The sequence below is a fragment of the Mustela nivalis genome (genome assembly GCF_964662115.1).
Source record: "Mustela nivalis genome assembly, chromosome: 3".
Taxonomy (NCBI): Eukaryota; Metazoa; Chordata; class Mammalia; order Carnivora; family Mustelidae; genus Mustela; species Mustela nivalis.
In genome coordinates, this window is record NC_139022.1 from 120,880,003 (window position 1) to 121,406,311 (window position 526,309).

A 526,309-nucleotide genomic window follows, 5' to 3' on the forward strand; every position below is an offset into this window, starting at 1 on the left:
CAAAATCCAGATGGGGCTGCACAAATGACTCGAGCAATCACCCCTAGACTGTAAGTTTCGTGCAGTATGATTTTGGGTCTGTATTGTTCTTTGATGAATTCCCATTACCTAAAACAGTGCCTGGCATTTAATTAAGTGCCTAGTAATCATATGTTGAATGAACAGTTCCATCAAGAAATGAGTGAATGAAGCAATTAATCAGTGACTAAGTGAAGGTCCCTGGGAGGCTGGCATGTTTTGGGCGCGTTTTTCGGTAAATACCCAGTGCCTGGAGTCCGCAAGCAAATGTTTGTGAACGATTACGCCTGAATCAGTTATCCAATCAGTGACTCGTTGAAATATAATGTCTCTGAGGGCAAGGATGTCCGGAAGCAAAGATCCCTTGGTCTAAGGCTGCATTCTCACAGCCTGGAGCAGTGCGCAGAGCAGGTGCGAGCTTCCCACCCCTGCTCTCAGAGCCCAGATTGCAGACCCAGAGGAAGGAAACACAAGGGGGGCCCCCGCCCTGCCTGAGCCCCACCACCCCCCACCACTCACCTCAAGGTTTTTTTAAAATAATTTGTCAATTGTTTTTAATTGTTGAGGCAGTAATACTTGGTTCATGAAACTGCAATATACAGAGAGGTGAAATAAATAGCTTATATATATAATATATATATAATATAGCTGGTTTTAAAATATTCCCTTATCATTGGTGTACTAGGTCACGTGAGTCACGGAAGGTCGATAGCAGCATCCTCCAGAACTGCGAGCAAGGCAGGGTCACTTGATTGGACGAGGCCGTCTGTCGTCGGAAGTCGAGGCGCCGAGAATTCCGAGGGGCACGCCTTCCCTGCGCGGTGTCTCGGGACAGCTTGCAGCGGACAATAAATAAATGACTGCAAACCAGAGAGCGATTTTTGTTGGAGTCTGGGGCAGGGATAGGGGTTGGGAAAGACCAGGAGTCTGGGGATAGGTACTACTTTCTCTTTGTTTTTCTTTTCTTTTTTTTTTTTTTTTCTTTTTTGCCTTTTTTTTTTTTTTTTTTTTTTTTTTTGCTTTCAGAACCTTTGGGAAAAAGGACTTTGGTTTCTCAGAGTGTCGTTTTCCTCATTCAAATGCTCCTCTGGGGACAAGATTAGAGTTGTCTGTTCCTAGAGAGAGACAAGCACCTGTCCGTTGACAGCAGTCCCTTTTCGTGAGTCTTTTGTCGTAGACAGGGGGTTTCAAGTCAACAATAAAATCCTTATTGCTCCCCCTCCCCAAGAGTTTTGGTTCAGTTTTTGTCTTCTTTTAAACACAATGTACAAAAATAGAGCTTCTTCCTAATTTTTCATGTAAAAATATTCCTCTGATGCAGTTCTCTGTGAGTGTGAGTGTGGGCCAGGGGGCAGCCCGGGGGGACTGTGGTGGGGCCAGCCTAGCCAGGGTGCGTGGGGCGGATCCGCCGGGACCTCTTGGTCACCGTGGTGTACTTGAAGGGCTTCTGCAGCTCTGCCTGCCCCTTGGGGTAGCGTTTCATGAAGTGCACGTCCTGCTGGTTCTCCCGAGTCTTGGGACCCTTCCGTGGCCGCCCCTTCTTGGTGAAGCCCACGTACCAGCCAGAGTACTTGGCAGACATCAGGGCTGTGTAGTTGTTCTCCAGGACCTTCTCAATGAATACACACTCCTTGCTGGTGCCATCGGGCTGTAGGAGGCAAGAAAAGGAGGAGGTGAGAGGAGAAGGGTGGGTACGAGGGGCAAGCTATACGGACAGGGTGTGGGTAGGTGGCAGAGGCTTGGGGCAGTAAAGTTGAGAGGGCCTCCCCCAAGTTTTATCCGCAGTACTTTCACTTCCTAGATCTGCCGGGTGGACTTGTCATATCGGCCCCTGCCTCCTTCCTCACCGGCCAATTAGGTAATAGACTCCCCACAGAGAATAGAGACCCAGACCTGGCCAATAAAACATTATTTCCCATGACTGGTGCAGAGCTGGGCATGTGGCCTGACTCATCCAATCAGAGTGCTCCTCAAGACCCTTGTTTAATCCCCCCAAACATAGGCTGATTTAAACAAGAGGAACACCTAAGGCTGAAGCAAAAGCAGCCATTTTACCACTATGAGGAAAAACGCTGTCTGACAACAAGGCCAACACAGAGGAAGTCATGCCAAGAGGAAGGGAATGACAGAAACCAAGTTCTCGTCACATCCTTTGGGCTCTGGACCAAGCAGTATCTAAGTTCGTTACCTCACTGTGATGTGGGCCAATAATATCTCATTTCCTTTAAAGTTGTAGAGATTAGTGCACAAAACCTGATACAGAGTCAGCTACACCGTGGCCACGCCACTCCACTGCAATATAGTTAAATTCAAATAACATTTAATGTGGGAGATGGTGCATTTTAAATGTTTGGTGTGAAGAGGGGAACTCCAAGAATAAGAGTTTTTGCATGGCCAGACTCCAGAGCCTATGCCTTTGGTTCTGAGATTTCAGGCTCCCCAGCAGATGTGCGAACTCCCTAGGAGACAAGGGATGCCGGGCAAGGAATACTAGATTTTGAGTCAGGAGCTGAATCAACTCTAACACTTCCTTATGTGACCTCAGGCTAGTTAATTCCACGCGCTAGACGTCGCATTCCTCGTCTGACCAAACCAGGACAGTGGTCCCGTGTCACATAAATGTGAGGAATGATACTTATACTTGAGCCTCATACACAGTAGGAACTTGCTGAATTATTTCAGAATTGCAGGTGGTTCAGATGGGTGCTGGCCTCCCTCCCTGGATCGGATCTGGACAAAGGACGGTGGGAGGCAGGGCTCTGACCCTCCTTCCTGAGACAGTTGAATCGCTCCATGTAGCAGAGTGGGAAGCACACAAAGCTGGAAGGCCTGAATTAGCAGCACTCGAGTTTCCAACTAACATCTCCAAATTTAGGCCGGGCCCACTCCTCGTTCCGGACGGATGCCCAGCCAAGTTGGAAGCCCAGCGGTCTGGCTGTGCGTGGTGACTGAGGTGCGAGTTCCAACCTTTTGTTTGAAGTGGAAAACAGGCTGGAGCTTCCAGGAACGTTCACCTTTGAGTGGAGGGCAAGCTTGGGCCCTGCAGACAAAGTGCTGAACTTTGCAGAAAGGGACAGGCAGGGTAAGAAAACATTCTCCGGAGGCTGAGATCTTTCGAGGAGGCTGCAGAGCAGGCAGGGGGTGGGACTGGGAGACATGTGGGACCCAGAGGACAGTATCTGTCAGGGGGTGAAGAGTGAGGGACTCTGGTGAGGGAAGTGGGGCATTTGTACACGGCAAGTAGAAGGTAGAAGGGAGCGGTCTCTGGCCAGCCCCCTCCCCCACCATGGATAATTCTGTAAGCTGCCTATCTAGCCTGAGTCCAGATCCCTCGGTCACTCTCAATGGAACAGTCACAGCAAACTGAACAAAGCCTACACCATGCTGTTCCCTGCCACAGAATACCTGCCACTACCTGGAAAACTGCTTTCATCCTTCAGGGTCAACCTCCTCCAGGAAGCTTTCCTTGACTGCCATCTATCTCCCTCGGCATGTCCTCTTCTTCATTTAAGACTCCATTCAAGCATCAGGTTTTATTGGACTCACATATTCCAGCCTCTCCCCTTGGCACCCATTCCTCCTCCCACCCCACCCCACCCCCAACAGAGCAATCCCATATCTGCCTGCCTCCTCATTAGCCCAAGAGCTTCAGGAGGTCAGGACAACCTGTCATTTGCCCTCATGGCTCAGCATAGGTCACCAGCCCCCAGAGCATTTGTGGTTAATAAAGAAGAGCTCTGGGATAGTACTGGTGGTAGGGAACCCCTCAAAAGGCTTTCTTCTAAAAGAAAGGAGATGCTGCCTCCTGGAACCCTCACTGATGTCCCAGAGACCATCATGAGTTAGGGGAGGCCCTCCTGGAGGCGTGCTGAAAAAGGGACAGAGCAGGCAAAGGACCAGGGTGCCCGGCCTGGCCCACTTGGTCTCCCTACCCCTTCATTCATTCACTCATTCAGCATTTACTGCTTGTTAATTATAAGCCAGACATCTCCGTGTGCATTATTTCATTTAATCCTCTGAACTTGCTCAGATAAACTCTCCCTGCTAGAAGAAAACAGAGTTCAAAGAGGGCAAAATGTCTTGCCCAAGGTCATGGGGCTTCTAAGAGACAGAGCCACTGAAGCTCATTCCTGCTCTGTCCAGTTTCAGAGAGGTCCAGGAGAAGAAAGAGTGTGGAAGAGAGGGCAGAGCACTGCCTGTCAAAAACACCTCCCCTCCGCAGGCCCACATGGCCACCATCAGCATGAAGCAAGGTCTTGGACATGCGAGGTGCGGGCACAGTGCCTGGCAATGTGTTTGTATGTATCCAGGTATACTTATGAGGGCTGAAACTCTGAGCCCCTTGGAGAGCTCAGAAGCCCCTTGGGAGGAGCCACGGGACCCATGATGGTCACAAGTCCCCACTCCCCCCACCACCCCCACGCCCCACCCACCCCTGGGAGCTCAGACTCAGCAGATTCAAAGCTAATGGCAGGCTGCACCTGGGCTTGACCCTCACCTCTACTCCTGACTACCTCTCTGACCCTGCTTATTGCCTGCAAAGATTTTTTTTAAATCACCTATACTTGAACCTCACCCCCCCAAAATGCTGACACAATAGGTTCGGGCAAGGCAGACCATCAGTATTTACAGAGTGAGTGAATATCCCATCACAGAACTTTGGTGATTAAGTAGAATTTGAGCATCTCTCCCTCCTCCATCGCCTCCAACCTCCTCCTTTCCAAACTGGAGTCCTGTTCCTTCTATTTGATCTGAAGACTGAATCCTGATGACATCATTTGGCCCCTAGGTCCCGTCTTACTTGAAACTGGAACTACCCCCTGGACATTTGTAGTTATGTGAGCCAAAAAATTTCTTTTTTGCTCAAGGCATTTTGAGTTGGGCTTCGGTCGTTCACAACCAAAGCAGTCTTCACAAAGATATGGTGGTGGGCGGGGGGAGGGGGGATGCCAAGCACACAGTGCTCTATACTCAACAGCTATTTGTGGAGTGAAAGGATGTACACCCTCCTGGGCGCGATGGACGTGGGGTCCAGAAAGCTGGCGCAGGGAAGGGGGCTCCCTGAGCATGCAGGGGCTCGGGGCTGAGCTCTGGTATGTGATTGTTACAGTGCAGCAGAGGAGTGAGGAGCTAGAGCCGGGGCCCAGAACATCTGAAAAGGCTCTGCTGGGGGCTCGTTGCATGTGCCCTGCTGGGGCCAAAGAGGTGCAAGGCTGGCACCCAGGGTCTAGACCACCCAAGAAAGCTCCAAAGGAGTCAGAGCCTAAGCTAAGGCTAAGGGTTCCCACAGCTGATGGAGTAACTTTGGGGCCTGGCTTCAAAGGGGAAATGAATGACTATTTGTCAATTGCCCACCAGATACCAGCATCATCGCTGCCATGGTACAGATGAGGACACTGAGGCTCAGGAGTGAGGGGACCTGATGCCCCAGCCTGATGTGAGTAATTTTGGCTGTGGAAATCGGAAAGCAAGAAGCGTTTTTCTACTTCTTTGGTGCTCCTGCGGCTCTTTGGTCCCAGTACCAGAACATGGGTGGATGGATCCGGAATCAGCCCTCAGTGAGCTCTCTGTCTAGTTGCAAGATGTAGGCACAGGAACAAACAGTGAAAACTCGGGTTAGCGACAGGCAACAGAGGACTGTGTGTGGGATTATGAGCTCCAGGGCAGGTGTGCTATACGAGGGTTTGGAGAAGCTAGAAGCTGCTGAAGGCTGAGCAGGACTTAGAGCAGGTGGACAGAGGGAAGGGCAATCATCGTGTACAAAGCCCGAGTGCCCCATCCAGAGAGTGGTAGTTGGCAGGGCCATGGGTCTGGCTTAAGGAACCTGAGGATGGGTGGCAGGGCTGTGAGGCCAGGGAGGATCCCCAGGCCCTCTGTGTCTCCCCAGGGAGTGTGGCCTTTCTCTAGTAGGCGGTAGACGGTAGACGGTAGACGGTGCGGACCCAGGCATAGGTTTTGAGATGGGTTAGGGGTGGAAGACAGGGGATGCTCTTAGAGAGCTGACGGTCGGTAGTGGGCAAAGGCAAATAGCCTGGGCTGGGAGTCCTGAAGCAGCCAGGACAACAGTTCCTGGGAAAGGATGAGGCCACAACAGAGGCGGTGGCATCAATGAAGAACAACACGGGGGCAACCTCAGGACCTTGGGACCTGACTGCCTGGGAGGCTGTGATGAAACAGCACCCCATGAGCCTGTGACTTCTATCTATAGGGGCCAGAGACAGTGAGGGGGGCTGGGCTAGGCAGCGGGCAACAAGAGGTCTGCCCAGGGCCATCCTGGGGCAGGTGGATTTGGGGCCCGTCCTTGGAACCCCCCTCCCCCCGGGGCCAGCCCAGAAGACAGGCGCGTCCTTACCCGGAAGCTCGAGGGGAGCGGGAAGGAGGGGGCCCTCTCCGGGCTGCGCTGAGCCTGGGGGAGCCCGCGCCAGCTGAACCGTCCCCAATATTAATGACGGGAGAGAGGGCGAGGGGGCAGGAAATCGGATCCGGCTCCTGTGGAAGCGGTGACTCAGCGGCCAGCCGGCGGGCGGGCGGGCGGTGGGCGGCCGGCGGCGGGGAGCGGGGCTGCTCTTTTGACCCCAGCGCGGCCCTCCTGGGGTCAAGCTGCCGGGAAGCGCGCAGCACAGAGGGAGGGGCGCGCGGGCACCGGGCACGGCGGGCTGCTGCGCGCCCCGCCTGGAAGCCGCGGGAAAAGGAAGCCGAGCGTCCAGCCGCAGGCAGGTTGGGCCTGGGAGGCGGCCCGGGCGGGCAGCAGAACAAAGCGCCTGACGCGGGGCCGGGCCGCGCCGCCACAGGAAACGCACGGCCAGGCCAGGGGACCCGGCGCCCGGCCCGCCCGCCGCCCCTGCCCCGATCCCCTCGCCGGTCGGCCGGCCGCCCCGGGACGCGGAAAGTGAATCACTAATTAAAACCACTCCTCGGCGTCCCGGAGCTGCGCTCTGCGGATTACTATTACTGCGCTCTCTGAGAAGCTTCGGCTGGCGTGGGCAGTGCGGCGGAAACCTCTCTGCCTTCCAGACCGGGCTTGGAATCCGCGCGGCTCTAGTGTGGGACCCCGGACAAGTGCCCGGCGACGGGGCCGAGCCTCAGCTTTCTCATCTGCGAAATGGGGATGGTAGTGGTAGCGACCTCATGGGATTATTTGGGAGTATTTTTGCACCGTGCCTGGCAGAAAGTAGATGCTCAATTAGCCGAAGCTACTGGTAGTGTTATCATTAACAAATAAGAAGCAACGGTAGGTACTCGGGCTCAAGTCCCTGGCTTGTTGTACTCTCCGCAGCCACCAGGGTGTGGAGGAGGGGAAGGCAGCGAAGACTTGGGGGCTTCCAGAAAACAAAACCATGACTTAAACAGGAATTGGGGCTTGGGGCTGTGCTTCCTCCTCCCAACACGGTGTAATAAATGCAAATCACCAGGCCGGGCCTTGCCGCCAAACAGGAAGAGCCGTCCTTCTTAGAATCAGGATCTACCCTGCACCCCTCACTCCACCTGCCCAACGGAATCATTTTGCAAGTTAGATATGGCGCGGGGGCGGGGGGAGGGGTGGTGTCAGTAGGGGTCCGGCAAAGAGAAGGGAACACAGAGCGTGTGCACCATGGAGCGACTACCCCTAACACCATCCACCGGAGCCCCCAAAGGAAGCAAGTGTATGAACTTCACAAATAGGCACACCCAAGAAAAAAGGGGGACACCCAACAGCACCCGCAGAAACTATGAGCCCCATGTGGGTCCACGCCCCCATACCCTCACCCCACCCTAATTTGTTACATGCAGTTCTGTGGCCTATGCCCAAGTAGTAAAATCTTCCCGAAATGCTAGAACCATAAGGCCCAGCACTGAGACAGCCGTGCGGTCCAGGAGATGCTGTATTTCTCTACAAACCCCTGGCGATTATTCAATCAATGCTGTGGCCCCAGCCCTTGGCCAGCCATTTCCCTGTTCTCGGAAAGCAGACACACACAGGCAGGGAGCCCTGAGCCCCTCCAGGTCCACAACCAGCAGGAGAGAGCAGGACCCTGCCTGCTCCCCAAAGTCATGGCCTTGGATACCTCAGCCTGGATGTGGGTAGAGAAGGGCCTAAAGGAAGAGATTACACTCAGAATCACACACACACACACTCACCTGGCTTGTTTTCCATGTGGGGCTGACAAGGCCCTGAGCACCCTGTTCCAGCTGCGCAGAGTTTCCAGGGGGAACCCTCCCAAATACCCTGGGAATTCCAGACCATCACTCACCTTCCCCACGAGCTTGCCTTTCCGGTTCATACACAGGTAGAATTCCGTCTCCTTGCCCTTGATCCGGACTTGACTACCGAAGGTGTCTGTCTCCACTAGGAGCTGGGCTTCGAAAGGCAGAAGGAGAATAAGATACATTTTTTTTTTTAAACCAGGGACAATGGTTTGGCGGAAAAGCTCAGCAACTAACCACGTCCCTGGACCCCCTCACTGTTCCAACATCAGGCATGGGGGAGGTTTTAAACAGGTCTCATTGGAGCACTCCGCCCCTTAGGCAGCCAGAGAAAGCTTCCCCATCCCCAGCCTCTCTTGACTCCACTTGGGTCCTAGATGGCTCCAGCTAGAGGGTTGTTCTGCCCCTCCTTGCTAACTCTACCTCATCATCCACTCTATCAGCCCCTCACCTCTGTTCCCCAGAATAGGACACACAGCCACCAATAATCCCAGAGAAGTAGCAGTCTCTGGAGTTAGGGCACAGAAAAATGCATGCAAGTTTGCATGGGCACGCACACACCTTGCCTTGGGGGACATCAAACTACTTTCTTCAAAATTTGGGCCAAAGGCCTCTCGCTCCAGGGCGAACATCTAGAACCCCTGCTATGTCCCCTCCCCTGCCACACCTTTGCCACTCAAAGTGGGGAAGGCCCAACGAAAGGAGATTTAAGGCCCCTGGGAATGGAGACTATCTTCAGAATATTCTACTTTCTCAATCAAGGCCACAGAGGCTAAAATGTAGCTAACTACCAGGAACCCAGACATCTCAGTCGGGACACAATATTCCCTGGTTTGAAGTAGGAGACCCCAACTAAATGACCCATTCTCCATAGAGCTGTCCAGAGCTGATCCCCCAAAGCCCTGATTGTGAAAGGGCATCAAGTGGTCAAAGGGTGACTGTTCCTTGATGTGCCCTGTCCAGATCCCTCCCTGTCCATCTGCCAATCCACTTTTTCTCCCTAGTAGGTGCTGTGTGACTTCAGTAGGCCACCCATCCTCTCTGAGCTCTTTCTCCTATCTGGCCTTGAATTCTATGCCTGAATCCCTCTGTAACACCTTCTCCCCACTGCTGCCTTCTTTGCCTATGACCCCCTCATTCTCACCCTCCCATCTCTGACCCTTTGCTTCCCAGCACCTGCCCCTCCCTCACCCACAAACTTTTTAATTTTAGTGACAAGGGACTTGCTTCTCCATAACAAAAATCATAGCCCTAAATACAGCATCCTTGGAGCCACAAAGAGTGTACCTCAGTGCCCCTAAAATACACTAGGTATGATTTTAATAAAAAAATTTAAAAATATATACCCTGGTGCCCTGCTGTGAAAATTAAAACCATCTGGAACTCAGGATTTCCAATAATTAATCTAGCCCTCCTTTGACACCACTACTAATTAAAATATGATACCCCACCTTTCCAAGGAAAATAAGAAGAATTTACATAAAATTTAAAGATCTAACAAGAATTTAGTAATTCTAGTAACAGGGAGGGAGGGGGAGGCACATTCTTCTCTCCACCTTCCCCCATCCCTAGTAAACACAGTCAAGAATATTAAGCAGCACTGAGATAGGGGGTTACAAGAACCTCATCCTCCCTGCTCCCCTTTAATTCAAACTCCCTGAAGCTCTCCCTGGGAACCCAGGCCAAACATCAGAGCAACCTGGGGCTTGCTTTCTGCATCTCCTCCAAAACTCTGGCCCCACACAGAATGGAGGTTGTGGGGTTCAGGAGTGTCTCCCATCCTAGGGCGGTGAAGAAGACAGGACATGTAAGGGAAAGGCAAGAGCTTTGGAATGCACAGATTTGGGTATGAATCCCTGGCCCCGCTTGCCAACCAGGTGCCCCTGGGCCTCAGTTTCCTGACCTGTAAAATGGTTGTAATCATCCTTAATCTTCAAAAGGTATTGTGAGGATCCCACAGAAGGAAGGCAGAAAGGGCCTAGCACCTGTTATCAGAGGCCAGGTGAGGGAAGTGTAAGTTTCATAATATTGTGTAAGTTTCATGGTAACGGCAAAACAAAACTTTTTTCCCCTAAACACACACAAACACACAGCATAGTCTGTTGGGAAAAAATCAGATGTGTGTAAAAGGGCAGAAGTGGAGCCAAACTTGCCTCCCCAGGCATGCCCTCTAACCTGAACTTCTTTGGCATCCTCCAGGGTTACGGGCATCCCACACAGTAACATGCCTTGGACTGGGACTTATGGGGTCTGATTCCATTTCTGGCATCGCCACGCTAGACTGTATCACCTTGAGCCAGGCACGGCCCCCTTCTGAGTCTCAGTCTCCTGCTCTGTGCAAGGGGGAAGGGGAGGCTCACCCCTATTCTGATTCTCTCTGGGACTGGGGCAGAGCCTAGGAGGTTAGGGATGGGAGACTGTAGAAAAGGGATCAAGCCCCAGAACTATGGCCCAAGAGACCCCAATTGAGGCTGAGAGGAATTCTGCCCCTCTCCCAGCATGTGCCTGGACCTCCGTCCTCAGAACAGTTCCTACCATTCTGGCTCCTGTGTTAGCCCACTGAAATTTATACATCCCCTTGAGCTTGGGTGGCTTTGTCCCCATTTTATAGTTTAGGAAACTGGCTTTCAGAGAAGCAACCCAGCAGGAGGGTCTGCCTGACTTTCCGCTGGGGCCTGAGCACCAGGGGAGGGCCCCCAACTCTGGAGAGGTGTAGTTCCCTGACCCCGCAACCCCTAATTCTCATCAGGTGCGGCCCACCACAGCAAGCCCTGGCCTTTGCCTGAGCTGTCCAATGGCCTAGGCTGGGGCTGGGCTGCACCCCACCCCCACAAGCCTAGCTGCCCTCACCCCAGCATGGGGAAGGTCTGCTCTGGATACCATGCCGGGGAGCCAGAAGTCTGTTCTTCCCGACCACAGCAGGCCTTGCCGTGACCTAGACTCCACTCGGGCGCATGACATAATGAGGAGGGAGCCGGGCCAGAATTATGTAAAGTCTGCAGGGACTAATAGCAGCAGCAGTTCTCAGAAAGAGAGAGAAAGAGAAAGAGAGAGCGAGCAAGATGGGGAGAGAGAGACCCCACCCACCCAGGCCAGGTTTGCTCACAGCCTACCTCACCCATAGCATCACATTCCCCCTTCTCATGACCCAAGCCCCCAACACGCGACTCTCAGGAGCTTAGAAACCTTATCTGGGCTCAGTTGCATTCTCAAGGCCTGTACCAGACCAGGCAGGAGGAGTCTGGGATGTTATCTGGCTCCCCTCGTCATCAGAACCCCTCTCCAGGCATCCCCCCCACCCAGACTGCACAACTCAGCAGCCTCCACCCTCTGCCAGAAAAAGCCTTTAAAAATAAAAAAAAAATCAGTTTATCTCTTTCCTACTAAAAGTCTCCTAGGGATCTTCAATCCACTTAAAATCTAGCCTCTTCATGGAGACCCATTGGGGGCACACGTTCTGGTCCCTACTGGTCATTCCTATGTCCTACCCTCACTCACAGCCTGCCAGCCAGCAAGCCTCTTTGCTGTTCCTCTCTGACACACCAGGCACACTCCCACCTCAGGGCCTTTGTACTTGCTATTCCCTCTACCTGGAGGCTGCCTTGCCTAGAGCTTCCCATTGAGGCTTCTCTTCTCTTAGGTTGCTACTCAAATACCCCTTCCTCAGAGAGGCCTTTCCTACACCTCCCCAGTCCAGGGCTACCCATCCGCTGCTCCATTTTCCTTAGAGCTCTTCTGCACATGGTCTTAGTTGCTATATTCCTTTTTTCTACCATCTGTCTCTCCACCGGAAGGTAAGCTCCACAACAGCAGGGCCTTATCTGTCTTATACACCACTGTGATTTCCAGTACCTAGCCCATACCTGGCTCATAGGAAATGACCAACAAGTAAGTTTTAGTAAACGCATAAACGGCTTTGTGAAGTAGATATGAGTAACACTATCTAAGGTAAGAGTTAAAGAAAACAAGACTCAGGGAGGTGAAGGGGCTTGCCCAAGGACACACAGCTGATCAAAGCAGCGCAGGTGTTGGGACCCAGTCTAAGTCCAGAGTCAAGTCCCTTAGCCACTCTGCCCCCGCTGGTGTTCTCCTGGTGCTACTCCTCCGACTCACTCAAACTCTGAGCTCCCACCCACCTGTGCCTAGCCTCAGGATTACTACCACTGTCTTTCAGTTTGCTGTGTGACAGAGGTGAAAACCCTGTTCCTCTCTGGGCCAGGCCTAGGCGACTTCCAAGGCCTCTTTCAGTACTGCTCCTCTAGAAATATTATCAGTAACGTACATTTACTTAGAGCTTATGAGGTAGTGGGCTCTATATGCATTCTGTCACCCGCAATAACCTCATAATAATCCCATGAGGTGAGAACTTATTATCATCCCCATGGTACAGGTGAGAAAACTGAGTCCCAAGGTTACCCAGTGATGGAGTTAAACCCCAGGCAGGCTAGCCCAGAAGTCTGGGTCTTACCTCATCCACTGCTTCTCTTCCCTCTACATCAGTCCCTTTCCTGGGGGAGTAAGTGAGTCAACACCAAAGGCAGGGAAGGTCTTGCTCTGACCTCATTCTCTTGACACAGAAGGACTATCGGTAAGGATGCCTACAAAGCCCTTTCTATAAAAAACTCATGCTGCCTTTTTTTCTTCCTTAAGTGCTTGAAGTCACAAGGATAATTGAAAAGTCCCATCCGTCAGGCACGGTGGTTAGAGTGAACGTGCAATGCCTTGCGATCCTCTGAGGTAAGAACTATGACACCCTTTTGATGGGTGAAGAGACTGAGGCACAGAGCAGACAAGTTATGCACCCAGAGCCGCCCGGTAGGGCCAGGATCTGAACACTGGCAGAGTAACCCCAGAGCTTGTCTGAGCCAGACAGAGGTTCTGAGGTAGGGCAGCAGCAGGAGACAGACATCCTGCAGGCTGGTCATGGCAGGGAAAAAGGAGGTGACACCGACTGACTGACTGATTCCAGTGTGATTCCCTAGCTGAGCCTCCCAGTGTGTGACCCAGGGCCTCACTTTGACGGCCTTTGGTTTGAAGCATAGGAAACAGCAGGGAAAGACACAGAGAGGTGGCCAAAAAACCAGACAGAGACGCAGTGCAAAGAGAGACACAGGAGACAGGAACCGAAGGAGGAAGCCCAAGAGAACAAAGCTGGAGAAGGGGGGGTTCTTTCCCCACCTCAAGCTTCAGCCTCAACCCCCCCACCCCTGCAGGAGCAGTGTGGGAGCCAAAACCCCCCCAGGCCCTGGGTGAAATGACCAGCAGCTGTCGGGCCTCTATGGTTCCAGGGCTGACTGCGCCCCTGGCCACTCTCCAGGTGTCCTCCAGCGAGGAAGTGTCCTTGCCACCAAAGGCACCAGAAGGTCAATGCAAATCAGTCCTCCCTTCCTCCCTCTGAAGGTGGACCAGGTGGGGAGGAGGGGGTGGGGAGAAGGAACACTTTCTGGAGATGTTTCCACATCACTCTACACATACACACACACACACACACACACACACACACACACACACACACAGGCTTTCTCCCAAAGTCCCCTTCTCCTAATGTCCCCGAAGGAGGTTTTTTGCAGGCCACGTGGGCTTGCTGGAAAGGAAGAGGGAAAAAAATCAATGGGATTGATCAGGAGCTATATTTAATCCTAGCCATAGCTCTAGTGTTGCCATTTTAGCTGCAGAGTCAGCGAGGTGTGGGTGACCACTCCTCACTGGGGACAGAAGTTATGGGACATGAGCTCAAAGGGCAGGGGTTTTAATGCCTCTCCCCAGCTGCAAGAGCCCTGGGGGAAGCCAGGTCTGCTGCTCTCTGTATCCCACATTGCATGATGCAGAGCTGGCAGGTTGGAAGGATGGAAGGAGAGGGCAAGAGAGGAGAGAGAGGAGACAGGGAGCACTGATCTGCCAAGCATCTACTGTGTGCCCGAGCTCCATGCGGCACCTGCCCCAGGGGGAGCACTCCCAGACACTCACAGGGCTCATCCACGCAACCACTGGCTCAAGCACACATTGAGCCCCTGCTGGTAGCCAGCTCTGTGCCTGGAGATACAGCAGTGACCAAAACAAACAGAAGCCCTCTACCCTCAAAAAGTTTGAACTGTAACAGGGGAGACAGGGAGCAAAAGGCTAACTACATGATGGTAAATGCTAGGAAGAACAAACTGCCCACGAGGAGACAGAGACAGGAAGCCTCTGACAAGGAGACCATTGAACAGAAGAAGCCTGAGCGGAGTGAGGGAGCCAGCCAGGAGGCTGTCTGGGAGAACGGCATCCTAGGGTTGAGGGAACAGCAAACACGAAGGTCCTTGGCCAGGGGCACGCCTGGCCTGTTGGCTGGTGGGTGGGACTGTGGAGCCGAGTGGACAAGGAAGGGGCAGCGAGGCGAAGCTGGAGTGGTCATCAAGAACCAGGCCATTCCGGACTGGTCCAAGGACTGAGATTTAACCCTAAGAGAGACAAGCCCCTTAGAGAGTGGAGTGACACCGTCTCACATTTTGGACTGCTATACGGACTCCGGGCATCCGACTCGGAGAGTAGGGGGTCCCTGTGGCGTCAGCCACACCAGCCCTTGCTCCTTGTAGAAACACGGCCCTCCAGCAGGCCCTCCATTCTGGCCCTCCAGAATGAGGAAAATGGGACCAGAGGACTCCCCCAACTCTTGTCATCTGCTCAGCCAAAGCCCTGGACACCCCCCACACCGCCCTGCGTGAGCCACACAGGGCAGTCCCCGATGACGCTGGGAGCTGCCCCATAGTTATTTTATGCCTTCCCCCAGCATAAGTGTGGACCTGCTTTCTGCCAAGACTTGTATGGGACATAGCGACATGCGGAAGGGTCACTGCTTTCAAGGAGCTCATGTTCTCAGTGCAGGAAGGTACAGGCCCATGCTGGGACGGGCTGACCACTCCTAACCCCACACAGCTGTATCAGAGCTGGACTCACAGACGAATCCATGCCTGAGCTCTCAAGGAAGCCAAGGAGTGCTAACTCCACACCCCGCCCCCAGCCCCCATGAATGGGGAGAAAGCCCAGGCTCAGGGATGGAGTGAGAAGGCCCCAAGGTCACAACTGGAAGTTGGAGAACTAGACTCTTCCTACTCAGAGTCAGCCCCCTGAGATGGAGCAGGGTCTCTGGCCCCGGAGCAGCCTGGAGGCTGGAACCAGGTGTGTCTCACACCGTAGCCCCAGGACTCAATAATTCTATGCCGAGTAAGTGAGGGACTCCAGCTCAAACTGAGAAATCATCAGACCACCCCCAGCAAGAAGGTCCAAAGATCCTGCCTCCTCGGGCCCGACAGCAGCTAAGGCAAGCAGACCTGCGGCTTGGAATCACACTGAAGATGCCTCTTAGGCCTGCCACTGACATGCCAGGGCCCCATGATATGAGAGAGACCTGGCCCCTTCTGGAAGCCCCAGGAACCAGCTCCTGAGAGGGGAACCTCCTCCAGAGCCCATGAACACCCATACAACAGTAATGAGTTCGAGTAGTTATTCTTCATCTTTTTTTGCTTTAATGATCACACATAATCTTTGAGTGTAAGAGATGCTCTCATTTCTATTACCCCATTTCAAAGAAGAGCAAAGAGGATCAGAAAGGCTAACTCAGATCCCAGATCTCCAGCCCACAAGTGGTGGAGCTGGGTTCAAATCTTGTTCTACTCCAGAGTCTACAGTCTCATCCCCTCAAAGATCAACTTCCTGGCTGACACAGCCCCTCCAGTGGCTGTTCTGGGCACAGTCAGTCCTGGGAGCCTGGCCCTACTACAAAACATTGGATTTGCGGGGTTTTTGTGTCTTTTTTTTTTTTTTTTTTGTAAAGTAGAAAATCCTTTTTTCTTTCAAATGACAACAGGAAAGAATATCTAATCATACTGCTTATAAAAGCAGAACTGCCCCCACACCACCATTCCTACTGCCAGGGTCTCTCCCCACTCCTCTGAGCACTGACTCAGTGCCCCCCCCAACCACTTCCCCCACCCCCTCCCCACCCCCTGTCCTCCTCCTCTGAAACTCCACCTGTGTCACTGGCAGCCCAGCCTCCCGCAGCCAGAAGGAACTGGTGCCGCCACAGCCCCGGTTCAGGTGTGTCAGTCTCAGAGGCAGGTAGAGCAGGCCTTTCTCATCCTCACGTGGCAGAGGAAGAAACTAAGCCCAGAGCCAGACACCCTTGCCCCAAGCTCCATGGGCTGCTTAGTAACAGAGCGCAGCCAAAAGGCAGGTGTCCTTCCTCTTGGGGCTGTTTCTGCAACAGGGCCACTACCTACACGACATAGGTGGCCAGGGCCAAGGGCAGGAAGGGGAGGGCCTGATGTAACCATGCTGGCGGGGCAGGGGGGCCCTACGTGGAGCCACGGCCCGCCAGCAGTCCCTGTTCCTAAACCTTCAGCTTTCTGAGCTAGCACACTTGTCCCTCCAGTGCCCCGCCCACCCTTAGCATCCTAGGGCGCTCTGGGAAAGCTTTCAGGAGTCCTGGGGAGATCCTCAGGCTGTGGGAGCCCGGCTGACATCTCTGCAGATCTCACTGAAGACCGCTCGCAGATGTAAAGCTGTAAAGCAGTCCAAGAGCTCCTGGGCCAGGCCCCAGACTAAAGTGGGCCTGAGCCTGTGCCTGCCCGGAGTCCAACACCTTAGGATGCCACTGAATCTGAGATTCCAGGTGTCTGTCAGGATTCCAGATTCCAGGTGTTCCTGGGGCCCCTGTTTATACTTGGTGTTTGCTGCCGTTCCCAGACTACATTACAAATGCCTATGACTGCGAGCCTCAGACCGCACCATTCTTTCAGTCCCACAGAGTCCTGAGAAGGAGAGACTGTCCTGGGATGGGGGTGGGGGGGGTGGGGTGTTCCTGGCCTGACAGGAGACTACTGGCTGCCCATCCCCCACAGGCAGGGCGGGCCCCTACCACAGCCCCATCCTCCAGGCTGGCCTGGCCACATAAATCACCCTCCCAATAATATTTGTATTGATTATCTAGATTGGAAGCCTCAATTGGCTCCATTGTCTCACTTCCTCTCCCAGGGCTCACAGATGGGGTCCCTTTGCCTCATCTGCGTTTCTAATGCGACACTTAAATAAAGCAGCCTCAGCAAAGCCCCACGCTACCCGGGCTCTGGGGGGGGAGAAGAGGGGGTGGGTTGGAGGAGTGATAAACATATTCCTTGAGAGAGAATGATTCAGTCTGGGGCTTGTGGGGCTGGAGAAGCCAAAATGGGCTAGTTTCCGGATGTTCCCAGTGTGGCCCGTCAGCACTGTCTGGGCATGGGTGAGAAGTGCAGAGCTCAGGTCCTACCCCAGACCCACCAAATGAACATCAGCACCTAACCAGATCCCTTGGTGACTCCCAGGCATGTTAATGTTCAGGAAGCACTGCGGTCGTCCAAGCCTAGTATGGTACAGAAGGGAAACTGAGGCCCAGAGGAGGCAAAGGTCCTGCCTGATGTCACACAGCATGCGAGATCCCCTGAGTCTCTGTCTGGCTCAGGCAGAGGAAATGAGACGCAAGTAACTTCTGGAGTGAGGGGTGGCCATTTCTGGGCTCCTCTCCCTCCCGAACTCCTACCTCCTGTCTCAGGACATGGACAGATGGTTCAGACCAGCATCTGACCCCCCTGTACTCTCCCAGCCTGGAGGGGCCGGTGAGAGCTCCAGGGACTCCCCAGGAGGGCACCTCCCTCCCGCCCCGGCTAGCCAGCTGCCCCTTCCCTGGCAGCAACTGGACAGCAGATCCCAGGGAAAAGCACCACCTGGGTCTGCCCAGCACAGCGGGGAGCACGGAGAGACGGAGGCCCCAGAGAGGCGGCCAGCAGAGGACCTGGGAGAGGTGGGGAGGAGGGACCGGAAAGCTGTGATCCGAGGGAGGGAGGCAGGGAGGACAGAGATTGTGGGGAGGGGGAGACAGAGAGGTGGACAGACACAAAGAGGGGAAGGGATGAGTCCCAGGGAGGAGGGGAGAAGGCCTGAGAGAGAGCGGTCAGGAGAAATGCAGCAGCAGCAAGATGGAGAAAGGAAGAAGGGGAAAGAGGGAGGGAGGGGATGGAGGCAGTAAAGAGTGATGGCACAGGGAGAAGGGAGGCAGCTGGCCCCGAGACGGGGAGCCCAGGCTGGCCCAGCCCTGCCCGGCCTGGCCTGCCCCAGCCCCCAGTGACGGTGCAGCTGCCACACTTGGGCCCTACCATGAGGTCAGTCCTGCCCTGGGGCAGAGGGAAAATAAATGGTGTCCAAGATAAAAGGTCCAAGAAATTATTTGTCTTGTTGTCATGTCTTGACTGCAACGAGCAGGGGCCGGCGGGCAAGTGGGGCATCAACCCCGAACAGGCTAGGCTGGCAGGACCACAACGCACACCCGGGACCCGAGCCCCAGCCCCACACATCGGGCCTCCTGCAGCCCCAGCTCCCCCGCCCAAGGCTGGGGGAGGGGCGGTTTGGCTGGGACACCTCTCAGAACCTGGCTTCAGGAGGCAAGAACCCATGGGACAGAGTTCCCCGAATCCTCTCGAGGTTCTGGGAAGGTGCAGTCCTATGTGTTTCTCTCACTGTTAAGGGTTTTATGAGCTGGGCGCGTGGGGTGGCAAGGGATTCAGGGTGTCTCATTCTTCCCAGCCCCCTTGCAGCATGAGGTGAGGAATGGTTCCCAAAATCCCAGAGGAGGGCTGGACAGTTTCAAGGTCAAGGGCAGGTCAAAGGGACCACAGCCCAAGGTGCTAGGAGTACCGTTCCTCACAGGTGTACAAGCTCAAGCTTGCAGAGCATATACCCGTGCTCCCAGCCACGTGCACCCAGCACCGCCAGCAGCATCCAGAAAGCACTGCGCAGAGGCTCCTACCTCTCTAAGCGCCTGAACCCAGGGCTGGTGAAGCAAGGCCATGGGGAGCTGCTACCGGCTTTGGGCCATGCCAGGGAAGCCGCCGATACCCATGACCACTGGCCTTCCCCAGCAAGGCAGTGAGTGCTCCCTCCAAGGCTCTCCGGGAGACACACCACACCTGCAGTTTGCAGACAAGGAAGCCGAGGGCCAGAAAGGCTGTGCCAGGTGCCAAGTTACACAGCCAGGACAGGGCAGACCTGGGATTTGAACCTGTGGGCTGGGTGAGGGAAGAGGGGGCTGGTACCTACCATACTTGTCCCCGTCCTCGCCGCGGGCACTGATCCTGCGGCCCAGGACCTGGATGTGCTTCCCACTGGTCCGGCTGTACAGCTGGTACAGCCGCAGCTGCTTTCGGCTCACATCGTCCCGGGCCCGCGTCTGGTTCTCCACGTGGATGCGGAAGTCCACGTTCTCCTCGGCCACCAGCACCTGGCCAGGGAGAGCGGCATCAGTGGTCTACCAGGGAAGGACCAGGGGCCCTGCATGCAGCAGCCGCGTTCACACAAGATGGCCAAGGCCTGCTCCTTGCTGGCCCTGGGTCCAGCATAGATCCACACCTGCTCTATGACCATCCCATTGCACAGATGAGGCAACAAGGCTCAGGGAGGGGAAGCATGTCGCGTGAGGTGGCCTAGCCAAGAAGTGACAAAGCTAAGAAGCAGGGCTCAGTCTACTGACAGCAAAGCTTGCTACCTTTCCACCAGAGCCCCGAATTAAAGCAAGAAGTCTGGAGCCAAGTTTTCTCCTGTGACCCTGAGCACACAGACACCTTCTCAGTGAAAGAGCAGGGCAGAGTCCCTACCCTGATTACAGACCAGGGTGGTCATGAGGATCAAGTGAGCAGGTGGGAAGTACAGGATCAAAATCAGTCTGAAGATGGGAGAAGGATGGGGGGGGGGGGGACGCATAGAGCTGCTGTTTGGGTGCACAACAGGGAAAGACAGAGGCCTGGCTAGTCACCCTGGGAAGGAGTGGGCCAGAATCCACTGTCACTCATCCCTAGGAGTAGATGTTGGGGGGCCTCCTCTGCATGGCCAGGGAATCCTCATGCTCACCCACCCTCAGCTGGCATTTGCCCACATTCCTGGCCTCTCTTGGGTGGGGGAGGGACTTCACTTTGCATCTCCCACCAAAACTCCCCTATCCTCAGAGGTTTAGTTTGTGTCTGACCACATCCTCCAGGAAGCTGCCCCTGGCTATGTCAACATATATCTCTCAGTCTCCCCATCCTGAACATGACCTCTCACCTGGACAACTTGCAGCCACCTCTTCACCAGCCTTCTGTTCCCACTCGTCTGGCTTCCACCAAACCCAGTCACCTTGAGTAATGCTCCCTCTCCCTCCACACTCTCTGGGGCTTCCCATCACATTTAGACAAACGTTCCCACCCCCGCCTCAAGGTCTTCAGGATGAGCCCCCTCTTCAGCCTTTACAACTCTTCACCCCTGCTTATACTGGCTGCCTTTCTATGCCACTGAGCATTCCAAACACAAAACACACACCCGCCTCAGGGCCTTTGCACTTGTTCTTCCCTTGGCTTCAGTGGTCTTTCCCAGATTTCTACATTCTGGCTCCTTTACTTCATTAGGATCTCTGCTCAATGTCACATCCTTGAGACTGGCCTTCTTTGGCTGTTTTTCTGAAGCAGCTCTACTTCTGCCCTTCTCCATCTCTCTGTCATGCTGTTTTTTTCCTTCTAACATTGACCAACCTGACATAACATTTACTTATCTGGCTTTTGTCTGTCTCCCCCCAACATTATATTGGCAGTACCATGAAAGCTGGGGCTGTCTCCTTGTTTGCTGCTATCACCCCAGCATGTAGCATAGAAGAAACGCAAACATTTCTTGAATGCATGAATGAATGAACAAATGAACATTGGAAAGATGTAGAGTCCTGTCATTTCATTTACTATTAAATTAGGTTTTCCTAGGCCCTACTAAATGTATGCCTGTTCCATCCCATCTTCACCATAAAGCTGAACAATTCTCGAAGCCCAGACAGTGTTCTTGGTTTGTTCTGTGTGCCCATGAGGTCCAACATGATGCTGGGCAGGAAGGACCCCACCGACTCAGACTGTCACAGAGCTCTTGGGACCAGGGCTGCCCAAGCATCTGTCTCACCTATCATTCGTGAGCTCCCGAGGGCAGGGACCGTGTTCTCCTCATTGCCACAGCCCATGCCCAACACAGGGTCTCTGTCCTCAAGCTGACATGCACGTGTCCCCTGTTGCTAGCCTGGGCCTCCCAGGCACTCCAGCTGGATCACATTATTGATCCTCCACTATCATCCTCAGGGTGGAACTATTATCCCACATTGCAGATGAAAAAGCTGAGGCCTCAAAGCTAAATTGACAAGGTCCCAGAACAAGCCACGGCAGAATCAGCCCCAGTGATGGCTCCAAAGCCCCTCTTCCAGCCCCATTTTGCTGGGCCTTGCTTGCTGCACCTGCACAATTGGGAGGGGGTCCCAGAGTCAGAACCCAGGTGTGCCTTTTCCTCGTTAAGGTTCCCAAGGCAAGTTACCAACCCCTCTGGACTTCAGCTTCCCTAGAAAATGAGAGGGGTGATGATGGCGCCCACCCTATGGGCTTCTTCACAGACGAAACACAAAAGTCTTAGAACAGTGCCCAGCACAGAGCGAGTACTCAGGAGGCGTAACTAAGAGAGCACATGGGGGCCCTCTCAGAGGTGAGGCCCCGCAGACAGAGCCTGTCTGGAAATACAAGCAGATCACACTCCCGTCCCTGCAGAAGGGTCACCTCTGCACACAGTCACAGGCCGGGAAGACGTTATCACCTCTGATGCTGCACCATCGGAGGGCTTATCCCCTCTGCTTAACAGACGCAGAAACCCAGGCTCAGAAAAGTTAAGTCGGTTGCCTTGAGCCATACAGCCAGAGGTGTGGGGCCTGGCGGCTGGCGCACCAAGAGTGCACAGCCTTCAATATTCTCAATGGCCAGCCCCTGTCACCAATTCACAACCAGAGTCTGACACCTGGGACCCACCTCTTCTCATATCCCGATGCTCGGGGAGGGAAGAACTCCATACCCCATGAGGTTCACACCTGGTGGGCACATGTCCTGAAAAACCCCCATCTATGGCCCTAGACCTCCCTCAGAATGACTTCCTGAGGGAGACTCGCCTTTTCCCCTCCCCCCAAGGGCGGGTCTCCGGCCTCCTTCCCTGTCCTCCAACTCTCCTCCTGCTCACAGGAGACCTTATCGACCCGAGGTCAAACCAATCTCCTTACCCTGGATCCCCAAGGGGAGCTGCCCTGCCCCAGAAGCCAGCCTCCCATTAACGATTTTCTCCCTGGCCCACTGGACAGAGGCAGTGCGGGTGACCCAGGGTCAGCAGGGGCTATCCGGTGGCCCTTCCCCAGGATGTGGAGGGAACAATCCATCTTGCCCAGCTTCCACCATTTAAGCCACATTCTGTGGTCACATCCTTCCCAAGGGAGGTAGCAGGGGTGGCCTCTGACACATAAACAGAGTCCCTCCTTCTGAAAAGGCAGAGACCCCTGGGCTTCCTGGGCAAGACCTCTAGGGAGCCACGGGCCTTTGCACAGGTCAGGCCCTCTGCACAGGGCATCCTGCCCCCTGTGCCCTGCTGACACCTGCCCTCAGGTACCTTCTTCCGAAGCCCTTTCCTGCCCTACCTCCCCCCCACGCCAGCTGGGTTAGGGTCACTGGACATTACTGTAATGGCTTATCAGCCCCAAACTGCAGCTTGTCCAGCTCATCCTGGGGCCTCCGGTTCTAGCCTCAGGAAGTGTCCGAGGAATGCTTGCTAAATGACTGTGGCTAGGATGAGAGAAACCTGCAGGCCAAAATCAGCCCCAGCACTTACTACTACGAGCAGAGAGCCCCACAGAGCGATGGCAATGGGGCGTCTGAAAGCTCTCAGTTGCTGAGCTTCCCTCTGTTCCTTCTGCTCTGCTAAGAAGCTCCCTAGACGTGCTACTTCCTTAGCCGCTCCAGGAGGTGGGTGTCCGTCGGAGCTCACTGTATAGGCTGGACCTGTGAGGCACTTCTCCAGGGCTACAGAGCTGGAACCTGAGCAAGCGGGGCTCTAGCGTCTGCCTCGGGAACATTCTCTCCCTCCTGCTTTCCTGCTCACTGAGGGGGGCCTGTCTTCCAGGCCCTCCTAGAAGAGCCGATGCTGCTGTCCACGGGCTCAGCCCCCTCCAGGGGCACAGTCACCTGGGGTGCTAAGAAGCTGCAGTGGGGAAAAAATGAGACTATGCGGCTCTCACAAGGTGATCAGGTGGGCACAGCCAGGACGTGTCCTTGAGCAGACGAAGACACCTTTGTGACTCTGCCTTCCCTCCACTCCAGCTTTTCTTTTGGGTCAAAGCAGCTTTCCTCACAGCAGGATGGCCCATAGTGGGGTCCCCCTACAGCTTAAGACCCCCCCATTACCCTCTTCCCTACCAGCCCCTTCCCTGCCCTGAGAGCTTGGGCTGTGGTGGAAATATTCACTCCTCAATCCAGGAATGGCACAGAGGCAGCAATGGCCTGACAGATTCAAATCTTTCCCAAGGTGCGTCAAGGTCCCAGGCCCTGGCACAGACAAGGAGTCCAGTGGGACAGAGCCCCCCACCTTTGGCCTGGCCTGCAGTCTCCCACTGTGGGCACGGCTCTCTAACGCTCAGGATGACTGCCCACTCAGCCTGGCTCCCCCCTACCCACAGAACAGTGCCCACTCGGGGTCCTGTACCATCTGGCTTCTCCTACCTTCTGAGCCTCTGCCCTTAGGCACCTTGGGGGGAACCCTACATGGAGTGGAAAGAGATTGGGGCTATCTCAATGCCCGCCCCCAGGCGTCAACCCAGGTCCCCTCCTACTGGGGTATCATCAGCCACCCCTGCTCTGTCTGGCTGTAGATTTCCGTTTCCCTGACACAATCCTGCTCTGAAGACATGTTTGGGGGCTCCTAGTTCTTCCTGGGCCACACCGCCACCTTCCCCATCAGGCTTCATTTCAGCACACACACCACACACGTTCAAGATGACCAGCACTGACTGACCTCTGGGGGTCGTCCGGCTCCAGCCCAAATATTTGATTTCTCTAACCCTTGGTTTTCTCACTGACAGAATGGGGACTGCATATCATATTTATCTCAGAAAAAAGATGGTATTAGGAACAACAGCCACAGTTATTTTCTTTTTCCTTTTTCTTGTGTTTTGTTTTCTGAACGGCCACTGCTTATTGTGCGTAAGACCTGCTTTAGGTCAACTGCCTCATGTAATTCCCAGAGTGGCCCCATGAGTTGGTTTGAGTATAGTCCCCATTCTACAGACGAGGAAACTGAGGCTTGGAGACGGGGCCTCGTGCATTCAAAGTCACACGCTAGTGAGCAAAGGAATCAAGATTCAAATCCCCGTCAGCCTAGAGCGCAAGCTTTCCAGCACTTCAGCCTTGCCTGCCTGCGTTCTCCCCTCTCTCAAGCCCCTCCCTTCCCTCAGTTCAGGATGGCAACTTCGTTCTGGCCACAAGCCACAGTTGGGGCAGGGACTGGAGCAGGAATTAAACATGAAAGGGCTGAAGGCCTTGAGCTCACTCCCCCTAACTCCAGAGGAGGATGGGGTCACACTGCCCCCTCCCGCCCAGGTCCCCAGCCTTGAGGCCTCCTATAATCCATGCCCCTGTCTCCAGGCAGCCTGCCCAGAAAGGGAGGGTCTCCTCAGTCCCCGGAGGGGCAGCCCACAGACTTCCGGCCACATTCCACCACCGCCTGCCTCCTTCTCCAGCACCAGTGTAGCCAGCCCTGCCAAGGGCTTTCAGAGCTTCTCCAAATTCTCAACTCACCCCTTTAGGAGTGGTCGCTGGTAGAGTCAGCCCCACTCTCCACTCCAAAATGCAGCTCCTCAAACTCTTCCTAGAGAGCAGGTCTGGACTCGGGCCCAGGAGTTGCTGCCCGCCCCAGTGCACTTGGGATTATTATCTGAGAGGGTGAGACCCACACTGGCTCCCACTTGCTGGCCACTTTCTTTGCGCCAGGTCTGAGCTAAGCACATGGCAGACATGGTCTCTGTTCTCCTCACACAACCTGGGCAGGTCAGGATGATTGCCAACCCTATGACAAAGGGAGACACAGAGAGGCCAAACGGCTTACCCACGATGTTGTACACAAAGCAACAGAGCCAAGCTCTGAACCCATCTCTGGCTCTAGAGCCCATGAATTTCCCCCAGCTGGCATCTGTGGACAGAAAGGAAAGGGGGAAGGCCAAGCCCACCCCCGGATGTGAGTTTGGCTCAGATTCACATTCCCATTCACCCGTCATCCCCAGACTTCTCCGCTCTCTCCTGTCATCGTCCCCACACCCAACCCAGCCAGAACAGTGACGTTGCAAAGGGCCCTTCCCCACCCCCAAGCCTGTCCATTAAGCTCCCAGGGCTATCAATGTATTGATTGGCAGGGCTGAGGCATCAGCATGGGAGGGAGGTGCTGCCACCCAAGGGGCTGACTAGAAGCCCCTCTCCCCACACATCAGCCTTCTCTGTACAGATCGTCAATACGGGTACCCCTGGCAGTCAAGCCTGAAGCCAGCTTGGGGAAGGAGGCAGGACCCCTAAAGACTCAAGCTCTCTTCTTTTCCCCTTCTTGCCGATCCCTTCTTCAAACCCCTTAATGCACGAGAGTGGAGAGTGGTCCAGCATGCCTACAATATCAGAAATGAGCCCTTTATTCCAGCACTCTATGCCTATGATTGGCCTTTCACATCACCCTTATTCCTAAACTTGATGTTCTAACTGGCTCAGAGTCCCCTGAGCACAATGGGCTGTTCCCTGCTTCCATGTAGAGATGTGCCATTGCCTGCAATGGCTTTTCCATACACACACTCACATACATTCATACACACGCACATTGCATGCATGCACACTCACATAGACACACAAACATGCACATGGATATGCACACACACATACACGCAGGTTCACAGTGTCCTCGCCCAACTTGTTCCTAATCTGAGATTCAAATGGGGCATCTTCCCTGGTCAGATCTTCCAGCCCCCCGTTGGGTTTCATGGCCCTTCTCCTAAGTACCCATGGCACCCTGAGCCCCTGTCCCCCTGCACAGATCCCTCAGATTTCTCTCAGGTTCCCAAGGGCTGGGATAGGTCCTGAGCTCCCTCGGCCCACAGCTGGTGCCAGAAGGGGCCTGAATGCAGGTGCCTGGCCCCAAATCACTGACTCAACACTCAGCCTGCTCACCAGGTCTGTGCCAGATGCTGTGGGGCCCTCGGGATGGGTCCAGCCTCCCCTGACTTCCAGGAATCACGAGCTGGTAGACAAACAGGCCTCCAGACACACCAAAGTCAAATGCCTAACTGAAGCTCACATTTACTTAACACTTATAATGATCCAAGTGCTGTGCCAAGTACTTCCCCTGGGGTAGCCACAATTCACCCCAACAGCAGCCCCAAGAGGGAGGTTCTACCCTAAATCCCATATGAAAAGTGAGCCACAGAGAAGCCAAGCAATTTGCTCAGTCATAAGACTATGAAGTGGCCCCGGCAGGGTGTGATCTGGTGGGCTGGACCCCAAGCCTGAGCTCCTGTGAGCCCCATTCCCGTGAGCCCCATGGAAAACACTGGGTCATGTGACAGTGACAGAGTACAAAGGGGTTCCAAGGCAGAGGTAGAATGGGGGGTGGAGCAAATAAAGCTGCCCAAAGTGCCAGTCATCTCTTCACAGGAAACATTTTGAGGGAAAAGCTGAATGGATGCCTTCTTGGCATCCCCTCCAAAACCCAGTCCAAGGCCACCCATGCAGCAAGTGTCCCATGAATGTTTGCTGATGGCTAATGAGGAGTAGCATCATAACTGAGCACCTACTGCATACTTGGCCCAAGACATGGCTTTGATTACACCTTCCAACACACCTGGGAGTGGTACTATCATCCCTATTGCCCATGTGACGAGGAGGCAGAGAATCAGAGAAGTTAAGAATCTTGCCCAAGGCCACACAGCCTAGGAGGGGGTGCAGTGAGGCTCAGGTGCAGACTTAAGTCCAAGGGCTGGGCTCTCAACCTAGACAAGAGGAGCCCTGAGGTCACTGATGCAAGGAGTATATCCTTCCCAGCCTTGCTCAGTACCCTGCAGAACAGTACGCACCTGACACACACACGGAGCAGGGAAATGACCCAATAGCTACTGTCACTTGGATACTGCCAGAGTGCCAGCCACTGTGCCAGCCAACCTGTGTGCATTATCTCAACTCCCACAGTGACTCTTAAGTAGCAGTCCCGTTCATCACCCCACTTTAGAGGTGGGAAAAGCCAAAAACTGCAAAGGGTTGACGTTAAGAAATTTGCCCAGCAGCACAGACACGGTTCTAACCTAGGTCCCTCCTACACCAAAACCCATGCATTCAAGCTCCACAGAAGTCGGCTAGCTCACCTCACTAATACCCAGTTGTGTAAACTGAGGCCCAGAGAGGGAGGTCACCCCATGAGCCCGTGAAAAAGCCAGGACTGATCCCAGGGGTCCTGAGAGTGTTTCTGCTCAGTGGCCCACAGGAGGCTTGTCCTCGGCCCCATCTTTGGCACAGGAGTATTTTAAGTGACCCATGAGCATTGTGTCATTTAGATATGAGAGCAATAATCCCCAAACCTCTCCCAGCCCTTACCGGCAACCTGATTAAAGCCTGAGGGGCCAATCTACCCACTGATGTTCCAGAACAAGTCCCCATCTTCAGGCACAAAGTGGAGATGACAGGTTTCAGCCCCTCTGAGGTGTGACAGCTCTCCCCAAGTTCGGGGCAGCCTGCCAAGGCCCTTGGCACTGCCCTATCCCTGAGTGTTTGGCCAGAGTCCTTGTGAGTGGTCAGCAACATGACCCAGCAAAAAAATGGGGCACACAAAGGTAGAAGAGAGCCGCTGCCCCCAGAAAGGGTCCCACCCACATCTCCTTTGTTGTTGTCACCAGGAGGTGACAGGGCCCTGGGGAAGGGGAGCTTGCCACACTGACATGGGCATCGGGGCAAGGGAGGCTTCCCCAAACAAGAGACCCAGGGGCTGGTGTGCTGACCCTTGCTCTCCACCTTTACGGAGCAGGGATCATTCTGTTGGTAGTTTTCTTTCCATTTTGCACATGCAGAAGCTGAGACCAGAGAGGTTAAGTAACTTGCTCAAGGTCATACAGCAAAGGTAAGTCAGGACGACCACTGGAACAATGCTAGGACTTGCCAGAACCCTCATACAGAACCCTCATACTGCTGTTTCATAAACCTAGGGCCTGGAGCCGGGTGACCCAGAGTCGAGGCCAGCTCTGCCTCTCTTGTGCTGTGTGGCCAGAGGCCGGTTATGTCATGCCTCTGAGCCTCACTTTCTTTTCTGCAGAATTCCCTCATCGTAGGCTGGTTGTGAGCCTGAGTCGAGGAAGTGCCTCCCTGCTCCATGGCAAGGACACTGTGCCTGGCCGTGGTTCTAAGTGTCGCTGTCCGCCTGATGGGTCTGCGCCCTGATTTCCCACACCTACACGTCTCCTGCTAGAAAACCACGTCGGAGCCAGAAGGTCCTGCTGAGACTAGGAAGTCTCCTCCCTGTCACCTTCCATCTCCCTTTGGGGGCCCAATGTGACCTCAGAGCTATCCCACGCCTGCTGACACTGGCAGAGACAACCACAAGATATTTAAACAATCTACCTCCTTATCTCAGAGCGGGTGATGCTACTGGACTATAGGAATGCTGGCAGAGTGTCCCCTCCCCCTCCCTGCTGGGAATGACGCTGGGAGTACAGAATGCCCCAGGCCCTACCCTCCTAAACACCCACCTATGGCTCTGGGATCCTTTCAGACCAGAACATTCTACGAAAACCAGGGCCTGCAGACTCCAAGTCTCTGTCAGAGACACCTATCTGGGTTCTGATCATCTGTACCGTGGAGACCCTACCGGCGAGAATCCAAGGGAAAGATCTCACTGAGAACCCCTCGCGCGCCCCTTGGAACTCCCATTGCCCCCCGCCCCCCGTATTCTTTCTGAAGAAGTCTGTCTGGTGTCATGGAAAGAATACAAGACCTTGAATCCAGAGTCTTGAGTCTTAGCATTGGCCTTGAACAAATCCCTTCTCCACTCCGTGCCTCAGTCTCTCCAACGGTGAAGTAGGAATATTACCCCACCTACTTCAGGAGGAAAAAGGACAGGAAGAAGGAAACAAGCTTCTGGATTCAAGAGCCTTGGAATCTTGCTTGGTTGGACAGAACAGGATATGCCTGCCCCACTGTACTTCTCAGGAGGCAGGATCACAGCCCACCCCTGCCCTCCTTAGAATGGGAGCATCTTGAGGCCAGGGACTGACTAGACTTGTTCTCAGATCCAGCAAGAAGCAGAGTTTTGAACAAATACCTGACTGGACATGGATGGATGATGTCACCGCCCTAAGAAGCTAAAAGTGCTACTCAACAGGACAGTCCCCCATCCTCCTCATGTCCCAAAGGACTGTGTCTCTGGCTTTCCTATTCTAGCCAGCTGGAAGAAGGGTTCTAAACCTCCCAGAGGAAGTCAGGTGTAGGGGGTGGTCAGGTCCTGAGGGTGTGTGGAAGGAAACTTCAAAACTTGAACACACCGGGCGGTGAGAGAGGAATGGTGCTGTGGGAGTGGCAGCGGGTGGGTGGCGGAAGCCCCCCTTCCCTGGCCCGCCTCAAGCCTGGCCTGTCTGGGGAAGGCCAGGACCTAGCCGAGCCTGGCGGTAGGAACAATGTCAGGCAGGTGCCGGCCAAGCTGCGTGAAAGGCCCAGTCCGGTGTCATTGTCAGCGCTCAGCCAAGTGCAGAAAAGCAATTTACTGGTCACGCCGCCTGCTCCCCTCGGAAATTTTTAAAATTCTTCCGATTTGAGCTATCTGCGGTGTCCCAAGTCGTGTGGAGAAGGGATTTTATTAAATTCCCAGCTTCCTGCTTCCTGGGGTGGCCAGCAGGGGCTGGGGTGGGGGCAGGGCTCACCCCATGGGGGGCTGCAGGGGAACGCAGTGTCTGGCTGGCATTGACTGTTGTGTTCTCTCGAAAATGTGTCTGGAGGTGGGGGCCCATTCTGGGCCTGATGGCTGATGGATGGGGAGAAAGGAAGAGCCCAGAAACTCTATGGCTAAGACTGGAGCAGTCCCCCAAACCAGGGAGGTGCAGATGGGAAGGGCATAGATATATCCATTTCCCAGCAGAACAACTCCTAGCAGAACAATGTATGCTCCTGGGTGGATGAGACTCTCCAAACCTTCTTCCGTACCTGTCATGTATCGCTTCAGCCTCAAGTCCGCCCACTCACAAAGGATGAGCTCAGACTCACAGAGGTCTACAGCTGAGGAAAGATGAGGCTGGGACTCAGGCCCCGACCACCAGGCTGCAAAACTCTGAGCCCTTCCCACCACACAAGGAGGCCTCTCCCAGCCCCTTCTCACCAAGGGAGCACCTGCCCCCCTCTCTAAGTGTACCCCGCCAGGGAAGTAGCTTCTCTCCCCTCTGCCTGCCCAATGCCTGCCTCAGCAGGGAGCAGGCTTCACACTCCCAGCCAGGAACACTTGAAGCCCACCCCCCACTCCTCATCTCTACCTCTAATGGCCACTACACCTTTGTTCTTAGACCATGAATGGGGACATGAGCTTGCCCTCTCTTTATCTTTTAGGAATCGTAGATGCTTTTGAAAATCTGTGGGGACCTGAGAGCCCTCTCCAAAACATGGGCACATTTGGGCACCATTTTGATGCGACATATCAGGGGTCTGCCTCCTCCAGAAGCCCATCCTTAGAGATTCTATGGGCGCTTGGACCATGGGTTAAATTCATCAGTCTAATGGCAGTTCGGATGGGGAAAGTCTGAAAAGAAAGGAAGAGGTGAGAGAAGGGGAAGAGGAGGCTCCATCACCTGTTTGAAGTCCTAACCCAGATGGACCACCCAGCTCTTTCCTGAGAGGCTGGCTCTAGCTGTAGGCCAGGAGGTGGAGGTGGGATGCAGAGTCCAGGTTCCCTCCCTTGTGCTTCCCTGGAGAACACAAAGACGACACAGCAACCCCTCCTGGGCCTGCTCTAAGGACAGAGAGGCAGCAGGCAGCAGGAGTGCACAGATCTCTCTCTACCCCCGTGGCCACTGCAGCATTCCCCCATCCCCAGGTGCAACATGCAGGAGAAGAGCTCTCACCCAAGGCAGACAAGCAGATCCCCTGGAATGACCCTGGGGCCTGCCCTCTGCTTGGGGACTCAGCTGCAAATCAGGCAGGTCATGCCTGGCACTGGCCTCTCTCTTTGACACCAGCCATTCCCACCCCTGCCCCCGCCACCACAGGGTCACATCTGCTTTGGCAAACAGCCAGTTTTAAGTTACTGACTCCAGTTATATTGATTCAAGGAGTCACTGGGGACCTCAGCCTTCCCAGGCTGGGGGAAAGAAACCATCAGTCCGTCTATCCGTCCAGCCAGCCAGCCAGCCAGCCATCCTCACAGCTCCCAGCCCCAACTAGCTTCCCCCAGCCCAATGTCCATCCTGATGGTAAGGATCCTCTCACAGGAGTGCAAGGGGAGGTAAGCAGACCCACCACCACACCAAGCACTGAAAGAGGCTACTGGGTCTCAAAAGCACTTAACACACACACCATTCCTTATGCCATAAAGCTGGGAGAGCCACCATTTTCCCTGTTCAAGTTTCTTCTGGGGCACCTCTGGAACCCAAAAGGCTAAAACCTAAGCATCCTCTCTAACCCTGTGAGGACACCTGCCTTCAACCCAGAGGGGGAAGGGGCAGATAATCTCTTTTGGCCCCAGTCCAGCTCCTCCTAAGGCCCCTCCCTTGCAGCTCTAGGTGGGTGGGGGGCTAGGGCAGCTGGCACTTCCTATTCCCCTTTCCTTTGCCCCCCCCCCCAACCATACTGAGGCAGCCCTGGTCTGGTTCTAATCGGGGCTGAAGTCGCTCCCTCTTTCCCTCTTCTCTTTCTCTGCCCCCCCCCCTTTCCTTCATTTCCACGGCTTTGGAAGCCCGAGCGTTCCAACTGTCTGCGTGCCAAGACCTTCCCGAGTCTGAAAGCTGCTGAAGTAACAGATCAGATTTTAGCAAGTGCTTTCCAGGCTGAGCGCCAAGCCCTCTTCTGATTCACAGAGAGCGAGCGAGCGGGGAGCAAAGCGAGGAACCAGCCCAGGGCTGCACCACCTTGGGCGAGGGTGTGCGGAGCGTGGCCCATTCCGGAGCGGCTTCAAGGGCAATGGCCTCGCAGCCTGAGCGCCCGTCTCTGCTACCTTTCACCGAGTCTCTCCTAGACCTGTCTGTCTCCCTCCCTCCCTCTCTCTCTCTCTCCTCCCTGCAAACGCCTTTGAAACCACAGAGTAATTTACAACTGAAGCTTTCTCCCTGGACTCAAAATCCATTCGGCTCAAAGGAGCCTTTTTGTTTGGAAGAGCGAGCGGAGATATTAAGGGACGGTTGGCAGAAAAAATCCCCAGGTCCCAACTCCTCCCCGGTTGTGGGCAGGGGGCTTGGAGCGGGGCACACTGCAGCGGCTGAGTCCGCTGGCTCCGGGGATGTCCTCCCAGCCGAGGCTAACTGGGGCCGCGCCAGTCTGAGCCCTGCAGCAGAGCCCCTTGCCCTTGGCTGGTCCCCCGCCGGCACTGGGCGCGCGCGGAGCCGCCCTTTGGCGCCCTGGGAACAGGTGCACTGGGCTCGGCGCCCAGTAGGGGTGGGGCACAAGGAGGGGGCGCGGCCCAGGGGAGGGGGTTCGGCCTGTACTGCGAGGTAGGGGCAGGGGGAGGTCAGAGTCAGGATCCTACGTACCTGTACCTGGAAGCACAGCAGTAGGAAGTGTAAACACCTGCGGGAGAGAGATGGAGAGGTGGTCAGTGGGACTTGAGGGAGGGGGGCGCGCGGACAGACAGACGGATACGCAGTCGGAAAGTCAGACGAACGGCTGGGCGGGCGACAGAGTCACAGGCACACGGACAGACGGCCAGGCAGGGTAGGCAGCCCCGCGCGCGGGCGCTTACAGGCAAGTGCAGGCGGAGGGCGCTGAATACATCGCTGGGCGGGGGGGAGGCGGCGGCTCCTAGCCCAGCCTGCACATGTCCGCTTCGCGCGGCCGGGACCAGGCGCCTCCGCCGCCGCCGCCGCCGCCGCCGCCGCTGCTGCTGCTCTCTCCTCGCCGGCTGCTGCTGCTGCAGACTCTGCTGCTCCGGGGCGCTCCGCGGCGCGCCCTGCGGCATCAGCGCCCCGCGCGGCTCCTCCCGAGCGCTGCGCCCTCCGGGCTGGCGCGGGGGCTACGGGGTGGCCGCCGCTGTGCAGGAGGCGCCCGACTGGTGCGGGGAAGCTTGCTCACTGCTGGCCGGCCGTCCGTCCGGGCATCCACGGGAGGCTGGCTGCTCGGTTCACTCCGGGGGCAGCATGCGCGGCGGGGCTGGAAGCTGGGACGCGATCTCCGGCCGGGGCGCGGGGCTGTGCGGGGCCAGAGGTCAGCGCTCCAGGGCCGGGGCGCGCGGCTGCAGCAGGAACGCGTCACGGCCGCACCGTCTGGGCGCCCGCCGGCTCATGTCTCCTCCTCCGCGTCTCTCCGGCCGTGCGCATCGCCGCCTCCCACCACTGGCGGCGGCCGGGGCGTTTTCTACGCGCGGGCGGCGAGGGGGCGGGGGGCCGGGGGCGGGCCCGGGCCCGAGTCGGCACAATGAGGATGCGGGGCCCGGGGGCTCCCCCCTCGGGGCGCGGCCGGACGGGCGCTCAGCTCGGCTGGGTGCGCCTCGCCCACATCAAAGGCGGCCCAGCCTGCTTGCCTGCCTGTCGCGGCCTCTCCACCGCCTCCTCCTCCTCCTCCTGGCGGCTCCGGGTTGGAGGGAGGTGCTCTCACTCTCGGAGACGGGACCGGCAGCTCCGAAAGGGCAGAGCCCGCGAGGCTGGAGCTGGTGAGCGCTGGAAGCCGTCGGAGCTCTGCGCCCAGGCGCAATGACCCGCGCCGCGGCGGCGCAAATACTGCCCGTATTGGGAAGGCGGCAGTCCCCAAGAAGGCAGTTAGGTGAGGAGCGTCCTCACTCACCCACATTCGCTACTAGCACTCACTCACACCCACTAGCGCTTGAGTGGGGAGCCGGGAGGGGGCGGGTCAGGCCCAGCCCCCGGGGCGGCTCCGTTTAAGGGGGTTCGCTTTCGTCCTCTGGGTGAGTCCGCGCAGGACCGTGGCGTGTCCCAGATGCCCTCTCGGACGGCTAGCACTCTGAGACCCCGTCTGATCTCTCCGTCCTTGCCGCTGCGGGGGAGGGGGTCTCCAGGACTTCTCTCCCCCTCACCCCCCTCCGGAGCTCTCGGGTCTGTTCTCAGGGATCCCAGCTGGGCTCTGGTAGGCGAGCCAGCTTTGGAAACGCGCGGCTGCCACCTTGCGGCCCCGAGGCGTCGCTGCAACCCCTGCCCGGGAGGGCTAACGGGGAGCTACCAGCAGGACTCTGGTCAGCGACCACTCCAGGTCGTCCTCGGGCCACCTGGCTGAGACTTGTTTCCGTTTGCATTTAGTTCCTTTAACCACGACTCCAATAAGGATAGCTCTTCTCCCCGCCTCTCCCCACTTCAGAGGCAACACTCCCAACTTCAAAATGTAGGTGTTGTCACATGCAACTGCTTCCTCTCTAGAACTGCGGACAGTCAGGCTGTCCTTTGGCCCTGATGCTAAGGGAGAGGTCATAGTGGGAAACAAACTCAAAAAGCAAAATTCAGGAATCCATACTATTCGGCTAAAAACCTGGTGTCGCTGGCAGTGGTTGATAACCCCACTGTACTAGAGCATAAACTGGGGTAGCTGCTGTCAAACAGGAAAGGACTCTTCCGTGTACCAGCCCTCTGTGCAAGCTCTTAAGTTCCCATTCCCTTGAGGCTCTGAAACAGGTTGTCTCTGTTTCAGCTTTAGACACAAGAGCAGAAAACCTTTTGAAAACTAAGTGCTGGGTGACAGGGAAGCCTCCTGTGGAGGGCTGAGCTGAACAGACATTCTCATTGCCAGGATTGGTCTTGCTTATCATACCATTATTACTTTCTATTACTCTTCTATCACCCAAATAAAGACGGACCAAAAAAGTCCAGTCAAGAGAATAGTTCTGAGTAAGAGCATGAACTCAAGAGTCAGAAATCCTTGATTTGCATATCGCCTCCAACATTTACTTATAAATTCCAACAAGTAACAGTCTGAGACTGCTTCCTCATCTACAAACCATGGCTAAGAACAGTAACAACTCAAGAGTTGTTTCCAGTTACTGAATGAGGTCATTCAGAGTCTGGCACATAAGAAATGCTCCAAAGGCTTTAGCCATTATTAATAATTATAATTAGGTTTCTCAGATTTTCACTTTCTTTATGACTTCATGAAGTAGGGAGGCAGTATCATTCTCAACTTACAGTTGAAGAGGCATCCAACCAGGATGTCTTTTGACTCCCGCTCGTCATTTAACCACATTTTTTACCACTTACATCTCTAATCTAGTTTTCACATATCTACTTACTATATACATGATTTTCATATGAAGTTCTTACATTCATATTAACTTAATATGTAGCACTAATTTGGTAGTCACTTCTCATCAATTCATCCAATCACTATTTATTGACTCTACTGTCAGGCCATGGGTGAAGACAGACAACTTCCTCTTCTAAAAAAGCCACTTCACTTTTACGGAAAATGAGGAGTAATGGAAGTCAAGAGAAATTCTAGCTTATCCGTGCTTTGAAGAAAACCAATGGGACAGAGAAATCCTCTTAGTAATACTTAGGCTAAGCTCCAGGGGTGAGGAGCCATGCAAAGGAATATTCCAAGCAAGACATCAAGTGCCTACAAGAAAAAAGCTATGTAATAGGCATGATTAGCCAGGGGTGAATGGCAGTTCAGTGTAAAAATAAGCAAATGCTTGATCCTACCTCATAGGTTCTCAGAGGCCAACAGGTAGCCAGTATCTTTTTTTTTTTTTTTTTTTTTTTAATAAATAGCAGCCAGTTATTATTGCTGTTTTTCTAGGGATTTTATCTCCATATATTTCCCAGGTCTTTACTTTTTTTATTTAAGATTTTATTTATTTATTTGACAGAGAGAAATTACAAGTACACTAAGAGGCAGGCAGAGAGAGAGAAGGAAGCAGGCTCCCTGCTGAGCAGAGAGCCCGATGCGGGACTCGATCCCAGGACCCTGAGATCATGACCTGAGCCAAAGGCAGCGGCTTAACCCACTGAGCCACCCAGGCGCCCCAGCCAGTATCTTTTTAAAGGCACTATTTTATGTACAATTTTTAAGTCCATCTGTTTCAAGTGTGCTCAGAGTTTAACACAGATCTATGTATGAACACCCAAGGCATCCTCCCCATACCCACTGCTGGTCCCAAATTAACATCTGTTGGCATTAGATGCTACTACAACATAAACTGAACCCTGTATTATGTGCTTTGTGGCCAGCTTCTTCTGTTCACTATGTTTTTTGAGAGTCACCCTCACTGTTGCTTTTATCAGTTTATTACCAAGTAGTACTCAACAGCATGGATATACTAATTTGTTTGGCAATCAGTGTCAAAGGCTTTGAAACTCATGGTCAAAATGAATTTGCTTTTCAAAAGCATATCACAGATGCTAAAGTAAGGAATGAATTGGAAGGGTCCAACTGTGGCAGTTGGGAGGCCAAGGCTATGACCACCACTCTAGGCAAGTGTAGCTTGGGATGGATGACTGTGTGCTACATCCAATTCCCAGTTGTCAGCTAGTAACTTACAATTTTCTGAGTAGATTCTCATCTGTTAACCCCCTTTTCTTATGCGGAACTGAAAATCTTAAAGAGAGTTGAAAATGTATATTGACTGCTAGTGCAAGGGGATGTATACTCCACAGGGCAGTTAACTATTTTTGCTTTCTGACTGAACACCTAGAACTTTGGGACAGAGTATGTAGTTAAATGTTTTAGATTTCTCCTATCCTTTTGAAGTGTGAAAGTAATATACACCACAGCAACCTGATTATTTATTTTCCACTTTTCTCCAACTTAGACTCACAAAATTCAGGGAGTTTGTAGAATACAAGTATTTTGGATACAGAAAAATAGAACCTCCAGCCTAAGAACATAGAACAGCCTCAAGCCTTCAATAGTAGACCCTTAGCACACACGAGGCTCTAAAAATTTTCTCAGAACCAGCTCTTAGAACTTTCACAGCATTAAACAGGACCTCTACTGCCAAATGCATGAGTCAGGGAGCAACTGGCTCTGGCAAGAACTGGCTGGAAGATAGCCTTAGACTTTCTGAAATAACATTAACCCTTTATTGTTAACTATACTGGAATTTTAAAAAATTAAAACAAAAACAAACTGTAACCTTTTATTTCCAGAGCCCAGACTACTACCTTTTATTCAGCAGCTCCATGTGTGGTGACCCTCAACTTTTCTTGGAGCATTTCCAATAAAAGCCCCACACCCTAGACTATTTATCTCCCTCATTTATGCTACTGGTTGTCAAGACCACCTAGAAGCTTCTACAGCTTTGTGACACTATAAACCTCATACTATTATTACTTGTATAAGCCTATTTAGACAGTCTGATCTGTTCTCCCCAAATGGCATTATTTTGTTCTGTGGTTGAAACTGAAGGCAACACAACCTTACATGACCAAGGTATCAAGTGAAGAGAAGCCTCCTTCAGTTACCCAAGTTACGTCACTGCCCTCTAAATGCTCTGACAACTCCATTACTTTTACAAAGGGTCTGATCTGATCATCCATAAAGTGAAGCTAATGATCACCACCCACCCAGGCTGTTCGTAACTGTCATTCTTTATTTTACAAGATTTTGAGAGCAAGCAAGCAGGAGCAGGAGGAGGGGCAGGAAAGGGAGGAGACTCCCCGCTGAGTGGGGAGCCCCATGCAAGTCTCCATCCCAGAACCCTGAAGCAATGACCCAAGCTGAAAGTCAGACACAACCAACTGAGCCACACAGGCACCCCTGCCATTCTTTACAAGAAATGGATCATTCCAGGTCCGAGAAAGAAAATGAAGATGAACTTGGAAAATGTTCTCACTAGAAAGCAAGACACTATCTGACTACTGAGAGTCTGTGATGGTAGGAACAAGCTCAAATGGAACTCCCAACAGCCAAAAATGATCTAAGAGCAAAATACCAATATATAAAAAAAATCTGAATCCAGGATACTTAACTAAAACTACTTTCAGAGGTTGCTTTGATGAAAGAACATCAATCCATCATTCTGAAAATTAGTAAAGAACATCCAAATACTTGTTTTTAAAAGTCAGGTACAGAGGCAATACAAGTGGGGATTTTTCAAGAAAATGCCTGCAAATTGTGAACAGTATGGCTAAAGAACTAAGCCATTAAATATTTGTATCTTGGAAACTGGCTTAAGAAAGGGAAATAATAGTTATTCCATCAAGAAATGCTGTGAATTGTGTAAAACTGATGATTCAACAGACCTGTACTCCTGAAGCAAATAATATATGTTTAAAAAGTTAAAAACAACCAGGTTTACCTACTATAAATTCCCCAAATTAAGGAAAATAAACCAGGTTTCTCTTACAGGTCCCTCTACTACTTTAAATCAAGATTTGGGGTGCCTGAGTGGCTGCTTCTTGATTTCAGTTCAGGTCATGTCATCTGAAGATCTTAGGACCAAGCCCCTTTTTTCAAACTCTGCTCAGTGGGGATTCTAGATTCTTTCCCTCTGCCCCTTCCCATCACCCTCTCCCCCCTTCTAAAATAAATCTTTAAAAAGAAAATTAGTACTAGGAGCACACCAGGGTAGCTTGGTCAGTTAAGTGTCTGCCACTGGCTTGCGTCATGAGATCAAGTCCCACATTGGGCTCCTTGTTCAGCTGGGAGCCTAGTTCTTCCTCTGCCTGCAGTGTCCCCTTCTTGTACACTCACTCTAACGAAAAGAAAAGAAATTTAAGTTTTACTTGTTAGGGAGAGACAGAGCCTATGTAGGACTTGATCCCAGGACCTTGGGACCATGACCCTGAGCCAATGGCCAACACTTAACCAACTAAGCCACCCAGGTGTCCCATAAATTAAAAAAAAAAAAAAAAAAAAAAGCACTAGGGACAAAGGGAAAGAATTGTTTTTCCTAATTAGTCTTAGAAAACTAAAAATGCTTTAAAAATCTTTAGCTTTCCCTAAGTACCTTAATTGTATTTGTTTTTTAGTAATTAAACCAATATTGATCTAAATATGGCCAATCTCACTTAACAGTATGTATTGCACAAGTGTTTTTTAAAGGAAGAATTTTCAGTCACAAGCCTAAGAGTTCAATTTTCAGATTAACATATTTTGTTGGCTGAAGTCCAGTACCAAGCACTATTAAGTGACTTCGGAGGCACAGGAAAACCTGCCCTACCTAGAATCGTTTACAAAGATGGATCTGATCGGCTTTATTTAATGTGCAAAAAACGACCACCAGTAAAGGCCAACAGCTTTTTGGGGAGAAGTCCTTTTGGTCTTCCTGATACATTAGGTACCCATCAGCTAAACCCAAGGGTTAACTCCTACACAAAGCAACTCCAAACAGTTCAGACCTACATTTTGGTTAAGACATTATATTCCAAGTATACATCTACTTCTGAACATTTTAAGTAACTAATTACATAATATAGTCCTACATCATCACATACTGTCATGCGAAACACTATCTGGGGAAGGAATGACTCAACTTTAATGTATTTAGTTCTTGGTAGCACTCTGTGGCACTCTTTAAGACCAGTAACTTTCAAATTCACGTGCAAGCTAAGCGTTTTGGAAGTCTATCAATTTAAAGTATATGATCTTTTAAAAGTTAAGCATAAAGCATCCTTTAAATTTTAAGTCAAATTAAGAACGATGAACTTTTGCCATTTCCAACTGAATCTCCATTAAAAAAAGATATAAAAAGAGAAACTACAAGGACACCTTGAAAAGGAAATTAAATAATCAATGAAGAAAACCAAAATCTAAAGTAAATAACTAGAAGAGACACCTGAAGCCTGGAAAGTGGGATTAGAAAGACTACTGCACCAACCCTTTCCACCCTCCATAGTAGTTACTCAGAGCGCCTGCTGGCTGGCTCAGCCCATAGGGCATCTAGAACTCTTGATCCAAGGGCCATGAGTTCAAGCCCCATGGTGGACATAGAGCCTACTTTAAAAAGTAAAATGAAAAAATAAGGATGCTCTACCAAAACCATTACAAAGATTAAAAGGCTGATACCCGCTCATTCCCATCAAAGTATTTGGAACTACAGCCTCATCAAAGACAGTAATTCTCCTAATCAATATAAGAGAGGGTAAAAAAAAAAACAACTTTAGTAAACAATGCATGGGTGAAAGGGGTTTCTTCAAACTTCAAATAGTATGTCCCCCAAACACCAAAGAGCATTTGGAAGTTAATAAAACACAAATTTGAAGACATAAAATAGTCCTTTCTCCTAAAGTGAAAACAAAAAGCAATGATGGAAAACTTCCAAGAGCGTCAAACCAAAGGCCCAAGAACAGACAGACTTTGAACAGGAGAGCAAAATCTCCCCCAAGAACATTGCCCCATACTAGAGACTCCCTAGAGAACAGACCCAGTCTACCCAGGGCCCAGAACAAGACAAATTATAAAATTTCAGGAAACCAGCAATAGGGCACTCTTAATCAGTTCTCAGGAAAATTGGTCCTAGACAAACACATGAAAATGTAAACAGAGTAAGCCAGAAAGGGCACAATTAAAATTCTGAGAAGATTTAGCAGCAGTGAATTGTGTCAAAAATGGACTTTTCAGGGCGCCTGGGTGGCTCAGTGGGTTGAACGGCTGCCTTCAGCTCAGGTCATAATCCCAGACTTCCAGGATCGAGTCCCACGTTGGGCTCCCAGCTCCTTGGGGAGTCTGCTTCTCCCTCTGCCCGTCTCCTCTCTCACGTGCTCTCATTCATTCTCTCAAATAAATAAATAAAATCTTTATTAAAAAAATGGACTTAAAAGTAGTCAGAAAATACTTCCTCCGGGTATTAGCCAACTACTGGGAGACACCACAGCAAAACAAGAGGAAGAAGAGTAATCTAACAGAACAATCATACAATTGGCACAGGGTAAAACAGATAAAAGATGCCAAGAATTAGCCCTTAAATGTCCTCCTGTAACCACCACATGCAATAAATTAATCTTTCTCCTACAGATTTAAAAATGTGTGAATTATGCACATTTTTGGGCAAACTAAAAAAAGTCAACAGAATTCGTCCTTTAGAAATTGAAAAAAGTCAACAGAATTCGTTCCCCTTTAGATGAAGAACCCACGTTGAGAAAAGCTGCTGCAACATGTTCAACATGCCAGATTTTACCAGTAAAAACTGGGCTAAAGTGGATAGCTGGTCTAAACACTTGGAAACACGCCTACATGGTCATAATTATCATCTGTTATTAAGAAGCGGGAAGTTTTAAACATGTAATGCTCAAAATGAAAAATAGATGGGTTAACTCCAAGAAGCAGATCTATTTGGAGAGGTAGGGAAGGGATTTTAGGATAGTATTTGACACTTTTTTTTAACTATATACACTTATTTCTTTGACAAAGTATAAGAAGGGTAAATAACAGAAAGAGAAACAGTGCTACTTTATTAAAATACTGAGTTTATTTCACATGTATATTTTTGTCTCCCCACCATTTCCATTTGTCTGACCACCACTACTACTATGTCCTATCATAACATTCCATACATACTTAAAACCAAGCAAAGGGTGGAGTTCCATCTTTAAAAACTAAACAGGCATTTTGGACAACACATTCTTGGCAATGGAACCTGGACAACATTTATCAGACACGGTAGGGAAAGTTCTCACTCTGCATTATAAAAAGGACAGCCAGATATCAACTGTTACAGAAATGAAATAAGACGGAAAATTTTAACAAACTGTTTAAACTATTTTCTTAAAGAGACTTCCTCCACTGCCAGAGATCTTGAATAGCCTGGAAAAAAAAGAAATGCGGTTAAAGAACCACAACACTTCATAGACACCAATAAATTAAACCATGTCTCTTTGTACAGTTCAACATATCTATTTCTCATCTTACCACCAAAAAGGTTCACTACATAATTAAAAACTAATTTCAACCAAATATATACTCAGACGTAATTTATTTCAAATACTTCAAATCAGACTAAAATCATGTGAATCTTTGTAATTAGAGTCAATGGTACTAGTATGTACCTAAGAGCTTAGATAAATGAAATGCAAGAGTAGGTAAGCCAGATAGGCCAATGTAATCTGCTTTAGGGCTGCCAGATTTAACATGGAGAAATACAGAACACACAGTTAAACACATTTATTTCTAAGCCTATGGGACACATACTAAAAAAAATTATATTTACTTGAAACACACCAGATTAACTACTCACACTTGCTCTTATCTGGTTTGTTAAATCACTGAATACCAGTCTTCCAAGACATAATCTGTTTTCCATTCTTAAAATCTAATGATTTGATGTTGTCTACTGACAAAAGAGCATCTTTGTCCATTTCTCTGTCCTCCTCTAACACATGATGAAATTCTTACTTATTCTCATGCTAGTATTAACATCCATGTAAAAGAATCATTATTCAAATGAGTCTTGGCTAAGTATAGTTATTAATTATCCACTTCAAGTTGGCATTTCTTTTCCTATTCATAGATAACCTTCTTTTTTAAAGGCATCTTGAGATGCCCAGCTGCTCAGTTGGTGGAGCGTGTTACTCTTGATCTTGGGGTTGTGGTACAAACCCTGCAATGGATGGGAGGTACTTAAGAAAAAAAACCTTTAAAACTATGAATAAAAATAATAGCCTTAATGTTTGTCAACTCTACAGCCTTTAACAAGTTCCTTTTAAGACAACAGGAGTACCTTAGAGTAAGTTTTTTGAACTTCTCTGCATTTACATAATCCTACTGCTAAACGTAGGCTTTATTCAATTAACCGTTTAAAAATGTCACTAAGGGGGCGCCTGGGTGGCTCAGTGGGTTAAAGCCTCTGCCTTCGGCTCAGGTCATGGTCTCAGGGTCCTGGGTTCGAGCCCCACATCAGGTTTCTCTGCTCAGCAGGGAGCCTGCCTCCCACTCTCTCTCTCTGCCTGCCTCTCTACTTGTGATCTCTGTCAAATAAATAAATAAAATCTTTTTAAAAAAAAGATCACTAAGAACATTTAGAATCTTTTCTTCAGAAGTATGATGATTTCCAGGGCTTCAAATAGGAGTCTTGAAAAATACCATTACTCAACAGCCACAGGGTTTCAAACACAAAGGAACGGAGTATCAAACATGAGTAAGTCTCACAAAAATCCTCCCTCAGTTCAATATAAATGCTGAAGAACAATCTCATGACACTCAAGTCAAAAGAAACATAGGATGCCACCGGGGCAGTGCTATGCAGAATATAAGGACAGCAAAACACCTTTTGTAGTATCATCACTGCTTTGAGTAAACATTTTATCTTTACAAAAACATTCACCAAAATTTCATCTGTTGTTTCTCCACAAAAGGCAGTACAATTGTTTTCATTAACTCTTAATTCAAGAGCGTTTGCAAAGATTTGCTAGTATTTCTCAAATCCCATCTGGAAGGGATTTTATTAGCCAAATCCTCAGAAGCAACTCTTTTTCACTAGAAAAACTGCACAAGCAATGGAAAAAATTGTTTATACATTGTGACCTGTATCTGTAAGTATGCTGTAAAAACATGAGGCATATTAATAGTTTTGATAAATCTATGTAATAGTGAGAACTACTTTTGAATATTGCAGAAATTTCATTCTTGCACTTAAGAATAGGCTTTCAGTCTTAGACTCAGAAAATACTTCTGAAAGCAGGAATTCAGTCATTTCAGCTGCCAAGACTGATATACTGGGTGGAAGTCCTTTACATCTTCGGTTATTTTTTCTTCCCCTGAACTGTTCTTAATTCCAGGTTTATTTCACCACTTCCTTTGGTACTAGTGGAAGAAATCTTTTGTTTTGTGCTTCCCTGTTAGTAAATGCTGGTTTACATCTTACTTTCCACTACACGATATTGAACTAATAGCTGCATACTGCAGTTTCACAAGATTTTTGTGTAACAGATGTCCACTATTCAGAAAATTCACACTTGTACTTTGGGGTTCAAATATACACAAACAGAACAGCAACCAAGAGTACAAAACTGAATTTCATCATTTCACAGCCATGTCAATTATGGCTGACCTCATAAATAGTAGTGTTGAAATACTGAATGGGTTTCAAACTGGACATAAACAGTACTGCCATTTAAGTCATAACTGGCAGAAAATAAACTCAAACTGACAAAATTTCCTCGTTTACTGAGAAAAGTTGAGGCTTGGGGATTCTTGACAAAAGCCGTTTAACAGAGTGTTCTGTATATAGAAGACGCCTAGGAACCTTACCTGTTTTTATGTTTTCCTTTATAATCTGAGTCAGCAACCATAAATAAGACAATAAAAATAAATGCATTTTTTTCTATTGACAAAATAACACATAATACAAAACTTAACAGATGACTCAAACTAAGATATCAAATATCAACTACAATTTGGCTTCTTGCTTCCAGATTTTACACTTTAGGTTGATTTCAGCAAAATGTGCTTCCCCTAAGACCTATGCAGAAAATGGTCTTTTCTGCCAACTCACAAGAAAGCCGAAGTCCAGACTACCTCTAGTACTCAAATGGAGCAGCAAGGAAACCACAGAATACTACTTCCTTAACCAACAAAGCACCAAAATTAAAAGTGAGTTCAGGAACCAAAAAGATAATTTACCCACTATTATCAAAAGCTGAGAAAAAAAGAACTGAAGAGTTATCTTCTCAATCTCTACCAACTAAATCCTTAAAAGTTTCCATGTATTTAATCTTAAGTATTGTCTGTGGTTAGGAACCTTTTAAAAGAAGCCAATACTTAAATTAAAAGAATAAGTAAGTCACAGTAAAATATTTGGTCTTATGTCCTGAAAATTCAGTTACCTCTTGGTCAGTCATCCGGAAGCAATTCTTCACATAATTGATGAACTTGGCTTCCACTTTGGGAAGAGAACCACCCTAGGAGACAAAAGCATTATTAAGGTTAAGTACAAAAACACTGTTTTTGAGATATTATGAAATTCCTCACAGATTTTCATGCTATTTACAAACATCACTAGTTCATTTCTTATCAATTCAACTCTTTCATTTTAATACTATTTTTAGGCCAGAAACACCTACTGGGCAACGAGATGTAAGAGCTAGGTCTTCCATTAAGGAGAGTTCATGATGTAATGTACATTGGGTGTAAGACTGATGAATCACTGAACTCTACCTCTGAAACTAACACACTGTGTTAATCAATTGAATTTAAAGTTAAAAGGGGGGAAAAAACCTTAGGTCTTTCATAGTAGTCCCATACTACTATGTTTATCAGTCTCTAATTCTCTCCAATTTTAGACGATATGTTTTGTCTAAAAATACAAAATATAAGCTACACTTGAGATTCTTCAGACCCTCAAATGTCAACTGCCTGACTACTATATTATATATACCACCCAGAACCAAATACAAAACAAATGTATATCCTTTTTTGAGTACCACATACAAAGAAATCGAAATTGTTTTAATACTTACTAAAAACCTAGGTTCAGCACAATGCTAGCCTGGGAGTCAGTTCAGGACGTTTATGAAGTCGAATGGAAGGGAAAATTAGCCCCACATTTCACTAATTGTAACTTGGAACCTCCTTCATCAATTATGGATATGGGGAAGAAATCATTAATACTACTAGCACCAAATTATTTTCAAAATATTTCATCACCAAGTATTTCTAAACATAGCAATTACCGCAAAATACCCTTAGATGTTCATATTCAACACTATTTCTTAATTATCTTTTTTACACTAAGTATATCCCTTTTGTTTCCTCTTTTTATAACTAAATTTTAATTTTCATTTAACCTCAATTTTCTACACATTTTAAAAGATCAAGGTCTCAAAATGCCAAAGGAATCATGGCACGAACAGTTTAGGGATCAGACATACGGTGTAAAATAGTTAAACTACCTCTATAACCTAGAAAATAAATCTTACTGTATTTTCCAATTTTTAAATTATTGTCACATACATTCTTATTTGATTCATTAAAATATTTATTGAGCAGCTAGGGAGATACAGAAGTGATTGAAACATCGTCAAGAGTGAGGCAATTGCACACATAATAGAAAGCCAAGTGTAAGGGGTCACTGAAATCACAACAGTCAAAAGAAATGTGCTTTAGGAGATCAAGAATGAGATTGCTTCCAGCCTGGAAGGGGGTGTGGGTGGGTGGCAAATCAGGAAAGGGAATTTGAAACTTCAGTCTGGATTGTTGATGACAGTCAGTATGGACTATATTTGTCTCTCCTTTTCCTCTCTCCCCAGCTTTGGGCTTAATTTACCAGTAGTGCCCAGGACTGTTCAATTCGCCTGTAATTAAATCAAGGAGATAGGACCATATTAAAATGGGGGGGGGGGAATCTAAAAGATGTCATTTTAGCATTGTATCCAAGGGATAAAAATAAAGCTGTGTTACCAGAACCTAGAAAGGTATACCATAGAAACAAAGCATAAATGAACACATCCTGGTTCTAAACATTATTTTTCCAACTGACTCTTCACTGCAGAAGGACATCTAGCAAAGCCAGGCAAAACTTAGAAAGCACAGAAAAAACACGGGGAAAGGAGAGTCATCAACTTTTCATCACCATCCCGTCTTTACTCTCACTAACTGGGGTCTTACATCGCAATTCACAGAATTATAGAATTTCTCAAATGTTTCAAAACATTTGAAACTATTTATTCCATATTCTACAAGTCCAAGTTCACTAGGGTTTAGTTGAGCTCACCAATCAAGCAACACGATGTGAGCTAACTTCTCACATTTCCACTAAGACAAAAGGCTTTTAAATTTAAGCGTTATTAAAGATTCAAGATATTTTCACATATATTGACCAGTAATATCTCAGTATAAAAAGCAAACAGAAAAAGACATTTTCTAATTTGCTGGAGTCAGTCATGACTCCAGTATTTTTTTTAGCTACACCACCAAGCAACAACACTGTCTCCACTTTTCCAGTGGCTTACAATTTTATAAAACCCAAACGCCCTCTGCTGGTTCTGTAGCATCTTACAACCAAAAAAACAAGCAAAGGAATCTAGTGAACTTTTAAAATTAATATATAATGTATTATTTATTTCAGGGGTACAGGTCTGTGAATCATCAGTCTTACACAATTCACAGCACTCACCACAGCACACATTTAAAATCAGAATGAACCTTAAAACAAATTTAGTTGTATTTCTTTTATAAAATAAAAGTAAATTCAAGTACATACCAAAAAAAAATCATGAAATTAGAAACAAATGTGAAAAAACAAGTAATCCATTTCTGAAAACAAAACATCAGAAAAACACAAAAGGGGTAGGTGTAGCAAGAAAAGAAAAAAAAAAAAGGAGCAATCTAGTTCCAAGCCTTCACAACAGTATTACCTTAACATAGGGAAGAATAAACCTATCTAGTTCTTAAAGAAAGATCCTTTTACTCACTTTTTCTATACTTGCTTGCATTTTTGCTTTAATGTCTTCTACAGAACTAGGTCCTTTCGGTGTCTTGGGAGTCTTTTCCTGTTTTTTGAAAGATTCTTGACCCTGGGCGGGGTGGGGAGGGGGGGGAGAAAAAAGATGAACTTCAAAAGGTCCTTAAGAGTATAGCTCTTAAGACCCATCCCCTATCTACTTGGTTTTTCTCAAGAAAAATCCCTCTTATTTACCATCCTTCTTTATAAAATGTACAGAGTTGCACTGTTATTTCAAATTAACATCTGAACAACTGTTTTTTATCCTTAGTATCATCCCTTAAGAAAGGAGTACTTTTGAGCTTGCTTTTGTAAATTCAACACCAGATCTGTTGTACACTTAGGTAAACTGAGAGGAAACCACTTAAAGGTTTCAAAATTAAAACCCAAAGGCCCCAAGAATGAAGCAAGTAAATGCAGCTTGATATGCTGAAGGCCCATCCTGCAGCTTCTAATAATCTCCAAGCCCAGGTACTGTGGTTCTTTTAAGCTGTCAACACAGCTAGGGTGAAAAACTGTACCATGCCATAAAATACTTTCAACAAACTCCTTACAGGACACAACTGTTTGTAATGCAATAAAAATCTTTCTGTTAGCATCCTCCTCCACTAAAATGCCAACAGTCATACATAGGACAGTAATTACTAATAAGCATACTTTGGCTCTTTAAGACACCAATTACAAGGGTTCTCCAAACAATGTCAAATTTCAGACTAGCTTCTTCCACAGGAGAACTTTGTAGTTTTTTTAACTACTACAACGGAAGCTGCATTTATGTGTATGGTGTCACTTACTTTTGTTCTTGGTGTTGATGGTTTTGAGTCTTTTCCATTCTGGTTTGATTTCTGTGCATTTTTGGCTGGAGTATCTCGTACAGACTGCAATTAGAAATTAATCTTAATCACTGCCCTCTCCGAAACAACAGATAGGAGTGCAAATAAAACTTCCTTAAAACTATATATGTGGCAGTTAAGCTAAGACTAAAGCAGTTATTCTGACAAAAGGTGTAAAGAACTAGTAAAGTGGGAGGAGGCCCCATGGATAAAGAAAATAGATCATTCTTCACTACTAGGAAAGTTTTTAGGATGACAACCCTACTCAGGACTAAAGTAAGTATGAGATCATCAACTCCTCCCAAGGCAGCTTTCATTAACTACAAAAGTGAAAAGCACTAAAAAATTTCCTACATTTCTGTTATTAGCTGTTTCGAACCTCATACCATTGTATCCTACTTACTTTCTTTACTGGAGCCTTTTCTTCAGCTTCCTCATCATCAAAATCATCATCATCATCACTACAAATGAAGAGAGTTATTAATACTGACTCAATGCACTCACATAAGCCAAAAAACTATGTAGAAATTGGATGAACCTACAAGTTTTGTCTATCAAGACAATAACTTTCAGACTTTTGGGGAATGACAAAAAGAATCAGAAGCAGGATCTTAAGAGCTTTCTGCACGTTCATCTTCATTACAGCATTATTCACAATTTCCAAGAGGTGAAGCAACCCAAATATCCATTAACAGTCAAATACATAAGAAAATGTGATATACACAAATTAATGGAATATTCATAGTTATTACTACAATATTCAGATTTTTGGGTAAGATTTGAGGGAGACAGAGCAAGCATGGAGTGGAACCCTCTAAATCTCAGGACCCTGAGGATCATGACTGACCTGAAATCAAGAGTCAGACACTTAAACAACTGAGCCACCCAGGCGCCCCTGGAATATTCACTTTTTTTTTTTTAAATAAAGACTTTATTTGACAGATATCACAAGTAGGCAGAGAGGCAAGCAGACAGAGAGGAGGAAGCAGGCTCCCTGCTAAGCAGAGAGCCCGATGTGGGGCTCGATCCCAGGACCCTGGGATCTTAACCTGAGCCAAAGGCAGACGCTTTATCCCACTGAGCCACCCAGGCACCCCTGGAATATTCACTTTTAAAGGAAATCTGTTACATGCTAAACAAAGACGAACCTTAAAAAGAACAGTCACAAAAAGACATACTACATGATCCCACTTAATGAGGCATCAAAAGTAATCTTTATACTCCTAAGAATCCAAAAGTGGATCGGTGGTTGCCAGGTGGCTCCAGACAGGTGGAGAATGGTAGAAAGGAGTTTTCACTCAGTAAGTATAATTTTCAATATTAAATAGGTAAGAGTTTAAGATTTATTACACAACAGTATAAATATGGTTAGCACTCCTGAACTACACACTTAAAAGATGGTTAAGATGATAAACACTGTTCTTTTACAAATAAATGAGTTAAAAAATTGGAGTCATAGTTTAAATAATTAAATTAAATAGAAACATATCTTGTATTCACACATCAGTAGAAATATTCTCAAGTGGCAATTCCAAAATAATCTATAGATTCATCACAGTCCATAAAGTCCCAACTGACTTCTCTGTAGAAAATGATCCTAAAAATTTGTATCAAAATTGAAGAACCTGAAGCAGCCAAAACAATCTTGAAAAAGAACAAAGTTGGAGGATTCACCTAGTGTTTTCAAAGAAACCCACAAAAACTATGAAGCAACAGAAATCAAATTGTGTTTTACCAGCACTTAATAATACACACACATTAATAAAACTGGAGAGCCCAGAAATAAACCCACGTATTTATAGTAATTGTATTTTCAACAGTGATCACACTGTTAATTCAATGGCAAAGAAGCCTAACAAATGGTGCTGGGACAACTGGAAATCCACATGCAGAATCTTAAGTTGGTCCCCCTAACTTCACACCATACACAAAAACGGACTCAGAAATCTATCAAAGATCTAAATATAAAACATAGTAAAGATTTCACTAGAGTTGGCAATTGCTTCTTATGTTAATACCAAATGCACAAGCAGCAAAATAAATAAAATGGACTTCACAAGTCATTAAAAACAAAAAACTTAAGCTTATGTGACACTGTATGGTCAACCATGCTTCAATTACAAAGAAGTCAATGAGGATACTAAAAACTTTTGTGCAAAGGATACCACTCAAGAGTAGAAGACAACCAACAGAATGGAAGAAAATATTTGTATCTGATAAGGTGCTTGTCCCAAAACAAAAAATAACCTCTTACAACTCAAATAATACCAAGACAAGTACTAGTAATACTACAACATGCATGATTCTTTTAAGACTCAAGACATCAATCACATACTATATGTAAAATTCCATTTACAAGAAATATCCAAAATAGGCAAATCCATAAAAGACAAAGTACATTACTGGTTGAGTAGAGCTGGAGAATATAAAGGTAAGTTATATGGTTTTCTGAAGGAATGAAATGGTCTAAAATTGTGGTGATGACTGCACAACTATGCAATGTAAGAACCACTGAATTGTGCATTCTAATTCTAAACTGGTGAATTTTAGGGAAAAATTTGAAAAGTTCATGTAAGTATTAGCTAATAGCAAATCTAATTTATATTTTAATTACCTCAAAAACTAACTTTTATACTAACCAAAATTTTTTTTCTTTTCCACACTAGTTTCTGAATTAAGCAATTTCATCTACTTGCACCAAGAAAACACCCATCTTTCCAGAACTGGATTTACCCCAGTTCTGGAAAGATGGGTGTTTTCTTGGTGCAAGTAGATGTAAATTAAGGACTGCCAAATATCATGTAGTACAGGCAAAGCTATATATACACTGTCCTTAGTGATTCTGTCAATTTTGGCTTTAGAACCCAATCCCTGTTATGTTCTTCCCCACACTAGAAACAAGATGACAAGAATTTCTATAAAACCAATTATCACAAGCAGTTTTATTTAAGTATCCCTACTTATACATTTATCTGACCACCCACCCTTTCTTCCCTTATATGAAAACTTAGTAATCTGAGCCTTGATTAACATCTGTATATATTTATTTCACTCCTCCCTCACTACCCAACTTAAAGACACAACTTAGAGGAAACATGGAAGAACACAAACTCTTCTACACTGTGGCTGTATCAAGAAACCCATTTTGGGGTGGCTGGGTGGCTCAGTGGGTTAAGCCTCTGCCTTCCGCTCAGGTCATGATCCCAGGGTCCTGGGATCAAGCCTGGCATCAGGCTCTCTGCTCAGCAGGGAGCCTGCTTCCTTTCCTCTCTCTCTGCCTGCCTCTCTGCCTATTTGTGATCTCTGTCTGTCAAATAAATAAATAAAATCTTTGGGAAAAAAAAAGAAACACCCATTTTAAAGACAGGAAATCTTTCGAAACCCAAGCAGAATAAAGACAACAACGAGGTCCCACTCCAAAGCCTTCCTAGAAGGGATTGTTTCCTCACTGAATAGGTTATTGGACATAAACAGTAAACCTACACAAAGGCAATGTGAGGTCAAGGACTAAGTAAAAGTCAAAGCACATATACCATTCGGGTTTCTCATTTCTATTTTAAGTCCATTTCCCATTCTTCTCCTGGGGTGTATCATTTTAATTCTGACTAATAAAAACTATTCCCTAAAGTAGTTAACAGTGAAACAACAACTATATTGTTTCTAAGTCTGATATGCAGGTAATCCTGCATTTTTTTAAGCATTCAACTCTTTTGTCTTTTCCTACTTTACAGCCTTCACTGCCATGCTTAAATGGCTTCTTTAATAACTACCAGCTTGGCTAGTTGAGGTTACTGAAAACCTAACTCTCCTATTTGATCATTACCTAGTATGTGTTTGACCTTAAATTCTTCTTGAATTATGTTTATATATATATACATATATATATATGTATATATATGGACCAACCTGGGAACTCAGGAAAAAAGCTGACAGATAATTAAAAGTTCAACTTATCAAAAGTTACTGATATTACTGCACATAGGAAAGACCAATTACAAACAACATTTTATTTTTTAGGTGCATATAACTCTACCTCAGCCTGATCATGTTTAATAGACCTATCATTAAATTGTTTCCACCCCAATTTTAAATCCTCCAAGAACATCCTTATTCTTTTTAAATACTGTATTTACAGGAAAGAGCTCAAAAGAGAATGTGACAAAGAGAGACAGGGTGCCAGTAAGCACACACACATGAGCACCCACGAGCAGGGGAAGGTGCAGAAGCAGATTCCCTGCTGAGGAGCCTGATCCCAAGACCCTGGAATCATGACCTGAGTCAAAGACAGACACCCAGCTGACTGAGCCACCCAAGCACCCATTCTTCTTCTTCTTTTTTTTTTTTCATTTATTTGACAGAGAGAGATCACAAGTAAGCAGAGGCAGGCAGAGAGGGAGAAGCAGGCTCCCTGCTGAGCAGAGAGCCCAACATGCAGCTGGATCCCAGGACGCTGAGACCAAGCCCCAAGCCAAAGGGAGAAGCTTAACCCACCGAGCCACCCAGGCACCCTCCAAACACCCATTCTTAATCTCTTTTAGAAGAATCTTATTTTACCACTAAGGACCAAAGAATCCTAAGCCAAAATCCTTTGTGAGGGGAAAAAAATCATGAAGTAACAACTTACAAATGAATGTAGCTGGAATTATTCAGATTCTTTCTACCCAAACCATTTATCATATAGCATTCAATAAAAAACATACCAGCAGACCTGTTATCACAGGTTCACTAACTCTTCCTCAGAAAAACACTAGTCAGGGCGCCTGGGTGGCTCAGTGGGTTAAAGCCTCTGCCTTCAGCTCAGGTTAGGATCCCAGGGTCCTGGGATTGAGCCCCACGTCAGGATCTCTGCTCAGCAGGGAGCCTGCTTCCTCCTCTCTCTCTCTGCCTGCCTCTCTGCCTACTTGTGTTCTGTCAGTCAAATGAATAAATAAAATCTTAAAAAAAAAAAAAAAGCTAGTCAAATACATTTGGGAAATACTGCATATTCTTTTAAAATCTGCAATACACTGCAGCATTGTAAAGGCTCTTAATCCCGTAACATTCTTTAATTCAGCTATTTTAACCCAAAAGAACAACCACTGGCCATTTACCCTTTAATTATATGAATTTCACAGGACGACTCTAGTAAATAATTTCCATAAACTAACCCCCGGACACCTGTCAAGCTTCTAAGAGCATACTTATACTTACTCTTCATCATCATCGTCATCATCATCATCTTCATCATCATCTTCATCAGCAGCAAGTTTTACTTTTTTCTTAAAGGAAAAAAAATATATATAAATATATACACCCTTATACTCATGAACAAGTACTAGCCTTTATCACAAACTAAAGGCCAGAGTAAGATATCCGCCATATTTCACCTACCTGAGGAACCTTGCTACCACTTCCAGGGGCAGAACGCTTTCCAGATATACTAAGGAGTTTCACGTCCTCTTCCTCTTCATCTTCTGACTCTGCATCTTCCTCCACAGCTAAAATAAATTTATTATCCACTATTAAAACTCAAGTGACAAGGAAGAACTCAGGAAAAAAAGGCGTAACATACAGTAGTGAGCATTTAAAAACAAAAATCTACTAGAAAAACAGCAAACGGCACAGAAATTTTTTTTAAAAAGGACTTTCCAAGGCTAATACTCTCCTAGGTTTTAATGGGGGGGCGCTTTTCCAGTTATTTCCATGTGAATGATTATGAAGACAAGAGTATTAGAACTACTGAACAAAGTTCAAACAGGGAACAAAGCAACTGCATTTGAGAATGAATAGCCTAATACATAATAACATACCTACTAAGTGCTGTCCACTAATATGCACAGGCCCTGAACCACATTTCAACCGTAAGACCACAGGTGGTGTTATTTCAAAGCCCCCAAGGGAAACCTAAAAAGGAGAAAATTTTTAAGGTTAAATGTTCAGTATAAAAACCTGTTCACGACAAACTTGGAAAAATGTTTGCATTAATAGGCATTACAGGCAAACGCAAGCCAAATGAACAAACCAGTGAACCCGTTTTTCCACTTCTGACAAACAAGTAGCAAACCACTATGTTCAAGCATTGAACATTCAACCCCACAGTGAAAGAAGACACAGCTACTGCTACTAGTAAGAACCAAAGGAAATTCCTCCTTTCTAAGTCCCTGGTCTAAGTTAAATGACATCTATTTTAATACAACAGAATCGGACCTTGACATAAATTCCCAAGTTTAAGTGCCCTTACCGTTGGCTGTACAGACATTTTCAAAGTTGCCAATGTGACTTTAATTGGACTGCCTTCATAATTCATTGCCTCTGCTTCAACAATGTGCAATTCATCCTTTGCACCAGCTCCTAAACTGACCTGTGAACAAAAAGAGTACTTCAGCTTAAGTTTGCATTTTACAATCCTCCAAAATTTGTCTTCTAAGAAAAAAAGGCAATTATAAAACTATTATTACCACTGATAAAAAAACTTTATTGTGCACAACATTCAAGTTTTATGTCGCCTTACCAATCAATTTCTAATATCTGATACATTTGAATAAATGCATAGAAATGTATTTGATGGCATAGTGGTGGTAGGTATCAGTTACCCACAGTATGGATCACCTAACATTTACTGGCCGCCTATCACAAATTAGGCAGTAAGGCTATAGGCCTTACTGTAGAGTACAAGAAAGATTCATCACTGTCCTAAAGGGTTTTATAATGCAGCCAAAGAAACAAAGTACATAAATATGGAAAGTTGAACATTGGTGTGACTGAACTTCACATGATGACCAACTGAGAGGTATAGATGCCAAGTGCACTATCACGTATATATACTACTCAGTTATAAAAAAAATATTATCAAAGTGTTAAGTCACAAAAAGAAATAGGCTGTTAACAAGAAAAAGTTTATTTTGGAAAATGTAAATACCGTTCTTAAAGATAACTGGTGCTCATTTTCATCATTATCCACTTTAAAGTGATAATCCTTGTCAGCCTTTAGTTCACAACCTGTAAATAAAACAAAAAACAACAAAGAATATTACTGAAAACTTTAAGGGAAGATGACTGAACAAGTTTTCTACTGTTCTAGCTACCAAAAGGCAGGGCAGAAGTAGCTCTTCCTGGATTTCTTGAACAATTGTCTGTAAACATCAAATAACATCCACACATGGCTTTATAAATTCCACTTTCCCACTATACTATCTCATTTTTTACTACACTACTATTACCACTTTTGGTAGAAACAGGCCTGAAGACCGAGTAAATCTGGAACTGAAACCTGTATCTGAAACTAAGTCTAATATACAATATTGATAAAATCCTACTATTTAAAAAAGATGAATTATCTACCTAAGCACCCAAGTGGTAAACTGAAAAATGAGAATGGTTACACGAACACCTACATGAACAGCTTATACTTATGAGAAAAACTACAAATGTAAAAAGAACCGAAACTTACTACAGGGATCAATATCCCTATCTGAAGTTAACAGAAATGATATACATTAAATTATGCTCAGAAATTATATTTAAGAATAGACATATACCAGGGATAGTTCAGTAGAAAAGATTAACACAAAAATATGGCATAAACTGATCAAAAATCCTGGCTATTCAAAAGGGCTAGATATAAAAACCTTAATGTACAGTGCGAGCTATCTACTCCCATTCCATCAACAGGCCATCAGATAACATTTTAACTAAATGATTCCATCTAACTGCCATCTAACAGTTACTGGTATACAGACGCCTCAATGTTATCTCAATTAACAAATCTCAGCATGATATATAAAGAACAAACGTGGGGCAGGATTTGCACTTACTTCAAAGCCTGACAAAAAATAGAGCTTCGACAATTTCATGAGGACTGAAAACCAAAGCTGGGCTCTTTCTACTATGGTACTGCGTTCTGGAGAGGGGAGGGAAAGATTCCTAAACAGTACTAGCCCTTATTGACCCTACACACGTATCCCATCTTTTCAAAAGAGCGGTTTGCTCAACGCGTTACAGAGGGCAGTTTCCACCAGCCTCCCTCCAAAAATAAATGAAATAAAGCACCAGCTCTAGAGGCAAGGGTCTTGGTTTAAATCTGCAAGCACAACCTTCGTTAAGTCACTTCAGTTCTGAGCATCAGCACCGTCATCTGCAAAGTGGGCTAACTCAATCTACCAACGTGAGAACAAAAAAAAAGCGCTCTATAAATGAGGACTGCCATCACAGACTTTAAGCACTGAACAAAGACTCCCACAATCTTGGCTCCACCAGCCACTCTACCCAACATTTCCCGCCCAAGAGCTTCAATTAAGCCCCAGGATGCCGGGCTCCGGGGTGACAAGACACCAGGTAGACCCGGATGTAGTGCCCACACCCCCTCCTTCCCCCAACCACGTGGCAACCACGTGCTCCCAGCGGTTGCGGCCTCCCCACGCCGGGCCGCGCCTCCCCTCCCCCCGCAACCGGCCGAGGCACCGGGGCTAAATATCGGCCCTAGAGCTCCGCACTCCTGAGGCCTGAGGACAACGCCAGGCTCTAAATACCCTTGCCCCCCAGAAAACAGGACCATGCCCCACCACGGATTCCCACAACCTCCAGCACCAAGGCTGGGCCCAGCATGAAAGACACCAGCCAAGAATCACAAGCCTACGAAATCACACAGCCCAAGAGAAAATCATGCCGGTGGCTCTACCGCGTGCCCCCAAATAAAGCCGAATCCTCAGCCTGTTGGTTCTACGTTACCTCAGGCCCCGGGCCTCGGATCGCTCCTGCTCCAGGCTATAGGCAGCCCCTCCTTCCACCGCTTCGAGCTCCAGCTCTCCTTTTCGGACCTCCCATTTCTTAGGCTGCAGGGCCCCGGCACCTCGCTTTCCTCCCTCAGGCCTTCCAGCGTGCCTAGCTTTCTCTACCAGCCCAGGCCTCAGGAAGATCCCCGCCCCCCCACCTCAAAGCCACCAGGCCCTGGACGGCCTCGCCCCAACCTCCCAGCACTTACCGAAAAGATAGTTCTGGGGCCTCAGGGGGCTCATGTCCATATCCATCGAATCTTCCATGGGGTGGTGGCTCGCACTTGGGTGGGAGAGAAGGCGGACGGAAATAAACGACTACTGTTCACAGAACAGCCGCGCAGGACGGAATCACACCAGGGAAAGGACGCGGGCTCCCTGCGCACATATATAGCATCGTGAAGATCTCGCGAGAGCTTCCGAAGTCCCGTCTCCGCGCGCGTGCTCGGGAGCCCCCCTCCCCCGGACGGTCCGTCTCTCGCGCAAGCGCTCTTCAACCCCACTCCTTTCCACCTCGCCCCCCACCTCCTCCAGGTACTTCGCGGGCTCCCACCGAGCACGCGCACTCCTACCCCGGCCCCACCCCTCCGCCGCTGCCGCCTGTGCGCACGCGTGCTTTCCCCCGGTAGCGCGCGCTGCCCGGTTCCAACCCGTCCACGTCCTCTCCGGCTCTGGCGGGCCCGCCTAGCGCCAGTATTCTGCGCAGCCCACCCTGCAAAATGGCGACGGCAACCTTTAGCTGTGTTAGGGAGGGAGGGCGAGCCGGTTGTAAATGAGCCAGAGAGCGGCTCGGTTCACCTTTCTCCATCACTTCGTGCCTCTCAAGTCTCCAGACAAGCATAACCACCTCGGGATTTTGACTTACCTGAAGGTTTGGGCTCAAGAGTTCATTGTTTCCCCAAAGTTAAAGCTTCAGTTGCCAGAAACAGTGGATTACTGATTATTTCTTGGGGAGAAAAGATGTAGCTGCTGTTCGGACTTACTCAACTGCTTTTATAGCTCTTTCCTTTCTGAGGAGACATCTCTGAAGTTGAAACCTCTCATCTTGATATCATTTGGGGGCCCAAAAGGGCTGAGTGAGCCTCTTCCATACGAACAGGGCAGGGGCTAACCCTGGTTGATTTTGCCAGACACAAGATTTATTTAAAAGGACTACATACCCACAATATGTCCCCATGTAAGATCTGTGAGGCACATATGACTATTCCCACTCTGGAGACAACAAGTGCCCAAATGGATGAAGTGGTAAGACGGATGTTCTAGCTCCAAGTCCAATGCTAACATCCCTCTGAAAAGAGTTTGGAGGGATATGTGTGGGTCCCGTCGCTGAGGCAGTGCCATTCTTAATCTTTAATATTGCTACGACTGTTCTGCCCTGTGAAGAAAACATACGACTTAAAAGAAATGCAGAGGCCTCAATTAGACTCTTTGGGAGTGAGTCTGGAAATTATTATTCTCAACAAGCTACATCGTGACGGAGGATCCCGACCCCTGGAGCCCCCGGACACTAGTGCGTTTTTAAGGATTCCCCCAATTAGCTTGTTTACATCAACAGATTAAATAACAAGAAATTGTGGAAAGAATAAAAATAGTAAGAGTGGTGCCCGACCTCCTTTTCTCCAAATACAATCTAGTTGGGAAGAAAAACTGTAAAACAGGTGAATCAGCTATTAACTAACAGAATCGAAATTCTAAATTTGGAGAAATCAGTGAAATTAGTATGTGAAAGGGAACAAGTTGTTCCCCACCCCCAAATGAAGAAGAGTCTTCACCAGTCTGGTTCTTGGATCTTTTGATATGCAGATTATGGCCAATTGCTAGAGAAAATCCTGAGACTTAGAAGGATATATATTTAAAGAGTTGAGAAAGGCTGAGAAAGGGAGGGAGGACTAAACAGAGGATTAGAGATTATTTAAAAATAAAATCTTACAAAAAAAAAAAGATCTGGGCAGGAGAAAGTCTCAAGAGGAGCTATAGGAGAACGGAGAAAGAGAGCTTAGTATTCTTTAAGCCCATGCCAGTATAAATTGGAACTACTTTGTACTTTCTGGATTCTGGACCATGATTATTCAAATGCAGCTCTGCACAGAGCCTGAGCCACGTGGGAACCATATCTCATGTTATATAAACAACTACATTTGTTCCTTAAATATTTTAAGCACCTAATCTAGATACTATCTCATGGAATCAAGCAGTTAAAAAAAAAAAAAAAAAACTACTTACTGCATTTTTTCAGATTTACAAACATAACAAATGCTCACTTCTTAAAATAAATTAAAATTATTTAAGTCTATACAAAGTGGAAAAATAAGAGTGCCCCTCTTTCCACATTCCCATTCCTATTCCCAAGGGTTAGTCACCCTTAATAGTTATGTGTGATTTTTTTGCCTTCCAGATTATCTACCTGTCTATACAGAGAAAGAGAGATGATATAGTTGGAGGGTCTTCTGTATTTTTTTTAATTCAATTCGGATGATTCATATATTGTTCAAGTTGCATTTTTCAATTTGCTTGCTTTGTTCAAGAATATATTTTGGAGGGGTGCCTGGGCGGCTCAGTCAGTTAAGCATCCAACTCTTAATCTCAGTTTGGGTCTTAATCTCAGGATTGTTGAGTTCAAGCCCTGAGTTGGGCTCCATGCTGGGTATGGAACCTACTTTAAAAAAAAAGAAATTTGGGGCACCTGGGTGGCTCAGTGGGTTAAAGCCTCTGCCCAGGGTCCTGGGATCAAGCCCTGCATCAGGCTCTTTGCCCCCCAGGGAGCCTGCTTCCTCCCCTCTCTCTCTGCCTGCCTCTCTGCCTACTTGTGATCTTTGTCTGTCGAATAAATTAATAAAATCCTTAAAAAAAAAAAAAAAGAAAGAAATTTATGTGGCGCCTGGGTGGCTCAGTGGGTTAAAGCCTCTGCCTTTGGCTCAGGTCATGATCTCAGGGTCCTGGGATTGAACCCCACATGGGGCTCACTGCTCAGCAGGGAGCCTGCTTCCCTTCCTTTCTCACTGCCTGCCTCTCTGCCTACTTGTGATCTCTGTCAAATAAATAAATAAAATCTTTTTTAAAAATTTTATTTATACTTAAATAAATATATATATAAACACACACACACATATACATATACATATACATATATATTTAAATACATAGAACATTTCCCCACACTAGTACATAATATGGATATAATTTACTTATCCATTCCTCCATTGATGGACACTAAAATTATCTCCATAATCTTACTATAAGAAATAAAGTTTAGTAAATATTATGGACTGAATGTGTGTGTGTGTCCCAAATTCATATGTTAGAGGCCTTAACCCTCAATGTGACTTTATTTGGAGACCAAGCTGATGGGGAAGTGATAAAGGTTAAATGAGATTATAAAGATGAACCCTGATTCAATAGTGCTGGTGTCCTTATAAGAAGAGGAAGAGACATCAGAGCTTGCTGTCTCTCTCAGCTATGTATATAGGAGAAGGCAGCCATCTGCAAGCCAGAAAAGAGCTCTTTCCAGAAACTGAATCAGCAGGCACGTTCACTTAGCCTCAAAAGCTAAGAAATAAATTTCTGTGGTTTAAGTCCCCCAATCTGTGGTATTTTGTTATGGCAGCTTGATCAGACTGCTATAGTAAGAATATTTGTACATATATCCTTATGGATGTCTAAAAGTAGTTTTGTAAATATACTCTAAGAAATGGACTTGCACAGTAAAATGGCAGCAACTAATTAATTAATTAATTAATTTGCGATGTAAGCAAATATGCCTACAAACATATATACACATAACTACATCTTTTTGTTAACATAAATAGGGGCACACTTCATATATTGCTCTCTTAGCCTGTTTGGGCTGTTGTAAGAAAATCAGTACAGATTGTGTAGCTTATAAACAACAGAAATTTATTTCTCACATTTCTGGAGGCCGGATGTTCAAGATAAGGGTTTCAGCATGGTTGGGTGAGGATCCTCTCCAGATCACAGATTTCTTGTGTCCTCATATGGTGGAAGGGGCAAGGGAGCTCTGTAGGATCCCTTTAATAAGCACACTAATTCCATTCATGAGGGCTCCATTTTCCTGACATGATCACCTCCCAAAGGCCCCACCTACTAATACTATCACCAACAGGGGTTAGGATTTCAACATAGGAATTTTGTGGGGACAAAAGCCTTCAAACCATAGCAATTATTCCTCAACTCCCCTTCTTGATTTCATGTAACTTAGCTATCTTTCCATGATATATTTGAGATCCAATGCTTTCTTTTTAGGAGTTGCATAATAGTACATAGGATGTACGTATATATTATTGGTTTAATTCCAGGTTTTATTTATTCCTTCATTTGTTAACACATTTTGTGATGGAAATTTTCAAACTTTACAAAAATAGAACATTATGATGAATACCCATATACCCATCACTCAGCTTTAACAGTTATCAACATATAACCACTCTTGTTTCATATACACCCTCCCACTATTCGTCTCCCCCTCTGCTAGGTTGTTTAAAGAAAATCCCAGACATGTATATTTTCATCTATAAATACTTAAGTATGTATCTTTAAGAGATAAGAACAATTCCTCAAAACGTAAACATAACACCATCATGATCAAAATCAAAATTTTAAATAGTTACTAATATTATGAATTATCCAGTTCAGATTTCCCTGATTGTCTCACAGTTGGTTTGTTTGAATAAGGATGCAAACAAGGTCAACACATTATGCAGGAAAACGTGTTTGTCACTTAACATGTCCCTTTATCCTCTGTATTTTCTGTAAGTTAGCAGACAGATCTGTAGCTGCTTTGTCAAATGGTTAGTGGTTGCCACTAACTACATGTGGCTACTTAAGTTTAAATTAGTTAAAATTAATTAAAATGTAAAAGTCAGTTCCTCAGTCTCACTGGCCAAGTGCTCAATAGCTATGTATGAGATAGCACACAAAAACATTTCCAACACCACAGAAGGTTCTGTGGGACAGCTGTGATGTAGAGGCTTCCCCAGATTGGTGTTCACCTTCCTGACAAGAACATTTCATAGGAATACATTCTCTTGTGACAAGAGGCAGATAATGTCTGGTTGTCTCTTTTTTTATGGGATTATGTTCAGCTAATGTCAACCTAATTCTTCCTTTATGAAGTTCTCCACTCCCCTACGTTTTGACCGATCACTGCCTCTGTTCATTATTTCTAATTTTACCACTCCCTCTGATTTATTAACTAGAATTCAACAAAGGAGAACTTTCCTTTATCAACTATTTAGTTTTAGGGCACCTGGGTAGCTCAGTGGGTGAAAGCCTCTGCCTTTGGCTCAGGTTATGATCCCAGAGTCCTGGGATAGAGCCCCGTATCGGGCTCTCTGCTCAGCGAGGAGCCTGCTTCCCCCTCTCTCTCTCTCTCTGCCTGCTTCTCTGCCTACTTGTGATCTCTGTCAAATAAATAAATAAAATCTTTAAAAAAAAAAACACTATTTAGTTTCCCTGAAAAATAGTCCATAAATGATTGTATCTTTCCTTTTATTTACTTGTTTTACCTTTCTACAAAGGTGACTAACTTTTTTTAGTCATCTTCATGTACACATGACTTTTAACATAGCTAGTATTTCAATTTATTTCAGTAATTCTTTTCTGTTGCTCAGAAATTTTGTCAGTGAGAGCCCCTTCAAGTTGGCTTTAATGTCTTTGTGAAACAACATTGCTTTCTAGTATGATAGAATATTCTAGGCTTAGCTTATACATTTCCTATTCCTGAACTGGATTCAGCTGTTTCTTTAAGGATCCTGATCCCTTTAATGGGAATGGTATTAGAGATCACATTCTGGTTGTGAAAGGTACTTGTTGCTATGGGGTTAGTTGTTTTTCTAGGACTTTCCAATGGACAGAACTAGGAAATATTTTCTTAGGTTAAAGGCAATATACTATACTCATTGTTTTGCATCTCTTGTTTTCTTTTTCCCTCACTTCTCAGTGTATCTTAGATATCATTCCCTGGCACAACATGTAAAGGCTTTTTTTTTTCACATCCCATTTTATAGCCGCATGGTGTGGAAGTACTCTAGTTTACGTAACCAGTTCCCTGTTAATGGACGTTTGGGTTGCTTCCAATTGTGTGCTATTGCAATTGGTACAGCCAGGAAGAGCCTTATACATGCATCAGTTTGTGTTTTTATCAGGTTTGGGCAGCATTATAATGGGTCCACTTGGCTAGGCCAAGATCCTTCTATATTTATAGTTAGGGTGGTTGAGAAGAGATATTTTCACATGAAACTTGATGGGCAGAGGAGAAGCAGCAGCATTTTGGTTTTCGTGCCCAGAAGGCTGGGGCAGGTACTTTGGCGGCTAACACACATGGTGGCTTATTTACTCGCTTACTGGTCTGGCATGGGGCAAAATTCAGACCTACAACTGCCCCATCTCCCCTTGCATTATCATTCAGTTTCTACAATTCCTAGGACTTGCGGATGTCTAGCTCAGTGAAAAGGACACCACCTTCGGTGAGATACCCAGTTCCTCAAGATTGGAGGTAGTGAGAGCTGGCATCAGTTTTGGTCTATCTCATGGATTCCAGCTCATGTTCATGCATGGCTTATCCTAGTGCTTTCAAATTTTTATCTGTCTATGCTTCCTGACTGACTGCCCTGCGGAATTCAAGCTGTAGTATCAGACATGAAGACAGCAGCCTTACAGCTCCACCATGCATATAATTTTTTTTAATTAAAGATTTTTATTTATTTATTTATTTGACAGAGAAAGAGAGAGAGATATCACAAGTAGGCAGAGCAGAAGGCAGAGAGAGATAGGGGGAAGCAGGCTCCCCGCTGAGCCAAGAGCCCAATGTGGGGCTCGATCCCAAGACTCCGAGATCATGACCTGAGCCGAAGGCAGAGCCTCAACCCACTGAGCCCCCAAGCACCCCTGATTTTTGCTTGATGTTGTCCATTCACCTTTATATGAATGTAAAATTTTGTATTCCCACCAGTCTGTTTACTCACAGTGTCATCTGTAGAGTATGTTGTGGAACTTCAGGATTTTTGCCAATCTTACAGAGAAGTAATATGGTTGTAGACTTAATTTGCACTTGTCTTGTACCCTATTTATTTACACACTTCTCCATTATTGGATATTTGGGTTGTTTTTAGTTTCTCAATGCTGTAAACTATAAAATGATAAGCATGCTACTTTTTTAAAGATTTATTTATTTATTTTAGAGAGCGTATGTATGCGAGTGGGGGTGGGGATTAGAGGGAGAGAGAGAATCTCAAGCAGACTCCCAGCTGAGTGTGTGCAGAGCCCAACATAGGGCTCTGTCCCATGAATCTGAGATTATGACCTGAGCTGAAATTAAGAGTGGACGCTTAACCGATTAAGCCACCTAAGTGCCCCAAATGATAAACATCTTTAAACCTACATTTATTCTTGAAAATTAAACCTCCAGGTCAATACCATGGCTTTGTTTTATTGCTTTATTTTTTTTAAGAGATGGTTGATATACAGTAAAATTCACCTTTTCTACAGTACTATTCTACAAGTATTTACAAATGCATGAAGTTATATAACTACTCCTCCAATCAATATAGAGAACATTTTCATCACCCCAAAATCTCCCCGTCTTTTTGTAATAAACTTCACCCCACTACCTATAGCTCCTGGCGATCACTAATCTGTTTTCTCTCCCTATAGTTTTTGCCTTTTCTAAATTGTCACATAAATGAAATCATACAATATATTGGTTTTTAATTCTGGTTTCTTTCACTTAGCATAATGAATTTGGGGTTCATCCATGTATCAGGTGATTATCATCTGACTGCTAAGCAATATTCTATACTACATATACTGCAGTTTATCTGTTTATCAGGTGAAGGATTATGAGTTGTTTCTAGTCTTTAGCATTTACAAATAAAGCCACTATACTGTGCACATTTTTTAAAGGTTTTATTTATTTATTTGACAGAGATCACAAGTAGGCAGAGAGGCAGGCAGAGAGAGAAGGAGAGGGAAGCAGGCTCCCTGCTGAGCTGAGAGCCCGATGTAGGACTCGATCCCAGGACCCTGAGATCATGACCTGAGCCGAGGACAGCGGCTTAACCCACTGAGCCACCCAGTCACCCCTACTATGCACATTTTTAAAAAATATTTTATTTTTTTATTTGAGAGAGAGAACACGGGGGAGGGGCGGGTACAGAGGGACAAGCAGACTCCCTGCTGATGGCAGAGTCCAACGTGGGGCTCAATTCCCGAACCCGGAGATCATGACCTGAGCTCAAATCAGATGCTTAACTGACTGAGCACCCAGGTGCCCGGTTCTGATTTTTTTTTTTTTTAAGATTTTATCTATCTACTTGACAGAGAGAGAAATCACAACTAGGCAGAGAGGCAGGCAGAGAGAGGGGGAAGCAGGCTCCCTGCCCAGCAGAGGTCCCAGGACCCTGAGATCATGACCTGAGCCCAAGGCAGAGGCCCAACCCACTGAGCCACCCAGGCACATTCCTATACTGATATGTGTGTCAGTATAAATATTAATTAAAAATTGGGTAACTGGTGGCTTCATCGGCTAAGCATCTGCCTTCAGCTCCGGTCATGATTCCAGGGTCCTGGGATGGAGCCTGCATCAGGCTCCTTGCTCAGCTGGAAGCCTGCTTCTCCCTCTGCCTCCTGCTCTCCCTGCTTGTGTACGCTCATGCTCTCTCCCCACCCCCTCTCTCTGACAAATAAAATTTTTTAAAAAATATCGGGTAACTGTTCAGTAGTGGGATTGCTGAATTATGTGGTAATAATATGTTTGACTCTAAAAGAAAATGCCAACCTGCTTTTCTAAGGGGTTGTAGCAATTTACATTTCCGCAATCAGTGTTTGAGAGTACCAGTGGTTCCTCTGGCCAGCAGCTACTACTGTCCTTTTTTCACTATAGTTTTATTGAGGTATTTCAGTAAACTTACATGTTTCGAGAGTGTACAAACTAGATGGCATGCCTTAGGATTCAGAAACAGTTCGTGTCCAACTCAGGGGAAGTAAGAAGTCCTTTCAGAGGAGGTGGCACTTGAACTGACTGTTGAAACATCAACGGAGGGAACCATGTTCGGCAAGGAAAAGAAAATGAGCAAGTAAATGAAGGGAACACAGGGCTTGTAGAGGACCAGCAAGTCATTGTGCCTGAGGCTATAGTAAGCAAAAAGATCGTTTCAGTGGTAGAAATCAAGAGATAGGTGCTACCTGGGTGGCTCAGTAGGTTAAAGCCTCTGCCTTCGCTCGGGTCATGGTCCCAGGGTCCTGGGATCAAGCCCCGCATCGGGCTCTCTGCTTGGCAGTGAACCTGCTTCCTCGTCTCTCTCTGCCTGCTACTCTGCCTACTTGTGATCTCTGTTTGTCAAAGAAATAAATAAAATCTTTAAAAAAAAAAAAAGAGATAGGTGCTAGATGTGCTTATTGGTAGTAGGAAGTCATCTATCTATAAGTGTGTATCTGTATATATATGTTGCATGTATTTTATGCATATGTACACACACATACATATACACACTATTAGTTTATATCTCCAATTCCAAACCTACACCATAGGTTTCATTCAGCCTTTCCCTTTATTTTAACTGCTTTCTCTGACAGTGAGAAACCTGGCTCTCATTATCCACAATATATTTACTTATTGGTTTCAATATTCATAAAGTGGTTTCAGATACAAAACCATATCTGGGATAAAAACAAACTACTAAGCAAAGTATTTGTGCTCAATTTCCCCTTGGTCCTTAGAGCATATTAGTGTGTTTGGGAAAATATTCTTTCCCAAAGTTACATAGGTTGGTCCTTTTCTGCTGTCACCCCCAATATGGTTATGTTGTTCAATACTGTTAGGTTTTCATGTATATTCCATTTGGGGCTCTATCTCATCTTTGTTGATTATATTTTGTTCATATTTTTAGTATGTGAAACAGTTGCATGGCTCTAAAAGTCAGAAATTTGTAAGAAGGATTGCTCAGAGAGTTGTCCTTATCCTTTCTATCCTATCCCAATCCTCTGCTTGTACCTAACCAATCTCATTAGTTTTTGGTTTATCCTTTTTGTGTTTCTTTTTGCACAGTTGAGATGCAGAGACCACATTAGGGTGAGGAACTCACCCCGGCACAGAATTAAGCGGAGAGGAATCTATAGTCAAAATAAATAAGATTTTAGGGGTGCCTGGGTGGCTCCGTTGGTTGAGCATCGACTCTTGGTTTCAGCTCAGGGCAGGATCTCAAGGATTGTGGGATCAGGCTCCACACTGGGGTTTGCACTCAGTGCAGAGTCTGCTTGGGAATTCTCTCCCTCCCTCCCCCTCTGCCCATCCCCCACTCACAGGCATGCACTCTCTCTCAAAATAATGCATAAATAAAATCTTTTAAAATAAATAGATAATATTTAAAGCAATATTTTTAAAAATAAAAATTAATGCAAAATATCTGTGATGACAAGACATCAGAGTTTTAAATAAATATGACCTCAGAGCTGAGCCATATTGGAACCTGAGGCAAAAGGAAAAATACGTACCTCATGTACATGTTTTTAAGTAGTTTTTAATGACTGCTATTCCTCAAGAACATTAAGGCAGATGAAAAAATATTGAAAAATTAAAAGTAGGTAAAGTAATACATTATTTTATTTTATTTTATATAGCACAACGTATATTTCGAATGGACAAAAAATTAGTATCATTTACAATATCTTAAGATAAATTGCCTTTGAATGGAAGCTTCCTTTCCAGTACTTTGAGGTCTACAAGATGTATCTAGAAAATGTACTACTGTGGAAAATGAAGATTGCTGAAATCAAATGGGGGAACTGTGTTCTCTCGTTTCAATTAATTGCTGTGACACTGTCCTTCCGGCAGCTGCGGGAGTTTCATGTTTTCGTTAGACATCATCTTGCAACTTTGATGCTATATGAATTCTACCATTTTGACAGCACTGGTATGGCTCTTGGGTCTACTACTCCATTGGAACTGTTAACTCCATTCATATTCATTTTTGTTACAAATATTACAAAGGAGGAGTTTGGGGGTATTTAAGACATTTAAGGCTGTATGTTTGGTTTTCATAAATTGTCCCAGCTCATGGTGGCTGCCATCTTTCATCAGTGTTGCTCTTCACAACATTATTTTTAATTTACATATTTTATTGATACCAAAACAGACTTTACTCTAATTTTACTTCAGCTTAAGTTGATTAAAAATTATTTAAGATCACCACTTGTCCAAAAGAAATGATCAAGGAGCACCTGGGTGATTCAGTCTATAAGGCATGCACCTCTTGATCTTGGGGTCGTGAATTTGAACCTCACATTAGGTATTGAGCCTACTTTAAAATATAATAATAAGGGGCACCAAGGTGGCTCAGTGGGTTAAGCCGCTGCCTTCGGCTCAGGTCATGATCGCAGGGTCCTGGGATCAAGCCCCACATCGGGCTCTCTGCTTAGCAGGGAGCCTGCTTCTCCCTCTCTGCCTCCCTCTCTGCCTGCCGCTCTGCCTACTTGTGATCTCTCTCTCAAATGAATAAATAAAATCTTAAAAATAAATAAATAAAGTAATAAAATAAGTGATCAAACATAGTAGTTCTTCCAACTGAAAACAATATAAACAAAGAAGTAGATTTTGAGAATGTTTATGACTTTGCTTCCATTAGACCCAAAGGTGCATATGTTCCTTTTTCCTAAGCTCCACATGGCTCATAGGGCATTGTTGATCAGATACATGCATAGTTTTGTATTTTTCCCTTCTTCACTACACAAAAGGTGGCCTACTTTGGGCACTCTTTACACTTTGCTTTCTTTTGTCCAAGAAATTGCTCCATGTCAGTTCAAAGAGAGATAAAGAGGTGCTGAGGGGAGTGACCTCTGAAAGGTCAACAAGAGGGTACAATGCCCAGCCCAGCAAATGTGCTATATCAGGGGTTGTTTGTGAAGGAGTCATTAAAACATCCCACAAGACCCAAGGCCGGCATTTGGGCATCTGCTACAGGAAGACAGTGATACTAGATTAAACCACCACCATCAAGTCAGACTCTGCTTTGCTTCCTCCCGTCCCTCCTTTCCGTCCCGACTGGAGGCACCCAGAAGCATCAGGAAGTGTACAGTAGGTGGAATATAGTGAAGAAATAGGAAAAACAAAACAATACAAACAAACAAACAAAAAACACCCTATTCCTTCACTCCCACAGGTTTTAAGCCTACATGGGCCTCAGAAGATTTCATCCACACCAGAAACTGAAGCTCTGACTTAAATCCACGCAGATTTTTGGCACCTGAAATGAGACTATTCTAATACCTGAAAGTGACAGAAAATCTAAGTCCTCTGCTCAGTATACTGCACAGATGGAGAATAGAGAACGGACCAAGTAGGTTTAAAGAGTAAGTGATCAGAAAGAATAAAGCTACTTCCTGCTTCTCTCCTACCAAGTCCTGTCCACAAAATATGCCACTTTCACAAGATAACCCAACTCAAACTCAAACTAGCCAGGGGAAAAAAGATACGAAGCAGCATTCAGGTAGGATTTGATAAACGGAGGTATAAGGTAGCATCAAGGTCACTATAACTCGAATTTTCTCTGTTCCACCCTCATCAGCTCTGTTCATGGTTTGAGTTCCCTCATAAGAACAACACAGACAAACTTTCTGTTAATATCCGAGACTGGGGGTTGAGAGGGTAGAGACATCCTTCATCAAACTGTCAAAGAAAAATCTAGGGAATTTCTCTAATTTAATTCTTGGGTCACAGGTTCCCCCTCTCCCCCATCCATGGCCTGAGAAACGCTGTGATGATTGGCTCAGGCCTAGGTTACCTGTTCATGTCATCCAGTCCCTGTGGGAATGGAAAGGGAAGGAGAATTGTAGTGAAGGGTTTAAGCCACTCAAAACCCATCCTGAAATTGAGGAAGGGGTCAGTCCTACACAAGGCACCTGGCTAGAAAATTCAGGATCCTCTAGGTCATTTAGTGAATACTGAAGAGGCAACTTCAGGATATGTTTTGTCCCAGTAGATATGTTTGTTGTTGTTGAGTCATTAATCTTCTCTAAACAGTAATAATAGCAACCAGTTTTTAAGTACTTTTTACAGGCCAATAACTGTATGAAATACTTCCCGTGCATCATCTCGTTTTATCCTCATTACAACTCTATGGGGCTGGAACTACTTTAATCTCTGGATTAGTTTGCAGGGGCTGCTGTAATGAAGTGCCATAGATCACGTGGCTTAAGAACAGAAATGTATTGTCTCATGGTTCTGGAGGCAGGAAGTCTGAAATTGAGATGTTGACAAGGATGGTACCTTGGCTTTTAGAAATATCATCTTTATCTCTGCCTCCATCTTCATGTGTCATTCTCCCTGTGTGCATGTATGTGTCCCAATAACCCCTTTTTTCAAGATTTATGTATTTATTTTAAAGAGAGAGAATGAACAAGAGGAGGGGCAGAGGGAGAGAATCTTTGAGCAGACTCCCTGCTGAGTGTGGAGCCTGATGCAGGGCTCAATCCCATGATCCATGAGATCATGACCTGAGCTAAAACCAAGAAGCGGACGCTTAATTGACTGAACCACCCAGGCATTCTCAAATATCCCTTTTTAAAGGACTTCAGTTGTGTTGAATTAGGGACCCACCTTTCTCCGGTATGACCTCATTTTAACTGAAATAGTTTTACCTGTAACAACCCTATTCCCAAATAAGATCACATTGTGAAGTATTTGGGGCTAAGACTCTGACATATGAATTTTGGAAGAACACAATTCAACCCAGAACAATCCACATTTTGCAGGTATGAAAATGAGATTAAACGAGTTAAGTAATTTACCCAGAACCATAGCTAGTGAAAGAGAGAGACAGACCTTTGCTTGCCTCCTAAGCCTCTGCTATTGAGCTGCCATGAGATCATTAGCCAACAAACTATGCTTTCTACAAAGGGAGTCAGACCATTTAGGTCAGGACTTCTCTCCTGTGTTAACCTATTAGAAATCAAGAAAAATGATTTTATATAAATGCATGAGATGGGATAAAGATAATCAATCTATCAGAACTTACTGTTTCTTCCCCTACCATCTTCCTGTATTTTAAGTCCACCTGCCCAAAGAAGATTTTGAAAAGCTTTTCTTTGAATTAAGAAATATACTTCCGGGGCGCCTGGGTGGTTCAGTGGGTTGAAGCCTCTGCCTTAGGCTCTGGGGTCCTGGGATCGAGCCCTGCTTCGGGCTCTCTGCTCCGCAGGGAGCCTGCTTCCTCCCCTCTCTCTCTCTGCCTTCCTCTCTGCCTACCTGTGATCTCTGCCTGCCAAATAAATACATAAAATCTTAAAAAAAAAAAAAGAAATGTACTTCCCACTATTTCACTTTGGCATTATCTGAAAAGACTTAAGAAGATTTGTTGGGTGCCTAGGTGGCTCAGCTGGTTAAGCGACTGCTTTCTGCTCAAGTCATGATCTTGGAGTCCCTGGATGGGTCCCCCATTGGGCTCCCTGCTCAGCAGAGAGTCTGCTTCTCCCTTTGACCCTCTCCTCTCTCATGCTCTCTCTCTGTCAAATAAACACATAAAATATTAGAAAAAAAAGATTCATTGAACTGCATTTAATTGAAAAAGATGGTATGCAAAGACTATGCAATATAAAATTGCAGGTTAGATCAAAGGATGAACCTAAACTGCCATCTCCCCTCACTCTTCTATTATCACATTTCTTTTTTTTACTTTTTTTGAATTTTAAATAAGGCTCTGTGCCCAGCATGGGGCTTGAACTCACAGCCCTGAGATAAAGAGTCGCATGCTCTACTGACTGAGCTGGCCAGGTGTCCCTGTTATCACATATTTTAAATCTATTTTCTCATTGTGCCCTTGCTTGAGACTTCCAGCTGTAGAGAGGAGAGAACAGAGTTCAGTGAGAGCAAATGTAAGAACCACCATAGGTGGGGATGACAATCAAGTGGCCAAGATGTACTATATATGGGTTGCAGAATATCCCCAAACAGCTTCCTTCAGGATGGAGGAATTTTGCTGCAGTGAGGCTTAACCTAGTTAGAAGGGACTTCTTCCATTGACCTCCATTGGGTTTGGAGTTTCTCAAGGGTAGGAACTAATGCTACTTTTGCATGCTCCCCTAACGCACAGACTGGAAGAAAGAAAGGAAGGGAGGGAGGAAATATAATGCCTTTACATATAGGATTGTACTAGAGCCAGATCATGCCATTGGAATTCTTTATCTGTTTTCTAGGTCTGATATTTTTTTCCTGTTTCCAACCCCCCCCTGGCCTACCATATGACAATAATTAGAAGAAGCAATGATACCTTCCACAAGTTAACCCTTCTTTAAGAATATTGTCTCTTTAGGGGCACCTGGGTTGCTCAGTGGGTTAAAGCCTCTGCCTTCGGCTCAAGTCATGATCCCAGGGTCCTAGGATCAAGCCCCGCATCGGGCTCTCTGCTCAGTGGGGAGCCTGCTTCCCCCTCTCTCTCTGCTTGCCTCTCAGACTACTTGTGACTCTGTCTAATAAATAAATAAAAAATTTTTTAAAGAATATTGCCTCTTTAAAAATTATTATTTTTGGGGTGCCTGGATGGCTCAGTTGTTAAGCATCAGCCTTCGGCTCAGGTCATGATCCCAGGGTTCTGGGACCGAGCCCTGCATCAGGCTCCCTGCTCAGTGTGGACCCTGCTTCTCTCTCTCCCATTTCCCCCGCTTGTATTCCTTCTCTTGCTATCTCTCTCTCTCTCTCTCTCTCTCTCATCCTGTCAAATAAATAAATAAAGTCTTTAAAAAATTAAAAAAATGTTTTTTCTTTTGGAGAGGATGGTATAAGTAGAATTAGTGAAAAGAAAGAATAATAGTATACTTAGAAACTATTTGTCTTCATTCTTATATTCATTTTTTATTAGGAATTATTCAGATAGGTAATAAGGATTAGGTCACCGAAGTTCAGTATCCACAAGAAATCAATACTATAATGATGGTAGAAGATATTGCAAATCAGCTTTTACAACCCTACTCCAACCTCCTATGATATAGTATGATATTGGGAGCAGGCCTTAAGATAAGGATTCAAGCAAAGGTGATTGATTAGGAAGTACTCCCAGGAAAAGCTGGCAAGAGTGTGGGGAAGTAAGTTGGGAAGGGAATGAAGCCAAGCCAGGTTGTGATGCCTAGTGTGGTGCTATGGAGGGTAACTTTGGCTCAGTTCCACAGGAGAGCTCTGGATGATATAGACAAGACTTACACTGTCCTGTGGGGAACAAAGGAGCTAGAGTATGTATACCTCTGTGCCCTTCAGTGATTGGTTAACGGCTGGTGTGTGTGTGTGTGTGTGTGTGTGTGTGTGTGTTGAGGGGAGGGGAGGGGAGGGGAGTGGGAATTATAAATTCCCAAACACTTTTGGCCCTCTATGCCCAAAGGCACCATGGTGCTAGGAATCTGGGGGCACCCCTTGGACAAAAAGATGCGGGTATTGGCTATTGGAAGAAAAGGCATATGGGAGCTGGTACCCCCACAAATTATAAAGGAAACTTAGAATATGGGGGAGAATATAGATAACTTGCACTATTCTTGTGTGCTTCAAGTTAGATCTAAACCAGTGTTTCTTCAGGAGGGTGGATCATCACAATTTCCAGCCGAAGAGATGTATAAGAGGAGAGATAGTGGAATGAGTTACAGTTCCTGCTTCTGTAGTTGGTCCTGAGCCTATAATTGATAGTTATCATCTCCTTCTACTGCCCACCTGTTCTAGATTCCCTCTCACCTCAGCTAGCACTTTCATTAGTCTGAATTGCTTGCCTGTTAGGGCATTCTAGACCTTCACCCCAAGTGGCTCGAGCCTTTGCTTGCTGTGTGCTTGTCAGGCCACAGTTCCTGAATTGTTCATTCACAGTTAAAACCAGGCATGGCAGCCGCAAGAGATGCCCAGTGGGTTCCCTGAGTTACAGACATGTCTTGCCCTTTTCCTATTATGTCAAATCAACTCTGTATCCCTTAGAAGGAAAAAGGTCAGTTACTCCTGACAATAAAACTTTTTTCTTTGTCTGCTGATCTTCTGTCATGAGAAAATCAAAGTGACCAAGTAGCAGCCAGAGCTTTAAGTTCAGTAGAACAATTATTGTTCCCTGACAGACAATAAATAAAAGTTCTCTCCACCTACCCTATCCTCTCATTGTAGGCCAGGACCTCTAGATGCACCTAACCTAAAGTTGCAGAGATGAAAAGTACATAGTGCCTAAGAAGGCCACTGAAAGTGGTGGACAGAGGGTCACTCTTAGCCTCCATTCCTTGGCTCATGGACCTATGTATTCTATCTAACAGGAAAACAGCTCCACATAATAGCAATTTATATATATCACATCTGAGGGTTAGTACCCCAGCCCTACAGAGTTATCTTCAGATTTAGCTGCATCTTGTAGAGGCCATTCTAAAATGTGGGGTGATATGATATATGCTAAGACCAATGATCCTATAGTTACATGTCCATCAATAACCCTCTAGTACCCTAAAGTGGGCCTCTTGGTCCAAGGTTATATTTATAGGATCTTGTGTCAGCAAGTCAAAGACTTACAGGTTTTGGCAGGATGAAATAGAGTGGAAGGGGTCTAATATTACCAAATCACCACCAGGTACCTGGTTGGATGGATCTTGGAGAATGACAGTATGTTATAAGTGTAATCAGTGTTATAATCTTCTGTTGCATTGCTGTTCCAGATACAGTTTGCTTTTTGTTTTTTAAGGTTTTATTTATTTATTTGACACACAGAGAAAGAAATCACAAGTAGGCAGAGAGGCAGGCAGAGAGACGGGGGGTGGGGGGGGGGGAAGCGGGCTCTCCGCTGAGCAGAGAGCCTGATGTGGGACTAGATCCTGAGGACCCTGAGATCAAGACCCGAGCTGAAGGCAGAGACTCAACCCACTGAGCTACCCAGGCACCCAGCAGCTATTATTTTTGTTTAGAAGATTTTTTTTTAAGATTTTATTTATTTATTTATTTGAGAGAGACAGAGAGCGCGCGCTCATGCGCATGGTGGGGGGAGGGGCAGAGGGAAAGGGAGAGAGACTTAAGCAAACTCCATGCTGAGAGTAGAGCCCCACATGGAGCTCAATCTCATGACCCTGAGATCACGACCTGAGCTGAAACCAGGAGTCAGACTCTTAACCTATTGCACCACCCAGGCGCCCCTTTGTTTGGAAGATTTATTGACAGAGACTATATACAGATGCTGTGTTGCCAAATGGATGGACTGTAGCAGATATTACTGACTGGCTCATTCAGCTCCATTCAGCCACTTTGTGTCACGGCTTGCTGCCCGCTGAAAACTGGAAAGCAAAAGTACTGCATTTCCCAGGCTCTCTAATAGCTTGAATTTTTCAGAGGACCTACCTTCAATCTAGCAGTGTGCCCATATGAAACGTGGACAATAAGAACTAGTATACTAAGATATAAAGCATAATTCTTGTGCTTCTGCTAGCAAGTAAGATCATAGAGGCATTTGGACTTCCATGGCATTTGTAGTAGAAGTCCTAGGGTCCGATTCCATTTTTGGGGGGGGCTGGAGAGGCATCCATTCTAATCGTGTAAATCATGAGAAAGGCACTAGGAACCTAGAGCTTGCAACTATGATGGCAACTTTTTTATTCCCAACTTCCCAATGATGGCAGAGGTAGCTGTCTTGGTGAGCCAACTCCACACTGTGATTCTGGAGTTCATTCCTGGGAGATCAATCAACTCCTCCTAATCTCCTAATGATTTTATAATAACTAGTAATAAATCTTGGCTTCCAGCTAGAGTAGATTCTGTTATCTGCAATGGCACCTTGACCCATACAATCGGTAATAACTCAAGGGTTAAGGAAACGGGCCCTTTCACACCCCACTGATTGGAATGTAAGTTGATACAACCAAGTTTTTCTGCTTTTAAAACTCTTATCCTTTGATCCTATTATTTACTTACAGAGATGTATCCTAAGGAAATAATCAGAGATGTGCTCAAAGCTTTGCGGCACATATAATGACAATATTTGGCAGTTGTTAAAAATAACGTTTTAAACCATAATGAATGAAATGGAAAAATATTCGTGATGTCATATAAAATGAAAAAGGCAGTTTATATATGTATATATTTCAGCATTATGGGTAAAATGGCACAATTCTTTGGATTTGTGTCAAGATATTTCAGGAAAAAAGAAAAGCAAGCCAGTAGAGGGAGAGAGATGAAATACAATTAACAAAATGTTGATAATTATTGAAGCCAGGTGTTGGGCAGATGAAGTTTCATTATAGTTTTCTCTCTGATTTTTATGTATGCTTAAGAATTTCCATCATGTACAGCTTTAAAAGTTTAAAAGGAAAGTAAAACAGAAAATAAAGTGCATGCATAGTACGTGCTCACTTTTGTAGTGATATTAATATGCACACATATACATAGAGAAAGAGACTAAAATGTACGGGAAGATGAAAAGATCAGTGGTTGCTAGAGATTAGGAAGGAGAGAGAGATGAATATGAGGAACACGGAGGATTTTCAGGGATATTTTTATATATAAATCTATTCTGTGTGTTACTCTCATGGTAGATAGATGACCCTACGCCTTTATCAAACCCACAGACTAGTATGGCACCAAGAGTAAACCTTAATGTAAACTATAAGCTGTGGTTGACAGTGATGTCTCATGTAGGTTCACTGGTTGTAAGAAATGCCCCACTCTGGTGGGGGATATTGATAATGAGGGGTGGAGCTGGATATGGAGGGGGCGAGGAGTTTATGGGAAATCTCTATATCTTCCAGTTCCTTTTGCTATGGACCTAAAACTGTTCTAAAAAATAAACTCTATTAAAAACACACACACACACACACACACACACATCCAAGTGTTAATAGAATTTATCCCTGGGTACTAGGATTAGCCTGATGTTTACTTTTTGAACTCTCTACATGTTATCAAAATGTGTATTATGAGTTTATATATTAATGGGTTCTGGTTAAATCGAACTAGTCAAGATAATTTAGAAAATACCTTGATGGGCAAGTATGTCAATTTTTTTTTTCTTAAGAGGCAGACAGAGAGAGAGGGGGAAGCACGATCCCTGCTGAGCAGAGGGCCTAATGTGGGGCTTGATCCCAGGACCCTGGGATCATGACCTGAGCCAAAGGCAGAGGCCCTAACCCTCCGAGCCACCCAGGTGCCCCAAGTATGTCAAACTTTGATTGGCAAGTTTCATTAGTAAACACTCATGGTCAAAGGCACCATACGGATCTCTCAGAACAGGGGAAAAAATGCCCTCTCAAGTGACAGCAGAAAGATCCCACACATGAGGGCACATATGAGCTACAAGAAGATGTGAGATACATCATGAGGTGGGCTTGGCAGACTGGTGGGCTTGGCGGCAGGCCAGCTCCACTCCAAGAAACTCTAACCAGGATACAGTTTCAGAGAACAAGGAAGGAACGTGTTAATCCCTTAGAAACCTAAAACCAGATCCCTTACTTATTCCCCACTGGCCTGATGGAGGCTGTGGGAATCTAAAGAAATCCTATCATACCTAGATGAGAGATGGACAGGAAAAAGTAAATTGGCATTGCCCTCTCTCTGTGTAGGTCTACCTACCTGGAAATAACACGGTGATGTTATTCCTGCTTTCACAGATGCTTTTCTGTTTTCCGTGGTGGGCTAATACCCTGAAATTCTGCATTCTCTGTCTGCTTCCTCATTCATTCCACAGGTAATTTCTGAAGGACCTGCCAGGAGCCAGGTGAAGGAAAGAGAGAAATCACAGACAACTCCTACGCTTTGAGCTGAAGGAAAGGTGACCCATGAACAGAGGTGAGAAGACCTGGAGATAAAGGATGTTTGGGCTGGGAGTGGTGAAAGGAGAGGTCTGCCTTCTTGGAAATGCAAAATGTGAAATGCCCTTCAGCTGCGGAGGCAGCTGGATGCAGGGGCCCCGTAGCCCTCCCTCTTGGGGGAGACGATGGAGATGGAAAGAGAATTCCTGGGAGTTCCATCAAGCACACTAGTTTCCTAAGCCTGCTGGGATCTAGGTTTGCAGTCAGTATTCAAGTTCTAAACCCTGATGGCTGAGGACCTGACCCACACCTGCCCTGACTGTTGGGTTGTCTTCTGGGCAAGTTTCAGGTCTTTGCTCGAGTTGGAGGAGTGCTAAACTCACAGAGTACAGCAGAGGGCGCTGTGAAACTAAACTGCTCCTAAGACCCAGGGAAGGTTTATGATGCACCCAGACAATTTTAGCTTTTAGCGTAGTAAAATAATTAAGAAAGGGTCTGTACCATATCTTGGCTTGTAACATAAAACAAATCAGACTCTGTAATATTTTACCTCGAATTAGCTCTAAATTTGTCCTGAAATACAAATAATGCAATTAACAAATATTAACAAATGGATGATTTAAGTGATACAGTTTATGGTTTATAAGTTTATAAGTTTCCTTCAAATTTACAATACCAGCAAAGAGCTGGTATTTCAGGGAGGATATATTTATGCCTAATTACATGCAAAATGAAATTCTGATTAAGTATTCTTTGAGCAAGAGTAAAGAATAGATAAAATGGACACTACTTGCAGTAAATGTGTTCATTGACAAGTGATATTAGCAACTTCTCCCTCCTCCCCCAGCGAGATATGAAGTAGTTCTGATGATACGTATTATTCACAGGCTTAAGTGACATTAAACCAAAGGAAAACAAAGGGAAAAAGTAGTAACATGTGTGCAATTAAAAATTTAAAAATAAATATTTTTTTGTTCACTTTGCAGCTTTCTGTAGGATTAAATGAGATAGTCTGCTGGTCTTTGTAGAACACTGAGCACAGAGCCTGGCACAAAGCAGGCAGTCAATAAATGCTAGTTCCTTTCTTCCTTTGTTCCCTTTATTGAATTCTCTTCTCAATTTACTTTGTGTAAAAATATTGTGTTTCCCACATAGATTAGTAACATTAAATGTCATTCTCTGTTATTGATTTGGGATGTTAGGAATGCAAAAGATGAAACGCAGGGCTCCTGGCAGATGGAAAGTAAACTTACGACTGAGAAATCACTCTGCGGGTTTGTTGTTGTTGCTGTTTGCTTTTGATAATGTGCAATTATAGAAATTTACAAAGATCCTTTTAAGTGGACAATGTCCTGCCTTCAGAGCCAGTTTGCTCAGGCATAGATCAACTCAGAGACTGACTGTCGCCTTGCTATTGAATTAGAGCTGTACTTTTGACAAGTGTGGCAGCCACACCATCACTTTAATCACCCAATAATCCACTGCATCTCTTTATGCTAATAAATAAAACATCCTTCGTTAAATATTTCCTAGTGAGCACGAGCCGACCTGTAATCTCCACCCCTATACGTTACAAAGTAAAATGATATAACAGTAATAAAATCAAATCAAATCATGTCTAGGAGTTTTATAGACAACTAATAGCTGCGATTGCAAAGTGCACATCAGACACCAATTGAAGGGTACTTTTCTCTTTAATATAATGTACTATGCATATTTCACTAACTGTCTCGTGATATCAAATGAATTTAACAAGATGATTATGTAGGTCAAATTACTTAGTAAGTTCTTTCAAGAATGGCTTTTAGACCTATTATGACTTTTAACGGTGCAATTTGTTAAATGATTGGAATTTCTAGAATCCTGCCTGCAAGTGCCTGTCGGAGACACTTGGCTCTGCCCTGGTGATCTATTTTTAAAACCTACTTCTCGCTTGTGGCGATTGAAACAAAAACGACCACCGAAGAGCAACTTCTCAAAGCTCATTCCTCATTTTCAATTATTTAAACTACTTCTTTATCGCCAAATTGTAATTTGAATATTCTCCGTTCAAATAGCCTTCTGACCAAATTTCTTTCAACTGGATATGAAGCTGTCCCAAGAGCTCTTCGCGCCGCCCCCCAAATTAAATGTGGCCCTGCTTAAGTTATCTTAGGAATGATATACAAAATAGATATCACCAAAGTTTAAACTTCAAAAAAATGGTGGATAACTCTATAATTGTACATCTGTGATGGTAAATTTAAGGGAAAAACTAATGAAATATGATTGAAATATTCAGTCTTATTTTCATGTGGAGTTCTTTGTCTGTATTGTCTTTCAAAATTCTGTAGGTATTTCAGTTCAGTTTAAGAAAGCCCACTAATGGGGCTCCTGGGTGGGTTAAAGCCTCTGCCTTTGGCTCAGGTCATGATCCCAGGGTCCTGGGATCAGCAGGGAGCCTGCTTCCCTTCCCTTCCCTTCCCTTCCCTGCCTACTTGTGATCTCTGTCTGTCAAATAAATAAATAAAATCTTTAAAAGAAGAAAGAAAGAAAGAAAGAAAGAAAGAAAGAAAGAAAGAGGAAAGAAAGAAAGCCCACTATTCTGGGCTCCTAGGAGGCTCAGTCGGTTAAGCATACAGCTCTTGATTTCAGCTCGGGTTATGATCTCAGGTCATAGGATTGAGCCCCACATCAGGCTCCCTGCTCAGTGGGGAGTCTGCTTGAGATTCTCTCCTTCTGCCCTTCCTCCCCACTCTCTCCCTCTGCTCCTCTCCCAACTTGTGCACATGGTCTCTCTCTCTCTAAAATAAACAAATAAATATTCAAGCTAAGTTTTAAAAAAAAATCACCCATTGAAAACCACATATAATATATCTCATATGTCTAAAATGATTTGAAAATATCTTAATGTAATAATTAGTCTCAGAAGTCAACATCCTTCAAAAATGAATCTTTTGTCTTTGGTTTCTACACACTTTACATTGAAATTCCTCTAAGACTCCAGATAGCCTTAAAATCTTGGGGCTTCCTGGTAATTCTAATTAATAACAGAAGGTTCCACATCCCAAAGTTTGACATTCTTCTTACTGTAGAGCAGAGAGCATTCTGGAGCAGAAGTTCCAGATACAACTGACCGATAGTGGTTCTGTTCTGTCTCCAGCCCTGGACTCACAGTATGACCCTGGATGAGAATCCCTTGTCCCCCATGGAACCCATGGTCACAGCTTGGAAATGAGGCTAACAACTCTTGATTCCTACTCCTTGGGGTAGTTATAAGGCTTAATGAGCTCATTGTGCACATTTTCATTTTCTCTTTCATGCCTTCAGTGAGTCCTAGGGTAGGGGACCCAGTAAAAGCGAAATATGGAGGTCTGCTTGGATGTCTGGGTGAAAGTCACTGTAGAACAGTGTTATTTAATTTTTCTACTTCTTTCAGTTCAATGGATGCCACATTCACAATCCTCTCTCAGCCCATCAACCACAAAAACTTAATTAGATATTATATCTCCTTGGTTTAAAATAGTATTTAATTTTACATAATGTGTTCAGCCAAAATATTAGGATTCCCTAAACAGAAATGTTCCCTCTATTTTTTCCCCTTGGGCTTTTATTTCAATTTTTTTTTGTAGCTTTTAAAAAAATTATTCTCCTTAAAGTATGATTTCGGCAGTTTCCCTCTGTGAAACATCACTGACTCCCCCGCTACCACTACTTAATTGAAGATGTAATCCCCACTTAGTGACTTTGCAGCCTCCCAGATACCAAGTGTGGCAACGAGTAAATATTAACATTCCCGCTAAATGCGCACTGCCTCTTATGCCTTTCCCCCCACAAATTGTCTTCCTGCTCCTCCGAGTGTCATCTAAAGTGAGATTATATTAACTGTGCCTTATATGAGGCTTAGAGCACTGGAGTGGAAATTAATGGGCAAATATCCTGTTCACTTACGGAGTAAATGAACACTCGATCTTTGGGCCATACCCAGGTGTTACAGAGAGGCACAGGCGACGGGGGCACATCAAGCAAAGAGTGCCACACTGCGGGCCAAATTAGCGTCCTTGCCTTGCCTGATGGCCAAAGGATAACATTAAAGCAAATTTTAAAATGAATAAGTAACCCTCAGAACACTACAGCTCGGGGCTGTTTTCTATTCCAGCCAAGACTACTCTCTTAACGATCTCTCCAAAAATGCGCCCGCGCTCTCTTCCAAGTCCCGGGGAGTCTTGGTATTTGGTCAGTTTGCTTTTCTGTTCCAGCACACCGCCGCCGTTCCATCGGGGGGGTGAGCACCGAGGCCGGCGTAGCAGGACACCCCAGGTTCCGTGCGGGGATACCTGTGCTCCGACCCCAAAAGAACTCGAAACGAATTCAGGTGGAAACTTCGCTGTTTCCCGAGCAGTTGGTTCTTCCTTCCTTGCGGTAGACGTGGAGGACTTCTTCCAGAAGGGTTTGTTTCCCAAATGACAGCAGAGGGCACTAGAGTCTGCCACAAGGCGAGCAAGGCTGTCTCTCACCACCCTCTCCCCACAAATGCGGGACCCACCAAGGTCAGGAACATCTCCGGTGTGTGTGCAGGGGGAGATCGCCCCCAGCCCACCCCGCCAGGTATTCCGTTTGTGTCCTCTGGGGTGCTGTGAGAGAGCTTTGCTGTGGGGACACCCTGCTCCTGCTCGGATCTGCGTGGAGGTGGTTCCAGTGCGCATGCCCCCATTAGCATCGACACATTTGTGTACATAGACGCACATGGATCATTTTTTTAATCAAAACTAGAAGGGAAAATGATTACATAACAACAACCTCAATTCTACTGAGAGACCTGTCCCGGTGATCCTAAGGGGCTCTGCGAACATCTGCTCAGCATCAGTCCCCCACGAAGAAATTATTCTTCTGCTCATTTGAAAGACAGGTAAACGAAGGGTCAGACTGCTCCGGATGACAAAAGCCGTCTCCATCAGCGAAATAATAAAGCTTGGGAGCGCAGTTAGCAAAGGCTCTCAGAGTCAGACAAGCATTCATTTGTTATTCCAAATAGCATTTAAGGCTGACATTAGTTATGAAGGCCAAAAACCGTGGTTAAAAGGCCTCTTCTTTCCTGGAGCACCTGGGAAGCTTCCAGGCCATTAACTGTGCTCGGTGGCAGCCCAGTTTATTCAGAAAGCATTTGTTACCGGGGAAGGGTAGGAAATGAGTCAGATGGCTTCCTGGCCCATCAAAATGTGGGAGATGGATCTAGTTGTGTCCCCAGTCCGGAAATTCTACCTTTATCAGAGGAACCATCCTAGGACTCCGAATAGGGGTGGGGAGGTTGGGGCGGTGGGGGCGGGGGGAGTCTGTCCTAGTGGTTGCGTCTTATAGAGGGTCTGGAAAGGATTTTAGGATAAGGCTCTTCTCTCTTGTCTTCATTTGTTGCTCCTTTGGATTCCCTTGAGGGGCTCAGAGTTTCAACATTTTGCAGAATGGGGACCCTCTCTCTACAAGGCAACTCAAGTTCCTTTCAGGAGCCTGGTCCCGTTCTAGGGCAGGAAGTTCATCTCAGTCAGGTCACCGTTTCTCTGGGCTGCTCTCAGATCTGGGAGCTACAGGGGCATCAGGGCCAGCCAGTTGCTTGTCCTCAGCCTCTGTCCTGCAGGCGACTGACCACGCTCCAACCCTGGGCCTGGGTTCGTGACAGATTCTGCCCTCCTGTCCTTCTCTCACTGCGCCCATCCAGATACCCCCCCCCCCAACCTGGGCACAGCTTCTGTGCCCTCCGGGGTGCAGGCCCCTCTGGGAGGCAGTCTTGGGCCCCTATGCCCTCAGCCCCTTCTGGCACGAGTGTGTTTTGTGTGGATTTTGAGTGGGAAGCAGGGCCCCGGCATCCCAGGGACAGATTCCCCACAGCACCCTGGGTTGTCTGCTGTTCCCTTAACTCTCAACTGCTTTTTGCTCATTCTTCTTGCACCCTAGAAGCTTCGGCCTGCTTTGCTCTGTGGATTCATTATCTCCCTCCTCAAAGCCTCTGTTCAGGCCTATAGTCCCACAGAGCTTCCGCTTTGAAACTCAAGAGATTTTTCTCATCCTGTGACATCTCTTCCCTCAGGCGCAGAGGCCACCTGGGCTTATTCTGCTCTGGGCTGAAGGGGGGGGTGTGTGTGTGCGGAGAGCAGGGCTACAAGGAAAGGAAGGGAGGAAAAAAGAGCATTTGAAAATCCAAAATGCTATCCTTGTCCATGTACCATAAAAGCAATCCGAATATAAATAGAGACTCGGGGTCAAAGAACAGGTAACCGAGGTAGAAAACCAAGTCCAGAGGAGAAAAGAATTTAACCTTCCATTCATGTGGCTAACATATAATTGAGCTCAGAATGGGTGAGCTTCCTGGCAGCCAAAGGGGAAAAATAAAAAAGAGACACCGTCACTTTACACACTTGTTTTCAAAGCAGAGAAAAGCAGACAAACTCATCAAGAACAGTAAAAAGGCTTTTTAAAAGACTTGTCACTTGGGACCTTACAGTGGCAGTCCCAGAGGAGAGAGGAGGAGGTTGACTGGGCAATCCAGAAATGAGCTACGGGCGTTTCTGGAGTCCTGGTGGCTCCAGACCGGAAGCTTGAAGTCAGAGCAGAAAGGATGCCTGCCTGGTTGCCTGGTCATCCCATTAGCTAGCCTTCTGGCTGGCTCCACTCTCTCCCTACATGAGGACCCCACCCCCCCAACCCTGCCCGCCCTTTCTTTTAACATTATAAAGTAGCACATGTTTGGAATTGATTTCAAAAATACAGGGAGAAAGAAAACAACATTAAAACACCAGAAAAGGGGCGCCTGGGTGGCTCAGTGGGTTAAAGCCTCTGCCTTCGGCTCAGGTCATGATCCCCGGGTTCTGGGATCGAGTCCCACGTCGGGCTCTCTGCTCAGTAGGAAGCCTGTTTCCCTCTCTCTCTCTACCTGCCTCTCTGCCTACTTATGATCTCTGTCTGTCAAATAAGTAAATAAAATGTTTTAAAAAAATAATAAATAAAACACCAGAAAAGAGTCCAAGGAGTGAACAATCGGTTGTCCTCCTTCCTTGTATCCCGTTCCCCAGCTCCCCTCTCCACAGCAGTCTTGAAACTAGCTCTTCCTTCCTTCCAGAGTCAGTCTATGCATGTGTTAAGAATGTTTAGCCCTTCTCATCTTCTTTTTTTTTTTTTTTTGGATACAAACGTAAGTTAGCGTGCGCCTCCTGCTGGACTTGCTTCTTCACCCCGCAGTGTATCTGGAGACGGGTCCCTTTTTTTAATGATTGCATAGTATTCAATGATGTCATTATTCCCTAAGTTAGTGAATCCATTCCTATTGATATTTATTTAGATTATTTGCTTTTTTAAATGGTGCTGGGATCGGATTACCTTGTGCGTACTTCTTTGGAGCAGAGACGTGTATATATTGGAAAAAGACCACTTTGTGAAACCATTCAATTAAAGGAATGGGCATTTTAAATTAATAACGATATCGTCAAATTGTTCCACAAAAAAGGCTGGACAACTAACATTCCTGCCAGTTTCCCCTACTCTTGCCAACATAGTACAGCATCATTTTTTGTTTCGGTCATTGGGATAATATTGTCTTCCCTGATTGTTGGCACTGGCCTATTTAAAGAGGAAGCAAATTAGGTGGGAGAATGCTCAACAGTCAGCATCACCTAAATTATGCAGACAGGGCCAGCTCTACCATGTGTGGGCCCACCACACAATGAAAATAAGGAGCCTCTTGCTGAAAAATTCAGTATTCCAAGATGGCGACAGTCGAGCACTGAAATCAAATGCAGGACTCTTGCAAGCGTGGGGCCCCTGACAACCTGCCAGCCCCTGGCCCAGATGCCAAGTAATCATTACAAATGACAAGCCTGAGCTGTCCATCAGGAGAGGAAAACATGTACGGAAAAGGAAATATCCAACTGCTCTTGCCCACAGCCTGTGGCTTCACGGACAGGGATGTGCTTGTGTTCGCAGACATGAGCTCAGACTCCTCAGGAAAGAGAGCTTCCACGTAACAAGTACTAGTTAAGCCATATGAGCTTGCTCTGGTCAGAGGCGGCAGCTTCAGAGGGTTGTGTGGTAGGAAACCCCATGTTGCTCTGTTCAGATTCCCCCAAAAGTAGAGTGTTGACACAAGAATAGGGGTACAAGCAATTATTTGGCAGTGATCCCAGGAGACAGCGGCAAGAGAGTAGGGGGGTCATATGGGAAGGGGAAGGCAGCCAGTGAAAGGTGTGTTTGCATGCTAGTTCCCACTGTGGCCACCGGAGTTCAGCATCACTGGGGACCACTGGGAAATGGGAGAAATTTCCTCTCAATCCAGGGCCAGGCAGCTGGAGTACTAATTTGTCAGTGCCCTACCCATCATTGGTTGAGGGCAATAAGCAATAGCTCCCTATTTGGAGGGCGACGGGGCACGTGCTCCCATGCCTGGGGGGAAAGCCTGCAGGTTGAGAGGTGCAGGTGTGGACCCCATGGAGAAAGATGATGCAGCAGAGCTGTGGGTGTCCCGGTGCCCACGTCCAGTGCTCGTGGTACTCACTTCTTCTTCTTTAATTTTTTTTTAAAATATTTTATTTATTTGAAAGAGAGAGAATGAGAGAGAGCATGCGAGCAGAGAAGGTCAGAAGGAGAAGCAGACTCCCCATGGAGTTGGGAGCCCAATGCGGGACTCATCCCAGGACTCTGGAACCATGACCTGAACCAAAGGCAGTCGCTTAATCAACTGAGCCACCCAGGCGCCCCAACCTACGGTACTCACTTCTATGCCCACAACTGTGGTCACTTTAGAGTCTGCCACCACATGAACAAGGAAGCTCACACTGGGGGTAGCATTCACATCAGCAGTGATACCAGGACAGAAGTGCAGTGTCGCGGCCACTGGGCGGGGATTGGGGAGCATCCTCTTGCTTGGCTTCCTCCTGAAGCTAAGTTTATAGCAAACCCAGTCTGAGCTGCCTTATGAATGGAAGACTCGGGGTGTGCTTGCTGCTGGCTGAGAGTGGAGGAGGCCTGTGCTGGGGCCAGCAAGGTGGGGGTGGGGGCGTGCTATACAGGAGCAAGGAAGGAAGGAATAGCCGGGAGTCCTTGCCAGATTTCTTGGGCAATGTTTTGCAAGTGGGCCATATATTGCACACAAGCGGGCAGGCGCAGCCATGAGGATTTTCCCCCTTCTAACAGTTTTCCTGTAGAAACAAAACGCTTGTAGTCTCCCACTAATTCAGTGCTCCTCTTTCTGAGAGCGGGTCCGCTGACCTCTTCATGACTAATCCACCGGAATAACAGCCTTTCCATCCCCTCCGTGGTACCTGCAGGCTCATTCAGGAGAAGTGTGTCACCCGCCACAGCGCCTGCCCTTCCCCAAAGGCCCACTTTTGGCGACGGCAAGAAACACTTTGTCTTTTTCCTTGAAGGAAGAGTTGGATGCTGAAATTCTATTTAAATAGTGATCTTTTTGTTTGTTTCCTTTGGAAAAGGGACCTTTGAGCATTAAGCATATATTTTTTTAAGATTTTATTTATTTATTTGACAGACAGAGATCACAAGTAGGCAGAGAGGCAGGCAGAGAGAGAGGGGGAAGAAGGCTCCCTGCTGAGCAGAGAGCCCGACGTGGGGCTCCATCCCAGGACCCCGAGACCACGACCCGAGCCGAAGGCAGAGGCTCAACCTACTGAGCCACCCAGGTGCCCCAGCATTAAGCATATTTTAAACGAATCAAATATATGGATACACATCTTTAACGTGTCAGCAAGGCTGTTTTTTAAAAAGTCTTTTCAGAGTTTGGATCAGCGTCAGCCCTATTTGTTCTCAGAGCTGAGGGCTTGGTACCCTCCAAAAATGGGCCCCCTTTTCCAGAGTTATCTACAGGCTCCTTCCCCGATGGCCATCCGCTCTGAGTTGCCTGTCGCCTCTCTGGAGTCAGCTGGTGGTATCAAAGCCAAGACCGTATGAAGGAGGCCAGAGGGAGACAGACAGAGAGAACAGCGGGGGCAGGCGGGCAAATGCATCTGTGGTCTCCGGTATTTCTGCCAGAACTGACACGCTGCCGCCTTTTTTTTTTTTTTTTTTTTTTTTTTTGTGCTTGACAGGAGTCGGCTTGTAAATGAGTGTCTCCAGACTGGCTTTCTCTCTCCTTGTTCAAAGTTCTTGCTCAGGAGAGCTTGGTGGTGAACCCCCCACGGACCCAGACCATCCTCAGCTCTCCTACTTAGAAGCCTGTGGGTGGGCTTCTCTGCAAGTGCATTTGCAGAACGACCTATGTGCCTCCCAAAAATAATCAGCTCTGCTATGCCTCCAGCAGCTGGGACATGGTGGTTGGAGAGCAGCAAAGCAGGTATTGTTATGCCCAAATCCCAGGAAAGGACACTATGCTTCAGAGAGGGCAAGTCACTTGCCCTGGGTCACAGAGCCCCAGGGCCAGATGCTGGGATTGGAACCTGCCCGATCTCATTCGCGCCCCTGTGTCCCTGTAAGACATGACTGGAGCAGTCAGGGAGGTCTGGACTGCAAACTGTCCTTTTCCGTCCCCTGGTCTCTGTCACTCAGGCCTGCCACACCTCTCCTCTCTCTTTCTCACTTGGGAAGAGGTCTCTGGAGCCTTCCGGGAGGCCCTCTTTCACAGCTTGAACCTCTAGTTCTGCTTCTAGCCCCATCTCCAGATCCTCCTCCCTGGGCCACCAGAGAGACCTCCCTAAAGTTCACCAGCCCTCCTCCTACCACACACACCCTTGCATAAAGTCTTTCCGTGCCTCAGCGGCACATACAGACAAGGGATTCAACCCCCATGGAGGGTCCCTCACCCACCCAGCTGTCTGCTGTTTTCTCTGCCCTTTCACGTGCTGTCCTGCCACCCTGCCCACTTCTGCCCAGAGGCAGCTTTTCCACTGGGTCAGCCCCACCTGCACGGGCATAAACCATCTCTCTACCCTGTCCCTCTGCGCCCAGTCCTCGCACCTAACCTGCTCCCCGTAGCCCCACTCCGTCTGTCTGCCCACCCTCTATGTGGATTCCTGCAGGACAGGGAGCCTTTGATTGTAATGTCTCCAGCACCGGCAGCTAAGAGTAGGGCCCCTAGTGAGGGAGGAGGAAGTGTCTGTTGAACCAAAAGGTGAATGAACAGACTTGGGTATTTGTAAGATGGTAATGACACCTGGAAAAGTTGTACTCTCAATCCCCACCCCCATGCCAGAGAAGGTTTCAGCAGCAGGTTTTGATCAAGGAAAGGGGCAACTGGGAGATGTCAGTAAGGGAAGGAATTAGGGATTGGAAGAAAGACAAAGGAAACTGAACAGATTCCAAATGGCACAAGTACGTTTTCAAATTTCCTGCCCCAACACTGCCTTTCTATCCAGGCTCACCTACTTGTCCAAGGTGACCTTGGGGCCAGGCAGGGACTTTTCTCCCGGTAATCTTCCAGGCTTCCGTTCTTTCTGCTCTCTTGTCATTTGCATGGAAACTGGCTCTGTGTCTCCCACCAGCCCCCAGTCTCCCCTCTGCACACTCTGCACTACAACCCTAACATGTATCTAAATTCACTCATTACTGGAAAAGCTATTGGTGTTGACATGTAGGAACATCCATTTTAATTATGGAAAGGGACCTCCTTATCAATTATTTAGAGCCCACAGAAAATAATACAGTGAAAATAAGAGAGGAAAAATTAGCTCTGTCTTTTGCTTTGAAAATTTGACATGGGGGCCGTCATGGTACATACATATGCCTCGCTACACGCACACACATGCGCGTGCACACACACGCACGAAGACAGACCCTGAGGTCCATTCCATACTTCAGATTCTAAGACTGGTACCTTTCAAAAAGGGATAAAGCAGCAGAAATTAAAAATTTTAGCTGTTTGAGAAAAGCCACTGAAAGCCAAAAAAAAAAAAAAAATTGGAAGTTGGCACAATTAATTTCAAAGAATATTTAGTTGAGGTAACTGATATCCCTCTGAACTCAAATCAGTCTTCAGAGCTAGTCAAAACAGAGTGGAAGTATGGAGATAATTACCCAAGTCATTGAGGGTAAAAATACCTTCTGAAGCATCCCAGTAACTGGGATAAGAGGCTTTTCCCCAGGCAGTCATCCTCCAGAGTTGCTCAGTTAAAAAGCACCCTCAACTTTGCACATGTACCAGCCATTTTATCTTATCAACGTTTTAAGTTCAATGTGCCCATGCTGGCTTCTGACAATTGTAAGGAAGTGGAGTACGTTTTTTAAATCTTTAAAAAACTGGGGAGTTGAGACCTTAGTGAGTTCCTATCATTTTCAAGGCCTGGTGCTGGGTTTCAGAAGAAACAAAGGCCGAGTCAGGCCCTGCTTATCCTCCAGTGTCATCTTTTGATGTCTTACTTTTCCCGTGTTTCTTCTTCTTCTTCTTTTTAAATCTTAGTGTCTTTTGTGTTTAAAAAAAAAATTAAAAAACTTTGAGCCCTATAAACTAAAAGAAGGTTTTGGTGGCAGGACTACGGGTCATTTTCTTTTATCCCCACCACTCTTCTACCTCTTAGAAGTTACTATAGCTTTTGTCTTAATTCAAAACATTTATCTTCCAAAAATCTTTTGTTTTTGCAAATGACCCTGCAATACAAATGACTGTGCAATTCAGTAAGAAATGAAAGCCTCCTCCCACTCCAGCATTATTTCCTCTGCAGGAACCAGAGTGAAACCTCTCAGACTTTGGTCCTATGCTGATAAAAGGCACACCAGCAGGTAGGTTTTTGGTGTTTTTTGTTTGTTTGTTTGTTTGTTTGTTTGTTTTTTTACTGAGATGTCATACACATGTGAGTTTGCAACTCACTTGTTTTACTTAATAGTGCATTGCAGGCATCTTTCCAAGCTGGTGGCCATCAATTTCTCCCATTCTTTTGATGGTTGTCTTTTATTACATAGTATGAATGACGTCATTCTCAGTGACCAATCTCTAAACGATGGGCCTATGGCCATTCCAGTGTCTCCTTTTTGCAACCACTGCTGTGATGAACACGCAGGTACACGGAGCTTTGGACACTTACGCTAGGATTCCTTAAGTGCCTTTTCAAAAAATACTTGAGGTGAAATTCACATAACATATAGTTCACTGTCTTACTATGTATGGTTTGGTGTGGCATTTAGCATACTTGGAATGTTGTACGACCACCACCTCGCTCTAGTTTTGAAATTCTTCATCAGCCCAGAGAAAACACTCCTAACCCATTAAGTAATCACTCATGATTCCTCCCTTCCTCTGTCCCTGGCCACCACCAATCTCTCTTCTGTAGCTATGAATTTGCCTTTTCTGGACATTTCATGTAAATGGGATCATACAACATGGGACCTCTTGTGCCTGACTTCTTTCCCTTAGTGTAATGTTTGTAGGATATAGGTGCTTCCTTCCTTTTGATGGCTGGAAAATATTCCATTGTGAGTACAGAATGCACTTTGTTTACCCATTCATCATCCACTGAAGGGCCAAAACTCCTTCTCAGAGGGAACAGCTGGGAAGACTGAGGGGTTCAGGTGAGCCTCAGACATGGGCACTGGTCTCAGATATTGTTTCTGTCTCTCTCTCTCTCTTTTTAAGGTTTTGTTTATTTGTTTGAAAGAGCAAGCGAGAGAGTGAGCACAAGCAAGGGAGAGGGAGAAGCAGGCTACTCGCTGAGCAGGGAATCCGATGTGGGACTCCACCCCAGGACCTTGGGATCATGACCTGAGCCGAAGGCAGACACTCAACCAACTGAGCCACCCAGGCACCCCTTTTGTTTCTTTTTCTTGAAGAAGCCCAGGCTGTATTGATTGTTGCATATCCTGGAGAACTTCTGTCCCAGCACTATTGTTGGTTTTGTTTTTTGTTTTTCTCTTTTAACCAAGAGTGAGATAAAGGAATCATTGGCCTGCAAGTTCCTCATCCCATGGAGTTTCTCAAATTGGAGACAGTGTTAGGAAAGTAGCTGGCTTGGTCAGGTTTTTATTTTGCGTGTTAGGAAAGAACCAGCTCACCCTATAAAGGGTTCCTGCCTCTGCTCTTAGACCTGGCCCTTGAGGTCTGGGGAGGTGGGCACTAAAAACAGCCTCCTGCACTTCAGCCAGGGTTGTGTGGACTTGGTGGCAGGGAGGGGGGGCTGCATGATGTCCTGCAATCCAATAGAATCTGTGTCTCAAGTCACTATTTCTCCTGAGCACTATGAACAGAAGTTTTATACATCTCTCCTTTTCACTTCATTTTCCCCCTGGTCTCTTAAATCTTTTTAGAAAACCTAAACTGTGCCAGGCACTAAGGATCTAAAGAAGGTAAGAAATGGCTCCTGTCCTCATGTCACAGGAGGGAAGATGAGCACATAAAGAAAGAACGCTGTTCCTTGGGGTGCCTGGGTGGCTCAATTGGTTAAGTGACTGCCTTTGGCTCGGATCGTGGTCCCAAGGTCCTGGGATCAAGCTCCATGTCGGACTACCTGGTCAGCGCGGGGGCCTTCTTATTCCTCTCCCCCTACCTGCTACTCCACTTGCTTGTACTCTCTCTCTTTCTCTCTGTCAAATAAATAAATAAAAGTTATTTTTTAAAAAAAGAGCTCCTTTGGGGCAACAGGACAGGGGAAGGATGAGTGCACACCAACTCATCCAGATAAAAATGGAAGCATCCAGTTGCTGGTCTGGGTGCCCATCTAACAGACGTCATGTGCACAAAGGCACAGGGAAATAATGGAGTATTGCCTTGCAGGAGTCAGTGCTGCGAGGTTTCCAGTGACCTGGGTTCAAATTCTGCTCTACTCCCTAGCAGCATAACCTCGGGTAAGGGCTTTACCCTCCCAAGGGCTTTACGTACTGACCCCAAAAATGAGGATAATGCTAGCTGTCCACTCTAAGGATTAGATGTATGTGAGCAAAGGGCTTACACTCAGGGAATATCATTCATCCTTTTCCTAGTTCCACATTGATCTGCTTTTCCCATAGCTTGTGAGCTACCCAAATCCCAGTCTCTCACAGTCCTATTCCCAACTCCCTAAAAAGACCATGGTGGCCCAGGAAATGTTTCTGAAGGACCTGAGGCTGGCCTGTAGTGCTCTCCTACTTTGCAGAAAACTTGGTGTCTTTCAAGTTAGAACTGGCATTCAACAGCCGTTCTATTCAGCTCCCAGCAAAACCCTTCTAGAGGCAGAGCCCGTCACCTCCAGCCAGTGCTCCCCAGAGCTCCCGCATCTTCTGAGAATCACCCAAATCTGGCCTCCCACAAGAGGGTCGTCCTCTCCTGACAAATTGAGCCCGAAGCTGTTAAGATCTCTTCTGTTAGAACTTTTTAACGGCATCATAAATCTTTTATTAACATTTGGTATTATACTAATTAAAACTGTTCTCTGTATGTATTATTAATTTCCCTAGCACTTCTTGCTGGGGTGACGTTTTTAGCCAGCTAAGCAGAATGTAGCACAGTAAATAAGAAGAAACTCATTTCCAGACAATTAGCCTTGCAGAAAAATAAGTTGGTTAATGGAAGGCATGATGATTACAAATTTTACCTAAATAAACAGGGTATCTTAATGGTAACTCTTCAAGCTAAGTAAACAGATTGGGGTGGTAATGTCCTAAGCAATACTTAAATGTAACAGTTTAATAAATTGGTAAATTACTCATTTCATCTTAGAACAAAATGGTAATACTGTAGTAATAACCTAGTATATATTCCGTAAATATGAAGCATTATCACTTTAGCTCTGTAGAAATCACCACAGTGATATGTCAGCATTGATCTAAAACTGCAGCATTTTATCTCAAGTTTATTACCCATTTTTGAGAATCGCTGAGATTTTCAGAGCATAATGGCAATAAAAGAAGAATTTAAAAAGCGCTTTAATGTGCATAAGTTAATCAGAGGTATCCTCGGGGGGAAAAGGAAATTTGGTAAAACATGAATTATAAGCATCATTTAAACTTACTTTGGACACTAGAGATAATAAATGGCACCATAATTTAGAAATAGCTTTTAACATCAATGACGGTAAGTACCACTTTACTGTTCATAAGAATTGCAGAGCAATGGTGCTGAGGCCAATTTTATTAGCCATTTTTTTCTTTATAAAAGCAATCCAGCCCTTTCCACAACGGAGGAGACAGGAACAAGAGTTACGTGCTAATATGCAAAATGCATTTAAGTTTTTTGAAATAGAGAGTAATAAATTGTGCCAAAAGATAGAGTCTGGAGACAAATGAATGATCATTTGAAAAGAATAAGGCGCTCTCAGAGTTTACATATTTGGGGAAACTTGATAAAAAAAAAAAAAAGCCAACAAATTGTTCATACATTTTCCCATTTGCCAAAGCATGCGGGTGTGCTTTCAAATCCAAGAGATGAAGCCATAAATCCCAGCGATTGGGAGATGCCGCAACAGAAATATATTTTTGTAAATTGTCACCATTGACAAATCATTTTTAAACTATATAAAGCGCAGGTTCAACTTTCTCTTCGTGGTGCCCTTCCTGCAGAGAAGCCTCAGACTCTGACCTCTGCTTACCAAGCACAGCCCGAAAGGGAGGGGTTGCTGGCTGCCACTCAGCTCAAGCCGAGCTGCTCAAGCTGTGGGTAGGACATTCGCCAGGACTCACTGATCCACCTACTAAGTGCCCAGTGTGCTGAGCATTATGGAGCCCAGGAGAAGCTTGTCTGGTACAGTGTGTGGTGAGGTTGGCCAAACCTGGCGTATGTGGAAGAAACAAATCCAAGATGTCAGCCCAGACCTTGACCTTCAGATTTAGTAACTCCATGCTCAAGGTCTTTTGCTTGTTACCTGAAGAATTTGAAAAACAAAACAAAACAAAACAATCCACCTTACCTGGTCTTTAAGTCTTAGATTACAGTGAGTAACATAAGATGCTCCCTGCCGTGCTTTTGAACGTGAGGGTATAAAGGGCCTGGGGTCATCATCTAAAGCAGCTCTTTCTGGAAAGGGGGGCAGGGGAGGTAGGCTATAATAGTGTAGTGGGGCAAGGAGGCAAGCAGAGGAGAGAGAAGCTGAAGCCAGTGAGGACAGCTCCTAGCAAGGCTCTTTGCTGCGTACTTGCAGGCCGAGAGCAGGACTGCAGGCCTTTTGTCACCCCTATCCTGGTTTATCTGTGTTCATCTTACCTCCCGATGCTTCATCACTGTCTGCTCACAATATCACTGACATCTCCTCCCTCGGAGAGAGTCAGGAAATAGCGAGCTTGCCTGGCCTCCTTGTGGGAAAAGTCACACAGCTGCTCATATTTCATCTGAGAACTCCACCTCCTGTAGCCATGGCGGCCCCATCTTCGTGAAGCAATCCAACTTTGGTTGAAGACCTCAACTTTTGAAACAGAGTGGAGCATCCCCGGCCAGTAAACAGAGAACGGCTGTAGTTGGACAGCTATGTGACCTTGGACAAATCCACTTTAAAGTGACCGAGACTTAGTCGTGTCATCTGTAAAATGGAGTTTCGAAACTCTTTTAAAAGGTGATTGTGAGGATTGTGTGAGAAATAGAAAGGTTGTGCCAAGGACAGTGCTTAGCACTTAGCACTCGGCACAGATTGGTTTCTGGCTGCTGTGGGGTCCGAACAACTGGATTGCAAGCCACACCCTGTTGGAGGTCGGTAAGTTATTTAACATCCCCTAACTCAAATTTCTCATTGTCAAAATGAGATCTACTTTCTACGTCTGTTTGAAGAGTTAAATGAGATCAGTTGTGTAAAATGCTTATTCCACAGGCTGGCCCATAGTAGTTCTGGAAAAAATACTTATTGTTATTATTGAAGAAATGTGTACTAGGCTGTTGCAGTGTGCCAATCATCAGTGATCCAAGTAAAGAGAAGCCCCAGAAGGCAGCAGAGAACCTGGTTACTCTTACTTAGAATAATCTAGATTTTCAACAGTCTAGAAGATTCTCTAAGGGGAAGATATTACTGAGTGAGTGAATTAGGGCTCTAAACTCTGACATAACTGGGTTTGAATTCTAGCTCTGTTACTTTTTTTCCTTTTTAAAGATTTTATTTATTTATTTGACAGAGATCACAAGTAGGCAGAGAGGCAGGCAGAGAGAGAGAGAGAGGGAAGCAGGCATCCTGCCGAGCAGAGAGCCCGATAGGGCTTGATCCCAGGACTCTGGGATCATGACGGGATCATGACATGAGCTGAAGGCAGAGGCTTAACCCACTAAGCCACCCAGGCGCCCCTAGCTCTGTTACTTAACATCTGACCCTGAGCCAGCGACTCATATTCTCCCAGTCTGCTTTCTTCTCTCCAGGAAGAGAACAAGAACAATTTATCTTGTGAAAATTCATCTACCACTGATAATAAGTATAGTAAATGTACCATAGTGCTTGTTGTGCGTCAGGCTCCTGGTGGTGAAATGCTCAATGGATTGTGTCATTTAGTCCTCAAACAACCTTGTGAGGGAGATCTATCCTTGCAGAGTGCAGACAGGTCGATGAAGCTCAGAGAGGCAAAGTGACTTGTCCAAGGCCACACAGCTGGTGAGGGTAAAACCGAGATTTTAACCCGGTCCAAGAAAAGCTCTGTACATGCTGTGGGCATCTTGGTAGAGGAAGCAGACCACATAAAAGTGCCACCTCCCTTCCTCAGTCAGAAGTCCTGAGGGGCACACCGTGGTGTGTCAGCATCCGTGGGGGGCTCATTAGACACTGTTGGTTAGCCTAGGCTTGTGGAGAGGGCTATGGAAGACCTCTGAATCCCTTAGGGAAAGTGGAAGACCCCGTGCCTTGTGCCTTGCAGCCACCTTTAGGGGACTCCACAGAGAAATAACAGTTTACCATATTCTTACAAATACAACCCAGGGTATTCTAGTTTGTATCTGAAGTTGTTTGGGAATGATAATTTTCAAATCAGTCAGAATTGCCTCTGACAGTCTTGAAGATATTGGCTTTCATAACCAAGGGGTTTTGAGGGACCTTCTTGAGTAAAAGCCAATGAGCCAGACTCAGTCCACTTGGGTTAAGTCCTGGCGTCAGAGGACTTGGGAATGTTGTGTCACACTCTGCACAGTCTTGGTTTCCTCATCTGTAAAAAGGGGATTAGAGTAACCCCTGTCTTCCAGGGTCCTTAGAAGGATTACAGGAGATTGTGCAGCCGGTCTCATCAAATGGTATCCTGGCCACTATCGGAGAGTAGGGGGCTGCTGCTCTGGGGCTCTCTAGGAGCTGGGGACTGGGTGGGTGTAGGGCCCCATCCCTGCTCGGAGTGTCCCCACCCACCCCCTGGAACAAAATAACTTGCAAGGAGAGTCCAGTCTTAATGAAGGCAACCCCTCCCAGCGCCCTCTCCCCACCCTCGCGTCTTCCCGTCTTCTTGGAGTTGGGTTTCCTCTCTGCTCTCCCCCAACCCCTCCTCCTTAGTCCCATTACTTCCTAGGAACAAAAGTGTGCCAGCTGTGGCGCCCCAGACAGCAGATGCGAACGCGCTGTTTAGCATACTGGATATTCACGGGTGCCCCTCTGAGCCCACACCCGTTCTGCAGCCCCAGGGGCTCAGCGGGTCTCGTCTATTCGTACTGGAGAGGGTTGTTTCTTTTCCGGAGCGTTCCGCATTTTCCTGCTGGCTGCATCTCTGCTGGCAGGAGGAAGGAGTGAATTTTTCCTGGATTGGGGGTGAAGAAGGCAAAGGGTGCACTGCTGTCCCAGGTTTCAGGCCTTCCAGAGTGTCAGCGTGTCCCAGATAAATCCATCGATCAATAAGGCTTGATAGCGAAGCCAATATATCCCAGGTAGCGGGCCAGCACGAGAGCTGGCTTCTTTAACATCGGGGGAGTCTGGGTCAGCACAAATCTAATGACCCTGCAGCGGGTAGGGCTTTAACAGGCTGCGATCTGTGGCCGGATGGCAACTCAGCCAGATGGGCTTGCAGCCAAGAGCTTTGAGTCCAGAGCTGAGTTCGGTGGCGCGAGGTGAACCTGGGCGAGTCCCCTGCCTTTCCGGCTCCCCAATGTCTTTCTTTGTAGAATGGAAACACAGGACTGTTCGGGGAGAATCGCTGGGATGTTGGAAGGTGCAAAAACCTCCGATCAAATATTCTGTTCAGGTGTGTTTTTCCTTCCTCCACCCCACTTCTTCTTCACACCAACTGGGAGAGGAGTTTAATAACTAACTCATTAACTGGCAGTGGGTTTGACACTTTTCGGAGAACAACTTTATCGGATCATTTTAACTAAAGTGACAGATGTGGCCACTCATCTCAAGGTAACACCAGGATACTGACACTTCTAACCCATCAAACCAGGCCTAAATTCGGGGCTGACTTCTCTGCCAAAGACTCTACTTACAGTGATGACAGGAGAGATGACTGCAGTTGGGGGGACACGGTCCTATTCCTGCCTTTTCCTCTCTCAGAGCAACACCTCTGAGCAAACACCTACGTTCTTAGTAGGAGTTTAATTAGATTTCTAATCCACAAATATATTTTTAAATGCGTTTATTCTCATAATAAGCTGATAATCAGCTGTACTGTACGATAAGCCATGGGCTTTTATTTTCCCTGGAAGGCTCCTTAGTGACTATATAGCCCTCATTTTACAGATGCGGAAACCAAAGCGCAGAGAGTCAAAGCCACTCCCTCAGGGCCATACAGAAGAACGTGACGGAGCTGAGTGGAGAACTTGGTCCAGCCCGCGGGTGGGTGGCGAGAGGGAAGGCGCCGATCACCGTGGCAAGTCCGTGAGGGTTTTGCGAGTTTCTGAACCACAAGAAAGTGTGCGACTGCGTCTGGACGTCGCTGAGAGGAGATGCATAAAACAGAGCGGATGCTTGCAAATGCGGGCCCTCGCCGCTCCGCATTAGGAAACCCGCCCGGAGGGTGGAGAACCCTTCGCTGCTCCCGAATGCCGACGCCCGCATCGCGCCGCCGCCCTGTGCTTTAGTTGCGCCGAAGCCGAGGTTTAGATTTTAGTGAAGGTTCCCAGGAACCTTCAGCGCTGCCGCAGCCTAAGACCCATTATGGGCGGGGCTGTCTCAGGAGGTTGGAGAGCTTATTCTGAGGACTCTAACCCCGCGCGCCTACCAGACTGCGGCGAGACGCACGCGCGCCGCCTTCTACTGCACCCGGCCTTGACCCCGGAAAGGCGCAGCGGGCGGGCGGTCCGCCCGACGTGGACCAGGCCGCGTCCTTCGGCTTTCGAGAAGCGCGGCCGGCAAGAGAAGGTTGCGCAGCCCAGGGGCGCTGCGGGGCCTCGCTAGTCTCACCGTCGATTGGAGTGGCGCGGCTAAGCCTCCCCGCTCCCGCTCCGAGGGCAAACATGCGCTAGCCGGGCAGCCCAGAGTCGCTGGTGCCCTTGGAACGCGCCGCGTCCAGCGCCCAAGCGGGGCGTGGGAAAGTCCTTCGGCCCCACAGATAACCCCAGGCCTCGTGTCAGGGTGGCTGCTGGTGCCTCCTAGGCCGCCTCCCCAGCCCTCACCAGGCCAAGTCCCTCCTTACCCCCATGTATTAGAGAGGGAGCGCTTGGTTTGAGGGAATGAGGAGCGCGGGTGCGCTGCAGACGCGCGACCCACAACCAATTTCCGAACTTCTCTGAGCCTTCGTTTTACCAACTGGCGAGTGGTGTGGGGGATCCAAAACCCGCAGAAATGCTGTGTGGGTCATCATAAACCACACTGCGTGCAAAGCTCGCAGTCCCCGGCAGGCTCTGGACAGGCTGCTGCTGAAAGGGAATCTTCCCCACTTGAGGGAAGCCAGCAGCCGGCCCCAGAGCTTCTCTCTCTTTCTCTCTCTCTGTGTGTGTCTCTCGATCGGCCGTGTCCCCCCAGATTCTACTGGCTTTGGAGCCTCCCAGGGAAAACTGAGACCAGCCTAACTCCTCACCCTTGGGCAGGGCAGCCTCACCCCTCTTGGCGGATGCTTGGGGCCCAGACCTCTCTGCTTGGTGGACTCCCAAAACGAACGCGCGAGGAGAGCCCGCGAGAAGAGTCCGCGCAGGCAGACAAGCTGACCCTTGTCTCCCAGTCCTGCATCTGTAAAATGGGCACGGCTTTAGAGACGCTTTAACCGAGGTTACGAACGCCCTGTGGGAAGCGCAACGAGAGTCGGTCTTCAGCCTTCACCCAGAGGCCGGGGCTTCTATTCCTTAATTCCCTCCCCCGTGAGGCTGGGCGTCCACACGTACCCGCTGCCTCTGCAGCCAAGGCTGCTTCCTCCGGCAGAGGTGGGGCCTAATGTTGGGAGCGAATCACCAAGAAAGCGTCCATGTGAACTTTCCTGCCTACTCCAGATTCCCTCCCCTACACACAGCCTTAGAGACGGCTGTCTAATCTGGATATTTCTGCGCCACCACGGCCTTCCAGACGGTGGGGAGTGCGAGCTGTGACCCTTAACAGGGCGTCCTGGGGCTCTAGTCCTGCATGGCCACAATGTAAAAGGCAACCTCCAGGCTTTGTAAAAGGGGAGGACGGGGTTGGACACTAAACACCCTTGCATCACCCAGCAATCTGTCCTACCCGTTGGGGGCATCCATACAGCTCTGGGTGGGTGTGGGCGAGACACAGTCCAGACCCCGTCCAGCACGGGTTGGCTCAGCCCCCGAACTGAGATGGACCCTTAGTCTCTGTCTGGGCAAGGTTTGGCTGGAGTAAAGCGCTCAGACAGGGCAAAAGCGCCAGTGGGGGAAAATACTGACGTCCCTGAGAACCAAAGCAAGACTAGGTAGGTTCCCATCCCCAGGCTTGGCTGAACGCAGACCCCAGGCGGGGTTCCGGTTCAAAGACCTTAGGCTTGAGGGAGGCTCCAGAGAGAAAGAAAAAGATGCTTGTGTGTTCCCCGAAAAGGCCCAGGAATTAAGGACCATCCAGGCAAAAACACAAAAATATTTTAGAAAACCAAAACCACTATGCCTTATTATAGAGAAAAAGGAAAAAAAGGAAATTGGAAAGCCACGCCAGTTCCTGAGGAAGGGGCTGTTTGGCTAGCAAATGGAAAGAAGGTCATTCTTCGATGCTCAAGTCCCCATTCTGGAAGGTCAACGGTTCTCATCCCGATGGGGGCATATCTCACGCTTTTTGGTGGAGAAAATAGAATCATTTCAAGAAACCACCCGCGGAAAATACCTGAAGATCTGAGTCCCTCTAGTCCCTCTCTGGGGGTGTTTATAAGTCGGGCGAGTGGAGCTTGGAGGTGCAGATGAAGGGAGCCACCATAGGAGCTCTGCCCATGTTTCTTAGACTCCCTGCTGTCTCTTGAGCCCTGCCAGTGTAGACAATCCCACAGCCCGCATAGAACGAAATTGCCCAAACACCGGAGCCCGCAGGGTGGCGCTTGGCCTGGGGAAAAGGCGGTGTGCTGAGGCGGGTGGGGCCTGTGGGACAGCCCCAGAACTGTTTCACCTCAGGAAGCTAATGGGAACCCGGTCAGGAGGAAGGGATGGAGACATGGAGGGAATGGCGGAGACAGACACAGAGAAAGCTAGGAGCAAAGAGATTCTGAGACCAGAAAAAGAAAACAAAAAGAACAAAAGGAGAGGAGGGAAGAAGGAGGCAAGGCTGGGAAAGAAACCTAGAGAGAGACAGAGGACGGCAGATTTAGAAATGGAGAGAGAAGGGTGGGCAGGATACGACAAAGAGTCACGGAAACTAAAAGCAATACTGAATGAACTATATAAGGAATCATAAAGCTGTAAAGGAAAAGCAGAAGTTACAGTCACACGGAAACCAAAAGTAACAAATAGAGTAGAAAATAGAGAACATCGTGGAGAAAGAAGTGGAGAGGTCAGAATTAAAACAAACAAACAAACAAAACCAAATTAAAAGACTGAATAAAAGGGAGGAAAACTGAGGGAGCAAGAGGAAATATTCACGAACGCTTCGAGTGTGTGTCCTGTTGGAAGGGACCACCCACCGCTCATCCCGTGATCCTGACACTCAGCTTTTCAGCCGAGGTAAAGCTGGGTGGACTGGGCCTCGCTGCTTTCACACCTGGGCTCTGTATTCCAAGATTTCCGGGTGCCCCGCCCCTCTCCTGAACAGTGACGCCACCAGGCTGCGGTGACGTCACATGAAGTCACGCCCCACCTGTGGTCCCACGTAACCCACAAGGGTGCTGGGGTTCTGGGTTTGTGCCCCGAGCTTTCGCCTTAAATAAGGAGCATTTGGAGACTTCGGGACGTGCACGGGTTCTGTGCATACAGCCCGCTCACAGTGCGCGCAGATCCCCTATTGCCAGTCCTTGGGTCCGCCCAGGGCCTGAGACCTCACTGGAAAAAGAGGAGGTCATTGGTTTGGTGGGGGGGTGGGGGTGGTTCTGAGTTCTTAGAAGTTCGAGGTCACGGTGCCTTTCACCCCCTAGGTGAGTCTGGCCTGTGACAACCTAAGTAACCGCCGGGAGTGGGGTGGGGGGTCGGGGGGCTTTCATTCTCAACCCTGCCTGGCGCCGACCTTCGACCTCTGGGCCTTGAGTGCCCTTCCCAGTCCGCCCCACCCCGCCGGCACCCAAACTGCCCGCAGCTGGCACGAACTGACCTGCACCGCGGATCCTCCCCGGGGCCCCGGGCCGCAGTTGGAGCTGAGCTGAAAACCGACGAAGCTTGGAGAGATGGACGCGCCCCCGCACACCGCGGCTTGGCCTCTGCCGCAGATGGGGTGGGGCGCAGGGTCGGGTTCGCCGAGCATTATTGGAACGAAAACGAAATAAAAGCGGCGTTAAGTGAAATAGCTAACTTTTTTATTAAATAAAACGACTTAAATAAAAGGAACGGAAAAGGAGAGGAGTGGACCCAGCCTAAACGCAGGGTGCCCCAGCCCTGGCGCTCCCCCCAGCCACCTGGTCGGCCGCCCCTCCTCCAGCGGCCCCCGCGGGGGAAGCAGGTGGCCGGTTTCTAAAGAAAAAAGCCAAAACTTTTATTATTTACACGTTTGGGCAAAAGTACAAAGTATAATACAGGCGCCCGGCCCGGGGGGTGCGGGCGAGGGGCGGAGAAACGTAAGGCGCTTTCTTTGTCAGGCCCGGGCCTGGGGCGGGACTGGGCGCGGGGCGGGGGCTCGGATTGTGCAGCCGCGCGGAGCCCGGGCCCAGCCCCCTCTGCGGCAGGCGGAGATGCGGCCGCGCCCCGGGGCCTAGTCGAGCTTGGAGGCCCCAGTACCTCTCGGCCTCGGGCCCCCCCACCCCAGCCCGGCTGGGGGCCCGGGGCACCCCGCCGGGTAAGGGCGGCGATCCTTGAAGACTGTGAGCGCTGGTGGCTCACACCAGAGAGGTGACGGCGGGGACCTTGGAGCTGTCCTCCTCCCAGGGCTGCAGATTCTGCAGAGCAAAGAGCGACGAGTTGTGCAGACAGAGAGGGTCGGGCTGGATGGAATCGTTGAGGCTCTTTTGGAAGGCGTCGTGTTGCAGCTGCAGCATGAGCCGGCTCGCCTGCTGCCGCTCCGCCTCCCGCTCCTCCGCCGTCTGCCGCCTGCACCGAGGGAGGGAGAGGGACAGCACCGTCATGCACCCGGCAATGCGGGGCCGCCGGCGGGGCCCCCAGCCCTCCCGGGAGCGGAGGTCAGCCGGGAGCCTCGAGGCGCAGGACCCGTCTGTACCTCTGCTGGCGCTGTGCGCCCGAGGCCCGCGCGTCCGGGGAGTGGGTTGGCATCGTTTGTTTTTGTTTTGTGTCGGGTGGTCGCCGGGAGGGGACTCAGCCCGCCGCCCACCTGCACGTCCGGGTATTGTGGCCTCGCCAACAACAAAGATGTTTCTTTTGCGGGGTAACAGGGACATGGCGTGCGTCTAACTGACTCGGCCCTGCGGACAGTCAGGTCGCTAGGGTCCGCGGGTGGGAGGGCTGCTCTGCAGCTGCCCGCGCTGTGTCCCTAGGCCGGGTCAGCTTCACCCAGTTCTCCCAGGCCCTTCCTGAACCTCTCTTCCAAAACACTATCGCTTCGCCGTTCACGGGTTGGATGGAAATAGGGATCGGATAAAAACGGGGCTGGAGTCAGAATGGGGAGCCTAAGGGGCAATATGGAGCCCGCGCCGACTGTCGGATATCCGAGAAGGCAAGCGGGAAGGATTAGGGGAATGCGAGAGAGCCCGGGGTGGGGTGGGGCGGATGTTGGTGGAGGTGCAAGCGAGAGGAAACCGAGAGGGCGCAGAGTCGGAAGAAAACACGGTGAGTTGGAGAGGCGCACGAGAGCGACACGGCTGAGAATGGAGAAGCCGAGGAGCGGGAGAGAAGGGAAAGAAACACAGGCCGGCGGGAAGGAGAGAAGGGAGATAAAATTTGGGAAGGAGTGGGGAAGCGCAGCCCTGGGAGGGCGGTTAGCGGGGAGCACAGAATGAGGGGAGCGCGAGGCTGAGGCGCGGGGCGGGCGAAGAGCGGGTGCAAGCGGCCGGGCCTCTCACCGCCACTTGGTCCTCCGGTTTTGAAACCAGGTCTTGACCTGCGCGTCCGTCATTTTGAGGGACTTGGCGAGCGCCGCCCTCTCGGCCGAGGCCAGGTACTTCTGGCGGTGGAAACGCTTTTCCAGCTCGCAGATCTGCACGCGAGAAAAGGACGTGCGCGGCTTCTTACGCTTGGGCGGCGTCCTGTTCTGGTAGGGGTGGCCGATGCGCCGGGTCACGGTGAAGGGCGTGAGCGCCGCCGCCGCTGCGGAGACACACGAGGGCCCCTGAAGCCCAGCCCGGCTCCACTGCCCTTCAGGCCCCATGCGGACCCCGTGTCGCCCGGTGAAGCACAGAGTGCTCCGTTATTTCCTTGGTCCCCCGCGTCCCCAGCAGCACCAAGCCCGGCGGGAGACACTCTCCTCTGCCCCTGGGCGTAGGCTTATTTCCCCGAAACTCCCTGATTTTCCTCCCCCCTGTGGTTGCCCGGCGCGCCAAGCGCTGAGGCCTCCGCCGCGCCTGGGCCTCCAGAACCGTTTCCCAGAGTGGAGCACCTAGGGCGCGGCGCCTCTGGCCCCGGGAGGGCCGAGGCCCGGTGCCTGTTGGTTGGCCCTGCTCACCTGTGAAGCGGTCTTTCACGAAGCGGCGGCTGCTCTCCATCCAGGGGAAATTGAGGCCGCCCAGGCTGGAGACCGTGGGCACGGAGGGCATGGCGGGCAGCGCGCTAGGCAGAGGCGGTGGCACGGCCCCGGGCAGCGGCCTGTGCGCTGGCACTCGGATCACGCCGGCGGGCGCCAGGCTCAGGTTGACACTGTAAGATCCCGGGTCCTCGAAGGGCGCGCCGAGGCCGGCAAAGGAGGCGGGTAGAGACGGGTACGTGGCGCCCGGACGGCCCCCGGGGGGCCCTCCCAGGTAGCTGGCGCCGTCGGGGCCCCGCGGGGCTGGTGCGCTGTCCTGGTCCGGGCTGTTGAGGATCTGGTCGATGCCGAAGCTGATGGGCTCGTGCGGGTGCGGGGTCTGCGCGCTGGCGGGCGCCTCCATCCTGGGCGGGCGGAAGGGCTGGGCTGGGCTGGGCGGGGAGGCGGCTGGGTCCCTGTTACGGCGCGGCCATGGAGCGCCCGGCGCCTCTCGTTGCACTGAAACTTTGCCAAGAGTGCGCGGGCCCGACAGGCTCTGTGTCATCTTTCTTGAACCGAACCTGGAGTTTCCGCTGCTAATTCCTCTCCCGCCGCAGCCATTGGCTGCGATCAACAAGCCTCTCTCCTCCCATTGGCTCCCGGCTTTCAATAAAGGCCTAATTCATGGAAATAGGAGCTTAGGGACTGTTCCAAGGTGACATCATTTTAACAAACGAACAATAGGTCAAATTTATTAGCTGGGATAATGGGCGGCGGATATTAGCGCCCGAACCGCAGCCTCCCAAACCCGAAATCTAACGAAGCTGCAATTAGCAGACGCTCCCCGCTCCTGCCGGCCGGGGCCGCTTCCCGGCCGCAGCGCGGGGCGGGTTAGGGCGCTCTGCTGCTGAGATTGCCGTTTGCTGAGGGGGGTTCCGTTTTCTTCCAAATTTTTTCATTTGGGTAAAAACCAAACCATGTGAATTATTTCAATTACAATGGAGTTGCAAGCCCGGAGCGACCCTGTGGAATCCGCGGAAGCGTCTTGGACACCCCACCGCCACGGGAGCAACGAAAGGAGCGCACCTCCTGGCGCAAGCTCCGCGTTCCCAGCGCGCGGGGTGAGGGGAGCACCGCAGCACGCTCCGCGCTCGCGAGGACACCGACCCGCGTGGGGAGAATTCACCCCCGCCCGGGCCACTTTGGAGACATTCCCTGGCACTCGCCAGGCGGACCGAGGTGTGATTCACAGGTGCCCACGCGTGCCCGGCCCGGCTGGTCTAGGGACCCAGGGTCACCCGGTGGGGAGCGGGGATTCAGCCCCTCGAAATTCGTTGCAGATTGGACGGGGTCTGTAGTCGCGTGTGGGAACCCGCCCATGGACTGCAGATGTGGGGTCCTGGGATGCCCGAGTGGCGAGGCGCGGGGGCTGGTCGTCTTTGGAGCAAATAGCCGGATTTCTTTGGGTAACGGGAGCAGCGAGTCCTTCCTGCGGCAGGCCAGCCTGGCGTTGGACTACTCCCTCCCTGCTCCGTTCATGCCCGCGGGGACGGTTGAGGCCGGCGAGGGGCATCGTGGGCAGGACAGGACAGGACCTCACGGCCGGCGGCCATCCCCAGCGCCAGCCTCTGCTGTCTCCCCTGGAGGCCACTTACAGAATCGTTGTCTACCCTCGAATTCTGAAATCATTAGGTGCAAACTGCTGCATCCCTGGCCAGGCCCTCTCACTCTCACCCCGTCTTGCGGACGTGGTGAGAGCTCGGAAATAAGGCTGGCCAGAACTGAGCGTTCACATTCGGGTCGTTCACTTTCTAGCTCAGTGACCTTGAGCAAGTGACTTCCAATCTTTAGGCTTTGGTTTTCTTGTTCATGAAATGGGCAATGCGTGCATTGCGGGATTGTCCTATGCCTTGAATGAGATACTGAGAGAAGGCAGGGCTTCGGGCCTGGCACATAGTAGGCACTGAGCGAGTGCAGCCCTCCCACCCACGGGATGGTTGATCTATTATTCTGATGAGTCTTGTTTATTTGTTTGCTGTTTTATGTTATTTGCAGTGTCTCAGTATCTTGAAGAGAAACGTGTATTTGTCTATCAGTGGGATCAGTCCCACAGGACCCAGAAGGGCAAGAGGCAGGATGTTGGGGGTTCTTCCTAATAATCTGCCCCCGGTGACCTAGAGGCCTCAGGACTTGAAATCTTAAGGCCTTCATTCGGAGTCAGTCACTGCCCTGCTGTGTGACCTTGGGCAAGTCTCTAGCTTTTGCTGGTTGGGGGGGGGGGATGAGGCTACTGGAGAGTGAGGGGTAAGGAGAGAGGGTGCCCACAGCCCGCTGGGGTGGGGGGGTTAGCCCTTCTCTGCTCTTTTGGGGATCCAAAGACCTTTAAAGGGAGCAGACGTCATTGCTCCCTGCGGGGCTGGGGGGGGTTGCTTTCTAATTCCGGCTCTGCCACTGGTGGTTTGGGGCTGTTTGGTCCCTCCTTGCTTCTCCTGGAGCCTCATTTTCCTTATTTGTAAAACAGGAAGGGTAATAGCTCCCCCCAGGGTGGCTGTGAGAAATAAATGAGATAAGGTTTGTGGACATGCCTGTGAGAAACCGAATTATATAATAACAACTTTAACGACAACAGTAAGGCCTCAGTAGGTTGAGATCGTAGCTTGTGCCAGGCAGAGGGCTGAGCGTGTCCTTACTCCTCACAACAACCCTGTGAGGAAACATGGTTATTGATCCCATTTTTTACCTGATGAGGGAACTTTAGGTCAGCGAGTTCACAGCTCACAGCCCCCCCTCCTCCAGGGCTAGGTAGGCACCTCTCCAGCTCTACTTCCCTTCTAGCTTCCCAAGCCCCGGCTTCTAGGCCTGTCCTCCCCACTTCAGGGCTTTGCTAAATTAGGCTAACAAGGTGCACCCCACACAGCTGTGTGGGCTTGGAATTAGAGAGAAGTGGGTGATGTAGCCAGCCCTTCTCCTGGGTACCACAGTGAGTGGTCCAGTGTGTAAGGATCAGATTCCAACCTCTGTTTACCAGTTGTGCCCTTGGGGAATCACTCATCCTTTTTGTGCCTCAATTCCTAATCCTGTAAAGCAACAGCACCAACGTCATGGGATTAAGTGAGCCCGACCAGGTGAAAGCACCCAGCAGTGCCAGACATGGATGGGACAGAGCTTGGTCTCACCGGCCTCATCGCCTGAGTCCCAGCTTTCTGAGATGCCTGGTTTTACTGTCTTCCAGCAGTAGGCGCTTTGGGCCACATGGATCACAACCCCCCTCTTTTCCAGCCCAGAGAGAGTGGAGCTGTTAGCCCAGGAAAGGGAGTGATTGGGGGGCAGATAGTAGTCCTGGGGGTTCTCAAAGTTTATGCCTGGACCAGCAGCAGCAGCACCTGGGAATTTGTTAGAAATGCAAATTCTTGGACCCTAGCCCAGACTTACTGAATCCGAAACTCCAGGGTAGGGCTAGGCAATCTGCTTTCACAAGCCCTCCAGGTGATTCTGATGATCGCTCACATTTGGCAGCCAGTGCCCAGAAGAGTGTCCGTTTCATCCAAATTTTCCAATTCATTGTTACAGCGTTGTGGGGAGATACTCTCCTAAACTCTCCTGTGAATCCGAGCTAATGTCCTCTGCTCTTTATTCCCCGTGTCACTGAGCTGTGCCTTTCTTATCGTATTTACCAAAGGTTTGTCTATTCTACGGATCTTCAAGAGAAGTCTTCTATTTCCTTCTTTTTTTATGCCATCTCTTTGAGGAATGTTTTATTTTTATTAATTATTTTCCTCTTCATTTGTGGGGGTGAAAATATAGTTAATTTTTATCAAGATTTCTTGTTTTTTTTTTTTATAAAGATATTTAAGGTCACACATTTACCTCTAAGCAGTTTTTGCCCACTTGCACTTTGATGCGCATTTGGTGTTCCTGAGATTGTAATTTTTTGCTGTCCCTTCTTGCCTGCTACCAACGGAACGGTGCCAGATACACATGCACACGCACCAGAGGGGAAATCAGAAAGTGACAATTCTAAGATCCAGGGTCTTGGGGGGCCACAAAGACTTCCAGAATGCAGCGCATTGTCTGTTTTTCCCCATGGAGAAGCTGGGAGGAAGGGAAAAGCTGCTGGAAGCCCTGCTGGGAGACACAGAGGAGGGTAGGGGCCTGCAGGGCTGGGAGACAGGATGTTGGAATTCCCGACTGCCCATGTGTGGGAGGCCAGCTTCGTTTGGTCTCACTCTGCCATCAACCTCTTGTGTGAATTGGACTCGATTTCCCTACCTATGAAATGGGGTAAAGATCGAATCGGGGCTCTTCAACCTATTTGGGTCCACAATCCTATTGGAAAGATCGATGAAAATACTGTGGACTATTTCCATAGACAAAGACACAAACACATAATTTGGCACATGCACCATGTCACAGGCTGCCCACCTTCCATTCTTGGGTTGCACACCATAGCTGGAAGTCTGTAGGGGCACCTGCAGTTCTCAGGATGGAAGGCTCTAAAGATGTCTGCCCAAATGTAGTCATTCATTCAGCCACTTATTCAACACCGATGTCCTGAGCACTTAAATGCACATCTCTGGACCATGTCCCAACTCTGAGCCTCAATTTCCCCATCTGATAGTGGGAGTAAGGCAGTTTAAGCTCTTCATCGCTGCCTCCCCACGAAGAACCTTCCTGAGGAGGTCCTCCAGGGCCCAAGACTCTGCCAGCTGGAGGAAGGCAGAGGCTGCCTGGTGCTGTGTGCAATTTGTGTCCCCCCCACCCCCGGCCCCACCCCACCAGCACGGGTCGTGAGACTCAAAGTACAGTTGGCTTGGGGAAGTGAGGTCTTTTGCCCAGGGCATGCAGCTGGGAAGGCTGGAGCTGGGATCTGAACCCAGGACTATCTTGACTCCAGAGCCCATGCTTTTCCCTTTACCCTATATTCCCGTTTCTACTCTGGGAGCTGGTAGTAAGGGTCCAAGGCCCGGGACTGAGTGTGGAGGAGAAATCAGTGGAGGAGCGGGGGGGGGGGGCGGGGGGGTTGGTGGAGCTCAGGAGCAGGGGTGAGAGCCGGCCATGGTGGGCTCACTTCTGTCCTCCCCTCTCCCCCACTGGCCTGAGAGTTCCTTCAGGACGGAACAGTGTTGACGGCATTTGATTCCGTGTCTTGGGGCTGGGGCCACGGAGGATCATCATGAGAGTTTGCAGTACTAAACCGAAGAGCACACAGCAAGGTCAGACAAGGGGAGAGGAAAAGGATCCAAGTGCTTCCGTGTGGGGGGTCCGGCACCCTCCAAAGCAGACCCCTACCCCTTCACTCCCCATTTCTATTTTCATCACTGCCCCCATTGCCTGGAACCCCTCTATTCACCCTGCTCAGCAGCTTTCTGAAGGCAGAGAATTTTGTCTCATTCTTGGCTTTATCTGTGGTGGAGAAATGAATGACTTCCAGGATCTTGGTGCTGAGTCCAACCCGGGCCCTAGTCTTGAGGAGGGCCTGGCCTGGCAGGGCGGCTGGCAGTCAGATGGAGACCCTGGTTGTGGGGCCAGACTTAGGACAGAGGGTGCAAGAGACAGGAAGGGAGAGGGGCTGCTGGAGGCTGTGGAAGGGCATGTGAGTCGGGACACTGCAGATGACTGCGTGTGCCCTCAGGTGAAGGGGTGGCGACACGGGCACTGAGGGCGGCCCCGTGGTGGTCGTGGGGGGGTTCTTCTGAGGTAGCCCCACCCCTGACCTCGTGCCCTGCTCTTTCCCTCCACCACCCAGCAGCCATTTTCTCCATTTCGGCTTCTACAACTTTCCTCTCTTCCTGACAGATTTCTCTACTAAATTTGACTTCGTCTCCACACTTTGGTTGGGCAAATTACATTAGGATGGATGTTGCAAGTACCCTATATGGTTTATTTATCGTGATACTGTTTGTATCTCACGCTTATAAATAACTTATGTTATAGCTTTTGTTTGTGGAAATGTAACTTACATATTTTATTACGCTTTCTGTAAACCTCAAAAAGAATCTTGTCAAGGAAGCGCTCTTATCAGCAATCCAAACTATGGGACGTAAAAACCGACACTACCATTATTTTTTAATATGCCAAGGAGGCAGGTTACTCTTGCTGTAGTTTGAAAGGTTTGCTGTCATCGTAAACTTGCACCTCAATAAAACATTAAAAAGTCTCAAGAACGATTTTATGAAGTTCAGGGAGGAGGATGAATCGGTGGCAGAACCCATAGACACAGCACTCAAGGAGCCCGGGTGTGGGACTGGCCTTTCTCTGAGAGTGTCCAGCTTCACTGGGGTCGCAGAGGGTCCCCGGATCCACCTCCCCACCCACTGTCCCTGGAGCCCCAAGGTGAAGTACCCAGTTTCAGGGTTGAGAGAGGAAAAGAAACAGGAGTTTTGGAGCCTGGCTGACCTGATTCTGAATCAGGCTCCATGGCCTTGGGTTAGTCTTTCAGTCTCGGTGTTCTCATCTCTAAAATGGGGATACTACTACTTACTTGACATTCTGATTGGGAAACATTAAATTTAAATGAGATTGCAGTTTGCAGTGCTCAGGGGGTGCTCAATAAATGATAGTGACTGTAATTTTTTAATTTTCGCCTTGAAACTGTTACTTTCTCCCTTTCTACTCACCTTGCTCTCCTCTCCAGGTGCTCTTTCCCTCCTCACTGTAAGGAGCTGAGTTCTCCCAGGTGCTACCGCCCCCCAACGCTGGACTGGCCTCCGTCTAGATAGGGTTCCCATATGCCAGATTTTTCACTCCCGCCAATTTCTCTCATCCAGACTATTCTATTCTTTGTTTTCATGCTCGACTCTCTGTTGGTAGGTAACTAATTGTCAAGGGTCTCAGTTGGTGGCTGTATGCCAGGCCTGTTTTGCTGAAAGAGACCTCCAGTACCATAACCCAAAAGCACTTCCAGCTTGGCACGGTCTGGGGGCCGAGACGGCTTTCCTGGGCAGTTGGAATCATCACATGGAGGAGGGACCTCCCGCTTCCTCATCTCTCACCCATCCTCCTCCCTCTCCTCCCAAAGAGAAGCCTGAATGGAAAGCCTAGAAAAATGGAAACATCTAGAACACAAGCAGGATACAGCTTTCTCAGGGTCAGGGTCTTAAGTCAGTGTGGAGGGCGAACATTGAGCAAAGTCCAAACACCTTCACGCTGTTTCTTGCTGGAGAATCAGCCGGAGCAGTTTGCTAGCAGAGCCTCCCTCTCCCTTGGAGGAACGAGGCAGGTGTGCGGAGGACCAGGTGCCCCACCCCGCCCCAGCTTACACCTCCTGCCTCCCCTTCCCTCTAGCCCCCAAGAACTGTCCACATGGTTTATTTCCTCTTGTTGCTGAACGTGTTACATACGCTTGTGCTCTCATTCTGGTAGGTAACAAACCCACAAACCCACCTCGTTCTCTTTTGTGTAAATTCTATGACTCTGGTGTCTCTCTGGAGAACTTTCTGTCCAGGAGTCCTCACTCTCCCTTCCCGCTGCAGGCTGCAGGTGGGGGCGCAGAGCTGAGTTCCCATAGGGTTTCTACTGGGGGCCAAACTCGCAGTATCTGTGCTCCTGAAAGGGCCCAGCTTCCCCACCCCCTTTTTGTCTTTAGGACACAGGATGGAACTTAGCCCTCCCAAGAAAATCAGGATTCCTGTCCAGGTTTCTAGGAAGAAACTTGAAGCCAAACTCAACCTCTCCAGCACAGACCAGATAAGAGAGCTGTGGCAGGAATCTTTGAAAATGGCTTCTGAAGATCGCTGCGACCTAGTGTTCATGCCCTTGTGTAACCCCTCCCCTTGGGTATGAGCTGGTCCTAGTGGTTATTTTAGTGGAATACAGCAGAAGTGAGGGGGTGTCACCTTTGAGATTAGCTGAGAGGCTGGACTTCCAGACGGTAGCACTGTCTCTTCTCTATTTTGCTTGCTCTGACGAAGCAAGATGTCATTCGGCAAGGCACTGAGGCTTTCAGACCGCCAGTCCATGAGGAGCTGACTCCAAGCTTTGAGTGAGCATGGGAACAAGTCCTTCCCCAGCTGAGGCCTGGCCAACAATACTGATGACAGTCTGGGAGAGACCCTTAAGCAGGCGACCCAGCTACAGATTTCCAGCCCTCAGAGACTGGGAGATAATCAGTGTTGTTCTAAGCCACTACGTTTTGGGGTAATTTGTTCCATAGCAGCAGGGTTCAGAAAAACAAATGGAAGAAGATATGAATATGAACTGGTTTCAACTCACCGTTCTGAAATACAGGTCTTCTCTGGAGAAACCAGGACTTGCTCTGAGGTGAGAAAGACATGGGTTCAGCTCTCACCTGTGTGGTCTGGGCAAGCTATGTACCACCTTTGGGCCTTCGTGGCCTCCCCTGAAGGTTGGGAGTAATGCTGTCTCCCTTCATAGGGCTCTTGTGAGGACCAAAGGGCATGGTAGATTCTCTGTGAAGTGTGTGCTGTGTCTGCTGTCAGCCTGTGTGAGGCCTCACAGTACCCCTGGAACCCCTGCTCCACAACAACGAACAGGCTGCCATCGGCGGTGGGGGCAGGCCTGATAAGTCCTCCTCTGGGAGCAGCTCTCCAAGGCCAAGGTTGACGGAACCTTCCCTGGCTTCCCTGTGAAACCACCAGGTGACCTTTGGTGGCATGGCAAAGAAAAGCAAGGGCACACTGTTATTTTCTTGAGAGCATTTCAATGTAGATGGGGTGGTGCTTTTGGAATGAAGTGTCAGAATGGGGGAGGCCCTCTAGGAATCCCAATTTTGTGGGATGAGGATGTAGTAATAAGCCCCTGAGAAACAAATTCTCAAGTCAGACTTCTTCCAAGAGTGGGATGTTTTATAAAGTTTAAAGTGTGCCTTCTCAAGGAAAATTACATTTCCCACTGCTAATGAAGTATAGCGTAAGGCCACGGCTTGTGTTTCCATGGAATACCAGAAGCAACCCTCTTTGTAGCACACCTTTCCCTGATTTCCTGGCCTCACATATAGAAGAGAAACATTTTGAGATCAACTTGGGTGACTTTGCTTTGATGTGACATGCCTGTTGCTAAACTCAACTATCAAGAAAGGTTTCAAGAAACACTAGTCCAGGAAACATGATTATAACAGGGGCCTGTGGATTTACTTCTTCTTCACCAGGAAGGCCAACCTTTCATGTCTCATTAGCAATAAAGGGCACAATATTTGCTACGAGCCTGAACCACGAGGACAGAGCAGTGAGATACAAAAGCCAGATGACAGTGGCAATCTCAAATTAATAGCCTAGTTACAGTCTACCACAAACTGGAAGGGCCTCCTTCATGTCCCGGGTTTGAGTTAAGTCACAATCCCCAGGGTAGTCAAGGGTTTTTGTGGAGGGGCAGAAATCAGCTGTTCTTCATGCTCTGAAAATCTGAACTTTAGCACCTAGCTCTGTTTTGGTGGCCCAGGGCTGCGGTGAATATATATTATAATTGGGCACCTGCAGCTTGTCTTAAAAGTGAAATGGAGGCGGAAGGACTGAGTGCCAGCCCCGCCCAGCACCTCTTGCTGGGGTGGGGGCGGCCTCCAGCGCTCTCGGAAGGAATAGCTCTGCAGGCGGTAATTGTATGGCTTAATTCTTCTAGACCAAACCGCTTCAGATCTATGCCAGTGAAAAGCAAACGTTGTTTGTAAGTCATTTAATTGTGTTACTGTCTCTCAACTTTATCAGATGCTGCTGAGGCCAAGAGGGCTTTGCGTGGCCCTGTGGGAGGCTCTGGCGGGCTCCCAGCCTCGTTCTAAGTGCCCACAGCTCAGAGACCCCAACGCTGCTGCTTCCAGACTCGCAACAAACTACTAATTTAATGGGTTCAAATGGTATTTGTCTTGATACAGGATCCACGTTGAAGGCTGCTCTAAGACATTCACGACCTTGATGACAGAGTACCATTTACTAGTGCAGACTTAGGTTCAAACCTGGTTTATTAAGTTCTTTGGTTAAATATTGTTTCTACACCCTTTTAGAGCATTATAACAACAAAGATAATGGTATTTTATAGAAAGACTGAAAACCCATCTCTTGCTTTCTCAAAGACTGAATTTACATTGTGCACTATTATAAATTCTTAGAATTAGACCAGACTTATAAAAAGCGAGGGATTTTGTTGTTGTTTCTTTTGAAAAATAGATTCTCCTGGGCTAGCCAACATCACTGTCCTGGGACCCAGATGCACATGAGTCTCTCGGTAAAGGCTGCTCGGCATGTGGCCGGGAGAGGCGGTCAGCTCATCATGTCCAGACTGCATGGCTCACTGCTGCCATCACTCCGCAGGGCCTCTGCCACGTCTCTTCTGAAGACGGACAGGTTCTGGGTGAACCTGCGGAAAAAGGAAGAAAGGCTGGGGGCAGTGGGTAGGCCGAGGTGGTGTGAGCAGGGAGGATGATGAAGACACTGCGGTGGTCAGGACCTTGGAGAGAGCCCCAATCCTGGCTGAGCTCCTTCCTACCACCTCCACTGCCGTCAACCAACCCTTCCTCTCCCTTCCAGAAAACAAGGGTTTTACCACCAGATGTGCCTGGACCATTTTGAGGGGCACATTTTGTGGGTGTACTATTTAAAAACTGCTTTTAAAAGTCAAATTGCACACAGACAGTAAGGAATATAAAGAAATGAATCAAAGTTTCTGTGCCAAGCACTGGGTTGAGTTTACACACAAATCCATTTAGGCATCACAAGTCTTCCCAAAGGTCAGTATTCGTATTCTCACTTTGCAGATGAGAAAACCAGGCTAGATTACCTGGATTCGAATCCTGGCTTCACCACTTCTTAGTGGGGTGATCTTGGATGAATACTTAGCCACTTGTCTTGGGGCTCAACTGGAATAGCTACCTCAAGGGGTTGTGGGAAGTGAGAATTCACTGACTCAGTTGAGACAATGCCCGTATGTACTCACCCTAGTGCATGGCACGTGGAAGGCATCTGTATTCTCTTAAACAGGAGGGCTGTCTGGCATCATTTTACAGAGCAGCTCAGGAGGGGATACTCCAATTCCCAAGCCTCAAGTGATGCAATCTCCCCCCTTCTGGCACCTATGGTGTCCCCATTCATTCAGTCTCTTCTGCCTGCCAGAGGATCATGGCATGGGATGAGCAGTCAAGGGTGTGTCTGCAGAGCCTATCCGACTTGGCCTTGTACAGCCAGGGCCCAGGCTGGGGACCGCCACATGTCACTGTGGTTATTGGGATGACTAATGTCTCACATTTCAAATGGGGAAGCATCTGAATGTTACCACTTTTACAAGAGATGGTGCAGGCAATCCCTCCCAGGGCCCGAAAACATTTTCTTCCTACATTGTTCATTATGGTCTGTTTCCTCCATTAGAAGCTTCTAACGGAGGCAAGGCAAAAACCTTGAACAAGTATTTCACCAATGTTATCCTCAATGCTGGCACACAGTCCATGCCCAATAAAGTTTTGTGCTCTAAATAAATGAACGGATGATAAGTCTGGGTTTCTTTCATTTAGATCTCATTGGCAACTGTAAAACCAGCCACTCTTAAAGGTTGGGCAGAGGAGGGAACTCACGTTTACTATGGCTCCTATGTCCTAGGTGCCATGCTTTACTACATTCTGTCCTTTCACTATCACAACCATTCTGTTGGCGAGCACACTGAGTATCAGAGCAGCTGACTGCCTTACTCACTGCCACACAGCCTATAGAGGGCAGGGATAAAATTTAAAGTGGAGTCCGGCTGACCTCTAAGCCTGTGTTTGTTCAAACGCTGGGAAGGCTTTCCTTGTCCTTCATAGCAGTTCTGAGCTTTCCTTCTTTTGACCTTTTCAATGAGTTATTTTTCCTATCTTCTGCTAGATTAGGGTACAGGCTGCATTTTACTAATCCCCGCTTCTCTATATAGTGCCTAGCATGGTGCTTAAAACAAAAGCAAATAGGGACACATGGGTGGCTCCGTTGGTTAAGTGTCTGCCTTTGGCTCAAGTTATGATCCCAGGGTTCTGGGATTGAGTCCCACATCGGGCTCTCCGCTCAGTGGGGAGCCTGCTTCTCCCCCTCCCTCTGTCTGCCGTTCCCCCTGCTTCTGTGTGCGCTCTCTGTCAAATAAATAAATAAAATCTAAAAAAAAAAAAAAAAAAAAAAAGCAAATACCTAGTAATATGTATTGGATGGAAATAAGCCGAGTCGAGGCTTACAAGATGTAACAGAAAAGCCACCTGAGTGCGTGCTTGGTGTCAGCACGATCCAGTTGTTTTCCACAAGCCACAGACGCTAAGCCTACTGGGCAGGGCTTACCTGTCTCTGTTCTTGACTGACAGGTTCTGCTCTACTCCTTCCATCAGGTTCCTGAAGCACTGGGCAAGGACCTCCTGCTTGGGGAGAGGCTGGCTGTTGATCAGACTTGCCCTCAGTTCACTGAAATACTGTGGGGAGAAAGAATAGCCTCAGGGCTTGGATGCCAGACCTGAGCCCCTGAGAGAGCTGTGGGGGCGGGTCTCGACCTGCTCCCTCGGCTCAGCGCTCCTCACTCTCAAAGGAGTTTCGGTCCAGGTCCACTTTGAACTTTAAGCCAAAGCAATAGCTCCGTTTCAAGGTGTAACTGTATTGTCCCTTCTCATAAAGATCTCTTGTGATAATTGTTCTCCCATCACGGAACAATCTAGGCCCTCTGTGGGGGACCAAGCACGTGAAGGTCTTCCTGACTCTCATCTCCACTCATCACGGAAAGGCTGAAAGAGGAAGGGCCTCTTCTCCTCTGAGGCAGGAGAGAAGACTAACAAGGGAGGACTTGGGGTGGCTGGAGGTAAGGCCCAGGGTCCCCCATCAGGTTTTGTCATTGTCTTTGGCTTTCGTGACTTACTCCTCACACAAGCCCGGACTTGGTCCCAAGTGTCTGTCCGCTGGCTGAGGCTGGGTCTGCTCCCTTGAGGCCGGGTGCTAGAAGGGCTTGTTTCCTTCTGAAAGGGCCTTCTGGCCCTAAGAAATGCACCTGTCACACCCGGTGACGAAGAGCTGCACCGCCCTTCCCCTCTGCTGGGGTCTGCGGGCTTCTACACACACAAGCTCTTGCACAACAAACAGCTCCTCATCATTGGAAACGGCTTAATTTCCGCACAAAGACAACATTTTGCCAGTCATGTGTTTATCCTTCCCAGCCCAAACAGCATGATATTTAATTTCCATCATACATTAAAACAGCCCACATCAAAAACACACATAATTAATATGTAGTCAGACTAATACTTAAATACTATATATCAGAGGCATTACACTTAAACCACAATGTCTTCCTGAACAAGATTGGGAATGCACAAAACTACTTATTTTTCCCTTTTATAATGATGCAGTGACTCACACCAAATAGAAAATTATTAGTTTTTCATCCCAAACCATGAAATATTGCCTCCATCAGTAAAGTATAATATTGTGATGTCATAAGCTTTTTCTAAACACTGAATTTGCCCTTATTCCCTCTCAATCATTTTAAAAGAACTGCTCTCTTTTATAGAGCTTGGATTTAAATCACAATAACACCGAGGGAAGATGAATGACAGTGCTATTGAATGTGGCTAAAATTGGATACTTCAGCACAGGTGAATGATGAGACAGCTCTTCTCTTTTTGATATATTTTCTTCTTCTATTAGTTTCCTTCCAAGGCTGGGATTTCAGTTTGAATTTTAATGTATGCGGCTGCCTCTAATCTCACTGTCTTTCTCCCCAGTACTATCTTATTGTATAGACAATTCATTCTCCCGAGCAGTAATGCACTGTTCCTCCTGACTGCTGGGGAGACGGGGGGTGGTTCAGGAGGAAGAAGCTGGAGGGCCTAGGAGGCTGCCCACGGTGGGAAGTGCACGTATGAGCTGGAGACTTGTGCTTTCAGGTGGAGGGTGCTGGTTCCGCAGTGAGTCCCTGAAGGGACGATGACCATGTACGCCAGTGGGGAGCAGAAAGAGTTGCAGCTTGAATTCCATAGGAAACGGGGTAAGGACATGAGGGGGAGCTTGAAACACTACAGCGTGTGGCGGCTTTGGGTTCCAGAAGAGCTGGTCTTGAGGCCTTCACTTACCTGAAGAAGAGCTGAGGCCTCTGGGGAAGGACCATCTGGGGGATTATGGCCTTGCCCCAGAGTGCTCAAGGTTCCAGCTCAAGCTCCGCTGTTCCTTCTGTTCTTCCTGTCGCAGCTCGGCCTGGCGTACAGTTTCTCCCTCCCCGCCCATGGACCATCTCCTGTGGACATTCCTGCAATCACACTTACCTTCTCGTTGAGCAGGATGAGCCCCAGCAGAGGCCTGGATACTGACCACTGGTTCCGACAGTCTTCAAAGACAATGGTGTTCATGAGGACAGACATCATCTAGAAGACAGAGTCAAATGATGACCTTAGTTCCGAGGTCCCCCCAACCCCAGGTCTGTCGTGGGCTCACCTTCTACCCTATATCGTGCCAACAGCCATGAAGGCTCTTCTTGGACAAAGAGTTTTGACCCTGTAAGCCTCTACTGCTGCATGGAGGAACTCTTGGCCAAGAGGAAGAGCTTCTACCACCAAAAGCTTCAGTGAGAAACTTCTGGGTGGGCAGAAGTCAGAGGTTACAAAGCTAAGAGGGTCAGTCTCTGACCCTCAACCCTGGTATACTTTCCTCCATGCAAATCGCCAGGAGGCGACTTCTTGCCTCTCACTTCACCAGAGGTCACGTTATGGAGGGGCAACATCTCTCAGAGTGAGGGAGAAATGGGACACATTCCACGTGACCTCAGAAGGTCCCATTTCCTGCGGGCTCAGGCTCATCTGTTCTTCTTTCACTAGCTCACTCACTCACTTCACTTTTATATGTACATACAAATGCATCCTCTTAAATTCAAAGTCTCAATACACCTAAGGGAGGTCAGAGAATAGGCATCTACTGTGACCTCTGCCCTGGGGGAGCTAGAAGCTTCCTGGGGCAGAGCACAGAGCAGAGAGATAGCTAGAAATCGGGCGGGGCCAACGGTAGTGGGATAGCAGTGGAGGGAGGGATGCTCCTGGGTCTTTGAGAAGGCAGCGAAGATTCCATAGAGAAGGTATGGGTTAAGGAGAGCACCGTACATGTGTTCTGGGGACAGAAGGCCATGCAAAAGGAGGTTGGGAAAAAACTGAGTGTGGCAGGGGAGAAGAGACGGGAGCCAGAGAACCCAGACTCAGGGCCAGGCTGGTAGACCATGCTGCGGAGCCTGGACTTCATCATGATGAAGGGGGAGCCCGTGATGGGTTTGTGGCAAAGGAGAGACGCTCAGATCTGCACTTAAGCAAGATCCCTTCGGAGACAGTAGAAAGCGTGCAGTTGCGGGTGATATTAAAGGACAAAGGCCAGGGTTGGGGTTCCTACAACAGTCTGGGCAAGTGGCAGGGAAGCAAGCTTTGGTCCCCTGTGTGCAGCTGATGGTACACTTGCCTTTCCTTGGACACTTTATCTCTCTAGTCCTTCCGTATCCACAGCTCCAGAGCTCCTGTGCCCCAAAGAGCACAGCGGAGATGGTGGTTATGTGGGAAAGCTACCACCCACATGATCCCTGAAGGGGCTCTGGTGATGCCTGCTCTTGTCCCCTGCACTTCTGCAATCCAATCTGCCCAGCGATCACAGGCCAATTACTGAACCTCTCTCTCTCTCTGTGTCAGTTTCATTAGCTATCAGGAGGGAAATAATAATCTAGCCCAAGAAAGCTCTGAGAATCAAATGAGATGGTAGAAATAAAAAAGTGTTGCAGAGAGGAAAAAGTGCCATAAACATTTAAGGTACATGATAACAACAGTAATGGGCATCTCTGTAGTTCGAAACATCTGCCGCCCTGTACATCATCCTCATCATCCTGACGGTTAGGCTGGCTGCAGGGGACGCTGGCCAACTCCACGTTTACTGTATGTCCAGGCTCTCAGGGGAGAGGCGAGGGACTCAAGCCCAGCCCACTGAACATCACTTGTTCCCACATACAATCTGACAAGCCACCCAAAGTCAGAGAGCCACAAATTAAATTGACAAGCAAAACTAACAGATCTACAGAGACGGTCTAAAATATTACGGGCTTCGCAATCTGAAGGCAGAATGGATATTTTAATGGAAAAGATTAAAGTCAGAGGCACCAAACTCCTCCAGTAACTGACAAAGCAATCCTGAAGTGATGTGCCAATTACTTTATACGGTCCCTCCGTGGATTCATTTGTCTGAATGCATGTATTTATGTCTGTAATAAGTAAGGCGATGTTTGAATAAAATACTTTTCTAAAAATAAAGTTGGCTAAAATGTCTGATTTAAAAAAAAATTTTTTTTTTACTCTTCTGCAAAAATAGAGATTAGTGAGCAAATGTACTCAAGTGCTACTGACGTGGCAGCTGCGGGGGTAGGGGACAGCAGAAGCGATGCCGCGGATTCCTTTGGACAAGCTCCCCTGCTGCCAGTCTGGAAGGATAGTGGGTGAAATGCCTACCTACAGAATCCTGATCCAGGTCCTGCAAAATCTCTGGTAGGAGGCTCTCTGTGCTCATGACACGGACACATGCAGGCTCAAAAGGGGGCACCCCTGGCGACGCTGCACCCGGGCGCCCTAGCCTGCATGGAGTCACATAATGCAACTGAAAGCCTGGATTCCACAGGATCCAACAGGCCCCCACTCCCCAACTTCTGCTCACCCCCATACTGTTACAGGATGGCTGTAATGGCCATTCGTGATCTGCCCAACTGAGGCCTCGTTTTCCAGGGCCCATGTCTAAAACACACACATTACCCACTGTATTAACCCAAGCCACTTTTCTGCCCAGCCAGGGAAGGGACTATTCGGGAAGAGGAGCTATGTGGCTTGGTCCACTTAGGAAAACCATAATCCACATCGCCTCAGCACTTACTCTTTCTCCTCCCTTCTCCCCACAGGCTTTGGTGTGAGTTTGCAGGAAATGTCCCTCCATGAGACAAAACCAGCATGATGTGGTAGGGACAGGCTTTGGAGCCTGCCAGAAAGGAGGCCAAATCCAGGCCTGCCACTTACCTAACTCAGATGCTGGGCGAGTCCCTTCACTTCTCTGAGGCTTTATCTCCTTACCTGTAAAACGGGAGATTATAACAACTACTCTGAAGGGTTGCTGGGAGGACTGGCTTCCTTCATCTGTGTCAAGCATTTTGTACTGTGTCAGCTGCCCAGTAGGCATTCCATAATTGTATTCCTTTATGGAATCTATGGTTTCCCTCTGTGGTGTGACCTAATGGAATTTCAGGGCTTAAGGAAACACCTCATTTCATGTCTTGCTTATGTTCAGATAAATGAGATCATAGTCTCCTCACAATTACCTAACTTGACAGAGAGTTGCAGTCAAAAGATAACCCACCATAGCAAAGAGTCTCCAAACCATCCCTGTTTGTTCTGACACATGTATTAGCATGGAGTCTGAATGACAGGGTTTCTGCTCTTCTGAAGGCTCGTCATCTTCCAAATCAAACACAAAGCTACCACAGATACCTGACTTGGAAAGGTAAGACAAACTAATGTTGGGCCATCTGGATCTCCATCCGCCCCTCGGCCCCTCTCCTCTGCTTCCGCCCCTAGGATGCTCTGGTCTGGGCACAAGCCTGAAGCACAGTGGACCCTGCAGCCCGGATATGCTGGTCGCGCTCTCCCAGCGGCAAGGTGGTGACCACACGCTCTCATGTTTTGTCTCCTGCTGTTGTAGAATAAGCAAAGATGGGGCCTGTGTTGCAGGCTTTGCTGCGAGCTGGCGAGTCTGCACTCTAAGGAAGGTGGAGGCTCAGTGGCTCTAGAAGCTGGGTAGAGCAGGATGGTGGGGGTCACATGGCCCCTGTCAGTGCGGGGTGATTACTGGTTGTGAGACTAGTCTGTAAATTCCTGGGAGCTGAGACCAGGAGGGACTGCAGACTCTGTATCCCTAGGGCCTGGCATGGCATCTGGCACACAGCAGAGGCTTGGGAAATAGTGACTGAAGGAAACAATGGATATGTGAATGAATGAATGAATGAATGAATGAACGGGAAAGGAAGAATGAACTATCAAGAGCAAAAGTATAAAAGGCTAAAGAACATTTTGAAAGGGGATAGTATAAAAAACAGAAAGTTCTGGCCTCAATCTCTGGCAAAAATCTGAAATGGGTAAATACCTAAATTAATACACTGTTCATTTCCAAGGATCTTGCCTTTGTGCTCGGAGCCTGAGAACTCTCCTAAGCTGCTGGTGTCCGTCCAGCCAGCAGCTCCCCAGGAGAGCCCTCGTGGGGCCACAAAGGCCGAAGGCTAATGCACCGTCATCTCTACTGACCAGCACGTGCACCCAGGAGAGGTTGTGCCCGATGAGTTACTTGCTCGAGGCATCAGGCTACAGCTGTTGGGATGCGAGGGAGAACTCAGGTACATGCAGGGGTCTGCCTGTGTCCTGAGGCCATGCCTGTGCCATCACGCCAGACTGCTGCCTGCTGCAGTCCATAGCAGGGCGGCGACCATCAGTGGCAGTGACCAAGGCCATGTGTCCTGCTCCTGCTGCAGTCTGCCCAGGCCCTGCTGGTGTGGGTGGGGAGGCTCGCTTCTGGGCATGATTACTCTGGCACCTTCTGTGGGCCTCCTGGATCACACGTATCTCCTCTGCTGTCTCCTTTGAGACTGGAATGGCTGCTGGAAACCCCACGATGAGAGTCCAGGCCAGCAGGTCCTGGAGAGCGTGCAGACCTTCCTGCCTCCTACATGATGCTTCTAGAAACGTGGTGAACCGATTTTCAGACTCTCACGATGAACAACAGTAGACATAATTAATAGACTGTCTCTGGAAAATGGTCCACTGAATGTTTTCCTAAAAATAACAATTTCCCTCCCACCAAAAGTACCATGTACACAGTAATTTAAATTAACATCATTGAGAACATTAGTAAATTAAGCTAATTTCCTTTGTGTTACAATGTTCCCTACAAGGTGAACGCTTTTCACTGTTAGCAATCTTAGCGCCTACTGAATAATGCAACTAAAAGCCATTCCACAGAGTTCTGAGAACTAGAGGAGGAGACGCTAACCCTCCCTCTTGCTCCCGGCCTGTGTCAGGAAGACAAAACCCCGAAGCTGGAGCGACGCCATGAAGCCTGGTACTGCAGGGACGGGAGCCCGGATGTAGGGAGGGGAACGCCCCCTCCTCCTTCTCCGGCCCCCTCTGTGCTCACTTCAGTTACACTGCGACTTTGCTGCCTGCTCCTCCCGGAAACGGAAAATGGGAATGGGATGAGAGTCATCGGTCTTGTCCTAGAGGGGTAGAAACAGGGCCTGAGAGGGAAGCTTTGGTCTGACAAAGGAAGGACAGCCAGAGGAAAGGTGAGAGGCCCCGGATAAAGCCCTCCTGTGCCCAGATCTAAGTGGAGGGAAGAAGACAAAGCAAGGATGGTCTGGGCTTGGCCAAGAGGGCATGTCTGCAGAAGGAGGAGTCTTAGTCAGGAAAGGGGTCTTAAAGGGAAAAGAAATAGAATGCAAAATTCTCTACACCACTGGCCAAGCTGGAATGTTCTGGATTTTGACACAGTGAGCTGAAGTTTTGAAGAACGACCAATGATAAATGGACCCAAAACTGAAGAGCGGGTCGTGTGTCTCAGCAATCTTTTGGCGTACATAACTGGCCTTCCAGAAGGCCAGTAAGACAGGAGAGGGAAGGCTGGCCCCAGCTAAAAACAATGAGCCAAAACCAGTATTGCTGGGATAGTGCAGTCAGATCTGAGCAAGCAGAGGAAACTTCTGCCCATCTCCCCAGTCATTTCTCCAGAGCCCCTTGCCCGGGTTGGAGATCCAGGATTGGGGAGAATCTGAATGCTGCCAAAGGAGGAAAAGCTTCCAGGTTTTCAGTGCTTGTGAAAGTAAGGCAGTTGCTGTCATTACCGAGTGCTGTTCCTGAGGCCATGTGCACAGCAGATATTGAAATGTGATCCTCCTCAAATTAGATACTAGTCATCTTTAGGGAAAAGGAATCAATTGTTCTCTTCGTCTGCTGTCTACTGATGTGATATTAGCGGAATGTTATGAAAAATGAAAGCAATGGACAAATAAGCACGTTATTTTCCAGCCTGGATTAACTAAGCCCCATCATCTATGTTACACTAAATCTTTTAATGTCTGTGAATATTAAGCACTTTCCTAAATTCTTATTGTGCCTTTACAGCTTCATAATACTAGCAACTATTTAGCACTTAAAATGAAAAAACAAAACAAACAAACAAACAAACAAAACAAACCCTAACAAAATGCAAGATGCGGTGAGCCTCTTATTTTTAAAGAAACAAGATTTCAATCAATTACGGGTGACCCATTCCCCTTGGAAAATCATCTCAGAGTCATGCCTACTTGGCCTTTGCACAATGCTAGATTTGCTCTCGAAGCTTTAAAAAAAAAAAAAAAAAAGCAAAACATCTTTTTACCAGTAACGGCATTCCAGGATTGCAGGCCTGGTTAACTCATCTGGGTCTGGTCATACATTAGCAACGCATATCTGCACATTTAAACCAACAGCACTCTCTTCCTCTGCCCCCTCCTATGCAAAGTTAAAGGATGCTTTTCCTCCAAGTGATAAATCGCCCAGGATATTAAAGAAACTCTTCCATCCACTGTAAAATCTAAGGAAATACTCAACCTGGTTTTGCTGTTGTTTCAATTTTCTCCATTACCAACATTACCCCTAGTTCTGAAGACATTCATTTTAATCATCGTTTATCGGGGAAAGAATTACCTGCCAGTCTTCTGGCTTATACGAAAGAAGATAAAGTTGGAATGAAACTTCAGGATTAATTAATTGAGAGTACTGCCTGTAATGTGTCTACTCTGAACGTTACAGCGCACATCACAATGAAAACAGTTTTATTTTCCATGGTTGAAATAAATTATAATAAATAATTCATTTCAATGGCAGAGATGTACTGGAGAGCAAGAGCAGCAAAATTGACTACGCTACACTGTGAGTCTCATTCTTGAATCTTCATTATCCATTTGAAACTTTTTACGAGTAGTAAATCATATTTCAAGTGGCTGCAGATCTCATAAAGCAGCTTGCTGCATTCAAATAAAACCAGAAAACCTGGGGCACTGGGAGTCTGCAGGCCCTGCCACTCAGCACTATTTGGGAAACTCTTTCTCACTCTTCTCTTGCCAGCATCAAACAGAACACTTTACACTCGATATAAAAATTAAGCATCACTTGTCAAAAACGTCATCTACGTTTCCTCTGGGTGGGAATGGTGGGAAAATCTCTATGTAGAGGAACGACCTTCACCTTCACAGCCATTTCCCTCTAATTTTTATTCCCAAATGAATGACTGCCACACAGCCAGGTTCTAGAACGTCAATGGCCTCTACTAGCCTCCGGGGGGCCCTCAATTAGCAAATATGTGTACAAACTCAAGAGAGAGGGGCACATGTGCTATGTTTCTGTCTAAAAAGAACAGCCAATCTTCATAGGATGGGTGATATTAAGCTTGAACCTTAAAAGATATATATAAGCATCAGCAGGGAAGAAGGATATATCATGAAGAGGAAATAAAATGAGAAAAGACAAAGCAGACAGGGCTTGGGATGTCTGAGGAACAGTTAGCCTCCTCTTTTGAGTAGAAAGCAGAGCTGAGAGCGGGGAGCTGAAGGCTGGGCAGGGTCCAGGCTCTAAAAGGCCTGTGCTGGGGCGCCTGGGTGGCTCACTGGTTACGCCTCTGCCTTCGGCTCAGGTCATGATCTCAGGGTCCTGGGATGGAGCCTCACATCAGGCTCTCTGCTCAGCAGTGAGCCTGCTCCTCCCCTCCAACTGCCTCTCTGCCTACTTGTGATCTCTGTCAAATAAATAAATAAAAATCTTTAAAAAAAAAAAAAAGGCCTGTGCTGTCACACTAAATGTAGAAGTGGGTTTGGGCCAGTGCATAATGGGTAGCCTTCAAAGGATTCCTGAATAATGCTGAGCTCTGGGATGTAGAACAATTACCGATGGGAGACCGGAGCAAGGCAACGATGGGTCGGTACCAGAGGCAAGGGAGCACATTTAGATACTACTGCAACAGTCCAGCCGAGAGAAGGCGAGGGCCCCACCAAGGCTGGTAGCAGAGACAAAGAGGAGTGGTCAGAATCCTTGAGTGTATACCCCATTTTTTTCCCAGGCAATGAAATCTTTCCAAGAAACATAACCTGCCACTAAAGCTGTAGATAAAGTCAGAGCTTTAGGCCTCAAATGCAGGACTGCCCATGGAGAGAAGGGGCTGGGCGCCAGATGGTCCTTGGAGTGCTAAGGGCAGTGGAGAGGATCTGCAGACTAACAGTTCAACAGTGAACTCGGAACATCAGGAGCTGTGAGACAACCCAGCCGGCAGACGTACACATGCATGACGGAGAAGACTACAAGCACATGTTTATATTAAATATTCAGTGATAAAGTAAACTCTAACCACTGCCGTTCAGAAGCAGGGAAGGGAGTGGGAAATAGCATGCTAGTTTATTGAACAGTCATCACAACATTTCCCAATGAATATCGTATTTCAAAACAGCGCAACATCAGGCATAATGGCACGAGGGCATCTCGTATAGCCATCCAAGCAGAGTGCAATGAATATTGTATTTCATAATAAATATATTATCCTTACAGGAGGAGGGTCAATGTTTCATTGTCTCTCATCTGTCACTACATTCTCCCAGATTTCCTGAAGGGATTTAGTTAGATGGATCTAAAAATCATCATAACCAATAGCGGAGGATTATCTTACTTATTATGTTCAAATGATTTTGTGTGAGGAGAAAAAAGTATTTTTGTGGCACATTCACAGGGCCCTCGGAAGCATTTTCCATTAAAGATTAGTCTAGAGTTTATGTTTAAACCACAGAGGACAGCATACTGCCTTTCAGATTTGAGGGTTTTTATTTATAGTCGTCTAAATGGCAGAGTGCTGGCCAGGAGGCCAAGGAGATGATTCAAAGAGTTACCGAGATTTGGAAGCTCTTTTGCCCTAAGGATTACATAGGAAGCCTGAGGAATGATAGGACTAGATCCCTGCTCCCAGATTTATTCAGATGTTTACTGACTACGTACTCTGTGCCAAGCTCTGTGTCACAACCTGGGGATACACAGATGAACAAGGCACAGTCCCAGCCCTCAAAGAGCTCACAGTCGGGTAGGGAAGGAGATGCACAGTTGATAAACCATGACAACCCAACAGAGAAAGTCCCACACACAGAAGCTAGCACAGGAGGCTTTGAGAGACCAGAGGAGGCTGAAGAACTCTGTCTTGGGGTGGGGACCAGGCCAGGAAGGCTTCGCAGGTGACATGGGGAGCTGTGGGAAAAAATAAACCGAGTCTGACAGGCACACAGGTTGGAAGGAGGGCGAGCAGGGGCAAAGGTTTGGAGAAATGTTTGGGGGACGGCAAGCAGTTCTGTGGGACTGGAGGGGGTCAGTGTGGAGTGGCCGCTGGTGGCCAGAGAGGCTGAATATGTGGACAGGGGCCAGATCTTGGGAAGGGCCTAGTAATGGGTGCTACAAAACGGGCCTTATCTTGCAGGCAATGGGGTGCCATTCAAGGTGAATGACTTGAGGTAAATGACTCTGAGAATGACTCAGAAGGACAAACTGCTGGTTGAGCCCCTCTGCTGATGGTCTGCTCCTTTAGGAGGGCTGGGCCGTCTGACTTCCCATCCGTCTACAGAGGCAGCTCTGTTTCTGTTCTAGGATCAGGAGGCCACAGACACAGGTTACCTGCCTGGCCTGCACAGCAGTGGGGGCAGATCTTGGCTCCCTCTTTGCTGGCTCTGTGGCCAGGACCCTGAGAAATGGCACTGCCATTACTTCCCTTGGTCCGCAGTGCATAAAGTAATAGTGTTCCCTGTCAGGAATGGTTCTCTTCGTCAAGAAGCTTTTTATTGATGTTCAACCTTCATTTTCCCTTTCTTAATAATATCCCATTATGCCAATACTCCATTGTGCCATGCTAAGTAATTCCCTCTCCTTCTTGGCAGTGACATCTCCCAAGTATTTATAGACTTATCAAATGCCCTGTTTAGTTGTCACTTAGGCAGGCTATACATATTTAGCTTCTTTAATCTGGCCCCATAAGCCAGACCTTCCATTCTCCTAAATCACTTGAGTTCCTTTCCTCCAGGTTTCTGTCAATTTGTTTCCAGCCTCTCTGTGAGGCAGGGGGGCTCAGGAAGAAGATGGGGCTGGGGAGGGAGGGTTAGCTCCCTCTGTGGGATATGAGCCCAGCCTTTGCTGAGGGTAGAACTTGTCCCTTCAAGTGCAGACTCCAGAACAGGCCAGGCCAGGACTCTGGGGGGCTACGAGCCCCTCACATTACCTGCACATGTTTCCAGTCCTTGATATTCCACTGGTGGCTCTCATTCTGTGCCAGGTGCACACAGGCAACACGTAAGTAGTAAGCGCCTCCTATGTGTCGGGTGTCATGCTGGGGGCTCCTCCCTCCTGCTTTTCCTCTCCCTCTTCATTTCTCAAACATATTCAATGTTCAAAGACTTACTGAGAGCCTACTATGTACCAGGCACTGTGGTATGGGATGGACTAAGATGCGGTCCTCGTGGCCTTAAGAAGCTCCTGGAGCCTGACTATTTTATCAATGTCTTATTGCCCACCCATCAAGTCGTTTCCTTCCAGTCCTAAAGGGTCTCTGAGAAGTCATCCCTAAATGCACTTAACTCTAATTGACGCTTTTAGTTCCTTGAGTGGAACTTCTTCGTCCTATCTAAAACTAGATGCCACATTAAGTACGGGCATTAACACAGAGCTCTTGCTTAGGATTTTCTTTCTGGTGGGTCTCTCTGGGGCCTGAGAGCGTTCTCTCCAGGCCTTGCACTTCTCATCGCTCCTTCCTGGCAGTTGGCTTCACATTCCTCATTCACATGACCTCAACTAAGCATGCACTTGAATTTTTCTTTTCCACGGCAGTGATGTTCTGAGTTACATGGTAGGCTGAGGAGTGACAGAATGGGAAAGAGCTAAGGCGAGGGGTCTTGGCTAAAGTCTTGGGGAGTCTGGGCCCAAGACCTCAGGAGGGACTAATTCAACTACCTGATCCTGGGGGCCAGTTCCAGTAAGGCTGAGAAGTGCCCTGGTGGAGATGCTGGTATATCTGAAGAGGTAAAGTAACTATCCCAAGGACACAGAAGTATTCAAAGCCAGGTACGTTGACTGAAAAATCTGTTCTGATTGCAGTAAAGCAGAAAATCCTAACAAATACAGAATTCGCAACTCAACACTCTGAAAGGACGGAAATTCATCCATCTGAAAGCATTCCCTGCATCTTCCCAAGCATGACAAGGGGTGAAGAATTAACATACAAGAGTATTCTTGGGTGCAAAGCGTATAAGGTAGCAGGCCAGAGGCCTGTCCTCATGACAGGCCAGAGGACTAGGGAAACTCTACCTTGTTCTGTAAGTAGTGATCACACTGTAATCAAAGAAGTTGTTTTCTTGAACATATGAAATGAGCTCATAGCCTCCCCAGTGGTTGCTGCTGATTAAACTTTCTAGGAATTAAGACTGGAAATGAATATGAAAGTTCAGTTCACAACTCTGGCACACACTTATATGCTTTGGAAAAATTTCCCATTGTTTACCCTTCAAGTATGTGAAAAACCAGGTACAACTGTAAAATGAATAAATCAAGCCATCATTAAGCTGACCCTCACTTTACACAGTGCCATTCTTTCAAGAAACTCAATTTCTCATACCATTCACAATGCCACTTGGAAAGATAAAGGTGGGAGAAATGCCAGGAGAGCAGAGTAGGTTAAAGCCCTGGGAAGACTTGGTGCGATAAAAAGTATGCGAGATCTAGAGACAACAAGCCTTAGTTATAGTCTCAGCACTGCTATTTACTGGCTGTGTGAATTTGCCTCCCAGCACCCCTGCACAGTTGTCCCATACAGGTACTGTGGATGTAATCTGGGGATGTACCTCTATACTCCCAAGTTCAGAAAATAAACCATATTTGCCCTACTGTCTCATGAGAGTTGCTGTGAGACTCAGAGGAGACACGAGGTGTAAAGACACATCAATGGAGAGAGTCCTAAAGTTTATTCTCATGGTGATGCCTGGAATGCCTAGGAAGAATAAGGGACAAGTCAATTTGGGGCCAAGAATAAAATCCAAATGACACTGTACCTGCTCCTCCCTACCCCACCCTCCCTAGTCTCCACCAGTGAGGGTTTGTGATCTTGAGAATGCATGTCACATGGGGAACTCTAGGAAAGGCAGAACACACATGTGGGACTAAGAAGATCTAGGTGATCTGGGTATAGTCATGGCCTTCAGATTTCCTGGAAAGGACACTTCTCACCTTCATCTGTATGAACAGATTACCTGCACATAGGGATATGTTCTCCTCAGGGACATAAAAATATTACTGGTTCCTGTCCATTGTTTTTCAAATTTTACACATTTATTGAATACCTTTTTTGTATTAGGTGAGTCTGTACTCATTGGTCCATTTTTCTCCTCACACTTCCCTGAGACAACAATCTTTTGGCTGTGAGAACAGCAACTTCCACAGACAAAAGTCAGGCCTAAAAGGGGTGACTCAAGGACCTCTGGATTAGGCAGTGCAGCTGGGTCTCTTGGTGGCTGCGGAAGGCTGATGGAATCTTTCTCGGTCTCTCTGGGGCTGCTAGTCTCCTTCAACATCCCCCAGTGTGCCCGCTGCTTTCTTCTTTTGCTGTTGACTGGCTACTTCTCTGGGCATGTAGCAGGGGATGGCTACCACAGGGTTCTTGGTTTTTCAAGTCTTCAAGTCAAATGAACTTCTTCTTAATGCCAGTTTCTAAGTCTAAGGAAGAGGACTCAGCCAACCTGGGTCAAGTGCTTACCTCTTATATCATCAGTTCTCAAAGGAAGGGCCCTGGCTCAGTCAAGGATTTATAAATGAATGAATGTTGTGTGCCCCACTCTGCCCCCTCCTGCCCTACCAATCCTGTCTCTAGGACATTGACAAGTAGTACTGCATAGTGGTTATGAGCACAAAGGTTCTGCTGCTTAGAAGCTGTTATAGTGGCTGGGTTACCTGACTTCTTGAAGCTACACTTATGATACTTTGATTATAAAATGCAGAAACGAGTATCTGCTTCCCAAAGTAGTGAAACCTTATGAATACAAATATAAATATGAATGATAAATATATACATTTAAGCACTTAGCACAGAGCCTAGCAGATTTTTCCACTTCTTTTTCATCATAATCATTTATCACCACCATTGTCTGTGTCTGAAGTTTCTCCTCCATAGTGACCTCCTAGGTCTAGCGACCCTGCAGGAAACGTCTAGATCTTTAAGGAGGAGGTGTAGAAGTTCTTTCACTTTGGAGTGTAAGGGTGAGGAAACATTTCTATCTTTTCTATCAGCTTCTCTGTGCCATCCATCCAAGTTTAGGATCCTTCTGCTGTGCCCTGGCTTGGGTACAACACAGGAAGATGGATACAGGCGGCATGTTTACATGTCGCAGAAACACTGGTCAGAGCATGAAGACCACGCTTGTGCTAAAACACGGGAGTGCTAATCCTGAGTGACTTCTGTTTGTGAAATATGGGCTAAGTGCTGTTCCCTGTGCCATGTCAGCATAAGCAGGCAGGCATCATCTGGAGAATGTCTGAGGGCAGACAAAACCATCCCTTTAGAACACGGACTATGAGGGCGCTAAGGTGACCCATTCGCTGAAGTGTCTGACTCTTGATTTCAGCTCAGGTCATGATCTCAGGGTCTCGAGATTGAGCCCGCATCAGGCATGGAGCCTGGCTAAGACTTTCCCTCTCTCTCTCTCTCTCTGCCCACCCCACCCCCTCCTTTCGCACACTCTCTGAAGAAGAAGAAAAAAAAGAATACAGATTGTGAGATACTTCCTCAGAGTTGGTATCAGTATTTCATTTATGGAGTAGAAATTTTCCTTGCTAAAGCTTTAAGAAGGGATACATTTAGGGAACTTTTAATTTACAATGATAGCCAATTATACCAATCACCGCTAATGAAGAGGCTAAAAACCATTTTCCTTGCCATTTGCCATACTGGGTGAGAGATTTGTTACCACGCATGCCTAATTATCTTGGGGGAAACCTGTGTAAAACTCTGCATTTTTTTCCACATGCAATGTTCTCTGTTTTACAGGAATGTGAAGGAAAAGGTATGGCTGTTGTTCATCTTTTACAGCCCCTTTGCTATTCTGAGAACATTGGCTATGACTACACAGCAAAACTGTGCTAAACTGTAGATAAAAGAGCAGTGACAGATTGCAGTCACTTTAATTCATAAAGAAAATAGTGAGAGCCCCTGGGAACACCGAATTGAGCCACTAGCACCCAGTGACTTCATGCTAAGTCACAAACTACATCATATATTTTAGTTTAAACACAAAGGCTAATGGACATGTGACTTATTTATTTCAAATACTTCTTTATGCAGAGCTGGTCCTTTTTCTTTTTTTTAGCTCTTTGGAAAACATTATACATCCCCTCTTTTATAAACATACAAATATGATTGTAAAATGACATCATTCTGTTTTCATTTAATTACCCCTGAAATGCTTTCTATTTAATATTCATTACTCAAAAGCTAATTTAAAAGAGAAAGAGATGCGACTTATTAAAAAAGATGTACTGTCATTCACAGCAATAGTTATCTAATATACAGAAGTTAATAAAGCAGATTAATCTACAAGTCCCTTTAAGCCATTCTTGAGCTTTGAACAACTGCCTCTTTGACCTTTCACCTTCATGCTGTGCACCAGTAGCAGGTGCCAGCTGTACAGAAATTATGGCTGTGCGTTTGAACGCAGAATCTTTTCTTACTTTGCTTCTGACCAGCAGCTGACCCTGTAGGACTGATTGTTTCTGGGGCCGGCCTAAAGGCTACATAAACCAGTAGCAGATAAACAAAAGGCTACATATACCAGCTGCCTTGCCTAAGGGTACCGTCCGAGGCTGACACCTCCACTCCTTCTCCAGCGTCCCAAATTGCTCCTCGTTTGTTTTCATACATGCATTTCATCCTTGTTACACTGTGTAAGGGGTGGGCGGAGGAGAAAACCCCCTAAAACAACAAAAAACCCTGTCCCTTCCTTTGCACTTGACTTTTTGAGTATTCCATGTCAAACTGTGTTATTATGATGCTAATCTAGGCCTGATTTAGCAACTTTAATAAGAGGCTAAACCCTCTTGTAATTAGATAATAAAATTTTATTATGTATTTTAATATTAAAAGTCTTAAAATCAAACTCTTCAAATCATACACTGCTACGGAGCTAAGGTACTTAAATATCATAGCCCTAGAAAATGGAAACTTGAAAAAGCACATTGTGGCTAATTTTTCATTCTCAGAAATGTAAACATGGAATTCCTATGTGGTGGCAGGGAAAGCTCCAACACTCTTAATTATGTGCAGGGAAGAATGAATCTATTCAAGGGTGAAGCACACTGTACCATTTCCAGCAACAGCGTGAGATGGCTTTGACAGTTATTTCTTGGATACAAATTACACAAGTATAAAAACAATCCCCATAATGATTAAATGCAGTTATGTACATAGGAGAATACCAGTGCAAATGGTAACATATTTAAATGGTTTTTCCTTCATTAAAAAAAATTATATATGATATTAAACCATCAATCACTGCTGAGGCACAGGAGCTGCAACGTACTGTCACTGGTTGAAATAAATGACTTGGAGACTGAATTCTGGCTCATTCAATATGGTGTCTCTGCTGTTGCTTAGTCACCCAACTCTCTGCTGGCTTGGGCTACATCTGGTGGATTCCATCCCTTTCAATTAATAAGGCAAGTTATGCTATCAATGGATTACATCTTTAAACTGTGCTTAGAGGTAGAAAAACACATGTCCTAGTGGGAAAACAACAACAACAACAACAAACCACAACACTTCTCTGTTCTGTTAACCATTTGGAACAATACTCAAAGTGCTTATTTCTTTCCTTGCCCATGTTTAGGATGAAATTTTCTTGTGAAATTTCAGCAGGATCGTTAGATAGTATACAAATGTGCAATCTCCTCTTAGCATTCCCATTCCGTTTATTATGTAGCAGTCTATGACCATGCTGGCTTTGAAACCTAAAGTCACTGCCTGAGGACTGTACTTCTGCAAATTAATTTTGGGGGGGTTTGTTTTCTAGACACTCATTGACCAATACAAGGTATCAGGCTCGGCTAGATGCTGAGACAAGTATCAAGCCTGAAGAGATCTTTGGGGAAGAAAAGGCTCTCTGTTAAAGACAGGTATTACAGTTCTGATGATAATTGGATGATTCATAAGTCAAGAACAGATTTTTGTTTTCACTAATGTTTCTGTTTTAAAATACCATTTCTTTTGGTTATACTTGAAACAGTCATTCAATAAATATTTCCATAACAAAAACACAACCAAAATGGCAAAGATAGGGTATACCACAAAAAATTTGGATTCGAATCATCCTTCTACAGATGATCAATGATTTTATAGTATCACAGATAAAATGCCATTTTAGTAAAAAAATAAAAAAAACACCTACTTTTTCTATATTCAAAATTATATACTTTAACTTTCTAAACCGATCTTTAGGGGTGATGGTCAAAAATTCATCATTCAAGAGTTTTACTCTCATCTGGACTTGTATTACATGGTTGTTACCTAGAAACTTTTGCCCAATCTTGGTCCTCTCATATATTCTGATTTGATCCTTAGTAATTAGATTGTGTGTACACACACACACATACACACACACACTTACTTGACCAAACTAAACTTTAGTTTTTGCTTCAGACAAATATGGTTATTTTGAAGATTAAAAAAAAAAAATGTTTGGAAGGTGTTAGCTGAGTTTCATTGACTGTATCCATTCTGGATGCAAAGGCACGATCCAAATATAAATAAATGCCCTCTTTAAATTTTAATAGACACCTACATATAGAATCAAATGTAAGAGCAACATAACAGCAGCCTCTTTAAGCAAGTAATCCAAAAAGTGTTCTTCAAAAATTATTAAAACATCAGCAGTAGCACATGGGATGACTGTGGGAAATATCAGGGATCATCCTTTGGAAGATCTCAGTTCTGAAACCCTCTAGGATTACATAATACATTGGTGGAAGACTGATAAGCAGACACAGAAAACCTGGATTTCTGGTTCTCTTTGGAGTGGGGGTGAGGGGCGGTGGCTAGGTAATAATACCACTGGCAACACTGGGTCCTACCTTCTTACAGGGCAAGAATGAGTTGGCCCTGTGTGGAGGCTGCCCCCGTAGGACTGGAATGTAGACTCAACTTGGTTTTCTTTCTCAAGCTTCAGGTTTTCTGCTTGGCTCGGTAGGCATCTTAGTTTGTGATATTTTGTAGAATGGAAAGGACAGGGAGAGGGACGCTCAACATTATCACTTTGAGTCTTGTTGATGTGAGAAGCCCTTAGGAGCTAACGGTACCTAGCAGCAGAAGCAGCTTCTATTAGAGAAGAGAAGCTGTCTGCACCTGAAGGAGGTGACAACTGGCATTCTATACTGATGAGTCAGTGGTGAGAGTCAGGATGAAGCCTAGAGACGCACTGGGTACAAGGGACGGATAGAGAGCACCTGTTGCTTCCCCACCTTCATTTCACAGCTGCCGTATTGCTCTATCTGAGAAAACCCAAGCTGGAACAAACCTCAAGAGCTCCCTCAAAGACATTAAAGGAAAGGAACACAGGAACATCATGAGACAGTGATGCTATTAGACTCTGGCGGCCTTCTTGAGGATACACGTCCCACTCCATTTTATACTCTCAGTGTCTGGCTATAGCATTAATGAGTGGGTGTGGGTGCAGGGTAAGGGAGTGGAGGGTCTGTTCACTCTGCCTCAGTGACGATGGGGAGCACAAGGCTCTCTGTACCAGCTGGCAAAGCACCCTCCCTCTCCCTTGCCCACCGCCTCTCTGGGTCACCGCCCATCTGTTTCATCCCGGCTGCGGCACGAAGTTGGGGGATAAGATAACTGCTCTAAATCATTCCACCTTAAGGATGGCCCCGGTGGGACTTACTGGAAACTCAGCTTGCCTCAGCATGAGTGCTGAGAACACACAAACCACCTCAGATTAGTAGCTGCCAACAAACTCTAGCTCTGTGGTTAAGCATATGAACTCGAGTTCAACAGGCCAGAACTGCAGTTTTTCCACTTACTGACTATGGGTGACCTTGGGCAAGTTAGTTGCTTAATCTGTTTGTGCCTCAATTTCTATATTTACCAAGGGGCCATCATAATGCCACCGCTTCACAGACATGCTGCGATGATGAAACTGGATTACACGCATACGTAGAAAGCATACACTAGTACCTGCACAGAGTAAGCGCGCATATTTTGCCAATATCATTTTTCCTAGAAATAAATACAGAGTCTGAGCGCAGAATGCTGGGAAGACCAAGATCGTGGCAGCACGTGCAAAAACCAGTTCCTTCCTGAAACCTGAGCTCCTGCTTTCTGTGTTGGTGTCTACTGACCAATCCTCGGCTTCCTCTAAACCCTCTATACCCACACTGTCCTCTGATCTAGTTTTGAATGTTCCTTCAGCGTGTGTTTCTGGTACCAATCTACTTCCATGTTTTTGACAATACAGTGGCACGTCAACCAGACTGAGCTAATGCATCATGTGGAGGGCACACTTTCCATTCAGGGTCCACTAGAAATGCCTTTAGTAACATTAGAAAATCTGGCTAATTATTTTGTAAGAGGATAAGAGACAGGAATATACTTCATCTGCTTAAGTGTTTCCCACCGTGAGAGTGTTGCTAAGGTTCTAGAGGCCAAAGTCTCAACATGAGTTAAATATGTGACTGCACTTTCTCCTACTTAGTATTATAGGGAATGGAATCTTAAGTATGAAAGATGTCTTGTATAGGATGTCAAAATGTTGAGCAGTATCACTTCAATCTAAACACAAAAATGAAAAAAGAGCAGATGATTTCCCTTTTGCTGTAATTCACTTTGGGATGCATGTCGTGAAGAGCACTATACAAAAGCAATTTTCATTGATTGACTGACTGATTGAGGAAAAGGGTGAATGTTCTCTCAGCACACATCCCTACTGAAGTATGATTCTTATAGCTCCTGACAGCTCTTCACAATTTGTAGTTAAATGCCAGGTTGGGGGTGAGGGGGGGGGATGGAGGGGGGAAGGGAGGGAGAGCAAGAAAGAGAGAGATCATCATAATTAGCACTTTCTGTTTTTTTTTTTTTAATTATAGCTGACTTATACCAAACAGTTTGACGAGGGTGAGATAAATTCAAACCCAAATATTCTATTCATCCCTTCAATGTATTTCGATTTTAGAGACTATAATTGCTAAAAATACCTTGTTAGTAAGTTAACCGCATAATCTAGTCAGTAATACTGACAATCACAGAGTCCCCGTCCTACTTCTGTGGAAGGTACTCCTCTCTCCAGTACAATTACTTATAGCTGCAGTTCTGATTTAGAGACGCATTCTGCATCAGTGTCCTATTCTTACCATGCGAAAAAGAATCAGTCACACATCTCCGAACTGCCCTTCTAATTCTATAAAATACACTCTTCCGTTTACCTAATTTGGGCAAATCTTTCACTCCATGATATAACTAAGTGAATGCTGATCTATGGCTTATTAGAGGCAAACACTTAACATGACCAGAGATAAAACTGAAAAAAATTCACACGGAATTTAATTTTCCAAATTACTATAGCAGATCTGTGCTTCATCACTATTACCATTGGCTTGTTAAGATTTTAGTTTATCTTTCTAATGGCATAAAAACACATGGGGAATATTTATTCTTAATACATGAAAACTGGGTTTTCCTCAATTGCTAAGTCCAAGGAATGCTGGTGAGACAATGATTCTTATTTGCAACAGATTCACTTAATTATAGTGGATCTTCAAATTGACCGAATTTAATGCTAGCAAAGTTAGATTTGTTTGCAGATTCTGGAAGATGCTTTATTCGGAGAATATTTTTAAAAACACAGAGTATCTCAAGCCACATAACAGATCATAATAAGCACATTTCCAGGTGAGAGGTGCTGAAAATGTGCTTCCCAGGCTGTTGTACACCGGTTGAAAGGCCTACAAGGATGTTGGAAAAGCTTTTATGTGGGTGCAAGTTTCACCTGCTATGGAAGCTTGAGGACATAAACTTTTGCAATTTGGAACTGACACTCCTCATGCAATTACGCTTCCAGCAATATATATATCCAGGTTGGGGGGAAAACAGTTCAAACAAGTAAATAATTGCAGGATCATTGCACCAGTTTAGTTTAAAGAGCTGACAAACCCTCTCTAACTCCAAGCACAATTAGTCATTAGGGTCTAGTTTTTCAGCACTGTTAAGCAATTTGTAACCCATTCCTTTTAATAGGGTTAGGCATTACTTAACCGACACAGATGCCTTGAAAACTGAAACCTCGAGTTATAAAGCAGCCACCTTGTTCATTACCTTCAGTGATAGGCAAATCATCTATAAAAACAGCATTTAATGGGCAACCAATGAATAATCAATGGCTCACTTTTCATCTGAGTGTGAAAATGAGAATAATCTAATACAAAGTCCCTCTGGTAAGATGCCGAATCTTGAATCTCGAGTTCTGCTGCTCTTCAGGGCTGATTTATAAGGTCTTGGAAAGCTGATGTAAACAGATGATCAATGGGACCCATCCTTGCTCATAATAACCCCCAACTGGCCCACTCCCTCTTTTCCAAGTCCATCCCTTCAGGCTATTAGCTCTGTCCAGCTAATTCTTCCCACTACTCCTGCCTGCTGCTTTTACTCCGGCCATCCGTTCAGTCCAGCCGACTCAGAAGTAATTTTATACGCAGCAGAGAGCGGGTAGAATTGATTTTTCACTCAGCGCTCAGTTCCCATCTGAATAATTATCAATTTTACTGCCTCATAAAGGGAAGAGTCAAAATTTCAAATCAATTCAAAAGAGCTTTTGAGACGACAGAAACTGTGCATAAGAATAGAGGTCAAAGTTGTCAGTGACCTAAGGAGATGATGTCAGATATTGCTATACCCGATGGTTGACATCAGAGGCACTCAAGATGATATAACCGAGTGCTAATGCAAATCATATTTATGCTGACTACCAGAGACCAGTCATTAATATTTAAAATGCTATCTGAAAGCCTGCATTCCAAATAAATAGAATGTATTCCACTGTTAATAAAGATATATCACTACTTAGTCATATGCTATAAAGCAAAGGATTACCAGGTATTATTAACACACAGAAATTACTTAAACCAACAAATGCATGGTGATTTCGAGTAAAGACAAACTTGATTGTCTCCTGTACAACCACATCACTTGCTCTGCAGTCTGATGGTATTTGTCTAGGATCACAGCCTATTGATTCTGGTAGAATCTTCTACCAACTTAAAAAAGTTTCTGCTAAAGTTTATGGGATGAAATTGTGATCAGGCTGAGTGCTGGCAGGAGGGGTTTAGTGGTGGACTTGTCAGTTGCCATGGTGGGGTGGGGGCTGGGTCTGATTCCTGGCCAATCCATGGGTATTTATTTTCTCCCCTGGCTACATGCTCTAAATCTATGGTGTTCAACCTTGTCCTCGCAGAACACCAGAAGGCTATGCCACACTCCCATCAGTACCAGAGGTTACTGCCGTTGGGGAGGTGGCTGAGGGGGAAGGAGCGGTGCACCCAGATCTCCACAGAAAGTTCAGTGTGAAATGATATTATCCATACCAACCAGGCCCTTTGAGAATCAACAATGTAAGTGGTAAGGACTTGGGCTTCTGGTTTACATTCCACTCCCCAGTTGCTCTCTCTGTGACTCAATGTATTCACCGGTAAAATGAGGATGATGATTTCCACATTTCAGGGTTGTTGTGGGGGGGTGCAAATGAGAAGAGTTCCCTGAAAGTCCTCTCCTCTTGTGTCAATCTCTGTTACCACTATGTCAATCAAATTATCATATAAGTGGTTAGTTATCTAATAAGTAACCGATTATCTCTGTCCCACCTGATAGCAGCATTTTAAAAAAAGATTTTATTTACTTATTTAATAGAGAGATCACAAGTAGGCAGAGCAGCAGGCAGAGCGAGGGGGAAGCAGGCTCCCTGCTCGATCCCAGGACCTCGAGATCATGACCTGAGCTGAAGGCAGAGGTTTAACCCACTGAACCACCCAGGCGCCCCTGATAGCAGCATTTTTAAGGAGAATCTCAGTGGCTTAGCTCCTGCACCTTGTGCACGGAAAGTCCTCAATCCACGTGCTACCTTTCTCTTCTTTTCACTGATGTGTCGTAACCCCTCCAGGGTCATACCAAACACTTACAGGCTGACAGCACCTTGTCTAGTTACACAGAATCTTAATTACACACCTCCTTGCCAGGAAAACAACAGGCTAACTAAGACATCGGCCAAAATAGGTTCATATAATTTAATTTGAATATTTGTAAAAAATGATAGCCAGGAAGAAAGCCTAGCGCATGGCTGGCTCATTCTATGTGCATCATTTCTTTGCTCACAGTGACAGTCTCTGCCTGGTGGCAGGCATCCTGTTTGTTGGCTAATAACCTTGTTAAAGTGTTTACATTTGCAAACTACCATTATGAAGATAATTTGGCAAGATAAAACAAATGGAAGCATTATAAAGTTTCCAAAGTTAGTGGAACTGGAAACTATCGTAATGATGGTATCTCTGCAGAAAAATGGCATTATTCTCTCTGAAATATTTCTGGCATGTGTTATTTTTATGCACACTGTTACTGTGATTTGCAGAAGTGAGTTTTTAAAAAACAGTATTAAACTTGAACCTAACTCATATTAGCCAGTGAGAAAACACATTTGAAAATAAAGACGTTGTGGCTTTATTATTTATTACTTAAATGCCTGGGGGAATGTGACCTATCTGAACCCCGATTTATCTGAAATGGGAAGAGTATCAATTGTGGTATGATAAACGGCAAGTTCCCAGCAAGCTGTCTGGCACCGAACAGGAGCTCAGCAAATGGCAGTTTCCTGATGGACCAGAGTACCCACAAAGCAAACTTCAGAAGCCGTTATTAGAGGCTCCAGAAAAGAAACCAGAGCGTGACCATCTCTAGTTCTGGCTTTGCCTTTTGTTTTTCTCAGGCCTCTGGAAGAGCCAACCTTTCTTTGAATTCTAGCCTCACTGGAGTAAGATGAACAACTGAGAGACTTCCTGAGGGTGAGCAGTCCTGGGGCTAGTGTGCAACCCTATCTTCTGGGAAAATCCGCCTCCAGAATAACTGGTAAAGAGTCCTGACCAGACCATTTGCTCTGAGAGACACTCAGGCCCTAGCCTGTTTCTTAAGCCGGGTGACTGACCACCAGTTACCTGCTGCAGGACATCTGGATTTTGCTGCATAAAATGTAATAGTCTCTGACCGGCCTGGGTGGCCTCTCTGCATCGAAGTGGCTTCTTGCCCTCTTTTGCTATGTGCTTGAAGAGGTAGGTGACGATGTAGTCTAAACTGGTACAGCAGCTGGAGGAGACAACTGTATCTGTACGAACAATAAATGAGAATTCCTTCGCATTACTGAAGCGTTTTTTCATCTGATTAGTTATAATGTCTCCAATTAAAAAAATCACTTCCTGGTTTCAAAGCACTTTTATCAAACTATAAATTCCTCGACGGCAGGGATTTTGCCTTGCTTATCTCTTTAAACCCGGTGTCTACTACACGACCTGCTGTAAAGAGGTGTTAGTAAGTAAATGATTCCAGGATTGAATTGGACAGAAGTTTCCATTTGTGACCTTAACGACCCTCTGTTCAACTCAACTGACTTTATTAAATATCTATTTGGTGCAAAGTGCTCTCTTCAGATGAAACAGGGCACAGACTTGGGGCAAAGGGCTCTGTTTCAGAGGCAACCCTGACCCTGGTATCCAAGACCTCATGAGGTAGTACGTAAGTCACTGGGGCACAATGCTGGGTATGAATGAGTGACACATTGCTGTGAGGATTATGAGGAAGACAACATCACATTTGGATGGGGGAATCAGAGAGACTTTCTGAAGGAGACAGAACCTGAGATGGGCCTGGGAAAGTTGTTTTAGTTAGATAATAGCAAGGGCATTTTTCAGGTAGAGAGATGAGCACAATGTACACAGGGTGGCAGGAAGGCAGGAATTTTGAAGTCAGACAGCTCTGGTTTCAAATCTCATCTTTTCCAATTACTTGCTATGTTGTTACTTTGAAAGAGCCGCTTAACTTTTCTCATCATTTGTCAAATATCTTGTAGACTTGAATGAGAAGAAAACAACTAGAAATTCTCATCATAGAAACAGCTGATATTTAACGAGAGCTTGTTGTGTTAGTTGCATGAATTATTATTTTGTATCTTCACAGTAATAGTTAAATTATTATCCTCACTGTAATAGTTACTGTTATTATTATTTCCATTCACAGGCAAGAATAGTGAGGGATTAAATGACATGTCCAGTGCCCCAGGGCTAGATGATTGTGGAGCCACTATATAAGAATAAACAAGGATTCTAGATTTATGTTCTTAACCACTAAAATCAAGCAGGTATTAAACAAAATTATGTATTAAGCAAAAATAAACACAAGCATCTTCTAACACAGGGGCTCAGAAGATGATGTTACTACCGGTTTGCCCTCATGATGGAAAGAGGAAAGTGTATTTCGGAGTTGGACTTATGGTTTGAGTGAAAGAATGTATACGGAGTCATAAGAGAGAAGGTGACAAAGTAGGTTGGGGTCTTCCTTGAGGGCATCCAATAGTGGGTTGAGACATCGCATTTAATTTTAAAGACAAAAGAGGTGTTTTGAAGGCTTCTTTAAAGCAAGTGAGTGACATGATATAGCAACCATTTATTAACTATCTACTTTGTACATTAAATTATTCACTTACTTCTAACAACCACTTTGTATGTAGTGTTATTATCTGCACTTTTCATTTATTTATTTTTAAAGATTTTATTTATTTATTTGACGGAGAGAGAGAGATCACAAGTAGGCAGAGTGGCAGGCAGAGAGAGAGAGAGAGAGAGAGAGAGGAAAAGCAGGCTCCCCGCTGAGCAGAGAGCCTGATGTGGGGCTCGATCCCAGGACCCTGAGATCATGACGCGAGCCAAAGGTAGAGGCTTAACCCACTGAGCCATCCAGGCACCCTATTTGCATTTTTCAAATGAGAAAAATAAGGCTAAGAGTTAAGCAGCTTATCCAAAGTTCATGATTTTGATTCATAACATGATACTACCCATATTTTTTGGCTAAAGGTAACATGGACACAATTCCAAGGAGTTTATGTTTAGTAACAGAAGTGACAAGAGAAACAATGGAAAACACTCAAAAATGGTGAAAATGGTAGATGCAGAAGATGAGGAAAGTGGACTGGGAGGGTAGGGCTGGGAACCAGTGGATTATACACTCCCTGAAGTAGTCATTCATCTCTTATTCTTACTAACCTTTGAGCTTCTGAGACACATGTGCCTTTCCTAGATTAGAGGTGTCTTCTTAGCTGAATTAAAGAATGGATAGGCAAAGCTAATCTGAGGAAGGTTTTTACAGATCTTGAGTTGCATTCAGTAATAATATCTGGAACTGATCTAACACCATAGCTTAGAAACTCTTTCAAATACATTGTTTTGCAGAGAAATGGCATAATTCAAAGTTTTGAAATACAGATGGATGAAAGCATTTAAACTTAAGGATGATGGTAGCTGATTGCAGGACCAGGAGGGGTTGTCTGAAGGTCTACAAGATGACCACAGACAATATTTAGGGGAACTTTGGAGCTCTGGAAGCTACATATGTAAGTAAACTCTACTGCTATATTTTCCTTTGAAGAAAGGAGCTCTTGTTCTCCTAAAACTATGGTGTTTGATTGATTGTTTATCTCCACCTCCAACCCCAACTGGGTTACTTTGCAGGCAAGAGGGCTTAGTTTTTATAGTTCCAGAAGGTAAGAAAATGCAGTGAAAAACATCTAGGCCCAAGAGTCAGGCACAGACTTGTTGAGCTTCATTGCTTTTCTCTTTTCCTTCAGTTTTCTACCTCTGAAGTCCCAATCATGAAAGTAAATGTATTCGGTAACTTGAGATCTACAAAAGGAAGCGAGCAGGAAATAGGTACCCTTTCCCTCACCAGTGAAGAGCAATATGCTATCAATCACACAAAAATTATAAAGACTTCACATAGATTTGGTGACCACATGCCATGCAGGTTGCATTAAAAGGTTCCAATCTACTGAGTCAGCTATGAAAAAGCCAGGTAAACACTTTAGACATGAAGGTTGGAGCATATATCCTTGCAATAAAAGCAAGAAGAAGAGCTTCCATTACGGCTGATTTATGGTTGGGGACTTTGAAACGGATAAATGTTATGTTAGGGTAGATTGAAAGGTGTGGAATCAAAAGGATCAAGGGCCATTTGATCAAAACCAGAATGAATAGTGCTGAGGACTGTGTATTATTATTGGTTTTCTTTATTCGCAGCTCAAGCTATTATTTGAGATTCAAATAATGAAACTCTCCTGACATAAAAGGATGGGCAGAAGTCATGAATTTTCATTTTTTGTCCTAGTTCTTGGTATTCAGAATCTTTTAAGAAGGATTCATCTGTGCTTAGACGATTGTAGATACAATTTTTTTAGCCTAATAGGCACTTTGTCCTCTCCAGCAACTTGCTGTTTGGCACTAAAAACAACCAAATGCTCCTTTTCTCCTGCATCCAGTCTCCACAGGAAGCACATGCATCATTAATAGCCCTCTGCCTCACTAAGACCCATCACGGAAAGCTGTTCTGAAAAGTTAACTGATAGGAAAGAGTTGCTTAACTGAGTCAGGAGAATGATAATGGGGCTGAGCTGAAATTTGGCTTCGGCTCAAAATTTCCCACCATGGCAGAAGAGAGGAAGGTGGTCTTGGAAAAATACAGTGTGAAAGGCAATTTCAGGAACAAATGGCCTGTATGGGTGGTGCAGGAGTTCTGGAAATAGGTGGGTCTAGGTTTGAATCTCTGTGTTCTAGACGTTTTGACTTTATGGATCTTCAATGTGCGCCTCTGTAAAATGCGCTTAATACCACCTACTTTGCAAGACCTTGTAAAAATCAATTAAGGTCAAGTGTGTAAAGACTACCATAGTGCCCAGTACACAGTACTGTCCCCCTTTTCACTTCCCATGTGTTTTCCTGGCTATTTCAATCCCTGAAACACCAAGTGTATCACTTTGGCTAATTCATAGCATTCTTTTATCTTTAGCATGTTTTTGGTGGGAGAAACTAATGTACACGGTCTCTAAGTTTCTAAATGTTTCCTGAATGTTTTGACCCCATGTTATATCCATACCACTTTCTACAATTCAAGAATGTGTTCAAAATAACAACATCCTCTATTAATAATGAACTTTTTATTAGTTGTAGACTTGATGAGGAAAGGTCTGGTGGTTTCCAGTTGGTTCAACTTTTCATTTGCCTTCACCATTTCTTGTTGTTGACTCCTGTGCCATGCTTAACTTCTTCTTGGAATGTACCCCCATCCCTGCCCCAGCTAAACTGCAGAGGCCTTTTCTGATCACTTCTTCTAGAGAAGCCACATTTAATCATTCTCCAGTCATTATACTATTTGACATCTTTGTTTAGCACTTGTCATGACTTGACTTTTTTGTGTGTGCGTGTTCATTCATTTATTGTTTATCTTCTCTCTCTAGATTCGAAGCTTCACATAAGTAGAGACCTTATCTGTCTTGTTCCCTTTAATATGGACAAGTACCTAGTATGTGCACAACTGATAATGAATGAATGAATGACTTGAGAGTCATTACAAAAAGCAGCTTTTTGTAAGTCCTGCACTTGGTCTCTGTATGTAAAAGTATGGTGGGGGGTGGCGGTGATGGTGGCTGGGTAATTAAAAAGACAAAATATAATCTCTTTTCTCATTTACCTTTCTCTTTCCCCATATTATAGCTGACCTGAAACTAAAAATGCTGATGGATGATGAGTACCAGTTTTTTTTAGCATCATGACAAGCATATTAGGTGAGTTACTATTCCACCACTGATTGGAATTTTTTGTGCCCCCTCTCATTTTTTTCCAGAGGCTAAAGCAGAACTGAGACCTGCTTGTGACCCAAACAATAACTAAAAATGCCTCTTTGCAGGTCTATTATTGTTGGAGAAGGAGAAACCCAAGCAGTTACTTTCAATAGTCTCTTTTCTTAAAGACACAGAGTGTGATTCACCTGCCAAACTGTGACCTGTATTAGACAGACAGATCCAGCAGGGTGGTGCAGTGAAGAGGAATGGAATTTAGAGTTAGAAAGACTCCTAGATCAGGCTTTTATTAGTTGTGTGAACTTGTCCAAGTTTTTTCGCTTCTCTGAGCCACAGCTTACTCATCTGTATAATGAAAATATTACCCAGCTGATTTAATCAATAAGTATTTATTGAGCTCTTACAATATGGTAGATTTTGGGAATAAAGTGGTACTTCACGACACTGTTCCTGGCCTTTGGAAGTGAGCAATCAAGTAGAAAATCAGGACAAATAGCACTATTATGGTATGTAACCCATGGTTCTGAGAAAGATAAGGGCGAAGTACATATCTTGAAAACAGCTATGACAGCGTCAGGCACAGAGTACTTGTCCAAAGTCATACACTTGATAAGTGGTAGTAGCTCTGGGACTTATTCAGTATTCCCTCCATAATGCCACCCCATCAAGACTCCCTTGAGTGCCTTGTGAAAATGCAGATTCTAGGCCCAAGACCACACTTTGAGAACAACAAAGCCACCTGCAACTAATTCAAAAATTTTAAGTATTACTACAATGTGAGCTAAAAGAATGTCAAGCCAAACTGTAATAAAAAAAGACAAGGCTTCAGTTTCTGTCCATGAAAGATTAACTGTTATGAGAATTTTTTTTGTTCTGCCATAAACAACTAGAAAACAGAAAAAATATGAAACATTTTCCAATTATTGCACAACAAGCAGTATAGGGCTATTAAACTATTAAACCAGAGAGGAGGGAAACAAATGAGGTTACACCTACACAGTCACTGAAACTTATTGCCCCAAGGAGTTTTCAGGCTACAGGCCTGGAAGGGGGAAACCAAACAAAGCCTATTAGTCTCACCGCATTGAAGAGTAACAATTTGAACTTGGAAAGGGTGAGGCAGCTAGAACTCATGGGATAGAGTTTCAGAGAGTGGGAGACATACATTGAGAGAATTCTGGAGAGCTGTAAAGGAGTCCTCTCTATTCAGTGTTTGTATAATAACAGAGATATATAATACATGTGTAGCTAGAGTTCCAGAAGGAATGGAGATAGAGGGAAAAAGGTAGACTGTTATTATCTGAAGGCAAACTGTGATGATATTATTTGAAGGTGTAGATTATAAACCCTACAGTACCACTAAAAATAAAGAAGTCTGGCTAATAAACTCAGAGGATATAAAATGGATTCATAAGAAACAGTTAATTAATCCAAACCAAAAGAAGGCAGGAAAAAACAAAGTTCAGTCAAATAAAAAGAAAACAAATACCAATATTATAGATTTAAACTCAAATACACTGGTAATTATGTTAAATGTAAATGGCTGAAACTAATGAGAAGGCAAGATAGTCAGATTTGATATAAAAGTATGATCCACCTATATGCTGCATGCTAGGCAAGTATGTTCTATGTCCATGTGAATATGTTAGATTACACATCAAAGAATAAATAAGATTGCAAATAGATTAAGGACCGCTAATTAGTTGAGTGAAAAATAGGGAGATTATCCTGGAGTATCTGGATAGGCCCAATGTAATCCCGAGGGCCCTTAAAAGTGAAAGAGAAGAAGACATCAGAATCAGAGGGAGATGTATCTATGGAAGAATGCTTATAGATGCAATCTTGCTGGGGGCCATGAGGTAAGGAATTTAGGTAGTCTCTACAAACTGGAAAAGGCAAGGAAATGGAATTTCCCCTAGAAAGGAACATAGTTCTTCTGACACCTTCACTTTAGCACAGTGAGACCCATGTCAGATCTATGACCGAAAGAACTAAAAGATGAGGTGCCTGGGTGGTTCAGTTGGTTGGGCATCCCACTCTTGATTTTGGCTCAGGTTATGATCTCAGATCATGCCCTGCCTCAGCTCTGAGCTTACCTCTGCCCCTCCCCCACTCCCCCTGTCTCTCAAATAAATAAATAAATAAAATCTAAAAAAACAAAAAACAAAAAACAAAAACCCGAATAGCTATAAGATAATAAATTTACATTGGTTTAAGTGAGCAAGATTGTAAAAATTGTTACAATATCAATAGAAAATACCTGGTACCTACAGGAAACCAACTTTAAATATAAAGACACAGGAAGATAAAAAATGAAATGATGGGGCACCTGGGTGGCCCTGCCTTCAGCTCAGGTCATGATCTCAGGGTCCTAGGATTGAGCCCCATATCAGGCTCTCTGCTCAGTGGGGAGCCTGCTTCCACGTGCCTCTCTGCCTACTTGTGATCCCCCTCTGTGTGTCAAATAAATAAAATCTTAAAAAAAAAATGAAATGATGGAAAAAGATGACATAGTAATCAAAAGAAAGCTAGAGAAGCTAGTAATATTAGACAAAGTACTTTTCAGAAAAAAGTATCACCAAAGATAGAGATCCTTTCATGATAAAGGGGAAAACTCATCAAGGGACAGAACAATCCTAAATATTTACATACCTAATAACAGAACTTTAAAATGCTTTATATCAAAACTGATAGAACTGAAAGGAGAAATGGAAAAACCTATGATTATAGTTAGACTTAAGCACTTCTCTCCTGGTAATTCATAGGTTAAGTAAAAAACAAACAAACAACTAATAAGAATGTAGAAAACCTGAATATTATCAATGTCTTAGACCACTATATGACATTATTCCTGATAACAATGGAATGCAGTCATTTCAAGTGCCCATGGAACATTTACTGTATTCTGAACCATAAAAAAGATATAATAAATATAAACATTATAACAATCATTGAGCATATCCTATGACCATAATGGAATTAAACTAGAATCAATAACAGATTCAGAAACACCTCTGGATATACTGAAATTAAACTGTGCCTCTCAGTAAAATCAGCAGGACAATTAGAAAATATTTTTAAAGTGAACAGAAAAAAACCCCCAAATACATAAGAATTTTGTGACGAATAGCTTTAGCAGTGCTTAGATGAAAGCATTAAATGTGTCTATTAGCAAAGAGGAAAGGTCTAGAATCAGTGATCTAAGTTTCTATCTGAAAAATTAGAAAAGGAAAGGCAAAGTAAAGTGAGGGAAGGAAATAATAAAGGGCATACATGCAGTCAATGAACTAAAAGACAGAAAAATAACATAAAAATCAATGAAAACTGAAAGCTGATTCTCTGCAGTAACACTGGTAAATCTACAGCCAGAATGATCAAGAAAGACAAAAAAAAAAAAAAAAAGGACACAAATTGCCAAATTCAGGGATAAAAGAGGGAATATTACCCTACATCTTACAGAAATCAAATTGTAGAACAATGGGATAATATGAATAATTTTATGTCAATGTCAGATGAATTTCAGATGAACTTTAAAGGAATTTCTCCTTTAAAGATCCAAACTACCAAATGCTACCCCAGATCTAATAAATAAATGGAGTAGCCCAAATCCATTAGAAATGTTTAATTTGTAGTTAAAAACCTACTTAAAAAAATCTAGGCCTAATAGCTTCACTGGGGAGTTCTATCAAACATTTAAGAATTAATAACAATTTTACACAAACTTTTTAAGAAAATAGGAGAGGAGGGAACAATTCCCAAGTCATTTTATGAGGGGCTTAGAATGACACCAAAACAAGGCAAAGATATAGAGGAATAGACAAAGAATAAAAGATACAGAAGAAGAACTATAGAAAAACTACATAACACATCAATATCTGTCATGAACATAGATATAAAAATCTGTATCAAAACTTTAGAAAGCTGGATTCAGTTTATATAAGAAGGATATATGTTTTAACGTAGGGTGGAATGTAAGATTGGTTTAATATTCAAATATCCATCAATGTGATGATCAACATTATGTAATGTATAAACAGAACTAAAAAGAAAAACCACATGATCATTTCAGTAGATGCAGAAAAATAATTTGATAAAATTCAATATTCATCCCTGATAACCCTCAGAAAACCACAATGGAAGGGAATTTTCTCAACAAGATAAAGAGCATCTATGTAAAAACCTGCAGCTAATGTTACACTGAATGGTAAAAGAATGAATGGAGACATTTCCTTGAGGACAAGAAAAAAATGTCTGCTATCATTATGTCTATTGAACATTGTACTACATGTAGGTCCTAACCAGTGTGATAAGGCAAGAAAAAAATAAAAGCCATACAGATTGGAAAGGAAGAGATAAACTGTATTTATTTGCAGATACATCTATGTAGAAAATATTTTTTTTTTTTTAAGATTTTATTTATTTATTTCACAGACAGAGACCACAAGTAGGCAGAGAGGCAGGCAGAGAGAGAGGGAGAAGCAGGCTCCCTGCTGAGCAGAGAGCCCGATGCGGGGCTCGATGCCAAGACCTTGAGATCATGACCTGAGCTGAAGGAAGAGGCTTAACCCACTGAGCCACCCAGGTGCCCCTATGTAGAAAATCTTAAGGCATCTACAGAAACCACCATAATTAATAGGTCAGTTTATCCTGCAGTAAGGCTGCAGGATATAAAGTCAACATACAAAAAAATCAATTGCAATTCTACATGGTAGCCAAGAACAAAAGGGTATTAAAATTTAGTACCATGTACAATACCATAAAAAGGTAAAATATTTGTTATAAATATAACAAAATATGTACAAGTCATACATTCAAAGCTACAAAAATGCTACTGAGAAAAATTAAGAAAGATCTAAATAAATGGACAGATATGCCATTTTCAGGAAATGAACATTTAATATTGCTAATACATCAATTGCCCCAAATTAGGCTAGAGATTCAATGCAATCCCCACCAAAATTCCCTTATTCGTTTTTTTTTTCTCTAACGTGAGAAACTGACAACCTGACTCTAAAACTTACATAAAAAGACAAAGGACCCAGAATAGTCAAGATAATTTTAAAAGAAGAAAACAAAACTAGAGGGCTATGCTATATGAGTTTAATGCTATATGATCTTAAGACTTACCAAAATGTTAGGACAAAAAGTAAAAATCAGAACAGTATAGAATGGGCACAAAGTAATTCAACAGAGAAAGGATATTTTTCAACAAAAGACCCTAGAACAACTGAATGACCTTATGTTAAAAAAAAGCTTTTATCTCATACATAATACTATATACAAAAAGTTTAACTGAAATGGATCATGGACCTAAGCATAAGAATAAAAAACTATAAAACCTGTGGAAGAAAACATAGGAACAACCTTTCTGGCCTTAGGTTAAGCAAAGATTTCTTACGCTTGGACCCAAAAGACATGAACTATAGAAGAAAAAGAAAAAAATTAGACTTCCTAAAAAAAAATTAGACTTCCAAAAAAAAAGATACATGAATGGCACACAAGCATGAAAAGATGTTCAAATCATTATTCAGTAGTGAAATAAATATTAAAACTACAATGAGATTCTTCATACCCACTAAGATGGCTAAGACTTAAGATTGATAATAGCCAAGTGTTAGGGAGGATACAGGGAAACTAGAGCCCTTATACGTTGCTGGGGAGAGCAAAATGGTCCAGTCACTTTGGAAAACAGTGTTGTAGTCTTCTTTTTTTTAAAAACTAATGTTAAAAATACACTTGGCATACAACTCAGAAATCCCATTCCTAGGTATTTGTCCACAGTATTTGTCCACAGAAAGACTTGTACACGAATGTTCATAGTAGCATTGTACAAAATAACCAAACAATGGAAACAACCCAAATAGCTATCACTTGGTGAATATATAAATAAATTATGATAATCCGTATAATGGGATAACACTCAGCAATAGAAAGGAGTAAACTGATTCGTAAAACTACATGGACGAATCTCAAAGGCATTATGCTATATCAAAGAAGCCAGACACAAAGGTTTATACATCCCGTGTTTCAACTTAGACAAAAATCTGGAAAATGCAAACTATAGTGAAAGAAAGTAGATGGTGGTTCTCTGGGGCTGGGGCTGGGGGGAAGGGATTGATCAGAAGGGCACAAGGGAGCTTTTTGTGGTGAAGAAAATGTTCCATATCTTGGTTGTGGTAGTTTATGACTGTACGTACATGTCAGTAGTCACTGAACTGCTCACTTAAAATCAATGAGTTTTATTATGTGTAAATTAAACCTTAATTATACCTTAATTAAGCTGATTAAGAAATAAGCACTACATCAAAATGTGAAAAAAGGGCAGTCTCTCGCTAGCAAGTAATAATTATAAAATAATGTTTCAGTTTGGGTACACAATCTTTTCTCCTTTTAAGTATATACATTAAGAGAACACAATCAAATTTTTCCTCTGGGAAGTATATTCTCTGTGATACTTACCAAGAGTAGTGAGTCCCTCTGAGATCGATGTGAGAACATACAGGAGTACAGGAGGCTCCAAGTTGGTGATGAAGCTCATGTGGTCCTGGGTAAGACATTCCAGGAGTGGATAGTAAGACTGGCTCAGTTTCCGATATTGCTACAACACAGAGACAACTGTCAAGCCACAGGAAGGCAGAAGACATGTTAAGGTCTAGTGGAAACTGCCATTTATAATACTGGAAATTGTAAACTTACCTAAACACAAATATATAAAATAAATAAACTGAACAAATGACATCAGAATTCACAATTCAGTATTTAAATGGGTTCTAAAAGGAATCTCTTGATCTCTAGAAATCCTAATTTGAAGCTATAGCACAGTAAGTACTCTCAATTTCACCTTACATGGCTAACACTTAAATCCAAATAAAATCTCTGTAGTATGGAATTTAGAAGACTGAATTATTTTTCTGGATGGGGATATTGTAACACTGAACAGTACCTAATAGTGGCTATGCAGCCTTTTTTTTTTTTTTTTTAAAGATTTTATTTATTTATTTGACAGAGATCCCAAGTAGGCAGAGAGAGAGGAAGGGAAGCAGGCTCCCTGCTGAGCAAGAGCCAGATGCAGGCCTCTATCCCAGGATCCTGGGATCATGACCTGAGCCAAAGGCAGAGGCTTTAACCCACTGAGCCACCCAGGCCACCCCCGACTTTTTTTTAAATGAAGGTATTTGCTGTTATAATAGGATATGATAACATAGTCTGTTTTACTTACAAATGCCAACCCACCAAACTAAATTATGATTTGGCCAATGGCTTAATATTTGCCATATACTATAGACAAAAGTTAAGTGCATGAGAAAGATACATGGAAAACTTTAAATGGAACTCAAACCAATATCAAGGAAGCATAACACTCATAAGAGAAATAAGCCAGAGCAATATTTATTAAAGTGGGATTAAGACCACTTCTATAAGATCACACGGGATGCTTATTAAAAATGCAGTTTCCTGATCCCCACTCCAGGCTCACTCAGGAAATGCTCTGGAATGAGGTCTTAAGACAAGCATTTTAAACATGCACGTTAAGGGAGTCCTATGCACCCTTAATTTTGAGAATTATTAGTTAGAGATTTGCTTGCCTATTAGAAAAAAAAGATTAGCGCAATTCCTGGAGCTACAGTCAGTTTTTCTGGATATTGAAGAGTCCTGTCGATGAGAACCCACACCTGATCTCAATCAAGTTTCTACTTTGTAATTTCTGTTGTATGGGTAGCCTTCATTGAGCATCCCATTCAACTACTGAGGCTAAACCACTCTGGCTTGAGATGTGGTTCTAAGACTAGCTTAGAACAGTGGAAAAGGGTTCTGCTAGTCCATTCATCCATTCCTGTCAAGGAGCATTTCTTATATGGGTTGACTTAACAAATGCCCCCTAGATCTTACTTATAACCTTGGTAGGGAGCAGGTGGAAAAGCCTGAACTAAGCCTGAGCACGAATTTGGCTGTTACGGAAGTAATTAGTGGAACCACATTGGGCATATATTAGCTTTTATGTAACCAGGCAGGGATGTTTAAAAAAAGTCTGATAATGACACAGCTCAGTGGAGGAGCCTGGAAATTTAAATTTCCAACAAGCACCCGAGGTGATTCTGATGGGCCTCAAAGTTTGAAAACCACTGACATAAATCATAGAAACTAGATGGTAGAGTTGAAAAGGGACCTAGAGATCACTTTGTTTAATTTACTAATTTTAAAGGTGAGGAAATTAAAGCCTGGAGAAATAGAGAAGGTGATTTATTCAAGGTAAATGACTAGTGAGTGGCAGAGTAGAGACTATGCGCCCGTATGCTTAACTCTGAGTTCAGCACTCTTTCTGCCATACCAGAATTTTCACAGAAAGGAAGGCCAAAGAGTAGGGGAAGTAGACGGAGGAGGAGGAGGAAGGAAGAAGGAAGGAAAAGATTCTGTAGTCAATCCTCCATTTCTTCTCCATATTATTGAATTATTGGCATAGTTGTAAGAAATTCATTGAAACTGCTAATTACATTTTTCTCTGGCTGTTGAACCTGGGGCACTCTGGATGACCCATCTGACAGACGTGGTAGCTGCAGTTCCCGAAAACTGTACATTTAATTATGTACACAGAACCACTATGGTCGTTCAAATTCTGTACGTTGAATCAAGAGGCTGTCCTAAAACATAAAATGTTCTGGTGCTATTCTAACTCCCCCGGCCTCATTACAACCACTTCAAGCCCGTGGTGGTGTTACTTCACATTTCACACAAAGACTCCCATGACGCACAACTGCTTACCAGCAAGTCGCTGTGGGACACTGACAGCAGCATTTTGACAAAGGCCTGGAGTACATTGTCAAAATGGTTGTCCCCATACAACTTGAAGACGCCAAAGCTGACATAATTTCCACACAAGGCAGATTTGAGAGCTGAATAGCAGATGGAGATGCCCTTGAGTTTCATTGGATAAATCTGATCTTTTGAGAGGCTCCCAAGGGACAGGATCTGATTACCTGTTTTAGGGTAAAAGCAGAAAGAGAAAGTGATATAAGGAGATGTAATTCAAAGCAGTTATAAGGCACATTATTTAACATTTTCATTTTACTGCTAAGGTTCACTTCCTCCGATCATTGTTTGAAGAATTACACCATCCACGTGGTGAAAAATATCAATATATAAGGCAGTTTACCTGAGAAGTACAAATGTCCTAAGGAAAATCAATCAAGGGTATTGGAAAAGTTTTGTATTTTTATCTGGATGGCGATTATTGTATCATTATTATATGAATACATAGATTATTATATGAATACATAGATATAATAGGTGATTATTATATGATTATTATAAGAATACATAAAAATTGAGTTCATTCATTAAGATTAGCTCACTTTATATACTTTTATATGTTATCTCTTCTTCAATAAGATGTTAAGAAATAGGAGTAAATAACCAACTAAGTCAAGAGAAAAAGGCAGCCTAGACTGAGCTATAAGTTACTCTAAACTCTGGGATGAATTTTCAACAATTTTACATGAATCTGATCTTGAGTTATTTCACTTGTAGGAGCCTCACAGTTTCGGTATATGAATTAGATGAAATAAGACACATAAGTTCTTTGCACAGTGCATAACAAATGTTACTTCCTTTTTTCCTTACATGATTTTTTGGAAGCTCTCAAGAGATGATTGTTTAAAAACTGTACATAAATTCTATGTTGACCATCAGAAGACAAAGAAATGCTTATATAATCACCTTAAGATATTTTTTTATAGTAGTTAGTATTTATAACCAACAATTTCTGTTTTTGAAATGTGTGCTAGGTAAGACATGTTTCTAGGTAATATCCAAGAACATTGTCCAAAAAACTATAAAGTCATACATGTTTCTTACCTCTGTTTTTTCCTATTTATGTGAGTACTGCTTTTAAAATTGAAACTAAATTCAACTCAGAATATTTAGAGGTATATTGTTGTGGTGTGGTACTGTATCAATCGGGCTACATAAGAATTATATTTCCCAGAACCCATTTCTTTGTATGGTTGTGGACTAGAATTGGGCAAAAGAGAAATCATGTGAGATTTGAAAGGTCCCAGTGAAGTAGCAGCCAAGTTTTTTGAAGGTCACTGTAACAGTGAGAAAAAATGGTAGAAATGCCACTGGGTTTCACTTTGTCCTTGTTCTTCTGTCCTCTGTAACTAGAACTACAGCCTTGCTGATGAATGATTCCAAGACCATCACCAACTACTTCGCAGCAAACTTCCAGAATGGCAGCTGTGCAGAGGCAACAGTCTTCCACTGACAGCTATGCTACACCAGTTCCCTCTCACCCCACATCCTTTCATGGTCCCACACCAGCAGCTTCTAGTGTGGGACTTCCTGTGAGCTCCAACTTGTCTATCCATGCCATTGTTTCAGGAAGGCCGGTGAGTGATTTTTCTCCTGAACTTTCAATTCTCCCTTTTAACCTATTTTCCCATCTTCCCCCAACATCTAATTCATGAAATAAATTCCCTATTCTGTAAATGTCACAGTGCTTGTTTCTCCCTGTTTGGGCCCTGACTGATGTGTCTATTACAGAAACCACATGTGTACTAATGGGTTAAGAAGGACCAATATTAGGGACGCCTGGGTGGCTCAGTTGGTTAAGCCACTGCCTTCAGATCAGGTCATGATCCCGGAGTCCTGGGATCGAGTCCCATATCGGGCTTCCCCCACTTTGTGGGAAACCTGCTTCTCCCTCTCCCTCTGACTCTCCCCCTGCTTGTGCTCTCTCTCTCTGTCAAAAAAACAAATAAAATCTTAAAAAAAAAAAAAAAAAGGACCAATACTTCTGGTGGACCATGAAACACAGATCTGGCTCATGGCAAAACTTTCCTCCCCTTGTTATGCCTTGCTGAAACATCTCCGTGGGCAGGTTTTCTTCTGTAAATCCCTATGAGCCCACAAGGCTTTGCTTATAACTTAAACATGTAAATGACAATACCTGACCAACACCTTTAGACTAGAAGGCTCAGACAGATCTTGGGATTTCCTCTATACAAATTCCGTACCCTCTCTCATGACCTCAACCTAACTTACCTTAGAGATCTATAGTAAGTTCTGTAAAGATTCAACTCAATATGACCGTATTTACTTAACAGCTGCTACTTGTGAGATGCTAGGGTAAATAAATGAATGAAATAAAATCTGTACTCTGAGGAAGTTCAGTCTGGTGAGGGAAAAAGATCTATAAATCAAGAATCCCATACAATCTGACAAACACAGAGAGCTGTGCTAAAATGTTAGGAGAACAGAAGAAGAGATCGACTTTGGGCAGGAGGGCAGTGGGGAAAGGCTTCACAGCACAGGTTATTTCTCAAGGGTCAAACACAGTTTTCCAGGAAGACTTGGAGGGGGAGGAGTGTGCACCAGGTAGATCAAACACATGGGTATGGAGGTCTGAGAAAGCAAGGTGTTGAAGAAGAAAGTTCTCAACCATTGCTATTCTACCTTTGCCTCAAATTCAGTACAAACCAAGGTAGGCATACCCTCACCCTCTCTTTCCCCTTAAAAGAAAAGCACTGCTTACGTGTGATGACAAGAGCTAGGGTAGTTTGGGGGTATGCATGGTCTACACATTTGGTTTGCTGTAAAGGCCAGGGTCAAAGGGAGAAAATCAGGTCACCTTTTGGGGCCTTTTTATGCTGATGTCCTTATAGGAGAATTAAAGGTCTTATATTCTGCAGCAAAAGATGGAAGAGGCAGACCTAGAACTGTGACAGGAGAGAAATTTTGATCTTAAAGTGTTGGATAACCTTCATTAAGGATTACTTATTTAGAATCGCAACTTTTATTTCTGTGCTAAAGTTGCAACTTCATATACATAGCTTGCCTTTGGGCTGTTTCAGACACATCTGTGTTAATTTATTTTAATTAAATAAATTAATTAGTATGATGGTTACCATCATGATTTTGGCAAAGTGGAATGAGTAATACTTTCGAAATAGGAAACTGCATCTCACTGTGCTCAAGGGCCTCGGCATTCTGTGGTGGTGATGAAGGATCATGGAAGAGAAGGCTCGGCCAAGTTACTTATTCACTATAATTCAGCTCTGTTCAATATGTGTTATTGTTCAACAATACTTAATTGAAATTGGATGCCCTGCCCTCATATAGCTTAAAATCTCGCAGTCAGATTCACATTACTGTAAACAAAAGTAACAGGGCCGAAGTTTGGTTTTGAAGTTCCTTTAGGGGTGTGACAGTCATCCTTGCTTCCCTGTTGCACCCCATGCCTGGCCAGTCCCACCTCCTTCCTTCCTTGGAGATGGAAGTTTCTGGAAGGGAGATCTCCATGATATCAACGGACAGCTGGCAGTGAAGGCAGGGTTGGCCTGCCTGCCACCAAAGCCAATGACAGTTGACACTTTGGTACCTCTGTCCCAGCACAAAAGAAAATGATCCTTTCCTTAATGAAATAAAGACTTCCAGAGTTTAGAATCAAAAGGAAAATCTCTAATTGTTTCTCACTGACTATAAGGCCATAACTGCATGCAGGGGAATGAGGTACTGTTGCATTCTTACCATTAGGTCTAGCGCGAGGGTGGGGGTTAGGGTGGGTGCAGAGGCTGCCCTAGGCCTCAGGGAAAAAACACTGTGAAGTGAACAGATGATCTAGCCAAAGGCCATCCTGGGCAAGAGTTGGGGGCACACGTGCCATGGAATTGCTTTTGCTCTAACTTGGTACAGGCGTGGCAGGAAAAGAAATCTCACTAAATAATGAGGGGGAAAAAACTGAGAAGCACAGAGGACTCCTGATACACAGAATTCAGCTTATTAGAAATATTTTCCTCATTATTAGCTTACATTGTTTGGTTTTTTCTTTTTTATATTCTCTGTCCTTTTCTGAGAAACCATTTTTGTTGTTGCTTTGGTTTTTTGGGATTAGATTCCAGCATTCAGAAGTGCCCTTCTAGACAAGTCTCAAGATCTAGATTCAGAGGATTTCCATTAAAAAATGCAAAATCTCCTCTTCTACACTTTCATCTTCTCAATGAGGCTTATCTCTGGCACTTTACTTAATTTACTGTAACATGTTTTCTAATCCCTGGTACTTCTAATATTCCTTCTCCTTTCTTTCTTCCTTTTCTCCATTGCACTTACTACCTTCTAACATACTAAATAATGTCTTTTACTGCTTTGCTCACGAATGTATCTGAAAAGTCCAGAACAGTGCCTGCTGTTCCCAGGGTATATCTGCTGAATGAATGAAGCTCACAGAGCTAAATGTACAAAGTTGCTTACTGACACAAAGAGTCCAGTAGTGAAAAATTACATGTTTATAAAAAGTTACATTTATAAAAGGGGAATAAACAAAGTAAGTATGACCATAAAATGTAATATTTTACAGCTATTTAAGAAGCTACGGTAAGGACACCTGGCTGGCTCAGTCAGGGCAATGTGTGACTCTTAATCTCGGGGTTGTGAGTTTGAGCCCACATTGGTGTAGAAATCACTTAAATAAATAAACTTAAAAAAACTTAAAAAAAAGATACGGTAAATTTATATATATTAATATGGAATATATATAATGTATATACTAATATGGAATATTTATATATTAATATGGAACAATTTATATATATTAATATGGCCATGATATAAGTAAAAAAAGGCAAATTACATATAGCAAGTGTATTATAATATCACTTTTGGAAAAATATATCTATATACACACACATAAAAAAGTATAGAAAACACACACTAAACTGTTAATCATGCTTCCCTCTGAATGATGAGATCATCAGAATTTTCACTTTCTATTCGCTATAGCAATTTTGAAATTCTGCTGTTTGCTAATACCACGCTAATATATTATATTCATAGAATTTTGTAAAAGCTACCATCTGCTGGAAATACATCTTCAAACTTCTGGGCCTTATCCTATTCCTTCAAAAGCTACTTCCTTGTTTGACACCTCAGTTTGAGTTAGAAACTTCTTCTTACGCTTCTCAAGCATAAACGTGAGCATAACACAGCCTTAAGTCTTCATTTACTTGATTGAATACCCTGCTGGACTCAGCGTCATCAAGGGAAGAATCAGTAAGATTCTTTTTCTGTGTGTCTTATTTCTTTTCCTATCCCTTGTAACTTTCACAGCATCAGACACATAGTAAATGCTCAATAAATGCTAGCTGCCTGGATGAAAGAATCCACTAAACAGTGTACACGTGTCTGGAGATCACCTTCACTTATCTGACAGCTTACTCAGTACTTCCTGCTTGTGTGCAAAGGGGAGCTACATCCAGCATGTGTGGATCTGGCGTGGATCGTGTTCCTTGAGGTCTTGCTTTTGTAAGCCACCTGATCCTGGTGCTGTGATCCTCAAGGGGTTGATCATTCCACTGCCTTCAGAAGACTTTCATGAGCTTTACTGTCCTACTCTCTACTATTTTCTTGTCACTCTGTCACTCCAAGCAAGTTTCAGATAGGATCTATGGCCACGTGCGTGTTCCTGGACAGTTTGTTTTCCAGAACTATTATTTCCTGGTGACATTTTATGAAGTCTCTAGTTATTTCAAGACCAATGCATTCTTCAACCATCTTTTTGTAGTCATTCAAACATAAATATACAATCATAATCCTTTATTCTTACAATGCTTCTAATAGTACACGGCAGTAGTTTCCAAGTTCTTTAAAAAAAAATATGTATCACCTTTTCAAAAGACGATCTTTTCTACAAACAAACCCTAGTGCAACTACATAGCGGGTGGTTCTGGTCAAGGTGGCGAGAGAGTGCCTTCTTCTCTGCTATTTGGAGAGCCTCCATGGTACTTTCAGAGATCTCTTGGGCTCTGCAAATCCCAGCTGGAAAACCACTGGTCTGTTTTCTAGGTCACAATAAATAACAGTGGCTTGTACATTGCTTTTCAAATCCAATTTAAGCATACGATTAAGTCATACCTTAAATGCACCCGGGGCATATATACTGCTTTAAAGAACCCTGATGTAAATTCTTATATGTAGTGAGTAATCGTAACTGTTCCATCCATTTTTAAAGTTTAGATTTTCACACACTGAGCTTTCTTAAATCAGGTATCTAAGGAAGAAATAAAAGCAGTTCCATTTTGGCTAGTCTTATGAGAATAATCCTTATTTCTCCCTTCTGTGCACTCTTCAACCAATAGATGTCACTAAAGATACCAGTACCCAGAGGCTAAGGGAAGAAAAGATTAGACAAATGGAAATTGAGCATAAAAAACATCCAGTTCTTAAAACTGAGAAGTAGGTTTCCAAAGTAATAACATTTATTACACTGCATGCAACATTTTAACCAAAAATTTAAGAAAGAAATTTCTTTTATTAAGTTGCTCAGGCTGAATGGATCACAGCACTAAGTTTTGAAATACATGTTCTTGAAGCAATTTAAAACTCATTAGAAATAATAGGCTTGGGCTAGTAGAAAATGTGGTAAAATTTAATCCTCATCCAAATGTTACCTGGGCAGTACAAACAGGAAATTGTTTTGTGCTACTGTGGCTAACCTCATTGCTGACCCTGAGCTGTAACGGCGAGAACAGCTGAGAGCTGAAGCAAAATTAAAAACTTACATCAAAGTATATCATGACAGAATGCAGATAAATAAAACAGCATATCAAAAGTATTATTTTTCTGCCAGTCTCACGGAGCAGGAAAGGTACAGGTATTCCACAAAATATGCAACAAATCAGGTGCTTACATGAAAAAGAGTCTCCTGGCTCTGCACCACCCCAACCACTGACTGCCCAAACACTGCCCATGAGACGTGAGCAGAGAAGAAACCCAGTCAAGATGGGGACAGAAGGGATCACAGAATGTTCTGGCCTCTTTTCTCCACAGGTTTCCCCTCCCTTCCACTTGGCTTACCAAAGAAATAAATAAAGCTGCTCTTCTGTGCCCTCCCAGTCACACTCTCCCTCATCTTCTAGCCTCCTGGATGGGGACCACATGATCTCCCTCCTTGAGCACATTACAGTCTCCAGAGGTAAAAGCATGAGTAATAAAACATTAAGGGGGTGAAGAGAGATCAAATCAGCTTGGCTGATGGTGGCCAGCATGGGAATCAGTGGAGGGCAGAAGACATTTTTCCACTGAGCCTTTGGTTTCCCTTAAGCTTTAGGATAGAAATCACCATCCTTTAAAGAACTGTGCTTCCTCGGAAATATCCAAGGCACGAACTTGCTGTGGCAGCTCCTGGGTAGCACTAAGGACTATGGAGCCCGATAGGACTATCATTTACAGTTATTCAGACTCTGAATGAAATTCAAATTCAACTGCTTGCTAACTATGCAGTCTTTGGCGAGCTTCAGTTTCTTCCTCACAGTCATCCCAGAAGCTAACTGGTCTAAGAGCTCGCCATGCTCTACTGGACTGAATCCTCATGCCCACCATATGAAGCAGGTATTCTTTTCTCCATCTAATAGGAGACTGAAGCAAGAAAGGCTAAGCAACTTGGCCAAGGCCAAATGAGTACTGAGTGGCAGAAAATAATACCCACTTTGAGGACTCAGTAGGCTAATGAATGATAAATGGTCTAGCGTAGGAGCAGTCATGTTAAGAGCTGATTAAAAAATAAAAGCTACCATTATTATGAGTCCAAGCCAAGGTGCAGAGCCTTGCTTTAATCCCCTAGTTTTTCTTTAGGGTAAAAAAAAAAAAAGCATTATTGGCTTTCCTTTTCAAGAATGCTTTTTTCTCTTTTCTATTTTACCTCCTTTCTCTTCTTTTCACTCTTCCTCTCTCTCCTTCTGTCTGCTCCTCTTCTTCCTCCAATGTAATCCTCACACAGTCAAGTTTCTCAGCTTTTGCTACAATGCTTTTGCCTACATCGGACAACGGGACGGAAGACTGGGTAGCTTTTGAAGCCTATAGATTTGGCATTGTTCTGAGATTGTTTCTGGTGTCACTTGCTGGACATACATTCTGTCCTAGAGGTCCAGTAACACTGGATGAGAAAGTCACTGCTCTTATCAGTTCTACTGCAATAGTGAATAAGCCCCAAAGGAAAAATTACACTCAGTGAAAGAAACCGGATCCAGAAAAAGAAGATACAATTGTGATTCATAACAGAAATCTGATATTTCTAGAGTTAAAGCTCTATCAACTACTAAGCAATTCTTATACATATATTTTTCCCTAATAAGAAGTATTATTTCCTTTTTAAAAGCAAGGAAATAGAAGCTAAGCACTTATTATAGGCAGAAGGAAGCAGGATACTGTGGTCCCAGCAGAAGCAGAACCAAAAAGTGATGTGGTCAGTGGGGCCCTGTCCAAAGAAAGCTGGTTCTGTGAATGTAAGAGAAAGGCTTTGGACCAAGGAAATGCATGTTCATCAAACGCTATTCCATGTCACACCCTGTGCCAAGCCCTTTACCCGGAGTAGCTCATTTAACCACCTCTTCTAAATAGATGGGCAGGTCAGGAGGTAGTCATTATTCCTAATTTTGTATATGAGAAAACTAGGAACAAAGAAGTATGGTGTCTTGAATGAGGGACATGGAGTTAATAAGGGTGGGTACTATGATTGGGACTCAGAGCTTTTAATTTCCAAAAACTGTGCCTTTTCTTTTCTTTTCTTTTTTAGTAGGCCCATACCCAGTGTGGAGCCCAGTGGGGGCCCTGAATTCACAACTCTGAGATCAAGATCTGAGCTGACATCAAGAGTTGGATGCTTAGCCAACTAAGCCACACAGGTATCCCCAAAACTATGCTTTTTCTAAGATACTGCTTTGGAAAATGTCCAGAAACGTAAAACAATGAAAGGAGTTAGATATACACTGGAAATACAGTGAACTGCATTGAGAATATTCGAGAAGAGGTTCATTTTTACCTTTAGAAGGCAAAGCATTTCTATTTTATTTGATTTTAAAGTGTCTATTTTCAACAGATAAATAAAATTGTGACAATGTAGTTGCTGGTACAGATGAATATAGGAGAGAGCAAGGTTACTGCCTTAAATAGGTGCTTTATGTAGTTTTCATACACTTGTCTCAAACTCTAAAAATCAAATACACAGTTGAGACCAAGCATTTTTAACAAAGGTCTATAATGCATTTAGATGATTATCCAGAGTGGGTTTTGAATTGAAGTGAAAACACTTTTTGTTTTTCTTTTTTTTAAAACCAAACCAAACCAAACCAAACCAAACCAAACCAAACCAAACCAAACCAAAACAGGCTTTTACTTTTAAAAAGGTGATACACTTTTAGTGGTTGTTCCTATGCATATGTGTGCACACACTCACACTCACACACATTTAAAGAGGCTTTACAAAATTTTGTAAAATCTGTTTCAAGGTGCTCAAAAAAAAAAAAAATAGAATTACAGGTAATTTTTGAGACCAAGTGTACTCAGAGTTGGCTACTGATTTGGAAAAAAAAGAACCAACAGCCAAAAAAGGAAACACAGACTAAGAGGAGAGGACCCAGGGAACCGTCTCTCAAGAAGAGCACCACATGGAGCCCAACCTGCAGGCCGCATCAAGCCAGCGTGGGGGCAGACTAGAACAGAGGATTCTTATCCAGCCTCCCCCAATTCCCAGGTTCCAAAAAGATCTCAGAGTTGAGGATTTCCTTGATGAAGCTGTCAGAATTGGCAAGAATTAGGGTTTATGGTAGTCCTAAGGCTCAAGTCTAACTGCTAACTGAATTTTTTGGACAATAACTGAACAGGACTAGTTTTAATAGAGAACTCTGATTCTAAGGGTGCAGTGCCCCCAAATTCCCTGTCATAAAATATTTACTGCTCTTCAGGAGGATATCTTTCCAAAATTCAGTGTTGGTGACATACTAGCTTAAGCATTCCTTGATTCACAATAGCAAATTCCCTGATGTAACTTTCGGCAATTTTGAATATCTATACCTTTTCAATACTCTATCTAGTGTATTCCCTTTGCTTACTGACACTGCAATTTTATCCAAGAGATTCATCAAGTTGGTCAGGCATGATTTGTAATCAAAGGCGTGCTGCTTACTTACTTTTGATGCCAATATGATAGCTATACCTGGCTTTCTGCACTGCTATTACCCACTTCACAAATTCATACAGATAGGAAGGTTCAAAAGAACAAAATAACTAACATCTTTCTTTTCTCCAAAGAGATAAAGTTATATTGCTGAGACAAATATGGAAAAAAGATACTCACCATAAGTGCAAATCATTTTACTAGCTTCTCTGAAGAGAAGAATTCCATTAGGAGATGATACATCAAAATTCAAACGCTGGGATCTAAGAAATACAGCAAAAAAATCAGACTCTATATGTAAAGAAACCAAATGTAGATGGAAAGTGCTTAGCATTCCCATTGATTAGAAGTAGCAGAGTACAACTATCCCTTTAAAAAAAAAAGATTTATTTATTTATTTTTTTTGAGAGGGAGACCGTGTGCCTGCACACATGAGTGTGAGTGGGGAGAGGGGCAGAGGGCGAGAATCTCAAGCAGACTCTCCATTGAGCACAGAGCCCAGGGTGGGGCTCCATCTCACAACTCACCAGATCAAGACCTGAGCAGAAACCTAGAGTCAGATGCTTAACTGACTAAGCCATCCAGGTGCCCCTACAATTGCCCTTTTAAAAAAATGCCACTCCATTAAACAAGTGTTGATAAAATATGTATGCTGATTTCTCACTATAAAGACATTAGGACAATTAAGAAGAGTTAATTTCATTTATTTGCTGATTCAAAGAATTCACTTTTATCTATCAAAACTATTATCTTGACATCCTATAATGGCAGACCTCCTCCTCTCTTTTCTTTTCATGCAAAGCGGTTGACAGAGAGTAATAAAGAAATACAGGGGTGTGTATGTAAGTTTATATAAATACCTGACTAGAGATTTGCATTTGTAACCTCCTGTAGTGCTCCATCCATATTTTTAAAACAAATTCTAAAGTGACAGAAGGCCTGTGTACTTTTAATACTACTCATATGCATAATGAATCATCTGATACTTTAGGCATATTTCAAATACATTAAATCCCATTCAGACTATAGTTTCCATGGCACATAGCTCAAAGAAAGAGAAGTCCCAAGTTCTAAACGAGAACAATTCTACTTCCCTGGTTTCCGATGGGTACAGAACAGTATGAACAGGATAAAGGACTGATAGGCCATCCTGACATCATACTTTTTTTTAACATCAATTTGTCTTTAGTTGGTTCTGATATGCCTGGTCTCTGTGCTTTCAAAAAGTAGTGGTATATATTTTTAAAGGACTAACAAAAAATATGAAAGCAGGTCTTAGCAAAGAAATGCCAAAAAAGCAAAGATACTTGCTAAAGTCCTTTTGCCAGGAATAATGAGTTGTTGCTTCCCCATGCTTTTTCAAAATGCTTTAGTATAAGGTACAATGATAACTGATTAGAAATACTGTGATCTTTTGATAGTTGGCATATAATTACTGACTAAAGAAAATGAACATACATAATTCATATTGGATTCTGGAGAAATATGGACAAGATAACATATTTTCTGAGATTACGGATTTTCACTTGGAACTTATTATATAACAATTATGGAAGATAGGTATGAATCATTTGCCTACGGCAGGTATAAAATATATACTGCAATGATTTTTTCATTTAGTATTAAATGTTATAGCTGCAATATATAATATCAATTATCTGGTTGAAAACATCATAATCAAAAACAAATTTCTAATATGAAATACATAGGTACCCTTCCTTTAGTATCTAAGATACATATAAGAATATGAGAATAGTTTAAAAAAACAAACAGCCTCAAAAAGATTTATACTCACATTTCTTTATTTGCCAGGTCTTTTCCTACCTCTTGTTTAATAGATTTTAAATTATTACTGGGAAAAGCCCAGCACAAGAGCTGAATTACACCTGCAGTCCATAGTCCTTCTGTCTGGCTAGTTCCCTTCCAACATGCAGTTTACAAAGAGGAACTGATGAAACAGGATGGCTAAGTGACAGGTAATTTGGTGCAAAGCCATATTCACAATGACATATTTTAAAGAGGTAAAACCAGTTAGCTTTCTGCAGTTTTTCTCTTTTAGCTACATCTTTGTTAATATTTATACACAGAGTATTTGAATCGCTGCTCGTCTGTGCAATTATAAGGTTAACTGGGCAATTTTTAAAAAAATTTTTTGTTTTTAGGCAATTTCTAAGACATGTTGTAGTTGCCAAAAAAGGACGTGTTGTAGCTGCCATTTGTTTCAGTCTTAAAAATTTTAAAGTGTAATTAACATATAGTGTCATATTAGTTTCAGAACCACTACGAGATTACACCTTACACCTATTACAATGGCTAGAGTCAAAAAGACAAGAAATAACAAGCAATGGTGAGAATGTGGAGAAAGAGGAACCCCTGGGCACTGTTGGTGGAAGGCAAAACGGTGTAGCCACTGTGGAAAGTGGTACGGAGGGTGCTCAAAAAATTAAAACTAGAACTACCAGATGACCCAGCAGTTCTCACTATTGGGTATTTACCTCCGGACTCCCAAATGAAAACACTAATTCAAACAGATATGCACCCTTGTTTACTGTCATCACTACTTAAATGAGAAGGTTGAGCACATAAATCATCCACACAGGTGCACACTGGCAAAGAGGAAGAAGGATAACTTAGGAGTCAAAGCAGGGACAATCCCGGGGGCTCCTGAGGTGAACTATGAGTCCATGAACTGCTCTGGGTCTCAGGCTCCTTCTTCATAAAGAAGCAGCTCAACTCAGAGACCTCTAAACTTCTTTCCTGCTTCAAGAGTCCACGGAATTGCAGTTAAGCAGTGAAAGAGTTAAAATAGCTGCCCTACCTCCACCTGTGTCTTTGACTGTTTTAAATAATGGTGTCTGTAGTCTTCCATCTCATACACCTAAGTGTACTACGTTTTTCCCCCCAAGAGGTCTCGACCTTGGGGCTCTGATTCTATGGCTTTCACTGATTATTTGAAAACTTCTGGTTCCTGAGTTATTGCTAAGCGAATATACACATACTAGGCAGGAAAATCTGACCTCTGGAGATGCCGTCAAACAGTGATTTTTTTCCCCCTCCCCCAGTGCACTTCTTACCTATTTTGCATCAGTTCTGCCATAAGTTTTAAGATGGGAGTGGTACATGCTGGCTCACCATACCACCGCTCGATCGTCCTCTGAAGAATGGGAAGATACGTGGGGTACCTTTTATAGAGCCTGTTAAAGAACTTAAGGGTCAAAAGAAATATTGTTCCTGAAAATTGGCAGCACTTAAAGAGCAAAGAAGGAATCCACATATGCTCTATGTTTAGTATACAACGGCAATTTTATAAATTGCTCTCCCTAACCTGCACAGCTGTACATTTTGGGGGGGGGAAGGGGTGTAAATGATTTGTTGTTCTTTGTAACATGTCCCACACATTATGTTGCTTCATTCTTGGTATATACTATAAATAGAAGACATATTCTGAAAGAACACATATAAGAATCATGCTTAATACTGTATGAAAGGAAAATAAATTTAACGAGGATAAAAACACATTTGGATTGTTAATACCAGTTTCTTGGGTATTAAACTACTTAAGGAAATATGATTATAGAATTTTGAAAATATATAAAAGAAAGAGGGAAATAATAATAATAAGCCCCATACATCTATCTTTCAGCTTAGAAACTACCTATTCTCTTCATTTTTTTTAGTTGTTGACTTGCTTGGCTTGGTCCCACTGTAATAGCTCCAAGGAGCACTGGAGATGTTAGCTTGAAGAAAAGCTCTGGGTCACTTTTAATGTACTCAGGGTCAGCTAAAAGGTAGTCCCATGTACACCCAAGGAGAAGCTCTCAAACATCCTCAGCAACAGTAAGAAGCATGTGCCTCTGCTAAGTCAATGGCTGAGACCAGCAGAACTGGAAAACTCTGACTCACCTCTCCTGGCCCTTTAAGCCATAACTGACTCCTTCCTTGACAAAGGGACACATAAATAAAAAATTAAGGCCTAAAATTGCAGCAGGAAAACAAACAAACAAACAAACAAAAAGCAAAACTCTTGATATGCCACTCCTTCATTTCCTTTTTCTTTTCCTCTTCTCTAGGTCTCTCTTTTTCTGGTATTTTCTGGTGTACTTGTCTTTTTGTTTCAGTGAAAGTGCTGAATGGAATCACTTAATGGCGTACCTTCCCTGTGGGTATGGGTAGAGATCTCCATGGTGAAAAAGAACACAATTTTCTTCCCTGCTCTTAGAATACATTTCAAATTCATTAGGATAGCATACAAGGCCCTTTAAGATCCAGTCCCTGCATACCTTCAGATTCCTCTCTTAGGACTCCTGCCTTATCCATGATTCAGCCATTCTTAATCCTCTGCAAATCCACAGATGCCAACTCTATTTTTTTTTTTAAGATTTTATTTATTTATTTGACAGAGAGAGACACACAGCAAGAGAGGGAACACAAGCAGGGAGAGTGGGAGGGGGAAAAGCAGGCTTCCTGCCGAGCAGGAAGCCTGATGTGGAGCTTGATCCCAAGACCCTGGAATCATGACCTGAGCCAAAGACAGATGCCTAATGACTGAGCCACCCAGGTGCCCCAGATGCCAACTCTCTTGTCTCCATTCCTCTACTTGCAGCTTCTTCTGCTTTAACCCATTCCTGTCTTTCAACATCTAGCTCAAGTTCACGTCCCATGGGACGGTGAAACCTCGCTTTTGTCAAAAGGCATCAATCTCTTTCTTATCTATGTCCAATGAACACTCTGACCCCATCTCTTTCTCTTTTTTTATTATGTTAGTCACCATATAATATCATTAGTTTTTGATGTAGTGTGCCCAATGTCACTAGCCATCAGGGAAATACAAATCAAAACCACAATGAGATACCACCTTACATCAGTTAGAATGATAAAAATGAGCAAAACAAGAAACGACAAATGTTGGCAAGGATGTGGAGAAACGGGAACACTCTTATACTGTTGGTGGGAATGCAAGCTGGTGCAACCACTTGGGAACAGTATGGAGGTTCCTCAAGATATTAAGAATAGAGCTACCCTACGACCCAGCAATTGCTCTACTAAGGTATTTACCCCAAAGATACAGATGTAGCGAAGAGGCACAGGCACCCCAATGTTCAGAGCAGCAACGTTGAAAAGAGTCAAACTGTGGAAGGAGCCGAGATGCCCTTCAACGGATGGATGGATAAAGATGTGGTCCATATGTACAATGGCATATTACTCAGCCATCAGAAAGGATAATCACCCCATGTCTCTTACAACAGACTCTACTAGGGTTACTTGCTTGTGCTACCGGCTTGCCCATTAGACAGTGAGTTTCCAAAGGGCAAAGACTGTGTTTCCCTACCTTGCCCCCACCATTGTTGCTTGTCCCTCAGAAGCCTTCCTGGCCTCCCCCTCTGAAGACTTAGCTGGTATGTTTCCTGTATGTGGCTGTGGTACCCTGTGCTAATGCTTTTATGTCCCTTTATCTCTCCTATTCTATTATATGCTTCTTGAGGGCAGGACCTAGGCACTTGTTGTATACATGGACCTGGTACAAAGTGGGCTTCAGTAAGTATTTTTTACTGTAAACCTGTTAACCTAAGAATGAGGTATAGCATATTTGATGAGAAGTATCTATTTCTTTTTAACTGTGCATTTCATTTTGAAGCTTCAGGAAATAATTCATACAACGTTCAATAAAATAAGCCTTCTAATCCCTTAAGAGTGGCAAGCTCCCCCAAATTGCAAAAAAGCAATCCTTTTGTCTCCTCAGATATACAATGTTAAGGCTCTGTATTTGCATGTGTTGTATTTGTATATGTTGAAAGAATTTACTTAACAAGTATTTACTAAAGTCCTATTCGATAACTGTGTATTCATCATTTTAGACTCTCTGGAGACACCAGTGAATCAAACATTGAAAAATTCCTGCCCTCATGTGATTTACATTCTAATAAGAAAAGACAAAAATAAATAAAAGACATATATGTTAGAAAGTGCTACAAAGGAAAATACGGTGAAGAAGGGAGATAAGAAGTGTTCCAGTTGGATAAAAATGAAATCAATGAACTTAATTATTAATTCCATTTTGGCTGTTGTCAGATAACTTATTGCTTTTTCCATGTAGTAGAAAATACGCTATTTTTGATAGCTCACAGATACTATGTGTTAGTTGCTGTGCTAGGGGTGAGGGATCCAGAGATATGAAAGACATTGCTTTTATTTTCGGGGAATTCATCCTCAAGTCTGGGTGGTTAACATACAATAGAGATGCTCTTGAGTACCCCAATTCAGAGGGAGTGTCAGAGGAGCAGAGGTGAGAAGAGATTCCATTAAGAAATCTACTGAGCACAAACTCAGTGATCATTACTGGGAAAGCATCGGAAAGGCTCGTCAAGAAACTGCGAAGACCCCAATCTCAGAACTTAAGAGTATCGTAGGCACACACAAGCCCCTTTGCTAGGCATTCTAAAGGCATCCGGACCATCCTATTTTTCAGAGCACACTGCACTCACTATGGGAGAAAGCAGGGGGATAGGAGGGGATGCTTCCTTTTCTGTGCAGAATGAGAGTGGGGCCAATTCTAATATGCTTCTGACAGAGGTGACTGCCACAGAGAAGATGAGTGATTACTGGAAAGCAGAGTAGAGGTCTACCAAGCAGGGAGGTGAAAAGGGCTGCAGAGTGAGAGTGCCAGACTCAGATTACAGGGTGAGAAGCAGACCCCGCTCTCGGAGTTTAATTTTCCAGGGCCTGTGAGGACCATGTATATACGGAAAGCAGGAGGACAGTGGGAGCCCTTAGGTAGAAGAGGTACAGACCTAACTGCTTTCACCTAACCTTCCTGATGAATTCCTAACGTCTACATCAGATAAAGGAAAGATCAAAAGCATTAATGATAGGATGCTGCCTTAATCAGATGCCAAATAGGACACAATGAGAAGTACGGCTTTTCCTTCTTGACAACCACCACCCATCCATCCACCCACTGCGCAGTTCGTATAACTTACCATGTGCCTGGCCCCAAGTAAACAGAAATGAGTAAAAATGTAATTCTTTCCCTCTGGGATCTCATAGTAGGGAAAGCATGGTAATATCCTAGAAGGCAATAAAGGAGTTTTTCTTAAAACTCTTAGGGGATAGGGGTGTGAGGCTGTGATTCCAGAATAGAAACAGCCTGCCGGCTTGGAGCTTATTTTAAAGGTATTCCATGAATGCAAAACAGTATACCTTGTCCACGAAGGCAAATGCTGCTGGAAGTCTTTTCTTTCTCTCCTGTCTAGCAAACGCCAATCTACCTTTCCACACCTTGCCCAACTTCCACTTCCCTGAGAAGCCTACTTATTTTTGTTTGTTTGTTTTGCCAAAAATGCCAATCTCTTCCTCTTACATGTTCATACGGTCCTTTGCATACATCTTTGTGACAACACACTATTCGTTAGCATGTTATTTATACTAGTGAATATTAGAATGTTAACCCCCTAGATAGTGAGCTTCTAAAGTGCCATCTATTTTACTCATTCTGGTAAAAAACAGTCCTTTTATTCAGTCCTCAGGCCTGACACACAGGACTTAAAGCTTGCTGAAGTGATTTTTCAGTGATTTTACTTTCTTCCCTATTTCAGTCTGTACAACACAGTGCCGATTACTTTCTTCTTGAAATACAATTCTGATTTTGTTAGTCAGAAGGACAACTGCCTCACACTATCTATGGGATAAGGGTCTACATTCCTTAGCTTGATATTCAGGGGTCCCAGGCAACCTGCATTTCCCATCATGAATCAGTGGTACCTACAGCAAAACATCTTCTTCTCTACTCCCCTTCCAAGACCTGTGCTTAGGCCAACAGAAAACCTCTTACTTCATCGTTCCAATACTCTAATCCTACTTGTTTGGTAAAATCCAGAGAAATAGCCACACTTTGACAGAGCCCTTCCTGATTCCCCAGCTAAATGCAATCACTTTATCTGTGTCTGTTGTTATGGCACTCATCACCTTCTGTATTTTATTACAGTCATGTATGTAGGTATCTAACAGTCTCTATTTAATTATAAGCTCATTTGGGGGTAGGATTTGACTCTAAGGAATCTACATCCGTCATGAAACCTAGCACAATCCTTAGCCAAATTTTCTGAATAAATGAGCAAATGGGATCCTTCTGTCTCATTCTATATTTGGGAGAAAAACAGACCTAACAACAGTGCTGGAGTATTTCCTTTGCGCCAGACATTATAGCGGGCCCTTTACAGATCAGTTCATGCGCTTCTTATACTACACCTGTGAGACAGGTATGATTAGCCCTGTTTTATGGAGAAGAAAACTGATTCTGAGACAGTGAGGAAGTTCCCCAAAGCCCCCACAGGTTAAGTGGTGAAGCCAGGACCGGATTCCACGACTGTTTTATTCTGAGGTTTGCACCCTTCTGCATACCTACACAGGGTCTAGACTTGTCTTTGTACGATATGTTTACGCATGCTAATAAACAGCACCGATGACCTGACTGAAAACCAGTGGACTCAGAGATCAGGTTATGACAATCATACACATTTCTTTTTTCTTTTTTTTCCAATTGCTGTCTGGATCCTTGACACTTAGCAGTCTAAGTATGACCTGGGAAAAAGCCTAAACAAGGCGGCTAAATGCAGTACAAGGTAAGGTGCTTTTATATTGTCGTGTTCTCACCATAGGGGCAAAGAAGTGTATCAATGATTCCTCAATTCTTCAGCAGCGGAACAATTTATCAACATGTTTGCTATGCAGTTTCAGGCAATTTACTTTTGGAAGGACAGTGATAAGCAATGCAGTTCGTGTAGCAGTTAATGTAGTCAGTGTTTACAGAAATGTTTTTGAATTAAATAGCTAACCACTAAAATAGCATCTTATCAAATAATCGCCGTAAATAAAATGCATTTTGACTTTAAGATGACATGTGCTCTTATAGGACATTTCTTCTGCATGCTAAGGACTGTATAACGAATTAGAGAACACACATTTATGTGAATAAAAGGCAAAAATAAACTTTCCCCAGCAGTAATGTGGGAATCATCACTGACGGTTTGACATATCAATATTTCAGTAAGAATAAATGACTTTCATATCCATGTTTTTTAAAAACCATATACTTATTCATTTTTACATTACTAGAATACTTTGAAAAGAATCTATACTTTATCACCTGAAACTGCTTAAAGTATTTCAAAATATTTTAATAAAGCTTTTTGAATTATCTAATAATGTAACTTTTAAACAAATTTTACTATTATTATAAATATTTGCTCTTCATCCCTTGCCCAAAGGAAAACTATAAATCTTGTCTCAACTGAATGAACACCATTTATCATATTCATTTTGTTGTCAATACAATTATGAAAAGCCTTTGGCCTTTTCCCAAGGAAGCTGATTTGCTACTGAAACTCAATTATTATAAGCAAATCCGGTACCAAGCCAACCCGTTTGGCAGTTCTAACACAGCTTTCTGCATAACTGACATTGTGCCCTCCACCACGGACCCTAATAACATCAACATCTATGATCACATGGAGGAGACAATAGTTTCCAGTTCAAAACAAAACATTAAGTCCCCAGGCCTTCCATTTGCTATTGTCTGCCATCTGCTGGACAAAAATTTCATTTCAGCTAGGTGCCAAAGAGACGATGCTGGGGAGGAAATGGAAAACAGACTTAATTAAAAACTTAAATTACAATACGTTCTATGAATTTTAGGCAGTATCAATTATGGCAGATATTTATATTTTTTGGCACTGCGGGGAAACGTTCTGGACTTGACTCTTGGTTGGGACTGCAGAGGAGGGAAACATGAAGTATTAATTATTGGGCATCCTAGAGTTGCAGCTTGGTTCAAGATCACGATCACTTTTAAAGTGCCGAAACTAGGTTCTTATGATTTTTCAAATAAATGAAAGTTTTTACTTTGTGAGCTTCTATTTATGTTTAGATAAACAAAGGTCACATGTGATTTCAGTGTATTCTTCATAGTTAAAAGAATTTTAGGAATTTCCATATTAAAAACTACAGTCTCTCTACATATACTTTGCATGCTGAAATAAAGACACGGTTCTTCAATGACACAGAAAATTCTTATCTCTAATCCTTTTATGGACACATATAGCTGATGAAGTGGGTTTTATTTTTTTTTAACTTTTTTATAGATTTTATTTACTTAGTTCACAGACAGAGACCACAAGTAGGCAGAGAGGCAGGCAGAGAGAGAGGAGGAAGCAGGCTCCCTGCTGAGCAGAGAGCCTGATGTGGGACTCAATCCCATGACCCCGAGATCATTACCTGAGCCGAGGGCAAAGGCTTCAACCCACTGAGCCACCCATAAGCCACCCCTTATGAAGTAGGTTTTATTTTTCTTTTAAAGATTTTTATTTATTTATTTGACAGAGAGAGATCACAAGTAGGCAGAGAGGCAGGCAGAGAGAGAGGAAGGGAAGCAGGCTCCCTGCTGAGCAGAGAGCCCGTTGCGGGACTCGATCTAAGGACCCTGAAATCATGACCTGAGCTGAAGGCAGAGGTTTAATCCACTGAGCCACCCAGGCACCCCATAAAGTAGGTTTTAGCAGTAACTAAAAATGTTAGTATTCAAATTAATGTTAAAAAAAATTTTTTTTTAATGTGTAGAGTTCCCCCTAAAACACCCCCAGATTCCTTGTTAGCTATGTTTTTGGTCTATCTGTGGCATCCATAGTGAAAAACTGCCTTTAAGAAGTTTCTTCTGCAGTTTAATTTATGAAGAAGTTTGGATAAGAAGAAACTGAAAAGAGCAACTGAGAAACAGTGTAACTTAAAAAATAAAATAACTTTAAGGCTATCGAATTCTTCTAAGGTGCTCTGATGGTTTTATATATAAAGACATGAAAAGATATTACACCTATATGACTTGTATAAATTGTCACTTCCTGTTAGAATCAAGGAAGATTCATATAATATTATTAAAACAATATTAATAGCAACTATTTATGACTCCCAAATATGTTTCAGACACTATATAAAATGTGCTACCTATTTTAATGGTCGCAGTGAGCCATGATGCTGGATGTCCCTTTTTTAAATGAGAAAACCAACTCACAGAAGTGAAACGACTTGCCAAGGTTTACACGGCAAGTAGAGAGCTGGATTTTAAGCCTGGTCTGACACCAAAGTCCGTGCTCGTCTCACTCTTATGTGAAGAGGTATTTCTGTGGGGGGATGTTTGTTTGTTGCTTTGTTTATTTATGCTGTTCTCTGTACCAAGCCTTGGCAAAGGAAAATTTAGATTTTATACCAAAGGAAAAATCCTGGCCATTTATTTCCCCTTTTTCATGTATTAAAATTTTCATGATGGTGAAAAACTGTAGCATGATGAATTAAGCCTCTGAGAGATAAAGTAACCTTCTCAGCCCTGCTAATTGAGATGGAGTAGAAATTCAAATCTGCTCAAAAATGCCAAATGGTAAGATTCATTGATCCTGAGTTAAAGATGTTAGCCTGATTATCCCTGCAATCCCTACATAAACAATCATTTGGGGATGTGATTTTTAAGTTGTCAATATTTAATGGCACCAAAAAGTGACCTCTCTGAGCTGGGTCTCCAAATGCTGTGCTCAGTTATCTGCACTGCTGCCACTGTGCTGTAATTTTTAGCTGATTACACATTAGTTCATTTAGCTTTGTTTCCTCTTCCCTACTGTGCCATACTATTAAACGAAAGCAAGGGGCCTGGCATCCCTCTGTGCACAGAGCTGGTATTGTCACAGTGTAATAAGGATACATCCAGTCAAACAGCATGGTGTAGCTGGTCTTTGTGTTCAGTGCAAAGGCAATCCCTCGAAGATCTCTTGCCAGCCCGATCAACATACGCTGTCAGTGGGAAAGAGACACAGTAATTGATTTTCACGTTAGCACAGAGCAGATGGAGTAATAATCAGGCAATAATGACCACATATCTGATTTTGATTCATTAGCTAAAATGTCTCGCTCAGATCCCTTTCTATAGAAAACCATAGACCCTTTTAAACAAACAGACCATCAAATCTGCTGACCAACCCGAATTCACTTCTTATAAATTGAGCTAAGTTATAATTCCAGTAGTTTAGGAACATTTAGATTCTTCATATACTTTGTTTCTGAATATTGACAATTAGGGGAAAAAAAAAGCAGGGCAGGGGAGATGAGGATTGATAATTCCACAGAACAGAGATGCTCAGGGTCCAGACATTATTTAATAATAGCAAAATCTTAACCACACCGGCTTGCACGTAATCAGTCCCACTATGAAACCTAGCGTTTCTCCTGGAAGCACACTGGAATTCAAAGATCCCAAAAGAGTCATCTCTAGTCACTGAGGACAAAATAAAACTGGCCAGGTGACTTTTTGCGGCAATGACATTCCGAGAAGGGCATTTGCATTCCCCAAGCAAGGAAAAGGAAAAGGTGTAAGGAAAAGAGATCTATACTGGTTATTAGAAGATTTGAATTTGAGTCACAGCTCTGTTGCTTGATAAGACGGAAGGGAAGGCAACAACTTACAGTCTCAGTTTCCTCATCTATAAAAGGGGCTACTATTGCCTCTTTCACAGAGGCAGTGTGAGGAACAAATTTAATAAACTTATTTAAAAATGCCTAGCAAGAGCCTAACACGTACTAAATGTTCCATAAATATTTAGTTTTAGAGAGACAGAAAAAAACAACTTGACTCTTAAATAAAAGAGATCTGCCTTGTACCCTGGACTCTTAATTAAGCTGTCCTTAGGATGATGCTTGGGAAGAGAAAAAGAAAACCCATGAACAGATGCTAGAATGTCAGAACAAAGAGCACAAATAAACATAATTGCAAAACAAGGGGGTGGGATAATTGAGATATGCAACTGTGATTTCTGAAGGTACTGTTTCAGTAGAAAGATTCTGCCAGGAAATGGGTTCTGAAGTCTTCTGTCAGATTTTCTTTTCTTTTTCCTCACACATTGGTAAGAAATGAAAACCTCTTTATAGGAAGGCCTTTAAATGATCATCAAGGACTTGGAAGTGAATCTGAAGCCTCATCTTAATGGCTAAATAGCATCTTGAAGTAAATTAACAGTTTGTCTGTCAGAAGTACCTGCAATTTCTGATCGTCCCCCAATCCTGTACCTAAAAGGTAACTAGATATAACCAGAAGTCATCATTTATAAAATATTTAGTTTTTAACCACCTCAGCGTTTCTGAATTTCTGAGTCTGTAAACCCTGAATTTCTTCTCTGCTTCTTTAAGTGACTCATTCTTTTTCCTTTCATAATCTCACTAGTCCCTGTTAGTCTAGAATCGGCTTGCCTCCTTACAGTTCTCTCATGTGACTTGCTATTAAAAAAAAAAAAAAAAAGCCATTTTGCCTTTTATGTAACCTATTTTCACCACCTGGAACCTGTTCCCCTCTTTTGCAGCTTTCCACGTTTCTCACAGGCTCTGGAACAAAATACGTCTTCTAAGAAGCCTTCTTGGAACAATCCCACTCTGAGTATTTAGCTCTGCAGTCTTTCTAAGACAGTCGGCATTTTGGCCTACTTGTATTATGTAAACTTACAGGTAGGTTACAGTAAGTCTCCACATATACATAAGGCACCCACATTCAGCTCTAAACTGGTCAAGAAGAAACAGGGGTTTTACTTTCCTTGTCCTAGCGCAAAGAGCTGTTAAAATATCTTTTGACTCTCTTCATTACACAAAAAGGTTTAACATTTATTTTATCACAGATTTTTCTTCTTTAAAAGATGCCAAAATAATAAAATCTAAGTGCCTTGAATCTATGAAATTATATCACTGTTTAATTTCAGAAAATGTTACTATAGAGTGGAGGAAGCATGTAACAACCTAAGAACTAACTGTGTGTTTTCAGTAGTTTTCACTGGACAGAAAAATGCAGTGTCCACGTAAAATGCAGTGTCCACGTGGGTAAGAAACAGATTTCTTAGGCTCAAACAGTATCTTGTATCTTACGGGAGCAAGAAAACTGTAATAGTCTATAGAGATACTCAAACGACACGAAGGGAGTACTTTCTTGGTGGCCAAAACATACCCAGCTCTGCTCTGGACAGGATGAGTGCTACCTAGCAGTTCAACTGGACTACTACTACTAAGCTGTCTCAGAGAGCCAGAGGCAGTCTGATTGAAATTTAGGGAAGGAGCAGCCACGGTTCACCATCTCATTTAAAATAGTAAAAAAGGGTTTATTTCAAAAGTTGCCCTTCTACGGTTGGTCCACACTTGATTGATCCTATGTGTTCAGTGAGGCTGGTTTGGGGGGCCAGGTAGGTCTGGGTGTCTAATCGTAAGGATTCCTTCTGGATAGTTCGAGGAGAAACCGCTCAGTGCTTCAGTACGCCGCATGGTGAACAGTTGTCTGTGTGCCAAGTGTGAGACGAATGGGCCGGGAAACAGCTGAAATGCGGCTCCTTCCACCCTGACCCCCAAAACAGGGTTTCTAATGGAAAGTCTGACAGACCCTTTACTGTAGTGGCACTACTGGGGGCAGCTATAATATTATCCTCATAATTCTACTATATAATAACAACAAAGAAAAAGAAGGTGAAGGGTCATTGTGCTTTGTCTTTAGAATTAAGATGGCTGTCTTCATCCTTACAGCATACTCTTAATTCTGGAGACACATCTTAATAACCTCTAAATAGTTCCAACAAAAGAGCCGTGTCAGAGGAATGAGCAGGCCCCAAGGTGTTTCAACTGGAGTGTTTTCATCTGCCTTTATTGCTCTATCCCTCTCCAGAATTAAGGCAATAACCTGTGATAAATTATTCAGGAACTGCTACAGGGATCAAAGCAAAATCATTCTGTTAAAGTGCTGTTTGCAACATTTGGCACTTAGTGCGAAAACTTTTAATGTGCGCATGCTGAAAATCAAGGATTTTAAATAATTTAACATTGTGGAGTTTTTACGAAGGGACTAAAGATAGCAGGTTCCTATTTAACTGCTCCTCTTCCTCTGAGAAGTTTTCATTCATTTTCCTTAAACTCGATGACGTCATGGCCAAATACAAAATGATGCACGAGTCAAGGGAGTAGTGGACTATATTTCACTATGGATACAATTATAGGCGGAACACACACACATTTTGAACAAATGCTTTGGAGCCAGGACCTGTCACAGCATTTTCTTTCTTTTTCCCTTTACTATGAAAGGAAAAACCCAAGACAAAAATTCAAGGTTCTCTTCAATTTTATTAGGACTAAGTAAGAAAACAAAGCTATAAATTTAAGAGTTTTACAGCATTTCCTCCCCTCACAACCATATTTCAATTTGGCAACACAGGTCCTTGCTGCTTCTGTTCATCCTGAAATCCGCATTTGAAAAATATCTATAAATAGGGAGTTAGAAAATGCTGGTAAGGGTTGCAAATTAAATGAATTTGGCAGTCCTGCGGCATTTTCATAGAGATATTTTAACAGCATCACCTCCTGTGGATTGGAATACTAAATACTTTATTGAAGAACAAAACAGAACTGTTTTTATCTCTAGTACTTGCAAAATGAAGTACCTGAAAGCACTTTTGCATGTATTATTTATTCATCATGATAGAAAAATAGCCGTAACCTAATAAATTACATTTAAAAGCATTTAGTGCAAAAGTTTGTTTATGATAAAGCAACAGATTTAGTTCTTTATCGGTAGCTTAAAGCACCAAGTTTTCTTTATACAAATTAGACAGATGGTGCTTACAGTAGAATTTACTAAAGGTCTGTCACAACAAATGCAGCCAAGCTGCATATTTAATCACTGCAGAATCTTGTCTACCTGCAGCTGCCAACTGCTAATCCAATTTCCCTGATAAATGTGGCAAGAGACACGATCAGCAATAAAGAGCATCTAACTCCATTTTCCTGCAGGGCGTCTTTTGATGAACATTTAGGACGGAAGCACGGAGTGCACTGTGTGGCCTTGGTTCGTGGCAGCTGCATGCATTCTGAGGCACAGTTCTCAGGTTACTCACTTAATTCTGCCACTATCATTACGTTGCTATTGATCTCAGTAGCTGTTGCCTACACAGCATTACTCTAGATGAAGCTGAATCAGGCAGTTATCATGCATCAAACTTGCTCAAAAGCCTGGAGATTTCCCCTTAATTACTTGTGATTTTATTTGCAAATACCGTTAAAGTGTAATCAAGCAGTCACTTTCCAGGGTCGTTAAGAACTTGCTGGTTTAGGGATATATCACTGGAACTCCATTAAAAATGACTCTAGGAAGATGGTTTCTATCAAACTAGATGGGATTACATCAAAATGGCTTGGAGTATAATGAAATCTTCAAATGAGACAAATGTAATTTTTATAAAGATGGTGTTTTTCAACCTCACTGCTTCTTTCTGATATAAAGGGCACCAAGAGCCACCTTAAAGCCGCAAAGTTTTTGTGGATCCTTCAGAATATTTGGAAGACCTCTAAAAAATACAGCTAACCTGAGTAGAAACTCTGGTGAAGAGTTTTCACGAGACGATGAACACAATGAAAATCCCTAAGATCCTTTCTGGTTTTAAAAAATTCTGAGTTTTAATATTCACTTCAAAACTCTATTTCAAAAGGTATCCCATTTGGCTAATTATTCTGGTAGAAGAATTACACTAAAATAATCATCAAAGGCTATCGTTTTAATATCTGGCTTCTTACTGCTAATATATATATATATATATTTAGGGAGAAGAGAGGCCATCAAAATGATGGTTAATGTTTTTGACTTATTCCAAATAACAATAAAATATGACTCCAGTATCACTTACAAAAGGTGCCTGCATCCTCTAGAGTACATTTATTAGTCTTTTAAAAATAATAATCAGTGTCAATCTGTTTAAAATACCCAGACACATTATGATTTCAGAAGATGCTATTCCTATTTTGCAGATCTTGTGTTCCCCACCCCCCACATTAAAATATGGGACTGTTTTGTCACAAACAGCTTGCTACACTTAAGGATTTTACTAATAAAACATAATGTTGTCTTAGATATTATGACTGTTGCCACAGCTGAACTGACTTGTCAAATCAATCCTAATACGGCTCCCACAGGCACATAAAAACCTTATTTAGCTATCAGTTATCCTAATCACTTTGTTCAGTTTAAGAATGCAATACTTCAAGACCAGCTTCTATTTATACATATATGCCTAGCCATTTAATAAAGTCTTGATTTATATAAATTCTTGTTTAAAAAAATATTTAGAGATGTAGTGTTTTAGCATGTGTATGTGTGTACATTCCTCCATATAAATACGTTGAGGCATACAGTGCAGGGTAGATGAGGGAAGTAGTGCACCCGTGAGAAGTGTTCTTTTAAAGATACTAACTGCCTCAAGAGATAAATCATCTAATCGCAAACTGTCCAAAATCACGCGCTGACCTCAAAGTCAATTTGTACAAGAAACTAAAGAAGTACTTACATGAAAAATACAACTCAAAGACATGTACAATCGAGGAAGCAAGATGGATGAGGTACAGAGCACACAGAAATATGCAGAAACCTCTTTGTGGATCTAGATATTCCAGAATGAGCAAAATTATCTTTTCGTCATGTTTAGGAACAAACCCACCTTTACATCTTCTTGTTTAAAGTTGTTGTTGAATATTTGTAAGACTGTTTCAAAAGAGACTGTAAGAGGCAGCATGAAATTCTCAAATTCATCTTCATCTTCCCCTATCAGAAAAACAAAAGGGTCACCACGGTTTAAAATGCATGCTATTATCCATTAGCCTAGGCAGTGAGTGCTTCATTTGGGCTTAGAAATGCTCCGGGGAAGGGGTCAGGCTGCATCCATACTCCTGCTGCATTCTGTACTTTGTTTGGCTCACTGAATATTCTGGTGTTTTGCCTTCTCTTTTGCACCAAATGAAATAGCAAAATTACTTACGAGCCTTTTTTTTTTTTCTTCTCTTTATTGGATCAAACAGACTCATGCCCCAGGCATCTCAGCCCTTCAGTTCTTACTGCCCCCAGAGCTTCCCCCATGCCTCAAGGAAAGCCACTTTCAAAGCCTCAGAGACAGGGATCCTTTTTTCCCCTTCTCTTTAGGTGCCAAGGCCCTAAAGGGCTCACAGACTCAGGTGCCCAGATAGCTCTAAGTTATTATTCCCTTTTATTTATGTTCTTTTTTTTTTTTTTTATTAATTTGTTAAACAGATAGCAGGGAAACTTTTATCTGCCAAATAAGATGGGGTCCCTCATGGGTCATTTGGATTTTAAGTACATTCTCCATGGGTACACTTCCTCTTGCACTAAGCTCCCTTTTCTTTATAGAAACGAGTCATTTTTAATTTTTTTTTTCTTCCCTTGAAAGATAGACTGCAGTCTCCTTAAGGATTCTATCAAAGCAGAATCTTCACTTCAAACATGGATATGCACAAATCACAATTTATTTATTTTTTATTAAAAAATTTATATTTGAGTATAGTTGACAATGTTACATTAGCTTCAGGTATACAACATAATGATTCAATTTTATGTTATGCTCTGCTCACCCCAAGTGTAGCTACGATCTGTCACCACGCAATGCTATTACAGTATCATCGACTACATTCCCTAAGCTATGCTTTTATTCCTGTGACTTATTCATCCCATAACTGGAAGCCTGTATCTCCCAGTCCCCTTCACTCATCTTGCCCATCCCCTCCCCTCCCTTCCCTCCATCAACCATCCGTTTCTTCTCGGTATTTATATTCTGATTCTGCTTTTCATTTGTTAATTCATTTTTTTTTTACATTCCACCTGAGTAAAATCATATGTTATTTGTCTTTGTCGGACTTATTTCACCTAGCATAATACCTTCTAAGTCCATTCATGTTGTCATGAATGGCAAAATCTCATCCTCTTTTATGGCTATGTAATATTTCATTGTGTGTGTGTGTTTGTGTGTGTGTGTACACATCACATCTTCCTTATCCATTTAGATGGCTTCCGTGTCTCAGCTACATAACTGACAATTTATATAGTATTCTTTACATAAGGGGTTACTTAAAAAAATTTTTTATTTATTTAGAGTGAGCAGGGGGAGGAGCAGAGGGAGAGAATCTCAAGCTGACTCCATGCCGAGCATGTGGAGCCCAATGCGGTGCTCCATCTGATGACCCCAAGGTCATGAGCAGAGCCAAAATCAAGAGTTAGACACTCAACCAACTGGGCTGAATTGAGTTAGATACTCAACCAAACCCAGGGATCCCAAAGGGGTTTCTTATTTTTTTTTTACTTTTAAAAAAGATTTTATTTATTTATTAGAAAGAGAGAGAGAGCGCGCGCGCGCGCGTGTGTGTGTGTGTGTGTGTGAGTGGGGGGAGGCAGAGAAGGAGAAGCAGACTTCCTGCTGAGCAGGAAGCCTAATGTGGGGCTTGATCCCAGGACCTGGAGATCATGGCTTGAGCTAAAGGCAGACAGTTTAACAGACTGAGCCACCCAGGTGCCCCAAGGGGTTTCTTTTAAATAAGAGAGTTGATTCTCTCCTTCATCCTATGCCATGTCAATTGTGAGGCCCACCCACTACACTTTACTGAGAAAGAAATAGACAGACAAAGGTTAAGTGACTTACTCAGGGTAGCATACTTAGGAAGTGACACTATATAGTCCAGACCTCCTGATTTTGATGCTATTACTTTTTAAATAGAGCATTAGAGAGAAAAAAAGATCTCAGAGAAGAGATCAGGGATTCTGAAGTTTGGTCCTTGACATAGCAACATCAGCATCACTTAGGAACTTAACCAGTTGTAAATTTCTGACTTCCATCTCAGAGCTGCTGAATCAGAGATCCTGGGGGTGGAGGTCTAGAAATTTGTTTTAAGAAGCCCTCCAGGTGATCCAGATGTATCCAAATATTGGAGAAACACCACTCTGTACATCCATACATCATTCTACAGGTAACACAGGTCAATGGCACAATCAGGATCTTTCGACTCTCAAGGAGTGACTGATCTGGCTGATCCAGATCTTTTGTTATTTCTCTTTCCGCTTTAACCGTATGCACTTTGTTTCCAGGGTCTAAAGGAATCAAGGATCTCTTTGTTCACAAAGAGATATCAAAGGGCCAATGAGTCTTTCCTGGTATGCTGTTCTAAACAAGGATCCGATCTCCAGGTAAAGGGTAAAGCAGACCAGATTATAATCCCTGCCTGCCAACTGGCTAAGCAACCAAGCTATTCCTCTTAGCTACACCCTCTGTTGGCTGGTGAGAACATTAGAGACCTTTACAGAAGGCCTCACTTTTCCAAGCCCAGGTGAAACAGCAGCTCCCCAATCTGAGCTAAGCTTGCAGGCAAGTACTCTTTAAGGCCCCACCCCAAGCAACCCCCCTTCTTCCTGTGGGTTGCCACAGCATTTCATCTACTCTTGACAGTAGGAACATTAATCAGTCTGCCTCGAATTTGCAGATATAGCTAATAACACTAATAATAATGCCTCACATCACTCCCCCACTACCACCATTTGATGAGGGTTCCTGTGGGGATTAAATAAAGTAAAATTGATAATGTGTGTATGTAAACTATTAGATGTGTCAACCTACACTGATAGTATCTTTGGCTTTGCTTCTGGAGAGCTGATTTCTAGGTGAAGGAGAATGATGTCGGCAGGTGAGGCTCAGCGATAAACAGAACCAGTGTCTGGCTCCGCCACTTACTGTTTAACTTCAGATATTCACTAATTACCCTGAGTCTCAGTTTTCTCATCCACAATATAAGGATAAAAAGTCCATCATCGTGAATAATGTTCTAACACATGAAAAATAGAAGATGCTCTATCAATAGTTGTGGTGGTGCTGGCATTACAGTATCAGCACCTAGAACAGTACCTGGCGTGTATTACACAAATACTGTATTTGAATGAAAATAAAGGGGACATTTAAAAAAATCCCTTATTTTCTTAACACCTGATATGAGTAATACAGTAGCTAACTGAAGTAAACATTATCAAATCCTTAAATAAATAATATATACATACATTATATTTAAACCATGTAGTCTTACTCTCCTAAGATAAAGTATCTTTTAAACATGGAATTATTAACAAGAATGGTGGTAACAATCACTGCAAGTAGATAAGGGTACAGGAAAGAGTGGATGCTTTGAAGTTTCTAGGCTCAAATCCTGGCTCTGCTACTTGTTAGCAAAATTCTGGTTTTGGATAAATGTCAGCCATTAACATTTTTGTTGTTTTGAGCTTTATATGGACCTAGAGAGGTGATCACAGGAATCAAATAAAGTGTGACAAGCAGGTTGTCCCCCAATACCCTTCCTCTGGGAGCAGAGCTTTCCCAAGGTAAGGATATTTAATCAGAACAAAGACAAATTCAGGATTTTACCATTCAACTGTTCACTTAATACCCAGAGCTATGGATCAAAAAACTTCCTGGCTCATCTTTTTCCTCAATCAAAGTTTGAGGTATGGGATAATCAAGGTACGGAAAACAAGCCACCAAAATGAGCAGGGAGAAGTCAAAGAGCACATGCTGAAGACAGGAATGCAAACAGCATTTCTACTTTAATGTCATATCGTCAGAGACCTTTCCTGACCTCTCTACCTGAAACATTACTGCAAAACTCGCCCTGACCCCCATCCACCTTCCATTCTCATAACCTACTTTATTTTTCCTATGGGACTTACTGTCACATATGTTCATGGTCTTCCCTAATAGAACGTAAGCTCCCTGGTGAAGCAACTTTGTTTTGATCATGACTACATCCTCAGAGCCTAGACTAGGATCTGACATTCAAGAAATAGTTGTGGAGTGATGGAATAACAACAGTTGAGTGCTTACTAAGTGAAGGCAATGAATTTAATACTTGATTTACTTAATAGACACCCATGTAGCCGTTCCTAGGTTCCAAGCACTGGTGCAAGTCATTAATGGTCCCAACAATCCTATGGAATTGTATGACTATTTCCTCCACTTCACATGCAGGCAGAGAAACTCACTTAACCAGAGGGTTAAGTGGTTTGCCCAACAGTCTTGGGCTGGTAAGTGTCAGTGAACTCAGATCCCCAATTCCACTGGCTTTACTTCCAGCTCATGTTTTTCCTCCTGTCTCCACAGTGGGGTAGGGGGGAAGGTATCAGAGGCAGACACTGAAGTCAGGGTTACAGAATCTTGAGTTTAGAGCCGCATGAAGTCAGAAGAGGGTGAAGGACAATCAGACTGGTTCTGGTAGGGAGAAAGGGATTCCTCTGCGATCATTTGAGTTTAAGATAGGCAAATAGGATACACGGGGGCATTATTTCTATAAAAGTGTTTATGTTTCAGTTAGCCCTGTTCCTCTCTTACTGCAGGGTAATACGTTGTATTATCTAAGCCAGAAAACTGGTCATTTTTGTTTATATCATGCAAACAAACTCTATAAAACATTTATTAGAGATTTTTTCCTTATTTGTTTTACTCCTAGAGGTATCAATTACTGCTTCTGATAGAAAAGGAGAAAACACGAGTTTGCTCTCTTATAACTTCATATTCAATTATGCAAGTCATATATTTAGAATGCCAAATGAATATGTGACCATTTTATAAATAATAATTGAAACTGCTCATTTTTTTTCTGACCAGGGCCCAGAAACCAGTCTGATTTGAAGGTGAAGTGCCAATTTACAGAGTAATATGTTCACTGGCATAAGGAAAAGTAAATATTAATGGAACACTGTTGCAGTTCTCAGTCATGCATAATAAAAATGATAAATTCTTCAGCTTTTCAGTAAAAGCCAAATCTAATCCCCTCTACTGGATGTCTGAGGATCTGATTCAACAGGAAGTTATTCACTTTAGGAGTTCCGATTTCTTTTCCTTCAGAGAAGTCACATTAAAATACTAATGGTAACCTTTTTAGTATATTGGCTCTCGGGCATGCTATTTTTAAGACACTTCGTTTGTTATTTTATACAATTTAAGACCTTGAGTGGTGGGCATGTAAACTGGTGCAGCCAGGGTCATACGATGCAGCCACTGTAGAAAACAGTTTGGCAGATAATCAAAAAGTTAAACATAAAACTGCCATTTGATTCACCAATTTTACTCCCAGGTATACACCTGAGAAAATTCAAAGGGCATGTCCACACAAAAACTTACAGATAGATGTTCACACCAGCATTATTCTAACAGCGAAAAGGTGAAAACCCAACTGTTCAAACAAAATGTTCAGCTATACAATGGAGTATTAGCCATAAAAACGAATGAAGTACTGAGACATGGTAAAATATGAATAAGCCTTGAAAACGTTATGCTACGTGAAAGAAAACAGACACAAGGGCCACATATTACATGAGTCTGTTTAGATGAAATGTCTAGAATGGGCAAATTCATAGAGACAGAAAGTAGATTAGTGGTTACCAGGGGCCGGGGTCAGGGGAAGTAAGAAATAACTACTTTAAGATACAGGATTTCTTTCAGGGGTGATGAAAATATTCTGGAATTAGATAATGGTGATGGTTGTATAGCCTTGTGAATATTCTGACTGTACTAAATACCACTGAACTTATACTTTATCAGTGTGAATTTTATGGCATGTGAATCTAAAAAAAAAAAAAAAAAAACCCACCAAAACCCACCAAAAAGCCACCATCAACACAATTCTCTTTAGAAGTATGCAGAACAGGAAACTTCTCATTTCCTCAAATTCAAATGCAAACTGAGGTTGGATTACTGGGGACCTGGGAGAGTAGTCAGGAGCTGTTAATAGCACAAATAAGTATGATAATAATAAATGATGGCAGCCAACAGGTACTGAGGATTTATTATATGGTAACTATTATGTGAAATACTTTGGTATTAGTGATAGGTTAGTATGATAGGCAGAATTATGGCCCCTAAAGATGACCATGTCCTAATGCTTGGAATCTGCGAATATGTCAGGTTATAAACAAAGGGGAATTGAGGTTGTTAATTATCTTTAAAAGAGAAGATTATCCTGGGTTATCCAGATGGGTCCAAGGTAATCACAGAGGTCCTTAAAGTGTTAGAGAAAAGTAGACAGGGAACACCAGAGAGATGGCAGCCTAAGGACTTGACCTGGTGTTGCTGGTGTAAGGGGGCCACAAGCCCAGGAAAGCAGGTGGCATATAAGCAACAAAAGTAAGGGAGCAGATTCTTCCGCAGGGCCCCAGAGAGGAATGATGCCCTGCTGACTCCTTGATTTTAGCCAACCGGGACCCATTTTGGACTTCTGACCTCCAGAATTATAAAATCATAAATCTGTAATATTTAAGCCAATAATTCGCAGTAATTTGTAAAGGGAGTAATAGGTAACTAATATAATTAGTAAAGGTCAGATCTAATGTTAGGAAGCACTCTGTTCCAAACTACAGAGAATTGAGAGCAGAGGCAAACAAGAAGATACAGAGGCAGATGAGTAAGGAAAATAACTTAAAACCACACACCAATGGGTCCTATCAAAAGAGCCAGTGACTTCTGCGGGCCTAGGTCTGTGTCATCTGCTGTTCCCTAGGGCTTCACTGGGATAGCACTTCTCCAGTACTATTAGAATAAGTCTTGAGGAAGTTGCTTAGCTAGAAGGTGCTACTGTGGGCCAAAAAGGTGCTACCATGGGCCAAAATTTAGTTTTCCCCTACACGGTCTAGGAGGTGTAGCTGGCTGTGACAGGACCACGGCTTCAGGGAGGGCAGGCTGCTGTAGGACCTGTCAGGAAGTGTTAACAGCTTCTGCTCCTGTAAGAAAATAATAGCCCAAGTGCTGAAGGCAGAGTAGCTGTACTAAAGGTAGTGAACTTGCCTTATTTTGAAGTCCTGGTGTCAGTCTGTGCCCCTGATTGCAAATATTGTAAACAAGCACTTGTAAACAAGTACTCAGTATGTATTAATTGACACAGAAATAAGTATTTCTGTCTTAATTAGTACATACTGAGTATTTGTTTTGTGATAGGAATTGTTCCAGGCCTTTTCACACCTCTTTCTCTTATTTAAAGCATGTAACAATTCTTTAAGATAGATATCTCCATTTCATAGATGAGAAAATTGAGGCTCCCTTTAATTCCTCTCCCTAGGGAACTAGAATGTTTATTTTAGTTCTCAGAAGAAAAATACACCACCCATTACAGACCCTTGTACTCCTTTTCTAGGAAACCCACCCTGAAAAGTTCCATCCCTAAAGTATCTCGTTCCCTGGGGTGCTCTAGACCCTCTACCCTCAAAACCAGGTAAGTTATTAAAACCGGATCTGGACTTAATGGGTTGCTTTCTGCCTACAGGGCCGGCTAATTAGTCTTAATTATCTCATTATAGATTCTAAGTATTTCCAGCTGCTTCTTTACCCCTTATTGCCCAGTCCCCCCACCCCCCCATGTCTATTTTCCAGATCATCTCTGCCAAGTCATGGACACAGGTGATATATTGATGTATTCTTCTTATCTATCAGAACATTAGTTATTTCTGATCAAGCTTCTCATTTCTAAACCCTTCTGGGCCATCTACCTCTGTGTTCTTTTTATCCATGAGAATGAATATGCTTTGGCCAATTATCAGGACATGAGGACAAATTTTAAAAACTACATTTGATTTTCACTGACGAAAGGACCAATATACTTATATAGGGCAAATAATAAACATTAATCTATCTGGTTATTTGATAGAAGCTTGGAAAGTAATCCCTTCTCCCTTCTCACTACCCTCAAGCCTCAAATCAATCATTCAGTCCAAACAGTTCAAATAAAAATAAAAAAGAAAAAGTTACCTTTCTTAATTGGTTGAGAATATAAAAGATGAAGTAACAGTGTAGTTAGTACAAGTGAATAAGAATGTGTGGTCACAGGGCTAGAGGTTGTATGACTGACCTTGGGGAAGTCATTCAGTCTCTCTGAACCTCACCTTTCTAACAGATAAGCAACGCAATAAAAGCTATTTCACATGGGCTGTTGTGACAGTGGTTTGCAGACTATAAATTTATAAACAAATGTTAGTTATTAATAATAAAGAAAAGGAAATTTCCTTCTTCTGTATATTTTTACTTTTATCATTAGTAGCTATTTCTAGAATACTCTTTCCTTTTTATTTAACTCATTTACTTTTTATTTAAAATTCCTCAAATTTAAGCTAGGAATATCTTCAGGTGCCAATTATTTATTAAAAGCCATAAAGGTAGGTAAGTGTTATAGCACAGTGCTCCCTAAAGAGAAAATACCTCTTAATGTCTATAAATAACATTTTAATATTAACAATCCCTTGATCATTACAAGATATGACTTCTTCTTAGAGTTTGAGTATCTAGGGAAAGCACTGCTTTATGTAGTATGCAATTTCCCACATCCTATCAATGTGCTTCTCATCTGAGTAGTTCAAGATAAGGTGCAGTCATAAAAAGGCCGAGAAAAGCAACTGTTAGCGATACCAAGGAAAAACAATTCTAATGACACTGAGTAATTCTAAGTTTGTGGTTGGTAAAAACCTAATTTGCAATGAATAATATTCAGTTCTCCACAAAACAGAGTGTTGTTGTAGTTCTTTTCCACATTTCCCCTTCTCCAATATTTGTCAACTGAATTCACCTCTATTCAAATTAAACAAAATAGAAGGTTTTATTTATTCAAGTATTTTATACTGAACTGCTCCCTGGAGGGTCTCCATTTACTGGCTTGGGTAATATTATCTTTCCTTTAGTTTATTAGATTGACAAAGTTAATTTAAAAATAACCTAGGGAACTTTAAGTGATTCTTGGAAGGACTAACATGCATGCTCATATGGATGGCCACCCATTTTCTTCTGTGTGTATGTTATCTTGCAAAGAGAGTTTTACATTAATTTTTATAATTTCTTAGAATACGGAAATACATGGCCAACATTAAATACCATCATTCTGATGATGAAATGCTTTCAATTCTGTTCTTTATACAAGTGAACATTTCATCTAGTGTAGCCAAGGAGCAATTTGATAAAATGGTACAACTGTTTATTGCCAAAAAACCCCCATTTTCATCTGAAATACAACCTGGGGCACATAGCATCTAATTAAATTCATACAGAGTACAAATAATTGACTAGAAACCAAAATGGATTTCAAAGTAAACACCAATTAATGTGACACCCAATTTCTTTCCCCTTTTCTAATCACTCCAGTGTGCACGTATGGCTCATACACAACGTACTCCGTTTAGTTTGTTGGATTCAATTAGAATATGCTTTATATTTCTGTCCAAGACTTACATCCTGTGTTTTGCAAGCAGGTTGCTGAGGGGTTTTTCTATTGGATTAAAAAAAAAATCAGTGATATAAAAGTTCTTCCTTAATTTTTCCTTCATATGAGAGGAATTCTCACTACCTAATATTTTTACTTCTTTCACTTAATACATGGATCTGTGCTTCTTTTGACAACAGCACCATCTCTTTTTTCTTTGTTTCCATGACAGTGAATATACAATAGAAAACTATAAAGCCACACATACAGGAACTCTGGCAGCAACGTTCCAGTCAACCTAGTTTGTGAGACAAGGTTTCAAATAATAAAACTGTGTTCAGCAACACTCAACAAATGATCATCTATGAAGTAATAACATTTTGAACAGAGAGCAACAAGCGATTAATCGAGCACAAGAGTGGCCACGTGTAGATGATCACTTGTGAAAGTAGTCAGCCTCTTGGTTTGTTTTGTCTTGGAGAGGCCAACGATCAAAGCTACTCCCAGAAAGAACCTGGCAGGAATTGCTGATTCCAGGAACCATGACGATGGCATCTTGGCTGCAACATACTTATGTGTCATTCATTCATTCACTAAATATTTACTGAGCACCTACAAGGTAGCAACAGGAGATCGATGCTAGAAAACATGAAGAAGGCAAAGTCCATGCTGTGAAGGAGCTCAGAGTATTTTGGGAAGTAGAGCAGCTCTGGCTCTTCACCAGAAATAGAAGCTCTGGTAATATATACCACAAACTGTCCCTTGATGCTTATAGTATACATTTAGTTATTTCAAAAAGTGAAAACCACTAATAAATAAAGACTTCTTTTCAAACAATGTAAAAGTTCCATGACTGTAGTTGCCATTGTTTTTAACTTTACCCATAGCCAGACTCAGTTTCCTCGTACTGAGTACCTGCCACATACCAGGCACTTCACACAGTCAGTTTCCATCTCTGCCGAGCTATCCAAGATGTGTTTGCAACATAATGGAGATTGACCTTTTTAAAAAATGCTGTGAACTAAAAAAATATCAATTTATACTTTATATTGTTATGGGTTAAGTAATTCAAAGGAACCTAACCTTGAGAAACCTAATAAAATCATTTCTCAGTTATTCAAGTTTATATATTTTCCTATAGCTTCTCATACCTCACAGTTTACGTTAAGCAATGCTAAATAAAAGTAGTTTTCAAAGTGGCAGCGTGTAATGTAGGGTCTTTCTGGGCACCGTCGTGACTCTCAGTTATCATCACCATGGTAAGTGCGGGCATGCTGTGAATATCAGTAGTGCTGTCTGTTGTTTAGGTTCCCATGGACTTATGGAAGGTTCTTTGGTCTATGATGACTATATGAGAAAGGATCTTGACCCACTCCATTTCCAGGTCCTGAAAATGTGCATGACATGAACTTATTGCTAGGAAATCTCCTCCGTCTTGTCCTCTAGTTTTGGTTTTCTCAGTCTGATGGCGTCATTAAAGGAGCATTTTTTAAGGCTTTAGGAAATAAATTCGGTCTAGACACAGTCTTCTTTAATGCTTGGACAACTGAGAGGAAAGCAAAAGGGCAAGCTCCTTGAGGGCAGGTGCCTGTATGTCTGGCTGGTTTCTGTCCTGCCCTCAGAGCTCACAGTACAGTGTGTTCTCTCAATGATTACTGAGGACAATGACAAGGAGTCGGGCTGCTCCTCTTCTCTCTGATGCAGCAGGCAAGAGGTAATACAGGGCAGGGTGCAGTATGCAAAGCTGTCACTCAGATCTCCTACTTGCCTAAGGTAGCAGATGATTGGGTTTTGCATGCCTGGTTTACACTCTTCAAATATTTATAGACAGTTCTCTTTGCCTCAAGCCCTAGTTGTCACTTAGCCAAGTTATACATACATGGTTCTTTTAATCTTTCTTTAGAAATCAATCCCACCAAGCCCCTTAATCATTCTAGATGCATTTCTCTCAACTTTTGGCTGTTTGTCTCTCTTGTAATTTATTCTGTTGAAATGCATGAAAATAATACAGATGTGGAACAGAGGGCAGTTCAGTCACCTTTCTACTACATGGAGGAAAGTCTTTTATGTGCAAAAGAAAATTATTTATCCTTTTTCCTTTTGTATGATCATGTTTAAAAAAATTCACATTTAAGTTGATGGATCAATCAATACATTACAAGAAAAAGGATGAAAAAAAGTACCATCACTATTATATTCTCTAAGGATGATATATTATCATCGGTTGACAATATCACTGTCATGACACAATGACATTGTGTCTATAAACTGATTAACCTGCAGTATTCAAACATGGGGGGAAAATGGGAACCCAGAATAATATGGTCGCCACAAAGAGGCTTAAGTGCCCATCCTCAGGTACTATCTACCTGTGGATAGTACTTGTGGATATGTCTAGCTAAGCCTTTCAGTGGAAGATATTTTTAAAGAAGTCATATTATTAAAGAAGTCTAATTTTCCAATTAGAAAAGTTAACACCTTAAAAAATTTTAAATAATCAGAAATGAGAAAAAGTCACCTATAGTTCACTACCACAAAACAACATTTAACATTTTTAAAGAATTTAAGGTTTTTTTGGTGCATTCTGCAGCCACACTGCAGGCACACTCATATCATTTACACAGTTTAACAGCTAGCTTTTTCACTTAATTTTATAAAATTTCATGTATTGTGCTATCTTCAAATCCCAATTTTAATGAGGACAAACTACTCCATCAAGTAAGTAGATATGCTGTAATTTTACAACTCCCTATTGCTGGATATTTACATCATTTCCATTTTTTCTCTAGATTAAATGTCATTACAAAGAAAAATCTTTGTGTGTAAAGCTTTTCAGTATTGAAGACTGCTCCTAGATTCATAGCAGTAAAATTAATGGATCAAGGGATACCCAGAAAACCCCGAGGTAAAGAATTAATGCAGGTTCTATTCAAAGTGAAAAATACCGCTTTAAATACAAAGATTTGTCTTTTGGCTCTGACGCCCAAATCATAGAGAGCTGCAGAAAACTGTCAAAGATGGCAAGTTCTAGTAACTTAAATATGGTCCTCACTAACAGTGTGCTCCTTTAACTGCACAAGTAGATTGTTGAGCCCTTCTTAATCAAGTTACGAATCAATTCTTCACCTTACCTAGATCTACCATCAGAAGGCGAGTGAGGGCAGTGTAGAAGATGGTTCGGCACCTGAAGTCACTGACACTGTAATTGTCACTGATTCCAAGGAAGGGAAAGTGTTCACTCTATTGAAAGCAAAAGGGCATCCAAAGTTACAAACACTTCACCTAAACTACCCAGAAAATCCTAGTCACAAATGAAAGGAAGTAAGACTTACCGTGTGGTTTTTTAGCATGAATTTCACGGCATCTATCTTCACAAGTTTTTTTAAAAGGATATAGGTAATAGAAGTTAAGGAATCTGGGAAAATATAATTGTCTTATCTATAGATAATATATCACAAAATAACACTGAATTATAATGGCATCAATTTCTATTTATGAAGAATCAATATTATTTCTAAAGAGTATTGCTACAGAAATGTCTTTCATTCTGTTAAGAATGATAATCCATTATTAACCAGTGCAATTACTTTTCCTATCTTATACATATTCTAGTTATGGAAAGGAAAAATGAATTTTATAATTAAGACAAAAACTTCTTTACTATTAAAGTCTTGATAGTAGAAAATTAAAACTGACCCTTTTTACATTTTGGATATAACTTGAGAACTTCTTTTCACTTAATATTATTTCATAAAAAATAATTATAAAAGACTCATAATAGACCATCCAGAAAGAGAAAACTGTTCAATTCCAAGAAACAATGAGCCCAGTTAGAAATCTGAGAAAATTCTCCTTTAGATGAAGAAGATCAGAATACAATTAGATGCAGCTGAGTGCGTGTCATCAAGTGTTGAAGGACAGGCTTAAATGACCCAGTATTTCTCAAGACCCTACTACATCTAACACCCTAGGTGTTAAGATGTTTATATGTGTTCATTCACCTAATCTTCACAATTAGCCTGTTAAATATCATTTCTTATTTCTAATCCATAGATAAGAAAACCAAAGTTCAGAGAAAGTAAGTTACTTGCCCAAGATTACTGTGGACTACAATGTAAAAAGTAAAAATTTATTTTTACTGTGGACTACAATGCTGTGATCTGAACTGAGGTTTGACTACAGAGGCCATGTTCTCTCTCTACTGGGCCACATTACTACCTGAACAGTTCAACTCAGAAGAAGAATAAAGTTGAGAAATGATAAACATCAGCGTAAGGCCTAAATAATTTCCGGTCAGTGCTGCCATCAAAGAAGGGCTGATGTGTTTGTAAGAACCTCTACTGAATATACAAACACCCTCTTCTTTTACTTCATCATTCCTGTGTCGGTGTAAAAGAGCAGAAAAAACAATGAACCTGAGTCAGGAAAGCTGGGCTTTTGGCTTCACTACACTACACCATTCGATCAGCTGAATGAGTCTGAGTACTATACTCAGATCCTCTGAGCCTTTAGTCTCCCTCTCCAACAAATGACACCCAAGCTATCTTCCAGGATGGTTGTGAGGCTCAGAGCAGGCAAACGTCTTCACCAATTCTAAGTCAGGGAGGAAGACACAAAGACTTAGAGAAGTAACACATACAGAATATTTGCTACTTGCAGGGTTAATTCTCACAAGCCCATGGGGGTAGGTAGTATCACTTCTGGTTTTCTGAAGAAGAAACAAATTCAAAAAAATTAAATAAAACTTTCCAAAAGACAAAGGGTATAATTCAGATTCAAGGCCCCCTGACTCAAGCAACCATTCCAGCTGCATGTTAAGCATGTGTATCTGACTCACCTCCATATGAAGGCTGCAAGCCTCCCACGGGCAGGGGTCACACCCATTCGTTTTCCTCAGTGCACTGCTCTCAGGGGGTGCTCAGTGCACTGTGTTTTTCTGGCAGGCTGAAGGGGAACAAGATCAGGGGATGATAGGCAGGAGGTCTCTCCCTGCATACAAGGATGAGATCTGATGATTTGTTCCCAGTATAAATCACTGAGCAGAAGAACTGCCACTCAAACTTCACTCAGTTAAACAGGGGTGGGGATCAATAAACTAAGACATATCTTAAGTAATTACCAAATACAATTCTCCTGGAATTGCAAAGTTAAAAGTGACAGGGTCTATGGGTAATAAGAATGCTGCCATTAATAGGAATCTTCCTGTCAGTGCTACTAATAAACAGCAAGTCATGTTTTGACAATGGAATATTTATGGTAGCAATAAACAGAACATTCGCAGGAAGAATCTCATCTGCCAAAGATACATTTTCTGTAGAACTGCATCTGTGCACTTTGTATCAAGGCCAGTCTCGCTGCCTTTTAATTACATTCTAAAGCAAAAAAAAAAAAAAAAAAAGATTAAGAATAAATTTTTACTTTTTTCAATAAAGAAATAAATGAGAATTCATCTGATTATTTATATTCCCTCATAGGAATTCAACTCAAAGCTATTACGGTCCTTAAGAGAGTATGTAATGTTTTTTTAAAAAGGCAAATGGATACATCATATTTATAATCTTTTTACTTTCATCTTGTACTTTTCTAAGAGACTCAGGTTCTCAGAAGAGGCACCACTTTCATTGGGTGGGAACATTTTAGTTGCATGGCAGGACTAGGTCAGACCCCAGAGGCTTGTCTGGAACAACGCCTCAAAGGGAACATAGTAATGGTGGCTACTGTAACAGCACCAGTAGTAGGAGCCTACAGCAGTAAGAGAATTTAGTGAAAGTCATGCATGGAACATGTAAATGGCAGGGCTAAGATTCAAATTCAGGTCTGTCAGACTCAACACCAAAAGCTCTTTTCATTAGGTTGCATCATATCCATTTGATTTTAAAGAGGCCAGTGACTTTATAGAGATGACTGGTTTTTTGAGACACAACAGAAACGGGAACCGGGTCCCAGAAAAAAACAAGGAAACTCTTCTTTTAGGAGGCACCACCATTAATGAGCCTTCATCACATCTAAGACAGAGCATACTCTGTAGCTGGGTTGACAGTAACACACTAAACAAAATCCCTAGGAAATTCCCGTTTGTATCCATGTAGTCATGAAAACACTGAGGAAGGTGGGCATGGTCTTACTGATAGTTACCACGACAAATGAAGAAAGGAAAGAAAAAGTCAAGACAAATGGTATACCTTACAGATGCTGGAAAGTTTTGAAAATTTGTATCTGTGGTGAAAAGGAAACCTAAATTGAGAACAAACTGGTTTCTTCAGTTACAGGAGTATTACACACTTTTGTAGTTGATGGGCAGAGCAGTAGCAAGTATGGTTTCAATCCACGGTATCTAGCTTTTACTGAGTATCTACAACATTTCCTCAAACCTAAAATGCCAGTGGTTATAAAAAAACATCATTACTGTATGTGCTAAGAAAGATGTAAAATACCATCAGTTGTGGTATTTGCATATCTTCTTTACAGAAATGTTAAAATGTAAAGCAATTTTTGTTTTAGAATCAAAGGAGCAGTATAGTAGGCATATGATATTCACTAAGGATGATACACTGATCAAAGCAATTATTTAAAAACGATACATGTTTACAAATAGTTTTTGCAGACAGAATTAGATCTTAATGATAGAAGAAAGTTCACAGATATGTTAGATTTTGGATGACATGACATGGCATGACAATGACATGTTGGAAATTACTATAGGTGGATGAGAGGTACAAAGTATACTGAAATATTAGTATCATTATTTCAAAAGTGAGATTATACTCATAAACCTTACTAACCTAAAAAACATCCAAATATGTCTCACCAAAATGAAGCATCTTAAGGAATACTAATAATTACTTATAAGGAACAGGAGTTAAAGCTTTGTCAGTTAACAAAGGGGGCAACATTGACTCAAATGCCCACTATGTGAAATTCTGAAACAAGAGGAAAAAAAAAAAGACTCCTAATCTCTAATAGTTTACAAACTAATAGAGAAGACTAGCCAATACTAAGCTATATGATATTCACCTCTGGATATACAGCTATGAACTAGGTGTTCAGGAAAATTAAGAAAAATAAAGATGACAGGAATGAAATGAAAGGATTAAAATTCAGTGAGCACCTACTATGTGATAGGGTCAGTAGTACCAGATGCCTTATTTTATTAGATAACACAGATACACTGTTAAAGTGCTGGCTTCAGCAGCACATATATAAAAACTGGAATGATATAGAGAAGATTAGCATGGCCCCTGTGCAAAGATGTACTGTTACATATTTATTATTTTATGGCATATCTATTATTTTACTTAATCCTTACAAAATCTCAAGAGCTAGAATATTATCAATAGATGAAGTAACTGAGCCTCAGAGAAACTAAAGGATTTGTTTATGTTCCTTCAGTTAATACTATGACAAAGGATCCTAACTGTTTCAGTATGCCTTCACCAAGTCTTTAGGAAGACCTGAAAATTTAAAAGAGACCTAACTGAGTTGCAATGGGTCAAATGAAAAGAAGAGCATATGTGGTGATTCAGTGAAAGATAATGAAGGATGTCAAGGGGAAGGTAAAATAAACTTCCCTGGCCTGGGAATAAAGTACAGATTGTGGTTGAGTGGTAGATCAGGAAATTAGTTATGAGAACTCAATAAGTCAAGTACTCTTACAGGACTCAAGTTCTAATCAATAATTTTACTTTGACCTGAGAAGCAAGGAGAAGCGATTCTGGGCTTGTGGGAAGAGGAATGATCAGATCACAATAATACTCAAGGAAGGTAATCTTGTGAAGCCGGAATCTAAAGAACTGGGTGAAGGTTTGAGTAAGTGGGTTATAGAAAAGGAGTAGAGAGGATTCTCACACTTGGTTCTAGGAAAAAAACCAAATGGAGCAGATAAGTTATGGGATGACTTTTCCATGGATACTAGAGATGGAAAACAAAGAAAGAAATCAATGTTTCTTTTGATCAGAAATGTTAATAGAAGTATGCCTGAGGGATATATGCTGAAATCAGTTTTATTTAACATTCTCAAAACCATCTGGAGATGGTGGTATTCACTGAAGTAAAGCAATACATGTTAATACTGTTTCACAAAAGCAGAATTACTTCTGTTTATTACTAATATATTTCCTGTAACAGACATACCCAATTGTACTTTCACCCTTCACCCTTATTTCGTTCTACACCTTGGTTTCATCTGTCACCCCCTAATCTGACCTGACCCCCACCTCGTTCAGGATTCACACCCCAGTGCTGGGAAGATCAGTGACGTCTGGCTTGCATATTACTTATATACCTAATGCTTCCATATAAGCTACATCTAAATGACCCTAAAAAGAGCTCCCTCAAAGCTAACATATCAAAATGTCATTCACCCACATTATTTTCAATGCGCAGACTTTCAGACAATTAGTATATAGTTTACTTAAGTTAAATTTTAAAAAGAAAAACAACCTCTGTTAATAAAACAACAGACTTTGAGCTCCTAGGAAAAATATGTGAAAGGCAGTCTGGGATCAGGATGAGTCCTGTTAGAATTTAAAATCTGTGAGGACAGGGTCTGCGTCTCATTTGTCTTTTTGCTCTGTACTTAGCAAATGCTTAATTAATATTTGCTGACTTGAAAGAGGCCAGTAATATGAAGTAAATCATTAGGATGAATATGGAATTGAATTATTTAACTCTTACTAAGTGTTAAATCCAAAAGGCTGCAATTCTTGGCTTTGTACTAACAGAACAACAACAACAAAAAAAAAGCAAGAAAAGACAAATGAAACTGAAGGAGGTTTGGGGTTGAAAAAGAAAAGCATCACTGTGACCAAGCAGCCTGAATAGGAAGCAGAAGCTTCAGTTTGTAAAAATGAAAACAACGGAGAGAAGCTCCTGATAGATAAATAGATTTATGATGCATATGGGTAGGAATTATATTCACCAAATCCTGGTGTACAGGGACTAAGGAAATAGCCTCCAAGTCTTAGAGGGCTCATGTGAAGCCAAATGGAAGGAATTATTTCTTTAACAAAGAACCTGAGCCAGCTTCATGGATGTCCATGCTATGCACATGCACAGGGTTCTTCTATGCCTAGAAGGGCCTGCGCTTGCTTCGATGGTATGTTATTGAGGTCTTGAATTTTTTTTTTTTAGGACTTGATTCCTTTATTTGAGAGAGAGAGAGGGACTGAGAGAACATGAGTGGGGTGAGGGACAAAGGGAGAAGCAGACCCCCTGTGGATCCCAACGCAGCACTTGATCCGAGGCTCCTGGGATCGTGACCTGAGCTGCAGGTGGACGCTTAACTGACTGAGCCACCCAGGTGCCCTTGAATTTTTTTTAATATTTTATTTTTAAATAATCTCTATAGCCAGGTACCCTGAAATTCTTAATAACTTATGAAAGGGACCCCACATTTTCATTTTGTACCCCTGCAAATTATAGAGGTGGTTTTGCAATAACATGGAGAAGTTATTCATCCTAAGAACTGTAGTTAACAGCATCAACAGGGTAAAATGAGTTGGGATAAATTCACGAATTAGTGCAGAATCTGCTTTGGGGTCTGTTTTTAAAAGCTAAAGCTACTCTGAGTTTTCTTGAAGATGATGTAATAAGGGCAACTACCAACAGAGGGCCTAACAGAAAATGAAATTTCCTTTCTCCTTATTATCTACCCGAAACCCAAGGTGAGACATGTTGTTGCATAAATTTGAGTAAACAATGAATTTCAGTAGAAATATTGATTAATTACTTTTTAAGGGAAAAAACCCTTGAAATGATGATTAAAAAACAAACAGAATTTTTTTAATGAAATGTCACCCTTTCCTCCCTCTTTCTCAGCACTTAAAATAAGTTTACTTGGCAGCTCCTTTGTTCTATCACTTGAACAATCTCACCTCCTTTCCAGGTGGACAGAAACTAGAATTTATGACTGGAAAGTATTTGAAAGAGGGAAAAGGATCTTTACGTATTAAACCTGGATGTGGAGGGCAGCCCAGGACAGAGCCATCTCAACTCTGTACATGTTAGATAAAGCTATTTAGAATCTGGAATTCTTGAATTTTAGTCTTGAAAATTTAAAGCTACTCAGATGTATTTGCTAAATGTATTATATATGTCCCATGCAATGAATCTGACAGGAAAACAAATTTTCCCTCAAAAAGGCCACTAAATTTTAAAATTACACTAGTCTTACTAACTTGGAAAGCTTCAAACCTTAGGGCAAAAAGCAACAGGTTCTCCAGTTAAAATCTGGGGTCTTAATGTAATGGCCTTCTCACACACATTATGATTTAAAGGAACTATGCTATCTCTAAAAATGTCAGTTCTGCCGTTCCCTAGTGAAGACAGTCTTATAAAGAGGTACCTGATTTTCTTATTTAGGATATCCGGTCCTATTTTCCAATTATCTTAAAAAGCACAGCACAGTCCCTAAGCCACTAGCATCCCCAGAAACTTGCTGAAGATGTAAATTCTCAGGCCTCAGTCTAACACCTCCTAAAACATAAACTCTGGGGGTCAAGTCCATTAATTTGTATTCTAACAAGCACTCTAATGATTCTTATCATCACTAAAGTTTGAGACTATGACCTTAAGGCAAGTAAACCTGAGTCTTTTTAGCACTTTCTAAAATTGAGGATCTTTTGTGACTTCAATTTCCAAACAAGTGGTCAGACACAAGAACACCAAAGTTCACAGACTGGCTTTGAGAACCATAAACAAACACTGAGTAGGAGTCTCTGAAGAAGATAAAAAACAGAAAAAGAAAAAAAAAAGTATCTGAAGACATGCATTAGAAAATAGTCAGGAACATTTAAAAACTTTGTAGTAAGATACTTTTCAGTTATTCCTTACTAATATTTTGAATATTAATATATAAATAGATTTCCATTAATAGAGGTCAGTTGGTGATGATTTTTATCTCGCATAACTGTTTCTATACTGCTGAAGAGTGCCATCTTATTTTTAAGACAGATATAATGCATTGCTTTAAAATCAGGATTTTAAAACACATTATAATAAGGAAATCGATTGGAAATAACAAAACAAGCATTAGGTAACCAGCAACTGCACTGAAATAGACATACCACTCACATATTCCATTATGTAAATGAATTCAAAGATATTTCATGACTGATCAGCTAGAAGGGACATAATGATTTATAATTCAAATAACTGAGCACTGAAATCAAATTGCACTAATATATATTTCTAAATATGGAAACCTGAAATAATTGTTAAAAAAATATAAATCAATGTACCCAAGCTGAAATCATTCATACCCTTTGGTTTAAATGTTATAGCTTTTAAGTTTTATCTAATAAGTTTTCTGAAAATATGATTTTTTATGAACTTCAAGAAGAAGTGTTCGAAAGCACTAAACAGCTTATGAAACAAAAGGTTATAATTTTAGGATTAAAGAATATGTAAGAGATATAAGATGATAGGAAAAGGATCTTACTTAAATAGTGGACAGAAATAAATTAGACATTTTGCAAATTATGCCAAAAAGAATACAAATCAAATTACTTTTGTATGAGATTTCAATTCCACCCTAAAAAATAGGGTAAATCTAAACAATAGATACGTGCTGTAAAATAACATAGGCCTCTTTCCAGATAATATGCTCTCAAAGTAATTCATTGTGAAAAGGCCAGAGTTTGCAAGACTAGGAAGTACTTATAAACCACTTCATATGTTAGAAATAAAGAGTATTTCAGCATTATTATTAAAAAAAATACAGGTTGGGGTTTTTTTTAATAAGAAAAAATACATATCTTAAAAAGCCAAAATGACCACTGGAATTGGGTTGTACATCACTTTCCAGTAAAAAGGAAAAACAGCCTGGACAGGTGTAATTTATCATTTTTCTGATTTAATATCAAAGAAATATATTAAAATAATAAAAAGAATCCTGAAATCCTCAAAATTTGTAGTGATAAATAGCCCTCCCTGTCTTTATTACATTATACCTACTAACAGAAATATTGCATGGTGGATTTTGCCAGACAAGGACGATTATTTTCCAATAAAAAGTTGCATATTAAATTCCAGCACAAAAGTGGGTGTCTAATACTTTGGAAATCTTTTATGGTTTCCCAAGGAACACAATTTTAAACTTAACTAATACAAACATATTCCTGCAGTAAACCTGCATTAAAAATTTCCATCCAATGCCACTGATTTTCAGAATGCTGTTCTCATATTTAAATCTCAGCTAATCTTGGTGGTTAACTAAACCAACACTTATTTTTCATAACTCCTATGTATTTGATAGCTAACATATAAAAGACAATCTACATGCTTCTCTCTCATTGGTAGAAACAGGACAATAGTATTAACTATAATATAATAAGAAAGGATGATTCTGGTTTTAGATTTTAAAAATCTGCTAAAGATAGAAACCCAAACATTTAATGCATAATGGGAAATCTTATTTTAGAGTAAATAAGCTGTTGATTTGGTGGCAGCAATAATCTAAGAAGTGGTAAAAAAAATTATATAATTTTCTTCCTATTACTCCTTTGTGCCTCTTAACTAATCAAAATAATATTCTTTTCAATTGAAGAATACTGAAGCTATAGTATTTACCCTCAGGAATTCAATTTTTAGAAAGTAATATTTTTAGAACATCTTGACCTTCTTCAAATTAGTTACATGCATTCTTTTAAAACAAGGACTCCCTGACAATTAAGAAAAATCACAGACTATAACACATGAGGTTGCATACTTTCTTACGTATCCATTTATTAAACTGGATGGATAAAAACATAACTTTAACTAGTGAGGAATCTATATATCCATATAAATTCAATTGAGACTAAATAAATGTTCATAGTTTGTAGCTAATATAAATCTTTCAAAACCATACTTTACACATAAGGCTAAATGAAGGGTTTGTTTTAAACAATTACAAACGTTATAAACATATACACCCAGCCAATAGAATGCATGCATTATGGTGTTTCTATACATTACCAGATATACAGTAAAAAGGATATCCAACAGAAAGGTCATTTAGGAACTGAAGAGTCCTTGAAATCACAGGCTCGCATCTTCCCCAGTATTTAAGATTTGTAACACTAAGTATGGGGGAAAAAATGCTTTTAATTGTAATTAAGGTATTTGCTTGTATAGAGAGAGCATGGAAAAACACATACATTTATGTAAGTTAGGTAACCTAAAGCAGAAATATCTCATAAAGTTGAAAAACAGGTTTAAATACCACTAGAGAACATTTTCTATTCTATTCTTTTTAATGGCATTATCAAAATTATATCCAGTCAATGTATAATGAACACTGTTCTCCAAATAGTATATAATTCTCTAAATTTAGTTTTATAAATGAAAAAATTGCCTATTTCACAGAAGAAACATCAAATAAACATATTAGGGAATGACAGCAAGAGTTACAAAGGAAATCAAATAGAGGCTCACAGTTAACTGCCAAGAAATGAACCATCAAACTTGTGGCTCCAAAGCTCACTTCTTATGGTCATGATTATTTATGTAGTTCTTTTCTCTGCATGCAACATAGTACTGTCTATCCATTACACAGATAAAAGTGGGTTGCCAAATGGAGGCATACAAATTCAGGCTAAATGTACAAAATTATGTCCATGACTACAAGCTAGTTAATTCTGCTAACAGATTATAAAGGATGATTTAAGGGAAGTTTCCATGAGTATGTCTCTGATAGCCATAGGTTCTTGGTGGAATCAATGAATGCCCTGTCTTAAGGCAATCAAACCTCTCCCAATGATTCCAGTTTGCAATAATCTCTTCAGTTGGTCTCTGAAATTGGGTATTTTCGTTCTAATTAAAAACAAAAATGCTGCCCAATTGACTTGAGGAATCAAAGTTTGTAAACATTTTAAAACCATATTTTGATGTTGCCTACTGCAGATGTATGGCTACCTTGACAAATAAGAACGTCTTTGGGTGGTGAATTTTAAATATGTGAAATTAAGTTTCAATTAAGCACAATGCTACCATTCTAAGAATTACAGCATAATTTAAAAAGGTCTTTTATTTAAAAGCTAAAATTTATTAAGAGATTTAAACACAGTAAAAATATCTATTACATTCAAAGCAACAACAACAAAAGAAGAATCAAAGAACTCACATTTTCGTCATGAATGTTTCTAGAACATGGCTGTCATCTGTTATTCCTAAAACTTCTGACATACGGGCATATACCTGGATGAAAACACAATTGTTAAAAGCTTTATCATTAACATGTATTTTCAAATGACTTAGATTTAAAGCATTGTTGCATCCACACTGAAGAAAGGAGTGGGTAGGGAGAGCAAATGAAGGATTTTTTAAAAAAAAGTATAATTTAATAATTTACTCTCTTTTTCTTCCAGGAAGTACCTCTCTTATTTTGAAATATACACCCACACTCATGTACTTGGTTTGTTCCCAGAATACCACATAATTTTTTTCTCACAAACCACCCCTTTCTCGAAGATGGGTGTATGTATATAAAGGGCTAAAAAATGGAGTGTTTCAATAAAAGCCTCCAACAATTAAAAAAATTTTCTATCTATTCCAGATATCAGCAAACCTTCAAATAATTCAGGATTATGTTAGTTGTAAAAAGAAGGATTTCAAAAGTAAGAGGAAATTAAAGAATTTATAGACATTCTCCTCAAAAATCTCTCAATTAAGCTCCCCCAAATGTAGAGATAGGTCTTACTTTCCATGCTGAAACTGAAATCCCAGGCTCACAGATTCTCTGCTGAATACATCAGGGCCTGGGAATCCACTAAGCTTCCAATTAGGGAGTGTTGGTTGCAGACTTTGGGGTGCAACATTTCAGTCCCAACCCAAGCCACATTGAGCTTGTAAACACATATCCCACTTGGAGTGGGAAAATGCCACCAGCAGCCAATGGAATATTCCCTAATAGGCTGGCAAAGCTGAGAGGTGGGTTGACACCTCCATGCTCCCTGATGCTCTGGTGTGATTCCAGGTTATCCCTGCCAGACACCAGCTGTATGGGATTTCTCTTCTGTGATTTGATCCCCTGTGATTGTGTTCTCTCACTTTCTCCTGATCCGCCTATTTCCTAGGGTACGGTATGGCAACTTAGCTTTCACTCCCTATGTCTTTTGCTTTTCACATGTCAACACCAGCTTGGTATACTGCCATAGGTCACGAAGGGGAGATAAAAATCACAGGGCACCACAAAGCACCCAGAATTATAGGGTTATACAGGGGAAGGAGGCTGTTCATTCCAGAGATCTCATATCTGGATATTCAACACTATGCAAAGTAGAAACTCATGTTCTGGGCTTTCAACCTAAGTCCTATAAGCAGAAGCTGCTCAGCCTAGTAGAGAATCAGTGGGAGAGAGAGAGGGAAAGGAGATGGCAAGTGGAGAGGGCAAAAGAAGGACAGAAGGGGCAGAAGGGTGGAGGGAAAAGCTGGGGAAGACTGAGTTTCACATTCCTGTTGCCTCTTCTGCTCTTTTCTGAGCCTTACAGAAATGCATTTCAATCACTGTATCTATGACTTTGCTCATGGGCATAGGCCTTCACCTTTCATAAGATTGAAGCCATCACTGTATTTGAAAGATGTTTAGGGGAAAGAGGGAGTGAGGGAGAGACAATCTCGGGAAATGAGTTACTACCAGTCTTCAGTGATCAGAAACCTTTAAGCCCAGAGCAGGCTCAAAAGAAGACTGGTATGTAGAAAGGGGAGTTTCCCTTATCTCAGCATAACCTGAAACCTCTCTCATGGACCAGAGTAAATAGGGCCCTTGGAAAATCTGATAATGGGTATGATTCATGGCACAGGAGGCCCTTTACAACTTGGCCCCAACATACCTCATCTCTACCTGAAGCCACAATGAAATACTGATGGATCAACCGAGGCTTCTCATGCAGTTTCAGATTTCTAGAAGTTCATGTGCTGTTCATTTTGCCTTCAATCTCTCCCCCCTGATTCCCATTCAAAAGTCATCTCCTCGGAAGCCTTCTCTGTCTTCCCAGGAAGAATGAGTTGCACTCTCCTTTATGTTTCCACAGTGTCTGGTCTATCACTCTCACGGTATTTCTCACATTGTAGATGTCTGGGTGCCCACGTACTCCCCACTCCCCGCCCCCCACACTGTATCATATTTTTGTAAAATTGAAGTTTACATTTTCAAGGCTTTAGAAATGCTATTTTTTAAAAAATGGCATGCCCAGAATTAATCTAATTTTTATTTTACCCAAGCCACATTGAATAATACAAATATAATAACTAAAATGTGATTTTAAGCATTCAAGACATTTGAACATTAAAAAAAAAAAATCTTTTTTTTTTTTTTTTTTTTTTTTAAATTGGCAGTTCTTACAAGGAAGTTTTCTGTGGTGTCCCTGACTTCAAGAAAGGAGGAAGCTAGGCAGGCAGGCAGGTCTGTTGTGCTCTGCTGTCAAAACAGTTTCTCAGAGCATCTGATTTGACCCAATAAGATACTAGAAAAAACAGTCAACATTGACACATGGCAGTGCTTTAATCCACAATTATCCTTGTAACTTGCACCATTCCTTTTATCATCCATTAGCTTTGATTCCCATTATCCCATCTAGAACTGTGTCAACGTTTTTGTCCCTAGGGATTTCTCTCCACTACTAGGATCTGACAGTCAAGCTTGAGTACTAAACAGGATCATTACCTCTTAAATCCACTTATCTGATCTACTGAATAGTAAATTGAAAAGCTCATTAAGAGCAACAATCTGATTTGTTTTCACGTGTGACAGGGTCATTTAAAATCAATGTATGATTACTGCATTTCTTTTAAAAGACTGTCTCACATTTTCCAAGGCACCTTATCATTCAGAGGCCATGCAGATAATATGAAAATGTCTTCAAACATTTGGAATTCAATTATATCATTGACATATATAATTCGGGGGTGGCAAGTAGTCTGTCCAGTGAGGATATAAATTTCTTCAAGAATGTTTACCATGAAGCACAAGTCAGTGAAGGTTTTCTACAGGAAAAATTCTAAAACAATATTTAGGGGTTTTCAACATTTTCTAAAATTTCTATCACTTCACCAAAAAAAAAAAAATTTTATTACAGCAAGAAGAACCTTACATCACAATACTCTTTTAAAGGAAGCATACAGAGATTGGCATAGGAATGCAATTAGGGGAAAAAGAAAAACACCCTTCCTTTAAGTTCATAGATTACTAATGTTTTACTTCAGAATCAATTAAGGTAATTAGATCATTATGAAAAATAAGCAAAGGTTTAAGAAGTAAGACAATAAGCTCATGTGTGTTGTCCACTCTTCTCTGAGGGATACAGTGAAGTTGAAAATGGCTATGCCTTTGGTTATGTGTTTCACATAATAGTATGTGCACTCATTACAAGTTGATTTTGCCTGGCCATCTGTGCCTTCTTCCCACTCTTATTCTTCCTTTTTTAAATATGCCTGTATTTCTCTATTAGACTGTAAGCTCTCTGAGGGTAGACATGATGCTCTTTTATCTCCCATACCTAATACTCAATAATGTTTGTTAAATGAATAAAAAATGAATGTAATGTTAAAATTCACATTTTGGCTGATTTCATTTCTTTCAAAAAATTTTTTTTTAACTAAAGGAAAACAACCCATAAAAGGTATGGTTTTTGCACAGAATTTTTTCTCTGTGAAAATGACAGACCCAAAATTCTACTCTCCAGAAATAACGCTGGTAAAATTTCATTATTTAAAAAGATGTGGTGTTAATGCTTAAATAATGTTTCTGGAAGAAGTTCTCCCTATAGATGCAGTAAGAAGAGCTCCCCTCACTTGATACTGAGAGCATACACTGTTGCTAGCCTATTAGTGGCACTTCCCATATGATACAACAGAATACAGTTTTGCCTTAGTATTAATTTTCCATGTGCGTATGTCTTTCCTCCACTATTTCAAGCATGTGCTGCCAGATGGCAGAGATTTTTTTTTTTTTTAACATATCCAGAAGTAATTAGAACATTCCCTTGATAAATTTAGCAATGTAGAAGGGCTTTGGTCCCAAAGATACCTGGATTTGAATTCTGGATCTACCACTAACTAGATTAAAGTCTCTGAATCTTGGTTTCCTATCTGTAAAACAGGAATAATAATAGACTTAATGGCTTTTGAGCAGATGAAATGATGATACCTAATACAGTGCTTGGCATTTAGTAGTCACTCAACAAATGTTGCTTTTCCAATGGACCCTGTCTCACAGTAGGCGTTAAAAACTGTCAGCTAATACCATTTCAAGAGAAGGCTCACTACAAAAAAAAGTAACAGAAAAGTAATAGGGTGCTTACCTCGAAGATTTCCACACTGCACAGATAAAGTTAAAACAAACAAAACCTTAAATCTGTAGTAACTTTGAAATCTTTCTGTATATAATCAGTCAATTCACACACTCCAATCATGGTCAGAAATGGTATTCGTTAAAGGCCATAAAGTTTCAAACTTTCATGCTACAAACCTGCATTTTTCTACTTCTACATAGCTACTATCTTAGAAGCCAGAAAAATTATCCATTTTAACCATTCATCCATCTCCCCAGCTCTTAAAATATAGAAAGTTGTTAAAAATGTAAGGAATCATTATTATTATAGATTTGAAAAGGCATGTTCCTAAAAAACTGTTTTAGTATGTTTGTTTTCTTTTATCTGTTTATTTGACTCCACTTATTTTACTTTTCAATTTCAGAAAGAAGCATTTGGGTATGTACATAATGCTTCAACAACCCATACGTCCTCTAACTCCTCAACTAACCAAATGATGAATATTGCCTGTGCACAGGCAGGTAGCTTAAGTGATCTTGTATCTGGCTTTTCAAAAGGGAAACCAGATATGATAAGAAAACCAGACAAGGAATAAGCATACAAATAGCAGTAAGATTCCGAGTTGTAAATTTAATTTAATAAAGAATAAAAGCATGTGCTGTGATCATTTTTAAATTGCTTTCTTTTTCCAATCCTAATTCCTGGTCTTGGGTATCTGCAGTGTTGTCTCTAACATTCTGGTTATAACTTTGAAGAAACTAATTATGTCAATCCTTAAATTTGAAGTAGATTACAGAACTGGGAAACCCAGCATATTAGTTCCTAAAGGTTGTATGGATATATAATGACAGTCACAGAAATTCAATAACAGCCCTCTATGAAATGTACTCAAAAGCACCACATGAAACAAATTAAAAAGAACAATGAATCTCTCATTCTGTGCAAATAAGAAAATAAGAGAAAACACTCATTCTATAGGTTTTCATAAGAGTTGTTATAATGAATTAAGATTTTGGATAATGAATCTTCAGAAAATTACAGTAAGTTAATACCCTTAGGTCTTCTATAAATGTTTAAGATGTTATAACTTCTCAAAGAGCTTTTGTAAGCAGGCTCAATGCAGAAAATTAGCAATGCTGTGGAAATCAACAACTAAGTATTCTCCCATCAGATGATATACTTTCCTGAACCAATTTATTCTCCAAAATTTGCATCTAATAATACAAAATCGATGCCACAAAAAATTTTTTTTAAAAACCCCAGTAATTGTTGTACATTTTAAAGTATTGCTTCAATCTGCTGAAATGATTTATCAAGATTTTTAACGGGTTATAATTTGGTAAAACAAAACCTGTCACCAGAAAGAATCCAATATAGTGAAAGCAATAACATTTCTTAGGAAAAGAATTTTGGAACTTAGTGTGATATTATTTATTACAAATAAGAAACCAATTTTCTTATTTTTGTCTTAGGCTTCAAGTGCCCCTGACATCAATGCAGTGCTTTCTATAGAAGAGACCGTTGAAGTAAAAGGTGGGGGTTGCGATAGGAGTTGGAGGAGGAGAAGGAGAGGTATGAGAGGAAATAGAGGACTTAATGGCTTGGATCTAAACCATTTGGAACTAAAGATATTGCGGTCTTTCATTAATGCTTGAAGCAGAATAAAACACGATCATCACATTACCTTATGACCATGTCAAAAGACATAATGGTACAAATATCATTGCTTCATATTAAATATAGAAATTTAGTGTTACTGAATAGATACATGTTAATCTTGGCTAATTTTTGCACATCATTTAAAGTAGCATCACAAAATATAAGATCAAAATTAGGTAAAAAAAAGTATTCTGGCAGAATTTAATTTTAAAACCATAGTTAATGATGCAAACCAACTGGTAAAAGGTTAGAATTCTGCTTGCCCCATTCAGTGAAATACAGAATGGCAACTGATAAAAGAAAAGCTGACTATGGAAGTACAAAATAAATGTGAATGTTAAATGTTTATTTCAATTAGACTATCTGAACCCACCATCTGTGGTGGCCATCTTGCTAAGGGGACATGTACCTAACAAATCTCTTAAGAGGCATTCCCAATCTGCTTGAATAAGCCATTGTATAAGAAAACTTGGAGCGACCACTTTGGCCTCGCATTTCCTTCGCTCCACATCCTGTGGCACAAAGCATGAACTCAGCAGGCTGGGGTGCAGGGCTGCCTGCTGCCTTGTGATAATCCCCTCTCCCAGTAGGGGCCTCCACTGATGCATGGCTAAGAACATGCTTCCTCTTTTGCTTGCACCCCAGTGGGGTTTCCATTCCTAACTTGGGCCCAAATCCAGACTGCTAAGGAAGGGCTCCAGATGCTGCCAGAGATATTTTTGGATTCGTTTCTAAATAACCATTTATTTGAAAGAGGAGTATAGGTACAATGTGAAAACCAGCAATACTGGTAATTTTGGAGAGATACTTTCCCTGCCTCCTGTCTTCTTCCATCCCCTCAACCCCCCGGCACCGACCAGATCTAAGGTCTAACTACCACCTGTTCAACAGAAGCTGGCTGTTTGCCTCATTTTCCTTCAGGGAGCCACTGACTAAGGATCTCCACCAGCATGAACCTAATGTCTCCCGACAGGCCTTCACTAGCCAAGAGGGACCCGGGTCGAGTGCACCAGTTATTGGTCACAGGATACACAGCCCATAGAAAGACTCCTGTGGTGCAACCAGCTGAAAGCCAACTAGAGAAGATGGGGAGTGTACATTTGTCCTGACACAGCTTTGCTCCTGCTGGCTGCCAACTCACTCCATGTCTGAGGCCAAGCTTCTGTTGGACTAGTCTTCTGTGGCTAAAACCATGGGAAAGCACTGGGTAAATATTATTATCTTCCCAAGCTCATACAAGGAGAAGCTAACCATGGCTATGGCACAAGGCTACTAGAAGAAGGCTTGACTATTTCTGGTGGAAGATTACAAGACCACGGTTTAAAGGGGGCATTTCAGGCATTTTATTTATAGTCCTTTGCAATGGCAAATTTATACCATGATTAGAATTTAGAGGAAAGAAGTTGATGCTGGATGAAATTTGTGAAAGGGTGATGGTAGAGGTGGAGAATTGGGACATAAAAGATGTTTTGTTTTGTTTTGTTTTTAAACTATAACCCTCATCCCTCTCAAAGGTGTCCACCAGAAACATTCTGGCATAAGGGATACACATACTGTAGATACCCTTCAGTAAGAGATACTATTCATGTAGTCAAAGAAAACCTTCTCCCTGCAGGTATGAATAACTCATTAGAATTGGCCACTTCAGAAAGGTAACTGAGAAACCTAGCCTGCTTTCACACTATGCAATCACGCTAAGCAGAGTCTCTGCAGTTAATACTGCTCACTAGCTGATGGCTGAACATTTGGTTATAAAACATGCATACTGTAGGGTAATAAAGTGCATAAAGAGAGAACCAAGACAAGGGACCCCTACACTTATTGCTGTGAGCATGTACCTATTTTAGTAACAAGACCCTGGGGCTGTGGTGAGGTAAGTGTAAAGACTGGTGATCCACCACAATAACCAGGAACTCAACTCACCTTAACTATTTTCCAAGCCTTCTCTGGAACTCTGGACACATCACTCCTCAGGCGTACAACCTAAAAAGCACAGAGTTTAGGGACCTGGCACCTGACATTAGGGATAAGGGAAGAGCAAGAGGCCTTCCCAACTTCAAATATAGGGAGGATGTGGCTTAGGGTCTTTGTGGCTGTCACTTAAAGTGCTCTGGGGACTTTGATTTTATTCTGGAAGCTATAAGCGAAGACAATGGTCAAGTGGTGTTCAAAGCCTTGATGTGGTTACATAGATTACACAATGGGTTTGCTTCCATGGAAGAATTCAAGAAACCAATTACTAAAGGATAGCCCTAGAAAAGAACAAATTATAAATAATCGTTGACAGAACTTTTAAAAGAGTCTCTTAGTACTGTTGTTGCTCATGAGGTCCTCTCATTATGGAAGTGTGGCAACTGGGGCTAAGGGTTTAAGCAGGCTGAGCCACCTCTGCATGGGTAAGAGTACATTCTTAATGAATGGAACTCACTTATTCAGAAGCTAAGTACCTCATACAGTCTTCTACCACTTAATCTAATTCTTGCCACACACTCTTCCCTAAATCCTCTACTCGAAAAACACACAAATTGCAATTACAGTGGGTATTAAGACACATGTCCCATTTTCCACTTCCAAAGCAGCTTCTGCACTTTCCTCCTAAGAGACTCTCTTCTGGGAAGAACCACCCAACATGGAGGGTAGAGGAATAATGGCCCACAGAATGGCAAGCGGGGTGTCAATCACATCATCTGCATTTGTACTACTCTGTCAGATCAGCTATGTTCATTATGTTCATTTTTTTCATTACATTCTCAAATTTTACTCAAAAATGTTGTTCCTATAATCTGTTTTGACTTCCAATTTCTGTCCTTCGTGCTAGCCTAGGTAGTGAAAACTTTAACCTACTCCAAATGCAAGAGATCATGGTTCGCCTTTCACCTTCTGGTGGTCCATTAATGCCTTTGAATTCTAATACCTGGTTTCTCTGGGTAGGAGATATCTGGGGCAGCAGGTTAAGTCCTGCTTCCCTTAGTCTTTCTCCTGAACACTTCTCCATGTTCAAAATTAGTTAAAACATATGCAAAACCCCAACCAAGACAATACACAGTTACCCAGGAAGCATCTTCTTCTCTCAGTAAAACAGAAATGGGCAAGTTAATTGCATATGTATTTTTGGTAACTTCACTTTGGAGGAAACACAGAACATATATATGTAGTGGAATGTGGGGCTTTGAGTGAGACTCTGCTATTTGCTAGCCTAGCATAGTACTTGACAGATAACAGGCATTCAATAAATATTTTTATTTAATGAAATAACTCTGTAATCCTAAATTAGTTAGCCTCTCAGAGTCTCAGCTTCTTCATCTGTAAAATGGAAAGAATAATAACAATAAGATCACAAATTAGGAGTCTAGTGAAATGGTTTAAGACCTAGTTTGAAGCCCAAGACTAGTAGGTTCTACCACTTACTGAGTGATTTTGATCAAGTTCTTTACCCTCTAAACCTCAGTTTTCTTGAATAAAAAAATGAGGATGATAGTAGGACTAATTTATGACATTTTAGAGAAGATTGGAGTAGTTAATTCATGCAAAGCACTTAGAACAGTCCTGGAGCAGAGTAAAATTTCCCTAAGTATTGTTATTATTATTATTATAACATGCTATAGCTCTGCCAGCATCCTGGCAGAAGCACTTGGAAAGCTGTTAGTATACAGTAAGACCAAAGAAACACTAGCTATTAGTCCTCAGAACAGGTGGCCAGCTAACAGCCACTATTGTTATTAAGTAACACCTAATTAAACCTTAGTCTGACTTTAAGATTATGAGGCATGCACCAAGATGATGGTCCCTTTTCTTTGTGCTTTATCTGGACTAGACTGGAAAGTAGATCTCTGTTCTAAGTTGGTATGTGTGTAGCTTTAGCATTGGTTACAGAGTGATTTTAGGGGAGTGAGCCCTAATGAAAGGCAGCCGAACTCCAAATCTTCTATCTTCAGGAGGAGGAACAGAATAGCAGTGGGAGAGGAGACAGGAGGAAAAACAATATTCTGTGGCAACAGGTGATGTTTTATCTCAAGAGCTCATCTGCATCACTTAAATTTTTAATTTCAAAGCCCTCATCTTCCTTTTTTGAGTCATTACAAGTTCCTGTTTCCTAGTTCCAGGATAAGTTCTAAACTCACTGGGTAAGTAGATGATTTACAGCCTTGAGGCCAATAAATTATGGAAGTCTTTTGATCAGTGAGTCCAATCAATTCTCCAAGTTTTCTTTGCTAAGTTAATGCACACAGAGAAAGGGTTCCAGAACACCATCATTAGAGTTTTAAATTATCAAAAGAATTTTTGTGTGGCAGGCTCAGTAAGAACCGAAAGGGGCCACCTTTCATTCATGAATATAGTATTGGTCTTTGACACTAGACTATGGATAGAGTTGTTTCTTATATGGTAGGATGGATTCTATCAAATATCTAGGATCTAGAAGTAGCTTAGCTCTCTTGTGACTGACTGATAGCCAGCCAGGATAAGAGGTCCAATCTGTGCTTGTAGAGATGAGTTTGTTTCCTTGGGAAATACGACAGCAAAGATGGGGTGAAACTTGTTATGTTCATGCTATCAATCATCTTTACATTTGAAATTGAGCATATACCTAAACTCACACCTAAACACATACACAGGCAATGTGACAGAGTGGAAAGCAAAGCTGGATTTAGGGTAGGATGATTTGGTCTAACACTGGGTCAGTCACTGAACAAGTCTTTAAACCTTCCTGAAATCTTTTTCCCATTCTGTAAAATGAAGGTTATCATACCTAACTAAGTAAAATACTGCTGAGAAGACTCCATGAGAAAATGTCATGAGTAACTCCCACAGAGTGATTAAGCGCAAAAGGAGAAATCTAATACAGGTTAGAGTAAGGTTGAAGACAGATCATATCTTCAACTGATTATCTCCTAGGCATTTCTCGTTCTACATTAACTGAAAATACAGAATTTGTAACTTAAAGCATGGACAATGTTTTAATACTAGAACTTTGGGGATTTTAGGAATGGCAGGATTGGAGTGTACTGTGTAAGGCAACTGCACTGGCTAGGGAGTGTGGTATTACAGCCTGTGTCTCACACATGCAAATGACCAGGAAAAAAGGACAGTTGAGAACTTGGACCATGAAGAAGGAAAGCAGGTCAAGATGGGAGCATGGAAGGAAGTGGTGGTGAACACTTAGAGACAGGAAAGGACAATGAGTGGTTGAAGGCAAAACAGAATGGGTTCAAACAAAAATTGAGAATTGTGTGTCTCAGCAAATGTATAGACACCAGTGTACTAAGGTGTTTTGCATATTTCAGCATTGTCTATCATTTTACTACAATTCTCCCCATCAAAAGGTGTGGGAGATTGTCCACTGAAACATACTTCCAATATTGTAACAGAAGTCAATCAGAAAATGTAATTCACACTGAAGAAAGTTGTTTCAAAGCCAACTTTGCTTAAACACATCTATTCAGTAAAGCAAGGGATACTGGCGCTGGGGAGCCATGCAGGCCTAGGGGAAAACAAAATCTCAATAAGTATGCCAAGTGTGCTTTTATATTTCAAGATCCCTTCAACAGAGACATTATGGGGAGATAAAAATTAGGAAAACACTGAACTTAACTAATTCAAAATGCTGAAAAAATATTTTGCATTTATGTTTTATAACCAAGTGCTTTTCCCACATTTGTCCCAAGGCAGCAGATGAAGCACTATATTCACCATTGCTAATACTAGCAATTGGAACATGCTCTTTGGCAAGGCAGAAATAAGATAATTGTTCAACATAGGCTGGCTTTTCAGAAATACTGGAAGCATTGCCTGTAATTATAGACATCTGTCACTGCTAGCCACTCAGTACTAACCCTGACATCAATATACAACCATAGCACTAAACTGCCTGCAGGCATAGCAATGGAGACCAGATACGCTAGGCAGGCAATCATCTGCTTCATCCAAACTATCTGTCAAAGGTTCCCAACCACAAATAGCTCTTACATTTTGTATCCTTAGGATAATATGTTGATTTATTTTAGATTCTCTAATATTTACAGTCTAGGCCATCTACTAAAATAAAGAAACAAAACTTATGGCTAATGGAGGCAGTTACTGTTCACAGTCATCATAAAAGGTCATAGCTCAACCCTCAAATGTTAAAAATTGATGGCAGCTTTAACCATGTGCTATCATACAGATGTTTCCTTTTGTAGAGGCAATTATTTTCAATAGCAATTCAAAATGGTAAATACAATCTTTCATCAGCAAGTATGTTGCCACACTGATCTAATAGAAATGCTCATATTTTAAAGCCTTTTTTGAAAAGTAAAGATAGGTTCAATGCTGAGTATTGAAGAATCCAGATTGTCAGTTTGGGTTTAGCTGTACATACAGTACCATATCTGGCAACAGTTTTTACATATACAAATGATGTGATGTCTGAAAACCAGGAGATGATATTGAAGGACAAAATATGTGGTTAATGAATGAGTCAACTGACATATCATCTTGCTAGGTGTAAAGCTTACTGAAATATACATGTGTGTGTACAGTCATATTTTTAAAAGCCCAAAGACACACCATAGCTTTACATGTTCCTCTCTCTTTTCTATTAAGGAGCCAGAGAAGCAAGCTGAAAATTATTAGACATTTAGACTAATTAGAAATAAGCACTCACAATTATCATAATGTGTTACTAAAAACACAGATATTTCTTGGTCTGATCACAACAGCCTATGCTGAAGAAAAACTATTAATTACTGACAGACAGTTAGCTTACAAGTGAGCTGCATCTTAAAAACCTCTTTTAAAATACAATTGCTAAATGCCTTACAGTGCTGTAATGTGAGACAGGTTCAAATCTTATTACTTCACTGAAATTAAAACCTAAGTTTTAATACTGTTCAAGTCGAACAATGATTCCACACTTTATTGCTTTTGAAATCCCTTGATGATCATAGGAAAAAATGCCCCCGAGAAAAAAAGACTGTTTTCGATAAACAGAAAATACAGTTTGCACTCTTAGCCTCTTTGTCATCACAAAAAAAGGATTTAATGCCAATTCTTTAAAAAAAGACTTTTTTTTCCACAAAATGTGCACCTTGTGTGCCATTTGTAAAATCAGTTCACTTTCTTTTATTTATTACTGCAGCGCGGCAAGGCAATAAAGAAGCTACCAATAGCTAATAAATTACATGCCTTTTAAAACAATTCTCTTGCTACAGAAACATGTAACTACAAAGGTTTACATTTACATGGTACATCACATGAAATGTCTATATTTGTGTCCTATTAACCATTTTGGCAAATTGTGGACTTCTACCAAATAGCCGACAGAAAAAAAGACAAAGTGAATCACACATGTAGACACGATATAAAAGAAAACCCTTTCTAGTAAACTACTCTTACTCTATTTGTTCTTTCTAAAAACCCTCCAAAATTTAGTGAAACACATGTTCTGATAAATCATTTTATGCATCAAAAAGGTATTCAAAGATGTTCTAATCAGGGTTAATTTAAACTTTACTCAGTGAATATTGAGAACTAAGTAATTTCCCCCCCTAATTTATGTTCCTAGTATGCAGTCTTTTAAAAATCATAGCTCCTAGCAGTTACTTAGAATAAATTATAAAAAGCAGGATCATTGTTAGAATAAACTGTAAAAAGCAAGATCATTGGATGTAAGGCAAAAATGCCCCAAATCTGCCTTAAAACACTTTGTGTTTTTTAAAATATACTGAAACCTGGTTATTTATTTATTTAATAAGTCCTCATATCAAACATGTCTTGCTTAGTTATAACCAACTTTTCTTTTAAAATAGTATAATCTTCACATATCCAGAAGGACTATCTAAAAATCTTACTTTATGAGAGTAAGCTGTTTTTGTCTTTCTCACTTATCTATATGTACAAATGAACCCTGAAATATCTGTACTCCAATTCCAGGATTAAATTGTTACATTAATCAGGGTATTTGCTTAATGCTCTCATCCTCTACTCTCATGATGAGCGTGTATTTATGAGGTAGTGTATTGTCTTTTATTATTAATTTCCTCCATTTCCTGTAATAGCTATCATAGCTGTGGCTTTTTTTGGTTTCATACCTACAAATTTCAACTTTGTTCAATTATGCATGATGAACAATGCTTCTCAATTTTCAAAGCACAAACAACTTTGTTCCTTTTCATATTTATTTCAGGATGACCATCTACCATACAAATGAATAAAAATTCTCCATTCTATCGCACCCCACTTGTCCATTCAGATCTATTTTCCCCCCACTTTCTTTTGAAATTAGCTTGATTGTGGGAGATAACCTTTTCTGAAGAGTTCAATGAAATAATTTTTTTTCATCTTCAGATTTTTTTAAAAGGGGAGTTATTATCAACATAATGATATTCTACAAACCATATATCTACATATGCAGAGAATCGTATTACACATTGCCTAATTTACCTTTTGTTTCTTTTTCATAGTAATGCTCATGTTTTTTGAAACCATGACCTTTCCCCATACTGTAGCTGATTTAAAATGGCAAAATTCTCAAATAGCAACCAAGAAAAATAGGTGACAAAATATCTACTTTCCCTATATTCCCTATCTTTCCCTCATCTCATTAATAAACTTTTATTTTAAATATTTAATTACTTAGATTATCTTCCTTTTGGCCAAGAGAGGGCTCATTCATTATACTGTCTCTCCTGGATCACTAAGAATGTGCATTCAAAGGACAGGTATCATGAACCCCATTTTTTTAAGATGGGGAAAATCAAATAGTGGTTAGGAGACTGCTCAAGATTACACTTTTCCAATTTCCTATTCACAGGTCTCACTGTTTAACAACACTGCTTTCTAGCTCCTGGGGAAAATATGTATTCACCGACACTCTGGTAAATCCAAATTAAACTTTCTAGGGGCATTATTTCATTGAATGTATGTAAGATAACCCTGTCTTCTCTCTGGCACCAATATGACAGAATGGAACCAGTGGGTGGTTTCTTGGTGCCAAATGAAGAGAGGCAGGGGAATTCATTTGTTTTATTAATTACCTTAGAATCATGAAACATTTATTTTGACATCAACCTCCTTAATTTGGTAAACAATCTGAAGGGTACTGATATTTAGATTTCTTGGTCTCATTCTGCAATCATGAGTGGGAAAGTGGAAAACATACTGGCCTCTCTTCAACCTGTATGTAACTCCTAGTTGTATTTTACTTACCTGTTTATGTAATACACAGAACCGAATGATGCTAAAAGAAACCCTGAGTATCACTTAGAAATCCTTCCAGGACTTGCCCAAGATTACATTAGGTGGCTTCCTTTATGTTCTCACTGTCCTTCTGCCTATCAATCATGGGCCTCATCATATTGAACAATGACTGCTTGTCAGCTTTTTCTGTGTTCTCCACCAGCCTGTGATGGCAGGGCTATTTCTCTAGTCACACTGTGTCCTAATGTGCAATTTACATGTACAGATGACCCTTCCACAACAAGGATTTGAACTGCACAGGTCCACTTACAAGCGGATTTTTTTACAGTATGGTAATTGTGATTTTTTTTAAAGAATATTTTCTTTTTTTCTAGCATACTTTATGGTAAGAATACAGTATATAATACATATAACATTCAAAATCTGTGTTAATCCACTGCTTATGTTATTGATAAGGCTTTAGGTCAAAAGTAGGCTATTAGTAGTAAAATCTGAGGGGAGTCAAAAGTTATACCTGGATTTTTGACTGTGCAAGGGGGTTGGCACTCTTAATCCCCATGTCCTTCAAGGGTCAATCGTATTTGTAATTCTAATGTGTGTTTTTTCAAACACACCAAACAATTCTCCAACTGTCCATGAAGACTGACTGGATGTCCCCACAATTTAACTCAATTCTGACACTGTCTACCTTGAGGTAGTGTCAGATTTCACGGGTTAAGGGCTCAGTCCCATAAGGCTGCCCCTAATTTAGGCACTAACTGGAAGTCCAGATTGTCACCTGTGCTTCTGAGTAGCTACAGACTGAAGGTTCCGATGACCCCCTCCTTGGGTTTGGTTATTTTGCTAGCGGAACTCACAGAACTCAGAGAAACATTTTACTTATTAGATTATTGGTTTGTCATAAAAGGATGTACATCAGTACTGTCCAGATGGAAGAGATGCTTAGGGCAAGGTTTGTGGGAAGGGGTATGGAGTCTCCATGCTTTTTGAGCCTTTATTCTCAAATCTCTACTATGTGTTCACCAACCCAGAAGTTTTTCTTTTTTAAAATTTAAATTCTAGTTAGTTGACATACAATTCAATATTGATTATAGGAGTCGAGTTCAGTGGTTCATTCTTTACATACAACACCCAGTGCTCATCATAACAAGTGCCCTCCTTGACCCCACCCCCACCCCCCTCCTCCATCCACCCTCAGTTTGTTGTCTATAGGTCAGAGTCTTTCATGATTTGTTTGCCTTTTTCTCTCAACCCAGAAGCTTTCTGGCTTTTTATGGAAGTTTCCTCACCTAGGCATGACTAAATCTTTGGCCCTTGGTGACTAAACCCAAACTCCAGTCTTTCTCCATTCCCCAGAGGTCAGGAAGTGAGACTGAAAGTACCAACCCTCTAATCACATGGTTGATTCCCCCTGGCAAGCAGCCTCCATCCTTAGATGCTTTCCAAAAATCACCTCATTAACATAAACTCACAGGTAGGAAAAAGGGGTCTGTTAGGAATGTCAAGATACCTTTATTGGCTTTTATCACTTAGGATATTCCAAAGGTTTTAGGAACTCTGTGCCAGAAAGGGGGACAAAGAACAAACATTTATTTCTTATTATATATCACACTATCACAGTAATTATAAATACTTGATTAATGAATTTAAGAATAAAAGAATGGCACTGATTCAGCCCAAAATAACACTGTTGCAGTTACTATAAAAATCCTTTAAAATCGAACATTGCCTGGTTTCAATCCACTATTCCCTAAATAAAATACCGCTCTATTTAACAACATATACTAGAAAAATGACTAGGATCAGAATAAAGTTTCTCTGCTTTCATCACCATCGAATTTGACCGTCTCATCTTATCTAATCCATAGTCAATCAATCAATAAGAAAATAGTTGATGATCTAGCCTTATCTTAGCTGTATTGGCAAATAAAAGATATATATATATCTATCTACATGTATAGATATATATATGAAATTTCCTCTGTCTTCAAGAATCTCAAACACAGGGGCACCTGGGTGGCTCAGTGGGTTAAGCCGCTGCCTTTGGCTCAGGTCATGATCTCAGGATCCTGGGATCGAGTCCCACATCGGGCTCTCTGCTCAGCAGGGAGCCTGCTTCCTCCTCTCTCTCTCTCTGCCTGCCTCTCTGCCTACTTGTGATCTCTATCAAATAAATAAATAAAATCTTAAAAAAAAAAAAAGAATCTCAAACACAGAGCAGAAAAAAAGGAACAAGATTGGGAATTACAGTTCATCATTTAATAGATTTAACCGGACCTAAAGGTCAAATCTTGTATATGTCACTTCCTACCACTGTATTCTTAGTCAAGTCACTTTGTGGTAGAACTATGGTTAAGAACACCTTCATCACAAGATTATTTTGAGGCTTACAAGATGTAATGCATGTAAAAGCTGACATCATACTCCTGGCATATAATAAACAATAAATGACTGTTAGTATTGTCATCTTTATTTAACTAAGTTTTAATGAATATGACCCATATACTAAGAACTGTGAGAATGATACTTGAATAGAACACTGAAGAATGGGGATGGGAAGGGGAAAGGATGGGGGTGGGAGTGGGGAAGAAGGAAAAAGAGAACAATGCAATTTAGGATAAAGATGGTGAGAGTCAGCCTGATAGAGGGGAGATATTGGAACTAAAACTGGCTGGTAGGTGGAGCCAGATTATGGAAGACCATAGAAGCAAGGATTGCTGGCTTGATGTAGTTAACAATAAGTCTTTGAGTAGGAAGAGCCCTATGATAAAAGTGGTGTTTAAGATTTGTCCAACTACAGTATGTATGATAGACCACAGCCAGGGAAGTTAAGCTTTTACCCTTCTTGGACCATTTGTTGTCTCTAATGACATGTGTTCTCTCTCCTTGATATTCCAACCTTCATGGATATATATACTCTTTGGTTTCTCATTTTCCTAATTCTTTATTTTTGGATTTTTGGTTAGAAATTTCTTTTCTCCACATCTTTGAACGGAGAGTGCTCTCCCTCCATCCTCATATACCCAGTTCCTTGGGGGAGGCTCATCTGCTTATATAAGATTTCAACTGAATATGTACTGAAGTAACTCTAAATCCATAGCTTCAAAATTAAGTATTGAATGTGAAAAAGAAATCCCTCTCTGCCTCAGCTGAATTACTGAAGAAAAGTAAAAGTGTTGGGAATTGAGAAGAAATGCCAAGGTGGCAAAATTATGACAATTTGGCTCTATTTCCTCAAACAAGACTCAGGTCTGAGGTGGGCCAGGAACTTGAAAGAGATTACTTCTGCCTATATTAATTATATAATAGTACAATATATCAGCTCAAAGGCTCATTTGGTTACTTATTGCTTCTGATTACAATTCCAATGACCTACCCTCCAACTATGACCATTAACCTCAAAAGGCTGGAGGTGTACCCATATTTTCTATCTTTCCTTAATAAACAGCACACAATCTTTCATTCATGGACTTTCAATCAATGTATTTTCAGTTTGTGGCACTGCTTAAAAAAATAAGTTCTATAAATTTTATTATCCATCATAGAAAGCAAAACATACTCTTATTTTCCCCGAACTTAACATAGGGCTAAGGGGATTATTGAATTTAAATATTTAAGAAATTTTCAAGTCCTACCAAAATACTGAGTTAAAAAACCAAAAACCCAATTTTCCCTCTCAACTGTTTAACTTTCTAAACTGAAGACACCTAAGACTTTCATACCATTGATTTTATAGTATATATGTGAACTGTGCTGTAAAAAAGTGAAATATTGATTATAACTATTAACATTGTGCTTTTAAATCATTTGAGCCATTGGGACACCTGGACCATTCAGTCGGTTAAAGGGCTGACTCTTGATTTCAGCTCAGGTCATGGGCCCTGGGATAGAGACTGTGTTGGGCTCGGTGCTCAGTGGGGAGTCTGCGTCAGGATTCTCTTTCTCTCTCTGCCCTTCCCCACACTTGCTCTCTCTGTCTCTCTCTCTCTCTCATTCTCTCTAAAATAAATAAATCTTAAAAAAATAAATCATTTGAACCATTGAATTTCTGGAGACCACATTTTTGAGTAGTGACAAAGGTCCAAAAACATGTAACAATACAGCTATTTAATTCTCACTACAATCTTGAAAGGCTACTAGAGGTCTTAAATGTTAACAGGCAAAATAGGAAGAAACAAATTAGCTAATGTAAATTACTACAAACAGGACACAATTGTTCCTTTTCTTTCTTTTAAGTAAAAGCATTTTTAAAAACCTTGGAAACAGCAGAAGCACGGGACCAAATGCCAACAGTATTTCTCAATGACTAGAGAAGAAAATAAAATGCCTATATATGATCAAAGGCTAGACAGAGTTAGGAACTTCACAAACCAAATGAAGCGTGCTCACCTGCAACTAAATAAAATGTACCATCCCCAAATCCTTATCCTGAAACCTTCTATCATATACTGTTATCATCTCCTTAATATGACATTTTTGAAAAGGAGTGTAGAAGAGCCCTAATCCCTGTCTCAAGTGTGACCTGAACAATTTTCTCCACTTCTCTGAGAAGTGGAGCATTTCTTCATCTACAAAATGAGGATAATACCCACTTTGTAATGTTGTAGAGAGGACCAACAGTAACTTGGACACAATGCCTAGGACAGTATTTTGTGCACAATAGGTACTTTATAAATACTATTTTTATCGAGAACTTCAGTTGCATATCTGGAAAATAACTAAGCTTATAAAAATTAGGAATTTTCATTAAGCTGTTCAATACCTTTATTTTTTAAACAAGAATGGATAAGTAAACCATCATTTAAATTCAATCCCCATGCATCTGTTGTTAATGTGTATACCATGGCCAAGTATCTAGTTAAATTTAAATTTTGATGCCTGAGAGTAAGTAACTGGAAAGGGAGAAGAACATTTTCATTACATAACATACAACATACTGCACCTAAATTAAAAAATAACTATTCTCTTGGGCATTAAATGGGAATATGCTAAAAGCACCAGGTTTTTAAAGAGCGGTAAGGATTCCTGACTTACTGTGAGAAATTCCCAATCACTTTTAAAGCTTTTTAAAAAAAACTCCAAAATGGCTGACAGTAGGTAAAGAGAATATAAAAGCAGATGGTTCGGACAGACTGAATACAAAAAAGCAGGTCTTAGCAAAACAGAAGCATTTGCCAGTTTGCCAACGCTGCTGGTTCCTGCTTCCACATCCCGCTTGCGTCCCCCCCACATCTGCTCACCGGTGCTCATGTGATACACCGAACCCACAGAGGATGAACAGTAACAACTTGCAAATCAAAAGCCTACTGAGATCTGTTATTTACAAATGGAACTCCCTTTTCTTTGCAGGATTTTCCTCACAACTTTAATCTAGAGAGGTGGAAGAATTATCTTTCTTCAAAATTAAGACATGGTCCTTAGATTTAAGATGATTATTTTAACAATAACACAATAAAGGGATGTTAATGCCTCGCATATGAAACACATTAATAGAGATAGATGCAAACTAACTCAAATCTTAAACCATGTTTGCCGATTATACCTTCTACTTTCCAAGTACAATAAAAGGAGAAACTGCTATAAATAAGCTTCTGAAGACAGAAAGCACTCTTACAGCATCTTAATCAAACGACACATTATTTCTCACAAAATATCATACTTTTTTTTGTTTGTTTTGTTTTGCCTTTGAACAAGCTAAGCTAGGAACTTCAAAGAAGAATATGATATAATTTAGAAGAAGGCTGAAAATACAGCAAGTTAAAAGAATAAAATGGAAAGTCACATGGTGAGAGGACACAGATAGGAAACAAAGGTTCTTCCCTTTCAGATTCCCTTACTGGTGTGAAATGGTACTTTGGAAAATCCCAAAATGGCCTCCTGTGAAAAATGAGCATAACTCAGACATCAATAAGAAGGAGTAGTGTAGAAGATCTAGAATATCACAAAGGGGTTAGGGATGCTGAGAGAGGATGTTGGTAGATATCAAACTAGGAAAGAGACCTTATGGAGGAAATTGAGGTGATTTTATGAAATTGGTAAAGGCAGCATGACAAGCGAGATGGCTCATTCATGCTAACTGCAGAGCCCATGGTCAGGTTTACTTTGCTAACACTCAGCTGCATAGTTGTCTCCTTTAGCTTTTACCCTACCCCTGTGGGTACTGGACTTCCAGAGACAGGGATGCTAAAAAGGATGATGTAGATAATATAAGCAGCTATTAGTTCCTGAGTGTTTATTATATGTTAGGTGTGATACTAGGTATATTATATGCCTTACCTCATTTAATCAATATAACTCTAGGAAAGAGGTGGGCATTAGTATCACAATTTTACCACTAAGGAAACTGAGGCTCAGAGAAGTTATGTAATGTGTCTTTTGAGTCACACAGTTTGTACTGACAGAGTTGGGATTTGCACCCAATTAAGAATAATGCCAAAGACCACACTCTTAACCAACTGCCTTTCATATATGATCATGAAATGCTCTAAAAAATATAATCCAATCAATTCCAAACAGGTTTAAAGTATAAGACTTTTTACAAAGCACATAAAATAGCCTCAGTCATGCGTTCAAAATCATTTATACTATCAAAAAATCACATTCTTTAAATGGGTTTTCCCATATAACACTGAAGTTCCATTAATTAGATAAAGTAGTTTATTATCTGATATTGAGTTTTTTTTACTATTCTTTAGTTGCTCAGAAAAGAGAAGTAGGTCATGATTTCACTTGTTCTTCCATTTTCAATAGACATTAACACACAGTAATTTCAAACATTTATTGAAGTGTAAATGCCAGTCGTGGTGCTAAACCAGGGTTTTTCAATCTGAGCACTACTGACATTCTGGGCTGGATACTTTTTTGTTGTGGAGGGCTGTCCAGTGCATTGTAAAATGTTTAGCAGCATCCCTGGCTTCTAGCTGCTGGATTCCAGTAGCATCCCTCCCCCAAATTGTGACAACCAGAAATGTCTTTAAATATCATCAGATGTTCTCTGGGAGGTAAAAATCACTCCTGGAAAGAACCACCATATTAAGCACTTTACGCATATTTACTAATTTAATGCTCACGTCTACCATTACTATTACTATTCTATTACTATCACTATCACTATCACTATCACTATTACTATTACTATTACTATTACTATTACTATTACTATTACTATTCTAGCTGTAATTACAATGAAGAAATTGAGATGGAGCAATTAGGTGCATTCTCTGAGGCAACAGAACAAACACTTGGTAGAGTTAGGGTTTAAATTTGAGCAATTTGACTTCAGAACCTAGACTCTCACCCAGTACACTACACTACCTTTCTAACAAAATAGATTAGGTCTCCGAGTCCTGAAGGATTGTGAGTCTACTTCCCCCTCCCCGGCCCCCTGGTTTTTAATGTACTACTACTACTCCCTGGGGGGAAAGTTTTAAAAAGGAATACAAAACAAGGCTCACACTGCTCTAATTTCCTCAACTTGTTCCTCTTATGTGAACGTGGCATGACATAGAAGTTCTTAACTTCTGGGGGGTCATGATCTTGCCGAGTACTGGCACCTAGAAACTACATAGCAGCTCTGTGATAATTCTATTTTCTTGTTCTGCTCTTTCTACAAAAGAAAGCCTCATCCACTCTCCAGTGTCTCTAGATGTTTACTCCTCATCGTCTGTGTTTCCCTTCAGCTCTTACACACATGTCATACACACTCGGTCTTCAGCCTTTCTAGGTGCTTGCTGCATCCCAGTGACCAAGATGAAAGGAAATCTCCTCAGATGCATTATTATCTGATATTTAATTTTGTTACTATTACCATAAATGTTAGAGGAGGACTCTCATGGGATTGTTATAAGGAATAGAGAAAATCTATGTGAAATGTTTGGCATTGCATATTACAGGTGATTAATAAAAGTTTATTCTTCCTCGGGGCCTATTAGACATAATATGGGATTTCTTCTGAAATGCTGTCCTGTGAGTACCTAAAAACCCACCTTAAAACAAAACAAAACAAACCCCCACCTTAATAATTAAAGTAATGCTTTTCCCTGCCTTTTCTTGTGGGGGGAGGTTAGTTTCTAAAGAAGAGGTAAAGCATTACACAACCTCATGGAAACACTGTTTCTAGGGAATACAGTAGAGAGCCCACTATGTGACTTTCAAGAGAATAAGCATGACATGTGCTTTGGGCCTGTTCCCCTTTATAGTTTCATTACTGTCATGGACAATTTTTGATGTGAGACTTCCTGAAGCTGTGTGATTGGCTTTTGCTTGTTATTTTATCTATCCCTTCTCTATAACTCTGATAAAAAGTCCCAAAAAGCGGGCGCCTGGGTGGCTCAGTGGGTTAAGCCGCTGCCTTCGGCTCAGGTCATGATCTCAGGGTCCTGGGATCAAGTCCCGTATCAGGCTCTCTGCTCAGCGGGGAGCCTGCTTCTCTCTCTCTCTCCCTCTGCCTGCCTCTCCATCTACTTGTGATTTCTCTCTGTCAAGTAAATAAATAAAATCTTTAAAAAAAAAAAAAAGTCCCAAAAAGCTGTTGAAAGTGTAGAGGGCAAGGGAAGACAGGACTTGTGGACACAAGTAAGGGTAAGTCAACTCTGGGAGCGGTTAGTGTATAAAGTGTCCCTAGGAATTTATATCAAAGAAAAGTTTCTGCTCCTCTTTTGTTTTATTAAAGAAAAAGGACTCTGGCTTAGCACAGGGGGAAATAGAGATTTTTATTCTTATATTTTTTAAAGATTTATTTATTTATTTGAGAGAGAGGGAAAGAATCTCAAGCAGACCCCTGCTGAGAGCAGAGCCCTATACAGGGCTTGATCTCAGCACCCTGGAGAACATAACCTCAGCTGAAATCACAAGTTAGATGCTCAACTGACTGAGCTGCCCCGGCACCCTGAGAAGTTTATTTTCAAACATAGGTGGCTGGGATGCCTGGGTGGCTCAGTCGGTTAAGTGCCTGCCTTTGGTTCAAGTCACGATCCCAGGGTCCTGGAACTGAGTCCCACATTGGATTCCTTGCTCTGCAGGGAGCCCGTTTCTTCCTCTGCCTGCCACTCCCCCGCTTGTGCTCTCTCTCTGACAAATAAATAAAATTTAAAAAACAACAAAACAAAACATAGGTGGTTAAAAAGAGATAAATTCAGGCTTACAGACAGAAGATGGTAAGACGATCGCTTACCCAAAATGTTGGTTGAGTCCAGAGAATAATGCCAAGAAAAATGGTCCTTGAAGACACACTATTTGGGGCTTCTGATGAGAAAGCACACTTTATGTTTCTGAAGAGCCACTGCTAAGGCTACTAACTAAAATAATTCAAGCTAAGAAATCTGTGTTGACTTTTCTTTACACATAGAAACCCTGGTATTTAATGTCTAACCTTCATAGTATATGCTAAAGCACCTCTTGATAAAACAATAGCCCTTTCAATTTAATATCATGCAAGTATCACACGAATCATTTAATACTGCATTTAGTCACAAAAAAGCCAAGTGAAACATAAAATGCTCTCCCAGTAGGCCGCTTCTCCATACATCTTTACGCCTGGAGCCAAAATCTATCACAAGCAAGAACACTCAAGAGAAATAATAATAAAAAAATCATGTGTCCTTCCCATTCTCAGTTCCCTAGAACCAATGCAGAGCACTCCACGGTCTGTGACAACCGAAGAAGATGACAAAGGAAACTACAAATTATCCTGTCTCACAGTAAGTCATAATGTCATTTCAAGTGAAGCAAAACACGAAAAGGGATTTCGCAGAGAGTCAAACACTCAGTTTTTAAAGGTCCTCCAAATCTGATCTACTCTGTGTTGTGGCAAGCAGATGCTCTCAAGGACAAACACCTTTAACAAAACATGTAACAGACACTTGTTGCCATCCGGGAAGAAGGCAGGGGCACCACTGGCCGATGCCAGTGACACCAGTAAGTGGAAGAGGCTGAGGTGGCTCAAAGGCAACATACAGTTTATATTTCTTCCCCTCCAGGATGAAGACACTGCCACCAGAGCAACTTTTCTGAAATACATAAATTATCAGTCACTCCTCTTACCTAGTTGGAAGTCTTTAATGGCACCCATCTCCTACAGGATAATGTCTTTCCCTACCCTGCTGTGGCACACTCCTCTTAATCAAGCCCTTTCCCCACTGCAAGGAATAACCTTTCCCTTAACTTCTACTCTTTTGCCCAGAATTGTACTCCTCCAAACCTCTGATCCAGGCTGTCGGGCTGACTGTGTCATGCTGTGACCCCTCCATGGCTCAACTGGGAACAGTCACCCTCCCCTTTCAACCCAGAAAATCATCTCCATCCTTAAGACTTAGTTCAAATGTAATGTCTCAGGGGACACTTCTCTTGACTTCTTTCATATGGCACTTATAAACTTCTTTTGTCATGCTGACCTATCAATTATTTATCCATCTGTCTCTTCCACTAGTCTCTGATCTCTAAGCATAGTAACTGGGCCACCGCAGATACTCAATAATTTTTTTTTTTAAAGGAATGAATAGGTTATTGCATTGAAACTCCTAATCCAGCAACTGAAATTACTTTAGAAAGGTAATTTGCTTCTCCAGGCCTTAGACTGCCATCTGTAAAGTCAGGAAATGGTCAAAGAATGTTTCAAAAATGTGAATCCATTTTTTCAAATAAGAGCTAATCTGGAAGCTCACTATGAGAGACAGACTAAGGCAAAGTGCTCTGATTCATAGAGGGGGGAAGATGACCTGCAAAGCTCTCATAGAGGGGGGAAGATGACCTGCAAAGCTCTTTTTCCCATTGCCCCAAACCACAGAGCATGCTGGAAAACTACTGGGCTACATATTTTATGACCTTTTCTACTTCTAATATTCCGTAATTCTATGATGTTATTCAGTGTGTCAAAGAAACATGTACACGGATTATTAAGAGGAAAAATTCTATTGTTCTATTGTCCTTGAGGAACAAAAACCTCAATTTAAAATCTACTTTCCCACAGCGGACTATCAAATCTGGATTTGCTAACTGTGCTACATAACTGAGTAATTATGGAACCATTTATCGTATTAGCTTACCAGCAAAATCAGGTTGTTTGTGACAACAATTTTAAAAACAAAATGTTGCAACTGATCAAAAAATTTTTAAATAGGAAATAAACTATTTAATAATCTTTTAAGAAATCAACCATTCATTACTTATGTCTGGAAAGAAAAGGTAAACACCTATAAAAATGTCAATCTTCATGTGCCTTTGTAGTCAGTTACGAGCTCCTGGTTTGAAATATTATTCTTTGAGTCATTAGCTATCGGGGATGGTCACTTATTTTGAACATTAATTTCCTCACCTCTAAAATTGATACAATACTTGCTTCACATTTTTTTTAGAAGGACTAAAATAAACAAATTATCTAGCAGACTGACTGGCACATCATAGGCCTTTGAAACAGTCCATATTCCCTAATGAATACTAATGAACTGAAAGAGATAAGCTTTTCTAGACTTCTACTGAAAAAAAAAAGTAATTTTTTGACATGACCACTCATCTTACCACTGGTAACTATGGAACAATTCCATATTCATGACAGATGTAAAATCTTATCTTTACAAAGGGCAGGGAGAACATCTGGTTGAATCCATCACCAACAGTGATCCCGGTCTGGGTTCTAAGGTCTCACCACACAGCAGGGGCATATATTTAGTAGATACCCGGTGAGTGACATAAACTGTACCTTTGGTCTCTAACAATGTATTTTTTTGTCTCAATTAAAGTTTGAACAAGTGAAACTACTTTTTAACAGAAAATTAGCTGAAGAGGCCAGACTTGATTTCAAGAATCATCTATTGAGAGAGACTCTATGAACATTAATAGAGACATACAGCACAGAAACCAAAAACAGCAGCTTTATTTTCATTACAAACCAGAAGCAAACCAATGGCCATGCCAGGTGGGAATTTAACACCTCTATTTCCAATATCAATATATAGGAAAGATTCTGAATTATGATAGGATCTTGGATATTTCAAACAGTTTGCATCTGTTGGTATTTTACCAAAAAAATTGAATTTCTTAGCCTTAATTTTACTCTGAAACAAGGTATTTCATGCATTTTTTATAGGATACATACTAAATAGGCAGAAAAGAAACCAAAGACTTAGATAAAAATAGAAGTATACAAAACCCATGATGAATACACCAACTATTCTGACACAGGTATTACACAGCAGTAGGTCATAATTCATAATCTTAAAAATGGAATCTTGAATAAGCATACAATCCTTAAAAAACTGAGTGACTCAATTCAGGGCTGATACTAGCAAAAGTTAGGATAGATACTCAGCAAATTAGTTTTGCAAAATAATCATTTTGCTTTTAGTCTTCCCTAAATTAACTAATTCTCTAATTTTAGGTTTTTTGTTGGATCAAAGTATGTATTTTGCATTTCTGCATTTTTTGGGCTTCCTCCTCAACATTAAACACAACCTTTGTTAGTGGAATTCTTACATCTGAATATATTTTCTTTTCAATGGAAAAGATATCTTGTCTTCATTTAGGGGAACACACTACGGTAAAAGGTCCCCTTTGACATATTCATTTCTAGTAAGCAGCTATGCCAGTAGAGAAATGAGGAGGGGAGGAAAAGAAACACTTTTGAGATCTTTGCAAAAGTTTCCTGAATGAATGGTACGAGGAACAATGAGGTGGAAATGAGTTAAGGGCAGCCTATCATGGGAATAAAATGGCCTTAAAGCTATCCTAATATGATCAAGTAGCCAGTAAGAATTTCTGTTCCTCATTCCTTCATTCAATTGGGATAGAGCACAGGGAGAAGACCTAGGTAGTTAGAAATATTCTGGACTTGAGATAGCTCTTCATATCTTCCTGACAAATGAATGGATTTCCACAATAAGGTAGAGATGGGTTGAAGAGATTCTTGAGTCCAGAGCAGATGCCCCCCTCAAATTAGTCAGGATTTTTTTTTTTAATTGCGTGTAATTTCATAGAATAAATTTCACCCTTTTCAAAAGCATACAGTTCTATGAATTTCGAAAAATGTACATGGCTGTGTAACTACCACCGCAATCAAGATATATGTCAATATATTCATATTAATTATTTCCTTCATCCCAAAAAGTTGCCTTGGGCCTCACTGTAGTCAACCTCACTTCTACCCCTGTACTTAGGGATCCTTGAGTCCAGTAGGACTTGTACCAAACAAGGAAACAGATTTTGACTGACCATTAAAAAGGGATTTGGATTAGAGTTTTTTAAACTAGGGCATGATATGATATCTGTTCTTTATAACCCAAATTCTGCACACAGAAGAGATGGCTAATCTAATGTCTGATAAATGTATTCAGTTGCAGTTCCAGTTCCACAAGTATAATATAGCTTATTCTTTTATTCATTTAATAAATGTTCAACTGAATTTGGAAAACTTGAGCTTGATAAATACTCCAACATATGTCAGGTGCCATGCTAGATGCTGGTATGAACAAAATCAAACATGATCCCCATCCTCATGGAGGTTATAGTTCTAGTGAAAGAGACGGATGTTAATCAGATAATCATACAAATGGAACCTTATTACAAACTGTGAGAGATGCTATAATAGAAATATAAGATGTTCTGACAGTATACAAAAAGGTAACATATCCTGGTCTGGAAGATCAAGGAAGCCTTTTATGATGAAATGGTCATTGAGCTGAGAGCTGAGGGGCAAGTAGGCATCCCCTGGGTGAAAAGGAGGGTTGGGAGAAATGGAAAAGAGGATTCTAGGCAACAGAATTCATATTTTCAAAGGCCTAGAATTATATGAGAGTATGGTGAGTCTCAGGGCCTCAAAGGCCAGTGGGCTGGCTATGATAGAGGGGCTATGTGCAGTTAGAGAGTAAGTTGGGGTTAGATGAATAAGGGCTGTGTTGCAACATCCTAACAACAATGGGAAGCATTTAAACAGATGAAAAGATAGAGTAAGATTTATATTTTTTAAAAAAGTACTTTGACTACACTGTATAAAATAAACTGAAAGCATGGAGGGGGAGGGCAAGAACAGAGTGAGGATTTGAGTTGGGCGGATAATGTAATATTCCAAGGGAAAAGATGGCAACCTGGACTGGGGCTGTTGAGGAGATGAAAGGAACAGATTAGGGAGAGACTTCGGATGTAAAAGATACCAGAATTTGGTGAGTGTGAGTGACGGAGAAATGAAACGGAAATGATTCCTAAGTCTCTGGCTTATACCAGAATGGTGCCATTCATCAAGGAGAATAGCAGAGCTAAAAGATCGGGTTGATTTCAAGAAATACTATTGGGTATCTGTCATGGACCAGGGCAACGAGTATTCCCATTTAAGATAAGCATATAGATGAATCTCATATAGAGGGATGAGAACCATGACAAGGGTGAGAGAGAAAGGATGTTCAAGACAACAGTGTGGGGCAGAGGGGAAAACATGGCTAGAGAAGACTTTCTGGAGTTGTTAACTACACAAAATTCTTTTAATAAGAATTTAACTTTTCAGGCTTCTCACATCTTTATCTTTAAAAGAAGGTGACTATGTCTTCTGCAAAGGACAATTGCCCCTCAAAAAGGGGGAGTTGATGGCTGCCTATTGTAGAAACTTTCTATTTCAAAATAATTTTAGAATCACAGCAAAGTAGCAGATATAATACAGATGATTTCTGTATGCCCTTTACTCCTTTTCCCCCAATATTAACCTCTTACATAACCACTGCATATTTGTAAAAACCAAAATTTTGGTATAATACCATCAACTAAACTACAGACTGTACTCAGATTTCACATGTGCTTCCACTAATGTCCTTCTTCTGATCCAGGATCCACTCTAGGCTTCCATGTTGCATTTAGTTGGCACGTAAAAGTTCCTCAGGCTTTCCTCGACTTTCATGACCTTGAAGTAATTTTGAAGAATACTGGGCAATTATTTTGTAGAATTTCTATTTGGATTTGTCTGATGCTTCTTCATGAATAGACTGAGGTTATACATTTCTTGCAAGAATACCAGAAGGGAGTGTATGCCAACAGATCTTATTACTTATTATGTCCACATTGAACTCATGCCAGGTTTTTTCCACTGTACAGTGATTACTTTTCCTCTTATAATTATTTGGTGGAAGATACTAATTTCCTTGTAAAAGACTAGGAAAATAATCCACTTAAACTTATGCCCACTCATTTTAGCAACTGTTGGTGAATATCTTGCCTACAACAATTATTACTGGGGTATGCTAACAGTGATTTTATATTTCCTTCATTCATCCTAATTTATTAATTGAAATCATCCAAAAGAACTTCCTCTTTTCTCCCATTTGTTCAACTGTATATGCTCATGTATACATGTATATGTATATGCTCATGTATATGCTCAACAGCATTAACTCATGGGTATTTATCCTGTTCTGAGAGTTATAATCTAATGTTATCATTCATTTTGTTGCTCAAAATTACTCTAGCTTTCAACACTAGGAATTCCTTCAAGGTGGCGCCTTCTGGCATTCCCACATCCTATACATTCCTTCATTTTTTAAAGCATCTCTTTATCTGTTGGCACTACAAGATGCTTTAGGCTCATCTGCTATTTTCCTAGACTCATTCTTATAATCAATCTTTTCTCCAAGAAGAACTGATTTTTTCAATTGGAAAAAGATATTTAGAAATCAAGATCTGAGACCTAGGTATGTTCATTGCTATCAGGGCTTCACAGATTTTCAGCTCTTTTCATGTCAAAGTAAGGAAATATAAGTAAGGTAACTAGTGCTCCATTAATCCGTATGTCTAAATTTTTGCCAGTACTATAATCTAATCTCCTGATGATGGTAACCCAATAGTAAGGCTTGAAAATGGATGTGTGCCTCTTTCACTTGCATTTTCCCCCCGCCACGACTGTTTTGATTATCCCTTCTTCATGAAAAACCAGTTATTTTGTATATTTTTTATTGAAGTATAGTCAACACACAATGTTACATTAGTTTCAGGTGCACAACATAGTGGTCTGGCAACTCTGTATGTTATGTTATGCTTACCACAAGTGTACGTGCCATCTGTCACCATACAACTATTCCAATACCATTGACTATATTCCCTGTGCTGTACCTTTCATCCCCACAACTTATTCATTCCATAAGTGGAAATCTGTACCTCCCATTCCTCTTCCCCCTGGCAACTACCAGTTTGTTCTCTGTATTTATGGGTCTGCTTCTGCTTTTTTTTTGTTCATTTGGCTTTTTAGATTCCACACATAAGTGAAATCATATGGTATTTGTCTTTCTCTGCCTGATTTATTTCACTTTGCATAATTCCTCTAGGTTCATTCCTGTTGTTGCAAATGGCAAGATCTCATTCTTTTTTATGGCTGAGTAACAGTCCACCCATACATATACATCATGTCTTCTTTATTTATTTATCCATTGAGGGACACTTAGGTTGCTTCTCTATCTTGGGTATTGCAAATAATGCTGCAATAAACATTGGGGTGCATAGATCCTTTTTAATTTGTGTTTTCATTTTCTTTGGGTAAATACCGAGTACTGGAATTACTGGGTCATATGGTAGCTCTATTTTTACTTTTTTGGAAGCACTTCCATACCGTTTTCCAATGTGGCTACACCAGTTAACATACCCACCAACAGTGCATGATAGCCCCGTTTTCTTTTTATCACATCCTTGCCACCACTTATTATTTCTTGTCTTTTTGTTTCTAGCCATTCTGACTGGTGAGAAGTGATACATCCTTGTGATTTTGATTTGCACTTCCCTGATTAGCAATGTTGAGTGTCTTCTCATGTGTCTTTTGACCACCTGCATGCCTTCTGTTTCAGCTATTTCTGTTCCTGTGGCTTTCTGGCTTCCCAGATGAAGTGTGTGTGTGTGTGTGTGTGTGTGTGTGTGTGTGTGTGTGTGTGTGTGTGTGTTTAAAGAGAAGGGGACAGGGAGAGAGGGGGAGAGAGAATTTTTTTTTAAGATTTTATTTATTTATTTGATAGACACAGATCACAAGTAGGTAGAGAGGCAGGCACAGAGAGAGAGAGAAGGAAGCAAGTTCCCTGTGGAGCAGAGAGCCCGATGTGGGGCTCGATCCCAGGACCCCGAGCCCATGACCTGAGCCGAAGGCAGAGGCTTCAACCCACTGAGCCACCCAGGCGCCCCGGGGAGAATCTTAAGCAGGCTCCTCACCCACACAGAGTCCAAAACAGGACTCGGTCTCACAATGCTGAGATCATGACCTGAACTGAAATCAGAAGTCGGACACTTAAGCAATTGAGCCACCCAGGCACCCCTTCCCAGCTGAATTTTGTAATCAGTTTGTTGATATCTACAAAAAATCCTGCTAGAATTCTAACGGGGAATACATCAAATGTATAGATTAATTTTGAAAGAATTAACATCTTAACAATACTGAGTCTTCTGATTATGAACCTTGTATATCTCCCTTTATTTAGGCCTTTGATTTCTTTCATCAGTGTTTATAGTTTTAGCATACAGAGTCTCTATATATTTTGTTAACTTTGCATGGAAGTATTTGGAGGGTTATTATTTTACATAGTGCTTAAAAAAAACAAATTTCAATTTTTCATTGGTAGTACACAGAAATGCAGTGAGTTTTATAGACCTTGTATCCTAAAACCTTGCTAAAATTCATTTATCAGTCCCAGAATCTTTTTTTTTTTTTTTTTTTTGCTGTTCTGTCCCTCAGACTCCTGAGGAGGACTGGGTCAGGAAGCAGAGACAGAGAGAGAGGAGAGAAGAGATAAGGAGACGAGGCAGAAAGAGTGGGAGAGATGGAGCTCGGGAGACCATGTGCTGGCTGGGGAAGTCCCAGAATCTTTTTTGCACATTTCTTGGCATCTTCTATATAATAATGTCATCTGGGAATAGAGAAAGTCTTACTTCTTCCTTTCTAATCTGTACGCTGACGAATTTCTGTTTCCCTGAACCAGACTGGTATGATGCTGAATAGGAGTGGTGGAAAGCACATTGTTGCATTATTACTGATCTTAGAGGGAAAGCATTCAGTCTTTCAATATTAAGCATGATGTTAGGTTTTCATAGGCAGTGGATTAAGGGAGGTCCCTTCTATTCCTGGTTTATTGAATTTTTACTAAGCACGAGTGCTAAAAACTTTTTCCGCATCTCTTGAAACAATCATATGATTTTTCTTCTTTAGCTTGATAATGAGGTAAAGTTATAGTGACTGATTTTTAGATGTTGAACCAGCCATATGGGGATGATTTCATTTCATTGTGATGCATTATCCTTTTTAGATATTGTTGGATTTGGTTTATATATATTTCATTGAGAATTTGAGTCTATGATCATAAAGGATATTGATCTTTAATTTTCTTTTTTTGGTAATGTCTTTCTTTGTCCAATTTTGGAACTGGGAGTTATGGTGACCTCATAAAATGAGTTGGGATATGTTTCCGTCTCTTATTTTCTGGAAGAGACTGCACAGAATTCGGATTATTTCTTCTTTACATGTTTGGTAAATTCTCTAGTGAAACAATCTAGGAATAGAGTTTTCTTTATTGGAAGCTTTTAAACTATGAATTCAGTTTCTTCAATAGAGGACTGTTCCGGTTATCTATTCTTGAATAAATTTTGGTAGTTTATGTCTTTCACAGAAATGGTCCACTTAATCCATGTTGTCAAACTGTATTAGTTTATTATTCCTAAAATGTCTGTAGGATTTGTACTGGTATCCATACTTTCATTCTTGATGTCAATTTGTGTTTCTTTTTTTCTTGACCTGTTAAGCTAGATATTTGTTAATTTTATTTATCTTTTCAACTAGCTTTTGGTTTCAGTGATTTTCTCTATTGTTTTTCTGTTTTCAATTTCATTGACTTGTGCTCTTAATTATTTCCTCTCTTCCCCTTGTTTTGAAATTAATTTGCTCTTTATTTTTTAAATCAGGGGTAGGCAATCTATGGTCCATGGGCCAAATGTGGCTCCTGACCTTTTTTTAATGAACTTTAAACTGAGAATGGTTGTCACACTTTTAAAAAGTTGTAGAAACAAAACAAAAACAGAAAGGAACAACATATGTCAGAGACCATATATGGCCTGCAAAGTCTAAAACAGTCACTATTTGGAAAAATGCCAACCCATATACTAGATACTGGTTTGAGCTCTTCTTTTTCCAATATGATTATTTAATGCCATAAATTTCCCTCTATGCATTTTTTAGCAGTACCCCACAAACCACAATATTTTAGGTTATATTTTCATTTTCAAGTATTTTTATATGTTGAGACTTCCTCTTTGGCCCATGGACTACTTAGAAGTGGCTGTTTCATGCCCAAACATTTGGTGACTTTCCAGATATCTTTCTGCTATTGATTTCAAGTTTAATTTTTTTATGATCTGAAACTTACTTTATCGGATTTCTATTCCTTTACATTTGCTAACATTTGTTTCATGGCCCAAAATATGGTCTATTTTGGTGAATATATCATGTGCGTGAGGAAAGAATGTGTAATTTTACTGTTACCAGACGAAGTGTTCTATAAATGTCAGGTAGGTCAAGTTGGTTGATAGTGTTATTGAAGTTTTCCTAGCCTTAGGTATATGTTATACTGTCCCATGGCTTAGGAGTTCAGGCCTTCTTTCCTCAACTCTGTCAAATATACTGATAAGGCCTTCAAAAACATTCTTCGTCTCTGTTAAAGAGTTTTCCTTTTTTAGTATTTCATTTTATTTCTTCTTATAGTTTTCAACCCTGCTGAAAACACCCATCTGATCTCGCATGTTGTTGACTTTTCCTATTAGAATCTTTAATATATTAATCATAGTTATCTTAATTTTCCTGTCAATTTCCTGTTGTACACTTCTAGCACCTGTGTCATAACCAGGTTTGGTTTTGTTAGTCTCTTGACAGATGGCTGCTTCTTTTTTCTCCTTGTAAACTTTTTGTTGAAAGCCAGACATTTTCTGGTTTTTGCTCCTGTAAATGGCTATGACTTTCTCCTAGGTCTTTCACATGGGGGTTTAATTTAATAGTTAGGCCTGGGTTGAGTCTGAGATTTTTTTGTTGTATGATTGCCCACAGTATATCACAGGCTTCAAATTATTGAGCAATAGCTTTTATTTAGATGAGGGGCTGATTCTCAAGAGGAATTGTCTCAAAGTCTGTTCTGCCTTTAGCATGAGGTCTTCCCTTAAGGCTGTGCCTCAGACAGGATCTGTCCTAATTCTCCTGCAGCTCTCCAGCAGTATTCCAATGTTACCTGATTACTTGTTACCCACATTGGTTAGTCCAGTCATGGGAAATAGTTCTCTGTCGTTTTGATTAGGTCTCAGCCTTAGATAGGTACTGTGTCTTTGGGTCTTGAGGGTATGGCCTTCTTGGTGTTCTAGCCGCTCCAGTAGCTGTTGTTTTAGGCACAGCATAAACTCCCATCTTTGTTCCCCAACTGGGGCTGCAATAGGTTTTCACTGGTTGCTCTTTTAAATATATAAATTCATCCCCCCCACCCCCCACCCCCCGCCCAACAAGAGACAGGGCAGAAGGGTTCAGGTGGAGTTTTGTGTCTCTCTCACTGTTGTTCCCCTCATGCAGGCCTGAACCTGAAGGATGCTTTCTCAGGACTCCTGTCAGTATCTTTTTGGGGTAGAAGGGACAGTGTAATGGGGTAAGTGGATAAGAGTCTGCAAGGAGGTACAAAATCCTTATGTATCTTAAGGCCAACAGGGGTTCTGCTTTCTCTTGGTAGCCCACACCAGTCTCCATCAACACAACTATTCCAGCCCCATCACCAAGTACGGTGTTGGCTGTGTGTTGCGGCAAGTAAAAAAGTGCCTGTGTTCCTTCTCTCCTAGTAGACACCTCTCTCTTCCTGATGGTTACTTTACAACCTCAGCTTTCTGACAGGCTCAAAGAAAGTCAGAAACATGCAGTTTGTCCAGCTTTTTTGTTGTTTTACAGATGGGAGTATAGATCCTTCAAGCTTTCTCCAGCCCCAAACAGGAACTGGAGGTCTTCTGTTGTTTTCACTCCTAGAATTTGAATCAAAAAGGTCTCCCACGCAATCTAGTTCATTACTTTAGTTTACAAATGAGAATATCTAAAATCTAAAAGAAAAGAAAGGACTTCTTTGGATATTTAGTGACGGGGTCAGGGCAGTTTTACTTATTTACACAGTGATTCCTTATATTGAGTCTTTGTAATGACAGATAGAGAATCCAAACAGGAAAAAACTAAAAGAGGGATGAAAATGGATCATGAGGATCAGACATAATATTAAGTTGAATAAGAGCATAGATAAAATGGGGAGGACGAGAGTTGTCAAAATTTATAAAAGCAGATTCTAAGGTTTCACGCAATGGAACAGTTGAGCCATGCTGGTGCCATGATAACCAAAGTGAAAAAGATTATTTTACAGTCTATGCATAAGAGGAATATATATGCATTTCTTAAGCAAACAGAAACATATCCTAGTGTTAATTTGTTTTAATGATTGTTTTTTTTTCACAGAAAGAGAGCAAGAGAGCACAGCAGGGGGAAGGAATGGGAAAAGCGGGCTCCCCGCTGAGCAGGGAGGCCAATGCAAGGCTGGATCCCAGGATGGAGGGATCATGACCTGAACCTAACTGACTGAATCACCCAGGCACCCCTCCTAGCACTAAATTTTAAAAGGAATTTCTCTTCTGTGGCTTCATATAGGGACAACTAAGAAATATGATGGGATCATACTCCTAACAGCACCCTTAAAGCAAATACAATTATCAGGTTTTATACAAATGTTGGAGTTAGACCTTGGATAGAAATGTTCAGTCTTCATATCTAAATCTATTTTTATTCCACTAAACTGTTTATAGTACAGCAAGTCACTAGGATAGACTGCTATTACACAAACTATTAATGATCACTGGATCACTGGTTGACTCAGTTAATGTCTTAGGTTACAAAATTCTTTCAAACGGGAAGGTTTCTTATCAGTTTGTCCTGTCTTCTCATTTTAGATATGAAATAGAACATAATAGGTACTTTGTGAAAAACAGAAGTCCAGGCAAGTTAAATTCCTATTCAGTTTAAAAGGAAGTCTTTGAAAACCCAGTTAAGCTGACAAGGTATTTTCTCTTTAGGATGCTAGTGATGTCAATAATGGAACTTTACAGATATTTTTAAATAATTCATAGGAATTAGAAACATTAAAAAAAAAAAAACAAAAGCCAGCCATAAGCCCTCCTGCACTGCCAACAATTTACTGGAGTGAAAAAGGGTCAAAATCTATCTAGACTGAAAGACCAGGAGAAATGGTAAAGCCAAAGAAGATGAAGAGGAGTCACCCTGGGGAGAAGAATTCCTACAACTGCTCCAACTAGACAACTTTACAGCTCCACTTTCAAGTCTATGATGACTTTTCATTTAATTTTATACATCAAGTGGAAAATCAATAATTTCCAAATTTCTAATTAACCATGGAAGGGGAGTGACCTAGAAAAGACTTCCTGCCCAGGCAGGAAGTAATACATACCTATACATAAGAAAACATTTAAAGAAACTCCCTTTGCACTTGACTATGACTAGAAATAAAACACTCTGCTACAAAGATACTCTGAGTCTCACTTTAAAAGAGTTCTGACAGTCTCTGAAAAAATACAAGATTGGTTTTGGATACTGTTCAAAATGCGTCTGCTGAAAGTGCTGGGAAGACCACCTCTTTATAATACAATCTTACCTCAAATGGATCCTGTGTTATGGACCCAGGGGACAGAATTAGAGAGAGACTCCTGCTCTCACTCTCTTTAAAAAAGGAAAAAGAAAAAAAAATAGATGGGGAGATTTGAGTAAAATGAAAATTTTATATAAATACATAAGTCTATTATGCACAGACAGCTATTACAAATATGAACACCCAGTTAATATTCTTGGGTATCTTGACAGGGAGAAAATAATTTCATTTCCCATTTGGCATTGGCTAACTCATGTTTGAAAGAAGTAAACATTTATTAATAATGCTCATATGAGAAAAATACTTCTATAAATTAAAGGAAAAGAATGATACGTTGGATCTAAAATCCTACAGCTTTTCAGCTGAAATTTTAGTTGATCTTAATGAGAGAAATTATTTGATCCAAAAATCAACTAAATAGAAATTAAAATGAACATAAATGCATAAAAACAAAATTAACTGTATATAGCAAATGCATGTCTCATAGCACCTGTCCTCACATGTAGAAAAGAACATCAGCTTTTGACTGATTATTTCTTTTTGACATGATTTATCACCCGGTATTCTTTAAACTTGATAAAGCAAATTAATCTTTGATTGCAGGCGGCACTGGAGGTTGCCATTAGTCATGTAGTTTGGTGAGGTTCCTTGTGTTTCATTTACCAGGCACACAGAAAGAGAGCCCAGAAGCAATTGCCTCAGCTTTGACTTCTTTCCCAATCCACCCAGGAGAAATGATCAAAGAATTCAATATACGGTATTTTAAATTACCTCTATAGAACTGACCAACAAGGGAAAAAAGAATTTTCTCTTTACCCTATTTTTATAATTATTTTTTAACCAAGGACAAAGGAACAGTTACAACTTATAATTTCAACATTAACAACTGAAATAGACTTGTTTCTTTGTTGTTAGGACAAGGAGTGAAGGTGGGGGATAATTAAAAACTAGTTTTTGAAACCAGAATCTTAAGAAAGAAAGGACATTTGGAATCAACTACGCAGGAATACAAAAATAGCAAATACTCGATATTGAAAAGATTATTCCACCAAAACCATCATTCCCATCTTTTATCAGAAAAGAAATATCTTCTAGATTAATAAACATTCCATCCTAAAATACTATCCAGTTTTTCTTTCTTTCGTTCTTCTTTAAACAGTACAAAATGATGGGAAAACTGCCATGACTATTTTGGGCTCCCTATTTTAGAATTTAACATTAAAAGAGCATTAAATTGGCCTAATACTCACCATTGCTCATTCTATTATCTTAACGTGCAGAAGAAAGAGAAAGATTATCTCATGAAATAACTACTAGGGAAGAATGTCTGAGTTAGAACTTAAGGTTTCAAATGCTTTTGGTGCATTCCTTAACTAACAATTGCTTATCAGAGACATTTTCCACAATTTCAAAAACACAGATTCTGGTATTATACTACTATTAACAAACCTTCACTTCATATATAATCTAATCATCTCAACAACCTATTTCTTCAATCTAGCCTTAAGTACAGGACTGAGAAGTTGATCCCTAAGAAAGGTGATAATCTCTCTTTGGCTAAATATTAAGTCTTCTCAAATTGTAGCAAAAACAATTTGAATAGAACACCAGAGAACTTAATAAATCTCCAATATTTATGATAGCCTCGATTTCCAATTAGTCTGCATGGAAGACATTTGTACACCTGAACAAGAGGAATCGTTCTCTGTGTAGCCTAAGCCCACCCTTTAAAAATCATTTGTTCTTTTAGAAAGGAATCCACAGAAAAACTAATTATCATTAAAGATATCAAACTCCATTTAAGATTTATACAATGTCTTCATTTTCAAAAAATAATATTCCATTAAAATTAACTGACTGAGGTAAGCTTAACATCCATGTTTTCAGTATTTAATTCTAGATGATACCATCTGTTCATAGAACAAAATTCTGCAAGTGATCTAAATGTGCAAATAAAGGCCTTATGTGTGAGGATGCTTAAAAGACCTTTTTCTTAAATGAAACATAAGAGCAGTTCTCAAAGCACTGCAAAGCATGGAAGAACGCTCGAGTACAACAATGCTCTTTTCCAACAAAAGAACTGTGAATGTGTTTATTCCAGTGTTTCACGAATCACACTAACCAGGCTTTGGTCATACACTTAAGCGTAAACTAGTAAGGCAATCACTATGTTTCTGTCAATTTTCCTACCATCTATATATGAACTGAAGATCTGGAGTAGAGTATGTACACAGATATTCACAGACTGAGCAATAATATGATCGTTCAAAGCATTTATTGAAATAGTATCACAAAATGTAATTTCCTAAAAACAATCCTCTACTTTCCTTCATATATCTGGAAGTTTGTTGGGACCATCATTTTCTAAATGAATTGTAAAGAGTTAGGAACAAATCTTTATAAAACGATTACATTAAAATGCATGAAGCTGGCATATACTATCTCTAACTGCAAATAAAATGCATCATTTCATTTGGCTAACTTAAGAAAGCTGGTAGGAATAACTAACTATAGTATTCACAATAATCAGAGTTGTGATTACTATAGACACCGTGTATCTATAGCAAATACTGTCATATAGAAAGAAATATATATGCAATTGTATATTATCTTAATATACATATATATGTATGTTATATCTTAATATGTATATTATATCTTATATATGTATATTATATAATATACGTATGTTATATGTATATTATATATTATATATATGTATATTATATCTTAATATACATATATATACATATATATGTATTTTTCACATTATTCTATCCATGTTTTAGCATAGGTTATTTAAAAGGCAAAGCTCTAAAATTAATTCTATGAGTTATTTAGTGAACAATTTGTTTGAAACATTTTCTTTTAGAATCATTTTAAATTGTTACAGTTTAGAAAATAAGAATACATAAATATTATAGTTTAGAAATTCAGAAAAACTGTCAGAATAGTGTGATCAAAAGAACTTCAAATATGTATATTAAAACAAGTTTTAATCTTGTCCCTGCATATAACTCAGAGAAGGAAATTGAGAGAAACTTGCTCTGTAACAGTGATTTAAGCCTTTTTTCTTTTTTCTTTTTTTTCCAGAATAAAGGACATTTCAAGAAGGAATAAATTCAGTATGACAATTAAAAGTATCTTTCCCCTTTTATTAACACTAGTGTCACTTGTATGCTTATTTAAAGCAAGTTCACATATAACAACTTACTATATATATATATAGTAAGTATAGTAAATGTATAATCATATATATATATATATATATATATAGTATAGTAAATGTATAATCATATATATATATGATTATACATTTACTGCTTGGCTCCATTGAGAAACTATAAATTTCATCTATTGAACATTAGCAAAAAATTACATGTGTTTATCATCTGGATTATTCTCAGATTAATAGAGATAAATGACAAAACATAATCAGTAGCAGCTCTGCAACTTAATCATTGCATCTGAGCTATAGGAAGCACTTAATTACTCTCATTTACTAGGTTCAATCTAATGAGAAAGCATTAGCCAAATGAAAAGAATGCAGTACAAACAAACAAAATAGTTATACCATCATTAAAAAGAAACTCTGACAGTGCAGGTGACAGCATAGGCAGGATAAATTACCATAATGTTCTAAATGCTGAGCTGTCAGCATGCTAATGCCATGATCAGATACCCTGGGAGTCTCGGCACTATAGCTGTCAGAAACAGGTATCATAAATCACCTCTCTCTACTGTACTGCTCATTATCACAGCTATAGTATACATGTTTTTCAGCATACTTCAGTACAAATTTGAAGGCAACACTTATTCTTATGAGTGGGTCTGTTTACTCTTACAGACATTGTAGACAATCCTTGCCTAATAAATGGATACTTTATTTTGTAATAATGAACTACGGGATCTTAGAACATGATAGGCCTTTGCTTTAATTCATAAACCATTTGAATGAAGAGACTGCAAAAACAGCACATTTTTCCCAAGCTATACAATACAATAGCTGTGAGCTAGATGAATTAACATCATTCCATTTAAAGAAGTATCATTATTTGGAAGCTATTTCTGGATCTGGAAAACGATAGTAGCAGATACAAATTAGAACTACTTGCAATGCACAGGAACATTTAAGGAAACCACTAAAAACATATGCAAATCATGTATCTGATAAGAAGCAAATATCCAAAATATATTAAAAACTCAAACAACTAGACAGGAAAAAAAACGACAGAAAAAATCTGATTTAAAAATGGGCAAAGGATCTGGTTAGGTATTTTTCCAAAAAAGACATACAAATATCCAACAGGTACATAAAAAGGTGTTCAATGTCACTCATCATCAGGGAAATACCAATCAAAACCACAATAAGATATCACCTCACATGTCTTGTAGTGGCTATTGCCAAAAAGATAAAAATGGTACATTGCTGCTTGTTGCGCACTGTTGGTAGAAAAGTAAGGTGGTGCAGACACTCTGGAAAACAATGTGGAGGTTCCTCAAAAAATTGAAATAGAACCACCACGTGAACCAGGAATTCTATTTTTAGGTATTTGTCTGAAAAAACAAAATCACTACATTGAAAAGACATCTGCAACCCTGTGTTCATTGAAGCATTATTTACAATAGTCAAGACATGGAAATAACCTAATTGTTCACTGATGAATGAATCATCAAGAAAATGCAGTGTGTGTGTGCATGAGAGTGTGTGTGTGACATGTTATATATATAATGTGGTATATATCTAATGTGATTTATATAATGGAATATTATTCAGCCATAAAAAAGAAGGAAATCCTGACATTTTCTACAACATGACTGATGGATCTTAAAGGCAAATAAGTTAGACAGAAAAAGAAAAATACTGTATGGTCTCCCACAAATGCAGAATCTAAAGTTAAAAAAAAAATACTTGAACTCACAGATACAGAGAACACACTGGAGACTGCAGTGGGGAGAGGTGGAGGGTTGGGCAAAATGTGGGTGAAGATGGTCAAGAAAAAAAAAAGACATAACCTTAGCATGTTTTAGGGACATTTTTTATTTTATAGAGAAAGAGACATATTTCTGAGAGCTTATTATATGTAATCTCATAAAAGCCTTGTGGGTAAGTATTATTCTAGCTTTATAAAGACAAGAAGTCTGAGGATATCAGAGTTTGAGAAACTTGCTAAGGCCACCAAGTGGTAGAACCATGTTTGAACCCAAGTCTGTATGATGGCAAACTGTATTCGTATCACTGGTAGAGTTAGCAAAGGATTTTGGATAAAAAAGTCTAAGAACATATGAAACATGCCAGATTTCTCAAAAATATTCTTTGAATAAAAACATGTATAATTTAAGTTCAGTATAAATGAAACCACATCAAACTGCTAATTTCCATTCACCAAAAGAAATAGCTAGAAGAGAAATTAGCTGTTCATCTTCACAACACACTCTGTAATACAATTGTGCCAAGGTAACAGATGTTTATGGTGATATATCTGTATTCTCAAACTGGTTCTTCCTAAAAAGCACCAATTATATTTAAGAAGTAAATGGTTTTTTACATACACACAAAGATGAGTTTTAAAGTATTTTAATTGAGTATAAAAATGCAAGGAAAAGAAAAAAATATTATGGTATATTCAGTAAGAAAAGCACAATTTCCAAAGAAAATAAAAATGATGAATGACATTTTCTTATAATCTGTTTAAAGGTTCTCTTGTGCTCATTCCAAGAAAGGAATGGTGTTTCTTACCAATTTTTTGTATCCTGGTGGGAGGTAAGAGATGGAGGAGGAGAACAAGAATTGTTTTAATGCTCCTGTGCAAAGTACAACTTAATTACATGCTTAAACTTCAGTCAGTTTTACTTTGATGATTATATAGTTCTATCTACTATGTTGTAACTAGAATAGCTTAATGTGAATTTAAGTCCTTTCCTGATTTAGATATATAACACAGCCTATGATTCTTATTTTCATTTTTTATTTTTAAAATTTTATTTATTTGTCAGTGAGGGAGAGAGAGTAGGTGCACAAGCAGGGGCAGCAGCAGGCAGAGAGAGAAGCAGGCTCCCACTGAGCAAGGAGTCCAATGCGAGGCTCAATCCCAGGACCCTGGGGTCATGACCCAAGTCGAAGGCAGACGCTCAACTAACTGAGCCACCCAGGTATCCCAATTTTTCTTTTAAAAAGTAAAGCCCTGACACCAAGTAGATATGCTTAAAGCTCATTTTCTTTTCTCATGCTGCATAAAATAGTTTCATTATTTTTGTAGAATTCGATCCTTTTCTGGTTCTATCTAATTTTACCCATATGATTCTGAAACACAATATATGATTCACTTCTAGGGGCCTACTAGGTCCCAAGCACTTTACATATCATAATACGAAAAATCCTACAAGCTCAGAGGGGGTCTTTGAGCCCAGGTCTGTCTGGAACAAAGCTTGCATGATACTGATCATTGTATAATACTGTTTTCTGCCATGTGTATACACTTGCTTTCTTAGATTGCCCTGGGAAGAAAATTCTCTATTGCACTCATTTGTTTCTCTGATTTAAGTTTACAGAATCGTTAACTGAAAAAGGCAGCTCTGGTGGCTACCGGCTAACTCAGCACTAGTAGACAGGGTTGGAGGTGGGGAGGAGAGTTCTGGAGGGACTGAAGCAGCAAGCTCTGGGGAGTCCACTCCATCACCTTCCCTGACTCCTAGATGTCACTACGGACTAGACTCCAGGGCCAGACAGGAGACTGACGGAACTTTTGGGGCACTGGGAGGAGGAGTTGAAGGGAAAAAACTCTCCTCTAAGTTAAAACCCACACAGCTTTCCTTAGCCACGAGCCAGCTATCTGAAATACCATCTGATTTAGGGACAAGCAGTGCTATATTTCATTTTTATAACAAAATATGTGGCAGTATAATGGTATAATTGATTCCTATTGACCCGCACTGTAATTTCAAAGGTGAAACGGATAAAATTTCATTTTTGTTTTGATTGATTCTCAGAAACAAGAACTGCTAGGCTTGTAGCTTTACATTTTTCTACCCATTCCGCCCTCTTCCCCCTTTACCATCACTACCTGGTCAATGGCTTTAAAAAAAAAAAAAACCCAAATCCCCAAACAGGGGTTTTGGCTCAGTTGGTTAAGCGTCAGACTCTTGATTTTGGCTCAGGTCATGATCTTGGTGCTGTCAGATGGAGTTCCTTCATTGGGGGTGGACCCTGAAGATTCTCTCTCTTCCCCCCCGCCCCTCCCCCCTCTCTTCCTCTCAAACAAACATCCCAAACAAAACTCCATGACACAGAACAAGAGATTCTATGCTGGATAAGAGGGATAGAGAGTGAGACAGAGACACCTTTCCTTGAGGACTTCATCCACTAGTCTAGGAACTTAATCTCTTCAAACTAGGTTACAGAATCTATGAGGAAGAGCCAAATTAATTAATTAATGTAAAGACGCAATAAGATCTGTTGAGATAATAACTTAGCAAATATGGTAGTCATTGTTACTTATTAATTTAGAGGGGAGAATTTTCATCACTGAAATTCACTTAGAAACTTTTTTCTTGAATTTCACAGGCTAGTGACAGTGTTCACGACTGGAATCTATTCTGTGTAGGTTTCAATGTTCTCAACCTTACATTTTCATGTTTGTCACACTAATCCTTCTCCTTCCACCTTTCATCACCATTTTGATAAACATGAAGTTCTCAAGTCACCCCAGACACTCACCAAGTCCCTCTTCATAGGACTGGGGAGAAACTTGTCCTTCCCACAGAGGGAAAAAACCCCCACAATATCTTCATTAGCCAATATTTTTTTAAATTTTAATTTTATTTTTTTTAATAAACATATAATGTATTTTTATCCCCAGGCGTACAGGTCTGTGAATCGCCAGGTTTACACACTTCACAGCACTCACCACAGCACATATCCTCCCCAATGTCCATAACCCCACCCCCCTTCTCCCATCCCCCCTCCGGCCCAACAACCCTCAGTTTGTTTTGTGAGATTAAGAGTCACTTATGGTTTGTCTCCCTCCCAATCCCATCTTGTTTCATTTGTTCTTCTCCTACCCCCTTTACCCCCCATGTTGCATCACCACTTCCTCATATCAGGGAGATCATATGATAGTGGTCTTTCTCTGATTGCATTAGCCAATATTTTATTGAGTTTTCTTTCAGTAGTAAGTGGTGTTACAGAAAACATATTTTTAAAAAAATTTCCCCCAAATTAGCAATTTGATATTAAATACTTTTCTGGTATTTCCTTTGTCTCTTAACAGGAGTAGAAAGTCATGCATGTTAAGTTTATTTGTCTTAAATTCTCTCTATAAGTCAGTAAAACTACCAATCCACATGGCTTTAAAAATCCTTAAATAGTCATGATTTCATTAAAATGGACTTCTTTGTTCATGTCCATTTTACTGAGCCCCCAAATGACATAACCTGAATGACAACGGTAGTGTGCAAATGCTGCCCTAGTTAGTTTCACACTGTGTACCCCAAAAGATGTTAGCTAGTCTTTGGTCCTACTAGTTCTCATTTCATTAGAATAATGAATAATGTCACAGTAAAAACTAGCAGGGTTTTTAATTTTTTAATTTATTTTTTTATTAACATATAATGTATTATCAGACCCACGGGTACAGGTCTGTGAATCGCCAGGTTTACACACTTCACAGCACTCACCGCAGCACATACCTTCCCCAATGTCCATAACCCCACCATCCCTTCCTACCCCCCTCCCTCCAGCAATCCTCAGTTTGTTTTGTGAGATTATGAGTCTTTTATGAAAAACTAGCAGGTTTTAAAAGATATTAAATTTTGTTCCTGGGCAAACTGTCAACTATGTCCAGGCGAATAGTATTCACCATATAGGAGTTCCAAATCCCTTTGACCATGAAACACTAGTAATCTTTGTTGGAATACTATTAGGCCGAGCACTGGGTATATAAGTAAGGTAGACTCATAAAACACTCCTAGCCACAAAAATTAAACTAAAACCTCTTCTCCCAGCATAAATGCAGTATTTCACTGTAATACATGGATATGTAAAATGTACACCTATATGTTCTTCAACCTTCTAAGAAATTTAATACATTGCTTTCTTTTAATGATGTTATGTGCAACTCAACTTGGAAATAAATTTGGTGTTAAGGTGTACATTTTCCAGGGTCCATTAGATAAGTAAGGCAGGCAATATCGGCTCATTTTAATTTGAGGGAGATGAGATAAAGAACATGTATTCATTGTTTTAAAGAATACTTCAGCATTGTATAGATCTCAACAATCTCTATTTCATAGCAGAAAGATATTATTACTAATTAAATTATATTCATATAAAAGAGGCTATGACCTTTCATTCACATAAAATCAATGGCAAACATCATGAAGAATAAGGAAGATGTTATCTCTGAGAAATTTTATACCAGTTTGGCAAAAATATCTTTTGTTTTCTTTTCTATTTCTCCCATCTAACATAACCAAGCCCATAACTGATCTGTCTTCCCAGTACTTAAACACAGAATCTGGTATATGCTTAATAAACTGTCAAATGAAAGCAATATACAGTTCCTTTAGAAACCATTTAGTGTGCCTGTACTATACTATGCTTCTGAAATGCTGAAAAATACAGAGTTGATAAATTTTATTTAGAACACTCAGCCATTTCATTATTTAAGAAAGAAAACGAAATATGCTCTTCTTGTGACTGGATGAACTTCTGGAGATGGTGACATACAAGTTGCAATACCAGTCACATACTAAAATAGAACATTTAAACAAAATCTGCTTTAATTATGATGCAATTCTTTTCATGTATTTCATAAAAATTAACTCTGTAAATCTGAATGAAGTACACCAGAATCGTGATATTCTGATATTTTGTACTGTGAGCTCTTTGAAAAGGCACATGGGATCAAAGAACATACACAGGTCTCAAGTATTTTTTTCAATTTTTTATTTGAGAATAGTTGATCCATAGTGTTACATTCGTTGTGGGTGTCCAACATAATGATTCAACATCTCTGTATGTTACCCTCTGCTCATCACAAGTATGGCTACAATCTGTCACCATGTAATGTTATTACAATATCACTGACTACATTCCTCATTCTGTACCTTTTATTCTCATGACTTACTCATTCCATAACTGGAAGCTTGTATCTCCCACTCCCTTTTGCCCATTTTGCCCCTCCTCCCACCCCTTTCTCTCTGGTAACCATCAGTTTCTTCTCTGTATTTAGAGTCTGATTCTGCTTTTTAATCTATTTTTTTATTTTTCTCAAGTATTACTGCTAATGATTTTGACAATTCGTGAGAAAGTATTATTCTTGAACAGAATTGTAGATTCTTTGAATTGGGAGGTTAACTTAAAAGACTCAATTGTAGGGGATCCTGGGTGGCTCAGTCGGTTGAGCATCCAACTCTTGGTTTCAGCTAAGGTTGTGATCTCAGAGTTGTGAGATTAAACCCTGTGTGGGGCTCCGTGGTTGGCATGGAATCTGCTTGAGATTCTCTCTCTCCTCCCACCCTCCCCAGCTCACTCTGTCTCTCAAATAAATAATTTTTTTTTTATAAAGACTCAATTGTATACCCAAAAGAAGGTTCTGAAATATGGGATAACAATGTATAGCAGCAATTCTCTAACTTGTTGGTTTCTGGACCCTTTTACATTTTTAAAAACTACTGAGGAAGAAACTCAAAAAAACTTTTGTTAATGAGGGCTATATCTACTGGTATTTACCATATTATAAATAAAACTAATTTAAAAACATTAATTTATTAGAAAAAGAATAGATCCTTTACATGCCAAAGTAATTAACATTTTTAATGAAAAACCTATATTTTCTGAAACAAAAAATTTAGTAAGAACAGTGGCACCATTTTATATTTTTATCTATCTCTTTAATACATGGCTTAATGGAAATAAAAGCAGTTTGTGCCTTAAATCTGTTGTAATATTGATTGTAATATTACACAGCATATAGCCTCTAGAAAATTCTACAGTACACTCATTAGGGTATGAAAATAAAAAGGTTAATATTGTCCCAGCATCATTCTGACAACAGTTTTGACCTCAGTAACTTCTTGAATGGGTCTTGGGATCTCCAAGAGTCCCTGAACCACATGATGAAACCTATTGCCGTGGAGGTTAAAATCACAGATTCGAGATTCAATGTTGCTGGGTCTACATTATTAGCTCCTCCCTCTTCTTCTTTTCTCTTTTTAAAAGATTTTATTTATTCATTTGACAGAGAGAGTCAGCGAGAGAGGGAACACAAGCAGGGGGAGTGGGAGAGGGAGAAGCAGGTTTTCCACTGAGCTGGGAGCCCGATGTGAGGCTCGATCCTGGGACTCTGAGATCACGACCTGAGCTGAAGACAGGGGCTTAATAACTGAGCCACCCAGGAACCCCTATCAGCTACTCTTCTTGTTAGCTATGTAGATTTCGATATATCACTTAACTTCTCATGGATGTAAGACCATCTTTCCATTTAAATTTTGCGGAGGCCACCCATTTTACCGGTGTAATGCTAATGTGTAGCACAACATGAAACATAGCTGGAACATACAAGGTGCTCAAATATTTGTGACTAAATTAATGAGTGAAAAAACAAATGACTATCCATATACAATGAATGGATTCATAGTCTAACAGTAACACAATTCCTCTCTACTTTGAAATAGCATCAGGATGGGTAATGACTGCCAAGAATGTCCAAATCTAAACAATTAACCACTGGTATTAGTAGTCAAGGAGAATATGTGATCACACGAAAATATGGTAGGGATTGCTTAAGTGAGCAGATGATTAGTGATAATGTTTTCAGATCTATTTGCAACCTACAGTTTGGTTGGGCTCCTTTACTAGGATTACACTCTATAGATGCCACACAGGGAAATGGAAAGGAAGAAAGGAAAGCCGCTTTTATTAAATATCTACTATATGCTGCCATCATTTTGAGAAGTAAGGATTTTTATCCCCAAATTACAAAGGGAAAACTGAGATTCAAGTAAGTTCGCTTGTGTTTATACAGCTAATATATTTTTCCCACTATTTCTTGCAATGTGTCCAAATATTTCTCCAGAGTTCTAATTCCTTGCACACTATATATCTTCAATGAAGGTCTACAGAATGAAAACGGCAGATTGGGGTGTGTGGGTGGCTCAGTTGGTTAAGCAACTGTCTTCAGCTCAGGTCATGATCCTGGGGTCCCGGGATCGAGTCCTGCATCAGGCTCCCGGCTCAGTGGGGAGTCTGCTTCTCCCTCTAACCTCCTACGTCTCATTCTCTCTCTCTCTCTCAAACGAACAAATAAATAAATAAATCTTTTTAAAAAAGAAAAGAAAAGAAAAGAAAATGGCAGATTGTATTCAATCCAAAGGGGATGGTTTATTAAAAGAAAAACAAAATTACTTCATGGAAACATAGGATATCATGCAGCAAAGCAGGTCACTGTCACCAATGAGAGCCAATATTTTTTCAGAACTCTTTATGGGGAGGTTTATATACTGCTACCAGATTATGATAAAAGAAACACAGAATGACAGATTTGGTGAAGGAACAGAAATACAAGACATGATTTTGACCTTAACTTTATTTTGGAGAAGAGCGACCATTTGAGGGCCACCTTTATTCCTGCTCAGCCAGTATTACATTAGTAACTTTCCTGACTCAGTGTATCTATCACTACTCATGAAGAGGAAAGAATAATTGTTTTTAAAGACAAGTTATTAGGAGAATAACGATGGTCATGGTGTAAAGGGACAACAAGATGGCTCAGCTATATATGGTAAGAAGAAGAGAATAGCCTGTATAGACATTATTTTATAATAAACATAATTCATCACCTGTAACCTACTACTTTCCATCCAATTCACTCTTTCATTCAGTGTTTACTGGGTGCCTGTCATTTTTCTAGGGATTAGATGTTCAGAGATGGATAAGGCGTGGTCCCTAAATATAAGGGGCTCACATCCTAAAGAAGACCAGGGACAAGAACAGAGAATATATCATATGATAAATGCTTTTGTGGCATTGTGCCCTGAACTGAGCCAATTTAACACAGAGTTATCACAGGAGGTGATAGTATTCCAGAGACAGAAGAACATGTACAAGGGCCTAGAAAGACTGATGGAGCACAGCATGTTCAAAGACTGGCAAATAACTCAACGAGGCCAATGTCAGGAAGAATGAGGCAAGCCCAGAAAAGGGGCTCAGTCTTGAGGTCTGGCTTTCACCTTGAAAGCATGGGGAGTTATGAAGACTGACACTGCCCCAGCAGCTCTGTCTAGGATGTTTGGGGAGAGGAAGTCAAGACTGGGATTAGCAGGTAAGAAATAAAGATGGTCTGAATGTATCAGAAGGGAAAGAAAAAGGCAGAAATATTCAAGAGAATTTAGGAAGACAGATGAAGAGTCTAAGTGATTTCCACAGCTTTCCTGTTGTGACTAAGGTGAGAATGATATCACTTAGCAGGAATGGGAGATGTTTGGGGAGAAGGTAAATGCTTTAATCTCCGAAGTAATGAGTCTGAAAGAGTTCACGATACATACAAGTGGAGATACACAGAAGAAGACAGAGACGAGGCTAAAAGGCTAACGAACAATCAGTAATACAGGAGCGGATGTGTCCTGTGCTTCAGCACCAGAGGGTTTATGACCCAAGGAGTGAGGCCAAGATTACAGCACAGATGGCATCACGTAATGATGTGTTTACTTACTTTTAACTTCATATATACTAATGTAATCTTCCTAGCAACCCTATAAGCTAAGTACATTATTATCCCCATTTTACAGATGAGGAAATGGAAGTACAAAGAGAATATTCATCTATCTCTCCAAAGGCACACAGCTAGGAAGTAAGAGAATTGGAATTTGAACCAGGCAGTTAGGCCTTATATATAATGTTGTGCTACTGATGAACAGATAGGAAAAACATTCTTTTTAGAGACCTGTAAATAATTTTTAAACTAATTTTTTCTGATGATAAGAGTAATAATACTCAGAAGCAATTCTATTTATAAAAATATAATTTACTTCTAAATGTAATTTATATAAATGCTATAATAAATATTTTATGTAATAAAATATATAAATAAGAAAAAGGCATATACTATTACCACCTCAAGGCAACTACTGTTTATATTTTAGTATATTTCCTTCCAATTTTTCAATGACCTTCTCTTACCCTTGAGTATGCAAGTTTTTAGCCTACTTTTTAAATTTAAGATAACATAACTATTTCCCCAGGATATCAAAATTTCTATTCTATCACTACTTTAATGGCTATAATATTTCCTCAAACTATTAATAAACTTAACAAATGCCTTAGTGTTGGACATTTATGTTGCTCTCAACTTCCCACTATTATAAAAATATTGCAAAAAATTTTTTTTGCATATAACGTTCTTTCTGCCCATAATTTAAAAATAAATTCTCTCAAGACAGCTTCATAGATGATCTCAAAACAACATGCACAGTCAGATAACAGTGGATAAAAATTATAAATGAAAAACGTGAGTGTAACTTTTTTATAGAAACAACTTCTAACACACATTGTCATTATTTAACTTTAATAGAAAATTATTTTAAAAACTAAAATAATGATAACATGATAAACAGAAATATAGCAAAAAAAAGAAATAACTTCTTAATTTGAGTAATTCTCTTTAAGTTGTAATAGATAATTTGAAGTTCATTAAAATCAAACTGTTCCCTGGATTTGAACTGACAATATTTTCAGTTTTATTTGATTAACACACAAACCACTAAGTTTTTCCAAAATAAGTGAGTCTGCCAGCCATTTTTCTGATATTATTTGAGTAAAATATTAGACAGAAAAAGATGATACAAAACACTTAACACAACTTATAAGATACAAAAAACTACATGACTATACCTGAACTTTAATCTTTTAAAGTTATGCTTAAAGTATGTTGATATGCTGTGTATGATTCTTTTCTATTACAATTTGACATACATGTAATCCTAAAAGCTCCCTTAGTAGTTGCCCTACTTTATACTTCAGAAATTTAAAATAATGCTGAAAATTGAGACCAAACTTCTCTCCCCCTAAATTGAGGCAACCCCGCCCCCCTCCACACATACCCACCCAGTTAACTTACATAACTGTTTGGCAAGGCATCTGGCTTACAAAAATTTCTTTCTCTAAAAATAAAAAATGGAAAACTTTGCCATGTCAACTTTATTTTTAATCACACAATGTGAAGATGAGTAAATGATAATATCCATCACCAATAAGCCTTTGTTGAGTAAAGTATCAATTGACTCTGACCATAATTGATAACCTAAGCCAATAGTACATTCTGTTACAATTCCAGGTTCAAAAGGTTAATTATGGCCTGGCCACAGGCTCATCCGGAAACCTGAAACTGATTGCTATATGCCTTCCTAATGAAGATGTACTGCATGTATTATAGGAGCATACTGACAAGTGATTGGAACCTCCAACATCAATGTAGCAAGGAAGCATTAACCTTCACCACGTCAATTTAACTGTCACTCTCACAGTTTATATCCCGCCAGGTCCTTTTATTTTATGAGAAAGGAAAGTGTCTTATAACTGTATTTCCCTTGCAAAGGCAAGAGTCCCCTTTTCATTCTAATGAATACAGGAATCAATAATGGTAAGTCAATTCAAACTATGTTATGAATTAACAATACCCAGGAAAGTTAAGAGGAGATTAGACTGATGATGAGAGTTATCATTTGTCACCAAAATCTTTAATCTGCATGTAGATTTACTGCCCCAGTACACAGGGCACTAGAGAAATATCAGCATGTTTTCTTTCCAAGAGGCACTTACACTGCTCCCTTACTTACAGGCCAAGAAAAGAAAATGGCAGGCTGACTTAAGACCATCTACTCACAAATAAAACCAATTTAGCAACTTCCATGGCTTGCACCCAAAACTCACTGCCAGTTAGAGGAAGAAGAGGAACTAGTGTGTTCTAAAAACAGGGTTGTAGGGACTACAATATCGTCGATACAGCATAGTTTCTGAACAGATCATGCGATAAGAACTAGCAACAAAATCCTTCCTTTGATGGTAGGCAACAGAGGAAGCAGAGTGGTGTAACAAAATGAGCACTAGAATATGAGGCTGACAACATAATGGGTCTGTTCTTTACTAGCTGTGTGGCATTTTAACAAAACATTTAGCCTTTCTGGGTCTCAATTCTCTACCTGTAAAATAAGAACAATAATTCCTGCTAGGTTTGTCTCATGACATCGAGATTTTCAAAGATGGCTACACACTAGCACCACACTGAACTTAAAAAAACAAAAACAAAAACAAAAACCAGAAGATACCCAGATCTTACTCCAAGAAATTCTGATTGAACTGGTTTCAGGTGGGGGACCCAGGCATGAATATTTTGGTTGTCATTAAGAAAAACAACCAATTTTACTATTTAAACTTTTTACTGTGGAAATGTTTAAACACATACAAACACAATGGGAATACTTTAATGAACCCCAGGTACCCATTACCAAGCTTTAATGATTATCAATATTTTGCCAGTTTTGTATCATCTGTTCCCCAATCCTCCAACATTTAAAAATTTCTGTTGGAATATTTTACAGCAAATCCACACTGGCATTAAAAAAAAATTCCCTATGTGATTACATTGTACAGCCAGTATTGAGAACCACATGAGAATTTTGAAAATATTACAAATTACAAAAGAGTAACAACAAAAACAAACCCGTGCCCAAATGATTAGGCTCAAGTGCTTTTACTGAAATGGACTGATGAAGTCAACAAAATAAAATAGATCAGTGAATACCATTTCAATCACTTTTCTCCTTTGAACCAACTTGTTCTCTCATAGAACAGACATCCAAGGCCACAATAAAAATCTAATTTCCTCCTTCGTGCCCAGTATTTTTATCTTTACTCCCCTGTCTTAGAGTTCCCCAAATGTGTTGCTCTTTTAACCTGGAAAAATTTACCCCCTCTCGACCCTCACCTCATACCTACCCACAGCTATTTCCCATTTGGCCTCAAAGCCCAGAACAGATATTACCAACAGGAAGTCCACGACTCCTCAGTCTTATCTCACCTGCTCTCCTCAAGCCCAAGGGAAGTGCCTTTCCTAAAGGCTGTTGCAGCCCCGTGTTGACATCAGTCACAGCTTCACTTTGTTTGTCTCACCACTAAAAAAAGGACTGTTAAGGGTAATGATGATTTTACAACAAGTCTGGTCCATGATAGGCATTCAGTATATGAATGCCTGATTTTCCAAAAACGTAGGTCAGCCACTTACTTCGTCTAGGAGCCCAATGAGATATGCCCAACAGTTTGCTCACTCAGCTTACTGAACAATTTACCTCTCACAGTTGCACTCAAATGACGGCTTAAAGCACAAGAAGGGGTGATTGCTTAATAGACAAAATACAGAGAAACAACAGCCCCAACCTCAGAATGGCCTGCTGCAGAGAATCTTGGTTTCTGTATCAGGCTAACATCTAGAGAGAGACTAATTCTAAAAACTATAGTTTTTTGCTACTCAAAGATATAAAACAGAGGAACATTTTCAAACAGAGAAAACCCTTCTTTTCTATCCAAAAGTTTTAGTTTAAAGATATTCACAACATGCTAAGAAGCAAAGCTTATTAACCTATAATATAGAATACATGGCCACCACTTATATAAACACATTCCCTGGCATTATGTCCCAATGACTTTTCTTTGATTTACTAGACCACTGGGAAAAAGAAATCACTGTATTCAAAGATATAATAAGAACCGTAGTAATAATAACTGCAATAACATCAACAATAGTAGCAACTAATTTTCAACTTTCTGTATGTCAGTTATCATGCTAAGTACATTATCTCAACCCTCACAGCAACCCTATAAACTAGATACTATCATTCATTCAGTTTGTGATGAAACTGAAGTTTAGAGAGCCAAGGAACTTGCCCAAAGAAGAACTCATAAGTAGCGGTAAAAGGAACTCTGTCTCACACTGTTGTGGAGGAAAGAAGTAACAAGAGAGAAGCCAAAAAAGGAAGCTAAGATGATTCAGATTTCTTCCCTCCACTGTTTACTGGCCTCTAACAATTTTTAGCACTGGGTGTAAGAAATCACTAAGGGAAATTTCTTCACTAGCTCCTTGAAGCAGAAAGTAATAAAGTCTTTTATAAAACATCAGTTTAAAAAATAAGATATGAAATCAAGAATTACAAACTTTAATCACGCGGCCACAATTAATGTTTCATAATGTAATCCAAAACTGTCATAACTGCTTTTGTACCAGGATATGAATCTCTAAAAGTTCTAATGTTTAGTTAGAATTTTCACTAGGATCTCAGAAATAAGTCATAAATACTGCTCTTCTCCCTCCTCCATCCACAACTCTTGTTGAAAAACTTACCCCTCTGAAAAGATGCAAAATTTAAGCCTTCTCCAGCTTTCACAATTATTTCTCCCAAATTACTCTTTTCTTAGAACCTGCAACATTTCCTCCAGGTACTCAGAGTGAAATTCATAATTTCTTACCCTATCTAAACTTTACCTCTTCTTTTTAAGATTTTACCTTTTTATAGAAAATCTCTCTCCACCTCTATGGTATACTACTTCTCTTTTAAAAATCACTCGAGGCTCCTGGGTGGCTTAGTGGGTTAAGTGTCCAACTCCCGCTGGCAGCTCAGGTCGTGATCTCAGGGTCATCAGATCCAGCCTTGATTCGTCCAGCTCAATGCTGGGTGTGGAGTCCGCTTAATGTTCTCTCTCTCCCTTTCCCTTTGCCCCTCCTTCCCTCAATAAATAAATAAATAAGTAAATAACTCTCCCATTTGCAAACAAAAATCCAATTTGCACATTTCATTCTACCCATGAGGTTGCACCTCCTAAATACTAATTGCCTATACAACAAAATAATTCAACATCCTTACAAGACATTTTCCTCCTCAGGTTTCCTCTTATTTCACACCTCCTGCCAAAAATAAAGACCTTCAATTCAAGACTTCATGACTGACCTCTGCTTCAAATCCTTCTTGGCAGAAGACGCAAAAACATGTTAATAAATATGATATACCAACACCTAGTCTCTTATCCCCAATGGATAAAGCGCTGCTAATACTGTATAATCATAAAGACTTTAACACTTTTCAGGATGGACGAATTCCTTTTACATGCATTTCACAAGATTTCATCTGATCTTCACACGGTCCACTGAAATCCAAAGGGCAGTTAAATGTCCATTTTGGACTGGAGAAAACTAAGGCTCAGAAAGCTTATGACCTACAAAAGCTAACAGGACTACTAAAACCCTTCCGAATTTCCATGCATTTCTTCATCAGTGTCAACAATGGACTTCGTTTGCTGGGGGCTATAAACCTAATACCAGATAGAAAGGACTGTGCTTTCTTTTTATTTATAGCCAGCAATGTCCTCTAAAGCTCAACTTAAGATGATAAAAACAGATAGACACAATCATGTAAATAAAGTCTATGGCCCATGTCAGTTCCAACCGTAACCTTTTCTCCATGAACCATTAAACATGATTAAAGTCATCCTAACAGGGAACCTGGGTGGCTCAGCTGGTTAAGCAACTGCCTTTGGCTCAGGTCATGATACTGGAGTCCTGGGATTGCGACCCACAAGCAGGTTCCCTGCTTGGTGGGGAGTCTACTTCTCCCTCTGACCCTCTCTACTCTCATGCTCTCTCTCTCTCTCTCTCATTCTCTCTCAAATAAATAAATTAAATCTTTAAAAAAAAAAGTCATCATAACAAGAATGCCAAGGGGATAGAGAGTAGAGAAAGAAAGATGAAGTAAAATAACAACCCCCCATGGCATTATGAACTGTTTAGTGAGAATGGATTTGGAATTCACAAAGCTGACCTTATTAGGCATTAATGGATTCTCAGAAATGAAGGGAAAGTAAAATTAAATGAAATTATCACTAGATAAAGAAAAGTACAGAGAGAATACAGCAAATCTGCCAATGTGAGTAAAGTAAGACTGACAATCAGATAAAGATTGCACAAAGTCATTAACATATACCAAGATCAGCAAGATAGCAAACATCCATAAATTTCTCTATGTGACGACAGCATCGTTCTGAAAGATCAGAAGAATCAGTGTTAGATGATAGGCCTGGGTGAGAACATAAAGTTAAGAGCTTACAGAATCTGATGAAGCATTTTGCTTTCAGATGCCTAGAGAAGTTCTGTAGTTATTCATTTAAAGGATCTGAGGAACACAGAAACACTGGGATGATCCACAAAGGCACTAACCCACCTTGAACGCAGAGATCATTATATAAAAATGACCATGATGATGGCTATGCTAATAATGAGAACAATGAAAACAAAAAATTCAATTTATAGAACAATTAGAGAGTGCCAGCCACTTGGAACAGTTATTTTGCAGGCATAATCACCAACCTTCAAAATAACTTCGCAATGCAGGCATTACTGGCCTGGTTTTCACTAGATGAATGTAACAGAGCTGAGTTCATCTAGTACTCAGTGACTTGCCTAGGGCCAAAATCTCTCATCACCTAATGTACAATTAAAAACCATACTCACGTTGGCTGCCACCATCTAGATTAGTATCTGATGACTATTTTTTTCTACTATTATAAATAAAAAAGCACAAGGCTTTGCTTCAGAGTTAGTTCGCTCTTTCATTCCTTGGTCTCTTTTAGAACCTACTGTGCAGCTAACACATGCCAAGATATCATCTCTGCTGGTAAGCTATACTTTCAAGACAATGGACTTTACACCTTTCAAACAGTTCTTCACACCTAAGGACTATTTTTCATAATAAACCTTTTAAACTAAAGTAGCATTAGCTTCCAGTCACACAGCAACTTACCATGATCCAGTACCACCTTTAGTGTTTGATGTAATGTTACCTCAATTAGTGACGATCCAGGTCTATATGATTATAAAACCAGGGACCTTTCCAACTCATCATCTTGGCTCAAGCCCAGCTTTGATTTAGTCTGCATTATTTCACTGCTCAAAGCACTAAATTAGACTGATGCAGACAGGGGATTATTGCTGCAAGTGAAACAGTGCATGACACACACTTAATCTGATTATATTGCTAGACTGCATAAGAACTAAAGTGCAAATAACGAATACATTTCTCTAGTCACCTACAAAATACGGAACTGTTTAGGGTTCATGAAAATTACAGCAGCAATTGTGACTATATTTGTCCTTTGACACTGAAATGATGTATTAGACAGTGATAACCAGCAGGTGCCTTTCCAGAAGTTCACATCTTACATAAGCTAATGCATACAGCTGGGTTCTTGATGCTCTTTCTTGGAGAGAGGAATCATTACACAGGCATTACAAAAGCAGTGATTTTTTTTTCCAGTAACAATTCAGCTATGACATCATGTGTGTGATTTTGCATAGTCATTAACTTAGTAAACATAATCGACTGTCTAATATGTGCTCAGTTGTAATACACATTAGAAGAAGATAGCAAATTAATAAAGCAGAGCTTCTGCCCTCAAGTAGCTTATAGTCCACAGGGGTCAAGGCCATACATAAACCTGTATTGATTGTCCATGATATGTAGAACAATGTATTTCTATCTTTTGTAACAAATCTAGGAGACTAAACCACAGCTGCAAGAACTTCTAAGAAAGAAGGGGTGGCAGGAAGTTGACTTTACAATACACTTGTCTTCCCACAAAAGACATGTGTATAGACCTTATCTTCAGAAGAGTACTTTCCACTATATGAAATCCAAACCAAACTATCAGTAGGTGTTTACTAAATGCTAAGCATGGAGTTTAAGGACCAGAGATCAAAGGGGAATAATAGCTCTTCTCAGCACGTAAGAAGCTCCTGGGATATGCAGTTCACGTTCCTCAAGTGACTGTTTCATGACTGGGCTTCTTAGAGTTACTGAATGGTCTCTGAGCAAAAATAGAGTGGCAACTCTTTCGGTTAAGAATTTTTTCAGCTAGACAGAACCTTAGCAATAATCCAGTATAAGCCCTCATTCTGTAAATAAATCCTTCAGACAGTCACATAGCTAACTGGAGGTAGAGCCTTCTACCTGGTTAATCCTAATGGTTGGGAGAGAAGTCTCAGCAAATCTCTTTTATCTTAGTTTATTATGATGACACTATTATGAAAGGTAACTGTCTATTATGGAAATAAATATGACATTATAGACTATCAGTCACAAATTGGGAACATTTGCAGAGTCACTGCAATAGAACTTGTTTATGTAGTCATAGATCAATTTGGCTAAGTATTTTTAGATCTTCAACATAATCTGCAGTCTCGTTCAATATATTATGGGGAGTTCACTAAATGCCAAATGCAGAGCTTACAGATTGAAGAGTAAAGTATTTACCTCAAGAATTCTCAGAACTTAAGAAGTTCTTGATGATAAGCAGGCCAGATATGTAAGTGTGCAATGTAATTGCGTCAATAAAAGCCATGAAAAGAGAAAAAAGAGGAAGAAAAGAGGAAAGGAAATTTGCATGCTCTTTAAAAGGAACAAATGTGGAGAGCACGGGGGCTCAGTCAGTTGAGTGTCCAACTCTTGGTTTCAGCTCAAGTAGTGATCTCATGTGTCATGAGACTGAGCCCCAAGTCAGGCTCCACATTCAGCGGGAAGTCCGTTGGAGAATGTCCCTCCCTCCCTCTCTGCCCTTCCCATAGCTCTCTCTCTTTCTCAAATAAATTAATCTAAAAAAAATTAAAGGAACAAATGTATATGGGTAAGACCAACTCAGACATAATGACAGTTTACCAATACTTAATGTTAAGTACAATTTTGAAGCAAAAAAAAAAAAAATGGTTTGGTTTTACTGGAATTTTTTTAGGTATCAAATCATATTTTCCCACTGACTTCAATACATTTAAAACATGTTCTTGGACAAGATTTCTGGTTAACAAAATTAACCACTAGAGATCACCTCAGCAAAATAAAACAGTTAAACCTTGGAAGCCTATAGTAATCAATGCAAAATATAAAAACGAAGTACCTGGAAAAGGTCTTTATATTTAACAAGAGAGGACTGAAAGTTCAAAGACAAACAAGGAAAGGAACGGGAACTGGACTACATGGAACACTATATATTGCAAAGTCCTCTCCTTTTGTTGAATCCGTAATTCCTTTTACGTTGGGAAAGTTAGCGTCTTCTTTTAAATGGACATGTTTATTTGGTAACAGGGGCAAGGACAAAGACTGTGAAACAGTAAGTGAATAAACTCAGCAGTGCTTGTTTTCTTTAAGACGTTTTACCTAGTCATACCCCACTAGCCACAGTATAAGAATCTGAGGTTATGCATCAAACTCAGTTAAGAAAAACTTGTATTGGCAAGATATGTAAATAATTTACTGTCTGCCAAAGCAATTATTCAGGAGTTCAAATGCTTTCATATGTTAACTCCTATAACTCTCACAATAATCCTGTGTAGTAGGTATTATTTTCCCCAGGCTGCAGATGAGAAAACTGGGACCTCAAGAGGTTATATGACCTTCGAATCTATGTTACCAAAAAATGAGGGAAGAATCAGACTAGAATGAAAGATTCCTGATTTCTACTACACTCTCTTTTCTGAGGTTCTGAGGTCCTGAGTCAGTGTGAATTTGAGCAAAGGGGAGATAAGATTGCAACTCTGACCCTCAGAGGCAGGTATTTCTTACAGCCCTTCCTATACTGTGACTAAGAATCAATCTTTCTTCACAAGTTCAACTCTTTCCTATAAGCTCAGGAGTTAGTTACTCAACGAAATCGATTAGTTTACTCCTGTAACAAATATAGACATAGTGACCATGTGCCTGAAAACTTCAGGGTCCCAGAGAACACACGAAAATGGCTGTAAGTCATTCGTTGATTAACACCTTTAAAATGCCTGCAGCAACAATGTTCTACATTTTTTTTTCATATGAGAAACAAAGGTTATGTCACTTTACTTGAGATAAGCACAAGTTAGCAATACAATACGCCCAATTCAGAGAAGACCACTAGATATTAGAAAAAGACCTGCTTTTGAGGGGGAAGGAGAGAGATCTTGTAAAATGTAATGGCAAAAATTACTTTAAAGATTGTTTTGAATTGGGGCGCCTGGGTGGCTCAGTCTGTTAAGTGTCTGCCTTTGGCTCAAGTCATGATCCCAGGGGCCTGGGATCCAGCCCTGTTTAGCGGGAAGCCTGCTTCTCCCTCTCCTACTGCCCCTGCTTGTGTTTGCTCCCTCACTGTGTCTCTCTCTGTCAAACAAATAAATAAAATCTTTAAAAAAAATTGTTTTGAGTTAAAAATATGTGATAGAAAAAAATTACTTCAAGTCAAAATTCTAAGCCTAAGGAATTATACCAAACTTTAGAGTTAGCAGGAGCCTCAGGACATTTAATTTATATCAGTTTCTAAATAAGGAAATGGAGAATAACCAAAGTTAAGTGACTGCTTCATGACTCGATAATAAAAAAGTGGGGATCGTACTTTACGTCTGATATTATCTGCATTCAATATATCTTTTTTAAAATTTAATTTGTTTTTTATTGTGTTATATTAGTCACCATACAGCACATCATTAGTTTTTGATTCATTGTTTCTGTATAACACCCAGTGCTCCATGCATGTATTACAATAAGCTGGTAAGGACTTTTCTCATCTTTTCTTTTAAAAATCCCAATTAATTGGGGCACCTGGGTGGCTCAGTCACTTAAGTATCTGCCTTTGGCTCAGGTCATCATCCCGGGGTCCTGGGATCGAGTCCTGTGTCGGGCTCCCTGCTCAGCAGGGAGTATGCTTCTCCCCTTGCCTCTGCCTTTCCCTCTCCCTCTGCTCATGCTCTCCCTCACACTCTCTCTCAAATAAATTAATAAAATCTTAAAAAAAATTCCAATTAAGTAATGTGTCCCTAAATTGAAATTCATCTTAAATCAGGAGGTTTTGTATGACAATTCTTATTTACTAGTATGTTTCATGATTACTTATTCTTAAAAGACTGAATTGGTATTCTTGGTTTGAATTACAAAGAATATTTCCAAATTACAAAATAAATATGTTACTTTCTCCAAGATAACAACTGCACAATGATATGTATGAATCAGTTGAATACCTTTTAGCTACTCTATAACGGCAAGTGTTCCATGTTTTATAGTAATATTTAGAACAGAAGTATTTTTTACAATAAAATCCATAATTCTATACCTTGAAACAAAGGACACAGCATGACATGTTTGGTTAATATTTGAACACTTGCATCAGATTCAGCTTATTGTGAATATACTGCTAAATGCTGTATCAATCTAATATCTTATAAATCATTCATGAAAAACAAATCTGCAGAGTATATTGGGAAGCAGTTCTCAACCCATATCCCTTTATTCAATGACCATGGGGTAGCTCTTATCCTCTTATTAAATGATGTGGAAATCTGTCACTTAAGTCAGTTTTACTGACTGAGGGAAAACAGCAAAGACAGAAAATACGAGACACCACTACTAAAGAAATAGAGTCAAAGGTCTTAGCACACCTATTGAGTACCTGTCCTCAGAGACACAGCTGGAAGAGCGGTAAAAGCATAAGCTTCAAACTCTATGGACTAGGGTTTTAAATACCAGTTATGTCACTAGTTAGATGACCTCTGACAAAGCCTTTAGGCCTCAATTTCATCATCTATAAGATGGAGTCATATGATCTACCTCAACATACCACCCAGCCAATGCCCACTAACATGGAGATGCTCAGTAAATAACAACTGCTATTACTGTGCTAAGGAAAAAGTTTGGCGTATGAACTACACATAAGACAAAAACAAAATGGTGAGAAATGGCCTCCTTTTTTCATACAAAAATGCCCCAAAAGGCTCTATATTACCATGGGCAGTCATATACAATTTCTTCCTTATAATAATGATAAAGAGTGTTCTATGCAGAATGTTCTATTTGCAGCAGTGATTCATTGTGTGCATGGAAAAAACTGCTGACACGTTGAGAAGATATTTTCCCGTAAAAGGTTGAAGTCCTTAAGCAGCAAAAAACACCAACGTCCATCATCTTTAAACCCTATTGATTTCTGGTGAAGATTTAAAAGGCTGTTTACTTATTTCCCATCATTTCTGTCAGAGCTGTAACAGTTCTCTTCCCACTGAATAAACCTCTCATGATCCTCCTGGTGATTAAGGTCAGACAAAATGTCAAACTCCTAATGCTAAGTGCTTTTGCATTAAAAATTCATATCAAATCACCAAGTAAAATCCAAACAAGAAGTCAGACATGTAAACAGTTCACAAAAAGGAGCTGCAGTGACCATTACAGAATACATGCAGGGTGGATGTGAAAAAGAAGAAAAAAAAAGGGTTGGCAACAGGTCAGAGAACTTCCCGCTTCCTCCGAGCATCTGCACTGTCATTTCCTATTTTAGAATTAGTGGTCATGCTGGACTTAAGTCACGTGCGTGTGTGTGTGTGTGTCTGTGTCTGTGTTCAAGAGACTCAGAGAGAGTCTCACCCGTATCACTTCAAATCCCTAGCAGCTATGTGGTTGTACAAGTTCAGCATGGTCTTTTGTTTTCAAGCAGGGAGCACAGGTGCACGAAGTATTCGCTCAGTATCTGAAATAACCACCGCTAGATCTTCTTGTAGGCATGGCTGCATCACTGGATCCAGAGGCTAAAGAAACACTATCAGGATCTGATCTCTCTGTATCTCTCAGTGTTTCTTTTCAGTCCTTATACTCACTTTCAAGTTGGCTTTCTGAACCCTATAGCCCTTAACAGCTCAAGACTTAGATTTTCCCAGCTAAAAATTTGGTGGAAAGAGAACTTCTTTTACCAAATAGTTTCAACAGGTCCCAGAAATTAAACTTCATTGACCTGAACCTGCAGTTGTTCACAAACTCATATTAAACCAAAAATTACGGCCAGAGGAATAGAAAGAGCTGAAGGCCGCGCTCATGTCATGTCTGCACATCTGAGGCTGGAAATGGGGTCAGTTCCTCGTGGACTAAGAGTAGCATGGGATTTACTTGGTAACAATAACGAATGCATAACTATAAACAAATTTATTCTCTGATGAGAACAACAGGAGATTCTAGCTATCAGTTAGCAATGACTTTGGGAAAGATATTTTACTTCTTGGAGCCTCAAGATTCTTTATCTTTATAACAGGGATGATAGAACCTACCTTGCAGAGACTAAATGCACAGGTAATACACCTAGTTTTGTATACTTTCTATGAGCACAGAACTGGACTAACTAGTAGAAGATGTGGTAGCATTAGCGACTCAACTGTCACATTTATTGTATGATGAGTACCCATGAAGCAGGTCCCTAGTTAAATCTTAGTGTTTTTTTCTTTCCTTACTCCTTCAGATAAGATCTTAGCCAGAGTTTCAGGAAATATTTAAGAGAAGAAAGTGAAGCACTAACAATCTTTGAGTGCATTCAACTTATCAATTAAGCAAAGCAAATTCTCAACTTAAGTGCTTTGATGACAAAATATAGATAACCTCTTTTCCTGAAATCCATGACAAGAACCCTTCGAATGCTACAGTTCTACGGTATTACAATTCTCTGAAGTCATTACCCACACAAAGAATAAAGTAAAGAGAGATGAGTATCAGATCTGTAACACCACAAATGACAAAATAACTAACTGTACCATTACAGGAAAAATGTATATATATTTAGATTTATTTATACCATATTGTTATATATTTAGCACTAAAGACAAATTTTATCCTCATAGCATAAAAACTGATGTTATATCACATATTCCCCCCCTTTTTTAGACATAGGTCTTTCAAAGAAGAGTTCATTCGAAAAGACTAAAGATTTAAAAAGGTTAAAGATTAAAATGAAATGAATTTCTTGATATCTTTTCTGTAAACCAAAATAGTTTTCCAACTCAACTGTTAGAGTGCCTTAAATTTCTCTTAAGAGTTACTCTTTTTGGTTAGACAATGGTTTATTTTAAAAATGTAAACGCCACTGAGGAAACAGAGGATATTTTCTTTTTTTATAAAACCACTGTAAACAAAGTCAATACCCAAACAATAACTAGGAAAAACTAGTGACACATGATGAAGAGCTCCTATAAATCAGTATGAAGACAAAAATCAGATAGAAAAATGGACAAAGAAGTACGTAGTTTGAAGATAAAACTACATGGAGCCTGGTGATGGCTATTAAGGAAGGCACAGATTGCATGGAGCACTGTGTGTTATATGCAAACAATGAATCATGGAACACTACATCAAAAACTAATTATGTACTTGTATGGCGACTAACATAACATAATAAAAATAATTAAACAATTTTTTAAAACTATGTGGAAAACAAATATATGAAAAAATTCATTATTACAAAAATCATATGAAAACATCCGTGAAATAACATTTTTTACTTGTGAGACTGGCAGAGATGAACATGACCTCGTATATGTCAGGCTTATGAACAAAAACTCTCAGACACTACTAGTGGCCTTCAATAATTGTGAAATGAATAAGCTAAAAACAGATGAACATCTCCTTTATCACATATAAGAACATAACCCTTAAATGTCCTAGTAAGTATGGAACAGGCAATTTCTATCAAAATTTTAAATGTATATAATCTTTGACCTAGTAATACCTAATATAAGAGTTATCTTATAGCAATTATGTACCAAGCAAATAGCACAAATATATGAATATAAGGATATTCATTGTAGAAAAATTTGTAAAAGAAAAGAGAAGCAACTTGATTACCCAGTAATTAAATACGACTGGTTAAATAATTTATCATACACCTGTAAAATGGGATAAAGTATAGAGCATATATACTACTTGACAGGTAAGAATATCAGTGATGTAATCCACATGTACTAATACAGAATGATGTTTGAGAAATATCATGTGGGAAATGATTCGATTTGTATGAAAATAATGGCAAAGACATAAACAAATATTGGATATACACACGACTCTATGAAAGGAATATAACTGAGGAAATCATATTGGGAGTGAGGGGGTAAGAAATTGGGCTCCCACTTCCAAATTTTTTCCCCTTTGCCTTTTTCAAATTTAAAAAATGTTACTATTATTTTTTAAAAAAATAAAACCAGTGAAAGGAATCCAAATGTCCATCAAGAGGAGAATGGATATATAAATTGTGGAATATTTATACAACAGAATATCACCTTGTAATTAAAAGGAAGGAATAGAGACGCCTGGATGGCTTAGTCATTTGATGTCCGACTCTTGACTTCAGCTCAGGTCATGATCTCAGGGTCTTGGGCTCAAACCCCGTGGCAGGCTCCACACTTAATGGGAAGTCGGCTTGAGATTCTGTCTCTCTCTTTCCCTCTGCCCCACCCCCCTTCACAGAGGTGCACTCTCTCTCTCTCTCTCTCTCTCAAATAAGTCAAAAAATCTTTTTTTTTTAAATGAAGGAATAAACTACTGTATGCCTGTCAACACAGAAGAATCTAAAAACCTTATGTTGTGTGAAGAAACACAAGAATTAAAAGAGCACATACTTTGTTTCCATTTATATAAAGTCTAAAAGTAAGTAGCACTAATTTATGGTTAATAAAAATTAGAAAGGGTTTATCTTGTGGCCCGGGGAAGAGAGACATTGACTAGAAAGAGAAATGAAATTTTCTTGGGTGTGGATATCCTTATGTATATATTTGTTGAAACTCATTAAATAAAACACATAAAATCTGTTCATTTTATTTTTAGTAATTTATGCCTCAATAAAGTTTAAAATAGTTGCTACACCACTCCTGTAAGAAGATAACTGGTAAACACAATTCACAACTCGGAAATGATTCCAGCCACCTCTCCTGACAGAAAGGGGTCAGTGTGCCTCAGCAGGCAATAAAGATACACATTAGAGAAGAAGAAAGTGCAAGAAAAAGAGGTAGAAAAGCTGAAAAGCTATTTAGGGCTGGAGATCCCAGCAGAGAGAATACAAAGGAGGAAAGTAGGAATGATTCAGATAGTAGAGAAGAGCTCAAAAGCAGAAAGGAGAAAGAGCTACAAAGAAGGAAGACAGAAAGGACTGTAAGGAGGAAAAAAGAATTAGAAAAGAAAACATGAAAGAGAAGGGCTTAAGGGATGAAGCTATCATTGACTATTACAGACAGACACTGTTAACGCCAATATGGAACTGCTTCACGCTGGTAACATGATGTTGTACACAGAAAAAGAATCTACTAAAAAAAGAATCTACTTGCTGAACCATTATGAGTTCAGCAAGTTATAGGATAAAGGCCAAAATAACAAATGAATTTTATTTTTATAGCAAAGAGCAAACACAAATGAAATAAAGAAAAAAAATCCATTTACAATAGCATCAAAAAGAACAGAATACTTGGAAATAAACTTAGCAAAAGAAGTTGTAAAACTTTTATTCTGAGAACTACAGACATTTATTAAAGGAAATTAGAGGAGACCTAAATAAATGGAAAGACATCCCATGTCCATAGATAATAGGACAATATTGTTAAGGTGATAATACTTCCCAAATTAATCTATATATTCAGTGTAATCACTGTCAATGTCCCAACTTCTTTGCAGAAATTGACAAGCTGATCTTAAAAATCACAAGAAAATCCAAAGGGTCCGGAATAGCCAAAAGAATCTTGAAAAGGAACAATCCCTTCCCAATTCCAAAGTGTATGATAAAGCTACAGTAATCAAGATGGTGTGGTACTGGTGTAAGAATAGATGTTTAGGTCAATGGAATAGAATTTAGAGTCTAGAAATAAATCCTCACATTTATAGTCAAACCTAAAGACATACACAGACTGAAAGTGAAGGAATGAAAAAGATTCTCCATATATATGGAAGAGAAAAAAAAAAGCCAGGGTAAATAATTATAACAGACAAAATAGACTTCAAAACAAAGACTGTAGCAAGAGACAAAGAAAGGCCCTATATAATGATAAAGGGATCAATCCAACAAGAGGATATAACAACTGTATATATCTACACATCCAACATAGGAACACCTAAATACAGAATGCAAATATTAACAGACATAATGGAGAAAAATGACAGTAATGTAATAATAGTATGGGACTTTAACACCCCACTTATATCAATGGATAGATGAGACCGAAAATCAACAAGGAAGAGGTGGCTTTGAATGACATTTAGACCATACGGACCTAACAGACATATGCAGAACATGCCATCCATAAATATCAGGAAACACATTCTTTTCAAGTGCATATGGAATATTCTCTAGGATAAATCACGTTAGGCTTCAAAACAAGTCTCAATAATTTCCAGAAGACTGAAATCATATCAAATGTCTTTTCTAATGACAATGGTATATAACTAGAAATCACAAGAAAAAAACTGAAGGAAAAAAAAAATACATGGAAGCCTAACAACATGATACTAAACAATCAATGGGGAAATAAAAAGATACATGGAGATAAAACACAACAGTCAAACCTCAAGAAATAAGAAAAATCTTAAATAAACAACTTGATCTTATACCTAAAAGAACTAGAAAAATTAGAACAAAGTCTAAAGACAGAAGGAGGAAGAAAATAATAAAGATGAAAGCAGGAATAAATGAAACAGACACACAAAAAAATAAGAAAGAAAGAAAAGATCAATAAAACCATGAGACGGTTCTTTGGAAACAAACAAAATTGATAAATGTTTAGCCAGACTCATCACGAAAAAAAAAAAAAAAGAGAGAAGACTCAAATAAAATCAGATATGAAGGAGGAGAAACAAGAACCAACACTATAGAAATACAGAGAATTAAAAGAGAATATTATGAAAAATTATATGCCAACAAATTGGGCAACCTAGAAAAAATGGATAAATCACTAGAAACCTACAATCTTCCAAAACTGAATCAGGAAGAAACAGAAAATTTTAAGAGACCGATTACTGGTAATGAAATTAAATTGGTAATCGAAAACTCCCAACAAAGCACAGGACCAGATGGCTTCTCAGGTGAATTCCACAAAACATTTTAAAGTGAGTTAATACTTACTGTTCTCAAGTTATTCCAAAAAATACAAAAGGAAGGCAAACTCCCAAATTCATTCTACAGTCAACTGATTTTCAAGAAGAGTGCCAATGGGCAAAGAACACCCTTCAACAAATGGTGCCGGGACAACTGTATATTCCCATGCAAAAGAATGAAGCTGAACTCCTGCCTATACTATATACAAAAATATATCAAAGGTCTAAATATAAGAGTTAAAACTATAAAACTCTTAGAAGAAAATGTGGGAGTATATCTTCAGGATTCTGGGTTAGGCAGTCACTTCTTACATATAACATCAAAAGCTCAGGCTACAAAAGAAAAAAATGAGACAAAACTGGACATCACCAAAATTGAAAACTTTTAAGCTCCAGAGATACTAGCAAGAAAGTGAAAAGACAACCCACAGAATGAAAGAAAAACAACTACAATCATATATCTAACAAGAGACTTCTATCTGGACTATATAAATTATTACAAGCCAATAATAAAAAGGTAACCCAATTAAAGACGTGGACAAAGATCATAAGAAAAGATGCTCAATATTATCAGGCATCAGTCAAAACCACAGTAAGATACCACTTCACACTCAAAGGATGGATAGACTAAAAAAGACATGTGTTGGCAAAGTTTTGGACAAATAAAAATCCTCATATGCTGCTGGTGGGAATGTAAAATGGTGCAGCCACTCTGGAAAACAGACAGGCAGTTTTTCAAAATTTTAAACAAAAGTTGTAATAATGATGTAGCAATTCCACTTCTAGGTATACACCCAAGGGAAATGAAAATATCCACACAAAAACTTGCATGTGAATGTTCACAGGAGCATTATTTTTTTCTTCCGCACCCCTTCCACTCTCCCCCCATAGCAGCATTATTCATAAGAGCCAGGGAGTGGAAACAATCCTAATGTCCATTAACTCATGAATGTATAAATAAACTGTGGTATATCCATACAAAGGGATATTACTCAACAATAAAAAGAAATGATGTATTGATGTATTGATACATGCTACAACATGGATGAACCTCGAAAAAAATATGCTAAATGAAGTCAGTCACAAAGAATCACATATTATATAGATTCCATTTATATGAAATATCTTGAAGAGGCAAAACTATAGAGACAGAAAGTAGATTACCAGTTGTGTAGGGCTGGGGACATGGAGGCTTAAAGGGTGATGGCTAAGGAGAGTGAGTGGGGTTTTTTTTTAAGTGATGAAAACTGTTCTAAAATTAATTGTGGTGATGAATGCACAACTCTGTCAATATATTAAAAGCCAATGAACCATACACTACAAATGGGTGAATTCTTGGTATGGATTTTTACCTCAATAAAGCCTTTAAAAAATCAAATGTCCAACAATAATTTGACTCTACTACGATATGTACCTAAAGGACAAAAACAACTTTAGAAACTGTAAACAGTTTCCTTTAATTATATAGTTGACAAAATTGAAACTGTTATTCTAAGATTACAAATAGGGTATGTATTCTGTGATATAAGATGCATTCTTCTCTGTACTCTGCATTCTGTACCATGTGACTATGTTGATTTTTCTATAAACACACATTTTTAAAAAGACATCCAACAAGCACTATATTTTTAAATTACATGTTGGTGTAGTTCAAAACTGGGATTTGGAGCTCTGGAGAAAGCAATAATGAAAAATATATGAGGTTCAGTAAATGCCTTCAAATGCTGAATTTCTATTGGAAGAATCAGTATGAACTTATGTTTATTTCACATTCAAAAAATTACATATTTCTGGTCTGTCCATTAAAAATGGCTAGGGTAAAGATCACTCCTGCTGATCTGAGAGCCCAAACTGTGGTCTATAAATACCAGTTTCCACTCGAAGGAACAAGAGCTTCTGGAACAAATGGTTGATTCCAGATTTGTGGCAGGAAATCTACCAGATAAGCCTGGAATATCTTGTCAGACCAGATAGCAAGGAAGGCATCAACACTACTAGGTTTGTGTCAAAAGGATTCAGGAGAGGTTGAATTTGAATCCAACTTAAAGAAGTTTCCAAGGGCCACAGAGAGGATAATTTCAGTATCAACACTAATTTCAATTACGTTCAAATCCACATATTTATAAGGATGCTAAAGAAAAAAATCACTTGAAAGATATTAGAGAAAAGAACCCAATATTTATATCTGCCTTGACTATACTCAGCTGTACCTTGGGGGTAAGGAAATAATTGACATATCCAACAAATAAATGAAGATGGAAGGACAGAATTAGAATATCTACCAGTTTTGCAATCTTTAATGATGCAGGCCAAAATTGAATTAGCGGCTGCTAACATTAGTAATGGAGAGACATCCAGCCATTATATGGCTCCTTAAAAAAAAGTACACAGCCTAATTTATAAAGTAGTCTTGACCAAAAACAAAACAAAAAAAAATTCAAGCCTGAAGTCTCTAGATCTTACTACTAATATATAGGAAATACATGGACAGAAGAACATGCCAAACTATACCATAAGGATATAATCACAAAAATCTAGACTGTGGGAAACTCTACAGGACAAACCCACCTGGCTTGTTGGTCACATGTAAGTTTAAAACATCTTTAAAAGAGAAGATACTATAAGCTAAGTTAGATGACATACAACATGAGTATATATAGAACAATACTCAAGAAACTGAGAACTACAACATGAGTATATACAGAACAATACTCAAGAAACTGAGAACTATGGTTTCTAAGGGCCAGAATTTGATGGCTGAGAGAGATAGGCTAAAGGGCAATTACCTGTCAACATGCATTCTTCTCTGTACTCTGCATTCTGTACCATGTGACTATGTTGTTTTTTCTATAAACACAGATTTTTAAAAAGACATCCAACAAGCACTATATTTTTAAATTACAGAAGCAAATTCTTATTCTAGATTAGAATGTTAATCAGATCCTCACCCTCCCACCACTGCCTTGATACTAGGGAGCTCAAGATGTGGAGTCCCTGAATTATTAAAAAAAAAAAAAGTCAGTAGGAAGAACTCAGAGATGGGGCTGGGAAAGATGGGACTCCTGACACACTTGTCCTATTGCATCATTTTGCCCAATACCAATGCAGCTTTTAATCATATTTACACATTAAACAAGTATCTATTCATTGTCTACTTGGTGCCTGACACTATTCTGGAAAATAAAGAGACTACAGTGCAAAACAATCTCTGCTCTCCATCAGTTTACAGGCTTTTAGGGACACAATTGAATGAAAAGACAATTCGTCAAAATGACAGGTATCCAAATCTGCAGCACAGGGTTCTAAGAAGGTAGATAAAAGGGAACTTGAACCAATCTGGGCACAGCTTGGGGTGGTCAAGGAAGATTTATAGTCATAGCTTACTGACTACCTACATTAGACTTAGCAAACAAAGGGACAAGAGGAGAAAGGAAAGCAATACTCTGTGACTGTGTGTGTGTTAGAGTCACAATGTACAAGGAACTCTTAACACAACTGGCCTCACAAATGTACATTGAGATTTTAATCCTCTGCCTTCCCTGAGAAACCTCATGATCATGTAGCAGTGGTATGCACTGTACATGTGCCATACCTATCTACCTGCCAAGTAATTACGGATCAATCAATAACCGCCCCCACCCCCATCTAAAGCAGAGATACCGGGTGGAGGAGTGGGGAGAAGGTGGAAATGAATTCAGTCAGAAAACAAGCAGAACTTATTCCATTGTTTCACTTTTAGCAATGTTTCATTTGAAATTTCAAAACAGGGGCGCCTGGGTGGCTCAGTTGGTTAAGCAACTGCCTTCAGCTCAGGTCATGATCCTGGAGTCCTGGGATCGAGTCCCACATCGGGCTCCCTGCTCAGTGGGGCGTCTGCTTCTCCCTCTCACCTCTCTCCTCTCATGCTCTCTCTCTCTCAAATAAGTAAAATCTTGAAATTTCAAAACAATGTGCAAGGAATACACTGAAATTTTTGTATCAAAGGAGAGTCATGGATTTAAAAAGGTTAAGAAATACTAGTTAAAAATCCCCTCCTTCCCTGGCTCCCCTGGCAAACTGGTCCTTGAAGATGCAAATTAAGGATGAGTTCTTAAAGCTTTCCCGACCTTGTCCAAGTTTTCCAGCAACATTTCATGAATTCTCTGGTATTCCAGAATGAGAAATTCAATACTTTAATTAGGTACCACAGGCTTTTAAAATAAAATACTACCTGAAGGCACTTCTTAGATAACACTGTAACTATTTATATATTTCTATTTTCCCCACGAGACTCACTTCTGGAGGGTTAGCATTGTGTAACTAAGCCTGTGCCAGAGACACAGTGTCTAAGCAATACACCTGAGTGAATAACCCTAAATCACAGTCTAGACTCCACAGTCATAAAGCAGAAAATAATCCATAGATGAGCTTTATTGACCTTTATGAGCTTTGTTGTATAATGTTGCTTTGATATGCTCTCATCAGCCATACCTTTAAAGATAGCATCACCATCAATAGGATTACCTTCAAGGAAAGGAGAGAACTACTTATAAAAATGATAAAAAATATATATAATTTAAAAAAATAATATAATTTATAAAAGTAAAAAATGGTATCATGCTGGACAGTATAAGACACAGATCTCTTGGGGTATACAAACAATTATTATTCTAATGTTATTCTTACATTATTCAGACACTCAATTCTAAAATGGGCTTGAGTGGATTTCTTGAGCACTCTTGTAACTCACCTGGGTCCTTACAAACACTTGCAACTTACTATTTTTAAAAAATTCTTAGTTTATTTTGTTGTTGAATTTCTCAGAGAGGCTATCCTAAACTTCCTCCACTCTCTCCTCAATGTCCTCACTTCAGTCTGATGTCCTTTATTTTCAGTTGAAAATTGCCTCCCACTTGGCTGAGATGATCAAGGCTCCATGAGTTTTCTCTACCTCTTCCCATCCCCACTGAACTTTTATCTGTCACCTACTATGAAAACGAACAAATCTTCGTGGATGACCTTAGTATGTGCATAGGCTCTATCCTTTTCCTTTCTTTCCTCCTCTGTGAAATAACAGGAAAAATGCATTCATCTCTCAGCCTCCTGGTTCTTAGCACAGAGCTCCTAAAACCCTTGGAATTTCCTAAATTACAAGAGCACAGGAACATCTTTTATTCTACTATTGGGCATTTGACTCTGGTTCCTGACCTAGAACTCCTAAATCCCTTGGTATTTCCTAGGTGATAGGAGCATCTTTTATTCTAATGAGGCAACTCTTGCTTGGACTCTGAATGGCTTCATGACAGATGCTGGTCACTAGAAAGATCAAGCCATGATTAGTAGCTTGGGACCTTTAGCCCTACCCCCAGCCTCTAGGAAGGAAGGAGGGGCTAGAGACTGAGTTAATGATTGATCATTCCTCAGTGATGAAGTCTCCATAAAAATACCAAAAGTACAGGGTTTGGAGAGCTTCCAGGTTGCTAAACATGTGGAGGTGCTGGAAGGGTGGTGTGCCTGCAGAAGACATGAAAATTCTACTCCCCTATTCTATGATTCACCATATGTATCTTTCATCTGGCTGTTCATCTGTACCCTTTATTGCATCCTTTATAATAAAGTGATGAACATAAGTGTTTCTGAGTTTCGTGATTCATTTTAGCGAATTATCAAACCCAAGGCAAGGGGGGTCACTGGAACCTCAATTTATAGCCATTTGGTCAGAAGTACAGGTGACCATCTGGAACTTGCAATTGCCATCTGAACTGGGGGCAGTCTTGTGAGATGGAGCCCTTGTGCAATCTGATGCTAACTCCAAGCAGACAGTATCAGAGCTAACTGAATTATAGGACGCTCAGCTGGTACCAGAGAACTGCTCAATCTGTAGAAGATCCACTTGTCTGAGATCGGAAGTGAAGTATAAATGTGAGAGTAAAGGAGAAACATGGAGTTTTCCCAGGACACTCTCCATTCTCAAAAATTAATCTAACACTTAACTTCAAGTCCAATATTAGGTGCTGCCAATACAGATTTATGAGAAAGACAGACCCTTCCATAACAAAGCTCTGTCTGGAAGGGGAGAAATACATGAGCAAACAATTACAATGTACTATGTCAACTGATGTCTGTACCACCACTCAATTCAACAAAGCCCCTTGCATGCAGATTTAACAACCTGAATCTCAGGTTTCATCTTATTTTGAAATTCAAGGCCATTCTGTATCCCATTTTTAACAAATAGAACTCCTCCCTTCTTGCAAATTCCTTTGGCATCTAAGATACCAGATTATCTTGATTCTTTGAAGCTATATGTCAGTCCTTAATAATTAATGGAAAGAAAAAGCTAGTTAAAAGTTACAAAGATAGTACAGCATTCCCTGATATAGGGAAGGTAGTTTCTATCCCTTAACCTCAAAAGATATTTAAGATATAATACAAGTTAATTTTTTCAGGTACCTAAAGTAAGAAAAGACTACTGAACTAGTAATCTCTGTATTAGATGCTCTGATATTTATTTATTTAACTTTAAAAAATGTGATCTATATTAAGTCGATAATATTGTATGCACATAATCCTATGAAGCTCCTCCTTAGACAATGGGTCTTTAGTGGTAAACACTGTGTTTTATTAGATGAAAACAGAACTTAGGCACAAAGAAGAGATTCTTCGAGATTATTTCACTATGTTACAACCTGCTGGGATTTAAAGTCTTTTTCTTTCTTTTTTTTTCTTTTTAAGATTTTATTCATTTATTTGTGTGTGCGTGTGAGAGAGAGAGAGCGCACGCATACAAGCAGGGGAAGCTGCAGGTAGAGGGAGGCTTCCCAGGCTCCCCGCTAAACAAGGAGCCCAAAGTGGGACCCCATTCCAGGACCCTGGGATCATGACCTGAGCCAAAGGCAGACCCTTAATGACCGAGCCACCCAGGTACCCCTACAAACTGCTTTTTAAAAAATGTTCTAATATACTAATGTTTTTACTGGGAATTTATTTTTTCTGCCCTTCTCCAAGATTATTGACTTTTCCATTCAGAAGAGATATGAAAGATACCATGTTAATCACTAAATAAACTCACATATAAACAATCATTATTCCATGTGGGCATGTTACTCTGGGAACACATTTTAGGAATACAAACCTCTAAGGACAGTAAACTAAATTAAATGTTCTATATTTTTTTAATTTAGATATAATTGACATATTAGTTTCAGGTGTACAACATAATGATTCAATATTTGTATTTACTGCAAAATGATCACCACAATGAGTCTTGTTAACATCTATCACCATACAGTTTTTTTCTTGTGATTAAAAACTTTTAAGATCTACTCTCTGAGCAACTTTCAGATATATAATACAGTATGATTAACTATAAGCCCAATGTATGTAACATTCCATGCCCTAATTTATAGCTGAGAGTTTTTATGTTTTTACCCCCTTCACCATCTTCTACTCATAATATACCTGGTTTCTCCAAGTTTTTATTTTAATTCCAGTTAGAATAATACACTTAAAAATTTTTAAGTATAGCTGACACACAATGTTACATTAGTTTCAGATGTGTAACAGTGACTGGACAACTTTACACACTATGTTTGTATACAAGTATAGCTACTATCTGTCACCATACATATTTATTACGATATCACTACATACTGTTTTGTTGATGCACACTTGACTGACACTGCAGACGAATCTCAGTAATGTCTCATGCTCTTAACAATCAGGTAGAATAATCACTCAGTAAATACTTAATTGGGCACATATTATGTGCCAAACAGTCTGGAAAAATCAACTGTGTTTTTTTTCTAGAGCAGGAAGGCATGCAGCTTAACAGTAACAAAGATTTAGGTAGGTTCTGAATCCCAGAAAGATGAAATAAATAACCTGTATCCTGTACAGAAAGCAGGAAGAAGCTATCTGAAGATTTTGAAAACTGAAAGACAGTAGACAAATTAGGGGAGGGGCCATAATCCAAAGTACTACCAAACCAGTGGTTAAGTTTCCCATTATCTTTTCCTTCAATATTGCTCAGCCCGAATTCAAAGGTGCCTTAAAACCTAGAATTCTGTACTGGGACTGCAAAGAAGGAACTTCAAAAGAAACCTTCACTCTTTGGCCCAAGAAGTGGGTGGCAGACTCATAAAGCTCGGTGAAAGTGAGTCAATTCCCTGTATTTCTTTTACTCATTCTCTCTGCTTTTGCACCCAGACAATCCTATGGAGGAGGAGCAGCACAGAGGTTGGGTGGACACCAAGAAGTCCTCTCTGACCAGAGGAGCTGTGGTCTTAAGAGGGCAGGACAAGTTCCCATTGCTTTTTTCTTTGTTCTCCTACCTCTTGGCCCTGGATTCAGACACACTCATAGGACATATATGGCACAGCAGAAGCACTAGAGCCCTTTCAGGCCAGAGAACTATTAAAAAGGAGCCCCAGAGAAGAGTAGAGTTCCCAGGATACTGCAAGAAGGATGGAGTCCAAAAAGCCATCTTATTAAGTGATATATGAACATCTGAGTTCAACGATAATCTGCACACGTGTAAATCTAACATTACGCAGCACACCAGAAGCTTTGAGAACTTTACTGGGCTTAATCAGACAAGGGAATAAATATGCCATTGGGTAACAAAAACACAGGATAGATTTGAATGGTACTGCATAGCCTCTGAAAATTAAACTGACACTGGAGCTATAGCACATGAAACAAGGGTTAGAGTCCATTTTGAATTTAACAAGGTCAGGTGTCTGTTAATATAAGAAGGTAACACTCTCCTAAGATTGTAAAAAAGACCCAGAATCTTATCACATAACATTCAAAATGTCCAGGAATGCAATCTGAAACCACCTCTCATATAAAGAAAGAGAAAAATCTCAAATAACAAGTGAAAACAAATCTAGTGACTATAATCCTGAGATGACATGGATGTTGGAATCATGACTGTAAAATAGTTACTACAACCATGCTCCAAAAAGTAGGGAAGAACATTCATAAACTGAAAGAGAGAACTTTCATTAAAACAACAAAGAATGAAATAGAAAAATTTAGAATGGAAATTTCCATGAAATTTAAAATTCACTGATGGGTTCAATAGCAGAATGAAAATGATAGAGGAAAGGTTCAGTTAAAAGTGAAGACATATAGAAACTATCCAATTTAAACAGAATAGGAAAAAATACAATTAACAGAGCCCCAAAGACAGGCAGGAAAATGACAAAAGTTCACAGAGGCCCCTGTGGCTCACTGGAGTTTGGGAGGAGAAGATAAAAAGTTTGATGCAGAAAAGACATTACAAGGTAAATGTCACATTAAATGGCAGAGTAGAAAGCCCCAGGAAACAACTGAAACAACCACTGAGCTATCAAGAACTATCAAATTTGGAGGCATCTGGATGGCTCAGTTGGTTAAATGTCTTTTACTCAGGTCATGATCTCAGGGTTGTGAGACTGAGCCCTGCATCAGACTCCATACTGGGTGTGGAACCCACCTAAGATTGCCTGTTCCTCCTCCTCTACCCCTCCCCTCATCAAAAAACATCACTATCACATTCAACTGTTTCAGAACTCTAGAGTCTAACTGAATACCTACAGTATTTAGGGAAGTTTCTAACAAAAACGAAGACTGTAACTTTTAGCATTCTGCAGAGCAGCTACCAAATCACACTCCCAGACCTGGGCCAGGCCGCTATGGGGACAGAGGTTACATTCCTAGTGCAGCTTGCTATTTCCCCAGTGGGCATTAAGGACCCCGTCTACTAAAAATTGGGCTTGTATGTTTCATTGAGGGACCAGCACAGAGGCTAGCCATTAATTCAGCTTTAACTGGAAGCAAATTCCTGGATGGTCTCTGTTGAAAGAATTTAAAGAAACAAAACATCTATTTCCTACCTTTTATCCTACTAGATCCTGGTATTTAAGTAAATCTGTCAGGTCACACTGGCTGGCCATGTAGATAACAGAGCAGTGACTTCAGTAACCACACACAGTAAGGAATAGTCTTTGCAAAAATAATTTGAAAAAGTCACTATACAAATGGACAACTACAGCCTTCAATAAGCAACAACAGCAACCTCTGGTGAAGGAAGATAATCTGATTTCCAGAGTCAGCACATTACAATATTCAAAATGTTAAGTTGTGGTTTTCTTTTTTTTTTATTATTCAAAGATTTTATTTATTTATTTGACAGAGAGAGAGATCACAAATAGGCAGAGAGGCAAGCGGCGGGGGGGGGGGGGGGGGGTGCAGGCTCCCTGCTCAGCAGGGAGCCCAATGCGGGGCTCAATCCCAGAGACCCTAAGATCATGACCTGAGCCCAAGGCAGAGGCTTAAACCACTGAGCCACCCAGGCGCCCCTAAAATGTTTAGTTCTTAATAAAAAAATGTATTAAAAAGCATACAAAGAAATGGGAAATGATGGCCCACTCACAGAAAATAATTAATTGACAGAAATAATCCCTGAGAAAAGCCCATTCATTGGACTTACTAGACAAAGACTTGATGTAACTGCCTTAAATATGCTCATAGAGCTAAAGGAAAGCATGAATTAAAAAAAAAAAAAAACTAAAAGAGTCAGAAGAAAGCTATAAATAGCTAGAACTATTAATTTAAAAACTGGAAATTGTAAAAAAGAGCCAAATAAAAATTGTGCAGCTGAAAAGTACAACACTGAAATAAAAAAATCACTAGACTTGTTGGTTCAACAGCAGATCTGAGCAAGCAGAAGACATGGTAAAATTGAGAATAGGGTAACTGAAAGTATTCAGTATGAGAAGCAGAAAGAAAAAGAATGAAGAGAAATGAACAGTGTCTAAGGGACCTATGAAAAACTATCATGCATTGTGACACACACTTTATGGGAGTCCCAGAATGAAAAAAGAAAAAAAAAAAAAGGCAGAAAAAGTATTAAAGGAAACAATGGCAAAAAGCTTCTAACATTTGATGAAAGACACAAATTCACATATCCAAAGAAAGCATGATAAACTAACAGAGATGTACACTAAGGCACTTTATAATTAACCTGTCAAAAGACAGACAGACACACACACACACACACACACACACACACATATATATAAATAATATTGCAGTAAGAAAAAATAACTTGTTACATACTAGACAGCTTCGATATGGTTAATATCTGATTTTTCACCAGAATCCATGAAGGCCAGAAGGCAGCGTGGAATCATATTTTAAATGCTGGGGGGGGGGGAGCTGCCAACAAGAATTCTAGATATCTAGCAAAACTGTCCTTATAAAATGAAGGAGAAATTAAGATATTCCCAGCTCTAAAAATGTAAAAAGCTAAGGAAATCATCATTAGCAGACCAGCCCTACAAAAAAGTACTGAAGGAATTCTTTCAGGCTGAAGTAAAAGGGTACTAGACCACAACTCAGAGCTATATGAAGAAACAGAGCTCTCCAGTTAAGGTAATTACATAGAAATATAAAAGCTACTATTATTGCACTTTCAGTTTGTAATTCTTTTTGTTTTCTATATGATTTAAAAAGCAATGCCTAACAAACAATTATAAATCCATAAGAATGAACACACATTCTATAGATTTTATGTAATTTGTGACAATAACAACCTAAAGGCCTAGGAGACAGAGCAGAGTTCATGTATGCTTGAAGTTAGTATCAGTGCAAACTAACTGTTGTAATCCAGGATGTGAACTGTAATCCTCATTGGTGATCACTAAGAAAATAACTAAAAAATTGGCAATGGAAAATCAAACACACATGACAGTACAGGAGGAACTGAGAAACAAAAAAGATAAAAGATATATAGAAAACAAACAGCAAAATGGAAGAACTAAGTTTCTCATTATTAGTAATAAATTTAAATGTGAATAGATTAAGCTAATCAACTAAAAGACAAAACTTGGTAGAATGGGAAAAATAAAACAACAAATGCTGGTTAGAGGAGATCTACTTTAGACCCAAAGACACTAACATACTGAAAGTGAAAGGATGGAAAAAGCTGTTACAAAAGACAAAGAAAAAACATTGTATATTGATTGGAGGATAAAATCGAAAAGAAAATACAAAAATTATAAACATATATACACAAACAACAGTTCTAAAACATTTGAAGCTAACACTGATGGAACTGAAGCAGAAAATAGTTAATATCATACTCAATGGTGACAGACTGAAAGCATTCTCCCTAAGATCAGGAACAAAACAAGGATGCCCATTTCACTATTGTTATTCAACCTCGTACTGCAAGTCCTACTTAGAGCAATTACTTAAGAAAAAGAAATAAAAGCTATCCAAACTGCAAAGGAAAAAATAAAATATACCTACTTAGAGATGACACAATTTTATATACAAAAAAAAGTCCACAGAAAATCAACTAAAGCTAATAAACAAATTCCGCAAAGTTGCAGGATAGACAATCAAAACACAAAAATCAGTTAAGTGTCTACCCATTAGCAATGAACAATTTAAAAAAAGAAGGAAAACAATTCCATTTATAATAACATCCCAAAGAATAAAATACCTAGGAATCAATTTAACCAAAGAGATGAAATATTTGTACACTGAAGATTACAAGACAATACTGAAAGAAATTTAGTACCTAATTAAATGGAAAGAATTCCATGCTAATGAATCAGAAAACTTAATCTCTCTCTCTGCCTGCATCTCTGCCTACTTGTGATCTCTGTCTGTAAAAAAAAAAAAAAAAAAAAAAAAAAAATCCACTGTCACTGATCTCCCTCATAGGAGTTTGGAGGTAGGAAAAGAATAAATGAAACAAAATGGGATCGGGAGGGAGACAAATCATAAGAGATTCTTAATCTCCAAAACAAACTGAGGGTTGCGGGGGTGGGGGGGGGAGAAGCGGGGTAAGGAGAGGGGTGGTGGGGTTATGGACATTGGGGAGGGTGTGTGCTATGGTGAGCGCTGTGAAGTGTGTAAACCTGGTGATTCATAGACCTGTAACCCTGGGGCTAATAATACATTATATGCTAATAAAAAAAAATTTTAAAATAATGAAAAAAAAACCATTAAAAAACCCACCTGTCTTTTTTTTTTCAGAAGTGGAAAAAATGATCTACAAATCCATATGGTATTACAAAGGGTTCTGAACAGTCAAAACAATATTGAAAAACGAAGTTGGAGGAGTCACACTTCCTGAACCTAAAACTTACTACAAAACTATAGTAATCAAAACAGTGTAGTACTGGCCTAAGAATAAAAAAAAATACTACAGACTGGGTAACTTATAAACAATGGAAAGTAATTTCTTACAGTTCTGGAAACTGGGAGTCCATGATTAGGGTGCCAGCATGGTTGGGTGAGGGCTTTCTTCCAGAATGCAGACTTCTTGTTGAATCTTCATATGGCAGAAGGGGTTAGACATCTCACTGCAGTATCTTTTATAAGGCACTAATTCCATTCATGATGGCTCTACCATCATAACTTAAGTATTTGCAAAGGCCCTTAAATACTTTCCAAAGGCCCTACCTAACTAATAGCACCACTGTTTGGAATTAGAATTAGGAATTCTGGGGAAACACAAATGATCAGATGATAGCACAGACCAAGGAATTAGAACTGAGAATCAGAAATAAACCCAAATATCTATGGAGAGCTGATTTTTGATAAGAGTGCTAAAACCATTCAAGGGAGAAAGAGTAGTATTTGCAACAAAAGGTAGTATGATACATGCTAATCATATGCAAAAGAATGAAGGTGAACTCCTTGACTCACACCATATATACAAATTAAGTCAAAATGAATCAACCAGCTAAATATAAGAGCTAAAACTATAAAATTATAAGAAAACATAGGAGTAAATATTTATGATCTCAGAGTTAGCAATGTATTAATAGCTTTCACACAAAAGCATGAGCAGCAAAAGAACAAATAGATAAATCAGACAACAACAGAACTAAGAACTTTGTGCTTCAAGGACATTATCAAGAAAGTGAAAAGACAACTTACAGAAGTGGAGAAAATGTTTGCAAATCATATCTTTTTAAAAATTTTTATTTATTTATTTATTTGACAGAGAGAGAGAGATGGTGTGTTTGCCTAAGCAGGGTGAGCAGCAGGCAGGAGAGGAGAAGCAGGCTCCCCGCTGAGCAGAGAGATCAATCTGGGACTCAATCCCAGTATTCTGGGATCATGACCTGAGCCAAAGGCAGACACTTAACTGACTGAGCCACCCAGGTGCTATGCAGATTGTATATCTGATAAGGGTTTAATATCAAGACTATATATAAAGAATTCTTACAGCTCAACAAGAAAAGGCCACACAGTCCAACTTAAAAATATGGGCATAAGACTTGAATAGATACTTCTCCAAAGCACATGAAAATATGTTCCACATCTTTGCATTTCATTAGGGAAATGCAAATCAAAACCAGAATGAGTTATCACTTCACACATACTATATATATATATAGTTACGTAAATATATATAATTACAAACATACAAAAACAACCAGAAAATAAAAAGTGTTAATGAGAATGTGCAGAAACAGAACCCCTTGTACATTGTTGGTAGGAATGTACCATGGTGCAGCCATTGTGGAAAGCGGTTTATATAACTTAGCAACTTCACTCCTATATATGTACCAAAGAGAAATAAAAATGTATGTCCATATAGAAACTTGTACAAGAACGTTTATAGTAGTATTATTCATAATAGCCAAAAGTTGGAAACTACCAAATGCCCATTAACTTGTAAAGAGAGAAACAAATCATGGTATATCCACAAAATGAAATATTATTCAGCCAGAAAAAGGAATGAAATACTGATACACCCTACAACTTGGATGAGCCATATATATATATATATATAGTAAGTGAGTCAGAGATAGACAAATACTATGATTTCATTCATATGCAGAATTTAAGAAACAAAACAGATGAACATGGAGGGGAAAAAAAGGTAACCATAAAACGGACTCTTAATGATAGAGAACAAAGAAACTGAGGATTGATGGAGGGAGGTGGGTGTGGGGTGGGCTAGATAGGAGATGGGCATTAAGTAGGGCACTTGCGATGAGCACTGGGTGATTTATGTAAATTATGAATCACTAAATTCTACACCTGAAACTAATATTACACTGTATGTTAACTGGAATTTAAATAAAAATGTGAAGGTACAAAAACAAAACAAAACATTACATAAGTGAAAGACACCAGCCACAAAAGATCACATATTGCATGATTCTTTTCATATAAAATAACTACAACACGCAAGGCCAGAAACAGAAAACAAATGAGTGTTACCCCAACAGATGAGAAAGGGGAGGATGAAGATGACTGATTAATGGGTATAAAGTATTTTTCTGAGGTGTTAAAAATATTTGGCTCTACAGGGAGGTGGTGTATGAACGACACTGTGAATGTACTAAATGCCACTGAATGGTACACTTTAAAATACTTAATTGTGTGTCATGTATTTTTATCTAAATGAAAAAAGAAAGAAAGAAAATAATTACTGACAATTTCTTAAATTTGGCAAAAAGCATGGAACTATAGATTCATGTAGAATAAACATGAAGAAATTCATGCCCATACAATTATAACCAAACTGATGAAAACCAAAGCAAAAAAAGAAAAAAAATAATAATCCTAAAAGCAGCTGGAGAAAAAGAGCCCATATTGTAGTGGGAAATAAGAATTCAAATGAGTGTGGAAACAATGCAGTCAGATGAAAGCTGGACAACATATCGAAAGTGCCGAAAGAACTGCCAAAACTTTCAACCCAGTATTGTACATTCAGAGAAAAAAATTCCTTCATAATAATGAGGTTAAATAAAGATATTCCTAGATGATAAAAAAACTAAGAGAATTCATTGTCCGTAGATCTACTCTGTAAGAATGCTAAAGAAAGGTTTTGGACAGAAGGGAAATGATATGAGAGAAAAACCTGGAATATTGGGAATGAAAGAGGAGAAACAGGAGGAGTAACTATCTAGATAAATGTAATAGAATGTCATCGTCCTCTTAATTTCTACAAAATATGTACATTGCAAAGCAAAAGTTCTAACATTATCTGAGGGGTTTTCAATGTAAGTTGATATAATATATTATGCAACTACAACATAGGGAGCAGAAGACAAAGGGACCTATGTTCCACTTTAAGTGATACAATATTAATGTTAAATAAACTGTTAAAAGCTAAGCATGTATTTTATAATTCCTATAGCAACCATGGGGGAAAACATTTGAAGAGAAACAGTAAAAAACTCAACATAAATAAAATGGAATCTATAAATATTTAAATAATATAAAAGGAGGCAGAAAAGAGGGAACAAACAGAAGGCAAGAAGAGGGAAGATGTAAATCCAAATATCAACAATAAGTAAATGTAAATGGTTTAAATATACCTATTAAAAGACAGAGACCGCAAGAATGGATAAAAATATAAGACCAAATGATAAGCTGTCTAGCAGAAACTCACATTAAATGTAAAGATACATTTATATTTAAAGATAAGTTTAAGCAAATGGATTAAAAAAAAAGATATAACAAAGACATACACGAAACCACACAAGTTTTGAAAGACTATCTTTGTGTCCTAGAATTAGGCAAACAGTTTTCATACATTGCTCATTTAACTATGAATGATGAAAAGCGTGATCCATTAACAAAAATAATATGGCATTAGATTTCATCACAATTAAAAACTAAAAGCTAGGGCATTTGGGTGGCTCGGTGGATTAAGCCTCTGCCTTTGGCTCAGGTCATGATCCCAGGGTCCTGGGATCAAGGCCCACATTGGGCTCTCTGCTCAGCAGGGAGCCTGCTTCTCTCTCTCTCTCTCTCTCTCTCTGCCTGCCTTTCTGCCTACTTGTGATCTCCCTCTCTGTCAAATAAATAAATAAAATCTTTTTGAAAAAATCTCAAAGCTAAAACTAAAAACTAAAACCTCTTTAATGGACACAGTTAAGAAAATGAAAAGACAAGCTATATAATGAAAGAAAATATTTTTTAATCATATATCTAACAAACTGGAGACAAGTGACACCTTAATATTGAGTTCAATTGAATGTTTAATGAAATACAACTTAAAATAAAAGTAAGATATTTTCAATTACTAGATTTGCAAAGAATACAAAGAAGGATAATGATGGTAAAGTAAGATTGCATACAAACAGGTTCAACATTTTGGGAAGGCAAACTCCAATCCATACAAGTTTTTTGTGTTTATTTTTTTACCCAACAATTTCATTCCTAGGAGTTACTGGAAGATATATGTGCAGAAAAATATTTTTCAAGAATAATTATTGCAGCATTAAGTGCAATATTTTTTAAAAAAATTCTACATATCTATGTTGAAAACAGATCAAACAAAATACGGTGCAGCCATAAAATTAGAAGGCAGATATTAAAAAGGCAGAACTTTATGTGTGAATAAGAGCAAAAATCAAGTTTTTAGTTATTATGAGGATATGCTGAAGGAGAAACTAAGTTACCCTATGGGAAGAGCAATTATGTTATTAACTGGACAAAACAATACTGGTGTTGCTATATGAAATTTGGGGAAGGGTAGACAAGAAACAAATTACTGGTATTACAAAAACATGGATTAATTTTATTTATTTATTTAAAGATTTTATTTATTTATTTGACAGAAAGAGAGGACAAGCAGGCGGAGCAGCAAAGGGAGAGGGATAAGCAGGCTCCCTGCTGAGCAGGAAGCCTAATATGGGGCTCAATCCCAGGACCTCTCAAGATCATGACCTGAGCTGAAGGCAGACGATTGCCTGAGCCACCAAGGTGCCCCAACATGGATTAATTTTTAAAGGCATTATGTTAAGTCAAGCCCATTTCAAAAGTTCAAATACTACATGAATCCATTTATATAATATTCTGGAAAAAAGGAAAACTATAGTGAGTAGGAACAGATCAGTGGTTGCTAGGGGTGAGGAATGGGGCAGGGTGTGGCAGCATGAGGGAAGTTTTGTTAGTTTTGTTTTATTTGGTGATAGAACTATTACCTATCCTGATTGTGGCAGTGGTTACATGAATCTATACTTGGGTTAAAACTCATAGTACTGTATACACCTCAAAAATTCAAAGTGAATTTTATTGTGTATTAATTTTAAGAAGAAGAATGTTTTAGATGCATACTCTCATGGAGGTTATTTTGCTTTCTTCCCACGAAAACTAAATTAGAATGCTATATCTTTAACTACTAAAGCCTTTGTTCTCATTCATTTCTGATTCAAAAACAATTAGAATTAATCTACTAAGTGAAAACGATTAAGAAGCATATTGTTTCTGACATCCACAATGAGGTATGAATATAAATCTTCCTCTTTGAAAATATAGACTGACTTCTATCTATACTAAGGGCAAACAGAAAACACTTTTAGCTCATAAAATAAGAACTCATCAAATCTCTTATGTTATGCCTTGTCTTCAAGTGCCAACTGAACACCATCATTAAGATAAACTAGTGAGTAACTGGTTTTATCTTCTTCTGAATGAAATCTGTTCATTTTTCCCACACATAAAATGATGGTGGTCACCATCATTATATGTATGTATGTATGTATGTATATGTATATGTATGTACTAGATATTGAGGGGTTTTAATTCTCTGTTTACACATAAATTGCCATTCTTTTGCTCTGAATTTGTGTTAAAACTTTATCTTCATCCAACTAGAAATAAGGTTTTCTTTTACACGAGAGAACATTATAAGCATTACAAAACTGTTCAAATTGTTTGTTAAGTTATACATTATAATTAGTTTGGCAGAGCTAATACAAATCACATTTACAGACTAACAATAATAAAATTGAAGTACCAGTTAAATATCCAAAATAATTAAAGGAATCATTTTTAGCCTGGCATAATTAGCTAATTCACTTTACAAGCATTTATTAAAATGAATTCACATGTTATTATTCCATAGGTAGTTACACAATAGTGTTTATACAGGAAAAAATAATGAACCAAACTCTTTGTATCCAGCCCTCCACAATTAAAACGAAGACTCCCCAAGTAATATCAATCTAGGATAGACTAATTAAGTTTGGTTTGATAACCATTCATTTCTTCTATTGCCTCTGAGCAAATTGTTTATTAGAGAAAGTTATTTTACACAAATCAAATCAAACTGGGTAAACCATTATATTTGAGGGAAACTTTAGCCATCAGTCAATTAATCCATCATTTTCTCCAGACACTATTGTTTAACGAGCAGATCATATTATCAACAATTTAGGTATCATATGATTCAATTATAACAGTAAATTTATTGACAGTTTCTCTAATACTTTTATTATGAGTAAATTTGGATTTCTCTTTACCTTTGTAAGCAAAGCAAAACCAATTCGGGTATTATAGTCAAATATCAAATAAATACAAAATTCTCCACAAATTTTATAATGGTTTGGTTTATTATTGCAAAAGGAAAAATAAGCCTTAATGACTTACATAAAAATAATTACTAAACTATCTCTTAAATATGCCAAAATATGTCTATGTTACCTTAGAGTTCTATTAGAAATTCATTTGAAAAACGGACCTAAGAAAATATTAATTTGTATTCATAAAAAAAAATCAGGAAAAGTTCGTGACTTTAATCTTAATGTTCAAGTCAACTGAATTTATATTAACCATTAGTCATAGTGTGGCTCATTAAATTTCTAAAAATACAGATTTCACAGGAGGCACTAAGGTAAGAATGTCATATTATTAGTATTTATTTAAAAATAACACGAGGGACTCCTGGGTGGCTCAGCTGGTTAAACTGCCTTCGGCTTAGGTCATGATCCTGGAGTCTCGGGATCGAGCCCTGCTCAGGTTCCCTGCTCAGCGGAGAGGGAGAGTCTGCTTCTCCTTCTCTCTCTGCCCCTTGTCCCTCTCATGCTCTCTCCCTCTCAAATAAATAAAAAAATCTTAAAAAAAAAAAAAAAGGCAGGAGAAGAGGGGTGCCTGGGTGGCTCAGTGGTTTAACCCTCTGCCTTCGGCTCAGGTCATGATCTCAGGGTCCTGGGATCGAGCCCCACAACAAGCTCTCAGCTCAGCAGGGAGCCTGCTTCCCTCTCTCTCTCTCTGCCTGCTTCTCTGCCTACTTGTGATCTCTGTCTGTCAAATAAATAAAAACAATCTTTAAAAAAAAAAATAGCATGAGAAGAGAAATGTCATCTTTCTACATCTGCTTAAAAGACCATTATTTGAGATTTAAGATCATAATAGAGCAACAGGATTGATTTCCAGTTCTTTGTAGGAAATGCATATAAATTTGCTAGTGTACCTAAATGAGAAGAAATCTCAGAGACTTTTTTTAATCTAAGGATTTTAAAACAGATCCTTTCGATATACATTTATCTCTTCATAATTTTGGCTGTTAAAGTCTAAAACAACTTATTAATATGTTATTAATAGATGTTTTCTAATTGTTTTATGTTGACTAATTTAATCTTGCCATTCCAAGTTCATATCCTGCAAATTTATGAACTATGGCTAAGACTTGTTTCCTACCTCATAAAAAAAAAGCTCCAGACTCTCCACTGAATAACAGAATAGCAAATGCTTGGAAGGAACTTCTGATTTGACCTAACCCAATTCTCTCTCATTATATATATAAAAAGAAAGTTTCTAAGCTCGTATCACATTATCAGTGCTGATCAGAAAAACATGTCGACTAACAACCACTTGTACATTCAATAAACATATTGCTGTTGAACAACTATAGTGCTGCTGGTAGCGTATGTGATCTAATAGGATAGATACAAGGGCAGAGTCCTCCAACAGCCAAAAGAATAGCATATGGCCTATGAATTACAAATTCCTACATATGTCCACAGTTCTCAAAATGCACTCCTCAGAGGCTTAGGATGCCACAGAGACATATCAGGGCCCAGAAAGAGAGAATAAGAACTGAGCCATTGGAACATCTGGCACCCTGAAACTCCTGCATCTTCATTCCAGTCAGAGCCATTTGCTTCTTTGCAAAATTTCATTTATGAAACGGCTGATTGTAAGCCAGTCTGAAATCACTAGCCTATCTTACATATATTCCTGGAATCTTCAGAACAAATTATTTTAAGCAAGAAGAGAGTAATCTTAGAGTTTTTATTTGAAGAATACTTCATTTTAACATATTTACCTTGAAAAGATTTACTTGTTACAAAGTAATTACCCCAGAACATCTGCATGAAGATACTGTAGTCAGTTGTCTCATGGCAATCGATACTTGCATGGTACAAACTGTTTAAGTACAGGAAAGCAATCACTAGTCAATATGTAACATCAGCTATACCTTTTTTCCCGAAGTCCCATATTCATCTACTTTTGTGCCCATTGAGTACTTTCTTATTAATTTATTTTAGGCAAATTACTCTATCTTCTTTTAAAATACTACAGAAAGGACTTTGTGTTACTATTTCTCCAAACATCTGTAACATACGTTCCTTTCATATAAAGCACAAATTTAAGAGCAGGGGTCTTTCTGTGATTTTGGTTTCCCTGACAAAAAGATGATGCCCCCCTCTAGAGTGGGTTATTACAATCATTAAATGGTTCTTAGAAAGCATTTAGCTAATTTTCACGTTTTTGATTTATAGTTATAATTAAGAAAAGCAATGCAAAAGGACACCAGTTAGAACCTTTTAATCCAAAGATGATTCAAATGAGTGCTGTGGTGGTAAAATCATTCATGAAGTTCCTGATCATCCTCAAGATATTAGCAAAGGGAGGAGTCTTCTTTGATCCTAACAACTCATCAGCATTAATTAATCATCTCTTTTACCACAAATATTTGACTAACACTGAAAATAATATTTAAATTTAGCATCTGCTTAGAGGGATATATTTCAAAAAATTATTTTAAAAAACACTGAAAATAATGTTTCAATTTAGTATCTGCCCAGAAGGATGTATTTCAAAAAATTATTATGTGTTCAAAAAATTATTTTAAAAAAGTATATACAGGACTTCCTTCAACAAACAATATATTTTCATATTTTATCACAAATTAGATTGTGAAGGGGGTGGTGGTAGTTAGTCTTCTGTTGTTTTTGGAGATACATTGCTTTGCGCCTAGCAATAGTTCAGAAAAACTGAGGAACCGTAATAGAAGTATAGGGGTGTTATCAATTAGTGAAATGGCTCAATGCTTACTAAATACTACATTATAATTTAACTCTGAATTTTTACAATAGCCTTCTAAGGGATAACTGAAATGTCTTTAGATATTGAATATTTACCACGATTTCTTCCCATTGTCGGAAAAACTGAGGCATGACATTACATAGTCATTGGCTCAAGGACATCCAGTGGGAGAATCAAGATTTAAATCTAGTTGGCCAGGTCCCCCAAGATTAAGGATTTTCTTACGAGATCATATTGCCATTCTCAACACATACTGTATATTTAACTATGCATGAAAATTATTGAGCATGATACAGCTGAAAGTTGTATGAGATATATTATCTACACTCACATTTTAGGTTTTCAATGTTTTTTTGTTATTATTATTAGGTATAGCTCTATTTTCAAAAATAGTGCAATAACAGAGATGTGACAAAGCTATTTATTTTCTAGGGGTGCCTGGGTGGCTTAGAGGGTTGGGCCTCTGCCTTCAGCTCAGGTCATGAGCTCAGAGTCTTGGGATTGAGCTCCTCATCAGGCTCTCTGATCAGTGGGGAGCCTGATTCCCCTTCTCTTTATCTGCCTGCCTTTCCGCCTACTTGTGATCTCTCTCTGTGTCAAATAAATAAATGAAATCTCTTTTTAAAAAAGCTACTTATTTTCTCTGTTTTATCTAAAATTACTTTAGACTTACAGAATTAACTGCAAAAATAGTTAGAAAGAATTCCTATATATCCTTCACTTACATTCCCTACATGGTCACAAAGCTCTTAAGAGATGTGGCTAGGCCCAAAACAGCTGACTCCTAGTGACATGGGTCCTTTAATTACACAATCAGTCCAACTAGAAATGAGCCATGGGAGGCATAATAAATTATAAGGTGCTATGACAGTCCACTGCAAATATGCAGGCATTTCTCAAAGACTATACTAAGGGCTAATAATCACATACTAGAATCTAAAACTACATATAGCATAGTGATTTTCAATACTACAGAGACTTTTACAAGGGCTACAGTAAGAAGCAGAAGTACTGCAGCACTGTTTGCTCATCTGTTTTGGATCTTGATATGGATTAAGGTGACAACAGAAGTTATCTAGTATAGTGCCTGCAACAACAACAGCCAGTAAGTAATTGGTAGCTGCTCTTATACGACGGATATTCTGTTCAAATATGTTTCGTGATATGTTATATATCAGGCCCTTTCATATATAGGAGGAGGCCGGAGTTGTAATCACTACTTCCCTATCATAGAAATAACATTATATAGACAGAAAGAGCTAGATGTTATTAGGCTTGCTAAGATCCCAGCTATTAACAATAACCTGTATATATTGTTCAGGTTGGAGAGAAAAAGCTATCAACTTTTTGGCAGTTTAGGTAGGCACTCATTTGGAAGACCAACAGCTAGGAGGAGTACTACAAGAATAAAAGTTTTATTCCTCCAACATTTTATTATGAGAATTTTTAACACACAGAAAAGTTGAAAGAACAGTACAATGATTGGCACATACCCATCATCTAGATTTTATAATTAAATTTGCTATATTTTAAATTATTACATATCTTGCCATCCTTCTATCCATTAATCCATCAGTTAGAAGGTATAAGCCCTTGGAGTCATAAGAGTTTTTAGAAATTATATGAATAAGATTCCTGTTAGATGGGCTCCTGAACCTCAAAACTCTAATATCCTCCATGATTACAAGTTTCATAGGGAGATAATACAAAGTGCATAGCCAGAGATTATCACTCTTTTAACTAGAGCTTTGGCCATAAATCTCTATTAGAGTCATAATGAAGTAGGCTAGAATACATGTGAGCTGCCAAGTCTCCTACTTAGGCCTAAGGCACCTCTCAGTTAGACTTACTCCATGACATCCTACTGCTCAATAGTGACATGAGGCGAGGAAATAGAAATCCAGGAAAACCCACATTCTAGGACTGGGAGAGAGAGAGCTAAGAAGGCTCAAGGATGACTGTCTACATTCCTCTTCATTCTAGACTATGGTTCCAGGGCACCAGGTTACAGCCTACATACAGATCAGCTGGGCCGATGCTGGTATGGGTTAGTGTTTTAAAATATGTCCATACATTCTTTGATGGTCCTCTTTTCAAGAGGCAGAGCTTAGTTCCACTCCCTTTGAGTGTGGGCTGAACTTAGTGCCTCATTTCTAACCAAAAGAATACAGCAGAAGTGACAAGTGTGTCACTCCCAAGATTAGGTCATAAAAAGTATTACGGCTTGCTCTGCTGCTCTCTCTCAGATTACTTTGAGGCAGTTAACTGCATGCCTGAAAGACAATCAAGTAGTCCTCTGGAGAGCTTCAAATAGCAAGGAAGTAAGGCCTAATACTGATGAGGTCTCCTAACAACAGTCAAGTGAGAAGTCATTCTATAAGCTGATCCTCCAACCCCAGTCAAGTTAGCGGAGACTACAGTCCCAGCTGAACAGCTTGACTGAACTTCATGACACACCCTAAGCCAGAACCATTCAGCTAAACCGCTCTCAAATTCCTGTCCCTCAGGAACTGTGGGAAATAAAATAGGTCTGATCCTAAATCTGAGGGTACTAAATAAAATATGTTTGATCCTAAATTGGAGTGTTACACAGCACTACATAACAAATGTAGGATGCAAGTAGGAGAAACTCCTCCTTCAGCTTCCTCTTCTCTCTGTCAAAACTTAACTTTTATACATTTTTAGCTGCTTCTCTGTCTTGGAACCTCAGATTTTTTCTCTTTTTTTGTGGTTTTAATTTTTTATTAATTATTTTTATTAACATATAATGTATTATTTGCCCCAGGGGTACAGTCTGTGAATCATCAGTCTTACACATTTCACAGCACTAACCATAGCCCATACCCTCCCCAATGTCCATAACCCCACCACCCTCTCCCTACCCCCTACCCCCTAGCAACCCTCAGTGTGTTTTGTGGGAACCTCAGATTTTCTTTAGGTCTTCTTTTTATGTCAGTCTTCCCATGTCTAGTTCTTCTGTTCCTCACTTTCTGCCTTAGAAGGTAACTAGTTCTTAAAACTTTTTTTAATTCAAGGACCCCTTTTACAGAATAAAAGATTCCCCCAAACTGTAATTCATCTATTTCAACTTGTCAATAACTCAAATCAATAAAACAGCAAGACTTCACAAGCTTTCGTGGACCTATGGACTGCTTTGGAAAGGCGATTAAATGAAGAAATATTTGTTTTTACTGAGTGCTAGAAACAAACTACAAACCTATCTAGATCAGCAGTAAAAGTGCAAGCATTCCCCAATTATAAAGTTCTAAAAATACAGAGGAAAGTCCATGGCTTACACTCTGAGACTCCCTGCTTATCAAAAATAAAACTCTAGAGCCCTGCAAAAAGATATACGTGATAGGGTGAATATATTAAAAGTTTTTATATTTAAATAATTAAAAATCAGGTCATTTACAGTAAATCAAGAAAATTATTGGATCATCTGAGTTTGAATGACCTCTCCACTGGCAAAAAAGTCACCAAATAAAAACATCATTAATGGTGTTGAATTCATTATAAATCTTAAAAATTATTAAGATATTATTTTAATTTCCTACCCCTACCCCTCTTATTACTCTGCTGAGCTACTGTATCCTTGCTGTTTTGCAAATACACCAAACAAGCTGTTGTGTTAGAATCATTGTAGTCACTGTTCCTGGCACATTTTTACCACAGACACCATTATGACTGGTTTGGGACTTTATTCAGATTTTTGCTAAAATGTCATCTCATTAGAAAGGCTTTCTAGAAATATCTTATATAAAATAATCCCATTCAGCACTCCCTATCCTCTATGTGCTATTTTATTTTCTTCTTAGTATTTAATGCTTATTTTTTTGTTTGTTATTCTTTTTATTTATACTATCACTCCAACTAGACTATTAAAAGCAACAAAAATAATTTGTTTTATTCTTGTTTCCCCCTGTTCCCCAAAAGATTTTGAGGCTGGTAACAAATTGAATACAACTTCAAATCCTACTTAAAATTAGATTAACTATAATATGAATCATAGATGGTTTTAAACATTCAAATTACATACTTCTAAAGTCTAAACTTTGCTTTTGCATTGTTCCCTCTGCTTGTTTTTAACATGGAAAGCCCTCCCAAGAAGTGAAGAAATAAATTATGAGAAAGTCACAAAAATATTCTATGGCCCAAAATGGCCATGTACCCTGGAGAGCAAGGAATGGAGTTGGTTAGTTATGCGACTTACATTTTCAGAAGGTACCAGTTGGCTGAGGACTAGTTTAGGTCTATCTCCCTTTGGTCAATTCTGAACTCTCGTTTTAGGCAGCACCTCTCACTGATGAGACACACCGTAACAAGTGTTCAGGTTTTATACCACTGCAACCACCATATGCATTTACAAATAAAAAAAAAAACACAACAATTTACAAAGGGGGTGGTAATTATATCATGATAAGCCCAAGAGTAATGCCTATGTAACTTGTAAGGATATTATAAGCTGAGAATGGGTTACCTCTTTTAGTCTTTTGGAGAAAGCTATGCTCTCATTCCTAACTTTGTAGTTGGTTATTACTGCTTTGGCTAAGAATTTATATGTGAAGTGCTTTATAATCATGAATGTATCTTATGCCAGCTTCTGTATTTTATTTTATATTATTACATAGTGCCAAGTCACAATGAGGCTGAGATCAGAAAGCCACACAGCACTAGGGAGAGCTTTGAATCCAAGCAATGATCTTAGCTCAAAAGTCAGTACACTGGGCTTTTTACTGTTCTAAATAATGCTCTCAATGTTATAACTCATAACAAAACTCAACAGGCATAGAATGAACATATGCACAATTTAACTAACAAGTTTTAGTGTCATGGGTTTTTTTTTTTCTTTAATATAGAGGCAATATATTTCTTCCATTTCCCTCTTTGAGACATCAAAAGTCTTTTACAATCAGGCCCCAGGCAACTGTTCCATATTTTACCTCTCTTCATTGCTAGAATATTGTTGCATTCATACATTTATTATTTCAACTGAAGAGCCAGAAGACTACTGACCTATTCACACTGTTAATAAAATATATAGAGTACTGAAAAATAGCCTAAAGTTTAAAGGGTATTACCTACCCACAAAAATGTCAGGCTTAGTAGCAGTAAAATGTCTACTCTATCAAGTGGCGAAATGCAGATTCCAAATCCAGCCCTGAGCATTCCAAGTGCATGAGACTACAGACTTTTAAAAGATACATTGTGCGGGGGGTGGGCGGTTGTATCTTTACAAAATATCAAGAGGCTATGATTCATGTAATACATAAATAATAACCTGAGCATAACAAATATATTTGACCTTTAAGGTAATAAAAACAAATGTAAAAAGAGTCTCTAGTTTTCTATTACTGCTAAGTTTATTTTCCTCATAAGTTTCACCCCATTATGGTACAATAATCCCTCATTACTGTAGCACAATAATGCATAGTCTACACTCCACCTATAGTTGTCTTGTGTCTATTTAGTTTTATAGCAAGCAAGCAATTTGAGAATATGGTAATAAAGCCTCAATCACAGTAATGATGTATGATGGGCTGTAATTTCTCTGTGCTAATGGGTTACAAACAGTATTACAGTGATGACGGGAATCTCATTGATTCATTATATGCCTGCAATAATATCAAAATGACTTAATATAGATCACTATTAAGTCATGCACATGCTACTAACAACCTCTATATTTCACTATATAGATATATAGGGAAATAAAATTAATACTAGTCTTTCTATATAAAAGTTCACACAGCACAAAACATTTTGTGTTGAGTACCCTAAATCAATGTTTAAAGTTGGAATTACTGCATTGAACTGGTTCTTTGAAAAGAAAACCATTGATTTTAATCTGCTTGAAGCAATCAATTACTCCCTGTCCTCTTTATTCCAAACTGTAATGAAAACTAAACTGCGTTGTCTTGAAAACTAAATGTGAAGATGATCATAAACAGAATTTAAACTCCATGGATTATTCATATCTACCCATTTAGATTTGCCATTTCCATTATGAGTACATTTGCCACGAGCATTTAATGGACATCTAAAAGGGAATTCATTAAAGCAGGAGCTGTTGGCAGCACTTATGGGCTTCAGACTGCTTTATGCTTGCCTTTAATAGCTCACTATTATAAAAGTGATATATTGTGTTCATCCCATTAGTAGTTTGCAGAAAGATCTGCAAGAGATAACAAATCCTCTGAATATTTTCAGAACTGAAAGTAAATCACAGTTTGTTTGTTTGAAGTATCATATTCTAACAATATACAATTTTAGAGTCTACTAAATTTAGTTGTTTCAAACCAAATAAAATTTTAGCAAGCACAGATACATTTTATGAAGGAGGCACAACCTTTTTGAAATATTCTATGGTTATTAACTTGAGACATTAGTAGACTTCAGGCAATCTAACCAATTGCTTGAAGGTATGGTACGCATTTCTGTGAGTTTAGGGCAAGACATCACCAAAAGAAAAGCTAGGTAGAGTATTCCTGTATGATTGCTTGCTGCCACTATTCAGGAGGTATCAAAGGATTGTTTCTGACATCTTGGACGCATTATAAATGAGCTTCTGAGAAGAATCACGTGCCCTGGTCATTTTTGGGTTTTGCCCTATAGAGGGCACAGAAAATGGACATGAAGAAATTCAAAACGTGATTTTAATGTTAAAGCTTATCAGTGTAATGCAATCAAATCCTGCGAAGGGAGGATATGGAAAGGAAGCCTCAGTTTCAGCAAATAACCTAATGTCTAGGCCTGAGCCACGCTTTATTTCAAATCTAATATAGTTTAGTTAAGAGGTAACACAAAGCTTATTATGGTGGGTCAGCAGCATTGCTTCTGTATTAAAAAGGGCCGATCAACCTTATCAATACAGGGAAGAATCCCAAAGTCACATATTTGGTTTTAGAATTCATTAATTACTTATTTTTCATGGAAAATTTGCCTTCCTAATCCTGTTTTACTTAGAGTATAGGTGAATTAGCTCGCATATCCCTTATTACACATGCCAGGGATCTCCGAAATGTATTGACTGTTGTAGAATGGAAATGTTATTACAGGTAATCTAAATTTATATATTTAAAGTCTATAAATTTCTGTGCAGATACTAACAGCTGATCCCATTATGATGTCTTAAGGACTAAAAATTGATCTTTTAAGTCTCTACTTTATAGTTCACTCGTTTACTGAAACTGATGTTGTAATGATTTCACCAATATAAATATGGGCATGTCTAAAGTTCACAGCTACATCTACATAAAAATACTACTAAATACAAAAGTAAGAGTATGAGAAGGATAAAAGGTTATTTTAAAACTTACACTCTTTAGATATACAAGTACTTTCGAAGCCAGTCAAATGCAATCCTCAAATTTTACTCAAAGTTTGCTAATTTCTTCAAAATTAAAATCCTCAAAAATGTAGTTGATTGGCCCAACCCAAGAACAGCATGGGAAAGCTGGCCTACTTCCTAAGCCTTTGAAACATGACCACTGAAGTCATCACAATGCAGATTTAATATTTAACATTTCAATGTCTATGATATTCCTGGTTAAGTAATATTATTCATATTTCTAAATATTTAAGTTACTTTATGTCTTTTTATGATTGGGTTAGAATATGTTCACATACTCATACAATGTACGTATAGGAACCTAATCATATTAAAACAGTTATGATCCAGTGGAAAATAACTTTCTATTAGAATCTGGAGCAGAGTTAAGTAAATACCTCTTCTGTTCAAGACAGATACCCCAGAAATATTTTAATGCACATGAATATTTTCTGCTTCTCCACGTTATGCCAAATATAAAGGTATAACAAATGGGAACAAATGGGACTTGTACCCAACAAATTGTGTCTTAAGTCCATACTAACTTAATTGTACTGATACAGAATCACGTAAACAACTGTCTTATTTAGGTCTCGGTGGTAAAATAGCAGGCAGTTCTGAATAATGAATGCTTGCTGCTTTTCTAGCCAAAAAATTTTTCTCTTAGTCAAAACTCATACTGATATTTTTGAATAATAAACACAAAACAATGAATCTCAAAAAGCGAAATATTAGGGTAAAACAGTAACTGTCTAGCTTCATGGCTGGCAAAATTATCAGGAAGGAAGATAATCTCCTTTTCGCAGTGACTAGGAATCACTCTTTACTGTGGCAAACTCAATGACATATATTAACTTTGGTTCATAACTTATAAGTCATTTGGAGAATTAGCCAACAGAAGGAAATAGAAGCCCAATTTATTCCTAACTATGTGTTGGCAAAGGAGACAAGGTATATCAGAGTAGAACTACTTATGTTTTCCTTATAATTAAATGCATACAATATAAGTATCATGATGAAACAAAGTATTTTGTAAGATTGACAACTAATTTATTATTGTATACAAAGGTCATCTATGAAACAAATTATACAATGCTCAAGTGCATTTTGAAGGAAAGACTATCAATGTCAGAAGACAAGGCAGATTTTTTTTTTCTCTAATAAAAAAGAAAAAGTTTTTGAAAAACAAGTTGTCTTGAAAATAGCCTCAGAGCTACAAAGTTAATTCATCTCCCAACTTAAAGAGCGTATCATGCTTAGCGAAATAAGTCAAGCGGAGAAAGACAACTATCATATGATCTCCCTGATATGAGGAAGTGGTGATGCAACATGGGGACTTAAGTGGGTAGGAGAAGAATAAATGAAACAAGATGGGATTGGGAGGGAGACAAACCATAAGTGACTCTTAATCTCACAAAACAAACTGAGGGTTGCTGGGGGGAGGGGGTTTGGGAGAAGGGGGTGGGATTATGGACATTGGGGAGGGTATGTGCTTTGGTGAGTGCTGTGAAGTGTGTAAACCTGGTGATTCACAGACCTGTACCCCTGGGGATAAAAATATATGTTTATAAAAAAAAAAAAAAGATAGTATCAAGGTGCAAAGCCAAACTCCAATTAGCTAAGATCACTTGCCTGAAGAGCAGTCATAAATTTCTCCTTATAACTAGCATATGGAAGCTGGATACAGAACAGGGAAATTCTTGTCTTTGCCGTTAATCATTCTGACATTAAATGAAAGAATCCATGGCAAACCAAAAAAGACCTTCATGATGACCATGCATGTCAATGTTATTAGCTCTGGTATTCTACCTTTGGTTTCCAGACATCTACAAACACAGTTGAAAACTAAAAATTACAAGGTGCTAGACTGATTATAGGTCTCTCAAAAGTCTTACAAATTCAAACTGCAACTAGGAAAACCTATTTGTTTCAGCATATGTCTTTCTTTCTCACCACATACACATAATCCTTTTAAGACTTCTGGAATTAAAAATGAGTAAGTACCTAAAAATGATTATACTATAGAGCAAAGAGAATTTTTAAAGATGTGATTAATCATTAATAGTTTAGGTGGGTCAGAGAATTAATGGACAGATAAGGTGTGTCTCTCTCTGGGGACCAGGAAGCTTTAAAAAACTAAGGCTGGCTGATGCTGCGTGAGATCATGCCTGAGTGTGACTTACCTGACCAGAAAAGAAATTGGCTTAACATATAGACTGACTTGCCCTCACCTGGACCCTTAGAGTGTGATCCCTGGTTCAGATGATGATGGATCAGATCGTTCTCAAGGAGGAAGAAACCCGAGTTGGATAGGTTTGCCACAAGCCCTTCACAGGAAGATGCCAGTCTTCTGTGCAAGACAAAAAAGAAAAGAAAAAAAGGTACAGTGGCAGTGGATGAATTCTCCTTTCTTAGGAGAGGAAAAAAGTCTGGTATGCATTTTTCCATTAGCTACCTCTTTTCTGTACACAAGGCAAAGAAAGTCTCTGTGAAAGTTGGGAGAGACAAAGATATCAAAAGTCTAAATCACTCTGGAATGGAGATTCAATAATAAAGATGCTAATTATAACTGATTATTTTCATGGCTCCTTAAAATTTCATTTTGGGAGAATTAATAGTCAAATTTGCTTCCATGAGCAAAGTATGTAGTCCCAGAATATTTCAAAAAATGCTTAAGTTTGGCTATGTCAACAATCCAGTATCAATCCAAATGATTAAATTATTTTCAGGTATTATAGCTACTGTAAAGGTGATTTAAAAGAATATATCTTTCCAGGGTTCAAATTATCGGGCATTCTGAAGGCCAGGATTTAATATGTTGTGTATCAGTCAGGTTTTCCACAGGTATAAAATATCTTTATTGAAGTTTTCTAACAAGAATTCTAAAAATATTGTATTTTTCCCTATAAAATAGACGATTTCCTTCTTTTAATTTTAAAATCTGTATTCAAAAACGTCTTGTGATGTGTTTCTTACAGTTATGCACAATTTTCTGTTAGAGAACTGGTAAACTCCAGGATTTTACAGCGTCTATTTTGCCCTCCTAAACACAACTAAATTTTCTTTTAGTTGTTGGTGGTGATTGGTGTTGTTTTCAGTGCCTCATCAATTCTAATAGTAACTGTTCTCCTTTATGGGCAAGCCTGGAATTTCAATGTTGTATATATATGGGTATCACTTAATTTTTATTTTTAAAAAATCGATAGGCAAAAAACTCCATTTCACATGAGAGGGATGATATGATGAGATGATACAGATGCTAATAAGTAATACCTTAATATATTAAGGACTAGGAATAAGACTGGTTGCAAAATTCAGTAACTATTATAAAAATCTAGTAGACCACTAATTTAACAGCTGACAAAATCATAATTAAATCGAAATTCCTTCCTCAATTCTATTCTCACCTCCCTTTCTACAAAATACCCAGAACTACTAGGTCCAATAGTCTATGCTCTACATAGTTCAAGAGGCAAATAAGAAAGTGGATTTCTGTAATGAAAATCACTATATAAGGCTAAAAACATTAGTACTGAAACTGAAGTTTGAAAGGAAATTATTATAAAACAAGGCTTGAGAACAGTATTACTATTACTAATTATAATATGATGCATAGGTTAGTTCAAATGCCTTCTGAACTAATTTTGTATATATTAAGTAGATGAAAGGTTTTTTCTGAGGAAAAGTTGTAAAATACAGAAAATTCCAGAAAAGAGCCAATTTACTGTCCACATAGCACAAAAATAGGAGAAGTATAGAAGTGTTTATTAGCTTTATCAAAATATTATGGGTAATTCTATTTATACTTCGTGAGCACTGTAAGTAAATAAGATGCTTCATGGTAAAAATGAGTTTGCCAATGCTGAAAGAAAAGTCAAAAATGAATTCTTCCTGACACTAATTTATCAGAGAAGTAGCTGAATCTTGAGGACTCCTAAACCATGCAGGAATAATAGGAGGAAGCTAACCTTTGGTTTCTCAAAGAAGTCCCTTGCCTTATATGATAAATTCATTTAAGAAATGGATTCTTAAAGATCGACTTAAATTTTACTACATGTTCTAAAGTAGAGAAAATGTGAAATATGCCATTACTTAATTTGAATTTGTGACTAGTTTCTCAATTTTAGTATCAAAATTGTTAATGATAACTAAGAAAAAAAATGAATGTCAAATGAAGTTCATTTGCAACCTGGGTGCAATTTTTGCTTAACTATTCTCGAGTATGTCTTCAAAGATCTAAGATTGCTAAATTTTAGTGTTTCTCCCACACTTTACAGCTGTTTGTTTAAGAAGTATTTCCACAATCATTATGTGAATATTAACTATTAGTGAATACATGAGCTAGTATGTATAAATACTGACTTTAATTCCTTCAGTTAAATGGGGAGTAAAAAGGGAAGGTCAGATGGAGTCCTGTGGTAAAGTTAGAAATGGCAGTAATTTTCCCAGTAATAATGTGGTAGGATGCTGAAACACGAAGAGTAAGAGCATACGAGCCTCTGGAGGAAGACCAACTGGGTTTGAATCATGGCTCTCCCACTTACTAACTGTGTGACACTGAGCAAGTGAAATAACCTGTCTGAGACTCAGTTCTCCCACAGAATCATGGAGGTAAGTGCAACACTGTAGGACTTGTGAAGGTCAAGCTATGATTGTGTGTGTGGCATAGGGATAAGTAAGCACATGGAAGTTGCTCAATAAATGGCAGCTGATTATCATTATTCTAAATCTTTCTTCCAAGGAATTTAAAAGCTTCCCAAAGAGAAATTATAAGTTACAGGGTTTTTTGGTGATAATTAAAACACATAATATACTCATTTATTATTTCATTTCACAAATATTTATTGACAGAAAACAAGCTTGATGTTGAGGATACAATGGTGAACAAGAAACGCACAACCCCTTCCCTTATGAAGTTCTTAGTTCTGTAAGGAAGACAGACAAATAATTCCATTAATTACAGCTACAATTAATCACAGTATGATAAGTGCTTTGAAAAGTAAAGACCAAGTAATAATGGTTTCATATAACTAGAGGCCCTAAGATGGGAAGACAGGATGAGAGAAGGTGCCCAGAGAAAACAATGAAGGAATTAACTAGGCAAAGAAAAGAGAAAGATCATCCCATGTAGAAGAAACAATACATACAAAAGCTAGGGTAAAATATTTGGAGAATTTAGGAACTGAAAAAAATGTCAGAGTACCTATAGAAAAAAAAAAGGGGGGGAAGGTATGGGATAAGGCTGGAGAGGAAGACAGAAGACAGTTTCTTCAGTAGATTCTATAAACCATGTAAAAGATTTTGGTCCTTATCCTAAAAGCAATGGGAATCTACTGGTTCTCATTTTAATCTTTGGCTATGGCATCTGATGAACCACTTGGAGAGATCCAAGAATGGATATGGGCAGACCAGTAAGGATGCTGTCACATAGGTCATAGAGAGGTGTGGCCTGGACTAGGAATATACCAATACAGACAAAATTATACAAAACCAAATACTGAGGAGGGAGAATTGAAAGGACAGAAATTGAAAGAGAATCGAAAGAATAGAAATGTACAACAGTACATTCTAGGTTACTGACATGAGTATCAGATGCCTCTTAATGAATACAGACATCCAAAGCAGCTTTTATAGAGGATGTCATGAATTCTCTTTAGAGCCTCTTGAATTTACAATGACAGGTAGATGTCAAATAGACAATTGGATAGATAACTCAAAAGTTCAAGGGGTCCCCAGGTGGCACAGTTGGTTGAGTGGCTGACTCGTGGTTTTGGCTCGGGTCGTGATATGATATCACGGGTCCATGAGATTGAGCCGCATATGGGGCTCTACATTCAGCATGGAATTTGCTTGGGACTCTCTCTGCCTCTCCCTCTGCCCTTCCTGCCCCACCCCCCAAAAATCAATCAATCAACCAATCAGTCATTTAAAAAGAAAACCAGAACACTTCTGAAGACAGGCCTACCTAGAGATACATATTTGGAATCATCAGTAAATAGATAGTAACTGAAGACACAGGAGTATCAGAAACTAGGGATAAACCAGAGAAGAGAGACATGATAGACCTAAGCCTAGCCCTGAAAAACTCCAACATTTAAAGGTCAGATGGTCAGATTTAGGAAAATTACTATACAAAGAAATGGAGAAGAAATTGTTAGAGAGCTTAGAAAAAAATCAACAGATCATGGTGTCAGAGAACCTAAGAAAGGAGAAACTGTTTCACGGAGAAGACGGCTGATCATGTTGAATGATGCTAAAAGTTCATTAAAATAAGGGTAGGAAAGTACGTAACAGCTTCATAAATATGGCAGTCATTAGAGATCTCAGCTCCAGCAACAGTGGTAGAGTTCTTTTATGTCGGGGATGGCAAACTATTTCTTTAAACACCGGATAATAAATATTTTAGGCTTATGGGACAACCACTCAACACCATCACTGTTGCCCAAAAGCAGCCACAGGCAATAAGTAAAGGAATGGGTGTGGCTCTTTTCCAATAAAACTTTACAAAATAGGTCTTCCGACCATAGTTTGGAGATTCCTGTTTTATATCAGTCAAATCTCAGATCAAATATTATCACCTCAGCAAGGCCTTCCATGTTCTCTCAAATGTAGACTCTCCCATCACATTATTGTAATATCTTGCATTACTGCCTTTAGAGCACTTATCTATTATCTGACATTGACTTTCTGATTTGCTCCATTATTAAATGTTTCTCTCTGCTTCCTCTGGAATGTAAGTTTTGTGAGACTAGAGATCAGGTCTGGACACTTAGGTTTTCACACCTTTAGCATCTAAAGCAGGAATGTAGTTCCCAGTGTGTTCAATGAATATTTATTTTTTGATTTTTATAAAGAATGATTTTGTTCTTCTAACCAGAATGCATTAACAGGATCCTGGCTTACCTACATGCCTTAAGCAATAAGAAAACTGGATTGACTGTAAGAAGCAACAGTTTTAAGACACTGGAAAACAGGCAGTGCAGGACTAGGACCCCTGTGAGAGGGGAAACAAAAAGGGTGAGCATTTTAGACTGCGAAGAAGCGGGTATCCCAGCTATAGCCCAGCAGTTTCATGGAGTTGATGAGATAAGAGTTCAGAATCTGAGGCAACTTGAACTTTCAGGGCAGAGTTCCAGAAAGAGTTTCAGTATGTTCACAGACTTCTTGTCAGAAACTATAAAAACCAGAAGACAATGAAACACATTTTTAAATAGCTGAAGGAAAGAAAATATCAAACTGGAATTCTGTATCAAGTAAAAATATCTTTCAGGAGGACAAAATAAAGAATTTTTCAGCCAAAAGAGAAAAAGCTGAGAGAATCTGTTTCTATCAAATGTGAACTACAAGAATTGCTAAACAAAGTTTTTCAAATGGAAAATAGAAATTTAGAACTATATAAAGAAATGAAGTGTCAAATAGCACGTGTGGGCATATATAAAAACTTTCCTCCCCGGTGATCAATTTCTCTAGAAGATAATAATAGACAACTTAAAGTAATAATGTATTGAGAAATTTATAAAGGTAGAAGTAAAATCTGTGAGAACAAGAACATAAAAAAATGGAAAGGTTAAATGGAAGTATATTGTTATAAAGTTCTTATTATATGAAATGCTGCAATATTATTTCAGGATAGATGAGTTAAAATGCAGACTATAAACCTTAGACAAACTATTAAAAATTTAACAAAGAGATATAGCTAATAAGCCAACAGTGGAGATAAAGTAAATAATAAAAAATGCTCAATTAATCCAAAACTCGAAGGAGATGGAAAAAAGAAACAGAACACAGATAGGACAAATAGAAGACAAATAGCAAGATGACAGCCATATCAATAATTATATTAAAGAGAAACAGTATATACCAGCAATCAGCAAACTACAGACCACAGGTCAAATCTAGCCTGCCACCTATTTTTTTATGGTCTATAAGTTCAGAATGACATTTACATTTGTAAATGGTTAAAAAAAGGAATTCTTTAAGAATTATATTTCATGATACATGAAACTTTTTGAAATTCAAATTTCAGTATCCATCAATATAGTTTTATTGGAACAGAGCCAACCCAAATGATTTATATATTGTCTATGGCTATTTTGCACTACAACTACAGAGTTGAGCAGTTGTGACACAGATCACCTGCAAGGCCTAAAAAGGTGGGTAGACTGGAAAGGTTTGCTGGTTTCTAGTCTGAGCATTTCAGTTATAATGCAGAGACTGTGAGACAGGATACCGCTGATGTAAAAACCAACTCAAACAAAAAGAAACAGGTAGGTTAAAAGTAAAAGGACAGAGCAAATAAAACCTTCTGTCAATATGGAGTAACAGAGACCATGTTTACCCATTTCCCTAAGACAATTAAATAAATACAACAACAATTTCCAAGGCAATTTCCAAGTCTGACAACAAGAACAAAAGGATTCCCGAGAAACATATGAGTCCTAGGACTGGTGCTGGGAAACACAAGCTTAGTGAACCCCAGCAGACTCCCTAAGTTCAGGAAATAGAAATGGAAACAGAAGTTCAGAGCACCAAGGTGGCTACAGTTTTCAGGAAAGAGTACTGGAAAAGAGAGCTTTATAAAGAGAGAACCTCAGAGATGCGTAGAGTGTTTATCAAACCACATACATGTGAGGAAACTATTCAATGTCAGAGGGAAAAACCCAGCAAAAGGACAAAAAAGAATAGTATCAGGGGTTCATACAGGGCCAGAAATAGTTCCTGTACCCAACAGCCCCATAGAATACCTTATTCATGGTATACTGAATAGAAATGTAAGTCTGTAAAGGACTCAGAAAGGTTTTGTTTTAGCATAGAAGCAAAATTAATCACGTAGTCTTAAAAACAATCTGAAAGAATCAGACTGTTTCCAAGTAATTTAATTGCTTCCCAGAATAGAACCCAAGAGTATTTATAGGAATACCAAAATCTATCTGCCATTCAATAAAAAAAAAAAAAAAATTAGGAAGGTAAAAAAGAAAATTCTATAAATGACAGAATTAGTATACAAAGACAAGAAAGTGTTATGATAAAGTATGTACTTGATATGTTCAAAAAGAGGAAAGATGCTAAGTAGAGGCAGAAAAGATATTTTAAGAAGCTCAAACTGGACTGTTAGAAAAGAAAATGATGATGTCTGAATTAAAAAATACACTGCATGCAATCAACCACAAATCAGATATCATGAAAGAAAATATTAGTGAACTTGAAAACAGCAAAAGAAATAATCCAAAATCAAATACAGAGAGGGAAAAAAGACATCATTAAGCTGCTATCCAACTCTAGATGGCCTAATGCATATAAAATTGGAGTCCCCACAGAAAGAAGGTGGAGGGCTAGAAAAAAAATTCTGAAGAAATAAAAGCCAAAATTTTAGCAATTTTTTACACTAAAATTTCACAGGTTTAAGAAGCCAAACAATCTCAAACACAAGAAACATGAAGAAAAGAACACCAAGGCACATAGTAAAAAAATTGCTCAAAATCAGTGATAAAGACAACGTCTTACAAGGAGGCAGAGAGAAGGGATGGATTGCATACAGGACTAGAAAAAAGGCTTACAAGTGGCAGTGGTGCAACTTTTTCAATGTACTGAAAGGGGAGAAATGGCAATCTACATTCATATATACAATGGAAACATCTTTCATTTTTTAAAAGATGTTATTTATTTATTTGACAGAGAGAGACAGCAAGAGCAGGAACACAAACAGGGGGAGTGAGAGAGGGAGAAGCAGGCTCCCCGCTGAGCAGGGAGCCCGATGTGGGGCTCAATCCCAGAACCCTGGGATCATGACCTGAGCTGAAGGCAGATGCTTAACGACGGAGCCACCCAGGCACCCCTGGAAATAGCTTTCAAAAAGAAGGCAAAATAAATGCTTTCCTGACATATGAAAGCTGAAAGAACTGTTGGCAGGACTTCTGCACTGCATAAAATTTTATAAGAAGTTAAAATCCAAAGAAGAAAGAAAGAAAAAGAGGGAGGGAGGGAGGGAGGGAGGGAGAGAGAGAGAGAGAAGGAAAGAGGGAAAGAAAATGGGGGAGAAAAATCTGTTGAAGCAAATAGAAAAAAGCAACATAATGGATTAAATCCAACCATATTAATAATTACATTAATGTAAGTGGTCTAAGCAGCTCAATTAAATGGTAGCAATTATCTTTTATGGTTAAAAAACACAAGATTAAACCACATGCTGCCTACAACTCTATTTATATATAAAGACTTAAAGAATGATAACTGAATGAAGAGAACATGCTAGTAGCTATGTTAATATCAAACAAAGTAGATTTCAGAGCAAAGAATATTACCATGAATAAAGAGGGTCACTTAATAATGATAAAGGGATCAATTCATCAAGAGAACATAACAATTCTAAAAGTTCATTGATTTAACAACAGTACTTTAAAATATATGAAATCAAAACAGGACTATAAGAAATTAATACTGCAAAATTATAGTCAGAGAGATCAACACTTCTTTCTCAATAATCAACAAAATCAAGTAGCCAAAAAATCAGAAAGAATACAGAAAACTTCAATACTCTTAAAATCTCAGTTCTCTCCTTAAACAGATCTATACACTTAACGCAATTCCAATAAATGATGACTGATAAGCTGGTTGTAAAGTCTGTACAAGACACAAAAAACTAGAATAACCAAAGTAATTTTAAAAAGAATATAAAATTTAGAACACTACCTGATCTCGAGACTTTACTAAAGGCTACAGGAATTAGAACAGTATGATACTGGCATAGGGTAGGCTAACTCACCAGTGAGACAGAATAGAGACTTCAGAACTAGATGTTTACACACATAACGAATTAGTTTTCTACTAAGGACTCAAGCTAATTCATTGGAAGAAAGGATAGTCTTTTCAAAAGTGGTACTGAAACTACTTGATACCCATATGGTAGGGGGAACACAAAGCCCAACTCAAGACAAAAACTAACCTGAAATGAATCACAGGTATACATGTAAAAGGTATACATGTAAATTTGACCCTGCAGTAGTTAAAAATTTCTTAGGACACAAAAAGCGAAAAAGAAAAAAAACGATCAACTGGAGTTCAACAAAACTAGGAATGTCTGTGCTTCAAAAGACACCACAAAGAAAACAAACAGCAAGTTATAGATCCAATGGAAATACTCATAATACATATGTCTGACAAAGAAGTGGCATACAGAATTTACTAAAAAAAAACAAAAACCCTCTATAATAAAAAAACAAATATCACAATAAGAAATGGGCAAAAGAAGCAAAGAGACACTTCACAGAGGGAGATATATAAAAGGCCAGTAAGTCCCTGAAAAGACGCTTATCTGTCATCAGGAAATTGCAAATTAACACTACAGTGAAATTCCACTACATATGCTATAGTAGCTAAAATTTAAAACACTGACAATGTCCACAAGTATGTAGAATAACTATAATAAATAGTCAGTGAGAATATAAAATGGTACGATGACTTTGAAAACCAGTTTGACAGTTAACATTCCCTATCTTATCACTTGGCAATTTTATTCCAAGAGCAGTGGAAGTTCTAAAAGAAATGAAAACACATGCCCCTTACAAAGTCCTGTAGCTAATGTTCACAGCGGCTTTCTTCATAATGACAAAGAAGAAGAAGGACAAAAAAAGTCCATCAACAAGTGAACATAAATACGTTGAGGGACATGCAGACAATGGAATACTAGTTAGCAATAAAAATGAACCAAATACACAATTACATAGATCAATCACAAAAACAGGATGTTGAGATAATGAAGCCAGACATCAACAGTGAAAAAAGTAGATTATTGGTGGTCTGGGCCTGTTTGTAAGTAGGATCTGACTGGAAAGGGGTACAGGGAAACCCTGTATTTGCAATGATGGAAATATTTTCTATCTTGAATGTGGCAATCACTATTAAGGGCACTCTCTATACAGGTACACTTTCATCATAACTCATCAAATTGCATACTGTGTATATAAATTAGATCTCAACAAAGTTGATTTTTTAGAAAGTAAAAGTGAATGAACTAGAAAGCTTAAAAGAATGAATTTGAGTAGACTGAGAAATGAGCAGGAGATCAGGGCATAGTGGCAAGCAGTATAGACGACACTTCTACAAAGTCTGGTTAAGTAAGAGAATAGAATGTGGTAGTAACCAACCGGGGAGCAGTGTGGTTTATCAGTTATATTATGGTTCAAAAACCAACAGTTTAGGGTTCTGCTTCAGTGTGGGGTTCCACCGCAGTTGGGGGCTGAGCTGTTGGTTGAAGATCAGGCCAGCTAATGCTTGCATGCGGTGGGCTTCCAAAATAAGAAGCTGGATGCTAGGATCATCTTAGAGTTCTGGAAGTTGGTTCAAACAAGTTCATAAGGAACTGCAAGCAGTGTCAACTAAATGATCGTTCAGTAGTGTGTCATTTCAAGATAGGTCAAAATGAACATGTACACAAACTTAATGGAATATCTTCTGAAATTTAACTCAAGAATCAAAATAGACATTTGAAGCTTCTGCACATCTTTCAAAAATAGACTGTTTGTTTGTTTGGGTTAACTGGAAAGCTGACAGATGAAAGATGAAACTATACAAGACATCTTAACACGATGGGAGTAATTAAAATATAACTAGCCTGTGGTTTGATTATACCCGCAGTAAGCATATACACTACTCTTTTTAAAAGAATCTAAGTGAAATTATTCAGTCTGCGGACAAAGTCCAAGTTAGAAAGTGATTATTTCAGTACACTAAAACTACCATGACAATCAGAGGCAACTCAAAATAGAACAGCAAGTAACGATTTAAACAAGACAATATAATCTTTTTTTTTTTAAGATTTTATTTATTTATTTGACAGACAGAGATCACAAATAGACAGAGAGGCAGGCAGAGAGAGGAGGTGGGGGAAGCAGGCTCCCTGCTGAGCAGAGAGCCCGATGTGGGGCTGGATCCCAGGACCCTGAGATCAGGACCTGAGCTGAAGGCAGAGGCTTAACCCACTGAGCCACCCAGGTGCCCCAAGAAATATAATCTTAACCTTCTCTCTGGGTTTGAACACAGAAGATTTCTCATTCGCCTGTTTAATTTCTACTTTCACTTATTTCATAATTTTCACTTTCACCAGAACTAGATACCTTGCCCAAATTCTTCCCCCCCTCAGGAAAGAGTCAGAATCCTCATCAAAAATAGTTTTCTCAAAAATACCCTCTCAGAAAATATAAAATAATAACTATAGCATTCAAATTCTAGGAAGTCAGCTTTTCAGCAACAGCATATAAACTAAAGAGACTGTGAATTTAAAAATAACTGTAGGCTTTTACCTTGGCAGAATACTTAATATTAGCTCATTTCCTACATAAAAGAACAGCTAAGAGAAGGTAGGCAACAACACTAAAGAAGAATTGATAGTTGCGGGATAATCTTGTGAACTTAAAAGTTTGCTGTATCTGTCACTTTATCTATTTGCTCCACAGTTCATTGTTGGGTCTCAACTGCTCTTTCGCAAAAAATTTTATTAACATTTGTGTTTCCACAAGCAGAAGCCTTAAAAGAGCATGGCAGTGATGTCAGCTGTTGCTGAAGACAGAGTTGGTTTAAAGTTCAAGTTCCACCCAGTTCCTTGGAATCTTGCCCTGTAAGGATTTGGGATAAGTTTGTATCCAGATTCTGGGGTTACCCATGTGTGCCTTCTTCCTTTCCAGTATCCTGCTCATTTTCAGCTGCTCTGAAAGCCCTGATTTTCAACCTTATCTCAAAAAAAAAAAAAAGAAAAAAAAAAAAGAAAGGCTGATTTCTGCTTGAGCTGTGTTCCTGGATGCTGTAGAACTTCTGAGTTTCTTCAAGGTAAAAGCCGATAAATGTGCGTCTCAACCAGTTTTATTCCTTTTATTCAAGGAGCATCTACTCTCTGGCTTCTACCTACTTTTGGTCACTCTCCAGTGTCTTAAAATAGTGGGTTTTTAAAAAATATTTTGTCCCGGGTGCCTGGTTGGCTCAGTTGGTTAAGCGACAGCCTTCAGCTCAGGTCATGACCCTGGAGTCCAGGATAGAGTCCCACAGCAGGCTCCCAGCTCCACGGGGAGTCTGCTTCTCCCTCTGACCTTCTCCCCTCTCATGCTCTCTCTCACTCTCCCTCTCTTTCAACTAAATACAGAAAATCATTAAAAAAGTATTTTGTCCAGAAGTTATAGTTCAGGCAGGCTGATACAAGTACTTCAAAGAAGATTTATTTACAATACCTGAAATGTGGAAGCAATCCAAATATCCACGGACAGATGAATGGATAAACAAAATACAATACATACATACAATGGAGTATTATTCAGCCTTAAAAAGGAAGTAAATTCTGACACATGCAACAACATCAATGAACCTTAGAGGACATTAGCTGAGTGAAATAAACCACTCACAAAAAGACAAATACTGTATGATTCCACTTACATGAAATACTTAGTGTAGTCAAAATCACAGAGACAGAAAATAAAAGGGTAGTTGCTAGGACTAAGGGCAGGGGAAGAATGAATGGTTACTATTTAATGGGTTTGGAGTTGCAATATTGCAAGCTGAAAGAAGTTCTGGAGATAAATGGTGGTGATGGCTGTACAACAACGTGAATATACCTAATACCACTGTACAGAAAAATGGTGAGATAATAATTTTATGTTATGTGTATTTACCAAGATAAAAAAAAACAGTCAAAAGAAAACTTCAGTAGGATTATATGTATTAGATTATAGCAACTGTATTAAAATTCATCTAAGTGACATATTTCAATCATCTTTGAGAATTCCTACCATATTTTTCAAAGCACACAAGAAACCAAATTGAATATAGTATTTATTTTTAAGTTTGCAAAAGATGGTATCAATTCTGAATCATTTAAATATTAGTTTACAAATATTGCTTATAGCTTAATAGCCTTGTAGATGTAGCTTCACAAAGATATTGGCTCTAGACAGTAATTATATACTCAGCCTAATGTTTCAGTTAATGGACGAGCATTTCAGTGATAATTGCAATGCTTGAACATAATGTGCTTTTATTAGCAGTATAAAATAAAGCCAGCTCATACCAATTGAAAAAACAGGCTATTTATTTTTGTAATTGCTTAATTTTTATTGTAAAAATATTATCAAATGATAAAAAGAAAACCTGTATTAAATACTAGCATTTTATCTACAATTATAGAAATTTACTTAAAAATTTAATTATGGTAAACACTGACATAAGGTGTATTTGTGAAAAATTCATTAATGTAGTGATCCAAAAAAATTAGATAAAATAATTACATTAGGAAAATAAAAGCTTTGACTCTAGTTTTCTCTCTACAATTACTAGCCATGAGACCTTGGGCAAGTCATTTACTCTCTCATAGTGCCTTACTATTAAAATAGGGTTAAAACATTTCTAACTGCCTCAAAGTAGCAAATGATTTGTCAAGATCCTTTCTAGGTCTAAACTTCACAATGCTATTACACAGTATATAAATAAAAAATTAAAACTCAAAATTAAAGTAACCTAAAATGTGATATTCTCTCTAGGTTCATGAACATTCCTTTATCTAGAAAAAAAAATACTCGCCAATGATACATAACAGAAAAATCCTGGATTTTCAAAAAATAAAAAATATTTTATAAAAATTAAGATTCATAGCCCGAAGGCCTGGATATCCCTCTGTTATTTTCTTTTCATTGAAATTGTAATAGGTGATTTAATCCCTCATCAGCAAAAGCATCTGGACAGATATCCAAGATACAAGTAAAAGCACAATAAAGCAGACCAGTCAGTAAGTCTATGTATAATTAGCAGTGGTTAGAATGCTTCAAGGACTTTAACAAGACTATTAAACTGCTGAATGAGAAGGGCTTACCACTGAATTAATATTCTATCAAAGCTGTCTACTACTTTTAGTACTGATGTTATTTTTATGTATATACATATACACATTTTTTACACTGTATGAACACATACATCATTTAAATACCATAATAATGAATAGAGACTAACCAAAATCATTTAGGTAATTTTACATGGATATGCCTAAGAATGAAATAATTTTTTAAAAAGTGAAAAACCCAGAATTTATAAATGGGCTTCTATTTATGTCTCTAGCAAACAGCTCCATTCCGCAATGGCCTGAGTGTTCCCAACTGTTTGAATTGGCAACTGTTCCAACCTGACAATTCTGTTTAAAATATCACATTCAAAAACGTATGTATATGACAACAAAATTTTCTAGTCAAATGAGGAGTTAAGAAATGATGAACAGCATTAAGTTATAGAACAGCAAATTTATATGCATTTGGCAGACTTCATAACATACTGTGAAAACTAAGTATGATAGAAAGTAATGTAAAAATCCTTAGACTCTCCTCTGTATAATCAAGTCAACTGTGAAGACATAGAAAATAATTATTTTTAAATTAATGTATTTCTTTTAATAAAGAATACTGGAAAATGTAGAAAAATAGGGAAATATTTAAAAATTCTCTTTAACTGTCCTAAGAAATAAAGAAAATGAATATTTTTGCTCCTTTCCTTATAGTCCTTTTGTTCCTTTTTTCATACAGTTGAATTGTATTTTTTAAAATATTTATCTATTTATTTGAAAGAGAGAGAGAGAGTGCAGGTGCATGGTGAAGGGGGAGGCACGGAGGGAGAGGCACAGAGGAGGAGGGAGAAGGACAAGTAGGCACCATGCTGAGCCCAGAGCCAGACATGGTGCTTGATTCCACTGGAGCCAAAATCTGAAATCAAGAGTCAGATGCTCAACCAACTGAGCCACCCAGGTGCCCGATCTTATTCTGTGTTTAATATTATGACCATTTTCTATTAACATTACAAAAGCAGCATTTTTGTAAGTGATTTCAGAGGTCATGGTAATCGAGATGAGTCTCTATACCAAATTTACTACTATAAATACCAAAGCAATGGGGAATGACAATTTCCTAATAACAGATTCATAGGCATGGCATTACCAGATCAAAGGGTATGCACATTTCTATGACTCTTAACACGTTCAGCAAATAGATTAACAAGAATATTGGATTAGTATATGGTTTTCTAACAGTGTAAAATAAAAGGCCTAAAGACATGGATATTGAATACCTATTTAGTCAACCAGCATTTATTTAACACAAGAGTGGGTATGTAGAACTTCACGAAGCCAAACAAGCAAACAGCAATCTACACTTCTGTGGGAGGATTTCTAGAGTCACCTTTCACCCCTTTCACTGGATATACATATCCAGTATATGGACTAATAGAGAGAACTTTTGGATGAGAGTTTCTTGAAGTGGAGTTCAGGGATCACCTACATCAACATTAGTAAGAATACTTATTACAATATAGATTTCTGGGTTTTGGCCCAGATCTGCTGTATCAGAATCTCTGAGAAGTACAAGAATCTGCATTTAACAGACTCTAGTCCCCACAGGACTTTTACGTACACCACAGTTTGAGGAACAACTTTCCAGAAACATCACATTGGGGATTTGGAGTTATAATAAAGCTTCTGGGACTTAACTGAAATTGGATTTTCTTTTTCCTTTTGGCTAGCAAATCACTTTTCAATTTTTTAGAAACCACTGCATTAACAAATAGGAACACAGAGAAATCTCACTCTCTTTAGTAAAGCTATAAAAAGATAAATTATCCCTTTCCAATAAGAAAAGTCATAATGATGACAATATATCTTGAGATACATCTTTTATTTCCACAGTCAGAGAGTATGTTGTAGGTGGAAATTAGGATCCTAAACATGATGTATGTACACAGCAAGTGCTCTGGAATCTGACCAACCTAGGTCTGGATTCTGTTTTCACCTCTTTTCATCTGTGAAAACTTATGGCATGTTATAACTATGACATCAAAATCTTCCCAAAGAGAAAAGAAACCTTTCTTTATATTCACCTCGTATAGGGACTGGAAAGCTGCTGTTTAGCAGAGTAAGAATCAAATAAATTCCCAATCCGAAATAACCAAAATCACCACTCTCATAAAGATCACTTTTGCTTCCTCTGAGATCCATTTCAGGTATTACAATCATTCCATCCAACTCAGATTTCCACAAACTATTTCTCCACACCTCCTACCTTGTATTTCACAGGACACCACTGTGTCCTTATCTTTTCATTCAGTGTCTTGCTTTTGGGGGGAAAGTAGCTTTACTATTATCTAAACTTAGTAATGATGAGAAAAAAGGTCTTTTAAGCATCCTCTCTTTCAGACTGTTAGATTGTTAGCTAGCCCTTTTGATGAGAAAGATTATCCTTTATTTCTGAGAGCTGTCTTTTTTTTTTAATTACTTGGAGGGCTGTGGAAGATAACTGAAACTACAGAGACCCATAGATAAGTATTATTAACATTTTAATATATTTTCTTCTAATCTTTTTGGTGATGAAAAATATTTACATATTTATAACCTGCCCTTTTGAAAATGTAACATTGTATCAAAAGCTTCATACCACGTCAATAAAATTTTCATAAAAGAAAAAAGTATGGTATAATACAATAGTTATGCCTAGGAAGAGAAAGGACAAGGGAGTAAGAACAACAACTTTCTACATTCAGCCTAAACAAATTCCACTGTCTGCCTGATATTTCCTCATGTTTGTATCATAACTTGTTAAATCAATCTTCTTTGAAATAAGGGATTAATACCTCGGTACATAAAGCTTTGCCTGCATTTCAGATTATTTCCTCAGGCTACACTTCCAGAGACTGGGTTAACAAAGGTGAATATTTTTAAGGACCTTGATATTGTAACTATATTGTAATTTGATCTGATTTCTCTGAAGCAAGACATGAAGCAAAAGTGGATTACAAAATAAGGTAGAGAACAAAAGATAAACAGTATTATTATTTTGGAAAGTCAAAATTTCACAAACATGTCAATTTAATACTTAGAGATTCTAACTGACAATCTGCAATAAAAATGCTAAATGTGGGAATGTGTATGTTGCTTGGTCACAAATTTCAAGGTCTTAAAGAAAAGATATGCACACAACAAACATCAGAAACAGTTCACCTGTAACACAGAATCCCCACAAATGGCCATAAAAATCTTTATTCATAACAATATACCGTTTGTATGTATTTATTTCTACCAAATAATGTCTGACTTCCTAAAATTAACTGACAAACTATGAATATTTATTGGAAAGCAGATCTTTTAAAATAGATCAACATTAATTTTTATTTCATTGAGAATTCTTACTGTCTTTATTAGACATACACAGGTGTATCAGCTATAAAGGCTATACTATTACTTTAATTATCCTTATCTTTCCAAAATATTTCAGGTAGAAATTCTTTTTTTTTTTTTAAGATTTTATTTATTTATTTGACAGAGAGAGATCACAAGTAGGCAGAGAGGCAGGCAGAGAGAGAGAGGAGGAAGCAGGCTCCCCGCTGAGCAGAGAGCCCGATGCGGGACTCGATCCCAGGACCCCGAGATCATGACCCGAGCCGAAGCAGCGGCTTAACCCACTGAGCCACCCAGGCGCCCTCAGGTAGAAATTCTTAAATGTTTTCTGACATGAGAAGATCATACAGATTTAAGTTTAAGTTATAGGCATCCTGTCTCTTTCACATGAATCCAACACAGTTGTGGTCAAAGAGTAAAAAGTGAATTTAAAGAATCACAAATTTATAAACAGAGAACTTAACAAAGCTATCTTAATAGATTTCTGTAACTGCTTTAGGTAATGGCTACTACAGAGTATTTAAAGGGAAGGCAACAAATAAGGCAGTACCATTCTTCCCTACACATACATGACTTCATGATGTGAATATATAGCAGGTTAAGTTTATCTACATTTTTTGTCATAGAAGCTGTCTATTTTTAATCATTCTTCTGCCAACATAGAAAGATAATACCTAATCTCTAGATACTCAAAATCAAACAACTCTTACAATTTTATAAAGATCCGTTACTGGAAATCCTAGATCTACTGATATATGACCTAACAATGATAACAGACCACACTCATAAATCAAAATTTCCAGGAGTATGAGAATCTATACTTTTACAATATCCTAGACTCCCTTACAATCAGGCAAACATGAGATCCACTGTACTAGAATTATCCCCCAATCCTCTTTCCTTGCCATCCTACATTACAGAATCATCTTCAAATTTCCACTCAAAGCATTTTCCTGTCTACATCCAAAACTGATTAGAAAAAACAGGACTAGGAAGAGCTTGGGTTCCATACTGAGTCTACAACTGTGTGGCCTTACGTAACTTATCAGTTTCTATGGAATGGGGTTGAGGAGATAGGTCTTTATCTACAAAAGTGACTGGTCTAGATAGCATTTCTCAGACTGTATTTTGTAAAGCACAAGTGGGTATTCCCCAGAGAAAAGGTTTATATGGTTAAGTAATTTTGATAAATGGTAAGAATTATTTAAGACAACGCCTTCTTAAAACCTTTAATATGCCAATATGCATGAAAAATTTACAAGAGAAATATAGTACATGGGCTCTTTCAAGTTTCCAAATTTATTTGGCAAAACAAACAAACAAACAAAAAACCCTTTTTCAAAAGAACTATTAGCCTGTTAAATTCTGGTTTTAGGAGCCTTGTGATATGCAAAAAACATGGAAAATGCTCATTTAAGTCATATCTGGTCTCTTTTAGGCTCTAATATTTTGTATCTGAAAACACGGCACACTGGTTAAATTCCCGGAGAGAAGTGATAGCCACACTGCTGTGGTCACCACTGTCAGCATCACCATCACCATCCCTGTAGCAGGTAACACTTATCGAGTACCATGTGTCAGGCGCTGTGCCAACTATCTCAAATACACTCTCCTTTAATCTCAAAACTTTCCTCAGATGTAGATACTATTATTTGCATTTTCTAGATGTAGAAAGAATGGCTCAAAGAGATTCCATATTTGCCAATAATCACAAGGCAAGAGAGAACTGAGCATTCTAGCAACTGGAAAGAGTGTGACTTCTGCCCTAATCTTGCTACAGTGTTTGAAGGACTTTTCCTAAAAAGCACTACTTTTTAAAAGTTAATGAGTTCACAGATCAGTAACATAACAGGGACAGGGAAGAGTCACAACATTGAGAACTGTTCAAGCATTAGTTCAGACTGCAGTTTCCTTAAAAAAAAAAAAAGGCCATGTATTAAGAGAAATCAGGTTTAGAAAATTCCTTTTAAAAAGGTGTTCATTTTAGTCTTATTTACAGTGTTAAATAAATGTTGAAAAATTAGGATAAGATTAGGATAAGCCATAGTTTGTTACATAGGTACCTTACAGAACCATATGCACCTTAGTTCTCAGGAGAGGAGACATGGATCCTCTACTGACTTACACATTCCCCTAAAGTATTTTATTTTAGCACAATGTTTGACATAGAACAAACAAGAGGTCATTTCCCCCTACCATTCTCTACATCTTAGGTTAAAATACAAGCAAGAAAAGAGCAGGCATTTAGGTTTGAAAGAGGCGGGAAGGAGTTACAAACGGTTCTAGTTCCTTATGATGGTAAAAACAAACCATGACACAGCATCTGTCTTCAAGCCAATAATTCTCAAACTTAGGTGAGTGTAGAATCACCTTAAGGCCTTGTAATAATACAGATTGCTGGACCCACCCTCAGAGCTTCAGTAGGTCAGGTGCAGTAGGGCGCTAGGATTTCATTTCTAACAAGTTTCCAAATGGACTAATGCTACTGATTTGGGGCCTCAGTCTGAGACCACAGCTGTAATTCCGTATTTCTAACTTCTCAAATACCAATCTCTTCCGATGAACATAAAAATCTCACCTCCTTTCTTTTGTTCTGACATTCTTTCCCACACTCCTTTAACCTCCGCGGAAACAAACCCATTCATTTCCCTTCTCTTCAGAATCACTGCTTTCAGTTCTTTTTAATTAGTCTGTAAGCACTTAAAAGGTAGTATTCTAATTTTCCTGAAATTATATTTTTACAAGGTTTCCTAGCCTACAACTTACTTTTACATACATTTATTTAGTCAGTATTCATAATTCTAGTAAGTATTCTGGCAGTGCTTACGTTTTAAGGTAGTACCAGTATTCATACCTTGAGAAATTAGAAAACCCTCCCCTTGCTCTTTTCTCTTCGAGTGATCCATTCTTTTTTTTTCCTATTCGAATTATCTTATTTTTTTGGATAAAAGATACAACATAACTGATGTTGGCACAATTCATTGTGATACCCAATGTATTAGGATACAATTTATTGCCAAAAAGAGCATTTTATGAATATAATGGTTTTTATTCTACTGACAAAGAAAACAAGGTTATTACCGAGGTTTGGTGTCACAGACCTAGTTAATAGCCTGTGCACTGCATGACCCCCCAAAAGATAAGAAGAGATGCAGAAGAAACATAAATTCAACACAAATATCAAAAGCAAAAGAAGATAGAAAAATAAATATTTTGAATCAATTATACATGTGATAAGGTCAGAAGTCACCACTTCTGTCTTTTTCTAGAGAGGCTTCAGAATCAGGCTGTCTACTTTTTTTTTTTTAAGATTTTATTTATTTATTTATTTGATAGAGAGAGATCACAAGTAGACAGAGAGGCAGGCAGAGAGAGAGAGGAGGAAGCAGGCTCCCCGCTGAGCAAAGAGCCCAATGTGGGACTCGATCCCAGGACCCTGAGATCATGACCTGAGCCGAAGGCAGCGACTTAACCCACTGAGCCACCCAGGCGCCCTGAGGCTGTCTACTTTTAATGCCCAGTTCTGCCACATGAACTTAGATTATCTGCTGATATTACAATCACTGTAAATATCTGCTCCAAAGGGAAAATGTTTGCAAATTCTCCACACACAAAAAATCAATCTGTGATATCTGCTGGTTTCCAAAAACATCAGGAATTACATTAGATATTCTAAAGATCAGAGTACATGAAATTCTTTCAAGGAGAATTTTGGCATTACATTAAATTCATAGAGAGAATTTTTTAAAACACTGAGTCCTACCTTGTTATTCTTAACAGTAACAGCAGCTTTTAAAGTATGTATATTGTATTAAATTAAAAATATTTTATTTATTTTTATTTAACTTATTTATTTGTGAGAGGGAACAGCACAAGCAGGGACAGGGAGGGGCAGATGGAGAGGGAAAAGCAGACTCCCTGCTGAGCAGGCAGCCCAATGTGAGGCACAGTCCCAGGACTCTGAGATCATGACCTGAGTGGAAATCAAGACACTTAAGTGACTGAGCCAACCAGATGCCCCTACATCGTATTAAATTTTATGCTAGGCACTTGCTACATATTTTACTTAATCCTCACAGTTCTCTGTAAAAAGCATCTCTCCTGTTGATAGGTGAGGAAACTGCCATTAAGAAAAGTTGGGGTGCCTGGGTGGCTCAGTGGGTTAAAGCCTCTATCTTTGGCTCAGGTGATGATCCCCATGATCAGGTCATGATCAGGTCCTGGGATCAAGCCCCATATCGGGCTCTCTGCTCAGAGGGGAGTCTGCTTCTTCCTCTCTCTCTGCCTGCCTCTCTGCCTACTTGTGATCTCTGTCAAATAAATAAATAAAATCTTTAAAAAAAAAAAAAGTTAATGGATTTACCAAGGGTAATATGAGCTAGGAGGAAGAGCACAGAACAGGCTTGAGATGTATGGGACTATAGAATATAGAAGCGCAAGCTACTTCCCACTACAACACTGCATCTTTATTCTAAAGAAATGAATTCCTGCTTATCTGGATTGTCTGATAGCAACCTTTTTTTTGGGGGGGGGGGGATTCACAAGCTGAGTTTCTACAATATACAGCCTCTATTTCTCTAACACTGTCTGCCAGAAATAAAAAAGGTGACTACACTTAAAATTCCTACCTTGGACTGCTTTTTTAAAAATTCAAAATAAATGATCATCCTTATCTTATTATGCCACAAGACAGAGGTTATATGCAGTTCTCATTATGATGCCTTCTTAAACTCTAACTGCTAAACTTAAATGAGAGGCATTCGGTACAATCTGAAAAATATTCAGTTCAATTAAAAGTAATTGATGCATGGTGAAATAATTCTTCCCAAAGCTGCTGTAAAATCTTCAAAAAAATAAAGCTACTTAATAATTTTCATCTCCTACAGGCTAGAGAGAAGCATTATTGCATATTAAAAATTGGAGTGTGGTTTTCCCAGAGGTAAAAGAAAGTTATTAAAACAACCTATTTATTGTTGATATAACTATCCATTTGTGCCACACAAAAAGTAACAAATTTCAGTACATTAAAAGAAAAGCTAATTAAGGTATAATTAGTATTTTCTGTATTTTGATAATTAGGGGTTAGTTGGCTATTCCTTTTCAAATTTCTATTTGATGCGCCCCGACATTGCCTTTAATGAGCAACTAACGCTATTGAATCCCTCATGGCAGAGGAGTTTAGTGACCACTACTACATTACTTTCATTTATCACTGCCTCTTTACCTATAAATTAATCTAGCCCCGTAGCTATGCTGATCTACTTTATATCAATTTCTTCATCCATATCAGCTGAATATGTATGGCATTAACCTCATTTGCTAGTTGAGAAAAGCAGAATTAAAATGAGATCTAATTTCTTGTGCACAGCACAATTTCAAAACTGCCTGCTAATTTCCACCACCTGTCAGTGTGAAGAGCCTTTACTTTCTTGTAATTAAATAAAACAGTATATTTTTTTAGCAGCTCTGAAAAATGCTAATCTTTCAAAAGTGTTTGGTGATCATTAATCATTAGGACAGTAAAGGAGCCTTATTCGGAATGCTCATTTATCCTTTGTTTTAAGCAAAAAACAAAGTATTTTTTTGGCCTTTTCTCAAGAAAGAAAAAAATTAATGCACTAGATGGAATACAAACATTATTATAATCTATGCTACTGAAGTTTCTATACATCTGGTTTACTGCCACATGGTGGTAAGAAGCTTAACATTACATAACCTGAAGCTAGCTAGTTTGATAAAATAAGCAAAAATATAATAAGCACATGATACTCTCTAACATCAGAAGTCTACTAAATGCTGACTGCACCCATCTATATGTAGCAGAGCCTAAATTTGTAAGACTTAGAATACAGTATCATTGAGAATAATTTTTGAAAGGATATTTAAACAAATTCATTCAATAAACTATCTACTATGCTTTGCACTAAATTGTTCCCTAAAAGTATCACTTGAGCAAAGGCAGAGCCATTCAGACTTGGACAAACACAGTTAAGCACTTTTAATAGACTTTATTGGACTTCCCAAATATATATAATATAACCAATAGGGAAAATCTCAAAATACCAAAAAAAAAAAAAAATAAAGAAAACACTGCCTGCCATTTTAATATAAGAGACAGCAAATTAATATTTTATTAATTTTATTAATATTGTTTTATTATATATCTTTTGTCTTTTGTCTAATACTTTAGTTTTTACTGTTTGTTTTATATCATTATAATCATACTTGTATGTCCAAGTTAATAAATACCCTACAATTCTGGTTTACCATTCATGTATATTTTTCAGTAAGCCTAACTGGTTAATTTTTCTTCCTAGTTAACAGATTAGAACACTGATTAGCAATAAACAGTATATATTTGAGAAATAAAAACATATACATACATACATGAATATATTATTAGAATGTTTAACTATTTAGTACCAGGTTTGCTCTCAGGCTAAACACACCTATTCTTCAAATACTAATGTGCCTTAGAAATAATATTCCATGTTTACTTTCTTATACTTATCCTACAAAAAAAAGCACCATGCATTAGTATATAAGTGATTAATACAAAATACTTTTTTAAAATGATATAAATAATTAAAAATGAAATGATCCTCAATATTTCTCATTTAGTTCTGTAGGAAACATTTAATGCTATAGGATCACTATCTTGAGTCTAAAATTCTTGGAAATACTTCAACCACATGTATTAAAAAACCTGAAGCTAAAAAGACTTTTATCATTTCAGTTAATCAAGTCATCATAGTACATAATAGGGATTACACATTTCTTGAAGCAAAAAAGGAACAAAGATGTGAGATGGATTATTTACAAATACTGAGCAGCTTCTAGGTTTCTACAGCAGAAGTAGGAGGGACCCTATCTCACCTGGATTCACTTTAAGCAAGCTACTTAAAGCATTCATGAGCAAAAGAAAGAAAATAATTTCCAAGGATACAGTAGGAGGTTCTTATTTATAACTACTTTGACACTAAATAAAGGCAACCAATTTTATTCATTTTATTTATTTATTTTTATTAGGAGGGAGGAAGGGCAGGGGGAGAAGCACACTCCCCACTCAGTAAAGAGCCCAATGTGGGGCTTGATCCCAGGACCCAGAGCATAACCTGAGCCCAAGGCAGACGCTGAACTGACTGAGCTACCTAGGTGCCACAAAGATAACCAATTTCAGTACCAGCATCACAAATGAACATGTATCTAGTAGAAATTCAGAAAATTCACATATACCTCTATCACTGAGATGCCAAAATCAGTGAAATATTTTCACATCTAAGTTTCTTTTAAACAACTCAAATATTTTTAAGACAGCAGATTCTACCCCAAGACTCCAGGAATCCAGTTCCCTACCTCCATCTTACAAAGTGGCCGATGATGTATTTGACAGATTCTCTGAATTTTCAAAAATATCCATCATTATCCCAGAAGCAAGAACTATCAAAGAAATGTAGACATTGTGAATAAATCATGAATGGTGGACATAATTTCAATTATAAGAACTATTTCTCAGGAAATGACTATTTTGTATGCCTCACCTTTTGATTTGTGGGGGAAGATTGTCCTGTGCATGATTTGCACAAGACCCAATGACTATTAAAAAAAACTACAAGACAATCGGGGGAGAAAATATATATCTCTAAAACTGAAAAACTAAAATGTCTTAAAATTGAGAGCTTTTTTTTTTTTTTTTTTTACTGCTGAACACTCTTCAAAAATACACTGTAGTTACATACCACACAATATTTTATTTATTTTTTATTATGTTTCATTTTAATTCCAGTATAGTTAACATACAGTGCTATATTAGCTTCAGGTATACAATATAGTGATTCAACACTTCCATACATCACACAGGGTGCATCACAAGGGCCCACCACCTATATTGTTCATTACTCTTATCACAACAATTTCTTAGAATCATTAGGAAAATTTTAAACATCCGGAGATAAGCCAGATAAATATACCTGAGGCAGAAAACTTATAAAATCACCACCAGGAGAAATTGTTACATTCTACCTTACTTTTCAAAAAAAATCTATCAAGAGAACAATTCAAAAAAGGTCACTCATAATTTGTGAATGCACATGGAGTTTTACTTTGTGCATTTTGTCCACCGATGTCAAATTTTTTCTAAGTGCTTTAGAATTTATAATCCTTAAAAATAAATGGAAAAAATGAGAAAATACAGATTAAAAATACTCTGGGAGTTAGCATACACTTTACCAAGTAATCACAGAGAGCCATCATCTTTGTGTTCTTCCAGGCTCTAGTAGTGTTTGACACAAGGGAGACAGTAAGTGCTTAACAAATGCATAAAGAATTACATAATTACATATAATTCACATAACATTTGATACCAAACAATGCTGTATTTGATTTGATGTGATAAAAACAAGTCAATTTAAAAATTTTAAACCAGTTAAAAAATCTAAAACCATAATTTTCCAACTTAAATCCCTTATTTTTCCCATTTACATTGTAATTTCAATTATTAGCCGCTTTAACTTTAGGTTTTCTTGCTCTAAATTTCCTTGTCTAGTACCTCATGCTCTTGAATCAACACTTAAATGCATTAAGGAAGTTCATACTTAAAAGCATAACTTAGCAAATCCATTTATAAAGCAAAAAGTTTTAAAATCAAATAATTAGGTCTTTACTCAGATTTCTTCAATTTTCTGTTTAGCAGGGGCACAGAATATGTTTGGGTTTTTTACAAGTTATATATATATATTTTTACAACTTATATATTACGATGTAAGATTAAGTGGGTAAGAGTACAGAAAAATTACCTTTAAAAAAAAGGCCTATCTGAATACTGATGTATTATATGTATTAAATGACAATTAAAAGCACAAATCTCTAAGCAATAAAACAATCCAGCAGTGTAAGCATTAACTTTCCCTATAAGCACAAACCCCTTCCTAAGAAAGAAAACCTAACTAACTCTAGTAACACTATCGCAAAGACATATTTACACAGTACATTTAGAGTAAATGTGAAAGCATCCCAGAATTAAAAGTCTGAAAAGTTTTAAAACACTTAACAGAAAAAAAGCCCAAAAGTCATCAATCATTATTCCTTAACATCCCAAAAGATATTTTTAACTTTCAAAGGTACTTTTTTCCTATAAGCTGCATGACATACTTATTATACTAAAATATTTTCAAATCTTTAAATGTTTACTGTTTAAAATGTTTTAAAGCTGCTACTTATTTTTCACCAAAGTAAAAATTCTATACCCAAAACTGTTTTCTTGTGATTGAATTTCTGAAACATCCCTAAAATGTAGTGTTATCAAATACAAATACATATTTCGCCAACAACTAAAATATATCCAAGTACCTGGAAAAGCAGCAAGTATATTATTTCAACACTGGATTGCACTTAGAGTTATAGCAGTCCACTGAAGTTACTGTTACAATATGTTTTTGTTTCCTTATTCAAGGGCTTTCCTACTCAATTTACCAGTAACTGCTAATAACATTCTATTCAGGAGGACCTAACAACTGTAGGGAGAGAATGCCATCTGCTGCTTCATGTGTGTACTCAACAGGAGAAAAACAAGCTGGATAACAGGTAGATTAATTACACAAAACAATTCAGAAATCCATATACAAAGCTAATGCTTAGAAGTTGAAATGTTCCCATTTCTATTTTTGATAACTTGAAAATTCACCAATGGGTACTTACTGTCTTAATGCAAATTCTAAGTTATCCCGCAGAATTATTAGCATACAATGTGCTTCTATATCACTAGTTCATAACTAGAGAGCCAAAGAAAAGGATCATTTGCCTGGGCTTAACAAAGTTATTTCCCATTTCTGGATTACTACACTATCGTATTTATAAACATGTGACTTATACACAGGTGCCCATATAACTTAACATCAAAACAGGGACACCTTTGAGAATGTAAACTGGGGCAATTATCAATTATGCCAGGACAAGTGTGAACAAGGACTATCCGAGGCAAATCTGGATGTATGGTCACCCTATTTATAAATTACTATGTTGCCTTCACTCCCTCTGGCCAATAACCTTCTCAATGTTTTGAGAACCTTCCTGAAAAGTGTTTTGGAAACTTTTAGGAAATAGCTAGATTCAAGATGATAAAGGAGAGAAAAAATTGTGTGTGTGTGGAGGGGACCAACATGGGAGTGCACTCCTAACCACATGGAAGTATCTAGGTAACCACCACAACAATAGTGATTTCTTACTTACTTAACTTTGTTATACCATTTGGAATTCTTTGGAACTAATAAATATCTTTAGGAAAGGCAAATCCTTTATGGGAGAATTCTTTCATACATTAATTGGAATGCCTTCATTTTGACATCTGGCATATGCTAGGTGTTGGGAAAGAAAGCAAATTTGTAAGGGGTGTGTGTGTGTGTTTGTTGTGTGTGTAGCAGTGTGCACTGTGGTGATGGAGAAAAGAGAGGTATAGATCATTTTAGAGGATGAAATTCCCCTGGTGGTGACTGACTGGGTAGTTTCAAATTCATTCTATGTGACAACATTACAGAGACCAAAACCAAAGGTACTACAGAAAAAGAAAACTATACACCAATATCCCTGATACACAATGATGCAAAAATCCTCAAAAAATATTAACAACATTCTATAATACATTAAAAGGATCATTCACCACAATCAAGTAGGATTTATTTCAGGGATGCAAGGATGGTTCAATATTTGCAAGTCAATCAACATGATACACATGGAGAGGAGAAGTGAGTTGGAGGAAATCGGAAGGGGAGATAAACCATGAGAGACTGTGGGACTCTGAGAAACAAACTGAGGGTTTTGGAGGGAAGGGGGTAGAGGGTTGGGTGAGCCTGGTGGTGGGAATTATGGAGGACACATATTGCATAGTGCACTGTGTGTGGTGTATAAACAATAAATTCTGGAACACGGAAAACAAAATTAAAAACTTTTAAAAAAACAAAGGATAAACATCGCATGATCATCTCAATAGGTGCAGAAAAAGCATTTGATAAAATACGTCAATTCGAGATAAAAACTCTCAAAAAGTGGGTTTAGAGGAAACATACCTCAACATAATAAAGGACATATATGAAAAACCCAAGCTAACACCATACTCGATAGTGGAAAACTGAGCTTTCCCTCTAAGATCCAAAATAAGACACAGATGTTCACTCTTGCCACTTTTATTCACATAGTACTGGAAGTCTTAGTCATAGCAATCAGATAAGAAAAAGAAATAAGAGGCATCCACATTGGTAAAGGAGAAGTTAAGCTGTTACTACTTGCAGGTAATATATAATATTTAGAAAATTTTAAAACTCCACTAAAAACCTACTAGAAGTAATCATGAATTCAGTAAAGTTGCAGGATACAAATTAATACCCAGAAATTGGTAGCATTTCTATACACTAATAACAAAGTAGCAGAAAGAGAAATTAAGAAAACAATTTCATTTACAATTGCACCAAGAAGAATAAAATATCTAGGAATAAACTTAACCAAGAACTATACTCTGAAACTATAAAACACTGATGAAAGAAAAAGAAGATAATACAAACAAATGGAACGATAGTCCCTGCTCATGGATTAGAAGAATTAATATTGTTAAAATGTCAATACTACCCTAAGCAATCTACAAATTCAATGCAATCCCTATCAAAATAATGACAGCATTTTTCACAGAACTAGAAAAAATAATGCTTAAATTTGTATGCAACCACAAAAGAGCCCAAATAGCCAAAGCAATCTTGAGAAAAACAAGGATGTCAAAACCAGGAGTGAAGAAAGGCAGAACAAATTTTTAAGACTAATTTGCCTATTTCAAATTTTAAATCCTAAGAGGAGAAAGAAACTTGCTTTCTCCTCAATTTTTGGTACCCTAGCCTAGGAGGCCAATTCAGACAAGTTGTATTAATACTATGGCTTATCAGCATCATTGATTAAGTATCTCCTTGTGGAGGAGGACACAGGCTGTAATGAATACTGACTGTTATGTAAGATTGATAAGTCACTAAACTCTTCCTCTAAAACTAATAATATACCATTTGTTAACTAATTGAATTTAAATAAAAAATAGCTCTTTGTGGACCTATATTTAAAGGAAAATACATTCTAAGATCTAAATTGCCACATTTTAATTAATATTAGTGAGATTCTGTAACCAACTAAAGCAAAACTGGTATTTATGATAGGTTTGGCTTAAATAAAGGGATTCAGGAACTAAGTTCAAAACTTCCAGGGATGCCTCGATGGCTCAGTCCATTAAACCTCTGCCTTTGGCTCAGGTCTGATGACCTACGGTCTGGGACTGAGCCCCACATCAGATTCCCTGCTCAGTGGAGAGTCTGATTCTCTCTCCCCTCTTTTTCTGGTCCCTGTTTGTGTGTTCACTCTCTTACTCACCCTCTCTCTCAAATAAATATCTTAAAAAAACAAAAAACAAACAAACAAAAAAAACAAAACTTCCAGCCTTTGATAAATATTCAGTAGCCAAGATATGTGTGTGTGTCTCTGTGTGTATGTGTGTAAAAAGGGTTCTTCCTTTTCTAATTTTAATTGAATTAAAAATTAAAACGGACTTTTCCTAATAAATGAATGGATATCACATTTTAAAATGTAAACGTGACATTTAAAACTGATCTCAATCATAAGCTGAGGCAATATATAATTATGGTAAATAGTGGCACCAATTATATAATGAAATCAAAGGAAGTAGGTAATATTTACCACAGAATTGATGTAATACAAAAATAAAAAATACAGCAAAAATTCTTATGTAACATAAGAATCTATTATATTTTTTAAAATTTTAATGTTTTAAATTCTATCCTAATATTTCACATGGGTGATCCATTTACATATACAGTTAAATTAATAGCTATATTTTTAATTAGTACATTTTATTCCAAGAGAGTGCTGGATTATTATAATCACTAAAGTCGAGAATATTTATGTATCTCATTAATGATCCACATAGTTCGTGAGAAACTGGTCGGTTTGCAGACACCTGAATTTGCTCTATCTTCCCGGCCTAGACCTCTGGTGCTTTAGATACAAGGTAGGTTGCATGTGATTGTCATGAATCTCCTTTCCCAGACTTCTCATTCTTAAAGGTCCCTTTTCATACATCAACTATTAATTCAACAAACATTTATTAAGAGTTTACTAATGTTAGGCTCTGCAATGGTCACTGGGGCTACTGGGAATCCTAGCTGTACTGATCTATTTGGATTTCTTCCAATGTGGAACATTTGAGGCTTTGTTCCTGCCTCCTAAAACAGGCATCCTGCTTTACTTCCTTTCCCATGGCTCCTACTAGTTCTTTTGGATTCCATTCACAATTTCCCTCTCAGAAGCCTTCTCTGATTCTCAACATCTGGACTGATACCCTGTCTTCTGTACTCTTATGACACCTTATGCTTACCATTATCACTACATGTATAATACTGTACTTTCTAAATTGATTCATATTTCTATTAAAATTACATATGCATATCATTTGAAAATTAAGCTACCATCCTCTGACATAGTCCTTTCTACTTCCAATTCTGACACTTAGTAAATCCACTTTCAACATTTTTAGCTATTTCTTTACTATTTTCATGCATTCTTCTAAATAACATGCTGATAGAGCTTTTCTCTGTTCTTTAACTTTAGACATTATCTTTCGACTCCCTAACATATTTATGACAATGTACCTATTATTCACAAAGAAGCTATATAGTACTATGATTGAATTTCCTTTCTTGTACATTTAGTTTGATTCACTTTTCATTTGCCCTTAATTTTCTATGTTTCTATGTAGCATGAACCCAAATCCATAAACTCTCTCAATTCCTCCCAATGTGATCCACCATATTAGGCAATCAGTTGAAAGAAAGAAAGAGAGAGAGAGAGAAGGCGGGGGGAGGGGAGGAAAGGGAAAGGAAAGGGAAGGGAAGGAGATGGAAGAAATGGAAAGGAAGGAGAAAGGAAGGAAAGGAAAGGAAAGCCCAATGATCTCCCACCTATTCCAGTGTGGACTGGTTGCTCTCACTGGAGGCACAGATGGCAAACAAGCTGGAAATGTCCTTGGCCTCTCTCCTCTGTTGGATTCCCTGATTCTCAGATCCCATGCCTGCCTTCCTCTTTCTGGATTTAATCTCTTAATTTTGTGGAACACAGCCTCCAGCAGCTTCCTGGTAAAGGATGTAGGGGAAGCAAAAGTTGAGGCTCCGTCTGTCTGAAAATGTCTTTATTCTACCTTCATACTTGTTTAACTTTGGTTTATAAAATTTCAAGTTGGAATTCATTGTTTTGCCCAAAAAACATGAGGGTGTTGTTCCAATGTCTTCATTTCTAGTGCTGCAACTGAGAAGGACAATATAATTTTCATTCCTAATCCTTTGAATGTGACCTCTTTCATCTCTGGAAGCTTTCAGGATCTTTTACAACCTCCCTCCTGATGGTTTGAGTTTCCAATGATGTGTCTGAATATGGATCTTCTTTCACTCACTTTGCTGGACCCCTGCATAGTCCTTTTCAATATGAAACCTCTTATATTATTCTTAACATTTGATAGAGGGAGTATCATATTACACATATCCTTCAACAACTTTTTTTCATACAACAATAGAGAGGCTTTTTGGATTTAGCCAAAAATGAATGTAGTTTAGATCATTCATTTTCATTGCTGTACAGAATCCCATTGCATGACTACACAAAAATCTATTTATCCATTCCCTGCCAATGGGCAAGTTTCCTTTTATTTTTACAATTACACATCATGCTTCTATGAATAATCTTTTGTAAAAAAAAATAAATAAATAAAATCATATTGAGGTATAACACACATAAAGTACATAAATCAGAATTATGAGCTCAGTGAATTTTTACTTATGTGTATATCAAGATAAAAATATTTCCAGGTCCTCAGAAAGCTCCTTTGCTCACTTCTGCAATGAATATACTCTCCCTCCCCAACGGTCACCACCATTCTGACTTTTATCACCATAATTTAGTTTGACTACCATTAAATTGTTAAGTAGACTCATAAAGTACATATACTTTTCATTCATCATCATGGCAAATGGATTAGCATAAATTCATCCATAAATTTTTGCATGTAGCATTTTTCCCCCTTTTCTTTTACAGCCATGAAGTATTTACACCACAGGACTACATACTAATTTATCCATTCGACTGTTGACAGACATGGGTTTCTAGTTCTTATATGTGAAGAACTGCTATGAACATTCTCGTTCATGTCTTGTTCATGTCACTTGGTGGCTATATAAACTCATATATATAAACTCATTTCGTTACCCAAGTGTAAAGCTGATGAGTTAGATGGTAGATTACGTTTAGCTTTAGCAGATATCACCAAAGAGTTTTCCAAAATGGTTACATCAATCTACAGGAGTTTCATGTCTTCCACATCATCATCAAGGCTTGGTTTGATCAGTCCCTTTCATTTTCAGCCATTATGGCAGATGTGTAATAGTAATTCACTTAAGTTTTAATTAATATTTCTCTGATAATGAGCAATGTTAGGTATCTTTTTGTGACTACTGGCCACTTAAATATCATCTTTCGATGAGCTTGTTTAAATCTTTTCCCCATTTTAAAAGTGAGGGGTTTTTTTGGTTATAGCTGAGACACTCACCTATTATATAATTCACACATTTAAAGTATGCAATTCAAAGGTTTTTAGTATATTCACAGATATTTGCAACTATCATCACAATCAATTCTAGAATATTTTCAACACCTTTAAAAAAAAAACACCTTACTAGGAAATCAATAATCTACTTTTGTTTCTATAGATTTGCCTATTTTGGAAATTTCATATCAATGAAATCACACACTATTTGTTCTGTGGTGCCTGGCTTCCTTCAATTGGCATAATATTTTCAAGAATCACCTATGTTGTACCATGTATCAATACTTCATTCCTCCTTCTGAGTAGTATTCCATTTTGGCATATACCAGTTTTTAGTTAACCATTCCTCAGTTGATGGGCATTTGGACTTTTTTCTACTTCATGGTATTACAAATAATACTTCTGTGAACAGTTGTGTAAAATTCTTATCTGGATGTGTGTTTTTATTTCTCTTGGGTATATACACTGGAGTTACTGGATCAGATAGTAATTCTCTGTTTAACTTGTTGAAGATCGTCCAGACTGCTTTCCAAACTGGTTGTACCATTTTAATATGCTCACCTATAGTGGATGAAGGTCCAATTTCTCCACATCCTCACCAATATTATTATCTGTCCTTATGATTTTATCCATCCCAAGGGTTGTGAAGTAGTAACTCATTGTAATAATGACATGGATTTTCCTGAATTACAGTGATTAAATTTTTCATGAATTATAGTGATGTCAAACATCTTTTCATATGCCTGTTAGCCATTTATGTGTCTTCTTTGGAGAAACGTCTATCAAATCTTTTGTCCATTTCTAAATTGGTTTACTCATCTTTTTATTATAGAGTTGTAAGAGCTCTTTATAAGGGGCGCCTGGGTGGCTCAGTGGGTTAAAGCCTCTGCCTTCGGCTCAGGTCATGATCCCAGGGTCCTGGGATAGAGCTCCACATCGGGCTCTCTGCTCAGCAGGGAGCCTTCTCTCCCCCCACCATCTCTACCTGCCTCTGCCTACTTGTAATCTCTCTCTGTCAAATAAATAATAAAAAAAAAAAAAAGAGCTCTTTATAAATTTTGATACAAGTCTCTTTTCATATAAATGATCTGCATATATTTTCTACCATTCTGTGGGTTGTGTTTTCATTTTCTTGATGGTGTCATTTGAAGCACGAAACTTTTGATGAAGTACAATTTCTCTCTTTTTGTCTTTAGCTGCTTGTGCTTTCAGTATTGTATCGAAGAAACCATTACCCAATCCAAAGTCAGGAAGTTTTACTTCTGTGTTTCTTTCTAAGAGTTTCATAGTTTTAACGCTGACATTTAAGTCTGGTTCACTTTTAAGTAATTTTTGGGTATGGTGGGAGATAGGGTTCCAACCTCATTCTTTTGCATGTGGATATTCAGTTGTCCCAGCACCATTTGTTGAAAAGATTACTTTTTCACCACTGGCTTGTCTTGGCATTCTTGTCAAAAATAAACTGCAAATGGGAGGGTTTATACCTGGACTCTCTCAATTCTATTTCGCTGACCTATATGTCTATTGCTAAGCAGTACCACACTGTCTCAGTTACTGTTGCTTTGTAGCAAGTTGTGAAATTGGAAAGACAGTGCTCCTCTTTTTCAAGATTGTTTTGGCTCTTCTTGGTCCATTGATTCCCGTATGAATTGCAGGGTAAGACTGCCAACTCTGCAAACTAAGACAGCTAAGATTTTCTTTAAGATTTTGTTTATTTATTTGACAGACAGAGGCACAGTGAGAGAGGGAACACCAGCAGGGGGAATGCGAGAGGAAGAAGCAGGCCTTCTTCCGAGCAGGAACCCCAGCGCAGGGCTCGATCCCAGCACTCTGGGATCATGACCTGAGCCGAAGGCAGATGCTTAATGACTGAGCCACCTAGGCACCCCAATAGCTAAGATTTTTATGAAGATTGTGCTGAAGGTATAGATCAATCTGTGGAGTATTGCCATCTTAACAGTAAGTTTTTTTCCCCCTGAGATTCACTTATTTATTTTAAAAAGCACAAGCAAGGCGAGGGGCAAAGGGAGAGAGAGAAGCAGACTCCCTGCTCTGCTGAGCAAGAAGCCTGACACAGGGCTCAGTCACGAACCTGAGACCAAGACCTGGGCCAAAATCAAGTCAGAGGCTCAACCACTAAGCCACCCTGGTACCCCAATAGTAAGTCTTCTGATTCATGACCATGGGATATCTTTCCATTTATTAGATTTTCTTTTATTTATTCCAACAATGATATGTAGTTTCCAGTTTAAAAGTTTTGTACTTTTGTTAAATTTACTCTTAAGTATTTAATTCTTTTTGATGCTATTGTAAATGAAATTTTTTGTTCATTTCCTTCACAGGTTGTATATTGCAAGTAAACAGAAATTCAAATGATTTTTTTATACTGGTCATCTATTCTGCAAACTTACCAATTTTTAAAATTAGTTCTAATAGTACTTTAAGTGATTCTTAAGATTTTCTGTATTCAAGATCATGCCATCTGTGAAAAGGGGTTTACTTCCTCTCGTCCAATCTGTGTGACTTTAATTTTTATTGTCTAATATTCCTGACCAGAACCTCTAGTATAATGTTTAATCTATGTAAGAGACATCCTTGTCTTGTTCTTGATCAGAGGAAAGTGTTTATAAGTCATTCAGTTAGCCTGTATTTTAAAAAAAATTTTGCATCTATATTCATAACAGATATTGGTCACTACATTTTTCTGTATGTATATGGTCTTGGTATAAAATTGGTATAAACTGGCCTCACAGAATGATTTGGGAAGTGTCCCCTCCTCTTCCACTTTTTGGAAGCATTAATAAAGAACTGCTATCTATCCTTTGAATACCTGGTAGAAATCACGAGGGAATCTATCTGGGCCTGGGCTCTTCTTTGTGGGTAATCTGATGACTAATTCAATGTCTTTAGTTGTCATATGCTTATTCAGATTTCTATATTCTCTTGTAAAAGTTTCAGTTGTTTATATTTTTATATAAACTTGTCCATTCCATCTAAGTTATCTAACTTACTGGCATTCAGATGTTCATAAAATTACATTAAAATCATTTTCATTTCTATAAGGTCAGTAGTAATGTCTTCTATTTCATCCCTGATTTTAGTACTCTCTTGTTAATGTAGCTAAAGGTATATAAATTTCATTTTTTTTAACAAAGAACCAAGATTGTATTTCACTGACTTTTGTTATCGTTTTCAAATTTCTATTTCATCAATTTCTACTCTAATCTTTATAACATGATTCCTTCTGCTTGCTTTAGGTTTCTTCTTATTTTTCGAGTGTCTTAAGGTGGAAGATTGGGCCATTTATCAAAGATATCTATTTTTAAAGTAGGTGTCTTAAGCTATGAATTTATCCCTAAGTACTGCTTTAGCTAAATTTTTTAAGTTTTGTATGTTGTGTCATTTTCTTTCATCCGAAAGTATTTCTTAATTTTCCTTGTGATTTCTTCTTTGACTCATTGGTTATCTAGAAGTATGTCGTTTATTTTCTATATACTTATGAGTTCCTCACATTTCTTTCCATTACTGATTACCATGCATTCCATAGTGATTAGAGAACACTAATTTAATTCTTTTAATTCTTTTAAACTTATCAAGTCTTGTTTTATGACTGAGCATATGGTCTATTCTGGTCAATGTTCTGTGAGGACTTGATAAGAATGCATATTCTGCGGGCACCTAGGTGGCTCAGTCGGTTAAGTGTCTGTTCTCAGCTCAGTTCATGATCACAGGGTCTGGGATTGAGCCCTATGGTAAGCTCTCAGCTCACTGGGAGCCTGTTTCTCCCTCTCCCTCTGCCTGCCGCCCCGCCTGCTTGTGTGCTCTCTCTGTCAAATAAATAAAATCCTCTTAAAAAACGGAATGCATATTCTGCTGCTGTTGCGTGCAGTGTTCCATAGTTGCCTATGGTCCACTTGGTTTACAGAGTTGTTCAAGACCTTCTTCAGACATTCTGCCTAGTTGTTCTATTCATTATTTTTAAAATGAAGTCATTAAATCTTCAACTATTATTATTATTTCTGTCACTTTTGTTTCATATATTTTGGACCTCTCTTGTTAGGTACATATATGTTTTAATTGCTATATCTTCCTCATGGGTTGATCCTTTTATCATAAAATGTTCCTGTTTATTCTTAGTGGCATTTTTTGTTTTAAAGTCTACTTTGTTTGGTGTTAGTATAGACACTCCAGCTTTGTAATGGTTGCTGTCTACATGATAGATCTTTTGCTATCCTTTTACTTTCAACTTATTTGTATTCTTGAATTTAAAATGTATGTTCTATAGATGTATATAGTATGTGTAACATTATTTTTTTAAAAAATCCAATCTAATAATATCTGGTATTGGTTGGGTTGCATAATCCAGTCTAAATTTAATGCTATTATTAATAATGTTAGATCTATGCCCCTCATTTTTGTCATTTTTTTCCTTTAGCCTTCCTATGAGAGTGCTTTTACATTAAATGAATACTTTCTAGTTAATATTTTAGTAACTTTAATTTTAATAATTTAAAAATATTTTTTAGTTACTTTCTGGGTAGTTTCCCTAGGACTCAACATATACATCTTAGCAGAATCTACCTCAGATTTATACTAATTTAATTCCAAAAGACAAAGAAATGTTATTCCCATATAGCTCTATTCCTTCTTCTCCCTTTTCGTAATATTATTGTTATTATATGATAAAATTTATTACTTTATATATTATACATCCAACAATAGATCATGATAATTATTTCTTCACTTAATTTTACATCTTTTAATGAAGTTGAAAGAAAGAGCAAAAACATATTTCTAAAGTGTTTGTTACGTCAACTTTCTAACCATTTCTGGTTCTTTTTTATTGGTTCTCGTAGATTCGAGTTGCCATCTTGTGTCATTTCCTTAGCCCCCAACTTTGCTACTACCGATCTTCTTCATGCTATTATTGGCAAATATATTAAATATTACATATGCTATACGCCATCAATACAGTGAATATGTGTATAAAATATGTAATTATCTTATCCAATTGCTTTTTAAATCAGTTAAGAGAAAAAGTACTATGTTTTAAAATTGCCTAATTACCTTCACTGACCATAATAAGGAGCTTATTTTTTTTTAATTTTTTATTTTTTATAAACATATATTTTTTATCCCCAGGGGTACAGGTCTGTGAATTGCCAGGTTTACACACTTCACAGCACTCACCAATTTAAGGAGCTTATTTTATACATAATAAACACTGTTCTTTCATGTGGATTTATCTGAGGTCACTTGCTTTTAACCTAAAGTACTTTTATTAGTATTTCTTAGAAGGCAGCTTTGAAAGCAATGAATTCTCTCTCTTTTGTTTGCCTGGTAATGTCTTTAATTTTCCAAAATAGTTTCGCTGGATATAGAATTCTTGGTTACTGGTTCAGCACTTTGACCATGTCATCTACTGTCTTTTGACCTCTGCTGTTTCTGAAGACTAATCAGTTGGTCTTATTGGTGTCCCTTGCATGTAGTAATTTTCTTTTTGTTTTCTTTCTTATTTTTTTTTAAGATTTTTATTTATTTATTTGACAGAGAGAAATCACAAGTAGGCAGAGAGGCAGGCAGAGAGAAAGAGGAGGAAGCAGGCTCCCTGCCAAGCAGAGAGCCCAATGCGGGACTTGATCCCAGCACCCTGAGATCATGACCTGAGCCAAAGGCAGATGCCTAACCCGCTGAGTCACCCAGGTGCCCTGTTTTCTTTTCTTTTTTTTTTAAGATTTTATTTATTTATTTGACAGAGAGAGATACGGCGAGGGAGGGAGCACAAGCAGCAGGGAAGGATAGAGGGAGAAGCAGGCTTCCTGCTAAGCAGAGAGCCCAATGCAGGACTCAATCCCAGTACCCTGGGATCATGACCTGAGCTGAAGGCGGATGCTTAACAACTATGCTACCCAGGAGCCCCTTTCTTTAAGTTTTTATTCAACATTTCCATACATCACCCAGTGCTCATCACAAATGTACTCTAATCCCTATCACCAATTTAACCCATCCCCACCCACCCACCTCCCTCTGGTAACTGTGATGAATATTCTTTCTCTTGCTGCTATCAACAACTTCTCTTTCAGGATTATTACTATGATGTGTTTTTAATGTGGACCTTTGTTGTATTCTTTGACGTACAATGTTTTCCAACAAATGTGGTAAATTTTAAGCCATTATTGCCTTATTTATTTTTTAAATATTTATTCATTTGAGAGAGAAAGAATGCATGCAAGGGAATGGGGGAGGGCAGAGGGAAAGGAGAGAGATTCTCAAGCAGATTCCCCACTGAGCATGGAGCCCATCTCATGACTCAGAGATCACTGAGCCAAAGGCAGATGCTTAAGACGCTATCCTCAAGCTTGTTAATCCTTTATTCTGTCAGTTTAAATATACTGTTGAGGCCTTCAAGTGAACTTTTCATTTTTAGTTATTGTACTTTTCAATTACAGAATTTCTATTTTTCCATCTTTAATAATTTGTATCTCTATTGAAATTCTCTATTTGGTGACATACTGTTATCATACCTTACTTTACATAACAAGTCTTAACAATACTGAGTCTTCCAATTTACAAATATGGCATATAGCTATTTATTTAGGCCTCATTTCATTTCTTTCAATAATGTTTTATAGTTTTCACCTAGTCTAAGTGTATATGTATTTTCAACTTTTCAAGATATTGCTAAACTATTTTCAAAAAACATTTTACTGGTTTGGATTCCACTAGGAGTGTATAGGAGTGTTTTCTATTTTACTTCCTCACAAATACATGCTTTCATCAGACTTTTTAACTGTCTCCAGATAATAGGTATGATACCATATCTCATTATAGCTTTAATTTGCATTTCCCTAAGTCCATGAAAGGATGAACATTTTTTCATGTTGATTAGAGACTATGATTTCCTCTTTGTAAATTGTTTATTCATATCTTTGGCCCATTTTTCTACAAGGCTATTTTTCTCTTATTGATTAATAGAAATTGCTTATATAACTGGGTATTGATTCTCTTTAAGTTACATGTATCAGGTCTCATCCTGTCTCCAATTTGTCTTTTTATTTTGTTTACTGTATATTTTGAGCTGCAGAAATTTTTATTTTTAATATGGGTAGAATTAATCAACCTTTGCATTTACAGTTTGGGCTTTTTATGCCTTAAGAAAAAAATCCTTCCTATCCCTAAATGATAATCTTCTGCTTTTCACACTAAGATCACTGACGAATTTAGATTTAATTTTCGTATGCTGTGGAGTAATAATCCAAATATTTACAAAGATATAACCAAAAGCCCAGCACCCTTTATGTAAAAGTCTGCCTTTCCTTATCATATAGCATTTCACTGTATAAGTGGGGGTAAGTTTTGTAATTTTTTATTTGTCCATTTTCCTCTTTAATTATAAACTTAGTGGAGAGATGGACCATCGTATTTGCTATTGTATCCCTGGTCCTAATATGCAGTAGTGACTTATTAATATTCACTGGATAATAAGAAGGAACAGGTAAGAGGGAAAGAAGTGCAGCACACACAAAGCATGTCATAGAGTAGAATTCAGTGTCAAAAGAAAAGGCTACAAAGGTACGAAAACCCTGACCATAATAAGGAGCTTATTTTATACATAATGAGAAACCAGTAAGAATTTCAAGCAGAGAAATTCTGCAAATTTTAAAGTCTGAAAAAAGCAAGTATTAAGACAACACACAGCAACACATACTGTACTGGGAGAGGGAGAATAAACTATTCAAACACTTGGGAGGGCAACTTGATAATATCTTGTAAAGCTGAAGATATATAGTCTATAGCCCAGCAATTCCACTCCCAGGATTCACCTTCAAGACACTCATATATATGCATGAGGAAAAAGGTATTAGAATGTTTACTGCACTATTTTCTATAATCTTAAAAACTGGAAACAATCTAACATAAATTAACAGAAAAATACGTCTGTAATGGCACAGTAATATACTATAATACCATTTAATAATTTTAAAAAATTAGGTCTACATGTATCACCATGGATAAATCTCAACAACAAGGTTGATCAAAAATGGCAAGTTTCTGCATACTAATTTTCTATAAAGTTAACAGTGCTATGTTTTGTTTAGAACTACATAGAAATGTGGGAATAGAACAAAATCATGCATGAAAATAACACTAAATTTAGAATAATGGTTACTTTGCAGGCAAGAAGTAAGAACAGAATCAGAACAACAGGCCACTAATGTTTCATTTAAAAACATAACAGATCTGAAGCAAACAGAGCAAAGCATTCAGATTTGACAAAGCTGGAGGGTGGGTATATGAGTATTCATTACACTATTCTCTCTGGTTTCTGCTGAAGGAAGGATTACTTTCCTTCATTTTCCATACTACCACAAGGTAGTATGGAAAATGGACTGAAGTGGGGAAAAGGCAAAAAAGGAAACAAAGAGGAGAGTCAGAAAACTTTTGAAGTCCAGTGAGAAATGACAAGCAGTACCAGTGAGGATAAAAACTGAGGGCCTGAGAAAAGAGTCAAATTGAGAGATACTAAGAAAATAAAATCTGCAAGATTAGCTGACAGACCAGATATAAAAAGTAAGAACAAAGTGGAAATTTGGGGTTCACAGTCATTCTTCCTCAAAATTGGAAAGTAGGAGGAATGGGTTTTGGGAGATTCAGACCTATTTAGATTGGAAGGCCTATTCAATATTGCAGTGAAAGATCCAAAAGGAGGCAGTACAGCAAAGTGATAAGCATCACAGGCTCTCTTATCAGGTGTTCTGGGTTCAAACCCAGATTCAACCACTTAAACACATTAATTAACCATTTCAAACCTCAGGTTCCAAATCTGTAAAAAGGGGTGGGCAGAGTGTTAATAAAAACAACTATTCCCACAGGTCTTTGTGAGATGAAATTAGATGCCTGTCAAGTGCTATGTGAAATCTTTGACACAGACTATTTCTTCAAAAATGCCTACAGCTACTATTTATGACTCTTCTTTCTCATTTACAGCACATGCTTCTATTCTATACATCACCAGGTTCCTCAATGATTCCACCTGGGTTCCTGAAGCACTTATTATGCATATCTAAAAATTTGAGGATGCTTAGCAGTATACCTTATTTAAAATTGCCAAATAATTTCACTAAATAATTTCACTAATCTCATTTTCCAACTCAAGAACATACCCTTTATCACATGAATGTATTATGTATAAGATCTAGACCCAAATTCTATGGAATTCTACTAAATATATACATTCAAACATTATTTAGTAGAAAGCATATAAGCAATATGCCAGGCACTTGGAGGTTATAATAAAAAAGGCGGAGACAGCCCTAACCCGAATTATAGTCAACGTATGTTTTGCTAACAATTACAATGCAGTGTAATAGTGCTAAAATAGGGTGTTAGAGAACACAGAGAAAAAGGAATTCTCCCAGAATTTAAGAAGGTCATCCTAAAGGATGGGGTATCTGATGTTAAAGATAAAGTAGAAGTCAACAGAGTAAGACAGGAAGGTGGAAGTTTGGTTTAAAAGAAATAATGTTCTAGGCAGAGGAAACATCTGTGAAGGCCCAGAATCGACAGAGAACACAAGCTGTTGAAGTTGAAAAAACTTCAGTACACATAAAGTATGTAGTACAAATATGGAGGACTGACACATGAAACTGCTGACATTCATAGAAAAAAGACTGGGAAGAACTTTGTAAGTCATGCTTTATATGGTTCAATTAAATGAGATAATGCTTAAGAGTGTTCAGTATAGTTACTGATTAAAGAAAAGTGCACACTAAGTATTTTTTGCCTACTAGTTATCTAACACTCTCCCCTTTTTTTTGCCACAGTTTGGAATGTGACAATATACTCACCAAAAAAAAAAAAATTATTTTCCATCTGCTCTTCCTTGGTTGGTTGCCAAAAAACTAGTAGAGAACTTAAAATGTCTCAGATGGTTTGTTTCATTTGTAAAATGGGAACCATAATCCCAACTTTGAAAAAGAGAAACAAACAAAATAATACCAACTTTGCAGGATTACTGTAAGGATTAGAAGGAGTGTGAAGAGTTCCTAGAGGAGTGCCAGGGCACATATCAAGGACCCCCCAAAACTCTCTTCAAGGCTTTACAAAGGCAGATTGGCAGACAAGCCCGAGAAAGGGAAAGCAGAAAGCTCTGACTTCCCTTTAGGACTGTGCAGTAGTAACGCCTTGGAAATAAAATCACTGTAGGACTACCACTTTTTTAAAAAACAGCATTAGATGCATACACCAAAAACATTAATTTATAATGGAAGAATCAACCCCAGTCTATGATACGCTCATTTTTTCCTAATTTGTAAGCTCTTTCAAAAAAGAAAAACCGACCTTCTATAATTCACTTTTTTTCCCGATTACCTTATAAAGATATAAATGTGTCTTTTTCTGTCACCTGTTTCTTGACATCTAAAACTCTCACATATATTTTTTTCTATTTTTTTTAATGTAACAACAAAATTCTGGAAAAAAATTCCTAAATCCCATTGATGTAAACAACTAGTGTCATTTTACATATATCTTTCCTAGTACTTTGAACACAATTAATATGAAGGCTTTTCTACTCCATGTTTTACTATTCTGATTTAAGACCCAGACCAAACATATATTGGATTACTAATGTTTAAAGAGTATATATATATATTTCACTTTTGTGAAAGCAAAATATCAAACTCTCTGGGTACATTTAAAATCAAACAATTTATCATAATTTGATTTATTCTCAACCTTCAAGTAACACAACTTGGATTTTAAAAGAGATACCCTATATAAATGTCATACCATGTAATTTTTGTCTGACTCTAATTTGGTCTGACTCTAATTATTTCTAGTTACTCCTTTTTCTCCCTAATGGTCTCATTCAATGGCAACTAAATTCTAAGAAAGTTTTATTGAAATGGCAATAAAATATCACAATATATTTGAAAAAGGGAAGCACCAAGCTATATCACTTTCTTAAAAAGCAAAGAAAATAAACGAAAGGATGATATTAACAAAACCAAACAAAAATTTTTCCCACTGTTATACGACTATTATGAATGGAAAAGCATAAATGTATTGGTTATGCTAAATTTCCCATAGGGGAAAAAACTCAGTTCAATATTAAAAGCTTATTCTAAATATTTCAAGTAAGAAATCCTTCAACATTACTAATAGAAGCTATAAATCCAAAGGAGGTAAGATTGTCCTTAGGAACTTATAGAGAAGGCTTAGAAAGAATTACTATTTCAGAAGAAAAAGAAAACCTCATAGATCTTATTCAGTGTCACAAGTACTACTAAATATCCGGTTAGGGTTCACATAAATTAGCCCTCAATAATCCCTCATTATGCCTTAAAATCAATTCATCGAAATTTGTTGATGCTAAACTTTCAATCATCTTACTACGAGTGTCCTCTACATTAAGGTGATTTAACTGTGGCCTCTCACAGACAGGTCTAGCTCTCCTGATCCTCATCAGTTATCACGTAAAAATGCCGAGTAATGAGAGAAAAATATACTAGAAACCACATAAATAAGTGACCAAAAAAAGCCCAGAACTACTAAAAGAGGAAATCTTTTGTTTTATACTTTGAAATAAATATAAGGCAAAATCTTTTAAAGTGTTTAAAAATAATCGTAGTTCTTTAATGACTACCCACATAAAAAACATTCACTAACTCTGCCAACCAATCTTCAAAGAAAATGATAAATCTAGGCATATAATAAGCAAATTAATCTCAAGTTGTCTTCAATGCCAATTAATCAATTGATTTCAATTAATCAATTAAATTTCTTAGGTAGAAATTGCCTAAATATATCATTCAGCTTAAAGCTATTATATGTGAACATCTTTCTTCATTTTCAGTAAGAATTTTTTAAAAAATCTCTAGTAAAAACCTACCTTTGAGGTTCTTTGAAGTTGATCGCCAACGTACGTTTTACGAAACTGATCCAAGAACCACAGAATTGCAAGCTCTATTTTCTCATTAGAACACTGAGGCAATCCGGTATCCATTAAGGATATAAGCTGAAAAACTCTTTTCATGAAGGAGAAAAAAAGACTTCAGTAAAAATTCTTCGAGAAACAACATTAAAACATTTATCATCAATGTAATGTAATATATAATCACTTAAATGTGGGGAAATACAAAAGCTTACAAAGAAAATATTTTAAAAACCATCTGAAAAAAAAAAAACCATCTGAAATCCTACTACTAAGAGATAACAAAATTGGGTCTAAGTCCTTAATTCCTTCTAGCCTTTTTCCTAAGACATACACATACACGAACATAGAGAGAAACCTACAAGGACATACTATTATTTCATTAAAAATTTAGGTATAAATGCATATGACATATACATATAAATATATTATGCATATATGTAAGTAAATACCTATAATTATATGTAATATATATAGATATAAATTAATATCTATATCTATATAAAATTTCAGTACAAGAAAAATGATATTGAATGTGTAGTTTTGTGTTTTACCTTTTCATTCAACCTTAATGTTTTTATATAATTATATATGTGGGGTCATATTATCAATGAAAAATAAAAATTTTACCTGGAAGAATTTACAAGATGATCTTAATAAAATCAAGTATTTTTAATATAATTACACAACTACTATTACCAGATAATCACAAAGTAACTGAAGGTTAAGTCAAATTTCCTAGAGAAAAAATTTAACTCAATATAATAAAAAGCTTAGTCTAGAGTTTTTGAAAAAAGAAATCCTTGTATTGCCTATTTTCATTAAAAATTTCCAATGGATGGCTGCCAAGTCTCTGACGTTAACAAAACCAGCTTATTATAATCATCTTTCTTAAGGACCAAGAAGTGGAGGTTACTGAGGACCAGCACTTTTTTCTTCTTTTTCTAACTGCACAAAGACAGCTATGTCTAGTCCTGACCTGCATGCTTCCTTTCACGTATGCACACAGGAACATATACACATGCTATTAATAGCTCCTGTGTCCTTCCAGAAATTTTGTTAAATGCATATATAGACAAATATGACTGTATGTTCTCCTCCCAACTCCTTTAAACATATGGAACATACTATTATTCTTACGATTCCAACCCTAGCTTTTTCCATTTATCTTAGAGATCTTTACAATATCAGACATCAAGAGTTTCCTCATTCTCTCTTGCAACTGTTTATATTACATGAATATGCTATAATATTTTCAAACGTTCTCCTATACATGGGCACAGCTTAAAATTTTTGCTGTTGCAAAAATGCTGCAATTAACCATCTTGTATACATCATTTCACACATGTATATTAAAACATACACTTCTAAAAGTAAAATCACTAGTTTAAAGAATATAAATTTTTAAAATGTTGATCCTTTTAATAAATTGTTCTCCATAGAAATTGAAACAATTTATATTCCTATCTCCAGTCTGTAAGTGTCTATATACAGTCAGATAGTTCAGATGACATGACACTCTAAAATATTCACTGAAATCTGAAAAATGGCATCTCAGTGCAATTTTATTTTATATTTCTCTCACATATGTGAGGTTAAAATTTTTCTGTTTTTAAGCCATGTGTATGTCCTTGCTTGTGACCTATTTGTCCATATTCTTTGCCAATTCTTCCTACTGGGCTGTCACTTTATTTTGATTTCTATGAATTCTTTATATATTAGAAAACTGAGTTCTTTGTCTTTGATTCAGCTATAAAATTTTTTCTCAGTGTTGTCTCTTGACTTTGATTATGGTGTTATTGGTTTTTTTAAAGATTTTATTTATTTATTCAACAGAGAGATCACAAGTAGGCAGAGACGCAGGCGGAGAGGAGGAAGCAGGCTCCTCGCTGAGCAGAGAGCCTGATGTGGGACTGGATCCCAGGACCCTGAGATCATGACCTGAGCCAAAGGCAGAGGCTTAATCCACTGTGCTACCCAGGCGCCCCTGATTACGGTATTTTTAATGCTGTGGAGAAGTTTTTGCTATACGAAATTTTCATTCATTTTTTTAAAGATTTATTTATTTATTTAGAGAGAATGCATGAGTTGGGGGGGCTGGCAGAGGGAAAAAATCTTCAAGCAGACTCCACACTAAGTGCAAAGCCAGACTTGGGGCTCGAAGCCACCCCCCTGAGATCATGACCTTAATCAAAACCAAGAGTTCAACACTTAACCAACTGAGCCACCCATACTCCTTTCATCAAATTTTTACTTATTTAATTTTTGAAAATTTAATTTATTTATTTGTCAAAGAGAGAGAGCACAAACAGGGGGAGCAACAGGTAGAGCAGACAGAGGGAGAAGCAGGCTCCCCACAGAGCAAGGAGGCCAATGTAGGACTTGATCCCAGTCCTTGAGATCATGACCTGAGCAGAAGGCAGGCAGATGCTCAACTGACTGAGCCACCCAGTAGTCCCTTCATCAATTTTTTATATGGATTTTGCATACCAACAAGGTCTTCACTAAATCTGAGGGGGTTTGTTTTGTTTTGTTTTTACATTTACCTCCCTCACATATTTGAGCTTATCTTGAACACATTTTGTGAGATACGGATCAACATTTTTTACCATTTTCCCCATTTTAGCCAGGTGCTTCAACGCCATTTCCTTCTTATATAATCCATCTTTTGCTCACCATTTCAACTATATCCCTTATCATATACCCTCAGTTCATTTATGCATTCATATTCCTTTAGCAGACCTTACATTGTATTCCAGTGATCAGTCTCAATAAATATACCTTGATCAATGTTTTTCAAATTATTTAGTATTTTTCCAAAACATTATTTTTAATGGATGTAAATTAAAGACTATCTCAAACTCTGAGCATCTCATTTTGAATGTAAGTTCATATTTCAAGGAAATACAACTATTGCCCTCTTCCCTACTTCCAAAGAATTCTACAGATTGTCTAGGTTATAGCATATAAACTTCTCTTAAAAAAGTTGGGACTTATGGGGCGCCTGGGTGGCTGAGTCAATTAAGCATCTAACTCTTGGTTTTGGCTCAGGTCCAATCTTGGGATTGGCCCTGAGTCAGGCTGTGCACTCAGAGGGAGATCTGCTTATCCCTCTCCTTCCTCCTCTGCTCCTCCTTGCACTCTCTCTCTCAAATAAATAAATAATCTTTAATAATGGAGAAAAAAAAGAAAAAAAGGTTGGGATCTGTTGCCAAAGTATTATGAAATAATATGTTGAAAACCATTTTATGGTTATGATTTCCTATATTTATATTATTTAAAAGTAACATTCATTTGCCACGTATCCTTAATACATTAAAATTTATGAAGGGAAATTAACTGATGAACAAATTTAAGAATTAGATTACTGTAGCCAAGTTGCTGGGATGTTTTTGTTTTTTGTTTTTTGTTTTCCCCTAAGAAGATATGTCTGTTCTGTAATTTTGAGAGGAGTGACAAAGCTGACTTTTAGTCTGGATATTTCTGAATTAGCAGATTACTGGAGTAATTTTTAGTTAAATAAATAGATATACGCATCAAACTATGCCTAGATCCAGGTGATTTTTCACATGACTTGAACAGGTATATCTTTTTTTTTTTTTTTTTTTTAATTATTCACTGAGTTGGACTTTCCTTTTCCTACTCTCGCACTTTGTGGATTCTACGTACTTGCTCCTTTAATTTTTTTTTCCTTTTTTATAGCATACATTCCAAAATCATAGGAAGATGTGAAACCAGAAGACACTTTGTTGGGATGCCTTTACAACTCAAGTTGAGCTGGTGATTTGCATTTGCCTAAGAGGAAATGCCATCCCAGCAGGAAAGCAGGAAAGAATTCCCAGCAGGGTACAGTATGCATTTGTCAAGATCTTTTGGTAGTTGCACAGGAAGTTCAGTTGCCAAAGTCTAACATCTAAGTAATCATGGCTTAAACAATATGGATATTTATTTCTTTCTCAGGCAAATATCCAAGACAGTGCTCCTGGACAAGCTAGTGCTTCCCACTGAATCAGAGACTTGGGTGCCTTTTGTCTTGTTGTTAACTTGCCTCCATTCAAACAATCACTCTCTGGTGGACAATGGCTACTTCAGCTCCACCCATTATGTCCACTTGTCTTGCATATAGCACATCTGTTCACATTTGTCTGCCTAGAATACAATCACTTAACCACACCTAGCTGCAAGAGAGTCTAGTAAATCCAGACTTTATTCAGGTGGCCACATGCCTGGCAAAATAATGAGGTACTCTACTACTTCAGAAGAAGGGAAGAAGAGACACTGCAGCTAGTAGTCTCTGCCATGGTGCCCGTCAAAGATTTGCGGCCACCCTGAAAAGTAATTAAGGCCAGAGCTTGTATTGCATATATAATATTCACTTTCAGCTACCATTCATTGCCCTACATTTATTTTTCTCTTTATGTTAAATTATTTTTGGTAAAGAGCACGGAGGGAATAAAAAAGACAAATATAACATTAAATCATTTTGGTCCAATATAAGCACACCATTTCAAATTCAAAGAAGTGAATTTTGGGTACTCGGTTGTTTATACTCCCCTACCTATCCAAATAAATAAGTATTCATTCAGTCAACAAATATCTGAGGGCCTACTAATGGCAGGTGTGCATTGCAAGTCCAGAGTATAACAGTGAACAAAATATAGACATTCCTAGTCCTCCAGATAGCTAGAGTCTGTACAGCAAAAGACATAAAATAAAACAAGCAATTAAAATAAAGAATGACAAGTGCTATAATAAACAATACAAAGAAATCAGTAAAGAATTCATAATATTCTAGGATAGAACAGGGCAAATAAAGAGTGTGTCCAGAGAAAGGGGAAAGCCTGTGTAGCTAGGTAGCTAAATAAAAAGGGAAGAAAACGCATGGCTCGTTTAAGAGCTGAAAAAAGTGAAATGTGGCTATAAAACAACCAACATCAGAAAATGAGGCTAATGAGACATGCGGGAGCCAGATCATGAAGAACCCGATGAGCCACGTTGATTTTAAACCCAATAGCAATGGAAAGCATTGCAGAGTGTGAGCAAAGCACTGACATAATGAGATCTGTACTTCAGAAAGCCAGGAAGGAAGCAAGGCATCCATACAAAACTGTAGCATGAACCCAAGTGAAAGACGGTAAGAGCTAAAATGACAGGGGAGACAGAAACAACTGGACTACCTGGCCTACCTAGAAGGTGGAAATGAGAGGATTTGGAAATGAAGGCTACACGGATGTTAGAGAGACGAAAAAGGAAAAGATAAGGATAACTCCTGGGATGCAGGCTTAGACAACTGAGTGGATGGTGTTGAGACAGAGAAGAGAGTCAGGACTGGGAGGGAAGGGAAGAGAGGAGTTTAATTTTAGCCACTGAACTGAAGACACAGGTGGAACACAACTTGCAAGTGAAACAGTTCAACATAATTTGGAAGTCAGAAGACAAGAATTACTAAAACAACAGACAATCACTGAGCAATGCTGAAGGCTCAGCTGGGGTAAAAAATGGTATCTTCATTGACAAATGGTACCTATATACAGTGGTGTACAATTTCTTTTATTATCACTCAGCAAATCAGAGAAAACTCTGAATTCCTTTAAGGTTAAGGTTTTGTCAGGCAAATGAGATAAAAATACAGCAGTGAACAAAGCAGATAAAGCTTATTCCTTCCCTTACTCTACTGGAATGAACAAATAAACATCAAGAGGTAATAAGTATTATGAAAAAAATAAACTGGGAAAAGGATGCTATTTTGGATTGGGAAGTCAGGGCAGGAAGAGACAGCTGGGTACACCCCTGACTGAAGTGAAGGAGTTCTGTATAAATATCTAGAGGAAAGCATTCCTAGCAGAAGTGCAGAGGTCCTAAAGTGAGAACATACTTGGTAACGCTCAAAGAAGAGCAAGGAGGCCAGTGTGGTTGAGCTGTATGAGAAGGGGTAGGAAATGAAGTGAGGTAGCACAGGACGCGCAGGGAGCTCTGAGCCATGACAACGACCCTGGCACTTGTTTGTTCAAATGTGACAGGAAACCACTGGAAGCTTATGGATAGAGAAAAATAGAATAACAGGATTTCATGGGAAAGAAACTGAAGTCATCCACAGGAAAGCAGAGTCTGGGGAAGAGAGCAAAACTCTGAGCTAGCTGCCAAAGGTTTCAATGAATGCTGCAAGGATAACGGGGAGATGAACAGGTCAGAGAAACAAGGAGAGATGGAGGGTGGCATAACTGAGAGAAATAAGCCTCTAATAGAAGCAGCTGCTCTACTGGCACGAGCAACCTGAGAGGATACAGGATGAATAAAACAAAATCTCTGGGTAAATTCTCAAGAAATTTACATTCTAGTAATGATGAATGAAACCGGAAGGACTATAAAATTATCTTTACTTAATTGGAATTGCATGGTCTGAGCACAATTTGCTAAGTTAAAGAAGCATATTTAAATATTTTAAAGTAACATGTTTTAATTAAAATGATCACAATATAGGGAGCTTTTATGAATATTAACCTTTTCTTGATAAAATAGCATGCAGGTTTTTGGCAGAAGCTTCACGATCTTCCAATTGGTAGCGCTCTCCCAGAAGTTAGAAAGGTATCATATAACAACACATAGAAGGCAACAGTATTCAGTTACTTGGAACTTCTTCATAGGAAATTGATATTTTAAAATTCTACATAAAACATCATTCTTATTGGGGCGCCTGGGTGGCTCAGAGGGTTAAAGCCTCTGCCTTCACCTCAGGTCATGATCCCAGGGTCCTGGGATGGAGCCCCACATTGGGAACTCTGCTCAGCAGGGAGCCTGCTTCCTCCTCTTTCCTTCTGCCTGCCTCTCTGCCTACCTATGATCTCTGTATGTCAGATAAATAAAATCTGTCAAATAAATAAATAAAATCATTCTTATTCAATTTAAAATCTCAGTATTTTAAAACACATATTTATGTTTTTTCTATGCCCCACGTTGAATCTGCTTACTCCTGTTTACATACCCACCAACCTATTCACTACCTCTCATCCCACCCCTGGCCTCAACTACTTGCCTTGTAGCTCCAGTAAAAATGTACATACTTCCTGCAGTTGTAAATCCTCATCCAGGGGAGAAGAGAGGTCTATGACAGCTCCAGCCCTACCTCCCAATTCAGTAGGACCAACAGAAGCTCTAGCTTCCTCAATGGCACCTCAAAGAGGCCAGGCAATGCAGTTATGAAGTATGAAAAAGTTAAAACACCCCAGGAGTAGACTTTAATATGAAATGGAACACAGAAATAAGGAAACTAATAAGAAACGGGACACAGAAATAAGCAAACAGAAAAATGGCTTGCCCCCAGTCCCCTGTCTTCCTGCTACCACCATGGGCTGTTTTCAAGGACAGTGGTTCCATGTGGCCTCTAGGGAAAACTCCTATAATAATGAGCAACCAGGTGTGTAATATACTACCTTATATACTTGATTCTCATTATTCATGGTGGTTATATTCTATTAAAGACATTAAGCAAAGTGAGTTAATGAATACTGAGCCACTGCATTTCCAGAGGAGACACAGGGTTATGGTGCCTGCGGAACTCTGGCTACAATGTTTTCATCAGTCAATCAACACATAACTTTATGTGTGTTTCTCTTTAAAGACATCTTACTTAGTATATTGTTGATTCACTAACACTGAACTCTTGGCCAACAACACAATAATTTGTGCCTGAACAAGGCTTACCTAACATATATATTTTCTCTGTAAGGTACTTCACAGTTTGTTTGTTTGTTTGTTTGTTTGTTTTGTGCCTAGGAACTCTATAGAACTGTATCAGGGACCAGTGTAAAAAGCAAAACCACCAATAAAAAGCACAAAAATGTGAGATATAGGGCATTAAACAGACAATGAATAGGACACTTATTTACAGCATGAGAGTTTGAAACAAGAAGGTACAGACAGCATCCGTTCAGCCTCACCCAGGAAAGTGGGTTTCAGGCAACTCAAATTTTTCATCACCAAGCACATATCCAAAAATGACTGCAGTAGCACCATGAGTATTGGTTTTGGGGTTACAAATAAATTCTAGCAAGTACACAATTTGCAAAAATGAAATATGTGAGTTGAGAGCACGGACTATATTTGTCTTCTCTTACTCTCTCACTCTTCCTGTTCCTTCCTTGAAAATGCCCCATTCTCCCCGTCAATAAAGCCTTAGACCACAGAATTCACCTAACACTTTGTTTTTCTAGGCAATGGCTAAAACACAAATCAAATCTTATTTAAAGTTAAATATGTTTGTTGCTTCAAGAAAAAATTAAAATTTTGAACTTGGCAAATATACACCTGCTTTTGTTTATTTCCTTAGCAAATATACACCTGCTTTTGTTTATGTCCTGTTATATATTTCTCAAGAAAATAATGCCAGTGGGTATTTCTCTACTTGATGATGAAAACTTAAAAATCAAACTAATTATAGCAAAAAGTATACTTACTTTTCACTTTACTAATTATGTAATATTAAAAGATGGCACAGAAGCAAATTATTCACTGTTTAAAATTAACCAAAACATCCTAATACCCTCTTCATATTTTAAAGTTATTTGATATTAGAAATAAATCTTAGGAAAGCTAAAAATATTTATGTTCCATTCAGACTCAAGTTTCACTAAAGCAAGTGCTAGTTTAAAGGTTAAAAAGAGTATGGAATGAAGAGAAAAATTTCTATTCAGAATGGTAACAAATTTATTAAATACTCAGGGATATATTTAGAAATAGTAAGGAAGGAAAATGCCAGAACTAGGTCTAATAATTTTAAGGACCTTGGTAGGGTGATAGTGATGTATATTGGGTGGTGGCAAAATTTGGGTGGCATACATGTGGTCAAAAGCAATGGAGGGCAGCTGGGTTGCTCAGTTGGTTAAGCGACTGCCTTTGCCTCAGGTCATGATCCCGGAGTCCTGGGATCGAGTCCCGCATCAGGCTCCCAGCTCCATGGGGAGTCTGCTTCTCCCTCTGACCACCCCTCGCATGCTCTCTCTCACTCTGTATCTCTCTCTCTCTCTCAAAAAAATAAAATCTTTAAAAAAAAAAAAAAAAAAGAGCAATGGATAGTCAGTTACCCAATACAAGCTTTGTTTATGATCATGGACAGGTTTTTCACTTCATGACCATAGCCTCAATAAGGAGCAATGAATTATTTCCATTATATTCTATTCTACAAGGAGGAAAACAGACTTCTAAGATGAATGGAAAAGAATGAAAGGCTTAAAAAAGACCTAAGAATTTTGTGTAAAGATAAAAGTAGCATTTCAAGTCTGTAAAGGGTAGGGCTTGCATTAATTGGTTAATACTATGGGAACTTCGGGAAAAGTATATAAAACAAATGTCAAGTACTAAAAATTCAGTATAAAAAGCTGAAACCATAAAACAACTAGGAGAAAATCTAGGTGAAAATTTTTAATATCTGGGTGTGGAACAACCTTCTAAGTCTGAAGAAAGGGGAAAATATGAGGGGAAAAATTCACAGATCTCAATATATAAATATTTAAATCCATTACAAGAGAAATTTCTTTTTTTAATTTTTTATTTTTTTTATTAATATAATGTATTATTAGCCCTAGGGGTACAGGTCTGTGACAAGATAAATTTCTGAAACAAACCAAAAACATGGAGAAGACATTTTCAAAATGAATACTAAATATTAAGATCTTTGACAATACACTGAGATCTTATAGATAAATGAGGAAAGATAATCACAAAACAAAAGCAGCTAAATGATACAATCTACATATGTTTAAAAACCACAAAAAGAAAACACGATTGCGAAGAATAGGGATGGAAAAGAATGTTTGAAACCACTTGTAACCAAAGCAACAGAAATCAAAACAAGACATTTGTTATCTATAAACTGGCAGGGAAAAGAATTCTATTATCTAGCTTCAGCTAGCTTCTAGCTTCAACTGCAGAAAAAACGGTCTCAGAGCCTTTGAGTTCAGAAAATAAACTGGTACAACTCTTCCAGAAGGTTTTTTGGTAATAAGTACTAAAAAACTCTTTAAAATGCTGCAGACCATTCAACCAACTATGTAGCCTTTAGGAATTAACTCTAATGAAATTATTTTGACCTATATAAAGATATAACTAAAAGAATATTCACCTCAAAGCAGTTTACAATATAGAAAAATTGAGAAACAACCCAAAATTCCAAAAACTGGGATATATTTAAATTATAGTACAGCTTAGAATATTTAATGTCTAGGTATAATGTTCACAATATTATGCTTGATTTTTTTAAAAAAAGAAGTGTTTGGGGGGGGGCGGTATTTGGTAATATAGTGCTTATTATTTGCCAGGCATTGTTCTAAGCATCTTAAAAATATTAATTCATTTAACCCTTATAATAGCCCAAAATGAATTAGGCATTATTATCTCCATTTAATTTTTGTTCAAAAAATGTTGAAAAAGACACATATAATGTACATACACCTTCAAGCATTAATTAAAGACATGAAGGTATTAAGCAAAATGACAGAAATAGTTATCTCCAAAATAATATATGAACTTTTCTTTTTATTTCAAATAGTTAAGTGTTCAATTAAAACATGTATTACCTTCTTATAAAGAAAAATGTTATTACAAATAAATTAAAATATTAAGAAAACCAACTCACATGTACTTTCATAGGTAGGAATTTTCCTCAGTGTTAAGGCAAGTAATTCATTGTTTCTTACTAAGACTATGGTCATGAGGTAAAAATTCTAGTCAACAATCATCAACAAAGCTTGTATTGGGTAACTGGCTATCCACTACTTTTTGACCAGATGTATGTCACCCTAATTTTGCCACCACCCAATACAAAGCAATTCTGCCTGCTTTATCAGGTCCTAAGAAATAAAAAGCAACTTAAATCTTCATCACACTATTTGAATACAAGTTTAAAATATATTTGACTACAACACTTACCAGAGATTTGACCTCTACAAATCAGTTAACCTCTAACCTTGGTTTTCTCACCAATAAGAAAAAAATAATACTTTCTTCAAAAGGCCAGGTAGAAAATGTTTTAGCTCATAATACCAGTTCGATAACTACATTTCTTCACTATGTAAATTTCTGTAAATTTTATGGCCATTACTTACCGGCAGGATAATTCTCCATCCATAGCATCATGTTCATCTGTACTGGTATATGTTAACCTCCCTCCAACAACTGTCCCAACTAAGTACACCAACCATGCAAGACGTCCTAATATAGAACAAGAAAAAAAAAATGTTTAGGAAGTATTAATAGAAACAATGCTTATTTTGCAGAAAATTCTAAAATTGGCAAAAACGACCTATTCTTCCAAACAAGTGGTAAACTGTGAACTCAGCCCCTGAAAGAGAGTGGATGTTAGGAAGGCAGTTTAAACGTAAAAATGACAGGGATGCCTGGGTGGCTCAGTGAGTTAAAGCCTCTGCCTTCGCTCAGGTCGTGATCCCAGATCCTGGGATTGAGCCCCACTTCCGGCTCTCTACTCAGCATGGAGCCTGCTTCCTCTTATCTCTCTGCCTCTCTGCCTATTTATGATCTCTGTCTTGTAAATCTTTAAGAAAAAAAAAAAAAAAACTGACAGACTTTAGAGCCAGAAAAAAACTATTCAAATCCTAGCTCAAACAACGTATTACGTGATCTTGCCTAAGTGACTTACCTCTTTACATCTTAGTTTTCATTTGAAAAATAGAGAAAATAAGATCTACTGTGAAGACTTCAGATTAAAATTAAATTTGGTAACAAAACACCAAACGTAATGTCTAGATCCAGGCCTAAATTGGTTGAGTACTAATATGATACAATGAGCAGCATCTTTTCTGAATTGTCAGTGTCGTGATCACACCAGTCTGATCACTTTTAATATTATTTCCGCTTAAATCATAATAGATGGTAATAAATTTATTGCCTTTGTATTTTATGCATAACTTCTTAAAATCCAAGACCATCACCATTCAAATAACATAGTCTGATGACCAAATCAACTTTACAGACAATATTAGCAAGGGATTAAATAACTTTACAATAGTGGTACACATGGAATGTACAGTTTTCAAAAATTTTATTTTGGGGCAGCAAAAAGTGAGTGGCTCAGAAATGGAGTTATTTACTGAGTGATTTCTGTTTAAGCATGTTATTTTACATCTCTAGACTCCTTGATCTATGTATCAGATTCTCCAAAATTTTTGAGACCTTTATGAATAATTAACATACCAATTATCTTGTTAAAAAGAAATTTTGTGCTATTCTTAGAGACTGATTTTTCAAAGATGACCAGCTTATTTTGTAATACCAAAATCAATTACATTTCTGTATTGAGAAAACTTCTCAAGTGAACTAAAGTATTTTTCACAAGGTATTGATTGGAACAGTCATAAAAGAGGCTGTCCGTGCTTCTTGGAAGACTTGGAAGACTTAGACAAATACCTCCAGAAAAAGACCACATTCTTCCTATATTCCTGTGAATACTAGCAATCATTACAACTTATCAACTCCCTCTGACTTCTAGAGAGGCATCAGCCTACTGAGGTAACAAACTTCCTATAAGTTAGAAACACAACTTGGCAAGTATCCATATCCCCTATTCTATCATAAAACAAATGAATAAATCAGAACAGACCAACTATGCAATCTTGGACATTAACAATGTGAAACAGATTCAATAGGAGAACAAAAACACTAATTTGATCAAGTAATAATAGAATTCATAAAACAAACTCATGCTTCAAGATCCATATTATTATAAAAAGAAAAGTAACAGAACAAAAAGCCCATGTAGAAAACTGAAGGTGTTAAGAAATTTACCTATATATCTCAAAATTGTTTTGTGATTAATATAAAAGTCTATTAAGAACATACACTATCCCCTGATGACCCTACTTCCTCTGTAGGTCCTCTCAAGGGATTTCTTTTCCACACCTCTTTATCTCAGGCTTCCAACATGGAGGTAGGTCTTTTTGATGTTCCTTATTTCCACTTCTAAAACATACTCCCTCTCCATCATAAAAGCACTCAGCTTTACATTATGTAATCAAATTATACTACCTTTCCTGTTGCAGTAATCTACTCTCCTTCGGGTTATTTTCCCTTATTTTCTGAAGATGTTAGTTCCAGGCTTGCCATCACCCTTTCCAATAGTATTTCTATCATAATCAGCAGTAATTTCAATATGTACAAAGATGATCTGCCAACTTCAACAATCCTTTGTTCTACTGGGACTCTCCAACACATGAACCAATCACTTTCTTTTTTTAACAATTTTACTGAAATATAATTCACTTGCCATACAATTCACACACTTAAAGTATACGACTCAATGTTTTTTAAATAAATCCACAGGACTGTACAACCACCACCAAGACCTAATTTTAGAACATTTCAATCTATCCCCAAAGAAATTCCACCCCATACCCCTTAACCCCACCCCTAGCCCTAAGCAACTATTAATCTACCTCATGTCTCTTCAGATTTTTCCCATTCTGGACATTTCATCTGAATAAAATCATTTAACATGTATCTTTGTAACTGTCTTCTTTCACTTAGCATAATGTGTTTAAAGATATCCCTGTTGTGGTTTATACTGGCACTTCCATTTCTTATAGCAAAAAACAAAACAAAACAAAACAACAACATTCCATTGAACCGATGGTTGCCAGAGGGGAAGGGGTTGGGGGAATGGGCAAAATGAGTGAAGGGGAGAGGGAAATACAAGCTTCCAGTTATGCTATGAATATGGTACGAATGGGAATAAAAGGGACAGTACAGGGATTATAGTCAATGACCTATAATAGTATTGTACAGTGACAGATGGTAACTACACTTATGAGGATACCATAAGGTATAGAGAAGTTGAATGACTATGCTATATACCTGAAACTAATGGAACACTGTGTGTCAACTATACTAAAAAATATTCCATTGTTGGACATACCACATTTTATTTATCTATTCATCAGCAATGGGCATTTGGATTGTTTCTACATTTTGGCTTTAAAAATAATGCTGCTACTTACAGAAACAGCCCAGGTGTCTACTTACTGATGAATAGATAAGAAGACATGGTATTCAGATAAGATAGGTATCTATCTGAATATATATATGTGTGTGTGTATAGATAGATAGATATGATGGAATATTACTCAGCCATAAAAAAAGAATGAAATCTTGCCATTTGCAATGACATGGATGGAGCTAGATGAATGCTAAATGAAATAAGTCAGACAAGTACCATGATTTCACTCATATGTGGAATTTAAGAAACAAATAAGCAAAGAGGGGAGGAAAGGAGAGGCAAATCAAGAAACAGACTCTTAGGTACAGAGAACAAACTGATGGTTACCAAAGGGGTGGTGGGTGGGGGAAAGAGTTAAATAGGCAATGGGGATTAAGAAGTGCACTTGTGATGAGCACCAGGTGCTATATAGGGAACTGTTCAACCAATATATTGTACACCTGAAACTAATATACTGTATATTAATTAACCAGAATTTAAATATAAACTTAAAACAATACTGTTATGAATACCTGTACTGTTTTTATGTGGATATGTTTTAATTTCTCTTGGATATATCTAGAATTGGAATCACTGGGTCATGTGATAGCTAGATTTTTAAAACATTTTAAGGAATGGCCAAACTTTCCAAACTTTCCAAAGCAGCTATACCACTTCCCATTCCCACCAGCAATAAATGAAGGTCCAAATCCTTGTCAGCAATTTTATTATCTGTCTTTTTTATTACACCCACCCTAGTGAGTATAAAGTGGTATCTTACAATTATGACATGTCCCTCCCTGATGACTAATGGTGTTGACCATCCTCACATATGCTTACTGGCCACTTACATATCTTCTTTGGAGAAAGGCCTATTCAAATCCTTTGCTCATTTTAAGATTTAATTTATTTATATGAGAGAGAGAGTGCATAAGCAAGGACACAGGCTGAGCGGGAGGGAGAAGGGAGAAAGAATCTCAAGCAGACCCTGCACTGAGTGTGCAGCCCAATGTGGCGATCAATAAAACAACCCTGAGATTGGGACCTGAGCCAAAACGAAGAGCTGGATACTTAGCTGAGCCAGCCAGGCACCCTTCCTCTGCTCATTTTTCTTTTTTTAAGATTTTATTTATTTATTTGAGATAGAGACAGTGAGAGAGAGCATGAGAGGGGAGATCAAAGGGAGAAGCAGACTCCCTATGGAGCTGGGAGCCTGATGTGGGACTTGATCTGGGGACTCCAGGATCATGACCTGAGCCAAAGGCGGTTGCTTAACCAACTGATCCACCCAGGTACCCTCCTCTGCTCATTTTTTAATTGAACTTTTTTTTTTTTTTTTTTTTTACTAGTGAGCTATGAGAGTTCTTTATGCATTGTAGATCCAAATCCCTTATCAGATATATAATTTGCACATATTTCCTCCAATTTTCTGGTTGTACTTTTTTACTTTCTTGACAGTATCCTTTGAAGTAGTCTAAGATTTTTAACTGATATAATCCAAATTTTGAATTTTTCTTTTGTCATTTTAGCTTTTGGTGCATATCTAAGAAACCATTGGCCAACCCAAAGTCATGAAGATTTACTCCTAAGTTTTCTTCTGAGTTTCAACTTTTCATAGTTTCTTCATAGTTTTAACTCTTACATGTAGGTCTATGATTCATCTTGACTTAATTTTGCGTATGGTGGGAGACAGTAGTTCAACTTCATTCTTTGCATATGGTATCCAATTGTCTCAGCACCATTTATCAAAAACACTATCCTTTCACCATTGAACTGTCTTGCCACACTTGTCAAAAAGCAACTGATTATAAATTAGAGGATATCCTGGACTCTCAATTCTATTTTATTGACCTAATGTGTACCTTCATGCCAATTCCAGTTTTTATTACTGTTGCTTTTTAATAAACTCTGAAATCAGAAAGTGTGAATCTTTAAACTTCATTCTTTTTCACACTTATTTTGCATATTCTGATTCTTATGGATGTCCTCATGAAGTTCAGGATCAGCGTGCCAATTCCTGCAAAGAAGCCAGCTGGGATTTTAAGAGAGATTGCGCAGAATCTTTAGGTCAATTTGGGGAGTATTCCCATCTTACCAATATTAAGTCTTCTGATCCATGACTATTGGTGACTTTCCACATGTACACCTCTAATTTCTTCCAACAAGGGTGTACAGTCATCAGTATAGAAGTCTTATGCTTCTTTTTTAAAACTTATACCTAAGTACTTTATTTTTTTGATGCTATTTTAAGTAAACTGATCTTCATTTTTGATTAATTGGGATATATATAAACATACTGTTGATTTTTATTAATCCCGTATCAAGCAACTTTGTTAATCTCTTATTAGTACTAACACTTTTTTGGGACCTGCCATTTCTTCACTCTCTTAGAAGCTTAATGTCTTCTCTATCCTGCTTAGTTAGCTTCAGTTCTTTGCTCAATCCTCTCTGCCTTACACACCCCTTCAATTCCTCCTACTCTGACATACTCATCTTACACAACCCTAATTGTTCAAATCTAGTTCCCCACCTAGTCTTTGCCTATACCCCCACAGTTTAATACAACTTGAGAAAGATACAACCATGCTAACCAGTCTCACTTTGGATTCACCTTTTCAGTAAGGCCTTCTATAGCTATCCTATCAATTTTCAGTACCTAGAGTAGGACGCATGCATGCCTTCCAGATAACCATCAATTCCTTCCCTCTACATATGCACAAGCCAACAAAAAGTGGAGTCTATTCTTCCAAACCTTTCTAAGTATGAGCTGGATTTTAACTGCTCCGACCAACAGAATATGGTGGAAGTGACATCATTCCAGTACTGGGCTTAGCCTTTAAGAGAACTGGCAGTTTCTTTCAGTCTCTTAGGGAAATGTTCACTCTGGGGAAGCCAATCACCATTTAAGACCAAATACCCTGAGACTATCATACTATTAGGAAGTCCAAGCTAGCGATGCAGAGAAATGCCCACCGAGAGCCCACCCATCAACCATTCCAGCCCAGATACCAGGCTTGAGTAAATAATCATTCAGGTGACTTCAGTGCCAGGTGTCATCTGATTACAATGCAGGGAAGATCCCAAACGAGAATCATCCAGCTGAGACTTGTGAATCCCAGAGAACATGAAGAGATAATAATAAAATGATTGTTATTTGATAAGCTACTAAGTTTTGGTAAGAGATTATGAGAACATAATCTGCCAACATTTCATATCCCCCTTCCCTGCTTCTTTATTTTAGTACTATCACTTTATAATATAATATATATTTTACTTATTTATCTTGCTTTGTTACCTTCTATTCCAATAGACTATCAACTGCATAGTAACTGTTATTTTTCTGTTTGGTTGTCTAATGCATCTCCAGAGCCTAAAGCAGTGCCTGGCACATAGTAAGTTATCCAAAGACATGGGTTACTGGACTAAAAAATCATTACATAGGAAAGATAGCATGAGGGGCGCCAGGGTGGCTCAATCATTAAGCGTCTGCCTTCAGCTTGGGTCATGATCTCAGGGTCCTGGGATCGAGCCCTGTATCAGGCTCCCTGCTCAGAAGGAAGCCTGCTTCTCTCTCTCCTACTCCCCTTGCTTGTATTCCCTCTCTTGCACTCTCCCTCTCTGTCAAATAAATAAATAAATAAAATCTCTGAACAAACAAAAAATAGATCGCATGAAATAGGCCAAAAAAAGGTTAACATTTTATGACTTTATACATTAAAATGTAGAATCATTACTAAAAATCAATGTTAATGGTAATTATATATTTATTGCTTAAAAAAGCCAATTTCTTCTCAAAGCATACTCAACACAAGATATGATAAAGTCTATCCTCATTATTTGTAGATTCTCCTACTGAAAATTCGTCTATTTGGTAAAATTTATTTGTAACTCTAGAAATACTTGTGACCATTCATGTGTAGATGCACAACAGCAAAATAATCTGAGTAGCCCAGTGTGCACTTGCCAAGCATAGGTAGTATAAAGCAACATTCTCCTTTCTTGTTTCATCTTTCAAACTATAAAGAAGTATTCTTCCATGGCCTTTTTGATGCTCTAATTTTTTTCTACTTTTGTGCTTTCTGTTGGTGATTTTACTATTTAAAATATTCCCCAAGATCAGTAAAGTGCTGCATAGTGTTCCTATATGTAAAAAACATATACGTTCCTATATGATATGTACCTCACAGAGAAAATACATGTGTTAGATAAGCTTCGTCTTAACATGAATATTACGGACGTGGACTATGAGTTCAATGTTAATGAAGCAATAATATACAGTAAACAAGGTGTCTTGAAACAGAAACATATAAAATAAGGCTATCCATTTACCAGTCAATGAAAATGTTGTGACCAGGGTCTGCAGGAACCTAACGTGTACTTACCCTAGAAACAATAGCTTAATATTTGCTAATTCAGTGTTCACTGCAACTTTATAGAATGCAAATACTAAATAAGAAGATTTGACTATATCTCTCAGAATCTCACAGAGGTCATTATTAATAGATTATGCCGCAACTGTGCGTGGGACATACACATTTTGAGTAATGGATGTGAATCTGAAACACCACAAGTATAGTTTTTGGTGAAAGCAGTGTAATAATCTACCTGGCCAATGGGAATCATTATTTTAAAAATGTCATACTGAAAATTTTTTGAAGATGAAAAATATTTAAATGTAAATAGTAACCTTTTAAAATAATAACCTTTTTTATATGTTTTATCAATTTAGATATTTAGGTACTGGTTATTAAAGCAAGCTTGACTATTACTAAAAATAACAGCAAACATTTTTATGATGTTTTCTATGCACTTAGCTACTATTCTAACCACTGTATCTATTAACTATATTTACATTCATTTAATGTCACATTCATTAAATGTTCCTATTAAAAACTGTAGGACTATGATTCCAATACAGGCAATGGAGTTCCAAGAGCCCATTCTCATACCCTTAGGAGATACATACCTCTACCTCTCAAGATGGATGAAAGGGAATACTCAAGCAGCACAACTGTCCATTAGCTAGACAAACTGTGATGATCCAACATCTTATGATCCAAGATTCTCCCAAGTGTTTATTTAACACATTTTAATTCCCAATCTGGAATTTTCCTCTTTGTCTCCCAAGTTTTGACCACAGATGAGATTGCATCTACCTTTGGGATCATGTCTAGGGTCTTTTACACTTCCTTTGACTCCCAAACCACCCACAAATAAACCCAAGTATATGTGACACATGAAAGGAGTATGTTTTGAATACCTGAATTAAAATAAGAAAACTTATTTGGGGGGTTTATCACTAATGTAAACACAGAAACATTTGTCTACCAATTCTTGATAAAAACAAGCCTACTTGAAAATAGTCAAAGAATTCACCATGCATGTAGCGTTCATATTTCTCTGTTGACTTATCAGTATTATAAAAAATGGAGGCAGTACAATTTAGCTAGCAAGAGCATAGGGTTGGTCCAAATTCTGTCTCAACTATTAACAATGCTAGTTACTTAATTTCTCATTTTTATTCTTATTTATAAACACCTGGCTCACAAGCTTGTGACAAGCACTACATTGTATTCTGCATATAAAGTACTCATAATAATGCTTCCCACAAGTGCTCACTAAATGTTAACTATTACCACTAATACTATTATTATAAAATAGCCATCCTCTTTTTCATTCTTCTCTATCAAATAAACCTACAAAAACCAAAACATATCAATGTTGCTTTTATATGTTCATTGTAAGTTTCACATTAGTTTTTTTTAAAGATTTTATCTGTTTAACAGAGAGAGAGAGAGATATCACAAGCAGGCAGAGAGACATGCAGAGAGAGAGGGGGAAGCAGACTTCCCGCAGAGCAGAGAGCCCGATGCGGGGCTCGATCCCAGGACCCTGAGACCATGACCTGAGGCCAAAGGCAGAGGCTTAACCCACTGAGCCATCCAGGCACCCCATAAGTTTTACTTTAAAAGCTGCTCATGAAAATCAAGTCACAGTATTAAAATTTTTTTAAGTTCTTTCGTCTCTACCAGAGGCTTGTTGCAATTACAGCTAGTTACCATTAGTTATATATATTTCTTCAGTGCTTTTGTAAAACAAAGCAAAAAACTATAAAGTGGAAAAAAATGTCCAGGTAAAATACACTTAGAAAAGCATGGGCCTTTCTATATGTCATGTTCTCCCATAGTGCTTTAACTAAATATGTGTGTGTATGAGGTACAGTGAGAAGGGAGAGACCCCATGCCCAAAGGACTGAACCTAGTAAGAGATAAAGGAGAAAAATGATTTTTTCAGTGCAGTTGATGAGTATTACTGTCCAATAGTAGAAAGATAAAAGATACTAAATACAAGACATGAACTTCTCAAATTTGAATTTTTTATTGTTTAATTCCTTTTGCTCTGTAACTCAAAAATTAAGGTTTATCTATCAAAAAACACTATGCAAAAAAACACGGGACCAATTTTTTCCTGAAATCATGGTATATTCTGAATGGAAGTTTGTTTATTCGGAGGAAAAACAGAATATTTACTCTCCTTGTTTTGGAAAGCACTGACTTCGATCACACAAGAAACAACAAGCAGGCATTTCCTAACCTTTGGAAACTTAACCGCTAATTGAATAAATTAGGATTAGTGTTAGAAATAAAAATTGGAATGTAAAGGCATTATTATTAAACCATCAAACATAACTTTTGTATTTAACGGAATGAAAAATAATATAAGAAAATAGTATTTCTCATAAACACCCTTTCCCTAAACCTCACCAATTTTAGACTGGCAACATTTGAAATAATAAATGTTACTATGGTTACAGAATTTTGTCCACAAAGTTTAAAGAACATGTAAATCCATACATCAAAATTACATTTAGAAATTTAAATATACATCAGTTTCATATCTATAAATTTGTTTTGAATCTCATCTTTATAATGATACTATATTTCCATTATAATTTTCCATTTCTCTATTTATTCTGAAACATTCAGGGCGCTTGTTTAAGCAGCTGTTCAAGCACAGAACATTTTTTCCTTTAACAAAATAATTATTGCTGTAATAATCTGTAATTATGGTTTATAACTGCAATAATCCCAAAGAAATCAGTCATTACCATAGATCACAAGTAATCGTTAACTACTGTTAATGACCTATTTCTTAGGGATTATTGTTTTCGTAAACCATGACCATATCACCACAAATATGGAAGAGCAAGACAATATAATACAAATGAGATCATAATATAATAATAAACTTATTTTGTAACATTAAAAGCCATTAAGCATCTAAATTAAAGCACACATAACGAGAGCATATAATTTTCTTTGTTCAACACTAACTGAAGTGTTTAGTCTGCACAAAAGAAATTGAATACTGCTACATATGGTGGTATAAACTAGAGCCACATTAGGCACTTCTTGTAATCTAAAACAATCATTTTTAAGTAGAACACAGATATTTCTAAAAGGCAAATTCGTTCCCAATGACCAAAAAAAGAAAAACAAAATGTTAAAAAATTTTCTATGTACTGGGCATTATTAGAGACCAAAATGTTATTAAAACCACATAGTGGGTGCCTGGGTGGCTCAGTTGGTAAAGCAACTGCTTTTGGTCATGATCCTGGAGTCCCGGGATGGAGTTCCAATTGGGCTCCCAGCTCAACGGTAGTCTGCTTCTCCCTCTGACCCTCTCCCCTCTTGTGCTCTCTCTCACTCTCCCTCAAATAAATAAATAAAATCTTTTAAAAAACCTACACAGTATATCCAACTATAAAAACTCCTTGAATTTATATTTAACCATGAATCAGGTCTGACTTAATTTTAATTTAGTATCAGTAAATTATTACATTGAAGTTAATTCCATTTTTGTATCTCATAACAGCTATACTCCTTTGTAGGAAAACAGATATTATTTTATAACTGAATCTTTTTACTTTTTACATTGCAATGTAATAGGTTGATATATATGAAGCTATGTGTAATGGATATGAAGTGCAATGAAACAAACACCTATTTAACCCCCAGTCCAACTCAAGATCCAAGGCTACCCCTCCTCTAACATAGCCCCTTACCTGCCACCCTAGAGGTAACCATGATGCTGTATTTGGTGTTTACTATTCTCTTGAAAAAAAAATTTTTTTTCATTTTATCACTTATGCATATACTCCTAAACAACGTATTTTTAGTCTCACTTGTTTTGGGGCTTTATTAAGTGTTTCATACCACATACAGCTTTCCTGAAAATTACATTACTCCACTAGCTATTGTATCTCTGACATTCATTGTAAGTATACCTCTACTTCATTTATTTTTATTGTTATAGAATACTGTATTGTATAACCACAGTATCATCTGTTTATCCATTTTCACGTTTATGGGCATTTGAGCTGTTTCTACTTGTGCCTTTAGGAACAACTCGACTATGAACAATCAGTCCCACACCACTTGTGGAGAACAGATTTCCTAGAGGACATCCCTAAAACTGGAAGTGCCGGGCCAGCAGGGATTCAAATGTTCCACTTTGCAAAATAACATCAAATTGACTTCTAATCCATTTCTAATTGATTTACTTTATATTCCCACCACAAGAGTCTAAGAATTCCCTTTGATCTACATTCTCCTGTAAGATTTCTTATTTTTCCCACCTACTGGGAGTACAAATGGTATCTCATGTGCCTTTTAAGTATGGTTCTAAAAAATACTCAAGTGTACGGGTTCATTTATTATTATTTTTGTACTTTAGTTTTAGTTTAATTGCAAATTGGTAAGACTGTGGACTCTATGATGCTATGTCACTGAAATTTGTTGAGACTTGATTTATATGCAAATACTAGCTCAAAGTTCAAAAAATGACATGCAATTCACATATAACATTGTATTAGTTTCAAGTGTAAAATATAATGATTTGATATTTGTATATATTAGGAAATGGTCACATTAAGTCCAGTTAACATTTGTCACCTCACATAGTCACAACTTTTTTTATGGTAAGGACATTTCAAGATTTATTCCCTCAGCTACCTTTAAATATACAATACAGAACTCTTACTATAGTCACCATGCTGTACATTACATCCCCATGACTTAATTTATTTTGTAATTGGAAGCTTATACCTTTTGACCATGTTTATCCACTTTGCCCACCCCCACCCTCCTCTGGCAACCACCAATCTGTTCTCTGTATCTATGAATTCAGCTTTTTGCTATGTTTTACTTTCAGATTCTACATATAAATGAGATCATATGGTATTGTCTTTCTCTGACTTGTTTCACTTAGCATAATGTCCTAAGGATCCATCTTTGCTGTCAGACAAGGCATGATTTCACTGTTTTTTATGCCTGAATAATATTCCATTTCACAAACACACACACACACACACACACACACACACACACACACACACTTTCTTTCTCCATTCATCCATCAGTGTACATTTAGACTGCTCCCATGTCTTGGCTCTTGGTTATTGTAAATAAAGCTGCAATGAACGTGGGGGTGTAGATACCTTTTCAAATTAGTGTTTTTTATGTTCTCTGAATAAATACAGAGAGGTGCAATTGCTGGATATTATGGTAGCTCTATCTTTAATTTTATGAGGAACTTCCATGCTGTTTTCCGTAGTGGCTATTCTAATTTACATTCCCACCAACAGTGAATGAGACTTCCCTTTTCTCTACATCTTTACCGGAAGTGCTTCCTCTTGTCTTTCAGATAAAAGTCATTCTTGAGAGGAGTGAGGTGCTTTAATTGCGGTTTTAATTTCCATTTCCCTGATGACTAGTGATGTGGAACACCTTTTGATGTATCTGATGTCACTGAGGTGTATGAGTTCCTTAAATATTTTGGATATTAACCTTTCATCAGATATATATGTTTGCAAATATTTTCTCCCACTGGGTAGGTTACCTTTTCATTTTGTTACTGAAACTTTTAATGAAGAACCTCAGCAAAGATCTATGAGTAGAAAAATTCTGGTTTTGTTCGTCTGAAAATGTCTTTTGCTCAAACTTATTCTTGAAAGATACTTTTGCTTACATATAATTATAGGATTGCTGTTATTTTGGCTCAATTTTTTATAAAATTATTATTCTACCATCCTCTGGCTTACATTTCTACTGTTGAGAAGTGAGCTTATCAGTCTCTTTTATATTCCTCAAGCTGTTTTGGAGATGGGACTATACACTATGACTAACTCTTTTTTAATTGGTATATGTTGGGCTTGCTATATCAATAGATTCATGTCCTCCATTAATTCCAAAAAATTCTCAAATAGATTATCTTCAGTTATTGCCTCTGTTCCATCTCCTCTATTCTGCTTTCTGGGATTGATCTGATACCCTGACATTTCATCCCATCCTTTAACTTCCTTTTAAATAGTCTCACTTCCTTGTTTCTCGACATTCTTGAAAATTTCTTCAAACCTAACTGCCAATTTCCTAATTCTTTCCTTAGCTATGTCTGATTTACTGTTTAACACACCCATTAAATTTTAGATCACAAAATTTTTTCTTCAGTATTAAAAGTTTTACCTGAGTCTTCTTCAGTCTGCCTTGGTCATCTGTCATACTCCTGTTGGCTCATTTTTTATTCTATTTTTTATTTCTTTAAACATTTTCATACATAATTATTTTATGTTCCCATCCACTTCCAGTATCTTAAGTCCTTGGGAAGGTCTCAATCAAATAGGTAATTTATTGTTTCTGTTACTGCTCATTAAGGCTATATTGTTCATTATTTGTGTACTTGTTATTTTTAAAATTATGAACACTCATTTGATTGCTGTGAATCTGCAGTTTTCTCAAGGCCCTAAATTATGGTTACTATTCATCAGATAAGGTTTTAATTTACTTTTTTTGCTGGAAGCCAAGGGGCTATAACATTTTGGGGCCACTTTATCCCCTTCAAGGGTCCAACTTAATATATGAATCTTAATCACCAATTAATCCCTGATACTGATAATTTGCCTTTGGATATAAGAATCTTAAGTTCAGTACACACACAAGGCCTAAGGCCTTGTTACCAATTTAATCACTGATACTGACAATTTGCCTTTGAAAGCAATACTGCCTTTTGACCTTGCTTGCTGTTGACTAGGTCCACTCCGGTTCAAGTTCATTTTTTTGAGAGAAAAATAGATTGGGGAGGGATGCGGTGAACAAAAGGGGTGGAGAGTAGCAGAGAGGAGGTAAAGGAACCTCAAAGATTTCATGCACTTATTTCAAGCCCAGAAATGCATTAAGAAGTTTATCCAGAAGCTGGCTGTTTTGCATCTGAAAAGCCTTTCAGAGCAGCAAGCCGACAACAAAGAAGTGAAAGAACTACTATTTCTTTACTATTAAAAAGAAGGAAACATTATTTGGGGTATAAACCAAAAAGAAAAATGTGATTTTACAGGCAGCCAGCCATAACATAATCTGAGTCAATGAAGAAAACAAATCTGAAAAAATACTAAATGGGATGTCACTGAGTCATTAGACCAAAAAAAGCCCCAAAACCCAAAGAAAAACCCTTTAAAAACACTACAACACAGGCTTACAGGGCAAGCACATAGCTACAAAAAGCTAACAGAAAAGACAAGGAGGGATGAAAACAGCATGTACGCTATTTATCAGTCTGCGCTCTCTGCTACGATGCGTCTGCACCCAACATGCACAAAGACACCAAATGTACTATTGAGCTGATTAGAAAGTAAAATAAATCCTCAAAGTCCTAAAATCTAGAGACATAAGCATGAGAACAGCTAGAGAACTGGAGTTTCTCCTTGATGGACAAAGGTCAAACCCAGGGCATGCCCAGTGTGAGGAGCTCAACAGAAGCTGAGACACAGATATACCCTTAGTGAAAAAAACGAACTGGGGTGGGAGGGGAGAGGGGGAATCTGCCCTTGGCAGAGAAAGACAACAGAAACTTGTCTGACTTAACTTTAACATTAGATGGAGAGGAGGAGAAAACCCTCAAGTCAGACTATATATGGTCTGTGGCCTTAATACAGACCACCAGTGTGATATGAAGAACCTTATTCTAAAGAAGTAGTTCACATGGTATTAAGTTGGTAGTCCTCCTCTACCTCATTTAGTTAATGGACTAAACATTCCAATTAAAGGACAGGATAGTCAGAGTAGGTTTTTAAAAAAGAAAGAACTATATACTGTCTAAGAGGGATGTACTTTAAATATCAATACACAGACAAACTGGAAGTAAAGGCATGCTCTTTACATTACCGTGTAAAGAGCATAAGAAGGCACTGACTTTGGTTAGTACCAGATAAGACTATTTCAAGATGAAAGATTTTAATTAATAGGAAAGACAAAACAATTATAGATATCTATATGAAGCAAAAATCGACAATTAAAAGTAGCTAAGACAATTCCACAATTCTATTTGGAGATTATAACAGCTCTCTCTATAAATAATAGTAATAGACCAAAACAAAACACAAAATCAGCAAAGACAAAGAATACCTGGACGCTATTAATCATCTTGACTTATTTTCTGTGACTCCCAAATGGTAAAATACATATTCTTTTCAAGAGTATGTCATATGTTTACCAAAACATAACATATGTTAGGTCATAAAACAAGTCTCAGTAAATTTAAAAGTTTGAAATCCTACAAGATAGTCTTTGACCAAGGTGGAATTAAGTTAGAAATCAGCAATAATAAGATAACTAAGAAAACCCCAAATACTTGGAAATAAAAAGTATATACTTCAAATTCCATAAATTAATTCCATAATTATTCCATAAATAATTCCTTAAATTCCATATTAAAAAATATGGACTAGAAAATATTTTTAACTAAGTGGTAATAAAAGTAGAACATCAAAATTCATGAGATGTAGCTCAAACAATGCTTAATAATGAAATTCATAACTTAAAATTTTTCTATTAGAAAAATACAAAAATTTAAAACTCAAAGATGTGGAATCTCTATCTAAAATTAGGGAGGGAAAAGATGAAATAAAATCAATAGTATAGGGCAGAAAATAATAAAGCTAAAATAACTTATGAAATAAAAAAATGAACAAACAAAAAAACAATAAAAATAAAAGTTGGTTCTTTAGAAAGATTCACAAAATTGATAAATATCTAATTGAGGTCAATCAGACCTCAATTAGAAAAGAAAAAAAAGGCAACAATTGTCAATATCAGAAATGAGGGGTTGGTGGGTAAAATGGGTGAATGGGGTCAAAAGTTTAAAACTGCCAGCTGAGGGCGCCTGGGTGGCTCAGTGGGTTAAGCCGCTGCCTTCAGCTCAGGTCATGATCTCAGGGTCCTGGAATCGAGTCCCACATCAGGCTCCCTGCTCAGCGGGGAGCCTGCTTCCCTCTCTCTCTCTCTCTCTGCCTGCCTCTTCATCTACTTGTGATTTCTCTCTGTCAAATAAATAAATAAAATCTTTAAAAAAAATTAAAAAAAAAAAAACAAAATTGCCAGTTGAAAACTAACATGGGAATGTAATATACAGCACAGTGACTACAGTTAATACTGTATTGCATATCTGCAAATTGCTAAGAGGGTAGATATTTAAAGTTCCCATCATAAGAAGAAAATAATTTTATAACTATGTATGATGATAGATAGTAACTAGATTTACTGTGGTGCCCATTTTGTAACATATACAAATATCAAATCATTATGTTGGCTACCTAAAACTAATAATGTTGTATTATCAAGTATGTTTCAAAAAAAAAAAGAAAGGAACATCATTTCAGATCCTACAGACAGTAAAAGAATAATAACAGAATATTAGAAATAACTTTATTCCAATAAAAAGGAATTTAAAAATAGGACAAATTCCTTGAAAGATATAAATGACTAAATTTAAGTCCAGGAGAAACAGAAAATTTGAATAGTCTTATATCAATTGAAGAAATCAAACTTGTGATTTTAAACCCTCTAGGCCCACTTACTTTGCTGGTGAATTCTGTAAGACTCTTAAGAACAAAATAACACCCATATTCCACAAACTCTTTCAGAAGATAAAGAAAGAAGAGGAATTGTTTCCTGACTTATGTTATGAGGGTATTACCCTGTTACCAAAACCAGGCAAATGCATGGCAAGAAAACAAATATAGACAATATCCTTCATGAACATCAATATAAAATTAACAATTTTTTTTGGAAACATATCTAACCCTATATAAATGAACACTATATCATAACCAAGTAGGATTTACCCTGGGAACGTAAAACTGGTTTAACACACACACACAAAAATCAATCAATGTAATTCACTATATTAGTAAAAAGAGGGGGGAAAAAAGGTCATTTGAATAGGTAGATAAAAACATTCAAAAAAAATCAATACCCCATTCATTATAAATAGCCAGAGGAATAGAAGAGAACTTCCTCAAATTTATTATAAACATCCTTTAAAAAAACTTACAGGTAACATCCTACATCAAGGGTGAAAGGCTCAATGCTTTATATGTACAAACAGAAACAAGGACAGACTATCCACTCTCACCACTTTATTCAACATTGTACTGGAGGTCCTACCAGTGGAATAAGGCAAGAAAAAGAAATAAAAGGCATGAAGACAAGACATAAAACTGTCTTTATTTGCAGATGACATGTCATATATAACAATCCAAAAGAATCCCCAAAAAGCTATTAAAATAAGTAAATTTAGCAAAATCATAGGACATGAAGATAAAAATCAATCCTGGTTTTATATAGCAGAGAATAACTGTAAAATTTACAATAGCATCAAAAATATATAGTAGTAAATTCAGTGAAATGTTTCTAATACCTGTGCACTGAAAGCAATAAAACATTGTAAAGAAAATTAAGGGACAACTATATAAGTGAAGCAATATACCATGCCCATGAACTGGATGACTCAATATTGTTAAGATTGCCCAAATAGATGCATAGATTGAGGCAATCCCAATCAAAATCCTAGTGAGATTTTTTAAAAAGAAATTAACAAGCTGGTGCTAAAATTAATATAGAAAGACAAAAGACCTAAAACAGACACAACCATTTTGAGAAAGAAGAATGAAATGGGAGTACTTAGATTACCTGATTTCAAGACTTACAAAGTTACAGTAACCAAGACAGTTTAACACTAACATAAGGGAGGACATACAGATCAATGGCACAGAATAGAGTCCAGTAATAACCTGAGCTGTTTATAATCAATTGATTTTGACAAAAGTGTTACAATAATTCAACAGGGGAAAAGACAGTTGTTTCAGCAAATGAGGCTAGAACAACTATATATCTGTATGGGTTGGGAAGCAGACCTTACCATTAACTCACACTATGCATAAACATAAACCCTAAGTGGTTCCGACTTAAACATAATAGCTAAAAACTATTAGACTTCTAGAAGAAAACACCGAACATCATCTCTGTGACTCGGGTAGCAGATTTCTTAAATCCGAAAAGCACAAGCCAGAAAGAAAAAATTGAAAAGGTAGGTCATCAAAATTTAAAACTTCTGCTCTTTGAAAAATAGTTAAGATCTACCACAGGCAGGGAGAAAATACTTGCAAACATATATATGAATGAGAGATTATATACAGAATTATAAAACACTCTTACAATTCCAATAAGAATATGTATAAAAGAACAAACAACCCAATTTTAAAACAGGCAAAAATGTGAACATTTCATAAAAGAAGATATAGGAATGGGCAAAAAGCACACCACCATTAATTATCTGGGAAATGCAAACTGTAACAATTAGATACTACTATTAGATATCCAGTAGAATGGCTAAAGTTAAGAAGACAGTTATCAAATCATGATGGAGATGTGGAAAAAATGGAACTCTCATACATTGTCAATAAGAATGAAAAATGGAACACTTTGTAAAACAGTATAGCAGTACCCTGTAATATTAAACATACATTTCTAATATGACCCAGCAATTTGTCTTACGTATTTAGCCATGAGAAATAGAAATTGAAGTAGATACAAAGACTTGTCTGCATATGTTCATATAGCATTCTTATTCATAACAGCCCCAAAACTGAAAGTGGAACTCAAATGTCCATCACACAGTGACTAGATAGACAAAGTATAATAAAGTCATACTATGAAATACTATACAGCAATGAAAAGGAAATATTAATATACATAATATATTCAAATGTCAAAAACATTATGCTATGTAAAGTCAAACACAAAAGACTAGTTATTGTATGATTCCATTTATAAAGAAATCTAGAAGAGACAAATCACAGTGACAGAAGCCAGTGAATCCTGGGTCAAGAGACAGGGAAAGGGATCAAAGAGCATGAAAAAATTATTTGGAGTGAAGGAAGTGTTCTCTATCTTGAATGTGGTGATAGTTACATGGCTGTGAATATCTTCTAAATTCATCAAACTACACACTCAAAAAAAAATATATATATATATATATATTTGCAACTCACTTGAGACAAGGAGCTCATTTTTCTAAAATACAAAGAGTTGTTTAAAAAAAAAAAAAATCAATGAGAAAAGGACCAACAACCCAATTTTAAAAAAAGAGCAAAGAAATAAATAAGTCATTACAAAAAGAGATGACTAAATAGCTCTTAAATAAATTTAAGCAATGCCTAACTGCACTGACATGGAAACTTAAATTATACTGAGAAACCATTTTTCACCTACAGAATTGCTAGGCATTCAAGAGGTTGGTAAATTACCCTGTGAAGTCAAAAAGGAAACACTCCCATAGAGTTGATGAACAGGTAAACAAGACATAGTCCTTACCAAGAGTAATCTGGCAGTATCTGTAAGAGTTATAAATACATTTATCCTTTACCCAATAGTAGTTCTACCCTGGGAATTTATCTTATTTTTATATATATTTGCAGACATGTAAAATGACATATGTATGTCGTTAATCTATGTGAAATTAATTTTAATAGCTGACGGTGACAACTCAAATGACTTTCAGTGGTGGACAGAATGGTTAAATAAATTATACAAAATGATACATATGAAATATCATGCATCTATAAAAAAAAATTCTCCATATACTGGCTTGAAAATAGCTATAAAATACATTATTAAATGTAAAAAAAAGAGCAGAAACAGAACATTAAGGGTGGTATGCCACATCCAAAGTAAATAAAGGGGGATAAGAATTTATAAATTCGGGGGCGCCTGGGTGGCTCAGTGGGTTAAAGCCTCTGCCTTCGGCTCAGGTCATGATCCCAGGGTCCTGGGATCGAGCCCCACATCGGGCTCTCTGCTCAGCAGAGAGCCTGCCTCCTCCTCTCTCTCTCTCTCTGCCTGCCTCTCTGCCTACTTGTGATCTCTGTCTGTCAAATAAATAAATAAAATCTTAAAAAAAAAAAAAGAATTTATAAATTCGTAATTGTTTGTATATGCATACAGAAACTTTGAAAATATATGCAAAACTAGTAAGAATGGCTACTTAGAAGGGTCAGGATGGCCGAGCGGTCTAAGAATGGCTACTTAGAGTGAAGAACAAGAGGACAGACAGGGAGTTGAAACAGATCATATTTTAATTTATTTTTTCTAGACGATGTGCTTATATTACCTCCTCAAAAAGATTAGGTGAATTAATTCAAATGAAGTTTGGTATGAAAAATAACTAAGAGAACAGACACATTAATATGATATGTAAAGACAGAGCACAAACTTGGGGACAACATGTACAATTCAAATAACTAAAGATTAGTGTCAAAAATACATAAAGAATTCAATCAGTAAGAGAAAAACTAACAACCCAAATGGTGAGGAGAAAAAGAACAAAAATCATGAATATATATATATATCACTGATAATGATACAAGAGTCAACAAACATAAGATAATACTAAACTTCATTAATAATTATAGGAATTACAAATACCGATGAGGTATAGTATCTCAGCTAGTAAAAATTTAAGTCTAACATTATGAGCTGCTGGCAAAAATCTAAATGAGGGTGGGTGGAATATAAAGGAATAAATCACTATAAACTGCTTTGGCATCACCTACTGAAACTAACTATGTAATAGGTACATATAACAATTTTTACAGCAGTACTCATTGTATCAGCAAAAAACAGGAAAAACACAGTATCTACAGACAAGAAAATGCATAAATAAATTTGGTATATTCAAACAGCAGAGAACAGTGGCAGTGCAAATGAAGGAACTATAGCCATAGCATCAACACACTCTCTCATAAATGCAACGTTGAGGGGAAAAAAAAATAAAGCAAGTTGTAGAGGAACACAGCTGTACAGAGTTCAGAAATTTGCAAACCATCCATTATTTTCAGAATATACAGATATATATACACACATTATATATATATATACACATATATATGCAGTAATACTATGAATAATAAAAGGCAGTAATACTATGAATAATAAAAGGCACCAATTGATAAACACAAAACTCAAGTCTGCAAGTATTTTCTGCCGGTAGGAAGGACAGATTTGAATAAAGAACAACAGGAATGGCAAAGATACTGATACTGACCTAGTCTGTGATGGTGCTGTTATTGCTAGTCATTATGTTTCAATATATAAATAACCTTTTGTATGTATTTAATATTTAATCATTTTCAAAACTCTACTGAAAGAAGAAATCAATCATGACAAGACTAAATGCTGCAAAAAATAACTGCTCCTCAATTTAATTTATAAATCATGAGATCTTAATAAGAGAAAACATTTGCAGTGGAGAAGGTTACCTACTTACTCCACTATCTAGCCCAGCAGCAGTTTTCCAATGTGACTCAAAAAATGAAAACAAAAACATAATAAAAGGCATTTTAAAGATATTAGTAAATGTAAAATCTTATAAACTATTGTTTAAAGCGTTTAGATAGGAAATCATTGAGAGTGTGACTATCATTCTTTACCATTCCCTTTCCGAAACGATGAAAGGAAGAAACGGAAAAGAAAAAAATTCTGCAACTATAATTAAAAGGCCTCCTATTAGAAATACATAGAGCCAATTCCATTCTCATATTCACTTAATTTTTTTTAAAGTGTGAAAAATCTATTTACTTAAATTTTATTCCCTGCTATGTTCCTGAAAGGGTTTGAAGGGACATATTCAATAAATAAATCCTCCTTCAATAAACACTTAAAGAAAAATAATAAGAAAATCAAGGAATTAAAATAGAATGATAAACCAAAGCCATGGTGAAAGCTAATACACAGATGCAAAACCATAATGAAGTCTTATACAATTTTTTATTGCATGAAATTGGGCTCTGAATTTATAGTAAACTATAGCAAAGAAGGAAACATGATTAGTTAAAAGACAGTTACAAGTTAGTGAACTCCACTCAAATACCATTATCAGCTTTTCTTGATGGTCATTCCAGAGGCACAGTTCCCATGTATCTTATAAAGGAAAACTAAAAATTGACCAACCATCAAGCAAACAAAACACCCAGAAGGTTAATAAAATTAATGGGTTATTAGAAGACGAGGATTTGGGGGAAATACATAAAAATAATCTGCAGCAAAATTATTGAAGTGACTAATGAAAAGCTACTTAAAATTCAACATAATACCATAAATAGTCATATAAAATGTACTGACCTTCCTGAATTGCCTTGTCCACAGTTATTCCAGAAGGTGAATGCAGAAGCTTTTGGTAATTCTGAGCATTTTGGTCAAACAACTGTACAAGAAGAGTGCATGTCTTTTCATATTCACATCTGCTGACAGTGCACAACTGCTCCAGCTGCTGAAACACAGTAGCAGTATCATCCAGTGGATCATCTAAATTATCTCTGCAAATATAGAATAAGTTTGCAGACAATATTAGAATGTGATACGCTATTATTCACCACAAATAAACTTTATGTGAAATAAAAATTCTACCATGGATAAAGAAACAAAAAGACAAACAGATTGGAAGGTAAGAAATAAAATGTAAATTCTATATTTGAAGATGACATGATTCTATACACAAAAGTCCCAAAGAAACCACACACACACACACACACACACACACACATTATTATTATTATTACCTCTTACAGACAGAAGAGTTTACCCAAGGTCCTAGCATACAGGGTCAATATATAAAATCCAACTGTATCACTAGCCATGAAATACTGGCCATGAACAATTGGAAATTGACACTTTAAAAACTGTACCTTCCAAAGGCACCAGAAAAAAACTAATTAAATCTAATTAAACATATGTAAAATCTGAATGCTGAATACAACAGTAAGGAAAGAAATCACCAGGAAGGAAAAGAAACACCAAAGAGCTAATTAAATTAAAAGATAAAACTCAAAGACAGTCTCTTCAATAAATGGTGTAGGGAAAATTGGACAGCTATATGTAGAAGAATGAAACTTGACCATTCTCATACACCATACACAAAGATAAACTCGAAATGGACAAAAGACCTCAACGTGAGGCAGGAATCCATCAGAATCCTAGAGGAGAACATAGGCAGTAACCTCTTCGACATCGGCCACAGCAACTTCTTTCAAGATATGTCTCCAAAGGCAAAGGAAACAAAAGCGAAAATGAACTTCTGGGACTTCATCGAGATCAAAAGCTTCTGCACTTCAAAGGAAACAGTCAACAAAACAAAGAGGCAACCCACGGAATGGAAGAAGATATTTGCAAATGACATTACAGACAAAGGGCTGATACCCAAAATCTAGAAAGAACTCCTCAAACTCAACACAAACAAAGCAGATAATCATGTCAAAAAATGGGCAGAAGATACAAACAGACACTTCTCCAATGGAGACATACAAATGGCTAACAGACACATGAAAAAATGTTCATCATCACTAGCCATCAGGGAGATTCAAATCAAAACAACACTGAGGTACCACCTTACACCAGTTAGAATGGCCAAAATTAAGAAGACAGTAAACAACATGTGTTGGAGAAGATGTGGAGAAAGGGGAACCCTCTTACACTGTTGGTGGGAATGCAAGTTGGTGCAGCCACTTTGGAAAACAGTGTGGAGATTCCTCAAAAAAATTAAAAATAGAGCTTCACTATGATCCTGCAATTGCACTACTGGGTATTTACCCCAAAGATACAGATGTAGTGAAAAGAAGGCCCATCTGTACCCCAATGTTCATAGCAGCAATGGCCACAGTCGCCAAACTGTGGAAAGAACCAAAATGCCCTTCAACGGATGAATGGATAAAGAAGATGTGGTCCATATATACTATGGAGTATTATGTCTCCATCAGAAAGGATGAATACCCAACTTTTATATCAACATGGACGGGACTGGAAGAGATTATCCTGAGTGAAGTAAGTCAAGCAGAGAGAGTCAATTATCATATGGTTTTGCTTATTTGTGGAGCATAAGGAATAGCATGGAGGACATGGGGAGATGGAGAGGAGAAGGGAGTTGGGGGAAACTGGAGGGGGAGATGAACCATGAGAGACTATGGACTCTGAAGAACTAGCTGAGGGTTTTGGAGGGGGTGGGGGTGGGAGGTTGGGTGAGCCTGGTGGTGAGTATTATAAGAGGGCATGTATTGCATGGAGCACTGGGTGTGGTGCATAAACAATGAATTCCTGGAACACTAAAAAAAAACTTAAAAAATAAATAAAATTTAAAAAAAAAAAAAACCTGCTCACTGACTAAAGACTTGATCCTGCGGAGAAGGCAATTCTTCCCCAAAATTAATCTACAAATTTAAAATAATTCCAGTCAAAATTCTAGCAGGATTTTTTGGTGGAAACTGACAAGATGAATTTAAAATTTACACGCAAGGGCGCCTGGGTGGCTCAGTGGGTTAAGCCGCTGCCTTCGGCTCAGGTCATGATCTTGGGGTCCTGGGATCGAGTCCCACATCGGGCTCCCTGCTCAGCGGGGAGCCTGCTTCCCTCTCTCTCTCTCTCTCTCTCTGCCTGCCTCTCCGTCTACTTGTGATTCCTCTCTGTCAAATAAATAAATAAAATCTTTAAAATTTACACACAAAAGCAAAGGAAGTAAAAGAGCCAAAGCAATTGTGGGAAGGAAAAACCAAGGGAGAAGACTCATACACCTGATTTCAAAGCTATTAAGGCCACAGTATTCAAGACAAGGTACTGGTAGAAGGAGAAACACATAGATTAATGAAAACAGAGTCCAGAAAGCACATGTATGCGGTCAATTAATTTTTGAAAAGAGAATAAAGGCAATGTAATGGAGAGAAGACAGTCTTTGCTAGGATAATTGACCACCCATTAAAAACAAAAAAAGCAAAAGCAAAAACAAAACAAACCCAATGTCAAGCCTTACCTCATACCATATGCAAAAATTAACTCAAAATGGATCAGAGAAATAAATGTAAATTCTACAACTGTAAAACCTCTAGAAGAAAAAAATAATGGATAAACTCTAAAACTTCTGCTCTTCAAAAAAACCTGTCAGGGAAATGAAAAAGCAAGCTATGGACTGTAAGAGAATATTTACAAAACACATACAATAAAAAGACTTGTGACCAGACTATATAGACCTTTGAAATCTAAATAAACAACCCAATTCAAAAAGAGGGAGCAACAAATTTAACAGGCACCTTGCCAAACAATACAAATGGTAAATAAGCACGTAAAATGATGCTCAACATTACTGGTCGTTAAGGGAATGCAAATTAAGTCAAAATGAGATACCACTACATACCTATTAGAATGACTAAAATTCTTAGAATTCTCAAAAACTGACGATATCAAGTACTGAAGAGAATAAAGAGCAATTGAATCTCATACATTGCTGGTAGGAATGCAAAAATGATACAGCCCTTTGAAAACAGTTTGGCACTTTCTCTTAAAGTGAAACATATACTTACCATTCAACCCAGAAATTTCCCACCTAAGGTATTTACTTCTATACCTACTATCATACAGAAATCTGTTTAGGAATGTTTATAGCTATTTTACTCATAATTGACAAAAACAGAAACAACCCAAATGTCCATCAACAGGCAGATGGTTAAATAAACTGTGATACATCCATAAAGTGAAATACTATTCAGCAATATATTTTAAGAATTCCTGACACAACATGGAGGAGTCTCATATGCATTATGCTAAGTGAAAGAAGCTGGACCACATACCATAGGATTTCATCTATACAACATTCTGGAAAGGCAAAAACTACAGGAAAACAACAAGTCAGTAATTGCCAGAGGCTGAGGGTGGGAAAAGGGATGATTACAAGGGACACAAAAGAATTTTCTGGGTTGATGGAACGATACTCTATCCTAACTGTAAGGTAGTTCTACAACTGTATATCCTTATGAGAACTCATAGACCTGTTCACTAAAAAGGGTGTTTTTACACTAGGCAAATTACACTTCAGATGTTTAAATTCCAAGATGCAAAAGATAAAAACACAACAGAAACATTTAGTTTTCAATACCTCACAACTATGGCAACAGATTCCAACCGAGAAGTGATAAAGGCCTTCGTGATTTCTGGTGCATAAGTGTCTAATAAGTGGGGTTCGGTTGATTTCACAAAAGGCACTGATGCTACCATCCTTTGCCACAGAGTTAATAAATAATGAACACTGTTGGGAGCAAATTCCCAATGCTACAAAGAAATAAAGTATATGTTATTTAAAATGACACATCTTCCTAGAATAAGAATTATAAAGACAAAATTATTAAAAAAGATTTTTTTGACAAATTACTAAACACAGACTTTAAAATTAACTTTTATTCTAATTATATAGCCAATGAACATTCAACATAGCAAATTTTATGAATGCAAAAAGGCATAAAAAAGAATCCAACAATCTCTCGTTCTTCTACCACCCAAGATGAGGACTATTAAAATGTCAATTTACTTCCTTCTAATTTTCTTTCCATGATTACTTTCCAGAGTTGACATCATGTAGCAAATGTGGTTTTAAAACCTCCCCCCAAACTTATAAAAATCTTCCCCCCCAAAAATCTGTAAAAAATGCTTTTATTTCTTCACAGTTTATTTTAGCTTTTCAATTCATCCTTCAATTATTAGATATTCAGATAGTCTAGATCTAATTTTTTCTGTAAAATGTTCCAGTGAACTTTTACTTAAAATCCTTGAGTAAGTATTTTTAGTATAGTAACAAATATTAAAAATCCCCACCAAATCTTACCAAGAAATTGTTTTTAAAATTATCTGTTTAATACCAATTATGTATTTTTATTTACCTGTAGGCTAGTAATGGTAAAGTTAGCAATCAATCTGATAACTTCTGGATATTCCTTCACCATAACTAATTCTCCCAGCTGATAATTTGTCTTTAAACGAGCCAGAAATCGGCAAAATTCATGATAATTACCTGGATCAGACAAACCCTAAATTGTAAGACAAAAAGAAAGACTTTTAAAAATACTTAAGAACAAACCAAGCTAATAACTTGTCAATAAAATTCCAAGAATATTTTATTAAGTTTTCCAGTTTTCATTGGTACTCTGTATCAACTGGGTAGATTATTAATGAAATAAAGCAAATGATTACTGTTGAAATTCATGTTTTCATGAATGATTTATAAGAAATCCAAAGCAGAGGATGTGGTAGAAACTTTGCACTGGGATGACTAAATTATATTTGGGAACCCACCGTATTACACAAAAAATTTGCATGTGTACATACATGCGGGTGTGTGCGCCCAGGTGCACGCACACTGCAGCTTAAACAAAAGTTAACAGAAGACTTGAGAAATATTTATGATGAAAATTCAGAATGGGTTCTTGAAACCCTGGAAAAAAGTGATACCAGCTGAACTGAAGTTAAAATGGTATTTGTGCACACAAGCAGAAATTTCTTCGAATTCAACAAATATTTACTGAGTTCCTATAGACACTGTGCCCTCAAGCAACTTCTGGTTCCTAAGCACAGTCATTCAAATAAATTAACGCAGAAAGGGCAGAAAGTTTAACAGAAGTACTACAAGACAGAGAGGTAATCTTGAGGAAAGAAAGGTTAAAAGGAAAGACCAAGAAAGAGGTCCCTAGTTGTCTATGAGAGCTCCTTGAGGACTGGGTACAAGTGTCATCTTTACAAAAGTTCAAACACTTTGTATTGCAGATGGCATGAAAGAGAATTCAAAAAGTGTCTGTTTAGTACTGAAAGTTTCTAAGAAATTTCATTCATATGAACACCATGAAAATATAAAATAGAGTCTAATTACAATAAGATACTTCATACTCATAGGTCTTCTAATATGTTTGTAACTCTAAAATAATATAATATTCAAACTAACTTTTACAGACATGAAACATGAGCATGAGGATTTTGAAAAACCAATTAAAACAATTATTTTATATTAACATTATTTTCCACATACTGATTGATGACAGTGACTTAAACTACTAAAAATTTTAAAGTACATTAGTAAAATCCCATTTATCAACAAAACATGTATATTTCATGACTGTGCTAACATTGGAAATATAAAAGCATAACACACAAAATACTAAAACACTCTTGAGAATAACCTACAAAATCAATTGCTCCTTATTAAGCAAGCACATTTTCTTTATATACAAATATTATATGTCCCCTCAAAAGTTAGTAATAAGAGACAGATAAATCCCCTTAAAGCATTTAACCTCTTAAAATCCGTACTTTCATTACATATATTTTAAACCAAAAACAAAATAAAAAGTAAAACAAAAAGTTTTATCTAGGCAGCCAAATCACTAATTAAGAATGGCTTTGCAATTCTCTGGAATGAATATTGCTACTGAAGCTTTGCAAGGTAATGTATAGATTTTTTAAATCTACAAACTCTTATTTGTCCACAAGAGGGCAAAAAAACATTATCTCATAATTCAAAGCCACTTAATCCAATATTAACGTTCAGATTTATATTAAGTCTTATAGTTCAGAAGGTAGCTATGACTCTGAAGTAATAATGTGAGAAGTATAAGCAAAGAAATGCAGGACACAATGGTATAAAGCAGAAGCATCACAGGATATATACCTTCTATTCTTATTCATCTAAAAGAATGGAAAAAAGTGAAAAAGGAAGAACACAGAAGTCTGTCAGGAAAGCACCTATTTTTTTTAAACTGCCCGTTTCTACTACAAATGAGATCTAAGGAATGTGGTTGTGATACTTCACACTTCCTTCCAGAATCATAATCAAGTCACGAATTTATTACACCTTTCAGCAGAAAAACTATATTTCTACATACTAAGTATTAATTAAATTACTTCATAAATACCTGAGGGTTTTCAAGTATCCTTTTTACTCCCTTAATTAAATTACCAAGGTACTTGGCACGTTCAGGACTGCTAAATAAGGACCTTCTTGTAGAAGCAAACTGAACTAAACATGAAAGTGCCTAAAAATAGGAACAACAAAATTCATTTCAATTTTAAAAGTAACTATGGCCACATGTAAGGAACACTGTCTTTATATTAAAAAGTATTTTTTAATTTTAATAATAGAAAAGTACTACAGAATCCAGAAATAATGAAAGCTACATACCATCAACCACCACCACCACCCATCACTCTTCAACCCCACCACTAAAATTTCTGTTCATCTGTATTCTCTTCTAATATATTTTCCTATGTTAAATATGCCAAAGCAACCTGGGCAGGCATATACTCCAAAGGCTCCCAATTGCTTCTGCTGCCCAGCTCTGTTCATGAACCAATAAAACAGCTGTTCTACAGAAAATAAAAGATGGTTTTGTGGTAGACTATGTTTGAGAAATACTGTACACTATGTACAGTGGTAATCCTGCAAGTGGGAAAACTTTGCTTTTGTGTAACTTGGTATAACTTCACTTAATCCACTATATCCCCAATTTATGTGGTGATAGAACATCTTATCCATACCATTCATTAAAAAGTTGAGGAGCAATTTGGAGAATGCTGCTAGGAATATTAGCTATTCTACAAAAATGGTCTAGTTATCTTCTAAAAGTTAATACTTTCACTACTTGGGGTTTTAATTCTACTACTGAAAACCACTGGAGTCTGTCTGATCATTAAGTGAGAGGCCCACAGTTGGCAGCTTTTCAGGCCAAACAGGCCCTCATAGGTTTTATTTTGGTCCACATGTTTGCCAATGTTATAAAAAAATTAGAATTGGCTGTTAAGATTTAAATATTTTAATGAAGAGATATTAAATAATGTCTGTCTCTCTTAGAAAAGGGGGGAACAAGCGACAAGAATCAGAGTATGGCCTTTTAGATGTTCTCCAGTTTGCCGCCGTCCTTACTGTTTAAAAAAAAAAAAAAAAAAATTCCTTAGGCAATTCTGATATACTGAAGGTTTGGGAACCACTGGTGTTTGGGGGCCAAAAACATCTGGGTTTGAGTCTCAGTTTCATTATTTAGTTTGCTACCCTAATAAATTTATCTTAGCCAGTCTGGGTCTGTTTCCTTGTCAACATAGTGAGGATAATATAATAATACTTACCTTGCAGGACCACTGTGAGGATGAAGGGAGATAAGCACTATATAATAGGGCAGGCCCAATAAATGTTAGTTACTTTCTCTTAAAGCAGTTGTTTTACACTTAATTTTTTAAGTGCCAGTAGCTTATGTTATTGCAAAACATAACTGTACATGAAAACATGGCTTTTAAATAACTAAAAACAAAATTATTCTGGTTAAAAGAAAGAAGGCTGAGGGGCGCCTGGGTGGCTCAGTGGGTTAAGCCTCTGCCTTTGGCTCAGGTCATGATCTCAGGGTCCTGGGATCGAGCCCCTCATGGGGCTCTCTGCTCAGCAGGGAGCCTGCTTCCCTTCCTCTCTCTCTCTCTGCCTGCCTCTCTGCCTACTTGTGATTTCCCTCGGTCAAATAAATAAAATCTTAAAAAAAAAAAAGATAGAAGGCTGAAACCACCACCTTAAAACCCTAGACTGAAGAACAGACATGTTATAAAAAAAAAAAAAAAAAAAAAGAAGGGGAGAGAGTATTTTTGCAAATCTATTCTCCCCTTCTAGGCAATAACATACCACTGATCTGTACTTTAAAATCTGGAACATGTTTTTTCAGGAAATGGCAATATCAGAATCCTCCAACTTTACTTCTAGAAGCTTAGATATTAAACTGACAACTTTTTCTTTTTCTTTTTTCAGTCTTGCCTGGTCTCTGTTTTAGGTTCCACAAAGATGGGGTTCACATTCTCAAAGTTACTATAAAACCAAAGAGTTTTAAGACTTTTAAGCACACAAAATAATTTAATTCAAAAAATAAATGAACAAGTGGAGTGATGAACACAAAATTACATGAGCAGATCCCCTTTGTTTCTCATTCAGATACACTGATGTGGGCTGCCTGGCCAGCCTAGGGAAGGGAGGATTAAGGGAGAATTTGAGAGAGGGAAGGAAAAGGGAAAATAAACGAAGGTGTGGCCAATTATCAGACTGAGACCCGGAAGAAGGGGTGGGGACTGGGTAGAAAGGAAGGTACACTTAAAGGGTGACAAGCTTTCCTGGCTCTGGGAAAGAGCTAAACCAACAGCTAGAGGTCCTGGGTTCACCCATGAAAAGGAAACCTATGGTCAGAATCTGACAAATAGCTCAAGTAACATAAATCCCAGGGGATGTAAAAAAACATTTCTTCTGAGAGGTGAACCCAATCAAGAATAGAAGTCGGACTTTTTACACTAAAATACATACCACCCTTAGATAAAGATTGCAAGTACTTTTTAATGAAATAATGATTTTTACTTACTAACTGAGACAGTAGTGGTGGAAGTGAATGATACAAATTGAAGAAAAGATCCAATGTTTCTGGTTCCAGGAAAACTGGAAAAAAAAATTTTTTTCTAATACCATCACTTCCATTCAGTTATTTTAATGTGAACAGTAAGACATCAGCACACAAACAAGAACTCGAAGACCTCTGCATGTGGCCACTCTTATCAGTTAGGCTTAATTCCTTTTTAATTCCTAGCTATTGTCCTTTGAAAGATGAAAGAATACAGAGATAGAAACTAATTAGCTAAAATGTTCCTTATTTCTATGTAGCATCTACAGTTCTTACTGGGAGAATCTCCTTACCATTTTCATCTGTATTACAGTCATATAAACATTTAAGCCAAACAGTATCAAAAAGTAAACACTAATAAAGTGTATCTTAAAAAACAGCTATACCCTACCCCATTCCAACTACCTTTCAACTCTTAATCTACACTTACATCCATATTTCCAAATAACATGCTATATGACTATTTCTTTGTTTTACCTTAAACATCAAATGAATTTGTTATAAGCTATGAGGCTGGAGCCTCTACCACAACCTGACCTCTTTCAAAATCTATCCGCTATTTTAACAATTTGTGATTAAATCAATTCTAAGTGCTTACCTTTATTATGGCTGTGTAAGTAATGTTAACAGCTGAGCCAAGGAGTACACTATGATCTTATTTCTAACACTCTCTGGATTTAATCATAGCATCTTTTCTGTGCTTAGTTTTATATCAGTCATGAAGACTTTCCATATATTCTGACAGATTTGTAAAATGTTCTTCATACCATTTTCCACGTGATCAGTAGCATCAAATAGCCTATAATTTCCGCTTCTCTCCCCTTACCTCATCTCCTAGAGCCTTCAACTTGTTCCTAAATTTGTTATATAATTATCTTCTTTCTATGTCTGTTCATTGTCATCTTGTTTTGAAACTCCCTTTTCACAAACCCCTCATCTTCCATGGTTTTTTTGTCAAATAACTTTCTGAGAGTAAGCACATAAGGGATAAATTCCAGGAGGATGGGCATGTCTGAAAATGTCTTAATTCTACCTTATGCTTGAAAATTTCAGTCTAGTTTGAAAATTATTTCCCTTCAGAAGTTTAGGGATACTACTCCATTGTCTTCTGGCTTCCAGTGCTAATGCTGAGAAGTCTAATGCTGTTCTTGACCCCAGTCCTTTGTAGGTGACTTCTCCTTTCTGGTAGATTTCAGGATCTTCCTTTTATCACTATTACTCTGAAATGATTATGATTATGAAGCTTAGTGTTTCTTTTATTCATTCATTATTATATGCCCTTCATGGGATCTTTCAATCTGAAATTTTAAGTTTCAGTGTCAAGAACTTTTTTTTGGTGTTATTTGTTTGCAAATTTTCTTCTTCTCTTCTTCTTCTTCTTCTTCTTTTTTTTTTTTCTATTCTCTTTCTTAAACTCCTAGTAGTCAGATGCCAGCTCTCCTAATTTTATGCTCTGATATTCTTGTAGATTTTTCTCCTATCAAATCTCTCCTTGTTTTTTTGTTCTACTTTCTGGGCTATTTCCCTAACTTTATCTTCCAACCTTTTATTAAGTGTTTTATTTAAGCAACTGTCTTTTATATTTGGAACATTCTCTGAACTTTCCTTTATAAAACAGTATCTTATTCTGGAACAACTGTATGGCTCAGCTGGTTAAGTGTCTGACTCTTGATTTTGGCTCAGATCATGATCTCAGGCTCATGAGATCAAGCCCCACATTGGGGCTCCATGCTCAGTGGGGAGTCTGCTTGAGATTTTCTCTTCTCCTTCTTTATCCCTCCCCACAATGCATTCTCTCTTTCTTTCTCTCAAATTAATAAATAAAACTAAAAAAATATTAATCTTGTTTCAAGGATGTGTTACCTTTTTTTTTTTAATTTCCCTAGGGATATTAGTATACTTTTTTGAAGTTTACTTCTACTCTTTACTTTGCTTCTACTAAGCTCTCCCTTTATAAAAAAGCTTCTTGAGATAATTACAGATGCATATGCAGTTGCAAGAAATAATAGAGATCCCATGCACCCATTACTTAGTTTCTTCCAATGGTAAATTCTTGCAAAACTACAGCAGAATATCACAATCAGGAAACCACACTGATACAATCCATCAATCTTATTCATTTTTCCCATTTTTACATGCACTCATGTGTACATACAGGTGTGTGTCTGTATTTATGCATAGTATGTGCAATTTTTATTGCATTTGTTGGTTCATGTATTCATCATGAAACTAAGAATACTACATCCTTTTTAATTGTTTTAATCTCTGCTTTCCATATTAGTTTTCACAAAATTGTGGTGTTCCCCTCCTATATCTGTTATCCTAAATACCCAGTTTAATTTCTTGAGGACAAAAAGGTCTAGTCTTGGGAAGTAAGGGGAAAAGGCATACAGGGAAGAGAAATGAAAAGTTGGTAGTTACACAGGTGGGAGAGAAGATCCTGGGGACTTTGAGCAGAATACAGACTTTTTTATCAAGCCCTAGTCCTCACCTCACCTCTGACTGTAGGAATACCCAGTGCCATCACCTTTCTGAAATGTGTGAGAGCAAATGAGCTTGTTTTTCTTGGTATCCTTCTCTATAAGGAAGTAAACTGCAATTCTGCTCTGCTAAGTCCATTATTCTAATTCATTCTCCTTCTAACTTTGAAAAATACAGTTTCTCTGTGTTATATCCTCTCTCACTCTATTCATCTAAAACTTTCAAAACAGAACTCTTCATTTTCACTCCCAAACCTGTTTTTCCCCTAACTCTAGAGCTAGCTTTCCTATTTTCCAACATTAAAATATGGAAGCTCCCATGATATGAAGTAAGGAAAGCAGATTTCAATACAGGGTATCGGCAGCTACCCTGTGTTACAAATCTTTTTGAATTTTTTTATTGCCTAACAAAAACTAGAGATAACTGCACATTTGGCAACTATATTGTTTAATTCTGCGCCTTTGACTCTGACCATCCCTCACACTAAGCTTTCTTCTTACTTGTTCTCCAGGTTGTTGGAATCTGCACTGTGCAAAGATCATCTGCAGATTCATCTGCTGAACTGCCAATGAAGTCAAAGCTAAGGCAGTTGAGGACCAGTTTCAAGACCTGCATTACTAGAGTTTGTTGACCTTCATCCTGAAGATTTAAGGGTTTGGCCAACACCTGAAAAAAGGTGAAAGTCAAGTAAAACTTCATGAAATACATCAATAAACAAATTGTCACTTCACTAAATCACTTTTCAATGCCAAATTAGAATTAGGAAGAAAAGTCTGCAAAGTTATGTTGTTGTGTATGTCAGAAAAAGTTGTAAAATCACTATCAACAAAAATCTACAATAGACTATTTTCAAAATTTTATTTTCTAAAATGAGAATAAGACCTTTGACACCTAACTGCAAACTGTAGGCCACCTTCTAAAGTTATAAAAAGAACTTTAGGACAAATACTGTACTCAGCAAGAATGTATAGATTTGGGGGATCTATTTTAGACCAAAGGTTGCTTAGAACAAGCCAGAAATATAATATTCTTCAAGTGGGGAACTTTAGTATAAATGATCATATTCAGTTAACAAAGGTCAGAGCTGCATGAGTCTAAGATTGTTCTGGAGAACAATCCTTACCACACCCTACCTCCCCCCAACAAAAGGTCTATTCTGACACAATCAGAATAGATTATCTCCTAAAGACACATTGCGAAATACCTGTGGAAGAAGTGATAACTAAATTTGGGATTCTGCTTCAAGAATAACACGAAGACAAAGAGTTGTTTGAAAAGTACAGAGAAGAGAAGAGACTGGTCTGGAGTTGTTACTGCTTAACTGGTTAATGGGTCCAAGGGAGCTCATTATACTCTTCAACCTTCTTTTGCATATGCTAAAATTTTTCATACAAATGGAAAATTTAAAAAATAATAGAGGGTCTTTCAGACCGGCCTACTGCAGCATCCTGTTACTATCTAGAGAACTGAAATAAATAGAAACAGGTACTTCCTGGAACATACTTTAGGAAACGCTATATTAGGCCAATTTAAAAGCTTGAACCACATGACGGAATCCCTATATTACAAGCAAACACAATATAATTATTAATTGTACTATCCCTAATATTCCACAGGGCACCAAGTAGCAAATGGGAAAATATAATTTCCCAAACAAATTATTAAAGTCAACTGTCTTGGCTTACCTATGAATACTGACAATTGATGAATTAGGAAAACTTACTGCCATTTCATTGTTCATCTTCATCCCATTAAAATACAGAAAACAAAAATAAAGAAACTAAGTCTCAATTAGCTTCTGTAATAAATAATCCATAGCAGTAGTAGGAAGACAGTGAAACTACCTAAACATAAGTTACTGAATTCCCTTTAGATTTTGTTTTATTATATTTCTGGTAAATAAAAGTGAATTTTTTGGAAACTCTTACAGACTTGTGGAAATCTACTGTACCTAAATTAAGATTGCTCACAGTAAATCTTGAAAAGGCAGAATGAGGGTTGGGGAAGGGGTATTCAATTGAAGTTCTTCTGAAACTTAAAATTTCCTAAATACTCTAAGTAGGATATTGAATTATTTAAAAACTTACCTCTTTTAGAAGAGAGCATGCTAGCATTAAAATGTCTTTGAGAGAAGTATCACGAAATGAGGTAGCTATTTTCCTGTGTTTTGCTGAAGGTCTAGAATAATCAACCTAAAAAGATCAAGATAAATCTATTTAACCAGACTTAGCAAATAGCAAAGCAAAAATTTACTAAAAAAAGGAATGGAAATAATGATTAAAGAAGCATCAAGTACAGAGTTAAGAGAGCTTTTAAAAATCTATGGGCTAAGTGCCCTGCATAATGTCACTCACAGAGTTAATGGCAGACCCACCATCGGCAAAACCCAAGTTTCTGGACTGTTTCAATTCATTGCTCTTTCTAACCATACCAATCCCAAAATTAGAAGCCAGAACTGATCACACTTTCAGAGGTAATATGAACACAGATTATAAAATAACAGATGGATCCTAAGACTATCAACTCCTGTACCATGTACCATTTCATATTAGGTAAGCAACAATTTCTCTGTTCCTCAGCTCAGATTGCTCCTGTAAAACAAGAATCCCTAAAATAATCTTCAAAATTTAACCTTCTGTGAATCAGTTAATAATCAATTACTGAAAAACTGTTCATATAAAAGTAGTATTTCTATATACACCAAAAATGTCATTGGTTCATATATCCTTGGTGTTTTAAACAGAAACCAAGGCGGAAAAAATAACCAGAAATCTTAGTATATAAGCAACAGTACATTCCCTCTGAATACTTACTAGTTACTGATAAATAACTATTAAGAATAAATTTATGAAGAGTAGTTCTTAAGCCTCTAATCTAAAATATGATATGGTCAAAACTATACTATTAATGCCATTAATACTTCCATTTATTAACAGCAAACATCAAACAAAGCTGAAGTCTGATACCCAAATGACTATTAACACCATGGGCTAGAGTTGCTACAGCACTCCTTTTGCTATTTGGAAAAAGAAAATAAACCATTTTCTTTGCTAATGCTTAAACATAGTTAAAAAAAATCAGTGAGCTCAGAATTAATTATCTGATACTTCCTAAGCTCCATCAAACAATTTAGACTATATTTAAAGCCACATTTACTTATAGAAATATGAAACATAACAGAAGTGATTACAGAAAGTAGTTACTGGAATCTGTAACTGTGGAAGCCAAGAAAAACAAGGCTGTACCCACCTCAAGTCTAGCCCTGACATAAGTACAGCTATCTTGGCAAAGCAGAGGCTGGCACCTTGCACCCCCTCTCCACCTGCTCCCCCCCACCCCTCGGTAGTATGTGTGACATTCCTCGGCCACCCCTGGCTGCCCTGGGGGAAAAGCAAATAGTTAACTTGCAGAGATCACAATCCTGCAAGACAGGAGTCTCCCTTGGTTTTCCAATGTCCTAGAGATTTACAACCAAGAAGCTATCTTAACAATAGCACAATTTCCAGAGGCAAATAACTTAATGTTTCTTAAGCCCTAATGTCGCCCTCCCCAACATAAAACTGAAGGAGGCTGAGGCAGAAGGAAATGTAAATAAAGTTAAATTTCTTCTAAACCTAAATCTCACTAACAAGGACACTTAATAGGAGAAATGTGAAACTTTATCTCTAAACCTCCAAGATAGTGTCAGCGATCATTCCCAAGCATATGACCCACTGATATACATCTAAAGGGTCTCACAAGAAGATTTTTGTTATTGGTAATGAATAATTTTTCCCCAGACAACAGTTAGCCCCTCAAGGTCCTGGAAACCTCGCTTCCAAAATTCCTTAGAGACTTACATCATCCATAACCCCTTTGGTCCTCACCCACTGCCAAGTTCACCCCTACTCTGCCTTTAAAAACTCTGACTGTAATCTGGCTCGGGGTCCAAGTCCCTACTCCGTTGCATCGGGTATACTTGGGCCCAAGCTTAAGCTTGTCAAATAAACCCTCATGTGATTGCTTCGGTGCTTGGCTCGTCGGTGGTCTCTCAGACATGAAAACTCGGGCATAACATAACCAATAGGTAAGATTCAAATTAGCATTTCCAGCATTCTTCCTTTCTTTTAAACCAAACTTCAGTCTGTTTCTCTTATAATATTTCCCTCAATATATAAAAACTTTTCCTTAATACAGATTAATAATAGCATATAGTATTGCAACTGTAATTTATGAAGTACTCTTCACATATTATTTTACTTCTTAAAATAGCCTGTGAAAAATATATTATCCTCTTCTAACATATGAAAATTAAAGTTTACAGGCACACTATCTTAGGCCAACCTCTCATTACTACCATATAATAACACGAACAGAAGAAACTCTTATGGAGCACTTGTACATACCAGGCCCTGAGCTAGTAGTTTATCTAATCTTACTAAGATCCTGGAAGGTGTCATTCTCACTTAACAGAGTGTAAATCTGTATGTTTAAAGACATTTAGCAGTCTGTCCAAAGCAGTAAGCAATAGAGCTAAAGTACAAATCCAGGTCTTATTTCAGTTATCTTCAAGGCCTACCCTGCTTATTTTACTTGTTTTATTCACCAATATCCAGTTTTTTTGAGAAGAGGGACTGTGCATCTATTGTCTAATGTATACCCATGTCTCTACAATATAGATAAAGGATATTATACTTCTTGCTGAGTATATACTGAATATCCTCCAGGAACAGTAGAAACAATAGGCTTGGCTTTGAAAAAAACAAGATTGCATATAATCCTCTTTTAGGAAACCTCAAGTTTAGATATTTTTTCTTAAAAAATACATCTTGTTATTGACATTACATGAATTTGCCTGGTTCACATTTAATAATGATAGTGTCTGATTTTCACCATGCACTGTAGATCTATCTCCCTGCTGCCTGGTCAGAAGTACTTACCAAGTGCTTCTTCAAACTGTAAACGCCATAAAATTAGACCAAGTAAAATGTGTCCACAAAAGCCATATTTTTTTTACCATACAAAATCAAAATCACACTTTAGACCTTGAAGCTTTTTTCAAAAGCACATGGTTATATACAAGATAAGCCTAGAACATCTTGTCCCAAAAGGAAGAAAATATTCAAAAACTGATGAGTAAATGTCAAATGGACATGGAAGCCAGCTTAAAAGGGTTCCTACTGGCCAAATCTGGCAAAATGAGAGCATGAAAGTATGTTAGTAACAAATTATAACCTACTAAATACAATTGGAAGCCAGGAATGCATATTGATATAAATAAGTGAATAAATTGGACGTCTGATGAGGAATGGGTATTTTGTGTTAAGTAGTTATTATTTACAAGGGAGAAAAAAATAAATCTGTAATTAGAGGAGGAGACCATTTTCATCAAGTAACCAAAGTAAACATCATTAGTAATATAACAAATCAAATCATGCGCTTCCTGACTGGAGAAAATGAGAAGATCACAGTATCATTTCTGTGACACTCCTAACCAGTATGCATAATCCGAATCTAATAATAAAGAAACATCAGACAATCCCAAATTGAGGGACATTTCACAAAACTGGCCTGTAATTTTCACAAATGTTAAGGTCATGAAAAGTGAGAGAAAGATTGAGGAATTTTTCCAGACTGATGGAGACTAATAGAACATGTCCAATAACTGAAATGCACAATTCTATACTGGTTCCTTTGTGGGACCAATGGATACGGGTACATAGCCACAGGGGAGAAACTGTTATGCGCTGGGTGTAGAGGAGTCAGAGAGTGAGGTCTGTGATAACGAAAGTGATCACTTTAAATTTAAGATAAGCACCCGATAAAACTAGAAATATTCTCTAATTCCTGATTGCACACAAGTTGGAAACAGTCGTTTTGGCTGATATTTTTATGTACAGAACTATACTGACATTATAAAGGGAGCTGGTAAGTAGTCCTGGGTATGCAAGCTCTTCATATTCACACACACACACAAACACACAAACGCAGACTACTGCATGACAAGAGTTTTAAAATATAAACACTACCTCTACTCCCCTTTATTTTAACATTATCCCACAGAGAACCTAACTTCTGCTTTTGTTCTCTTTAGAACCATGCTAAGTACAAAAGTGAGCAGAAACAGGTGACAATGTGCTCAGCTGCTGAGCTCATAAAGGCACTGTTGGGGGGAAGCACAGCTTCTGGAAACTCCTTGTACAGGGTGGAAATTCATGCCAGCAAGTGGCCAAGTGCCAACTGGCCTATTCTTTGAGGAGTCGGACTGTGTACCCATTGTTGAGAATCCATTCACCAAACTGCTTGTATTTTATTTGTAAGCAAATAAAGGTTTGTTTCTTTTCATATCATTTCTTTCTTATGGTTAGTGTATTACTATATAGAGAGGATAAAAGGACAATTTACCAATGGTCACGGAGCAAGGACCATGTCTAATTCCCTCTTCCTTGCAGTACCTTACACTATTTCTGTTACTTTCAATAAGTGTTCTTATACCCAATTATCCCACCAATAAAATACACAAAAAACTTGATTGAATTCAGAGTTTTATGCTACACAAACATTTTATATGAAAGAATCAGCATTACTTAGCAAACTTCACGTCACTATTAGATGGAAGGCTTACCAGGTTCATTTCCTGAGTCAACTCGGAGAGGATTATTACTCCTATTATGCAGTGCTCCACAGTACCCTATGGAGAAAACAACCAAGTGTACCCTAAGTAGAGACATATTATTGGTTCTTAATGTGTAAACAAATAATCAAATACTGAAACATCACATTTTCCGAATAATATATCTACTAAAATATGTAAAAAAAAATTTATGATGTCTACAAAAATAATTTTGAGTTCATTTTTTGAAGGGTAAATTTAGGTACACACAGAGCTGAGTGAGGAAAAAAGCTCACCTACCCTAGAAATGCTAAATACTCTAAAAAAGGTTTATAGCACGTAGGACTTATATTAAACTAAACCTTAAAATACGAGAGTTTAATAGTTTTCATGAGACTCTGTAAGATTGAACAAAAATTGCTCTTTAGTTCTATAAATTTGCTTGAAGGCTACTGAGATAGCTGCACTCAATAAATAATAAATAGCTTAGGAACTAATCTAAATCTCTCAATCTAATATCACATAAGATCACTTAGGCCTTTTTAATATTATTTAATAGCACATGTGTATGCATTTATTATGATATCTAAAATGAAGGCATCTAAAGTATCCAATGCACTGGGGTAATTAATACATAACTATCAATATGGTATACAGTTTCATAGCCTTCAAAACGTTTTTAATTTAATCAGCTCCCAATTTAATCTCAAAAACTTCCTTCAGGGGCGCCTGGGTGGCTCAGTAGGTTAAGCCGCTGCCTTTGGCTCAGGTCATGATCTCAGGGTCCTGGGATCGAGTTCCGCATCGAGCTCTCTGCTCAGCAGGGAGCCTGCTTCCTCCTCCTCTCTCTCTCTCTCTGCCTGCTTCTCTGCCCTAATTGTAATCTCTCTGTCAAATAAATAAATAAAATCTTTAAAAAAAAAAAAAAAAACTTCCTTCAAATCGAAATTCAGGTTTTACATGCACTTTCACTAACAAATTACCCTACTGCAAAATCACATTGTAAGTATAAAAACTAAAAAAGTAACATCCAGGGATGCTTGGGTGGCTGAGTCAGTTGAATGTCCGACTCCTGATTTCAGCTCAAGTCATGAGCTCAAGGTTGTAAGATGAAGCCCAGCACACAGTCTGCCTGAGATTACCTTTCTCCCTCTCTCTCTCTGCCCCTCCCTACACATGCTCTCTCTTTCTCTTACACAAATAAATAAATAAATCTTTAAAAAAAAATTCAATTATAGTATAATCATAAAAAAGAAATAATACAGATTACAAGTTTTTTAAGTCTTTTTTTTTTTTTTAAGATTTCATTTATTTATTTCAGAGAGAGAGAGGGAGCACACGAGTACACACGCAGGGGGAGCAGCAGGCAGTGGGAGAGGGAGAAGCAGGCTTCCTGCTGAAGAAAGGGCTCAACCCCAGGACCCTGGGATCATGACCTGAACTGAAGGCAGACACTTAACTGACTAAGTCACCCAAGACCCCACAAGTTTTTCAGGTCTGAATTTTATAGTTGGTCATTCCTTCTATTTATTATCTTAGGATAAAAAAATAAACAAAGGACACATCTTATAATTTTTGCATTTTATTTCTTTATGGCCCTTCACAACAATCTCAACTGTTGGAATTAGGCTACACATTTCCGGTTACTGAAGCATCAGCCCTCTGAGTAAGCACACCAGGTCAATGCTCCTCGAAGTGAGGCTCCCTGATGGCCTGCTGGTCATCTGCAAACTCAATGCTAGTCTCAGAGTGGCTTGGGACTCATTCGTGATGGATGAGATAAGAGTATGTACAAGATTATAAGCCTGCTAAGTCCCTACTAAGTACACTGCTTAGTTTAGCTGGCATTTTTTTCATAGCAAGTCTTCCTCAGTGAAGGAAGCACCACGCTGATTTACATTCTGCTCCTTATTTCACTGTGAATCAGTAATGTGGCTAGCACTGCCATAGATGACAGGAGGCTCTCCTGGGTATGTATTGTAGAAAAGAAGCCCATCAATGTTTGTAGTGTAGCAGCAGTAAGATTGCAATAACAGAGAAAAGAAGATGTACAAAACTTCAAGCCATTAAAGATTTAGCAAATTTAAAATAATTTTTAGTACAAAATTCACAGAAGCTGTTAATACCCAAAGGAACCATGGGGTACTCTATTTGAGTACTTAAACATTAAAGTGGGTTTTTTTTCTCTTTTGTCTAGAAATTTATTAGACATAATTAATCTATGACAGTAGAAGATCTGGACAAAGTAAAATTAGTTGCTCAAACTTTTTACTTGCCCTGACCTAGCAGCTTTCGATCACTTAAAATTCCCCAAGTATTTTCTCAAATCCCATTACCTTGATTAAACACTTTAAAAATAAGAGCGCCAAGGACCTGAGTCTGCTTTTTAAGAATCTCATTTACATTTATGGGAAACCTATTTAGCGCACGTTTCTTTTCTCATTTCCATTCAGGTAAGTGAAATGCCTTTCTCATGACTCAAAGTTAGGTTAAGTCATACCCAGAAAACAAGTGCTTCCTTTTGTGATACTTTGTTAAACTTTGAAGACCATACATTTTGTTTCTTCTGTTTTTCTAAAATTGACAAGAACACACTAAAGCTCAACTTAAGTTCAACTTACCAGCCACTGGAAAGAGAGCTTGAGAAATGTTAACCAACAAGAATGACTTCCTTCCATTCAGTTTTCAACCTTAATTTTATTTTTCAAAAACTCTTAAGTCTGTTCTTGCCTACACTATGATTCTTAAGCTCTGTGTGATCTTAAGAAACGACAAGAGAGGGTGCCTGGGTGGCTCAGTGGGTTAAACCCTCTTGCCTTCCACTCAGGTTATGATCCTGGGATCCTAGGATCCAGCCCGGCATAGGGCTCTCTGCTTGGCGGGGAGCCTGCTTCCTCCTCTCTCTCTCTGCCTGCCTCTCTGCCTGCTTGTGATCTCTTGTCTGTCAAATAAATAAATATGATGAAAGAAAAGAAAAGAAAAGAAAGAAACGACAAGAGAAGGCTGCTATTTTGTTAGCCAAAACTGCGAGTACAACTCTGGAGTGAGGAAATCATTTGTCACTGAACAAACCACCCCACTGCTCCAGGGCTGCTCACCTCAGGGCTAAAAAAAACAAAACATGGATTCCTGTGAAGTTTTAGATGATCAAATATTTGTTAACCAGGGTTTTAACAATATGAATAAAAGGAAAGCATGGTAGTCTAGTGTTGCATACTCTGAAGTTTCTAGAATTGCACTACATGGTAGAGTTACATCTTACACAGGGATTTAATGCATAAGAAATAAAATCTCAGAAAATCCAAATTGCCTCTAATTGCCAATAAACCAATACTGAGCCATCTCTCAATCCAAACTGCCAGTTTTCCCTCAAGAACTGTAACGATCACTGCTTCTGCAGCAGAGCTCCAGCTGAAGTGCCTTTCTTGCAATTAGGGGTGTTTGTATGAAAAAATATGTATCTTTAAATAACCGAATCACACTGAGCAAGGCAGGATGGTCACACTAAGAGGCATGCAGAGACTGGAAATAGCAGATTTAAGTTTGCCACACCATACCTCAGGACACAGACTACTCTGTGGAATGGCAAGCAGAATCACTAGCACAGTGTATATGACTGTCCTCTTGCTTATTTTTCTTTTTTCTTATTTTTTGCAGTTAAAATACCTGAATTTGTGCAGGTTAAATGTGCATATGCTAAAACTTGAATCATTTAAGTCAAAAATATCCTTAAGAAACTAGCATAGTCAATACGGTCTAATGCAAAAGTTAAATATATGAATCCTTTAAGTTAGAAAACTTGCTGAAATGCTTGCTTTATGTTTTACTAGGTCAATCTGCAAACGTATGTAATTCACTTAACTTTCGTAAGCCTCAGTTTTCTCATTTGCAAGTGAGATCCTCTTGAAAGAGATGTGATGAGCATTGCATCACATCATCGAAAAATATTAGATCCGTTCTGTATGCATGTAGTACATAGACATGCATGTTAGAAAGGACAGAACACGTATTTTTGAAATTTTCTAATTTTTGTGTATTTTCTAACATTTTAATGTTCATTCTTCTTGTCTGAAACTTCTGTAATGCCATGATGCTCATTCACTGGCAATAAAAAATAAAGGGCCCAGAGGATAAACAGTAAATTGTAATTAATATGGTACTGGTAGTCACAGAAGAAACCATACTTAAGAAAAGTTTTCTAAACCAAAAACAAACAAACAAAAAAAAAACCAACTAGTGATGTTCTAATAATGTGATAATGCCTTCTTACCTGAAGGAACTTCTTCACATCAGCAATAATTTCTCTGAAGATAAACTGGTCTTTCTGAACCTCAAACCATCCCAGTTTAGTGATTTTAGCAATGACTTGAATTAGAGCTTGGATAACAAAGGGCGCCAGCTTGGGCTGTGATGCCACATAATTAAGAATGTAGTTTCCTGTAAGAAAATATTCTGTGATCATTTGAACTTTTCCGTAACATAATGTGAATCTTGTGAAGAAAAACAGCTGACACATTCTTTGACAAAAAGCTAATCCTTTTCTCCAAGATATATACTTACTTAAATAGTAATTTCTGCTACAAGGCTTACTGTGGAAAAGGAAATTTGCTCCAATTCAATTTAAATATTAGGGGATAATTTGAGTGTAATGAGAATGTCACTTTTGTTTTTGCATGATTTCATGTAGAAAAAACTGCCAGGTGAATACAAAACTGCTATCAGGCCAACTGAAGCAAACCATATACAAAATGCAGCCACCTCAAACATCTACTAGCTGTCTCAGTTCACCTCACGCGTTACCCGCCTCACACAACCTTATCTGGTTTTACACTTTTCCATCCTATTTCAGATAATCTTCCTTCACTACTTCATTATGATTCACAAACTGCAACCCTCTGAGGTCCACATCCAAAAACAAAATTCAGATATTCAAGATAAAATGCTTATTTATTCTACTATTTAAGTATTTCTTAACCATTTAATATGTGTAAAACTCTACTAAACCTTCTATTAGATTTCTTTTTTTAATGTGTCACTGATGAAGTTGAGTTTTATTTCCATGTCCTATTTCTCTCCTGAACCCTGTGATTTTACTGCATAACAATGCATAGCACAGTCACTTTTATGGATGCATATGTCTTACCATAGCAACACTGACTGTATGCTCTATCTTGTTTAAGTGGCACAAAAAATACAAGTAGTATAGTATGGTAAAATAAGTATATAAGTTATGGAAAGTACAAATAGAATAGTAAATTAAAACTTGGAACAAAGCTGATATACCAGAATCATTAAAAGTGGGTAGCAAAGTTAGCTATGAGTTTCCTAGTGGATCAAATAATTGAGGTCAGGTAACAAACATGCCAGAAGTCTAACAGAAAAATGAAGAGAAAAAATTTTTAAAAAGGAAAGGATTCCATTTCTACTTTGACCCCAAAGGCCAGTATGCCATTAGGTAAAAGAGTGAAGAAAAGGTAAATACCTCAATATTTAACTAAAAATAGCTTTAACAGAAACAGCTGCAGTGAGAGTCTTACATTTAAAAAAAATTCTCATGACTATCATATTTCAACCTTAATTTTTATTAACATCAAGATTATATAGTTATATAAATAAATCTTTTTACCAAAAAAAAAGATTTATTTTTTTGAGAGACAGAGAGTGAGGAGGACAGGGAGTGTGGGCAGGGTAAGGGGCAGAGGGAGAAGGAGACACCCTGCTGGCCATGTGGGCCTCAATCCCAGGACCCTGGGATCATTACCTGAGCCAAAGGCAGATGCTCAACAAACAGAGCCATCCAAATGTCCAAAATTAAATTTTCTTTAAAAAGCATACATTTTTCTAGAATTAAGATGGATGTTTAAAAAAAGGTTTCTCCTATGCAGTAATAGGGATATCCTAAGCTTCATAACTTATAATGTTTTATTTCAATTTCAATAATGAAGCTTAAGAAGAAGAACTGCTTCTAGAATATAAAAGAAAATCTTGTTTATTTACCTCAATTATTTTTACTATCTTGAAAATTTTTAACTTGGAGGGGATATGGGAATCTGGATCGGGGTAATGATAACCACTAAGAGGGTAATCTCAAGATAATCAACAAAATGTGAGATCAACCAAGTTTGACATTTAAGCTAGGTCCCAATACACAGACCTTCCCGGACTACCCAAGACACTGGCTAACAAGTTTGTCATCTAAGGCAGAAAAAAAATTAATACACGACACTTTTGTTATTTTAGCTGAATACCTTACATAAAATACTCTCATGTTATGTTTTACAGGACTTCTAATATTTTTCCAGTTTAGTAAATGTCCATGATAATGATCAAGTAAAACAATATGCATCTCATCATCACCAGTCAAGATAACAGAGAAAAGCCATATCAAGAAGAAAATGAAATGCTCAAGAATACACACAGGAAAATGAAATAAAACAGCTGAAAAAGTCCCAGAGAGAAGTTAACAGAAAGTTGGAAAGCTATGCACTAGAGGCTCTTCAGGTGTGGAACCCTATATAACAATAACATTTAGCATTTATGATGCAAGTTAGAAGTGCTTCCCAGCAAATTCCTTATGTGGCTCTCATAGCAATGTGAAGATATTGCTATTATACTATTATTACTATTAACCTGTTTCTTAGGTGAAAGATATGAAAGTGAAAGAGGTGAAATAACTTGTCACATTGGCCAAATTTGGACTAAGTCAGGTTGTTTCAAGTTTTTGTTTATTGCTTCCAAATACTGGCCAAACCATAAGTCTTATTAGTAATGAGTAACTCAAAACTTGCAGATGTCTTTGGTAATTTACCATCATTAGACTGATGTTTTTGGTATTATACATTATGGGAATTTAATATTCAATAGTTTTTGACTAATTGATTTTTTTTTTTTTTTTTACTTACTTATTTTGACAGAGAGAGATCACAAGTAAGCAGAGAGAGACAGAGGGAGAGGAGGAAGCAGGCTCCTCGCTGAGCAGAGAGCCAAATGCAGGGCTCGATCTCAGGACCCTGAGACCATGACCTGAGCTGAAGGCAGAAGCTTTAACCTACTGAGCCACCCAGGTGCCCCTGACTGACTGGTTTTAGGTAAAAAAAAAAAAAAAAAAAAAGCCACAAAATCTATCAGAAAACACGCAACAAGAATATAAAAGAAAAGGGGAAAGATTCAATCTCTACTTTGTTCCCTAAGGCTAATATGTTGAGAAAAAAGTAAAGAGAAGGTAAATAACCTCAATACTTCAAGAATTCTTTGATGGAAAGAACTCCAAATTCCAAGAACACAAAAATATGAGGTATAAACTATGCCTGGAGTTTGCTTATGAAATATTTGGAGAGGGAGAATAGATGGGACAAAAGAAATGATCGTAAGAAGATCAAGATAAGACTTATGAGGAGAAGATGTGGAGAACCTGGAACCTCCATGCATTGCTGGTGAGAATGCACAGTGGTACAGGCACCTTGGAACACAGTGTAGTGGTTTCTTTATGCTTTTTTAAAAAGCATAAATTTATTTATGACCCAGCAATTCCACTCTCAGGTATCTACTGAAAAGAAATGAAAACCTACGTCCACACAAAGACTTATTAGGTCAGTATTCACAATAACATTATTCATTGTGGCTAAAAAGCAGAAATAACCCAAATGTCCATCAAGTAGTGAATGGTAACAAAATGTCATCTATCTATACTAAGGAATATTACTCTACAATAAAAAGGAACAAAATATTGACATATGCTATAACACGGATAAATCTCAAAAACATTTTGCTGAGTGAAAAAAGTCAGACACAAAAAGCTATATATGGGTATGATTGTATTTATATGAAATATTCACTAAAGGTGAATCTATAAGGGCAGAAAGCATCCAGTGGTTGGGGTTATGGTAGCAGAACTAACATAGTAAGCATAAGGGATGTTCTGGGGGTGACAGAAATGTGCCAACATTGAATTGTGATGATGTTCACACAACACTGTAAATTTACTAAAAATCATTAATTGTACACTTAAAACAAGTCAACTTTATGATATATGAATTACACCTCCATAAAGCTCTTTGAAGGGAAGGAAGGAGGACCAATCCATATAGGTAATTAAACTTAAGCTATACTTTCATTTGAACAGAAGACCAGAGAAACAACATTAAATAAGGCACCAAGGCAGAAATAACAGGGCATAAGGGGAAGACATTCCAGCACAACTACTAGACTAGTACCAATGAGCATACACAGTTACAAGAATGGCCCATCAATTACAAGCTCATAAAGGGACTTGAATACTAAGCTGAGGAAATACTATTTAACTGATGAGCAAGTAAGCCATTGTTAATTATACTAATAAAGACAGAAAACAGTACGGTGAATACTAACTGGCAGTAGAGTTAATGTTGGAAAATAATGGGGCTATGTAGTCTCAGGCCTTCCCACGAAAAACTGAGGATTTTAAGGTGATGTGAAGGTAAGGCGACTGTTGAAGCAATTACTCATATCTTCCACTTTAGCTGACATGTGAATTATTCCACTGACACAGTCAGACATGTCATGACAAACATTCTAATCTACTTGCAGAAATAAGAATAGTAAGTTAAACCAATGAAACTCATAAGAACACATCATTTGTTGCTTGAAATTGTGTTCTAAGTTTCTACTTTTCTCGTTTTTCCAAATTTCCTTTAATGAGTATTCCTCTTTAAGTATTTATTTAAAAACAAATAAGTCAAATGGGCCATCTGACAATAGGTCTGTATCTTTCAAATAAACTGAATTAGTATTTATTCTGCACCAGGCCTTGAGGGGTTCACTGGTGGGCCCTACCAAACATTTAAGGAAGAAATTATATCAGTTATCTTCAATCTCTTCCAGAAGACAGAAGCAAGAGAATTCCTTCTAATTCATTCTATGAGGCCAGCACTACCTTAATAACAAAACCAGACAAAGATGTTATAAGAAAAGAAACTACAGACCAATATCTCTCATCAACATAAAGAAAAATCCTCAACAAATTATTAGCAAATTGATTCCAAAAATGCATAAAAAGAATTATATACCACAACGAAGAATTATACACCACTACCAAGTGGGATTTGTCCCAGGTTATGCAAGTCCAGTTCAGCATCTGAAAATCAATTAATATTATCAAAAGAGGAAAGAAGGAAAAACACATTATCATTTTATTAGATGCAGAAAAAGCACTTAACAAAATCCAGTGGCCAGTTATAATAAAAATTCTCAGCAGAAACAGAGGGAAACTTTCTCAACGTGAAAAAGAGTGTTACAAAAAACCTAAAGCTGACAGATGAAACCAAAAAAGAAAAAATAAATGGAGAGAGTTTCCATGTTCATGGGTAAAAAGACTCAATGCTGTCAAGCTGTCAGTTCTTTCCAAACTGACCTGGAGATTCAATGCAATCCAAAACAAAATCATAGTAAGTTATTTTGTAAATATTTACAAGCTGATTCTAAAGAGATTCATAGAGAGGCAACTGATCTAGAATACCTGCCACAATACTGAAGAACAATAAAGCTGGAGGTCTGACACTCCCCAGCTTCAATATTTATTGTAAAGTTCCGGCACTCAAGACAGTGCAGTACTGGTAAAAGAATAGCACAATGGAACAGAAGAGAAGACCCAGAAAAAGACACACAATGAATCTAGTCAACTAGTCTTTAACAAAGGGACAAAGGCAAAAAAGAATGGAGTGAAGACAGTCTTTTCAACAAATGGTGCCAGAACAGTGGACACCCATATGCAAATGAACGAATCTAGACAAGGACCTTACACTTTTCACAAAAATCAACTCGAAATGGATCACAGTCCTAAATGTGAAGCACAAAACTGTAAGAACTCCTAGAAGACAACACAGGAAAAAAACTTAGACCATCTTGGGTTTGCAATGACTTTCTGCACACAACAACAAAGGCACACTCCATGAAAAATAGAGTGATAAGCTAGACTCACTTAAAATTAAAAACTTTTGCTCTGGGAGGAACAACATCAAGAGAATGAGAAGCCACAGAATAGGGAGCAAAATCTTTGCCAAAGACTTATCTGATAAAGGACTGTTATCTAAAATATACAGAAACTCTCAAAACTCAACAATAAGAAAACAACCTGATTAAAAATGGGTGAAAAACTTAGACACATCATCAAAGAAAATATACAGAGGGTAAATAAAACGTATGAAAAGATGTTCAATTTATATGTCATCAGGGAACTGCAAATTAAAACAATAAGATACTGCTATACACCTACTAAAACAGCCCAAATCCAAAACACTGAAAATACCAAATGTTAGCAAGACTGTAGAGCAACAGGAACTCTCATTCATTGCAGGTGGGAATGCAAAATGGTACACCCATTCTGGAAGACAACATGAAAATTCTTTTCAAAATTAAACACAATCTTACCATATAATAGAGCAATTACTCTCCTTAGTATTTACCCAAATGAGCTGAACTTAAGCCCACACAAAAGTCCACTTTAGGCTTTATTTGTAACTGCCAAACTTGGAGCCATGAAGTAGGTGGGCGAATAAACTGTAGTACATCCAGACAATAGCGTATCATTTACTGCTAAAAAGAAATGATCTACCAAGCCATGAAAAGACATGGAGAAGGGTAAATGCTTATTACTAAGTAAAAGAAGTCAATCTGAAAAAGCTACACATTGTATGATTCCAACTACATGACACTCTGGAAAAGGCAAAACTGCAAACAGTAAAAAAGTCAATGGTTGTCAGGGGTTAGAAGGGAGGGAGGGATAAATAGGTGGCACACAGAGGATCTCTGGGGGGCAGTGAAACTATTCTGCAGACTATTATAATGGGGCATGTATGTCCTTACACAATTATGCAAACCCCAGAATGCACAATACCAAGAGTGAACTCTAACGTAAACTGGACTTTGGGTAATGATCATGTGTCAATGTAGGCTCATCAATTATAACTAATGTACCTCTGGTTCAGGACACTAAAATGGAAGAGCCTATACATGTGTGGGGGACAGAGCGTATGAGAATTCTACTTTCTGCTCAATTTTAAAACTGCTCTAAAAAAATAAAATCTATTCAAAGTGTATGTGTGTGTATACATAAGTCAGTCAAATAAAGTCATGATGTCTTGTGAGTTAGGTTTATAATGTTTGGATCCTAATTTTTAAAACTATAAATTCATTTTGCTTTCTTAAGCACCCAAGTCCATGAACACATAGATAATTCCTCCTGTAGGCATTGTACAGTGCCTATGATTCTGGGTGCTTTAAGAAAAATATCAGTCAAATATATGAGGCAAATGACATGTCATTGTGTGATCTGATCGTTCAAAAATTTGGCTTACTATCTATCAAAGATATACATTTTAATTTTTCTGATACACAAATACAAATAATGTGAACCCTGAGGCTGGAGAGCACAAATGAGTCGACAGTTCATTTCTACTATGAACAAAGATCACTGAAAAAAAAAATCCCATAGCTCAATTAGACTCCTGTCCATATGAAAAGCTAACACATACATACACAGATACATGCACACATACATACACACACACACACACAATCTTAAACTACATTATTTCTGAAAAATATACTGCTACTTCACAAAATAAGTTTTCCAACTACACTAAGTTCCAAATATTATTCTTCCATATACAGACTATCTTCCTAGTAAGTAGGAACCTGCTTTTTAATAAAGTTTTTTATTAACATATAATGTATTATTAGTCCCAGAGGTACAGGTCTGTGAATTGCCAGGTTTACACACTGCACAGCACTCACCACAGCACATACCTTCCCCAATATCCATAACCCAGCCACCCTCCCCTACTGAAACACTCAGTTTGTTTTATGAGATTAAGAGTCTCTTATGTTTTGTCTCCCTCCAGATCCCATCTTGTTTCATTTTTAGGAACCTGCTTTTGATTTGACATGCACCCCAAATGATTTTGTATAGAAGCCTGAGAGATAAATGGACAGCTGGCTTCTTTTCTATCATTCAGTTGCAAATGAAGTTAAGACAATGGCTAAGAGCATAAACTCCATGCAGATTGTATGGATTTGAATCACAGCTCTATTACTTCTTCTGAGCTGTGTGATCTTGGGCACATTACAGAGCCAATCAAATCTAATTTTCTCATTTATAAAATGAGGATAATAAGAGCACCTACTTCATAAATGTGGTGAATAAAATGAGATAGTACAAATCTTACCAACAGTAATATAACACACAATAACACAACAATAAAATCCTAGTTATTTATTATTAAACTAACCAAATGCTTTTTTGATTACACGTGTTGTATAACACATCAATGTCCATTACTAGATGGATAAAGGAGACTTGACAACTCATCTTAAAAAAAAAAATAATAGAATTTTAAGTAACTTGCATGCCTCTTCACAGTTTAACATATTTAAAAGGAAAAAAATGATTTTAAAGTGCAATGTTAAATAATGTAACATTGTGTGTCAACTATATTCCAACAAAAAATAAAGTGCAATTTTATTTTAAAAAAAAAAAGCATAATAAACCACTTACTGATATCTACCCTCTGTTCAATTGGCAAAGGACTGACTCGGCTAACAAGTTTTGAAAGACATGTTGCTGCAAGGAGCTGAGCATAGGATGTCTGTAAAGAATAATAAATTTTATTTATTATTATCACAAATGAAATTAGAATCATCAAAACACTGTGACAGGAACTTTTCCTAAGCAATAATGGAAACTTTTCTGGTTTTCCAAAACGGCAGATTAACAATGAATAAAGTATATATACAAATATACAAATATATATATACAATCTCTCATAAGGGTTCATTGAGGAAGGTGTAGGTCACTTTTTCAAACAACAGCAGATAATCAAGAGAAAAAATATTATTTTGAGCAAGTTCAAATAAAGTACTCTTACCACGTCTACACAGTTCTGTACGATCTGGCCTCTGATTATCTCTCCCAATTCACCTGGTTCCACTCTTCACTGTCCTCTGACCATAACAGCTCTCTTTTCGCCCCTTCCTATGCATTTCATACCCTGACCTCCACACTCCTTCAGATCCATGTCTTACGGTATTGTATTCCCTTTGACCACCAATTGTCTTAACTTTATACTCAATCCTTCAAAATTTGGTCCAGTTACTCACATCTCCAGCAATTTCTTGTAAAGATAGTCCTTCTTTCTTTTTTTTCCTCTGAACTAGAGGTCAGCAAACTAAGGCCCATGGATAAAATCCTATCTGTTTTTGTAAGGTCCATGGGATATGAATGGTTTTTACTATTTTAAACAATCAGGGGAAAAATAAAAATAATCTTTTATGACACGAGAAAAATCATGAAATCCAAATTTCAGGGTCCATATAGAAACACAGAGCACAGACATGCTCATGCTCATTCGTTTATATATTGTCTATGGCTGCTTTCAAGCTATGACAGCAGAGTTGAATAGTTGAGACAGACAGTATTTGACACTCATTGCCTCCTGCTGCTGAATGCATTATAAATTGCAGTAATACAGTTATAATTCCATAGCACCTAGAGTGCCGTGGGTATTGCCATGACATGTATCTTTGATTATTACCAGTGCATAACCACCATGTCAAAACATGATAAAAAGCAGATTTCAAATACCTAACTTTTAAGGCACAGGAGAGTTTGAATTACTATTATTGAATTAGATAGTAGAGCAATGTGCTCTTTATGAAATGGCACTATGGCTATCCTAAAAGACTATAATTTATGTTGACAGTATCAGACTATGTATTCAGGACAATGTTCCTAATTCACAGGAAATCAACAGTCAGAAAAAGTAGAAAATTGAAACAGAGTATCTCATCACAGTGGAATTTCCTCACAAAAATAAAATAGAACTGAGACCAAAGTTCTGAAGTGATTCATTTGTTAGCCAAGTATGGAAAGTCATTTACCAATGGAGAATTAATTAAAATCACCATTATTTTATTATAGTAGCAAAATTATATATGCAGAGAAAATAAAACTCAAACTACTAGACTTTCAATGAGAACAATGCTGAAACAGTTGAAGACATGGAAGCAACATCAAAAGTCAATTTCAAACAACAAGGGAAATGGTTTGGAGGTTCTCTTTAGCTCCTCATGAGCTGACAGATGTTGCTAATTCTGTCTTATTCCATTAACAATATTATCCATTTATTCCAGACATCATTACTAAGTTCAAAGTGACTAAAGGCCTTGATGAAAAGTCTATGTGGAACATCAGGCCAGAAATATTTTCAAAGAAGTTAAGAAAACACTGTGTACAACCTGAAGCAGTATCTGCTAAGATGTGTCACAAGCGGTGGTAAAAATATATAGAGCAGAAAAGTGCTTAGTTGTACAAATTTACAAAATTTATAAAAATGTAAGAGTCCAAAACCTATGGTTATTCATTATATTCTCCATCAGTAGATAATCTGTAGTAAATTATTTGAGTCTATCATGTATTAATGAATCAGTGGTGTTAACAGTAGACTTCTAATTCACTTTTGTGAACTTATCTTCAGTTCTGTGAATTTCTGTCAGAAAAAGAAGCAGAAAGTCCTGACTTGCCCCACCACAAGATAGTTCAATAGCTTAGCACTAGTAAAGTTTTATTGTAATTTTTTTTTAGCTCAGGGCTGAGACCGAAATTTTTCTGAGAAGAACAATTCTAAACCCCTATTGTTGAATGCTAAATGGCTTTGAAAATTAGCTTTTGCTGCAGACTTGATAACATAATTTAATGAATTCAACCTAAACTAAACTAAACTAAAAGGCAAACGAGTGCTTAGTACTTATATTACAAAACTTAAAATGCAGTAAAGTCATTTCAATAATAACTAACACTTTTTCGATCACAACTAGTATTAAGGAAGCTGCTTTAAACACTTTCCATACTACCAAAAGTTAAAACAAGTAGCAAGATCTCTCGTCGCAAGTATATTTTCTGAACTCAAACTATATGTCCAGCAGCATTTTTCAGACCCTGAAACAAGTGGAAAGGAAATTTCCATATTTTCAAAACCATTTAACTGAGCAACTGAGGAGCTCCCAGCTACCTTTCAGTTGGAAGTGATTACTCTGCAATGTGAATGACATTCTGGAAGGCAAACATCCAGAATTCCATAAATGCCTTCTAAGTGATGAATATGCTTAATTAAAATCATATGCTTATGGATGGATATCAGTATTTGGCAGTATCTATTTATGTGAAAAGACATTTTCAAAGATAAAATATTAAAAATCTCATTAGAGACGAGCATTAACACACGAACATTTGCAATCAACACTAATGACACAAGTACGAACTTTGAACCCCAATTAAGTCAAAAGTTATCTCCCAAAGAATAATTTCATTCTTTTGATTAGTAGATCTGTATCACAAAAAAAAAACTGTATTCAATTATTATACTTTAAGTTTCATCAATAAAACTTTGTGGAAATTTGTTTTCTCTCTTCTTATAGATGTACTTACAAAATATCCTTTATTTAGCCTCTTGGCCTGCAAAATCTAAATATTTACTGTTTGGCCCTTCACACAAAAAGTTCGTTGACCTCTGTTCTAGCCCCTACAGTCTCCTACTGTAGCACAACCATATTATTTTATAGCTATCTATTTACATACTTATACCTCCCCAACTAAACTAGGAGTTACTTTTATGCATGTGCATGGGGTAAGTAGGTAGCACTATACCTAGTTTTAAATTTAAGTATTTGCTACATGACTACTGAGTGAATAGCTAAGAATCTCTAGAAGGGACACAGGCAAGAGATAGTCAGCATTCCTATGAACCATTCCTTCATGTTTTAGAGTTAATTACAACCTGCCTCTCTTACCTGAAATTTTTTTTTTAAAAAGGCTCTGACTCAACTTTCTAAAAATGCAAACTTTGCCCATTACTGATGGCAAAGGGGGTCAAGAAGAATCAAGACATCAAAAGGGGTGAAGAAGAATCAAGAAACTATTTCAATTTATGCCTATTTCGACCTCTTGAGCTCTTTTCTAAGTTTGCTCTCCAGGCTTTCCAATTCTTTCTATGATTAATCCTTTGACAGTGAAATAAACTATACCAAGAAGACATGGAGTATTATCTTTCAATTACCACTGACCATAACCTATATAAGTTCATTGACACTAACATACATCTACTGATCTCTCATGGTTAATTGCTGTTATCAAATACTTACCGTTCCTTGTTCTAATAAAAGTTGACACTTGCTGAGACATTCTGGGCTGTCAATAAGTTCCAGGAGTGATTTCTCAGCCTCTATTCTTTGTGTAAGATCAGTCCCTATGTAGAGATGAGTACATAACACTTCCAATTCAGCCAAGCTCTTGAGAAGAAAAAAATATATATAACATTTTACTTGAGTGAAAAACAAAACTAAGATAAATATATTAATGCAGGAATTGAGGGATGCATATCATGCCTGAATTCATCAATTCAAGAAATACTTACTGAGCTACCACTACTTACTCAGCGTTACAGTGGTGAACAAAAAAAAGCCTATCTCCTTCCTCTAAGTTATTTATTTATAAGTTGACAGTAACTGTAGTGGAAAAGAGTATAGAAAGAGAAGAACTTAAAAAAAAAAAAAGAAAAAGAAAGAAAGAAAGAGAAGGACTTGCCTAATCCAAGGAGTTTGAAAGGTCTGCCTGAAGGAGTAACATTTATCCTAAAAGGGTGAGCCAGACAAAAAAAGACTAGATGGCAGTCCAGGCAGAGAAGTAGCGTTTACCAGGGCCCAGAACAGAGTGTAATCATTTAGAGGCATTAAAAGTCAACGTCAATGTAGTAGACAGCAAGGAGGAGATGCCAAATGAAGCTAAAGAGATGGGTGGGGGGATTATCATGAGTGAGTTGCAGACACTATATCAATTACATTACTTCTCAAATTATAAGAATTTCAATGGTTCCATCCACAAAAAAGCAAAGATAATTATAAATATACGCTGATTTGGGGCCTCTAAACTAATGACTCATAGTGCTGCAGGCAAACTCTGTCACAATTTTCAGGAACTATGACCTAACCCCATGTTATTTCTAGCAGTGTAATAACTAGTTATCATGTTGTAGGCTCCTATTTTATAAGCACAAAGAATAATTCATTCTGTTTATAAATATAATTTCATCTGAAGATATAAAATACATGGATAAGATCTGGGAAAAAAATGAGATCAGCATTCTTTTTTAGCTCAAAACAATTTTTATTAAAGGCACTTGACTAAAACAAACTACTTCGCTTTGAACTTGAATTAAAGAGAATTCTTTGGAAGACAAAAAAAAAGGCACAGATTTCAATATCAGGTAGTCATACGAAGGTAATCAGATATTCCTAAAGAAATGCCATTTTTTATCCTTTCTGGCCTGAACTGTTACATGGCAGCCTTAGAGCTACACTAGGCCAAACATTCTCTCAAATACATGTATCTCTGCCTAACAGGAATGCACATAAAACACTGAAATGGGACTTCCTCTAGCTCCCTTTATTCTTTTCACTTCTTTCTCCTTCTTAGCTCCTTTATGGCATTTTCCATTTTCTATCCAGGTCAGAGCCAAACATCCCAGACTTGGGAAATTTCTGCTAGAGTGAAAGTAAAGAAGAAAGGTTTCAAATGAATAAATTAAGATAAAGGACCTCAAGTGTGACACATTTTAAATATTTCCTCCACCTAGACTGGCCCAACAAGGCCCCAGAGTACCGCTCCATAATGCTCATATTAAAATGCATAGAAAATGTATGCTTCATGAATACATACAAATTTCCATATTTTCTCCAAGGGTAAGAAATACAAAAAAAGAAAGAGCTACCTTCTTCCCTCTCTTGACTCATGATTAACCTTAGAAGTATTTTCCTTCATCTAATAAATATGAAGGGCTAAATTTTAGAACTGGTAATATCCAGAATAATTTAATGATAAACTGATCCTGCTGTCAAGCATTCATCAAGGTCTAAAGAGTCTTTGAAGTAGACCTTAAATTCAAAAAGAACTGGTCCAGAAATAATGACAAGACCTAACTATTTAAAAGCAGAAGGCAACAAAAAAGTGACACTCAAAACCTGTCTTATAAGTTTGTTTGGAGAATAAAATTTTATTTAAATTATTTATTTATTTTATATAATATAATATATTTTATTATTTATTTTTATTATTTATTATGATGATGATTTAATAATAATATTGTAATAGGTAGAACTGTATCCCCCTAAAAGATATGCCCAACTCCTAATCCTGGTACCTTTAATGTGTCCTTATTTGGAAATGAAGGTCATTGTAAATCCTAAATTAAGGATCATAAAGACACTGGCCTGGATTTAGGGTGGGCCCTAAGTCTAATGATTCATAAAAGAAAAGAAAAGTACATGTGAGATGCAAAGACACAGAGCTACACAAGGGAAGTCATATGAAGGAGAAGGCAGAGGCTAGAATGATGACTCCACAAGCCAAAGAACATCAAGCATTACCAGCAGCCAGCAGAAAGTAGGAGAAAGGCATGGGGCAGTTTCTCCCTCAACGAGTCCAGAAGGAACCAATAAGACTGGCATATTAGTTTCAGACTTCAGCCCTCATAACTGTAAGACATTTTCTGTTGCCTTTTCAGTTTGTGGTAATTTCTTAAACAGTACTAGGAAACAAATACAAATACTAGTATTAATCAATTCAGTGGTACCTAAGTAAACCTATTTGAAAAGATTCCAGAAAAGTTCTTGAAATTATTTTGTCTGTTTTGCTATACTGATTTAAAGAACCTCAACAAAGAACAAATCTGGAGTGTATTCAAACAGTATTCATTTAAGTCAACAACATTACAAATTACCTTTTTCTTTCCAAAGGTATTTCGAAGTACTAACTGAAAGGCAGTACAAGATAAAAAGGGAAAGGTTTGAACTTTTTCTTATGGAAGACTGAAGCAAAGGCGGGGAAATCAAGTCATTCTTTCACTGTAATGATAGTAAGAAAACACATCCCAGGCATATCAATCTTTTTAGAGAAAAGGACATATCTACAAAGATCCTTACCGTGGTGGAAAGGCATTATCTAAACATTTAAAACACTTAAACTCATAATATGGTGAATGCTGACTGACCAAGCAATCTTCTGATTAGCATTTGACTTTCCAGAGAATCTATAAAGAGAGACTTTATTTCTCACAATGAAATGATAAATTTGCATCCTAGTTTTACACACTGATGTCTATGCACATGGTTAACATTAGAATGCTTCAGAGAAATGGATCCCTTCTCTGTTTGCTGACAAATCAGGTATGAGTTATTAAAGCTCCTGCAAGGCTTAATATCAATATTAGATGCCCATAAAAATAACTAATAGGTAGAACAAGGAGAATTGGACATCACTTAACTCCCAAAGAATAACTATCAAATATAAACAGAAAGTACCCAACTTCCATTGCGGAAGAGACAATGACATAATTTTGCCTTAAAGATTTTCCAAGCTATTCTGAACTCGTTTCTAGTCTTTGCACTTGACATACAATTAATCCCTAACTGATGAGACTTTCTTTCTATACAGTAATTCTCACACGTGTATCCATCAACAGGCAAGTGCTGAGTAAAACAAAAAACAAACAAAAACAGACAAAAAGAGTATATATCGGAAGGTATTACAGGAACAGAAAACAGATTTCAGGTTTTGGCCAGGGAGGGAGGAGAGCAGAACAGAACAGGGGAACAGCAATGGGGGATTACAAAGGAACAAAAAGAAACTTTGGAGAGAAGATGGATATGTTCATTATCTTGATTTTAGTGATGGTTTTGCAGGTGTAAACATATGTCAAAACTGTACAATTTAAATATGTGCAGTTTGCTATTTGTCAGTTACACCTCAATATTAAGCTAAAAGAAAAAGAATGACGGCTTTTGTTCTAAGGAAAAAAATGGCCCCTAATAATAAAAAATAAATCGATGAGCCACAAAAATCCCACCACAATTGAATTTAACTCTTTTCAATTACTTCTCTATATTTTTCCTGCCATATGGAATTAAGGTTCTTGATTATCATTAAACACTTTCATCTTGAAGTTAATAATTTCCCCACAGATCTTTGTCTCTTCTTCCCTTTACTACCTTTTCCTTAGTAAATCTGAAGGCTCTTGGAACTCTTCCTTCTACAATGAATTAAGTAGTATTTGTTTTTAGAGCCTTATAATTTACAAGGATTTATAGCTTTTATTTTTCAAGCAATCCTGAAAAGTAGATTCCTGTAAAGTAGATATTTGTAGTACACCCAGGTTTAAGAACAAAACAACAACAACAAAAAAAAACACCACTGAGGCTTAGAATATACATACATACATACACACATATACATACATATGTATATTTGTTGCTTATGATCAAGTGTGAAATAAATGGTCAATTTTGAGCCAAACAAATACAAGTCTATACACCTCAAGAACACGCTGTTTCCTTACCACCCTGACATCTTGCCACCCTTTACTTCAGTCTGCAGGGAGATAAGCAGATGATTTTCTACTCTATACATTCAACTCTGTCTGCTCACCATCTTTGTATATACCAATTTCTTCCTCTTAGAAATTCAGAAAGATGCTAAAAACCCAAAAATGTCAAAAACTGAATTGAACATATTTCCCCTTCCAAGTGGCTCTTTGTTTTCAGTGGTTTCAAAGGCCTAGACCAGGATCTAGATTTTTAATTTTGATGTTAGTTTTGTCTCTTCCTTCTCCTTAGTCCCTCCTATATAGTTAAGAGTTTGGCCTTGCCCCATTACCCTCAGATTCTGGAAGGTTAGCCTATGTCATACCTGACTGGCCTATTTTTGTTTAGGGGCCAGGAACTGGGGGGTACACATTCCACAGTCTTAAGTTGGGGGCTGGCCAAACCAGAAAGACCAACCATGTGTTTCAGGGTGCAGGCTTTGGATCACATTAGTATTACCCTAAAATCTGAAATCAACCATGTGGGCAATCAACAGTCAATCATGACTATGTAATGAAGCCCCAATAAAAAGTTCCCCAGTTTGCAATACTCAATGCACACTGTCATATATATAGGCTGGGTGATTAACGTGCCCTAAGAACAGCAAAAGCTTTGTTTTGGAACCTTCCCAGACATTGCCCTTTGCATCTCTTCTTTTAATCAATTTTAATCCGTGTATTTTCCCAGGAATAAACTGCCTGCATATGACAGCTTTCAGTGAATTCTTCGAGTCCTTTGCTAAACTATCAAATCTGAGCCTGGTTCTAGGAAACCCCCAAATATGCAGCTGGTGTTAGAAGTGAGGGCAGGGAGGGAGTATCTTAAACCTCACAGTTTAGCTAATTCCTGGTATATACCTAATTTGTCATAAAATCCTAACAATTCTTTTTAACTAGAAACTCAGACTTAATACCTCTACATGCTATTCATGGACAATAGAACAACAGAACAGTATTTTCTAACTGTGGCCTCCAAGTGCCCTGGATTTCTTCAGCAGCTTCTTTGAAAAGGAGTGGAAAGCTTTGGAATCTACCATTTATTGACCCGAAGCAAATTATTTAACCTTTCTAAACCTCACTTTTGAAACCGCAGATAGTAATATCCACCTCCCAAAATAACTATGAAGAGTAAGATAGAAGACCGAAAGCTTAACACAGTGCCTGACACACAACAGAAGCAAAATAAATTGTAAATAATTCCTGCAGTTCACGATAAATTATGAAACATTATATTGGCCTTTTGTCTGTAGTTTCTCCCATTTGAGCCCATGCTGCCATGATCTTTCCCAAACCTTCTTCCCATTATGTTACTATCATGTTCAAATAAAACAGTGCACAAACACATCTAGATCAAATCAGGTAGCCTGGCTGGGTATTAAGAAGCATAGCCAAAGTTCCTGGTTCTGGAACAATTCTGAGAGCAAAAGGATGAACCAAATGAGTACTCTAAATTATTCCTAACATTACCTCTTGATTCTCATCTCAATCCTTCTGTTTTATCTAAAATTCTTTTATCTTACCTATTCTCAACTCTATCTTTCTTTCCTCACTCTGCCTTCCTCCCACCAATCTGGACTGTCTCCTCTGATGATAATCCAGATCCATCGCTTCCTTTGGGACAAAGAACTCTAACTCGCTCACAGCTTCCTAACCAGAATGCATGTACCTGGAATAGCATGCCTGGCATATTGATCCTCCTGCCCTCCAGGCAACCAGACTTTTGGCTGTGAGCAGTTTATGTCAATGAACAAGACAATTACCATTTTTTATGTATGCCATGATGTGAAAAAGAATGTACAGAAGTGCCCTAACCTCACCTTACGCAAGTCCACATCTTTACTCATCACCCTAATGGCATAATTTTTGACAAGCTACCCTGGTGAGCAGGTAAACAGTAAGCTACTGATAGGAAAGAATATGGAATTATGAATTACTGGGCCTACTCTAACTCCACAACCTTGGGCAAGTCACAACTGTTCTAAGATTCAGTGTTTTCAAGAATCAAATGTATATATGTACATATATGCACACCTCTCAAATCACTTGTGTGGCTCAAAATCAATAATAAGCCCACGTGAGGGGCACCTGGGTGGCTCAGTGGGTTAAGCATCTGCCTTCGGCTCAGGTCATGATCCCAGAATCCTGGAATCGAGTTCTGCATCGGGCTCTCTGCTCCGCAGGGAGCCTGCTTCCTCCTCTCTCTCTCTCTCTCTGCCTGCTTCTCTGCCTACTTGTGATCTCTGGCTGTCAAATAAATAAATAAAATCTTAAAAAAAAAAAAAAAAAAGCCCCTGTGAAAAGTCAAAATGTTAGGTACTGGTTATCATTTTTAATAAATGCTCCTAGAGTGAACTGGAAAATATGGTCTCATACAGTAGGAATACTTCAAACTGAGAAGTTTCAGAGCTTTTTTCTGGCTCTCAAAACCGTATGAACTTTTATTTGTCCAACTACACTTCCAAGCTGCTGTGAAATACATTCCTGAAAAACCAATATAGGTAGTTTTGGCGTTAGTAGCTAACTTTTCCAAACTCTAAGTATGAAGAAGTCTTCCGGGACTGAGGGATTTACTATTATGCATCATCTTTCTAAGCCTGAAAACTTCCAAGCTTCCACCAGTCTTCACCCTCAAGATCACACCTGAGCTATGAATACTTGATTACCTATTTACAATCCCTAGGACCTCCCTGTAAGATTCTTCCTGTGAAAATTTCCTGGGGGCATGTTTACCAAAATGGAAACAAATAACATTATTTTGACCTGGACACCCTTAGAAATGGCAAGGAGTCTAAAGGTAATGTGTGGGGCTCACTACTTCCTGGTGTATAAATCCTGGAGTTTTCAATTACCTGAGTGGCTGGTTGGAAAGAAAATATCCTTTGGAAGAATCAGTAAATAAGAAATGAGTCAGTATGACCACAGGTAGTCCAAAGAAGTCTACAAGAGGAACTTGACACATAGAGACAGTCACCTCATTATGAAATTGACTACCCCTCCGAGGTCATTCCCACCATCCAGAGCAGCCTCCCCTTCTCTCTTCCATTTTACATGAACCTTGTGCTCCAGCCAGACCAAACTTCCCACAGGGTGCCATGTTCTTCCACAATTCTTCACCATCGTTCACATGGTCCTTTTGCCTCTGTACTCTTTCCCCTCCTCTTCATCTGGCTGGCTCCTAAAATTCAAGACCTACTAGACTGCAAGTTCCCTGAGAGTAGAAATGACAGTTTTGCTAGAGCTGTTTTCCATGCCTAGCAAAGTAGGAACTCCGTATATAACTGGACGAACGGAAACTCAAAGCATCTCCACCGAGAAGCAGAGAAGCTCTGCCTCACTTCTACACACACACACACACACACACACACACACGGACACGCGCGCGCGCGATTGACTGCTCGTCTTCAATGTTCCCATGATATCCTGTGATCAGTTCTACCGTATCATTTCCGCACGTACTGTGATTATCAGTGAATTCTATGAGGGCAGGGATGATAAGATGATGTAATCCTTTATCCCTGAACAGTGCACAATGCTTGAGACACAGTGGGGAGCTCCATAAATGTTTGTTGAATGAATAACTGGATGCACATGCCAGTGCAGCCCGAAAATACGTGAGCCTTCCTCCGCAAGCACGCGTCCCATCCTTATCTCCGCGCGCCTCCGGCACGCTGCCCCCGTTTCCTCCTCCAATAAAGCGGCTGCTAAGCACTCCGCAACTCCCTACAGATACAGCCCCTGCCCGCTCTAGCCAATTAAAAATCCAACCGCTGCCGCCGTTCCCTCGGGGGACCCTGGCCCCCTCTCGAACTGCATCCCCACCGTGCGGACGGTGGCCAGGGACACAGCGGGAAGACTGGTCGGCCTGGTGGGGCTCCCACCTGCCTGGGCGCCGCCAAAGCCGCCCTTCGCATAGTGCCCCGCGCAAGGAGTGCGGGCTCCAGCGTAGCGGGTCCCCAGCATCCGCACCTCCCCGGAGGGGCGAGCTCCGAACCTGACCCCTTGCCTTTCCACCCGCCACCCCCGGGCACGGGCCATCCCCTCTTCGGGCCCGGGGCCGGGGTGGGCAGCCCAGGCCAGTGCCCGAGTCTCCGACCCGGGCGGGGGCGGGAGCTGGGGCTCCAAGGCGCCGGTCAGCGGCCCGGCGTCCTCCGCCGCCGTCCTCCGCCCTCCGTCTCCAGACCGCAGCGTCGCGCCGGGTTCCCGGGACGGCGGAGCGGAGGCCCGCGGTGCAGAGCGCACTGACCTGGAAGTGGAGCGCCATCTTCCCGGGAGGCGGCGCCGACCGGCCGCCCCGAGCGCCCGAGGGGAGGGAGCGGAGGCGGGCACCGCGGAAGCCCCAGCCGCCCGCGGGGTCCCTGCGCCGCTGGCTTGCTGGCACGTTCGTCGCCTCGGCCGTGCGGCCCCTGCGTTTGAAGCGCTGGACGGGGCGGGACCTGACGGGACGGGGCGGGGTGACGGAGGCGGCGCGCGGCTGGGGGGTGGGGAGTGGGTGGAGGTAGGCCCGAGGGGGCGGGGCCTGGGGAGCCGGGAATCTCAACCGCCCCCAGCACGGAAGTTTGAACCGATGCTGCTACCTCAGGTGGGTCGTAACCTCTGACATCTTTCCTTTGACACAACCACCACAACTCAACTGTCAGCCATGACCTCTGGTTCTTACATCTTCCGCAAATTCTGTTGATCCTGAAGACTTACAGCACAACTATGGCCACAGCTTCTGATGCCCCCCTCTCCGTAACTGTTCTAGTTCCCTGAACACCCACTTGCCATGCACAATCTGCCATAATCTTTGACTCCTTCATGCCAGCGGCTTGCTGTTCTTGACCCCTGACTCCCAGAGTCCAACTTCCATTTTCTTTTTTAACTTTATTTGGCTTGAAATTGAAATGACAGTGTCTACATGTGTTAAGTTGTAAAATTCCAGCTCGCCTATTACTACTTCTTGCCTATATTTCATTTAATATGAATTTTATTTTACACCAAATGATTCTATTGGAATGAGGATTTATTTGAACAAAAGTAAGTCAAAGTTATTCCTTTCTGGTGCTCTTCATTTCTTCTTAAAGATTGACCCTTCTAGTTGGAGGCATTGTACTTCAGTGTGAAAAATTACTTTAATACTAATTATAGTTTAGGTTTACTAGTGACAAAGTCAGCCTTTGTTAACATGAATACAACTTTATACCTGTATCTTTTATAAGGATAGTTTTGCTAGGTATAGAATTCCATTTTGTCTTTTAAAAAAATGTTCTCAGCATTAAAAAAAAAAAAAAAAAGTGTCTTTTCCCTTGATTTCTGGTTGTCATTGTTTCTGTTGTGAAGTTAGCCATGAGTCTGACTATTGCTCCTTTGAAGGTAATACATCTCCTCCCACCCCTGGCTGGCTTAAATTGTTTCTTTTCTTTCTTTTTTGTCTTCAGTAGTTTGAGTGTGATGTAACTCTGTGTGTGTGTGTGTGTGTGTGTGTGTGTGTGTTATCCTGCTTGGGATTCCTAAGGCTTCTTAAATATGAAATCTGATATTTTTATCAGTTTTTGAAAATTATCTGTATTTCTGTTCCTTTCTCTCTCTTCTCTTTCTGGAACTCCAGTTACATCTACCTTAGATCTTTTTAAGTATTCCATATGTCTCTTACACTCTTTTCTGTATTTTTTGTCTTTTTTTTCTCGTTGTGTTTAAATCCGCATGTTTTTTTACTGGCCTGTCACCCAGTCAGTAGAAACTGTTCTGCTGTGTCTTAGTGCTGCTACACAACCCCTCTATCGGAATCTTAATTTTAGTTATAATATTTCCAGGTCCAGAATTTTCATTTGCATTTTCCCTTTCCATTCTTTTAACAGATTCTAAGGCTCTGGTGGAATTGTTTATCTTTCTTTCCTCTATTTTCTTGAACATTTTAATCATATAATTTAAAGCACCAATCAGATAACTCCAATATCTGAATCACCTATGAGCCCTTCCAGCTTTCGGCATTTGGTCCTATTTTTTAAGCATGCCTTATAATTTCTTACTAAATGTCAGACAGTGTAATAGAAAAATTGTAGAGACTGTGGATGATACCAGCTTTCTCCAAAGAGGATTAAGTTTTCTTATTGTAGTAGGCAGACAGAATACAAGTGAATCACCTTAATCTGATTGGGACTTGGTCCTAGGCTTTTAAATTCAAGTTTATTTCAGGTTTGCCCTTATTCCTAGGTCATGGTTCTTAATAAATCTTAATAGATCTTGAAAGCCTAAATATTTTCCAAGACCCCTCTGCCTTGTGGGCCTTGAACTCTAATCCCCATTTCCCCAATTCTGTGAAACTGCTAAAATCTCTGTTTACCTCTTCAGGTGCTGTTCTGCTCAGTCCCTTAAAGTCTCTTCCTGTGCATGTACGTCTTAAAAATTTACTGGTGATTTAAAGGGAATTTATACACAGATTTTGGAGCTCACATCTCTGTGATTTTCTTCTCTCTAGAATTGTGTCCTTCACATCCTAGCTGCATTTGTTCCTAAACTCCCATCTCTGTTCCTAGCCTACTGAGAATGCTACTATCTATTTAGCTCAGTTACCCCTGTGGTAATTCAAAATGCCCCATGGGTGGGAACAGACCTGAATGTGGACCTTGCCCTCAGTGCTTTCTTGCTCTCCAGAGTTAAGTCAATCAAGTCTTGTCTTTATAGGTTCTTCCCTCGAGCCTTCTAGCAATTGTTACGTGTGTGTGCCATTAATATACATTAAATTATCAAATTTATATCTATTATGTATGTAATATATTAACATATTTGTTAAAAGTGTGTATCTCTGTGTGTGTTTGTCCTGTTTTTATAATTGATTTAAGTGGGAGGTCTAATTCAACATAAACTACTCCATTATGATCAGACTGTTTGCATCTCCCATTCTTCGTCCTTGATTTACATAGCTTATCCCGAGCACATGAATCCTTGTCCCCATAACCCAACTCCTAAACTTGAAAATGTTCAATTTCCTCATTCTGCCATTTATGATTCCTATATCTTAAAGTTTTTGATTCCTATATTCTAACTTCTATGTCCATGCTTTAAGACTTTTAATATCCAGTCTCATTTGTGACTCTTAATCCCTAACACCAGTGTTGATTTCTGCCATCCCTATTGTATCTGCCACAAAATACTCTGTTATTTTAACTGCCTATTGTCTAACTTCTGAATCCCAGTCCACATTTTAAAGTTATTGTTTTAAAGTAGCATTTCTATTACCTCAAAAATTAAGCCATTACAAGAGGAACAATTTCTTGAGATTTGATCATTCGGCTTTTTCTTTCCCCATACCAGACTCCTTGGCACAAATATAAGGTTGTGATAAGAACAGCAGCTGACTATTCTGTGGATTTACAAGGTAACTCAGAAAAGGAAAAACCAATTCTTTTTTCCCTTTAAATTTGAGTGACTACTAAAGATTTCAGTTTATAATGAACTCTCCCTTCCATGATTTTCTAACAAGATATGCATACAACTCCATATCTTTTTTGTCAATTAATAAAATTTAAGATAGAATTGTGTCCCTGCAGCTATTAAAACTATCACAAGGGGCACCTGGGTGGTCCAGTCAGTTAAGCAACTGCCTTTGGCTCAGGTCATGATCTCAGGGTCCTGGGATAGAACCCTGAATCAGGTTCTCTGCTCAGCAGGGAGTCTGCTTCTCCCTCTCCCTGCTCCTACTCTTTCTATCTCCCTCTCTCTCTCTCAAATAAATAAATAAAATCTTTAAAAAAGAATTTTTTTTAAACTGGTACAAAAGATGCTCCAGGATGTCAAATAATTCATTTCTATCACAAAACTCAATTAAAGGAGGTACATTTAGGGCTCTTAGGAATTAAAATATCTTCTTCTATGTCAACTAGCCTTCTAAAAAAGACAAATGGATATTTGATCTTTGTATCTTTTCAGGAAATTCAATTAACGTTTGTGATTCTGGTACCTTGGGAAATTCACCTAACGTCTTTTGAGTTTTGATTTGTTATTTATTGTTTCTATAACAGGGCTTATGTGGGCCTGAACTGTGGGGCTGAACTGTGGGACTGAAACTTCAAAATAGCAACTAACTAACCAAACCACCACCACCAACAACAACAACAATAACAACAAAAACAAAACAATACAAAACCTTTCAAAATAGCCAACTAAAATTTTTTTTTAAGATTTTATTTATTTATTTGACAGAGAGATGAAGAAAGCCAGAGAGTACAAGTTGGGGGGAGGGTAGAGGGAGAAGGAGAAGCAGGCTTCCTACTGAGCAGGGAGCCCTATGCAGGGCTCTATCGCAGGGCCCTCCTGGGATCATGACCTGAGCCAAAGTCAGATGCTTAACCAGTTGAGCCACCCAGGCGCCCCTCCAACTAAAATTCTTACATTATCAAAACGTAAAATATAAAACCTATGGTCAATCATTTAATTTAGTAGCAATATAAGCAAAAACAGGAGACATTAGTGCACACCTTCATTAATTTGCTCTACAAAGTATAATTTTATTAAATACACTTAATAAGATTACTTAATACCTCAGTAAGTTTTGGAAACCAGCAGAAGGCAGGCAAATGGGAGAAACAAGAGAAAAATGCGTCCAAAAAATTCAAATTTATATAAAACCCCTCCAACACACAACAGCTGTCTAAAATGTGTTTATTTGTGTATATTTCTTTCATATTGGTTAGTTTCAACTTTTCTATTTTATCAAGACATTAACCTTAAACTCTGTTTATTTAAATATCCAGTGTGAAACCAGAGTAACAAAATTTCTTCTCCTCTGGTGGTATAAGTAGGAGTTATTTTGCGGTCTTTATTATTATACCTATACTAAAAACTGTACACACTTTAGTTTAATTTATTTTACACTTTTTTTTAAAGATTTTATTTATTTTTTCATCAGAGAGAGATCACAAGTAGGCAGAGAGGCAGGTGGAGAGAGAGAGGAGGAAGCAGGCTCCCCACCAAGGAGAGAGCCCGATGCAGGGCTTGATCCCAGGACCTTGGGATCATGACCTGAGCCGAAGGCAGAGACTTTGCCCTCTGAGCCACCCAGGGGCCCCTTATTTTTCACTTTTACACTTTTAATGTAATGGCAGTAACAAAAGTATACTGCTATGTATTAATAATGCTATTTTGACAAATAAAAACTAACATTTTTCATTTATATATATAAATGTGTGTATATATATATATAACTTGCTTATTAATTCTTCCACATAATAATAAAGCATTGATTACCTCAGGAAGATAATAATATTATATTAACTATGTATCCTTAACATTATCTCTAAGCACCCCCATAATAAAATGTCACTGACATGTAGTGTTATTGGATAAAGTAGTATACACATTCTGAAAAGTGATTTGTAATATGTACCAAGAATCTTGAAAATATCTATCGTCTTCACCCAACTTCAAGAAAGTGATTCTAAGAAAATAACTGCCAAAAAAAAGTTTTATATGTGAAGGTATTTGTTAAAGCATAATTTATAATGGGGGAAAGCTGGAAAGGTTAAGTAAATTATGGTACAGCAAATGGCAGAATCCTATACAGACATTAAGGATTGTATTTATAGAGTTTTGTAGAACTGTGGAAAATGCTATGTTAAGAAGTTAAGTATAAAAGGCAAAATGGGGCGCCTGGGTGGCTCAGTGGGTTAAGCCGCTGCCTTCGGCTCAGGTCGTGATCTCAGGGTCCTGGGATCAAGTCCCACATCAGGCTCTCTGCTCAGCAGGGAGCCTGTTTCCTCCTCTCTCTCTCTGCCTGCCTTTCTGCCTACTTGTGATCTCTCTCTGTCAAATAAATAAATAAAATCTTAAAAAAAAAAAAGGGCAAAATGGAACGGTACACCATTCAAATGAAATGAAAAAAGGCATAGAAAAAAATGGAACAGAATGCGAACAAATGTTAACTCTTAATGAGTTGTGGAATTAACAGGTGATTTTTTTTTCTTCTTCATGTTTCATTTTCAAGATTTTCTAAAATATACATTATTCATTTTTATAATCCGAGAAAAACTTGTGATATAATAAAAAATCAGACCTAAACAGATTACTGTTAATGCTCACTAAAGAAGCACTTTTTAAAAAAGTGCTGGTGGAAGTTACATATATATGTGTAAAGGACATTTGGAAAAGGTGAGTTTGACCAGACAGGCTCTATTGCTACAAATCTTTTTTGATATAAGGGAAACTGTGTGTGTGTGTGTGTGTGTGTGTGTGTGTGTGTGTGTGCGCGTGTGATTTTTTAAAATAATGCAGTCTTAAATTGAAACGGAGAGTATAAAATGTGTAAATTATAGGAGAATAGGACAAGAAAAAAGAGCTGTCACTGGCCATAGCTCATTTTATACACATAGCTACTTCTTAAAAATAAGCATTTCCTCATTTCTAGCACTTTCTTCAAAAACATTTCTATAAAATACATTTAGTCCTTCTCCGTGAAAGCAATACTCTTTAATTGTTTTTAGGGTGAAACTAATTTGGACTAAGATATAAAATTAGATCCCTCACATACTAATATTACTTTGAGTAGGCAAGAGCTCAACCATTTCTTAAAACCTAAGTCCTTTCCTTAAGGGTCAACATTTTCCTTTCACCAAGACTTATGTTTTAAATTTACCGTGAGGATACACAGCTGACCAGGCAAATCTCTTATAAAAAAAAAATGAAAGAGCTTAAGAATAGCTCAAGGAAAACCAAGCCATCACCTTTTCTTTCTTCTTTCTTCTGCCTCATATCTCCCCTGCCCCAACACACATTCAAAACCAGCCCCAAGGTTAGGTTATGCCATACTTAGGAGCTTAGGGAAGATCAGTCAATACTGATGCCCACATTTAGTCCTTTTCAATTGTAGCAACTTATTTTTAAGAGTATTTCTTTTATTTTCTCTTGATTATAAAAGAAATCCATGATTTTTATATAAAATCTAGTGGTACAGAATTATACAAAATCAAAAAGTGAAAGTTGCCAAGAGTGGTAGCTGCTCAAACTAATCCATCTTGATTTAATGTGTCCTTCCAAGCCTCTGTCTCTGCACATAAATATGTGGGCAAACTTTTTTTTTTTTTTCATACAAATGAGATCATGCTATAATCCTGTTTTACACCTTGCTTTTTACACCTTGATGTATTTTAGGTATCTTTCATGTCAGTATCATAGATCCATGTCATTTCTTTTCAAGAACTCCTTAATATTTCATTGTTGTATGTCATATAATCATTTATTTAATCAGTCCTCTACCGAAGGAAATTTGTGTTTGTCTACTCTTTTTCACTATTAAAAATAAAACATATATAACAGCAATAATTTTAGTTCATTAAATGAACTATTAGAATTCTCTATAACTAGAAAAAGTAGAAAAGACAAAAATTTGTCCCTCAGATATATAAAATACTGCTCCTAAAAACACTTTTCCAGATTGACTTATATATACATTGACCATATAGTTTATTTTTCACCTAGAGTACTTTTGAAAGTATTAATGCATGCTCTGGGATAGTCCTAAAGCCATCTAACAGAGTGGAGCACAGTCCACACCAATTGTTGCAAAAGAAGATTGCTGGAGTCTCTGTGGGACAAGAAACATGAAAAGAGCTTCTATGTAGGAGGGCTGGTTGACAAGGGTATCAGATCCTGAATGGGATGAAGAGAGTGACTATGCATGAGAGTGATCTGGTTCTTCTTGGGGTGTCAGAGACAGTAGGGGAAGAAGACATCTATGCAGAGTTTTAGCCCATTGTAGAGATTTAGAGCCCCAGTGGCATGAAGAGGGTATCCATGCATTGAAGAGGGGGACAGTGCAGGACTTTAGCGCTTAACAGATCTGAGAAAGACATCTGTGCAGCGACGTGGGTGAGGGAAGCTAGATGTGGGGATTCAGAGCCTGAGCAAGGTGAGGAGGGTTTTCATGTACAGTGGTACCCTGGTAAAGGGTATCAGAGCCCAAGTAGGGGTAAAAAGATAACCACCCCAGGGCAGAGTTAGAAGTGGAGTTGGGAAACTGGTTACATACTAGGGAGTTGATAAAATAAATAAATATATTAAGAATAATGGAAACCAAATTTCTCACTGTAGGAGAAGGGCTTTGCAAATATGGAAAGGGGGATAACTACAATAAACTCTGTGGTGTTGGATTGGAAATATCACTGAAAATTCACCATTTTCACTATATAGAGATAAATATAGAAATAAATGTAGGTGTGTGTGTATGTATGTGTGCATGTATATCTCTACTGAGAATGCCTGAGGTCAGCAAGACTGAAATAATAATGAGCACACCTAACATTCAGGACTTGGCTTCTAAATACTATTTTCTACTCACAGGAACCAGGACTCCTTGGAAAAATGGCTGATTCCACATCAAGGCATGTAAGTACAAGATAAATCTGGAACATCTTGAGGTGTAAGAAAGTAAGGAAATCCTCAAAGAATGAAGGGGATATGTCAAAAGGACATGGAGAAAACTTGAAGGGGCTTCCACTTGCCAAATCTAGAACAATTCAGGCATCAAAACAAATAATGATTATAATAGATTAAAACTCACTGAATAAAATAAGAAACCTAAATAATATACTAGAATTAGTACATATTAATAGAAGTGAATAAATGAATAAATTGGAAGTTTACATAGTCTCACAGCAGTTCCTCACAAAATACTAATTCATTACAAGGTTAAAAAAAAATAACTTTTTGGCCCAGAAGTCTGTCATCTGCCAACTTTAATTGAAGGATTAATGCAGATAACATTAATAATGGGACAAATCTAAATTATGTGCCATTTAACACAATGCAATAGGAAGAACACAATACTATCTCTGTAATAGCCTTGCAAAAGGTGCATACCCTGACTCTAACTGTGAGGAAGCATTGGACAAACTCAAATGTAGAGACATTCTACAAGACAACTGGCCTGTAATCTCCACAAGTGCCTACATGATGAAAGATCTCTCAATAACCTTGTTAAATTTATTCTTAAGTATTGCATTCTGTTTGATGCTACTGTAAATGGGATTGCTTTCTTAACTTTTTTTCCTGATAGCTTGTTGTTAGTGTATAGGAATAAAACTGATTTTTGTGTATTGATTTTGAACCCTGAAACTTTACTGAATTCATTTATTAATTCTAACATTTTTTTTTGGTAGAGAGTTAAGGGTTTTCTATATATAACATGTCATCTGTAAATAGAGACAGTTTTACTTTTTCCTTTCTGATTTAGATGCCTTTATTTTCTCTTTCTTGCCTAATGGCTGTGGCTACAACTTTTAGTACTATGTTAGAGGAAAAGTGGTGAAAATGGCCATCCTTGTCTAATTCCTGATCTTAGAAGAAAAGCTTTCAGCTTTCCACCATTGAGCATGATGTTAGATATAGGCTTGTCATATATAGCCTTTATTATGCTGAGGTACATCTTCTCTATCCCTAGTTTGTGGAGTTTTCTATCATGAAAATTTTTTGTCGGATGCTTTTTCCTGTATCTTTTGAGGTGATCATATAATTTCTGTCCTTCATTTTGTTACTGTAGTGTATCACATTTATTGATTTGCATATATTAAACCATCTTGCCTCCCTGGAATAAATCCCACTTGGTCATAGTGTATGATTCTTGTAATGTATTATTGAATTCAGATTGTTGATATTTTGTTGAGAATATTTGCATCTATGTTAATCAGGGATATTGGCCTGTAATTTCCCTTCTTATAGCATCTTTGTCTGGCTTTAGTATCAGGGTGATACTCATAAAAGGACTTTGGAAGCATTCCCTCCTTTTCTAGTTTTTGGAAGAGTTTGTGACGGATTGGCATTACTTCTTCTTTAACGTTTGTCAGAATTTGTCAGTGAAATCACCTGGTCCTGGACTTTTCTTTGTTGGGGGTTTTTTGATTAATGACTCAATCTCTTTACTACTGATTAGTCTATTCAGATTTTCTGTTTCTTCATGATTCATTCATGGCAGGCTCTAAGTTTCTAGGATTTTAGCCTTTTCTTAAAGATTATCTAATTTATTGACGTACAATTGTGCATAGTAGTTTCTTCTGATCCTTTTTATTTCTATGCTATCAGTTGTAATGTCTTCTCTTTTATTTCTGATTTTATTTATTTGAGCCTTCTCTTTTTTTCTTAACTAGTTAAGCTGAAGATTTGTCAATTTTGCTTATATTTTCAAAAAACCACCTCTCAGTTTCATTAATATTTTCTGTTGTCTTTTTAGTTTCCATTTATTTCTCCTCTTTGTTACTTCCGCCTTTTTTTTTTAAGATTTTATTTATTTGACATAGAGAAATCACAAGTAGGCAGAGAAGCAGGCAGAGAGAAAGAGGAGGAAGCAGGCTCCCTGCCAAGCAGAGAGCCTGATGTGGACTCCATCCCAGGACCCTGAGATCATGACCTGAGCTGAAGGCAGAGGTTTAACCCACTGAGCCATTCAGGCACCCCTACTTCCTCCTTTCTACTAGTTTTTTCTTTTTTTCTGTTCTTTGAAATGTAAAATTATAGGTTTTTTATTTGAAATCTTTCTTTTTTTCATCATGTAGGCATTTATGGCTATAATCATTCACATTAGAAGTCCTTTTGCTGCCCATAAGTTTTGGTATGTTGTGTTTCCATTTTCATTTGTCTCAAAATGTTTTTAATTTTTTTTTTTTTTTTCATTTCTTCTTTGACCCATTGGTTGTTCAGGAGCATGTTGTTTAATCTCCATGTATTTGGAAATTTTCCAGTCTTATTCTTATAATTTATTTTTAGTTTCATTGTATCATGGTCAGAAAAGGTGCTTGATATTATTTCAGTCTTCTCAAATTCATTAAGACTTGTTTTGTGTTCTACATGTGCTTGAGAAGAATGTGTATTCTGCTGCTGTTGGATGGAATGTTCCATACATACCTGTTAAGTCCATCTGGTCTAACATGTAGTTTAAGTCCTATATTTCTGTATGGATTTTCTCCCTGGATGATCTATTCATTGCTGTAAGTGGGGTGTACAAGTCCCCTACTATTACTGTAATGCTATTTCATCCAGAATAATTCTTTACAGACAAATTCCAATCTATAAACATAGAATTAATGCTATGTAACCCCTAATAAAGAATTGATTTAGGCAATAATCTTCATTTGGTTGAAGATTATTTTTTGAATGATGATGGAGAAATTTGTCACAGTGAGATCAGGCTTTTACCTCCTTAAACAACTGACCAATATTAGCATGACTGGAAGTAGGACAATCAGACCTGGTACGCTTCTGTTGTGATGCAAGAGGATGTCCACAACACCCCCATGAAGGGCACTTGCCCAAAATGCTGAACCTAACTCTAAATAAGTATCAGAGAAAACATCAACTAATAGGAAGTATGGGGGAACAGAAAAATAAGTTAAGTGTCTAACACCACTCCTAAGGGAGTCCACAGACAAATCCAGAACTTGTAGTATTTTATGTAAACAGATCACCTGATTTTTGCAATAAGCCAATGACATAAAAAAAAGAAAGGATGGGTGAGGGCACTTTTCTAGCTTAAAGAGATTTGAGAAACCAAATAACCAACTGTGATGTAAAGACTGTGTTTGGAGCTTGATTTTTTTATTTATTTTTTAAAGATTTTATTTATTTATTTGAGAGAAAGAGAGAGAAAGAGTGCAAGTGAGAGAGCACAAGCAGAGGAAAGGAAGAAGTGGGCTGGGCTTTGGGCTTAGTTTGTTCTTTTTTCCGTTCTTTGAAATGTAAAAGTGAAATGTAAAATTAGGTTGTTTACTTGAGACCAAGAGGGGAGCCTGAGGCAAGGATCTATCCCAGATCTCAGAATGCTGGGATCTTGACCTGAGCCAAAGGCAGATGTTTAACTAACTAAACCACTCAGGTGACCCTGGAGCCTAATTTTTAAAAACTGACTATAAAAGGACATTTTTTAGACAATTGGGGAAATGTGAAAATTATGGACTGGGTGGTAGATGATGCCAAAGAAATACTATTAAGCTTTTTAGTTATGATAAAGGAATTGTGATTGTGTATGAAAGTGTCATATATTCTATAGACCTATACTGAGGGATGGAAGGTGAAAGAATATGAAATCTGGGGATAGCGTTTAGATATTTTGGCAAAGAAAAAAGCAAAACAAAAAAGAATTGGACAAGTCAATGTAGCAAAATGTTGGTAATAACTGAATCTGAGTAATGTGCTTTTTTATACTGTTCTCTCTACTTTGATGATGATGATGCTAGAAAATTCTTTTTTTTTTTTTAAGATTTTATTTATTTATTTGACACAGATCACAAGTAGGCAGAGAGGCAGGCATAGAGAGAGGAGGAAGCAGGCTCCCTGCTGAGCAGAGAGCCCGATGTGGGGCTCGATCCCAGGACCCCGGGATCATGACCTGAGCCGAAGGGAGAGGCTTTAACCCACTGAGCCACCCAGGCGCCCCTAGAAAATTCTTATAATAAAATAAGTAACCCTAAATTCTTATAATAGTATAAAAAACCCTTCAATGGCTTCATGGCTTACTGTGAAAAACCCCAACTCTGTATTATGAATATAGGGTCCTCTTACCTAGCCCAATCCTTCTTTTCCAGATTAATTTATTATTACTCCTGTTCAGGCCCTCTGCACAGTTGGAGTGAATGATCTGCAGGACATTATTCTCCTCACTGCTTTGCATACACTGTTTCTTTCACTAAATTCTGTCTCCACCCATTATTCTGAGAATGCCCTAGAGGTGTGGTTTAAAAAACAGGTAACTACTCTTTATTGAGTGCCTACTCTGGGCAAGGCAATGCACTGAGTGACTGACATATATTCATTATTAAATAATCCTGAGACATTCCTGAGAAGGTGAGACAACAAGGTCAAAGAGGTTAAGTGATTTGCTCATGGTCTTTTTATTCTGAAACATATAATGCAGTTTATTTGTTTACTTGTTTAACTATATCAGTGATTGTTAAACTTGAGCATAAATTGGGGCCATCTGTAACAATTATTTTAAAAGGCTGATTTGTGAGGCACAGTCCCTATATCCTGGATCCTTTTTGACTGGAGTTGGGACCTGTAGTTGGTCCTTTCACCAAGGTGTCAAGATATTCCCATGACTGTGGTCTCTGAGCCACACTTTGAGTAGCACTACACTCTCCCTTCCATCCTTTTCCTCTGTTACCGTGTGCGGACCTCCAAGTTCTATCAATGAGATCATACATGTAGAATGATTTTGTAAATAGAATACCTTGAATATATGATTTATTATTATATTGCCTGATATGATTACAGTGGAAACATTTTAATATTTCAAACTTAAATCTTAAAATGTGATCTGGAGGAAAGAGTTCATTAACATCATCAACAAATATATTGACTGCCTGTGTGTACTATTCAAATAACTCAGATACGTGCATTGAAATACATCCATTATCACCAGGAAGGACCACTTTGTCTGCCTTTTTCTTCCACCCTACACATGGTGAAATTTTACAACCACAAGTGACATTATTTTGAGTGAAATTCTCTGTTTTTGAGGAGGCAAAGAAACAACAGAAGGTATAAGAAAACAAATTCGAGTGAGAAATGTATGTAAAAAAAATGGCTTTCGTGTTTAAATAATTTTTTTTGCAAATAACTTGTGCGTGTATAAATTCAATTGGCACAAATAACTGAGGTGGTTTTTTTTCCCCTACTCAAATGGTAGACTTTTAGCCAAAATTGCGACAAAAATATATGTAGAACTTAAGAAGCATAGAAAGGAGAATCCCAGTGACAAAGAAACCTTGCATTATAAACTTATTCAGAAGCTCCTGTCTTTTAGGATGGGAAAAAGAATTGTTAAAAATTCTAGAAGACCTGGTAAGAATAAAGCTGTGAAGATGTTGTACTAAGTTGGGTGGGGAATGTTGAGGTGAAAAAGAAATATAGGAAAATAACGGGGGGGGGTGGGGAAGAGGAACCATGTGATAATGGGCTTATATCTAGAATATATATAAAGAACTATTGCAAATCAATAATAAAAAGACAAATGACCCAACTAAAAAGGGACGAAAGATCTAAGTAGATATTCCCATGAAGAAGATGTACAGATGGCCAGTAAGCACATGAGAAGTTGCCCAATATCATGAGCCATTGCGAAAGGCAAATGAAAAGCCTATTGAGATAGCATTTCACACATAGGAGGATAGCTATAATTTAACAAAACAAAACAGATAATTACAGGCATTGGCAAGAATGTGGAGAAAATGGAACCCTAATACACTGCTGGTGGGGATGTAAAATGTTGAAGATGCTCTGGAAAACAGTCTGGAAGTTTAGCAAATGGTTAATACAGCAGTTCTACTTAAATGGAAACCACCCAAATAATCCATCAACTGAAGAATGATAAAGTGTGATGTATAGATGCAAAGGAATATTATTCTAATAAAAAGGAATGATACTGACACATACTACAACATGCATGAAACTTGAAAACATCATGTTAAGGGAAGACATTCACAATTGACCACATAATGTATGATTCCACTTATATGAAATGTTCAGTTTAGGAAAGTGGATTAGTGATTGTCTAGGGCTGGACGAGATGGGAGGGTTGGAGGGTGATGACTAAGGGGAGTGAGGTTTCTTTTGGGGGATAATGAAAATATAAAATTGATTGTGGTGAACAGAATTGATTGTGGCCATGGTTGCACAGTTCTGTGAAGATACTAAAAGCCATTGCATTGTACACTTTAAGTGGATTAGTTGTATGATATGTGAAATAAAGCTCAATAAAACTGTTAACAAGATAATGGGCCATATCAAAAAATATAAAAGCTGTTCTTTATAATGTAAGAGATAAAAAAGTCATTTCTCTAGGATCTCATTTTCTCTCTGTGGATGGGAGAAAGGGAAACATATTTTTGAACATTTGTGTTCCAAGGATTGTTCAATTCTTATTTAACACTACCAGCTGGCAAGGTAGTTATTATCTTATTTTACAGATGACTTTAACAGAATTAGGCACCTTACCCAAGGTCAGTCACATCACTAAGTGGCAGAGCTGAGATTTAAATAAGGTTTGTCTTATTTAAGACTGCCTGTGTGTCCTGGGATCAAGCCCTGCGTCGAGCCCCGCATCAGGCTCTCTGCTCAGTGGGGAGCCTGCTTCCCTCTCTCTCTCTGAGCCTGCCTCTGTGCCTACTTATGATCTCTATCTGTCAAATAAATAAATAAAAATAGTTTATAAATAAATAAATATATATATATATATAAGGTTTGTCTGTCTACAAAGTAAATATTTTTCCCGTTACGTTTCTGATAACATTTTCTCATACAATCTTATTTTCCCCATTAGATCATAACTAGCTTTATAATTTTATTTCAATAATGGAGCTAAATCTAAAACAGACCCTTTATCCAGAAAGGAAATACAGCAACTAAGAACATGGTAAATTCTATTTCAGTGTTATTTTTATTTTTTAAAGAAGTCATATTAAAAATATCTTCAACTTCTATACGTTGCCACAGAGGACATTTTTATCCATTTGGAGGATAAAACTCAAAATAAATGCATATGTTTAATTAATGTTTAATTATGTATGCCAAAAGAGCTTTCTGAAAAATAGTGTAATATCATCGTTGCGTAGCTTAGGTTTATCCTAAGTGATACAACATCTTGGAAATTGACTTTGTTATGTCCCAGGGTAAAAAGGAAAAAAAAAAAGTCAAGCCATCTTTAAATCCAGCTATATGAATTTGCTTGCCCACTTATTTAATGCTTTGTTGCAATCTAAACTGCAGTTGATACAAGCTGACACTGTATAATAATTTAATGGCTGTTATGGTCCTTTAAAGGCAGATAGCTTTTGTAAATTTTATATTCCATAGTTTCTATTTCTTAATGTTAAGTATTTTTTCATTAGCAGTAATCTCAGGAAATCAGAATGGGCTATCAGTCAATTTAACATTAAAGTAATTTTTCTTTCTTGTCCCAGGAAAGCAGGAATGTCAATGCCAAAGGCATCAAATAAAAAAGCTAGAAATCACATAAATCCCCCTTTTCTAGGGCACAGCTACTCTATGTGGCCCTTGGAAGTATTAAGTTGTGAACATCCAATCAAAAATAAATGGGAGAAGAAATAAAACGAAAAGTGGACTGGTGTTAAATTGTTGTTTCCCAACATTAGGGAGTACATTTTATATCAAGAAACTCATAAAGAATAGATGGTTTAGGTTAGCTCTCCTAACCACCAAATTTTGTTGTCCTATCTTGTGCTAAAAGCTCCTAATATTTGGTAATACTTTTCTTTTTTGTTTTTCCTCTTTGGGGAGTACTTTTTGATTGCTAACAACAGTAACCTTTTCTTGGACATAAATGAATCAAACCTATTTAGTTTTAACCCTCAATTGCCCACAAATCAAGTACTTTATGCTTGGCTAAAGAAAACTCTTGTGTGACTTCATTGTTCAGCTAATGTCACCTATTAATCAGCAAAACTGGTCCTTTAATTTTTCTGTGTACTACAAACAATATACTCACTATAACCTGTGCTAATATCAGTCATGATAAATCTACCTGTCTTGTCTGCAAAAGGTCTCACAGACTATCCACAGCCCTACTGCGATCAAAGTTCAAACTCGATCTATCATATTATCTGCCAAAACCCCAAAGAAAATCATACCCAATGGATTGTTAAACCATATTAGTTTTGTACTGTTTAACTCAAGATCATTGAGTCAGACTTAAGTAAAATGCAGTCTTGCAAATATTTTAAATGATTGTAGCTTATTGCTGATCAGTATACATCAGTATGTTAAAATAATTGCAAATTGTTTCTTATGAATGTAGAAAATCATAATTATATTGGCAAATTGGTCATTTTGCAAAGCTTGTCAATTCAGACCATTATAGGAAGGTATTTACATAAATTAACAGAATAATGGTTAAATGAGTTTTTGTAAATGGGGTGAAGTTTTAGCTTACCACAAGATTCAGAAAGAGTTCTACTCTCTGCATTTCTTTTCTTTCTTTTTTTTTAAAGATTTTATTTATTTATTTGACAGAGAGAGATCACAAGTAGGCAGAGAGGCAGGCAGAGAGAGAGGAAGGGAAGCAGGCTCCCTGCTGAGCAGAGAGCCCGATGCAGGACTCAATCCCAGGACCCTGAGATCATGACCTGAGCAGAAGACAGCGGCTCAACCCACTGAGCCACCCAGGCACCCTGCATTTATTTTCCTAAACTTTAATTTCAAATGGCATTGTTATCCATGAAGAAATCAGAAAATAGGGTATGGTGGGGTAACTAAATAAAAAATGGTAAAGATTGCACATTCCCAAATAAATGACATCACTAGCTTTTTTAGACTAAACTTCTCAGCTCTAGGAACTCACAGATTGCATTGAGAAGTTGTGATTCAGTGATACAAATGACATTGAAGATTTCTGAAAACTAGTTTTCACGGCCTTAAAAGTGATACTAGAGGAGCTATCCTAATTTATTTATTTATTTTTAAAGATTTTATTTGTTTATTTGACAGAGATCACAAGTAGGCAGAGAAGCAGGCAGAGAGAGGAGGAAGCAGGCTTCCTGCTGAGCAGAGAGCCCGACGTGGGGCTCGATCCCAGGACGCTGGGATCGTGACCTGAGAGGAAAGTGGAGACTTTACCCACTGAGCCACCCAGGCGCCCCGCTATCCTAATTTAAAGAAAAAAAAAAGCCTCATCTTATGAAAATTCATTGATAAATACAATAATGTTATCAGGATCACTAGACTTCATGTGTCATTGTGGTTCAGTTACTCTGGGAGAAAAGGCCTCTTGCTTGTCATTTACAGCAGAACACATTCCCAATATTAGCTTATTGCTGATTGGAGAGATTATTTTGAACACATGGATCTTAGGCAGAAATAGGGTCTTTGCTAAACTGTGTAGTTCTCCAGGGTTTTGACTTTCAGCACAGGCAGTACTGCAACGCTCTGCAAACTGTATCTGTATTCGCTGTTCTAATACTGGGTTGGGGTGGATTGACATTATTTGAGTAGGGACATTGCTGCTTAAGCCTTATTTCATTCCGGGAATCTGCTTCTTGAGATCTCCAATTTTTACTTGTTAGAAACAAAATGTAGTAGGAAAAATTGCATCTATGGACTTTTGAAAACTAAGTGGAATGATCCTATTCTGAAATACATGTGTTTATAGTGTGAGCATCCGACAACACACAGTAGGTTTAGGTGCTGATGTAACTGTTGAACTTGCCCTATTCCATTAATAGCTGTTTCCAGAACTGTATCACAAAGTGTTTAGTGAGCATTTTAGAGCTCTAGAGAAAATGCATTAAGACATTTGAAAATCTATAAGAAATTGGAATGACTCATTTTTGAAGAATGAATTACATTAATGTGGGGCTGTAGAACTATCTCTGTGAAAGTTGCTTTATTTTTCTTCATCTTACCCAGTGAGCCTGGTAGTTTAATGTTTACATTGGCTTCTTTATCCTGTCAAGAAAAATGCAGCCTTATAAGAACTTTATTTTATCTTGTTATGGCTCTTAAGTGCCCCCAAATAAATGCAAATGACATAGGAAGTCTTTCCTACTTACTTACTAAGTAATGTAGATTTACAATCTATTTAATGTGGTTCTTTCAAATGTTATAAGTTTTAGCTCTCACACCAAAATGAAATTTTATCCAATTGATTATATGCCATGTCCACACTTTTTAAAAAGTGTCAAGTCCCATACAGATATGATTCATATTTATATCAAGGCATTTGCCTTGTATTGCTTCTTATTATTTTTAATCCCATCTAGACTGAATTAAAATTTAGATGATTTTGCATGATAACTGTAGAAAAGATAAAGAAAATCCTATTAAGGTTACAAAATGTGTTAGGACGGAAACATTTCCTATTACTCGATGAAGTCACATAGTTGAGCTCTAGTACAGTTAATTTTTTCATTCTTGTATAATTTTATCTACATAACACTAGATCAAGTTTGGAACAATGAAGTCCACACACCTGAGTTTTTTAGATTTGTGGGAGGTCACATAACCTGAAGTTAACTCCGATTGTAACTACAAAAAAATAACAGGCTCTTTCATCATTTCAATGCACACAATGTCAGAGGTGTATATTCTTTATGTTTTAAAAATTCAAGGGAATGGTATGAGGAATCTGTATTACCTGATTCAGGAGATCCTTTGTGTTTCCTGCTAATACTGGAGCTCTTCTGAAGGTTTGGCTCCTTGAACTGGCAGACATTCTCACGGGTGTTTCCTTCAAGCCCACACCCACTTTCCTGGTTCACACAGATGCCTCATGGCTGGTGGGGTGGGGAGGGCAGGAGTGGGGTTCCATCCATCCGCTTCTCCACATCTGGGGGACTTATCAGGTGGTGCCCACACTGACCATACACGTGGCGTTCGTGGCGTTCTCTGTCCAAGTCACAGAACTTACCTTCCACATTCCCACATGCTAAGTAGCAGCCAATTTGATCCCACACAGTCCCAGACAGGCAGTTTGCAGGCTAGAAGCAGAGTTTTATATCACATTTTCCTCACTCATTGCTTTCCCTGAATAATGTCAGCCAGCTCCCATGATGCAAACTGGGGGGGGGGGGGTCGGGGGGAGCTGCAAACCTTGTAGCTGGGCTGCAAGGACCACTATACTTACCAGAGGACTCATTCAAAGGGATGTGAACACAAGCCTTGAATATTTGGTTTTGAGCCAAGAGGGGGAAAAAAAAAGGTCCCCATTTTTTCCTTTTACTCTTTTCCGCTTTCCCTCCCCCACCCCCCCAAAATCACACGTCTGCCACAGATGATTTCAAGCCAATATTGACCTCAGATTCCAAGTCTACAGACAATCCATAAGATATTTTAAAATCCACAAATCCTCTTCTGGGCTGCAGTTTTATAAGACAGCTTTTGGGTTTAAAACAAACTATACTCCTGGCAATGAAAGTGTAGCTTTTGCCTCCTATTGGTTCTGGAAACCAATTTCAAGACAGTTATTATATGAGAATAAAATTGTTTTATACCACCTAATAGTGAAGCCAAAGAAGTATTAATGAAGAAAAGTTATATAAAGAATAAAGTTTATTTATTATCATGTGTGATTTAATAATGAAGAAAAGTTATATAAAGAATAAAGTTTATTTATTATCATGTGTGATTAAAAAAAATTTAGAGACTTCCCATTCTTTTTTCCCCTTCTTCCTCCCTCCCTACCTGTGGAGGCCAAGAAAAATTAAGGCCATCCCACCTCAGGTTTAGCCTTAGCATAAATACAGCCATCTCAGACCCCTGTGCCCAAGGGCTGAACTTTCCCCTACTTTATTTTAGTTCCAGAGACCGCCACCCTGCTTTGGTTCCAGAAACCCCCACCCTGCTTTAGTCAATTTTCTCTCCTCCCCTCCAGGCTCTTGTAATGACCCATAAATACCCCTGCCTTAACTAAGCCCAGGGTCCAAGTCCCTACTTCACTGTGTTGGGTATACTTGGGCCCAAGCTTAAGCTTGTCGAATAAACCCTTGTGTGATTGCATCGGTGTTGGCTCCTTGGTGGTGTCTCAGACGCAAAAACTCGGGTGCAACACTACCCTTTTTTCTTTCTTCTGTGCTAGTCATAATGTTAGGCTTATATGGTCAGTACATCTAGGCTACTATTTTATGAAATACTAAAAAATATCTGTGAGGGCGCCTGGGTGGCTCAGTCAGTTGAGCATCTGCCTTCTGCTCAGGTCATGATGTCAGGGTCCTGGGATAGAGCCTTGCATAGGGCTCCCTGCTCAGTGGGGTGTCTGCTTCTCCCTCTCCCTCTGCTCCTCCCCCTGCTTGGGCTCTCTGGCTTGCTTACTCTTTCACATAAATAAATAAAATCTTTTTTTTTTTTTTTTTTTAAATCTATGGCTCGGGCACCTGGGTGGCTCAGTGGGTTAAAGCCTCTGCCTTTGGCTCAGGTCATGATCCCGGGGTCCTGGGATCGAGCCCCGCATCAGGCTCTCTGCTCAGTGGGGAGCCTGCTTCCTCCTCTCTCTCTCTGCCTGCCTCTCTGCCTACTTGTGATCTGTCTGTCAAATAAATAAATAAAAATATCTTAAAAAAAAAAAAAAAAAACTATGGCCCAACCTAATTGACCTCTGTTTATATGAGAGTCAAGTCAGGTTTTAAGCCATTATTTAATACACTATGATTCTAAAGTAACTGCTAAACAAGAATAAAGCTTTGGGGGGCGCCTGGGTGGCTCCTCTGCTTTCGGCTCAGGTCATGATCTCAGGGTCCTGGGATCGAGCCCCACATCGGGCTCTCTGCTCGGCAGGGGGCCTGCTTCCTCCTCTCTGCCTCCTCTCTGCCTGTGTCTCTGCCTACTTGTGATCTCTGTCAAATAAATAAATAAAATCTTAAAAAAAAAAAAAAGAATAAAGCTTTGGATTCCTGGTCAAACATGGTAAATGAGTTCCCGTATATATTTCTGTCCCCTCCTCACATCCCACTAAAATGATAGTGAAGCAATTTGAAAAATGCACATGAATGAGGACAAAGAGGACAGGAGAGGGCTCCACAGCAAATGGGGAAATCAGTGTTGGAAGCTGGAAAGCAAGTGAGCTGGAAAGCAAATGAGCAGGCGGTTACTGATTTAGTACAGCAGAGGGAGTGGGGAGCCAGATACTTGAGGTAGGAGAGGGTGACAGGAAGCCAGTCACCTTACCTTGCAGAACTCGGCAATGTCAAGATTCGACAGCAACAGGAACGTCTGAAAACAGGTTTTTTTTTTTTTTTAAAGATTTTATTTATTTATTTGTCAGAGAGAGAGTGAGGGAGAGCGAGCACAGGCAGACAGAGTGGCAGGCAGAGTCAAAGGGAGAAGCAGGCTCCCTGCGGAGCAAGGAGCCCGATGTGGGACTCGATCCCAGGATGCTGGGATCATGACCCGAGCTGAAGGCAGCTGCTTAACCAACTGAGCCACCCAAAACCTGAAAACAGGTTTTGAAAGTTAGCATATAGAACAGTAAGATCCACTCTCTGGTATCTGGTTAAAACAACAACATCAAAAAACATGGAGTTTATTTTCTTACAAGGTTTGCTCAGCTATGGCCAGGGGTAAGGGCTGGACCAGGAGATTTAGTGTAAGTCACCTTACTGAACTGGGAGACCACATGCCCATTTTCTCTCTGGGCTCCAGGGATGCTGGTAGCCCAGTTTCTGTCTTCCAAGGAAGAAACTGATGTCCTTGGGAAATACAAGCTTTGGACAGTGACTTCAGATATCAGTGAAAAAGCTGACCCACCACGTCATCACCCTTTCTGCACTCCCTTAGAAAGCTTGAGTTGGACGTTCTGTCCATGCACAGAGCTTCTGTGTCACATTTAAGAGTGCCTCAGAGTAATACAAGCAGGAGGAGAGCCTTTAATATGAAAGATGAAAGCCAAATAAGCAAACATAAAAATACTACTTGAGGAAATAGAAACTTCAGGGAGAAGAAAACTATAATTTTTAAAAGCTTATAATTAATATCCTTAGAGAAAAGAAAATGTTGCATTTCTGGAACAAGCACAGGATGCCATAATAAGAAAATATTCAGAGAAGAAGAAATTATCTTGGAAATGAAAAATAAAATACTACAAATAAATAATCCATTAGTTGGAAGGAAAAGTTGAAGAAATCACCTAGAATATACATTAAAAAGGCAGAGAAGGGAGGCAAGAAAAGATGAGACAGAGGATCTTTTCTGGAAGTCCAACATTTAACCCAGTAGGAGTTCAGAAGTAGAGACCAGAGATGCATAACAAATAACATGGAGGACATGGGGAGTTGGAGAGGAGAAGGGAGCTGAGGGAAATTGGAAGGGGAGGTGAACCATGAGAGACTATGGACTCTGAAAAACAACCTGAGGGTTTTGAAGGGGTGGGGGGTGGGAGGTTGGGGGAGCCAGGTGGTGGGTATTAAAGAGGGCACATATTGCATGGAGCACTGGGTGTGGTGCAAAAACAATGTCAAAGGGAAGAAAATTATCAAAGAAATCATATAGGAAAACTGAAGGACGTGCAGCTATGAGTTGAAAGAGCCTGCTAAGAGCCCAGCACAATGAATAAAACAGACTTTGAGAGCAATTGATGTGGATTGATAGGTTAGGACTTTAGGACAAATGTTGGGGTTAAAACAAAACAAAACGTGCACAAACCGAAAAACCATAAATCACTTGGTATATTTGACCATACTGAGAGTTTTATGGTTCTGGCAAAGAGCTGGCAATGAATTAGTAACAGAAACATGAAATATTAAAGAAGTGGAATGGTGACACAATTATTAATTTCAAGAAAAACTGTTATATAAGAAATGTGATCAAGCTGTACTATTACTGTTGTTCAGCTATGAATAACATTTCTATGTCCAAATCAATAAAAACATTGACTATTGATTTAACAGAAACAAATCTTATTATATTAGCAGGAAGGAACCTTTCACCTTTCATGGTAGTAAGTCCATTGTAATTCAAAAATTGAAAAATTAAGAAATAGCATTTAAGCATACTTTTAAAGAAATATAAAGATAAAATGGCAGAAAGAGCAGTCAAAAGAGGTTTCTTCTGGGGAATGGGAATTATAGGTGGGGAGGGGTAAGCAAGGGACTGCTGCTATTTGCTCTGACATATTACTTGGCTAAACATAAATTTTACATTAGAAGTAATAGTAATAGGAGGCCCCCAGGTGGCTCCGTCAGTTAAGTGTCCAACTCTTGATCTCAGCTCAGGTCTTGATCCTTAGGGTTGGGAATTCAAGTCCCAAGTTGGGCTCTACACCAGGTGTGGAGCCTACTTAAAAAAAAAAAAAAAGCGATAGTAACAGAACACAATTAGATAATCACATATGGCTTGGTTTGAATCTTGGCTCAGTCTATCATCAGCTTGTGACTTTGACCAATTTGATCCTAAAATTTTCTTAAAATTGGAAAAATTTCAGAGTCATGATGCAGATGCAGTGAGATACTCATGTAAGTTTCTAGGGGATACAGATGCACTTAATAAATAGCAGCTTTTTTTTCATTAGTTCATGGCAATCAATAATTATAGCAAAAGTAAGTCCTCTTAGAATAATTAACCTACTCTGGCACAGTAACCTTTGACCGAATATCACTCTAGGCAGAATATTATATTGGCTTGCTTTAGACTCTTGCTAAGTGGCCTGGCTGTTGCCTGAGAAACAGTGATTTAAACTAGATGTATGGATTTCTGTCTAAGTATGATAGATGAGGTCAGATAACAGCTGGAAAAGAGGGAACCTCAAGGAAGGAAGGGAGGGAATTGATTTTGGTTTTCTTCAAAAGGCTGGTGTCATTTTTCTTAGATTTGTCATCATGTCTTGTTTGATCAGTTGAAATCTAGGTGTCAAATACCAGCTGCATGCTTCACAAAAGCAGCAGGTTTTATAGAGGAGATGGGAAAGGTTGGGAGATACGGCAGAAAGTAGCAGATACTGTCTGAGGCCAGTTGCCATCCCAGAGGACCACTATGCAGGACAGAGGGCATTAGAGATGCTTAAACAGATAGCTGGATGTGAGTTTGGAGGGGACCCACGTGAAGTATCCAAGTCTTGGCTCGTCAGTTTCCTTGGAAACCACACCCAACCTTAACCTAAAAATTAGCTCATGATGCAGCTTTTTACAACCCCTTGGCTAATGAGAAAATTTTAGCAAAAAGGTTAAATAATGTGCCCACGATTGAATATTTACAGAGCCAGGATTTGTACCCAAGTGTATCTCTCTCCAAAGTCCCATCTACCTCTTTCACGTTATCATTCTCTCTCTCCCCAGACATGAACTTATGTTTATGAAGTAAGTTCACGCAAGCCCTTTGTAAGGCATAAAGTATTATATAAATCCAAGACATTTTAGATGTTATTTAACACCTGAAAGACAAAAGATACCCGGAAACCAGAGAGGCAGTTGTTGCTCCTGTAACGCTCAACATATTTTCGTTTGTGGAGTAGGTTGAAAAAAGAGGAGGGAATATGAGACCAAAATGGAGAAGAAGTGGAGACAGAGATGAAAAGTAGTGAGTTTTAGTGTTTCAGAGAAAAAGAAGAATAAACTTATTTCTGAGTAGTAGAAATTGTAAAGTTTAAACATTTGCCTCTTGTATGAAAAAAAATTATTATTATTATGAATGTTCTGGGTATAAAATTAAGAAGGTATTATTTCAAATCTGGTCCACAAAAAATTTTGGCTCTTGCTACTCAAAGCGTGGCTCAGGACCGACAGTTCACCTGCTTCCCCTGGGAGTTTGCAGGAAATGCAGAATTTGGGTCCCATTGAGTCAGGGTGGGCATTTGACCATGATCCCAGGTGATGGATCTGCACAGTATAGTCTCAGAAGCATTGCTAGGGGCTGAGAGCTAATGGCTGCAAATGAAGAGAAAGGGCACAACTTTGGGCAAGAGGTTTATCTGTTAGATCTTCTAGTGAGAAAAATGAATTTCAAGGAGTATCCAGAATACTTTGTATGGCCAATCAGTATGAACAAATCATTCTAGTTGCCACAGAATTTGTCTTGACTGTGGCTGGGGAGCGGTGTGTGGAGGGAAGTCATGTGTAAATAAAGCACATTAAACAAAGAAACAAAAAGTTTAGGGACTTAAAGGGGTGAGAACATTTAATTCAGCCTACCATTTCTCCATTACATTTTAATTAGCCACAGAGGTTGTAGGTGAAATCTTGAAAATTTAGCTTAAAATCTTCCCTCTAATAACATTCTATATTGAATAAAACAAAAGTAAAACTTTGTGGATTTCATACTTGTCAAAGCAATTCAGTATTTTATAAAGAAGGGTAGTTTACTCCTTCAGTGTGCTGAAGTTGGAGGGAAAGAGTTTCTGGGGTATCTGGCACCTTGTGAAGAACCCAGCAGTGGGGCAGGAACTGGTACTCATAGGTCTCCTGAGTCCCTGCTAGGGGCTAGGTTAAATTTCCTGGCAGCCTGTCATTACCATTTATGACTGCACTATCAGCAGAGCATTATCCTGGAAGAGATCAGTGGAGGCATGAGACAGGGAGTCAAGGATTTGCTGCTATAGCTACAGTCTCTGATTTAAAGGAAATGATAATCCCTCGGGTCCTTAAGAATTTACACTCTTTCAATCAATTCATCAACAGGTATTTAGTGAGCACATAGCTTGTGAACAACCCTGTGCAGTAAATCAAAGTGTAAGCCATAGTTCTTTTTTTCCAGAATATTTAAACTCCATGCCAGAATTGGCAGAGTAAATTCATGGAGGGGTGGGTGATGTACATTTGGGTAGGAGGGGTCACTAAAATAATACACTGACTGTATTTAGGACTTGACAGAGAGCAAAGAACTTTCAGAGTCCGTTTTCATATCTCAGAACCATGGAAACAGGTTTGGAGAGGTTTCACGACCCCCTTAAGGCCATCCCCATTGGTAAACTGGCAGAGCTGAAAATAAAATCCAGATCTTTCATTGTTTACCGTGAGGAAGAGGAATCCAGGGGACGGTGGTAACAGTGATGATGGCGATGATGATGATGGTCGTAATGATGGTAATGATGGTGTCGTGTTGGCGGTGATGATGATGGTGATGATGACATTGGTGGTGGTGGTGGTGGTTAGAAAGGATGTAAGTTCAGAAAGGCAGTGCTAGGGACTCTTCTTAAACAAAGAACATTCCTGCTACTCCTTTCACCAATGTTGTTTGTTCTGGCTGAAGGAGAAAAATGAGTGGCTTCAAGAGAACGAAACTGAGGACAAAAAGAGGGACTTCGGCAACCCAATGTGATCTTAGTCCATATGGGGCTTCCCAGAGCGCCACGAAGTAGATATAAGTGAATAATCCTCATTGTGACCTACAACCGAGGTTAAAAAAATCAGAAGCTTCACTAAATGTATCTGGCAAGCTTTTCGTCTTCCCTTAAATAAAATAAATTCCCTTAATAAAGCCAATGGAGGCAGGGTTGGTGGCGGGGGTGGGGGGTGGAGAGGGTGTGTATGATTTATTATGGAGCAAGGAGAGGGCCTTGATGGCTCTGAACTATCTATTTAGAACTGCTGGCTCTAAAACCAAGTTGTACATTGGTTCCTCTTTTTGTGCCAATCTTACATTTTTTAAAAAATATAACTTTTATGAATATCATCATTAGTGCTATAAGCACATGGAAGTATAAGTTAATTCTACAGTAAAGTGATTATTAAATCCATTAGTCATATACAGGGAATCCATAATTAACTTATTCTCCAGCATCAAGTAAATGATTCTACTGTGTGCTTTAAGAAAGCAATTGTTCACTAATATGCAAAATACAGCAGAACTATTAGATCATAAAGCTATGCAATCTTATAATTAAATTATAAATTTTACATATTTTAATAATGTGCTTTATATACTTTAATTGTTTTCTACGCAAGATTAAAAGGAGGTGCCACGGTTTTTCTCAGACATATTATATCTTGACCTGAACCGTGCAATACTTAATAATAATGGATGAGTATCTACCAGGGATGACAGCAGTCTTTCAGCAGCATCAGATATTTCTTTTGGTTATTGCCGAGGACAAAAAATAAAGATATGCATTAGTCTTAAGTGAAGTCATAGCTCTACCCTTGGGCTTTCTTTTGTTTGCCCCCCTTTCGCTGTTTTAACAACCATAAGCATCCATGGCCTCTTCCCAGCCATGGCCTCTTCCCATGCCACAAGAATGGGCCGGCCTCCATTGCCACTGCCTTGGCTGTATATGTGGATAAAAGCAACATGAGCATTAAATTCTCTGCAGGGGACTTAGCCGCCTACATGAGCAATCTATTGTTGTTATTGTATTTTGGATTAAATAATGATGCCATTCTTTTCCATGTGCACAATTAAATGTTCTTGAAAGACCTGGAAAATACCATGGATCTGTGCTGCAGGGGTTGCCTCTGTAACTTTCTGTTTTTCCGAATCCTGATTGCTGCAGTGGGAACCGTAGTGCTGGTTCCCTTTATTCTGTCTGAGAGCCTTTCTCCCAGATGATTGCACTATTCCAGCCTGCTTTCCAGTTTTCAGAAGTAACTTTGCATTGATGATACCTTCCACACAGGTACGTTAAGTGGTTCATTCATTCCTTCACTCCTTCAGTGAACACTGACTAAGAGTTGACCACTGCCCAGCCCCAAGGTCAGCACTTGGCGGGGAGTGGGGGGGAGCGGTAAATTTAAAAAGACAGGTTTTTTTTTACTTAGGTCCACGAAGCAGGTGCATTACTAAGGCTTACACAGGATGCTAAGTTTGTTAGTTTGCTAGGGTTGTTGTAGTGTTGTTGTAGCAAAGTGCCATAGACTTGGTGACTTAAACAACAGAAACTTATTTTCTTGTGGTTCTAGAGACTAGAAATCCAAGATCAAAGTGTTGGTTTCTTCTGAGACCTCTCTCCTTGACTTGCAGATGGATGCCTTCTCCCAATGCTTTCACGTCATTTTCTCTCTCTGTGTGTCTGTGTCCTATTCTCTGTTTATGAGGACACCAGCCATATTGGATTAGGGCCCACCTGATAACCTCATCCCCCCCCTTAATTAATTAATTAATTAATTAGACACAGAGAGAGAGAGAGAGATCACAAGTAGGCAGAGAGGCAGGCAGAAAGAGAGGGGGAAGCAGGCTCCCTGCTGAGTAGAGAGCCCGACGTGGGGCTCGATCCTAGGACCCTGGGATCATGACCTGAGCTGAAGGCAGAGGCTTTAGCCCACTGAGCCACCCAGGCACCCCCTTATAACCTCAGCTTAACTTCATTATTTCTTTAAAGACCCCCACACCCAAACATCATCTCATTTCGAGGTGCTAGGGTTAAATCTTCAACCTATAAATTGGGGGGTGGGGACACAAATCAATCCGTAACACTAAGGGATTGCCAAGGGGCAGTACCAACAAGCCCAACTTCAGATGGAGAACTCTTTCTGGACGGTAACTCCAGTCTGAGTGTTGGAAGATAAGTAGGAGTTGTTCAGGTGAAGTGTGGAGAAGGGGAAAGGCAACATAGGTGGATAGTGCATCATGCAATGTTTAGTTTTCAATATGGTGGGATTTAAATGTGAAAGGGGTAGGCAAGGGACTGACATAAAGTTTAGTCTTGAAGGTGGTAGAAGGCCAACCTTGGAGAGCCAGGTGAATCATATTAAGGGGTCTGAACTTTATCCTGAAGGCTGAGAAGAACCACTAAAAGATTCTAGGGAAATTGGTAGAGATAGTTTCACCTTTTACAAAGAGGTTGGTATATTTAGGGGCCCGATGGAAAGGCTGCCAATGTCCCAAGATAACTTTCCTGTGGGATTTGTCACAGCATCTGAAATTCTTTTTTTTTTTTTTTTTAAGATTTTATGTATTTATTTGATAGATCACATGTAGGCAGAGAGGCAGGCAGGGGGTGGAGGGAAGCAGACTCCCTGCTGAGCAGAGAGCCCGATGTGGGGCTTGATCCCAGGACCCTGAGATCATGACCAAGCCAAAGGCAGAGGCTTAACCCACTGAGCCACCCAGGTACCCCAGCATCTGAAATTCTTAACACCAAAGAAATATTACTTTGGGTCATTATTCTATAGATACAATCATCTTTATTTTCTTAAGGGCACTAATCAGGATTTGTGATTGTTGAATTTATTTACATCTTTATTCCTTTGATGCTACGTTTTCTGTATACACCTAGTACAGTGCTTGGCACATGGTGGGTACTTAGTACATTTTTGTTGAAAGAATAATGGGTAAATTATTCTAGACCAGTAAATTGACCCAGAGCCTTTCGGAATAAGATGAAGATCCGGTAAGTTTTGATAGTGGTAAGCAGGGAAGTATAGGCCAGACCTAGTGAAGTTACCTGGGACAGGCCAGCAGGAGGAGCTGACACACTGGCCACTACATTACTGGGAGGCTGGCTGGAGTGGGTGGGAAGTTAAGGACTGCTTGAGACAATGCATGTGGAAGTGATCTGCACATTGAACTTGGAATTGGAAACTAATGTCTGCTTCAGTGGCAGTCCTCTGCTACCAACTAACTGTAGCACTCTGGGCTAAGTGCCTTTCTGTCTCTGAATCTCCCTTGCTTTGTCTTAAAAAGAGGCTAATGATAGTCTCTACCTTTTAGGTTGTTGTGAGAATTAAATGAGTTAATTTAAGAAAGCCTTGATATAGCCTTAGGATAGGGCCTGGCCTATAATTCGAGTTACGTCAGTCTTGGTTACTACTATTATGTTTTTTAATTTTAGTTAGATGATGTTCAGTTGGTCCCCTTGATTTTGATCTCGGTTTTCTTTCTCCAGCTTCTAAGCTGCTCCCATTTACTCTCTAAAACCTAAATAATGTTACTTCCCTACTTAAAAATCTTAGGCTTGAAAAAAAGAATCTTGACTTCAGTTTAGATTATCCCATGTGTATTATGTGACTGGCAAGTTCCAGGCCCTGGAACAGAAGATGTGACCAGATAAATGTGGAAGCACATTCTACTGATAGCTTCATATTGTTTTGTGAAAGATTTTGTTTATTTATTTGAGAGAGAGAGAGAGAGTGCATGAGCCAGAGAAGCAGCAGACAGAGGGAGAGGCAGACTCCCTGGTGAACAGGGAGCCCGACAGGGGGCTGTGTCCTAGGATCCGGAGATCATGACCTGAGCTGAAGGCAGACGCTCACCAACTGAACCACCCAGGTGCCCCAATGGTTTCATATTGTTTTGAGCAGTTCTTCTTAAAGCTTGGTCCATAGACCTTCCATTAGCATTTCTGGTGCTGAACAGAACAATGGTAGACTAGATATGTAAATGCTCGGAGTAGACTGGGGGCAGAAGTGTAAGGCTTAAACCTGTCTCAAAGGTACGGGGCAAGTTGTGGAAAAGAAGAGGTAAGAAGTGGGACACTGGTAGCTACAGTGTTCTTTATAAAGATCTGGTGACCTCTTTTATACTACAGACAGCTTTTAAGTCTGAGGGAGGTCTAAGCTCTTGGCAAAAGGGAAATGCATGAAGAATTCAGACCTTGCAGGCCTCCTTACATGGGCTGAATGGTGACCAACGGAACCAAACATGGCTTCCTAGAATTGGCTGACAGAGGAAGAGGCTGTTTAATTTGTGAGTTCTGGACACAAAATCATTCTTTGTGGCAGCTCTGATATTGGCAGATGGGAGATTTAGCTCTGTCCTGTTTATATAACAGCAGTTGATAGATAGTGACTTCATAGTTGGATATTTATGAGAGGTTTCATTTCAAATAATATAGTTTTGGCCTGTGGCAATGCTAAGACTCTTACCCATTATTACCGAGAAGCTAAATCTTTAGGATATTGTTAACTATAACTGCAGGGTCTGTTTGATCTACCCGGAAGAACTGGAAAAGTTAATATTTTTCAAAGCAATGAAAGCTTTATTATAAAAAGTCTCATTAGGAAGTTTGTCCCTAAAACATATAGGCTATCGGAAGGTCAGTATTAAAAAAAGCAACTTTTCATACTTTTCTTTTACCTTATGACTTCTATCACATAACAAGATAATTAAAAAGAAAAAAAAGAAAGTCTACTTTCCATTACAGAAGCCAAACATCTTGCCATGCCCTCCAGCCGGGTCCCAGCTCTGAGGTGAGTTGCCAAAGTCCATTCTTCACTGTTTCGGGACAATGGGCTTTCCTGTGCTAGGTATTGAGCCCTCTGCTGACTTAGTACCCTTCCCAGACCTGCAAACGGTCAACGAATCAGGAGTGTTTTCCCAGTTGGGAAGGAAAACTCTTCCCATTTGTATACCACCTGAGCATGTATCTTCCAGAGTCTGTGGGTTTTAAATCTATGTAATGTGATGGGAGGCCCCTGGCACCTGAGGAAGTTATCAGGTTTGGAAAAGGTGGGTGGGTACGGTGTTACAAAATCTCTTTTAAGGATAGGCTCTGGGAATCAGCAGAGAAGCAGTGTGTCACTACAACTCTTCTCAAAGGGACAGTGGATGGCAGCAAAGGGCCCGAGTCACAGGGATGCTCTTGGTTTGGGGGAGACAGAATAAGATCTAAAATAGTTGAAGAAAAATTGGGTAAGAAATAAGAGTGATAGATAACTTAGCAGGGAGCTTAAATATTTTTTCTTTTTTATATTTGTAGTGCAGGAAATCGAGCAGGGCACACAGTAACCCTGCACCCATCCTTAAAGAGTCTTTAAAGGGCCAGTGAGAGGAGTTATGCCTGGTGTTATGGGATGAACTGTGTCATTCCCCTCATCTCTGCCCTAAGTTTGTATGTTGAGGTCCTAAATCCCAGTACCTCGGGGGGGGGGGGCTGTATTTGGAAATAGGCTCTTTAAAGAGACAATGAGGTTAAATTGAGGGCATTTGGGTCGTCCCTAACCCAAGATGGCTGGTGTCCTTATAAGCAGAGGAGATTAGGACACTGACACAGACAGAGGGAAGATGATGTAAAGGCACAAGATGAAGATCGCCACCTGCAAGCCAAGGAAAGAGGTCTCAGAAGAAACCAACCCTGAAATCACCTTGGTCTTGGACTTCTAACCTCCAGAGCTGTGAGAAAATAAATTTTGTTGTTTAAGCTGTCCAGCCTGTGGCACTTTGTTAAGGCAGCCCTAGCAAACTTACACAACTACTTAAGTCATCTGGAGGGAAAGGAGGAGAAGGACAGATAGCCATGTTCCTAACTGCATAGCACAATGCACGATGTACTTCTTTTCAAAGCATGAAGCTCTACCTTTTCCTATACTTGAACTTTTGAAGCTGCATCTGGCTTCAGCTGCAGACCCTGCTCTCAGGCACTCCAGGGGTCTCTTATCTTGGTCCAGGTGAAATATTGGGATCTAAAAGCTTAAGGCTAAATCCTTTTTTCCATGTATATCTCACTAATTGAATTTTAAGAAAGAGTTACTTTCTTGTTATTGTTTTATTTCTTCATTACCTATACTGTTGAAAAATATCCAATCTCAAATTTTGTTTCTTGTTATTTTGCTACTAAGGAGTCTAATTCAGCATTTCCCAAAGTGTGTTCCATAGAGGATCCATGAGATACTCTAACATACTTTACTTACGAAAAGGATTCTGTTGTCAGGGCAATTGAGTGGCTTGGTTAAGCGTCTGGCTTCAGCTCAGGTCATGATCCCAGGGTCCTGTCAGCCAATTCTAGGAAGCCATGTTTGGTTCTGTTTGTAACCATGCAGCCCATGTAAGGAGGCCTGCAAGGTCTGAATTCTTTATGCATTTCCCTTTTGCCAAGAGCTTAGACCTCCCTCAGACTTAAAAGCTGTCTGTAGTATAAAAGAGGTGACCAAGGTGACCTCATGATCAAGTCCTGAGTCTAGTCACTGGTTCCCTGCTCAGTGGGGAGCCTGCTTTCCCTTTCCCTCTGCCACTTACCCTAGTTGTGCTCTCTCGTTCTCAGTTATGTTCTCTCTCTCAAATAAATGAATAAATAAATAAAATCTTTTTAAAAAAGGATTTTGTTGTCAAATAAACTTGGGAAACACTGTATATTTTGCTCTCCTTTTAGACATTTATAAAGCACATTTGCATATTAAAAGCTCTGAGAAGTCCTGCATCAAAGAAAGCCCACTAACTTTATTTAATCCAGTATCTTCCAAAATTATTTGACTAAAAATGCCCTTTTTTTTTTAAACCTCCAGGCCATTAACTGCAATGGTATTTCAAGACATATAGTAACAGTAGTTACATCTGCTCAGGCATTGTTATATATAGGACATTGCTTTAAGCAATGTATCTTGATAACAACCCAGCAAAGCAAGGACTGTTATCCTCAGTTGACAGATGAAGCACAGAGAGGGGGATTAATGTGAATAGTATCACACAGCCAGTAAATATTATAGCCAAGACTCAAATCCAGGCATTCTGGCTCCAGGGAGGGATGCTTGGGGAAATTCTGCTCTAGTCTTCAGACACAGAATTTGGTTCAGTGTTTCTGGATTCAGTGAATGTATTAATTTACTCAACAACATTCACTGGGCACTTTTTAAAAAAAGATTTTATTTGAGAGAGAGAGAGCATGAGGAAAGGGAGAAGCAGAGGGAGAAAGACAGGCAAACTCCCTACTAAACGGGGACCCCTACTCAGGGCTTGAACCCAAGAACCTGGAATCATGACCTGAGCCGAAGGTAAACAAACGACTGACTGAGCCACCCAGAGGCCCCTCACTGGGCACTTTTTATGTGAGAGTTACCCTGTGAGGCACTGTGGGATACTCAGTGAATAAAAGCAAACAGAGTTCTTGCCCATAAAAAGTGGCAATCTCATGGAAAGACAGTAACCAACAAATTTTTCAAACAGGTGTAAAATTACAGTTACAGGACATTTGATGAAAGGCAGTCACTGCTATAGTCTACAAAATATGGGGATGTGAGCTGTTCAGAGAGGGAAGGCTTCCCTAGGAAATAAAAATTAAGCCTAAAGAGTTACTACTCCATAGGGACCCAGCCCTGCAGGTGATATTTAGTGAAAACTCCCGTAAAGACTTGTTTTAGTTTTGTTATGGAACTATGGGGTTTTAATTCTTTAATGTGAAATTTTATGTGGTGCCCGCCCTTGGTCAAACTGTCACTTAAAAATCCTAAATCTACAGGGATGCCTGGGTGGCTCAGTGGGTTGAGCCTCTGCCTTCGGCTCAGGTCATGGTCTCAGGGTCCCGGTCTCAGGGTCCTGGGATGGAGCCACCACATCGGGCTCTCTGCTCAGCGGGGAGCCTGCTTACCCCCACCCCCACCCCCTGCTCTCTGTCTGCCTCTCTGCCTGCTTGTGATCTTTCTACCAAATGAATAAGTAAAATCTTAAAAAAAAAAAAATCCTAAATCTCCAATAGTCTCATTCTTCTTTTCCCCCACTTCCCTGTCCAAAGGTCTCCCATTCTTAATTCATACTGAGGTAAATGTTTTAAGGTGTTATCCTCCCAAAGGGACCCCCACATTTTTCCCTTAGATTAAGCCATAGGTGAAAAGCTGAAGGTCTAATAGGAAAGGTTTCCCTGGACGGGAGACCTAGCAAAAGATGGGCCCCATTGCAGCTCTGCTCTGTACGTAGCCAGGCTGTTACTTTATTTTCAGCAATCTTATTTAGAACTTTTTATTTATTTATTTATTTTTTTAAATAAGAGTTTGAGAATGGTGGGAACGAGAGCTAAAACTTCATTATGTAAAAATAAGAAAGGATGGGATGTGCATTTTAGGGACTGACATATTAATTAGAAATTCTAAATACTTAAGTTTCACAATCTTAAGCAGCACCAATTTCCTACTTAAACTGGCAGGAGAAATCAAATGGGTTCTATTTTGGGCTGCCGACTAGACTTCAGTGTTAGCTGAGCCCAAACAAAAACATCTGTTCTTAAAAGTAGAAACCCAATGCTTTACATCCATTCTTTGTTTGTTTGTTTTTTTTTTAAAGATTTTTTATTTATTTATTTGACAGACAGAGATCACAAGCAGGCAGAGAGGCAGGCAGAGAGAGAGAGGAGGAAGCAGGCTCCCTGCCGAGCAGAGAGCCCGATGCGGGACTTGATCATGACCTGAGCCGAAGGCAGCGGCTTAACCCACTGAGCCACCCAGGCGCCCCCATTCTTTGTTTTTTAGGCTCTCTTAAATCAAGACGTGTAAAGCCATTAGGTGCCAACAAAAACCAATGAAGCCAGAGACTGTGATTTTTTTTTAACCAATTATGTATCTTATTTTTATACAGCAACCTAATAGCAAAAGGTTGTAACAGCAATCTGCCTGGTGCTGTGTTGAGTATATCATACCCTTTGTATTGTTTTCCCCATCTTACAGAGATGGAAATAAGGCTCAAAGAGGTTAAGTGGGGTCACACAACTAACTAGTAACAGACAGAGCCAAGGGCACAAACCCAAGCTCACTCAGATCAGAGCCATACCTGCTAACCTTTCCACAGTCTATGTGCTGCTTCTTATCACCCTTGTGAGTTACTGCTTTGGGAGACGGGAAGTTCAGTGGATATTTCTAAGGTAGAAGGGTGAAGGAGACATGTTCTCATTACATTTGTCTCATTTTTATTACAGTCTAACTCAGATCCAGATTCTTGGAGACTTCTAACGACTTGCTATAAGAGGGAGGGGGAATTGTGTAGTGGATGAAGCATGGGTCTTGAGACCAAATAGAGCTGGGGTCAAACCTTAGCTCTGACCAACTGTGTAACCTTGGGTCAGACAATCTTGTTATTACTGTTCTGCTCTGAAAAATGGGTTAATAGCATTTACCTTATAGAATTATTGGCAGGATGAGAGCCAGAGTAGGGTCAAGTGCATAGTACATGATTGACACTTAATAAACCTATTGACTTGTATTTACACACCACAGACTCCTATCCTTTTATGTAACTCACAACAGCAAGCCTGTCTAAACTACCTGAGAAGGAAGGAAAATGAGAAAACCCCTGATAGATTACATTGTGGGGATTATTCTTAATATTTCCCCCCAGAAGACTGAATAAAAGTTATTTTACGCCTGTGTTCTATTTGGAAAACATTATAAAACTTTGAGCAGACAATAATGCTGTGATAGCACAGTGCTTACCAAAGCACTGGATGCTTTTCTGATAAAGATATAACTTTATTGCCCTTTATGTACTCTCTTGGTTAATACAGTAAGCAAATGGTAGGTAATTTGAAATACCTTTACTACCATTTATAGTGTCAGAACATACAACTTACCTTTAAAAATGCAAAAGATTCATTGCAATGGAAGGCATTGCTTATATATACAAATGCATTTGTAAAACAATTCACAGTACTGAGAGGATTCATGATCTGAGATCTTTCAACTTTGCAGAAATGAAATAGGATTTTCTTGCTAGCTGCATTCCGAGAGCAGCTAGCCAGGTCAGAAGTATGTTTTGTGAGCAGGATGCCAGTGTTTTGGGATCTCCTCTGCCAGGGCTTTTGGAAGGAAGGGTTGAGTGGGGCCTGTAGGCTAAAAAAGAAATGACTTTCAAAAGTCCTTTGTGGAGATCTGATTGGGGAGCAAAAACTCTAGAGATACCTTTGTCTTAAAATTTTGGGGGTAGAAGAGTCCTGGCAAATTGAAAGAGATCTTCAAGACTTAGGCCACAGATAATGCCATTAAATAATCTTGATGGGGTTGTGACTTTTTGTTATACTGTAGATGTTGTTATCTTTCCGTGCTGCTTCTGCACCATCAGAGCTTGAAACTGCCCAGAATCATTTAAGGAATCTGTGAAAAGAAGGCTGGGCTTACAAGACATAGCTTCTAGTTCTGGCCATGTACTGGGTTTCGGTCTCAAATGCATCCTGTCATGCCTTTGACCCTTAGCTACTAATATGTCCTATAAGCAGGTTGGATATCATGATTTCCTGGCTCCATTCCAATTGTAATATTCTAGGGATATGTAATATGTACACAATCTTGTCTCAGATTAATTAGGACCTGCTTCTATTACACATTTCCAAAATACTTTTATATTTATAATCTTACGTTTAACTCTGTCACAAATCTGTGAAGTAGGAAAGACAAATATTTTTGTTTTATTTAACATATTAGTAACTTAGGCAAATAGAGATTAAGTTAATGGCAGAGCCCGGATGTCTTGACTCATTCTAGGACTCCTACCAGATTAGCTTTTTGGGATGTGTGTGCAAGGGTACACAACTGGATTCTTTGTGGAAAAAAGATAAATGAGTGAGTTATTTAAATTACTATAGGAGTAGATAAAACAAAGTCCTATTTCCCTTATTGAGAATTTACCTTTGAATCCCTCTGTGAAATGGATTAGAATGTTTTGTTAGGATTTAAGAAAGATACAAACCTAAAGAAGGTACAACTCATATTCTTTTAAATGGATAATTTCTCCTGGGACTTCTTTACATTCTGAAAATTCACTTTATTATTGCATTCTAAGGTTTGTGGCTTTAAATGCCACGGCATCCGAGTCTAACTTTTATTGGTGATATTTGTGGTTATCACTTTCTGCTGTCATCCTTTCCCATTTCCTTTGTTTCTTTGCATAAATCCGATTTGATTTATGAATGAGGGCATTTTGATTCTTCAAGATACATTTTGGCGAATTGGTTCAATAACTTGTTATTGAAAAGCAAATTCATCAGGGACATATTTGCCTACTTCCCCTAAAAAGAAATCTCTCTCGTTGAGTCAACTGTTTATTCATCCGTCATGCCCCATTTCTGTATGTTATGAGGACATATCCACATTTTTTCATTTGTTAAATATGGCCGTGGACATATTCAACTGGAAGAGCCAGCTTCAAGAGTACTTCTAAAATGTGAAAATTAAACCAATGTCTTTGTCCATGACATAGAAGCACAATGTAATTCGGATTCTGGCTACACTTGCAAGGCCTTTGGTGCAGATGAAGAGAAGGCTGGCAAGCCAGATGGAAAGAAGCCTAAGAATGAGGAAGGAAAGGGAGTTTGCAGATGCTCTTTGGTGTCACAACTTGGACGATCTCTTATTTCTTAGTCGAGTCTTCTTCCTCTGTCACTTTGAGAGTTCTGGGTGAAACTTTGGGGTCATGCCCTGAACTTCCCTGAGGGCTACTTCTGAGGGGTCATGTAAACCAGCTCTGCCCTACTTACTACTGCAGAAGCCAGAGTCTTTGTTTGCATGTAGTCAAATTTTTGCTTTCCTATGACGATTTTTAGTTCATTTGTATAAATGTTAAGGTTGACTGTCTCAAAAACTGGGAGTTGCAGTGAAGAGCTGCTGCATCCCCATCCACCTTCAACTACATATTTGTCATGGGGTGCCTTTTTGTCATGTTATGGCCATATCAGAAGTAGAAGCTGTCCTATTTCTTCTTGGCACTAACAGAATGCTCATTGGAAAAGTGGGAGAATTTTGCTTTCTGTCTGCTGTGTATATTATTATTATTATTATTTTAAAGATTTTATTTATTTGACAGACAGAGATCACAAGCAGACAGAGAGGCAGGCAGAGAAAGAGGAGGAAGCAGGCTCCCTGAGGAGCAGAGAGCCTGATGCGGGGCTCGATCCCAGAACTCTGGGATCATGACCTGAGCTGAAGGCAGAGGCCTTAACCCACTGAGCCACCCAGGCGCCCCTGCTGTGTATATTATTCATACTCAATCATCATATTGAGTTGGACTCTTTCCTTCCATGTGGCAGACATAGTGCATTATTTTTTTTTCCCTAGGAAATATAGCTTTCACACAGCCATTGTCTTTTCCACCAAGACATTTGGCATCTCTTTTCCCATCTGACTTCATATAAAAAACATCTGGAGAGCTTTGCAAAAAACACAGATCTTGAGTCAATAGGTCTGGGGTGATTCTGGAATCCATCATCCTTAAAGCTCCACTGGTGAATCTTCTGGTCTGCTGGGTTCCGAAGCATGTGTGTCAGGAGTCCCCAAGACCACTATGCATTCACTGATTCTCTTAAAGGACTCATGGGACTCAGCATATAGTCCTACTCATAGCTGTAATATAGTACAATCAACAAAGGGAAAAAGCATATGGGGAAAAGGCTGAGGGAAAGCAGGCACGAGCTTCCAGAGACTTCTCCCTGTGTAGTCACCCAAGATGTGCCTACTTATTCTGACATGGAATTGTGGCAAATGTATGGAATGTTCTCTACCAAGAAACTCTTTAAAGACTCCATGTCCAAGATTTTTATTGGGGGCTGGTCACAATGGCAATCCCAAATCCCAAATTCCAGACTCCCAGAAGGGAAGCAGGTATTCAGCATAAACCACATGGTTTATATAGTTTAGGAAGAGTGAGCCACTATTACCAATCCGGGAGTAATGGGAACTCTCCCCAAATCCAAATTCCCACATGCCAGCCAAGGACCAACTTTGCAAACAGACCTTTTTCAAGATAACAGTCTCAGCTCTGGTATGTTAACTTTTCTACACAGTATGTTAGCCAAGTTTCTGTATTGGGTAGGAGGAGAAACTTCCAGATGAAAATGGAGACTCAGGTGATAAAACACAAAATCCTACTCCTTGAGGATTTTAATAAAATTTGTGTCATGGGAAGGCGGCCATAAATGCAGGACTCTCCAAGCCCACTTGCCCTTGGCTCTAGTCTGGCTTAGAGAAAAAGAGATCCCAGAGAGATTGGATCAACATGCAGCTAGCTACTCACTTTTTATGTTCTGCTCCTCTTTCTAATTTTCCAAATGGGATTGTTTCTTTCATTTTTGGAAAGTCACAATTATAAGTAATGAGACTGGATAATAAAAAAAATTTTTCATATCCAAGTCACGGAAAGCTGTGAGTCACACGACCCCCACCCCCATCCCCAAAAAGAAACTATAATTTTAGAACTCAGCCTCACGGGTAACCAGGAATATTCATGGATCACCTGGGAATATTCTTAGGCATACGTTCTTTGTTAGCAACATGTTGGTATGCCACTTTAATTTTCTGTGGCTAGAGGCGTCTCTCTGCATCTACAACCTCCCAAGATTACCTGGCAGAATAGAGTCATCTGCTTTCAGACCTGTTGATGGCAAAATCAAAAGAGAGATGATTGTTTCTTCTCATGGGAAACTTCCAGATGGAGACTAAAAGTTAATCTGAGCATTTCATTATTCAAGCACATTTCATTATTTAACTTGCACATTTTCTTCCTTCCAAACAATTAGACTTCCTTTTAAGTTCATTTCTATTTACTTTTTATTCAGTTCACTTATTCAGGTGAATAGTAGAACAGCATGTACCTTGTACAAAGCCCTTTGTGAACCGAATAATGATAGTCATTATGCAGCATTGCTTTTCAAGGTGTAAAAGCTCCTTCTTCTTGGACCTGTTTTTTGTGATTTTAATCTCTTCTGCCATTTTTCTTTGAGTCTTTCCACTTCTCTATATCCTTTTTAAAGGTATGATGGCCAAAGTTGGACTCAACATTTTTCAACCCAAATATACAGCAGTGAGACATATTTCTAAATTCCCTACAAAAACTATTGAAAATTATATTACATATTTTTAATTATTCAAAAACACAAAACACATGATCAAATGTTCTGTCCTTCTTTAAAGTCATTGTTATAACATGTAAGGTACATTGACCATATATTGGGGCATAATTCCCTGTCTTTTATGACTCAATTTTAAAAACGTATATTAAGAAGCAAGGATCTTTGGCAGTAAATATATTATAGACTGATCAAAATTAATTGTGGGTCAGCAGCTGAGAAGAATGCTCTGATAAGAGTATCATATAAGAGGGTAAGAGTAATGTATAGGATCAAGGAAGGACCACGTTTCGATCCTGGTTGTCTAACTCTCCTGAAGTACAAATTGTCCCTAAATTCACATACTGGCACTGAAAGCCCCTACTAAACTAATTCTCCTAATGGTACCCCCCTCCCCGTGTTCCCTAATTGTTTTCAGCATGTGGTCTATTGTAATCTCTAGCTCTTTTCTCCACTTCTCCTGTCTTTCACTGGAAATTAACCTCTGTCATTTGTTACTAAATATCGTTTTATATAGATATGTGATTTCATATATGGAGACTATTGACATTCCCAACATCAAGGTAATTAAAAATCATATTTCCATGACTTGGAATATTCTCAACCTTGCATAGTTTCATGTCTTTGGAAATTTGATGAGGTTAGTCTTTGTACTTTCACCCAAGAAATATTTTGAATGAAGTGAATTCTGGGACTGATCTGGGTAGGTAGGAAACATGGAGCAGATCTAAAATTTTAGTTCTCACTGAGAACTCTGATGTTTTAGCCTACATAGATGTCAGAATGTTACAAAATGCAAGAATTCCCCCCCAAAGTATATTTTCAAACTTCAAAAATATCATTCAACAAAAATAAAAATGAGTTCCAAAACAATGAAGGAGGCTTAGAAGGGAATTTGTGACATTTTCTGAGACTTTGACCTTTCAATAGCAGCGGGCCCAGCTGTTTAACTGCAAGGCAAGTGTTGTGGTGCAGTGATCTCAAAGAAAGACATTGACTGTGCCTCCAGTGTGTATCTTCCTCTGCAGGCAATAGTAGGGGGGATGTGTGTGTATGTGCCTGTGAATGTGTATGTGTACTGTCTCCAGTGGGCGGAAACAAGGAGATGTTAGACTGTGAGCCCACTGAGTTTACCGCTACAATGTATACCATTTCCAGATGGGATCTTACACTACTCATTCTACAGATGACCACTTGATTTGTTGGGTAGCTAGTATGGTATGTTTATTTCATAGTTTCACTCATTTACAGCTTTTAAAAAAATATGTATTGCTTGAACAGGGTTTCAGAGCAGATATTTCCTTTCAAACCTTTTTAAAAAAAACCACAAATATGATTGAACTATACAATCACCTTCCACCTCTTTTAATTCCCTCATTCCCATTAGAAACATTTTGTTAAAAGCTCAAGTGATTCCACCCATACACACTAAATTGGGAGAATTACCAAAAAGAGAAAAAGAATGAGAGCTTATGGTACAGAGGGTTATAGAAAAGAGAAGCCATGGTTTATTTCTGAAAGTAAAGGTAAACACATGCATTTATTAAAAAAGGAAGCTGAAGAATTAAAGATGGAAAGATTCTCTTAATGAAGATTGAGTCTGAACTGAAGCCTTTATCATGACACACGGGCAAATCTCCACTTAATAACGCTGTAGGTTGAGCTTGACCGAGGGGCAAGGATGCAATAATGTGCTTCTTGTGTTTGGGTGAGAGGGATGGGACTTGGAAAAGCTAGCTCTTCTGCACATAGGTTCTGGAACAAGTCCCATTGTTACTCAGAAAGTTCAGGACTCAGGACCAACATTCTCCTACTCATGCAGGATAAGCTACTCCAAGTAATCCAGCTAGAAGGATCGGGGTTCCAAGCAAGGCCAAGCTTACTTGTTCTAGGCCACTTGTTTCTGGGTAATGCAGTTCATGATCTAATAAGCATCATTCCTGATCACTAGAGCATAGGAATAAGAGCTCCTCTTGGAAAGATGCAGGAGATCCGCTGCTGGGAAAGTGCTGCTCGGTGTCAGAGAAGCAGGTAGAAATGAACTCAGTTCTGCAAGTGTTGATGGCAACAGTTCAAAGTAAGACTCCTTAGAATCAGTGTTTAAAAAAAAAATCTTCCATCTTCATCCCTGATGTGGGTAAAGGACTTTCGCATTGCTGAGGACTGATGTACATTTAATAGTTAAATGATAAGACATATCCAGTGGGGGAATAAAGCCCCAGAGCTATTTCAGTTAAGATTCAGGGAAATGCATTATATCTTAGAAACAAATTTATGTTAGAGATTATTGACCCATTAATGTTTTCTTCATTTACATTTGATTTTTCAATGGTGGAACTTATTGGGATTTGGGGACAATTCTGCTGTGGTATTAAATACTGTATTAAAAACTCATCTTAGTATTGAGTTAGTGCAGTGACTTCCAGCGAATTGACTTAGGCCCACATTTCATTTTAATCAAAAACAAAAACTAGAAAATGTTACTCCCTAAATAGGTAACAATGCATTTTATAAGCACTATAGAGAGTTAGTAAATAGCATGTATGATTAATTTAGAAACAACCACTGACACTTGAGGGTTACTCAATACATATAATAGTTTCCTTCTCATTTTTTATATGAAGTAAATGCAGACCAGGGAGCCACTGAGCAAATAGTCAACTCTGAGTAGGTTAGTAATCTTAGGCTCCATGGGGATGTCTTTGGTAAAGATAAAAAGGGAATGAGTTGATGTTTCTATTACAAGACTCTGTAATGCTAGGACTTCTGCACAGCTTAAATAATGGTTGGGGGAATAGTCTTTGAGGAGAAATGCTCAAATGTTATTTTAGTCACTCGTAGTTCTATTGGGTTAGCACACACACTTGGCTTAGAATCCCATTTACATCATTACCTTGTTCTGTTGAAGAACCACAACATGCAAACAATTCATCGTACTCTCAAAAATACATGTAGTACGCCCAGTAAAACACATTGGCTAGCATAAAAATCAAAGGAAATAGTAATTTGGAATATCGATCAACATTACTGGGGTTTTGAATTGTGAAATAATCAACAATCCTGCCCATCTTATCTCGGAAGACAAACTTGAACTTGTCACTGGTTTTCATTGTCAAGTCACTATAGTCGACATTATCACCAGAAATTTCAATGCTGGCAAAGCTGATCTTCCGTTTAAAGCTGGAGATGGAACTGTTGATGATGTTAGTAATATTGACTTCTTCTACTTCCTTTGCCGTCCCCTAGATCATAGACAATGTAGTTAGCTTGAAAGACTTGACTTAGCAAAATAAGTAGCTAGACATTTAAATACTTAGAAGTCTAAGTATTAAATAATCAGGTTTAATAGAAAGTGGCACTGAATGTCTCAGATATAGGCCAGTGGGCCAGACTTGGCAGTTTTGTTATCCTTCTTAAAGGCACCCATCCCTAGGTCATCAGCTTTTATACTGTGGAGAATAACTGTTGCCCACTGTTGCTATGCAGAGCTCTGTGCTAAATGCTCAGGCCTTGAAGTTAGCTGGTCTGGGTTTGAATTCCATTCTGCCTCTTGCTATTATGAAATCTGAGTTACCTTAATTCCTTTAAAACTTGGTTTCCTTGCCTGCAAAATGGTGATGTTATTAATACCTACCTCATGAAAGGGATGGGAAGATTAAATGAGATAAATTATGTAAAGCATTTCGTAGGTGTTTGATGAATTCCATTCTGTCATTGGAATTGGGAATTCCAATGTCATGGGAATTCATTGATTATGAGAGATAATAGAAATCGGCAGTGTTTAAAAGTCTCTGCCACACAAACAGAAATAGTGATGCTCCCTACAGTTCTGGGGAGCTGTCATTTTCCAAAATGCTTGGAATGGACATAGCATGTGGGGAGCGTAGTGAAGTCAGAGAGAGCAGACTTTGGATCCTTGGCCAGGCTACTTACTAGCTGTGAGGTCTTAGATGAGCCATCTCACTTCTCTGAGTGGCAGGTTTTTGAGTAGCAAATTTGGAATAACAGCGGTGGTCCTCTGACAGGCTGTTGGGTGGACTGAAGGAGATGTCTAGCACATAGCAAATACCTTGTAGTGGAGCTATTATTCTACACAGCAAAAGGAGGGTTTTTGATGACTTAGGTAAAGGATTTTAGTAGTTCTCCAGTCCTTTATTGCCATTCTACCAAATCCAAACCTTTTTTTTTTTTAATTAACTATTGACCCCTTAATGAAGCCTACAGGGAGTAAAAAGAAATGCATATTCTTCTTTGGCTAGTACATAGGCTCATTTGTCTTTGGTATTGGGTAATATGACTGTATGAAACATTGTTCACATTAGTTAGACACAAGGGAACAAGGCCACTGGGTCTTTGGGTTATTCTGATTCATTTCCTCACCATTAGACCCTGTGTGGTCCTGGCACTTTGCTGGAGGTGGGCATCTGCTCTGTGCTGAACCCTATCACTTTCTTGCTTGTTAGCATGAGCTTTAGTATACCAGTGTTTATCAAACTGGACTTCCAAAGAACCTCAGGGTTCCATAGGCCTGGAGTGAACAACAGTTAAGAGCATGGCTATTGCCCACCACCAGTGAGAATAACAGATAAATGCCAGGCTTTGGAGCTAAGCAGATTCAAGTTCAAATCCTAGCTCTACCTCTTCATCTACATCTCATGGGACAAATCACTTACTCTCCCTGTAACTCAGATTCCACAATTATAAAAATGGAGATAGCTTTACTGGGTTGTTATGACAATTTAAATGATATTTGCAAAGGGCTTGGAAGTACGTCTGGTGCATGTAAATGTTCAATTGCTAATAACGATTATTATTATTCTGAGAGCTGGGCCACGGTGTTTCACTGCTAACTCAGATAATGGCAGTCTTTCCCACTTAGCAGAAATATATGCTAATTGAGAAATTTGCTGCAATTTATTTTCCATACATTTTCCAGCAAACCATACTTGTATAATTTAAGAAAATAAGAATGCAACAAAAGAATTAAATAGTAAATACTTATTAATCTGAAACTTGTAAGCAGCTGATCACGTCTGGTTTGATACTGGGTTTTTCATGGATGCTTATTCTTGTGGTTGTGATTTCATGTTGCATACAGGCAACGGTTATTTTCTGCTAGCAGATTAAACATGTTAATATCCCATCGTACTTGATGGAAAGAGCAGTCTTTTGCAAAAGGTGCCATGACTTCCAGATGACCCCATCTGAACAAGGATGAGTACTGCTGGAGCAAAGTGAATCACTTGGGGATGGGAACCAGCCAGGGTCATCTCTACTGATCAGCACAGGGCAAGTGATGAATCATATACAGGACCTTCAAAATTCTTACCCTATCTTTGGCTGCCATCTGCTGTAAGGAGCTGTAGTGGGCAACTGCATATTCCAGGAGCGCCCCAAACACGAAGCTAAAGCAGATCCCCAGGTACACATCGATGGCCTTTATGAAACAGTTGGTATTGGGAAGAGAAGTGCGGGACCCGATCATCAGCGTTGTCATTGACAATACAGTGGTCACTCCTGGGAAAACAGGCAGGCAATGTTCCCACATCAGTGGTCTGTGAACCTTTCACCTCTGCCTGGCAGACTGTCACCATTCAGGAGTTGGCAAAGGGGGCAGAACTCAGAGATGGAACAGCTTATTTTGAAAAAGCTGTGATCTGCTAGCACAGGATTGATTTATCCATTTTGAATGGATAGGAGTGATAGGGTTTTCTAAATGTTTTACCTTCTGTTTTCCCACTGGAGGGAGGTGTTCAGTAGGCAAAATAACAGGTAATAGACCATCCAATCACAATTCTCTCTTATCACTATAAAACATGTTTGGAAAGGCACTGTCTGTCTCTTTCTCTCTGTAAAAGATCTCTCAAGAAACCAACTCCTAGAAGCATCATATGAATATCAGTGGGAAAAAAAGAAAACTGGTAGAAGGTAAAAAGAAACAAAGTTTTTTTTTGTTGTTGTTTTGTTTTGTTTTGTTTTGTTTTTGTAACCCCAGTTCTTAGAAGTCTCCTGTTGGAGCTGCTTACCAATGCAGGTTCTTGCAGGAACTGAATCAAGGGAAATCCAAAATGAAACCCAGGATAACACCACCAGGAAAGTGGAAGGAACATAGGTTTCCAAGATGAAATACAGGACATTCCTCCGAAGCTCAAATTGCAAGACCAGTCGTGTGTAATTTCCTGATTGGGTAAAGAAGAGATAGGAAATCATGTCTCCTCACACAGCAGAGTGCTTTCCATATGGGACATTTAATTAGCTATATTCACATTAATTTATCTGTTATTCACCAAAACCTAGTTAAGCATGTACTGTCATTACAGTTTCAGTGGGAGAAACTGCTGTTGCATAGAATGAGATGTAGAGGGGTGCTGGTACCCCCACCCCTGATCCTTTTCTTGTGCCTTGCTCTGTGCTAGTATTCCTGCTGAATTATACCTGCTGGTTTCCTCGATGTCTACCTCACTAGACTCCGAGCCCTTGGGGGATGATTTCAATACTGGGCGTGAAATAGGTAATAGTGTCAGGGCCAAATCCTCCTGCCCTACCACACTGTGGAGGGGGTTCCTGGGCGCCAAAGAGATAAAGTGGAAAAGAGATGGTATTTCTGACTCAGAATGCAATTCAGTTATTTTGCTTTTGTACGCTGCGTCTCATGAGTCACCTGTTTCCTGTCGCGATCTGGTGACCAAGGTGAAATACCGTTGGATGGTATACTGAGCAAGCCGCAGGTTTTCCAGCCCACGCACAGAGTCGTTCCCTCTCAGCCAGCTGAACTCCACGTCGTTTCCATCATAGCCCCCTGGGGAGGAAAACAGTGCCCTGGTCAGTGCAAGAAGGTGGCAGAATGAACTGGACTGGAGACCACTACAATGTGTGGGCAGAACGAGTTCTGTCTTGATAGTGAACCCATGTGAAACCTGGTGTGATTTCTCACATGCAACTGAAGGGTCTTCCCAGAACAGGATGACCAGCTAGGGCTGTTTGCCATCAGTCAAAAACCAGCTCTGTGCTAAGCATCCCACAGACTTGGTAGGTAATAGGCCTCTAGGATGATATTTATTGAACTCATTCCTATCTGTGAACACACACAGCCCTAAGCTCCACAATGCCTTTCAGGACAGTCTAGTAGCCCCTGCCGTGTTCTCAGTGACTTTACAGTTGGTCTGTTCCTATTTCCATGTTGGCATAAATGCAAGCACAAAAACAGAAGAAGACAAGAAACCTACAGCTAGCTCCTATATTGATGTCTGTTAACTTAGGCATTCGATAAATCTCAAGGCAGTTTTACTAATACAGTTCATAATAGTAATAATAGCTACCTTTTATGAAACATTTATGCTAAGTCTTTTATACACTATGTCTCTAATGTGCTCACAAACTTGCAAGGTGGGTATTTCTATATTTCTTCACTAAAAATTTTTTTCTTTACAGTTTTGGAAATTGGGATAGATCTCAGAGTTGATACATACATACATACATACATACATATAAAGTTGAGCGTACATTTTTTTCCTAAAATGTTACTCAGTAAATGCTGTGCCTTAGAATAGAGGAACTGTAATATTTTGCCCATTTTATACATGAAAATTCACAGATTCAGAGAGATTGCCTAACTTTCCCAGGATAGCAAAGCAAGTTAAAAACAAAGCCAGGATTGTATGTTCAGGGATAAGCAAATCAAAATCACGGTCAGATACCACTTCACACCCGTAAGAATGGCTGTCATGAAAAGACAGACAATAATCAATGATGAAAATGTGGAGAAGCTGGAACGTCGCCAGCGGGAATGTAAAATGGTACAACCACTTTGGAAAACAAGTTGGCGGTTTCTGGAAAACTTGAACATAAATTTACCATTTGATCCAGCATTCCACTCCCAAGTATCTGCCCAAGAGAAATCAAATCACGTCCACAAAAAACTTGTAGACAAATGTTCATAGTAGCATTATTCTTAATAACTACAGGGTGGAAACAAGCCAAAGGGAAGTGTACTACTTGTACTCTTTCATATGGAAGAACGAGGAATAAAGCAATAAAAGGGAACAAAATGATACAGTCTCCCAACATGTATGAGCCTCAAAAACATGCTAAGTGAAGGAAGCCAGATGCAAAAGACCACATGTTGTATTGATTCCTTTTATATGGGATATTTTTTATACGGACAGAGACAGAAAGTAAAGTAGCGGTTGCCTGGGGCCTGGTGATGGCAACCGGAGACAATGTAAATGGGCAGAAGGAATCTTCTCGGTTGATGGAAAAGTTCTAACCATGAAATGTGGCCACGGTTGCACTACTTGACAAATTTACTAAAAATCTTTGAATTGTACATTTGAAAGGGCTGAATTTTATGGTATGCACATTTTACCTCAATAGAACTGTTAAAAAATAACTCTTTGAGTCAGATACTATTATTTTTCCTCATTCATTGATAGGGAGAGTGGGGGCTGGAGAGGTTAGTTCTAGTCACCCAAAGCCACTGCTAGTGACAGGGAAAACCCATTGATCCCAGAACCTGTCATCTTAAACATGGAACTATATCGCCTTCATTTTCCCAGACCACTCGGAGATGGGACCCAGTGTTGGGACTAACATTTTGTTAAGTCCTAGCCTGTGGTACGCACTGTTTAGCCATGGCTGTCTTCCCCTCCACAGGGCAGAGAAGTGGTCATGAGCTCTTAGAGTTTTTCCAGGTAAAAATTGTCTATGAGCTTTCTCTCAGAAGCACCCCAACATTTACTGTCCAATTTAGCTGTCCAAAAATGCCTAGGATCCCCAAGAAATAGAAAAAAGTCTAAACAGGTGAATTTTACAAGCTTCTACTTGGACACTTTACTTTTATGACCATTAAATGCTCGTAATCATTACATTATCACAGCTCTTGTGGGATGCTAGCAATTCTTTCCTAGGGATGGTGTTCAGGAAAAAACAACAACAAAAAACAACCCTTGGTGAGGTTTCTGTACCCAAATAACTGCCAATAAACACTCAGTGAAAGCTTCCTCTGCTCACTGGGGATGGTATTCGTGCAAGCCAAGTGTTGAAGTTTCCAGGAGAATCTCACTCCTGGGATTTGAGATGAGCAGAGCCACACGTGGAGGGCAATTACTTTTTTCCGTGTGGGGCTGAAAATGAGTTCTCTTTTTGATAACCTCAAGTTTTATTCTGCCCCAAATAGTTGTATTGCTTTAAGGAGGTTTTGTATGCATTTAATCAATAGGGTAATTAATCTGTTTGTCTGAGTCTTTAATTAAACGTCTACCTCTGAAAAATGACTGCCACCTCATAACGGTTGTGCTTCTTGGATTCATGTCCTCACGTCAGAAATGCCTGCTGATCCCCAGTGCTTGACTATGGTTTTTCCTCCTGGTACAAGCCATCCCTGGATGCCTGAATGAGGCATCGTTTCTTCAGGACACCTGTCGCGGGTACCACTTTCCCAAGTTTGGTGGGCATTTCAGAACAATGGAGATTTATTCAACAATGCCATTTGATATATATCAACTTAGAATAAATGCTCATTCCTCATCATAGATCTTCAGAATGCAGTTTAGATGCTCCTCATTGTTGTGTTAAGCCATAGATATGTATATATATATACATATATATCTATATATCATACACACACACACACACACACACACACACACACAAACACCAAGCAACTTCTTTTCAAAGTTGGAAGCAGTTGTGCAATCAGTGTCAATGACTGCTTTCACCAGTTACCAATTTTAACCTCTGCTGTGTTCTGGCTTCTGTGCCTTCTCAGATTCTGAGTCCCACTCCTTGTCCTATAGACTCCCACTTCCTTGGCTGTCCTGTCTACTCTCAGGTAGAAATATTCAGTGCTGATGCACAGTGGTCCTCCCCCAAATGATGTAGTGTCAGAGGGCTGTCTTTGCGAGGTCTCTAAATCTCTCTGGACAGACACTCAGAAGGGCTGAATCAACACCAAGAAAAGAAAGGCTGCTGTGTGTTTCTTCATGAATACACGGCTCTAAGTCAAGTCACCCAGGAAAATCATCTTGGGGGCCTGCAGGATATACACTCACAGCTTTCCAGTTGCAACTTGCATGTCTGTGTGTCCATGGGGTATTTCGACAGGTCCATGTTACACGCAACAGTCGTTGTGATTCTAAAAAAGGAAAAATGGGCTCAAAAGGAGTGATCTGGGGGAAAGGATACATTCTCTTTTAAGGGCCACTCCAAGGGTACTCTGACCTTGACTCTTACAGTGAACGTGTGACTTGCAGCCTGCACTCAAAACAATCCTGAGGTCTTCTGTACTACATAACCCCTTTGAGCTGTGGTCAAAGCTGGGGTCCAGAATGGAGGAAACTGGAATGTGGACAGTGAAGAGGCAAACTTAGAACATTGCAGAGGAGCATTGCTCTTTGGTTTGACATGCTTTTGCACCCAGTTTTTTTTTTTTTTAAGATTTTATTTATTTATTTGACAGAGATCACAAGTAGGCAGAGAGGCAGGCAGAGATAGAGAGAGAGAGAGGGGGAAGCAGGCTTCCTGCGGAGCAGGGAGCCCGATGCGGGGCTCGATTCCAGGACCCTGAGATCATGACCCGAGCCAAAGGCAGCAGCCCAAACCACTGAGCCACCCAGGCGCCCCTGCACCCAGTTTTAAAATGTAATCTTCATGACAAACCCAGGAGGAGCTAGAACAGACAGCACTGTCACTACCGTCCCCATTTGACAATAGACTCAGGCGCTTGCCTCAGCTCACACAGCTCCGAGTAGCTGGAGCCGAGGTCTCCTGGCTGGAGATCAGCATTCTTGGAGGAAGTAGAGGATGCTGGAAGGTCCCAGACAATGTGGCTCTTGGGGACCAACACCTAGAGACATTCACTTAATCATCAGCAAAGCCCTCACAGTGGAGATTTCAATAGGCTGACCTTTATCTTCCTTTTTTTTTTTTTTTTTCCAGTATTACATATTTTGACCAAGCATCATTTTTATTAAGTACTGTGCTGGCTTCTTGGGGAAAGTGAAATGATGCATACACGGTACCCACCTTGAGGAAGCTCACACTCATTTCAGGGAGACAGAGAATGACAGAATGACAATATCTACCATTTTTTGCATGCTTACTCCAAGCCAGTCCTGGGTCGAGGTGCATCTCATGCATTATCCCTTTGAATTTTTACAACAGCTTTATGAGGTAGGAAATATTCTTCTCCTTTTGCTGCTGAGGAAACTGAGGTTGAGAGAGTCCAGCAACTTCCCTCAGGTCACAGAGCAGGGACAGAACAGGAACTTGCCCCCAGATGTGTCTGATTCTAGAGCCAGGCTGTTAACCATTATCCATAATCCTTGCGCAGGACAGAATGTATTATGTGCATAATACAGACAGAAGAAAGATTTGTACAGGAACAGGAAGGGGGACATTAATGTTGACTGGAGTTGGGGGTCAAGGGAGAGGTCTAGTTTGGCTTCTTGAAGAAAGGGTTGGGGCTTTGGTTTTTGCCAAATTGAGGAATGCCAGATGAACAATTCCAAGATTCAGTTTATTGGCTAGCTCAGTCTTTGTTGCATAATATCAGCTTCTTACTTGGGATCTACAATAAGTCCCATGAGTAATTGGTTTCTGGGCTTCTCCCCAAAGACTGTGGGGGAAGGTATGTTGGGTCCTTGCACATCCCTTGCACAGTCAATGATGAGCCTTTCCTGTGGGTTGCCTCTTGCTGCGTCTAGGGAGCACCTTGCTTATTCTAGCCAACCCGCCGCTTGATGCACAATTGGGTGGAAGGAAATTTTGGCCTCAGGGATTTGGGGAAGGGACCAAGGAGAGCCCATGACTCCAGATGGCAAAGGCCTTGGGGCACTGCAGTTGGCTTCTCTGCAGGAAAATGCCTCAGCCAAGGAGAGATGCATTTTAGGACAACCGTAGCTCCACTGAGCCCCATGAAAAGAAAATCCCTGACGTGGACCTACCTCTCGGTCACTCTTGCTAGTCCCATTATTCCCTTGCTAGCTTTTTTTTTTTTTCTTTAAACCTTTAAGAATAAGCTCAGTGTTCTGTGAAAGCCTCCTCTAGCACCACCCTAAACCACTAACTTACTGCCCAACTTAGCTCCCTGCCCCCCCACCCCGCCGCTGCGATGCTGTTCCTTTGTTTCTCCATCTGCATCAGGACAATGTGTCTCATTCAGCTCTGGATTCTCAGTGTCCATTGTGGGTCCTGGCACAGAGCAGCATTTGGGAGCCACTTATTGAGCCAAACTGAACTGATGGAGGGCCCTTCTGTTATGGGGACAAGAATCTAGGAAGGCAGGAGCATGAGAAGGGCGAGACCTCAGGGTGCTTATCTGAGTGCTGTACAGAACCACCAGGAGATATTTATGCCTTTTCTTCCTGCCATTTCCCCATTCTGCCCTGAGGTGGAAGGGACCCAGTCACCTGAGAGCGTACAGGACGGTGCCATTGGAGAAGAGGCGAATGAGCCTGTTCCCCACAGTGACCTCGTGGAGGAAGGACTTCTTGGATTCCACAATGTAGGTGTCCGGCACCCAGAGGAACTCCACGAGGCGTGCATCCAGAGTGAAGCTCTTGTTGCCTTCAAAAACCAGCCGCTGGTCTGTCCAGCGCTGTCTGAGGTATATGGTGGCCGTGTAGTCCTAGGGGAAAGCCAAGTGGTAGAAATGGATGTTGGGGGTTGGGGGGGGGAGACTTTGAAAATGGAAGGAAAGGGGTGAATCTTACTCCCCTTCCAACCTTGATTTAGGTCAGGGGTACAGACTGTAAAGTCTTATTCTTGAGGGAGCGGCCCGGAGCAGTAAGAGAAGAAAGCACCTCATTTATTCTAGACAATAACTCTTACTGCCAAAAGGGAGCTCCACAGGAGCATGTTCAGGGCCTTAACTTGCTTGCCCTCTGTCCCAAAGGCCTGACCAAGTTGCTGAAGGTTTTGGTGAGCTAAGCGCTTAGGTCGTCTAGAATTTACAAGGAAGGCAGAGCAGGACACTGTGGGCAATCTGCCTTTAGTGTCACTTTGTCTTTAATGGTTTCTCTCTCTCTCTCTCTTTTTATTTTAAAGTTTTTGTTTTTGTTTTTGTTTTTTTTAGATTTTATTTATTTGACCGAGATCACAAGTAGGCAGAGAGGGGCAGAGAGAGAGGAGGAAGCAGATTCCCTGCTGAGCAGAGAGCCCATGTGGGGCTCCATCCCAGGACTTGGGGACCATGACCTGAGCCCAAGGCAGAGGCTTTAACCCACCGAGCCACCCAGGCACCCCCTTAATGGGTTCTCTTAAGTGAGAGGATGGTGGAGAGCAGTCATGTGATTGTCAGCTGTCAACAGCTTAGCTTCTCTTCTGCTCTGGGAGGACCCATGTGATATTCAGCCTTCCCCAGTGTACTTCCATTCTCTCTCTGGTTTCAAATGTACCCACTCCAATCCCTCATCTTTTCCCTCTTGGCTCTTGAATCTACTTTCCTTCTGATATGCAGAAGATCTGTTTTACAAGAATCTTCTGCTGCCTTGAGTTTAGGGATAGGTCTCCAGCTTCTGCCATTCCAAGTGCATGGGGGCGGTGGGTCTCTGTTCTGTTTTTGAGTAGGTAGAAAGTGCATCCCCATAAAACATAAGAAGGGCTCCTCAGGGGGAAGATGAAGAGTTGCACTTACCATGTTACTCTCTGAAATACTAGAAATACTTGCAATGTCCAGAGTCAGTGCTATCTGAACTGGTTCTCCTAGGAATGAAGAAAACACCAGAAGGACTTACACAGAAACACAAACACATTATGTTAGCACAGTGCTTTAAAAATTAGGAAATACAAAATAATACTGGCCTATTGGAAAATTTTAACCACTCTGAAAGTATATAAAGTGAAAGGAAAATTTCTATCCTCCCCTTGTCAGGAAGAACCACTGTGTAGAATGGAAAAAAAGTATGAAAAAATTTTTGTATAAAATGCACAAATATATAAATAGCTTAACATGTAAGAGAGACCACCCTATGTTCACAAGTGCATATTTTAGAGGATGTAGTGGTATTTGCTACTTTTTTCTTGGAGGATGTTTCCTGTGGTGCTTGCAAGAGACAAACTGTTTAGAAATGTAGTATGAGATTTGGAAATTTATGCACAGAGATCTTTTTTCCCTCCCCTCAACTAAGTAAATTTACCACAAGATGGCATTCAAGACTGCTCATGGTTGAGCTCTTGCTCACCTCCTGCCACCTCCCTCCTCTTCCTTTACTCTCCAGAAAGCCTAAACTATTTAGAATTCCAGAACCTTCCCCTGTGATCTGGTTTACAGATATTGGGCCTCAGGCCACACTCCTCAGAGTGCTGGTCTCAGCTCCTGAGAAAGAGGCCTTAGGGCCACCATTCTCAGAAGCCAGGCCAGAACAAGTCTGTTTCTCCTCAGACTGTAGATGTGAAAGGAAAGCCCAGGGGTGAGGAAGATGTGAGTTCACAGCTAGGAAAAGTTACTGAATCTTTCAGAACTACAGTTTTCTCCCCTGTGAGTAAGGCTAATGCTAATGACATCATGGTGGCATCAAGAGGGTTAAATGAGATTAGCAAGTGACAGCTTCTTTACAGGGTGGTGGCAAGAGGAAATACTTGAGAAGAAGGTGATCAAAAATAATGATCTGTACAAAGTCCCAGGACTGTGTCTGTCACATAATAATAGAGATTCAATACATGGCACTCGCCTTCCTTCCCTATCACCTCCGTAATCCTAGCTAATTCTGGAAAAGGAACAAATTTACTCACCAGGTGAATAGCTGCAATAGCTTTCACTTGAAATAAATAAGTTGGGGTGCCTCAGGGGACTGTGACAATGAATTAACCGGGAAGAGGAGAGGTGGAATTCAAAGGAAGCTTAAAACCATCTAATTGCTAGGAATCATACAAAGCAACCTAATTATTAACTGAAGGAAACTAAGCCATAGAATGTAGGTAGGAATTTGGAAAGGGAGTTTTAAAACCAATGCAATTAAGAATAATTTAGCTAATACTTGGTGTTAATATTCAGTGGAAGAGTGGGAGACTGGGAGGACAGACCCTGGAAGGTGATGAAGGAGCACGGCGCTAAGTGGCTTTCTGCCCCTCGAGGCAGAAATTAAGACAAGGAGCTTAGAGTTAGAGTGTTTGAATCCCATGCCCACCACTTGGTAGCCGTGTGACCTTGAGCAAATTGCTGAAGCTTTTTTGCTCCAGTTTCTTTTTTTTTTTCTTAAAGATTTTATTTATATATTTGACAGAGAGAGATCACAAGTAGGCAGAGAGGCAGGCAGAGAGAGAGAGAGAGAGAGAGAGAGAGAGGAGGAAGCAGGCTCCCTGCTGAGCAGAGAGCCCGATGCGGGACTCGATCCCAGGACCCTGAGATCATGACCTGAGCCGAAGGCAGCGGCTTAACCCACTGAGCCACCCAGGCGCCCTGTGCTCCAGTTTCTCACCTGTGAAAGAGAGCTATTTGTGTCTACTTCTGAGGGTTGGGTTGGGAAGGTAACAGGATCTATTTTTAAGTGTCTGGAGCACAGTGAGCAGTGGGTCAGTGTTATCTGCTCCCTGAGGAACATGGAGAACAGAAAGTGCACAAAAGTCCACTCCACTGTGCTGTTTCATTTGCTTCCAGCTAGTCCAGTCCGGACCTTGCTTCCTTTGGCTTCTTTATGGACCAGAACTTGCTTTCTTCCCCTTGAGTTATGACAGTGAACTGTGCCACCAGGGGGCAGCTTCCTCCTAGGAAAGAGGTCAAAGCTATTTCCTGGACTGTGTTCCTAGGGCCTGCTTACACACCTGCACTCTGGCTACCTCATCCCCTGAAAACCCTATGGAGGTCTTGTCTCTTAAGGACCTCAAGTGGGCAGACATTACAGAGAACATGGTCCCTGTACAGAATCCCAGGCTGCCACATACGGGTAGGTTCCTTTAGAAGACAGATTGCCAAGGTCTTGGGGCCTGTGCTTTCCCCTTTTCAGCCCCTGTGGATCTGGGCCTCACACTCCTCAGGTCTACCCCGAATTCAGAATGGGCACTTTGCCCAAGAACCTTGCCTCTTACCGACCTGTGAACAGGCAACAAGAAGGGCAGTATCCTGGCCTAATTTGGGGTTTGGGAGGCAGAAAAGTTGGACCTAACCAGGGTGTACAGACTCATTTGCTTGTCATTAGTTTTAAGCTGGGCCTGAAGACCAGGGGATCCTGAAGCCTTCCTAGATTTGTTAACTTGGGATCTCAAGTCTTTATTATGTGGCCCTGAAAATGGTTTCTCTGATCTCCAGCTGAGGTGGGTGTAATTGGGCCAGCTGCTGTGCCCTGAAATCTGTTACGGCACATGCTCTGAGGCCATGCTTTACATGGCTGTGCCCCACCAGTGCCTGAGTGTGGTGGGGATACTAAGGCACACTGGGCCTGGCAGGCAGGGGAATGGGAGACTCCTCTGATGGGAACCTGGGCTCTAGGTCTCCCTGGAGGCCCTTGCAAACACAGAGAACTGCACCATAGTCTAAGACACCTGTGCCCAACCTTCCTGCCCTCCCTCTCTCCTTCCCCCACGGTCAGCTTTCCCCTCTTCCCACCCCACATTCTGTCAGAAGTATTGCCCCAATAAAAATCTTGCATGGATAATCACCTTTTGGTGTCTGCTCCTCAGAGGACCTGCACTAACCCACTAATCCTAGATTTGACCAGAGAATTTTATCATGTGAGGGGAGGAGCAGGAAGAAAGGAAAGGGGATTAAAACAGACCCACGCACCCTGATGACGTGGCAGGCGCCATGCTTCGTGTCACCCACTTCGTCTCAGTCCGTCCCCTCTGTGAGCTGGGAGATATATCCCCATTTTACAGAAAGGGGGCAAGCAGTAGAGACAGGAGCCAAATGGAGGTTTGCTCAACTCCAAGTCTCTTTCTAACACTTTATGCTATGTAAGATGACACTAGCATCCACTTTTGTCAACCTCGTATTTTATAAACAGAGACTGAGACCCTGTGAGGAGGTATGAGATTGGCTTCATTCCCGCCCTCCTTGCCTCATTCTGTCACCAAGTACCAATTGAGATCTTGCTCTCTGCCAAGCGCTGGGCTGCTGCTGGGGTTAGTGAGGTAAATAAAGCAAGACCCCCCTCAAGGGGCTGCAGCCTAAAACTGAGGCAGATGTAAAACAGCGGCATTGCTGGTACCGCCAAGTAATGGCTATGATTTGGAAGCATGTTCAAAACAAAGTATGAAGCATGGGCATGGGGCCTAAAGGAATCAGGGCTGGCCTCCCAGAGGAGGAAGCCTTTGATTTCAGACATGAAAAATTGGCATTTTGCTAGGGAGTCAAGTTGGAAGAAACCATTCTCAACAGATAAATAGTCTCAACAAAGGCATGGAGCCCAGGGAAGCCGAGGAGGTCAGGGAGCATTTGGGGCACACTTGTGGCAGGGCAGAGTGGGAGGAGTTGGGCTGGCAACACTGGCAGATGACAGAGGCTGGACTGGGAAGGCCTGGTGTGCCAAGGGGCTCTGGACTCTTTGCAGAGGATGCTGGGACATAGGCAGGTGTTCTGAGCAGGCAAATGGCCCAGGCATGTCATCCAGGTGGCACAGTTGGGGTTAGCCTTGAGTGACCAGGTTGAAAGCTAGAAGGCTGGGTGGTGTAGTCCTGGTGAGTTCCTTAAACACTGGAAGTGGGGGCAGAAGGAAGACAGTATGTGAGGGGTTGTTAGAAGCTCTGGTCCCCTCCTTAGCGGGGATGAGGATTTCTTTATCCTGCAGGTTGAGAGGCAAAGCACATTCAGGAAAGTAGTGTGAAAATCAGTGGCTTTCCTCACCCTTCACTGCTCATCCTTAACAGGTCACAGACCAGAAAATTGGTTAACAGGTCAACCAAAACCTTCTGAAACCCTCCTCTGCATATTGCGTCTGTTCTGGTCCTTTTGAATTAATGTCCTGGATGGACAAAAAGGATGACTTACCACCAAAATTGGGCCTGAGGAATTTGTTATATCCTGCTGTGAGATTCTCAAAGCCTGGCAGGGAGAGCTTGTCACTTCTGCTGACCTCGAGGTTGAACTGATTCCCCTGGATACATATCCTGGAAAAGAAAGTGGGTATTGGTGCATGTGCTTGTTAAGGTGTGAATAAGCATGTAGACACATTAAACTTGAGTTTGTGTTTGCATGTATGTGTGTGTGCTGTGCCCACGTACCAGCGGTGACTTTCCCAGAGAGAAATCTCTAATTTTTGGTTGCTAAGTTAATATGTCCCTATCCTACTCCACTTTATTGTCTGTTTGCCATACATCATCAGAATGCTGAGGTAATCTGGGAAACCCTTCAAGTGTCTTTAGAAAAAAGCACAAGGGGTTCATCCATCTATGACCATGTTGGAAGCTTGAGTTCTCCAGATGGAATATACAGCAGGAAGTTACGCTGTCTGGGTGTATCAGGAAGGTGGATAGACTAGGCTTTATCTTGCCATTGGTAAGTTGGAGGACCTGCCACCCTTCCTACTTCATGCATATATGCAAAGCAATTCACCAAGGTCATTGTGAGGCAGCAAACTCACCTTGGAGTGAAGAGACTCAGACATACGAAGGTCAAGGGGAGACTGTATTTCATGTTGATAAGGTGCTCATGCAGAGAGGGACCAAAGTAGAAATCACCTAGGGAAACAAGATGGGAGAGGTGACCCAAGGGGCTCACCTGCTCCAAGCCCAGCTCCATCCCGTGGGTCATCAGCTGCAGTATTTTCTCAGAATGTATGGGGAGCAGGCTCTTTCCATGCCATTTGGTTATAGTTCCTATTCCCTCCATGCCATCCAGGAATGACTTCATTTTGGAGGATCACATCATAAATCCAACCCAAATAAAGTCTGACACCTTGTTTAGAGAGTGGCTCAGAAGCATCAGAAATGCAGCCAGTCAGTCATCCTTGCCTGTGTATCTGGAGAGCCCCAAGACTGTCCTTTCCCTGTCCTTATCCTGATTTTGCCAGGAAAGACACCCCCAACTGTGTACTCACCCCGACAATGCCATTAATCCAAGGGTGTAGGCCTGTTAAGCAGATCATGTAGACAGGAAATGAAAACTTCCCAACAACAAACAAGCAAACTTCCCAAGAACCTTCCATGTGCCAAGGAATACATCAGATACTTTCCCAAGAATCTTCTCACTCCACTGTCACCGTGCCTTTGTGAGGTGGGTATGTTAATCCCGCATGGCAGTGAGGAAAGAGAGACTCACAGGTCACTGTGAATATCAGAGGAAACTTTGAGCCCGGGCTGGCAGCCTTGCAACCATGATACTGGCAGCTCTCCCAACCTCCCAGACCTGCTCTCTGGGTGTTCTGAAGCCATTCAGCCGGTTGGGTGAGTGAGCATCGGGTATGCGTGAGGATGCTCATGGAAGACATGGCCCAGGGGCCTGGTCTCCTCAGGTGTTCCTCCTGAGAGAGCAGCCGGCAGCCAGGCTGGTGAGCCTGTGACTTGTCATGCTGGTGACAGCAGAGTGGGGGTTCTTGGGTGCGGCTCAGGGCCTGAGCTGAGGCAGGCAGTCCCAGGGTGGGTCACCCCTTCCTCTGTGGCAACCTCTGTAAACCAGGCGACCTTCAAAAGTCTAGCCATTCTGGGGCTTAAGGTGCCATTCAGCCATTAAGCAACTAATATTAATTTTACTTAGAAAGCACATACATGCTCATTGTAGAAATGAAAACAAGATAGAGAGGGATAATTAAAAGTGTAAGTCCCAGTGATCTGTCAATGTAGGTTCATCAGTTTAATGAATGTCTCACTCTGGTGGGCGATGTGATAGTGGGGAAGGCTGTATGTGGGGTGGGGTGGGGAGGCTCAATTTTGCTCTGAGCCCAAAATTTTCCTAAAAAAATAAAGTGTAAAAAAAAAATCACAAACCCCATCCCTTCCTCACCTCTCTCTAGTCTCACATCTCAACCAGTTGTCTCTTAACAGTTGTGCATTCTATGCATATATTATTGTGTATTTATATACATCTATAGCTGCATGAAGACAAAATTAAAAAATAAAATTCAGGTGATGGTGTGCATTTTTTGATATTTACTTTTTTTGCTTAATAATGACAGCCAACATTTCTTAAATACTTAAGGCATGCTTACACTCTGCTGAGAACCTCAGAAACTCTTACAACAACTCATTGAGGTTATTACTACCATTCTCCTCATTTTACAAATGAAAAAACTGAGGCTTCAAGAGGACAGGAAACAGTCCCAAGGTTGTAGAGCAGGTGAGGGACAGACCTGAATCCTTCTAACAGCTACCCCATGACACTTGCTCTTCTCCAATGCCAGCTTCTCAGTCCCTACAGACCTGCCTCATTCTCTTTAATGGCTCAAGGTATTTCGTAAGATCGGAGTGCCTGGGTGGCTCAGGGGGTTAAGCCTCTGCCTTTGGTTCAGGTCATGATCTCAGGGTCCTGGGATAGAGCCCCGCATCCGGCTCTGTGCTCAGCAGGGAGCCTGCTTCCCTACCCCGCCACCCCCCACCACCTGCCTGCCTCTCTGCCCACTTGTGATCTCTCTCTCTCTGTCAAATAAATAAGTAAAATCTTAAAAAAAAGGTATTTCATAAGATCAATATACCAACATTTATATAACACACACCCTGCACATGGTACTAAGTTATTTCCTCATTTTCTACTGTTACAAAATCAGTAATGACATCTTAGCACATATATAAGCTCCTGGAACTCTGCACTCATATTTCTCTTCCTCAGCCCTTTCCCTCTCATCTTTTGATAAGTCAACGTCGTCAATCTGCCAATGATCATATTCAAACCTTCTTCCTTTAGTTCATCTTCCAGTCTCTATCCATTCCCCTGTCCCTGGCATCAAGTTTAACAGGGTCCAGGGAGTGGCTCCCATGACTTCCCATCCCTTCATTCAATTTTCCAAAGGCTTAATTAACAAGCTCCTCCTGGGAATCAGGCATGTGGGAGTCATCCCCAGAGCTCCCGTCTAGTGAGAGAGAGGAGCCTAAGCAGTGAAGTGACACAGTGTTCCCTGAGACTGTCCTATACCAGGGACTGAGGCAAAGGGGTACATGGTGTACAAAGGAAGCAAGTGGTCAGCTCCATGGCGGAAGGGTGAGACAGTGCCAGGATGGAAGTCTTAGAGAGAAGATCACTAGATTCTTGAAGAAAGTGTTTCCATCTGCCAGGTGGGCCGTCCAGATGCTGGGCAAAGATAGGGAGGCTTGCCCACCAACACTCTCCCATCCACTTAGGCTCTGTCTCTCCCCTCTAGCCCATGGCCCCCTGTGACTTCTTCCTACTCTGTTCTGACTTAGCTTCATTCTCATTTTGGGATATTCTTAAATTCTTCCTCCTCTTATGGGAAATTGAATTTATGAGGCAAGTTGGAGAACAATCTAGCTTCAGCTCCAAGTTTCCTATTGAATCGTGTTTCTCTATGTTAGGGACCTGGGCCTCTGAATCTGCTCCATGACATCTTGTGTCTGAAAAGCTTTGCCTACACCAGATCTGGAAAAATGTTTCCATGTGACCTTGCTTGATCTGGTCAGATTGTTGAACAGGTCTCATTTTATCTTAAGGAAGAAAAGAGAAGAAGAGGAAGCCCCCTAGATGCTGTGCTTGGCATTTAATTGCTTTTAATTCTCATGACCATCAGGCCCAGTGGGAGTGAATTTCTAGAATCTCAAGTTGGTGAAGGGATTTGGCCAAGGCCACAAAGCAATTAAGTGTCATGATTTGAATCCAGGTCTTCCAGGCCCCTGTTCTTTGCATTGCATTTAGGAAGAGGGCCCCAGGTCCCACAGTGAATTGAATTCTGCTTGACTCTGGTCCTTCTTACACCAAACCCACCTCTGAGAGAGGGTGCTGCATCCACACTATGTCCCAAATGGCAACCCAACAGTGCTGGTGCCTTCAGCCTGCATGGCAGAAGAGCCAACCGCCAAGTGATGGCTTATGTATCTGCCTCCCTGAATGAAGGCTCTGGCCACCAGTGCTGACGCAGACCCTGGGAATGGCATTTGGCAGCGCCACATATTGACCCACCAGAGGGGAGTGCCCTGAGGGGTTGTCCCCAGAGCTACAGGGAACCTGGAGAGTCCAGCTGGATCTAGCCCTTCCCACCTGCAGGGAACACGGTACTCAGAAAGTCTCCAGATGTTCCTGAGTAGAGGCAGCCTAGAACTTTTACCCTACTCTGATGGGTTCTCTGCCAAGATCCCTCCTCTACATAGAAAGGTTTGAACTTTGGGTTGACACACCTGAGTCATTTAACCTTTCAGAGTGTGGGCTTTCCTATCTGAGAAATGGGAACAGAAAGCCCTCCATAAATACTAATTTTCATTCTCCTCTCCCTTTGGCATCTTCTATGGGGACTTCAGGGAGCCCGCTCTGACCATGAGAGCCCAAAGCTCAATCTCATCTAATACCCATCCGCTGCCACCCAGGGCAGGAGCTAACTGTAGTGTCCTTTTGAGGGCCCTCATTTTGGCATCAGCTCAGGAAGGACAGGGTCAAGACCTAGGACTGCAGGGTCACCCAGGTGTCAGATGGCAGCTTTTTCTGGACTGGCTCTAAGAGGCAGAGGTAATTCCAATATGCGCACATTTCCATTCCCATTCCCAGAATCTCCATCACGCAGACAGTGACCCCCAAACTTGTCCTGCTCTGGCCTCCTTCCCATGCAGGCAGAGTCCCCTGACTTCTGTCACTTCTGCACAGACATAATCATTTGTTGGGAAGTAGGAGTGGAGCCCAAATTAGGTCGAGGCAAGGAAAGCATTAATGCCATGGGAACCTCCTTAAGAAAATCACAGCAGGTGAAGTTGTGGTGTGTGGGGGGCCCTGGTTGACAGTGCAGAGAGGAAGGAGCTCTTGTGGCTCTAGAGTTAAAAGAAGCTCTAATCTTGACTCTGCCACTGACTTTGAGATTGTGTTGCTTCTCCCTGAGCTTTAGTTTCCTCCACTATAAAATGGGATGGTAATCAACAATTTTCAGACAGTGGTGAGACCTGATACAAAGTAGGTGCTCAGCAAATTCTAGGCCCAGCCACCTCCTCGCTCCTAACAGGAATTGTATCTGAATTTCCTTCCCTTTCCTCCCTCCAAGTACTACAGGGCCCAGCAGTTTTCTTACCAGGATGCCACCGAGGCTCTGTTAGAGCAGGTCCTTCTGGCCTTTGGGCTGGGCATTCAGGCAGAACATGGTCTTCTGGGTCCCTGAGAGTCTTATCATCCTCAGCCCTGATGTGCTGGCTGCAGGCACATGGCCACTCTCTGATGGAGTAGCTATCCCCATGGGGAAGACAGAGCTGCAAGACCGGCTAGGCAGAGAAGTGGGCAGAACCTTCCATGGCTCCTCCCTTGGGTGGAGCTCTGACCTGGTCCCTGGTGCTTGTGGGACTCACCCAGCTCCTGCTATGACTACTGGCTGCCAGGGCTTTGATTCAGAGTTGGTGTCTTGGCTGAGCTCCTGCACCACAACCAGCAAAGAATCTTGAGATCAGAGACCCATGAAAGTCCAGGACAGTGGGTGACCCCACCCACCATGCCTGGAAGATGGGTCCTAGGCTCTGAATTTTGAGGACACTTCTATTCTGGTGTCATGGAACAGGTCTTAGCAGCAAGTCAGACCTTGACCAAAACCACTTTACCTCTTTAGTCTTCAGCTTCCCATCCTGAAGATAGAACTTGACCATTTCTAAAATTCTCATTCCTTGGGCACTTTAAGGGCACCTTCAGAATCAACAGAAGCCTAGTGTTTGTAAAAGGAGACTTGCAGATCTGAGGCCATTGTGGGAAGTTTTCAAAAGAGATAAAGTGCCCAAGGGAAAGGAGGATTGGGGCTGAGGCAGCCAGCCTGGAAAGAGGTGGGAGGGACTTTGGGAAAAATCTGGCTAGATTTCTCGATTTCTCCTCCTTCACCATCCCCATCCCTCACATAGAAGGTTCTTTAACTCCCTGTGAAGCTGCTTTAGGGTTCTCTGTCCTCCATAAGCAGTTGAACCTCCTACCAGAAGGGCTTCAACAGTGGGCACAGACTTCTAAATTCTCCCTGTTACCACAGCCAGTGGCCCCAAAACTCACCCCCGGCTCCAGACCCACGGGAAGGCGCAAGGAATTCCCTGGAGACATGGCTTTGTGCCCTGAGGGAGCCAGGAGCAGGGAGTCCGATGGAGGGGCCTGAAAGAGAGTGGAGGCTGTGGCAAGAAGCCCTGAGGTGCCTCCTGCCCTCCCGACAGCATGGCCAAGCCCCTGCCCAGACCCCCGCCAGTCTTGGAGAGGAGAAGGTGGTGGGACAGGGGAGAAGCAGGATGGGGAGTGAATGAAGCTGCAAGGAACAAAGGGTAGGATGGAGCGGGTGGGCGTCCCACAAAAGCCTCTGGCTCCAAACCAGTTTCCTCAGTGTGCCCCGGAGCCTGGCCCGCCTTGCGAGCATTTCTGTGCACCCGAAGAGAAAGCTCTTTGATTTCTCCTGAAAGGCCTCCTCACTTTCACCTGGGAACCTTGAAGGCGGCTGAAACAGGAAAGGCTGAGGAGCTGGTTTCAGGTTCCCAATGAATGGAAACTGCTTTGTGGTTTTTCTCAGGGTTTCCAAGATGTGCTCACAGAAAACAAAGGCTTAAAAGTAACAAAGACAATGCAGAGCTGGGGGTAGGGGAGCGGGCTTGTGGTGTCCTCTGACACAGGCCCGGTGAGACTTAGATAAAAGAACACAGACCAGCTGGGTGGCTTGCTTTTGGCAAGTTACTGAAATCTCTTTGGACCTGTTTCATTTTCTGACAAAGGAGGAGATGATTTCTGGGAGCATTGTTAAAGAATTCAGTAACAACACAAGTGTGGTGTATCTGAAATGACCTGGCACATTGTATGTGCTCAGTAAGTCGTTCGTCTTATTCTGATGTTAGTATCTTCTCATGTCTGTACTCTGCCCAATCCTCCATCTGTCTGAGTATCTACAGTCATCATTAATTTATCATATTTATCATCTCTATCGTAAGTGGGGAGTTTCCATGGAAGCCAAGTCCAGTGGTCCTGGCCTTGCTCCTTGGCTCCAGAACCCCCGATAGTCTCTGCACCATTCAGGCCACCTGGCTCCCAAGTGTGACTTCTACTCTCAGGGTGCCTGAGGTCAGTAGTATTTCAGGATGTTCAGCTATGCAGACGTACTGCCCATGAGTTACTCATCCTGGTGTCCACCTCCTACACCCCCTGGCTACACACCCTCCTAGAATATGTCCCAGAAAAACAAAGGCCAGAGTGATGGGGTACGCCTTGTCTGGGGCATCCGTCACCATGCACATGAGATAGTATAAATGAAGTATAATGTATAAATAAAGCATAATGACGCCGTATGGGTATATGGCACTCTGTAGTTTTCTGAACCTTTCGATTTGCCTGTGTCTTTTCTTGTTTGAACCACATTAGAATCCTGGGAAGCTAGCAAGGCTTGTTCCTTTATTTTCATTTTGCTGATGAGAAAACTATGCCCAGAGTCACACAGGTACCACGTATGGACTGGAACCCAGGTCTTAGGATTTTGAGTCAAAGGCTTACCACCTAGGTCTATGCAGTGATCTGGGGTGGGAGTGGGGTAGAACAGAGGAACAGAGTCCAAGTGAAGCAAGGGACAAAGCCAGCCTTTGGATCCTCCTCTGTCCTGGAAGGCCAAGGTGGGACAAGCCTACCTCGCACCTGGGCTTCTCAGGAGATGCTGCCTAATCAGACTGATTACCACCTCCCAACCCCCACCCCAACCTGAGGTCCCTGCTGGAAACTATAGACAACCTGGATCTCCTTATTCCCTGCCCCCAACCAACACCTGACTGATTCCCCACCCCGGACACCTTCTCATTTGTCTTCTCTGCATCTCCTCAGTTTGGACACTGGGGTCTCCAAAACGAGGCCTGCAAATACCAGGCTATGCGCAAGAGGAACCCACTGAAATGTGGGGAGAAAATATTAGGATTTCTAGGGCTTCAAACAATGGGAAAGACAATTATATCTTCTCATATTACTAAGGGATGGGTACTGGCTGCTCATTGGTCAGTCAGACCATCTGAGGTCACATGCCAAGGTCACATACCGAACAGCCTAGCCACACTGGCCTGAGACAGAGCAGGGCCTCTAAACTGGGAGGGCTTGGCACCCACTCCTTTGCTTTCTGTATAACTTTACTTTCTGCAGGGCAGGTGGGCCAGGTTAAATGGATTTATTATTTGTTTTCACTAAACGCTGAACAAATGGACACATGGCTTAAAAACGAGTCCTGCCAGAAGAAACTAATTCCAGAAGATAGCATTAATAATGCAGAGGCCAACATCAAGAAAATGGTAGTGTTGATGCTGGGCCTACTTCATGCCCAACATAATTAAACATCTTCTGAATAAGAGTTTGAGTGGTTTTCAAACCTTGTGAAAACTAGAAAAAACACAATTGACATGTTCATAAGAACAACTGATGGACATCAGAGAAGATGGAAATTTACCAGCTAAATTTAAATAAAAGCCTTTGTATAATTGGTGAGAAAGATGAAAACATTAATATTCTAGTAAGCATAGCCAATGAAGCACTTTTTTTTCATTTGGATGCCTGCACCTTACTGAGGTTATCTTTTTTCAACTTTGAAAGCTATAAGAATCAAGTATCAAAATAATTTGCACTTAAAACCAGATCTTCTGAATACTGAACTGCAAAATGTTAATATGCAGGTAGCACAACCATCATAGAACATATTGACCACATTGCGCTCACTAAAAACATTAGTACTCATAATAATTCCTTTCCGTGCAAAGGTGTTTTTGTACGATTAAAAATTAAAATCATAGGGCGCCTGGGTGGCTCAGTGGGTTAAGCTGCTGCCTTCAACTCAGGTCATGATCTCAGGGTCCTGGGAACGAGTCCTGCATCGGGCTCTCTGCTCAGCAGGGAGCCTGCTTCCTCCTCTCTCTCTCTGCCTGCCTCTCTGCCTACTTGTGATCTCTCTCTGTCAAATAAATAAAATCTTAAAAAAAATTAAAATCATTAGTGTTATTTTATCCTTAGCTCGCCCATGTACATTCTTCTTTCTGTCTAGGTCTTAACTGTGGTATTGTGATTTGTAATATGACAGCTGTAGTTGGCCTTTGTCCTTAAGACTGGCACAGAGCTGAAACTCAGGGATTTTCCAGGTGATGAGCTCCAGATCATATCTTTGGTTATGTTAATGCAGCAACGTTTGGAATGCCCTGGGGTCACCTAAGGATGGGGGCTGGTTGCCAAAGGAGACTACCAGTGCCTGGAACTTTCAGTCCCACCCCCTATTTCTAGGGAGAGCAGAGGGGTTGGAGGTTGAATCAACCACTGATGGTGGCTAATGACTCAATCGCATTTAAGTGAACGAAGCCTCCGTAAAACCCTAAAAGGATGGGGTTCAGAGAACTTCTGCATTGGTGAACACATGGGGGTGGCAGGAGAGTGGCAGGCATGGAGAGGGCATGGCAGTTCCGTGCCCTTCCCCAGCCCCTGCCTGTGCTTCTCTTCTATCTGCCTATTCCTGAGTTCTAGCCCTTCTAATAGACAGGTCATCTAGTAAGCAAAATATTTCTGAGTAAAATATTCCTGCTCCCAAATGAGTTCTACACTGTGGTCCTTGCTAATGGGAGCTGATCTTGGCCCTCTACTAGACCCTCTTCCTGGCCAAGGAAGCCCCAGCTGAGCTGGAGCTGTTCTAGCAAATGAATCAAACCGGAGGAGAGGCTCTTTAGAGCCTCTGATCTCTAGCCAGTTGGTGAGAAGCACAGGTGACAAAATGCACTTGTGATTGGCATCTGAAGTTGGGGGTGGGGGCAGTGTGGGGGGACTGACCCCTTAACCTGTGAGATGTGATGCTCTCTCGGAGTAGATAGTGTCAGAATTGAGTTGAATCATAGGACACTCAGCTAGTGTTGGAGGATTGCTGGGGAAAAAAACCCACACATTAGAGTTGGGTGTAGAATCATTACTTATACCCATAAGTAATTGTATTACTTGTATTACATGTATTACATGTATTAGGACATGTGACATGTATATGATTTCTAAGTACATAAATACATGTATATTGAAGGTATATGGAAACAGTTGGGCCAGACTAGTGAGGAAGTTCCTGGTTATCCTTTTAATTTCCCATTCTATTTTGTCTACCACATATCACCAGCCTACTCTTCATAAAAACCCAGAGGAGAGCCGATTCCTACTCTGATTTCTGCTCTCCTTTGAATCCCCTCTCCTAGAAAGAGTGGCAGAGCCCTAACTGCCTTGGGGCTGGGCAGCTAACGAGATGTAAGAAGAGGGGTGAGTGTAAGGCATGTAGGAAACCATGTGGGAACCACAGAAAATAGGAAAGTTCTTTGCCTAAAAACACTCTAATTCAAAAGTCTTAAACCCCAGACAGGCAAGAGAAAACCCTGTCGTGGCCTGCATGTAACTAGGGGGCTGGCATCTGTAACCCCTGAGCAGGTCAAGGCCAACCTTGGAGGATGCTGTCCATCTCTCGAGACAGGTCATTTTCTGCCTGCTCCCACATGAGTTCTACACTGTGGTCCTTGCTAATGGGAGCTGATCTTGGCCCTCTACTAGACCCTCTTCCTGGCCGAGGAAGCCCCAGCTGAACATACCTAGTTCTGATGCCGCCCCCTCTGGGGAGCCACACGACTCTCCTCCCAGGAGCGGTCCTTACACGTTGCTCTTGTTGGGTTTTACTGTTCTCAACACATCACTGACCTGCCTGCCTCCACCACTAAGCTGGCTGCTCCCTGAGCTTTTATTAATCCGTGAGTCCCCAATACCAATGTCAGCGCCTTGGTCCCACAGTGGGTGAGTCTGCTGAGCCACTGAATGCATGTAAACAGTGGCACCTGTACGTGGGGTAAGTAGCAGTGTATTATTAACTTTAGTGTTTGCTTCTAATTTCTAATAATAATAAGCACATGCCTACTCCTTTCACCCCTTTGCCCTTTCTCCACAACTCCCTCAGCTCTGATGCATAAACTTTCGGACCTGACTTGCTGAAAGGACCAGGAAGGAAAAGAAAGGGCACATGGTGGACACGTCTTTCTTGGCCGCGTCTCTGCAGTGGAGACAAAACCATGTGGCCAGGGCAGCGGGTCCTAAAGTACAGTCCGCCCAGACGTGTCTGTGTCAGCTACACCAGGAGGGCTTAGCAAAAATGCACACTCCTGGGCCCCTCTTGATCTATTGCATCAGAATCTCAAGCAATGTGGCCTAGGAAATCTGAATTCTCATAAACTCCCCAGGTACTCCTTCTTGGGTCTGACATTCGAGGACTGCTGCTCTAAGGCAGAGCTTCTGTTTCATTCACTCCGCGATTCGGAGAATCCACCGTACAGAATCCCTACCTGTTCCGAGTCAGGCACTGTGCTAAGTGCTGGTGGAACATTACTGACTCACACCCGGTCCTCCTTTTTTGGAAGCTCATAGCTCAGAAGTGAAGGCAGACAAGAAATAAGAAGCCTATTTAGCTCCAGGAGCTCAGGAGGAGATGAGCAGCCAGTAACAACGGTGAGGGGGCGGGCCAACTTAGAGTGACCCTGGAGTGTCCCTTTGAGATGTGACATGGAAGCTGATCCCCAGAGGGACAGAAAGGAGTTGGCCATGTGTCAGGAGAGCCAGGAAGATAGGATGGGGGCTGAGGGACCCCTGTGGGTACACCCCCTGGTTTAGGGAAATGAGTCTGGATGAGGGAGGAAGCTGAGGGCTGGCTTCATGCCTCCCCAGGAGCTTCCCCCTCTCAAACTCGTAGTTTGTAATGTCTATGGTAACATAAACCCTGGCTTCGACTTTGACCCTTCACATCTCCTGGGGTTCAGCCAGACTCCCACAGTCTGAGAATTCCGCAAGCCAGGGAGGTTTCACTCATTCTCTCCAACCCCGACTGCTTTGTTCTTTTTCTTTCAACCTCTTCTTTTGAGCTGTTAAGTCCCTGGCACCTTTACAGGACTACGAGAGCTGTATTAAAGTATTGAAGACCACAGAGCTCACTCCCAAGCCACGAAGACAATCGTTGGCCCAGTTGGCCATGGGAGCAGGTGGAGAAAGGTGGGCCGGACTGCAGAGAAGCAGTGTTTAACAAGGACAGACCATCCCCGCCACTTACTGTGTGCCCGGCATGCAAAGCCAGTCCCAGGAAGGTGGCTGTAGGAGACATTTGCCAGAAGATGGCAACTCTCTCACCAAAGCTCCGCCTTCACTTTACTGTAAGAGACCATGCCTTATTACACTGCCTGTGCTCAAAAAGCAAAACCAAACCCAAACCAAACCCGTCTGCCATTGCCAGAGGGCCAGGCTATGTACATTACCTTTATTTGTCGAACTGCTTCATGGGTCAGTTTCCAGGAATCCTTGAGTTCAGGGGTCCTTGAATGTTGCTTCAGCTTCTGAGCCCAGGGTGGCCTCTCACCGCTCTGAATAGGTCCAGGGGAATAAAAAAGTTATTTTGAACATCAGGCATTTGAGCTCCTGAAATCTCTTATTGGCCTGAAAGCATTGCTTCATGTAAGATCTCAAGACTGGGGCACCTGGGTGGCTCAGTGGGTTAAAGCCTCTGCCTTCAGCTCAGGTCATGATCCCAGGGTGCTGGGATGGAGCCCCACATCGCATCTGGCTCTCTGCTTGGCAGGGAGCCTGCTTCCCCACCCCGCCCACCCTCTGCCTGCCTCTCTGCCTAGTTGTGATCTCTGTCTGTCAAATAAATAAATAAATAAATAAATCTTTAAAAAAAAAAAAAAAAAGAACTCAAGATTGTTTCAAAGCCCTTCCTCTAGAACAACCAAGAAATAGTGATTCTTATCACCTCAGATAAGAAGTTTCCACTTCACACCTAAATAGGCTTTGTCACAAAAAGGGTCCTATCTCCCATCTATTCTCTTCAGGGCCCATTTATCTTTCCTGAAAGTCATTTGTTTTCCTGTAAGTGTTCTCTCACCCCTGCCCTCCCCCTCCACTTCTAAGAGGTCCCTGGTTTTCTCTTAGGTGTCCACCCGCGCACCCCTTCCCCTATTAAGTTGGCGTATAAGCACCAATTCTAACTGCCACTTTGAGCCACATTTCTTTGTGAATTCCCATATTTATGTAAATAAAATTCTGTCTTTTCTTTTGTTAAATCTATCTTTTGTCTGTTTAATTCACAGGCCCCCATTCACCTACACAAGAGGATACAGGAAAAGTGTTTTCTCCCCAACAAGCTCCATTTCATTTACCAGCTTGCCCTGGCCCACCCAGGATCCTTGGCCCCTTCCCCTGGAGTCAGGAGGAGTCTCTCTGGATGAGAAGGGCAGGGGCTCTGTTGATCGTAAGGAGATGCCAAGACTCCGTGGTGAGGCCATTAGAACTCAGGGCGCTGGGTCTGGTTTGGGATTAGCAAGTTCAGTTTACATGGCTGAATACAGTAGAGCACAAGTATTGGAGTGAAAAGTGGGTTCCAATACCTTGGCTCTGACAATTCCTACTCTGTGATCTTGAGAAATCACCTAATCATCCTGAACGCCAGTTTTTATCTGTAAAATGGGGATAATAATACCTACCCCGTGGCATTAGCATAGGTAGGGTAACTTGCACTTAGTCTGGTATGCAGGTGGTCCTTAATATTTTTCATCTGGGATTTCAGAGTCAGGGCCCTCAGGAGGCAGTCACACCCTCCCTGGCAGCATTTGGTGTTATAAGATGCCGACGTGGCACCTGGCACCAGAAACCTTCTAGCCCTAAGGCACTGGGAGTGGCTAGCACTGAAGAGGCCTCTGTAGGGACCCGTTGGCAGAGATCTGCCAGGCCACCGGCCTGACCTGTTGGTGACTTCGGAGCCTTGCAGTACAGATATCACATGTGTGGAGCTCACTTTACCAACCTTCAGAGCAGCTTTTTGCCTCCCTCAGGGTCAACCCAACTCTGAGCTGCCTACCACCTCTGAAAAAAACAGGCCCACAGCTAAGTCTTCTGTGTCTTAGACAGTCAGGGTACAGCTTCAGAGCCTATCATGTGTCAGATGGTCTTTGCGTTGTGAACAAAACAGGTAGAATTTCTGCTTTCCAGAACCAGACGTTCTAGTGAGGAGAGACAAAGTAAATGAATGCATAGACACTAGATGCAGAATCAGGTAGAGATAAGGGCTATGAGGAACTACAAAGCTAAAGGGACGGGGAGTGGTCGGGGGTCTATGTTAGATGCAGTGGTCATGGAAGGCCTCTCTGAGGAGGTAACATTAGAAGGGGGCCTGAAGGAGGGGATGCTGTCCCATCCTAGCTTTCTTCCTCCAGCCCCATTCCCTGTCAATTCTCTTTTGGAACTCTGCTATCATCAGGTGACGTCCCTGCTTGAAGGTCCTTCAATGGATTTTTTTTCCCCCTAAATAAGCCTTTTTGGCAGGGCATTCAAAAGCCTTCAGGGTCTGGCCATAAAGGTACTCACTTACCATCTCTTCTTCACTCTGCAGTTGTCAATCCATACCGAACTGTCCACAGTTCCCCAAATCTCCCTCTCTCTCCTGCCGGACCCAACCTTGCACGTGCTGTTCCCTGCCGGGAACATCCTTTGTCCTCCTCTTAGTGTCCATCAGGCCAACCCCAGCAGGTCCCTCCAAGTCCCTCTTGTTCCAACCAGGCTTTCTCCCCTTCCTCCGTGCTGACCATACACCAGAGCACTGCATGGCTTCTCCCAGCATCATCTTCACTGCAGACCACAGAGTACATAGTTTGTTTCTTGCCTGATCCCGAACCAGATGATGAGCTCCTAGGGAAATTATTTGCATCCATCCTTAATGCCTAGCATAGAACTGGATATTTTGTAGGCATTGGATGTAGTAATGAATAGGGAAAAGAATCCATTCTATTCATTCTCTGTCGCCTTAGGGGGCCCTTTCCAGCTTGGTTTATTTTATTTAGTAAGAAAACTAGATCCAGTCTCTTTCTCCCAAGTCCTTTCCAATGGAAAGGACTCCTTTTCCTCCCCACTGTCTGCTTAGGAGTCCTTTCCATTGTTGTCCCCTGTTCTTCTTCATGCTATCTGTCTCCTCTCTTGACCCTCCTCCTAGGCCTACACCTGCAATTGTGGGTCTGGAGCTTGGGTGCGCATCTGTAAGCCTGCTCCAAGTCCTCCCAGCTGACCCAGACCTTTTTCCTGATCTCCTAGATCTCCTCTCGGATCCCCAGCTGGACATGGGCTCTGGGTCCTGGTTGGCTAGAATCGAAGCCACTTTAAGCTAGGGGGCCTCTGCTGAATCAGGTGGAGCCAACCTGGAGGCCACCCCAGGCCAGAGGACAAAGGTGGCAATGGAGCTGTCCACGTCACTGTGGCCCCCCAGATACTAAAGGGTCAATTGCATTGACCATATTGACTTAGAGACCACACTTGGCTTTGGGGATCCCTTGGCCGCCCCCTTAAATACATGGTCCTGCTTTACCTTCTACTAGATCGAGCCTTAGACATTTAAATACTCTGACCTAAAGTTTGCTTCATTCACTACTTTGCCTGGAACCTGGTGATCAGACTGTCTGGTCTTTCTGTCAATGAGAGACCACATACTCACGCATGCTTTCAGCCATTTAGGATGTATTTCTTGGTTTGGGCCCTTTGCAAGGCTCTAGATCGGAGTCTGCAAATGTGTTCCGTGAAGGGCCAGATGGTGCCTGTTGAAGGCTCTCCAGCCATGCTGTCCTGATGTCCTAGAGCAGAGGCAGCCACCAGTAATACGTAATGGAATGGGTGAGGTGATGTTCCACTGAAAATTTACTTACAACACCAGGCATTGGGCAGGATTGGCCCATGGCCTGGAGTTTGTTGACTTCTGCCCTCAACTGTTGATGACTCATGAGCAGGAGCATGTGCCGAGAGCCCTGCTCATGTGTGGGATTGGGTCCCGTCCTCCATTTGTTACAAGATTTATTTATTTATTTATATTAGATAAAGAGAGACCAAGAGAGAGGGAGAGGGTGTGTATAAGATGGGGGAGAGGCAGAGGGAGAGGGAGAGAAGCAGACTCCATCCTGATCCCAGAACCTGACTGGAGGCTCAATTCCACGACTCTGAGATCATGACCTGAGCCAAGGCCAAGAGTCTGATGCTCAACCCACTAAGCCACCCAGGTGCTCCTGATTGGGGCTCTTTTAATGAAACGTTTTGAAAACTGAATTCATTTCTAGAATTTCCCCCACCAAATCAACACCTGTTCCCTTGTTCTAACTTCTTCTGTGGTATAACGTTCCATTAGACTTTTTCCTTGAAACCTTCCAATCCACTTTCCTTACTTCTTTCTTTTATGGCTTCCTTGCCTCCTTGAGGATACACTCAGGACTGTCACTTCTCTAGTCTGTGGATGACTCACTGGGGTCCTCAGGACTTCTTGCTGGAGTTACTGCAGCAGAGGTGTCCCAACCACAGGCAGCTGGAATTTACTCCTAGGCTCTCAAAGCTGGCCTACCCAAGGTCCACTGCAAACCCAAACTAGAAGGTTGTTCCCATCTACGCAGGTCATAGATTCCAGTGTCCCTTTAATTTTAAAGATTTATTTATTTGAGAGAGAGAGAGAGAAAAAGAGAGGGGTTGGGATGGCCAGAGGGAGAGGGAGAATGAGAATCTCAAGCAGACTCCCCACTGAGCATGGAGCCCAATGGGGCTTGATCTCATGACCTAAGCCAAAATCAAGAGTCAGTTACTTAACTGACTAAGATACCCAGATGTCCCTCCAGTGCCTTTCTGAGGCCAGGCAACCACTCTTCTCTCATCAGAGAGGTGGGAGATGGCTAATCTATGGTCCCTACCTCCCACAATAGCTACCTCCAAATCCTTCTTCCTGAAAACCCACACCCAGCACTGTGCTTTTCTTCCACCACTGTTATAGAATTTGTGCGTTACCCATCACTCAGCATTCATCCTTCAGTACTTACTCAAAAGTCTTAATCAGGTGCCTCTTATGTTTCAGGTACAAAATAAACATGGTCCTTGCCTTTATGAGCTTCCAGGTCCGCAAATGCTTCCTGAAAAGGGTCACAGAGTAAACATTTTCAACTTTGTGATCCTCATGGTGTCTCACAACTACTCAATTTTGCTGTAGTAATTCAAAAGAAGTCTCAGTCAATACATAAACATGTGCTCATGGCTGTGTTCCAATAAAACGATTTCTAAAACCAGGCAGTGGACAGGATCAGGCCAGCCATGATTGTTGAACATTTACCATTTCATCCTTGTGCTGTCTAAAAATTGTGATTTTGTGAAACACCAGCACTGAGAAATACCTGAATCCTTAACAAAATGAGGTAACATGAAACCTCAGAAAAGTATATTTGATGAATGAAAAGTAAAATGGTGTCTAGTTTAGACAAAATGGAGGTTGGAGGTTTGAGTGGTAGAAGGGAAGGTAATGGGACATGAGAAAGTGTCAGTGGATCTATCTGAGATGAGAAGTGGGGTTCAGAGAAGTTTCTAGAAGAGGTGATACCCCAGCTGAATCTTGAAAGGTGAGTAGGTGTCAGCGTCAAGAAGAGCATTCCAAGTGGAGGGAATAGCATGAGTGAGGCACAGGTATGGTGGGAAAGTTGGCAGGGTGCCTCGTGACGATCTCAGAGTGCCATGCTCAGGGGTTTGGACTTCATTTTGTGGGAACAGCAAAGCAACACGATCAAATTTGTATTGTAGAAAGATTATTCTGGCAGCTGTTTGGTGGAAAGATTGCCGTTGGATATACTCAAGGCAAGGGGTCAAGCTTGAAAACCAGAGCAGTGGTCCCAGCACACACTGCTTTGGGCCTCAACTGAAGAGTCAGGCTTGGGCCGGCCACTTCCCCAGCTGTGCCTCACATGTAAAAGGAAGAGGGTGAAATGAGATGATCTCTAAAGTTTATTTGCTTTGCTCAGGGTCCCAGGGAGTGTTCATCTTTCCTGGAATGGGGGACAGGGTTCTCAAGATACCGGAGAGGACACAATGTGCTGTCGGTCCAGGTTAGAGGAGCGCCGTGTTTCTGGTGGGTGCAAATGTCTGGGACAACTGCCCGTCTCCGGGAGGGTTCCAGGGTGGCTGGAGACACAGAACTTGTCCCATTGGACAGAATGAGGACCGTGAGACTCGCCTCCTGTCCCTGGGACACTGAGGCAGGCTGGGAGCCTGAGCACCATTCTGAACGATTCAAACCTTCAGGGAGGCAGGCACAGCCACCCCATGGCATCATCAGACGCCCACTCCAGCCCAGCCACACCATCTACCGCCTGGTCTACACCAAGTTCTGCCTAACTTCCTGCCTGCTTCCACCCTGGTGGCCGTATTCATATCATAGTTTTTGCCTCCCTGGCTCCCCATCTCCCCACCCTACTCCTTTCTCTTCTCCATATCTTAGCTATTTCTACCACCCTCCAGAATTCAGCCATTTACTGTGTTTATTGCTTATTATCTGTTGGTCTCTTTGCTACCGAATGAAAGCTCCACGTAGGCAAGAGGCTTCACCTGCTCTGTTCCCTGGTGTATTCCAGAGCCTGGCATGTAGAAGGGAACAGATTTGCTGAAAGAACCACAGTGACTCAGTGCCATTGGCATTTTAGGATTCCTGTCTTAGGAAGCAGCTAAAGAGCTGGAATGCCTTGCCCAAGGACACAGCCAGCAAGTGGTTGACTGCCAAGTCATTGTCCTCTCCACCAGTCCTGGCTGAGCCCCAAGCTGAAGTGGGCTGTGTGATGTGGTCTCTGGGATCACTGCTTCTTCCCTTGACTGAGATCCTTCAGCCCCACGGGCAACTCCCAGGTCTGCTTCCCACTCTCAACATCCCCCGTTCCAGACTGAAAGAGGATACCCCTTTGGTAAGGAGATGTGCCCTAGTTAGAGCCTGGACCCAGAAGATGCTTTTGGGCTGTGGTAGTGGGTTGTGCTGAATTTTCTCATGCTCAAGGGTATAGATGTTAGAGACACTTGGCTCAGGGTGCGGGGGAAGTAGAGGCAGGTGGAAGGAAGGGGGAGTGATTTGGCAGAGGTGTGAGGCTTGCATGGAGCAGCTAATTCTGGAGGTGCCTGCCTCAGAGACCAGTCCTATGACACTCAACCCCGCCTATTTTTGCCACGGGCTCTGGCTTGCTCCCACCCCCTTTCTCCCTGAATATATGTATCACTTAACGTCCTTAGAATGCGATGTGCTTTTTAATCCCTCTAACATGCATTTGTTTTGTAAACATTCATGCAGCCAGGTCAGGTGTGGCCATGGCCTGGCCGTAGCCTTGCCAGTCCTCTTCCAGGCCACCTGAGAAATGTCCTGTGGCTACTGCTATCTCCCTCAAAGGCCAGGGGAACCCCACCCCTAGAATGCTAACAAGTGCCAAGGTCTCGAGGAAGGACCCTCTACTGTGGAACCAAATTGACTCCTCATCTTTTCATCTTCTTCCCTTCTCTGCTCTGCTGCCACCATGCCCCGAACATACCACATTCATTCACGCCTCCCTGGGCCGCACACCCCATTGCTCTCTTCCTGGATCACCTGCCCTGCCCTCTCCACCCACTGAACTCTCCTCATTCTTCCAGAGCCACACTCAGCCCTGGCCTCTCTGGGAAGTCTTCCTGCTTGTTGACTTTCTACACACACACACACACACACACACACACACACACACACTTCCATATGCACACACAAAGATACGCAAGCACATACACTACACACCCTATTCATACATAGACACATACATCTATACACTTAATAAATACACAGATATTCAAAATTTCCTTCCCCTAAATATATACATACACCTATTCCCTTCCAAATACCCGACTCACATACACAAACATACCCCACTGTCCCACCTTTCCAACACACATTCATATACCCACAGTGCCCTCTACGCCCTCCTCTGACATACAAAGGAGCTAACCACCCCTCCTCCATGCTCCGCAGCCTCCCATCCGGGGCCATGGTTGTTCATTTCCTGTTCCTCATGTCTCAGCCAAGAGCCCAGTGTGGCCAGTGGGAAAGTTTCTTCAGAAGATTCTTTAAGGCAAAACCAGAAATGCCCAAGCAAAACTACTTATCAAAAACATTCTGGCTCAACCTGTCCTCAGGCAAAAGGAACACTAAATGAATTTAGCTCAACAGGTGAAAGCATCTCTTATCCTCCGAGGTCATCTTTATGAGATTGCCAAAAAGCTCACTAATTCAAATCCCTACTTCTTCCTGTTGGAGTCTTTCAAGAACTTCCCCCTTATCTTCTTGCCTCCATTTTCTCTCATCTACCACACTCTGCCCCAGCCCTCTTTCTGAAATGCAGATCTGGTCATGTCACCCTCTGCCTCAAAAGCTATCAATGGCTCCCTATTGCCTCTAGTAGAAGGTTCTAAATTCCATACTATGTCATTTCAAGCCCTCTGTGGTCTTTCCCAAATGACTTCCCTAGCCTTACTCCCAGTACAAGCTTACTCTCAACAGGCTGCACCCTGGGTCCCAGCCACCCCAAACATCTTCTGCCTTTTATGCGCTCTGCAATTTTGCTGCTGCTGCTCCCTTCTTATGGGATACCATGCCTTGCCCATGCCTCCCCTCTTGAGAGCTAACTTATTCTTTAAGACTTCAAATGCATCTTCTCACTAAGAACCTCCTAGTTGGAGTGAATCTCTGTCCCACAACACTTTGCCTCTGTGATCTAGCAAAGCACAAGAGTTGATTAGATGCCCATTCCTCCACAATGGTGTGGAAAGCTCCTTGAAGTCAGGAACTGTGTGTTATTAATTGTTGTCTCTAAGCTCTCTCCCCCTTCCCTGCATCCAAGTGCTGGGCCCAGACGAGGAATTAAATCAGTTGTGGCATTGAAGGGTTTTCTACAACTCTTGTAGGAAACACTGATGCTGACGGATGGAGGTAAGGGCTCTGTGATGGCTGGCACCCCTCCACAGACATGCAAATGGGGTATGGTAGAGTGGTTAGCAGGGGGTCACTCAGAGACGACACTGAGATTTCTCAGAGAGCAGGTTCCAATGGTTGGGGAAGCTGACTCCAGCTGGTGCCATGTTATTTTCCCATTTTTGAGAACCAGGCAGTCTCTTTCCTTCCTAAGACTCTTCCTCTTCTGTCCAGTTCCCAACTCTGGCTCTCCTCCAGGGGAAATTTGTGTCCATAATGGTGGAATAATTAGCTCCAAGTCCTGGCCTGCATTAACCTTGACTTGATGGTGTCAGCTAATGAGAGAGAGGGAGCAGAAAAGCTCAGGCATTAGGGCGCCTCTAACTGAACTCCTTTCTCTAGGACCTGGCTGGAGATGAAGCGGCCTCCTGGCCCTAAGAGGGTCCTTGCATGTGTCTTCACTCCCAAGTAAGAGAGACCACGACAGATTTTCTCACGTTCTATGTCAACCCCTCTCCAAACAAACAAACAAATAAAAAAATAATTAAAATGTGTATGTCTGTACCTTTACCTGGTATCTTTGCAGAACTTCTGGTTGCCCTGGCAACAGAGAGACAAAAGTCATAGCCCTTGCTTACTAACTGAAGCTGGACAAGCTATGTGGCTCACTTGAGTCTGTTTTCTTATCTATAAAATGGAGATAATGATATTATCTGCCTCATAGGGTTGTTGTATGGATTAAATGACCTAATGCCTGTAGGCCCTCCATCATTGGGCTGCGTTCAAGAATAGGAGCTGTTGGGATTAGTATTTGGTCCTAATACTGTGGCCCTGTATCCGCTCTGGGCCTCAGTTTCCCTTTTTCTCAAATAGGGGCTAGGACTAGTTCATCAGTAATTCTTCAGTGGAATGCAAAGATGGGATAGGTCTTTAGGTCTTTGTTTCTTATCACTTATAGTCCTGCCTGTTTGACATTCCACTGATGTAAAAAACAACTGTCATTATTAGTTCTGGTAACATGCTGATGGAGAGAAGTGAGTTTCCTAAGTGTCCATTGGAGCTGCCCCCGGCAGCTGGGAGAAGTCACCACGCTTCACCAACTGCTCCTCCAATGGCTTCTGTCTCTGGCCGCCAACTGTACCAGTCCACGTAGTAACCCTCATGTCAGCACGGTGTTTTAGCTTATGGAGCTTTTCCATGTCTGTGATCTCAGTTTCCCCCTCCCAGTAACATGGGACAGCTGGACTAATGCCGTCAGTCCTAGGATGTGGATGGAATGTTCACTCTTCCATCTGCTGGCTCATCCTATGAACATGGAGGGAGCACATTTGGTACAAGTGGCCGCGGCTCAAATGATTTCAGTGGATGTGGCTGAGGTGTCCTTGCTCTAAGTGGAGGCTTCGGGTCAGCGCTCCAGGCCATTCTGTGCTAGGTCCAGATGGTATCTTTACTGACTGAGCAGGTAAACTGTCCATACCCAACAGAGGGGCTGCTCCCTCACCTCCCAGTAATTTAGAACTGACGTAGCCCCTTGAGAGTTACAGAATCATATTCACACAAAACAAAGGACATCATCTACAGACGCCATCCAGAAGGATGACAGGTTGTGTTTTGAAAGCTTGAACTCCAATGGACAGGATCTGAGTGCTGTCTCCTGAACCAGGCCCTAACGTGGGACTGTGACTAAGGAGGCTGACAGGTCCACAGGAGGATCACATGCTCTCTGAAGAACGTGGGAGTTATCCAGAGGGGAGGATCAGTCTACAACCTTGGAAAGCAGAGCTCACAGAACAAGACTTTGGCCTTGTTTATCCAGGACGTGCCAAGGGAAAGAGGCTGGAATCTGCCAGATGTGTTTTCAGGTCACAGGAATGGTTTGTCTCTTGCTGGAAGAAGATAGTTCATGAGGCCTCCGCAAAGTTCTGGGCGCTCCCTGCATATCAAGCAGGTGCACTTCTGTTGTTCTGTTTATAATTTGGTTTCCCTTTTGTATTTGTTTACAAAGACACCAACACTGACCATGTAGCATATTTATTCTGGCTTCTTCCCCGACTTAACCTCCTTCTCTGCCTTCCTTCTTTTCCTCCCTTTTTCTTCGTCACCTTCTTTTCCCTGTGCTTCCTCCCCTCCCCGTCTTGCTCTTATTTTCCTATAGATCTATTTCTCAAAATAAATTCATAAAATGGAGTGAATTCTAGTTGGTCCATGAGTCTTTTGTGAGTGTGGGTGGTATGAGCTGGTTCCCCAAGAGCCTTGGTGGAGTCGAGTGGCCGGACTGGGAACACTGGGGCCAGGCCCTAAAACCAGGCCACCAAACCATGGCCACCACCACACCATGGCCTCTGCCCCTCAGCCCAGCTCAGCAGCCTCCCTGGCAGCGTCTCTGAGTTTTTTTCAACTGCAACATCCCTGGGCAAATAAACAATCAGTTTCGTGGTTTATAACCCAATCCTGGTTCCATCTTATTTCTGTAAACACTGCCTGTAATTTCCCAGAGCCTTTTAATCTTATTGTCTGCATGCTTATAGACTGATACCGCTCTCTTCTGCAGTGAAGGGAGGTATAAAGAAAGAAATGCATGGTTTGGCTGTTAGGCATGGAACAGGAAATATCAGTTGAAGAGAATGGGAAATATCCAGTTGAGGATTATTCTTTAAAATAAGACTAGTCATCTTCAGGTACCCTGAGGTGGAAGAAGCTGACGTAATATAGAAAGCAGTGTCCCTGTGAGTAGAGAAGCCAAGACCCCTAAAAAATGGGCCCCAAAGCCTTCATTTCAAGTGACTTTTCACTGCTGCTTCCCTTGCCGAGATGCCAACTAACTGTCCTTTCGGCCTTGCTCTAGGAAAGATGAGTAGCTGTTTGCAATTTCAAGGGCATATCAAGCAGGTGCACTTCTGTAATCATCACTTATACATAGGATATAGTGTGGGATGAAGCTCTACACAGAGGCAGGGGCTCCTGTGGCTGGTGAGGACTGGCTGTCACATCAAATGCCTTTATTCTCCATCCTGGACATTGTGTTTGCCCTGCTGACACCGAGGCAGAAGGAACATCCAGAGTGACATTTCAGGTTCCTCTCCTTTTGGTTATATTTTTGAGTTGGATGGCTCAGTTCTATTGCTTCAACAATAAAAGAAGGAGGCAATTAATTTAGTTTAAAGGAAGGCTCATGCATTCCTTATGTAAATATTAGCAGTACCCCCTGTGCTGTAATACCCTTTCAGACTCACAGGTATGAGCCTGAGAAATAAACATCCTGTTTGCCGGCTCAGTGGTGACGGGCATTGTGCGGTTTGGTGGCCTAAGCCTATGGTCTCGTTGTGCACATTACAACTACAGGTCACTACTAGGTCATGGAGATGTGAATGGAGCTGAGCATGGGACATAGCTGGGCGGGGAGGGCAGGGCAGGGCTGATCTGAGAGCTATGTGGACCTGGGCAAGGATCCAGGATCACTCCCCACATTCACATCCCAGGCCCCGAGACAGAGTATTTGTATTTTATTATCTGCATCATATGGCGTTACCCAGGTATCGAGCTGATAAGGGAAGTGGATGACATCTTGGATACAGGGAAGCCATGGGGATGGGATGGGCAGGGTCCAGTAAGACTGTCAGGAGGAGAGAAGAGAAACATCCCCCCATCCCTTCACTTATTCATTCATTCACTCACTCAGGGCACGTTTATCAGCACCTGCTCTGTGACACACAAAGATAAATGAAACATGCCGTCTAGTCTCAAGGTGGGGGAGAAAGGCAAGTCAGTCATAATGATGAGAGATACTAACGGGGCCTTGCTCTGTACGGTACCTTTTTGTGTCAACCCTTCCTTTCCTCAGAGTGACAGAAAGAGGGCTGGGTGTCCCTTGCACACACTGGGGGCTGCATCATAGGAGAGGAAACCTGAGCTTGGGGAACCCAAATCTTTTATAGTGGACAGTAAGCCTACCCGCCCTTTGCTTCGGAGGGGAACCATACCTATTTCCTGAGGCCCTTTGTTACACAAACTTGCTGGAAAAGGTAGTCCATAACTAAGATGATGTCCCTGCTCACAAGATATACATAAACATGAGAAACTGTTGGAAAACTGTGTCCCAACATGGATCAGTTTTATTTCTTTAGGAGGATAGTTTTTGTAGAGACTGAGAAGGAGGTACTGAGGGAAAGCCTTGGCTCTGGTACCAAAGCCTTTATTCTCCTCTGGCAGGACTCAGTCCCAGGGCAGGACCACAGCAGAACAGATAAAAGAGGTTAGCAGCAGGAATGGGGGGAGGGGGGTGGAATCGGGCTCCCTCTCTGTTGGACAGTGATAAAGGCTTTGCTTTTTGGAAAACATGTGTATTCATCTTATTAGCATTCCAGAGCAGGTATCTGAGGAGAAATGCAATCAGATTGCCCCAGCTTGGCATGAGGGAGAGTGTTGTGTACAATTCAATGTGATGATCTGAAGGAAGGAAATTCAAGTACCTTCAAGACCTACCAGGTTCTGTGACCAACATTTCTACGCCCTGCATTTCATCTAATCTGATAATAACTTTTCTTTTCCTTTTTTTGTTGTGGTAAAACACATATGACATAAAATTTACCACTGTAGCCACTTAAAAGTATACAATTCAGTGGCACTAAATTCATTCACAAGGTTGTGCCACCATCACCCCTCCCTAGTTCTGGAACATTTTCATCGCCCCAAACAGAAAACCCCAGATCCATGAAAGCAGTCACTCCCGATCCTTGCCCCTGGTCCCTGGCAACCACCAATCTGCTTTCTGCCTCTATGGATTTGCTTATTCTATATATTCATAACAATCATTTGATATAAATATTGTTATTCCTGTTTTATAGGTAAAGAAGCTCAGAGAAGTTCATGTCCCATCTAAATTTGCAGAATGGATAGGTGATGGGTGTGATGGGTTCTCTTCTGAGCTCCCCATGGAGAGCAGAAAGGTCGGTCACTCACGTGGCTGCTGGAGCATCCCCCCTATGAGTGTGGCAGGGTGTGGGGCAGGGCAGAGCAGGGGGAGCAGGAGTCCCATGTACAGGCCTGAAACAGGAGGGGAGCAAGAAGAAGAGGCCCTCCAGGTCGGGAAGGGCCCAAGGTGCTGTGGCCACTGCAGCGGGAGGCTCTCTCTTGCAAAGGGTCTGAAGCAGGGGAGACACTCTTGATTCTGGGGAAGCTTCCAGCAAGTATGTGGCCTCCATACTTCAGACCTAATGGCTTTGTTCATTTGGGTGAGACCACCAAGGGAGGGCAAACGGAAGTCAGCTGACTCAAGTTTCTTTCTCTCCAGGGAAACCCAGACCTGTCTTTGGGTGAAAGGCTCCCTGTCAGCTGCCAACATCCCCAGGCTGTCTGGGGGGCTGAAAGACTGAGCGGGAATTCATGAATGGCCTCCAGTCAGAGGCAGCTGCCAACTGACGCCTCCCGAAGCACTGTGTGAGCCTTTTGTTCATTTCCTGGGAACCCATGAGAAGCTGGGCCAGGGCGCTGCACACCGTGGCAGCCTGGACCCTGTGGCTTTTGCCTCCTCCTTCAGCCATATAGGGTTATTTTCTGGGTCTTCCCCTAAGCCTTTCAGGTTCAGGAGCCCTTCTTCTTGCTTTGGGGTATATGGTAGCTGTTTGGGTGTGTTCCTTCCTTAATTCCTGAAATCTGAGAGGCTCATGGTCTCTCCCTTCACGGAATGTTGGCCTCTCCCCCTCCCCATGCTGCCTACCCCACCTTGGTTCCCCAGGAAACAGAAGCGGGTGAGGGAAGTGGGGTTCCTCTAGGGTGCCTGGACTCATCCTCGGTGGAGGGGACCCTCTTCTTTTAAATCTGTCTCTCGTGGGGCGTATGGCATCCTTTGGCCCTGAGGGTCCTCAGAAGGGTTAAGTGTTCAGCAAAAAGAGCCCTTCCAGATGGGCTCTGCTGTGACAGCTGTTGTGAAGGGACTCTGCCAGCCCCTTAGGGCCTCTGGGACACGACTGTGACAGCATCTGGCTGTGTCTGCATCCAGTCAGATGAGCTGGGAGGTAAGGCATGTGGCTTCCTCCTGGCAATGATCTGTCTGTCTGTGAATGTGACCCCACAGATGTCCGTCTGTCTGCCTTCCTCACACCACACCTCTCTGGAAGGAATTTCCATCAGCAACCTGACTCCACGGGTGAGCCCACTCCTTGGTGTCAGGATGATGACCCCACAGTGCCTGGTGGGGGCGAGTGGGGGTGAGGGGAGCAGGGTAAGCACAGGAGACATCTGGCTGCCTGGAAACGTGGCCCCGGGGGTAAGTGGCCTATCCTTGCCTGGCAGAACTGGTGCGGAGGCAGAATGGATTTGGTGTCACCGAGTGCTGCAAAGCACGGCCGTGTGAACTCTCATAAATCCCTTTGCCACAGTGAGGTTTCACGTCCTCCTTCGTGACGGGGATAATGCCTACCGCACTGAGTTGTGAGGCTTCACGTGAGAGCGCATGCGAGATTCCCAGTTGATGGGCAGTAAATATCAGTTTATTAGAGTCTAGTTATTTTAGAGTTTGACCCTTTCATTTAGCATTAATACATCCTAACAGAAAGATGGATTGGCTCAGGGACCCCTAGGTCAGGAGAGCCCTTGGCCTGCCTGAGCCTTTTCTGGGATGGTTATCTGTTCAGTGTGCCTGGTGGTGGCCTCTGTCTGACTCAGGAGGGGACCTGAGGCTTTGACTCTCTGTGCTTTCCCAGGAAGGAAGGTCCTCCTGCTGTGTGACAATTTTTCCTTCAAGGCTGTGAGCTGCACGTCCCTTCCTTAAGTGAGGAAAGCCAGCTTCTAATCTGCTACTTGTCTCTCAGACTCCCACCCTCTCCGCTTACCTGCTCTTCAGGCATGGGAGGCTTGAAGAGAGGAGCGGCTGAGGGTGGACACTCGGGACAGCTGTCTGGAGCCAGATGCTCCTGTGAGTGGAGAATCCATGTTTGGGGAACACAGGGCTTCAGAGGAAGGCAGAGACCCAGGCCCTTCCCTTTGGGGAGGCCCCCTGGGGAACACTGATGTCAGCGAATGCCACAGGAAAGAAAACTTCTGTGTTCAGTCCCATCTGAGCATCCCTTCATCCTGGAGGAGAGAAGAGGAATAAGTGGGAGGACCTTCTGTGGAAACAGAGAAGCTTTCCCAGTACTTATTATATAAAGGACAAGGCCACAGTGAGCTGAAGTAGCTCACTTTATCCTCTCTTCACAGTCATCTGGCCCTCACTCCTCTTTCTGTTGTCCATTGTCCCCAGATGACAAAAACAATGGCTGGGCCCAGCCCTTAGGGCCTTCACACACACCCAAGAGCCAGCTTTCTCAGAACAGAGTGGGTGACAAGAAAAGACACGGCTGATGACAGGGGCTGTTTCTGTGGCGACACAGGCAGACAGAGGTCCTTACGCTAGAGCACTATGGTTGGGTGAGACCACGGAGATCGCCCTCACCAAGCCCTAGAGGGAAATGGTCAGTCTCAGGTTGGGCTGTCCAAATTGTTGATGCAGCAGTAGAGCCAATGTCTCTGGCCAAAGGTGTGAGCTACTCCTCCAGTAGATTCCCTCTGACTTCCTGCAAATACGTGCATCTGAGGGAGGTGGTTCTGGTAGCTGGGCTGACAATGGCTGAGGAGGAATGAGAAACACCATCTTTGAGGAAGATTCCTTCATTTTCTCTAGGTTTGTAGGGGAACACCGCAGAAATCGCTGCATGAGAGAGATCTGTGAATGGCTGTCATTTGTAGCAACAGTACTAGCTAACATTTGGGTTGTGCCACGGTCCTGGGCAATTGCATGAGGTAATGCGTTCCCTCCTCACCACAGCTCTGGGCACCAGGTACTGTCCGTTACTTCTTGTGCTAGTGATTGTCTTTCAAGAGGCACAGGCTGAGATGTGCTTAGATGTGCCAGAGGTTTACAGGGCAGGTGGTCTGTGAAGGGTAGGCGGCGGGGGAGGGTCGCTGTTGAAAAGGAGAGAGAACAGGAGAGTTCGGGTAGCAAGAGACTTACACAGCAGTGCAGTTCTCAGAAGCACTCGGTAAGGCTGATGGGAGCCTCTGTGTAAAAGTTGCTCCTTAGAAGGATTAGGTATCCTGTAGGAATGGGTGGAACTAATATGTCCTCCATGCTCAGTCACGGGCTGAGCACAGCATGGGCCAGCAGTCGCCATCCCCAGGGTCTTCTCTCTTGGGGTGGAGTGGGATGGTCCCATAACATTACTGCCTGACTCTGAACCCTTACGCATGAGGTGGTCAGGCGAGTTCTCTTGAAGGAGGTCTGAGCAGCACATCTCCATGGCTGCCACACGTGCATTTTATAGATGAGGAAACTGAGGCACAGAGAGGTTAAGCTTCTGGTCTGTGGTCCCACGGTTAGTAAGTGGCAGAGCTGGCACCAAACCTGGCTTGGGGCTAAATCCACCCTCTTAACTACCAGGACACACTGTAGGCTGTTAGATTATTCGTTGGTGTGTGGGGGAAAGTACTGTCATGTAATCTTTGGAATCTGGCAGACCTGCATGGAACTCCTCCCTCAGGCATGCGCTAGTTGTGGGAAAATGGAGGCTTGTGTAAAGTGCCTGGTGCAGTGGCTAACTAAAAGTAGGTGTTCCCGCCCTCATTCTGTCTCCTAGGGGTGGAAAGACTCACAGTCTTGCATTGTTGATGTTGCCTGCTTATTGTCCCACTCTCTGAATGCCAACTCTGTCCCGCAAAAGGGTGCAATCAGCTGGCTGAGCTGATTTCTGAAAGAATGTGGGCACCAGATCGGCCTGGGGCTTTGGAGAGGACGGATGTTGGGGCAGGAGCCAGGTCTGGTCTTGGGGTGTCCTCCCCACTGAAATGCAGCAGCAGCCACCCCGGGGGGCCTCCTTTTGTCCTGGGGAGATTAACATTATTGACTTGACTAGAGAGGCCAGGCAGAGTGTCTGGTAGCCTACGGCTTCATGTCTCATCTCTACAACAACCTTAGGCAAGAGGTCTTAACATTCTCATTTTTTCAGATGAGGAAACTGAGTCTTAGGGAGGTGAAGATGCTTGCCCAAGATCACACAGCTAATAAATAGCAGAGCTGGAATCTGAACCCAGTCTGACCGACTATAAAACCCACTCACTTTCCCCCACACCATGCTAATCTCATGAGGTAAAGCCCTTGCTTTAAACATGAGAAAACAGAGGCTCAGAGAGGTGGAGTCACTCACCTAAGGTCACACAGCAGGTACATGGCCCGCAGTGGGGTTGGAGCCCAACCCTGAGTGACCCCAAAGGCTCCAGGACAACCTTTCGTTCTGGACTTAGCTTGGACTGTGAGGAAGGCACAGGTCCTAGATTTAGGAGAAGCTTTTGTGTTCTCCAGTCCCCAGTCTGCACCCACTCCTTGCTTTGTGGGTCTGGGAGATGGAGAAAAGAAGAGGGTCGCTCTGCCTTTTCTGTTCCTTCATCCCATGGCCTGGAGGCCCTGACTGTGCAGTACCAGTCTGATCCCTGAATTAAAACCCAGAAGACTGGGTCAAGCCCTTGCGTCATCCTCTTGACGGCGGGGGCAGGCCACTCATTGTAAAGTGGGGTGATGAGCACCCTGTTGGGAGGAGAATCCAGCAGCATGAAGGACCAGAAAAGACTCTGAAACCAGCCTAGGGTTGTATGACCACCTGGGCGGTGGGAGTGTTATCATTCTGTGGTTTTGTTTCTATCCTCTGCCCCCCTGTTTCCCTGAAGCCCTGACCAGCACGGAAGGCACTGTGCAGGCCTCTTTCTAGACCCACTTTGGTCAGCTCCCCTGTGGTGCCTGGCCTGGCCTGGCCTGTCAGACCACATTTCTCCCAGTTCTCCAGCCCTCTCACCGAGGCCTCCTAGCCAGCAGAATACTTCATTCCCTGAGGGGGAAACTCCAGAGCAGATCATCCAGCTGCCTTCGTGACAAAAACCAACAGCAGATAAAGGAGTATTTACTGAGTACCTGGAACTTGCCAGGCGCTTCAAGTATTTTATCTTCTGCAGCGAGCCTGAGAATTTTTTCCTGTTCACTTTTGCTGAGCCAGGCTCATGCTTAGGGGCATGCAGCTGGAGAGAAGGGGAGCCAGGATTCCAGATCTGGGCTGTCTCATTCACTGGGAAGACAGACCCTTTCCTCCCCATCATGGTGCACAGGCCGCTGATGGGCAGGTCCTTCTGATGGCCCAGGGCCTCCACTGCGACGGTCTGTCTGTGCAGAAGGCCAGAAGCCAGGATTAACAGCTTGGGTTGTGAGGGCTGCCTCTTCCTCCCGGCTGCCCAGGATTTCTCCATCACCAAAAGACATGGAGACTCTGGGGACAGTTCTGCACAACCATCCTTCATCCCAGCCTCCTCTCAGCCTCTGAGCACCAGATGGGCCTGAAGGAAGCTGCCTGGGGGCAGTGGTCAGAGGCTTTTGTCTGGGCCTAGGAGGGGCTGTGACTGCCGTGGGCAGCTTCCAGTGTGGGCACTGCGCTTGGGGTCCCAAGAGCCGCCTCTGCACATCAACTCCCAGTATGAGATCTTGGACAGGTCTCATTGCCTCTCCGAGCCTCAGTTTCTTGGTCTACAAAGTGGAACCACATCCTCAGCTCACTGCAGCATGGGACAGAATCAATGAGTCAGAACGGGAAAGTGCTGAAAGCAGAAAGTTCCCGGTAGGACTTGCAGAATTTGCAGGGTCCGATGCAAAGATGAAGAAAGTGCCGATGTTCCTGTTCGCACATTTTCGGTGGTAGCAGAGCGTGACACCAGGCGCCGGGCCCTTGGAAGCTCGGGGTCCTGCACTCGTGCAGGCGGAGCTTCCCAAAGCCGGCGGGAGAGAACTGGGGTGCGTCCTCCTCCCCGCAGCGGCTCACCGCTGCGGCCCTTCCGGACTTGAGGCTCGAGCGGAGGGTCCCGCGACGCGTTCGACGGGGCGCCTACGCCATCTAGCGGCACCAGGCCGCGCAGCACCCGCCGCGCTCTCCTAGCCCGTGGGCCTCCCAGGCTCTGTCACCCGGCCGGCCCGCTGGCGCTTCCAGGTTCCACGTGCCGCCTGCGTCTTCATCCCCTAGCTCCAACCCATCACCACGTCCTCTGCACCGTCCCTCGGGTCTCATACCTTGTCCCACTCCGTCGTTAGTTCCCGGGTCCCCTCCCCGCTCACCCCTGTCCCGGAGCTTTTTCCCTTGGGCTTCTGGAGGCATCCTCCCTCCCCGCTCCGCTCGTTCCAGCCCGCACTTCGTCTCTCCTCCGCAGCTCCTTGGAGCCCCGCCGTGGCTCTATGCCACCTCCAGGGAAAGCCCAGTTTCCCTAGCCAGGCGTCTAAGGCCGTTGTCCTGCAAACACACCGTCGCTTCCTGACACCCCTCCCGACTTGGGGTCCTCTCGTGTCCCGCCAGTCGGTCTCTCCAGCTCCCACCTGATGAAAGCCTTCCAGGGCTGCTAATCCTCAGGGTGCCCACAGCAATGCCCAGGAGTCGTCGGAGTCAGAAGTGGCCAGGTCAGAAGTGCGTGTAGAGTGATTTGGGGTTGTGAAGATGAAATGAAATGACGTGTATTAGGCACTCAGAATGGTGTCTGGCTCATTATAAGCACAGTAAATGCTGTCTCTATCATTATTATTTTAAGTTCTGTACCTATTAATTATTAATACCCTTGGTCATGTGATTTCACCTGGTTGAGCTCTTCCCATCAGGAAAAGAGGATTATCCCAGAGGATTGTTCCAATACTAAAGGAGGTGCTGCTCCAAGGTGCTAGGTAGGCATGTAGCAGGTGATTGAGAGAGGTGGTCCTCTCCCTTTACACCGTGCCCTAGGTGCTCAACAGAGAGTCCCCTTTCGTATTCCTTCTTCCTGATCCAAAAATATTTAATTCTCGTATGTTCTGGAGGCTGAATTTCTTTCCAGGACTTTAGTCTTTCCTTTTAAGGTATTTCACTGATTGGATGAGGCCCACCACATAGTAAAAATTGTCTGCTTTACTTAAAGGCTACTGAGTTTGGGGGTGGGGTTATGGACACTGGGGAGGGTATGTGCGATGTTGAGTGCTGTGAAGTGTGTAAACCTGGCTATTCACATACCTGTACCCCGGGGGTTAAAAATGTATTATATGTTTATAAAAAAAAAAAAGGCTACTGAGTTCAATGTTAATCACATCTACCAAATACCTTTGACCATGGTACCATGGCCTAGCCAAGTTAACACATAAAACTAGTCCTCACAGTGGGCCTATATTTACCACACAAGGACTTCTCTCCTTGATAGAATCCATGATAGTCTTTCTCCATCTTTCCCCAAGCATATACCTATTCTATGTTGGCATTAACAGCGAGGGGCTTTGGTGCCTTAGACTGCATGGGGAGTGGGGGTTTAGGAGATGGAAGGATTGGATACTCTTAGCTCACAACCTTCTGCCACAAAATCCTTGCCCCTCATCAGACCTTCTAGTTTGGATAAAGGGCCTTGACTGGGCTTTGGGAGGAGAGCAGGAGAGATGGGACTGGATTTGGAGCTTTCCTCGTGGGAATGGGAGGGATGTGATGTAGCTGGAGGAACTTGGCTGGGAATGAACTGACCAGAAGAAACACCAGGAAAGGTAGGATGATGATGATTAATGCAAAGTACTTCTTATGGAGGTAAGGGGTCCCAGTTCAGTGGATAGCCCATGAAACACGAAAGGTGTTGGTGGTGTGGTGCGGGATCCTAGATTAAAACTTTTTAAAAACAATTTTAAGTTGACATGGAATCAACTACACATACTTAAAGGGTATAATATAACTGATACATGTATCCATTCGTGAAACCATCACACAATCAAGATGATAAACACAACCATCACTCTCAAAAGTCTCTTCTTGCCCCTTGGTAATCTCTTTTACCTCTCCCCATCCCCAGACAACCAGTGATCCCCTTCCTGTCACTATAGATTAGTTGGCAATTTCTCGAACTTTATATTAATGGAAACATACAGTACGCACCTTTTTCTTGGTCCAGCTTCTTTCATCAGCATAATTATTTTGGGATTCATTCATGTTGTTGTGTGCGTCAAGAATTCATTTTTCTTTACTGCTGGGTTTTATTCCATTGTAGGGATATACCACAGTTTGTTTACCATTTACTTGTGTTCTTTTTAAAAGATTTTACTTATTTATTTATTTGACAGAGATCACAAGTAGGCAGAGAGGCAGGCAGAGAGAGAGGAGGAAGCAGGCTCCCTGCTGAGCAGAGAGCCCAATGCAGGTTCGATCCCAGGACCCCGGGGTCATGACCTGAGCCGAAGGCAGAGGCTTTAACCTACTGAGCCACCAAGGTGCCCCTACCCTTTACTTGTTGAAGGACAGTTGGCACTGGCCTGATGTATTACCAGGGGAATATGTAGTAATAGAATTTAGTGCAGAGGTTGCAAATTCTGGAATGCTCTGTGCCACCCCTGTACCAAGTGCATCTGCTACCCTTGTTTGGTTGGGTCTTTTGGCTGTCACTGAATGAGTTGCCAGATTACAAAACTTAGGGGATTTCACATGCAAGTCCAGATTTTCAACTTTACTTGAAGAATTGTTAGGTCCAATAACTGGACCCACATTTTGACAACATGACATCAGTCCCTAGAGCTGTGACATAATTGCCTCCTTTATCCTGGGCATGTATTCTCTAGGTCGCCACTAATTTCTTTAATCACCTGGCTCCATATACTCATTGAACCTGGCAGTTTCTGGCTTAGCGGTTAAGTGCAGCAGTCAGAAAGTCGTGAGTTCAAGTTTTCTGTCACTTACTAGTTATTTTATCATGGCTAAGTTACTTAAAATGTCTGAGCTCCAGTTTCCCCATTAGTAAATGGAATTAATAACAGAAACAACCTCAGGGTAGTGAGAATTGGATACATGTGAACTAGTTAGCCTGCAATAATTGCTCCATAAATGATATTTAATATTCTTGTTATATTATGGTCACAGAGTAGATGGCAGAACAGCATAGTGGATATGGCACTAGACTAGATTTCTGGTCCAAGTTCTGCTACCAACCAGCTTTGTAGCTGTGGACTTTGGCTGCCCCATCTATTACATGAAGTAGTGGGGGATCAGTTATCATGAGTCAAGTTGCAAGTGGCAGAAAGTTCAATTCCAACTGCCTTAAATAATAAAAAATTAATTTATTTTTGGTCCGCAGCACAAACCACCAGAGATAAAAGTAGCTTCAGGTGAAGTCTGATCCAGCAGTTCAATGAAATCATAGAGTCCATTTGTTTCATCTCTCTGCCTTCTGTGGTATGATGTCTATCTATAGGTTGGCTTCCCTGCAGGTTACAAAATGATTGCCTATATGTCTCAGGGCTATGTGCTTATTCATTCATGTCCAGTAGGGAAGAGTGACTTTGTTTCATTGTTTTCAGTAATGACTCTAAAATTCATGCTGTTTGCATTGGCTTAGGTCTTAAGCTACCCCTGAACCAGTCACTGTGGCCAGAGGCATGGGAGAAATGATTGGCTTAGTATAGGTCAAGTATTCCATTCTAGAACTGGGAGTGCAGCCAGCTCCCCCAGAGTCTCATGGGTCTTCAAAAGTCCATTTAGTGGGGCTGGCTGCTCCTAGGATTTCCCCCCAATCTTCAAGATCTGGATTTTTTGGTCTTTAGGCAGTCACTATTTTGATGTGGTGGGACATGCTGATTTCAGCTCCTCTAAGAAATCCATATGGGCATCTTTGCACATGTCCTTGGCATTATTCCCTATAGAGGAAGAGTAATTTGGCTTGAATTCATGGACTTGTTTTCATTGCTTTTTACTAATAGATTTCATGGCAGCTGCTTTCCAACACCTTCTGGTGTTTGTATATCATTAGAGCTCATTTTAGGAAGAGGTGGAGAATGGTCTTCATGCTCTCTAAGAAATGGAGCTAGGCAGAGATTTTGGAGCTTGGCATGCTTTTAAGCCCATTTCCAGCTGTGTGGGCAGGTCCCTCCATGTCTTGCGGCATCATTTCTTCATCTGAAAAACAGGTGCCTTGAATTCCTACTTCACAGAGTTGTTGTGAGATTCAAGCAGGATATCATCCACAGACAACCTGGCACTGAACGGTGGTCCCATTCCTATCTACACTTCCTCCTGGGAACCTCTCCAAGGGGCTTTGCTGGCCTCTTCTCAGAGGATTTGCTTAGAGATGTGATGTTAGAGAACCACAGGACGGGTCGTAGTGGGATTCCGTATTTCCAGACATTATTTCTGTACTGGAACAAGGGATAGACTCTTGAACGCCTGAGCAAAAAATGATAGCAGGCGTAGGCCCAGATTTTCTGTAAATGCCTAGTGATCTTTTCCACTCCTGGGCTACCTGAGATCATGTGAAGATCAGCTCAGGGGAGCCATCCCTCCCCACGCTGGCTAGAGTAGCCTCCCTGGCCACCCTGGTCACTCTCTACCATGTCACAAATGTATTCTCTTCATGTCACTTTACTGGAAACATTGTTATCTATGGCCCATTTACTCCCACTGGATACAAGGTTTGTGCGAGCAGGACACGTATCTGTCCTGTTCAGCATTTTAGGTTAGGTTCCTCCAGAAGCCAACACTGAGGACAAGGCTGTGGGATCCAGGAGCTGATCTGGGAGGGGACCCGAGAAGCAATGGTAGGGGAGTACAGGAGACGAGAGAGGAGAGGGAAGGGGGTCAATGGGGGGCACACTGTTATATTACTGCTGTGTGTTCTTAGGGCTCAGTTCTACTGGAGAAGTCTGGGAGATGGTATAGAAGGCGCCCCAGAGTTCTTCCTATGGAAAGGAAAGGGGTATTTACACACCAGCTCTTGTCAGCCATTGGTTAAGGGCTGCTCCACGGAGGTGTTAACTACTTGATTCTTCTGGCCTGCCCTGCTCACAGGCAGAGTGCAGCCACCCCGGCCAGCGTCTATCTGGGACAGTGAGAGTTACAGATGAAGTCCCAGGCATTTCCAGGGGGCACAGTTCAGTCCAACTGGGCAGTAACACTCTCTCTGCTGCCTAGATGAATCCCCATCAGTGGGCACGGTTACTGGCAGACAGTGACCATGTGTAGGATGATTCAGGAGGAGCAGGATCCCTCCAGGAGGACAGGTTGGAGGCGGGTGTTCTGAGCGGAGAGCCTTTTTTCTCTAGTAGCCTGAGTTCTGAGAGATACACGGGTTCACAAAGCACAGGCCTCTTTCTGTTTCTGTGCTCCCCTGGAAACTGCAGTGTTTATTTTTCCCTTGTTCCTTTATTAAAAGCTTTTTGTTTGTTTGTTTTAATATCACTCTTTTAATTAAGTTTTAAATTTTAATTCCAATATGGTTAACGTATAGCATGATTTTAGTTTCAGGTGTGCAATAAAATGATTCAGCTGTTCCATATATCTCCTGGAGCTTCTCACCAGGGCACTCTTTAATCCCCTTCACCTGATTCACCCAGGCCCCCAGCGCCCTCCCCTCTGGTGACCATCACTTTGTTCTCTAGAGCTAAGAGTCTGTTTTTTGGTTTGTCTCTTTTTTAATTTGTTCATTCGTTTGGTTTCTTAAATCCCACATGTGAGGGAAGTCACATGGTGTCTGTCTTTCCGCACTGACTTCTTTTGCTTAGCATGATACCCTCTGGCACCTTCCATGTTGTTGCAAATGACAAGATCTCACTATTTTTGATCACTGAGTAATATTCCATTGTGTCTATACACTATATCTTTATTCATCAACTGATGGTCACTTGGGCTGCTTCCATAATTTGGCTGTTGCCAATAATGCTGCTATAAACACATGGGGGCATGTATCCTTTTGAATTAGTATTTTCATATTCTTTGGGTAAATACCCAGTAGTGTGATTACTGGATTATAAGGTAGTTCTACTTTTAACTTTTTGAGGACGCTCCATACTGTTTTCCACAGTGGCTGCCCTAGTTTGCATTCCCATCAACAGTGCCCAAGGGGTCCCTTTTTTCTTGCCAACACATTGTTTCTTGTGTTTTTGATTTTAGCCGTTCTGACAGGTATGAGGTGATATTGCATTATAGTTTTGATTTGCATTTCTCTGATGATGATGTTAAGCATCTTTTCATGTGTCTGTTGGCCAGCTGCATGTCTTCTTTGGAGAAATGTCTATTCACGTCTTTTGGATTGGATTATCTGGTTTTGGGGTGTTAAATTTTTCCCTCATTAGAAGCTTTGATGAATGGTGACCCATACCCTTGTGACTGCTGCAACAGGTTGCTTCCCCCTCCCCATCTGGAGGACAACTTTCTTTCTGTTGATTATCCATCTTGGGACCAATTTTGAATCTTTCTTTCATCCTGATTTCTCTCCGAATATCTCCAGATGCTGATTTTCCTCTTGATATTGGGTGTTCAGGACTGAATTGGATTTCTTGTGGTCTAGCCAGAACAGGAAGAAGGGTACCAGCCCTTCCACTTTTTGATAGCAGGGGCTTTTAGCTTTGGGTGTACACTGGAGAACTTCTAAAGCATAGTGGCCCACTTGTAGAGGTTCTTAGTTTCCCCTTCTCTGCTCCCCAAGTGCTTATGATAGACAGCCAAAGTAGAAATACCCTAGTCTAGACCTTATATAGGTATCTAAAAGAACCATCTGAAAAGGTCAGAGGCATCCTAGCTTCAGATCCAGCTTGATCCAGAAGCTAAGCGATCTAATCAAGTTTTTTTGTGTTTTTCTTGTGTTTTGTTTTGTTTAAACTTCTCTGCCTTGCCTTCTGTGATTCTGGCTTATCTGCTCCTTGGTTAACAGATACTCCCTCAGAATTCCTAAGTCACTACCAACATGTTCTATGACTGTATACAATCCTATTCATGTCCAGTAGGAGAAAGACAATCTTTTTTCTCTTGTTCCCAGCATGACCTTGTGATTCATGCTTTTTGGACTGGGTTGGGTAACAAGCCAATCCCTAAGCCAATCATTATAATTTATAGCCCTCAGCAGGAGGTCCTGGCCACCTTTTCTGGCTCAGATCATGTGCTCCAGTCTTAGCACTGGGTGTGGTCAGTTCCCCACCTTAGCTCTGAATGCAC

The 526,309-nt window shown here is 40.4% G+C and overlaps 6 protein-coding genes across 16 annotated transcripts; 1 reads left to right on the forward strand and 5 right to left on the reverse strand.

The window, feature by feature from the left end:
- Nucleotides 1-962: 962 nt before the first annotated feature.
- On the reverse strand, nt 963-34,063 carry FGF18 (fibroblast growth factor 18). Its single transcript, XM_082726129.1, has 5 exons — nt 33,025-34,063; nt 32,816-32,852; nt 19,309-19,489; nt 8,250-8,356; nt 963-1,666 (listed from the first exon to the last, which is right to left on the reverse strand). Exons 1-5 carry the CDS (start codon nt 33,054-33,056, stop codon nt 1,400-1,402), a joined length of 624 nt encoding a protein of 207 aa, XP_082582255.1. The 5' UTR covers nt 33,057-34,063; the 3' UTR covers nt 963-1,399.
- Nucleotides 34,064-41,609: 7,546 nt separating this feature from the next.
- NPM1 (nucleophosmin 1) lies at nt 41,610-57,775 on the reverse strand. Of its 2 annotated transcripts, XM_082726130.1 has the most exons (11): nt 57,391-57,775; nt 55,330-55,409; nt 54,652-54,771; nt 54,221-54,314; nt 53,802-53,908; nt 53,622-53,689; nt 48,835-48,892; nt 48,393-48,476; nt 47,570-47,671; nt 44,984-45,058; nt 41,610-41,966 (listed from the first exon to the last, which is right to left on the reverse strand). In XM_082726130.1, the coding sequence occupies exons 1-11, from the start codon at nt 57,446-57,448 to the stop codon at nt 41,928-41,930; spliced, it is 885 nt and encodes a 294-aa protein (XP_082582256.1). In that variant the 5' UTR covers nt 57,449-57,775; the 3' UTR covers nt 41,610-41,927. The 2 variants fall into 2 exon arrangements, with proteins under 2 accessions (XP_082582256.1, XP_082582257.1); XM_082726131.1 differs by lacking the exons at nt 41,610-41,966; nt 44,984-45,058 and adding an exon at nt 46,117-46,450.
- Nucleotides 57,776-102,553: 44,778 nt separating this feature from the next.
- On the reverse strand, nt 102,554-105,403 carry TLX3 (T cell leukemia homeobox 3). The gene is made up of 3 exons (XM_082726140.1): nt 104,794-105,403; nt 104,195-104,438; nt 102,554-103,268 (listed from the first exon to the last, which is right to left on the reverse strand). The coding sequence occupies exons 1-3, from the start codon at nt 105,353-105,355 to the stop codon at nt 103,058-103,060; spliced, it is 1,017 nt and encodes a 338-aa protein (XP_082582266.1). The 5' UTR covers nt 105,356-105,403; the 3' UTR covers nt 102,554-103,057.
- An 86-nt stretch (nt 105,404-105,489) lies between these two features.
- On the forward strand, nt 105,490-119,000 carry LOC309862360 (uncharacterized protein). Of its 3 annotated transcripts, XM_082726143.1 has the most exons (5): nt 105,490-106,029; nt 117,395-117,534; nt 118,240-118,324; nt 118,616-118,716; nt 118,917-119,000. In XM_082726143.1, exons 1-3 carry the CDS (start codon nt 105,789-105,791, stop codon nt 118,276-118,278), a joined length of 420 nt encoding a protein of 139 aa, XP_082582269.1. In that variant the 5' UTR covers nt 105,490-105,788; the 3' UTR covers nt 118,279-118,324; nt 118,616-118,716; nt 118,917-119,000. The 3 variants fall into 3 exon arrangements, with proteins under 3 accessions (XP_082582269.1, XP_082582267.1, XP_082582268.1); XM_082726141.1 differs by having other exon boundaries at nt 117,395-118,324; XM_082726142.1 differs by having other exon boundaries at nt 117,395-118,984.
- Nucleotides 114,683-429,165, reverse strand: RANBP17 (RAN binding protein 17). 8 transcript variants are annotated; one of them, XM_082726135.1, is made up of 29 exons: nt 428,944-429,165; nt 420,430-420,576; nt 416,789-416,879; nt 408,530-408,696; nt 404,272-404,337; nt 399,755-399,859; nt 398,168-398,333; nt 395,151-395,224; nt 392,682-392,801; nt 390,660-390,806; nt 389,882-390,054; nt 386,089-386,282; nt 363,699-363,804; nt 352,558-352,693; nt 214,612-214,671; nt 206,883-206,956; nt 205,759-205,839; nt 196,114-196,177; nt 195,913-196,021; nt 183,226-183,329; nt 177,426-177,514; nt 168,760-168,867; nt 165,866-165,948; nt 155,503-155,717; nt 153,202-153,340; nt 142,061-142,227; nt 118,991-119,089; nt 117,027-117,154; nt 114,683-115,095 (listed from the first exon to the last, which is right to left on the reverse strand). In XM_082726135.1, exons 1-29 carry the CDS (start codon nt 428,959-428,961, stop codon nt 114,999-115,001), a joined length of 3,327 nt encoding a protein of 1,108 aa, XP_082582261.1. In that variant the 5' UTR covers nt 428,962-429,165; the 3' UTR covers nt 114,683-114,998. The 8 variants fall into 8 exon arrangements, with proteins under 8 accessions (XP_082582261.1, XP_082582259.1, XP_082582262.1 ...); XM_082726133.1 differs by having other exon boundaries at nt 168,760-168,879; XM_082726136.1 differs by lacking the exon at nt 214,612-214,671.
- A 41,590-nt stretch (nt 429,166-470,755) lies between these two features.
- GABRP (gamma-aminobutyric acid type A receptor subunit pi) lies at nt 470,756-492,842 on the reverse strand. Its single transcript, XM_082726144.1, has 10 exons — nt 492,642-492,842; nt 488,070-488,166; nt 487,478-487,596; nt 483,191-483,258; nt 481,965-482,182; nt 479,607-479,689; nt 476,219-476,356; nt 475,584-475,736; nt 474,887-475,074; nt 470,756-472,799 (listed from the first exon to the last, which is right to left on the reverse strand). The coding sequence occupies exons 2-10, from the start codon at nt 488,120-488,122 to the stop codon at nt 472,497-472,499; spliced, it is 1,323 nt and encodes a 440-aa protein (XP_082582270.1). The 5' UTR covers nt 488,123-488,166; nt 492,642-492,842; the 3' UTR covers nt 470,756-472,496.
- Nucleotides 492,843-526,309: the final 33,467 nt, after the last annotated feature.

Bases quoted from the DNA above. Each gene is read 5' to 3' on its own strand.
- FGF18 (XM_082726129.1), bottom strand. From the start codon at position 33,056: ATGTATTCAGCGCCCTCCGCCTGCACTTGCCT. The intron at 32,853-33,024 runs GTAAGCGCCCGC...TCTCTCCCGCAG, and splicing joins CCCTCCGCCTGCACTTGCCT to GTGTTTACACTTCCTACTGC. The intron at 8,357-19,308 runs GTAGGTACCAGC...TGCCTTTCGAAG, and splicing joins CGAGGACGGGGACAAGTATG to CCCAGCTCCTAGTGGAGACA.
- NPM1 (XM_082726130.1), bottom strand. From the start codon at position 57,448: ATGGAAGATTCGATGGATATGGACATGAGCCCCCTGAGGCCCCAGAAC. The intron at 48,893-53,621 runs GTAAGTATAAGT...CTTCATTTGTAG, and splicing joins GATGACGATGATGATGAAGA to TGATGATGATGATGATTTTG. The intron at 47,672-48,392 runs GTAAGTGACACC...CACCCCGCCCAG, and splicing joins CATCAACACCAAGAACAAAA to GGTCAAGAATCTTTCAAAAA.
- TLX3 (XM_082726140.1), bottom strand. From the start codon at position 105,355: ATGACACAGAGCCTGTCGGGCCCGCGCACTCTTGGCAAAGTTTCAGTG. The intron at 104,439-104,793 runs GTGAGCAGGGCC...GTGTCTCCGCAG, and splicing joins CGTGAAAGACCGCTTCACAG to CGGCGGCGGCGCTCACGCCC. The intron at 103,269-104,194 runs GTGAGAGGCCCG...CCCTCGGTGCAG, and splicing joins AACCGGAGGACCAAGTGGCG to GCGGCAGACGGCGGAGGAGC.
- LOC309862360 (XM_082726141.1), top strand. From the start codon at position 105,789: ATGGAGTTGCAAGCCCGGAGCGACCCTGTGGAATCCGCGGAAGCGTCT. The intron at 106,030-117,394 runs GTGTGATTCACA...GGAACAATCTAG, and splicing joins CACTCGCCAGGCGGACCGAG to GCCCTCTGTGGGGGACCAAG.
- RANBP17 (XM_082726132.1), bottom strand. From the start codon at position 422,790: ATGCCAGTCTTATTGGTTCCTTCTGGACTCGTTGAGGGAGAAACTGCC. The intron at 416,880-420,429 runs GTAAGTATTTGA...TATTCTTTACAG, and splicing joins TTTTATTAGAACAAGGAACG to ACATCCTATGCTCAGCTCCT. The intron at 386,283-389,881 runs GTATTGAAAACT...CTATATTTGCAG, and splicing joins TCTGTTGCCATAGTTGTGAG to AGATAATTTAGATGATCCAC.
- GABRP (XM_082726144.1), bottom strand. From the start codon at position 488,122: ATGAAATACAGTCTCCCCTTGACCTTCGTATGTCTGAGTCTCTTCACT. The intron at 483,259-487,477 runs GTAAGTCATCCT...CTTCATTCCTAG, and splicing joins CCTCAGGCCCAATTTTGGTG to GAGAACCAGTTCAGATAGCA. The intron at 476,357-479,606 runs GTGAGTGTATAT...TTTCCTCCCCAG, and splicing joins CAAGTTGCAACTGGAAAGCT to GGGGCTATGATGGAAACGAC.